We start from the raw sequence: 497500 nt of genomic DNA on the forward strand, positions 1-497500 counted from the left end.
ATAATGAAACTCCCACGAGGGTAAACAAATAGCTCACCCCCCACTAACCAACCATAGACTTAGCTTCTTGGTTTCAGTGGTGAAGATGGTGCATCTTAAACATGCAATAGTTGCAATGCCCAATTTTCAGGTATCGGTATTTTACTTGACTAGTTCTTTTTCTGGCATCTTTTCACATTTACTCCCTACATTTTCTTTTTAAAGGTAAAGATTGCTCAGTGGTATCTGATAAACTGGAAATTTAAAGCTTACATGCAAGTACTCAGTAATCAAATATTATTTTTAACACTACTATCTGTACAGAATGTCTGTACTTTTACAAGCTTAGGTCACCACAGGGAAAACAGCCACCGGAGGCCGTGGCATGACTAAAATGTATTGCAATTGTGTGCAACAAACTTAAACTCTTTTGAGTTTGAAATGGTTGTTTGGATTCAGGAGCCAGGTCTACACCCACTTGCAGTCAGTTGATGTCCTCAAAGTGATTTCAAGAAGGTGATAAAACGGCCATCGAAAGTTAGTAGCACCCTGTTGTCAGTTTGCAACGTAGTAGGACCAAGTTGGCATTTGTGTGCGATAGGTTTGTGATCAGAGTGATCACAAGTGTGATACATCAGCAAAAATGATCAATCTTTTGCCCTCTACATGGACAAGAAACTCATATGAACGGTTTAAATTCAGAGTCCAACCAGAACCTAATTGAGTTAAAACAGGAATTCCTGCACAAATATTGACTTAGCTGTTTCAGGATGGTGATTTACTGCAAAATGACACTCACCTTGCTATTACATAGGAAAATAACCAGATTACAAGCAACTGAGTGTTGGCAATCTGTCAGCGTTTATAAATTAGACTGCAGTTATTTGCAAACTTTTGCCAGTCTGTCTGAAGCGATTGCAATCAGTCTGAGTCAGACCATAATTGTTTGGAGATAATTGGTCTTCCACCAGGAAACCTGTGCGATCGCCTTGGTCACTCAAGTTAAGCATGCAACTAGGGCTGAACGATATATCGCATTTGCGATAATATCGCGACATGATCAAGTGCAATTTTCTAACCGCAAAGGCTGCGATTATACTCTGGACATGTCCAAATTCATGGGCTGCATCCTCCTGAGGCCGCATTTGTAGACCGATTACGTCACAGCGACGCGCCGAAGGCTGTCCAAATTACTACCATATCCCAGAATTCATAGCGCGGCCCAGCCAAACTCCAGTTTCCAACAATGGCGGCCGCTACTAAGTTTTAAAATTACTCATACTAATCTTTCTGGGTCACAAAATAAACTTTTAACATATTTTCAGGCGAGAAAGTAGTTGTGTAAACATCAAATATCTGCTCGGTTTATCAAGATATCCCATATTTGCAAAAGTGCTTCGACGTTTTCAGAGGCGTCTGCTACCCACCAGCTCGACAGCTAGCCGGGAGCTCGAGGGTTACTGATGCGGCCGAGAACGGCACAACTCCCGGCACATCATTTTCAGATCACCGCGGAGTTTCGCTGCTCGGGTTAAACGTAATATATAAGTCACTTAGACAACCTAAAAATGTTATTGTTGGGCTTTTTTCAGTGTTTTGTTTGTTCGTGAGTAAATCGGTTTGGCTGAGATTAAAGTTATTAGATTAGATAAAATAAAACTTTATTAATCCCCCGGGTGGGTTCCTCCTTGGTTTTCACACAGCTGACTAAACGTCAAACAGAAAACTTATTAAACAGAAGTATGAGACAGTCGAGAATTTACACCAGTGTCTGGTTATATTTTAGATAGCAAGAAGCAGACGGCCGAGTTTATTAAACTCCACCGAGACAGCGGTGACGCTAATCAGAACTAGACCGTCCAATTTCACGCCTTTAAATTTTAAAGGCGTGTTTGTGTGTGTGTTTATACAATTGCTATTATGTTTGCACTTTATGTGTAATGTTACTGACTGCAGAGATCAGTAAGATGTGTGTATTTTTTATTTATTAGTTTTATTTATTTAATATTATTTTTTAATTGAATGACTGTCTAGTAGTTCACAGATGTCGAAAAACTGAGTGTGGTAAAGCCACTGATTTTGTTTATGTATATTTCTGCAATCTGCACATTGTACTGACTTTCATTTTAATGTTTACACCAGGGTTCCTTGTCAGCACTTTATGCTCAGATGTTTGTAAGCTAAAAATAAACTATTGTGTATGTTCAAATATACTGTTGTGATTGAAGAAGTTAAATAAAAATGTCAGTCATCAATTCATGCATCACCTCATGTCATCATAACAGAGGTCTGTCTTCCAGGAAAGAACAGTTTAAAATTAATGTAATATAGTATTGGCCATACTATATGATGTATTGCTTGTCTTTGTTTAATAATACAGAAGACAAAGACCTTAAAAAATAATCGCATCGCAATCGCAATATTGGGGCAAAAAATCGCAATTAGATTATTTTCCATAATCGTTCAGCCCTACATGCAACGCTCTCAATCTCTGAGCGACCGGCTGGTTGCCAGTTGCTTGCAATCGGCACAATTTAAGACCATCACTGGGAAACCGGCAATTGTTTTCTAGTTAGGTTCCCACCCTGTCTTTTAAAAATTCTTTTTTATTCTAACATTACATACACCAGTCCTACGCACGCATCTATGACACACTTGATGGACACTGACACATTACAGGTAAAGCTAAGCTAATCCTAGCTCCATGTAAATACATTGCATTTCAGAGATATTTCACTAAATTTACTCCACATATAAAAAGAAATACTTTGAAAGGAATATATGAATGTTCAATTACTATTTGTGTACAATAGCTTCCAATTAGAGCACTGCTAAAATCTTACATGCTGCAATAAAAGAATGCACGAAGAAGAAACTTACCGTCCTGAAGAATCTGTTTTGCAACCGTTTTCTATACCTTATCTTTAAATTCAGTGTCCTCATTCAACACCGTACACTGGCTTATTTCCCGTGTGCAGCTTCAGTTTTTGATTAGGCTGATAAAGTGTGGCGCTTCTAAAGCAAATACAGCAGAAATTCAGAAGAGGAAAAATCTTCAGCTTCTATGGAAATAGTCTCACTGGCTCTAGTAGCTTTTAATTCTTTGGCTAATGTATGTGGAAAATGGCGTGTATAGTGCAACCAGGACAAGTTGAGCTATGTTAATCTGCTGAACTGCTTTCAACTGTGACCACATGGTAGAGTTATGTTTACACTCCTGTAGATCTTTATGACCGATGCTTCACCAAATCAGCCCAAAGGATAAAAGTGAACAGAGCAATTTTGTTTCCTCAGTGGGTCTTTATTTCTCTCTCCCATGGTAGCTATGGCAAAAACGTTCAATTACAGTATGTGATCACAGCTAATAAAGCTCACAATACTGAAAACATGGCAACAATTGCATTTAATGTACATAATAAAATAGAACTGATGGCACTGAGTCCCCAAACCATTTTTCTGCTTTTATAGACTTTTTTCCACTCTGTAATATAAACTGCAATTGAAGCATGCACTTAAATCTCAACACTGAGAATCATAAAATGTCTTAGTAGCTGTGCAAAAATAACTATATAAAATATATTGCTTTTACAATTAACCAAGCCATTGGCGCTGTAAATAAATTAAACTAGACAGCAACAACAAGCAGATACAGAAAGGAATTCAATTCAGTGTTAATGGTGATTTTATATAATGTACAAACATATTTAACAAATGCTTTTTTGTTTTTTGTTTTAGAACCTTTAACACCATTTGAACAACATTGTGCCTAAAACTCGAGATACACAAGTCGGAACTTGTCAATACACTTAACATGGACCTTCACTGAAAAGAAGGAAAAGTACATATTTATATAATATACACAACATGAGGATCTATAACGTCCTTCGTAAAACACAGGAATGCCCGTCCCTTAAACCCTCTGAACGTTTCACCGGGGACTACGTCTTCCTTCACATCCATTTATTTTGTGCACACTTTGCTCTTTTGCAAATTTAAACAGATGAATGAGAGGCTTCGGTGTCTGATTTTCAATGAAATTACAAAGAACTCAGCAAATGTGTTTGCACTTTGTCATTTTTGGGCTACTGAGTGTAAAATGACAATTTGATTCAAATTGAATTAAAAGCAATTGCAGCAAAGTGTGCAGAAAACAAAGGGTTCTCAATCATTTTTAAAGAGACCGTATTTCTTTGCTCTCAGCACCATGGACGTAAATGAATTACTCTGTAATAACATTAAGCTGTAACTGAATATGTTGTTTAAGCACTTGCTAACTGTGTAAAGTGCTCATTGCCACCGTTTTGTTGATCAGGACTGTAGAGTACATGTCTGGATACTTCCTTCAGTGCTTTGTCTCCAGCCTGGCTGAACGACGACGGACATGTCATGTAACAAAAGCTGACAGCCAGAAGCGGCAGATTGGGACGAGTAAAAATTTGGAGCCTTCTGCACGCTGCTTGGTGCCTGAATTCCCGGGAAAACAAACAGCTTGCAAACTGTACTCCTTATAAGACTTAACGTCAGACTGCACTCTGGGGTTGGTTAAAAAATATGAAACAAGTCCCTCTCACTTTAGATTTTTCCTTGTGTCTGTGCGCGTGTGCGTTAAGGATTGTAAGAGAGATAAAAGACGCTTGTCTACACATTCGACTCTATAAATGATCGCTTTGGTTTCATTGAAGCTACGTGAATGGCAGGATTATCTCGAGCTAGGCCAGGCTGCTTAGGCTTACTGTCCATTAACGTGTGTGGCATAGCCAGTGCTGGCTTGGACTCTTTGTAACAGTTGGCAGCTTGGCAGAACTTCTCTGCAAATTCCTTGGCATGCATGCCATTTTGTAAGCTACTCATCGCCATACCACCCTGAGGTGGTGGAGGTTTGTGCTGCTCCTGGTATGAGCTCGCCGTTTTGCCGTCGACAGATTGCAGGCCCATTGTCGACATGTTGTGACACACGAGGCCGTCGGAGGAGTGGTTCAGCCAGCTGCGACCGATAGACTGCAGGCTCGGGTGACTCTGCAAGCCGTGGTGCTGCTGCTGTTGAATCTGCTGCTGCTGCTGTTGCTGAAAACGGGCTGTCTTGTCGGTTATGCCCATGAAGGGCCTGGGTTTGTACTCGGCTGCGGCGCTGCCCTGTTGGCTGTGCTTTGTTTTGTCAGTGATCTTGGTGCGAACGTCAGGACCTAGCTTGCCGCTGTCTGACAGGCTGCTGCTTGATGCCAGGCTGCTGGTGGAACTAGACACACGCATGCTGCTGCTGCCACCGCCTCCCTGAGATCCCGCTGCAGCGCACATCCCTTCCTTTCCAGACTCTGAGTGATTCCCCTGGAATCCAGGACCAGAGCAGGCCAAGCCATCCAAGGACGATGCGGAGTGGGCAGACAGCCTGTCTTGGCCCAGACCTTTAGAGTTGCTGCAGGATGAGTAAGAGGCTTGAGAGGAGTGGAGACTCTCACTTTCACAACTGTGACCTATGGAAGAGGAGGCAGCTGCCAGCAACATGCGGTTCCCATACATGGGCTCGTCAGCTGGGGTGGGCAGAGGGCCGATGTCGATACCTGGGCCCGGCTTCAGCATGCTGGACATGTGTCGGCTGGGTAACGGACTGGAGGGAGCGTACTGAGATTTGGCCCCTGCCGAGCGACCCCCCACGGCTCCTCCCCCGGTCTGCATGGAACTCATGTGCTGATTGGTCTTGACAATTTGGGCTTGCTTAGTTGGCTGCAGGACCAGCCCCTGTTGAGGCAGGGCATCCCGGTGCTCACGAGGGTACCTGTGAGGAGGAAGCCTGCTGGGGCCTGGGGGTGAGCTGGGGCTCAGACTCTGATTCTGGTGTCCCACACTGATGCTGGCAGCCGCTGACTCAGAGGGTAAGACTTTGTTAAAAGAGTAACTGCTCTGGGACCAGCAGGCTTCACCTGTCCTGTCATGCTGCATGGCATCCTCCTCCTCTTCCTCCTCTTCAAGAATATCTCTTTGGCCTTCTACACTCCTAGCAAGGCTGTGCTCTGAGGGGTCGTCCTGCCCTTCGTCTTGCTCCTGGTCAGACTCGTGGCCTCCTGATGCCTGGCTGGATGCAGCTGCAGCCCCACCGAGGCCTCCTTTGGTCTGAGTTCGCTGCATCTGTTTACATTCGTCCTCCACTCGAGCCAGCAGACGGCGGATTTCCCGGTTATTGGGACACAGCTTGGCTGCTTCATGTAAGTCAGCTAAGGCTGCTGTAAACTGCCTGTGAATGGAGAGAGGCATTGTAACCCGAGGCATAAATAAAATAAAAACATCAACAACGCTGGTCTGGAGTTACTGAACCGCTTACCTGCTGCTTCTTTTAGCTCTGGCACGGGCATAGTAGGCCTCATAGGATTTGGGTTTCAGCTCCAGCGCTTTTGTTGCAAACTCCTCAGCCATCCCAAAATCCTACAGCCGAGGCAAAAAAACAAAACGGATAAATGATTTTGAACCAGTTGTTATTCTCTTCTTGCTATAGTGATAATGGAAACCAGTATACACTACTTAGTTCCTGTCACAGAGTAGAACATCTGTGACTTACTTCATTTTATGTCACAGTTTTCTTGCTTTGAGTGCATTTTTTCCCCCTTTTTGTCTGTTTTGTATCACACACACAAACAATGTTTCCAAACACTATATGACGGCTGACTGCGATCCACGCAACATCTCTCTCACACTTTATACTCCCCATGTGAAGTGATAAAATGCCTGGCAGGCACCCCAGGTAGTTAGTTTATTGTAGAAAACACACAACCTTGTGCCGCCTGTTTCCCTCATATCTTCTTGCTTGCGGCATGTAATTGCACAAACAGCTGGCTCACTACAAACGTCTTCCTGCTAGACTTGGGCTTTGGACTGTAAACAAAACTAAATCTGCAGAAACTATTATCTGGGGGGAAAATAACCCAAAACCTTTCATATGTTCACATTTTCATGATGCTTTCTTTGGTGTCATTTTCAAAATGCACATCCCAGCTTAAATATTACTCCATCATTCTGTAAAACATGAGTGAGCGGAGAAGCTGACATTAGAACTGTCTGGGTCTGAGTCACCTACCGAGCACATCTGCACCCTTCTCCCACCCCTACCACCCATGTTACCAGCTAAACACTAACAAGCCTTCTTGTGTCTGCACATACTCAAACCACAGCAGAGTCACAGATTTCCTCCTTTCCTTTCTATACAGTAATATATGCATACAATACTGTGCAAAGGTCTTGAGTGGGGCCTTATTATTATTTTTTTTAATAGTTTAATAGAGAAATGTGCACATTGATTGAAACATGTGCAACTACACAAGGAAACAAGCATTGAAGTCAACATTTGGTGTGACCACCTTTATTCTTCGACACAGCCTGAACTTTCTTAGGTTCAAGTTGTGTTGAAGAATGCAGTTTCCAGGCTTCTTGAAGATCATTCAAAGCTCTTCTTTGCATGTTGGTTGACTTTTGGTCCATTCTCTGTCAAGATGATCCCACGCTGCTTCAGTCTTGTTGAGGTCTGGGCTCTGTGGAGGCCAGTCCATGACTGATTGAGTTCCACTGGGTGTTTCTTTTTCTGTCCAGGCATGCTTTTACTGCACTAGTAAGTTGTTTGGGATCATTGTCATGCTAAAAAAAAATCAGGGTGCTGCCATGGTTTACATGGTGGATGAAAACTTGTTGTGACAAGAAAATACTGACTGAAATCCAGCCCTAAACCACGACCCAGCTTTCACTGTGTTTTACAAATATCCTGACCTCCCACAGATATCTTTACATTGATTTGAGCCCAAAATTGAAATATCGATTAAGGGTTCACGACATTTGCACAGTATATCAATAACAATATTATTACACATTCATAAATAAATATGAATGAAGAAGAAATCAAAGTCTCTTGAGAGACGTACATTGGTTTTCCTGCGACAGCGGGAGAGATTGAGGTACAGGGAGACCCTCAGGTCTTTAAATGCCTTCAGTTCATCACCGAAGCCTTCTCTGGGAAACTTCCTCAGGGCGTACTGGTACCTCTGGGCTGCCTCTTTCATCTTCCCTTTCTGCAGGACACATGAAGGGCAAACACGTGGTGAGGAAGAGGAGAGAACCAAAGGAAAAGCGGAATAATGTAGGGGAGAGAAGCAGGCCAAGGCATCCACCAGATACTCCCACAATAGCTGTTCTCTGGCTCAAGTCCTCCCTTCTCATCAATCACACATACAACAAACAGACAAGCTCAGATAAGACGCGCACACACACACACACTAACAAGTTACACATGACAGGTTTGTCCTTTCTGCTGCAAACTCAATCTGTTAAATGTCAGACATCGATCACGGCACCTTTGTTGAGTGCTATGAAACATGCACATCGATTCATTGTCTACATTTATCTAAGCAAGAAAAAACCATCCTTCTCCACTCCTTTTTATAAAAAAGATTGGAGGAGCCATGTCTGTGTTTTTTTTAAGCATTTCATTAAAACAGGAAAATCATCTTTACTGTCGAGAGGAATCAGTTTCTATTTCAGATACCTTGTAAAGCAGGTTTCCTTCCTCCATCAGCTTCTGAAGGAGGATGATGAGGATGTCAGGCTTTGAAGTAGCCATGGCCCAAGCAGCGTTCCCTGCGGAAGCAGAAGGCAATTCATGGTGCCGTTTTCAGCTTGAACAGACGGACATCGTATTCTCTTTAATTTGGTACAAGGTAAAGTTACCTAAAGATTGTACCTGATCGATCATAAGGAGACGTTCTGTAGCCTTAAGTTTATTGAGGCCAGTTAACAGTTAGGAGGAAGAGAAGAGAGGTCATGCGACAGGAAGGGTTGTTATTTGAAGCGAAAGCAAATTGTGTTACAAAGTGCAGTGTGACAATATACAATTATGGCTCACTTAAGTTGAAATGATGTCACATTTTCATCAGTAAATGCACGCTGACTGCGCCGAGGAAAATTTAAAGGTTCCGCTCTATTTTTTTTCTCCAAGACAGCAGAGTGCGCTGAAGATAAGCTGCAGAAATGTAGCTTTATGAATGTCATTTGGGTGATAAGTCACATTCTTAAATTAGCCAAGCAGCTCATCAGGGAGAAATGGGACCGACATACTCTTTATAGTTAGGGTACACACACGCACGCACGCCCACAGTGAGTGAAAAGCAGGAATGGAAACAGTTTTCCCACGACATTCCACAAATTTTGTCTGATTGTATTTAGTACCATGAGATACAGAAGAGGGCAGAAACAAACCCGACATAGAAACGTAACAAAATACTGTCTTTCTGTGTTTACTGAGATGTGACAGTACTCTGCGGGCACTTTGTAGAAACCACAGGCGTAAAGCTGTCCAAAGAGGGTTGTACAAACTGGTACTGGTTTCCCTCACTCACTAGTCTCAATTTGACATGTTGGTAATAAATATACAAAATACAGCTTTAAGCAGTTTCACCCTTAGTCAAGGCATTTTTTAAGAGTTCTTACCCAGCTTTGCTCCTTTCTTTAATAGAGTCACCACCACTGACGTGTTCCTACAACCTATGGCCCGGTCCAGAGGCCTCATCCCACTGTGGTCCACATGCTCTATCACTGCTCCTCTTTCCACCAAATACTGGACCTATAGGAGGCCACAGATGGTTAAGAAAACATGAACAATGCATCCACAGTCAAGAGTGCAGCTAACTCACAACAGTATGTGTTCATTAACCTTAGTGGAATGTTAATTAAGGCTAAATAAAGATTGGGACGTGTGGTGTTTTTGTGTCTCTAAGGATATTGGAGGGGGTGTGTGTGTTTCAGCAAATTTAAAACAATTTCACTCACAATCTCTGCGTCTCCATAGAAGGCAGCGAGGTCCAGTGGAGTTCGTCCGTTTTTGTCCGTGTGGTCGATGACCGCACCCTTCTCTACCAAAAACTGCACCACATTCTTATGTCCTTTTAAACATGCCCAGCTCAGGGGCGTCAGTCCCTCCTTGTCCATCGACGTTAAAGATGCACCTTTAAGACCAATGGAAAAAACAAACAGTTGTTTCATATGAACACACTGTTGACTACAACTAGCTAACTGGCATATGATGCTTTGGTGCACCGCTCACCTTTAGAAAGCAGAAACTCCACAGTACTCAGGTGACCCTCACAAGCGGCCACCATGAGCAGGGTCCTGCCCTGCTTGTCACTGATGTTAATGTCAGCACCATTCTGTAGCAGCAGCTCTGCAATCTAACACACAGGCGAATAAGGTTCAGCTATACAGAGCTCACGCGCAGCGTTATTTAAGAAAGCAGGAGACTGTGAGGGCAGGACACATAATGCAATCAAATGCCACACGTTTGGAGAAAGATGCCACTGTGTAACTGTAGTTGGAAGCAGTGTTGTTATTTGTAACCACTCAGAAACTCTCACCTGCCAGTGTCCTTGTCTGACCGCGCAGAAGAGAGGAGACACCCCCCGCCTGTTGACCTGCTGCACCACCGCCCCCTGCTCCAACAGAAAGCTGCATACCTCCATCTTGCCACGACCGGCTGCAGCCGTCAAGGCTAAAGTGAGGAAAGGGGACACAGGCACTTCTTCAGACACATTTACTTATTAATATATCGTAAAAGAAACACTTTGAAAGCGAACAAAATGTGTCCAGTACACAGTGTTGTTTGCTGCTAATAAAGAGGCATCAAAAGGAACTCAAACGCTGTATTAATTGATGCTTGTAAAGAAAAGAGATTCTTCAAGTGTTGGATGCTTACAGTTCGTCAGCAGATGGACTGGTCTTAAATGAGTGCTGGTTATCCAAACAAAGAGGGATCCAACGTTAAGAATCGGAGCAGCTTTGCTCTCACAAAGATTTAAGGTGCCGCTAAGCCTTCTTGTCTCTCTGACATCATCCATCTGGATGAACAGTCATCAGAGCCAACCAATCCCAGCCTCCATCTGCTCAAAATATGGATATCCTCTCACACGGCACAGAGCAGAACAATGACTCTAAGGAACTAAACTTAGGCTGTGCTTGTTCTCAAGGGAGCGGCGTTAGCCAGAGTGGGGATGGTAGTGGCCTACAATGAACATATAATCAGCAGCTCAAGAGCTGCACTCTTCATGTTTTTACACGTTATTCTTAGAAGTTCTTCATCCTCAGAGACCTTTCCATATATTGATGAGGGTATTTATTCGAACCTTCAAAGTAAGAGCTTCTACAGAAGATTATCAACATTCCTACTCACAGAATAAGGAGCTCCTTTTCTAACTTTTATTGTTTTAGAGCGACTTGCAAAGATATCCTTCCTTATCTTGTGTTTTGAAAGCTATTCATCTCAGCTCTCCTGCATTTCACCTCTCCTCTTCCTATCCGTGCAGACCACCTACAAGCCACCTTCAAAGCGTCTTTAAATCACTTTGATAGACTAGGTAAACGTATAATAGCCCTATTCTGCAACCAGGCTGGCAGAGCTCAAGACACACCAACAACAGAGAGGTCGTGACCTGACATTTTAAGCAAAGCTTTGCAGATAAAAAAAAAAAAGAAAGAAAAAAGCTGGAACTCTTTTTTTTTTTTAAATTTTTTCTCAAAACAATGCCAAATGCCTTTCTAACCACAGTAAGGAATATTTCAGTTTGTCCATGCTTGTGCCTGTAATAGTTTCAGAACAAGAACTGTTCAGAGTTTCATTAAAAAAACCTGACAGACTGTCAATTTAAGAAAAAAACACGGTTGCAGGAAAATGATGAAAGACAATCCAGACAATGGTTTTGAACAATTATCACTTGGTTTTGCCTGTTCAACAGCTTGTTGAAGGCAGCTGCAACTCAAATAACCACCCCTTAAAACCAAGGTATGCAGAAGAGCATCTTTAAACACACACACCGTGTCAAACCTTGAAGCAGATGGGCTACAGCAGCAGAAAACCACACTATGTGCCAGCTAAGAACAGGAAACAGAGGTTCAAGATTCTCACTAAAATTGGTTCTGCTGCAACGTTCAGACGACAGGGTCACAATTTGGCATAAACAACAAGAATGCATCCATTCTTGTATCAACAGTTTAAGCTGCTGGTGGTGTAATGGTGAGACCCAACCCACCGTACATGAGTAACGACACGGCAAACATGAGTATTACTGCTGACCATCCCTTTATGATCACACTGCTTCCAGCAGGATGACATGCTGTGTCACAAAGCTCAATTATTTTCAAATTCTTGAACATGAAAATGAATTCACTTTACTCAAATGATTACAATTTCTTCATGAAGACCGAGCTTGAAAGTGTAGCTTAATTCCCGGCTGTATTTCTTTAAGTAAACCAAACTTCCTGATTCTTGGATAACTGATATTGTCCTTGTCGCTTTGCCCCTTCAACATCTTCCTCTGGGGTCAAGAATCCTGCTGTTTGATCATAGCTTTGCAATTCAGGGACTAAGACCACAAAATACTAAAGCTTGTGCTAGACAAAAAAGTATTTAAATAAAGTCGACATAGAGACAACATCATGGTGGATGAAAGGATCTTGCAAGATTTTCACCCAAGGAACTGGGGGTTCACTTCCCAAATAAACGGTAGTATCTACTTCATTTGCAATTATAGAAAAAGACCAAAATATGTAACAAAAATTGCTTTTATGCAAAACAACAATGCTGTGGCTCTTTGCCACAAGCCAGTCATGCTTACAACAACTAGAATGACTCTTTGCAGGTAAATTGCCTTTCTTTGCATAACAGGGAGGTTTATTGCATCCTAAGAGGGGACTTTAAAAGATAGAGTTTGCACAGATGTACAATCAAATCTTCTTCTATTTAAACACAAGAGACAGCAGGTCTATTTGCAGTGAGATGTAATACTCCGATGAATTTTAAACACGCTATAACACATATATCACACATCGTTATGAGAGGAGCGTTTCTGAGGCAACGACAAAAGGCTGGTTTTCAAGGGGATATTTCTGAATTTTCTTTTTCGCTTTCCATCTTCTCTGCATCACAGCACAACAATTGGATTAATAAACCTGCAGCTGAATAGCAGCAAAGGGATTTCAAATATTGCTTCATCGCTAATAATTTCTGGTGTTTGTATCTAGTCATTTCTAGACAGTGCAGCCACTCCACCACTAAATATTCAATTTATGTCTGCAGCAAAATTCCAGCTTTTTTTATTCATTCCCCCCCCCCCCCAAGCATGACTGAGTGCAGACAAATCTACATTGTGGTCATAACTGTGTTTACTGTTGTTTACAGATTTAATCCCCTTGAATACAGATGAGCCAGGATCACAGTTTTAATGAGTGCCAGGTGGGTGCAAAAATATGTTAATTCAAGGTCAGGTCAAGGGGTTAAGACTCACTGTGTTTCAGGTCAGCGGAGCCACAGCTCTGACTACTGCCACCTGTGACCCACTATGTTATTACTTTAGAAGGAAGAGGTGAGGTGATAGCAATGATTAAACATCCACTTTGTTAAAAAGAGCTGAAAGTCAAATACTGGAAAGCCACGTGTACTATTGGATTTTACTTTGCTCCAAGCAGATCTAATCTATATTTCAGAGGGAAAGAGCTTTGTCCCAGGCCAGCACTGCAAAATCATCTGAAGCAGTCATTTAACAGAGAACAAGCAGCAGTTAGCCACACTTTGGACAACCTCTCCACTAAGAAGCTGACCTACATTCTTAAAGCAGCCAACTTTGAATGCTAAATCCTGCTGGGTTAGAGTTGAGAGACACACAAAGAGAATTCTTCTTTATACATATTCTACTATGACTGCAGCGACAACTAATACTGTTGTCTAATGCTATCTGGACACTTGACTCTCAGGGCAGATGTTCATAATGATGATGACAAAAATGTGGCCAATGTTTTAACACAACCTGCACTAATGATTGTGAGGAATATTGAAGCTCTAACACCACATGTGTCTCATTCTTACATAATGCATCACAAGTATTACTAGGATCAATGAAAAATAAAGCATAGCTGTGCTTTTTAACCATCTGTATTGAACATCTGGATCTCTGCACTGTGACATAAAATAGAAATCTTATGTAGTACATAAAATTTTTCCCTTTCTCCATCACAGATTATAGACATTCGAAAAACGTCAAACACTTAAAAACTGAAGACAATCTTTTTCGTCTCGTATTTTAAAAATGGCGTCAGGTGGTTGCTGTCAGTGCCTCTGTCAGTGCGCCCCAGGGTGGCTGTGGCTACAATGTAGCTTGCCATCACCAGTGTGTGAATGTGTGGATGACTGGATATGTAAAGCGCTTTGGGGTCCTTAAGGACTAGTAAAGCGCTATATAAATACAGGCCATTTACCATGCTGTGCACGTGATGAAATTGTATGTTTAATGATTTTTTTCCCTGCCATTATTCAGATTGAAGACTCGTGGAACACAAGTAATAACATGATTAAGTACTCACTCTAATGCGATTACTGAGTTCAGCAAAAGTAATGAGTTACCGTTAAAATACTGCATTAAAGACAAAGTAGTAATGCTTTAATGGCTAAAAATTATGATGCATGAACGCTTCCCGGCCAATGCAGCCTTGCAGTCTGCTGTATCATTTCTGTCAGACAACCTTCAAGTAACCCGTCTTAAATCTGACAGCCACCTTCTGCTTTTCCGACTTCATGCCGTTTCCTGCAGCACCACATGGCTTTTTGCTTTGACTCCTCAATCACTTTCAAATGAAAACAAACTGTCCCACAGAGGGAAGGACAAACTTTTAAAAAGTCCAAAATAATCCTTTCAGGAAAAACAAAACAGGAACTACTACTCATTCTAAATCTGAGTGGGACTAGCAGCGTATAAAACCAACTGTGGAGTCGACGCTGTTGTTTTAACATAAAGCACCGAGGGAATACTGTTCCTAAAATTCAGTGGGACAATTTTTCTAAAAAAAAAAGGAAAATACTGTGTGGACTGAATTCCAAGCAGAAAGCTACACGACAAGAGTAAGTAATGCTTTTACCAGAAAGTACAGCACAGGAGGACTTACAACAGCCATTAAAATGCACCCACATTTGGGTTGAGCGACCTCTGCATCAAACAGAGAGCATTACTGTGGAGAGCACAGATACAGGACTTTCCACTGCAGCATTCAATTACAGCAGTGTGGTTCAGAATGCAAAAACAGCTGGTGATAGTACAAAAGAGCCGTGTAATGCAAAAAGATTGATGAGAACATACCTGTCTCTCCCCACAGTGTGTCATGACTATCAATTTGCACAGCGTGCTCATTATTCAACGCCAGCAAGCCTCTCACAACCTGCCAAAAAAGAAACTTAGATTAATGACATGCTGTTTCAGCAGAAAAAAAAATAATCAAATAAACCTTTGAGAGGTTACAGTATACAAAATGCTAATCTTAAAAAACATTAACAAAAACGCGCATTCAAATAGTTGAACTTTAAAAGGGTCTTTTCTGCATGCAGGTTGACTTCACTTGGCCCAGTTATGTTATTCTAATCCAGGCCTTGGGAGCCAATTCCAGCTAACGAGGGAGTCAAACTAAACCTTGAGTCTACGTCTCACCGGGGCAGCTGAAGGTGCTGCACTGTTATCGATTGTGAATCTACATGCAATTCTGAACAGTACTTCTGGCTTTGAGTCATATTCACAGAGAACGCTGTGTGCTCATTTTTATTTTATATATCTATAGTTCCTTCTGATCTTTAAAAAAAAAAATAAATCAGAAATTCTTTGTGAAGGCTGTTGTGAAACCATGCAAGAAAGAAAAGGTCTTGTCTCACTATTAAAACTGGAAAAACCAGGATCCTGTGTGGCTTATAGTATGTTTTTTGTACATCCATGTTTTCTTTCTTTTGTAGCGAGAAACAGTACAAAAAAAAAGGGCATTTATGTCTATGGATCTGGTAAAATACATGCATGTGTGTCAGTCAGACCTGTGTGTGCCCCATGCTCGAGGCTGCAATCAAAGCCTGCTGCAGAGCTTTGCTCTTCAGAGAGCAGTCCTGCTGCTGCCCCTCAGCACTCCATTCTAGCTCCAGCAGGTACTGGATAATCTCAAGGTGTCCTCGTAGGGCAGCATGGACCAGAGCACACTGGCCACTCTTATCTACATGATCAACCTGGCAAAAAGAAGATTCTTGGTTTTAATAAACAGAAACAGCAAAAACCTGTGAGGTAAATATACCGTATGCATGGTTCAGACGCATTTTTCAAATTTAAGTAATTTTTACGCACTTTCAAAGTCCATTATCAAGCTTTTCCAGTACATTACCAAAAAAAGAATGAATGTTTCAATTTGCATTACCTCAATAAGACCATGTAAAAATTGAAACAAATCATCTTAGGTCGACTTAAAAGTCCTTTGTTCTCCTTTTGTTAAAACAGAGAAAAATGCACCACACGAAAACACTGAAAAAGGAAATGGTTGATTTATATGCATATAGTGTACAAACTCAAAACACATATTTCTCTTAAAACAGAAAGATGTGCAAATGTGAACAAATCAACTTAAAGATATTCATCTCCACTTGACAAAAAACAACAACCACACAAAACAAGAAAACTGCACAAATTAATAAGTCTTTAATCATTAATAATAATTAATAATTTTTGTGACACAAAAATAGGAGACAGATGTTTGTTATTTTAACTAGTTAAGCACACATGCCCAGAGAAATGGGGGGAAAAGGGAGGAGACCACGTTTAATCGATTATAACACGAGGTCAGAAATATAAGTGCTGACATGAGTAGTGTCCACAGAAACCTCTGAATCTCAGCTAAAAACTCATGCAAACCATGTCTACAAACACCAAACAAAGCAAAGACACCAGACAGTTAAAAGAGCAGTTACTGCACCATGAATCTGTGGACAGGTAATATCCATATTTTGATTTATGATTTTCTGGAGTTAAATGTGAACCAAAGCATATTTTCAAACGTGTTATATGCTATAAAATACTTTTAAATATTAGGTGAGGGAAATAAAAAATCATTTTTTCTATGTTTGAGTCACAGTAACTTTGACATAGTAACATCTGCAGTAATATTTACAGCTCTGATGACATCTCACCAGTGTTAGCTTTATTTTGACACCAAGACTGTTTACACAGAGTTTGTAATTGCAGAGAAATACATTTATTTTGGTCATTTCCTTTTCAAGCAGGAAGCTCACCCTTCTTGGTATACCCTTTAGATGAATACAGAGTTTTTAATTAAATACATATTCTTTAAATAATGTTCCCTTTTAGAAAAAGTAGGATAATAAAAAAAAAAACAACATTTATTATAGCTCTGTCACGTAGAAAAAAACCTGTCTTTTTTTCTGTGGTCTGTTATATAACATTAGGGGTGTTCGTGGCAATTAACTTTTTAATCGACTAAGCGGGTCAAGTAAGAAACACTTAAATATTAAGTTACATTTGAAAACTGTTTAAAAAAAAACATATCCCCATTCCACATTCCAAAATGTCATGTGACAATCTGATTGGCTTAGGAGTGATGATGTCACAAGGATGTCACAAGGATCCTTTGAAGTTTTTCTATAAATAGGGGTGAGAAACAGCAATTTTCAGTTCGTTTCTTCGCAGCCTTTGTGTTTGCAGCCTTCAAACGTTCACTACAGAAAAATTTGGAAACCTCTCAGAGTCATCGGATACAAACGCCAACATGTATCCAAGATTACGGCAACCGAGACAAAAAGATTTCGCCGCCTCTCCTTCCACGCGTGGCCGGCCAATTTCTCCAAATGGCCTCTTATCCATCCAAAGGGCATTACAGGAGAGTAGGAATGAAAACAACCATCTCCAGAACAAAATTCGACAAATTGAAGAAGAAAAACGTCACCTGGAGAAGAAGTGCTTACAGATGGAAGCACAAAACAAACACCTGGAAGAAACACTACAGCGCCAGCCCGACATCAACATTATTAATGAGGGCTGGGGGATCAAGTTTGCTCAAGCCAGAGAGCAGATTGTATCCCTCATCAAAGAAAACAAGAAAAAGAGCGCTGAAGTTAAAGAAATGTCCGAGCAGCTTCAAGGCAGGAAAGCGACGATTGATAAAATGGAGTGGGATCTGCAATACATGGACCAAATGAATCACCTGCTCCAAAGAAAGCTTGATGAAGCTGAAGAAAAAAATAAAGAAGTCCTCCAACAGAAGGAACAACAGGACACAAAGCAAAAAGACCTGCAGCGCGAGCTCCAAGGCATGCAGGAAAAGTACAGAATGGTGAAGGCAGAGTTGGAACAAACATTGGTCCAAAATAAAGACCTCCTTCAAGAGAAAGAGCAACAGAAAGAAAGACTGCCAGAAGAAAAGTGCATTATCAAGGACTTTGAGAGTAAAAATCAAAAGTTGCAAGGATTCTGTGATGAACTGAAGGTCAAAACAAGTGAGCTGGAGGGAGAAAAGGAAACACTAGAAAAACGATGCTCACACATGCAGAAAAAGATTGATCACATAGCCAAAAACAACTCAGAGCTCATTAAGGGGATATTGTTGGAATTCAACAACTTGAAGCGGGAAAACACAGAAATGCAGGCCCAAAAGCAAAAACAAGACAAAACGCATGAGGACCTGCAGTGTACGCTCCGCGATATCCAGAAAAGAAATGAGCAGCTAGAAGGCCTGCACAAAGAAGATCAAGTGAGAAATGCAGACCTGCAGAAGGCAAAGCTGACACAGGAGGCAACATCCAAAGACCTCAAAGAAAAGCTTGAAGAAACACAAGCAACATTAGAACAGGTGGAACAAACATGCAAGAAACTAGAGAGGCAAAACACAGAAACCATCGAGGAGTTGAGAACCCTCATCCTGGACAAAAAGGCGCTCGTGGAAAAGTCCATGAAAAAGAAGAAAAGATTCTTCAGCTTTTTCCGGTAGAGGGACAATACTGCTTCTTCAACTGATGTAGCCTCGTCTTGCTCCACCTCTGTTCACCCCCCCAACCAGTCCCGGCAGTTGACTGCCCCCTCCTGAGCCTGGTTCTGCCGGAGGTTTCTGCCCGTTTAAAGGCAGTTTTTCCTCCCCACTGTCGCCTAGTGCTTGCTCAGAGGGGATTGTTGGGGTTTTCTCACCTCTACCTTGTTTCGTTATTTACTTGTTAACTTTTTGCTCTTACTTCATTTAACCTTGTTTCGTTATTTACTTGTTAACTTTTTGAACTTACCTCATTTAACCTTGTTTCGTTATTTACTTGTTAACTTTTTGAACTTACCTCATTTAACCTTGTTTCGTTATTTACTTGTTAACTTTTTGCTCTTACCTCATTTAACCTTGTTTCGTTATTTACTTGTTAACTTTTTGAACTTACTTCGTTTTACCTTGTTTCGTTATTTACTTGCTTGTTTAACTTTTTTTTCAACTTATCTAACAAAATAAAACAGTTGAATTTATCCTTTGAGTATTGTTCATCTATTCTTTACAGAGTTTTTCCAAAACACTTTCAAACATTCAGATCTGTCTTTCATTTTCTTCTTGAAACCTCATGAACGGTGAACTAAAAACTCTGGAACATGGTTTGAAACACTGAAATTGTTTCAGCTGAAACTGGCAAAGTCATACGTGCGTGTGTGAGTGTCACAGGTGATATGGTGTCACTAGTCCGGTCATCATGTTTAGGCTCATTCACTCCAGAATTATTTAGGCCAAATCTTTAAAACAGTGTCACTGCACACACATTTCAATCACACAAATGCAGGATTAATTCTTTGCAGTATTTTATCTGATTTATTATGAGAATGTCACGCCTGATCATTGAACCCACAACATCAAAAATGGGGGCAAAAGGGAGGAGACCACGTTTAATCGATTATAACACGAGGTCAGAAATATAAGTGCTGACATGAGTAGTGTCCACAGAAACCTCTGAATCTCAGCTAAAAACTCATGTAAACCATGTCTACAAACACCAAACAAAGCAAAGACACCAGACAGTTAAAAGAGCAGTTACTGCACCATGAATCTGTGGACAGGTAATATCCATATTTTGATTTATGATTTTCTGGAGTTAAATGTGAACCAAAGCATATTTTCAAAGGTGTTATATGCTATAAAATACTTTTAAATATTAGGTGAGGGAAATAAAAAATCTATTTTTCTATGTTTGAGTCACAGTAACTTTTAAAGTGTTTGTGCTAATAACATCATGTACAGTAAGACAGGCATGGAGAACAGCACTGACTGGGAGAGCCTTTGAACAGATGACATTCAGTTCAATTCAACATATAAGACTTTAAGAATGAACAAGCATCTAAGTAAAATCTATTTATTTAGTCTATCATCTGTGATATTATTATGTACAATTATAATGTATTGTTCACCTCTCTTAAATAAACAGGCAGCCTTAATGTATGAAATATTCATTCATTAAAACACTAAAATTTGTCTGTTGTCTCAGTGGCTGATAGTGCCCACAGGCATCAATAGCTTGAAATAGCTTGAAGCTATTTATAATTTTTATGTTTAATGGGTGGGTGCTCACGATAAACAGATTTTGAATGAAAGCCCGGGAACTTCAGTACCACAAAAAGTGGCTATTCTCTGTGCCCATATGGATCAGTCCCTCTTATTACCATTATTCCCTTAAGCCTCAAGTTGGCTAGTTAAGTATCAGACTAACGTTTAAAGCTTTTACTTGAGTGAAGTAACTCACATTACTGCTACTGCTAAGTAATGTTAGCTATGTTTACAGCATATACCATAAATCACCATGCCATAACCAACTACTGTACTATCACACTCAGTGCATTTCTCCAGCACGTTTGATAGCTAGCAAAATAATAATAATAGTTTTAAAATTAGCATGTGTTATGTACACATACTCGAAAATTATTTACTAGGACTCACCTGTCATGTGACTCAGAGTGCAAATTCCATCAAACACTCATTAAAACAGCAACGTCAAGTTAGTGCACTCATCCCCAGGGGGAGGGCGGGGTCACACATTGAAACAGACTGGCACGCAGAGGTGCAAGGCAGACCAGATGGAGAAATTTTGCTTTCACACTTTGTGACTCATTCAGTTATTTGTGGTGAATGAAATATGGTTTCAACCACGTTTAAGCACCACATCTAAAATTCAAGCACTATTCAAACCTTGAAAAGACAATATTTAAATTCAAGCCTTTTTTAATGATTTCAAGCACCCATACAAACCCTGCATATGAAAAAGCCAGAAATCCAGAAAGATGGCCAAATGAAACCAAATGTCTATGATCACAAGAAAACTACATCAGTAGAGTTGTCAAGTAGTCACAATATGAAAAGTCCTCACCTTAGCCTCCTTTTTACAGAGCAGCATGACTTGTCCCAAGTGTCCTGCAGCAGCTGAGAAGCAGAGGGGGCTCATGCCGTTTTCTGAAACAACATCCACGCTGGCGCTGAACTCGAGCAGCAGTGAGACAATTTCCTGGTGACCGAGGTGACACTGGACGCAAAGCACTGGTGCGTTGTTCAGGACTTCTGTGCGGTAATTCACGTTTGCCCCTCCCAGCATCAGGAGACGGCTTACCTGATCATACAAGCAAAAAAATAAATAAAAAATGCAGAAAGCATTCACGTTTGAATATTTATTTCAAGGTCTTTGCAAAGAAGTGAATTTTTTATCACATGTACTTAAAGGTGAAAGAAATCTGAATTAAAAATAAATGTTATTCTCTTAAGAAGAGATGACTGTTTAACTATTTTACTCTTTATTGGCTAAATTATACACTTAAAAATGTGAACTACCACCCATGTTTGAGCAGCAGAATTGTTTCCATTACTCATTTTATGGCTCATACAGAGATCAAACTTCTTATTCTCATCTTCAGATTTTTCAGACGGCAAATGAAACGGCCACATTCTAGCGAATGCAATTATCAAGTGTGGTATTCGCTTTCATTACGAGTAAATCAATAATAAAGGCCTAGTCAAACAAAACCAAAGAGTGAAATGAGTGTTTGACGACAGGAGATGAAAGTGTGTGTTATTTTCTGGATCCTCTGTAGCATAATTAACCCCCCCACCCCTCCCCCAGAGGAGAGAATAAGGTCATTTTGTAAATGTCTGTTTGACTAATACTACACATTTATACAATAACTCACAAACAGACACCAGGTGATGGAACGCCCTCTGAAACAATAACACTAACGGCAAAGAAGTACGGAGGATAATTTTTCTTCGAGCCAGAATGCATCATGCTGGCAGAACAGCCTTTCCAGGAAAGGCCAAATGATTATCGCCCTTCGAAACACGACTGAAAAGCAGTACACAGGAAGTTGGCTCGTGCGCGAAGCTTATTAACATTTACCTGTCAAATTATAATTGGACACATTAACAATATAAAAGGACAGCGGTTATTAATAAAACATTCTCTGCGTGGAGCAACATTCGGGGATTAAAAGTGTAACTAAAATCTAAAGAAAGTTGCAGTTATTTCTGAGATGCATTTGCTTTAAAATGACCTAACCAGTGTATATGATTATATTACTCCAATGTAACAAAAGGGTTATGAAAATGCTGAAAATTGGATACATATACTGTGTGTTTAATATATAGTGTTTAAAGGTTTCCTATATCCCCTCAAGAAGCTTCTACTTTGCATTTCAACAAAAGCAACCTGTTGCATTTAGGCATTTCAGGTTATCAATAATGTGTTTTTTTCATCGTTAGCTAATAAGCCGATTGTTCTGCATTCAACAGACGCGCAGGAGCAAACCTGAAGCAAAGGCTTACCTTGACATTAGGTGTGTAGAGGTTCCTCAGGGAGGCCAGGGCTGCAGAAAGGCCGTCAGTGCTGCAGTTTATCCACAGAGCCTGAAGGACACTGGATGACACGCCTGTCTTCTTGCTCAGACCCTGCACGCACGCCGATGCATAAATGCATGAGTAAATACACAAACACACATATGTAAAAACCAGCGAATCTGAGGGGCATAAGCTGTCAATGTTGCTTTCCACATCCCACGGCTTATCCTCTGGTGAACCATTGTCACAGTGCATAAATCAAGAGAAAGTGAACACCAAGAAATTCCTGCAAGGGATGGATTTCAAATAAAGATGAATGCATAGACCACGTAGGTTCCACATCTATACCTTGAAGATGTGTGCTTTGAGTATGTGGTGTCCCAGCTCCATTGTCTGCTGCCGATTCAGTTTCCCCTCTTGGCGCGATAACATGAAAGCCATGAGAGCGTGACCGGTCCTGGGTTAGAAAACAAGGGAACAGATAGGATACTCAGTCGTCAACAGTAGGAATGATTGTTCCTCTGCTTCAAACGACATGAAAGTACTGATTCATTCTGCTGATGACGAGGAGCCTGGCACTGTCATGGAGAACTATTGTATTCTGGAGCTAGTGTGAATAAGCTAAAAATGTTTGCCAATGACCCTCTGAACAACAGGGGGGAAGAGTGTCACTGAGGCACTAATTAATGCAGAACTTCATTAAAAAGGCATGCATGATTGGGAATCCCTTTGATCTGGATAAAAATCCTCTCTAGTTGTGCCCAGGCACAAACAGAGAGGCAGTGCAGGAGGCTTTTGTCTCTCTGTGCATCTCCTGCGCCAGACTACAAGCCTTTGTTTTTTTAATGATGGAGCTGGAAGGCTGTGAATGACCAGAATACGAAGCTCAGCTCTCGTCCGTTTGGAGGCATCGCCGTGTGAGCAGAGGTGAGCAACAGGGAGGAAAAAAGTGACATCATTCAATTTATGAAGTGTGAATGACTGAAATCTCTCATTTGCGTGTGGCTCCAGCATTTCAATTAGGTAAGCACTGCAAGTACTGCTAAAAGAGATAAGCCTGCCTCGCATTGCAACATGCAATATCTGCAAAATGCATAGGTCAGTACCCCCCCTCCCTCACAAAAAGCACTATTTATTAAAACAGGGCAAATCAGTGTGAGGCTGCAAGACAACAAAAAAAAAAAAAGCAGATGAGGGAGCGAGTAATCCACTAACAACGCTGGTGCGGCTTGTTATTTGAAATTTGACAATTATAATACGGTACCAGCACATGTGAACAATTCAGACCGGGGAGAGGCAGTGGAAGGAGAATCGATGTGTTTGATATGAGGGTGAAGTCTGCAGTCAGGCATCTGAACTCGGATGAATCCTGACAGCTCCAAAAGAGCACAGGATTTATCTGCAGAGGTGCTGCTTTATTACAAACAGCTTCACTGTATCAAAGGTGCATTCTGAGATGACCTTTTGAATGTGCTGTACGTCGCAAACAGGCCTTGTGCTAATGAATTTAGTGCTGTGATGTGTCTGTAAATGCTCACATCATCACATCACTTCACACTCAATTTTTTTTCTGCATGCCGTGTGTATTTTTTCCGAGACAAAGGAAGACTTTGGCATGCAACAAGCTGACACCAACAAACAGGACTTCAGGGAGTCTAATGTTTCTGCAAAATCTCAAATTACATTCAGTGAAGCCTGAATGTCATTGTTGCAAGATTCGAGCATTAATCTAACATGCTTCACTTCCACAGCTGTATTCTCACATTCTCACAAATGTTATGCAATGGAGTCATTATGCAAGAGAAGACGACTCGAAGAAGTGAAACAGCCTGCTTGAAATCTGATCTATGATGTTGCAGGGCTGCGTATGCAAACTGCTGACTAAAGGGGTTTATTTACAAATGGAAGCTTTGGTGCAGTCTGCAGTGTTTATTATGGACCGATTTCTGCGCAGATATGTGAAGAAAAACACTGAATTACTGCCTCTAATACATCCAGAGCCAGCTATTCTCCCCTTCTGCAGACATATCCCACGTTAAATTCTGCTCTCCTGCATTAAAATTGAGGACCGGAAATAAGCAGGACACTGCTTTAAACATTTTAGGTAAGAACTTTGTGACAACCGACAGGATGGACACCAAATTTAGGCATGATTAAAGCTGTCAGAGACCTAAAACAACTAATTCAGAAGCACTCTGAGATGCAAAACTTCATTCACATGAAGACACGTTTATCATATTATTCTGCAGCATTAGTTGTACTTTTCTTACTGTCCTACATGCCTATTTGTGCAATTCAAGAACCTTTTCTAAATGCATTACTGAAACATACGCAAACTCTAAATGCATTACAGAAGCCTGCAAACCAAATTGAGAGCTGCGAAGTTATTGCATTAGCAGAAAACTGACCTGGGGTCACAAAGGAAGTCCGTACTCTCTCCATCAGCTCTCCACACCAGCCACTCTCTGAAGGAAGGGTGACAAAACATGCGCGTCTTGTCCCTCCGTTTGATGAGAAAGCACGAGAGCAGCTCCATGCGTTGCTGAAAGTCCTCCCATTGTAGCTCCCCCTGGACGAACCCCGCGTTGATGGCGTTGAACAGCTGCTCGTCAGTCAGGGGGTGCAGCGAGGCGAGCGATACGTTGAGGATCGGCAGTGAGCGCTCAAAGGCTGAATTGGTCATGAATTTCATGTTACACTGTAACTGGTACAGTTCTGCCAGTGAAACAGGCACGACTTTGTAACTGGCACTTTTGATCACGAGGTGGCCTCTTTCAAACAGATCCAGGGTGAGTTTGAGATACAGGTAGGACCCTTGGCTGCGGGAGATCAGGTGGCTACTTAGCTTGCCGACTGTGATAGGATCGGCCTTGCCGTTCAGGCTAATATTGTTCATGATGTCCTTGCTGCCGTTGATACGATACTGGATATATGCGTTGAGGTCATTGCTGATCTCTTTGTTGTCAGAAAAGTCATCCAGGGAGATTTTGGAGAAGGGCAGGAGGCTGGTGATCTCCTATTGAAGACAAGATAAAGACAGAGCGTGACATAAAAACATACATCTGAGCTTCAATGTACTATTAAAGTGTCAATGCATGAAAAAAAGTAATTTGGTGCAGTGTTTGCATTACAGACACAGCTGTATTACTCAATACCACAGCCAATAAATAAATAATTTAATTAATTAAAAGCAAAAATATTCTTTGCATCCTGAGCTGCCATTAAGAAAAACAAAATCTGCCTGTGTACGTGTATTATCAGAGGAGTTTCTTTGAGCAGTGGGGAAGCAAGCATGCTGAGCTATCAGGCCAAAGCAGACACTTGTTACTGTTCAAAATGTGGCTGTGAGGAAAACAGGAGTGGGGAAACTGAGTATTAAGAGGCAGGGGATGGATGGGATGGTAGCTAGCGGGCAAGCAGAGGTCTGAACTAGGGCTCACATTTCAATCTGTGTCCCAGGGGTTGGAGAAATCAATGCACCTTAATCCTCCAATCCTCTGCCTGTCTGAGGCTAGAGAAACATTGCCTCCGCAAGATAACATTTTTCCTCTCCCTCATCATGAGAAGGCAGCGCAAACAGACAAACACACACAAGCACATGTATGCACACGCTCAATAAAACATACCGAACACAATCCACAAGATTGGGGGGAGGGGGTGCAAACAACACCTCAGAGATTGTCCAGATATTAGTCTAGCAGGCAAGGGCCAATATATCGAACCCTTCCTCCGAGGTGAGATGCTATTTGTCTGTTCAAAGCACAAAACAATAGCGTGACAATTTCATCTCTATGCACAACTCGGATTCTGTCTGCAAATAAGAAACATTTCATGCCTTCATATTTTCTTGTCTTAACAATGCTATCTTGATTATTCTTCCATGATTCATTTTTGCTATGCCCCGAGTTAGTCGAGCAGTAAAGCAGATAAGCTTTATTTATTCACTGAGGGGTTTTTTGCAAGAGACACCTGAGTACAAGCGACAAGTACAAATGTACACGCATAATATTACAAGTATGAAGTGATAATGCTTTAAAGTCGATCATTTAGTGCTTCCAATTTCAAGCTAAATTAGAGCTTATACAAACACTAAGCTGCAGAGTTTCTGAACTTGTAGCCGAAAGCTTAGATAGCAAAGCCATACACACACAGACGCAGGTTTACCGATGGCTTTTGCATATTAATGATGGCCAAATGGTTCAGATAACTTACAAAGCCGAATGTAACCACTGTCTGCACTGAATGGCAATGCTGCTGACTGCTGTGTCCAGAGCTTTAATGTTAGGGGAAACGGTATGAGAATACAGCATGGAGCGTACAGTTTGTGCTTTTGATCTTTTGTAGGAACTTGCTCTAAAAACTTTTGAAGGAAGTAGGAACCATCATCATTAGCTCATATTTCAGTTTCAAGAACCTTTGAGTAATGCAAGTGTATGGTCATTATAGTCTATTGCATGGAGCAGGACTGACAACCATCATGTCCAAACAACATTTTATATACATTTTCTTTATTTACTGTATTTATTTCTCTATTTATTTTATTTTGAATGCTGTGCATGGTCCAGTTATCGTAGAATATCTTCAGTTTATCATTAATTCTGTTATTAAGCATTGTGCTGTCGTTATGTGTCATGGCATGTGGTTGTACGCAGCCCTGTTTGTTCATTGTTTTCATTTTGAATTCTGCTTTTGTAATATTTCTCATCACGTCCCACCGGACATAGAGAATTCAATTTTGGAATTTCTTTGTGATTTTGCAACCATTTCCTGCATCTTACCCAAATATGTGGACTCGTAGCCCCCCCCCCCCCCAAAAAAAATAAACAATAAAAAGAGAGGACATACAGGGTTTTTCTGCAAAAGACTGCCAACTCTCTTAAAAACTATTTAACTGACTTCTGTTACATTTTTGGAAAATTAGACATTTTCAGTCAGTGACTAACAGCCTTTCCATTGCACTTAAAGGGAACTTACTGAACATCATAGGAGCCTGATTTACAAAAACATTGTCAAACCGACTCCGAGGTTTTCACATGCGAAGTCGTCATATAGCTCCCATTAAAACAACAGTGCCATTCGATTCATTACTGCAGACAACTGCTAAGTGGTTACAGTGGGAATGTGAACAAAACAGAAATATAACAAGAAAAATATGATTACAAGAAAGTAAAAGACACATATGGCATGGTTAACAATGTGCTATCCTTTGCCACAGACCAGCATGTGCACAGGATTCACTAACAGAGGTTATAAAAAAAACAGCTACTGTTACATATGCCTTAAACCACACGTTTCCTTTCCAGCACAGTTGTTACTATGAAATCTACCACACGGACAACAAAAACACATCTCCGATAACCGACTGCAACCTTGTTGTTGTTGCTGTTCTTGCTTTGCCAGCCTCCAGGTGGCTAAAAACGTCACCCTAGCAAATTCACACAAACAGTAACTCCCTCTCATTAAACACTGTTTCACTTTGTCAGAAGACATTACAACACATATGTTGCAGTGTTCTGCTTATGGATGGATGGATGGATGGATGGATGGATGGATGGATGTTGCAGTGTAGTCGAAATGTATTACTTTAAGTGCAGCCACCTGGAACATCTTTCCACGTCAAAAAACCAATTCTAATGCATTAATAGAAGAGCATAAGAGGTGAATACAAAATATCAGCGCTACAATATATTGATTCACCACACTGACAGGGCCTTGCCTGAATTCTTAATAGCTAGGCTGAATTCACTATATAGTACAGCCCACACTGATGGACAACACTCGACCCTGGCTTCTGACTGAGCAATAATAACTCAAATTCCAGATGTCAATCAAAAACCACATTATTATCCAAGGCTCAGTGCTTTCTTTTTTCCCCCAGCAAGGAAAATAAGTTTTCATGTAGTTCATCAGTAGTGTCAAAGCCTCAGTTGTCAGCAGCGTGAATTTAATCCAAGTCCATATCATTTCTGGAACTGGTCAACCTAGTGTCAGCTCAAAGTGACTGACTCATCTCTCTCCTGCCCTGCAGGTCATGTGTCTCAATTCTTTCCTGAATGTTGCTGGATATGCCTGACTCTGTAAAGAGTAGAATAACAAGCGGGAGCAGCTCAGGAAACACTTGTCAAAATGTAAAAATGTGCAGGGTCTGGTGACAGTGAGTGAGTGCCTAGAGAGGTGACGGCATGTCCAGCTAGACATTTGTTAAAATGAGAGAATTTTGATTCATTTCTTTTCTAGGGTTGCCACAGTGTTAGATTTTTTGATTTAGGATATGAAATGTTCTGGTCAACAAATCAATAAATGTGTTTTACAGTGTTTTATGGATTGGGACACAGGGCCAGTGTGAACTGTAAGTGCAGGAGGACTGTTGGCTACAACCGGCATACTTTTTTTTCCTGCACTATAAGCCGCACTTAAAATCCTTTAATTTTCTCAAAATTCGACAGCGTTGATGCTTTATCAGGTGTAACTATTAAGTTCAACATCCAAGCATCCATGAAAACAAAATTTATTAAATTTAACGGAGTTAGAAGTTAGCTCGCTAGTTCCACCTAAACATGATATACATGACTAAGAGATTTCTGAAAAAATTTTAATGTACAGCTCTGCCGTCCCTTTCGACATAAATGAAGACAGAAAACTAAACAGCAGTGACATTTATAGGGTTACTGAAGCTTGGCTAGCTGGTATAAAATGATATGCTAGCGACTAGGGTTGCCAACTCCCTGAAAAATAAATAAGGGACACCTCGTGGCCAGGGCCGGGCGACCCAGTTGTCTTCACCCTTCCCAGTGTGGTGAATTTTCTAGCTCTTTTTTTGTGTGTGAAATTATTTTTTTAACCCTTTGACTTGAATTTGATTTAAGTAGATGTTTATTCTTTGTGATATGAACACATGTGAAACAAATGATCATTTAGCCATTTATTTTTAGCTCAAAATGACAACAAACAGGTCTCCTTCTTAAACAGAAGCCTGTCATGCTTAACTTTTGAGAATATAAGTAAATCTTTCTTTAAAAGAACTCTGTCCTGCTTAACTTAAAATAATAGAAAACAATAGAAAGAAAAACATTCTTGTAACAGTGCACATTTAGTGCATTTAGTACAATCGGCTTCAGTTGAAATATTATTTCAGCTTTTCTAATGCTAATCAGCTGCTCCTGTTTGTAAACCCGCTTGTTCCCATGATTACGCATCTTAACTCATCATCATTATTCATCTATGTATTACTTTTATGTATTAGTCATCTATTTGTTGTAATCATCTATCCTTGCAGTTGTTTATTACACAAAATAAGTTATATTATCACACTTCTGGCCACATAGCGCTGATATTCACTGCACATGCCCATATTAACTTTTTCCAGCCAGGTGTTTTCCTTTTCCCATTCTTCCCTTTGTCTGAGGGGAACAAACATTGCTGCTCTAATGCTGGGCTCACACTGTGCGATTTTAGGCCCATTTTGAGCCGATTTTTGAGTGATCGGACCGATTTTGGCCTTCATCGTGCGTCGTGTAGTATACGTGGGGTAACGAGAAGTGATTAACACCTCACGACCAGCTCCCGATCATCAATCGCTCGTGAGGTTCTCACCACAGCCGCTCACACTGCTCGCGCGCAAACACGTAAACGTTGGTGTAAAAGATGGAGCAGCACGGCTGTGCAGCGTGTGATCTGGACACAAGCGATGGAGGCACAACTTGTAGAACTTTGGAAAGCTCATCCGAGCCTTTTCGATGTGGCATCACAAAATTATCACGACCACAACAACCGTGAAAATAGTTGGATTTACACTGCTGCTCAATCACAGCTGCCTGATGAGTGTTTTTCATTAGCAATTTAGCAAAGTTGATGGTGGTGGTGTGTCTGTGTGAGTGAAAGACAGAGAGAGAGAGAGCGCGACAGATTTTCTGTTATAACCTTCATGTTATGGAGGCACAGTGTGAGCACTCAGGTCGCATCAGAGCATCGGGCGGTATAGTGTGAGACCTGCATCGTGACCTACCAACTTCTAACCCCTGCGAGTCAATCGTGCAGTTTGAGCAGGAGCTGAATAACGTGACTGAAAAAATCGCACAGTGTTTGCCCAGCTTTAGGTGTACTGTCGTCCGAGACTTGCACCGCCGTGTCGGCGTTTGTTTCCCTGTTGGCCATGCTTCTTGTTGTGGTCATCTGTTGTCTTCCGGTATTTTCTCCGTAAGCGACCTTTCCTCGACCAATGAGATTAGCGGTAATCTGAATTGTCATACTCGAATTGTCATAAGTGTGCTGTCAGCTCATTGGTCACAAAGCAGGAGAGGGGCTGGGAATTATGTTTTCAAACAAAGCGTTAATTCCATTAAAAGTTATAGACTACTTTTGATTCTCACTGTATTACGGGACAAAGTGCGTCCCTTATTAGCTTAATACGGGACGTGTACTTTTGTTTCGAAATACGGGACGATTCCGTATTTTAAGGGACGGTTGGCAACCCTACTAGCGACACAGCTATGTTAGCATAACATAAACACAGTGAAGCTAGAGGATGAAGGCTAACTTTTTTTCACTCATAAAAGTTAATGTGAGGGTTCCCGAGGGTTAGGGACAAATGCAATCGCATGGCGGGATGCTGTAAACGGACCAAACTTCAATCAGGAGAACAACTGAGGTAATCCATCGACAATACCAGGTTAGTCATTAATATGCTGCAACAACATGGGAATAGAGCAGCTGCAAGAGAATTCAGCATTTATGAATCAATGTGGATTGGAGGAAGCAAGAAAAATGAGTTGACTTATCTGACTGTTTTGTTTCGCTTAATGCGCCTTATAATCCGGTGCGCCTTATGGTCCGAAAAATACAGTATATTAAGTAAGTGAAAACTAGCACTAATAACATTAAAATATATTAAAAGGTAAGACTGTAAAAGCACTTAGTTAAAGATGCTTAGTTAAACCAGCCTGTGCAAATTTCATTCAATTTGTATAAAAAAATATAACAACAGAAGTCTTGAGTGTTCAAACTTTTTGATAAGCTTCAGCTCAGAGCGCTTGGAAAGCAGATAGGAGAGGATAAGAGCAGACACGAAACTGGTAATTAAGTTAAGAATCAAGCCCTTAACAGCTTGCCTGTATCCAGTACTTCACTCAACAGTGTAACAGCCAAACTGCACCTGTGTGAGTTCATTGTGGGAAGCGAGTCTCTGAGTGTGTGAGAGAAGCAGCTGCAGCAACAGAAGAGTGAATGCCATTAGCAGTAGTTACTTTAATCAGCCGTAAAGTGTGCGGATAAGCCGAGTAGTTACCGAGAGGGAAGAAAGAGTGATAAACTTTTTAAAACTAAAACTCATCACCAGTATAATGTGACATCTGTAATTCTGACTCGAGGTGATTATAACAGTGAATATTTTGTCATCTGAGTGAACTCAGAGCCATGCTTTATAAGTTCTTTCTTACCACCAAGTTGATTCGAACAGTGACAACCAGTTTTAGCCAGGAGGGGAACTTGGCAATGATTTTTGTGATGAAGGATGCAATGGTGTCTCCATAGTCTGGTTTGTGGAACTCTGCTTCATTCAGCCCGTCTATTAAGATTATGTAATCTTCCTCTGGAATCCTTCGCTCTGCAAAGACATTTACAAATAAACTAAATATTAAAATACTATGAAATGAGATTAGTGGTCTCATACACGATGAAAATGAAATAGTGCAATATACAACTACAGTGTTTTACCTTTCCGAAGGTTGGCCAACGGTTCCAGGACTCCTCTCCGGAAAGCAGCCATGGGGTCTTGGACACAGGAGCGCAGACTGAGCATGCTCTGGAGGTGGGGCTCTTTCAGCAACAGCTCCCGGTACGCACTCAGTTGATGAGCTCTGCACAGAAGGGCTGCGATGCTGTGCACAAATTCTGGGACCAAGCAAGTGTACGTGTTATCTGCCTGGCAATAATGATAAGCCACCACCTGGAAGACAAAAGGAACGAGAACAAACGCGAGTGAAGCCATTGCTTTTTGAGAATCAGGAAGAATTAAAAATATGATTCACTGACTGATGGGTACATTTGATAACTTTAAAGCGTTTACAAACACCAACATCTCTGGTGACTGAAAAACTACCATGACAAAGTAAGTAAGTGAGGCTTTTGATACCAACAAGCCTCCATAAAACTACATATTATCTCTACAATGTCAAAGACATGATTTTATCCTTTCATTATTTCACACAGAAGGGATGATGAAGAGATTGGGCAACGAAAGCTATAAAAAGAAGTGAGTAGATCCCAGGTGGATATCTAAAGGTAGAATCTTCTGTACCTGAGCAGGTTTCCGCAGCATTCAAAGGAGGTCTGATTTAAAAGGAAAATGTAGGGACAGAGGTGGAGAAGAAGGAAGATGACTGTACTAATTACAGTCCAACCTGGAGGAGCTGACACACTTCCAGGCCCACAAGAGGAGGAGCAGGTGATCGGTTCCTCTGACGGCTCAACCTCAGCTGTTGCTGTTTAGTTCTCCACAGAAAACCGATGACCAGCTTCTAGAAAAATGACTAAAGCCTCAAGATATGAGACTTTTTTTTTTTTAACATTTAGCATCAATAAATGTTTTGGACCCAAACTTCTCCCCACAGCACAGATCTAAATGCATATTTATGGTTCTTTCTTTTTCAAATAATAACATATAACTCACATGCCAATAAAGGCACAATTAAAGCTAGCGCAAATTAGAAAAGAGGGAGGTAAGATTTTAAAAATTATAGCTGAACTCCCTGGATGTATATAACCCATCTTTAGTAAGGAAAACATGTGACATCCAGTCAGAAGATGGACCAACTGAAACAATAACACAACCACTGATTCACATCTTCTCCAGAAACTGTCAAAAATCACGACCACCAGAATTTTTCTCTGATGTTATGCTTTACCCTAAAAGCAGCAAACGTCTGAGAGAAGTCCGAACACTCCTTTCTGTCATTTTTGCGTCACACGTTTTTTGAGCTTCATCACAAATGTGACATAACAAAGAGGGAAACTGATATATTGAATGCCTATTATTGTACAAAGTCAAGTAACCTGCTGTGTGCATGAACACAACTCTTAATAAGCCCCCTACTGCAGTGATGATTTAATTTAGCATACAAGTCACGCAGACTACCGCCTCATCAATGAGCAATACGAATCTCGACACACGAGGATGCAAGGCTCTGCAGTCAAACCTCGGTAGCTCATCTGCTGGCAAAACAATAAATGCATTTTCAGAAATGTTACCTAAAGGCACGTCTCGATAATAAGAATAAAGCAGAAAGGGTAGTAGCCTCAGTGCTCCTGTTATGAGACCACTTTTAAATCAATGATTAAAAAAGCACTGGCAGAATCTGACAGAAGCTGCTCAGCGGTGCATCACACATCACAGGAACAGAGCCCCTGTGAAGGCGCCTATTGGAAACACTTTTCACCATAATTGGCTCAAGAGATACTGCTTGAGTTTCACAGACATTTACATGAAGCTCACTGCATTACCCTAGCTGTCTGGTGCATGAACTGTCCCCTTTGACAGGGTCACTAATTAGGAGGCCTCCCTGACAGGATAAGAGTATTAAATTCTAAAGGTGTTATAAGGACAACAGGTTGTAATCAGTACCATTAAACGCAGCAGAATCAGTAGGAGACGTCACATCCACTGAGAAAGTCCTTCACAAAGCTGCCACCTATTAAATTACCTTACAACCTACCATCACAGCACTATTCAAACTCAACTGACTACAACAGTGGATCACAAATCTTCTCTGAATCCCGGTGGCCCCCAATCATCTTTATTAGACCTGCTACAAGGCAATAGCAGTGCCAAAGTCATCAAATGGTGCTTTTAGCAAGCAGTATTTCCAAAATGTAGTGAACGTGCACCTGCTATGTGACTGAACCCTCAGCAACACAAGAAGAGGTGGTGCGAGTAAAGATGCGGGAGTGAAAAATCGACAGAGCTATTTCAGTGGAAACAGAGCGAACAATTCCAAAACTAAAATAAAAGAGTCGTAGGCAAAAACCGCACACTGCTTAGTCGGCGTGCATCGAGAGAGGAACATTTTAAAGTGAAACATCGAGGACTTGTCTGTCCACTTCACAAGTCTGAAAGAGAAAGATGTGCAGAAATATGCTCAGTGTCTGGTATGCATGTTTGGGGGGGGGGGGGGGGGGGGGGTTTCGGTCACAGACAAGTGGTTAACAATGTTACTGACGGTGTGGGGGAGTAACAGAACACATGTAAAGCTGTTACCGTGCAGTACTTTATATCTTGTGAAAAATGTTGACAAGCTTATACAAGAAAACACTTAATCTTCTGCTCAACAGCGCTGACACGTAAACTTCCCAGAGAGGCAGTATTTAGACTTTATTTTGCGATCCTTGTAACGCCAGAAAAATCAACAGATGGAATATTCATCTGTCAAAAAAGTAAGCACTGTCCTCAGTAGTCAGTGTTGCTCCGCTTCATGGAATTTTGAGGATCCTTATCATGTTCAAACATCCCAGTTCAACACTTGAACAGGCGGCCTTACAATATATTTAAGCACCTATTTGAAGTTGACACAGGAACGGATACCAACCAGTAATTAAGCAGTAGTAGTGCCATACATGTCGGTATAACTGATAGCCGCCTAGATAAATGGTGTTGCTATTTGAAACGTGTGTTGATGTTTGTAAATTCCTAAATGACGTCTAATATTGATGAAGCTGGCTCTGTTTGACGTTGGTGTGTGTTTACATTCTGTGCTCTCAGGTCATGGCTGACAGGGCTCGCTGTGGGTTGTTGCTCCCTGAGGAGGTTCTAATCACTGACTAGTAAACTGCAACCTACCCTTATTGTTATGTATAATTTTATGCATCATTCAACAGAATATATCACAATTATCTGTGGTCACTATTAAAGAGGAGTTTTCAGAAGTCAGACTGAAGCTGTTGTAGAAGTACTTGGTAAAACCTGAGATGCTTTTTGGTCGATTTTCCTTCTTTTTCCTTTTTTTTTTTTTAAAAAGAAAGGAAGAAACAACAAATCCATCCATCAAAAACAAAAAATAATCTACTCACTGTTGAAAATTGTTAAAATTACTTTTTTTGATCCAGTGCACACACCAAACATTTTTTCCCTGAGTAAACACCACCATAACTAGTGCAATCTTTTTTCAGCTTCTTTGATTCCTGCTTCTTTGTTACTGTGAGCTCTCTTAGATGTTGAAAGGCGCACCTTTGCAGCCAGGCGTTTGACAGCCTCCTCCCTGTGCCGCTGCATCTCAGGAGTTCCTGGGCAACTGCTGGTCCTCAGTGTGTTGGCAGCACTGGATGGTGGAGTGGGCTGTGGAGGCTGGCTGAGAGGAAGTTCTGTGCTTTGTCCTGGGCCAGCTGGAAGACATGCACATGGTCACCAATATATAAAGTTATTACATTAATATAAACTAACATCTCTCTATATATGTATATGCTAGCATTAATAACATTAGTTGTGTGTGAGGGCATTCTTTTGTAAGGTAAATGTAATATTAGTCAACTTGATTTTATATTGCCAACGAATATATAATTACTTCCCTCCCACACTTTGCAAGCTAATGTTGAAATGAAATTATAATAACATTAGCTAAACACGAGCAGTTAATGTAGTGCTCACATCCAAAGGCAAATACTAAAACTAATTACTTTTCGGGGAGGCGCTGGGACTGTTGGAGGCGATCTGACGCATGCGTCCTCCATGGCAGCTCAGCGCCACAAGTCGGGAGATGATGGCCGTCTTCCCATAACCCACGCTGCCCACCACCACAGCACCGTGGTTCTCTGTGGACTCGCCGGCCTTCAGGACATCTTCCAGATGCTGAAAGAGCCAATCTCGGCCCACAAACACAGAATCTGTGGTGATGCTGGGAACCTCGAACAGCAAAGGTTTGAGCATGATGTCCACGGGTTTGTAGGGAGCAAAACGCGCTGAAGGAAACGGGAAAAGAAATGAAACAGATTAAAATTGTTTACACTACTTCTATTTTTTTCCCCATGTCTCCGGGAAGTTAACAAATGATTACTTCTTTTAAATGCTGGAAACTTTACTGTAATAAATCGTTTTCCGTTGCAGTTAACCTACAAACATGCTTTGAGCATCTCCCGCATTCTTCTTCCCAGAAGGAGCCACATACATGAAAAACCCTGAACACTGTAGAGGATACATTTTCAATTAAGTGGAATCAGAGTGAAGACCTGAAAGAGGACTCTTATCTGGTCTACTTCAGCACTAATTAGATCTCATAACACTTGTTAACTAACATCACTAAATGACTGCTACCTTTAGTGCTAATGCGCCTTTCAACATTACAACTATCACTGCTGTTAGCTGCTAGTGTTTTCACCTTGCGAGTTTGCCTGTGTTCACAAAAGCCTATTGTAATTGGAGGGGCAGTTGAGAGTGTTTATATTGGCAGGTGTAGGTCTGTTTATGTTTCTAGTGCCCTACAATGAAACCAAAAAGCGAACGAGCTGGTTCTGAGACACTTGAAATGATCACCACCTTCTACTATACCAGCAAAATAAGTACAGTGTTTGAAAAACTCTAACTTGAGCAAAAGGAGTATCGACGGGAACTAGAAAAAGAGTTATCTTTTATTAACCTCTCTTTATTGGATCCCCTTAAATTTCAAATCCATCTTCTTGAATATAAAGCCCCTAATGACCATGACTTGCTTTTTCAGTATCCTAAGCCGGAATGACAAGCAGAGGCTAAAGCTGCTTCGCTCCTGTGGAACCAGCTGGCTGTTTAGGGTTGGGAGCCAAACCCAATCTCTAATTTTAAGATTAGCCTCAAAACCTTTCATAGATTTATAGTTAAAGCTCGCTCAGCTAACGTCTGAATCACCCCTTACTTATTATGCTGCGACAGGCCTTTGCTTTCAGGAGGCCTCACATGGTGCACCGACATCCTCACCTCTTCTCCATTTCATTGTTCATGCATGTCAGTTTGTGTATTCTCTCTCCCACAGTTGAAGCTTTTCTCCTTCTCATCTTTTTTTCCCCCCCTTTCTTTTCACTCTCCTCTCATGGCAATCAAACGAGTGCTGCTCATCCCGAGTCTAGTTCTGTCGGAGGGTTCGCCCAGTCAAAAAGGAAGTCACTAAATGTTGCTCAAATCAGAACTGTAAGGTCCTCAGCGTACTAGATTGAGTTTCCTAAGATGGCACATGTTGGGATTTTTGCAATATATGAATACAACTGCAATGAACTGCACTGAAATGTTGACCTACTGTTGCAAAATTTAGGTAAAGGTGGTGCCATCACACCCAAATCTGAAAAACAAATACCATAAATCATATAGATAGGGCTGGATCAGCTGACCCTGAATCCTCCCTTAGTTATGCTGCAATAGGTGTAGGCTGCTGGGGGATTCCCATGATGCATTGAATATTTCTTCTTCAGTCACCTTTCTCCCTCAAGATGTGTTAATAGACCTCTCTGCACTGAATCATACTTGTTATTAATCTCTGGCTCTCTTCAACAGCATGTATGTTATCCTGTCTTCCTTCTCTCTCTCCAACCGGTTGCTACAGATGGCCGCCCCTCCCTGAGCCTGGTTCTGCCAGAGGTTTGTTCCTGATAAAAGGGAGTTTTTCCTTCCCACTGTTGCCAAAGTGCTTGCTCATAGAGGGTCATATGATTGTTGGGTTTTCATCTGTATGCGTTATTGTAGGGTCTACCTTACAGTATAAAGTGCCTTGATGCGACTGTTGTTGTGATTTGGCGCTGCATAAATAATACTGAATTGAGTTGAACTGAATCTCCCATAAAATTTATAGAAAATAATCCAATTGTTTAAGATTGTTGCGTATGTACGAATTCATGTAGAAAAAACCTGCTCAGAACCACTGACCAAATGCTTATGTATCAGCTTCATGTTTGAGACTGAGTGAAAATGAAAGAGGACATTTTCAAAAGGAAGACTAAATAGTCTGAGTATATATCCAGTGATGACTTATTCAGTAATTCATGTTCCCATGAAATATTTAATCTGCAGGATCTCTCAGAGGATTCAAAACACATAACCAGGATAAAAGTTAGCTGGGAAAAAAGGCATGATTTAAAAGCCAAAAAAAGGCTTTTGAGGATAATGTTAATACCCATAAGTGCTGCATTGTTTACATTGCAGTGTTCAAGTATTTGCACAGTTTTGTTGTTGGCTCTGCACTCAGACGTGGTACTTTGGAAACTTCAGAACTACCGTTGGCTGCCTATTAACTTCAGGGTTTTTCAGAGTCATACCACATAACATTATCCTATGTACTGCGATATTTTACACGTTTATTTTACAAATATCTCCCCTGAGTGCCTACAGCAGTAGTATGAATAGCCCAGTCACCTTTAGCGTCCTGAGGGGGCCTTCCTCCTGTATTATGCCAGGGTAGGCGAATGGATGTCCGGAGGGGGGTATTGCGCTGTTCATCAAGAAAGCTCAGGTCTTCAAGCTTTGTGGAACTGGTGGCTGTAGACAAGAGAGAAGACATACACACACACAAAGAGTGAAGCTGACAGTCTAGTACCTCCCGAGTACATTTGTCATCACAACTATAAAGAGAAAGACAGAAACACACACTAGAGTAAAACCTTGTGGCACTTATGCCATGTCTGAGGGTGGATGAGTGAGGAAAGAACAAAGCCAGTGCGCTCTGACATTTGCAGGGGCAGTGTGAGCAGCTACCAGCATATACTGTGGCAGGAAGAATAGCAGTATTCTAAAGTCAAGAGCAATATGCACCGATTCTCTTTGATTTGAGCTGACAGCTGGACACGATATAGCAATGAGAGGTCCATCCCCACAAGCACGCCTGCTAGGCTGTACGGAGAGGGCAGATTACCTTTACCTTTCATAAAACTACAACGAGTTATAGAAATGCTTCACCGCGGGTTTGGCACTCATCACTGTCAATCTACAGGACGCACAGGTGTAATCTCAGGACTTTTGTGTACTACAAACTACAATATCTGTAAGTCATTTGACGTGAAATGAAATAATAAAATTAATTAAAACCAGATCACAACTTGAGTTGTTATGGAGTTCAAATCTACTGAGATTTCATTAGGATTTAGCTTCATTTTGAAGCAGAGAGAGAACAAGTCTCAAAGCAGGCAATGATTTCCATCCCCAAACACAGGATATCTCCTGAAACTACTAGTCTACAGATTAAAACCACTTGATGAGCCAGTGATTACAACTCAGCTTTTAATTTGAAGTCTAAGACACGGTCTGTTAACATAATAAAAATGTGCATTAGTGCGGCGAGGCCTCTCCTCCAACTGCTGCTCGTTTTTCAACTATGCTATCGCCGTTGCGATCCACGCTCTCCTGGGCTTAGTGAAGAGCAGAATCAAAGCCTCTCTTCTTCTTCTTTATCAATATCAGCTGGGAAAGACTGTCACTAACGCTCACTTCACTCCCTCACTCGGTCGCTAACTTACTCTCCGGAATGTCCCGCTAATTAAAACCGGTCTGCTGGCAACGGGAACTGAGGAAGCTGCCATCAACGCAACTTTGACTGGAACAGGAGAAGGGCCTGATGTTACTTTTACTGCAGTGCATTGTGCATACACAAACATCTACACTGGATAAAGCTTAAGGAATTGCAAACAAAGAGAAAAGAAAACAATAAAAGCAAACGCGCATGACCTGGAAGACCTTTTGCTGTAAAGCAAATGCCACTTTTCATCAGCTACAACTACTTACATCTAAGACCAAAGCAAGGAAGGATGGTGGGAATTCTCAAAGCCCTCTCTATCTCCCCAGTGACGAGATACTTGGGCAGGCATACAGTCAAGTAGGCAGGGTGTAAACTCACAGCTAAATCTCTGGAGAGTGTTCCCAGTGGACGAGGGCACAAAAGCGATTCCTCCACCCCGGTGCTCCCATGCCGGCACTCTGGCAGCCGAGCCGAGTGCTTGGCTGCTTCCTCTCTAGTGTTCAGTCAGTCACAGCACCCACAGCATTAGGCACTTGCTAAATGAACGCGCTGCCTTCCAACAGAGCATCACCCTCTCTACAATTTTAACACGTATGCGTACATCATCTCTGTCCACATGCTGCACGTACACACACACACATAAATAACTCGGTATGCAAGCAGCAGAGGGGGAAATTGAGAATATTAGAGGAAATATAAACGGAAAACCAAGAGATTCACTTCGCAGTGGTTGATTAAAGTTTGTTATCCAACGGCTGCAGTATTAATCAACAATCCAGACTGCACAGAGATGGGGTTAAAAGAGGGGAATGTGGAAAAAAATGAAGGCGAAAAAGCAGCAGACTCATAAATGAGTGCAACAAAGAGTATCATGTGGATTTTGTGGGAGGTATGGACAAGACTCAAAAGAGAATAAAGAGAAAAATCAGCTTTATGCAACAAATCGCCACTAAATCCTCATGCTGACATAGGAGGGCCGCAAGATGTCAGTCTATTTTCCCCCCTTCTTTGTTTTGCATGGAATAAAAGAAATAGCACAGTAGAGCTTTATTCAACAGACACGTAATACCGAATTTGACTTGCTAAAGGAGCTGCATAGCTGCATAGACTCCTTGATTCACGTCCGTGGCAGACAGCGCACCCAGCACCATAACTACATTTCTCTTTTGTTGAGTCGTTATCAACATTTTTTCCCCAAGGCCAAGATTTCCCACACGATTCCTCCTCATCCCTCAAATCCTCCCCTTCATTTCTTCTCCTCTTTTTACTCCCGAGTTCCCTCCTATTCTTCCTCACCTCTACTCATTGATAAAACATACATATGATACCTTGAAGTCTGCACTTGCAGTCACTTTGAAGCTGCACAAATGTGTCAAGACTGTATTCTGATGAAAATGGGATTCTTTTTTCCTCGGGCAGATCTGCCCTTTGAAAACCCCCTGTTCTGTGTTTCCCATGACAGAACAGAGAAGAGGACTGAGCTCCTTTGCTCTAACCACCCCCACCCTCCCTCCCCAACTTGACTCCCTCTCGCCTCCTTACAAGGTGAATCTACTAAAGAGGAGAAGGGAGTCAAATACTCCCTTCACATATCTTCCTGTTTTTATAGCAGCCAGTTACACTTTACCCATTTTGTGATTTTGTATGAATAAATCAGTTCTTGGCTGTTCTCGGCTTATAGCCAATGCAAATACCCATTTTCCTTTTATTTGGTTTGATTTTGCTGGTATAAACACGCCTTAATAGCTTTTCATGACGAACGTTTGAACATTCAGACACAAATGAGAAAATCTGATCCCTCATATCAATAAACGTTGTTTTATTTGCAAAGAGGCTGATATCAGCACGCACTGATGTTTGGTCCATTTGTCTGCCTATTACTCCTAAGACCCGAACTCTTCCACGGCATGCATTTTTAATTTCTCTTTGATATTTGGTCACATTGGGGCCCGATGAATGTAAAAACAAAGAATTACCAGATTTTCTTTTTAACCTTATTTTTGTTTTTTTTTGAAAAATAAGAGCCACATATGAGGATATTAGTTGAAAATTTTGAGAGAACAGTAGCAGTATAATGTCCTCATAAGTGGATATCAGGCCCTTGTAGAGCAGAATTGAGTATTTTGGTCTAAATAACCCAAAATGTGATGTGGTAAATATTAAGGGATAATTATTATTGTAATAATTGCATAGCCTTATGCTAAGATCAACAACATTTACTTTAAAAAAAACAAACCACCACTGTAACTGCTCCATAAGCTATTTCATATATATAAATGCCTCTGTGGTTAGCTAACGCTCTGTTCCTTTTAAGATTGGGCATTTGATAAGCCCTAATCTGTCAATGGAGTGCCGAGCACAATTTTAAAAGGGGCTTTCAAACGGATTGATCTGTAACAGATTTTATTTTTCTCCTGCTGTGACAGCTGGACCAAACAATTCTCTGAAAAAAGGGCACGTTAGAAGATGTCTCTGTGACCTTTTCATGCTCGAGAAAATGAATGGGCTTTCTTTCCTCTTTTTGTTTTCATTTTAAACTCTGCACTAAACAGATCAATATATACATGAAGCCAGAAGCAGAAGTGACTCCCGTGTCTACCTGGAGACATCGCACACACTGTTGGCATGTCTTTAAACATGATCACACAGCCTAAAACAATACAATAGACCACATGGTCTCAGAAACTACCGGGAAAGACAGCAAATGAGAGCAAATGAGATAAATCAGTGTGAGATTATTAAATTTAAGGGCTACGCCACTTTATGAGTTTGTAATTACTGTGTGACCTTTGCAAACATCTTTAAATCATAGGTTGTATTTATGTGGAAAAGGTTAAGATGATTTTAGTCGTTCTAATAAAACACAAAAGCATTCAGATGTTACCTCATCAGTGTTTTAGTAGACAAACAACATATCCTCGAATTTGCCTGCAGTCCACAGTCTTGGCTCCGTTATCATTCGTGAAGAGAGCCCGGCGCACGAGCTTTGCCAGAGGAATGTATGACTTTGGAGTACAAGCGAGCAATGAGTGCGCCATACCTGACTTTGTCTCAAACCACAAAGCTCTGCTGAATAGCTAAACACCACACAAGCATTGTAGCACCATTCCTCCGCCACGGTGACCCTCACTCAAATCTCCCTGTCTGAGAAACCCAACCACAAGCAGCTCAGGCTAAGATTTCAAAACCATGGAATTCCAGTGGCCAACACTAATATAGCCCTTTGACTCTGTAAGCCTTTATAGAGGAAAAAAGAAAAAAGCTCAACTCCAATTACTCAAAATTAGGATTCTTATAAACTGAGTATATCACCTCAGAGAGGAGGTGAAATTCCATCAACAACTCTAGTTTATACAGAAGATCTTACAATAGAGGCGACAGATAGATGTAAATAGTGGATTGCAAATAATAAAACAAAGAAAACACCAGAGCATAGAGTTAATTTACAAGTGCTTATTACTAATCCTGATGCTGAAATTTGACATCAAGTTTAATTTACCACAGCACTGCTTTTTGGTTTGATGGAACTATTTGGGGGAAACAGGGCAGACTGGCTTCACTTTCACAGAAACTGATATAGAGAAGTTCACAAAGCACCTGGAAGCCCAGGAAAAAGCTGTTCCCATTTATTTCAGGCTCTTAGTGCATCTTACACCCAATGCACCTGCCACGTTTGTTAGATTTAATGAACAGCTGTTGTAAACATGATTACACGTAGATTATTTCACGTATTAGATCTTTAAATGCAATATTTCGATGCCAGATGAAAATCAGTAACAATTTTAACAACCTTTTAAATCTGCCTCAGCAGCAAACAGTTTCCTTTAGGAGGTGGACAGTAATATACAATCCCTAATATAAAGCTCCGCTAAAGACAAATCTAAATGAATTCATGTTGTTCTTGTAACATTTGTGCAATTTGTCACAGGACATGTTGGCACCAAAAAGTGGCGCTCCCACCAAAACCTAGGGACACCCACGCTACATGCAACATCAAGGCAGTGCAAACGACAGTTCTCAGCAATATGCAGACATTCCTTCTACATAATTACGGAGACTTCAAGAGGCCCAGCAATGCATCTGTTGATCGGCATCAGACAGATGGCCAAAATACACTCTGACACTAAGAAAGTGTGACCTTTGTCCAACAACGAGCCATTTTACAAACAACTGTCTGGTGAGTCTTGATTTCTGCTGTGACACTTGAATGCTTAAGGTGAGAATTTAGCTTAAACAACATGAAAGCATTGATCCATTCTTGGTGGTGGTTCTCTGCACTTTTTAGCCTGTTAGTACCAACTGAACATGGTTTTAAATGCCACAGGCCACCTGGGTATTGTTGCTAACCATGTCGATCCCTTGTGTCCAAAGTGTACTCATCTTCTGTCTATAAAAACGAGTTTACAGTACTCACTCTACCTCCACAGTCACCAGATCTCAATCCAATAGAGCACCTTTGGGATGTAGTGAAACAGGAGATTCACATCATGGATGAGCAGCAACTATATCATGCCATAATTTCAATCACTCTGAGGAATGTTTCCAGCACCTTGTCTTTTTGGTGGAGATAATCATAAGATAAAATTAAAAACTAATAGCAATACTGTAGCATGAAGCAATTATGCCCTAAATGAACTCATGATTATTTGTTTGCTTCTGCCTTTAATCTCTGTGCTCCTATTTAATATCTATCAATAAAATAAAGAGAAATTTATAGATTAACCAGACAGCTCATTATCTCAGATGCTGTTTCACAAACACAGGACAAACAATAGTCACCAAGGTTCTGGCACAGAATGAATGCACTAATGATGAATACATATTATGTTTCGCCGTGGTAGCTTCTTTTCTCTCATTGCTTCTTTAGACTCGTTACTTTTTGGGGGTTTTTACCGAATACAATTTCCTTGAACAGAAGTGCCGTCTCTGCTATCCTGTGACCCCAAGAAAGATTTTACACTGTGTGACGAAACCCTGGGAGAGAGCATCAAGGACGCGATGAGACAACTTCATTTATGGCCTGAACCAATCTAAGGTGCGTGTTCTGCCGGTCTCAGAGGGCAACACTGCATAACTATGACATCAGCCCATAAACTCTGGGAGGACAGACAGACACAAGCACACCGGTGCTCACACGCAAACCAACACACATAAACAGCCAAACATTTTCTGGTCTGTTAAGCTTTATGAGCCACTGTGCGCCTGGACCGTCCAGGTTTATGTCACACACAATAATGATGAGATGTAAAAATGGTATGGACTCTTGGAACAATAGAATCATCAGGGAACAACACATCCAACTGTGGGCTGCAGAAAATATCAAAGCAGTGGCCACTGTGTAAAATACATGCGCAAGCTATGAGCTATGGTATGCAAGGAAATATCAGTACCGTGAGCCTACCATGTACTACTCCTTACTTCTTCTATAGCTTGTCCTCATCCCATCTTACTCCATTACTGCCTTCACAAGTTAAATTGCTTACCTGCTTCTAATTGTAAGGGCCTAGAGTGGACATTACACAGTTGCATTTCTCTGGTATGTTGAATAGGAACTGGGACTAGATTTTATCAAAGAGAGAAAACAGTCTAGAAGTAGACACACGGGAACTGTTACTATATTTCATCAAGAATAAACCCAAGGGAGGCAGGAGTCAAGTATCTGAACTTCAAAACATTGGCAGCTGCTACATACAGACTAAAGAGGTAAAGCAAAACAACATATTCAAGGAAGATTCTAGAGGAAAAAGTCTCATGAGGTCTTTTAAACTTTGAGTCGTCTCTGTCTAGGCCAGGTGTTTGACCTGAGTCACTCATGTTTTTATGCTTCTTTTCACAGCTCAGCCCAGGTTGCCCCTGCTGTGATTTTCCCTCACTGGCAGAATTGTCTGCTTTCAAAATTCAATGTAACAAACATTTCATCTGTGCTCTAAACTGTTTGTCTTTTCTTCTCTTTCTGTTTGCTCCTTTGAGTTGGACTCTAATGTAGTCTCACTCTTTTGTTTCTACAGCCTTACAGTTAACATACCACTCTGGTCCGTCAACGTTTATTCAAGTGTACATTCATTCTATCAACAAGCATGGGCAGCCCTGCTAATTATGGAGTAAAATCATTAGCATAAGCTTGCATTAACATTTGAGCCATAAAATATACTCCTGATTAGTTCAAGATTCACTTACGTGTCAAAATACAGATGCACCGAGTCTATGTCCATGCGGAACATGTACACGGCGGTGCAGGCAAATAGTCGCAATCAAACTTATAGCTACATGCTAATATGTTGCTAGTGTGAAGTATGTCAGGGAAAGCTGGGTATAATTCTTTGTGCCTCTTTGCAATAGCAGAGCACTTTATTTTCAACTAAGTGTGAGAAGATCTTGCAACTTACTGCAGCTTGAGGGAAAGTTTGATCATGTCTTTTGTAATAAAAAATAATAATATTTTGCATTTGAAAGGTAATTTTTTTGGGGGGGGTCCTGCGCATCTCTAGTCAAACCTGTCCAGGGCATACCCCACTAGGATAAACTGCAGGCAACGCCTCCAACCCTGAATGGGATAAGGAGTAAAGAAGGGAGGTGGGTGAGTGAGTGGATGATAAAAGCTGTACATGACTCATACTGTCAGCTTAGCTACAAACTGCATTTAGGCAAAATTATATATAGGAAAATGCTAAACGTACTGCTGTTTGATTCACCAAAAATAGGCCGAGGTCAAAAGCAATAAGGTATGAGGAGACCTGGGAATAGTATGGGTGAAAAGACATAAGGGAAAAGGGGGTGAAGGGGGAAATATCAACAACTGTGACAGCTGTGTGGATATGGTAAGCTGAACCACAACAGGGAGGCTCCAGGGCAGGAATGCAGAACAGATCAGCCAGACCGGAGCGTGTGCTTAGGTTTGACATGGCGAGGCAGTGGCGAGCCACACCACACAGCAGCTGTCTAATCCCAAACTTCTGCCTTGATACTCCTGTTCTGAAAAGCACAGTCCGTTCTTTGAACTATTGACTTCTTATTTCTTCTAAACCTACTACAGATGCTCTCACTCTTCGGTGTCTGTCACTCGCTTGGATTAAACTGACATGCCACATGTCAGCCTCTGGCACAGGTCGTATCTCACGGTTACGATCTTGACAGGCAACACAATGCAGTCACAGATGAAAAGTATACAGAGCATTTCCTGTATACTTCTTGAACTCCAGATGTCAAGACCTCAAAAACCAAGGAGTCTTACCTGCTACAGAGTTTGGCCTCGGCATCATGAGGGAAGCTGATGTCTGTGGCGGGTACGCAATGGGTCCCTCAGGTGAGTGACTCGGAGGGTGTGGTGGCCCTGGAGCACCCGCAGATATGTTAGGGTGCTGCTGGTCTGTCCTGGATGGGGTGTCTGCAGGTGTTGCTGTGGCACTGCTGGAGTCTTCTTCGGCCACAGGAGAGCAGGTGTCCGCCCGCACGCTCTGTGCCAGGCCATGGCGACCGCTGCCTCTTAGGCTGCCATCTTTACTCCACTCCAGGCTGGAGCCGCTGCGGTCATCATTCTCTGAAGAACTAGTGATGGTGGCTGAGAGCAGATTTAAATTTAAAAAAAAAAAAAAAAAAAAAAAAAAAAAGAGAGAGAGAGAGAGAAGGGATTTTCAGCAAGTGAGGGAGGTGAAATGAGGGGAAGAGGCACAAGATATATCTGAGTAATGGTCTTTATGTGCGATGAACATTTATCCGTCTTAATCTCTAGTGAGACACCGAGCTGTAATGGAACTTTCAGCTTTGAGTGGCTTGGTGGTTTTGCTGATTGCCCTATCAACAGTTCTCAGAAGCTCATTTTATATTTACAGCGATCGTCTTCCTATACTCGTGAAACTCGGAAAGTAATATTGCACAGATTTATAGAACGTAATGTATTGTTATTGTTAAGAATCAGCGTTTGAATGATTTGGAATCATCCAGTGCAAACAGCAACTGCAACAACTAGTCGGAGGGGAAAATGCAAAAGAGCAGGAATAACAATATAAAACCAAACATGGACATTTTTTTTTTTACCCCTTCAGTTTAGACAGGTGTCTCTTCTAGAAGAAGAACTCCTTTAATCTCCCCTCGAGCCAACACAGCGACCTACCACAATCTTAAAAGCAAAGGAAAGGACTAACTCTCCATGATGACAGGCAGCTGGATACAGGAACATCAGCACTGTTAGTGGACTGGAGCCGGCCAGCCAGCTGGCCATGTTTGCATCACACACTACTAATCTGGATTTCATAATGGCGCAGCACGTTGCATCACCACTAATATTAATACAACAAACACATCTTGGACCCTGTGATTCCTGCGCTGGTTTCCTGGGCAAACATGAAGTCCTCTCATGGCAGCAGTCACGATAAACCCTGCTCGGACCACGGCATTAAAAGTCATCGTGATCTGACTGGCTAAACTACAGGACCTTGCTAAGAAGAATATGTAATTATTTATTCAAGCTTAGTGAAAATTTGAATTTTTATTTTATAAACAACTACATGCAGTCAAGTCCAGGCCCCTCGTGAAGGACCTTCTGAGGGAGCTGTTTTGTAAATGTTAAGACATTGCAAAGTCTCACTAATTCCATCAAGGAGCTTTTAATGCAAAACAAAGCCAAATTAATGTGCTTCTGAAATCAGAGTCAAAGTGAAACTTCAAAGAACAGAGAACATTAATCACAGGCATCAGTCTGACTTGTGGACGCACTGTGACTTTGTTCTTTCTTTTCCTTCCTGCACAATTTTATTAAGGAGTGTGGGTGGGATGTTGTAGACCAGTGGTACTTTACACCCCCTTCCCAAAAACACTCCACCCGCCCACTCAAGTACATAGCAGACTAGCATGCCATAGTCACCGATGTAACAATTTAATTTAACATCGCTCTGCTGCAGATTTAAAAGCCCTCTGCTGCAGATACAGCTCAAGAATCTGCTGTTAGCAGTGAAGCAGCCAGTCAGTCACAGCTTCAAAGGATAGCTAAACACAGCTAATTAGACTCGAAAATTACATGCACATGGCATTTCATAGTTTGTAATGGGTGTACAATAAAGGGGTCGTAGAATTAGGGATCAAGAAAGGAAAACAAGCTGACCATAGTTATAGCACATGCTGCATTTCTGCAAAACTGTGTTCTGTCCGTTTCAAAGTTCAGGTGTTTGATAGTTGCTCATAACGTCTTCATTACTGACAGATTTTGATGCACAACTAGTGTTACTTTCTGCATGTCTGTGTGGGTCTGTGGGTTTGAGCAGCTAATGCACCCTCCCAGCAATCTGTCTGTGACCACAGCAAAGAGCTGAGAGAGACGGAGGCACCGATTTCCATTAAGAACTGGGTTTTATGCAGCATGACTTTACTTCATACCAGCTCGTTTCGCTAACTTTCCTGAAACCTGCTTACTGAAGTTAACAACCACACTTGCAGAGATGGCATTCTCTCACAAAACTCATTTTGAGTTAACTAAAGTAACGTAATTGCGTGCAACTGACAGCAACACATTTGGCACCAGTGCACATCTTATCCTGGGTGGTGTCAAAGCTGCAAGCTGGAAGATACTATATCGCAGCTTACATAAATTATTCAGCACGTTAGCAATGATATTGCTTTGGGGGGCAGAATGACTGAATCATGGTAATCATTTATGTCAACTCTGGAGTATTGGAAATCCAAATTGTTGTGTTGGATCTTGCTTTGGCATGCATTACTTTCTCCTGCATAACTATAATTTTCATCAGCAAGTCCGATATTCTTATTAGTTCAAGAATATCAGACAAACATAAGGGCAAGGGAAAAGTTTAAAATCTGGCACCCTGTCCTCTAGTCTAGGAGTGCAGTCAGGGAAAAAAAAAAAAAAGGGGGGGGGGGTTCAACAGTGGATAAATACAGCATCATAGAGTTACAATTTGCTATTCATTCCTCACTCAGAATGGAATCCCAGCATTTTTATAGGCACTGGAGGCTTTGTGAGTAGAAACGGCAGTTGAATTAATGCATCAATAGACTATGCCATCTTCCTGTCAGCTTGAGTAAATCCCCTGGCGTCTTTTAGGGCTATTACTACAGATACAGCACAACGTCACACTGTGGCAACTGTCACCTTAACGCCGTCTCATGCCGATACAGCTCTGTCTAAACCCAATGACGTACATGGGGAAGGATGAATATAATGTGACACAGATGGTATTCGATCCCAAAAGGTTTCACACAACGAGTAGTGACTGACACTGCACAGGTGTGTTTTCTTTGTTCTAACTCATAGTGCAGATGAAGCAAGTCAGATTGCAAATTAAAATTAGAAGAGCTTCACAGGAAGTGATTAGTGATTATAAGCAATGCTGCAAAGGGGACTGGGTGTCCATGCTAAAGTGCAAACTAATAGACTACTAAGGAATCAGCAGAGCTGTTGGTATTATTAATGTTCTCATCAAACCCAGAAACCAGTGCAGGCACTGGTAAGCTACAAGTGATAAATTGGAGGCTGGTGTTACATTTTTGTCATTGCTATGAGCTGTGCTACTAGTGCATCTCGCACCAAGCTGCTCAGTCATGCAGGACACATGGTTGAAAGGGTGAGGTGGGGACTAATTTGCACAGGTCCATGCAAACTAAATGAGGAGGCAATGGTGAGGCCATATTTCTGAGCTATGCACAAAAGAAATTATTTTCACTGAAAATTTCTTTTTTAGATTTATGTAATTTGGATTAAAAGAGATGATGTGAAAAGTAACAGTTTAATCAAAGACCATTCATTTAAATGAAATTTAAGTGCCACCTACTTCCACCTCTGACCTGTGTATAGCTGCTAGATTATGAACAAAGTAAGACATTTTTAAATGCATACAGCGCAACCCTGAACTTCTGTACACATTACCCCGTAAAGAGTATTCAAATATCCTTCAAAGTCGACATTAAATGTTGTTTAATCTGTCAGATCCTTAGTACAAAGTACAAATGGACCGATCAACTGGCCAGGGATCGGAATCAGACGATATTCAACTTCTCGACATGGAGTAGTGACTGGCTGATCAGCTTCCAGTATGTCTGATTACAAGCCAGCTAGTTTCATATATGTGCACAGTGCCACAGACATATAGGCACACACACTCACAGACACACACTAACCTGTTGTTAGAGGCAAACCGCCTCACTGTGTTTCCAACATCAAACTCCACAGACCCTTAAATCACCCTCACCCAGCTGAACATTGAATATTTTAAAGAAGGTAAGGAAGAAGAAGATGTTGTTAAAGTTAAAGCTATCCAGAGCTCATAGCCAGCCCCAAGCCAGCAGCCTTGGTATGAGTAAAGATCAACACAAAAGAAAAATTCCAGAGATGAGTAAAAAAAAAAAAAAAAAAGCGAGAGAGAGAAAGGATCAATGCCCTGTGATCTGGTGAAGTTCCTGACATTTGTTTTGGTATATGAATCTGTTGTACCTGCTTTATTTGTAAAGGTAAAATATGTCAGGCAGTGTGGATGCACAGCAACTCATCATTAGGCAATTCTTTGAACTTGTTTCCAATAGACACATCATGCTCATCTGATCTGATCTTCTTTTGCTTCCTTAAAAAACCAGTCATCTTTAATAACTACAATGGTGTTACATCTTTAGCTGGCATACACATTTTGGAGCAACATTATATTAATTTGCACATTAGTGCAGCCAGGCATCAGAATACCACTTATGCAAACATTGCTTCACAGATCAGCATCAGGTCAAAACTCTACAGGCCACCTTTGAGGACCTGAGCTGTGTCAGTAGGTAGAAACGGCAAACGCCCACAGGCAGCAGTCTTTTAAAAAGAAAGTTCACATTAAACTTTTTTAAAAAGAATTCAGTGAATCATCTCAAACTAAACAATGAAAGAAACAAGTAATTCAATCAACTTGAACAAGATGCCACTGCTCCACGAGAAGGGGAAAAGTTAGCTGTGGTAATGCGACTGCAGGATAAACTGCACGAGGGGTTCTTTTCAAACAAGCAGCTTAGAAATGATTGACTGGATCTACTAATGGCTTGTTACCCATTGTTCACTACAGAGCACAGAAACATGGACATTCAGCATTTTCGCCACTGACGACACAAACAGCTAATCTAAAGTCTAAAAATCCCAAGATGATAGAAAAATCAAAAATGCAAAAATGAGACTTAGATTTTACTTGAATAAAATCTAATTAGTTTAAATAAACTGAATTATATTTCTAGATGACATGTATGGCGTGCATTGTTATTAAAAACTAAACCTTTTTCTTGTACCATAAAAGTTGCAATCTGAGAATAATGTGGGAGCTATTAAACAGGCTTTTCTTCCTCACCTATGATCCCACTGTCCTTGCTCTCTAGCGTGGAACTGGGGCTGGTGATGGTCCCACAGGGGCTGGAGCGGCTGAGTGGGGGACGGCTCGCGGTGCTGTTTAGGGTGGAACATGGGCTGTCAGTGCTGGGAGACGCCGTGCTGCTTGTTAGTGTGGAGCAGGGGCTGATGCCCTGGCTAGTCAGAGAGCACTGCGGAGAAGAGAGATGAAAAAAGGGGGTTAAGGTACACCAAGAATGTACTTTACTAATCAAATATGTCAATGGAGAATGAAGTCAGCTGGCAACAAGTTCACATTTTTTTGTAGCCCGAACAAGAAAAGACAAGAAAAAAAAAAGCAACAAAAAATAATTTTCCAACCTTATTTGGAAGGAGTATTGAGAAAAATCACTGTCTACTTTGACCTGGATCATGTGAAAGCAATGCAAAAAATTCCTTTGCAAATAAACAAGCGCTTTACATGCGAGCATGACACACAAGCCGAAGGCCATAAGCACTATAAATGGAGCAAGGCTTAAAAATTACACACTCATATGTCTAGAGGAACCAAAATAAGTCTGAAGAATATTTCACAAGGGAAGTAGTCTTTAGTTTGTGTGAACACAATAGACACCCTTTTTTTTTTTTTTTAGGTCATCCAGCCTGTCTGACAACCATACAACAGCTAAATCTTTGTCTGAGATAACCGACAACCGTAGAAATCCAAATTAAAGCTGGTTTGTCCAGTTTCCCCATCTTCCTTTAACTGGATCCAAACACAATACAGTGTAGCTTATCATTGCCCCAATGAGATGCAAAGCAACACCTTCCAACAACTGATTATGACTTTGTAGGTTTTAAAGCAAGTTTTGCCCTAGTCTCACAACAAAATTACGAAAACTGAACTTTTCTCACCACAGGCCCATTTATTTAGCATACAAAAGCACTGACTTTACAATTGAAAACACACAAAAGATGGTCCCTAATACAGCTTAGTAGCGCTCCAAAGATTGTTGGGTTCTAAGCCAAATCAGAGAAATAATTACATGCAGACATTTTATCATTCACTGCATGAATAAAACACTCCTACTGTTGTGAGAACTGCTCGAATTAAATAATAAAATTCAATTTGGTTTATTCCCCATGTAGAATAAACTAAACCCTTTTTTGGAGATTTATTTGTTGCCTGGGGGGGTGGGGTGGCTTTCAGGTATAGTTGGTTTCACAAGCATAATATACTGCTAGTAGACTGTTATACTACTCACAGTTATGTTACTGTCATGCTACTGCAAGTAGGTGCAAATAACATGTGTATTTCCCCAACTAGGGTTGTCACAATATTTATACACAACACAATTATTGTGGCCAAAAATATTTACTATAATAGAATTTTCCTGATATCTGTTGACAGCAGAATAATGCTATTGGTCAAATTCACAACTAACTCTTTATTTTTACATCCCAACTACTGAACACAATTCATGAAATGCTTTCTAAGTCTTTGCATTCCTAGAATTGCTACTTCAGTGTCAAAAACAGTCCAAGGCACGAAATGAAAACCTAACGTGGTGGGTTCTGCTCTTCACACAGCCCAGCTTAATTAGTAAAGCCAAACAAACTGAGGCTCAGACCTAACACAACTCTATTTCTGTACCCGGACTCAGACACTCTTGTTACACACTCAAGAGCCCCTGGAATAGCACTCAAGTTACTGGGAGACTAGCATGCCGCGCTGAAAAGCATGCACAGGAATAAAATCACATGCAGCCAATTTTGAATAGGCAGTTACTTTTCTTCAGGACAGATTGAACAGTTCAAACAAAACAGTGTGACAGTTACCGTTGCTTGAGGTCCCAAGAAAACAAGTTCCAGAGGTGCCTCTTAAAACCCCGTCCATAACGAACACGGGAAAAAAAAAAAAAATCAAGCTGCAAAAAAATTTAAAAAAAAAGAGGAAAAGAAAAAAAATCCATTCAAGTGAAACACTGTCACAACTAGCTTCTCCCCTTGTGCTTTCTCTCTGTCCTCTATCTCTCTGTGTGTGCTGCAGCGATGGCAGCAGCTGCTGTTGGTAGTGCGGTGAGGAGCTGGAGGGGAGGGAGAAAATGAAATACCTTCTTTTCATTCTTGTCGTCCATAGGTATGCGTGCCGTACCCGGGATCCCTTCTCCCAGTAAAAAGCCCAGTCTTGTCATCAGTTCCTGAGTGGCAGGGGAGGAGGAGCTTGGCTGTTTCTCCGCTTGCAGATCTACAGATATGAGAGAGAGAGGGAGAGAGAGAGAGAGAGAAAGAGAGAGAGAGAGAGAAATGCTTAACACTAGCAGGCAGATTCCCTCTCTACACTGGATGCCCCACACAAGGCCACGCTGCTGGCCCTGCCCTCCTCAACACTGCTCTGAAATGCTATGCTGCACTCTCCCAGCTGCTGCTGATGTGGTGCAGACCCAGAGAAGGTGAGGAAAGAGAGCAAGAGTGCGAGAAAGAGAGGAAAGAGAGAGTGAGCGTGTTCTAAAAGAAAGTGAATACATGTGAATATCCAGCATTGTAAGAAAGCAGAGACTGGGTGTGAGTGAGTGAGTGAGTGAGTGAGTGAGTGAGTACGCGCCCTACAACATGCCTCGAGCGCCAATTCCAGGGCTTTCGGGTTGTTTACAGCTCTCACTTATAGAGCCTCTGAATATCAATGAGTGGACCTCTGCTTCCTGCAACACAACTTGAACTGTCTGTGGTCTTCATTCTCAAGCCTTAAAATTACTTTAGATTGCAATTTCAAGCTTGGGATGCCATCAACAAGGAAGAGACAACTTGTAATCACCTTTCTGTTTACACAAACAGACCTTTTTTTTTTACATATTAAACCAAAAACCAGGCAGATAAATAATAACAGTATATGCAAAATACTGGGTTTATCGTCTAAAATCCATTGTGGATAGCAACTCAAATGTGGATGTTGCAATCTAGTGATGTCAAAAAGGCAAGCATACACTGATGATGAAGATGTCGGGAGAAAGAGTGAGAATGTCCGAGATACAAAAAGCTTATTATTCATCTCTCTGGCAGCACCTCTTTCTCCTCCTCTACTTCATTTTCTCCTTTACCTCCATTCTTCCGCAGCTATTAATAATGTTGACCGTGAATCTGATTAAACACAAACAAGTCCTGTGGCATAATGTGCTGCCAAGCCCGAGTCAAGTCAAAATCAGACCACCAGACAAACACCATTGGCATGCAAATAGCATACAAATGCCAATACACAGATAATGCATTACCTGTTAAAGTAAATAAATTGTCATAATAGCCAGTCTTGCAATCAAAAGGTCATACAGTTCTCCAACCTGGTGAAATTACTGGGTCATGCAACCCAAAATAAAACTGGAAAAAGGCCTAATCAGTGAAGTGTGGGGCTGGCAATAAACGCCCTAAATTCAATCTCTCTCTATCTCGTTTGAAGTTCAAGCACTGAGCCTTATAAACAGTCACACAATCCTGAAGTCATACCCACTACATACTTAACTAGAGGAACTCTTTACTGCTTAGTCGATCGATAGAAAAATAATCAGCTCCTTCAGTGAGCGTTCATTGTTTTCCTAAAAACTCAATGATGTCATGATCCTGCTTCACCTCAGTGAAACAAAATAAGTTTCCTGAAGAAATGAACCCAAATTCTGCAAATTTGCGACAGTTTTCACTGTTCTTGACATGTTAAACAATTCACTTTTTTCTTTTTAAATCATCAGTAGATTAATCAATAATGTAAGTAATGACTACTTCTAATTCATTAGCTGGATTGGCTTTTTATCATTGAGAAGAGGCTAACCTTTTACTCCAGACATGCAAAGCGTGCCCAATTAAGGAAAATGCACAAACCGCAGCAACAGATCGAATACAGATTTAATAAACGCTAAAGTTTCTTGAATTTCCCTGGAAATGTAATCATAATTAAAATGCAAGCAGCTGGTGTTACTGTAACTACAAGAAGGATTTAGTCAAAGAACACCCCATGCCAGCAATTTATCAAAGGCTTCGGTACGAAACCGAATTAGCCCTTATGGCCTGGCACTTTAGTCGCGTGCCTGCCTCCTTCAGCCAAGAACAAAACGTGTTAAACAAGATATATATGCATCGCAAGTACTGCCAGATGAGTTCATACAGTATCCATAACTTTAGGCTGTGCAGAAGATTTATGTTACCCCCCTTGACACATCTGCCCACCGGGTTGTCTTTTTTAAAGTGTATCTTTTATGCATTTATTTATTTTATTATACATTTATTTATTGGCACTGCCTTCAGGAGAAGTTGCTCTGTCCTTTAGAACTACTTTGAATTTAGAAAAACTTAAACATTCTACAAGCCTTAAAATAAATAAATAAATGAATATAAATAAAAATTCTCTTATCCCACAAGCCTACAAGTTCTATACTGAATAAATTCAAGCTTTTGTCCACATAGTAGCAGACAAAGAATGCTAACCTAATGCGTGCTGTACTCGCATCACCCCATCTCCATTGCAAATGCCATGAAGTGGGAACGCTATGCATTGAAAATCCATTGTTAATAGGGAATGTCACCCAGCTCATTTAAATGCTCGAGGGGAGCCTTTTACAATCGCTCAGGCAAAGACGCAGCTCAGTCCTGAATGCACATCGCAATGATTATATAAGTCAATTCTGAGCCTTCACCCAGCAATATTATCAAGTGTAAAGAAAATAACATACAAGATCATTTCCCACATCCACAATTCAACTTGATAACCCCACTCTGAACGGGTATCATCAATGCTGAGAGCCTGTTGTGGTCGAATAATTTCAAGCATGCATCCACATATTGTATGCGCTTCATCAACTTTTAGTAGATGGTTACTAGGGGTGCAACGATACACAAAATTCACGGTTCGGTTCGATACTTTGGTGTCACGGTTCGATATTTTTTCGATACAAAAAAAAAATGTTCATGCCTTTTTAATTTGTCATTTATTAAAATTATAAATATATATTTTAACACAAAAGTACAGTTTTTAAATTTAACCCTAACCCTTGTGCGTGTTGTTTTTTAGCTCGTCATATTGCAGCCACAGAAATTCTTTTGTCCATGAAACCATAAAGCTGCACTTTCTTTTTGCCTTATAGTCTGATTTGTCATAACTTCTCCGTTTTGTGGTAAGCTTTTCTTTGGCTGTCACTTCTTCACCCTGACCTGTCTTATTTGGCTCAGCAGAACTAAAATATATATCTGTCTGTGAAGGTTCTCAATCATCCAGGTCATCGTAGTGAAATATATATCCTGCCGCACTCACATAAGCTCAGCGATTCTCTGCGCGATCAACCTCTCACATGTTTAAGCTGCGGGAGATTTCACTTGTCATGTTTGCATAGTAAGCTAACAATTAATAAGACGATGTCAGAGGAATTGGTGCACAAATTATCATCACTCACAGATCAGTGCTGTCGCTCTCTATACACAGTTCGCGCGATTGCAAAGTGAAAGCAAAAAAACAAGCGCAAATTCAAACACGACTTCAATATGTCACATATTGACAGTGGCTCACCCAATGACATAATTACCCAGCTACATTTCTGAAAGAATGCAAAAGCATTGACATATATTTTTCCTTCCTACAATAGCCCGACAGGCAGGGCAGAGATAGCCCCGGGACGTCGGGCTAGCGATATTGCGAGCCCTGTATCTGATTGAGGAATCACTCATCTTTGGAAAAGAGAGTTTATTACAGAGAAATGTCTCTTTCCAAAATAAAAGCTATACTATCCGCTTCTTCTGGGCTATATTCTCAGCAGCATATTAAACATATCAGGTCTCCATAAGGAGAATCCTGTGCTAACAGCTATCTAAATGACTCGGCTAAAGTTTGTAGCATGCATGCTTGTTGTTTTTGTCTTTGCACTAGGATGATGTCTGTGTAAATGTGCAGTCATATTCGTTGTGTTCCCACTAGTGCTTTCAGGTTAATCTCCTTGAACGAGCTAACTGCGCTAACACACTAGCTCCCACCCATGTAATTGAGCATTGCATGGCACATCCAACATACTGTTTTACTTTAGTCCATGACTCGCTTACCTTCAGGGTCATACGTCACATGAAAACCAAAATAATTCCAAACGCCAGATCTGAATGAGGGTGGGGAGGTCCACTTCTGTCTCGCTAGCTTGCCCTGCGCTCTTCCTTCTGACCATGCTGTCTGTGTTGAGCGCTCAGTGAATCTGCGTTCGACTACTCCGCCTAGGCTGCACTCTCGAGCCTAGGCGGAGTAGTCAAATGCAGATTCACTGAGCGCTCAACACAGACAGCATGGTCAGAAGGAAAGTTGATAAAATAAATTACAAATTTTGTATTGTTCTTTTTTTTTTTCTCCCCTTTGGTTTTCTTTCTTTCTCTCCCCCTCTTTCTTTCATTCTTTCCCCCTGTCCTATCCCACAGTCATGTCTGTCCCGTTTGCAACTGAAAATAAAATAAATTCATAATTATAATAAAGGTCAATCAAATGGACCAATATGATGATCCACTTAAAATAAATCCTCTTGGCATCTTTCTTGGCCTCAAGACAACAATTCTGATGGCTATAGATCCAAACGGGACACAAAAAAAAAAAAAAAAAAAATTGAAAAAAAAAAAATTGAAAAAAATTGTATTGTTCGATACATATGCGTACCGAACCGAAAGCACTGTATCGAACGGTTCAATATCGATACGAATATCGTTGCACCCCTAATGGTTACAGATATTAATCATTTGGCAATAAAATGGTAATGGGTCTGGGGTCTTTAAAAGGGGGCACCTTGCATATCACACATTTATGGCTACTGTACATTAGCAGGCAGTGACAGGTTGTTGATTTTTTTATTATTAGCCTGTCAGAGTCTTGTCTTTTGCTTTTATAGTGGCTATCAACACAGATCCACAACAGCTAGGAATAAGATGCTACGAGACTAACAGCTTTACAGGTGCAAACCACAGAGGTGGGACCAAGTCATTGTTTTGCAAGTCTCGAGTAAGTCTCAAGTCTTTATCCTCAAGTCTCAAGTCAAGTCTCAAGTAATGTCAGGCAAGTCAGAGTCGAGTCTCAAGTCACTGGTGTAAAAGTCCAAGTAAAGTCACAAGTCTGAAATTTTGAATTTCAAGTCCTTTCGAGTCTTTAAAAAAAAAATGAAAAAATAATGTTGCAGTTATGCTAAATGTAAATATTAGACCATGTAATTTTTAAATCTGTGTTTTTCTCAACACATGACAAAATAGTGAACTTAGAAAATATACACAAATTGTGAAATTGCACCTCTTTAAAATGCAGCTCAATTAAACCTAGCTCCAAGAATAATTTTCACCGACAGTTCTGAGATAAGCTGCATGTTATTCTTGGATGCGGTTGTAGGACCGGCTTTATTAAAATCGCATGAAAAAAATATCATACACATTAAAAAAAACTGCATCACCAACGTAGCCTGGAAAACATTTGCTAGTTAGATGAAGTCAGCTATCTCATTGTAGCATATTTATATGCATATTTATAATTATACGATTCTTGGAGTGAGTGCATACACTCATGAAGTTTAGTAACTTCAGGTCACTGCAACAAGCCCAGGTACAGTTTACCGACGGATGGGTGCAGGACCTTGAAATGCACCGTGTAGAACGAAAGACCATCGTACGTATCATAAGTTTACCAGTCTCACAAATCGTCTTCATAAATACACATTCGTTAACCGTTTATTAATAGGACCTTTGAGCTCAACAATAATTAATTAGTAGTGGAAATAATTTCTGGTAGCATCACAGAAATGTAGCAGTGACAATAATACTGTATGCTGTAATCGTACTGGGCAATTAGTGATACAAAAAACCTGTTTTATCCTGTGAATAAAAGTATATGTTTTTGTCAATGTACCATAATAACAGAAGCGAAACGCAATATTGTGTCAGGACAATTCACTATTTATGCACAATAAACAAAGGAGCATAGCGCGACAATTTCTGTTCAGCGCCAGACTTGCTTGTAACCTATATCACCAATTATGTTATGAAAATGACGTATTAACTACTAAAAAACACTGACCTTCGTGTAAATGCTTGGAGCAGACTAACCTGTGAGCTGGAGTGTTCTGGGACGTTATATTTGGTCTTTGAATGGCTGCAATCCAGTCCATCCGTCACCTCTTTGTTACTTCGGAAACATGGCTCGAACAATTTCTCTTCAACGACGTAATCCGATAACAACCGATCTCTTTACCCGTCGGCTTCCCGTGGCTGTCATGCGACCGGCTATTGCAGTTAATAATACAACAGCTTCTTGACATTTTTGTGTTTCTTTTTATCGCTGTGTGACTGAGTTCAATTGAAAGCCTGCGTGCGCTAGTACCTCTTGCCACGAGTTCCCAGAATCCTTTGCGGTTCTACCCGTGAATGACGTCACATTTTCAATCTCTATATAATATGCATGTTAAATTTTATATTTGGGGTGAAATATCAAGTCTTTTCAAGTAAACCGGTTCAAGTCCAATTCAAGTCCCAGGTCATTGGTGTAAAAGTCCAAGTCAAGTCACAAGTCTTACAACATTTTTTCAAGTCAAGTCTAAAGTCATAAAATTAATGACTCGAGTCTGACTCGAGTCCAAGTCATGTGACTCGAGTCCACACCTCTGGCAAACCATGTGAGGCAACTAGAAACATGCCAGAGAAAACGACTGTGAAACATAGTTGAAATCTTCGCCTTCTGGAGATTAGTGCAACATTGTTTGGCTGCTGAAAAAAAAGAAAAAAAAAGGCAAAACTGTATTTTGTGAGCTCTGGCTTTAATGATGTAAGCTGTGGACTGCGAGAGATCCTCGGGTCAATTCCAGGAGGAGACACAAGTTCCTTTGTTTAAATACAAACCCTTGTGGTAACCCCTTGCGATTACGGTAGGAACCGAAAGTAGCTTCTTTTTGGAATCGATAGGATCTAATTAATTTCTCATAAAATCTGGTTTGATTTTTACTCATAATTGCAGACATACATCTGTCAAACCAGCTTAATCAATCAGTCAGAGACTTAAACTTCAGGAAAAACTCATCAATTTAGTAACATGTAGGATCTCCCTGGGCAGCAACAACCTCCATCAGAAATTTCCAGATGAATAACGATGACCAATTTTGGATCATCGCTACCAACAAAAAATGGTTCAGTCTATCAATATATGCTGTCATTGATCAGCCGCCTTCAGGTCATGCAGCACTCATCTGTCTCATGGGATAAGGTCAAGACCCTGACTTTGTTATTGTAAAATATATATTTTTTTCTAACCTTCTTGTTATTGATTTTCTTGTATGCTTAGGGTCACTGACTTGTTGCATAATCCAATATCTCCTACGCTTCTCCCCCGACATTCTCCTGTATAATTTCCTCATACAATTTTAAATTCGTTGTTGCCTCGATCGCTCCAAAGGTTTCCTGCCCTGAAGTAGCAAAACAGCCCCAAACCAAAATGTTCTCTCCAGCATGCTTAACACTTCAGATGAGGTTTTGGTTGCTGGTGTGTAGAAACAAATCCAAATGAGATGTTTAGCATTGTTTTGGCCAAATCTCTTGACTTTTGCCTCGTTCATGGCACATCGTCCCTTTTTCTCTTGCTCTTTTTCCCGGCAATGTGAATGATTACTCTCGTGTATTTAATACAGACATGAAAAGCACAGCTGTTAGAGTGCGTGTGTGCTTTTTAGTTTAGTGAGATTGTTTGTCCATAACTGTGAGATGAAGAACAGAGTACATGTTATGAGTGACCAACGCTGAAACTCCGGCAATTCCAAAGGGTTTACAAAGTTTTCTCGTAACCACAATATAGTGCAGAAACTAATCCTGTTTGTTGACTCAGTTTTTCCTTCGCAACTTTTTCTTTTCCGTCATTGGATTAAATCGATCACCCGGCTCTTTATTACTTTGCCCTGACAAGACCACTCCATCACAGGTTCTTCAAAGCCACTTAAAACCACACGCCTCTGAGGACCAATCAGCAGCTCCAGAATGGCGCCGGGGTTGTTAAAGACCTGACATGAATACATCATAAGAGACAGAAAGACTGACATAATGATACGACATAGCACATACAAATAAAAACTTCACGGGCCAAATCAATAAAACCCCTTTTAACCCGTGGTCTCTCTGGAAAAATCAATACGCTGTGCCAAAAAATTGTTTACTTGCACAGCCAACTTCACCCACAGCTTGACACAAAACCTTCACTTTGCGAGCGCGTTTTAACATCGTCCATCATGTGCATGCATCTATGAATAAACATAAACATATCACATTTACTGCATTAATAAAGCTGAAGGTTTGCTGATTACACTAGCGTGTCAACAACTTTTAAATGGATTCTAGTTGAATGGCCTCTTTTACTCACTTTTCATTCTAAATACGAAACAGGAAATCCCAGCTCCATTTCATTTTCATAGTTGTCATCACCACCTATTCATCATGCTCAACATTTTGTCAATTAACCATTGACAAAGTGACAGACGAATACATGGATACACGAAAAAATGTCAACGAATGTGACAGGCAGGCAAAAAACAAAAAATCCCAAAACAATTTGATGCAGCTCGTGAAAAGAAAAAACGGCGGATGTGCTGTTTTGCCCTTACTTGCTCAACTATAAGCTACGGGGAAGTACTATCTGTTGCTGGGTGTCTTGCTGCAGGGCATCTCAGCTGTGCCACTGGTTTTTCTTCCTGATTTGTCAAGCCTGCTCATGGATGCAATGAGCCACCTTTCCGTTATAAACTACATTCTCCAATGGCTCTAACGTGACAGCAACTACAGCCTTACAGGACAGCCGTTTCCTTTAGCGTGATATACTCTAGAGCAGGGGTGGGCAATCCCAGGCCCCGAGGGCTGGTGTCCTGCAGGTTTTAGATCTCACCTTGGGTCAACACACCTGAATCACATGATTAGTTCGTTACCAGGCCTCTGGAGAACTTCAGGACATGGTGAGGAACTAATTTAGCCATTTAAATCAGCTGTGTTGGTTCAAGGACACATCTAAAGCCTGCAGGGACACCGACCCTCGAGGCCTGGAGTTGCCCACCCATGCTCTAGAGTCTCAATGAGCTGACACTAAATAAATAAACCTGAAATGTTATTGGAGGCATAATAAGTACTTAAATAACCACTGTTACTACTGATTATTTCCCATTCATTTCACATGAAATAATAATAATAATGATAATGGTTTGGATTTATATAGCGCTTTTCAAGGCACCCAAAGCGCTTTACAATGCCACTATTCATTCAGTCTCGCATTCACACACTGGTGAAGGCAAGCTACGGTTGTAGCCACAGCTGCCCTGGGGCAGACTGACAGAAGAGAGGCTGCCATGTCGCGCCATCGGCCCCTCTGGCCAACACCAGTAAATATCTTTAATGTTCAGGCAGTGGACTGTTGTGACAGCTGTAGGATGCACTTAGATACTAGCTGAAGTTAATTAACATCTCCTGTTCAGTAACAATCCAGAATTCAGCTCATTTGAGTGTTACTGTAGTATCTGTAAAATAATGAGGAGAGGAAGAATGCAAAAACATGAAGTAATGTTATGAGATAATGAGAAACTGGTGGCACGGCACACCTGAGGAACGTGATCCCAGGCAGTAGTGAGAAATCTGACAACCGCTCCATTCTACTCTGACAGCAAGTGTAGAGCAAAATAACTCCTGGTTCACATCCTCTGTGACCCCTGCCAAAGGTTTTCAATTTGAGATACTTAAAATCCGTGAAACACAGACAATTTTTGCATCTCATTGTTAATTATGTCATGAAGCTTATTGAATTCACAAAGGACTTTTTACTGACTAGTTTAGAAGGTTTAGAAGAATTTCGCCCTATGACAGCTGGGATAGGCTCCAGCGCCCCCCGCGACCCTGAAAAGGATAAGCGGAAGCGAATGGATGGATGGATAGTTTAGAAGGTCAAAATGTGGTTTGGCAGATTCTCAAGGAAAACATACTGCTATGACTTAATTATTTAAATGCGTTCAGCAGCAGAGTTCTTCTGATTTCCGTGTCAAGTTGATATAATTAGAAGATAACTGGACTGTTGCTAGTCTTCTTTGCTATTTTCAAATGTTATGTATGGTCTTGTGTCGTGTTAATGCTCTTTTGCTTGGTTTTGTTATTTGGGTACACCAGGTTAACCACACATGTATCCCAAATACATACTGAAGATGTACAAATATATAGACGAGTTATTCTTTTCTCCTCCTCCTTACAGAAATATGCCAACATGGCACAATCAGACATAGCATTATGACCACTGACAGGTGGAATGAATAACACAGATTACCTCTTCGTCGTGGTTAGTGGGTGGGCGATATCAGGGAGCAAGTGAACATTCTGTCGCCAAAGTTAATGTGTAAAAAGCACGAAACATGGGCAAGTGGATGACCATTTGCGCCATTTACCTGGGGAACACCTGGCACCAGGATGCACTATGGGAAGAAGGCGAGCCAAGAGAGGCAGACCACCCTTTCATGGAAATCATATTCCCTGATGGCTGTGGCCTCTTTCAGCAGGATAATGGGCCCCCGCCACAAGGCAAAAATGCTTCAGGAATGGTTTGAGGAGCACAGCAAAGTTTAAGGTGTTAACTTGGCCTTTAAATTCCCCAGATCTCAATCCAATCGAGCATCTGTGGGATTTGCTGGACAAACAAGTCTGATCCATGGAGGCCAAACCTCGCAACTTAAAGTACTTAAAGGATCTTTTGCTAACATCTGAGTCCCAGATACCAAAGAACACCTTTGCAAAGTCCATCCCTCAGTGGTTTAGGCAGTAAAAGGGGGAGCAACACAGTGTTAGGCTGGTGGACATAATGTTATGTCTGATCGGTATAAATCAGTAATTGAAAGGTCAAATAAATGTGTTTTTAAAGATAAGTGCCAGAGTAATACAGGTTATCTATCTATCAGGACACTTTTAATAATCACTAAGCTCTGCCAATTATAACTTAGGTGCAAAGGCAAGAAAAACCTTTGGAAAGAGGTAAACAAAATGATAATTAGCTAATTTGTTTCAGAGTGCTATAATATTCCAATAATGAGATCCTAGAAGAGTGAAACAATTTGCAGACCTCGGCAACACCCTAATAATCCCACATTACAGGAGTAGTCTAACTCTAGGGTGACAAATGTGCTTTAAAAAAAACAACAACAACAACAACTTTAAAATATAACAAATAATTAGAGCAGGAACCAATTATTCACATTCAATTATCATTACACACACACACACACACCTCAAACACGCACATTTTATTTATTCCATCAACTCTACGGTACTTTAAGGGAGAATTTAAAAAGGCTTTGGGGTAATCCAGTGGATGGGACCTCTTCACACTACATTACACTACAGTCCTAATTGGAAGTCTGTATATACAAAGAAAATAAAAAGCTATTAGGAGAGTCCAAGTTCTAACTTTTCTAACAAGGCTATAGAGTGCCTAGATGTAAAATAGTTGGTGAGATGGAATAAAACTGGCTGTAATATAGCAAATATCCAGTAATTTCACACTGGCTCTAATATCACATCCACAAATGATGCCTGTAGTCAGTCAGGAACATTACTCTCAAGACTGTTATTAACTCTTCTCGACTTTATTAACCTAGTTTATTAATTGGTACCACCTAGACGGACCTCATCTAAGTTTATGATTTTATGTACAAAAGGGGAGCCACACTAGGTCTCCAGTCATATGACAGCTGACATTTTTGTCAGTTACACGTCAGGGCAAATAGTTTTATTTATCTAAATGGAAGGCAGATAATAAGTAAAATGGCTAGCCGAAGAAAACCCTCCCTGTTCTAGGTAAAGCATCAGATTTGTCCTTTACTTTTTACGCTACCCTGGAGTTATGGAAAACCAGGGATGTAGCTGGAACCACTTTGTTATTCCGGTAACTGTACAGCAAATGGAGGCAAAAACAAAACAACATCGTTATCTGCTGCCGGAGGAAGTTTATGAGCAGGTGTGAAATAGCAGCCGTGTGGTTCCCTGATAGAAGAATGAAGACTGAAGGAGGAGGAGGAGAAGCAGAGGAATTTGGGGGGGGGGGGGGGGGGGGGGGGGGAGAATCAGTAGAACAGACTGGATCTGCGGAGCTGCCTTAGCTCACTCGCTGCCAAGAAAACAATCCAGCCGGTGCTCATTAGCAGCTGGAGTTTCATTACCACAACAGTGGAGCCCGTTTAATGAACCCTCAATGAGAACATGCATCCTGCTTCCCCATTTGAGTTCAGGAGTACAAGGTGACGTGCCCCCCTGAAGCAAGTTGAGTGGTCTTATTGCACATTCCAGAGTTAGAATCTGCTGCAGGCGCAGATGGAGCGTCCAGCGAGACATTACATGAGATCAAGACTATAGATAACAGCGTATCTGGGGTGGGAGACGGCATAGAGGTAGTAATCATAGTGTGACTGGCATCTCAGCTGGACACCATACGCCAGCTGTTATTAATGTTGCTGCAATGGCAGATACAGATGGCATTTCATTAACTATTAGACCAACAGAGCTGAAGCTTCCTCACATGGCGATTCAGCCCCTTGGGCCAAAGAGATTGTGCTGTAAAGATCCTGCAGAGATGAGCAGACCACCCTAATCAAGCTTTACGATTTAGCGCAGGAAAAATAAAAAATAAAAATACGGTGAAAAGGTGATTTTAATCAAAAAGCTAAAGAGTGAATGAACAATTAACATGATTGGCTACAGAAACGCGCAAAACTATCACTCTGTGCCAGCCAAAACAAAAATCACATCGCATTAATTTCTGCTGCCTCAAAGTTACTATTCTCCTGAAGAGCAAATTATGAACAATGACAGGCTGAATATCATTATGAACTGGGAACAATTGGCCATGATTATACAATTTCACGAGCGTATTCATAATTGATTAAATTTAGCCACTGCATAAGCTGGGATTTATTGGTTTAGTAATAATAGAGTGCAAAGAGCACCACAAAGGGTGACACAGCCTCCAGAAAGTGTTAACAAATGAGTAACACACACAGTGCAGATGAAACGAGACTAAGATTACTACTGTTTTATTTTAAAATGGAGCAAACTTAATATTATAACCAGATGGTTTAGGAGGTGCAAATTCACATAATTCTTAGCCAAATAAGCCTGACCATTGTTTTAACACTGACAAGATAATAAATACATGAACAAACAGGTGTTAAGTGTTCGGACACTGGTCTTACTGGAGTTGTAAAATGAGGGATTTGAAGAGAGACATAATTGTAGGAGAGGACAGGACCTGCGGTTCAGTCTTGACTGACTGAGACAGAGACGGGACTCCGAGAGCACAGCTGAAACAATTCTGTCAACCAGACTGTTGGCTGCCTGTTGCAAACACACTCAAGCATGCAAACACACACATACATAAACAAAGACAAAGGCAACTGCGGACACTCGGGCAAAATAAAAATACCCTCTGCAGTTACACGCAGGCACAGGAAACATAACCCTTTCTCAAAGACAGTGCCATGCGAGATGACTCCTGAGTAGGTCAAAAGCATGTTTCCTTTCTTAGCCTGCAGCCCATCCTGCTCAGCCACAATGCAGAGCATGAAAAATGACAACGCTTTGAGCCCGACCCAAAAGACGAACAAGTGAAGTAACCATGCAACACAGGGACAAAACTCACGCTGCATTAAAAACTGTCAAAAGAAAATTACATTCAACTTTTTTGAAAATCAGCCTCAGCAGCACTAAAGACTTGTCTCTGTCTACAGATGTGGACGTGGTTCTGGACACTCAGGACAGGCGTCCTTCAGTAAAAGCCCCTCTTCAGAGCTCCCACTTTATTTGTGCTGTAAATGACACACAGTCTTCATCCTGCAAAACTCCATTATTCCAGCAGTCTCTCAACAATGTGATGCTGACCTTGTTATTAAAGCAATGAAGTTGTCTCATGCTGCTTCAACAGTTTACTCTGTCTGAAGTAGAGGACAACACAAGCTGAAAGATGCTCTGTTTTAAAAAAAAAAAAAAAAAAAAAAAAAAGCAATAGTGGGTAATGTCCTTGTCACATGTGACCCATGGTGCATATGCATGATTCTGTCCACATGGGAGAAAGTATTCAAAAGACTGTAAGTGAGCCTCACTCTGCTGCATCTGGGCTATCAGAATTAGCCACCATTAGTGCCTGATTATGCACGATTAGGTGATGAGCTGTTATATTCTTATAATTTCTCAGCTATAACATTTTTTAACCTGCCAACTACGGCTGCGAGAAGAACCCGATGGAAAGTTTCTTCTTTCCTATCAGCTGATTGTCTGCAGTATTTACTGAATAATTGTGCGCAGAACAAATAAAGGGAAGAAGTAAGTAGATGTCTGACCTTAAAACGGACTGGTTATTTCTTCAGCTGAAAAACATGTATATATAAAAAAAAAAAAAAAATCACTCTCAGAGAACAGAATAAGACAGAAATGCCTTAAATGCCTGGGAGCTTTTATACCAACAGTTGTATGTGGTGCAATAAAAATAAACTACATACGACTGGGCAGTGTCCTAGAAGCAGTCATTTCTAATTTGTCAGAAACTGACCAGATCTCTATCATCTCTATCACTGGGAACAGACCCAAAAAATAACATAATGCAAAATTTAGTTAAATTATCGGATAGTTGTAACTCATTTCTTGCAGTAAAATGATTCTATACATGTATATCTAGTAGCAAAAAGATAGTTTGGAGGCCTGCACATGTACATCTGCCACATGCATGAGATAACAGCTTCAGTACAGAAAGCCCTATCACAGTTTTTCATCTGTTATTGCATCACAGATGTTTTTTTAATGGTTAAAATGTGTATTTTTGTCATTAATATGCATTTCAATTAAATTAAAATCAAAACCGGGTCCTAAAAACAACAAACTCTTGAAAGTCTTCAACCCATTATTCAGTACTTGTATTGAGTATATTATCTGTGCTGCAGAAAACAACTACATTTTTTTAATGTTAATGGGCTTATTCCCTAAGTGTCAAATGCTTACCAGGGTGTATATAATATACAGACAACTTAAAAAAAAAATAAGGCTTTAAAAAGTTCAGCATATTTCTGATTCGTTTTAAGACAGCAGAGCAATATCAGTTTTACAACTACGCAAATGAATCCCAATAAGCCAATAAACAAAATGTCCAACTTCCTTATCTAATCCTAGCATTATGCTATAGTTTCACTCCACAAGCATCACATCCACTTCTGAGAGAACTCTATTACGAGATATTACAAACACATTAAAGCTCAGCATCTGGAATGAGGGGCAACCTCTGGAGCTGAAAAGCTGTGGAAGAGAAAGAAAGTGTAGTTCCTCTAGCACTGCTTCAAATGAGAGTCAATTCCTATAGACCCCATTTCTTTACACCAGTTTTGTCCTCTGTGGATGACTTTGATAAGTTCAAGAACTGCAAGAACACATCCATCTTTAATACTGTTTATGGTTTGGAAGCATCAAAAGGTTCATCTCGTCTCATCGATGTGCCGAAAGGATGTACTTTGAGTCTCTGGTGCCCGCTTCTGGCATTCATACCTTCCTCAGCTCTTCTTGCCCCTGCCACTAACAGGAACACCCAATCTAATCTGATGCTGCCACCTTCATGCTTAACCACACGGAAGGTATTTGTCTGCTGATGAACAGTGCCCGATGGGGTGTTGATTGTGGATTATGTTCGGCAGGCAGTGCTCAGAGTTCTCCGTAACGATTTCAGTGTCTGTTTTGTCAGACAGGAGAATCTTTCTCCTCGTGCTCTCAGAGTCTTTTAAATGCCATTTGACAAGCTCCAAATAGGCTGTCATGCCTTTGCTCAAAGTGCAGCTGCTCTACAATAAAGGCCTGATTGATGAACTGCGGCTAAGACGGTCATCCTTTCCCCCCTCGATCTCTGCAGAGGACTGCTGAAGCTCTGTGGGTTTTGCCAAATGACCTGAAGAAGACCCTTCACGCTCAGTGTCCAAGACTGGTGGGAGAGCCCGTTCAAGGAAGCATCCAGATGGCGCCAAACTTCGTCCTTTTTAAAACATATTGAGATTCACTGCGCTCCTGGAAACATGCAGATCTCTGGAAGAAGTTTTCTCACAGTGGTCCACAGACATACTTAGACTTTATTAAAGGTTTTTGTTCTTGCATGAACTGAAGTGTGGGGTGTTCATATACACATGTGCACCTTTAAGCTGTGGCCAGGAAATCTACAGCCAAGATCTAAACACACTTATGAATAACTGAAGATAAAAGGAAGGACATGACCATAATTTTGACAATCACAACAAAGGGCCTTAATGCTTTTACGAAAAATCGATTTTACTGTTTAATTTTTTAAGTTACTGAATGGTTATTAAGAAGAAAAAGGCCAACTTCCACATCTACAACATAAAGTGTGCTAAAATAAATGCCATATTATTCTCCCATGAAACTGAAGACGAGTCCATACTAAACACACAAGTCCTTTCTGTGATCTGAAGTAGTTTAACATCACCTCCCCTTGAGCATTTTTTTTTCACTGCATCATTAAGCAATGAAGAGGGAAGAGGGTAAGATTAGATAAGGAGGCGTGGGGAATAGTGGAAAGGTGTTGAGAAAAGAAATAGGGTGTTGATTTTGGAACGGCATTTGCATTTGTGCTCAAAAACATTGGTTTAGGACTTATCCAGTAATATATTTCTGCTCAGTCACACAAGCAAGGACTCTCTTTTGTAATTAGTAAATAAAAGTAACGGTACGGAAACTGACGAGGTCATATTTATTTACTGTCTGCTATCTGCTGGTAGCCTACTCTGAGCTCTATGTTAGTTGAACGTCAGACACACCCTCGTGCCTTAGTATGCGACAGTCAGCTGTGCCGAGTTACTAAATTCTATGTACGTTATGTGAGCCATGCATAACAATAGAGCGCTCTTTGTGCATTGCCTTTTGCTAAAGATTACACATCTTACATCTCCACTTAAGCCAATGGGAGGAATTTGAGCCCAGTCTTCTCTACTGGAAATCTAAACTGAGCACTTAGGGGAACATTACCCCTAAACACAAACACAACGCCCAACAAAAGTGAGAATAGGCAGTAATAACGCTGAAAGCACATCTCACAAACATGTGGAAGCACAAGAATTTTCATGTATAGTTCCTGAGAAATGAAAGCCCCTGTCCCCATTATACCCCGAAATCCGCAAATCCAGCGCTTTGCTCAGACAATATGTCCCCACAAACTGGAAAACTGACTCCTCTGTAATCTAAACACACAGTTTAGAATAAACACGGCACTACCGAGTGTTTGCACGGGGCTCACATGTACTGTGTACTTAAACTGAGTCATCAGTAACTGATGCTACCCTTAAATAACAAAGCCCTGCTCTTAAAAGCCACTGACAACAATGAGGACCCCAGGCAATGACATGCATAATTTTCTCTTACGGCAGTTTTTAAGTGCACTTTTCCCCTCAACCCCAGCAAAAACAGCCATTTAGAAAATTTGCAAAAGTAAAACTCACCATTGTGGGACGACTCCTTGTTATCGGTCGCTTTCCTCCGAGCTGACACGATGGCATCAGAAGGCACGCGAGGGCTCTCTACATATTTGGGCTTCCTAACTGGACCTGCCAGCACGAACAGAAGATACAGGGAGAATGAGAGAGTGAGAGAGCGCGTGCATCCGACAGAGAGAGAGAGAGAGAGAGAGGGAAAGAAATGCAGAAGAGACCGAGGGAAAACAGAGAGAGAGTTCTCACAGGATTAATATGTTCCAGATGGCACTGGAGATGAGAGGTAGTGGTGTCTTAGTTGGACAGGCTTAGCTGCACTCCGTAGCTTACATAAAACTCACTCACACACTCTCAGACAGCTCCCTGCGTTGATAGCAGCTCTGGTCTGTCTGACAACTCAGAATGCTGTCTGCATTGCTGGAGACTCTCGGTAAAAAAGCGGCTAGCTGGCTCTGGGAATGTAAACTACAGCAGGAAACCACAACAATTAGCCTCTAAGTGAACTAAAGATCCTTGCTCAAGCGCACACGTGCATTGTTGGAAATGCAAGAGAAGAAAATTGCCAAACAGACAAAGCATCCCCCCCCATTATTTTATCTGAAAGTGTGTCCTTCTATTGTGGCAACAATAGTTGCATCTTTTGGTTAGATTGACCGCAAAGTGTCCAACTCTGATGATGTATCTGGGACAATGGAACAGCCCTTAGAGGAACGTCATTGTGAGCACAAGGCGATGACTTTGGCTAGCTGCACTGTTCCCTGCACTCACACCATGACAGTACTCTGACCCCATTTCCCATAAAAGGTAAGACAATGTGTGAAATGCAAAGAACTAAATTATTAGAATATTTAATGTAACAATTTTAAATGTTGCACACCACTGGCATACCCATCCTCATAGATGCGCAGCTGCTTGTGCAACATTTATACTTTTGCACAAAAAAAAAAAAAAACGATATCCAGTAAAAGCTGCCGTTTAACCAGCCCTGCTGGGAATAAACATGCAGTTTGGTGGAGCAGCACTGCAGCAAAGGCCTACTGATCTTTCCTAAAAGTGCCAGTTCACTGGTTAAAACACATTTTTAAGTTCTCTACTTGGAACTCACATTTTACCGAGACTTAAGAGCAGATCAAAAATGTAACCACAAAAAAAAAAAAAAAAAAAAAAAAAAAAAAAAAAAAAAATCTGAAAACAGGAGGTGACTGTGTTATTTAGATCTGTAAATCCATAAAACAGCATGCCCCGACTCTTTGCAACTACTTTGGCCTTGACCTCCTGCAAGTAAAACCTCCTCCTCCTCCAGGCTCTTATCAGATAACTGTATGTGTAACCCCAGTCATAACATAGAGAACAGACAGGAGATCAGAGACTGCGATTTCCACATTACCACATTCAGTCACTCCCAACCCCAAACAATTCCTGTGAATCAAATGGAGCAATTTATAAAACCGCTTCTGCTTGATGCACAGTGCCATCTATGGATATGCAACTTGAAATGCATAGTGGAAAAATGGTGGCTTTTGATACCTCGCATGAGCTTCTGTATGTACAATCTGGGTGTTCTCGTCTGTCACTAGAAGAACTCAAAGTAAAAGCCCAAAACCAAATGGAGCGTCCATTCAGAGAAGCTGCGCAGAAGCTGTCCCATGTAGCAAAGAAACTGTTTTAAAGGTGATGATGATTTTTCTTTTAAAAGCACTATAATCTAAGGATTGGCATTCAAACGCAATGGGATGTTACAGATTTGTGCAGACAGATGGGTTAAAGCCTGAAGGGACTGGGTTAGTGAAGCATTTACAAAAGCGATCAAAGTCACCCTGTTATTTGGGAGACACAGCCAAAGAGTATCCTGAAAACCTCCATTCATCTGCAGATGGTCAGGCACAACCTATTACCCGGGAGTCACATGGCTCCAATTAAAACGGGACTACAGGGACGGAGAGCGTTGTATGCGAGACACACACTTAGTTCAGGTAAATAACTTGGATGAAAAGTGAACTGGCTAATATGTTCCACTGACTGTATTTCATATAAAACAACAAGGGGCATAGTTTGAGTAATCTAAACCATATGTTCAAGTTCAGATTCAGTTTACAAAGAGGAGCACAGGATCCACACGAGAAATGACAAACATGTGGCTGCCCATCATGGATAATTTTAGGCCACATCTAAGGGCTGATAATGCAGAGAAATGGTAAAAGGTCTTCCGGCATGACTCACATTTTTGAGCATCAGACAAGGCACAGAAGAATTTCCTCTCGGTTCAAAATCTCATCTCAAGATTTAACAGGTTTCCATTAACGCTCCGCACTGATAAAGAAGCAATTGCCATTTATAACAGGCGTGAGAAGGTCACAGAAATTGAGCCCTTTGATATATGACCTCATGAAGGACAACAAGAGAAAGGCAAAAATGAGTTGCACTCTGACTTGCATCAATTTCAAAGGGTATATGATTAATCACAAATGTAAATGTATTAATTGTAAAAAGAAACTGACAGGAAATCATAACAAGGGAGGATGTGATGATTTTTTCCAGGGAGCGATATCGCCGAGCTATCAACTACGCTATATCTCCACATCACATCTCAGAGCTAGACACAACAAATCCAGAACACCTCATGAACCCTGGACAAAAGGAAGCCATCTCATTCCGATGCCCTCGGAAAACAGCAGGGAAAACCAGCAGACTGGTGCAAAAGGAGGCTGCAACTAAGGGAGAGAAAAAAGAAACTGGAGTGGTGTGGAAAGTAGCATGTGGCCAACAGCACCCAAATATAACTATGTATAAAACAGAAGCAGGATGACAACATTTGACCTTCATTCCTTTCAAATCTTGTTAAAAGTGCTTTTTCTTTGCATCTCGGTTGATTATTATGACATTGACACAAAGGCATTCCTGCTTAAAACCATGATAGTCCTACACATTACAAAAATAAATAAATAAATCTGATCCATTAGGATATGGACTACACAAGACCTCTGAGGGTACCTGGTAATATCTCACACTAATACTTTCTTTGACTCCATGAAGTTACAGGTGATTCAGTCTACAACCAGTGAACAAAGCTCTTAACAACAAGAACCTCCACAACAGGTTCATCTGCACAATAAGACACATACTTCTATTAACTGTTTTTAAAACTGTGTATCCAAGTACAAAGTACGTGGTTATTGAGGTATTTGCATCTTACAAAAGCCTTATTTGATTAGAAGAAGAGAACGAGCTTGCCTGCGTCTCCTTTTGATGAATGTGAGCCCACGCACATGAACAGTCCTTTTTTAAAACTTCTATAAAACTAGCACAGAAACTAAGGAAATTTGTTTCTGGCCAATAAATGTTATACCGTTGGCCTTTTTATTTCGCCTCAATGGTGCCACATTTGTAAAGAAAATGACTTTGTGGGTTGAGCAGCATAGTTGAGTTTGTGCTAATGAAAAACTTGCTAAATCTTCTCTGTCAGTGCCAAACATCTCATTCTGCTGTTGGTGCCATTTATTTGTTTGGATGATTGAAGTCTGAAAAAAATAATCTGAAGAATACATTTAACAATTTATTCATTGAACAAATACGACCACACTGACCACATTTCCCTACTTCAAGCTTATTTGTTGACTGGCAAACATGTTATGTCGGTTTAATTTGCTATATTAGATAAATTGCCAGGCCAGGTTTAGCTCACCCTCAACAGGGGCGTAATTTCCAGGGGGGGTTCAGTTCGAACTGAAGAAGCTTCCTGAAGAAGCTTCTCGGATGAGAGGTGAAACGTTTTCAAGCAACTTAAAGAAGACCAGACGCCTTTCTTTCCAAGCTCCTTAGACTACGATGACCTGGATGACTGAGAACCTTCACAGACATAAATGAATGTTAAACAAGCAGGGAAAAGCAAGTATACAGACTGCAGTCTGTGAGTGCAGAGCACCCACTGGTTGGTATTCACTATCAGACACAGGAATCCATAACCAGCAAGCTATCAGTCAGCAGGCGCATGCACACATTTATACACATACCAGCCTGTCAAATACCTATCACCAACAACTTACAATGTCCAGTCAACACCACTGAAAGGGAGGATTGTTCATAGCTAGGAAGTGATCAAGAAGCTTTCCCAGCATTCTTCAAGATGGACTCTGACTTCTTCACATTTCAACTTCTCAATGAGACAGTGTGTCTTCTTTGTGCAGCCGAGGAGAATGAACTCAGTCCCACAACGTTCGTCTTTATGCTCCAAATGTGACGACGAGCTCAACTCAAAAGCGAAAACGAATATATGCTGGCAAGATGATGCTAGATGGTATTCTGAATTCTGCATGTTTACTCCATGTCTAATGCACCCAGTCTTTTATAATATAGTCTTTTTAATATTCGTACCAAAATCTCAACCAACAAAGCTGTTAGAGTATTAGAAGCATTTTGCTTTAGGAACTGAAATCACAAACTTGTGATTCCTTTTTCTTTTAGCAGTCAGAAATATTAGTCCTCTCTGGTTAATATGATTTTTGTATTGTACTACACAACTGCATGTTTAATCATCACCACTCTCAGATATCCTGTTTCACAAAGTGATTTTAAATATGCATTAACTGGAATTTATGCCTCTGTGCTAAATCTACACCACAAACTAGAGCCTAACTGATATACTGGCCGATATTAGTCGAATTTATGTCGGACTATGTCAAATTTTTAAATTTTATTTTATTTTTTTAAAGAATCGATATTCATCTTAACAGCGTCGTAATCAATTCATCAGTGCGGCATGCAACAACTGGTTGTTGTGCCATTTAGTGCCATCAGTTCTTCCTTTGCATGTCCATCTACTTTTATCTGTTAAGAGTGGATCGACTTGAACAGACACTCTACTGCCAACTAGTGTTCTGGAGCCATATCTGTAGTGGAACAGTGGCATAAAAGGCAATCTATTATAATACACGACGACATCTTGCACACATCTCAGCACTACTGAGCAGCAGAGGAAGCTATGACAGTTTATCCAGCACTGGTTTCTGGGGCAGTAGGTGAGTTGAGATTTCACTGCAGATGAAAGAAAGAGGAGACCGCATGTGATAAGAAGCTAAACCTGTGGTGTAGTCAAGTGCAGTCAGGTGGAGGACTGGATAGCGCTTCTCATAGCGTGCTCATCAGAAGAACATTTCAAAGGATCCCTGTAGCCTCACAAGGTCTTTTACAGCTCAGCTCTCGGAAAGGCATCAATATTCCCCCAGGGCTGTCTGGTAACTGTCAAAACCCCAGAGTTGACTTCAGGAGAGCTCACCTCAAAAGGGCTACAGCTGGCTTTGAAGAGAGTTTCTACCCTCTTGACAGAAGACTGATATATCAAACCTGTACTCGCCTTCATGTTTCCTTTAATATTATTTGTGTTAAGCTGAAAATAATGTGAAAACTGTTTCAAAATAATCCACAGCTGTATAACTGCAAACAACAGCCTTCTGTTAGACAAGGTGGTTTTAGCTAAACCAGAAACAACTTGAACATCTTGTTAATGACTGCTTCCTATCAATGAGGCTTTGCGAAAACGTGCAAATCTATGTAGACATCCTGAAGTGTTTTACAAAATTACCATTACCTAATGTCTGCGGTATTTGAGATCTTTCTGGAAAAGACGTTAAAGATAATCTTCAGAACATTTTTATGTGGCCTGTAGAGCTATTATCGCTTACAGCCAGAGCTAAAGTTATGGGACCAACCAAAACAGGAACAAAAAATACACACTGCACAATGACTCAAACGGTTAGCCACCACTCAGAGACAGCAGCCTGGATGCTGTTGATGCACAGCTACTGCCACAAAATAGAAATAAAGAGGAGATAAGCAACAACGAGGCCAAGGGATCAGACCACTAGCAATGAAGTCATCAGTTTACACAAACACACACCCACCTACACACACACACGCAACATGACGAGGTCTGGCAAGCCAAAAGCTACTGTTCCTCAGTAGAGAAAGAGAAAACAAAGGAGTCTAAGCAGGAATGGTATCAGCAAGGTGACCTTCGCACATGGATGTTAGAAAATAACGAGTCTCCAAGCTTTTCTAGGTAGAGAGATTATGCCAAATACATGTCATACTCTCTGGCGGTGATTTGCAGGCCTGCTCAGCTAATCAATAAATTAATCATCCCTTAAGCCCCCAAAAGGCAACGTTCCATCAGAACAGTTAACCTATTTTGATACACGCGAGAGCCTACCAGAGAACAATCCCCATGGGACCACAGTGCATATTTGGCAATTAAAATGATCCACTGCCCATAAAAGCAATACAATAATGCGAATAGCTGTTTTATGAGCCAGTGCAGGCTGACAAAGAGGTAAAGCATGGATCTACCTACAGGAAGGTCACACAGCTACCGCACGTACAACAAGAGCGTCCATATCAACTCAGCCTCAATCATTCCTCAGCCTCTCAGTGGAAATCATGGGGACCAAAATATTTCAGCCGCTATTTATGATTTTTCAAACACTTCCTGTGACCAACACTGAGATGCTGCAAGCTGCTGCATATGCAACAAGGGTGCAGGGGTTTCCCCCGTAACTCAATCAGCAGCCCATTAGGATTTTTAATCCAAAAATGGGACAATAACCTTCTATAACCAGAGGAGGTCACTGTGGAGATACCCAGGAGAATGTCACGAGGTGGGGCACAAAGAATTTATAACTACTAAAACAAAAACAAACAAAAAACTCCCCCGAAAACCCAAGAACAAAATTGAACCCAATTTTCTATCTCAACCAGCATGTTAAAAAAATAAAACTGAAAAGAAGACAGTCGTGTAGCACAAGAGGGATACAGGCAAGACAGGTACATTCAAAAGAGCGTAATCACCTCACGGGCCTGCGAGTGGCTCTTTAAACACACAGTAAAGTCTAGGTGCTGTACAACACATGTCAGAGCGCTGTGTTTCATGGCTAAGCTCTGGGCTTAGCTGATCAAAGCCGTGCCACTCAACGCCACCAGACTTTGCGGCTCAGGCATCCGTCACACTCCTAATTAACTCAATGTTTCTCTGTTGTCCCCTGTGAAGTTTTCATGAAAAGAACAACCACTTAGCTGGGGCCTTCCAAACTGCAGTAGATTATCCAATGTGTCAGGAAATGAAGGCCAGCCACAAAATGCTTTCTGAATCTGTGAAACCACTTCCCCTGCCCGTGCAGCGCTGATGTGCAGCACGGGAGGGAGACCAAACAGATGTGCGAAAAAATGCACTTAAGGATTTACTGCATGTATAAATGAATGCGGTGTACCTGAACTAGCTGACAGGAGTAGTTTCACACCACTAAAAAAAAAAAAAAAAAAAAAACATTAAAAATTAATCAACTGCTTTTCTCCACTATTGGCAAGTTATTGTTTTGTAGAGAAATGTCTCTCAGAGGAAAGCAGAAGATCTTTGATGGAGCATATTAAGCAACTAAGCCTTGCTATCAGACACACCATGTATGTATCAATAAAATTAGATATACTGGCCCTTTTCAGTCTTCTAATAGGTAACATCACTGGATTAATCAATCAGTTAAATGGCAGCGTTGTGTATTCAGATATAGGTCATACATATGGGAAATATTCCTCGTGACCTCAATCAAACAATCCCACAGTGATAGAAAAAGGAAGAATAAATGGGGACATTTTGCATCAAGTCAACTATGTAAAGGGACCTAATATAACAGGTCGGGCTTTATTATATTTAACATGGCACTTATATGTTGATAGCCATTTAAAGCTCTTTTATGTAGTTATAGGAACATGTCCTTATGCCCTTTTAGTAAATCGATCAGAAAACATGAAACTGCAATTTTTTAAAAGGGGAGATCAAATGTGTTGGCTCACCTGTCTGAAGCAACATTGTTTTCTATTACATCTAATCAATCTCGTCTCTACACACTGAATAATCCATGTTATATGAAATCACTACCGTTGTGCCACATGAATAAAAGCAACTCTCTCTGTTTAGAGAAGCTTCGTGGATTGTTTCTATTACTTTCTGATGAGGAAAAAATGAATATCTAGCTTCAAAACGAAGATTATAGCCATTACAAGCCGATCTATGACATGTGAACTATCAAAGTTTGTATATAATAAGCAGTTTATTCTGTAAGAGATGTTAAGCTGCAGGAAATATTACACACTACAAATGAAGTTCAACACAGTCAGGCTTTCTTTGCCTTTCTTTGTCAAGCTAGCTTGAAAAAACCTAAACCCCAGTTGGAGATAATAGGGATCACAACGGTGGTTAGCTACTTTTTTCAGTCAAGCCAGGCTTTGTGTTCCAGTGCTTTGCACTCTCATATAAAAATAGGTGTTTCTCAGGTCATGTGATTCTTCCTCTGCTCAAAACGATCCCTATGAGTGTCCCTTACTTAAATGAGAGAAGTTATAACTTGGTGATAAAAATATGTAAATAACACAAAAAATACAACAGTAAAAAGCAACAGTTTTACAGATAAGACAAAAGACTAATGCTACAGAAAATTGTTACTTTTGGGAGTATTAAAATAAGCATTTTGATCCAAGTGAACAATTTTATCACTGAGTGCTGCTGTTTTTTTTTCTAAGGTGACAGCTGTAAATTAGTAATCTCACTTTGCAGTACACCCCTCGCCTTCAAGAAACGTCTGTATATTGTATCTTGTAGTGAACTTGCAGGTCAAGCATACATTTCCAAAACACTGTTCCTTTGTTGTGAAGTGACTGATCTCCACATGTGTTTGCTGGATGAAAACATCCTCTGGCTCTGATTAAACAGGACCAGACGCTTGTAAACTTTATGTTTGTGTCAGAATTTACCAATAATTCATGCTTTGCTGTTACAAACATCTGCATACGGATTACTGTAACTCAGATGAACGCGTGCTAGTTTCAAGAGTGATCCGTACTAAATGAATATACACCTTGATGACTCAACAAAAAGGTAAATTCAGCATCATCGTCACAAAGCTGAAACCCTTCCTGCAGCGTGTTTAATAATTCTCGTCCATGGGTTTTCACAGTTATCTGCGAGGACAGTGGAGGAGAATTAACAGACCCTCCCCCAGCCCTCTCCTGCTGGTGGTCCTCCATAAAATCCTATCTTGTCCCTCCACTTTTTCCCCCTTTTTCATGCCTCAGAGCACCCCAAGAGGGAATATGCTTTTAATGAGTGTCCCCTTTCCCCTGTCCCCTGGGCCATTTTCTCCTTCACAAACCCAGCCTCATAGCTCTCTTCATCCCCTTGTGCTCATTCATTTCAAGCACTCATTGCAAATCCTGAGTCATCCGAGGAAAATGAACACATTTAACTTGAGTGGCAGCTAAACAAACAAAACTCTACTTCGCAGGGCATTTGTGTTTTTTAAACAAGAAAGCACATTTGCAATTGTTTTCAGTTTCCACTGAACATCTGCATAATGCACTGCATCGCGGTCTCAGGATTATTTCAGTACTGGGATTTGGGAGAATTGCAGAAAATGTGCATAACAGTGAAAAATGCTACAGCAAACAGGATTTCCTAAGAAATGCAAAGAAATACGATGCGATCTTCAACCCTTAAAACTGCAGTTATTCAATTATTTTTTTCACAGAGACATTCACAACCTACAAACTTCCTATCACCTCATCTTTACACTAAATAGATCAAAGCTGTAACCACTCTAAACAATGGCTTGATAGCCCACAGATGAGTGCCACATGTGAGTGGGGACCACAATGGCCACTTAAAGGATTTCTCTCCCTTTTGCAAAGTCTCCAAAATACAAAGACTCAGGTTAAAACGAGTTCCGCCACAATTAGGTATTCCTGGCTTTGAAGCTCTCCACAACCGCTGACAAAGATGCCCTCAACGCAATGGACAGAAGAAGCTTTGGAGGATTTAGATCAAATGTAAACACACACCTATTATCAGCCAGCAAAGTGTAAACACACAGTGAAGTCGCAGGAGGCCTCCTCTTCGACACAAGGCGATCAAATACAAGGGTGAAGTGGAAAAAACAACTCTCTGTAAACAGACTGCGCCCACAGAGTAACTGCTGGGATCCAGAGTGGTCCAGCTATCATTACTTTCGATACAGTGTGACTTAGTTTTCCAAGAATGACAAAGCTCACAATTTCTATATTTTGAGATAAATATGTTAAAATCTGTACTAGCACTCCTGGATGGCTGTCAGCAGTTATGCAAAGGAACCTGACGTGTGATCTATTTTAAGTGACTGGATGGGTTTTCAAAAAATAGAAAGACTAAAAATAACCAAAATCACTCAACTTGGGAACATTAAAGGTTACAACAGATCTGAAAAAATATTCATAATATGAAAAATGGCAAGCATCATGCAGTTAACTTTTAGGAAAGAGAATTAGACGGTAGAGGGGGAAAAGCAAGCACTGAATTTAATCAAGCAGTACCTGGTGATCGCTTGTTACTGCGCAAGGGCATCATGTAGGACTGCCGAGGCAGCAGAGGTGAGGAGGGGAGCGACATGGACACTCCCTTGGCAAGGCTTAACCTGAAAACTTCATCCTGTGCATTAGGGAGACCACTGCCAGGCCCCTGGGGCTGGGGGTTTCCTTCAGTCGGGAATCTTCTTTGGACACTATGGCTATGAACGTCACCTGTTGAGGAGAACCACAACCTTGTTACTGCGTTTACAAAGCACGACCACTTCTGCATGCCATGAAACAGAAAGAAGGACTTGATCTAGGCAAAGTCTGATATTTTCATAACCCTTTTCAATATTCGTCAAGCCTAATCAGCACAAATCTTAATCTTGAGTGGGATGGACCAGTGAAACTGCCCTTTTTGTCAGTGTAAAGAGGATTTGCTGCACATTTCACCCCTGATAAACCTTCATATAAGAAAAAGCAGAGCACTTTCAATTGTACCTTTCAGTTTTTCTGCATGACAAAGACTATAGTAAATGGAGGAAATCTGTCAGCACGATTAAACTGTAAACATAAATGTGTAAAATTACCGCTGGCTTGTTGCCCAGACTGCCTGTAACTATTAAACAAAGATTTGGTTAATTAACAGAAAGTGCTCGGTTTTTGTTTTTAAACTTTGGTTTAGTACGCACAGCCATGGGGGACGTCTGTATCAATAAGAAAAGTTGAAAAAGAAATACAGTTAAAAAGCTCAAATTTATGCCTTGCCTTAAGTTTTTCAAAGGGAGGCAGGACTGGACTCTTTGCTGGACCGATTCTGGCCCCTGAGCCTTATGTTTGACACTCCCAACATAGACCCACTGACTTTAGGCTTACCATATTTTCTTACTCTGCTAGTGTCTTTTGGATTTTTGTGTAGGAAAAGATCTGAAGCTTTGAGGGCTACTAAACAACCAATGTATTGCAATATGACTCTGATCGCCGACTATTAGCTGTGTTTACCAACTGGTTTGCTTCATCTTGTCTCACTAATTCACATTTTCTGAGCTTGGGTGGCTTTACTCAGAACCACAGGTTTCTGTGGTTGACCACATGTAGATGTAGTCGTTTTTGTTTTAAACTATACACATAATTAAATTAACGGTCATTAAACAAATCTGGCAAAACCTTGCTCTTAGATCTGAAAAAATGCTGAATCCACTGAATATTCAATATGTCTGAACTTTTGATCTTCTTAAATTCGTCTGATTAAACTATACTGCTTCAATATACCCCCGTTTTACTGCTAAAACATTAAACACCCTTATTTAATTTATTTTGGGCCAGTGAAAAGGTGTCTTGCCATTAGAAAGTACATGTCTCCTGGGTTTTAAAGACTCAACTTTGCAAAATTTTACAAGGACAGCTCAATAAATGTATTTTTTATAGTTCTAGTTATAATTTGCTATTTTAAAAAAGTATCTTAGAATGAAAAAAAAAAAAAACCCTTAGTGTACACTTTAGATTAAAAAATAGACCTTGGGGCTGACACAAATGAAATCATGTACCAAAACCTTCCTGACTCTGAATGCCAAAAATGAAAAACCTCAGAGGAAACCTTGGCAACCTTTCCTGCAGCAGAAAGCAGTTTGGTTCCCACAGGATGGCATTTTTGAATGTCAAAAAGACATACAGCTATCAGGTAAAAAAAAAAAAAAAAAAAATCCTTCAGCTTTTGACAAGAAAAGCAAAAGTCCCTTTTTTAAAATCATGACCACACAATTTTGTGTCTGGGCAATCATTGTACTGTTGTGCAACCTTGTTACACAGGCAAGTACCACAGGTTTGAATAGAAAAATGTTCTGGTCTCTCACTGATATTTTTTGAAATTAAAATATTGAACATGAATGAGGTTTCAAAGACTCAAAAACTGTTAGAAATTACATCAAAGGAATGGAAATGCAATGCCAAAAAAAACGCCTAAAACATGGTCATTAAAAAGCTTTCATGACCAAGTCGGCTGTCAGCCTTTCACTAAATTTTACTGTCACTTGTAAACAGACCAATAACATGCTAATGGATATTTCATAACAACAACAAAAAACCCTCCCTTGGAACTCAAGGAAACCTGAAAGACACATGTAGCATGGATGGGCAAACACTGCGAGACTGAAGTGCACGTCCAAGCTTCCACAACCATCGTGCAGTGTTCCTTCCCGATGAGATCTGCATCCAAGCCAGCACCCTGGAATGTGCTTTACCCAGGAAGCTGAGCAGTGTAGCCCACCCTCGAGCCCTCTCTTTGACAACCACCACATCTGCTAATCAATAGGCACAGCCTCCAGCCTACAAGCAACACTTAAGAGTCATGTCAGTTGAGATATCCCAACAACCTGCAGAGGCTTCGGCATCTCAGGGCTAAAATAATTCACATTTTTTCCCTGGAACTGTAAAACTCAACTATCTCACAGGCCTCTGGCAAGGATACAGAATGCACAAAACATATCAAACAGTCCAAGAAAAATATACGTACAGTTACAGCCTTTTAGAAAATGTGCTGGTTAGAATCCTGATAATTCTCTCTCCACTGACAAACAACATCCCCACTAATAGTAAGTTTTGCTGAACTTGGCCCCAGTTTTCTCTTACAGTCAAGAAATTTCTGGGGTCCATTCAGGTCATAGTAAGGACTGAAGGAGAAATAGCTGTGAAAAAAATGACTGCAGAAATTTGGAGACATTAAGGAAAAGAGTGAAAACTGTTGGTTTTCAGTAAAAGGACATCACCGATAAGTCTCTCACAAGGTTGCTGGAACGACAAACAAGGATGTCTGGTAGAGGTGGGGGGAAAAAAGTCAAAACAGACCTGGATGCCTGAAAAACAAGGTCATATAATATATATTTAAACCAGGGATCATGGGCCTGTTAGAATTTCTCACGACCATGGTACAGATGAGAACATTACGTTAGTGGTGCAAACACAGTTGCGTGTCATTGACCACAGAGTAGAGATAATAGACAATTCACTAACTGTCTGTTGTTTGCAGGTATTTTAGGTATTTTGTGGGAAAAAGCTTGTGACTTCAAGAGTTTCATTTCCAGCTCTTTATCTGTACTGTTATCTTTTTCTCTCTGCAAGACTATAACACTGATGAATTCGGAGCTGGGAAAACAACAAGCCTTTATTATTTTTCATGTTTATTCTGAAAACAAGTGTTGCGTCCCTCGTCTTGCTGAGATCCTTTCATTTTGCCACTCAGCTAATTACAGTGTGTTTGTTGCCCACCACCCAAACCAGCTATGTCAGCTGAGTGTCTCTGACCTAAGACTATAAAACGTTTAAAACTGGAAACTGTTGTTTTTAGGCCGACAGTTGTACTAAATCACAACGGGCACAAACAGGGGAATAAAGGCTAAAGAAAATGACTATATTTCAAGCTGTGGTAACAAAAAAATGAAAAACTCTGCTCTCAAAAGGTTTTAGTGCATTACGCATTTCATTGTAGTTCATCTTTGTTTTAAAATATCCAGCCTTGTCAGACACTTTTTACTTAACCCACAGAGCTTCAGTTAACGTGTCGCAGCCTCGTTCATGTGTTTCTAGCAGCTTCATAAACCAAACCTGACAAGACTGAGACTTCAAGGAGGTAAAACTGGCTTTTTTACTCTTACCAGAGACCATGTGCCTGCACAGGTGGGCCTTCATAGGTGCAAAAGCTAAACTGCTCTCTGATGACTAATATTAAAAACACGATCCTCGTTGAAAATATATGACTGTACATGTTATGCTGCCTCTAATCTTAATCCCTTTAAAACGAAATATCACAATTTAAAATTGATCTCAAAGGTATCAAAGCAGTTCACAGAGGCACAAAAGCACAAACTCACTGGCTGTTTAGTTCAGCTTGCAGATTATTAACACCTGCAGCTGCTGTTTGTGCGCTCAGGGTCTCTCCACAATCCCGTTCAGTGGGGTGTGACGTTTGGCTGTGAGCTTCAACTCTCCATGTGGCTGCCAAGCAACACTCCCAGGGCGTGCACCCAGGGGTCTCCGTCCTAGTCTGTGCATTGTCTGCACCCATAAGACTTTACTGATAGTTTTTCAATTGAAGTAGATTTTGAAAAAATAAACTCACACGTAGGCCTAGATATTTCCTTACCTATCAAAACACAGTAATACTGTGCATCATACACAAAAACTGTTTCCCACAATCTCTACCATGACTTTGCTCAGTACCTCAGTAAGAGTTTGATCCCTAAATGGAAAAAAACAAGTCTTGCTTCAGTGAAAACCAATCCTGCATGGAAAGACCAATCTAGGCACAGCGCCGGCTAATAGCAATGTAATCTATTTTGCAGATTTAAAGTTGCCCACTCATCATTGCCACAAATTAATATGTATGAATTTATCAACCTCAAGATAATACCCAACTAGCAATACAGATCATACGTCAGTACACCGAACGAAATAGTAACTGCCGTTGTGGTGAACCACAGTAATGTCAATTAGCTTCGGTTAAGTTTTCAAGTCTTCAGTAAATTAGTGCTGACTCCTGTCTGTAGCCTGAGGTTTGAAGAAATCACAGAAGACTCAATTGCGAGAGGGGAAACTACTATTAGCAACCCATGTCTCTCTTTGGGGATATGAGTTCCGCTGGTCTGCTGGGCTAATCAGAAACAGGGACCCATTTACTCCACGCCTCTGCCTTACCAGAGGGGACAAAAAGCAGTCTTGTTTTTTAAAGGGCTCCTAAACAAAGAAGAATGCCAGAGACAGGAAGCAGAAAGGCCGCAATGACACCTCTGCATGCCTGCAGACATGGAAAAAAACCTGTGAATGATTCAAAGGTCACCCAGTGAAGGCCAGGACCTGTCGTTACCTTGACCTGAGTGGGACCCACTGCACGCACACTGACAGAGACGCTTTAAAGGGTCCTTAGGGGAGTGTGTTTGTGCATATAACTGTGACTGTGGGTTATGCAAACAGAGATGAGACGATGCAAGGAAGCTAAGTTGATTTCTCCCCAGTGGGGAGCATTTAACACAAACCATATGACAAGCCTTGCATTTCTATTGCTAATCCTACATCAATTAATTACCCCAGTGCGCCTGGGGTTAAGGCACCGACCATGTCCACCACATACATGACCACAGAGCTATCGTTTATTGTCTTTCCTCATAAAAATCTTCAACTTCAACTTGACTGTTAAAGCATAAGATGTGTTTTAAAAAAGCCCCTATGTGAGCAATCAGAAGATTTTAATGTGAAACTACTTTTCATAACATTTGCGTTCTCCTGTGCAGCCAATTGCATAACGTCTAGAAAAGCTTAGGGTTGCAGTGCATGTAATAAAACTTTACTTTTTAAATAATAATGAAAGAACTATCATTTCTGATTCTGCGCTGGTTAATGATAACTGCAGCAGGGCAAGGCACACGCCCGCCCCCATTTAGACGGAAGCACTATTCCAACAAAGTCCGCTCCTGGTTACGCAGTAAAAGCTGCCAGCAGGTCGTGGCCGATACAGATTTCAGCCATAATGCATGTTAAAGAGATTATGACAAAGTTGTAATTTTGGTAGTTGGTTCTGAAAACAAGAAGCGCCACATAAAAGCGTGTCATCCCAGTGCTGGTGGATAAGCAGCAGCGTGTCATGGCGACTGCGCTGCCATCTGAGCGATACCAAGTAACGCAGGAGGACACAAGGACAGAAACTCGCCAGTGCTATTTCAGTTACTTTCCAAAACCCTGGTTGGGGCAAGGCCTGCAATTTCAACCCCTGCTGTGGTTCAAGAAATCAGCCCTTTCTAATTATACCATGCTGGCCCAGGATGATGTAAAAATGATTACAGTCTCTTGCACGTTCTTTCGTCCTCATCAAAGTGAAGGTCCAGAGCCCACGAGGACATGCCCAACCCATAAAAACAGTTCAATATTATTTCAAGATACTGATTTAGATAAATATACATTAGCATACAAATCAATTATTTGACCAGGTCAAACTATGACAACCTTTAATGCTTATTCCAACAAATGTTCCAACTGGCTGACTCGTAAGTTTGCAAGAATGCCATAAAGAAGGAAAAACTATCATTTTCATTAAAACTTCATAAAAGGAAACTCTTAAAACGGAATAAATACTGATATGAGTATGGGTTAAAAGTGCAAAAGTATTTTAATTATGCATGTGGATCATTTAGGCCTTCGTGTTTCTTTCTGATGCAAACTGATTACATTATATAGTCATGCACAAAGGCTAGTATGCAAAGTGATTATCCACACCAAAGTCGTATCACTACAACTTCAAATTAATACTCCCCCCCCCCTCATGTGTCCTATCTCATTTCCACTTCTACCTTTCTGTTTACACTGCTGACTCATTTGTAATTACCTGAAGTGAGTCTGTGTAGTGCATTTCTCCTTTTAAATCTGTGCAAACAAATCGGATCCGTCACTCCTTGTGAGCAAATGCATTTGCCATGTGAAAGACACGGGCCTTTTGCATTGTCCTACAAAGGTATACTGCTTATGTAGCTTATTTGCCTCTACTCTGTACTATCCAGTAGTTCACTTCACTGTTAAACAGGGTAACAAAGTGCTAACACCCTTTCTCTAACACCAAATTAAAAGTATGCCCAAACATATCAGGACAGGACAATGACATTTCCACACCAGTCGCTTCAAATTTTCACAGCAACCTTGTCACCATTCACAGACAATGAACTAGATTAAACCCTAATGAAGGGAGGGATGCATACTGACTCATTGGCTTGTGATACCATGTGATGGCTGACACATTTCTCAGTGAACAGTTCTTATACTATATATGCTACACACAAAAAAACAATTTACCAAAGAAACAGTATTGTCTCTATTAATTTATCAACTTGCCTGCCCCAAAAATCTAAAGTTTAAGGTGCAAACTATGATATAAGTCAATGCAGTATGTTGCGATAACAAGCCACGATACGTTTTTCTCCCCCCTCTGCACACACATACTGTACAAAACTACAAACTCAGTCAAGTATCAGCTTCTCGCCAGTTAATCTTAAGCCCTACACACAAAATGAAGAAAGACTATAATTAATGCAGATTCTTTCAGTCAGCACACAAAGCACGATGACCATGGAACAATCCACCAAAGAAGAGAATTCTTTCGCTAGACTGAGTGCCAATGTGGATTTACTGTGTACTTCCGAGACCAAGGTGACAGTCTCACAAAAGCTGTCATGGTTAACACACAGAAACCCGCAGAGAGGAGAGAGACAGACAGACAATAAAGAATACAGAGTGGGGGGAGGGTCCTCAGTACGAGTCATCTATAGTGACGCAGGACAAATTGGATGTAATATGTTAATAAGACGCAAAGCTTTCTGGTTTCCAATACCAAAAAAAAAAAAAAAAATTACTTGTTGCGGCAAAGTAATGCAACCAATCTGGGAAACACTGAGGAGGCATCATTGCTTTCCCCATGAGGCCCTTCTCATTTCAGACCACTTTACTCAGTCAGTGGTAGCCATAGAAACGGTCAAAATACTGTACAAGGCAGCCTGAGAAAAGGCTGTAAAACATAGACTGATAAAGTGATAAATAATAAATCCCACCGACTTGTTAGCTCTCTTGCTATGGCTTTTTTGTTTCGGCTTTTCCAATTTCAGCCCAGGTTCATTCCTGAAATAGTGTCATGTGTGACATCTTGGCAGGATTTTTCCCATTTCAATGACTTCCTGTTTGCTACAATTAAAGTAAGGCACTAACATCCTCCCCACGGCCATGCCGCAAGATTTTAATTTTGCCTGCAACCATCAAATTTCATGAAGTTTTCAAACTCTCTAGAGATATTCTTCTCTTACTTGTTTTCACAGGATTACTTATCTATCCGTGCGGTCCCTGAGGAGAATCTTTAGTTTTAGCTTTTTAGAAACAGGAAAGCTTTGCTTTAAATGCATATGTACTTGGTAATTAGGTGCTTTATGCAATGTTAAGATGCTGCAGGCAAAGTAAGACTGCAAAGGGTTTTGGAGCTAGAAACACTAAGAGTGTGCGATTCGCTCTCTTTCCTCTGAAACACAGCCCTGCAGTAGCCCGAGCTCTGGAATGCCTTCCCCACTGGCCCCTGGGGAAGTGTGACTGAAAGGGAGGAGTATGTGTGGGTCTTGGGGGGAAAGAGGAGGAGGAGGTGAAGGGTAGCACTGGGCAGGCACCATGACATTTCCCATTCCTCTTCACAAATTGCCAATTTAAGTGGGTATGGGAAAAAGATATGAACCAGACAATATCTTTGCCATGTTTTATTTTAAGATTTGTGACAGGGAAGCAACCGGAATGCCAATAAAGGGGCCGAGAAGCAGACCAGAAAGACAACAACCCACATATTAGCAGAAATACTAAAATGAAGTAGATCTTAGAGTCTCAGAGCTTGTCTGATATCCTGAGGTGGAAATCCAAAATACAGACAATGTTTGACATAAACACAACAGCCAATTTTTTATTTTATTTATTTTTTTAAATCATCCAACCACAGAAAAACAGTCTCTGGTCAGTTTACTAATGGAAAATTCAATCACTCTTATTTTGATAGTGCAGTCACTGGGTAACTTTCACCCTTCGTATCCTGTGCTTTCCTACAGACAGGCTGACCAGTCAAGAGTCTTTGGACAAACTTTAACTTTCACCATTTTGGACAGAAAGTTATAATTCTAGCGTTTATTCATTGTTCTGCTCTTCTGATTTGCTCTGAGGATGAAGGGAACACTAACTAGAACCTTCAGCAGGTGCAGGACTTCTTCATGTGCCACCAGGAGAAGTTCCTGAAGTTAGATTGTAGCTGGTAATTAAAGGCTGAGGCGATGCAGGGTCACTGGGGAGGCAGCTGATTATACTGCTCTGTTATTTGTCACAAACAAATTAGCAATAAAAATATTTATTGAGGTGTATCTTATAGAGATCCTTAATCATCTAAGACAGATTTGCCTACGTTAGTGTGCACTTATGTGCGTGCACGTACATGAGCGCATGGTCTGCTCTGCACCAGGGATCTTTGCTCTGAACCAAGGGAGGTGAAAATAATTTACCCAAGTGGCCACATGAGAAACTGGGACTGTTGCGGAGGGTCACACCAAGAAGCTTATAAATAGAGAAACACGGTGCGGCCCTCCACAACAGTCCCAGTCTCTCATGTTGCCCGCACCTGCAGCTGAACTCAGTGCTGATAGTAGGCCTGCCTTGACCAAATATTTTCCTTACCAACTGTTATCTGTTAGTTAATGCAATAAAGAAAAAAGGCGCCTGTTAAGGACACAAAAGTGGTAGTGATTCTAAATATAGTGCAACAACGAGTAGGGAGGCCACACTAAGTGGATAATGGTGCACTACTTGCATGTCTGAAATCATGTTTGAAGTCAGCAAATCACACATGAATGTGACCTTCCTCTGACTGCCTGGTCCAAAACCTGTACCATGTAGGGGTTGGTATGTGAAAGCAGGAATGGCTATCGTGACGAGTGTCAGACAGTTGCCACCTTCTGACACATTCCCTAAGAGTTACATGCCTATTACAGGGATCACGGGTCTTATTTCAAAGTCTTGATTATCTTTCCCCCCCAATTTAGAAGCTTTTGTTCCGTTAAACAGCACATTTCCCTTTATTCCTTTCCCCAATGTGTGTCTACCTGCCTATATATGAAAAGGGGTGGAAATCAGCCTCCGCACGTGCAGGCAATTTCACATTAATTAAGATTTATAGAAGCTGACAATGGGTACACTAGAATTTATGAATACAATGCACAAGTCTGGGTCTCCACAAAGATTTATGCATCTGACAGATTAATGATGGTGTGATTCTGCAAAGTGATTCTGTGTGTGTGTGTGTTTTTTTTTTTTGGGGGGGGGGGGGGGGGGGGGCGCAGAAGTGTTTTTGAGATAAAAAGAACGTACAGAGAATCTTTGAGGACCTCTGGTAGCACATAGAAAATAAAAGGGTATTTAAGTCAAACCTAAATCCTGCGATGTGAAACATATTGTGTTGCCAAGAACAACAACACAACCACTTGCAGTTTTCTAATTAGACAGACAGAATGCAGAAGGACGCTACCAATCTATTTCACAGGTGCTCCAGCTGGTTGCGTTTCCTACAAAGAAAAAAAATAATTACACTCTTTCAGATTAGCATAATGCATCCAAAAGACAAAAGAAAAAGAAAACAAAAGATGTACATGACACAAACGCAAATGTTTTACCATCCATGGAAATCCAAATGAGCCCAGTGTCCATGCTGAGTTGTCGAGGGTTTGACCTCATTTCATAAGAGCTTTAGAATAAATTATGGCACATCCACTGTTGACAGTCTTGGCTGGAGAGTTATTGATATTCATGCTGGTAGAATCATGTTTGAATGTCTCTCTGCAGGCCTCCTCAGTACCCAGACTAGACAAGTGGGACACTGTTCACTGCCAGACTACAGGGTAAATATCCCTCTCGCCTCCTATCCATCCTTGTATGACACTAATCAGCCTTTTGAGTGAACATTAGGGAGTAAGTTGTTTTCTGTGCTTTAAAATTTTTTACTTGAGTGGCACTAACCCAGCAAGGGGTGCATTCTTAATGAATTATTTATATTCAATAGGTGCAGCGAAGGACTTGTAAAGAATATAGCTGTAGCGTCAGGGTCGACCAGTCAATTGTTTGGTCAATAGACTCTCACCTGAAAAAAATTCTCACTGATCAGAAAAGGTCTAAATCGATAGCTGTGTAAGACTGAGCCGATATCTTTGGCAGTAGTAGGAAAAGACCACCTTTAGGAAAAAAAAGAAAGAAAGCATTTTATGAACTCCCCTGCCTTTTTGCAACTTTGGAGTCAACCATACTCAGAAACTCTGTTAAGAGTCTAAGTTTAATGTTTAATTTTACATTACATTGGCTTCAAACTAATTGGCATCATATAAAAGAAGAAGATCGGTGTGTTTGAACTTGAAAAACCAACAAAGCTGACATTATTTCAGCATAAAACAACAATTTAAAAATAATTTATTATGCTGAAAATACAAGCTTTTAATGTCTAATATCAATTTAGGCCAACAAGGCAAGCAGTAGTGTACCTAACAAAATGTAGAATATCAAGGTAATGTAGTCTGTGCTACACACAACTAACTGGTTAATAATTATAGACAATTTCAGTCTACTGAGATTTTCTTTGGTGGACTTTAGTGTTCTTATGTTTCTCTCTGGTCAATGGTCTAGGTCAGGGGTCAGCAACCTTTAAGACCCAAAGAGCCATTTGGACCCGGTTTCCACGCAAAAGAAAACACTGGGAGCCGCAAATACTTTTTGACATCTAAAATTAAGTTAACACTGTATATATTGTTTTTTACCTTTATGCTTTGTGTGAACAACTAAGGTGTGTTGCTTATGAAAGTGCTACAGAGAAAGTTACATTTTATTTATGTAATTAACACATTTTGAACTCTTAAAGAAATATAACAAAAAGACACCCAGCTGAACTAAAATGATCCATGTAGCAAATAAAAACTGTTGTGAGCTACCACCCTTATATCGCCTTTGGGCTTTTGGAGCCTTGACCTGACTTTTAAAAAAAAATAATTGGAAAAAAAGCACTATGCTGCTAAAAAAAATGAAAAATAGATATTTGCAAAATTCTGCCTAAATATGTATTTTACCAGGTTAAGGTGTGTGGCGGGGCGTCGTCTGCAGCGACGCTGCAGGGGAGGCGGATGCACCTGAGCGGCACCCGCAATCACGCCTCGCCGCCTTAACGTCTGTGCCATCTATGCTGTTGTTGGTGGTATATGTCGGGCTGTGAGCTGAAAAGTTACAGCCAGCTGTATGCGTACAGCAACCGTGTATGAAAAGTGGTCAATAAAGAGATGCTGAAAAGCATGTTCATGCAAACATTGTCGGGTCTGCTGTGATAGGTTTACAATGGGACTTCTGCTCCTGAACCTCTGCGCACAGCGTCTGCAAATCGGGGCTGTACGAAGTCACTTTCATGTTTACGCAGGACTGTAAGCTGTCATCTGTGAGGCGTGAGCGGTGTTTGTTTTTAACATAGTTCACGGTTGAGAACAGCTGCTGACATAATGTGGATCCGAAGATCCATAATTGGCCTACCTGGGGTTGAAAGTCTCGATAAATGTACGGTATTTCGGCGGGTACACCGGCTTCCGCGAGTGTGACGCTTATTTAGAGCGATATAAAAATAAAATTATATTTTATTATTTTTTCATTTCAATATCACAATAATCTTCCAATTTAGAAGTACAAGTTAAAAAAAAGAATGAACATAAATAAAATACACTTCAGCTAAATACTTCTAATTTATTTTCCCAAACCATGCCGAGCTGCAGTATAAGGACTAAAGAGCCGCAGGTTGCCGACCCCTGGTCTAGGTACAGAAGGTTTTTTTTGGGGGGGTTTTTACTGATGCAATTAAAAAGGGTTGATTTGCGGTGCTGCTGAGCAACTGACCCATTAATCTTTCCACAGTAATGCCATAAAAAAAATTCTTGCACGGGTTTTACATGGGGGTTAATTGCAATGGCATCTTGTCCAACTCGCAGAAACGGCTGTCACATAGGACAGATGGACAAGCCTAGCACACGCATCTAAGCTATGATCAATCATTTTAATACTGTGAACAGAGCTCGGGGAGCCACACCGCTGCAATGTGGTTGAATTACAATGCTGACTGATGAGGGATGGACATGACTTTACAGATGTACATCTTTTTCCACCCTGATACTTCTGCAAAAACCTACAATTTCTCACTTTTATCTGTTAGAAATATTAAGAAGCTACTCTGAGACAAAAGTGGGGTTTATTTTCAGACACAAGTGCAAAATGTGGTCTGGAGACCTAGGTTGCCATGGAGATGTGGTTTAACAACAGATTTAGCTTGCCATTAGCACAGACCATTAGGCACAGCTTCATCTGGGGCCAGGTGAGGTCATGAGAACACCAGTAACCTCTGGACAACAGCCTGTTCGGTAATGTTAAATGGACAAGGATGCGGCACAAAGGCTGTTCACCAAATCCTTGCAAAGAGCCTAATCCCATAAGCAAACAAGGACCAGCGAAAAGCTTGAAGCTTTGTACTCTTCACTGTCAGTGGGAAATCTGTGCAAATTTAGCTTCAATCAATCTTGCCTCAATTCATTCTCAGAACAGAAGGAACTTTTCAACAAGCACATTTATTTTAAAGATTAATAATATATTTAAAAGTAGATAAACCATTCGGGCACCAAGCAGTGCTTTTTTAGGATGATCTTCAACTGCATATACTTCCAAATTCAATTCTATGCTTTTGTCAGTTTTGAGCAAATTCTGAGCAGACAGAGTTTTCAAATAAAAACCGATCCAAAAATAACACATTTATTAGAAGACTTTTTAAATGTGAAAAGGAAGCACTCAATGCAAACTGCTCCTACTTGAAGCAGTTATCCTCTGTTCCTTTGAGGGTGGGCACAAAGGAACCAAGGTCATTAGTTCAGGCTGCTGCAAACCCTCCTGAGCTAAGGATGGCGAGACATTCATCTGCAGGCACAATTACAAAAAAGGAAAGAAGAAAAAAAATCTGTGTTCAGAAATGCAGAACAGAGCAGCGCAGAGCAAAGTAGGTTTAAAGAGAAAGAAAGGGGGGCGCCGAGCCCAGGACTGAACAGAGTTCTCAACAGACACCCACACAGACTTTTCTGAGAGTCAGACACTGTGACAGCATGGGCTGGTGTCTGCAAAGAGATGGCAGCAGATGAGAAGGAACCCAACCCTCAAAACGCTTGGGAAAAATATCAAAGCGAAGCAACGAACAGCTGGCACTTTGTAGTATCTCCTATGGGTGACATGATCATCTACTGCATAAAAGGAACACTTTAGGTACTTATTTAAATCACAGACAATGGCTGAGGAAGGTATGAAAGCAAAACGGAGGAGAGGAAAAAAAAGAAATCAGACAGAAGGAATGTGTCTGCCCAGGAAGGTCACGCTGTAATTAGAAAAACCTGTGGCCCGCTGACCTCTCCAGCCAATGAACTGTCATGACAGCCACTATCACCTCTTCAAAGACCATGTGAAAACACGCAGGCACGTTAACTGATAAACTGTTTTTTCTAGTCTTTGAAGTAGAAAAAACTGTTTGCCGACTGATGGGTGAAGGGTGAGGAGTGAGCAGAAAGAGAGTGGGATAAGGGGGGGTGGGATATGACTTCCCTTAGTTTGGGAAGTCATATTTTGAAGTAGTCAGTGGAGCAGTCTGGAGGTTGTCACCGTGTTTTTTTTTGATGATGACTGAGTCTGTATCCTCTTTCAGAGAAAAGCTGTGAACGAATGAACGTAAAAGTCACAAAGGCCATACTACCGTGACCTCTTATCACTTTAAACTTGGCGCAAGTAGCATGGGTAGACATCCATGGGACTATGACTGTCTGTGCCTCCGATTTGGATCTTTATATGCTGAAAAAAAACTTTTTTAATACAGGTTTAGGATAACAGTTGTTTAGCTGTTAATATAACCTGAACTTAGTTTGTGTCTTCCAGCTGTTCCTAGAAGTCTTTCTTCTGACCACAGTCACATGTGCACCACAACAGTTTATTACTTATAGTAATTTCCACTAAATGGTGATAGGATTAATGAGGATCTACGAGAAAATGTCATTGTAAAGCAGAAGCAGGGGAGAGCTTTCTTTTTTTGGTTTAAAAAAAAAAAAAATGTTACATTTTGTGCATTTCAGTGTCAGGGCAAGGAAAAAAGAGAAGCAACAGACTTGAGGTTGTCATTGAAGTACAGGTTGTTAATATGTGCTTTTCCTGGAAAATGCTAGCCAGCTTCAACAATCAAAAATAGCTTGACAATCCAAAATCTATATATATGGAATGTGATCAAAAATGATTACAACCATCACTCTTAAAAGTCCTTCATTATGTGACGCGAAATGTCCTGCTCCTAATGTTTGTTGTAGCAAAAAGTAACCTCGAGGTGGGCCAACCAGGCTCACTGCTTTTCCCTGGAGTCCATATTTTGCTTTTCAGAAGGAAAGACAGGGAGTGTCTAATGTGGATACACCTGAGGTTTGTGGGCATCCAAGTCTGCATGTGTGTTTGGGTGTTTGTGCATTTGCACATGAGTGTGTGTCTAAGTGAAAGATGTGGTTTGAGCTACGCCCTGCTAATCGTTGCCTGCTGGCTGTGCAGTGCTTTGATAGCCGTGTAGGTCTGTGCACTGAATGGTCTCCTTTGTAAATCAGGTGCATTCTTTCTCCACCATTTCAGGTCCTACCGCAACTGCCTGGACATGAAAAACTACATAAACATGACCGGGAGCAAAATGGGAAACAAAAACCCATTTCACACCTATCACCAGTTCTCTTTGAAATAAAAAAAAGACATTAGAGACGAATTCAAACACAACTGTAGAGGTGATTTTAAAAGCCTATTTATCACAGATTATTCAGACAAAAGCTGAAGGTTATCACTATAGGCAATCTAGAGCCTCATACCTGGAAGAGTTTTTCTTTTAAGTGGTAAAATCAAGAGGTTATGACAAAAGAGACAATTGTAATGTTCTGAGCTTTACATATGATGGGTAAATCCAAGGATATTAACAATGTATTTTCAGATTGTTTGACACTCATTTATTTTCTGGTTGTTAAGTGGTTGTTCTGTAATGGTCACACAGCGAATGAGCTCTGGAAACTACACTTCCTGTAGCTACATATACTCACAGAGGTTTTCTTTAAGTTTTCTCACAACCACAGGCCAAGCAGGTAGCGTTTCTCCAAATGTCTGCGGATAACATGTATAGAGAAGAGCCTGCCACCCAGCTGTTCAGTGAGAAAAATACAGACAGTGAGGTACTGGAACTTGTGGCAGATTCTGCACCTAGTGGTGTTTGTTAATGTCTGAGTGGAGTGTTAGACATCACGAGACGGTGAAAGAATTTACTGTGATCCTAAACTCGCACATGAAGACTGCACCCGAAGCAGCAAAGAACAAAGGCCTCAGAACCTGGGCCTCACGCATCGACATCACACACACATCCTCTGCAACCAGACAATGAAACAAAATTGTGGGGCGAAAGCAAGTCTGTTTGAGTGTTTTCATTCTGAACCGACGCCATCTCAGAGCAAAGATAACATACAACCAAGCGGGATTTTACATTTCCCTCCCTGTAACAAAAAAAAAAAGAAAAAAAAAAAGCTGCCTTTGTTCGAATGGAGAACCTTATATCAAAAGCTCCTTTATGTTTGGACAAATAACTCAGCCACCTGTGGTTATTGTTTACAGAGGAAAGTCTTCCCCTAACGGTAAGATAATCCTAATGGGGCAGCTGTAACAGAGAGAACTCCCTGGAATCTCTGCAATGCCAGCTGTTCTTCTAACACTGTACCTCAACAGAGAGGTGATACACGAGTATGCAGAGCAGAGCTTGCAATAAAATTCACAATAGATGTGAGATTTTACAACATAACAAACCAAAAAACTCTTCCCCTAAAGTACGATCGATTCGCTTTTCTGGCGCCTGCCTTAAAAGATTTAATCTATTCCAACATCACAGCAGTATTTAAAAATCAGAAAGCCACCTAAACAAAAATTCTGCTTTGTTAACCAATTTGCTGTTGTCTGACCTTTAGCAACAAATCACTGTTTTATGTCAAAACACCCAAGAAGCGCACAGAAAGTGCAGAGACAGCACGTACCATTCTCCGCCACAGCTGAGGCAACAAAGTTCTTAATGCCCTCTCTTTCTCTCTCTCAAACACACACACACACACACACAGAATGACCAGTACTTTGAATGCGGGTCTTTTACATCACTTAGATTCCATAAATTTTTCACTTAATCTTCCTGAAATTCAAAGAGTCTGCTCAGGCCGTGAATCGCTTTGAAATTCATTTGTAATGTGACCAAATAGTCCCTTGATATCCCTTGACAAAAAAAAAAAAAAAAAAAGAACAAAGTTGTCACGTTTTATGGGGGACGTAGTCATTTTCGTATATTGGTTTAACTGGAAAATAGAACCACATCTGGGGTTTGCTTTTCCTTCACATTTAAATGATTAGACCCACAATTCCTCCTAATATTTGCAAACTAGGGCAAGTGGCTGGCCATTATCTGTGGGGACATAAAGCAGGGGTTGACCCCAGGTCTCAGGTCAACAACAGAGTAGCTCCTCCCGGTCCAGCCAGGTGCATGTGTGGCTTCTGTCGCTATACTGACAAACAAAGGGAGAAAAGTCCTGGCAACTGCTGGTAACTGCATATTCGTTGTGTGTACAAGGCTGGTGAATGTGCCGGGAGTCGGAGGAATAAACAGCTGAAACTGTTACCTCAAAGAGTGGACAGCTAGTGAGATTAACACTACATCACCCACAACAGACAGACAACTGTGTGGCAGCTGCTTCAAGCAGCACATGGAGCAGTAAGCCTAAGTAAGTGGGCATTCATTCAGGTATTACGGTAACACACGGTCACACTCAGCAATTAAAGCCGAGCCAAAAATGCAATTTTCCTGGATATATCAGCACGAACTGATGTGAAGAAAGCAACTATTTACTCCTCTCAGTACAGTAAGGCTTCAAAAGGAGAAAGCTACTGGGGCCTCTGTGAAGGGTAAAGAAATGGGCCACTGAGGCCAGTTTGCCAGAAAAAGCATTAAATCTTGGTGGAAAAATGTAGACTCACATGTCTTAACAAAGGTCCTTGGTATGATCTAAAAAACATGGTGACAAACTATGTACTTTACAGGCTGCTAAAGAAAACCAGCTGATTAATTACTTGACTGAACTCCAACTAAGACAAAAAGTTGTCTCCAAGGAACTCACCCAAAGGAAAGTCACCACCGTGCAACAGCATCTTGAGAACATAACTCTCCTTATTCATTTTTGTTAAGTCCGACTGCTGTTATATTAAAAATTAAAGAACAAAGCAGAGCAATTTCATATAAACTCGTGTCATGGCGAGACAGCATCATTATTTCTACCAACCTGATCTTTAAATAGAGGGATGCACCCTCCCAGCAAACACCAGCTACAACAACATTTTAATCTTTATAATGCAATAATTTTCCCAGTGTCCCAAATATCGACCGTAGTGATTCCTATACACAGCATGTCCCTGCTACAATTACCCAGCTCTCAGAAAATGAGAACATCAAAAGGCAACTACCCACAGCAAACTAGTGCCCACTCATGGAATGGCAGACCATAAAAAAGTACTTAAAAGGGATTCACATGGTCAATTTCAAACAGATTCCTTGCAGATTGACTACAGGAGAGGCAAGTGGGAAGGAGGAGGAAACGAAGGAGGAAGGACCTAGGAGGAGCACAAGATGGAGAGACTAAATTAGCAAGCTGTGTGTTTTTGTGGTCTTGGCAATGGGGAGATCCCAAAGGAGAGCTAATGACTGTAGTGGTATCTGGCATGGGGGCCAAGTTTCCTTTACTGTTTTAAAGTCGCCTCCAGTCCATAGCCACCAAGTCATGACCAACATATGCTGAGCTCTCGTGCAATTATACGATTATCAAGGTCGTTCCTCCCACTTATTTCCATTATATGCTGCTGAGCACATTTTACAGACATTTTGTCCTTCTGGATCTTCTGAAGAAAGGAAAGTCTGTAGAGTCCAGCCTCTAAGGACGCTTAGAGGGCCAGAAAAAAAAACCAGACTTATAAGACTAATAAATAATCATTTAAAAAATGCATGTACATAATGCGTAGTGTATCCAATCATCAGGTTTTATGTATTCCTAACTACATTTTAAGTCCCAGGAAGGGCAAGATTATAAAGAGATGATCTGCCAGCAACTTTTTATGACATTACCTACATTTCATTGAGGTCAAGTAACTAAATAAACTGTTAAAGCCCAGAAAATAAAGATATATAACAGATATACAGGCCACATGCAGGCACAACAGTGGGGCAAAGGTAGCAGTTGTAGCTGACCTCTCAACCATAAGAGCCCTAAACAACAGAAAGGAGTGGCAAGACTTTTATTGTCCCAGCATGAGAAAAGGAGGCAGAGCCACTTCAGCTTGATGGATGGGTTCCAACTGGGAAAGTGAGGCTGGGGATAAAGACTTCTATCCCGCCATAAAACTCTGCTGCTCTTGGTCTTCACACACCCAGTAACTTCTGTGTTTAAGTGTGGAATAACAAGAAAACTACGCTATCTGAGTGATTCATACAGGCTAGACAGGTTGCAACACCTTCATTAAGGAAAATGTATACAAGGCTGCAGTGCTCAGATCTCAATCCCTTAATGTACTGGAAAGCAGTCGAGGTGATGTGGTGAAGTATTGTGTGTGCGTGTCTGTGGAAAGAAAGTCACGGTTTCCCCTTTAATTTTAACACCGGCTGTTGAGTGAAACAATCACATCAGACAAAGGATGATAGAGCACGATAGAAGGAGCTATGAGACATCTACCGTGCACACTGTAGACTGTTTGAACCAGACTTCTGAGGCAAGCCCTCAGGTGCTACAGCAGGTCTAGGCTGGTAGGTGAAGTATAAGCATAAATGGTCAACCTGCTATTTCAAGACACGTCTTTGGAGAAAGCCATTGCACGTACAAGTAAACAATGTATTGCTAAGACTGACTCATGATTAGTCATTTTGGAAAGGCCCGATGCAAGCTTCCAAAGTGAAACATCTGTTATGACACAACGGTCACATTGCATCTCCAGTCAAATCAAAGATAGAAAGAAAGAAGGTATCCTGCTCTGATCTCACAGTTAGAGATGTAGCAATGGCTGCGTGATTTCCGTCTATGGCGCGCTGTGTCACCAGTGACCTACAATGTGTGAGATCATATAGCTGTCATTTCTTCCCACACCATCTTTTACCAAAACTGGAAAACTCCCCGCATAGAGGACAAGTACAGGAAGAGCTTTAAAGTTCAAGTGCACATCTTAGGTTTTTCCTCAAGTACCATTCTAGTTATGGCAACAGTGTTTACAGATATCTAGAAATGAAGCACTGGTTTGTTTTGTTTTTTTTATAGGTCAAATGGAAAAAGTTATTTTTTTCCCCCCCACCATCAGTTTTGTATATTTGCCAAGAGCACACTTCAGATTTAGCTTTCTCTTCTGTTCTCTTCAGCTCACTTAACTCACTTCGGTTATCACATTCTCAATCTTTAACTAGAAGGCAATCTGTGAAGGGTACTTCATAAAGCTTAGTCAGGAATGAATTTATAAACTCTGAATGTAGCTTTAGTGTCTTGGTGTTTGGGGTATCTGATTCCTGGATCCTAGCTGTTTTTCTTCCAGATTTTACACATACCTGAATCCTTCTTGCTCCCCTTGCCTCCATCTCTGTTCTTCTTCAGCACTGCCTTGAACATGGCAAGATTCCTGGAATCCTTTCTGCAGAGCCCCTGGGGTTAAAGCAAATAAAAACATTCATTAACCCACAGTCACAACAGGATAACTGAGATGCATCCATTGTCAGTCTAACAAAACAGAGGCCGTTTTCTGTATTCACGTGCAAATAAGAAAACAGATTAAACACACGATGCCTTTTTTGTTGTTTTTAAATCAAGAATTAAGCAAAAAAAACAGGCCAAATGTGTCCTCAAGCTTGGAACACAGCAATGGCAAAACAGTGTACTGTATATCTGCATTTCTATCTGTTTAGCTGGCACTCGCCCGGGAGTGTTCCCACAGCACTCCCACTCCTGCAGGTCATCAGTGGAGGGGAGCATGGAAAGAATGCTCTAATATTTAAACAGAAAAGGACAAGTTCTGCTATCTTGTTATGCAGGAAAACAGTCGGTCGAATGTCCTGAATTCCACATGCAATCGACGCTACGGGGCTGCACTTGGGTGTTTACAACTGATATCCATGGTTCCTCCCAACCCTGTGTTCATTTTGAAACCTTAGAGTTAAACGGTATAACATGAACTCAAGGTCTGGCCTGGATGTTCTTGCTTACTTTGGGATTATTTATAGTCTTTACGTAGCTGGACAACAGTAAAAACATTCATAACACAGCGTTGCCTAGAACAGTTAATTGTGTGGGATTTTTGGTTACCATCCCTCTGAACACATTACAGGCTCCTACAGTACTGTATTAATAGCAGCAGAGCAATCTTTCCAATGAAGAGAAAAGAATGGTTTCAACCAAATAAGGATATGCCATGTGCAAACAAAACATAGTTCTTAACCCAGAGGCCAGGCTTCACAAATCTAGGTCCTCTTACTGCTTATTGAAAGAGGCTTCTGAATCAACCTTTTCCCCCCTATACACCATTTTTTTATTTTGTTTTTTTAATCCTTTACCTTTTTATACCCAAAAACAAACCTTAACAAGAAATGCACCTGATTTGTCATAGTATAAGACATGTGCACACTAGGGCTGTTCGATATAACGATATATATCGGATGACGATATAAAAACATCTATTGTTTCATTTTACGCTATCGTTTGTTTCGTGGTGTCGCAAAATAAACTGTTTACGACAATATTTTTTCATTGTTCTGATGGTCACTGTAGTGGCTATATTAATTTCTTAAAGTTCTCTCTTTCTCTTATATTTTATATACCCACACTACTGACGGACAAGAGCCTGTTTTTATGCGTTGTCTTTAGCAACAGCGAGGGTAACACCTTCGCGTGTCCGCTTGTTTATGTTCCACATAAACCTTTCACAATAAAGCTCAGGATCCTGTTGAGACTTTTCAAAATAAACTGAATCACGTGAAAGAGCAGATTATTTACGGATGAGAAGTTAAAAAAAAAAAAAAAAAAGAGCCGCCAGGTGCTAAAAAAATAAACCTTAGACTCAAACGTTAGAACAGGCTTTTCCCCGCAGCACGCCGTGTAATAAATACTCACAAAGAAAACGGCGGCCGTTACAACTTATGTCTAAAAATGTATAGTTTCATGCATCGGTTAAAACAATCGACTCCGGGTAAAGGACGCGCAGCTGGAAACACTTCACGCATGTGTAGAGGCAGAGATATTGCAGTTCATGACATCACAGTGCAAAATTAGGAGGAGTTGGTAGTTTCTGTGTGGGAGCTCGCTGCTCATCGCCACAGTAACAATAAACATTACGCAGGTGAACCCAAAGGAAATGAGAAACGCCCTCTTAAAACTCTAAAAGCCAACATGACAAATTCCTTCCATCCCCCCCATCACAGCCACTGGACACAAACACACACACAAAGTCAGCACCCAGTGAGAGAATGAGGTTCACCTCTTCAGGCATGGTATACAGTTAATCATTCCTAATTCTGAGCTATGCGTCTATCAGCTGTTTGCATCAGGTGCGGAGTTACAATGTACATATTACTTGAAAGAAAGCCAACCATGTGTCATCACTGTCGTAATGACAGCTTAAATAAAAGCACAATGATGACAGCATTATTAAAAGTCCGTGAGCATTTTAGCTCCGGGAAGGGAAAACGTAGAAAGATTGCTGCATACAGTGTAATGGAGAGTGATTCGAGACACTGGCATAGATACACTCTAGCCAACCCAACACAATTATGACACAAGGTTGCAACAGCCACAGGTGGTCACGGAACAACAGCTGGTAAACTAAAGTACTGTGTTACAAACACTGCTTTGTTTAAACTCCCCAAAGCATCAAAAATGAAAAACCTTAAAATGATATTGGTGCCAATTAGATCTACACTCACTGGCCAGTTCACATGTTCATTGATAAATGCGGGCAGGTAATCGTCCAATCATGAGGCAAGAACTCGATGAATTTGACTTACTGCAATGAAACTGATACAAACTGTAAATACAGTCAAGATGACCATATTTACTGGGAAGTTCCACCATTGGATGAAAGGTGATTTAAGTGACATGATATCAGTGCCAGATGGAGTGGAGTGAGTATTTCAGACACTGCTCATCTACTGGGATTTTTTCCACGAAAACACTGAAAAACAAAGAAGCAGTTCTCTGGGAGAAAAATGCCTTACTGATGTCAGAGGTTAAAGGAGAAGGGGACAAAACGCTTTGAGCTAATAGGAAGGCAACAGTAACTCAACTAACCAGTCTTTACAACTAAGCTATGCAGAAGAGCATAGCTCCGCACAACACTTCAAACCCTGAAGCAGCAGAAGTCCACATCTTAAAGCAAATGTTCAGCTAAGAACACTGAAACTGAGGCTACAATTCACACATATTCACAAGAATTGAACAACATAAGATAGTGAAAACATTGCCTTGTCTGATTAGTCTAAATTTCCACTGCAGCATTCAGATGGTCAGAATTTGGCAGCAAGAAAGCACGGATCCATCCCGCCTTGTATCAACAGCTCAGGCTGCTGCTGGTGTTGGTGTTGGCCCTGGTTAGGAGTAGGGGGGGTAAATGAATATTGTTACTGATCATGCTCATCCCTTTAAGACCACAGTGTGCCCATGTTCTGAAGGCTGCTTCAAACAGGAAAGCACATCATGTCACAAAGCTCTAATTATCTCCAAATGTTTTCTTGAACATGACAATGAGTTCACTGGACTCAAATAGCCTCCACAGACAGCAGAGTTCAATCCAGTAGAGCACCTTTAGGATGTGGTGGAACAGGAGATTCTCATCATGGATGTGCAGCAACTGTGCTCTGCCATGAAAGCTTAAGGCTACTCTGAAGGCCCAACCTAATACTTACGGGGTGTACCTACTAAGGTGACCGGTGAATACACTGTTATAGATCAAAATGTAAAAAAAACAGACAAAGTAGGATGATTTTCATAACAAACTAAGTGTCTTCATTAAGTCTTCTGGATAATCACGAACAACATTTTGTGTTAATGCCGCCTAAGCCTTGCATTGTTTTTATTGGCACTGGTTGTGGGGAATCCTGAAAAAGGTTAATGAAATAAAAGCTTAATCCCCACGACAGCAGAAGTAATTCGATCAGCATAGCAGGGCTATAAATTTGACATTTGTAAGACAGTCCCCTCAGAGAAGAAGCACGAACCGCATGCTACGCAGAGCGATGGGAATCAATATTCTTTAAGCCTTCAAGGTCTGGTTCATCCCAGTGCACAAAGCTGTGTTTGTATATTAGCATGGCCCCTTACTAGGGGCCTCTCAAAATTAAAACAGAGCAGTGCAAGTGCCACCAAGGCTCAAGGGTCTGCAGAAACAACATTTACCCAGTGAAAAAGCAGTAAATTTGCTGCTGCTCTTGTTTATTTGAGGCAAATTGTCATAAAGTTCCAACAGACCATCTAAAGGGATACACACAAAAGACCGCATCATGATTTTCCCACTGCTAGCATTTTAACCAAACATACATGTCAGCACGAAGACCTTCACACGAGAGCTGTCTGTTACTCTGTAAAAGCTCAAGGCAAAAATAAAACTGACTCCAATCTGCGGTATAATGTCAAGGCAGCTTCCCTTTTAGAAAAAAAAGAAATTGGAGCCTGGGTGGGTTAAAAGGAGCCTCGGGTTATCCATATATTTGTTTTCCAGGTCATTCCCAATGTGACACAGTTCAAATCCAGACAGGTTACGAAACAGGAAAGATCCACACCTGCACAATGCCGACGTGACATGTGGTTAATGGGGCCAGCTCGCTATACCATAGTCATCTGAGAAGATGCCTATATAGAGAACAGAAAGGGGATTGTTTGTCCTGATTACATCTGGTGGGGGAACATTTAACAAACACTGATGCTGGTGAGTTAGTCTGCTTTGCACTTTATTAAGTGGCAAACAATAGAGAGTGCACCCTCAAGCTCAGATGAGCTTCCAGCATTGGAGCAAACAGCTATTTTCCACCCCTTGCGTTCATCTCTTTCCTGTTGATATGCCCTGCCAGCTCTCTTCATCAACTGATTCTACATGACTGACTGCTCTCAGTTTTCCACCCTGTTGTCATAGCAACATGGAAATTCTCACTTTGGGCTGACCTTCAAGCTGGTTTATCAAACAAGCTAGCCTAGAAGCAAACTAGTGAGACTTCAAAATTCTCATGTGAAATCCGTAATTATCTCTTTTATTTGCCGTCCATTCGCTGGGTGCAGGAAACAGGCCTAGCCTGGCCTGTGAGTTCAAGGGTCCATAAACAATGGGGCAAGTTAGCTAACAAACCTTTGAAAGAGGAAGTGCTGGAAGTAGGTAGAGAGGAAAGCACAGTCTGAGTGTCAGCCACTGTAAACAAAAGGTTGTTATTCACACTAAAGCAACTGGAAGAGAAATAACAAAAGGACAGATATTTTATGGCACTTCTCTACCGGTTTGACTCAAGTGTTTCCTGCTCAGCCTTTTCCCTGCACCAGCCTATAGGAAGCAGGCCTTCATCTTGTAATTAGGGGGAAATACCTTGAAATATTAATGGATGACTTAAACATTGTGATTAACCCACAAACAAATTACACAGGTGATCATATGGTCTGCTATCCAGGTTTTTCCTGAGCTAAAGGTGGTAATATTTGGAGAAGAAAATGGAGTACTAAGCACTTACTAGCATGCTTTGTTAGCCTGATGGTCTTTACCATTAAGCATACATGAGCACATATAATTTGTGAGCATTAAACATGCTCCAAAAAATAGTAACACCAAATACATGGTCAAGACCATCTAGTTCAGGGATTCGAAATAGCATAAATGGTATCTAGCAGGCAAGTAGGGCCAAAACTGCCATGGATTAAGGATTACTGTCATTATAACAGCTGAATTATTTAAAGAAAAAGTCACCCCTTTCACAGCTTTTAGTAGTAAACTAGTAAAGAGATTTAAAAAATTAAAATATTTTTTTACTGTTCTAAAGTTGAACATTTTCACCAGGACGTCTATAGTAATTGCCTCACTACTGTAAAAGTCACCGCATCACACTGCTATACACAAAAACTGTTCTAAGTTAAACCAAGTTATGTCTCTGTAATGGGCATGTGGTATCAAACAACTTACAAATGTCAAAAAATCAGTATGCATGTATGCATCTTGGAACTCTGAAAGCCAGTATGACAAATGAGTATACAAAAATAATGAGAAACCCAAAGAGGTGACACCATTTGTGCCAAACAAGTTATGAGAGAAAAGAAAGAGCAGAAGCAAAACCAATGAGTGCACTCTGGTCACCATTTGATTCAAAGGTCTGCATAGTCTGAATGAATCATGTGTACAAGTTGCAGCAGCCTTAAGGATACACCAGTGTCAAAGAAATGGACTAGAAATCAAACCTACTACCTCCCTGTAGCTGAAATGGACTTAAATGCTCTCATGTTCCTGTTATTAGAGATAATATTCAAGTTTCTGTAGTCAAGAAATGCCTTTAAGCATCAGAAAAAGCAGTGGTTTATAGTATCATATTTCCAATGCATAAACTTTCCCAGAACACAAAGAAGCCTTTGAAGAACTCGGCAACGTGCATTTCTACAGGAAATGAAGGACTACACATTTCTAATAATAATAATACTAATAGGGCAAAGTAATACCATCACATCAACTACTACATGGCTTGTAAGTAATATCATGTGGCTTGATCATTTCAGCAAATTTAACAAATATCATGGGAAAACGTTTCAAAACAATGAGAAAAAAGGTCAGTACTCCTTTGTTTGTTTACTTTTAGCCAGTAGAAAATCATCATTTCATCAAAGGCCGCGGCAAATCCAAGGTTCGAGCTTGGGGCAAAATAAGCTTGGTTCTTATTGAGGATGACGAGCCAAATGGCTTAGTGCAAAACTTAAAAAGATAACAAATCTGATCTACTTATAAGACTGGCATGAGAAGCTTCAAAATAGAAGAAAATCTTTCCCAACAGGCAAAACAAAAAAACAAAAAAAATTAGCAGAAACAAAACTTTATCTATTACAGCAGCTGAAGTAACCATTCATTAACAGAAAGTTCAGGTGCGTGCCAAGCTTCAAACTCAAGAGCGTGTTTTACCCCCTTTTGTCCTTTTGTCTATCACCTGAGATTACATAATGGCAATAAACAGTGTTTAACTGACTTTAGCATCAGTGAATAAGTAGGACAGTTAGTAAGAATGGAGTAAAAACAGTGCCTTTTGTGTTCGGTTATACCCCTAATCCCTGTGTCAGCAGTGAAAATGAGTGAACCTGTTTGGTTTTATCCATGAACCATTGATCTAGAAGCGTTAAGGCATGTTTAATGGGCTAGTGAGTACTCTGAATATGGAGTTACATTTCGGGGTCTGGAAACTAAACCTGGCGTGGGAATGTCAGAGTAAGGCAAGACCATGCAGTGAATTTGCATAAAACAGCACTAATTTAGATAAAGATCACTAGGTACTATGAATTTACGGATGAGCCGGCATGGTTTCCGCTCTTCGCTCCCAGGTTAGACCACCTCCGATGTAACTCCACACTGAGTAACAATGTTGCGTCAATTTCCGTCCTCATCTCTTGTTCTCAATAATGACTAAACTCTCTTATCACTCTGATACTAAATTGCTGCAGCAGTGAAGTGGAAATAAAAATCTGCAGTAAAAATAAATAAAGCCAAATCGTTGCTACTTGGACTAAGTTTGGTATTCACTTCTGTGAGAGACTGGTATTTGAGTAAGAGTAAAACATTAACAAGCAGTGCGCAAAGTCTACAGGAAGTCCACGCAACACATCTCTATTAAGGTTTTATCAATCAGTGAGTCACAAAAAGAATTATAGCAAGGCGCCAGTGCACCAAACAAAAAAAAGCATTACAAATGACAGATCTTCACCGCCGTGTTTGCACTTTTGTATTTCCATTCATTTTTCATAAAATAGTAATAATGAACAAACAAATATCAATAAACACTTGAGACAGGTTACCATTCTGTAAGTTGGCAATATGGCTCCAAAATGACGAAGTTTTTCAGGTGTGCGTTTTACCAAAAACGGGTAAACGCTGACATCTCACTGATCCAATTAAGATTTGTTTTCCTAAGTCCTTGTTATGACAGGAATACAATTGGTCTGGGTACAAAACATTTGCACACAGCAGCTCTTTGTTGACGACTGGCTCATCGGTTTGTGGGAACCCAAACACTTCCATACTTCCAAACATAACCAATGTATTTATGTAGACCAGGAGAACATAAAAGCAAGTGCAAAACAGCACACGTTCCACAATGGCGACATATGGCCACAGTAAAACTGTTAACAAACCATCGAGTTTGGCTTTCCTGGTTTCTTCGTCTACAGCAACCTTCACGGGTGCTTGCTGCAGACTGGTCCAGCCCACTCTACAATGAAGGAGAGCAACAAGCCGCACACAGATGAGAGTACAACTCACACAACTATGTGCAATTTGCAGACACCAGTCACACATGCAAAGGAGATATTGCACACAGGTCATCGCACATTCCTCCCACAGACTCTAAACTAGTGTCAACTAAATAATCATCAAATTCATTTGAAATACAAATAAAGTGAATACTCCAAATAGTGTGTTGTGCTGTTTTTACACGTTCTTTTGGTTTATATATATGACCCTCTCTCTTTTTATCACCGCATCTCTGGAGTTCTCAAAAATAGCTTGAAAATGTAAATCACTAACAGCTGGCACCAAGAAGCACCTCCAAACAATCACGTGATTTAGACACACACAGCCTAACCACATGCTCAGATATGGGAAAACATACACACTATACTCGCTCTCACACCTGGACTTTCAACTTATACTGCAGGAAACGCCGGGCATTTTTTATGGCTATTAAATTCTGCAAATGTCAACAGCATTACTGAAATACAAGACAAACTCCAAATAAATGGCTGTGATTCTGCAGTGTTTTATTAGATGACCCGAGGGGAAATGTGGCAATTAAATGGTAAGGAAAGTCATTTGATACACAAGCTGCCATTCCCTTTATGAAACTTGAGCTAATGCAATTACACAGCTTTGCCACTTTGCCAAAAGGTGTGTACATAATCTGTCGTCCCAGCACCGAGAATGCGACAGAATATTTCCTGATGGTGATGTTATGTTGCGTCTGACACATGCACATCTTTTAAAGAGTAAACATAAAATAGGCTGGTATAATACTCTTGCAGGTTCTTATGATAACTTCAACAGAGCGCCTACCCCACAGGGTGGCACCAACTCCATAACAGCCTGCAACAATTTGTGCTTTGTTCAGGTTCCAAGAGCTCAAGGGGGGTAACCGTTTCTGCTTTATGTCATTATGTCACAACATGCTCTAAAACCACTTTAATGGCTTTGAGATGCAAAAGTGTCTCGCATGTGTTTTCTGTAAATTCCACACACAATGCGCATCATAATCTTCCTCTTGATATATAACGCAGAGGGGATTCCTTCCTTGAAAGTTTCCACATTCATCAGACACAAACCGTCGTTAAGCTTTTCAAACGTAGATGGAAATCACATGGCTACGGTCACAAAATCCTGCAATTGGCCTTCGCTTTGCAACTGCAAACAAGTCGACTGGAAGCTGTCCAGCAGTTTGAGTGACAGCTTTGGCACGTCTTAACGCACCAAACCAAAACAGACAAGTATGTGTAACAGGTTAGGGATAAAGTAATCTCTAAAATCAGATATCTGTATATGAAGATGCAGATTCTGAAAGCAAGAAACGAGATTATTGCTACAGGAAACATTCTGATTTGCACTGATAGTAAATCTGTGCAATCACATTTCAGAAGGTTTTGGTAGCATGCAAGTAAATCATGTGAGGGAAGAGCTAAACAAAAAATAAGTTGCAATTAATCATGACAACGGATGGAGTTTCATGGAGACTTATATGTAACACAGTAGCACTCTTAAACTTTTTGCTAATGTAGTTACAAAATAGGGCACTCCCATAAGGCTACACACAAGCTAATGTGCAGTAAGACCCTTACTCACACCAGATTTTTACACCAAGGCTTTCAGAACCCATCCGGTAGGCTCACATATGGAGTCCTGAACCCTACAAGCCGCTAAAAATCTGGCTTTCCTGTTGGAACCATGGACTGGGTCCTTTCAATAGGACAAAACCATTATCCTTATTATCAGCACCAGCTCAGTGTGTGCTGTCTGTCAGGTCACTGGCTCCAGTAACCTTCCCTCCTCAGCCATAACAATACGACTCTGATGCCAGCATCTGTTATAAGCCAACTGGCTGAGGACCATGGGAACCAGGCTCTGCAGAGAGTGGGAAGCAGACTCTTGAGGGACTTTCAATAAGATGACTGCCCTGCAATTCAAACACCTCATAACAGACAATTGGGGTAGTTCTAGCCTTGGCACAGAGGCATGCAAATCCTCTCTAATGGTTTCATAATCAGCGTAAAATTGCCTGAAATTATGTCGGAAAGTTAATACAGAGCATATTCCCGTTAACTGACCATCAGCATGATTGTCGGCAGCAAAGCCTGTCCCACCTGTTGAGTCTGAAATGGGGGGGGGGGGAAATCAACACTAGAGAGGCAAAGTGCCCTCGGAGCTAAAATGAAACAAGCAGCTGAGTGGAGGAAATAGCAAATGTTGTGGCAGCTTCTCTCAAGGCTGAACGCCTGAAGGCTTTAAGGTTATGAAGACTTTATCAGAGACAGTGATCAGAGAGCAAGTTGAATCTATGACTTCACATGCGATCAACGATCAAAGCTTCATCCTGACATTTACAAGCAATTTCTGAGGAGGTGAAAACAAAAAACTGGAACTTTGATTTTCAGAGCACCTGGCTTAGTTACAGGAGGATTCCTCTACGGAAATATGCTGAAAGCAGCAGAACTCATATCCAGCCAGTGGTCAAACAACTTCAATGACTCAATTTATGTGGGTGGAAAAGATTACAGTCCTTTAGCCTTAGGCCTACAGCTATATCTGGATTTGGTTTTGCTTTCAAAACCACCGCATCCAATCAGAAAATACAGAGCATTAGCATCAAGCAAGACCACACGGTCATAAGAAAAGTAATGACCTTTCTGGAAATCATCTGTGTCCTAATGAGAGGACAATACAATTATCACTGTTCTTCCTCAGCAAGCTGATAACAGACACGAACCACTATATGAAACTTTCAGACATGCAGTCTAAAAAATAAACACAATCCACTGAACATTGATATGAGTTAATCTTATCACTGGAAATCTCTATGAATAGAACCCTGAATTCAAGTGTTCCTCCTGCCTCCATTTTTTAATGCCCATGAACCTTTTCCTCTAAAAGGGGAAAATAACGTTGACAGTGCATAAGATGATGCGCGCACAGTGTTTACACAACACATTGATGGCCACATCTGGTCCATAGCTACCCTCACCTCACTTCTTATCGGATTACTGGTGATAAAGTAATTTAGGTCACTTCAACACTGTGTAGCATGCGAATCTGCACCAATTAAATCTTAAATTCCAAATATTTATTTTCATTTGACATTTTATCGACTATACAGAAACTCTGCAATGGTCTTTCTTCACCTTCAATGAATAGTCCAACTCTGAAATGGGTTTTCCCCAGTTATTCTGACACACATGTGGGCAGTTGGATGATTTCCCCCAGTGGATGAATTTTATCTGCTGTATCCGATTAATTTTGTAGTCCTTACATCTAGTTTCCCGTTTCTTATATATTTGCATGACTGACTTTAAGGATTATTATACCAGGGATCCACCCATATATCAACTGAACACACCATGTGGTGTGGACCAAGGCCATCCCATCCTTGACTCATACTGTATTTCATTCAAAGCCTTAGAATGACACCAGAAACGTTTAAAATGCTTAGACATGAAAAAACCTGCCTGGAAAGTGATGCTTTTCCGACCTTTCTATAATTCTCTCCACACGAAAACAGAAATAAACAACAACTACTGCTACTTACTGAAAACTGTGCTCAGAATTTTGCAATGGAGTCACTATATTTTTTAGAGATTTTTGCAGATGAGGCCATTTTAAAAATTATTGCCATCGAGTAATCGATTAAAATGCCACCTCTTTAGTCAGTATTTATGAAACAAATCTTTTTAATTACTTTGATTAAATTTACTTTAGTTGCTTTAAAGTTGTTTCCTTTGAGTTTAACATCCAAATGAATGGAAACTTTACCTGCTAAAAAAAAGCGATTTTTTTTAACCCACTTACCGAATAACTTCCCTTAAAGTTGACCTAATTTAGCATCTCAGTAACGTAAAGTAAAAGCAGCAGAGAAACCAACTCGAACAAAGAGACTGAATATGTCTGTGCCACTGAAAATAAAAATCCCAATGACTGCTGTCAGTCCCGTTGGTTTTGAAGACTGCTCAATGGGCATGTCCCGACATTCCTCCCAACAAACTGCCACTAAAACTCTCACGCTTTAACACTACTTCTCCCAACTGGTGAACAAACTAACAACAACGACGACGACCACACAAACAATCTGTGAATACGCTTTAAATCTTACCTGATAAATGTCATGGATATTAAAGTCCTAAAAGTTTCACCAGCACTCTGAGCGTATCTCCACACGAGTTCAGTCCCCACTTGCTCCACCAAGGTAGGCTACGGGACGTCGGACTCCTCCTTCTCTCGCATGAGGTCATCTGTGGGAAGGATCAGCAGCGGAGAACAAACCAGATCTACCCCTCCTTCCTCCTCCTCCGCTTCTTTTCTTCTGCTCTCATTTCTGTGTGCATGCCTCATGGACATGACAGGATGCTAGAGATACAAGCTGCAAGCATTTAGTTTAAGGAGTGTGAAATTCTCTAAAACTTCACATTTTCCTTCTTCCGGATGCTCCCTTTAGAGGTCGCCACAGTGGATCATATGCCTCCATCTCACCCTATCAATGGGGTCCTCTTCTGTCACACCAAACTTTTGCATATCCTCCAGATACACACTTCTCTGAGGTTTTCTTCCTCAGAGAAGCAGCTCTATCTTCAATATCCTTTGTCTACTATATCCACCATCCCTCCTCTGCACACTTCCAAACCATCTTAAGCTCTGCCTCTCCAACTTTGTCTTAAAAGTCTTAAAAGCACCTTCTTAAGTCAGCTGGATGCAGGTTTTTTCCCATCCTTATAAAGAGTACAGTTGCACAATGCCAAAATTAGCACCACTGCCTAACACTGAGGCCCAAGCTCAGTTTAATGATTGGTTGGAGAAATTTGCAGTCAGTCTGAGACTGAAGAAGTCACTTGAATGGGAGATGAATCCAGAGGAAGTGCATCAGCTGTCTGTGTTTTCTTCCAGAAGCCTTCTGGGAATATATGTAGAAAGAAGAGAACTCTAAAATGAAACTTTAAGGTGTTTAAGTGAAATTAAATCGTGTGATGAAGTTGGAAGTAGTGAATGGACCTCGAACTGAGATTAGTTTTCCACACAAAGGTATTTGTGTTCCAAAATCTGCCCAAGCTCTTTCCACATTGCCAGGAATAAATCTGTTGTAGAATATTGAAGAATCCATTATTTATTTAGGTGGACCAAAAGTTGCAGAACCTAAAATGCTGCAATCAAGCCAAAAGTGTCTAGTCAGATGAAACTTGCCTCGCTGTCCACAACATTTTGCTGAATCACTGTTATTGTGTATAGCTATTGTATTCTTACAAGCTACGCTTTAGACGTCTTCAGGGTGGTCTTTTCGTTTTCATATAATTGGAAGAAAAGCAATAATTGGATGCTTTGGTCTATACAGTCTTTAACAGTTTCTGACAATTTTATTACTATACTTGTTTCAGATCCTAAATGGAGTTTTACTCTGCACTGATAACTGATTGCAGCTATGTGCTACTTTGCATTTGTCGATTTTACATGTGGACATTAAACTGTCTGTAAAATATATGCATGGCCTCATTAATCCTTCCAAGAACATAAAGAGTAACATGGCACCAGATGGGCTGGCTGCTGCACCAACACACTGCTTTGCATTAATGCTTTCTGGTCATCCTTTTTCAGCAACAATATTCACTCTGGGCACATGTAGGCAATTTAAAATCTCCAAACTTTCATAGTCAGCTGATAGCTAAATACATTAAATTGCCAGTTGTCTTACTGTTTGCAAACTTAGCAAGTATGCTGTGTAATTTCCTCCTCGACGATGTGCATTAGAAGGAGGGAAGTTGAAACGTGAGTCAGAGCTTTTATGTAAATGAAGTCTAATTGGTTTAGGTCTGTATTAGTGGCTGCTGAAAGCAGGATGTTGCTCATTGGCTTTGTGCATACTGCTGAATCATAGTTTGACCATAAACCTGTTGACTTTAACATTTTAATATTACAGCTTGATCGAAATGCTAGTTTTACATAGAGTAATAAATATAAAAAATTTCACGAACTACAGCACACGTGTCAAATTAGGTTACTGGATTATTGCAATTAGATCCAGAGTAAGGTTTTCCATACGGTTTGACTCAGTCTGGTGTGGCAAGTGAAGTTCGTAGTGCACCTTAGTCTGTGGTGACCTCATGAGGTAACATTGTTTTATGCAGCTTGTTCTGAGGGAAAAACATTAATCTCAGCGCAATCTTGCAAAAGTTTTTGGTTCTTTTTTAACACCAATTCGTTAACAGCAAGAATATAAAGCGATATGATGATAATTGTTCTACATTGTGCTGAGGTGACAAGAGTCTGCTGTGAAAAAGGAATGATCAGAAATCTTAGTTTTGGTGGAAAATGGGGTCTTACATAAAAAAATCTTTACATTGTGATATTTTCTGCATTTTGCAAAAAAGAAAAATACTTTTTGTGTATTATTATCCTGCAGTTATGATGATATACTTTGGGAAGGAACATGGACAGTGACACACATTTCTTCCAGTAAAAAAAAGGAAGATAAAACACCTATTTTCCGAGTTTGTTTTTTGTTGTTGTTGTTGTTGTTGTTGATGATGATGCTCTCGGGTGAAACTGGTGTGTGAAAGTCTTCAGCGGTTATGAGTTCACAATTCCCTTGGAAACTGCTGTAATGTGCAGATTCCAATAAGACCTGAAAAATAGACTCAGACTTCATCTGATGCACTGAGCACTTCTTCTCCACTCATCTCGTTGCACTCCCCGTGTTTAAACACCACTGCAGCATGTCATTCAAATGTTGCCTTTCCCCCCCCGCTAGATTGCGTTAAGTCCCGTCACCCTCCAACCAGTCACGGCAGATGGCTGCCCCTCCTTGGGCCTGGTTCTGCTGGAGGTTTCTTCCTGTTAAAAAGGATTTTTTTTCCTTTCCACTGTCGCAAAGTGGGTTCACTTGATTGCTGTTTACTCCAGAATATTGTAAGGATTTTGCCTTAGAGGACAAAGCACCAGGTGACTTTTGTGATTTTGCACTATAGAAATAAATCTGCATGGAACTGAAAATATCCAGCAACAAATACATCAATTAAGTCACTTTGGTATTCTGACATGAATCCACACAAATGTCTGTCATTCTTGTGTGTGCTCAGCATGCAGTACTCTGGCTGAGAGAGGTTTCTTTACAGTTTTTATTTTATCCAATCTGTTTCAAACTCCTGTTTGACCATCTGTCTCTTGCAGCTCATCCTGAGGAGCAGAAAGTGGAAAGCAGATTAGTTTGTTTTTCTCTCTCTCCCCATCTACCTTGTGAAATGTGGCACCTGCAGTTTGAGTTTACTAGCCTGCATTCAAGAGGCATCCCTGAAAATGATTAAAACCCAACAGTCACAGCACCTGTCTGGTTCATATTGCACAGAGGTGACCTGTAGCACAGCCTTGACACTAAAAACAATAACACTTCTGCAATCCCTTTTGACTTTCACTTTCCAGACACGTGGAGTCTTGGTGGTTTCTGCAATTTATCCAACATATTAAAAGAAAGAAAAAAAATCACCACTACGCAGTAGTATTGCCAAATGCATATGGAGATACTGAACCCTGGAAAAGGTTCCAAAAAAAATGGTCAAGATATAGATCATGGACAGGCTCCGAATGGAATTGGGGGCAAAATGTTCTAAAGCAAAGATCAGCTCTGTGAATCCTACAAGACCAAACTAGCTTTTATGGAAGAGTTTTCTTTTTCCCCTTTCATCCGTCTCACTGTTTAACTACGACTCACTGCACACACATACTGGGATAATTAAAATAGTTTGGCTACATAGAGGGTGGACTTGCTGGAACATTACGATATCACGGTTCAGTCACTATATGAAAGAGGCCAGATGGATAGAAGCAAGCATATATTATAAGTAAATAAGTAAAAAGTAAGTAAATAATTATAAATAAGCATATATATATTGCATAGATGCATGCAGCTTAGAGATTGACTTGTGAAATCCATGACCAGATAGTCTGGTTTATTAAAGTTATAAATGGCCATTTGCTGCCCCCTTGTGGCCATTTTAGAGTGAATGAACAGAAAACTGTTCCAAGAAATAAACAGAGACATAACACAGTGATGGCTTGCAGTCCGCTTTTTTGTTTTTTAATAAATCTAATACAATTGCCATGCAATACAAAGTGAAGATTCCCCTTAAAAGCACCCTTATAAAACTCAGTAACTTAACCCCTCCCTTCAAACATACTCATACCCACCAAATGCTTTTGTTTTCCAATCAGATGACAAATACAAATATAGAATTCTATTATTATGCCAGAAAAGATGCATGAAGTGCTGGTTTATAGTATTCACATACAAGCTTGGCCCCAAAGAGCTTTTTTTTTTTCCTTCTTCCTTCTAAGTAAACGAAGCTTGAAAGCTTTCACTCCATCAACACTTTACAGGCAACCTGTCAGTCTCAGTCTCCTCATGTGTCTAACACTTCACATTGGTGTTTAACGGCTGACTTAACATGGTTCCCTCTAGGGCATGCCCGAAAAAGTTCAATACTTCCTCGGCTGCTGGATGAAAACGATCCGAGGGGAGTGCGACTTCTCCACCGCGGGGCGCACCTTACTGTGCCTCACGCTCACAGGTGTTTCTGGGAAGTCGTGGCTCAGCTGCAAAACATCAGGAAGGAGGTTTATTATCCACAATACTTTGAAGCACTGCAACTAACCCAGTTGGCTCGGAAAGGAATTAACTCGCTTTTTTAAGAGTTAATGCTTTGTTTACCTTGTCGAGGGTTCCTGTTAGAAGTATGCCAACTTGTTGCATCCTGTTGGGGGTGGCAAGGGACCTGCTGCACAGGTTTTTAAAACAGAGTTATACTCAGCTTTTAAAGCAAAGTTAGTGACCTATATGATCGAAATGCTGCTGGGCATTCTTACACACTAATGTTTGAAGCTAAATTTGTTTTCAGCTCAAGCACATTTACTGCAGAGTGTGAGCATACCTGATTTTATCAGACTTCCTGGTGTCCTTTTCTGGAGTTGCATGGGTGGCATTTTCTTCCATGCCTTTCTTGGCCACCCTTTTACCCCCGGCCTTTACTAGTGATGCAAAAGAGGAAAGAAACAAAAAACAATCTGTGTCAAAGCAGTGTTTTACAGTGCATTTCATGCAACTGAGACAGAAGAGTGGAAAGTAAAAACCACAAAGGTTTTCAACTCTTTTCTCTCACTTTTTGCACTTGCAGTTCAAGCTTATGAACACTAGCATTCATTCAAAAAGTAGTCACTTCGTTGTCCGCTTCATCGTGCAGAGGTGACCTATAATCCTAAAAACTATCAAACACTCTGTACTTTCTTAAAACCTGGACACATGATAGTTTCTGCAGTCTGTCCCTCATAATATGAAATAAAATTAATGTGCCATGGCGTCCAAAAAAACCACAAAAAACCCCCCCAAAACATATATAGTAATGGCACAAAAGTTCGTACAAACGAAAGTATCACATTGTCAGATCGTCTTCGTAAACAGATGAGTGACGCCGCTTCAAGCTGCAGCTGTTAATGCAAAGTTAACTACTGTTCCGCAGCTTTGCACGAATAGCACTGCACGGTGCACCTAACAGGCCTCCCTTCAAACAAAAGCATGCCGATGACGCTTCTTGCACTTTAGTACTCCAATGCCACAGCAGCCAGTCAGCTCCAGCTATCGCACTTTTTCATACTGCGTGTCAAATTAACGGCAAAAGTTACGTTACTGCAGCGGGGTCGACTCGCTCTGAACGACTCTGTAACTGGGTCAAGGAAAGAAAAAACAACAACAACAACTCTCAAGCTTTAATAAAGTTTTAAAAGATAAATAAAAAAAAGAGCAGGCAGCTATCAGAGAGACACGGCTTACCTGCCGGAGGGTGGCCAGCTTTCAGCCGAGCAGCCTCCTTCGCTCCAGATTTGGGGAGTTGTTGCACCATTTCTTAAAAACTTTCCGCAGTGAAAGCACCAAACTGTCCTCGACGCCCACTCCGCTGTTTTTATTCTCTACAACAGAGATGACGTCCCGCGAGGCTACAGGAAGTTTGCAGCCAGCGAAACGCCTCTTTGTTTTCACCTTCTTTTTTCTTTTTCTCTACCCGCTGATAGTTTACCGAGAAAATGAAACTGTACACTAACCGTTTGCAGCACGATTTAACTGCAGCTGATTTATGTTACTGTTACTTGATCTTATTTTGAAAATCTTTTCACAAAACTTCAAGATTGGCAACAAAAAGAGTTTTAACCACACTTAAACTATTTCTAGGTATGACAGCCCACAGACACAAACCCCCAGAGGAAATTTTCGATTGCACGAATATTTTCAGTGAAGAAGAAAATAACACTGTGTCATTTTAAGGCAGATATTTTTTCATCGCATTAGACTCTTTTATCCAGCATGAGGATCCAAAGTAAGCAGCGATAGTGCCACCATGTTTAAAGCTGAAGCACAGAAAGGACTGTCAGATCTTTGCATGTGTATCTAACTGAGGTCAGTTGTGGAGGGGAGATGAGACTTGAAAGTTTATTGTTGACACACTAATGTTTCTTTATGTTTAATGGAGAAGGTAAGACTGACTAGAGGTAAGGTGTGTTATCCCAACAAGCAGAAAAGTGACAGAAACACACTGGAAAGTATACCTGATTGGATATTAAATACACATGTTAGAGCAAATAGTTACCTGCACAGTGTTTTGAGCTGAGCCGTTGTCCATTGTAATGTCTGCTGTGATACACGTCACAGGTTACAGGTAATACAGATCAGTCTATAACCTGAATGATCTGTGCCTTTAATGTCAGGTTCTTCGAATCTGTGACTTTGCTAAGTTCTGTGACTGTACAGCAGTTTCCTTGAATATACAGGTTTGAAGCTTCACAGCTTGCATATGCATGAACTATGGGGGCATTAATGCTGAAAAATGCGTGTGTTGTTGCCTTCCCGGGTATGCACAAGCTGCAGGCTAACTGTCAGCTGGCTTGTGTTAATTTAACTGAAATGTTGGTAATGTGCAGCACAGTGCCAAGCTGCTTGAAACGCGTGGGCCTTAAGGTGGACCAGCTTTTTGTTCTGAGAAAAAAAAAAAAAGTTCGAGACTTCATTATTTTTCAGTTTTAGTATATTTTCTTGCTTATATTTTGTGCATAGAAAAGGGTGCCCTAACACATTCTTACCAATTACAAGGAGACTGTTTTTTGCAGTTCTGCTGCATGTTTTATTTTTTACCATCTAAATATAACAAAGGTTGCTGCTGTGTTGGTTAATGTAAGTTATATTTATAGCTGTTGTTTTGTTTCTTAACTCCTACCTTTATTCTGTGTGCCAAAAGGCTCCAGAAGAAGGAAAAGCTGCTGATGTGCTTAGTTTCCTTTTCCTGTTTGTGCAGTTGGCAAGCTGCAGTTTATTGTATTTTAACTTGAATCTTCTTTAGTTTTAGTTTAATTTGAACGGTGGCTGCGCTTTTGGTCGGGTCTGGCTTTTTCTTCCTTTCTTGACAGTATTTTTTTCTCGTTTGTGCTCAAAGTGGTTTTTTGGTGCATAAAATAAAGTCTAAATACTAAGAAATGAAAAAAAAAAAAAAAAAAAAAAACCCTCACAGGCACAACTGGAAAAACATTTCTTCCTCACCCCAGCTGAACCCCATCGCAGTTATAGTATTACTGTACCTTTTAGTTATCAGAACCTTCACCGTAGATGAAACAAGGAAAACAAGATCATATCGAGAAGTACAAAACCAACAAAATCAGTTCCAATAGTTAAGTATACAACATACTAAGAATAAAATGCATGTACTTTGTAGTGCAAAATTGCAGTATCAATGCATTCATTCTTAAAAAATAATTGTCATATAGCATCACATTTCTTAGCACACTTTCTTGCATAAAGCAAACTTTCTTTAAATAATGTATAAGTGTATTAAAAAAGACTGGAGGTCAATTTTCCTTTTGTTTAGGAAGTCATTTAGCTAAACTCATATTTAATTTGCCTGGCAGCTAGCATGTAGGCGCTATCTTGAGGGAGGTCTCTCATTACTGCACTTAATAGTTTTGTGGATATTTCTGCAGTGTATGAAACTTAAATATTGTTTTAGACTAATGTAAAGATCTGCCTCGTTTGTTGGCTGATGATGTGACTTGTCACTTATGGGTTCAACATGTAGTCCTAAACCTATTTAGCCTCCTAAGCAGTGTATGCTATATAGCTAGTTCTCTAAACTTAAGCTGGTTCTTCAAGTGTTCCTCCCAGTCAGAAGATCCAAAATGAGTTTAAAAAGGAATAAAGTATCCCGAGAGACCCGAGATTAAGTTTCCGAGTGGAATTCAAAAGAGAGTTTAGGGAAAATAGTGCTTTAGCATTACTCCATCAATCGATATGAAAGTGTGATGAGGTTGTTGGTTTTTTTTTTGCAGCACATCAGACTCTGGATCTGCATTTATTGTTATAAAAAGCTGACTTCTTAATTAGATATAGATCAATATAGATCAAGACTGAGTGAAAAGTGTTCATATGAACTGTATTCAGATCTTTAAATAATGCTTCACAATGATATTTGGACCTGTTTATAGGCTGAGATCGGGTGGGGAGTTTAAGCAGATCAGATTAGTTCTCCATCTCTAGGGGCTGTGCCATGAAATTCCTGTCAATAATGCTCATATAACATTAGCAGCTTTTAAAAAAAAAGTCCTTAAAGTTATGGGAGACAGTCCTGGCTCGTAGCTGTGCTCTTACATGCATTTAAAAGCAGATTGCACATTGACTTCACCTGTATTTATTCTTCCTCCTGATAAATTCAGTAAGCTCTAACATTCTGAATTTTGTTTCAGAAGAAACTGCAGTGAGGGGAAAATTGGGTGTATGAAGTCATATGTGACCCAGATTATTAGGTACTTTAATTTGCGTGCACTTACTTTGAGGGGTAATGAATTAAATGAAATCAGGGGCTGGGATAATCTCACTGCTTTGTAAATTAAGTCCATTTCGCAATATTTTGGCAAAGCAGTTTAGCAGACTAAGGCTCCTGGGACTACGCCGGGAAAACTGGATGCAAGTGTCTTTTGTAGGCCGAAGCCAATTAATGGTCGGTATAAACGTATGTATTCCCTTAATGCCAGCTTTACTATAAGCAGCACAGTCCATAGAGTTGCAACTACTTAAGCAAGAAAAAGGCCCGTCTCATGTGGAAGTGTAGCTGGTTTCTGAAAGTGGAGGCTGGTGGAGAAGAGGAATATGAGTAAAAATCAAAATTCTTTGATGATCTGAAAAAGAGAGATAACCCCACTCCAACCCATCAAATACCTTCTGGGCATGAAACAACATTAATTATGAGATCTAAAGAATTTTAAATTGCTTTTGTATGCAAATAAAAAAAAAGATGAATATAGATGAACTTGAACATCTCAGTTTGTCTACAAGTATATAAAGCTGTTCAGTCTGGTGATTATAACACACTGTGTTGGTGTTCTTTTAAAAAACTTTAAGTTTACCAAACTTTCAGCAGTGTGTTTATTCAAATCATTTTAGGCCTAAAGAGCAACTGTATTTCATCTTTTAAGTAGTACTGGCCCCGATCCACAGGAAATTGAACCCTGTCAGTATTCCAGCTCCATATTTTTTTAATTATTATTGACCCATTATTGAGTCACAATTCAAAAACAATTTTTGCTGATCTCATATTGATGCTCGGTGCCTTGGAAAATTTTATTTACATCAAGTTAACAAGAGACGATTAGTTTATCCCAATCCATTTTTTTCAAATAGTGTACGTATATTGGATGGGAAGGAGTACATGTCTCTAATATTGTCAGGTTTTTACTTATATTTTACATTGATACATGGCCCACAGTAGCATATTTTAATTTCCTGACACAGTGAATAACTGCTGCTATCCTTCTGTCACAAATCATCCCTGACCCTCGTCACCATTTTGCAGAGTTTGTAGCGTGACAGAAAATCATCCTGGAATCTTTCATCTTAAATACATTTGCACCACACGTCGCTCATATTCAGCATCGATATTTGAAAAACATTTTAAAACAAGGTTTTTTTCTCCGTCCCAAGAGCACGGTTTGTCAGTCGAGGTGTAAGCGCAGAGTCCGCTACCGATCAGTGTTGGTTGCTGTGCTCCAGGGTGCCACACGGCTTTTATAAAACACAGGTGGTTTAAGGCTCACTACTCATGTCTGTGCAAATACATAAAATATGCTTCCCAGGCAGGATAGAGGATATTACAACCAGAGCAGAAAGGGTTTGATCTATTCATTCACTCTCTTTGCACACGTGGACAAAATGTCAGTAAACTGGAGATGCAAAGAAACTCTCACACAGTTTAAAAAACAAAACTTGACCTTTTATTACGTTGTCGTTGTTGTGTTATGATGCCATCTTTGTCCACATATTTCTTTGTATATTTATATATCTTTAGAGACCTAACATGGCACAAGTTTCTTTTAGTTTTTTTGTTTTTTCCAACCAGTGCTGTTGAGTGTAAACCAGGTAACATGTTTTTTTTTCTGTATTTACAATAAAACGAAAAATGTACAAGACTCCATGGCATTACACAGGTTCAACATTAAGTACAGATATAATTTGATCCCTCTGTACAAGCTAACATCATTAGTTAACTATTTTTCATTTGATTATTTTTTTATTTTATGTTTTTTTTTGGATTCATTTTTTAAACAGATATGAGTTCATGATCCATTTTGGCTTCGGCACATACATATTCCTCCAGTCTCGACTCTTACCGCGGACCTTCGTTTACATGACTCACACCTTTCACCATGCTATCACAGCTAAGAGTTTCGAAAAGAAAAATTAACCTAATATCTAGACAGAGTAGGACGCATGTCTCCTCACTGTAGTGTCCCAATATCTGCTCTCAACAGACTCACAGCATGATTCCATCTTTCTCATCTAAATAAAAAATAATTAGAAAAAAAAAGACATTCCTTGATTTCCTTCTTTGGCTCACATCCCATCTTTCCATCTGTTATCACTCAGTTGAACTCTCCTCCATACACACACATCCACAAAACAAACATGTATGAAGCCAAGTTCATGAAAAAAAGTAAGTTTGTCATTTCCTGTGTGTTCCTCGCCTCTGCTGCAGGGTAAAGACGCACCCCAGTTACAAACCGAAGTGATGGTGAAACGGTAGCACCTCCAGACCTATACCCAGGAGTCTGGAGAGCCGGGGTACTGCTCTGCCCTGAACGAAGGCGTCCGTGTGGTAGCGTAATAGTCCACGTAGTTACAGGTGGATTTCAGTCCATGAGGCTGAGAGCTGAAGGTGGGAGGGTAAGTGATGACCTCCTCCAAATACGAGTCGTCGTAGCCGTGTGGGTGCTGCAGGTACATTCTGTATGTATCGTAGTTTCTCCTGCTCGGCTCATCTGAATAATACAGAGGCTGCAAGGAACGAGAGGCAAGTATCAAGAGTCAGTTCTGAAAACTTGAGTTTTACAACAGTCGTTACGTTAAAGATTCAAACTTAAACTCAAAAGAAAATAAAGGTAGCAAATTAAGCCTTTGCTGTCCCCTTTCCCCTGCCAGCATGTAAAGTAAATTAAATTAGCTCCACTTTAGCCAATTACATCCCAACGCTTTGTGAAATGTAATGCATAATTATTATTAAAATGTCCAATCATTTCACATGCAACATTTACAGGAGGTCATTTCTCTGCACACACGTTTTCAAAAATCCTTTAACCTTTACTTAATTAGGCAGTTTTCACTGATGTTTGCAGCCTTGGCCGTGCAGCACTTATTTCAAAGTATTATTCAGATTTCATTCTAAGTTTTAATGATAGTTCTCGTGTAGCTTAATTTCAGTGAACAAACTTTATTTATCTTCATATTGTACTGCTGCTTATACTTTCAGGAACACTTACACCTCACTATAAATATAACCACACTACACGGTAACATTTTGGGAAAATCTTAATTGCAAATCTCCACCTAGATGATTAGAAATCCACCTACAAGCACCTCTAAACATTAGCTTCTCAGCTTTAAAGAGTAAACTGACAATTTAAACAAAAAGTTGAGCACAGTGGATCAGAAGACGCTGCCCGGAGACAAAACTGCAAACTGGTGTTACACTGATTCATGTCCTCAGTAGAGGATCGCAACAATGTCAGCGCAAGACATATGTAGGTACGTGTACTTATCCTTTTCCTTGACTTACTGTAATGTCTATGTAAACTATGTTGTTAGAGTTTTTACTTTTATTTGAGGCAAAAAAATATGTATATTTGAGTGTTGAAAATAAAGTAAAGGCTCTGTCCCCATTTGTTTATACACTCACTGACCTTTGGTACTAAGGGATCTAAAGGGTACAAAGAAAATATGCCCCAACACCATTACACCACCAGCAGCTGTCCAATTTTTGTGAGCGTGTGCAAATTACAGCCTCTGTTTCCTGTTCTTAGCTGCGTCGCCTTCCTTCCCCATTCGGATTCATCTTGACCTCACCTACAAGCCCACAAGCCTAAATGCACTGAGTTGTTGCCATGTGATTGGCTGATTAGCCGTTTGTGTTAACAAGGAGTTTTATAGGTGCACCTAATCAAGCGGACAGCGACTGTCAAAACAACAGCTCAGGGGCAGACTTTCTTCTAGAAACCTCAGCAAGAGAGAAAATAAGATTTAATAAAAAAACTTAACTATGCCTTTAAGCACATAACTCTTGTTCGTCCTGTCAAAACACAAAAAATATCTCAAATCAATCTTCTGTATGGTGGTAACAAAATGAAACGGCATAAACAAACATCTCAGCAGATTCAGGACAAACGCTCGTTAGTGTGGCTGGAGATTTTTCAGACAATAGGCTAATCAATTATCTTCTCGCCTGCACGTCTCTGGCCACTAATGCAACAAAAACAGCTTCAAGGTAAATGTTAGAAATCCAACAAAATGGATGGGATTTATAAATGTCTGAAATGAATAATGACCGTCTTTAGCCAGAAATGTGAAGCAATGAAGGACATAAGAGAACTCTGTCTTTGTGCAGCATCTCCTCCCTCCTGCCTCCTCTCCGTGCCTGTTATCTGAATGGGCACACATGGATGTGTCCAACAGAGACAAGTGCCTGAGACGTACCCAGACCATCCCAATCCCAGCAGTCACATTCAATCTCACTCAAACAATAGCTGATGTGCTGGGTCATTCGCAGCATTGTCATTCATCCGGGGTGGAATACGTGTCAGTCTCTTTGTATTAGTCAAGCGGGTTAGAAGGGTTGGTCGTGCTTATACAGTGCAGCGGAGGGATCTCAGACATGTGCCTTGTGCCAGCTTATATCACCAAACACTACGATAAATATGAATTCTTAAGGCTAGTATCATATTTTTTTATTTTTTAGTTTGATTAATTAATCATTTGTTGTGTACATTGCAATATTATGTACTGTAAACTACGCTATCACACTGAAAAAAACCCCAAACACTACAAAAATAACAGTAGAAATAGTCTGCACAAATAAACAAAGCTAACAGGCAAACAGAGAAATAAACAATCTCTGCATATACACAGCAAAACAACCTCTACCTCTGTACAGCCACATCAGAGCAGGCATACGAGACAAGATGAGAAGGGGAGGCTGTGGAGTGTAACCAGACATTTGTGCAGAATTACTGCATTCACCTGTGTTCTTCGGGGCTCCTCTGTTGTGGGTGATGAGTAGTAATACGGAGACGGCTTTCCAGACCCTGGAAAAAATAAATAAATAAAGTGAGTGTTGCCTTAGATGGATTAGTGGAACTTGATGCCAAAACACTTCATATCAGTGAAAAAAGTCAGCACATCCCTGAAGGGCAAATGTCTGTATTTTGATAGTAGAGGATCAAGAAGTGGCGCGCTACGCTGGAGAGAAATAACACCAAATAATAGACTTGGCCACTGCTGTTCTGTTGTTTATACAGCCCATGGGATGGGTATTTCCACTGGCACTTTATCCAACGGGTGGAATCCAGAAACTCAATTTCCACTTCCCTATGTAATAGATGAATTTTTGAGGCTGCAGGCTCATTTTGTTTACTCTGGCCTCCCCCGTTCTCACCAACCAGAGTAGGCTGGTGAGAGCTCTTGTCTGACTGTAGTATGTCTGGGTACCCACTCACTGGCCCTGTCTGCAAGCTGTGACCTGGTGATGCTAACAATGGCACCACTGTGGAGTGTCCACTCCTGGCTGGTTGGTCCACTTTAGTGCTGTGCAGACCAACTGCAGCACAAAAACAGCCCTGAAGCGGTCGGAATTCAACTGACTGTGATGGGGCTGGCAGGGGTTGGTGGAAATGATAAGAGAGGACCGTCTTGGCAACGAGAGGAGACTGGCCACAGAATCCGCTTGGAGCGTTACGAAAGATAAAACAGATAACGCCCCGAATAGCAGCAAGTGTGTAACAGCACGCAGTCTGGTGCAGATGGTGAGTGTGAGCCAAATTAAATTTTTAAGGAGTGTAACCCCGAGTGGCTTTCAGGTGTGTACCTGTATACTGTTTTTTATGAATACTGTTGTCTCCTTGGTAATTAGAAAATTGCATAGTTGACTGTGCTCTCTGATAATCTCTGATGGTGTCTCTATGCTCTCTGATGCCCAGCAGTGCAGGAGACGACGTGGCGCTGGCAGCTGCAAGGAAAAAAAGAAAACACGTTTCGTAACATTAAATTCCAGAGGTTTTCCGGTCTCACAGACAGTGTCTATTTCAACTGGGCACGGAATGGAGTGAACTGAATGTACCAGGGTGGTTGACTGGAGACATCTGAACGTTGCTGGTGGGGAGGGTGGGCTGGGACTTGAACCGGTCTCGCTCAAGTGTGGACACTGGTGTGAGGAAATGGTTTTGATTCCATCCATCCTGTTGGGGTAGTGGGGAGAGGAAAACATTGATCCTCTGGATAAATATGCTGGATGTATCAAAAAGAACTATCTGATTTCAAAAGGATAGATATTTTTTAAAGCACATACGATACTCAAACTCATCCCATACTTTTGCAAGCATGTCAGGCTATTGTTACACTACCTGTCAGCAACCATGTGAAAGCCACAGATCCCTCTCTTCTTTCTACCTGTACATGTTTCAGTCATGACCAGTGAACTGCTTCAGAATTAAAACACTTTAAAAATCAGATAATTCTTTTTGATATGCCGTGTATTTTTCACAGACATTAAACCGGACACCAGAAAGGACCAAACTCAATGTCATTACCTTTTTATAGATGGCACGTAGATCTCTGTACTGCCACAGTGTGTTCAGCACCTGAGCAGCTGCTTTAACCACCTTCATAGAGTACCTGGAGAAACAGTCAAAAGCCCAAATGTTTTAGGGTATTCCTGAATGCCTTTAGCCTTCCTTTAAAAACACACTGTAAATATTACAGGACATGATGTTTGAGGAAAGAGTTTGTCCTCAGTGTGTTTTACCCTGGAACATTACTGAATATATAGCAGGCTAGAAATAGCTGCTGTGCCATCATTCCACAGGGACATAAAACCTCAATGCATACAATGCCACCTTCCCTGTGGCTAAAACTTCTCCTTCTCCAAGCATCAAAGTGTTACTTAGGTGTGTGTGTGTTTGTATAAAACTCCAGCTGGTCAGTGCCCAAAACAGCCTTTTATCCCCATCCACGACTCTGGTGGGGGTTTTTCACCGTGTGCACAAGTTACAGTCGGGTGTGTATCACTGAGAAAAAAAACAACAAACTCTCAGACAAATACGAGCTTCTGTAGCGCACCTGTCTCCTCTGCCCTTGGTTATGTTGACCAGCTTCTCGATGCCGCCCGTGTCAGCGAGAGCCTTTGCATTCTCCATGTTTTTGCTGGTGACCTCGTGCAGGGTGCAACAGATGGCTGCCACGGTCTCGTCTGACAGCAGGGTGGTGTTCCCCCCAGGGAGACGGTTGACCAGGTCCCTCATCGCGTACTTCCCTAAGAGCGAGGAGGGGAGGTGAGACGTGCAGGAAATACACTGTGACACACTTACTGTACAGCATGTTTGTAGGCAGATGCTTATGCACGGAGAAGGGAGGGGAGTACCACTCATACAAGTTTGGTTTTTCCCCCCCTCTATGTTACATAATGTAAAGGTCTTCCACTGTGACCTAAACTACACCGTGGAGCTTCTATAATCGGGCTGATATTCATTTTGCTTAGCCTGCAGTGTTGTACAAAGTTATCCTAAATGACATTGCATCAACGCAAGGACACTGGCGTGTGTGCATCCTACTGTAAAACAGCAGCAGCCTGGTGGTAAGAAAACCAAAAGAAAAAGAAAAAAACCCCTGCAGCATAAACTCACAACCACAAAACTGAAGGCACCTTAAATCAGAACCAACCCCCACCCCACCCTTCCTGCTACAGGCATCACCCCTGCTTTGTTGGAACTGTAACTCCTCATTAACTCCACAGAGAGCACATAAAAGCTTGGTTTTTTTCCATTAAATGAGAATGTTTCATGAAAAAACAAAAGGCTAGAGGGAGATTAAAAAAAATAATAACCAATAGTTAAAATTGTCACAAAAGGCCCTTGTTCTGTAGTTGCCATTAATTAAAAAAAACAAACTGAACTAACAAAAAACCCCCACTGTTTAACAATTTGTTAAACAATTTGTCGGTTTGCACACTGTATAAATCACAGAGCCAGCTTAGATGGAAAATGTTTAAAATATTAATAAGTAGTGTCGTGTAGAGTCACGTTATTCAGCTAATTTCCTAAAGATCATCTATATAATATCTATGTACCTCCTTAAATAACAGAAAATAATGTGCTTGTAACATCCACACTTTAGGTGGGTGTTTTATTCTGAGTAAGGGCATGTATCCAAGCTAAATGCTTTAACAACATAGCCTCTGCCTAATTGGTACAACATGAGCAGAGGCTGGACTGTTAAATATGCTGAATCCGACAGGAAAAACAATAAGGCGGCTTTATATTTGTGTTTAATATTATTCATCCAGACAGAGTCATTATGGTGTATAGTGTAAAATGTGTGACAGTGTGACTCCTGACCTATGAGCTCCTTGTTCCTGACATCCAATGCCATGTTTCTCAGAGCAGTGGCAACTGAACACACCACCCTGTCGTTATCCATCCGAAGCAGCTCCACCAGGATGGGCAGTCCTTTCTCCTTTCGCACTGCTGCACGGATGTATGCTGCAAACTGTGCACACAGAAAGCAGTGAAACTTGAGAAGGGTCCACACCCTACTCAGGAAAATGTCTGGTTTTAAGATGTGTGTTTTAGCACGTGTGAGTTCCAGAATTAAACTGGTGACAGCTTTGATCGATGCAGACGTGCTGAGCTGTTAAGTGATCAGTGAGTGTATATAAAGTGAATATAGGTACTTTACCTTCCAGTTGCCAGCTGACAGGTTCTGAAGAGACCCGGCGGCTCCCTCCAGAGTTGCAGGATTGGAACTCTCAGCCAACAGAGTCAAGTAAGGCTTAACCACCGAAGGATGCCAAAGCATTTCTGCACCCTTGGGAGACTTGGAGAAGCCAGGGATGGGCCCCACACCGTCCCACTGAATCAGAATATAAGTGTTTATCAGGCTGTGGTATATAATGACATTATTGCAACTTTTCTGTGTGGTCTTCACTCATTTTCCAGTATACCATACATGATAATAGAAATATTTTGCTATTTTAAAGATACAGTCCCACACTCACTGTGTCTTCCTGAAGGCTTTTTTTCTTCTTCTTTTTCTTTCTGGCCCAACAGCTGGAATCCACCTCTTTACTGGGAGATTCTCTGGCCAGTAAGCCATCCACTTCCTGCCCCTCTATCAGTCTGGGTGCTGTTATCTCCAGCTCCAGACGATATGACAGGTTCCTTAGGGTGCAAATACAATTCTCCACAATCTGGCAGGTACAAGAAGAAAGGCAGTGGAACAGGTAGTTATAGTAGATGCTCTTTTAATCACCATGACAAAGGCTACAACTCTGTGCAGCATGCTACAGTATCTGCAGCCAGTGTGTGGGACATGCACCTTCTATTTGCAGTAATACAATGATATCAATTAGATTTGGAACGCAAGGCAGACAAAATTCGTCAACCAGAGCACACAAACTTATTTTCACGCTGTTTGAGTTTTGTAATGGGTTTGCCTTACACAATGACAATGAGCATGAATGACTGACACGGTTAAGGGTCGAGTTCCCAGAGTGGTGATCTTCACATTAGACATGGTCCACTTGACTTTTTATGGCTTTACAATTCACAGATGAATGAGCTTTTGCAATACCCAGTTGTATAAAAAAGGTTAAGGATATATAATGGCCATTCCAGCTCTATATCTTTAATTCTTGAACTCTCATCATAACCCTTATTCATCTATACTGGGCCTTGGTGCGGCCCCTCAATTCCACCTCTGTCTGAAACAAGTCATTCTGCCTCCTCTTGCTTTCATGCCTCCCTCGCTTATAGCCAACTTTTCTCTGACTGTCTTTCCCTCACATACAGTACAGACAGCCAGGACTCGGTCTCCCATTAAGTACATCTGCTCTTTATGACATCAAAGAGATCCAAGACTTGAAAAATAGTGTGAAACAGAACATTTAAAGCATTCTGAAGCCTAAGCTTATGTGGTTCTAACTATGGCCATTAGTAATATGAGCAACCACTGTTGCAGCCCGGTCAATCAGAATGCGAAAATATGAGTTGTGCTTTGGATGACAAAGCACATGAAACAGTTGCTTCTGGCAGCTGAGGGTCATTTAGGCACAAGGAAACAAATGATTCAATCAGGATGAGTAGGATTCTTCCCTCTTATCATGTGGCAGCATGTTCCCCTCTTGGCTAAATGTATTTGTGTGTGTGTGTGTGCATCAGTGGATGGGTGTCTTTGTGCGTACCTTGCTGTCGAAGTCAGAGGTGTTTACACAGGCTTTGATGACATAGAGCAGTGAGTCAATCAGGCCCTCACAAGTGCGCATCTGTTTCCTGGCCTCCTCACCAGCTGAACTCAGGTTCCTTTGAAAAACACACACACACACACACACACACGACATTTGATTTGGGGCTTTGCTCAACAAACAGATGAGCATATGCAAACACACAAAATGACAGCTGTGCACATGTGTGTGTGTGTCTCCCACTCGAATGTGTGATGTGGGCTTTGCAATCCCCATACACCATCCATAATGTATGAGAGGTGTGCATGTGTGTGGTCTGACTAAAGAAATTACAGTACGGTACTTTGCTGAGTAAGTATAGACCCAACGACCACACCTATGCATGTTTGAGTGCAGTGTTACACAAACAATCACCTCAACTAGCTGGCACCAATTAGAAGCTGTGCTCTACACACTGCACTGTTCTCAAAGGAAGAAGCCCCAGGAGAGAGGTTGTGAGTTTTCCAATAGTTTTGACTGTGATATTCAAAGAAATGGTGACGGCTTTAAAACGTCAACAAGACAGAAAAATGTACCCATTTCACTAAATCGTGTTTAATCATTGATTGATTGATTGATTGATTGATTGGTAATTTATTTCAACATGTGAACAATATACAAGTACATTTAGAAAAGAAATGAGAGAAAAAAAATATACTATACAAATTACATACAAAAAAACATTCTGATTAATTTACATGTTGAAAGGGAGTGGGAAGAAGTATACACTTATTTAATCCCACCCCTGTCCCATAAATTATCAGTGAATATTTAGTCAGCTTCCTTACTGATATAATTTGTAATAAAAATAGTGAACAGATTTCTGATATACTATATACTATAATATCACATCATGAATTTTTTGTTTGTTTGTTTTTAAATAGAGACATTCACTTAATTTAAATATTTTCCTTTTCTTTATAGATCGAGAAGATCATATTTTTATAACTCTTTTTGAACAGTTTTATGTTTGGACATTGCTTTAATTCCATATTCAGTTTGTTCCATAGTTTCACTCCTTGAACAGAAACACAAAAGCCTTTTCTTGTAGTACGTACCTTCATTGTTTTGAAGTTACAAAAACCCCTTAAATTATAACTTCCTTCTTTCAAAAAAAAACATACTCTGAATATTACCTGGCAGTTCTTTATTTTTTGCTTTGAATAGAATTTGTGCTGTTTGGAATTTCACTATATCGTCAATTTTCAATATTTCAGACTGCAAATATAGTGAGTTTGTATGTTCCCTATAACCTGCATTGTGGATGATTCGAATTGCTTTCTTTTGAAGAGTAAAAAGTGAATGTAATGTGGTTTTATAGTTATTGCCCCAGACCTCTGCACAATAGCTTAAGTATGGTGAAACCAGTGAACCCATATTTATGAAAAAATGCACATCATCCTGATAATGTTCGCTAAATAAAAAGTGATTTACGAGCATATCTACAAATTTTTTATTTTTAGATTTGAGGCGGGTCACTTTATTATCATATTTTCTTCAAACGCACGCTATGAGCTCATCAGTCATTACATGCAATAGCATCAGATGTCCACAGTGGGGAGCTAGTGCCAAGTGTGATCATCAGGTGGTTTACCTCAGGCAGCCTGTGGTGTTCCTCAGCACCAGAGAGGAGTGAAACTTCAGCTTGTGCTCGTCATCGAAGGTGGAGCTGCTCCATCCAGAGTGAGGGATGATCACAGTGTTAGTCAGAGTTGTTAAGGCTTCCCGGATGATTGTCATCTTGACGGCGTCACACGACGACAGGTTCCACAGCACCCCTGAGGACATAGCCACATGCAAACACAAGCATTGAGAAGCAGGCGTGCAAACCTTCTGTTAAGTCAGCTGAGCTGTCATGTGCACTTAGGTTAACCTAGAGGGGGGCTTTTAGTTCAGTGTGTGCGGACGTGTCCGACAACATGCAAACCGAGAACCTGAGTAAAGATATGACTATACCACGGCTCGAACATCAAGGCATCAGATATTCAAGTCAACTTTCATCTCTGCAGACTATCCTTGCGGCAAAGATTATTTGTTTGAAATGAAAAATATAGTAAGAAGGATGGGGTGGGGATCCATATGGCATCAGCTCAGTCATTTCAATTGAAATATAAATAATGTAGAAGTCTTTAGAAATTATGCCATCATTTCACTCAATTCAAACATACTTTTGGTAACCACTGATAATCACGCACAGTCGTGGCAGCTTCTGATACTGCATCTGTCATGGATTAGCCGGCATGTAACATGTTCTTCTAATTAGGTGACTCTTGCTGCTAGGCTTACACTAAGACACAGCCCGACTGCTGTAGGGCATTGGTAGCCCTGCAGGAGACAAATGTTACACCAGCTGAATTCTACAGTAAACACTCAGGGCTGAATACATGTGTAATGTTCAAAATGCAGCCAAAACAATGCTTCAAGTACAGTGTGCATGTGTGTTAGTGGTTCATGTGTGAGTGCTTAATGCTTCATGTTAATGAATCCATTTGCTGTTGTTGCTCTACCACTTGCTCACCTCAGTCTGTGCATTCAGAACACATCACATGATCAACAGACCAATGAAGCTATTACATGGAACTCCGTAATATACATGGACACACTACTGGGAGAGGTAAAACAAATAATGACAGGTCTTCCTGGCTACTTTTCTCTCAACCTCACTGTTTATCTTCTTTCAGTAAGCTGCCTCTCCGTCCTGCTCTGATTGAAGCAATGGAGACGATAATACTCTGTAATATGGCCCAAGAGCCCAATTGAGGCAGACTGCTTGCAAGAAGCTTTACAGACAGATATATGCCTGCCAAGACGGCAAGGTCTCTGCCACTGCCAGTCATTTAATCAACAATTTCTCTTACCATTATCATTATTAACACTAAATCAAAGTGCTTTCAAACCCATTAAAGTCCTTTAGTGAACTTTCATTACTTTCCTTTTATTATGCTAAAATAACAGGGAGGCACTGAAAATCATGTGATACGCAACTTATAAAGTTAACATGCAGCACGTGCTTCTTACTGGAGCCTGGCAGCAGTGTGTGTCTGTGTGTGTGTAAGAGTCATTTTGTGCATTTTGTGCTTTGTGTCAGGCGGACTAGTAGACTCTGCTCAACTTGACTCAGTGGGACTCAGTTTAATTCTGCACTAACTGACCTTTGCTCCTTCCACCAGCACATTCAGTTCTGTGTTTACCTTTCTCACGGGACACGCACAGACTGCCTTGTAATAGGACCAATAATGCAGTGATAAGACACTCATGTCCACTGACCAACCTCCCTGCTTCTTCTTCTGACTCCACAATTCACTCTTTCTGCCTCTGGCAAGTTCCTAAACAGCCACTGAATGTCAATTTGTAGGAAGAATGTTCTCAGCTGGATTTTAGACTGATCCTGTGGAGGCAGCATGTCGGGAGAAATCAACTGGAGAATTCACTGAGGTGTGACTGACAACCCTGTCAGTGGTGCAACACCAGCAGCAATACCCATAAGTTACACCTGACAGTCAGACGGAACAGATGTATGCTTGTAGGCACCGACGTCAACCTTGTTCCCTACTCAGTGGCTTGTTCTCCAGTGCCTTGGCCTGCCTTTGAAACGCTGACCCAAGGTAAACATTGTTGTGAATTGTGAGAGCGCAGGAGGACACAGGGAGATGCATGGAGAAAAAAAACACCAAAATAATAAATAAATAATCTGAAGGTGGTTAGAACAGCTAAGGAAGTTAAATGGACATATCTTTTGCCCTGAAGTAGCTCAGCTGTAACGCATTCTGGGTTTTTAACACAAACAGAGTAAACGTCTAAAGATCACAGATAAAGAACTAAATGGCCACAAGGGATTGCACTGGCACAGTGACTCAGAACTGCAATGATTATTGGGTGTATATGGCTGACAGTTGCCTGCAGAGTTCAGAGTAAGTCTGGCACCACTTCCCCTCATCAGCAGCCACTTGCCAAATTTTACATGTAGTTAATCTAAGTCACCCACTTGTGCAAATTTGGTGTTTTTACCAACTTCAGTTCTGCCATTTTTATCACAGAAATACACAAAGAACAGACTCATCCTGACTACTGAGACACCTGTATCCTGCAGAAAATGTGTGTCGCAACAGTCAGCATTGTCATATTTATTGGACACATGACACTGAAAGGCTAAACGAGACACAAGGAGAGAGACAGAGAGACTCCTAAATAAAATCTGAAAATATTACAAGCAGTGATCTTGGAAATTAAAGAGCTTTCTGACATTTTAGCAGTACTTAATCCAATGCACTTGATTACATTCTGTCATAATGCAGTCCTGCAAGCCTATGTCATGCTGCATTTGCTAAATATGTGTGGATGACGACTTTGGAAAATTTAGTCAGCTGAACTCATGTTATAATTATTAAAATGACTTCAATACCCACCAGGATGTCTGTGACTCAGTCCAAAAACTCTCTGGTGTGATTTAAATGCTTCTGTATATTTTGTTAGCTGCCCAACAAAGCTGACTTTCATTAATCACTCATTTTTCACTCCAAGTGAGGCTAAACACTTTCGACAGGCGGAATGAAAGTGATCTTGATTGATTCCCCAAATGTGTCACTTCTCCCCGGAGACTAGGGCTGAACGATTATGGAAAATAATCTAATTGCGATTTTTTGCCCCAATATTGCGATTGCGATGCGATATGCGATTATTTTTTAAGGTCTTTGTCTTCTGTATTATTAAACAAAGACAAGCAATACATCATATAGTATGGCCAATACTATATTACATTAATTTTAAACTGTTCTTTCCTGGAAGACAGACCTCTGTTATGATGACATGAGGTGATGCATGAATTGATGACTGACATTTTTATTTAACTTCTTCAATCACAACAGTATATTTGAACATACACAATAGTTTATTTTTAGCTTACAAACATCTGAGCATAAAGTGCTGACAAGGAACCCTGGTGTAAACATTAAAATGAAAGTCAGTACAATGTGCAGATTGCAGAAATATACATAAAAAAAAATCAGTGGCTTTACCACACTCAGTTTTTCGACATCTGTGAACTACTAGACAGTCATTCAATTAAAAAATAATATTAAATAAATAAAACTAATAAATAAAAAATACACACATCTTACTGATCTCTGCAGTCAGTAACATTACACATAAAGTGCAAACATAATAGCAATTGTATAAACACACACACAAACACGCCTTTAAAATTTAAAGGCGTGAAATTGGACGGTCTAGTTCTGATTAGCGTCACCGCTGTCTCGGTGGAGTTTAATAAACTCGGCCGTCTGCTTCTTGCTATCTAAAATATAACCAGACACTGGCGTAAATTCTCGACTGTCTCATACTTCTGTTTAATAAGTTTTCTGTTTGACGTTTAGTCAGCTGTGTGAAAACCAAGGAGGAACCCACCCGGGGGATTAATAAAGTTTTATTTTATCTAATCTAATAACTTTAATCTCAGCCAAACCGATTTACTCACGAACAAACAAAACACTGAAAAAAGCCCAACAATAACATTTTTAGGTTGTCTAAGTGACTTATATATTACGTTTAACCCGAGCAGCGAAACTCCGCGGTGATCTGAAAATGATGTGCCGGGAGTTGTGCCGTTCTCGGCCGCATCAGTAACCCTCGAGCTCCCGGCTAGCTGTCGAGCTGGTGGGTAGCAGACGCCTCTGAAAACGTCGAAGCACTTTTGCAAATATGGGATATCTTGATAAACCGAGCAGATATTTGATGTTTACACAACTACTTTCTCGCCTGAAAATATGTTAAAAGTTTATTTTGTGACCCAGAAAGATTAGTATGAGTAATTTTAAAACTTAGTAGCGGCCGCCATTGCTGGAAACTGGAGTTTGGCTGGGCCGCGCTATGAATTCTGGGATATGGTAGTAATTTGGACAGCCTTCGGCACGTCGCTGTGACGTAATCGGTCTACAAATGCGGCCTCAGGAGGATGCAGCCCATGAATTTGGACATGTCCAGAGTATAATCGCAGCCTTTGCGGTTAGAAAATTGCACTTGATCATGTCGCGATATTATCGCAAATGCGATATATCGTTCAGCCCTACCGGAGACCATTTCTGTGTCTTCAACTACAGGTCGACACGTCATCGACTTTGCCTGGCGAAGCAATAACTGGGTTGTCTTTCAGTTCAGTTAGTATAAAGCTGCTGATCATCCAAAAAAAAACCGGCTCAGTTTATTAACCTTTTAATTTTTGGAGTTAAAAAAAAAAGCTTCAGTACTGTCTGATCTCTAATGCTGCATCGACTAAATCAGCTCGGCTTGTACTTTTGAGGTTAGTGAACATTTTTCATTTTTGCGCCCCGCACGCAGTGAAAGTCATGGATATATTTTCAGATGAAATTACCTTTATCATTTATCACTTGAAAAAAGGTTATTAATCTTCTCATTCTTTGTTCTCCAAGAACACAAACATAGCAAATCACACCAAGACTTGGCAACTAAAACTAGCTTTGTGGGTTAATGCCATTCAGCTTCTCTGTATGTACATTAGAAGTAGGTAATCTTTTACAAACATTTATTTTTTAAATTAAAAAAAAAAAGCTCTTGTTTAAACAGTCATTTAATATTTCAAAGTCCAGAATATGCAAAAACAGTGTTTGGCATGTTGATTGCAATCAGTGTGGAGCAAAGTTTTGGAAGTAAAACCAAGATAAAACGTCAGAACAGGGCAATAACAGAGCGTGTGTGTGTGTGTGTGTGTGTGTGTGTATTTGTTGTCCAGGTATTACTCATGTTTTAAGGGCCTAAATCTGTCATATAATGGGGACGTTTATTCCTTTTGGGGAAGAAGTCCTTATACAATAAATCATTACATTTCAACACAGTGACATGTTTAGATAAGTTTAGATTCAGGTTATGCTTAGTAGCAGATATTGTTTAAGGTTAAGGTTAAAGAAAGTCAGTAAAAGTGAAGCAAGTTAATGTAAAGTCCACTGGAGTCATGATGCACGACTGTGTGTATGTGCATGAATGGCAGTTTCAGGTGTTTCATCTACTGGTGCTAATAACAGAGCAGTGTGTTTGTCCTTTGGATCTGAAGAAGTGATTAAGAACAGAGCAATAACCACAACAGCTGTTGGAAGAGGAGGCAGGTAAAGGGATGAGATCAGGTTGTGAGTCTCCCCCAGCATGACCCATGACCTGAAGCAAGAGTGGCCTGTTCTTATAGCTAGCTCTAATGAAGCACAGATGACAATAGAAGCTCAAATAATCGAACTCCACTGGCAACGACACTAAAGAAGGTGTTCTAATTCAAATTCTAAATATCCCACAAAAGCTGCCTCATAAGGAGCTGTGGGTGAGTGAATAATGTCTGTCTTCTCCACTTTAAGCTATGGTGTGGGCTGTCTTTGTCATCCACCTGAAAGCTCTTTATGTGGGCGTTTCTCATCAGCTATAATTGTGCTGCTTTCCATTTCACTCTGAAGTCGAATGTTGGAGCTGGGAGTGACGCTGCAGTAGTAAAGTTGGAAAACTGAGGAAAAACAGCATTTGTTTTGCTCCTCAGCAAGGTGGAGCCATTCGTGCATTACTAGCAACACAGCACAGTGGTTGGGTTTTTTGCACTTTAAAAACACACAGCTGCAGCACATTTGCGTATGGCTCATTTAGTGAGTCACAAATACACAATAGTAATATTTCAGATTGTAAGTTTTACAATTTTACTGAAGATTACCTGCACTGTTGCCATCTTGGATAGTTAAATCAGAATTGATGGGGCTTCTCTGACTTTCTGAGTTGGAAGTCTGATTTGTTCCAATTGAATATTCAGACTTCAGATGGAACGCACCATTAACCAGGGTGATGCAACCCTGCTGACCTTTTCAAATTACTCTTGTTCCTAGGGTCTGCACTACCAATTACCCACATCAGGCTTTCTGTGGAAGAAAGGAAAGGAAAAGAACCTAAACAGAGATCGCACTAAAGGAGACGAATTGGAAATGCCTGCGCATCATCTGAAATGCAAGTGTGAAGAAAGACAATTTAGAGACTGTAGATTCCAATGTGAGAATGATTATTTTCTCCTTTTTAAGCAGAGTCAACAAACGCCCTACTAGAAAAGGAAGCTGAAGATTATCTTCTCGCAGACAATACAAAAGGCTCATATTGTTCACCCTCGGGGGACTGCTGGATTGTAACCTGAGCGCATGTTAGACCGGGGGTTTGGAGTCCAGCACAAACAGCTGACTCTGCCACCTGGGAGCCAAATGTCTTGGCTTGCTTATTTTTGTAGTGCTCCACCCTGATCCTAAACAACACGGATTTATACCCTATTTGCAGACCTCAAACAACACACAAATGCAGCTGAGTCGCACACAGGCCAACGCAGAGAGGGAGAGAGAGAGGATTATCAAGCTCACTGGCAGGAACGCTTGTTTTCTGACAGAGAAGGAGCTAAAACGGCAGCCTAAGTAATAAAAGAAAAAGCATGAATCCCACAGAAATGTGGTTTTATTTTGTTGCATATGTCATAAGCAGCAGTGACAGCAGTAGCAGCAACTTAAGGAAAAGCCTCTACACCTGAGTTATTACTACAATCATAATTTCAGAACAGACTATGGTAAGCCGTCTGCTTAATAGCTTATTCAAAGCATCTTTAAGCGCAGTAATCCACAGTTAACCATGACACGCAGCACTAAACAACCTCGAGCTTCTTCAGAGACCATGTCAGGATTCATAAGTTACAGCCCCACTGCAACTGTACTGTAATGATCTCTCCTGTAATGCCCAGCAAGTCATTTATCAAATTCTGTAAAGTTGCTGTGTCTGATGCTGGATAATACCAGTGCTGAAATGACTTGTCAGTGAATCAGTTAGCCTGCGAGCTAAAAATAAAAAGCAAGTAATCGAAATTATTCACCGATCAGAAATGGCCCAGATGTGAAGATCTGACTAACTTCGAGGAATCTATTTGTGCGTGTGAATGAAGTGTAATTTGGATTCTTTTCAAGTTTAACAGAGAAGTGTGTGGATGAATGCCCTGACAGATTTTTTAAAGCATATAATTCCCCTTAGAGTTTCTGCATTCTCCACACTAACCTGTCACAAGCTCCCTCACTTCTGCATCCACAGTCTTTCTAAGGAGACGGAGCAGTGCTGGGATACCCCCGGCGTTCCTAACAGCGATCTTGTTGTCATCCATAGTTTTGCCATACACGAGGTTCCTCAGAGCGCCACAGGAGTTCCTCTGGACTTCAAGGACTTTGTGGTCTAGCAGGTCCACCAGGTGTTTGATTCCTCCCAGTCGACACACCTGGAGTCAGGATTTTCAGATGTGAAATGATTCTGACCACTAACAACATTTTTTAAAACTTTCCCTGTAAAACACGGGGACAAAAATCATGCATTTATTCATGTGACAAGAGAATCTACGCACAGGGAATTTATTCATACCAAACAAATTATTTTGAAAAGAAATGCTAATATATGACCATGGAAAAAGCCTTAACCACAGGAGATGGTAGACTAAAAGAAAACTGGATTTACATTTCCTTCTGGAGAACAGAACAATGTGTACTCTGAAAAAAAGCTCCCTGCTTTTCGCTTTGTAATATGAATCAAGTTCTTCTGTCATACGGCATCCAAGAAAAACAGTATCTAAAAAATACCGTCTTCATAACTTATCTTAGTCTTTATATGTCAAAATCACCATTATGCTAATGTCTGAAAGGACAAATCCAGAGCAGATGCCTCTTTGGATTTATTTATTTTTCTAACTGTTGCTGTAAGCTGTGGATGTTTTTTCTTTAAATATACTTGCTTCTGATGTGCATGAGCAGTGTGATTGTGACTATGTGCACATTCTTGTGACTCTTTGGTAGCTCTAAACTTTTTCAGCTCGACGAGTTGAACTGACCAAATAATACATCTCCTAGTTACAAATAATTTCTTTTGTCTGTGTCAAAGTGACCACCTGACTGTCTGACCGCCTCACACTTCCAGACCTAAATTCCATTTTCACAGCTCCAGTCATCAGTTCTGCTTGTTAAGCGGACACTAGCTCAGAAAAGTAATTGTGAACCTCTTGGAACACGCATTAAAAAAATACCTCTCTATAATCCACAAGCTCGTATGAGATAACCCACGCTGATAGGTTTTACCTTCTAGTAAAGTAGTAAAGTGTGACATATAAGATAGATCACAGCTGAAGGAGATGATTGTACAAAAACTACAGCAGTTGTATTTCGCAGTTTTTCAGACATAGAGACAACATTCAATATTCATGGAATAACTAGGTGTAGTCATTGCACCAGTAATAAAATGGCTGATTTGTGTATATCCTTTCGTCTGTGTGAGTTCTCTTCAGGTATTGCAGGTTCCTCCCACAGTCCAAAGACATGCAGTTAGTGGGGTTTCATTAACTGGTGATTCCAAATTGATCTTAAGTGTTATTATAAGCACGGATAGCTGCGTGTTTGCACGTGTTAGCTCAGCAACAGATTGGCAACCTGTCCAGGGTGTTCCCTGCCGCTCCCCTTAGGACAACTGGGATAGTTTCCAACCAATCTCAGTTGTCATAGAGCAGATGGATGGATGGATGATTTATACAGGCTAACTCAGAGCTCAAAGTTACTGCTATAGTCATACCACAAAATTGTAGTTAAAAAGCCAGTTTTCACTTTGACTGTCGCTGGCTTTGCTCTTCTCATCTGCCAGATATTAAGAGTTTTTGGTAAAGTATATGCACATCTCCAAAATCTGGCCCAATAAACTAACAAAAAAATTTGAATAACATAAGAAGTTGAAATAACTCACTGTAATAAGAGTGTAAGGGATTAGTGGTAGAACACCTACCTCATTCTTGACTCGATTATCACCAAAGCACAGGTGTTGCAGGTAGGCAGCTGCATTGGCCTGCACTGATGGGAAGTGGTGCTGCAGCATGTGAATCACCTCTGTTAGCTCTGGGTCACGCCACGCGAACTCTCTAAAAGTACACGTGGGGTGAAAAGGTATCAGCATGACGGCAGCGACTGGAAGAAGGTTGCCTCCTTAAAAACCACAGGCACCTTTTTCCTGAAAATGAATTCTTCAGCACCTGAGGACAGGCTGATAGAGCCAAGAAGTTACATTTGCAGGTCCAGTTAGGTCACACTTAGATTACTGGGTTTGTGCATGTAGCACATTAAAGAAAGAATAAAGGAATGCATTGTATCTAAACTTCTTTTTTAAGATACTAATAATGGATTTTTCAAACTTAAAATTAGACAAAATGATTTGTGATTGTAGACCTCTGCCAACCAGTCAATTTGTAGTTTATATCCATATTGGATCCAAGTTGCCTGAATTAGTGTTGCACAATAACAAAATACCAATAAGTACTTTAATCGACCGGCACTTCTGGTTCTGACTACTGAGGACAACAACATTTAACTGCACTCATGCTAATTATTATCCCTAATTCAGACTCTTCATTTAGAAATATACACCAACACTGACAGAGCCACTACTTCCCATATGAGGAAGATTGTGCATGAGTACATTATAATCTTGTGCATGCTCATCCGTTAATGTGAATGCACACAGGTCAAATTTTTGCCTCGCTGAAAGTGATACATGAACGTTAATAGATTCAACCTAGTGAAATTGCCTGTTAAGACATCTAGGGAAAAGTGGTTAATGGAAAAGAGGCAAAGAGTGAAAGGGGCTTAAATTGTAAGAGAAATACCTTTGACACACTGACTGAATTATGCACACCACAATCCCAGGCTGCTAGAACTAAATTTGTGGCCTTTGAGCTAAACTAACAAGTCTTTCCTAGACAGGAGCAATGTTAAAATTAATTTTCTAGAGGAATTTTGACTCTGACGCCATTCCAGAATGGGCCGGTGTCACATAAAATAAGCATGGTGCACTCACTTTAAATACTTAGACAACAGCATAAACAAGTGTAAACAAATTTCCCAATGAGCAGGGTCACTGCAAATGTCAATCCACTCTCTACGCTTACACGACAAGAGCAGACACAGCACTTCAGCACATGTGAGAATCTTTTGTTAAGTGGCCAGGCATAGTTGAGCCAGCTTAACGGCCAGAGCTGTGTGTGCGTGTCTACCCAGGAGGTTCACTGTTTGAATAGTAAGAGGACACCGGTGTTGACCCAGCAGAACAGGACTGCCTTGTAAGCAAAAGTAGTCCCCCTGGATTACTGGTTTATGTTACACTACACTGGTTACTAACCACAGAATAAGTTTAGGGAAACAGAAGCATAGAAATAGAGTGAAATGTGTGCCGAGCTTACCTCGGATCCTTCTGAATGCTGTCTATGGAAGGAGAGCGGGCGGCACCATCATCCACGACAACAGCCTGGCGGGTGTAATTGGGATCGGAAGGCCGGTACTGTGCTGAGCGATAGGGATCAGCATAGGTGGCTGATGTGTTAAGAGTATAATTGTTTCTTTGGTAGGTCATGGCACTTCGCTGGCTAGACGACCTTTGCAGACTGCCCACACCTAAGGGATAAATCCAAATCATTCAGATTAAACACAAGACCAAAAACACAAAAACATCTTAGCAGCGTCTAGACGTCGTCAGCTAAACTTCCAGCTTTCCCCGCCATAGGCATACATCTTTAAACAAAGCTGGAAATACAGACATGCTGCTATTCTGACAAGCTCAGCAAATTCTCAAATCTGGAACAGATTAATGATGAGGATAAAACACAGCTCCCATGGTAGCACAAAGCAGAACTCTTTTCCTTCAAAGACCTCTTTACTTCTTGTTGCTTTTACAAGCTTGTGTTAGCCAGAAGGATCCTGCTGGTTTTCAAAGAGGACAGGAGGACTCAACTTGCTTGGTGATCCACAAATCCTTTCTTCACCGCCTTCTTGCTCCTCTGAGACATCCTATGCTCGGGCTAAGTTTGCCAAACAAAGCAGACAGAATTTGGTAAACCAAGGCGCGCTCCAAAAGAAGGAGAAAAGAAGTCAGCCTGAGAGCACCTCCCTTCAGTCATCTTTCCTCTTTTCATTTGCACCGAATGGTATTATGACCTAGTTTTTTAACACAATGGGTCACAAACAGAACGGCATAAACAAGCTGCTTGGATTCAGCCCTCCTTCTCACCGGAGCCACGTGATATGAGGCAGCGTGACTGCTGCGCCGATCAGATCTCTATCCTCCATCCAACAGAACTTGGCACGAGCGTGCTCAAACTCCCTCCTACCAGCAGCCAAGACGTCAACTGGTGGGGTTACTCCAAAAACACAATTTCGCGCATCACTGCACTTCTATGTTGGGCAGCAGCTCTACCGCGCAACGTGGTTATCTCCCAAAATGTACCCTTACACAGCCAAAGACATTGGAAGAGAAATTATAAACAACATACTGCAGCTTTGCAATTTTACAAGAACTATTTGGATTCCATTTCTCACCTTCTCAGAAAAAGATCGATACTTCCATTGCTCCTGCTTGCACAAAAAAGTACACTGCCTGCTTCCAGAAAAAGCCCCCAAAAATGCATGGAAAGCCAATAGGGGGAAATGGCCCATTGAAATTTCATTTCACAACATAACAAAGAAAACTGTGGGATCAAATTGGATTTTTCTAATGAGATAGCTCTCACAAAGCCCCCATATTGAACACCCCCTCCAGCTCTATCCCACTCGCCTTTTCTTAGTATAGCTGGAATAAACACATTACAGTGGCTTGTCTGTGGGGCTTCTTCATACCACCAATAGCATTTATTAGTGAACTTATCGGTCTAAGCAGATCTCCGGTGTGCCGAGGAGAAGCCTGAATGGAGTGCGCGTGCACGTCATGGGAATTAAACATGCGTATCCGAGGCAGGAGAGATGATGAGAGGAAAATACCAACATCAGGACAGCTGGAAGAGCACAGGCTGTGGATGTGGCTAACCAAGCTGTCCCCTTCATCCTTCTTCTCATTCTCAATGTGACACATGGGTAATGGACTCCTTTGTGGCAGGATGACATATCAGAACCTGCCCATTAACTCATGTCTCACCCATTTCTGTCTGGCAGTGGAGGGAGGATGGAAATGGAGGCAGCGGAAGAGAGAACGAAAAGTAGAACTCAAGAGAGAAAAGCAAGAAAGAAAGACATAACATACTGTGCGCTAAAGGGCAGACAGAAAAATGTCCGACCCCCACATGGACAGCGATAGTCCTCCATGGGGGATATGGGAAAGAGTCAAAGACACCTGGATTAAATGGCAAAGACTTTGACACACTTAAAGTCAAAGAAACTACATAACAGGAAGAAGGCACTTCTGATGTGAGGATGTATAGAGTAAAAATTCTGTGCTCATCCTGACCTGGCTCTACCGCACGAAGATGCAGCACAAGCAAAGAAGATGGTAAATGGAGTTTCTAGTAGATTTGATCTGTCGCACACAAACACACTCAAATCAAAAACTGTGTTGTTTGTAAGGTACTGCAGGGGTTCCCAGCTTCTATCTGTGCAACAATGTCACTGAGTGGCAGGGGACGCGTAGCATCAAGAAAAACATTACCTCGGTATACGATGTCCTCTGCCTCCTCTCTCAAGCTTTCTCTTTTTAACCCATCTCTGCTGGCTAGATTCATCTGCAACCAGCTGCATACATACAGTTGTGCCACCTCAACTTACTGACAGGAAAAGCATTTTCTGACTTTTAAAAAATGTTCCCCATGGCTCCACAGCAAGTATTTCATAGCAGTTGTGAGCGTAGGTGATGCTTTGCACTTTTGTTGACACTAAACTCAGGTTCTTCCAACAATCTGGCAGCAAAATTCTTACTTGTGAGAGGGAAACGCATAATTTTAGTATCATAGGGAGACTGTTACTAACTATTATTAGTAACAATGTCCAAAAGTTAATAATAATGTGGGGCCAACCTGATGTGCTCCTGTAGAGCGTGCTCTGGTGGGTGTGGCTGGGACTGCGATACAACGGGCCCTTGTACGTCCGATCCTCATAGATTGGTGCGATGTGGCGGTCTGGGGAGATGGTTGACCTTAAGTCCGGGGCCAGCTGGCTGTGCTGACTGGCGTAAGAGCTCCGTATTCCTGCAAATGAATATAAATGGGAAGAATTTAGTGTCTGTGTCTTTTCAAAATATTATAGACCAAGACAGCGACTTTCAGGCCATGTTTTCATGATTCTTACAGGATAACTGTATCAGCGTGTTAAAAACATCAGTGGAAAACATGGTGGCTGCAAAAAGAAACAGCAAGAGTGCTTGGATCCCCCCAAACTACGGTATTTAGGTCACTTAAGTCACCTGATACTTGGTAGACTTAGATAATCAATCTCAGAAAACAACATCTCTTCTTTTGTTGTCAAACTTAATGTCATTGTTGTGTGCGGTTCACTGATTTACAAAAGGGACACTGCATCGCTTTACAGCAATAATGCAGTTTTGACAAAAACAAAAGCAGACATGATGTTCACAGGATCCTATCTTATGTATCAGGTTAAATCAATTTTCAAACTTGATCAAAATGAATAGAAAGCACTGCACATGCTGAAGAAATAATTCAATTCACAGAAATATGACTGTCAGTAAAGTATGAAAAATGAAACAAAAACACAAAACAAAACATGAGTTGGGGAAAACCCCACATCTGCTTCTTTTTGTGAACAGGAACTAGGCACAAGCAAATGCTAAATATTGGTTGAAATGACTAAAATGAGTCACTGAAGTGAACTGAGCAGATACCGAAGTGACACTGCAAACCAATCAGTCCATTAACAACAGAGTGTTTCACATAACAAACAAACGCTATAATCAGCAAAAAGCTCTCCTGACGGGGGTGAGAAAAGGAAACCATTGTCTAATTAAAAATCCCTTTCACAAAGGTCACTTTAACAGGATATGCAGGCATAGTCGAGCATCAATTTCTGTCTGACTCAGACTCGGGTCAGATGTAAAACAACAAGAGCAGAATGAGGAAACATCACACTGCTCTGGGTCTTTCCATATAAAGGGAAGCACGGCTATTATGTCTCACTCTACCAACCTCGGAATGCCTAAACTTCCAACAAAAACAAACGTGAGCGAGGTTGTGCAGTCATGGCCAACAATCTGACAAACTGACATTGTGTCACATGGTAGGCAGGTGAAATCGCACACTTGCACACTCTGTCACTTGTAAGGTTTTACCTATCAGGACATAATCAGTCCTTGACCAGGTCTTAAAAAACAATAGCAAGTTAGACAAGTTAGCCAGTGCCATGATTAATATAAATGATGCCAAAATGCAGAAGCAATGTGTGAAAAACTAAAAGCATCCCATTAGTCAGCAGCTATGGATGAATTTTGGCCCACTCTTCTTTCCAGCTCTCTTACGGTCCAGCCACAGTGTCTCACTCAGGCTGAGGTATCTGTTGGACAAATGGCCTCACATTTGTTTCTAGAACACGTTGAAACTTTGAGTTGACCATGAACTCCTCAAAGACTGCAAAGCACACAGATCCTGCAGCTGCAAAACAAACCCAAACCATCAGCATCCACCCCCGTGCTTCACTGTTGGTGCAAGATGTTTGTGGTAATGTTTTGTTTGGGTTTTTTTGCTAAATGTGGTGCCATGCATTATGGCCAACCATCTTGTCTTGTGGTTTGTTTAGCTGCAACTTTGAAAAGCTAAGCTGTGCTGCCGTGTTCTTTTTAAAGAGAAAAGCAACCCATACTTGTTTTATGCAGAGGTTTTTCTTTTTTAAATTGTACTTTACTAATTGTGCACAGTTTCAGGTAGTTAAAAGTCTGAGATGTACTTCTTGGGTTATTTTGCAGTTTCTCTAAGCATTACAAAATGTGACCTTGGGTTGAATTTTCTGGGACGCCCACTCCTGGAAAGATTGGCCGCCGTCTTGAATGTTTTCCACTCGTGATTAACCTTTTTCAATGTAGACTTCAAATTGTTTGGAAGTGACCTTAAAACCCTGCTGAGAGTTATGGGCAGCATCAATTGCCCCTTTAAGATCACTGCTAATGTATTCCCTACTTGGCTATGTGTTAACACACACCTGAGAGCTCCAGCCAACAAAGTGACAAAACCTGAAATTTTACAGAGGTACTCACACTTCTGATGCTCAATCGAGAACATATGATTAGCAGCACTGCTACTGCCTCTACTGGCTACTATGTACCTACCTATGGAAGTAATAAGAGACATAAGAACACTTGATTTGTTAAATCGATGTGTAATATGCCATGTTTTGTAGTTCATTGGAGGTTATATTAAGCTGGTTTTAGGAATTTCATTTTTATTATGTCCCAGTGTGTAAAAAGAACACGACACGTGTTGTCATCTTTCTTTTTGCCATGACTGGATGAGAGTATATAAAAGAAAAATCATTTTAAAAAAAGGTCTTTGTAATACCTTAATATGTAACCACAAACAAGTTAAAACTTGACATGTTGACATTTTCTCAAGGAACATAAGAATATGATTAAAGCGTTCCTAGTTATGTTTTAAAGAGACGATGAGACGTCAACAAAAGTTGCTGTGGTTATAATGTTATGACAAAACTTTGGAAGAGTAACTTTTGGCTCCAATACAATGTGCATGGCAGCATATACACCTGCACCATCTGTTCTCACTCTATACCAACTCAAACTTGAAAAAGCAAATTCATTTCCCTGCTCCCCAAAACACAGAATGGTTAACTGAAACAATCGATAGGAGAGGGTAGTTCATTTGAGTAGAATTTGTACTGAAGAAGGAAAAGAAAATGGATGAAAAATCTGATTAAAAAGGGGGCCCTGTTAATTTAAACAGGAGGGGGTAATGGGCTGCAAAATTTCTATCAAAATAACCAAGGGCTAATGTCTGAAAATGGACCACAATTATAGCATGTCTCAGCCAATCATCCCCTAATCAAGTTAAACTCAGAGCTGAGCTATTCTGCTGTGACATAACAAGAAGCAGAATAATAGTCGTGCTTTTACCGTCGCATTTTGAAGATCGCAAAAAAAGGTTACGAGTCCAAACTTTATTTTTATTTTACAGACCAATTAAAAATAAACTGGTACGATGAACTGTAGAGGACAGCGTGGACATAAAGGCGTTTGCTCCTCTTTAATCTCCATTCTCATCAAACAAACCTAAACAAACACCATTTAAGTAATGTTTGTTTTAAACCTCACATCACTGAAGCTCACTAAGCTGTGAACCCCAGTGGGCCAGTATACAGTTGGCAACTTACTGCTTATTGCACATTTCACAAGCCCCCAAACGTCACTTGGGTCCTCTCCAACTGCATGAGCTCAGGCACAGACTGCTGCTAAACACGAGCTCTGCCATGCAGAACCAGCTAAACGAGGGAGTATTGTCACAATTTGAGACTGAGGACATTAATAAATAAACATATTTGCCTCATTTGTGAGCAGAGAGACTCTGGAGGCAAGACGAGTACAAATTTCAGATGTAGATGGTAGACTAGACTGAGGCTGACCTCTGAAACACAGAGCCTTTACATGCACTGAGGCAAGCATAGGATGAGGCATTGGGCAGCTGGTTAGGGGACCCTGGTAACCTCAATCTGAATAAACATGCAGAGAATCAACTAACTAGCTTAATGGTGTAGTTTTATTGAAATAATGGTTGCAGTCCAAGTTACTAGCTGATATTAGCAGAAGTTGTAAAACAAAACAAAAAAAAAACAGATTTAAAAAAAGGATTTTCCTTACCGGTATTTTCAGTCATACATGTGCAGTTAGAGTGGTCTATGCTTAAAATGTCCAAAGTTTTAAATAACAAGATATATGAAAATAATCCTTGTGAACCGAAAGCTTAGGCTTCAGCCTGCTCTAAAGGCTCAGCTTAAGAGAATTTCTCCAACTCTTGAATATCTTTGAGATCACAGACATGGGATGTAATTGATAGGGTTATCTCAGCCACACAGTTTTATACCCGTGAGCACAGCAGGTGGTTTGCCTTCTGTTTATAAGGGTCAACCAATAAGAAGAAAGTTGGCTTGAAGGAAAGGACAAAAAAAAAAAACTTGTTTCAGACAATGGATTAACTGGGGTGGGAGGGTGGGCGGCACTAAAGCCCAGTATTAGATAGATACAGATTTGTGTTTAAACCATGTATTAGGGCTGTTTGATATAACGATATATCGGATGACGATATAAAAATGTCTATCGTTTCATTTTACGCTATCGTTTGTTTCGTGGTGTCGTAAAATAAACTGTTTACGGCAATATTTTTTCATCGTTTTGATGGTCACTGTAGTGGTTATATTAATTTCTTAAAGTTCTCTCTTTCTCTTATATTTTATATAACCACACTACAGACGGACAAGAGCCTGTTTTTATGTGTTGTGGTTAGCAACAACAACGTTAACAGAATCGCGTGTCCGCTTGTTTATGTTCCACATAAACCTTTCACAATAAAGCTCAAGATCCTGTTGACTTTTCAAAATAAACTGAATCACGTGAAAGAGCAGATTATTTACGGATGAGAAGCAAAAAAGAGCCGCAGGGTGCTAATAAATAGACCTTAGACTCAAACGTTAGAACAGGCTTTTCCCCGCAGCACGCCGTGTAATAAATACTCACAAAGAAAACGGCGGCCTTTACAACTTATGTCTAAAAATGTATAGTTTCATGCATCGGTTAAAACACTCGACTCCAGCTACATGACGCGCAGCTGGAAACACTTCACGCAAGTCGAGCTGCCCGAGATTCACTGAATTTACAGAAAATGTTACATTTTTGTGATTTATATCGTTATCGGACGATAGAATTCTTATATCGGGATATGAGATTTTGGTCATATCGCACAGCCCTACCGCGTATCATACAGAACCCAGAAACTAAAATACAGAGCTGGAATTGAGCAGAATAACTCCGCTTTAAGGTCAACGTATCACCAGGCTCAGTGGGCAGGTCTTTTCCCCTAATGAATCAAATAAACACACAAATACAGATTAAATTCTATCAAAGTCTAAATTGCAAGTAAATGAGCATTTCCTGCCAAAATATCAGTCTGACCTTGACCTGAAAGCTGGAGAAAAAATGGTGTCCTAGCTTCTAAGTGCTCTCTGACAGCAAGAGCATTTTATGGAAGAGATCACAACAAGTGCAATCCATTTTGGGTAAAACAGTGTTGACAAAGCACCCAGTTTTTTGTCAAGGTTATGACAGATTTTAAAACATTTACTCTAAATTAAATTTAGAGACTGGCTTTTTAGCCATTGCATAGTAATAAATTAAATGATGGCGAGTGCTGCAAACGTCCTTGAATTATGGAAAGGTTTAAACAAGGCTGTGGACTTCATTTATATATTGAAGATTTGATTGTTTTTGACTGATTTTCCCTCACTAATGAAAGTTTTTTTTTTTTGAAAACTTCAAAGTGTTGTCAAGTAAAGAGGGTTGAAATAAGGCAAAACTAAAATATATCATAACCTACAAAAGCTTGTCTGTTTTGTTTATGTGTGTTTCCTATAAAAAAAAAAGTTAACCCCCTAAAACCTAAAGAAACACCCAAGCTCTGACTCTCCACTCCATAGCCATATAAACAAAGACATAAACTAAGGTTGGAAGGAAGTAGTAAAACAGAGTAAAGAAGAAAAATTCTGCCACTGTGTGCACTCAATAGTGCAGGCAGCCTTTCACGCCATAGCTGTGCGCACAATAACCACTAGCAGCACCTTGGCAGGAAATCAGTTCAGCTTCTCTTGTTCAAAGGTTTGAAGAGGGTGAGGAGAGGGTGAGGAGATGGAGAGAGAAGAGGTGGTGGGAAGACATAAGGAAAGGCGGGAAAAGAAAGTAGCCGAGAGTATAGGAGGGGATGGGAACGAGAGGATGAATGAAAAGAGGGTTAATGAGGTTGTCTAGGACCACCAGAGACCTCTCATTCCATGTAAAGCCTAGCCACATAAACAGAGCTTTTGGCACAGCTGTGACCGAGTGAGTGGGAGAGAATCTCCCAGGCACAGGAACCTTCATGCATATCTCTGCCTCTCAGCAGCCTGACTCCTGAAAGTAGCAACGTTCAAACAACCTTAGCAGAGACTAATCTGTCCCCCGATAGAAGGGCTGCAGTCACTTCTAAAGGCATCTGCAAATTGTCAGGGAGAAATAACATACTGCTGTCTATTGAGGATGAATGGCCCACATTCCTGCTGCGTTATAGTCATTTAATTCTCCCCCTCAGTCCTCTCACCGTGGCTTTAACAGATTACACTTGGCAGAGGCTGGATAAAGGGTGGTGGCTGCTTGGCGCGTGCTTTCCCTGGAGAAACAAACACTTAAATGGATGCAGCTGAATGTATCCTTCAAGAAAAATACATTTCAAGAACCCTCTCTAAACAAACGGAACTCCTCAAAGAAAACTGGGATGATTATCAGAAAATCATTACGCATGAAAGTTCCTAAAGGGGTAAAAATTCGATTGCACCACAGCTAAAACTACCCCGGTAGCCTGGATGGCGAAATGAAAATGCAGACATTGAGATGTGCTATTTTCCCCCCTTTCTCTTCCTTCCTCTCTGAAAGGGACATGGAGCGTAATGAGCACATTATTAGGGACAATTTATCTTCATTTTCCATTTTTCAGCAGCAGAGGGAAGCTCTGACATCATGCCAGTGACAGCGCAGGGAGGGGAGCCAGGTGGATGAGTAGTCGGAAGAGTAGAGGGAGGCGAAAGGGCACAAATGAAGCACAAAAAGGTGGACAGAAGTGTGATGAAAAGGCAGCAGAGAGAACCAAAAAGTGTGTGATGAACCAAGAAAAAGGTGAGGAGGAGGGGGAGGAAAAACACTTTCTGATAGATATTGACAGAAAACCACCAAGAGCTACAACATCAAGTTCAGGCTGCTGGATGGTGTTTGCCAAATGCTTGCAATTGAGTCTGATTGTGTGATCGTCCCATTTCCTTCTACTATGGCTCATCGGACACTTGTGAAAAATTACTGCAAAGTGCAGATGATGCGTTTGTGACAAAAAGGAAGACTGTAAGGGGGAGGACAAAGAAGGTGACAAAGAAATGAAGGAAAGCAGAAGGAACAGAAAGCTCGGTTCGTTGGCCAGATTTATACTCCCTTGACGACACACACACACACACACACACACGCACGCGCGCGCAGACAGCTGTGGACACTGAGGAGTGAAGTTGTTCTACTATTACTGTTACACTACTCAGGAGGCTGACAACCCTTTGGCTCTGCTGGAGACATCATCAGTCAAAGTAGCAACATCTGTGTTTGTGTGTGCAGTGAGTCTGGGTAATAAAAAACAATCTCACTTTAAGAACACTTCCATAGTAACAATGATAAGCTCTGAACTACTACTAAGTCAGGCTAGTGTAATAAATAAATACAAATGCATGTGGAAAGGCCTGTGATGTTTAATAAAAGGCTGGAAAAACAACAAATTCACCCAAAATTAAAACATTTAAAGACAGTTCCATCCCACTGAGGAAAGAAGCAGCATGCAGTCACGAGAAACAGCTAGCAGCAAGGCCAAGACTGACCTTTCATTACACTTCCACAGTTGACACCCAGCTGCCATCATTAACTTCTGCCTTTTTGGTTATTATCCCATGTGATTCAGCTCGAACAGATGCAAAGGCAATTTCGCTCAATTAAAAATTATTTTGCCAGTTAATTTTTATCATAAATATCTGGTTGATGCGCTACAAGCAAAATGAAGAAAAATACGTTTTATTACGCAGCTGAACCTTTTCATCTTAAAGGACTGCGTGTTCCTTCAGAAATTTAAAGCAATACTAATCTTTCAGAGTTTGCAGAATTTACCTGAAGCGCGAGTATTTCCCTTAAAATTTTACAAGGATAGCTAATACATTACATCAAAATTTAAAGTAAAGATATTTAGCAGCATGTTCCCAGTGATCTTGCTACAATGCACGTGTGTTTATTAGACGTTAAAAATGGCAACTGGTCGTACATGAGCGTTAGACATAAATAAAATAAATAAGATCAAGTCGTGCACACACACACAGCACCTTTATGTAAACAGAACAGATGATGAGCTGAAGTAACACAACCACCAAAACAAAACAAAACTAAATTCACCTTGTACGTCACCATCAACGAGGGCATCTGAGAAAATCCCAAAGCAGCATCAAGTCAAGAGGAAATAAGTGTCAGTTAACCTCAAAGTAACACTACACTGATTTTCTGAGTAACGTGTTATTTTATCACGTGGAGGCAAAACCAAAAGCGGAGCAGTGTTTCATCAGTTTGAAATTCCCACTGAATAATCATGGTTATCTGTAGTTGTCATTATTTGTCTAGACTATGATCTAATGTCCTGGAGATTCTACAGAAAACGGGAGCAGAAAATGAAAGGCTGCAGGCTGATCTCCGTCCATCAATTCTTGTTGCCGTGTGGAAAACACCGGGACAAGATACGTGTGTTTAGCAAGCAAACACTAGTTAGCTCTTGTTTTTGCCTCATTTGCTCAGGATTCTCTTAAGAATGACAAACTAGTTTGCACAGGCACGCTTTCCAATTAATTATCTTCCTGATCTCTGGCATACTTCTCTCACACACACAAAGCCACCCCCTTTCCTGCCTCAGTGATTGCCCACAATATAGCCTAGATAATGCACTCATCAGAACAATGGATTTGAAGGAATGCCATCACGTTTTGTGGAATCATTTTCTTCATTTTCTGTTATTTCCACTACGGGGGCACCTTGTGTTTATGATTAAATGCTCTGTCAGTTATTTAACCACAAAACAAAACGTTTTTTCCCCTGTATGAATGCCACACATGCGTAATATCAAGCAGTAGCCTTGATTCTCACATAAAGCAAAACTAAAGGCAGCTGAAAATCATGGTTTCTGTGGCGTTCGGTAGTTAACCCTCTCGCCTCAGTCACACTAGTTACAAATCTGAAATTTCGTCAAAGCAACCATTTCAAAAGCAATCGGATCAAAGTTGCTGCATGCAGTCGTAATAACCGTGCCAACCACTGTTTTCTTTTGTGTGACTGTAGCATAAGTGAATTGCGCTTGTGCAAGGTTACACCTCTTTTAGGTGTGGTAACTGAAGCAACTGATTTATTTGAAACCAGAAAAGGCAAGTGAAGCTGCCTGGAAATAATTTAAACTTAGTTCTTCCTCTGACACAATAGTTTAAAGGCAGACTATCAAATAATAATAATATGGTTTCTATCAGAATGTAATCAGTAAAGCAGATGTGTGATCTGCACAAGCTGTTTAATACTAAAGTATTTTTGCTTGAGAGCACTCAATTAGCAAAAAAGCTAATGAATACCGATTCCTAGACTTGGTTTCTTAGTCTACATTTGCCAATATTTGTCTTCGAGCAGGAACTATGTTTTGGTGACACTCCAGGGCAAGCACTGACCTCGCATTCACTCTTTGCTTTCAGCTTGAGTAAATGAAACAAAAGAGTCAGAAACATGCCTGAGAAATAATTATACAAGAGTGCATCCCTGTCTGCACAAAGCAAACATAACTGTATCGTTTAACATGCCAAGAAAGGAGGAACAAAACACAAAACACTTGTAACTTATTTTAGCAGACTTGATATTAAAGCGTCAGTAATTTTATGCTGAGACTTTCAAAAGAAGATATATAAAATACTGATGCACCGTACAGAGCAAGTATGTGTGTGCGTATGTGTGTGTGCAGCGGAGCACCTGCGAGGCTGTCAGGTCGCGTCATTCTCTCGTAAATGTCGTAACTTTGGGGTCCGTAGGGGTCGGTGTTGTGGAGCAGGGAGCGGGGCAGAGTGGAGCTGTAGTGCTGGGGCACGGCAGTCATACTAGCCCTGACTGGAGACGAAGTGTGAGTAGGCTGTTTAGTCAGCGGAGGGTTGACGTTGTCGACCATCGTCAGAGGTGAGCCCATGCGGCCCGAGGGTGACCCTGCTGAGGCCTGGTAGGGTGAGGTGGTGCGGCTAGATCGAGAGTTTGTGGAGCCCATGCGACGCAGTGCAGCGGGGGAGTTTTTCTGAGTGTTGTAGGGTGAGCCACTGCTACCGCCGCCCGTAGTACTGGTTCGCTGGGCAGAGGGCAATGTTGTAGAATAGATGGCGGACAGGGGTTTGGGTTCTGTAACAATGGGGGAGCCGTAGGCACTGCCAACTGAGGTACGCAGGGAACCACGGGAGGGGGACATACTGCTCGCGTAGGCTGGCGAGTGAGAGCGAGAAGGCACTGAGCTGACCCTTCGCATAGCTCGGCCAGGCACTGCTGTTGTGACCTGCAAGCAAGAGAAAAAAAATAAAAAGGCTCTGTGGTTTAGTTTACATTCAGGAGGAGCTATAAAATTATGTACTGTAATAATAATGACATGCTGCATAAAACAACATTGCATAAAACAATTCATTACAGGGCATGACTTTACTCTGAGACATATTTATTTTCCTTGTGCTCCCCTCCTCTGTTGTGTGACGGCGCCATTTGGTTTCTCAGCATTCTCTATACACGAAGCTGTAAGAAGCGTGATTAGGTTGTGGTGCTCGATCCCTCTGTGCATTAAAGCCATAAATCACTAACAAACTCAACAGCAATTCTGGAGCAATTAAACTTCACGACCCTTTGAACAAGACGCATGATGAGATAAATCTTGACTTAAACAACCGTCAGTACCTGGGCTGAAGCCTGTCCCTCAGCCCTGGCATTCCTCATCAGTGTGCCAGTGCCAGCACCGGGGAAGGAATGCTGCACCCTTAGTTCAGCCTTGCCCAGGTTCTGGCTGCTGAGGTAGCTGCTGCTGGCATCCTGGTAACCACTGTCCGAGTACGAGTTCATCTGAGCTGAGTTACACGAATTCCCTCCAGATCCTGAGAGATAATGAGAGAAAAACGACAGACGAGAATGAAATGCTGGGGGAGAGTATGGAGAGCGGTTAGAGGCACAGGGACACATCATAAAGGGTTTCATAACAGATGTGACCTTTACTTAGGATAGCCTTACTAATGACAAATGGCACAGCAGGGGGGGTGGGTAACAGTTTTGTCAAGCTATTACTCAGTGTGCCATGGTAAATATCCAGCCTTTTATACCTTATGCTTATACTGATAACAGTTTATCCTGAAGAATATAACGGTGAAAGACAAAAAATAAAAATAAAGAGTGTAATCATAAGGTATAAAATTAAAGAAAATTGTTTTCAAAACTGGCATCAGTGTAGTGGAACAACGCTGAGGCAAGAGAAAGCGAGCAGAAGAGAGGGCTGCAGAATGTAGAGAGAAGGCAACAACAGACCCTCACTTTCATGAAGGGAGGACTGCTCCGGGGAGTACAGAGACACCTGCTCTGACTCCGTCCTGATGTGGTACCTCGGGGACTGGGAGCTGTCAGTCACCCGAGACTTTGTGTCCCCCAAGGCACAGGCATCTGAGAAGACACGGCAGAGCAGAAAGTCAGGCAGAGAGGTGGAGCTTCAGGTCTGAAATAATCTCACAGTTTTCGGTCTTTGGGACTGAGAGTTTACAATAGTCGTTAAAGCAGTCGATATTTTATGGAACTGAAAGCAAACAATAAGACGGTCATTTCAGCAACATTAGTTTCACACTTGTATACAGTTGGAGTCATTAAATTTTACTACCATACTAATTTGGGAAGTCAAAATTGGGCGGCATGTCACTTCAATTGTGTATACAGCCATGCTCTAAATCGTTTCACAGCTCTAACATTTCCCTGCATCCCCTCTCGCGTCACGCACAGCAACAACGAGCGAGGCAAACAGAAGCCGAAATTAGCTGTCTAATGTCTCTGTGCACAATGTTTCTCCACAGTCACAATCTAGTTAAGCGTGACCAGAGTCAATGGATTCCTCTGCAATCACTAGAACAATTGGCAGTGAATGAAGGGAAGGAAGAAGACAAACATTGGTGGTCTGAATTTGTCAGATCCTGCTCGGTTCGCTAGCGTGTGAATGAAAGCTGAATCCTGTGACTGAGCCGCCTTGTTGTCAAAACTGACCTGTTGAATAAATGTGTTGACATGTAGGCTTTGTGCATTTGACAACCTGGCATCTTGCACTCCCACTTTTGGAGGACTAAAGGTGCTTGGCTATTTACTGAAGGGATTGAGTCAAAGCAGATCAAAGCAGATCTGGGGTCAGACTGTCAGAAAGCACAGTGGGGGTGGCCTGTTGTGAGAGAGGCATCCCCCATGTGGCTTCAGAGAGTCCAGTCTACAACAAACTCTGTGTCAACTGTGTCAGTGCAATTTAATACGTGGATACTCGCTCACATTTTTGTGTATGTATTTTTAAGTTTGCAACAAAGATGAAAAGGCATTTATTAGCCAAAGACATCAAACAACTCAACAATCTGAATTCTGACAGTGACTCTTAGTCTGGTACACACACAGCATGTTGTTTAGGACATTTTGTACCAAGCGCTCACTCTGTCTGATAAATAATATGCCAAAAAGGCAAAATAGATGAGAAACTGGAATAGACACAGAGCGCAAGTGCAGAGCGAAACAGAAGCCTTTTTGATCTGTGTAGAAGATTACACACATAGTGAATCCATTTCGGATAGTTATTTTTTCCCCACAACTACTGACTAAAGAGGAGAGCAGCGGCCACTTCTTACATTTAGGCCCCAGCAGTGAATTTCAAAACTTATTTTAGAGCTCAACATTTATCTCTACCGCTTGCCCTTGCTTTGCTAATCCCACTAGTAGATGTCTAAGCACTCTGCCCCCAATTTTTACATTTTCTTGTCTATTAACAATGCATTAGATAAGAATGTAGAATGTCTGTAAAGTGGGCAGCACCAAGCAGAACCCAAACAATCAACTCGTGTGTTTCCTATTTTCCCCAAACAATTTATTTCCCTGGATTTAAAGAGCATCTTTCTGGTTTGTGTCTCCAGCTAATTAATGTGCTGGAAAATGATGCAGAAACTGGATTTTCAGAGGAAAAGAAAGAGTGACACTGGGACGTCACATATGAGAAAAGTAGATTTTGACACCGAGGCTGAAAATCGATATGAGCACATACAGGATTAGAGCCCAGGTATTAAAGTGAAAAAAAAAAAAAAAGTCGTATTACCAATCTACCAAGGATGCAAAAGGCAAGAAAGGGCCAAACAGTGGGGAAAAAATAAAAATCAATGTTACAAATATTGAAACAGTATTTATTTCAGCACCCAATAATGATTTCGTTTTAGCTGGTTCCTTAGCTTTTGTTTTATTATTGAGACTACTGAGACTATTGAGGCTGTGTGTCCTTGTGTGTACCACTGGTCAATGCTGAGATAATGGAAAATGCTTGGTGTCCTCTGTGGGTGTCTTTTCTTGTATACTGCGGGGGCGATCGTGGCTCAAGAGTTGGGAGTTCGCCTTGTAATCGGGCAAGACACTTCACCCGTTGCCTACTGGTGGTGGTCAGAGGGCCCGGTGGCGCCAGTGTCCGGCAGCCTCGCCTCTGTCAGTGCGCCCCAGGGTGGCTGTGGCTACAATGTAGCTTACCATCACCAGTGTGTGAATGTGTGTGTGTGAATGAATGGATGACTGAATGTGTAAAGTGCTTTGGGGTTCTTAGGGACTCTTAAAGCACCATTTACCATTTACTGCGGGTCCGTACTTGTGAGGACTAAGGTGTTTTAAATGAAAACATAAGTGTTGCATGGACAACGTTGTAGTGGTCAACACTGGCTTGTTTGTAGCTGGTGACACAAATCCCCTTTGGGGTTGTGTTACAAAGGGTAACCGTGGCCACATACCTTCCGTAGCGGCTCCTTGTGGCAAGGGAGCAGCGAAAAGTAGCCAAGTGGGAATGTAGAATAATAATCTTCTAGGATTTGGCTCAGAGTGCCTCTTTTCCCCTTGAAAGCCTACTAGGAATAACCCTTGAAGCTCTTCTCTGAACTGAGTGGTTTCTGTCATATTGCAGGGTTAGTTATAGAACAAAATCCCAGATTTTCCATCAGAAGAGAGCGAGGTTGGTCTCTACCTATGAGCTGCCCATTGAAAGGAAAAAAAAAAAAAAGAAGAAGAAACTACTCAAATGGTCATCAAATTCTTTATTGATTTATAATGAGGTGTCAAAACTCGTCATTAAGGGGAGAGGAGAGGTCATCGAATATCATATTTCAGTCAAAACCTGTTTTACCACTCCAATAAATACTTTATTTATGATATGGGCTACATTTTGCTGCACACAACAGTGTTTCATTTGTGTGCCAGAAACCCTCACGCCCACTTTCTATTTGGGTCAATGGGACAGTTATATGGTACTCCTGTGATTCTGTTTTCTAGGACCAGCAAAGCTCAAGTCTGTTGGCTTACAATGTTACATCACAGGTGACGAATTATGCATGTAGAGCCAACACCGAGGGAGCAGCAGCAGGTAAAATATAAAAATGTTCTCCTTTTAAATATTTTTATCTGAACGTTTTACCTCTTTCTGTAAATATAGCTAATTTATCCACCAGAAATAAACACACAAGCACATGTCTCGTGTGAACAAGCTTATTACAGCACTGGAATGATGTATGTACAAATGAATAAATAAATAATTAGAAGAGGTATCACTCCACCCAGCAACATACTGCTATCAATCAGCAATATGTAAAATCTGGGAATTTTTCTCCCTTCTGACATCAAATAAGAAATGACTCTTGAAACCCTAATTGATAGAAATCTATTATAGTTATAGAAAACATCCATCCATGTACAGCCTTATATTTCTGTGTCTTCAAGGCATTGAGGAGGGGTGGAGTGTATTCAAGTGGACAGCTGGCCAGGTGCCTCTGTGATGATCTGACAATAACTGCTGGTTTCAAGCACTATTATTTCACTTTGCAGGGTGGTTGCATTTGCTGTTACATATCAGGCAGTGTCAAAGCTGTAGTGTCTGCCCATTTATTCTGTGATTTTATGCTGTAATAGCTTGTAAAACACACAGCACTGTATACTGATTTTTCCAAAACACATTAAAAATGTCACGGTTTGATATTGCACTTAAAGTTGTTTATTCCCAATTTTTTGATCATGTTTTTGTTGACCAGCTAGAGCTATCCCACGAGTCTTGGACAATACAGCGTACAGCCAGGACTGATCTCTACAGCGATCAGCAATAACTTTATGTCTTTTGAAGAACTTGGGACTATGTTAGGCATACCTTCAAAGCATTTTTTAAAAGTATCTTCAACTGTGAAATTTTATACTGGCTGGGCCGTCTAATGACATGAATCTTCCCTCTCAATCTACCTTAGAAGATTTCTTTATGACACAAATTATACACAAAGAATCATTTCACAAAGTAATGCATGGTGAACAGATCTGACCAATGATTTACCCGAGAAAGAAGAGTTATAAGGAAGTTATTCTGGTGAATCGTGAATCTGGTGGTCGGCATGAAGCTGGACACTCTGGTGACAGTGGCAGAGAAAAGGACATTAAAGAAACTGATGGACATTATGGACAATGCTAGGCATCCTCTGCACACGGCCATTAACAACCAGAAGAGTCTGTTCAGTGACAGGTTGCTTCTCCCAAAGACAAGAACTAACAGACTTAAAAACTCCTTTGTCCCACACGCCATCAGACTGTTTAACTCCTCTCTGGAGGGGAGAGGGAGGGGAAACAGGAAGACAAAGGAGGGGGGAACAACTAAGCTGTAGTGCCTCTTCACCTCACTGTGCAATACCTTTTGTGCAATACTTTTGTAAATAGTCAACAGTGCAATAGACCTCAATACTTGAAATGTGCAATTCACTTGTATTTTTATTCCTATTTATTCTATTTATCCCCTTCGTATATTTTATTTATATTGTCTCTGTATTTATATATATGTGTGTGTGTGTGTGTGTGTGTGTGTGTGTGTGTGTGTGTGTGTGTGTGTGTGTGTGTGTGTATGTGTGTGTATGTATGTATGTATATATATAATATTCTGTAACTCTGTAACTTCTGTCGGTGCTGTGCTTTTTTGGAAATCGAATTTCCCAGAGGAACCCACCCGAGGGATTAATAAAGTTCTATCTAATCTAATCTAATCTGAATCAGAAGTTTATTCGACAATAAATGTAATTGTCTGAATGGATCTCAGCTTCATTATATGTGGGAATGCATCCTGATACTCTTGTTCTTGGTAGAGAGTCTTGTATACATGTAATCAGATCACTGGTGAAGAGGTGCCTCTTCCTAATCCTGAATTATGCTTACTGAATATTTACCCAGATGGGTTTGTGATCTCTAAAATGCCAGGTCTTTACTCAGTTTCTGCTTTATGGAAACCGAACAGTTCACAGCTCCCTCACAGAAGAAAAACAACCTGTGCAATTTTACAATGACTTACAGGAACGACTTATCATTTTGCTTTGGGAAAGATAAGCTGCCTGACAAAAAAGTATGTTTTTCACAAAAAAAGCATTACAAGTTTTGAGGTATTAGGAACACTTTCTGAAGCTTACTGAAGAATAATATTTTAGCAGATGATCCCAAGTTTCCAATTTTCCACCTAAACAACAATAACAATCCAATCACTGTATGCTTATCACCTAGCTATACTCTACATATAAAACTGCCTCTGCCTTTTATTTTCAAAACAATTTGGTCATTAAATGAAGTATTAAAAAGTCAAACATGATACTGACATGTTGAACTGCCAGCATGAAGACAAATGCATGTTTGATAAAGAGAAGGGATCGAAACACAAACAGACAGACGAAGCACAGAAAAAGGAGAAAGCTCCATTTCTGGGGTGCTTGCTCTCTTCTTGCAGATGTACGAGGTGCGACTGCACTGACTTTTCCTGAGGCTAAGACAGTTGTTTCTACAGTAACACTTCCCCTCCGATCTCTCAGTCGGTGGAGACGTACGATGGCTCACGAGGCCGATGAGCCTCAGAGAAAACTGTGGCCCATTACACTCTGTGCCACACATTTTGAGTTTAAGTCATTTAGATTGGACAAAGTACATCACCGCATCTGACTATCATTTATCATCCACAACACAATGAGAAATCAATACAAAGAAAAACAATGGCAGCGATTAGTACCCGACTCAGTTGTAACCCTAATGAAATGCATTCAGCATGGAAATTGGGACTCGGGCAGAAAAAGAGAAACCCGTGTGATATTTATATTCCCTCTGCATATGTACAAGGCTATCCCCCAAAGGCTCTTTTGATGGGATCGAAAACAAAAGATTAATGACCACTGCAGAAAGTCAGTCTTCCACTATGCAATTAATAAGCCATGAAAGACATTAGTAAATTTAATCCATTATCTGTTGTCGCCTAAACATCCTTGAAAGATGCGGGCTAAACAAACAGACCAACGGGGTCTGGAGAGAAAGTCTTCTGCTACCTGCCAATGATGGCGTTTCATCTGAGTGGGCAGAAATTGCTTAAGTAATTATTAAAACAAGAACATGCCTGGGGCTGTCAATTGCGCGGTTGAAAACACTTGTATTAGCACAGATTATTGTGGAAATGTAAAACATGTCTGTACTGCACACCATGCACACACACAAACACACAAAATGTACATTTTATCAAGTCTAGATACATGCACAGCCCTTGCTTTGCAAATGGAGAATTGAAAAGCACTTAGCTTAGCCGATATAACTCACTAACACTGCATAAACTGCATGTTGTTCTCTCAGGTTCTAACAGGTCCAACAAGAAAATAATCAGTTTTAAATAGAAAATATTTTTACTAAATACTTTTAGTTTGAAACCTTCAGAGAGCTTATCTGAATAATCCATGTATTGTAGTATGAACGTTAACCACAGCAGTCAGTGCCCTTGAGAAAGTAGGTGAGCCTCGTGGCCCGTAATGTTTTAGCACTGCGGCATGTGTAATTATTAACTAATTATTGACTAATTTCAGGTCTGGGTACAGACTCAAATGGGGGAGTGTTTGCTTCAATTCTTGATTACTCCTGCAAATACGCCGATATAAAAGACACCAAATATAAATGTAAACGGACACAGCGTAAAATGAGAAATTATTTTATGAGCAGCAATAGCATTTCAGTAATTACCTGCAGTTCTCCAAGGTAGGGACTTCTCAGATGAGCTGTGGGGGAGAAAACAAGAAAAAACAAAAACAACAGATGAAAAGGTGAATATATGCACTACGAACCAGAGACACCACAGTGGAAGATATGAGTGACATCATCTGGATGAGACACCTTGGAGCCTCATCTACTTGTGCCTTTTACAACAAGATTAGAGATGGTAATCAGTGCTTTTGAGATAAAACAGCTAGAGGTTCAAAGGATGCTGCCAAAGTGGAGCTGTTTGCATCTCAGATGAAATCTAAATGAGTCAGCTAGCATTTTGTTTGCACACTGCCATAAAAAAGAAAAAAAAAAAATATATATATATACATACATATACACACACATGCAGGACTGGCAGCTGTTTTTCCACATTCATTTCATTCATTTAGTAAATATGCTAAGTCAACGGCCGAAGGATGGAATATAACCTGAAGGGAGCTGAAGCAGCACAGACACATGAGAAACTCTCTCTGAGTAAATCAAAAAGTAATCACATTGTATATTCACACCCTCTGTCTTTAAGCTCAATGTCCTGACATGCTGACATAATCCTGACATGAATACCAGTATTTATTCCAGTGGAGCCTGTATCCCACAGAGGTAGTCACCCTCCAGAGAGTAATGCAGGGGAACAATGATCCAGCCAGAGAGAAATCACAGTTTGGGTCCATTATTTGGGAATAACACAGACCGTACCAAGCAACAAAATCAGAAAGAATCCAGTGACAGTGTGCAGTAATATAAATGGTCTTATACCAATCAACTGCACTGAGCGTTTTTGGCATGAAAGGCATGACACAAGCTTCTAGTACAGTTAGCTTTAGTAGTAAACCCATTTGTCCTAGATGCGTCTGATGTTTGTAGGCTTTACTGTATATAGGAGGCCTTCATTTTCCTAAATTTCAATTTGTTTTCTTTTCCAGGTAGATGACTGAAAGCCTTTTTTCAAAAAATTATTATAATATATTTTGTTTATCCCAAGACTTAAAACAAAGGCTACTCAGTTTTAACTACTTAACTCTATTTAAAGAAAGAGGCCAGTTACAGTTCAGTGCAAATCCTCGATCATGATAGTCCTAAATCCTAACCTAGAGTTCTTATTACAATGCTGAAACTACAACATGATCTGAAACAAACTGAAAGCTAAATTATAGCAGGTAATTTTTTGTTTTAGAAAGCTTCAAATAACCAAAGTGTGGTTACAAAGCTAACTAAAATGTAAGAGACAATTCAAATAACATTGTAGCGAATGGAATGGACTGAAATGAATACAGCTAAGAAGAAAGAGCAGTGTGGAACAGATGAGCAAGTTATCAGGTACTAAATAGGACTCTAAACTTATTATTTTAAGTATGTGTGAACATCAAATCACTGATCAAAGGTAAAAACCACTCACTCTCCTGTTCTAGAGTTAGTTATTACAAGAAACAGAGGCCAAGCAGGAGACCTCGGAGCAGTGCATCAACCCCGTTCTTTTTCAGATCTTCCATTTGCCAATCATTAATATCAAGCAAAGTGTTGCCGCTATTTCTTCCCAGTTAAGGTGACACTAAATGAGCTTTAAGAAGCACTTTCTTAGAATTTTAATGAGCATGCAGGCAATTAAAAAGAGGAAGTTGGGCGAGCTGAGCTTCACTGAAGCATGGGAGATAAAGCAGAAGAATGGCTACCGTAACGATTATGCGCCACCCGTGCTGCATGCTGACCGGCAGGCAGAGCGAAGGCGCTGCTAAGTGAGAGTAAAAGTGCCAATGGTGATACACAACAGGCCTAACTGTGACATGACACTTTATTTCCCATCAGTCCTTTTGGCTAATGAAAGGCTGGCTGGGTGTGGAGGTTGCATCATCTAGTTAAGTTTGCCAGAGGTGAAGTTTGATGGCCACCCCCTGTCTGCTTGTACAAATGAAGGCGGAGGCCAGCTCTGGAGGTGTCGCGAAATGTAATGACTCCAATCCGAACCCCTCAAGTGTGTTGTCACCTCTGCTGTTGTCCTGCTGTGCTATTGAACCAATCAGTGTGACCTCAATGCTCGAGGCTAATCTCCATTCACTCGCAAATCCCGAGCCACAACCATATCATTCGTCTTCTTACTTGAAAGAAAAAAAAAAAGAAAGGTGTGAAAAGCAATGTTGTATGTTTTCTTTATAGGGTCCTAGGTGGTTTCAGTCTCTCAGTCTGATGTGTTTATATTTACATGTACATATACAGGCTTTAAAACATCATGCATTAGTCTTATGTTAGCATAAGACTATCTACAGCAGTAGATTTCAGGTGAAGATGAGTTGTCGGGCATCCATGATGGTGGGGGGGGAAAGGCACCCAGTCAAAAGAAAATGCAAGAGACTGAAAACAAATCAGAAAAAAAGCCCTGCACACTTAACTCGCAGAAAATTTAATTTAATGCTTTTTCAAACAGACATCACAAAGCTCAACCAAAACACTGATTGTGATCTGCATGATGAGAGCAGGGCTGGATGATTAGAGGCAAATATTTAGGTGGGACTTTGCCAACAGACACTGGGAATAAATTAAGTTTAAATAATAAAACGCATCCTAAACTGCAGACTTGGCTGTTTGCTAATAACATAGTTTCAAACTTCATTCAAACTCAATTAACTTGTTCAGAGGGTCAGACTACGCTGGCTAAATTTTAAGAATGTGCCCATACCAGGCATTTCTGCTTCTATCCATGTACCTTGTCTCACATTCAAATACTCTTGCAACTCTTTCCTACTGGAATAAATGGAAGATGCAAATCCTGATGTTTGGTAACAGAAAAGAAGGAAAAGCGGGAGGAAGGCTGGATCAGTCCTGCAGACAGATACATATTTTGCTGACTTTAGTTACCATATTTATGTGAATTTGTATCTTTTGTATTTTGTTAACATTTAGGGTTGCATTTTCTCTCTGTGCCTACACTTGTTCCCTCTGGATGCTCCACTTTCTGCCCACAGACTAAGCCAGCATTCCTTTTACCTTAATACAAAGGAAGTTGGACACTGGAACTGGTAGTGATGTCATACCCAACTTGACCATAATTCAGTAGCAGTCAGAAAAAAAGGCTTTGTTTTCTCTCCATATCATGGTAAACAAATTTTGCCATCAGTAGCAATACTTGGGTATGAACACAATGTACAGGTTAACTAGTGACACATGCACAATAGTTTTACAGTCTTAAAACCATTTTTGTTGCAGCTGCCATCTCGAATTGCAAAATCGAGGTTGGTGTGGCTACTCAGACTTCACCGAGCGGAAAGCCTGACACCACTTCAAATGGAAGGCAGCAGAAAAACAAACTTTTGAGTTCGACTAGTAATTCTGAATTGTACATGGGTGTGAATGTGAATCTTTTGTTTGTGTTAGGCCTGTGATTGACTGGTAAACCACCCAAAGATGTACTTCTTGCTCAAATTTGGCTGGGATAGCCTCTAGCGCCAGATGCCCCTGCTTTATTTAAGCATTTTCTTTTTTTAATTGATGGATGTTCTGTTGTGCTTGGCTCAGGTATGGCAACAAAATGTTGAGACAAACATGTAGATAGCACTAACAAAATGCAGCTGATGGATCCAAGCAATCCAGGTGGTGCTTGCATTTTTTTAAGAGCACAGGCATGTCAACATAAAGAGATCTCTGACAGTTTGGTTCAGAGAGCATATCAACCCAAAGACACTGCATACTGAACAGTTTGCAACAAATGCATGTTCCATTACATGCACAACACAGAATATGCCGCTAAAAGATAAAATGAGTGAATGGAAGGCCAGTAAAATGTCATAATTTGTGGGCAAGAGAAGTGCAAACAGCAGCATTAGCAATGTGAAAAAAAGAAAGATTTCTAAAGCGGTAAAGAGGTATCCGAGTTGTATCTGAGGCAAGATAAGTAGGTGACTAATAGCTATGAAGACAGAAACAGCATACTACTATCGTAGCAAATACACGGAAAGCCTTAAGTCCCAAGCTGACAGTCCTAACAACCGAGGTATAGGGCAAGCCTCATTAAAATCAAACCACAGCAACAACCTGTGTCTGCCAATTCAGTCGAGTTTTTTCTTGTGATGCTTTTTAAGTGACACTTAGCCTACAACGAGACGACTGCATGTCCAACATTGCCTGGGATTTTGGTATTTGGCTCATTTAATCCACCAACTACTCTGAAAAACACTTTGTTTTGCAAGCCAAATGTCACTTATGGACCAGTGGATCAAGACAATGAGCTGAAAGCTACACAAAACAGATTTGGGTGATATTTTCATTGTGTCTAGCACACACAAGATTTGATATTTTAGGGAATAATTAGGTTGAGTAAACAAAGACTGCTCTGTCCTTAAGCTTTATTCCCAAAATTAATTTTGATATATGAATCATTTTATAAATATTCCCTTGTGTGGACGAATAAAGAACAACCATAGTGTGGTTGGACTCATTAAAACTGTGCTCCAAACAACATTTTTCTGAAAGAGGAAATTAAAGTAATTACTGGGGCTGTGTATAATTCAGAGAGCTGTTGTCCACACCTCTTTGGCAGCACTTAAAGCCGCTGTATATCTGCACCCCTCTAAAAAAGGGACAAAGGGGAAATGGACACTTACTGAGCAGTGCTGGTAGGTGAGTGCTTTTTAGAGTTATGCAGGCTAGAGTGCAAGAATGCACTATCTAAGGGCATAGGGCTTATTATCAGAAAGCCAGAAAAGTTCAGAGAGCCATTAAAGCTACTTTTGAAACAAAGTGTCATGTATCCAGATATATCCCAATTGTGTTACGGCCCATTTGAGAGTGAATGTAGCAACATGCCATCAGAATTTATATTCACTGACCACTTGTGAAGAAAATAGCTCGCCCCCCCACTCATAAAAAGCACTATACAGAAGGATGTAGTATGTAAGAGATTTAAGCTATTAGATAAACATAGATAAGGGTAGGGTGGAACCTTACACTAGAGCTACAACTCCTGTCATCCTTACATGCCCATCTAGAGGGCATAGTATGGTGCAAGATGTTTAAGGAGAGGCAGCAGCAGCTCTGGTGTTTCATGCATGTAAATGTATCAGAAGCTTGAAGAACCACCTGTAGCAGCAATAATTAGAAGTAGTTGTTTCTTTTTGGTTATATGATGAAGATTAAAAAAAGTAAAAATACATGTGTTTACAGGAGTACAGTGCAACAAAAAGATGACTGTACCTTAGCTCTGACCACATGATCCAAACAACATAATGAGTAAATAGCACTTTTCTGTCATTTCTGATCACTCAGGCCACTTTGACACTATTCGTGCAGGACTTTTAGCATTTCTCCTCGGCACACACACTCATTAGTTTGAATTTGGGGTTCAATGCGTTGCCTAAATACACACTTGTAGGAGCCGGGAATCTAACCACCGATCTTTCAAGTGCAAAGACAGTTTACATAATTTGTGATCTCATCATTATTTTTATAGCGGCACTCAGGAATCAAACCTTACAAAGAGACATAATACTTAGGACTAAACCAGACAGAGTACAGCTTGGTTAACTGCAAGTAAAATACTCGTAGTATAGCAGTATGCCGTTTCAGTAAACCAGACATTCAAAGAAAATGAAAGACACAAATAACTCCCATCATAACTCACAAATTCTCTTACTCTCATTTCAGCTTAAGATACTAAAAGTGCAACTATAACAGGATTCATATTTACGATGCATGAACTTTTACCATTGTCACGGAAACCTCGGTACAAATCAGTTTTGAAGTGCTTCATTTTTAGTTTTAATTTAAAAAAAAAAACAACAACAAAAAAAAACTCGCCATCAAAAACAGAACATTAAAAAACAAACAGTAATACAACTTTAATTATCAAGCGTTTACACCAATTATTGTTTCTCTCAAACAGGAATAATTTAGTCATAGTCCTGTGTTTGTGACAGTAACATTTACAGTTACGTTACGTGACAAAGCCCTAAAAACAATAATAAACATACTGTGCAAGTATTTTGGTTTGTGCATTTGCAACTGTTACTGCTCATTGCCTCTATTGTTTCTGTCGCTGCAGAAGGTTTGTTGTTTACATATGACAGAAGAGGACCATGGATGCATTTTACAGCAGAAGACAATAAGACTGCTGTTAAAACTTTGTTGCAGCTGCCTTGTGAGGCTGTTGAGATATTTCAACGTTATATCGAGCCTTACAAATGAACCTGACATGTGTGAGCCACAGCAGACAGGACAGAATGTGCGGTCACTGAGGTGTGATGATCAGGCAACCTAGTGTCTTTGCTGATGAAGTGGGAACGCGCTCACAGAGCCAAGTCACTCACAGCAATGCGTCGCTGAGAAAACAACACCTCACGATCATGCGTGCTCACACATATAAATGCATACATACATACGCATGCACATGCAAGGAGTGATTCTGTTCATCTCAGATTAAAGCACAAGACGGAGAAATATTTTAGATTCATAGTCCAATCACTGAGCATCATTGAGCATACTGGGATGCTCCATCACAATGCTATAATGCCATAAGGTTATACCACAGAGTATGGCCACTGCTGTGAAGGATAGAAAAGCCATGTGTTGGACTGTGGCTTCCTCCGTGTGTGTGTGTGTCTCTCTCTTCTCATTACCTGCTGCTACCAGCGCCTGGTGACTCAGCTCCGAGTCTGCATCTTTCCAGCTGATTGGCCACAATCTGCCTCTCCACTTCCAGCTCCCTGGTTAGCCGCTCAAACTGAAGCTCCTGCACATAAACACAATAAAGACAGTCGGGGGACCAAGGGTCAGAAATACATTCTCGCTCAAAAGAAATATGGACTTCGATTGGCAAATATGAAAAATATGAAGTCAATATGGGAGGGGAAAGTTAACAGTTGGCAGCCTGCTCCATGTCATTGTGGTTCATCACTGTGCATAGGTTAATGATGAGATTACAGAGATCTCCTTAGAGAGACGCAATCACGAATATTTCATTTTCCAAGCATTGAAGAGAACACACAATAGCTAGAAAACAAGCTGCTTCTTTCTTACTATAATGATAACAGCACGTGTATGTAAATAGTCCCATCTATTCCTTAACAGCTGAATTAAACCTTCCACCAACATCTTCACACATACAGCGATTATTAATATCTTTAGGTTTTTAAAAGCTATTTATTATAAATTCAAATTCTTTTGGTTTTTGTAAATATATTCATTTCATCATGTCCACCCAAATGCAATGTTGCATTCTCTGTAACTGTAAACAGCCAAGGTTTTGTCATCTGACTGCATAGATTGGTTTAACAAGATATTAAAAATAACCAGATAAATTAGCCGACCATGTCTATGCCATATGTGAGCAAAGTGAAGAGCACCACAGGCATTAATTAATAAACATAAAGGCCTCATTTTAAGGTAATAAAACAGTAATCTTTATTAATGAAGTGATTATGCACTTACAAAAAACATTACTGTGATTATTGTTTTCTATGTCTTTCAACAGATCCCTATTATTTTTACACACTGTAGGCAGTAAGTCCCAAACAGTTAATGCAACTATTTTATCAAACTCCTTACATGTCGACTGTTTTACTTGAAATCCTCTGTGATGATGTCAAGAGCCAAAATTAGAAATATTGTCCCCTGTCCAAAAACGTATGGAACAAACTGTATGTACTTGGAGCCTACACAGCAATGCAATTTTCCAAGCCCACACAGACAGACAAGCACCACTTCAATAGGTGATATTTGGCCTAGGTGACACTGTTCCTATGGGAGTTGAGGAGAAATCAGCATTTGACTAATTATCTAGCCTGAACAAGGCCATTGCTTGCACAGATCTCTAGCTCCAAGCACTGCATCATGACAGTCATAAGACACACACAAGGTCTTTGGTACAGACTAAATAACTGCACACATACACCCATTTGCATATTTTGGGTTGGTTTTTTTTTTGGTTTTGTACTCACCACACTGCTAGGATAGCAGCAGAGCCTACACTTGCTTTTTTCTTCCAAGAGACCTCAGTTAACATAACTCAGTATATGAATAGGACAATCGTTCCCTCGCTATCCTTAAAAGCTTGTTGCAGTTTCTGCATACATGCGTACGCTAGAACCTCTTTGGGTCCGAATGACATCGACGAGGATCTTTGTGGACAATCCGTGTGTCTGCCAATTCTTTGTAACCACACAATGGACCAACAACTACGCCTTTCAGGTGAAACCGAAGCAGACTTCACTGAAATACAACAGGAATAACACTTGGCTTTGGGGTCCGCAATGTCCGTGTCCTTAGAGTGTAATCCTTTCCTTAGCCATTCCAGTAATGCGCACAACCACGGTCAGTTTTATTCGCAGCCAGCTAAATCTACACACGAACACATTACCTGCCTATCACCTCCTTTTGTGACCTGACTGAGGAAATTTAGTCAGTTTAAAGCACCAAGACCAGCCTACTTTTCACACCTACTCTGCGTGTTCCCTGGGGGTGAACTGAAACTTCCCTCTACATTGTAGACATGTTCTGCCCACCCCTCCCCCAAACTATTACTTTGTACTCTCCACTGCTCACCTCTTTCCTGAAATCTACCTCAGTGTGAAGCTTGACTTCAGTGAGAGAGAGTAAGCGGGTAGGAAAGCTGTTATGTTCTACTTCCTTGTGGATTTTCTTCTTCTTTTTTTCCAACGTGGCTGGGAACCCTTATTTGTAAAGCACTTCAAACACAACACAGTTGATCCAAAGTGCTTTCAAGGCTCACAAAAGAAGAAAAAAAGGAAAAATGGAAAAGAAAATAATGGAGGTAAAAATGCAGACAGTAAAAGTATTAGCAGCAGTGATAGAGGCACATGGTTACACACAACACTAAGTTAAAAAAAAAGAAAAGAAATCCAGCTACAAAACCGGAGCTACTTATCTGAAGTCAAAGGCTGAGGGGTAAACAAAAAGTAAATGCATGATTTAGATTTTTAAAATATATACTGGCAGTTCTATAAACTAAACAATCATGTTTTGTCACTCATCTCTGATTAAATTTCACTTTGTCTGGTATTCATATTTTAAATTTGATTGGCTCTTGACTGTCATTGCTGAGACTCAAGTTGCAGATTAGATTGTGTCTTTTTATATTATACTAATCATTTATTTGCCTAGCACAGGTGGACTTTTGTAGGAAGACTCTCCAGGAACAAAACAAAAACAATCACGTCATCGTCTCCTCATTACTGGTACAAGCATATGCCTACAAGCTTGCAGAGCGCACATACAGCAAAGCAGGACGGAAACAGGGTGGCCACAGCAACACTTTACTTAGAGGAAGAAATGAGCCATCAATCCTTTCTGTGACACATAACCCCTACTGAGAGATTTAGTCGCATGAAAATTGCCAATTTCAACCCTTCATCCCAACCAGTCACTCCCGTTTCCATTCTCAGTTTTCTTGTGACAGATGGAGCTAAGTGTAAGCAGTCAAAATACAAATATTGAAATGAATTTCTGAACTAGACATACGCAGATTGTCAATGGGTTTGATACATTCTGACACAACATTCATTTTAAGAAGTTAGCTGTTACAAAATAGCTACTGATAAAAAAAATAAAATGCACACAGAGCGCGAAGGTTACCAACAATACAGGCCGTTCTCTCATTCAAGCCCCAGGACTGAACACCATTCAGACCAACACGGCAAAACCAAAACTGGGGGTGGGTCCACTGCATGGGTCAACTCTCGTCAGTCACCCTCATCTCGACCATGGTTGAAAGAGGTTGGTACAGTACCCAGCACCGCAATCGAGAGGGAAAAAATTAATTAAACTAGCGTTTAAATGTCAAGTGGTTCACTGCAGATTGAACACGTGCTGCATCTGCAGTCTGGAGGTGGTATAAGTGATCACCAATGTGGCAGAGGGCTAGTTTATATAAGAAGAATTTTCAGAGGAAACAAGTAGTAAGAGTTAAGAGAAGGATACTGAATGCTAGTGACAACTGTGTGAGTCACAAGCAGAGAGAGAAAAAGGTGCAGTGATTCAAACAGAGCCCCATTCCTTCTGATACAAATCTTGAATTACTCTGGTGTGAGTATGGCACCTGTGCACAGGAAAGAGAACATAAGGTGACAGTGACATTTATAGGGGAGATAATTCATATGGACACACAAATATATTCATCAGCCACCTCGCTAAAACCCCACTGGACCACCTTTTGCTTTTAGAGCTGCCTTAATTCTTCACAGCATAGATTCAACAAGCTTTTGGAAACATTTCTCAAGAGATTTCAAGGAAATCCACATTGGCCTGATAGCTTCACACAGTTGCTGCTGATTTTTCGGTTGCACATCCATGATGCGAATCTCCTGTTTCACCACATCCCAAAAGTGCTCTGCTGGATTGAGATCTGGTGCCTGTGGAGGTCATTTGGGTATAGTGCCCATTATGGTACTGGAAGCAGCAATCAGTAGATGGGAACATTGTGGTCACAAAAAGATGGACAAAGCCAGAATATTCAGGTAGGCTGTGGCATTTAAACAATGCTCAGCTAGTACTAAAGGGCCCAAAATCTCCCACACATTTATGCACTCACCAGTAGTCTATACTCCAAATTCTGACACTATCATCTGAATATTGCAGTATAAATCGAGACTCATCAGGCAAGAAAACATTTTTCCAATTTGCTGTCCCAATTTTGGGCAACTTATAGCCTCAGTTTCCTCTTCTTAGCTGAAAGGAGCACCACCTGGTTTGATCATTTGCTGCAGTGGTGCATGCCCTTCAAGGTTTGATGTATTGTACGTTTATAGATCCTCATCAGCATATCTTGGTTGTAAAGAGTGTTAGAGTTAATTTGCCTTTCCCTTAGTTTGAAGCAGTTTGGTCATTTTCCTCAGCTGTGGCATCAAAAGCCATTTTCACCCAAAGAAATGATGCTGAGAAATCCCATTAGATCAGCAGTTTTGGACCAACCCAGCTAGCACCAATAACCACGCTATGTTTAAGGTCAATTAAATCACCTTTACTCTGCATTCTAATTAAACTTTATCAGGTCATTTTTTACCACATATACATGCCTAAATGAACCGTATTGTTACCATGTGATGATGTGGCAAATTAGATATTAAATACTGCTATTAAGCAGGTAAAAAAGGTCTACCTCATAAAGAGCATGGTGAGTCTGTATAAAACATCGAGGTGACAGGACCGTTCATATATTTAAAGCGCACACTCCCACTAGCAGTGATAGTCTGGGAGCATTGGGCCAAGGCCTGGCTTGATACAGTCAAATATAAATGAGACTAATACATAGACATATGTGCAATTTCATCCATGTATAAACCTAAACTACAAAACAATAATCTTGCATGGGTATAGCTTGAGTTATGAATGTTTTATGCTTCCTTTGGCAGATGCTTATGGATAAGACTCAAACATATGGTGAGAAACACGCACCAAACTGTTTTGTTTACTGCCTGAACGAAGAGTGATTTGAGAGATTTCCTGCTCCTGCAAATGTCACTCTTCTTGGCCCAGCAGTTCTATGCCTTCTTTCTCCTAAGCTCATAATCCAATTGTTTTATTTGGCAACGTGCGTCCTTCTCGAGTCCAGCAACTTCATCTCAGGCTGCAAAGTTTTTTATTATACATTGGCACGTGTAAGCAAAACAGACACAGTTGTGTCTTTTTAAATACTTCACAGAAACTGGCTGCTCTTTAATCCCACTGATGAATTGGTCTATGATCTTGATCAGGCACAGCACAGAGAGACATCTGCTGCAGCCATAAGGCTGTCACTATTGATATTCAGAGTTTCTCCCAGCCTAAAGGGATGTCAAATGCTGTCATTTTTCTGTAAAGCAAATTTACCTTGCCTTTAGGTATAAATAAAGTTACCTTACCTTACCTATAGTAGGTGGACACACTGCCTGCAAGCCCACCCCAACCCTGTTGTTTTCTTACTATGGAGAAGCATGGAGACAGTCCAAAGTTTCCAGCTTGGAGCTCTGTCTTCCAGGTATTTTCTCCTGTTTGACAACTTAATTTATGGTACTGAGTGAATCTCCGTAGAGCTTACGCCTATGCCGTGGGCGATGTCGTTGTTTGCATTCATGCTTTTGCGCTGTGATCTCTGCATTGCTCTGCTGTTATGAGTGAAACCGAGCTGATCGTGTTGAATTTGGATCTAATAAATCTTGAACAAAGCGTTACGTTTTTTCAGGGACGCGGCAAGAACTCAGAGCTGAGTCCATACACGACTGCCAGAGCTATGAAAATAAGAAAATCTGAATATGCCTGAGGCAGCACTGCTATTGCATTAGCAATGTGAGCAAGCTAGATACAATTGCAACCCATTACTTTTTGTTATTCTCTTTGTGCTAATCAATATACTGTGCTTACATGACATATTATTATAAATACACTTATCAGTGCTGTTAAGATCTGCTACACAGTGAATCAATGCAATGTTTCTAGGACACTGCACATCAGATTACCATGCATGTTACAGTGTAGGTTACAGTGCTTTTCTTGCACACTGTTATGACTGTAGATAGATACGACAATCCAATGATCCAATAATCAATTCAAGACGGATATATAAATAGTCAGGCATTAAAACAACAAGGCATCATTCTTGTCATGCTGAGAGAATGGCCTCTCAGTTGGCACCAAGGATTGCTGCCATAAATGCCTCTTTATTATCACATCCTCAGGCTCTCCTTAGCAAAAAAGTGTTTTAGAGCTTTCATTTTCTTGCACACATTTCAATAGACTTTCCCCTATCCTGCACGAGTCATTAAGGCTATTATGAACATGACTTCAGTGCGTCTATAATTACCTTGTTATAACAAAGGGCTGTGTGCCAAAATGGGACCCATGGTCTGATGAAAAAAAAGGGACAAGGATCAGTCTCATAAGTGGGGCTCATATGAGCCAGAGAGAGCGAGGAAGAGAAAGAAAAACGAGAAAAGTCACTGCTCTGTGGAATTAATATATTTTCTTTTCACCCCAGTACAATAAGGCCAAGCACAGCAGTAATGACCATTAGAAACTTGTTAAGCTTAAACAAAGATTTTGGGCCCAGCCTAAGCTTCTATTGGTATCAAGTGGAAGGAGATGATAGGGACAACAGATGACCAATTTTCATGTGCCAACAGGGCCCTACTAGTAGGGCTGGGCCATATTATACCGTTCACGGTAATACCGGTATAATGTTAGGCAACGATAGGAAAATGAAATATCGCGATAGAATGGGAGTAAAACGCGCATGCGCAGTGCCTTTGTTTTCATACGCACATGGCCGATTGTTGAGTGAAACAGATGAACCAGAATTGGTTTGTAAAAATGGTGCAACTTCCGTGATGTGGAACTGGTTTGGTGTTTGTCCATCAGATACACAACAAAGCACATTTTTTTGCAGAACATGCAAGCAGCCGTTGTTATTGTCATATTTGTCGGACTAAGATGCTCTTAAATCTGGGAGTAATCTGGGTCCTAAACTCTGTATACTTCAGGTCAAACAACACTGCAGCATCACTTAGAGTTAAAAACTGTCTAAATTCTTTCATCTTTAATAAAACGATCAGCATTGCTGCTTTACCAGGTGTAACTATAAAGTTTAACTTCCAGGCATCCATGAAAACAAAAGTTATTACATTTAACGGAGTTAGAAGTTAGCAGGAAGCTAGCGGAAGTTAGCTCGCTAGTTTCGCTAGTTACCTAAGCATGATATAGTATGTTCTGACTGAGAGATTTCTGAAAAAAATCAAACGTACAGCTCTGCTATCACTTCCAACATAAATGAAGACAGGAAACTAAACAGCAGCGACGTTTGCAGGGTTACTGAAGTTGGGCTAGCTGGTATATAATGATGTGCTACGTGATCGCTAGCGACACAGCTATGTTAGCATAACATAAACAGTGAAGCTGGAGGACGAACACTAACACTTTTCCACTTATAAAAGTTAACGTGAAGGTTCCTGATGGTTAGAGACAAATGCAATCGCATGGCAGGATGCTGTAAACGGACCAAACTTCAGTCAGGAGAACAACTGAGATAATCCATCCACAATACGAGGTTAGTCATTAATATACTGCAGCAACATGGGAATAGAGCAGCTGCCAGAGAATTCAACATTAATGAATCAATGGTACAGAAGTGGAGGAAGCAAGAAGAATGAGTTTAATAAAGTTTGATTTATCTGACTGCTTTGTTTCGCTTAATGTGCCTTATAATCCCGTGCACCTTATGGTCCGAAAAATACGTACTGCACACTGCAGTTTAATGTTGCAAAGCACCTCTTTTTAACTTCAGTGGATATTATACATGGTTATGCTCAGGATATGTCAGCCCATTTCTACTGGAAATGCCTTTTGGTTAAACTTTCAGCAAGGAATTTGCATTTGCACTGTTACATTTTTATAAAGCTTTAATGTACATAAAAACCAGCTTCTTGTTTAAGTGAAAATAAATGGAAGGTTGTCTTTTTGCGCTAGTAATGTTGTGGAGTTGTATTTTGTCTCGCATCAATTATATCGTCGGTTATATCGTTACCGCAAATTTTCAAATATATATCGTGATAAATATTTTTGGCCATATCGCCCTGCTCTACCTACTAGTAGGGCTGCTCGATTATGGCAAAAATGATAATCACGATTATTTTCACTGAAATTGAGATCACGATTATTTGACGATATTTATTTAACCCTTTAAGACCTACTATAGAACCAAGTCCACCAGAGCTTTTTTTTTAACATGCTGTAGTGCCATTTGTGGGAGCATTTCAAGTTGCTAAACATCAATACAACTGTTATAGCCCATATTTTAATAATATGTATGCATTAAGTGCATAGTAATTACATAAATTGCAAAAAAGTGCAATAAACTACAAAAAAAATTGAAAATCGCTTTTGTTTTGTTTACATATATTTCTACTTGGAGAAATTTAAGAGGCTTATCCCTCAAAACTTTAAATACAATAAAGTTGCAAAAAATAGTTTACAACAACAGGAAATTTATTTTGAGTGTCTTCATAGTTTTATTTTGGAGATACAGCAATTTTTATATACTGCAGGAAAAACAAAAAACAATCCTATGATGCAAATTTGCAAAGAAAACAGCATGTGCATCATTTCACTGTGGGAAGTGTTACGAACAGCTGATAGGAAGGCGAAGCCTGTTTCTGGAATATTATGTTTTTGTTCCTGCAAGCGCTTTTTATGCAATTTTTGCAAAGCTATATGTGGAACGAAACCGTGACCGAGGACAAGCTGATGGCATCAGATGTAAGTACAACTCCTCCGGTTTCATATGCAAAACAAATTATTGCGCTAGCTTACACGGTTCAGGTTCTACAGGGATTTAAAAATAGTTACGCAAAACGGAGCGTGCTGCTCTGACCGGCTTTAAAGGGTTAACAATGACTTTAAAAAAATAATATAAAATAGTGTGCAACACCACTGAAGTTTTTTTTTTAAACTCTCTTTTCAACCAACGGCAGTCACTCTCCAAATAACTTCTGCTTAGCTTTCCGAGCTTCCCTCGGGTCCTCTTAATCAGCGGTCTCCAACCTTTTTTGCGCCACGGACCGGTTTATGCCCGACAATATTTTCACGGACCGGCCTTTAAGGTGTCGCGGATAAATGAGGGAGGGGCTAATAATCGGCTCAGTCATTTTTAATGATCGTTGAAAGCCCAGATCGTAATCGTGATTAAAATTCGATTAATTGAGCAGCCCTACCTACTAGTGCTTTTATTTGTCATTACAATGAGCTTGTTTGGCCTGATCTGCCTGTAGTCACAGTGCTGAATCAGATCCTGTCCCCTTGTGTCCTTAAAAAGGCCCTAAAGAAATAAATGACACGTGGCAGAAGATCATGCTACAAACGTACACTCTCCCACGTCCTATCTAGGGGTCCTGCTGACAGTACAGACCCATCAGAAATGCCTGAAGTGGCTTAACCCCAATGCTGCATCAGCATACAAACAGTGTATAAATAAAAGAAGCTTGCGCGCACACAGACACACACATCTCAAATGTCATGTAGCTTCATTAAAAAAAAACAAAACACTGACTTACACATGCCTTTAAAAAAAAAGAATGACTTCTTCGCAAACAGCATACTTCTACAACACAAAGAAAACAAACTACAGCATGAACCACTCCAACTATAGTGTAAACCTAAAACACATGTGCACACTACACATTTTTTCTTTTTTTAAAAAACAGAAAGAATAGTAAACCCTTTCAGCAAACATATCAAACATTGAAATGCTACTTTTCATGAACTTACAACAGTAAATACACCATATGTGAAAGTTTGTGCATCCTACTGAGTCAGACCTGAGTGGGCTCCTTTTAGTCTTGAATTTATAAAACATTTTCATTTACAGATCACTGCTTGATATTTTCAAGCATCCCACTTAAAACCCTAACCACAGTTTTTTAAGGGTGCTAAATGTTAGGAGGCTACTCTCATTACTTTAAGCAGTGGAGTTTGCAGTATCATTTGGGTTCATTGTCCTACAGTAGAAGCCACCCTGGCTCCACTGCGGACCTAAAGCATTATATTTTATAATACTTGTCCATAGCACTGCCATAACAACTCTGGCCTTGTGCTGCTTAGCAGCCATTAATTAACTTTAATTTACAATCTTATTCAGGAGTCAATGGTTGTAAATGTTGTTACAACAACATTTAAATAGTCAGAATTCATTAGCTTTGGAAACATCATCATCTAAAAATCCTTAATGACCATTCACGAGCTGCCTTACATGTCCTAAGGTCAATTAAAAACAGATGAGTTCATTAACTTCTGACACCGTTTGCATAAAATTTTAAACATGCCACAATGTACTCTATTAATCTGTATATTATTATTACTTTTTACATTCATGAATTAGTAACAGTGTACTGTATTTATTTATGTCTTCACTTCAACAAAAACCCAGCAAGAATATTCTGCATCCAGCATCACCTTGGTGAGTATTTCTGCTTACAACTTTCAATTTGGGAAACCGGAATACATCATTCCATCCATTTTAATGCATATCTAATGCTTTGAAAGTTCAGGTGTATCACTGTAAAGATTGATTGTAGAGGAATGTTTTACATCAAGTCGTAATGGGTGAAAGAGCCCGACCAATATGTATCCGTCAGCCAATATTTGCCTATAAAACATTTCAATTTATTGTATATGCTGTCGAATATATGCAGATATGACTAATACTTTCATCACTGTTTGTAGCATATGTAGCAGAGCACGTACAACAGCCGAGCAGGAGGTGGTGCAGAGTCAAGTGATTTCTTCAGGGCAACTTGCTAATTAGTAAGAGATGTGGCTAATATCTGATCTGACTGTCAGTCAGTGAAAGTGTAGGATGCACAATCAATTGCAGCATTTATATCCATTTTAGGTAACTGATATAGACTGTCCACTTAAAGAATGTAACAAAAATATGATTGTTCATTAAGGGGCAATGGGCCCTGACAGCTCAGCACCCACACTGCAGTGTTGCAGACACAACTACGCAGTGGGAGAATGACAGCAGAGGTTATAGGATTTCTGCAGCAGCAGGGACAGAAAAGCAGGCCTGAGGTGTGAGCGAAGAGAACAAGCCTCAGAGCAGGCTGTGCGAACAGACCTGGAGGAACCACGCAGGGAATTTACTTACAAAACCTGCCACAAAGTCACCTTGCTAAATACTAAGGTTTTAGGAAACTGGCTGCAGCAGCATGCCACCATAGCAGAATTGTAATAGCTATGTTGCAGAGAAAGACATTTATAAATACAGTAAAGTGGCTTGCTGAGGTAAGAGAATATAAGCTATAGGTGAATCACGGGGAAAACTACTTTATCACCCACAGCTGTTCCAGAGCTTTTTATAATGCAAAAGCTCATTATATGACAAAAGTCCACAGTTATACTAACAAATAATAATGGAACAGCAAGCTCACAATAGAACATCATTTCTGCTAAGACTTTTATTACAACATTACCAGCTTTTAAAGCGAAAACTTGCTGAGCTACTAAAATCATGTTTGACATTCTTCTATAGAGAATAAATTGACGTAACTGTCTGTAGACAGATATGGAATTCAAGGTCATAGCAGGATTATCCTGCAGTAGAGGATTGGCTCCATGAACATTTGGATTTCTGGTACAGATCTCGGTCATTCCTGCCATCTAATCTAATTCTATGCTGTACCAGTACATTTTTACTACTTATGGCTCTGTTCACTGAAACCAAGGTTATTGTGGACATTATACTGATGTCAGATTGCTTGAGTTATTTCATTCATAATTCTCTTTTAATTCCGTGAGGTTAAATCTCTTTAACCTGGTACGTTCATCACATGTTAAATCACATCTTGGGCACACAAAACGTCTCCTAACATTACAATATTTTCTCAGCTACAGTTTTTTTATCCAAACTTTTGGCTTTGTATGCGAGTGGACAGGCACACAGTTCTGGCTATGAGTACAGCAGCACCACTCGCCTGCTGTTCAAACCTACTGTGCGCAGAAGACAACCAATCAGCAGAAAGTTGGTCAAATCCTTTTCTAATCAGTGGATGATCTAGAGACTGCACCACTAATTATTGAGCTTTGAATTATGCAAAGCTAGTCTAGTACAGTTCAAACATTAGAGCTGGAAATTAGCATAATAGGTTCTCTTTAAATATGCATGCAATCTAGTAATCAACATGCAACAATAAATTGAATGCTTCAGTTAGTAAATTATTTGGTGGCAATTAAACTATATTCCCTGTGCTAATGATTTGACGTTCTGAATATAGAGCCACCTTTTGCAGAACATTAAACATTTGCCTGAACTTACCTCACATCAGCCCATCACAGCTAGTTTGAAAGTGAACCTTGTACAAGTGTCTAAAAGATAATGTATACTGAAAGATTCAGTTAAGGTAAGAATGATTTTTAAATCATTTAGAAGATTTTAAGAAATCCTGAACAACGCATGCATAGATGCATCCACACACCCAACTGCTTGGGGTCTGGGTCGACGGGCAGCAGTCTAAACAGAGATGCCCAGGCCTCCCTCTCCCCAGCTGCCACCTCCAGCTACTCCAGGGGGTACACCGAGTTGATCCCAAGTCACCCTAGAGATATCATCTCTGCAGTGGATCTCCCCACAGGAGGACATTCCTGAAACACCTCTTTCTAGGTGGTGTCTGAGGGGCATCCAAGTAATCTCAAGTGTCTCTACTTTACTCTGAGCCCCTCCTGATGGAATGAGCTCCCTATCACTAAGGAACCGTCTGCAGACCCCAATGAAGGAGTCTCATTTTCAACGCTTGTATCAACAATCTCATTCTTTAGGTCACTACCCAAATCTTGTGTGAAAATAAGAATGTAGATTGAATTATGAACTGACAGCTTCATGTTAAGGCTCAGCTCCTTTTTCACTGCAACAGATCAATATAGTTTCTGCATGGTTGCTGATGCCGCACCAATCCATCTGTCAATCTCCCACTCCAGACCCCCCCTTACTTTTGAGCAAGATCCGCAAGATACTTAAACTTCTCTTAATCTCAGGGCAGACACACTACTCTTTTCTTGATGAGAACCACAGCCTCAGACTTCAAGGTGGCAATTCTCATTCCTGCCTTTTCTCCCTCCGCTGCAAACTGCTCCACTCTGAGCTGGAGGTCATCACCTGATGAAGTGAAAAGAACCACATCATCCGCAAAAAGCAGAAAGATGATCCCAAGGCCACCAAACCAGAGTTGAGTATTAGTATATTAAATCGTGACAGGTTTCTCTTCCATTGCTTTTAAACAATGGAAGTATCAAGCGTACTGATTGGTTAACCTTTCTTATTCTTATCTGACACTGACATCTAAATGTCAGATAAATGACACATAATCACTGACTAGTAATCTGCTACATTAAAACATTTGTTGTCTATTAAAAGATCATACTAAAAGATGAGAGAATGCGGGAAAAACAAAATACTGGCAAGAAAATAAAGTTACGACTTGGCTCGACAAAAACATCATTTAGGTTTGTCACATGAGCTGGATGCTATTAAAAGAGCTGTCATTTGTATTGGCAAGTGCTGCAGCTGGTTCAAGAGAATGACAACAGAAGAATGACTGTCAATAACAATGACTGTTTGAGGGGGATGTATAATCGTGTCAGTGTTGATGAACAGATTCCACAGTGACTAACTTTAATTCATTAAATTTCATTTCCAGACAATATCTTTCAGAAAATGTTTTGTTGTTGTGGTGAATATTCTTCCCCGTGTTCCCCAAATTTCACTACCTTGGCTTACTAAGTCATCAACACTTTCCCATTATTAAATACAAAAACAGTAATGTGTGACCAGAGATAGCAATCCGATTACTTTTTTCAAGTAACTGCATACAGAGCTGAAGTTCAGAGGCTGTCAGATTGGTGTGCAGACAACAACCTGGACCTCAATACCACCAAAACAAAAGAACTGGTAGTTGACTTCAGAAGGATGAAGTCCGAGCTGCAGCCTGTCAGCATCAACGGGGAGTGCGTGGAAAGGGTCTCCAGTTTCAAGTTTCTGGGTGTGCACATAGACACAGACCTCCAATGGAGCTCTAACACCTCTGCAGTCTTAAAGAAGGCCCAACAGCGTCTCCACTTTCTGAGAATCCTCAGAAAAATGGACCTGAAGAAGGAGCTGCTGACCGTCTTCTACCGCTGCTCCATTGAAAGTGTGCTGACATATTGCATCGGTGTGTGGTTCTCCAGCTGCACCACAGCACACAGAAAGGCACTCCAGAGGGTCATCAACATGGCCCAAAAAATCATTGGACATCCTCTTCCCTCCCTGAAGGACCTGTACAGCACTCGCTGTCTCAAGAGGGCACGCAGCATCCTACGGGACTGCACACACCCAGGACACCGGGTGTTTAAGCTGCTGCCGTCTGGCAGGAGGTTCAGGCTGCTGAGGTCCCGAACAAATAGACTCAAGGACAGCTTTTACAACAGGGCAATAGCCCTGATCAATGTAAATAGCTGACCTGACTGGATACCTCCCTGGACTTTTTAGGGGGAGGTAACAATGTTTAAAACGATAACAATAATATTTATATTTATAACAAGGTGCAATAATAATTAATGTGCAATAATAACAGTGTGCAATACACATACACTTATTCTTCTTTTTTATACTAAGTTAATATACTGTGTTGTGTTGTTTGTTACGTTGTGATGTGTCATATCGTGTCGTGTTGTGTTATATGTAGTGCCGACGTAGGACAGTTTTTCCAATTTCATTGTACTACTGTACTATGTATGACTGTGCAATGACAATAAAGAGTTATCTTATCTTATCTAAAGTAAGGGGTTACTATTGCAAAAAACGGTAATTAGATTACAGTTACTTTCCCGTAGGAACGCTGCGTTACTGCGTTACTAAAACCGTGATTTTGTTTTTGCAAGAACGTCTCATGACAGTGACATAAGCGAGTGCGACATTTGTGACAACAGCTGTGTGCAGATCAATAATGGATCATATATCGAGTACGGGAGAGAGTATGAGCGTGCAGCGTTTAAAGCGTGGAAGTACTGACCTTACTTTAAGTTTGATTCCATAAAAAGTGACAAAAACATTAGTGTCCGTTGTGCGTGGGAAGAAAACTTCATTTTACAGCGAAAAAAAAAACCCTAAACAAGCACCGAGTGCACTATGATGTAATGGGAAATTCACAGAGAAACTCGCAGATTCTTCCACTGACCGCTGCAGCACACCTGCACCAGGGTAAACCTCCGCCTACCCTGCTCCTGCTTTACAGGTGAAAATAGAGCAACGGGACCGCTAGTCTTTGATGTTATTTATTTTCTGCTGTGTTTTACTTGCATCTATTTGAAAGAGTGAGTGTAAACACACACAAAAAATATTTTATATGCTGGAATGTGCAGAAAATAGGTTGAATAAATTAGTTTAACATTTAAAGTCAGAGAATGTTGCATATAATTAAATTTTTGCTTGATGCATAAAGTTAAAAGATTAAAACTAATAAAACAAGTTTTAAAAAGAGACTTTTCCATTTGATTACATTTTGTATGATTGATTATGCAGAAAAAGTAGAATTGGCCTGACAGATCTATCGCTTTATCAGGTTGTAAATTGTGCTTTTAAGTAACTAAGTAATAATTACTTTTGAAAATAAGTAATCAGTAAAGTAACGGGATTACTTTTTTGGGGAAGTAATCAGTAATTAGTTACTGATTACTTTTTTCAAGTAACTTGACCAACACTGTGTGTGACTGGCACTAATAGTTGGAGGAAATTAAAAGGGGGAAAAAAAAGAAAAAGAAAAAAAAAAAAAGACTCAAGTGGTACATCTTTTATTCCCAACAAAATCACGTCCTTTGAACCGCCACCCCAACAGCATTTACAGCATGAAACACAATTACGCTAAAGAGCACAATTTATACAAATTCACTATTTCAAGAGGAGCAGTTTGAAGCTTTAAATACTTTGTTATAAAAAAACGCTGCAGCACAAAATACAATTCCTCCTTTTTAAAGTGCCAACTGAAACACTGTTTGACCTGACTGATCATTATGGAGCAAATGTTCATTGCACTGTGCAGTGGATGCAGAATAATGGCACAATCGGCCTTTAGGTTGGTTTGCTATGAGCCTCGCTTCACTCTATAATTGTGTTTGCCAAAGGGCAACTCTGCTGGGGAAATGAAGGCTTGATTGTACAACCAAAACAGGAAGAGAATAAAGCGTTTTTCCGGTAGCTTTCTCCAGGTAGTAGACACGGAGCACATTTAACAGGCAGAGTAACTGTGGAAACGAGATCTTCACTAATTAGCTGAGCGCAATAATTATCTTAAATAATAAACCCGTGTTAACTACCTGACTAACAACTACAAAACCTAACCCAATCGAGTATTTTAATGACAAATGGACCTCAGTCTTTATGGTATTGTTTTTATTAAACCTGGTTATAAAAGCATGTGTCACCCACTTATTGTTTGGGGCTATGTCTGTCAAGGAAACATTTCTAAAGCCTGTGCCGCTAATCTAATGCCGTCATCCCTCATCCCTCGTCATCGCTTTCTTTCTTCACCAAGTCTTTTCATCCAAGTTTTGCGCCAGAGCTGCTTTTGTTTCTGAGCAGCTACAAGCTGTTGAACCTCAACAAAAGCTCTTATGTGATGATGTTGATAATAATACCAAGACATACTGCCAGTAAATAAGTAACTCAAAGATAATCTGTATCTTCTCAAGTGGAAAAGGGGCCAAAAATACTGCAGCAGTGAAATCACAGACGTGTGAACATACAATTCCACAGAGAGATCAATAGTGTTGTGTCATTGCTCTAAGGTATAATAAGGTGAGTAAGCAATTTAAGGACCGTCAGTCTAGAGGTTGCTGCAGTGAACAAAGACTGCAGTGGCTTGTGCGATTACCACAGTCATTTAGTGCAACTCAACTAAGCGGCGTTTGGGATAAAGACACGAACCTCACTTTGGATTCACCCAGCCATCTTCCTGAACTTCATCCATGGATGCATGGCAATTCCAAGGACTATTATACTCCTACCCTCTTATGTGAGAAGTGAAACTCCTGCTCCAAATGACCTGGTTCCCTGTGTGTGCTGTTGACAGTGGCAATGATTATAGTGGTAATGATGATGATGATGACAGTGATGGTGATGAGTATTAACAGGCTAGTTGGGGAGGGGGGAGAGTTCCCGTGGCTGGGTAGAAAACAGCATTGCTGCGCCAGGCTAGACAGACCACTCCTTTGACATCGTGTCACATTGGGAGCAGATTATCTTCTCTTCCCCTTTTCCTTCTTTTCTGTTTTCGTCTACGTTGACAGCCTCCTGTCAGAGAGCTTTAGTGAACCATTCACAGGTGACAGCCTCTCTGACTCTGCCTCTCTCCATCATGCTCACACTCCCGCTTCTGCCCCCCCACTCGGCATCTCTGCGTTTTGTCTTTCCTCTGTATATCTGCGCACTCTCCTTCACCTGCATCTCTCCCCTCTGAATCTCTCTCACTTCTCTCTCATACTTGTCCTGCTCCCCCATGGGGTAATTGCTCGGAGCCCGGCTTCCATTTTTATGACTATAATCGAGGCCAGAATGCTTATGCCTCTAGATTTCTCCTTGCCTGTGTCACAGCAGCAGCACCAGGCAGAGGAAGGCAGATAAGACCCCGAGAAGTGGAGAAAATCACTAGTCGATAGTAATTAGAATCCTTATTTCGCCTATGGAAGTGGAACAGACACTATCGCCTACGGAGGGAACTCAACCTTTCTGTGGGCTTAGGGCATGGAAATGCATAATGGCCAAAAAACCCACTGCCTCTGAGCTTTTCTCTGACCCCAACTATTAACTCCTTAAGCTGGGTCACTTGGACAAAGATGACTTGGGCTTCATTAAAACAAGACAGAAGCTTTCATGGGTATCTCAAGTGAGTAATATTTCAGCCAGCTCATCAAGCCTTTAACAGGGTAAAGTTGTAGCACTGAAAGCAAGGTCAGTTCCTGAGCTCTGAAGAATGCCAGCGTGCGTGTGTCTATGCCTGATTTGGATGAAATCAGGGTCACAGACTGTAACTTCAGTTTACCACAAAAAAGCAGAAGGCAGACAGATTTTTCATGTGTAATTGACTCCAACAAAGTGGGAAAATTCCACTGTGGTGATGGTGGTGGTGTTTTTTTGTTTTGTTTTTGTACGGTGGTGTGTTGGAACACAACTTTTTGCTAGTTGTGCCATGCATATAGGCATGTCCAGGCACAGCTAATAACAGCATTACTCTAACAACAAAGCTTTATAATGGAGGAGGAACGGGAGTGCAGCAAAACGTTTCATTTCCAAAAATCAACACACCACAATCTTAATATTACTCATTTGCTCGAGGGACACGTCTCTGCAATGCTTGAGGCAGACTAATTCTGAAACCACTGATACTGGTCTATCAGTCTAGCCATGATAGAGCAGCTGTGGTTGTGGTTACCACATTTGAGTGTTACTACAGCATGTAGCGCCACATATTTTATTTGGCAGATTTTTATGCTGATGCCCTTCCTGATACAACCTCCAAAGAACTACAGTTTCCTCCTGGGATCAAACTAGGGATCTTTTCACTTGTTAGGTAAATGTGTAAACCACTGCATTATGGATCCACTGAGTAGCAGCAGCATTTTTTGGACAGAATCCCTCATTAAAATAGCTCAACAGTCGGCACTGCTTTAGCCCAACAGGTTGAGCAGGCGAACTATTAGGCAAAGGTTTGAATCCACCCCAGAGGCATTTGCGTCGTCTCCCCCCTGCTCTTTGTCTACTTCTTTGAGCTTTCCTGTCATAATAAAGGATAAAAAAAAACAGTCCCCCTCCTGAAAAAATGCCTCAACAGCAACGCAGAGCAAGCGAGAGGAAAGAGGGGAAAGGCCAGGAAGTAAAGTGGGAATGTTGAGCAGGAAAGGATCGGCTCCTGCAGTCTCTTTAGTGTGGAACCTCTTGTATACATTTAGTGCACTTGCAAATGTGTATTGTGTAACATATTACTGCATGAACTATACTCACAATATACAACAGTAAATCATATTTGTAATAGAGTAACATCAGCAAACAATCAGTCTTTTCCAAAATAAAGGATAAAGAAGTAAATCAGCTCCAACCTGAAGCTCCTACTGCTTTAAAAACATTTTGAAGTACTGCCTGAACTGCTCATGAGCACGAATTTTAATGGAAATACTCAAGTACTGCAGATATAATAGAAGAATTATTATATTATTCCACAAAAAAGTTTGAAGAAAAAAAAATTCCGTGCTTTATAACTTCTAAAAATACAAATAATAAAACACAGTTTGGCATTTCAAGGTTTAAGTTAATAACAGGTCAACTATGCACAGACTTTACGTGTACAGCGTGCACGCTGTCAGGAAAGCGCAAACGTTATCGTCACCCATCATCCTTCCCCCTCTGTCTGTTTCTGCAACCTACTTAATACTAACATACCTAAAAATAGGTATACCGAGGGCCCACTAGAGAAGTGTTTGTATAAGAAGTACTTGGTGCTGATGAGATCGAAGCTGATGCAACGAAAGGACCCTCCTTTTCTGCAGCTATTTCTCTCAAGGGAGAAGCAGTAGAAAGCAGAGATTAGGTCAAACTGATCAATGAGATGGCCCTTTAAAGACCTGACCTCTACCTCATTAATGCCTGCGCAGTGGATGTCATGGCTTCCCACTCAGACAGCCAAAGAGCTCCTATATAGCTGTTTCAAGTCTCAATTTGGCTTGTTTTTAAAGGCTGCTGACAATGGTGTCTGATGCAGCCACCATTATTCACCAACAATCACTTTAACGTTATAAAAGGTTTTCATTTACATTTTACAGTATGTGTATTTACATGAAATGCACTTACTTACTAAATTACCCAACTACCTTACCAATGAGCTCCCAGAGAATAGATCGCAGCCATCATCTCTAAAATAATCATTTTAATAACCACCAAATGTGACACTATTTAATTTAAATTTAAAGGACACTGTTGTAAGAAGCCCATCTCTTGGCTTTAGGATGTTTTCAGTATTTCACAGCTTGCGTAACTCTCCCTATAATCTGTAATGCCATTGTCTCACATATCAAAATAACAACAATCATAAATTCAATTTGCATTGTAGTCTACCAACATAATGGAATTATTTGAGTAGACACATACACATTCCTGTTAGGTTATCCACTCATACAACACTTTATTTGGGTACAATGGAAACTAAAATTACTACACTACTACAACATCCTTTGACACACAACCTACTAGGGCTGTTCGATATAACGATATATATCGGATGACGATATAAAAACGTCTATCGTTTCATTTTACGCTATCGTTTGTTTCGTGGTGTCGCAAAAATAATCTGTTTACGGCAATATTTTTTCATCGTTTTGATGGTCACTGTAGTGGCTATATTAATTTCTTAAAGTTCTCTATTTCTCTTATATTTAAAATAACCACATTACAGACAGACAAGCGCCTGTTTTTATGTGTTGTGGTTAGCAACAACGACGGTAACAGCATCGCGTGTCTGCTTGTTTATGTTCCACATAAACCTTTCACAATAAAGCTCAAGATCCTGTTGAGACTTTTCAAAATAAACTGAATCACGTGAAAGAGCAGATTGTTTACGGATGAGACGTAAAAAAGAGCCGCCAGGTGCTAAAAAATAAACCTTAGCATCAAACGTTAGAACCGGCTTTTCCCCGCAGAACTCTGTAATAAATACTCTCAAAGAAAACAGCAACATGACGCCCAGCTGGAAACACTTCCCGCAAGTCGAGATTCACAGAATTTACAGAAAAGGTTACATTTTTGTGATTTATATCGTTATCGGACGATAGAATTTTTATATCGGGATATGAGGTTTTGGTCATATCGCACAGCCCTACAACCTACTTTATGTAAAACTAATGCAAATTGTGTTCTGATGCTACAAAAATTACAACTGGAAAGAAAACAGAATATTAAATGTCAAACACATGCTCTTCACGAATACACACGAGTTAAAAATACAGTTGGAGAAGAACAAAAACCATAATTTTCTATTTTTTTTTTTTTCCTTTCACCAATAGAAATTGAAATGAAAAAGGGACTGGGGCTTTCGTGGCCCTTTTATAGCAGTTTCTAGTCACTCTGACCAATCGAAACGCTTTAGATTGCGACCCACATTCAACCATTCATATAGCACTTTATTCTATGCACTTTAAGCACTTAATCTACCTCACATCCATGGCTATTTTAGAAGGAGTTAACCTAACAAGCATGTCTGATCTGTGGGAAGACGCCGGCGGTAGCTGGAAGAAACCCATGGAGGCACAGGGAGAACATCCAAACTCCACACAGAAAGTTACCCAGACAACCAGGAAGTTAGAGCCTTCACGGTGTCATGTGACAGGAATAACGTCTGCACTAAATGATTCATTAAACTCAAATGTACAAAACAAACAACATGTTTAAAGTAGAAACAAATATTATTTCCTCTTATGTTGCTTGTTCAGAGCAGGTACTTGTGCGTCTAAACTGCATTCAATTAATTTAGGTCAAATGTTTTGATAATCATACTGAATATCGTGAGCCACGTTCAGCTATATAATGAGTAAGGTGATGCTCACCTACAGATGAATCTCTGAACAAGCACGCAGCTGTGCATCCAACCCCAAATTCTTTGGAATTTACTGAGAAGATGAGCGAGTATTCTTCCGAAGGAGATGCAACTTGCCTGGATATGCCTGAATAATGCGGAACAAATATATATAGATACATACGGGAAAGACCTGTAGTTTTAGTCTCTTTTAATTTGGTCAAATTTGTTATTATTACAAGAGTGAAGAGGTGTTGGCACATTCGATTATTAAGACTGGGAGGCCTACATAGTTAACCGTGTTCTGAACTCCTCAAATCTTGCCCCATGTAAATTACCCATCTATAATTAAAAAGAAATACTCAAAATCCTAAAAACTTACCGCAAAATAAAGATTTAAAACAATAAAAACTCAACAGAAACAAGCTTATCCATTCAGTAAACAAACCTAAATTAACATGAAGTGAACGTAAAAATAAAAGAACTGAAATCAAATCAAATAATGAAAAACACCAAATTATAATTAGTCTGGTCTGAATGAGTGCCAATGCTGCCCCATTGCTTTAATTAGACCTAAGACAGATTTAAAGATTTAAAAAATAAATAAATAAAAATAATAATCATCCCTTTGGTTAAATTAAATTCTAATTCAAAGATAGGTCTGAAGATTGAGAATTTATGAAGTTAATACTGAATAACAATACAGTTCATTTGCTATGAGTTGACTCAAGCTTGAGAAACAGCACGCGTGCTTCTCAGAGGCAAATAAGAACGAGCTGCAAGAAATACTTTGACATTTAAACACTGGATCTGTAATAAACCATTATGGATGTGTCATCCAGATGGTGCTTGCTATTAAACAAGCACAGAGCACAAACAGGACTCCAGGAGCTACAGTGCAACACAACCAAGTCCTAAAATTACAGGCTAAAGAAAGCAAAGGGGGAAAAAGAGAGGGAGAGAGAGGCTGATGTTTGCAAGTAGTTAAAAGGAAAGAGAGAGTGCGACATGTCCAAGTGAATAAACACCAACATGTTGGTGAGCCTTTCCTTCTTTGGGCATCTGGGCAAAGGCTGTGCAGCTGTAACTACAGCAATGACAAAATGAAATTTCCAAGGAGAACGAAGAGGAGGGAAGACGAGGAGTGAACGAGACTAGTCAAAGAGAGGAAACTCTGCTAAATAAAGAAGCAGAACAAAGACAAAAAATAAAAGATGCAGCCTTAACACAATAAACACTTACCAAACACTCCTGTCAAGCACTTTCATTCCTTAGCTTCAGCCCTAACCACAAACATGGCTACAAAACATGCATGTTTACATCCACAGCGCGATCCCTCGAAGGTTTCTCTCAACAATCACAGGAAAACCTCACATATAAGTAGAGGACGGAAAAAAACCCGAAACCCTAACTACCCTCGTCTCTGACCTTCTACGCATTTTCCTTCGCACTCATCCCTTTATTCATTTCTCCAACTCTGTCCTGCATAAACTCCGAGGAGAACTATAATTTTAAAGTATCGACTCTTCGGCAGGAATCCCCGTCGAGCCATGCCTCCAGCCAGTCATTCTAAAAGCAACAGCTCAGGCAGGCTACTCGCCCTTCCTGCTCGCCTGCATGGATATCTGCTCCAACCGGATGAGCCACCAAGGATTATTCTAAGGAAGGAAGTGACAATGACAGGTGCTCCCTCCTTCCTTCCTTCCTTCTTTCCTTCCTTCCTTCCTTCCTCACACATGTAAACAATACCCACTTTCCTGCAGCAAGTCTTAATAGCACTTGTGCAGTCCTTTTTTTAAAAAGTTTTTTAATAATAAAATGAAGGAAAACCATTAATCATTCTCAAACTTTAGCTCAACATGAGCGTAGTTCAGGAAATGTACGCAAGATTTCACACAAGGGAATTCAAATTATTACCGTATTTCCCGGACTACAAAGCGCACCTAAATATTAGCCGCACAAGCTAAAATCAGGGGAAAATCCTGTTTTGTACATACATTAGCCGCACCTGACCAAAAGCCGCAGGTGTTTCAATGTTGACTTATCATATGTAAGAGAATATGCACAAAGGGAATTGTCAGGAAAGAGATGGCTGTTTGGAGACATCACTTTTATTAATATTTTGAAAAACAAGTTATGGGTACATATTTGCACATGTAGTACATAACAATAACCTACAGCACACCAGAACAATAGATTCGGCCTACCTTTTAGGCTCAGGTGCAGTGACACAGCTTTAACAAGAAGAAAAGTCAGTCATTCACCACCATCTTTCTCTTCTTCCTACGCACTAAAACCACCAAAGTCCTCTTCTCCAGTGTCGGATACAAACAGGCTCAGGATGGCTTCGTCATCCACTCTTCTTCTCTCCTTCGTTGTCACTTTCAAAACCAAAGAAATCCTCATTGTCAGTGTCAGAGTCGAACACCCTCAGAAGGGCCGTGGCGGTGTCCTCCTCTCCATCATGCAGCAGTCCAGCCCTTCAAAATCCGTTGGTGATCGTGGATGTTTTCACACTTTTCCACGCTGTCAGAATCCACCGGTGGAGTTGGGCATAACTTGCTTTTTGGGCATAACTTGCAAGTTTATCGCCGCTCATCATCCACGACTCCCGCTGAACGCGTAGCGCTACTTTGAAGTTTGTTTTTCGCGCTACTTCGTACGGCACTACGTTGCCTGGCGGACGGACATGTGACTAACATACCACTCTTGAACCCCGATCCTTCCGCCAGGCAACGTAGTGCCGTACAACAGCGGAACACACAAAACAAATCGTCTTACGATATGACAAAAATCATGGAAAATCCATAGAAAAGCCGCACCTGACTAAAAGCCGCAGGGTTCAAAGCTTGTGCAAAAAGTAGCGGCTTATAGCCCGACATTTACGGTAATAATGATCAAAATCTCTGTAGCACATTATGCCCTGTGCTGGATTCCCAAGAAGTATGAAGGACTGGAGTGAAGCCAGAAAGAAAAAGGAGTGTGTGTAAAAAACCAAAGGGGGCGTGGATGAATCACAAAGGGAAATGGAGTGAGTCAGAGGGCACGTCTCTACTCGAGCTCTCAATCCCTGCTAGAGATGATCTTTCTAGTTGTCCTCTGATACAAGCCAGGCCATAACTGCAGGCGATAAACCATGAATCGCTTTCTTTGTCAAGCTTCCTCCACTTCACTTTTTTTCACAATAGAATAAAGCAAATAAAAGTCTATGATGAGGATTCGGCTGTAAATGAAAATCTTTTCATCATCTCACACGTTGAGATGTGACCACTTTCAACGTTAAGTTATACAATTACAGTGTTAACATGTTGTGTGACACAAATAAGTGGGGGAAAAAAAGCCATGCATACAGTAAACAGTAGCATTTCTGAAATGTCCCAATACAAAATAATGGTTCATAAACGCTGTAACTGTGCTGTAATATCAGAGATTTAACATGAAGCAAAGGGGCTTTTAGCACAGTGTGAGTGGAAGAAACCCACTACCTGCTCTTTGACGGAGGCCAGGATGTTGTTGGCGGTGTTGTCAGCCTCCATGTTGCGGCCAGTTGAACTGTCGCGGATGGTCAGCAGAAGCCCCTCCTCCGTCACTGGGCTCTGCTCAGGAGCTGGCATTCCTCCTGCTGGGACACACGCACACACATATACACACACACACACACACAATGCTCTGGTCACCACAGGCGCTCGGCTAAAAGTCTTGCACACATACCGGACTGGGTGCGTGCGCGTGCGAACACACGCAGGCAAAGCGATGCTGAGAAGTGGAGGCGCACCACACCAGCAATGCACAAACATACACCCACACATGCCATATGGCCCAAACAAGAAAAGGACTGTCAATGTTTTATGTCTGTGACAGTGCAAATGAATGCCATATGGTCTTGAGACAACACACGACTTAAATAATGATTTATGTATGAAATTTAGTCATATAAAAATCCAACACAAACAAAAGGAAAGCCAGCGATTTTGGTGAGGCCAAAAAATGGAATGCAAATTTCAATCTTAGCAATGCAAAAGTTGCCCTAACATGTGTGTCCACAGGTGACTTTTCTCTGTATTACTGGATGTATTGAAGATGTTGCAAGAGATGCGAGAGGGCAGGCCTTTGGAAAAAGGTGATAAGGTGTTTCTGAACTGAAATGAGAAAGTGGAACAAATAGTTATGATCTCATTATTTCTGTTGACGGAGACAGCGTCAAGGGAGCTTTGCTTGAGGTGGATCCAGATTCACCAGAGAAGACAGTTAAAGGCTGTGATGGCTGTGTCACACCAAAAGCAAGGGGGTCTAATAAACACAGAAGATGCACGACTGAGATACTGCACTGCTGGTGTAATCTACAAGCATGTAGTTTTGCAGGTCCCGAAACATGTGGACGAAATGTGATCCAGAGGTATTCTGGGAGAGCGTCACCAAGGCAGTGTGAGACATTCAATGTTTCTGAGATGTGAAGAATCACATGCCAGCTCTGGTATTACAGATTAATGCTTCACTAACACCAAGTATGTTAAGTATGTAATATATGTAATGTCCTGCATACCACGTTACATACATCCTCTGATCAGTCACCAAGGTACTTTGCTTGTTCACTTGCAGTTTACAACACAGTGCTCCACTACCTCCCACCACATCCCTCAACTGCAGCCTTTGAACCAGGACATTCCATGTTATTCCCAGAAAAGCCAGAAATGGGAAACTAGAAAATTTGAGCTCCTCCTCCCTGACTGCTGCACACATACACTCACACACAGAGGAAAACACTGACAGGACTGACTGAGGGCATATTTTGAAAACTCACAGAAGTTGCCAACCTATTCAGGATGGAAAGAAAACTCTTCTGCTTTTCTTTTAATTAACAGGCTGCAATTAACTATGCAGGACAGATATAACGGTACATGACATGTTTATCACGGTATATTCTATAAAAACAGGATTTAACATTCAATCTTCCATTAAAAAAAAAAACTAAATAAATAAAAAAATGACTTGCCAACAAAAACACTAAAGAGTGAAAATATGACCAAAATCTGTGTATATAATCTCAGTATTTCTCAGCAGGCTAAACTTGTCCAGACTAGAGCAGACTTTAGGAAAGAGAACCAAAGAAAACAACATCCAGGAAGTACAGCAAACCTTGCTGAAGGCACCATAAGAAAGAAGGAAAATTTGTGATGGGTGTAGAAGCCTACCACTGAAATCCCCCATTATATTTGGTCTACAATGATTTCACTGTGCTTATCGTTGACTTTTCAGCAGCTGTGAAATACAAGTGAAGACAGCGAAGCTGCCAACCTACCACAGTCCTTAAAAGCACATGGCTGACTGGTTCTTCAACATTTCTTTGTATTGCCCTCCAAACGAGGGAGGGAGGAAAAACCTCACTGTAAGCCTGGTGGGTTGAAACTTGGGTATTTCAGGCCCTTAAACAGTTCAAAGAACAAGTACAAAGCTGAAAAGTAGGTAAGAAGCCAAGAAGGCAGACCCAATCTGTGCAGATTTCAAGGCTGTCATTAGTTTAATGCGCAAGGACCACACTGCGTAGTTCCTCCAGAATAAAGATGACCTCATTGTGGTCAAGATAAAGAAGCAAGCCAGTGTCTAATTATTACTGTTATAATTGTTTCCTTTGACTAAGCAGAATACAAACAGCCTGCATGACAGCAAGACTAAAGAAAACTGAAAATGAATTTCATCAACTGTCAGACTTCTCTACCTATTCAACATGGAATAATAAGCCTCTCTTTTACTAGACATCCTTTTCTAGTCAAAGCTAAATCTCCCTGTAAGCATTATAATCCTCAGTGTCTCCTAGTCTGCCAAGAAAAGTCTTAGTCTGACCCCACCCTGACACACTGGATCACATGATCTGATCTACTGACCTCAGACTTGGCCACTCCTCTCAGCTTCTTACACAACACCTCTTCTGGTGACCGTTTCCCAAACTAAATGTGGTTCATACTGAAAGGACATAAAGGGAAAATGAGTGTGCCACAGGGTTTGAAAACTTATTTCTTCTAATGTGTCAAAACCTAAATGAAGGGTTTTTTTAAAGGGGATAGCAATAAAGAAAGCTGAGGCAGAGCTTCAAGTTCATATACAGCCTTTTCCCCCCCTCCATTCCCCCCCCAATCAGTTTCATCTACAGTCATGAATTAATCAGTCCTTGGATCACTCGAAAACCACCCGTGTCTAGTAACACCTTCCCCAACAAGCGCTGCGGGAGAAAAACTATTATCTGTCACTAGCAATCGACGTGCAGAAGAAAAAGGGTGACTCTGAGAAGTCAGAGTGAAGAAGGAAACCTTTGTTAGAGTTTTGCATGTTTACCCGTCTCATATTTCTGCTAGGAAGCATTTTGGGTTATAACTGCCTACTTAAGGTTATGACAGACATTTTTCTGAAGATGTGTTTTTTCTTCTACTCACAATATTTGGAATAACTGAGGTGAAAGCCAAGGCTCGTTTGTAGATAAATACACAGTTTTACGGCATTCATGTATCTGCGAGTCTCTCAATAAACAACAAGCAAACTTTGCTCTAATCAAACATAACCACCAAGCAGAAATGTTTTGTGGTTTTGTTTTTGTATTTCTAACCGAATTAAAGAAATAAATCAATCTTCAGGCCCAGTAGTCAGACCCTTTTGTTGTGACACTATAAACTGTGGTGAGTTGAATTGTTTTCTTGCTAGTAATACTTGTTGACGAGACTTCATTTGGAGATCAATGTCTGATTTTCGCCATAACATAGCAAGAACTAGCCAGCCAATCAGAGCACGTTGGGTGTTTTGGGAAGTAGTCCTTAAAAAGCCAGGAACAAAGACCCACCCAAGATCGAAAAGAGATGCTGAAGAAATGTTTCCTTTGAGAAAAATAATGTGTTATTTGAACATAAATGTCTGTGTCTGTCTGTAGATTGGCACTTTAGGTAAAAAGTAAGCAAGATGATATGTCGCTATATTAAGCATCTTGAGTTGCACACAGACTATGCAGTGAATAAGGCAGTCCGTGTGGATCAGGGACTGTCGACTCTGGCTTTTCCACATTCAGAGACTGCATTACGGGATAGGGATAAACTGGGAAAAAGGCTCCGAGCCACGTTTGTATTTGATGACAAGATATTATCTCTGCCTGCAAGATATGAAGCAGTGGAAGTTGAGCGAACAGTGTGCAGATTCTACTTTATTGTAACTGTCCCTGCTGGGTAGCTAGTTGGCCAGCTGTCAAGCTGTAAAGTCTGATGTCTCGTCAACAAAAACACTGCAAATAAATTAGCAGGATTTTCAGTTTATTGTCCTACTTGTACTAAAACTGTCTGCTGCTATACAATCTGATGAAAAACAAGTTAAAAAAATTAAATGAAATAAGCAGATGTATATCACAGCTCCGGTAATAACCTGTCACGATCCCTGGTTCAAACCTGGCAGGAAGCACACTGCGTATAGGAAGCATATTGAATCTGGGTGAAATCTGTCCCAGAACAAATATGCGTTTCCATCCAGCGGTGAAGGAGGGAGTAGCTGAAAAAAAAGCCAGCACTGCTGTCAAAGTCACAGTGGTGAGGAGTTTATCTTGATGTCATTATACATGCACTCACTGGCCACTTTGTTAAGTACACCTTGCTAGAACTGGGTGGAACCAGTGTTTGCCTTTAGAACGGCTTTAATTCTTTATGGCAGTTGCCAGGAAGCATTGCTCAGAGAATGTGTTTCATATTGACATGATAGCATTACACAGTTGCTGCAGATTTGGCAGCTGAACATCCATGCTGTGAATTTCCCATTCAACCACATCCAAAAGGTGCTCTATTGGTGGCTGTAGAGGCCATTTGAGTACAGTGAACTCATTTTCAACTTCATTAAACCAAATTGAGGTGATACTCGGTGATATTTAGTTGGTAATAAGTGGGCCGAGCTATGCCAAAAAAAATAAAAAAATATCTCCCACACCATTAGACCAAAACAGTAGTACCCTCAAATCAGTCAATCTACCACTACCAACAATGATGACGTAAACTTTAAGTCATTTTCTTCCCCATTTTGATGCTTGGTTTGACATCTTTAACTAGCTCCTGCCATGTAATTGGCTACTTAGATTTCTACATTAACTAGCAACTGAACAGATGCACCCAAAAAAGTGGCAAATGAGCACGCACTGCTGTATTCAAATTAGTTTTCCCTGCAAAAGTATAATAAAAGCAACTGTTTTCCTTTAGACTATTTTTTTCTGAAATCCTCTTATTGTTTCTTATTTAAAGTTCCTTTTCAGCCCCTTTTACTTGCAAAGTTGATAAATTGCCATCACCTGAACACACGCGGTGTTCCTGTAATTGGTCCTGTACGTCAAACCCATTAGAACCATTATCTGTTGACTTTCAGGGAAGCAAATTTCTCTCCAGGGGGCTGAGTGACACCACATCACCGACATTCAGCACAGAAATGGAGACGAGCTGAGAAATGATAGTACATTAGCCTGAATTTCAATTGCAGGGAATCTCAAAGAAGCAGCAGTTGATTGCCTTGACTTGCTGAGCTAAAAGCAGCTGGGAAAAATCAATGGCACAAACACAGGCGAGAGCTACTTAAAGACCAGTTTTCAGGCTGAATTTTTCACTAAATGTATACTTAATATTTGTTGGAAATTACAGTTTGATAGTTAATGCACAACTTTAAATGTATTATGACACATGAAGACAAAAAGTCACATGAAGAACTTTGCCTTTTGAGCAGCACCCTATAAAAGACTTTTTACAGAACGTAGTAGTGAGTCTGAGTGGTTGTGATGCAGTGACTTGGACTGTCTCACAAGTTTTATCTTGCATTTCACTTTTCTCCGTCATGGCGAATTATTGTGTTTGTGGAGGTTGCACAAACTCCAGCCTGTCAGGACATAAAATCTGTGGTTTTTCCTAACAGGAAAACAAATGGAGCTAGATTTATGCTTGGATGCCATTCATGCTGCTGGTCAGATTCCCCCCACCCCCAGATCTGTAATGGAAACATGGGTGCAATAAGTCTGACGCAGATCCCAAAATCACAATACAAATGCCTCAAAATAATTAATTAATTTGTTCATGATCCAATTAGCCTCACTGAATTTGTGAATCTTTTTTGAAGTAATCAGGCCTGTTGCAAATCATCCCCCAATATTCCTGTTATTAGACAGAAAGCTTGTTTTCTAAAATACAATGAAGAGTCAGATGTGTAATTTTCAAACCAACGTGGTGTATGTCTGATTGCTGGTTGTCTCAGTGCAGCATAATCACACATGCATTATACAGTTTACCAAGGTTAAACAAACAAAAACCATGTTATGAGCATATCCAAGTTGCATTGATTACCGTATGTTGAGAGGACAATCTGACGAGTGAAATCATTTGATGTATTTCAAGTTATATTTTTAAGTAAGAAAAATAAATAAATAACCGTTTGCTGTCAGGGCCATGCGACGCATGAATGCTTCCAGCTTATCTAGACTGACTTTTATTGTGAGGAGAAATTCAGTCCCATCACTAATCATTAATAATCTCAGCAGGTACAACAACATCCCCAAAGACCCACAATACTAAATTGCTTCTTTTTTAACAGTGTATTGACTTTCCTGATGCACAAAACACCATCAAATTATGTCCAGCAGACGCTACAAAGACAGAGAGAGGTTCAAAAACACTTTTGAGGAAAGTTAAAAAAAATTAAAAAAAAAAAAAAAAAAAAAAAACTCTCATTCACAACAGCAGCATTTCATTTTTAGGTATGGCCCTGAAACTGAAGCCATTTCTAGACCTCTTAACTGAGCAAACTATTAGACTCAACAGATGGTTACGAAACACTGGCGGACATCCTCACAAAGTATTTGCTATGAGCAGATGTGGGAATTTAGAAATACAAATGTGTAAATGGTCTGAATCAAACTGTATGAACCTTGACTGACCCCAACGTCAGACAGAATATGCATCTAAGCATCAATACATGGATTTGCTAGTAATGTGCTCACAAGAAAATAGCATTTTGAAGAAAATAATGAAAACTTCTTGTGAGCCCCACATAGTGGATGTGCCAGGATCAAAACAAGAAAAAAAGTTATTATTAGACAACCAGATGTTTGACTTTCTGCTGCTTTCAACAGCTGAAAAATACTTTGCTCATATTGACACACCCAACAGGAATGTCTCCTTTCCAAAGCAGAATCAGTCACTCTTGCGCACACACAATCACTCTGTCAATAATTACCTTGAATAAGCTCAAAAGAAAGATGTAGTTTCCTTTGAGTGAGACACATACCTGTCCTTCTGTTGATACAGGATTAAAAACGTTAGACGTACAAGGCTGTGGTGAATAGAGACGAAAGCCTGAGAGCATCTCCTTCACTTTTCAACAAAGAGTGTGGGAAGGAAATCACTCAGAAGCTGCACCCATGCCCACTTCACACGTTGGACCTCACCCCGAGAAATGTTGCAATAACCTGAGGTCTAGGTATATGAGCATGTGTGGCCACAGGGCAGGGCTTGTGAATGAATAAAGGTAGGGAACACAGTCATTGCAGCACAGTGGGGGGCGGGAAAGAAACGTGGGTAAGTCCTGAGCTGCACTTTACCATCCAAGACACGTTTACTTAAAAAGCGCATTGAAGAGATGACTGCATCACCAAATAATCTGTGTTTGCTCCGTGCAGCGATAAAAACGCAAGAGTAACTTTCTGCAAACAAAAATCCTACAGATCATTCACCCCCAAAATCATTTCCTCTCAATACCTTAACTAACAGAGAGCTGAGAGGCGCAACTGAAGTCTCATCAGCTGTTTCCAACATGTCACCACCAGTAATATGTTGTGACATGCGGGGACATAAATTATGATGATTGCATGCTAATCCCTTAAATAGAATCGGGGTCTGTGCGAGACAGACATGCTTCATTCTGTCACACGTCGTTAGACAAATACATTTAACACCCTAAAGCCTTTCTGCGTACAATTACAACAGAAACACAACAACTTCAGCAGAAATGCTTTCCAAGAGGGAATTATAACAATGTTGTGTAGATCATCTAAACAGTCAATATATATAAAAAAAAAACTTAAAAAAAAACTAATTCCTTTTGTAACGTATGCTATACCGGACAAATGTATCTTGGGATTTAAACATGGCATCGGATGTTCATTATTTAACCTAATTTCTCAGCCGAGTTAAAATGTGTTTAATCAATGTGACTTTTATCAACCCTATGCACTCGATTTGCCGTGTCAAGCATTTTTCCCACGGCTGACTGGAATAACTATCAATTCAAATTATCCTGTTTAGATTTTATGTCATGAAATACCAGGACCATCCGAAAGGGCGTGAACTGAAAAGGAAAAATCAGCATTACTGTTATTGGCAGTGTTCTGGCTCCCACAATGAAATGTGTCAAGCAAATAACTAAGCTCACTCAGCATTTAATGGTTGTTTTCCGCTGTAAGAGTTTGTAGGCCATTTCAGAACAGCTTGTTGCCTGCATGCCTTTTTAAGATAATATGAACCATCCCGCTGTTAGACCTCGTTTAGGGTCACTTACTAAAACTACTTACTAAGGGGTCATCTTTCCAAGATGCCCTGAAAGAACTGCTCAATGGAACTTGTGGCCAATTGGTTAAACATTGAATGAACAAGAAGAAAACAAATAAACTTGTAACTGGAATGAATTGTAAATTCAACCCTCCCATTCTCCTCTGCGTGTCCTTACCAGGCTTGCGGGGAGCTGGAGTCTATCCCAACTATCATGAGGCAAGAGAATCTTTGCTTTTTCCACTGCTGTCGGAAAAAGGATATTTGTGTTTACTGTACCTTGCACTTGCTGCTCTGAGCTCCCACGGTGGAAAGGTGATCATTATGCTGATATTAACTTTACCAGGCATGTCTGAGAGCAAGAGTGCATGTCAGCGATCTCAGTTAAGTAAAAAGGAAGCTACTTCAACTATTTCCAAGTAATTTAAAGTAAATGTACAAGAAAGCTTTCTGAGAACACCACTGAGAACAACCAAACGAAAGAGATACTAGCAACTGGTGATGCAATCTAAAAGTAAACAAATGTCTCAACCGAGCATTCTTAGCTCCGCTTGCTAGCTGCACTCCATGTGGCAGGAAGAACAAATTGAAAAATGCAGCTGGCAAAAAATCCAGACCCAAGAATATATATTTCAGTTTTACTGTGTAACACTATTGTGCACCTCCTGAAAGTTACAAGGTCAATTTACTTTATTTACTGTGAAACTAAGTGTTAAGCAGTCATGTTATACTTTTATTTAAAATTTCCAGAGGAAAAAGTACCCCAAGCACAAGAGTACTTAGGCCACTTTTGTGCCTACACTTGACTTATGATGTCTCATTACACATAATGGCGTGTCGCTATTATTGCAGTATAATGCTGCTGCTGCTGCTGCTACTGCTGGCACTTTGATTCACACTTCGAATAAGGAAGTGTTTCATCAATGACAGTAGCTCATTTGAAAAGAGGGATGGAAAATGCCTTTCATTTAATGACACTTATAAATATTGCCATCTGCAAGCATTGATAACACCACTTTCAGTATTTTTTTCCTATATTTTTAGAACTATAATAATTAGAGATTTTGTTGAAATAACATGGTAAAGTTTTGAGACCATCATCATCCACTCATAATAAGTCCAAGTTTCATGAATCCTAATGGTGGAATTATCTGCTTTCACCCTTGTGTCTCAGGCTGAGATCAAAGCAGCAACCTTTCACTTGCTACTACACTATGGACCCACAGTTTAAAGATAACTTATTTCCAAAAACATTATCAAGAACTCTGATGTGCCAAAAAAAACAAAAAAAACAAAAACATAAGCCGTAATAACTGCAAGTCCTGTGATTGCACACAAAAGTATTAACAGACATCACCAATTACCAATATCTGCTAGAGTTTAAGAATTATAGTGAGTGAATGAACAATGGACATCCAACATGATTCTTCGGGCAATTTAGAAATGTCGTCCTTTAAAAGATAACTGTACTGACCTTAATTAAGAATGATTAAAGGAGCTAGGAAATGTATCTGTGACAGTGACCAGAGCCATTTTCTAGTTATCATAATAGCTCTTCTGCTTTGGGATGTAAAAGATAATCCTTTTATATTGACACAAACTACTTCCCTTTTCGTTTTAATAGACAATCTCTAGGCTCCAAAGATATTCTGGTCTTCTGGCTTTAAACATTGCTTAAAATAATTGTTCAGTGAACACAGTAAGCTTCAATAATTATAAAATACTCACACCGAAAGACTGAATTTAGTGAGACTGACTTCTGAACTCTGGTAAAAACAACAACAGCAAAAACTCCAACTGTTGTTTGCTGGGAAGTATGAACTTAAAGAGGGATGTGCATAGATACATTAAAGATGTGCAGTGTATTTTCTGATAACTGATTTGCATCAGCACTGCCTACTCAATGCCTTGCGCTTCAGAGTTGACAGGCAGGGGTCATGAAACAATGTGCTGCTGTCCATTCAAATTTCAGTCTTGCCACTATTAATTGCACAAATATACATACAAAACATAAAGAAATGAAGCAACTGCTTTCAAAATGAAACAGTTCAGTTAATGTTATTGAAAAAGTAAAAAGAATGTTTAAGCACAAAGACCCACTATTACATGGTACTTCCTTTTTTTCCTATTGTGATCAATTAAAAATGTACACCATAACAAGATAGCCAGTGAAAGGTATCCGAAAGTTATATAAACTCCAAGATTAGCCCAGCACGTACCTTTAGTCTGCACTTTTTTCAAACAGAGATCAAGAGACAGAATAGAGATAGCATACAATAAGTATTACAAGTATACATTTTGCCATATTTCTATGCAAGCTAGAAACAGTCAAGTAGCAACAATTCGTTTAAGCAGTTAAGGGGTTCTACAATAACCTGCATGCCAATCTGGTATTTACCACAAGCTGTGAATTACAGCTTGAAAATTGTCTCTTGACAGATTGATTTGTTCTGCACATGAGTACTTTTTTTAAACTAAAATGTTTACGTTCTGAGGTGACAGGTTACTGTACAGAAATCAGATCAGGCAGAGAGAAAAAAAAAGTCAGCACCAACTTAGGTTGAATATTTCAGTGACTACTGCCAATAACTGCTGGAGGGAAGGTGGGTGAAAATAGTGCCCAACAACCTGTTTTATTGTGTCACGAAGAAGCTATTCTGACAGGATTTTTGATCTCCATTCACATTTAATTGAAGGAAAAGAATAATACCTTTCAAATTAAATGCACTCTGATAGCAAAACAAGGTTCGAATAAATAAATAACTGAAATAATTGAAGCTAGCAAATCATCAGCCTAGTCCATCACAGATCTGCATCGGTTTACATGTTGCACAGAAACTGACAAGATAATGCAGGAAAAGATACTTTGGATGTTTTGTAAAAGTTGTCATCACATGATTTCCCTGGTAGAGCGGCTCCAGCTTGATTGTCTACAATGCTTTCTCCACTGCCTGCAGCACATGCAGCACACGCCACATCACAGCTGAGCAGATGGTGCTGCAGAGTCAAGTGGTGTCTTCACAGTGATTTGCTAACATGTTTGTGAAACACATTGCTGGAAGGCTACTCATCAATGACCCCATCATTTTTCATGCGTAGACTACAGTGAGAAACCCCAACAAACAAAATGTAGGCGAGAGAGTATATATTTGTGAGACAATACTGAGAGTGGGTCTGAAGTTTTGTAATATCTAAAGTGATCACAGGGTATCGATGAAAAGTAAATATAGATATATTTTAATGCAATTTTCCTTAGTGCAATAAAAGGAAACTAAACTTTAATGTTACAGTCTTCTTACACTGTTCTAATGCCTTTTTCTACTGTAAGGACATTCAAAATTTAACTATCATTTCAGATACTGCTCTGATTAGCAGTCATCTTTAAATTTAGGGGGATTTTTGGAGTCTTTTACTCACTACCACAGACAGTATGGAAGATGGACATTGTGTCGTGGGCTGGAAAGTGACAGGAATTTATAGTTCTTTTTCTAATTTCGCTTAGTGTTTAACTATAGGAATCGCCTTGGCTTGACCAACTACGGAAGCTCCAGTGACACCACGTCTGTCCATGACTGACCTTGTCACGCTGTGCTCAGGGCTCCGCCTTCTTATTCTAACATGCTGAACTGGCTTTCGCTGCTACTAGCTTGGATTTGACGGCAGCTAGTGATAGTTATGAATGTTATGAATGTTAACCATGGCTATGGCTCTTATCTCCACCAAAGGGCCAGAATCAAAGGCTAAAGAGGTTGTATCCTGCCGATTCCCCGCATCATGTAGTGCCACCATCTCGGGCAGGGACCCTCATCTGATATTTATCATTTGTATGGGAAAGGAGGTTGAGAGTAACAGTGAAGAACAGTCAGGACCACTGCCTGCGAGCTGCTACTGCAACGAGTGATATCCAGGAAGAGTCTTTGCTCATGCCCCCCATCATTTGAGGGCCTCCTTGATCAAAACATGAGCGAGTCCGGTGTCGATGGCATGGAGTTGATGCTCCAACCTCCTCAAACTAGAGGACATGGAGGACTTCACCTTCTACGCCCAGGAGTCAATAATCTCATCCTTCGTCCTCCAGGGGAGCAGGCCAAGGTTGTGGGCGTGTAATGGGCTGCACTCAGGTAAGAGAGCCTTATGGTTAAACCTGTCAGGCTTGAGTGATGCTGAAGTCATGGAAGCAGCCTATGACCCAACCAAAGGTCTCTTTGGCTTTTAAGCATTTTTATAAGTTGGATGTTGCACAGTCATCTCTGGGTCAGGCAGTGCTGGAATCTAATGCATCAGGGTCCAACCTTAGATCTTGAGCAGTGCTGGAGCTTAGCTGGATTGGGCTGCATCTCCCCGCAGTGAAAACACCAAGCGAAGTTACCAAAAAACAAACAAACAAAAAAAGGGGGTTACTTAACATAACCTCTGGCTCCTTGAAAACAGAGTGATTTGTTTCACCAACACTTCCCTCCTTGCTTGGGCACAAAGAAATCTGCTTACAATGAGTAACAAAGGGCTGGTCGGCCATGTTTTAATAAGGAGGCGGATCTCTGAGCATGGCTCGACAAGGTCTGTTATGGACAGACGTGGTGTCATTGGAGCTTCCGTAGTTGATCACAACAACGCGATTCCCATAGTGAAACATCTCACTCTGTTTTTCCAAGAACCAAGGATTACGTTGGGCAACCCAATGTTGCGTTAAATCATCACTGTAGGTACATAAACATCATGTTAACACCAATTAATCAACGTAGTTTCCTCCTTCACATTTCCTGATACCATTTTTAATAATAATGGATTGGATTTATACAGCGCTTTTCTAGGCACCCAAAGCGCTTTACAATACCACTATTCATTCACTCTCACATTCATACACTGGTGGAGGCAAGCTACAGTTGTAGCCACAGCTGCCCTGGGGCAGACTGACAGAAGCGAGGCTGCCATATTGCGCCATCGGCCCCTCTGGCCAACACCAGTAAGCAAGTAGGGTAAAGTGTCTTGCCCAGGGACACAACGACCAGGACAGAGAGCCCAGGGATCGAACCGGCAACCTTCCGGTTACAGATGCGATTCCCAACCCCCTGAGCCACAGTCGCCCCAATTTTTCATTTTTCAAATTGTTTAAAAAAAAAAAAAAAAAAAAGATTGACACAAAGAGCGAAACCCTTAATAGCAGCTAGTGTTTTGGCAATAAAACTGCAACGCAGCCATACCACACACAAGCATAAATCCTGGCAACAGCACTGGGTACTTGCATAGGCCTGTATATAGAGTCATCCCAGAAGTATGAATTAAGCTTAAACTCAATGCAAAGGTCTCATAAACCTGCACTGTTTTTAACATCACCAGGGGGCGGTACCTGTGGTTGCAAAAAGACTTCTGGTCCTGTGCAAGTCTATATGAAAACTTTCGTGCTCAGTTTAGAGCCTCAGTCACTCATTTTGAGTCATACTGAATAAAAAAAAAAAAATCATTTCATTTCGTGAAGTATGTTCATACTAGGTTTCGAAAGGGAGGATTATCCATTATAATTATATCTCAATCACACAGCCAGGGCACCAATATGCAAAGCACTACAGCTCAAGACAGAATTACCTTGCTTAAATAAATGTCAGTTCATCCAACCACCACCAGATAACATTTTAAATCAATGATTGAGTTCTGATGCATGTCCATATTTTAATGTCTAACCATGGGACATTTTAAAAATTCACTGCCTTAAATGGGCAATTTTGGAACTTAAAGAGATCTAAACAACAAGCCATGTCTCATCCCAGTGGTAACATAAGATGCTCCCCTTCTTGTGGCATGCAGTTTTCTTCCCATCATTTTGGGGCTTTTGTCGGAAACAACAGGAAATCTCAAATTATCTCTGAACACCTGGGAATGACTTCTATCCAAAACTTAAAGGGCTTGGCATTGTTCAGGGTTACTGGTGCAAGCAACGGAAAGTGCACTTCAGGTGCCAAAAAAAACTGTTCTTGCTGAGACGAGAATGAAACCTTTAACGGGTTGACTGCATTTGTAAGCTGGTAGCATAGATGTGACAGTTTCTCTAGTACAGCATGAGCAATTTGCAGATATTAACCAGAAACTTTTGTGTTTGTTTTCTTTGAAGCTAAGAAATTCTAGAGCATCTCTCTTCTCCTTGGCACACATAATCTGAGTAAGCTGTGTGCTAGGAAAAGAAGAAATCTTTAGAGCCGTGTGTAGTTCATTTAAGTTAAATCAGAGGGTGCACCCTTGGCTTAAGACGTCAGGTATGCCCACTTTGATGTTGTCACTATATCAGGTTGCTCTGACAGAAAAAAAGAAAGAAAAGATACAATATGGGCTTTGATATCATATAGCCAACATCTGCCTTTCAACTCCGTGACCAAACACAAAATTGGGAACTATAAAATGCCATTTTAAATGTCATGTGCTGCCTTGAACTGTATTTATTTGTTTATTTCGAGTGTCAACAACTCCCCTTTTCAGAGGTAATTTGACTTTGTTGCAGTCTTCTAAATGCCTTGACATTTAGGAAGTGAATCTTTTTATGGAAACAGGTGAGGCAGACAAATCCTGCAGATAGTTTACTTTTCAGTTGTACCCTGTGAGCATGCATAACCCTTGTGGTCACTAAAGTGACATTGGGGAGCGACCTTCACCTTTTGACTAAATACAGTCACCAGGAGCACTCACATACCACTTTGGGATGACATCTGATGCCACAAACAAGCAATTTTAGCTTAAAGAGGAGTAACCAAGAGGTACATAGCCAAAATTTATGTTTGTAACTTAAATACTGTCATGTCTTTAAAATATGATTTTAAAAGTTTGAGAAATTATGTAAACAATTAAGTTACAAACTGAAAATGTCACACCATTACAGTTTCCACTTATAGGTAGGGTCTGCTGGTTCAATTTCAATACTCGTCCAGTACTGTAAACCTTTAAATAAGAGGTTAGACTACATAGCATGTTGAATTATTAAAAGCCGTACGGCAACTGGCTCAAAAGCCAGCGTCTTTCTGGCATTTGAAATTTTTTTTACGACTACACAAAGGTTTTTTTTTTTTTTTTTTTTTGGGGGGGGGGGGGGGGGGGTGCCTGCTTGTTATGTTAAGCACCCCACTGAGATGGACTTTCATATTACTCCTCCTTTCATGATTTGCGAAGTGATAGCTTTTGCCTGGGGTGATAATGTGAGTAGCACTCTGAAATATTCAACAAGGTATTATGTGCCTGGTTGAGGTAATTCTGCAGCCAGATAGGCTTAAAGAGATTGGATTGTTCAAGCAATGAGCTTGGAGAAAGATTCCAGTAGTAAGGCCGCATGTGGAGCAAGCGACAGTGAGGGGAAAAGCTCTGCCTCTCCGCTTAACTGTCCACATACACACTAATGTGGGGCCGCCTTTCCAGACTCAGCATGTCGGGCCAATGGAGGGCTGTTTTACTGGACCGAAGTCTATTGTGAACCTAATCTCTAGAAGCGCTGACAAGCTTTGTGTTCTGTATTATCTTTAGCTGTCCGGGATCCAACCAAAGCATGAAATCTGGCGCTCTTTCCATCTACATATCCAGTTAGATCAACAATCAGCTAGCAGCCGCGCATGTCAAGGCTTATCCACGCATGCCAAAACAAAACTGAATGAACCACATACATAAATTATAGCTCTCTAATTATGAGTAAAATATGAGTAAAAACTGACAGGACACCTTGAAATACTTTTCCATATCAACACTGTTATCTTCACATATTTTTGGAGAATAGGAATGCATATTTTTTCATATTGAGTGATAAAAAAAAGGAACAGCTACAACACTCCACACTGGAAAATCCCTTTTTTCCTACATGTGGTTTGTTCTCAAAGAAGAAAGTAGGGAGTAGAGATCTACTGCCTCTGGAGAAAACCACGTAGATGTGGGATAGAAAGTTGCTGGGTTAATTTGATGGGAAAAAAAATAAATTATGTGTCAAAGGATGCATAAAAGCCATTCTTTGGTTGATTGCCACTGCCACAATGAACTATTATTATCATCCCACACTGGCACAGTAGCTGAGGAAACTTCACAAGCAAAGAGGAAAAAAAAAAAATCAAAATCTGAACATCAATCACACTTTTGAAGACTCTACATCTAGTGAAAGTGTTTTAAACGTAACGTAAACACTAACAGTCAATCATAACTTTGACTTTGTAAACTAAAAATCATCAAATGTTATGAATACACCAATATTATACTAAATGTTAGTAAGGGAGTAAATACGACAAAAAATGCACACCGCTATTCAGTAAAAACTTTTCCTAAAGAGTGCTTGACTGAATTATACATAACGGATGCTGACCTTCTCTTGACTGGCTATGTGAAGACGTTCATACTTCAGCACTTTATTTGAATACAGGCATGCAGACATAAGGAAAAATAACCATTTTGGTTCCACATGGGCTACAAGGCAGCGAATGGAAACATTTTCCCCGTCTTAAAATGGAGTGTGATTGTGTGTGTGTGGGGCTGCTTTTTGATCGTAGTAGAAAAAAAGCAAATCTGACATGAAACATAGGGGTTAAGGATTACGCCTTGATGTTGGGCCAGAAATAAGGGGTGAAAAAAATACAAGGAGTAGAGGCTCGCCAAAGGGCACTAAACTATTCAGCTGTTGTCAGGATCCATTAAAAAAAGTCACCATGAAGACTGGCTCAAACAATGACACCAACACACAAACGATCCTTTGCGAGCCTGGCTGTGCTTCGTCTACTTCAGAGTCTGGTTTTTCCTAATGAAAAACAACCACGGAACAGATAGTTATGAAAATGCATTATAAATCCGCACTGCAAATAGTGATAAACAGTGGGAAGCATAACAAATGAAAATGACGCCTAACTCGCTGTAGGTTGGATCGGCTAAAACCTCTCTCTCTGTGCCTGAAGCAGTGTCACTGCTTAGAGCAAAGAAAAAAAAAACCTGCAACAAATAAACAAACAGAAGGAGACTGACTCTACAAACCAAAATCGTACTGTTGTTTCAAATCTACAGTAAACCTCCTTCAATGGTTGTCAGCTGTGTGGCAGTGTGTGACTAGTGCAGTAATGTGAACCACGAGGGGAGTAACCTAGAGAGCCCTCCTTTATGTGTGTGTGTTTGTCTTTGAGAGTGAAAGTGTGTGTTATTAGTTGCCATATGCATTTCCACTGTTGAAATAAACTTGCACTATTGTCACATTGGTGATGCATGCAGATAACCTTTCTAAGCAGTGTGGCAAAAAACAAGAGACTTGAAGCATGGCTCCTAGCATCTTTGTATGAGACTTGACCTTTAGTGGATATCCATCATAACAAAATGAATGACTGCTTCTGCAGTCTTTTATCTTTCCCTGCGTTGGTTTTACCAAGACTTAAACAGACACAAGGGAACTACAATAACAACAACAAAAAAAAACAAAACAAAAAAACTACTCCCCTTGGAATGATTTTCAACAAACTTGGATTTTAGGGGCATTTAGTTCAAGTTATTAAGTATGCCAAGGACTGCGCGAAGGCCGTTATGTTGCTTGAGATAATCTTTACTCTTGGGAATTTCAACACAAATGTGAATGAAATGCACATGGTTGTAGGTTCCCTTTCCCCCTTAACTGCTTATCCAATTCAGGGTCATAGGGAGGCTGGAGCCTATCCCAGCTGTCATAGTGCTAAAGGCAAGATAGACGCAACATGGTGACTTTTAAAGAAGAGCCAGTAAGAACCCAATGACAATGGACAAGTAATCAGCAAAGATATGTGATATTTTATCAATACAAGAACACCAAATATCAGTATTTTACTAAATAAATTATAGTACTCTGGGAATACCATGAACAAGAGCACTCATCTCACGCACCACTAATGTTAATGTTAGCCGAGGAAACTTAGCTCAACTGTAAATCCAACACTGGACACACTCTGCTTTGGTGATTTATCATATTTAATTGTTGTATCAGAAACAGACTGCATTTATGTGAGAACTAGGCTCCATTCAATCACAGATGGCAACATTTATGGCAGATAAAGTGACAGTATTGTTTATGCTTTACAGTTTCATTTTGCACCATAATAACTTAAGTGAGATAACTTTATCTTACTGGATAAAACAGATGCAGATGCTGACAAAGCTTAATTTTAAGGACATAATTTGCAGTTGGAAAAAATGACCTTGTATCATGAGTGAAGTATTGTGATAATATCATATCATGGGGAGCCAGGTGAGTCCCACCTCTACTAATTCAGCACACTATTGCAGGGAGTTTCCTTGCAGGATCCAACGCATTGTTTAAAAAAAAAAAAAGTAACATAAAGACTTGTTTATCAAAAAAGTTGGGTTACTACGTAAAATGTCTTTGTATCAACCTTTGATATGTTGTTGCTGGGCTATTTTCATTCAAAGAAAGTGAAGATTTAGGTAATAATAAATATTTGCATTCTATTTTTTCTATACTTTTACACAGCCAACCTAATTTTTTGCTAGGGTGGTTCCTACTTCTGCACTAATAAAAATAACATTAAAGTTGCCCAGCAAAACGAACAGTCAGCAAAGACAAAGACAATTAAAAAGAAAAAGGTCATTGCCCTGGAAGAAGCTAAATGCTGTGAAATAAGTAACGTATTCACACAAGAGGCCAATATCATACTCACTTGTCAACACACATACACACCACAACAGACACAACATACGGGTATTTGTTGTTACAATATTTAATGGTCCACTCACAGTGAATGAGCAGTTGGTGACCTTGCTGCAGAATTGCATTGTGAAGTTGTTGCTTTGGTTTGCTTGTGGTGAAGTTTCTGGAGCAGTAGCGCAGGTGTCCACCATCAAATTACATTCATTCATGGCTTCGGCACAAATCGAATTCTGCTATTAAAATCTAAGATGGTTCGTGGTGCAGCGGATATCAAAGTGAGGGAAAAGTCGATTACTGTGGGAAGGAATCTAACAGTTTAGATGAACAAAGGCATTATCTAAGGTAACTGTCAATTTTAGTGCATTTAGCTTGACTTGTGAGTGACTGGCTATTAGTAAAGATAATCATGTCAACATTTAGCTAACCCTACATTTTGCTTCTGAATTGATGTCCCCAGGCAAAACATTCAGGTTGCCTGCCATGTGAGAAAACTGCTCTGGTAAGTTTTAAGTCTACATAGCCATAACCAGTGATGGTGCTAGTGAATTGCAACTACTCCCGCAAGTCATCTGTGGGGGTACTTGTCCATCCATTTTAACCACTTGTGCAATTCAGAGTTGGGGGAAGAGCTGGAGCTGATGCCAGCTGTCATAGGCTGAGAAGTGGGGTAGACCACGTACAGGTCACCAGTCCATCACAGGGCTAACACAGAGAGACAATTTAGAAACTGCCATTAACCTAATGTCCATGTTTTGGACTGTGCACGCAGGTACTTTCAAAAGCAAGCTATGACAATTAAGAACAATTAAAAATAGAATATATATATATATATATATATATAAAAGTAAATGTGTTTTTCTTTTTTTCCCTTTACTATTCATCTGCTTCACAGACTCTCTAAAATCCTCATCATTTCTTAGTGCAGCCACTCATTGCTGTTTCACATTAGAATCACTCATTTCTCTTTTCACTAATGTGCGGCACATCCCAGCTTGAGTATTTCGACCTTGGCAAAGTTGGCACAAAAGCTTCATTTTAAAGATTCTGGGAATCCAGAGTTTTCCCGCCTTCAACTCTAAAACCCTTTGTCTGCTTACATTTACACCTACACGGTTTCACCCCCACCTCTGTGGGTCTGCACTCACTGGTTTCCCTCTCCTTTTTTCATTTTGTGTACAAAGACAGACAGAAAGACAAACAAGCATGTGCATGCTTGTGTCTGTTATGCTTGTATAGTATTGGCTACAGATTTCCTTTTTAATAACAAAGTAATCACTTCATGATGTGATTTCTTTGGAAATAGAAACATAGAGCTTATATATTTGATTCTGCCAATTTTTTATTTTGTTATCTTAATTCTAAATTATATCCCGAGTCATTTGTTTGACTGACGTGATTTTATGAGACTGTTGTGAATATGGTGGTTTTCCCTTATGAATAAATGCTACTGATAAAGAAGACAAATATAAGCCGTTAAAAACTAATACAAAGAGTTGTTTTTGACAAGAACACTTTAAAGTGTTTTTGTAACACCTAAAGATACACTTTGCAGTAGAGGCACATTTGTAACAGTACCTGAGTATTCCTTCTACCACTGCCCATATGATACCCTAAAGAGCAAGCACTCAGTTTGTAACCAGTAAAAAGCCTTCAAAGACAGCAGTTTGGTGAGGATCGCATGAACAAGGTGGCCTGGGAATGAATCAAATCCCCGGTCTGAATTACTGTTTCAGACTACCCCTGCCACAAAGATAGGTTGATCTTGCACGGTGCAAAACGATGACAACGTAGAGTCACGGTTACCGTTAAAAAAGAAACTACCCTCGTTAAAATGCAAAATAGAAGTCATTAAATATGGCGTAGCTTGAACGTAGCTAGTTCAACCTGAGGGTAAAAGGTACGCCAATCTAATAGGAGCAGAGTTTGGATCTCCGCCCCTGGGCGACCTCGCATTCCAAAGATTCCCACACTCTAAGCTCACCTGCCTTTTCCTGCACTACTTAGCAACACGTTTTCAAGGGCATTGCCACACTAAAGTGAGTTTTTCTACAAGAGGAAAACTAACCCCGGAGCAGTTTCCGTGCATTTACATTAGCCGGCCAAGTTTTCACCCCAACGGTTAGGCATGGCATCAAAAACAGCGCGTGAAGGTCCCTCAAAGGTGTGCGTTGTTTGCGATGATTTGGTCACAAGAAACAGATTAGGGTAGTATTAGATTCTTCCCCGCTGAGAGGAAGCCAAAAGAAGCTTGTCTTATGCCGCATGCACAGACTGAAAAAAAAAGCAACCACTCTCTTTTCACTTTCCGACTTCAAGAAAGCAGCCCATACCCTCCTGCCTGCTCTGCGCACAGATGCTTTCATTTCTCCCTGCGTTTTCGCTCCAATTATTTAGCAGTTTGCAAAGAAAAGAAAAGAGAAACATTTCCATACCTTGGGAGGATTGTAGTTGTGCTGGCTGAGCTGCGGCTTGGATCTACATTGGAACGTGTAACTTCATCTGTAAAGTCCTGCCTTTTAGTCCCATGCATGTGGAAGAATGAAACTCGCGTCCACAATCGAGTGAAGAAGACGACCCCTCGGCTGCTCCTCGCCTCCAACAGCAGTCCCAGGCAATGCGAGCGTGCATGACGTCAGCGGGAATGTGGGAAACCGATGTGCACTCCTGATTGGTTGCAAAGCGAATACGGGGGCGTTCCCGAAGAGGTACGCGTTGTTAAATTAACCAATGACTGAGAAGATGATAGTTACCTTGGTTACCTGTTTTGTCAACCCATACACTATAGAAGGGAGAGAACAAGGTAAGCTAGGTGGCTCGTCGGGTATATATACTTAGTTTACAACGCAAATAATCGCTAATTGTTGTGTGTAACTTTATTGTAGGTGTAGTTTGAGCTTGGTCTTGTAGGAAACCTTTGGTTCACTTGTTTTTTTTATGTGTTTTTTTTGTGAGGTTGAGCATAAGTTCTACCTAAGTACTGTCGCTAAACTATAGCAGTAGCAGCTATGACAATGATAAAGTTAAGCGTTTTCTAGTTTAATTAAGTAATATAACAATTGGTAAAAGTCGGTAAAGTAAATTAACAGAGCTTGGCTTGGAAAATATTTAGGTTAGTTGTATGGCCATAGTTTTAACAGCAAAAAAAAAAAAAAAAAAAAAGACAACCTAATGATTTTTAAAAAAATATTTCTTTTGTACATTTACCCCACGTGCCACCTTTTCGTCACTGGTGTTATCTTACTCATTATGCAAATTTGGGGGGCTTCTATTAATTATTATTTAGAATAATGCAATGATAATGCAAAAATCATAAGATAATATTTTATTATTTCAAAGCGTTTGTTCAAAGCGTCAATGTATGATATTTGCAAAGCCATTTATTAGCAATAAAATCAAATGAAAGCATATAAAGAACACTTAAAACGAGTGACAATGCCATTCTTTATATCTTAACCTGTACCTGTACCAAATTTCAGTGGATGTAAAATTATTATCTCAGGGGTCTAATGTTACCCATAAGGAAGGTAACAGCAGTGACAGTTTTCATGGAAAATGCTTTTTACAAAATAGATGCTGCAAGCATCAAACCACATGGTAAATGGTAAATGGCCTGTATTTATATAGCGCTTTACTATGCGCACACATGATGTCAGTCATCTTATACTCACCAAATTATGTCATTTAATCTATTTATATTCTGTTGTTTTGTTTTTGTTTTTCTTTAACAATTTCCTAACTGTGTCGTATTAGTGACTTCAACTAAAAGCTTCTTATGAAATTACAAGATAAAACAGAAAAAAATCTGATAAATGAAAAGAGACACTGGTCTCATCATGACCATTTCTTTATAGTGCTTCAGGAAATCTGTGATAGTAAGTCAAGTGATGTCATTATTGGGATGTTTTGTTTCAAAATAATAAACGTTTCTCATAACACCAGTGACACAGTTTTAAGGGACCATGACTGTCTTTATATATCTTACAATATTTATTTCACATTTTGCTTCATTTTGTCACAGTCATCATATTTTTAACATATCTGATTGATTTGATGCAAAAACTTATATGCAAAACATATAACAAAAAAAACACAGCCTTTACCCACCATACTCCACTGTGGGGACAAACGCTGTGGTGGTGCCTGTTCTTCTATATAATTTAATTAAAAAAACAGATATTGTGAATTTAATGGATGAGGAAGGAAAAAATATTCAAATTTAACATGGAAATAAATTGTAAATAAAGTGGTTTTTAAGTGTAGTAAAAGCCAGGGACAGAAAAATTGACATTTCTAGAATGACCTATGTCTTGAATCCTAACCTTGGCTTGCCATTTGGTGTTGAAATGGAAAAAATAATAATTTTGCTGTCCTTAAAATTGGTATTTAAGTCTATATGTAATGGAGACATGGGCAAAAAATAGAAAAGGATTCAGAACAGCGCATCTGTTTTCCCTCCTATCATAAAAAAATTAATTCCTGCATAGTTCATCCCATCTCTTCACACACCATGCATTTGAAAGGAGATGAATCCTGTGCGAAAATCTTTCCAAGCTTAATCCAAAACAAAGGCAAAAAAGAAAAAAAAAACATTCCAGCAGTATATCACACACACACTGGCTGCAGTACACTAAAACTTGTTGATGTTAACTAGCATTTTAAACAATGTCACACCAAACTTTTTTTTTTGTAGGCAACAAAGCTGTGCATGTGTTTGCAGCGCAATAATTAATGTATTTATTTTGAAGGTACTCTGGTGCATGAAGATAAAGCTCCACAGTGATGAGTGGAAAGGATCTACAAACATTCATAACGAGCATTAAAACGGAAGATGTTGGTAAGTGAGTGAAAAATGGCTGGAATATTCTGGCTTCTGACATAGTGGTCTACTGAACTGTTGAACCGGTTTGACCTGAAGCCCTCATGTCGAATTCTCCAGGTGCCTTTCAAGTCTGTTGTTTTTGTCACAGGCACAGCTTGTGTTTATCCACCTGCTTCCTTGAGTCAAGCCGAAGCACTGAAAAAAAACGTCTGACACAGTTTATCTCTGCTATCCCCCTCCTCCTGTGCAATCATTTCTTTATTACACATACAATCCATTAGAGCTTAACTGGTGCTGCTCCTCTGTCTAACCTTTTTTTTGCTGAAGTCAGCATAAAGTTTTTACTTCAGACATTAAAAGTGATGAGATTTTCAAGAATTCCAGTGATCCTAATTCATCCATATCATCTGTTTTCATCCATGCAGAAAAACTGACAGTGCGAATGAAAAATGGTCTTGGCAGCTCAAAATACAAGCCGGCAGAATATAAAAGACTACTAGCGATTGTTGATGCCAAACGCCAGGAGACTGATCTAATTGGACAAAAGGTAACCTTTTCTTAGCACTATAATCCTTGTGCTAATAAAAAAAGCTGTGTTTTCCTAAAATAAAGTCCTGTTGCATTTAATAACACGTTGATTCAGCAGCAAATAAAGGAGTATGTGGAATAAAACCACTCATTATACATCAAAGGAAGTGTTAACTAAATAGCATGTCCTCAGTAGTAGTAAAAAGTGCAATATCTGTGTGCGTGCATGTGTGTGTGTTTACCTTTTCCCACTCTTTCATATATGCCACACGCTGTAAAAGGATTTCATTTAGCATAAAATAGACATTGCATAACTCTTGTAGTTTGTCCAACAACATGAAAGAGAGCAGTAATATCACTGCCATACAGAATGGCATTTCTGTGAATATTCATTTGGCTTCCTGTGGTTTTTCCCACCACACTGTTTGAAGTTCATAGTCACATGATTATGAGCTGATCAAAAAGTTAATGCTAGGGGCACTGGAGATTAGGCTGTTAGACCTGTGTTGTTTTAATTAGTAAATTGTGTCAGAAGCCTTCTAGCATCATCGTGATAGCCCATGGCTTCTTCAACCCTGTGCTCTGGATAACTTAGATAAGAGAGGCTATGTTCATATTGGCCCTCCTGAAAAAGCAGGCTTTTTGAACATCTCATATTGGTGATGTGATAGGGGTAAATAAATTACCATGAGTAGCCTCAAGCATGGGATCATTTTTGCTTTCTATAAATGGACTGGCAGCATTAGTAGACAGTAAACACTTGGCAGCTCTATACTACACTCTGGTGCACTGTGTTACCCAATATACAGATATGTGTGTATGTAAACACTAAAAAAAGGAGTGGGAAACATATTTTTTTCAGTACTGTTTTGATTACAGGTAGACATCCAACAAATGGGCATAATATTGCTACATTTTCCCTACTGATTCACCTATATTAATGTTTACGTGTTTTTGCTGAAACACATTATATTATAAGAAAATGCATAACTGACAGATTCCATGTCTCCAATATTGCGGGAGAATCCCCTTTGTGTGATTGCAAAGTTATTGATCCTTTACTCATGTATGACATTTCATTGATGATTTGTATTTCAAAATGTATTAAAAGGAGCAATAAAGAATGAAAAATGCATAAGGAAAGGGTATATCAGAGGGACTGCTCAGGATGGAGCTGATTTGGAGACAAAGTAAAAGGGGCAAGGTTGAGATGGTTTGGCCATGGGTAGAAGAGTGATAGTGCATGTATTAGGAAAAAGCGAAGGTTAATGGATGTAGTGAGAAAGGACACGCAGATAATTGGTGTGATGCAGAGGATAGGGTGGCAACACCTGAAGGGAGAAGTTGAAAAAAGAATGAGACATGGCTTACCTGTGGTTTAAGTTTAAATCCTTCAAACTGAAAAAGATGACTTTTTACTCATTGTGTATGAAAGGAAATTAAATGTCCTCATACAACTATTTTTACATTGTTCATGTGGATGTCTACGAGCTGAATATACAAACCCTATTATAGAGAATTTAAGACACTGTGTAAAATATAAATAAAAACAGAATGGAATGATTTATAAATCACATAAAACAGAATAATAACAGAAGATAGAAAATATGACATTTTAGTATTTCATGAAAAATATTAGGTTACTTGGCAACAGGTCAGTAACAGGTCAGAGGATAAAAAGAGATCTTAGAGAGTCAAAGTTTCTCAGAAGTAAAGATGGGTTGAAGTTCACCAATCTGGGAAAAAAAATTTGTGTCTACTAATTGTGGAAGAATTCCATAAAATGTAAACAGCTTGTCATCTACAGTACATAGTATTACCGAAAGATTCAGAGAACAAATCTCTGTACACAAGTGACTAGGTTGAAGATTAATACTGGATGCCTGTGACGTGCATCGCTGCATTAAAAACAGCCATGATTCTACCATGGAAGTCTCTGCATGGGCAAAGGAATAGAAATCACTGCCTGTGAATGCAGTTCAGCATGTCATCCACAAAGACACGTTAAAACTCTGTGATGCAAAGAACAAGCCATGTGTAACATGATTCAGACAGGGCAGTGTCTTCTCTGGCCTAAAGCTTATTTGAAATGGACTGAATTAAGTGTTAAACTGCTCTGTGGTCAGACAAATCTAAATATGAAATGCTTTTCAAAAACATCCTTCATCCTCTGGACTAAAGAGAGGGATCATCCAGCTTGTTATCAGCTCTCAGTTCCTGATGATATGGGGCACATCAATCCAACATCTATTACAAGAGCATTACTTCGTAGCAGAAGAGTCAGGGTGCTGAACAGGCCTGTCTGCAGTCCAGAACTTTCACCAATTAAAATCATTTGGCACATCATTAAATGAAAAATATGACAAAGCAGATATAGAACTGTTGAGCAGCAAGAATCCTACGTCAGACAAGAATGGAACAACATTCCTCTCCCAGAAGTCCAGCAGCTGGTCTCCTCAGATGTTTACATACTGTTGTTACACAAAGAGGAGATCGCTAAACATGGCTCTGGCCCAACTTTTTTAGAAATGTGTTGCTGCTTTCAAATTGAAAATGGCCTCATTTTTTTTCTTGAAGTAGTGCAACTTTTCATTGCACATGAAGAACTACTACATGTTTGTTTCACAGAAAGTAGAGAAAGAATGAACCAGAGTTAGAAGAAAATCCTCTTTTATGTTATTAGTAACATAAAATCTTTTTTCTTTTATGACAAGTCAAGGAGCCTATTGTGGAAAGATCTATGGAAACGTGAGAAATGTATGAAGGGTGAGCCATGGATTTACACAGAATATTCTAGGTCAAGTACAGAGTTGATTTTCCGACGGTATTATGGTCTTCTGACTTGCAAATAACCATTTTCAATTTTTTTTATCCAGGTATTTCGTATGGGTCTTGCAAGGTGGCATGTAATCCAGGCAGACCTTTGAATATTTTATACATTTTTTTACATTTTCCGTCTGGAAGCCAGGAAGTGTTATGTCAGCAATTTTTAAAATGCCATACATTTTGTTTAACAGAGGCATAAAAATAAGATTGGTATGGGTTAAGAATTAAATGGAAGGAAATGTTGTTAAATGCATGAAAATGTATAATGTGGTGTGAGAAAAACTTTAAATATGAGAATTAAAGACCTCAATTTTCCTTTGGTTAGGTTTAAGCAAACAATAATGTTCACTAAAATGTTTTAAGTGCCTTTACCTAAAAACTGATTGGGAAGCTAACCAATTTAATGGCTATTATAATGCTAATAAGAGTAGATATTAATGGATTAGTTTTATTTGGCAGAGTGAGACTACAAATGAGGTGATGTAATTTTTGCTCCAGGCACAGTTTTTGCAGTCCAAATGAGTTATTAGACAGCCAGTGCAAATTAAAATGACCTATAATACACTGCCTGGAAGAGGCATGGAATATCAGCAGTTTGGCCTTTTTATTTCAGTGCTGCACTAAAATCCAACTGAGCACTGTAGATTGACTTACTATAAAATGAGCATTAGCAAAACATATCCAAAAACAGCAATCCCCTCTGAACACATAGACACAGCATTTGAATGTATACCCAAATCATTTTATTCACTGCTCATCTGGAAATTACTTGCAACCATGTTTTGGTTTTGTGAGATTATATTTTGTGAAAAAAAAACACTGATAAGACAATGCGTTGCTATGCTAAAGGTGCTCTAACGGAGTGCTTTAAAGAGGGTTTATGGGGGGGAACCCACAAGTGATGACAGATTAAGACTGCTACCTCCCCCGTTTCTCCTATTAACATGCCTAATGTGTATCATTTGTGTTTCATCAAATTTTTTCCAGTTTATTTTGTTTTTTTGCATTAATAGTGACACTGTTCCAGCTGAATTATGAGTCACTCAAAGATTTAATAATGCTAATAAAAACTGAAGCATGCCTTTAAATGGATTAAATGCTTTCAACCATAAGAATACTGCGTATTTCACATTCTTTGCAACATTATGATGTATGTATAAACTATGTGCACAATATGCTTTGTGCTTCATTCAAAATGGTCTAGACATTTGATGCGTTAAAGCACTGCACATAGAGATCTCTCCGGATGAAGTTAATTGTAGGCGGAAATAAATGTTCCTAGTTAAAGTGCATTTAAAAGCAAGCACTCCAGCCAAATGCATGTTGGGCTTCCAGGAAAACTGTTTATTCCTGCTTTGCATTTAACTGCCTTGTGAACCATCTTATAGGTTCACAAGACTCGCTGTGCAGCCAAGGCAACCAAGGAGAGCTCCATATTACGGCAGCACAGACAGGTGTGGAGCACAGAGTGCCTCAGGCTGCAAAAGGCTGAGTAAGAGCCCCCTATTACTCCCTGTCATTATCTGCTGCAGTTTTCTGAATCTGCTATTACACCATGCAAACATTCCACTTAAGCCCCATTATGCCTAGCCAGGAACATGCATGAAAAAATAAATAAATGAATAAACTGGACACACAAAAAAGATGAAACAAAAAATGTGTCCGAGAAAAAAATGAAGAGAGGATATTTAAGCTGATTTTCTGACTCCATGACATTAAATTAACAGAGAGAAGTGGGTGGTTATAGCCATGCAGAGACAGAGGGGTATACTAAATGGAGGAAAAGTGTTCCTCTGTGGGTTGAGGCAGAAGTGTGGGACTGGGGGCCCCAGCAGTGTCATGTCTTGTGAAGTGAGAAGGGCAGCACTAGCTCTGGGGTGCAGCTTGTTTGGCTGCATAATGACTATGTCTGAGCCACCCAAGGTTAATGATGTACACAAGCGTTATCCTCAGTAATGAGCCTAGTCATAAGGATGTGCCACTGCTTGCATCTCTCTCCACACATATCTAGTTAAAGTACCTTGGGATTCAAACAAGCAAACAGGAAAGTATATCTCTATGGTTACTTGTTCCTTTTTGCAACCATCTCAACCATGTTAGCAAGAAACAAATAATTATTGTAGCTCTCTCTGTGGGTCATTTCAGTATGAAGCTGCTCACAGCAACAAGACATCCTACCCCTAACTTTTGTCAAACTTTTGGAGAAAGTCCACCAGCGAAGTCTGTAATACTCTGTGTGTGTGTGTGAGATAGATGAAAAAAAGTTTTCACCTTCTTATGGCCATCTCTAAATGTGGAATTGTTGTAAGCCAAATGCAAAGAACATGCTTTTTTATTTTACTCATTTAAGGGTAAAATATATACTTTTTACACCGTTATGTATAATTAGCAGCTACCTTTCAGGTCATGGCCGCTTGTACAAATTCAGATCAATAAGTTGTCATATAGTTTTATAGATTAAGCTACAGAGCACTCCATAACGTTAGGAAGCTGACATTAACTCCATGTTTATTAGGTACTGCATTACAGTGATGCTTGCATCAATAGATAAATAAATAAAGTCTCTTATTCTGAAACAGGCCATTTTGCATAATTATATCATTTATGCTTAGGTTTAAAATGAGTTCATTATTTGTCATTTAAATTAATGGATATGTTTGCATTTAATAGAATGCATTTGTTCTCTCCAACAGAGAGAAAGCTGAAAATGACATCCATTATTTTATAAAGCAGATCAGGCCAAACAATATAACGGACAGTGCCATCTTCTCTCTTCAAGAATATGGTAAACAACTACATTTTTTATGTGCATTTGTGTCACCATCACCTTGCTGTTTAAGCAGTGCACTGCTAATGTGTATACCTGTGTGTTTTCGGGTTTTAGAACTGTTTCTTGAGAGGGAAATTGAGGCATTCAGGATAAACTCTGTGCAGCCTATTTATCAGCTCAGGGATGACCTGGTCTTCAGACTGGGTGAAGTACAACATCAGCAGCTCTCTGCACATCCATCAAACTGGGAACAAGTGATACAACAGGTATTGTGAGATATGGAATAAGGGCTTAGTGATTTTGATAAAGACCAGCCATATATATATACATGTATAAAAGAGTGTTTTGCAACATATGTCCTTGATTGGGGGAAAAAAGAAAAAAAGTGGCAGTATTTTTTCCTGTCTATACACTTCAAGTCTTCAAAAGCAAATCTAATCAGCGGAAACTCTCTGCAGGTACCAGACCAAAATAGCCCATCCAGCTCCTCCACAGAAGTTTACAATCTCTTACTTTCACACAGTGATCTTACCTTGTGCCAAGCAGTATATGCTGTCCATGAAGCTGTTGTTTGTTAGATATCTGTGGACCCTAAAGACATAAATTCTGTCTGTGACTCTGAGAGGCTTTTGCTGGGTCTAGAGATGAATCGTGAGATTAAGGAGTTAGCCGGGTCTCAGAAACACCTTACTGGGAATGAAGTGTATTCCCCCCCCCCCCCCCCCCCCCCCCATGGCCTCCTATTCTCTTATTGGCCCATAGCCCTTACCCACCTGATTGCTGATAAACACACATTTTGTCTTCCTTTCCCAATCTCTTATTCCACAACTTTTCCTTTCTCTGCCTCACAATAAAAAAAGAGAAGCTGAATGCTGTATAATTGTGCTTTCATCCTGGAGTGAAAGTGAGGAGTTTAAAAACAACACTAAAATTGGCACAGAATTGGGTGGTACAAAAAGAAATAGAAAAGCACACAGTAGGCGACACTATGCTTGTGTACAACTTTTAAAAATGTTAATACTGCTTTTAGCATTTCTAGATGTGGTTTGAATAATAATAAAATAGGAATAATAATTTGAAAATGAATATTAATAGGTTAAAGCTTAAACTATTTTCTCTTAACTTAAAAGAGATAATGTTTTTAACAAACTCAATTACAATTGTAATTGACTTTCAGTAAATAAACGTTATAATCGTCCACATATGCATTCATGCATCTATAAAACCATTTTACTACTGCTGTTTATGTGGGTGACGGGTGTAGTTATATTGTAAGACACATTCATTTTCATTCATTCCTTATCTTCATCCCTTACAAAAGCATAAGAGCCATCAGACAGTTAATCGGTTTTATTCATTGTATCTGTGTTTTTGTGCTGTTCTGGAACACTAAGATCTCTTCCTTTTTTGAATGTTTCTACTAATACTGCTACCTTGATATCAATAATGTACTGTATATTTTTACATTTTTGGGAGGGCTTTGCATTTTCAACATGCAATAGCCCATCTCAATTCATGGCACATTTGAGCATTCCTGTCCTCAAGTCATTTCCTGCATACCAAAAATGATGGTGTTGGCTGATAAATGTTTAAAAAATATTTACAGTTATCTGGGTTTTGGTTTTTTGTTTTTTTTAAAACTTATGCAGTGTTATGAAAAACTTAGTTTACCCTGACTGCTTCCACAGGAATTAAGAGGGTAAGTAGCAGCCAGGTGTCATCGATAAAAGTGAGCACCTTTATAAATGCAGAAGTTTTGGCAGTTTGGTAGTCTGAAGCAGGTCTTGCTAACATGCTAACAGGTCTCTGTTAGCATATTAAATATTAAAGTTCATGACAGTACAATTAGACTGAACAAGTATGTCCTGTTTGGAAGGCTGCCAGTGGAAAGCCTCTTCTTCTCTTCCAAAAAGAACTTGGCAGCAAACTTAGGTTTACACAGTTGCATCTGAACAAAACACAAGACTTGTAGAAGAGTGTACTTTAGACAGATGAGACCACAGCGGAGATATTTGGCAATAATGCACAGAGCCACATTTAGTGAAAACCAAACACAGCATTTCAGCGCATGGTTTGCAACTATGGGACCCTGGCACCTTGCAGTCACCGGGTTGAAGATAAAATCCTTTGCATACCAAAGTATACTAGAGTCAAATGTAAGGCATCTAAAGCTTGGCTGAAATTTGGTCATGGAACAAAACAATAATCCCAGGCACAGCAGCAAATGTCCAACAGAATGGCTGAGAAAGAAAAGAGTCAAGGCGCTGCAGTGGCCCACGCAGTCAAATTGCAGTCCAGTTCTCAACCCCACTGAAATGCTGTGGCATGACAAATGACTGCAAACCTCAAGGAACTGAATCAACATTGTAAAAAAGAGTGAGCCAGAATTCCTTCACAATGACACGAGAGACCGACGCAGTCATACAGAAAAGGATTACTTTAATTTACTTCAGATTGTTGCTGCTAAAGGTGGTTCTACGAGCTATTGAATCCTGGTGTTTAGTTCGTTTTTTATAGGAGACATGTATAAACTCTCTTTTCACAAAACATTTGTCAGTATTCAGAGCATGGGTAGCTCTTTGAATTTGATGTCTATTTCCTTCTCCTTTTCAAATGCCTTATTGTTTGGTTGTTCACTAGGTAGGTGTTCATTGGGTGATATTGTCTACCAATATAACAAGTCATAACAGTATATTAATACAATCAGGATCAGGATCAGCTACATCATATTTGTATTTTTTGCTTCCAAATAACACTTCACAGCTTAATATTTCTTAAACATTACCTTAGATCTAACTACTCCTTTTAATTAGGCTCTTACAGTTTTAATAGGCCTAATTAGTGATTTTCTATTATTGCAGCAGTCTATCAGAAGTTCATAAATTTAGATGACCGAAAGAAAATATATATAAATATCTTGAGAGAGAGTTGTTTGTGGCAGAGGACTTCCAAGGTAGCCAGAGCAAGATTTGTAGTTCTGTTTTACCATTTTGTTTTTTCTTGACAACAAAAGGTCAAACTGGCATGTTTGTTTTCTAACACTGTATTTAATACATTTTTTATGTTTTCATTCTTGTACCAACAGATAAACTTTGTCAAAGCACAACAAGATGACATTATTGCAAACTTTGATGAAGAGTATCTGGACCTGGAGAGAGAGATTGTAGGCCTTGGCCTGGAGGTTTGTTATTTTATGCAGAGAAATTTCCATTGTCGATAATAGCATATTCTTCACCTTAATAAGTGAGTGCTACAGTGTGTCGTGAGAGGAAATTAACATTTCATTATGCAGGGAATGCCAAAGTTTGCTCCATCTGAATATTTTGTTTATTTATTTTGAACTAAGTTAGACGTTTATTGGGTCATCGTTCTATTCTTCAGTAACCTCTTTACAGTTCTGCTTATATAACTGACTACTGAGATATGCATCCAACATGTTGATATTTAGAACACAAAGCTGAATATTTTCACCAGTATGCTTAACAGTTAGCAAGATGTTTGTTTTAGGAAATGCTTCTCCCTGTTTTCTCCAAACACCCGTCCACAGCATTAATTTTTGAACCCCTGCTTGAGGGGTTGTGTTTGCTTGTATTAATTTCAAATGTCAGTCAAAATATATGATTATCCCAAACTTTTATGTAAAACTGTATATATCAAGCACATAAAAAGTCTATAGGCAACCTCAAGGATTGCCATATTGTCCTTCACAGAAATATCTCACTAGTGCTTCAGATAATTTGGTGAACATTCCAGAAGAGGTTTTGAATTCAGACTGCCCTTATCCAGAGCTGAAGGACTCACTGATCGAAGCCTTTCACTCCCTATCAGAGAGATACCAGAGCAGGCTGCAGAGCCTCCAAGAACAACTGCAAAGGACAGACAGGTATGTCTGAAGATGTCTGAAGATTTAAGCTTTGCTTTTTTCCCCTTATTTGCATAATTCAATGTTTTTACGCATTGCTGGATGAAATATATCGCTGGTTTTTACCGCTAACGTGAAATAGGTGGCTGAAATAGGCTTTTAACTGTATAATCAGTGTGTTGTTTATACAGTTAAGATGTCCACAACCAACAATGAAAAGAATAAAAATAAACCTTTGAACCTCTCAAGGCGCACCCTTGTAGTTTGATCAGGTGCTTGTCGGTTTACAGAACTTCTCTGAATGGCTGACACCCTTACCAAACGCCGGGTAACTTTACAGTTCTTAATCATACTTGCCCCTTAAAAACCCTCAATAAAATCTGAAATTCAAGTTGGTCTCAGCTGCTCTCCACTCTGGATTCTTTAATAATTGAGATTTCAGCGGTGACTCTGTCTGATCTCAGTTGCCACGCACTCGCCTTCTCCATACTTTGCTCAGACATAAGCGCTCTTTCAGACTCATCGAGTCTACCTGCAGGTTTCCTGGAATCAAAATGAAAGTAGAGAACAAAAATCACTCAAGAAATCTCATCCTCGTCACCAAGATTGTTGTGGAAAAATACACTGAGCATCGACCCAAACTGACTCAGATTTATCGAAAGAAACTTCAAACCTCTGCAAAAGGATCAACACAGCACCAACGGGGTTCGTACCAGCACTGACAAACAGGCAAAATAATAACAGCTCCTCTATAGCCATACAGATACAGTGAAAATGAAAGTGTTTTTGAATTTTATTTTCTGTAAATCATTTGATTTATTTAATAAATTAAATATTATATTTTAGAGGCCGTTCTAATCTGATATTCCATTCTAGGCAAATTGACAGCAAATAAAACTAAGTACACTTTTAAAACTTTTTTTTAAATTCATTTTTATTTGAATTCAATTCAATTTTATTTATATAGCGCCTAATCACAACAACAGTTGCCTCAAGGCGCTTTCTATTGTAAGGTAGACCCTACAATAGTACAGAACCCAACAATCATATGACCCCCTGTGAGCAAGCACTTTGGCGACAGTGGGAAGGAAAAACTCCCTTTTAACAGGAAGAAACCTCCAGCAGAACCAGGCTCAGGGAGGGGCGGCCATCTGCTGCGACCGGTTGGGGTGAGAGAAGGAAGACGGAATAAAGGACAGAAAAATGCTATAATGTAATGTGGTGAAATTATTATCAACCAGGTGGTTCATGAGACAATTATTTTAAAGTAGTCTGGTTTTAACATTAACAATGAAGAATTATAATAAAAATGTAATGCATCTAGGCTACGTCCACATGTACCCAGGTATTTTTGAAAACGCAGCTTTTTAGATGCAGGTGTCAGGTAAACTTTAACGTGTTCGTGAGAAAACCCTAGAGAAGAAATTAGGTCTCTTCAATGGGGCATTTCTTTTGAAACTTTTGACAATCACGTTTTCAATATTGTCTTGGCCATTAAACATTAACTCCAGGACAGTGTTTGGATTTTTCCACTTTTGCCGGAGTTCATTGTACACTTTCACACTGACTTCTTCAGTGTTCTCTAAGGACATTTTAAGCTTTTGGGACAAAATTTTAGCCCAAATCCTGTGGGTAAACCTGTTCATGATGGCTTTATCTGCCCCTGGAGGCAATTTCCTTGCCTCATTTGCGTTGCTTATAGCGTGCAGAACCAAATCTTTAGTGAAGCTTTCAACAACTTTTACGTACTCTTCTCGGTTTTTATATATAGTGAGTACTCTTTTTGGTAAGGCCAACAGGTGTTTTGTAAATGTTGGGACAGTAATATCGTCAAGCTGTTCCCTCAGACATAAAATCAAATACTTCTCCTTGCAGTTATGTGCTTTGCAAAGATTGGTGAAAATGTCCTTGTTGATATTGGTCAGCCTTTTTGGAGATAGATCCAAATCCCTCTCGTCAATCTGAGGCCAGATTTTTTCAAGCAGGCGATCGCTGATAGAGTCGGAGTTGTGGCACCGTGTGAAGTCCTTGTATTTAGACAAGGCTTTGCCTGCGGCCTCTGAAACTACCAACTGAATAACTTTATAAACACAAATCTTTTCTTCAGACAGATAATCAGATGCCAGAGTGACATCATAAGAACCAAAATCTGAATCAGACTTATGGACTGACCTATGTAGTGTTTTCTTCACAGGCTTTTCCAGGGGGGAAGCTTCTATGTTGTCCAAGTCTTTTGAGTAGTTTTTCTTCAAAAAGCTCTTCTTCGGTTCCACTGTGGCTGCGGTGAGGGTTTGAGGAAGAAACATCTGGGACGACACAGACGCTTCTTCCTCAGATGAATCACTAAAACCAATAAAAACATTTAGATATATGTTAGGTGGCGTTGGTGCACGATGCAGTGATATTTCACTGTCAGCTGTGGATGTTTTATCAAGACTGCTCTCCTCTGCAGTCAAATGCAGCTTGAGGTTTTTTGAGTCTGAAGAGTCCTCCAGTCCTGGAGTTTCTGTTTCTTCATTATCACCGTGGTCATCTACAGAAATTTCTTTCAGGATGCTGTCCTTTGCTCCTGTTTCTTCTGTTTTCTCAGGGGACTCTGTGTCCACTGAGTGAAGACAGGCCTCATCAGTCTGCGTGGACACTGGATCTCCCTTCTCCACGGTTGTGTCCATTGCGTCCTCTAACATGGAACAAAGTTTCAACATGTCTTTCAGCAAAGTGGAAGGCAGCTCAGTGTTGCAGTACTCTGGGTTGAACTGCAGAGATTGCCACTGTGGTACAATTGTACCAAAAAAGTGGTCACTTAAGGACTTCCATGTTTCCACTGAGGTGTTACTGTGTGGAGTTGTCATGTTTAAGTTTGTATTACTATTTCTCTGACTCTGAAATGTAGAAGAGGAAATAAATTGTTGGCTGGTTGGAGTTGGACTAGGCATGTGTGCTCTTTGTAAACCAAATGCTTGGGAGTCTGGACGGCTCCTTTATATAGGTTTAAGCCCCGCCCACGTTCGGCTGCAGCCACTGTGACGTCATCCACTTTTCTTTGACGTTGAACCTTCAAAGGTTTGGGGGCGGGGTTTAAGCTAATCTCTGACACAGCTGCATGACATTTAAATGGCATAAACTATTAATTTAAATTACCCATTGTAAATGTTGTTCTTAAAGCAGACTGGTTAATAATAATTTCACCACATGATATTTTCAAATTATTTTGTATTTGCTTAAATAAATGCATAATTCAAAGACTGTAATTTTTCATTGTATATCAAATTACAATTGGACATTTTAGGTGTTCCCTAAATTTTAATGTAGGCATCAGGACATAGATATTTTTTATTTTGCTTCTTTTTATTCAGATTCAAGCTGAGTACGATTAAAAGTTGTTGGGGTTTGTTTTTACTTAGACTGAAGTTTGTATTCCTATCTACTGATATTAATTCATTGTTATCTTAATATAGCTTAAGGTGGGGTGCATGCATACCCATATGGAAACGATATATACATAAATCTTATAAAGTCTGTATCTGTCTTGTGTGAAACTTGTATGAAAAGCATACAAGAGTGAAAACAGATATAAGATCCCTTGAAAAATTATATACATGAAACTTGTATATTTTGGATACTTACTAAAACAATATATGAAAGTAATGAGAAAGTGGCCACCTTCATGAGTGAATCGCATAAGCCTTATATGATTCACTATATGAAGTAGGCCACATCTTATGCAAGTCTTTTATAAGTTTTTTCTATTTCTTTTCCATATGGGTATACTTGAGCTTGTATGTATACTTTTTACCCTGTGTGAATAAATTCAAACTTCTGCACCCAATTCTTCCTTTTTAAAGTCATTAAAATGTATACTGTAAAGTTAGAGAAATCATTAAAAGCCCCAAACTACAATATAATATTCATAATCATTATAAGAGCCTCTAAACTTCTCACCACATCTGTATGAAACTCCTGGCACTATTTTTGGTGATCCCAGCATCTGTTGACAAATTTGGGGCGGACATCATAGTAATTTAACCTTAGTTATGGTTCATACTAGGTTTTGCAATATTATTTTATAATTTTACACATTTGACTTTCTTATATATTTCATTATTTTACTATCACTTACCACACTTTATATTTTATCAAAACATTTCTTTCTTATAGCATTTTGTGAGCTGATTTTGGTCCAACTGTAATTATTACAAAAGGACATCTTAATGATCTTCAGCCTTTCATTTAGATAATTACATGCGGGAGCAGAGCTCTGCTGTAACTGGACAGATCAAGATGAAAGATTAAGAACTCAACAGGATATTAAAATCATATAGATGCATAGTCACTTCACTCTGCAGAAACAACCTTTTAAATACGTATTTCTCACCAGGAGAGTGATTATATCAATATCTCCAAGCTACTTCAGAGCTCGATTTTTATTTACATACAGCTGCTTTTATATTATTGTTACACAGTACTGCTTTTTATCTGCATGTACTATATGAAAATGCAATGCAGTCAAATGAAGGTAGAGAAAGACAATTTTGTAGTGTTGCTTATCTGTTGCAGTGCTTTCCTTTCTGATCATGTACTGTTTGTGTTGAAATTGTTTCAGGTTCTGTGGCTGGTGTGAGCACGATCATGAACACTTTACGTTCACAGTGTCTAGGTATACTCATGACATACCCAACCACAGAGCCCTCTGCATGGATATGCTGTTGAGATTCTTTCCTGGGAAAAGTAGACAAGAGCTGGTAAGTACTTTAGGGGAAAAATCTGAATTAATTGTTAAATTTATTTATAAATGGACAAACAGAAAAGCCAGCTATTGTTCTAATCAGGAAATAGGTAAAAATCTCTAAATGTACAAAATTTGATGGTTGATATTTTCATATGTAAAGACATTTTGCATTAATTTTCTACAAGTTATGAGAGTAAATTGAGTATATTTTTGGTTTTTACACTATTCTATGACATTTTATTAACTAGAATAGTAGTGGCATAACATTAATAGCAGCAGAAGTCAAAAATAAAATAAAATAAATAAATAGTTGTAGTATAATGTAATTAATCTGGTGAAGCAATGATCACCTTTGAAAAGAAGTCTTGTTCCTCCTCATACAGTTAGAGTCACTCCTTGAAGCCAACCTGTGCAACCACAGTCTGGTGTGCTGACCACAGAACAACTGAGCATCACGTGCCTTGCTCAAGCCTAAAATGTATCTTTGGGTAAATTGGTCCCCAGGTTTGAATGATTGGTCACTTTCCACCAAGCATCATTTTATTATTATTTCTTTTTTCTTTACTACACACAAAACACACACATACATGCTCTCTTACATGCATTTACCATAAATTAAGGCATTAACTTTCCCACACACCCATCTAAAAATGTACTTTACTCCCCTGTGAGAAGCAGCCCCACAGTGTGAGTCCCAAGCTCCCTGATCAATGTAGCTTAGTACCCTGAACCCAGCAGTGAGACACATAGATAAGCCTGGACAATGATCTGCTCAGCACGCTGCAGGATATGCCATGTCACCCACTGTGGACAATTTGCTCACGCCACCACCTAGCATCACCATGACAACCGCCAGACCCTCTCTCCGTCCTCACCATCACCCAGAGACCTGTCCTCATATCAGTTCCAGCTGGGTGCTGCATTTAGAGCTGTGATCGTTCAGCCTTAGGGGAGTCTTGCAAGGAGGAGAGATGCCTTTCTCCATGCCCCTCACCCAGAAACATTCCCAGAGTTGGACTAATTCAGCTATTAGTCATAATTAGACTGGCTTGCATGCATAGGATAATCAGTGAGAACTATAGATTGATTTGCTGAAACCTCTCTGATTACACTCACAAATGCAATTCTGCTATCAGCATGCGGAAAAAAGAAATCTTGATTTTATTCAGAGTTTTTGGCTTTTTCTCTATCTGATATCTAAATGAAATCAACCGAACAAGTATGTCTTTGATTATATCCAGCAAACTAGTAAAATGGTCCCCCTAGCTGAACTCAGCTCTGCCTGTGTGCATTTCCAGTGAAAACATGAATTGTGACTGGCATGTGTGTGATTTGTGATATTTTGCGTGTATTTGTACACGAAATCCCATTAGCACTCCAGACAAATTGGTGACTTGGAAATTCTATAGTTAGCGTTTTAATCACAATTTAATTATATTTCTATGGAGTCAGCATCTTAGCCCTAATGTTTCTTATGTTGTTTTTCACTTTAGAGCATTGAAGCCTGTTCTTGTTTGAGCTATGGTATTCTGCTCACCTGCCGTTAAATTTGATCTCTGTGCAGTCATTTTAGGATGATAGCGTCATTTTCTGTTGCTTTTGTCAGTCATATTTTAGCTGAATAGAAGGTGTGAGACAAATGCTTTGTGGTATGTAACAATTGAAGAGCCTTGGTGATAAAAGCAGCCTAAATGTTTGCAATTTCTTGCAGTTCTTCTTTTTCTTCCTCTGATCCTGTAGAAAAATATCCGAAGGAAAATAGGGGAAGTGTAGAAGGTTTATTACTTTTCTCTTTTAACCTCGAGATATTTTAAATATATCATATCTTGCAGTAGTTTATCCATAGCCTTCAGTTGATATCCAAGTGGCTATCCCTATCTCAGAAAAGTGTCACTTTAATCTGTATATGGTAATTTCTTGTATTTTTGGGTGACCTAAAGTAAAACCAGCATGTCACTTTCACAATCAGGTGGTTGTACTCCAGCCAGCTATAAGTGGACATCTCCCTCTGCTGGATGGGGCAATTAAATGTCTATTATCTTTGTACCAGCAGAGAATCAGCAGGATTTCATAATATTAATATAATAGTAATAATAATATTCCATGCTAATAGTAAAAATTATTCATACCTCTTTGTACTTCTGAGTTTATATGGCCATTATTTATTTCACATTCTCCTCCAGGAAACCTTACTCTGCAGAGGAAATGTAAATGCAGCAGCTGAACTAGGTGGTGTTACACTCTAAGTGTATACTGCAGGCACAGTGCTGTGGATACATCCACACAAACTGTGAGTGCAATGGCTGAAGTGCACCCAAGCCTGTGCACAAGCATGCAAACATATATGCACATATCTCAAAGGCTCATGCTTAGTCTTTACTTCAAACCACAGTAAAGGCAGGGGCAAAAAGAGAAAGGGAAGAACAAAGCAGGTGGGGGGCTTTTCCTCAAGTTCTAAAGTTGTGTATTAATAAACAGGATTTGCTTGACTGCCTCTGGCGCTTCTGTTCCGTTGGCAGGTCTGTCAGCTCACTCATTTTCAATAAAACCATTCAGCCGTCTAATGCCTTCCCACCGTCAGTTAGCCACTATTAGCCCATAGATGAATATCATTCCCTCGGTTCCAATGAAGCAGCCAAGTGGTGCAGCCTCTGTGAGCGCTGACACAATGATGAATAGCTACAGGCAGCCCTCACACAGAAAGGAACTGTTTTCCTGTAGGACATTTCAAAGCCAGGAGAGAGAGAGACCATTTTATACACCAGCAGAGTTAGATCTGACACAGACTTGTCCCTATGGTCCTGCTGCCATTATTGTAGAATGTAGTAACAAAGGGAAGTTTTTGGTTTGCCATTAGCATATTGTTAATTTGGTGCAACACGATGCATAATATATCAGAGTTGCCGTTTGGGCTGTGGTGCTTTAGTTTTGAAGCACTATGATCACAGTGTCATCTTCCAGGTTTTTTTTCTGACTCTGTTTATAATTGTGCCTGATACATCTGTACAGTTAAACATACAAACAGTACACAGTCCATTCTCATTCTTCTTCCAGCTGGAGCATGAATATGTGTGGGACTTGCAGCGCTTCACCCAGGCGCAGCTAAGAGCAGTGCCCCAGCAGTGGCAGCGAGACCATGAAGAACTCCTGGCCCGAGCCCAGGTCACACTGCAGGAGGCAAAACATGCCCACCAGGAGGAGCTGGAGCTACACAGAGACCGCCAGAACCAGCAGGACGTTTACTTGCATCTCAGAGAAAAAGTTAGTGCCTCTTTTATACCTTTGAGTCTTCAGTTGTTGCATTTTTGAGATACACTGAAATCTACTTATGGTGCCAGAATATACGTTTTCCTCATATATATTCAGTATATGCTATATAGTTAACATAACATCTTTTTTCCTATATTCCTTTCAAGCTATCTCATGTGCAGCTGTGATAGTGTTAAGTTTGAGGGAGCAGATTGCCTGCTTGTGTACAGTATATCTGCTGATGAGGCTGTATATTACGCCAGGCTGCCTGACAGCATCTCTTGCTTTAGCTGCCACTTGGGATGGGCTGTGAATGCAAACAAGCTAATAAGAATGGTCTTATTAGCTTGTTTGCAAGCTAATAAGACTTGCAAACAAGTCTTATTAGCTTGATGTTGCTGTCTCCGAGGGGTGCTAGTTCACATTCGCACAACAAACAAGTTACTCATGTGAACAAATCCATGTGGTGTTGATATAGCACCAAGTTGCTTATGTCCTGTGGCTGTTTGGATAAGACACTGATGTATGAGGTAGGGCTGGTGGGAGCCGACAACACCGAACCTCATTTTGTCAAAAAAACACCACAGAGGTTGTTTTTCTGCTGTTGGTTTGCAGATGCAAAGTTCTAGGATTGTTTTCTGTACAGATCTGTGAATTCTTCCCTCTTGGCATGAATTAATTCTTTCTGTTTTCAGTGTTTTTAACTCTATATTACCACAATTTTGGTATCTTGTTTCGAAAGTTGTTACGAGACTGATCCTGATCCTAACAACCACAATATATAGTTAATAACTAGAGCCCAGCCAATATATATTGGCGAGGGTGGTGTATTGCCCGATAATTGGTATTTGCCTTTATATCGGTATTGGCATTTAAAACTGATAAATGAAAATTAAAAAAGTAAAAGAAGAGATGGAAGAAACTCTCTGTTCTATGAATGTGGATGTTGCATAATTTGTCCACCAGAGGGCACTCTGCAACTTTCAAGATTATTTTTAAACAACATTTTCATATCATCCTAGTTAGGACTCATAAATCGCTACAGTTACCAAATATTATGGGGGAAAAACAATATAAGAAAATATCGGCCAAAATATCAGGTTTGTAAATCACCAAAGATTGTATCGGTCTTAAAAAAAAGTCTATATTCTTGTAGCGCTGTGAATAACGATCTCCACTCCTTTCCTTCTGCTACCTGCCAGTAGATTATTTTTCACATTTGTGTCACACTGAAGAGTTGAAATGTTTTCTATACAAAAGTTTGAAAGATAGTACATTCTCAAAAACAAACAAAACCTCCCAATTTTTTTTATTTTACTTTCTAAATAGTAGTGCAACTTTATATATGACCATATACTTGATATGTCTTAAAGTGCATTATCCTAAACTTAAAGCAAAAGTTGGGGAATTGAAGACTGACTGTCAATAGGTTATTATTTTTTTCTTATGGAGTGTAATTTAAGTAGTGGATGTGCACATATTTGAGTTTGCGTGGAGGCTCAGATGGTGTCTTGTTTTCATTCAGTCTTTCTTTCCACCGCCTTTATCATCACTGCGCAGTGACACTGCAGCGAGGCAAGATGGATTCTCCTTCCGATGCGTCTGCCTCTTTAATGCTTTGGTTTCTGCAGCTGCTCCCTCTGATCCAAACAACTCCCCTGACTCTACTGTGAGTCATCCCTGTTGTATTTAGTGTACTGTGTAGGAAAATATGGTAGCAGAAACTTGCATATTGGAGCTGGCAGTATAATATAAATAAATGAATTAATCAAAATGTATATTTTATGGAGGGCTAACGGTCAACATGATCTATAATTCAAGAGCAGTCCATCCTGGTTTTTTTTTTTTGTGTTTTTTTTTAACAATACAATTGTTTTTTTCCATATAGGGGTAATCTGATGGAAAAGGATGAAAAGCACAGTTTCAAAAAAGACAACAGACCCTTTGGAAACAGCTTACTGTGAAAAAGAATTATAAAAGAAAGATTATAGTGATGGTACTTTTTGGTTAAGGCGGTAGAGTAAGTGCCTACTTGTTACGTTTTCTTCCTTGGGTTTCCACATCTCGTCTTCTCAGTGGGTTCAGATGAGAGCATACACAGGACAGTTTTTGGTTAGTGCCGGTCTGATTCTGACCTCATTATAGTGAGTGAGGTTGTGTGCTGCCATCCCACTCAGACACTCTTCAGGGAATGGTGCAGTGGGAAGAAATCAAGGGTAATTGATTTTAGAGTTTGCTTGAACTCTTCTGTTCTAGAAGGGGCAAGGATGCCACAGAAGACAATCTAAACTCATATATATGCACTCAGATGAGATTACTGATCATATAGCAGTTTCAGAAAGCGCTCCAGACGTGAAATTGTAGAAGCTGTGGTTGTTTTAAAATAAAAAGATATTTAAGATAACTAGTCAACATTACATGCATGAGACCCAGCTCACAATCGTTCCATTTTATCACTGAAAGACAGACTCTTCTTTTCAAATCACCATCCGTTTGTTCTGGCTCTTGTAATTAGCTCGTATTGTTCTCTGTGTTACTGTTAATTCCGGCCTTTTATTGTGTCCTTGCTTTCATTTTACCTCCCACTTATATCTCGCTCCCAGGCATATTTGATGAGTGATTGTGTTTTTTTTCCACATGAGTAAATAAAGCCTGGAGGGATGACAGATTGTTGCAACATGCTCAGGTGGGAAAGGGATGAGCAGGCCAAAGGACAAGCGGCACTACAAACAAAAAAGAAAGATTTCACAAAACCGGAGGTTTTCTTTTATAGCCAGCACTCTTTTTTTTTTCTCTCCGCCCTCCCACCTTATCTCCAGAGTACTTTACCAAACAAACATCACTGTTATAGATTAACTTATGGCCACATTATTTATGTGGTCTTCCTACAGTAATCAGGATATTCTCTAGGCTCTGTGTGAGGAGATCGCCTGTCATCGAGTCAGTCATTTAGTGGCTGCCGAGTCTCTCTGGTGGCCAGATGAAAACAACTGTGGAGTTGAGACAGTGTGTGGGCTCCACAGTGGCTCAGCTGACAACTCTCTGAGGAGTTAATTACGCATATGTCTATAATTTTTCCTTTGCACAGTGATGTACCTGTTATGGAACTCAGGAAAATGTTCATTGTCTTGGGTGTAAAAATACAACAATAATTGCATAGTTTCATTTTTGTCATCTTGTAATGGACTTCAGCTCTTGTCCCTTAAAAGATTCTGTAAATTTCATGTATCATTAACGTCACTCAGCAGAGTGTTCCCGCATAATAAGGAGTAATGCTATTCTCGCTTCTGTTTGTTGCAGTAATTTACAGCGCTGATGATTTTATGGTTTTTGATTTTTTTAAAGCCTAATCTGCTTCCATCAGCTGTTATATATATTAAATAACTTGCAATAGAAAGTTATGATGGCTGCTGCAATGCCGGCTGACAAAAGACATTTAACTGTACAGTGATATTAACAAAAGCTTTGAGCCAGCTGCAGTGCTCCGATAAAAAGACTATCATTCTTTTGTTATTCTGACATCTCTGCAGTCTTTTTTGTGCTACCATGAAAAAGGATGGTTTCCCATTTCCATTTGAATTCACAGAAAATGAGATTCCAGTGACAAATTACTGTAGACTGTACATAATGACCATTTTATTCTCTTTGTGCTACCTAAAATGCCTCTTCATTCCTGCCTAAACAAGAAGTCTTACAAAACACATTCAGACACTGGGAATCTTGGAGTTTTTAAAGAAACATTTCATTGTTGTGTGACCTGAGTGTATCAAAATATATGTACTCCCTACACACCTGCCTATATGATTTTCTATACATTTTGCAGGTATCTTATTTTGACTGATTGAACTTAATGGATAGTTTAATTATGTGTACTTGTTTTGCTGAGAAAATATGCCCACTAAAGTTATATTGGGTAACTTGTCAGAATATGCCAAAATTTCATTTTTTAAATGATTTATTTATTTGTTTTTTTGCATGGGTTTAAGCGTTTGATTATGTGAACACCAGAAGTTATTCAAATTATTACTGTGACCGTTCACAACCACAGGATTGTACTAAACAAAGCAATAATGGAAACTGTTTAAATAGCAAGTGCGCACATAGCTATGAGGCAAGAATGAAGATGAGGAAGAGGAAAGTACATGCCAGGATAGTAGAGACCCTGGTACTAATTTAAAAAAAAAGAAAAGTTAACTTTAAAAAAGTGTCCAGAAGCAAAAATAAATAAATATTTTCTTACTTCTCCAGGTTCAGTAATACTGAGAACTCAAAACATCTGCAGGAAATAATTTTAATTGTATTTGCGAGAGTTTTCTAAAGAATAACCATATTGTATTTCCATCTTTAGCACTGCTAAATAGAAGTGGATTAGAGGCTGGAGTGTTTAAATTCTTCTCTCAATCTCACAGCTGCTGCTTTCTCTCAGGCAGACATCATGTATGATTAACTTGATGATATTGCTGGTGATAATGTGTGCCTGGTCAGTATTCAACACTTCAATACCCGGCATGCCACAGAGAGGCTGCTGCATAACAAACCTGTCACTCATTCCCCAGCAAATGTTTGTGGCTATGTGTGTGTTTGAAAAGTTAAGACAGTCTCTTTCCAAATATCTAGCTGGGTGACTGAGGATTGCTATTGATTTTCTTTTTTTTCTCAGCTAAAACTTGAAAAATCTCTACATTTTTAACTTGAGGAGCTTCTGTGTAAATATAATTAATCTAAATTGCAGAATGAGGATGCCATTCTCCTCACTAGGATACGTTTTGTTTTAGTGTAGGCCTCAAACGCAAGGGTTTTCTTTATGATTCATTGTTTAGAGGGGCCTGAGGGGGATCTAGAAAAGTGTGAAAAGCAATTTTGGCACCTCCTCTGGAGTTCGTGCCACAATTTGGCAGCTGGTTGTCTCCGTCTGAGTAATTCTTTCCAAACAGTTGCTAATAGACAAGAATCTGCCTTTTTCTTTTCTCCTTCATCCCTTATGTGTGTCTGCATGTGTATTTGTAGTTGCAGCAGTGGCGAGCCCAGCAGGAGGAGGTAGCAAAGCTTGAGGCAGCAATAGCAGCCAGACAACAAGAGGAAGAAGAGGCGAGGTTAAAGAGGGAGCGAGAGAAGGACGCCGCCATCAGGTTGCAGCAGAAAGAAACAGTAAACACTTCTCCACCCTTATAACAAATGTCGTTATAGGTTTGTTAAATCCTGGGACATTTGCTTATTAATGTCTATACTTTTGCATGTTTCACCTTAGCTTATATTATATATTTTATTAAAGCAAGCATTTTTCTAGATGATAAATGCTACCTTTTGGTTGGTTAGTGTTTTGTGCGAGTAATTCCTTAAAGCCAAAAGCTCAAAGCTTTAGATATTTTTGTTCTACTGTTGAACTGTATCATAACAATAAGAGCAGAGATCCTTAATATGGTCATCTCAGGCACACAACTCTGCTGTTTGTGAAGGGCAGCCAATCAGGAGAAGTTTGCTACTATGGCCAGCTTTCAGGAAGGAGGAGCTAAAAGTAGCTTTTTTAAGACAGTACACAGGATGAACTGAGCATCAGACACAAGACCATATGTGTGTTAAAGAGGAACTTCTTTGAACTGTGACTCATGCAACACTGCCCCAGCAAAGGCCAAGAATAAAAATGTGGAAGTGAAAGGCCAACTTTAATTGTTCTTTTGGGATAAAATGAGTATGAATTCTTATGCTTCACTATGGTGCGTTCCATCCACTAACATGCAAACATCCAATCAAAAACAAGGGACAACTATGTAGAAGACAATGGGGATTAGTTTAGGTTTAGATGAGTGTTTACAGTATTGATTTCATGCTTTCATGCTTTCATGCTTTTTGATGCTTTCAGTACAGTATTGAAAGCATCAAATCATTTTGTATGTGCGCTCGTTCTAAAACCTTTTCATGTGTATGAACAGATGAGTGTATGAATGACTTCTCAAGGAATGAAATATCACTGAATGCCTACAAAACAACCGCTGAAAGTAATTGTCTCTTTCTTTTAGAAGTACTAGAAATGCCATAGAGTTTCTTTGGGTAAATAAAAATGCATTATATTTAAGGACTTTAGGAATGAATAAAATAAAAGAATAATTCCGCCATGGCAGGGTTTTTGGTTTTTTTTTTAAATTCACTGCGTTCAAATTTCTTGCCATTTATGGCTCCAGAATCTGAATGATTTAATTGTGGGCATGCATGGATATCAAATTGAAAGCACATTGTGGATATAATTACATGGGTATTTTGATTATTCACTTTAGTTATTGAACCCACAGGTACGACAGACCAGAATATGTGTGTGTGTGTGTGTGTATGTCTGACTGTTTAATTAAATTTCTCCTCAGGGGTCTGCTAGGCGAGTATAGGCAACCTGAGACATTCTGATTAATGAGAACATTTAGGCCTCATTGGATTCCATATAATTTAGCACAATAGTCTGGCAGACGTTGAAATATCATCTCATTCTCTCTATTTACACTTATCTGATTCCTGCTCTGTCTCAATCAATAGGACATGATGATCCTAAGAGTTTCCGTGGGAGTCAACTTAGTGGAAGTGTAGCCACTGTTCTTGTTCAGTTTTAGTCTTTGTTGATTTTTTTCCCCCAGGTCAGACAGTTTTATTTAAAGCAGCAGAAGAGGAGAGAAGTGCTGGAGCAGAGGGATCAAGAGAGGCTTGCTAATCTAAGAAGCGTCATGGAAGAACAGGCAAAGCGAGATAAGGAGAGGTGAGTGTTGCACCATGGGACCTTGAGTTTTCAGCGCTGCCAAGTGCATCAAGGTTGTTAAAGGCAGCTCAGAACCCTTAGATTTTCTGAATTACTCAAAACAGCCATGACATGTTTTTAGTCAGCCACTTTATGCGTGCAATTTGGGCGATCACTCACAGGAATTCACAGTGTTGTCCAAAATTTACAAGTGACCTATGTCTATTTGAAAAATACATTCGAGTAAAAAGTGGAATCTAGCATGCTGCATTTTATTATTATGTGAAGCACTTTGAACAAATACAGTTACTAAATTATTTTTACATAATTTCCATTGTAAGCAGTGAGTGACAGAGTTCACTCAAGAGTATTAACAGGAAATTATTACCATTTCACCTTCATTTGTATCATGTATCATTAGTCAGTCTTTTCATTGACTAATTAAATAATACACTTTGGAACTTTCATGGACACAAAACTTAAGAATACAGTGTCTATATTTTTTCTTCTTTACATAGTCTTATCCTATGTAAAGAAGAAATTATATGTATATAATATTTATACATACACTCTGTGGTCACTTTGTATTAGGTACACTTTTTTCTGTACCTGGGTTGAACCGCTTTTTTTACCTTCAGAACTTTGTTAATTCTTTATGGCATAGATTTAACAAAGTGCTGGACGCATTCTTAGAGATTTTGGTCCATATCAATAAGTTAGCGTCACACAGTTGCTGCAGACTAGTTGGCTGCACATCTATAATGTGAATCCTTTGTTCCACCACATCCTAAGTGTCTTCTATTGGATTGATATCTGTTGATTATGTCGGCCAATTGAGTACAGTGAACTCCATTTTGGTGAGCCAGTCCAAATTATAGCCTCAGGTTCATGTTCTTAGTAAAAGGAGAGGCACTCAGTGTGCTCTTCTGTTGCTGTAGTTCATCTGCTTCCTCTTTCAATGTGTGTTTGCATTCAGAGATGCTCTTCTGCATACCTTTATGCCAGGGAGTGGTTATTTGGGTTGATGATGCATTACTATGAGCTCAAAAGCAGCTTTGCCATTCTCCTCTCACCTCTGGCATTAACAAGGCATTTTCGCCCAGAGAACTGGCACTTACTGCGTATTTTCTCATTTTCAGACCATTCTCTGTAAATTCTATAGTTGTGTGGACAAATCCAAGCCCATCAGCAGTTTCTCAAATACTCAGACATCCCATCTGGCACCAAGAGCAATGCCATGTTCAAAGTCACTTAAATCAGTGGCCTTTCCCATTCTGATGATTCCTTTAAACCTCAGCAGGTCATCTTCACCGTGTCTGCATACCTAAATGTAGACATGTAGCTGTAACTCATGTGAGTAGCTGATTAGATGTTTGTGTTAATCAGCTGTTGAACAGGTATATATAATGTATTAGTGTATATCAATCATAAAATATTTACTGAATACACAGGAATATGTACTGCTAAATGAAAAACATAGTATTAATCAGAAATCACGGCTGATTGTAGTTTCTTAAATGAAAAGAATGCTCTGATAATAATAATGGATTGGATTTATATAGCGCTTTTCAAGGCACCCAAAGCGCTTTACAATGCCACTATTCATTCACTCTCACACACTGGTGGAGATAAGCTACGGTTGTAGCCACAGCTGCCCTGGGGCAGACTGACAGAAGCGAGGCTGCCATATCGCGCCATCGGCCCCTCTGGCCAACACCAGCAGGGTAAAGTGTCTTGCCCAAGGACACAACGACCAGGACAGAGAGCCCGGGGATCGAACCGGAGACCTTCCGGTTACAGATACGCTTCCCAACCCCCTGAGCCACAATGTAGCATTACAAGTACTTTCTCTGAATATTTGCAACTTTCTAACACCTCCATGCTCGACCCTTGCTGAGTCACTGGAGATGTCGCACCTCATCAGTGATGCGGGGTCAGTCAGACGTGAGCACACTGGAAACTTTCAACAGGAAAAATAATGTCTCAGACTAATGTTAACTTGCTGCTGAAAAATAAAACGTGCCTTTAAAAACATTCTCTTGCGTGGTGTGGTTTCCATTTAATTTCTCTGCAGACACACACTCACATTGAATCCGTATAATGTTGTTGACTTTGGCTGTGAGAATGAATTCAGATGCGAAAGGGATTCGTTGAGGAGCTGAGACAGAGATAAAAGCAGGTGATGGGAGAGGAGCTGCACTCTGGCAGCACCGTAGAGCCCTCCACAGCCTGGAAGTCTGCTGTGTCAGGAGCAATATGTAATGTTGATTGTGGCAGTGGCAGAGGAAGAAAGGGATTGTTTAGGTCTGATGTCCACACCTTTTCTGCTTCCTCTAGGGTGCAGTTTCGGGCAGATATGCTACAACAGCGACGGCTGGATAGAGAGGCGCGGGAGCTTGAGCGGCAGAGAGAAGAAGAAGAGAGACAGAATCGTCTGGAAGCTCTTAGAAACCAGGTGGAGCATTATCTGGTCTTTCAACCACTTGGATTAGTTCTGTCAGTGAAAATAACTCACAGGGGAAAAAAACTTGACTCATCCTTATCTGAGTAAAGGCATCACTGCCACCTTATGGCAGTAAGTAAAAAGACAATTGTATATTATTAGTAAATCCAGTGTATATTTTTCTTATTTCTCTAAGGTTGGGGTGGTGGCAGAGGCAGACCCAGAGAGGATGATGGCAGACACAGAGGCTTGGAAGTGTCGACACTTGAATGTAAACGAGTTTGAGCTCCAAAAGCCTCTCTACAGTATAAACACGTACACAGACACACAGGTGAGACATGATAGGATCTGCCCTCCTAACCACTTTCTTTGCAAAGTCTTTAAGGCTGCATGATCATTTGCCCCTGTCCTCTTATCTCTGCTCTGTATGTATTGAGCCTACATGACGTCTCACTCCCTCACTCACGTTTCCTTCGTTACATTAAGTCACTTAAGTTTCAGTTCCTTTTGGGTGACACTGACCAGTGACCCATGCACTGGTGGAAAATTATGTAAGCTGGGTGGCTGGCCAAAAAGTGTTTGTCCTCAACAGTCTTAATTTCAAGGCCACCAAAGTCAGTCAGTGAACTGTAGAGTCTGTGTGTGGTTTTGTTTTAACAGGTTAGGATTTGGGTATTGTGTAATATAGGTATTGACTAATGATTGTCAGACTGTGATGCTTTTCTCTTCTGTCACCAAATGATGATGAATTAATGATCAAACCTTATGTCAAGTATTAAATGTGTAGTGAACCATTAAAAACAGCAAAGGTTGCATAAAGCAGCTGTGTTTATAAAAAAAAAAAATCTATCTTCCAGATTGTGTCTGATCCAAGAGTGCGGGTTGAGCAGGCTCTGCGGGAGGTCGGTCTACACCAGAGTCAGTATGCCAGAGAGGTTCTGTCTGTCATCGAGCCCCTCAAACCACCTCGGCGAGACACAAGGTCCATACTTAAATTCTGACCCAACTTTTGTTTAAGTCATCTTATGAAGTCCCACTCTTGTCCCAATATTAAACAACATATGGCTTATAATGAATTTGCTTCATGTGTAAGAATCTTTCATGGTATTTAATTAAGAGTGCTTACAACAGCTGCAGTTCTTACAAAGTAGTTTTTTTTAACTACAGTATCGTCCTCCAAATGACAATTACAATTACTAACTTGTAGATTTTATATATGAGAAATACATACAGTATCTGGCAGATGTGTTGAGCAAAGAAAAAGACAAATCAATCTTTAGTCACGGACTGCATTTTAGGGTGGGTTGTATTTGCATAAAAAAATCTTGTGTTGCAGAAGCTACTAACATCCTCAAATATTTGATAGCGCATTTACTAAAATATACTGCTGGAAGTTCTAATCTAAAAAAAATTGCTGAATAATTTTCTTCTAAAAAAGCATGTAAGAAGGTGTTTTTCACCACTGTCACTGGTATCTCTTTTTGTAGCAACAGATAGTTATTTCTCACTCTAAAATGACTTGAGGCTCCTCAAAGATCAGTTTTAGAACCACTTATTGCTTGAAAAGCCAAAAAACAACCCCCCCCCCCCCAAAAAAAAAGACAATTCAAAGACTCCAAATCTGCAAAAATGTCCAGACGTGATATTTTTATTTCAATTCATTGAAGTGTGTTTCTTGGTCTTAAACACAAGCCCTTAAAATTCAAAGTAATCTCCTTTCTTGCTGGACTGTAATTCCAGCTTTGGCAGAGATAAACATGGAGATCAAGATACAGAACATATCATTTTGAACATTTGTGTTATTTTACAAGGATATATTTCTAGATAAATATAGTAGATATAATACATACTTACACATATACTCTATAAGCATACATGCAACACGCTTAATATTTTATTGTCAAATAAATCATAAAAAAAAATCTTAATGTCTAACTTTTAAATATTTCAGTATTAACATTTTAAGTGCAATATACATATCCACATGAGTCAAAACTATGTACATGCTACAGGGCGACTGGATTGTTAGATAATATATCCCAGGCGTTTCTTGATAAAATGGGCCACCAGAATTTGAGGTCTCTGCTGATATTCCACCAGAACATCATGAGATGATGTGATTTGGTCCCCCTCAAAGCGATTCAGCAATGCAACACATACCACAGCTCCTGGAGAGTGAAATGAGAGTTTTTAGAATAGTGCAGTATGTCAAAATCACAAGTAGAAGATGTACTTTGCAGCATTCAGAAGGTTTTGCCTTCATACAGTGTTTGCATTGTTAGAAAAATAATACCTTTGAGACCACAGACACGGCACATAGCAGCGAAAACAGTGGACTCCATTTCAATATTCCTCACTCCGGCCTCATAAGCTTTCCTCAGATACTCCAGTTTCTCTTCTTGGGAGAAGGAGCACAGAGCTCCATCCAGTCGGCCCTGACCTACAGAAACGGAAAACAGGATTTGTCAGGGGATGACAACTAGGAATTACAAATAAATGGAATTCTGTTCATACTGTACCTTCATAGAAGTCATGGGTGCACATGGTGTTTCCGATCACTGTTGGAAAAGTTTGAAGCTCAGAAGAGCACTGCAGAAGCTCGTTGGCCACTCCCTCATCCAGCTCAGTGTTCCTGGTGATAACTTTACCCAGAACGACCTGTTCAAACTGGGGGCGGAAAGAGTAGTCCACTGCTTTTTCCGTGATCACCACGGTCCCTGGAGCCAGACCTGTAGATAACACAGGGCATAATTTTCTTACATACTTTAACAAGAGTATTGTATTAATGACTTGAACAACTTGTTTAACTGCATGTAAAACTTTCTCATATTAAAATCAAAAAGACTTACCGACTCCACCAGACGTTCCCAGGCGAAACAAAACCACATCACGGCACTGGGCATGGTGCAGGAGCTTGATGAGCTCATGCAACATGATGGAGATTGATGGGACTCCCATTCCATGCTGTATTATATACACATTGCGTAGAAATTACATTTTCTAATCCGTAAAATACTTTTTCCTAACAACATTTAAAGAACAGTTCCACCCACAGCAAATAATGAAATACCTACACTTATAGAGAGAACTGGTCCCACTTTGTACATGCAGTAGCGATCAGTTCCCTCACAGATATCTTTGATGTCTCCTGGGTTTCCTGGCAGTTTCAGCTCCTGATGGATGAACTGGGCGAAAGCCTTCATTCGGTTTGCACTGCCACCAACACACACAAACTGTGGGAAACAGAGAAAAACAGAGGATTGTTGAATTGTTTTAGAGCTTTTAGAAAATAGTTTTATTTAAGCTGGACTTATTTTACAAACCTTAATATCTCCAAACATTTCAGGAAGGTTGTGAGTCTTAGTGCTCAGGCTGAAGTGGTAGAGAATGTCCTCTTCCATGGTGTCCAAATTGGGATTTTTTACTTGGACCTGTTCACTGAGTAGATTTTAATGCATTTTAGTTCATGAAGAGTGGTGAATCGACAATAAGTATATGTGCATGGATTAAATATATATTAAAACAGTGACATAAGTTTAAAGAAAAGCATCAAGAAATACTGTTTAAAAGACTTAGTTTAGGTTGCCAATACTTACTTTATATACTCATTCTCCTCATTCCCCATGTGGTTCAGAAGTATCGGTGTCATTACTGCAGCGTACACTTTCAAATGAAGTTTTAAAATGTCTCAAAACCTCCAAGTGTTTTCAGTTACTGCTTTCCAAATAAGAGTCATATCAGACTGTGCAGCAGATATAGTGGTGACCCCTGACCTTGCCACTCATTGGTTCCAGAAAGAGGGGAGTAGCTCAACCCTGCTGCTCCCACAAAAACATCCTCCAAGCCCCAAACAAACAGAGTACGATCAACCATAAAATTACCACAAAATAATAAAAATTACTGTCTGGTTCTAAAGTGTAAGTAAAGTTTTAAAAAGTCATACGAGCACCAGTCAAAATAAGCAATTGTTCATAAAGACAGTATTAATTTAAAGGCTGTTAACTCTTACAAAAGCATGAGTGTGTGGGTGTGTAATGTGTCACCAATAGCCAATCTGAGGCTGGTGAATAACTGGCGTGTACTGACATAATTTAGCAAAAGAACACCGAGATAACCTCTGACACTAGCACTGTCATATGAAAACAGAAACGCACAGAGCCAACATAATGTACCACGAACAGGAATCATGTTTAGTGTGGAAAATTTAGCCTGTGACATATACATATATATAAATGTTTCATTTTGGATTGGTTTCATTTTATTTGAATTATCAAACTTTTCCCAAAAGCTGACATTTACAGCCTTGTAGACACAGAAAAAAAACTTAACACAGGAGTTAACTGATGCCTTCAAGTGCACCACTAAAAATCACAACAAATAAAACGTCCAAGCTGTAATTCAGTGAGGCACTTTAATGCTCGAGTAAAAGATTTAACAATACAAATTTTTCTAAAACAAAGTAAAATGCTTGATGTGTCTCAGCATGAATCTTGTACGCCCTTTTCCCATCCAGGCACCCGGCAGTCTTCCGATCTATTGAAATTGAAATATATAAGAGTACAAGTCATTGTCACATAATTCACTATTATCTCTGTTATAGTGTAAAAAAGCCTTCTAAAGTCGTAATGACTGGGACCTTGAATTTTGTCACCTTCATCTTACATTCTGGTTATTAATAATAATACCCTCATAAAATCCATACACTGCTTAGCAGTTGGCCTTAATTTCCTTTCATAATGCAAAATGAGCATTCTGAAAGCAGAATAGGAAATTGGAATGTGTTATGCTTATTATAGGGTTAAGACTGTAACTCCATTGCTGCACTACTTACTTGACACGTCACTATACTGGTTTGCTGTCTTCTGCATAACCAAAGCTGAGCAGCTTTGACATGTCAACAGGGGCTGGTTTCTTGTCAATTACTCTGAAAGAAGATTAAAAATATAGTCCAAATATGATGGAAACAGAAATGTGAAAATTTGATCTTTTTAATGTCTTTTCCCCCTGTCTCTCTTTACCAACAAAGCTCGTTATTTCACTACACATTGCCTACAGTGCTCACAGTTTAAACATTAAAAATGGACCGTACCCCTCCAACACTGAATAAACTCTGGCTACTTATGTCAGGGTCCCTGTGCCTACCCGGTCGGCTCAGTACGGCTACATATGTTTTGTATTCCTTTTTTTATTTTTTTCCTGCTCTCTCCTTTCCCCTCTTTCCCTCCTCCCTCTGCCTGGGCGGAGCTTACCTGCGGGCTCCTGCCCTTGGCCCACGCACCTGTGGCTCATCACGAGTGATCCAGCTCTTTTATAAGACGGCAGCCCTGTGTTTCTCGTCGCTGGACCGTTGCCGACCCTCGTCAGTGTAACCCCAGCTCAATGACTTCAGAAGTGTTTCATAGCGATTTACCTAACTACCCATTCGTGTCTCTGTGTACAGATTCCCTGGACCTACCCCTGTGTTACCCGAGTGAGTGGAGTGTGAGGAGGAGTGGACGGAGAGTGTGCATGTCTTTCCCGTTCGTGTGTGGACCCCCGGAGCCCGGCTTTCCCCTCACTTTTGTAAATAATCACCTGGTGCATCATAATAAAGACTCTTGTGCTTTCAAGACCTAGAGCCTGCGCGTGAGTCCGTTCAGTCCCGTTGTGACAACTTATTACAAAAATTGGCTTCCCAACTAGTATTTGTCAAACAACACAAATATAGCAAAGATCCAACTGTGCAAAAATGATCCAGCAAAAGACTGGCTGCGTCTCACATTCAACATTTATCTCTTATCTCATTCAGACAAAGCAACAAAGAGAAGCACAAGTATTTTTCTCCAATTGGTTAGTCAGTCTTCTTCTGTCTGGAAACTTCCAGATTGCAACTGACTAATCTTCCTCCAACACTGTAGCTGATCAGCAGTTAAAAGTTGTTGTGGTAGGTTGATCTGTTCTGGAAACAAGCTTAATATATTACCACACTGGGGTGTTTGCAAATTTCACATAACTTTTTTATGGTAGACCTTTTGTGGAGTGCTTTCAACAGATATGATTGCGATCTCTGGTGCATTGCATGCTAGGTTATTTTGGGTTATTGACAAGTCACTGACATTTTCCCAGAGGTACAGAGAGCACACAGAACTAATCAGCTGTTAGCCAAAGCAAATAGATGAACATCTGGATTCATCTAGAAACCATCTCTCTGGGTGCTCTTTTGTTTGACCTAAGTTTTCAACCTGCCCAAGAGCATTTGTGCTTTGTCATCATAACACAGAGACGTATGGGACAGAATGTAATTACAACAATGTCTTGAATGTACATATATTTTTTAATTAGCCATTTATCTTTGCATCCTATACTGTATTATCTTAATGCTAATTATTACAAAAATAGAATGCCAAATATAAATAATATTAGTAAATAATACTCTAGACATGTTCGAATATATGTAAATAGATGGTCAAATCACTGTATGTAAATTAAGGTTTGTTTGATTTTAAATAACATTTAATAAAAGTCAATGTAATTAACTAATTTGTGATATACTATTTCTGTTGTTTCTTTAGTAAAAACAATGGGGAAAAATTCATAGTAAAAATAAAAAAAACCAAAACCATCCCACGCCTTTATCTGAAGTTCATACTAGACGGAACAACACTGTTTTCCTGTAACAAAATGATGTTTGTACTTGGATTAAACAGTGGTGGAGTGCCTCACCTCTGCAGGGTTGGGCAAGAATAACAGCAAAGGTTTTTTGGGTTTCATGGAAGTCTGCGTCACTTTAAAGTTTCATTACTGCATCCTTCTGGATTTAACATTGGACTGTTGTTCGTAGTTTACACTGCTGTTCCACTCTTGTGCTTTTAAAACCCAAATATTGATTTTCACCCCTCTGCTTAGTTCCCTCACTCATGCTGATCTTTAACTCTGGCCTGCATCGGCAACCATAATATACTAATAGTATATCAGTATGTTCTTTCTCCTTCATATTTCCTGCATAAAGTTGAGACATGCGCTACTGTAGTTTTTTGTTTTTTTGTTTTAATTACAATGGACAGTTGGATGGTGTCCTCATAATAAAAAGCACATACATGTTGCCTCTTTATTGATCTTATTTCGTCTGCTTCCTCATTTCAGGGAACTCTTGTGTGTGCCAGTACGCACATGAATGTTTATACCTTAACTGACTAACCATGAGTAAGTAAGCAGTAGGTCATACACCAGATCTTAGAGACTCCTGGTTGTTCTGGTTTTAATGGCTGACAATATTGTTGACAGTGAGTCATTTAGGATGAATAATTTAATTTTGATCACTTTATCCACCCATTTCAGCAGGACCACACATAGTTAGTTGGGCACCATGGTGGCTCAGTGGTTAGCACTGTTGCCTTGTTGGGTTCAAACCAGGCCCCCACCCGCATCTTCCCTGAGTGTATGTTTTATGAGGGAGATCTAAGAGCTCCAGTTTCACCCCATATTGAAAAATACGGTGGGTTGATGCTGCCTGTGTAGGCCCATGAGAATCTCCCAAAAGACATGATTGATTACTTTCTGCTAAATAAAAAAAGTATACACAGTTAAATGATCTGATGCTCTCCAACTGAGTTCAGTTTCATTACTGGCAAGCACAAATTGAAATAAACAAGTTTGAATGCAATCAGAAATAGTTGCACATACAGGACAGTGCAGGAAAGCTTTATGACCTTTTATTCTATGTGGTTGTCTACTTAAAATAAAGACCAAAATGGACTGCAATTCATTATTATACATGTCCAATGTCATTTACAACAAAGGTGGATTAGTATTAGTGTATTAGTATGATCCCATTATACTTTATGTCAAAGAATCTAATAGAGTTGTAAAACTGCCCTATGAGACCTCCCTTACACTAAGCATAAAACAGAACTTCAGCACCATCTTGTGACCACACTCACTTACATCCTCCTGAATTTGCTGGCCTCATGATATTGACTGGATGTCTGCAACTTCTCTGTCTCACTTTGGTGGACAGAAATGTTGTCCTGTAAAAAAAGTAAAAACAAAATCAGAATACGTGGACGTTATTTGTTGTTGACTAATTATTCCTAATTTGGTTGTTTTTGACAACTTAGCAATCAGCTTAAGTCATAGGAAGAAAGTACCTGAAGCACAAAATAACTGTCTGATACTGAGTATGTAACACTAAGCGAACAGTCCTTAAACTAACAACACAAGAGGTGGGATAATTGTTTATGGATCATATGCCAATATTAGTTTTCTAAATGACGTTGGCATTACTGTACCTCCTCTTTCTCATTGTTGCTGCTGTTGTCTCTTTCCCAGGCTGACATGTTGTCGCTCCCAAAAGGAGGTTCTTGTGGTTCAAAAGCTCCGGGGATTTTCTTCTCTTCACTGTTAATTAGCCAGTTGGAAAAAACAAAACAATATAGGTATATAAAAGTATCAAATCCTTAATGACAGCTTAAATACAAGATCAAGCAAAAACAAAACAAAACACAAAAACAACCCCCCCCCCCTAAAAAAATAAAAAATAAAATAAAATATGGCTGTGGTTAGCGAAACAGGATAGTAGCATAAAAAAAGGTTTTGTTACATAAACAGTACTAGCAGTGGGAGAATCTTTACGGTATTACTGGCAAGTATTTATGTACGTATTAGAATAAAAACAAAGTGTACATACTACTATGAGTGTGTGGTGAAAACAATAACACAAATTTGAAACCTTGGCTCGCTTAAGTCTCCTGATTCAAAGCCAAACCAATGTGGAGGTTTGTATGAACTGGGTTTAGAAATAACTGATTCCTCGTGGCACAGAAGTCCTGTTGAACAAGGATAAAAAAAAAAAACACGGGGAAAAAACTAATGTTTGTAGCAGTTATCATACGGCAAGAGGAAAACATGGAAATGTAAGAAAACAGGACGGCTTTACCCTTATGCCCTCCTTGTTTTGCAAGTTTTACATAATCAGAGTCACTCTCTAGGACTCCAACTCTTCGCCCTCGGATCCTCTCCTCAGGAAGAGTGTTGGTAGTTGGGGACAGTCCAGGGATCTGTGAGATGTGGCCATTGCTTGTATGGTATCCTGTTTTGACTCCTGCAGTTTTAGTATACAAGCACACATATGTATATATATTCATTGCTTTATAAATTGCATTATCCCATGTGCCTATGTTACTTCACACAGCATCTCTTCACCAGTGTTATCCTCATAACCTGCACAACCTGCACACCCTGAACTAAGTATTCATAATTAGTTTTACTTGCCATATTTTGTTGGTTCCAGATCGTTACTCGTGAGGACGAAGGAATTTCTGGTGGAAACGGAAACAAAAAAGCCTGTCAACCTTTCCAGTTATACCTTGAGCGAGCCGCAAGCTGTTGTCATTAGCACCATCAAAGCAATAGTTAAATTAACCTTGGCGTTAGCTAGCTAATGCTATCTGTGGTAGCCTTGATTTTTATCCACGCCTGTAATTAAACACACATGAAAAGTAACATGACTAATTTGACTAAAGTTAAAGTTTCAAGATAGCGATTAAACTTCTGATTTAAAAGTAAAACGTCTTCGACTTACTCTGAATTCATTGTGAAAGCGGAGTAAGAAGCCGCTGTGAGTGGAGGCAGACTGTTTGGAAGTTGTGATCGCGTTTCCATGGAAATGGGCTTGAGCCCTCTGGAATACAGTTGCTGTCCAGAGAAAAGTGCTGCGCGCAGAGTGAATACTCTCATAGGGTGCATGGAAAATAAACAACAGTTAGTTAGTTAGTTAGTTAGTTAGTTACACTCATCATGGGCATGAGTGTCAATGGTAATTTGGGGCTTTTAATGATTTCTTTGAACTGTGAGTTTTGCAAGGTGAAATGATTCTGCAGCGTGCATCTTCGACGACTGCAAAAACTTGGAATTGGGGTTTGAATTTATTTAGCCCCCCCCCCCGCCTTTCTATGTGAATGACATTTAGAGAGAGATTTGATGAGTTGAAAAGCTTTGTGTAAGGTGTATTTGAATAATGTTTTTAAAAATAATCCATTGACAACTTTTCAGTAATTTTCTATAAATAAATACTATCCAAGCATAAACTATCCTTTAGCCAAAGTTCTTCTTTTCAACCAGAACAAATAGGCTGTCTGCACTTTCTTCTTAAAATGTAATAAAGAATTAAAAGTAGATGCAAATCTGTAGGCGATGGGACATTATCTTTACTTTCTGTACATGAATACCTCTTAGGATAATTTTTTTAAAAGTATTATTTCTTTTCTCTTCAGCAGCCATGCATGCTTTGAAGTATACCAATAATTTATGAGGCCTCAGGTATGTTCAGAGCTTCTCTCAAGTGCTAAGGGCATGCGCACAGCAATCCAAATAGCAGAAGGAGCTTGCGTTAACATGTTAAGCTACCCAGAGAGAATATGTCAGTGACAGGAAATGCAGTCTATTCCTTCAGTAGAAAATCGCAATGTCGCTTGAGATCATTTGGTAGTAAGAAAACGAATAATGCACAACAGCAAACAAGGCAAAAAACACTTTATGGGTGAACCCAGAGACATTTCACTAGATATGTAGTGCATCTGCGTTTTTAAAAACACTTCACATAAAAAAAAAACATAAAATACATTGACACAACACATGTTATTTTTCAGAAAATTGTTTTAATGTGTTTATTATGAGAAAAACAATGTTGTTTGTATTCAAAAATTGCATGTTTCTTAATTATACCAAGTTATGACTAAAAAGCACTTTATGACAGGATAATGATAACATTATAGGCTTAAATATAAGGCAAAAAAAATTGACACACAATTAGATTGGCATTTGACCCTTATGACAAAAACGCTATTATAAAAGTGCTCAGATAGATAGATAGATAGATAGATAGATAGATAGATAGATAGATAGATAGATAGATAGATAGATAGATAGATAGATAGATAGATAGATAGATAGATAGATAGATAGATAGATAGATAGATAGATAGATAGGGAAACTACTGTATTACAGCAGCATGATAAAGATAATAAAATAATAAAAACAGTACAATCTACAATAAAAAGAAAACTGCCCAATGTAAAAGTACTGCTGGCCCACAGTGAAGGTGCTTTAATGGGATGTAATACAAACAATTTTTACATAAACAGCAATACTAAAAATAATGAAAATAAAAAGTAAGACCGAAATTGTGCAAAGGAGTAGTGCAAATGATATTAATGTTTGACACAGACATCTGTGTGGAATTCTATGTCCTGGTGTTCATCTGGAGAGAGTTGCTGTACTGTTTTATTGAGAATGATGGGAATGATTTCCTGCAGCGTTCTTTATGGCTGCAGGGTTAAATAAGAGGGAAAGGAGCTCTGCTGCTTCTGTAGTGTAGCACGGAGGAAATGAGATGGATTGTTTGTGATGGAGAGCAGTTTGTTCAGTGACCTCCTGTCCCTCACTGGCTCAAATGCCTCCAGATTCTTGCCAATGATGGTTCCAGCCTTGTGGATTAGTTTGTTCATCCTGCTGGCATCTCTGGCACTGATGCTGGCTGCCCAGCAGACAACAGCAAAATAGATGGCACTCGCTCCCACAGACTGGTAGGAGATCTCCAACATCTTTCTGCACACATTAAAGCATCTGAGCTTCCTCGGAAAGTAGAGTCTTCTCATCCCCTCCTTGTACACGGCATCACTGCTGGTCTTCCAGTCCAGAGCAACAGCACCTGGCTTAGTCTCTTTTTGTCTTGTTGACATTCAGAAGGAGGTGATTTCTGTCAGTCTACGCCACAAAGCTCCTCAGACTAAAATTAAACAGATGAGTTTTATTTTGAAATGGCCGACAGGAAACGTGTCTTTATCGTCTCACCTAGCGTTACTGCGTTCCAAGGTAACTTCCTCCTCCTCCAATCCTGGCTTTTTGCCTTCGAAAACGCCGCCGCCGGGGTGCCAGTTGTGAAGCCCAGACAGCGTAGCAAAAATGCGTCTTCGGTTTTACTCTCTCCTAAAAATGAGTACGGAGTGAGTTTGTCACTTTAACAATTATTATATTTGGCTTCTTTTTTTTCTCTGCCGAGTGAAAGACGGGCGTGAATGTTGGCGTCATGTAGCCTCTGCTTTTCAGACTTTGGAAAACAAATCGGGTATTGTCGGTGAATTCTCGGGAGATGGCAGAATAGTTCGACCCGCGCCGGTTACCTAGCCCTCACAGCACTTTGAGGAAAAAAAATACCCCGCGAGGTAAGTTTTTATTATTATTATTATTATTTATCGTGACGTCTCTAAAATGTCATTTAATCCAGGCTATGCTGGAATATGCGCGCGGACGTTTCGGTAGACGTGGAAAAGTTTGCCGGAGACGGCTTCGTGACGCGCTCCCGTAAGAAACCCGTCTCCCTCTCTCAGCTGCTTTGTAAAATCGTGGCCTGTTTGGTTCTGCAGCCGAGCATATTTTTATCTAACGTGTCTTTCTTGTGACTTTGCAAAAACAAAATAGCCGCTTCTGATAAGCTCCCCGCGCAGCTCGGTGTACCATCAGCTAAGAGACCTTGTCAGATGTGTCTCTTGTTAATGAAAGGATGAGCGCCAGGCTAAAATGACCACAATCTGGTTTTCAACTGCGACTGTGCTGGGTTCTGATTTCTCCTAAGCAGTCGAATCAAGCTCACGACATTGCAAGTAGCTGTGACTCGAAGAGTTTTTGTCATGCAGTCTTTAGGAGGGTCGTTCCAGCTCGATCGTGCCCCATCATCGCCCGCTGAGCACTTTTAACATCACAAACGCAGTCCTGCGGGGCGGGCGGCGCCACCAACACTCATGAACACACAGTATGACTACGAGTGGTTCGGAATTTAATTTTGGGCAAGTTGGAAATATAAAAAAAGCTACTTAAACGTCACTGATAGAGCATCAATTGGATGTGGAATAGATTTAAACCAAACAGAAGATGATATGTGAGAACTACTTGGAGGGACAATCTAATGGAAACCTGGTAGACCCGCTGATGAGAGGGTGCCAACTTCATTAGAAAGGTGTTAATGCTGGCTGAAAACATTCAGAGATAATGGTGCTGATTGCAAGAAGTGTGAATGGGGAACGTCTCACACTTAAGTGCTCTTTCTCAGAATCAACTCATTGTTATAGATCCCACAAAATGACAATCCCACACACTGAGTTTAAATGCCAGGGAAGCCTTTCGAATGTGCACTTTCTGCTTTAGTCGCATCTTTTTAAGTTGGCTGCACTTGATGTGTCTGCGCATGACAATCTGATTGTCACACACACACGAAGCCCGAAGTCTGGCATGGGAGACTATTTGGGCGAGATCCATACTAATCCATCCATCAATTTTCTTAACGGCTTATGCAACTTAGGGTCAGGGGGGTGACATGTTCATTTTTAAAAGGGTGGTTTAAATTGAAAGCCGTCTCCATTCAAAGCTTTTTTGTCACAGTTTCAGGAAAAATCTCCATCTAGCCTGAGCCCTTTAATTGCTGCTACTAGCTGAAGCACACAGACGACTTGTTCACAAATATAATTTTTCTTTTTTTTTTTCCATATTAGCTGCGTAGAGATGTTCAAATCAGTGAAGGCTTGAAGTGGATAGCGCTTTAGGGTTTTGTGTCTTGGTTAGTGGCAGCGTTAAGTGGCACTTAGTGGCTGTGTGGTTGTGTGATCTGGAGAATGTAACCCCATAGCTGGCCAGTCACTGAGCTGTGGCCTCTTGGCCAGCGCCGGTCATTCTCGAGACCTGGCCTCATGGAGTCTGGCTGATAGCGGTCAGATAAAGCGACGTCAGGCTGTCTGGGTGACTGTGTGTAGTTCAACTCTGGGGGTGGGGGTGTCTTGGGGAGCCTGTTCTGTTCATCTGAGGAAATAACTACCAGTCTGATTGTGGCTGTTGTTCCTACCATTTTGGGCCTTTCCTCCCTCTCACCAACTCTTGGTCTGGTTTCAAACAGACTAACGGTAGTAGCTGAATCGTCAGCCAGTTATGTTTATATTTATAGAGCATCTTTGGTGGCCAGCGTGTACATTTTTCAAAAGGTTTCTAAAAGTCCCACATAACTATGTTACTTTTCAGTGGCTTCATTTTTGGTATGCTCACCCCCCAAAACATACCATGCTAACGTGGCAACTGAATAATCTGAAAATGTGTCCTCCGATATTATTTGTTAACTGCTCGCACGCATGCCGAGTAAAGTAATAATCAAGTTGAGGACGCGTTATCAAATGAGAGATGCTGAAAGGCAATGCATAGTTTTTCAGAGAGGTAGACTACAGGCTGCAGTGAAATCAGAATTACTGCAAAAACTGCTGAAAAACAATTAGTAATCGAAGTATCACACCGAATACAGACAACCAGAAATTTGGCTTGTGATAGTGAGCTGAGGTTATAACAGTTTTTGTTTTTTAAATTTCCACATAGCAGCTCCCAGGTTCTTTATATATGAATATCTTGGCCCCTACACCAGTGTTTTCCTGTATCTGTTCCTCTTCTGACGACCATAAATCGCCTCATTTGCCCTGCAAGTCCGGGCTATTTCAGAAAATATGAAGCGAGGGGTTTGCTTTGAGGGGGGGGGGCAGGCTTCCGATAGCAATCATTTAGTGTGCCCAATAATTTGGCTGTCAGAAGCAGCTGGCAGTTTGGGTTGGAACAATATGCGAGTGGAGTGAGAGAAAAGCTCTGAAACCCTGCGAGAGTCTGTGTGTGTCGGGGGAGGCGGGGGAGTGGCGTGCGTATATGCATATGTGTGTGGAATCAGGTTACACAGTCTGTCATTAACAAGGGAACTGCAGTTATGAGACCAAGATAGACTGCTTCATGTCTGAGGCTCATCGCGTTTCCTTGTAGGTGGCTCTCAAGTTGGAGAAGAAAAGGAGGGAGGAGGGGCGAGGGAGGAAAGTGTGTGTGGATATGTGTGTAAACAGGTGGTAGGTGCAGGCTCAAGGATAGAAAGGGGAAAGAATCTGGCTTGAAGTGCGGTGTCAGACTAGCTACCTTCAGCTTTCTCGCGTCACGATTTGTCTGCATGTGTGACCCGGGCTTGTTTGTCTGTGTGCTGACTTACTCGAAAGTTTGACTAGCAACAGACCTGGCATCAAACGAGGCGGGCGACTGCAGAGAAACGCGGCATGTGGGTTGAATTTGCTTGCGCTCTACGCTTGTGTCCAGCTTTTTAGAAAGGGGCCCTCTGTCTGCAGTGTTATTTTTAGTCAAAAAATCCTTCAGCCTTTTAATAATCATCAGCCTTATGTAGCCCAAACATATCGCGATGAGAAGAGCTGTCTGGGACTTTGAGGCTCTGCAGGACATGGGAAGTTAGAGAGGGGGGAAGAAGAGAATGAGATAAAAGACTCCCTGTGTTTCTGCCAGATTTTTAGTCTTCCTCTGTTTGCTGTTTGGGAGCTCGCTCATCTCCTCATCTGGTGGCTCTGCGCAGACTTATCGATTCCTCCTGTTCTGTGTTCAAATGTGGATGAAGACCAGTGGAGACAGAGAGAAGAGAGACGAGACGCTGCTGTCTCCTCAGATGCGCACACACACACAAATCTGCAGTGCTCACGGCTCCACTCCTCTCTCTCCACAATAACCCCAGACTGCACTGGAGACAGTCTGCAATACACATTTTATGAGCCCTTCACTCGCTTCAGTGCTCTTGTCTTATCGCTCAGCTGTTAGGGGAGAAAGTTATGGCTTTGTTTCAGTCTCTGCTTCTCTCTGATCTCATTCCCGGGCACGGGCTCTTATTTGGTGTGGGCACTTTGTCTGTGAATTGAAAATAATCTACGTTTCATCTCACGTGTCATGGGGTTGTAAACTGAAATGGTGCTGTTATGATGGTAGTGCTCTGCTGTCGTAGTCGATGGGGTTTGCTCGAATTCCCGTCCCCCATGCTTGAGGCAATTGGGCCATTTATAACATTTAGACATTCACTGCTTTTGACATCGAAGTAAGGATCGGCAACATGGCTGATATCAGTGTCACGGTGTAGCAGTATATTTTGCTTCGCACATGTGCCAAATCCATGGCTGCTAATTCTAATGACTATTTTAATTAGCAAATACTTAATCAGGTAACCACGAATGCCCCAGAAATTTCCGTGAACCTAAACAGGAGTAAAAAAACCTGACTAAACAGTGTTACCACATGATCATAAATAACAACTGCAGAGTCATAAATGATAGTACAGAATATCTACTTTCAGAAAATAGTTACATCACATTAATGACTTTATTGTAAAGGATTATTCAAAACGGTTTCCTTGTGCTCAGATTGCCTGAGAAGTCTTTGCTCGTGGAAGGCAGGAAACTCAAAGCCATTAAGGCTCGACTGGCAGGAGGATGTCATGGCCCCGATCAGTCTCTCTGCCGATCACAGATTCATTGTTTTGTTGCAAGCTGTTTACTTAGTGGTTATCACAGTGGTGTGATGAATGTTTTTTCCACGTATGGTTGGTCACTCACTGTGGATTATCTTGTTATCCGTCTGAGTCTTGTCACTCAGCTTTTAGAGCCTTCTCATAGCTTTTGGTAACTGCACTCAATGCTCTTTAGTCTAGTCGCCTGACTTGTTTTACAAGAAACAAAACTGGTGCAATGGGTCCACCTTGATACAAATCAAGGTGTCCTTTTAAGTGAAATATTGCCCCAGGGCGGTAACCTTTATAAGATGGTCATTTGGAGGGAGAATGTTTGTGCATTCCTTTGCTGGCAAACGTGGCTCTGGGCCATAAAGTCTGTTTGAACTGGCTGTTTCAGATGTTTTGATGCTGTGTGAAAATGAATGTCTAATTGCTATGGTGACTATTACGTAGAAGACTCGTTAACAGTGCCATCGCAACGCTGTAAAGCATTTAAGTTTGTCCCACCCCAGACGTCCCATACCACAAAGTCACGATACAGCCATAACATTAGTTTGTGAAGAGATTTATTTAGGGTTTCTTTTTGTCTTTGAAGAAGTTGCACTACATTCTGCGTGTGACAAAAAAGGCAAAGGTTTGGTGATTTTTCCCAATCTTTTCCAGAGTTCATGTGTGAGAATGTAATTTGATACTCATTGTTTACATTGCACTGTACTCTCCTGGTCTTTCTATCATATGTGTTTGACATCTATCTAACATTGCCTCAGGTGTTATGTCTTTTTTTTTTTCTTTTCAAATGAATCAAACTTCAGTGAAGTATTATTAGAAATGAAAATGGCTGTTTTTCTTTGTTGTGAAACAAGAAAACATACTTTTCATTCTTTCTTTATTTTTTCCTGTCACACAGCAAATGTTTGTATTGTTGGAAGCGATCTGCTTTATTGATGAAGCATTTATTTACCCGTTTCTCAGCCCACTCCCTCTTTAAAAAGCTACATTGCAATGAGATGGGTATTTGTTTCGTTTAAGTTTCTAATCTTTTATTCCAACTTGAGAATCATTGGAAAAACATAGACCTCCAGCATATACCGCACAAAAGATGGATGTAGCTATGGTGATGTCATGAGGAGTGGCGAGTGTGCAACTCTGCGCTCACTGACTTGTCAATCGTAAGTCATTATCCAGTGAGCGAACTGTGGCTAATCCTCTAAACGGAAAATTATGGCCAAGATTTGCAAAACAGTCTTACTTTTTTTTTATTCACTATGACCTGAAATTAGTGACTGAGTCAGAGGTCAGACAGAGGTCAAGTCAGAAAACAATTTTGTCATAGACTTCTATAGGGCTGGAATTCTTTCTGCAATCGCAGCTATTGCCATCTGCTGGCGTACAGATGAAATGCAGGTTTAAGGCACTTCGGATCTGGAAGCTACGTCCTTATTTTATACTTTCTGTGGTCTACAGTTACAGTTGATTTGATTAAATTAAATTAATGTGAGGATTCACCTTTAGAAAATGATTAAAGTTATTACCTCTCAGGTAAGTGTTGCGATTTGTGCCACAGCTGTGACCCACTGGAGTTGTAGTTTACATCTTCTTTATGTGTTACCATCTTATTTAAAGAACAAAGGGGACAAAGTGGGTCTGTCCCCCGCAGTGTTTAGAACAAATGCCAAGGCTTACAAGTCTATTTCTAAAAAATTGAAACAATACTATATCTTATTAATTCCTCAGTTTTTGCTCCCAAAATGTTTTTGAGACTTTTTGCTTCACAAGGAAAATTGTGTTTGCTTCATAGTAAGATAAGTGGTAAGATGTTGGGTAATGTTTTCAGAGCTTTTGAGGATTGTTTGCTAATTTACCAGCTAATTACATTACAGTAATGTAAAGTTGAAATGTGATTCCCTAAAAAAAAAAATCACTAAACGTAGATAAAAGTGATGTTTTTGGTTTAAATATATGTATTTTTTTAATGTGACTAAGTATATTTTTTTCTCCTGCTAATTCTACCTCTGTTCATTCTTTCTCCTACCCACTGAACACATTTTAAGTAAAAAACAAAACAAAACAACAAAAAACCCCATATTGCTTTAGGCCCTGAGAGGTGGAGGGCGAGATGAGACACAACAGGAAGAAAAGAATAGTTTTTTGATTAAATTTGGTTGAGGTCCAGAATAAAGTGTGGGTGTGAGTGTGTGCATACACCTTAGGTAGCACCATACCCACAGAACAAAAACTCGCTATGCTGTTGCCTACCACAATTAATGTGTGAGTGAAACACTGGGCAAACAGAGGGGGGGGGGGTATTTGCATTTGATTACATTCCTCACATTGTAAAAGAGGCCGGCTGCTGAGATACTGCAAGGCCCTAAGAGATGGAGTTTGGCTGGAGCTAATGGGGCACTGCAGATTCCAGGGGACCTCAGAAGTCCTTTCATCTCCCATTTTGATGAGACCCTCGGAGAAAGAGGAGTGTTTCGAAAGGTTAATTCAATTCAACTCGACTCGATTCAATTCAGTTTTATTTGAACTGAATCAAATTCATGTAGAGGTTCAAAGAGCTTCACAGGCATAAAAACATTAAGAGCTTTGCTTTCCAGTGGCTTTCACACACACATTAGCAGTACAGAGTATTATGATATACGCTGGTCATTAGGGCTGAACGATTATGGAAAATAATCTAATTGCGATTTTTTGCCCCAATATTGCGATTGCGATGCGATATGCGATTATTTTTTAAGGTCTTTGTCTTCTGTATTATTAAACAAAGACAAGCAATACATCATATAGTATGGCCAATACTATATTACATTAATTTTAAACTGTTCTTTCCTGGAAGACAGACCTCTGTTATGATGACATGAGGTGATGCATGAATTGATGACTGACATTTTTATTTAACTTCTTCAATCACAACAGTATATTTGAACATACACAATAGTTTATTTTTAGCTTACAAACATCTGAGCATAAAGTGCTGACAAGGAACCCTGGTGTAAACATTAAAATGAAAGTCAGTACAATGTGCAGATTGCAGAAATATACATAAAAAAAATCAGTGGCTTTACCACACTCAGTTTTTCGACATCTGTGAACTACTAGACAGTCATTCAATTAAAAAATAATATTAAATAAATAAAACTAATAAATAAAAAATACACACATCTTACTGATCTCTGCAGTCAGTAACATTACACATAAAGTGCAAACATAATAGCAATTGTATAAACACACACACAAACACGCCTTTAAAATTTAAAGGCGTGAAATTGGACGGTCTAGTTCTGATTAGCGTCACCGCTGTCTCGGTGGAGTTTAATAAACTCGGCCGTCTGCTTCTTGCTATCTAAAATATAACCAGACACTGGTGTAAATTCTCGACTGTCTCATACTTCTGTTTAATAAGTTTTCTGTTTGACGTTTAGTCAGCTGTGTGAAAACCAAGGAGGAACCCACCCGGGGGATTAATAAAGTTTTATTTTATCTAATCTAATAACTTTAATCTCAGCCAAACCGATTTACTCACGAACAAACAAAACACTGAAAAAAGCCCAACAATAACATTTTTAGGTTGTCTAAGTGACTTATATATTACGTTTAACCCGAGCAGCGAAACTCCGCGGTGATCTGAAAATGATGTGCCGGGAGTTGTGCCGTTCTCGGCCGCATCAGTAACCCTCGAGCTCCCGGCTAGCTGTCGAGCTGGTGGGTAGCAGACGCCTCTGAAAACGTCGAAGCACTTTTGCAAATATGGGATATCTTGATAAACCGAGCAGATATTTGATGTTTACACAACTACTTTCTCGCCTGAAAATATGTTAAAAGTTTATTTTGTGACCCAGAAAGATTAGTATGAGTAATTTTAAAACTTAGTAGCGGCCGCCATTGCTGGAAACTGGAGTTTGGCTGGGCCGCGCTATGAATTCTGGGATATGGTAGTAATTTGGACAGCCTTCGGCACGTCGCTGTGACGTAATCGGTCTACAAATGCGGCCTCAGGAGGATGCAGCCCATGAATTTGGACATGTCCAGAGTATAATCGCAGCCTTTGCGGTTAGAAAATTGCACTTGATCATGTCGCGATATTATCGCAAATGCGATATATCGTTCAGCCCTACTGGTCATACAAGGGCGCTGTGGAATGTGAAATTGTGGGCATTTGAAGTTTGGCAATGGCAAAAATGTGTTTTTTTTATGCAGGTTAGTTCTAAAATAACCGGGCCAGGTTGAGGGCGGTTTTCTCGTAGTCTGTATCATGACAGACATTATGTCAATTTAAGTAATCAGTTTTCACAGCAATATATATTACATAAAATATATAGCTAGCAAGTGGAAAGGTGAGACAACGGGGAAAGGAAGCTGAGTTGGGATTCTCAGTGACCAGGTGATTGTATGACTCGGAGGGAGCAGCCTTAGCTAAAGCCAAAGCTTGCACGTCGGGGACATGCCTCAGCTTTCCCCCAGCTCTAGTTTCTTTCTAGACCCTGGAAGAGAAATCAAACCAAGTACTGATGTTTGAGCATTTAGTGTGCACTCTACTTTTTAAAGTAAATTGATATTTTTGCCTTCTATTCAGTTTGTAAACATTGAATAAAGGAAGTCTGTTTTACACTCATAACCTTCTAAGATTTGAAGTTAAGCTTGTGCATTTATATTACCTTACCTTTAGTCATTCTGAGGGCTTTATTTTTCTAACCCAAGAGTGGTTTAAAACTGAGGTGAGCATGTTGATTTTCCAAGCTGTAGTGCGAATACGAATGTGGGCTGCTGCAAAGAGGACGATTTTTTTTTTCGCCCTCAGGTCTGTATTACACCCACATCCACCTAGGAGCGAACCATCTGTGTGTCCCTGATGGCATGCTGGCACTTTGGCTGTCTGGGTGTGGGTCAGCAAAGAGGGACAGGGACACGAACAGCAGGATCTGCATTGCCCTAGTCTCTGCCTGTTTCTTCTCTCGCCACCCTGCAGTTTGCTGCAGTTTCCTCGGTGCCCAGGCTATTTGTGCCATGGTAACTGTGCCAGCCTGCCAGCTCAGACACAGATTCCACCTCTCGTCTCCCTCTTTGCCAGCATGATGACTCAGCAGCTCCTGCAGGGCTTCAGCCTCCTCCCTCCTCAACCTCGGTGATACACCATGCTCATCAGACAAAGTAGTGTTTTGTCATCCTCCTCTTTAGCTGACCTGAATACAAAACAGACCCAAATAATAAAACGTCCAACTAGATTAATATGTGTCTTGTATCACTTTTAAAATGTCAGCTATAAATTATTGTGGCAATAACATGTTGGCTTTAATCATACTTAATGTCTCGTAAGCAGAAAATTCCTCAAATGGTTAAAATCACAGCTGCCTACAGTGGGAGAAATAATTATTTAATCCTCTGCTGATTTGCATTACAAATCACATTGATTTACATGTCATTGAGTGAAATAAGTATTTGATCCCCCAACCAAAACATTAATTAGTACTTGGTGGAGAAACCTTTGTGGGCAAGCACAGGAGTATGATGTTTCTAGTAGTCGGCCACCAGGTTTGCACAGGTTTTAAAACGGATTTTACAGAAACTCACAAAATACTTTAGGTTTCTTGGTTACCACTTGGTAACTCAAAGTTTCAGCTCCTTCCACAGACTTTCTAGAGGATTGAAGTCTGGAGACTGGCTAGGCCATTCCCTGACCTTAACAAGGGTATTCTTTAACCAGTCCTTTATTGACTTGGTTGTATGTTATGGGGTCATTGGAAGACCCATCCATGGCCCATCTTCAGTGTTCTGGCTGACGGAATGAGGTTCTCGTCCCAACGTTTATTGTAGCTTTTTGTGTCTATTGGCCCCGTGACGTTTTGAACTTGTCTTGTAACCTTAGCAGTAAAACAGCCCCAAAACATAATGTTTCCACATGTTGTATCTGTGAAGGTTCTCAGTCATCCAGGTCATCGTAGTCTAAGGAGCTTGGAAAGAAAAGTGTCTGGATTTCTTGAAGTTGCTTGAAGACATTTCACGTCTCATCCGAGAAGTCCAGACGCTACGCTTTTGTTTCCACTTGTTCTTTGGGTCATACTCGGCATTTCTCTTCCTCCAAACATGGCGGGTAGAAAGCTTGATTTTTGGTTTCATTTGACCACAGCACTTTCTCCCAAGCATCTCCGAATCATTTAGACCTTTCTTGGCAAACTTAAGATGGTGATGCTGAAAGACTTTTGTCCCTGTTACAACTTAGTGTGTCCTAATATTAATTTTTGGGTTTTCCACCACCTTACTCTTGATTATCCTCACCCCATGAGTCAAGATCTTGCATGGAGCTAAAGATCCAGGCTGATTGGTAGTCATTTTATATTATTTATTATATTTCATTCATAATTGCACCAAGGGTTGTCACCTTCTCACCAAAGTTTTTGCATTTGTTCTGGTAGCCCATTCTAGCCCTTGGACAGCTCTTTGGGCTTGTCCACAGTGGTGGAGAGGTTGGAATGAAAGAAATTGATGCTGTTGATAGATGTGCTTTATACACATCAGGATATGAGATCAGGAGTGTCTGTAGTTGATGGATTGTAATTTGTGTGCCACACGTGTGAATCCAGAATCTGTGGCTGCCAGAATTTTGGGTTCTAAATTCTGGCTCGATTGTAGGGGATCAAATACTTACTGCATTTAATAACATGCAAATCAATTTTATAATTTTTTTTTTTTGTAATGGGTTTTTTCTTGATTTTTTTGGCTGACATTCAGTCTCTCTCCATTAAAAGGAAACTACTAAAAAAATTAGAGACTGTTAATTTCTTTGTAAGTGCGCAAAATTACAAATTCAGCAGGTGATCAAATAATTATATTCCCCACTATGCATGCCTTTTGGTCCAGTTGCACCAGTAACAGCATGTGAGTAGCATGTTTAATTATCTCTATCTAATCACTTTAAGCTCCGCTCAACTTAGAGTAATGCTTATCAAGATGGCCCTCTGGAGTGAGATCACTGGAAAGAGTCTGGGAAGGAATTGTGGCATCATAAAATGGCAGCGGCGACATGCAGGATCACTTTAAAATTTTTCTAGTAGCGCTCGGCAGCAGTCTACCCTAACATACTTCTCGCTGAGCCATGTCTATTTCAGGTGTTTATCTTAGATTGTACACACAAGGGCTTGTTTGTGTTAAGCTAAATGTAATCTTTTATGTCTGCTCATACAAGGTCGGTACCTACGCAGAGAATCTGAAGCCCTCGTAAAGAACGTCTTTGGTGGAAAAAGTATTTCTATTCTTTACTTTACTGAAAGAAGGAACGTCTCCTCCATTTAGAATGACGGTATTACCACCTGAATGTGCCTCAGAAAATGAAATGCAAAGTTACTGTATAACGAAAGTGCAAGCAGCTCAACCTTTTCTTTATAGCATACTTGAGTCAAATTTTACCACTGGAACAGAGGAGCTCAGAGCATAATAAATGGCATCCAATGCAAACTGACATTTCACTTTCAAGGAAGGCAAAGAGAAGGAATGCACATATAACATTATTTTCCTCAAAGTATTTTAATGCATATCAAAATCAGGGCAGCTTTCTCAAGCTCGTAGCATTTCCCTCTGCCTTATAGTATTGTAAGGCTTATTACAATATTGGCTCCAACCACAATAAGCAACTGGGGAAAATATATCTTAAGTTATAATAAGCATGTGGCGTTCATACCAGTTTCCTATTACATCACAACTTCAGAGGACATAGGAAGAGGGAATTAGAGGAAAGATGGGGGTTGAGACAGAGTGGGGGAATGAGAGCACACCCTTGGCAGGATGTCAGCTCTGTGAGCACACACTACACGACGCTGCCAGAGAATTCAATACGCAGGGGTAGAGGGACGCAACACACGCATTCACAGTACGACAAAATTGTCTGCTCAGATCAGTTTTGCAGATGCTAGCGCTGCTTCTTTTCCTTCCCTAAGAAAGCCTTCTGAGGTTTCCAATATCATGTCTGGCTCTGTGTTTATGAAGCCCAAGCTGTTAGCTGGGTTTATGATATGCTACCAACTAGCCATGGCCTATTCATAGGTGGGAAACAGTTTACTGTGCTTATGAAACATAAATATTGCTATTAATGCATAAAGTATACTTTGAATTCCTGCATATGCATACTGTACTGTTTGAAACTTGCAGGGACTTCACATTTTAGTCTGAGTTTTTTTTAAAACTCAGACTAAAATATTTGCCGTCTATCCAAGAAGCACACACATACCCAGTGAGTGCCTCGTTCCTTATAGCTTGTTAAAGACAAAGTGTTTGAGTAGGCGAGATGAACTGAGACAGACATAATTTCATTGCCCCGTGGAGGCTGTTTTGGCAGTAAATATAAACAAAAATGCAGCAAATCATTTGCCTGCACTAATTGATGCCATTAAGCAGAGCCTTGTGACATGCTCTACTTAGTTAATTGAGGTTAGTTATTGATCTGTTCAGTGTTTGAGTCAGCATGTTGTGCTTGATGTTGTCTTTTTTGTTTCTTACCAGTCGTATGAGTCAAAATATCAAGATAACGAGGAACACGCATCTGTTTTATTTGGCCTGGGCCTTTAATTTTTTTTTCCTTCTACACCTCTGCTTATCTCTTTGTCCCGTTTCCTCCGGCTTTCTGACTCCATCACAGCTCTGCCTGTCCCCCCGCTTCACCTACCCCACCCTTCCAACAGCATGGCGCCCTTCTTCTCACTGTCCCTCTGGGCGCTGACACTAGACACCTCCTCGTCTCGCTCCCCCCACAGCCACCTCCCTCCTTTTAGCCTAACTGAGTGTTGCGGCCCACCGTGACCCACATCTCTCTCGCACGCTCGCCCCGTTCTCTGCCCTTCTCTGACCCACTGTCCCCGAGTTGCCCCTGGGCCGTTCCTCCCTTGCCTCCTCATGCCCGCCTGCCCCGTGCTCTTCATATCTCCGTTGCTGTTCCCCTCTCCTCTCCGGTCCAAAGGGAGCAGACAGAGCTCCTGATTATCTCTGTGTGGCAGCCTCTGTTTTGTGCTCTGATTAAAGGAGCAGCATGTGGTCTGTGTGTGAGCGGCCTGTGCAGACGCCGCCGTTGGCCTAATGCTAACATTACGTGCTTAATCATTTATGTCTGGGAGACGGGCACAAAAGCTTGGAGGGGTTGGGGTACTTATCAGCGGCGCAGATGCACTGAGGCGCAAACGTACATGGTGCCAAGAAAACGTTCCCAGTGTTTGGTATAGCATAAACGGGGCACGCTCTAAGCTACGTGTATGCTCAACACTTGCATATCAGCTTTATAAAATGGTTATTTTGGCGTTTGCAGTGTGAGATAAACAGGTGAACTGTGACAAAAAAAATCTGTCCAAAATGGAAAAAGCCCTACTACTGCACAGCGTATGTGACGGTTCCTACAAATGCATTAAATATTGAACGATTAGACTGTCACCAGGTCTCTAAACGATAGTATTCGGGCACCCACACTGTCCTCCTCTCTTTCTCCTCCTCCTCCTCTTCATGTCTGTCTGCTCCTCTCCCCTCACTCCCAAGCAGCCTGTCCCTCCAACACGCACACACACACACAAACTCACACACTCACGCACCGAGGCAGCCAATAGGAGAGCACCAGTCTCCCCATTGCTTGCCACTCAATGCCTTGTTGCCAGGACAACAGGAAGGCATGAGACCCACTTTACTTGAGCATTTTAAACTTGGTGTTGACTTTTTCCCCCTGAAAACAAGAAAAGGTCTCCCTCTGTAAAATCACTCACTCTAATATTCCTACCTCGATGGGGAAATCCTGCCATTTTCAGTCCGTCTTATGAAGTAGTCCTCTGAAAGGAATTTTCACAAAGATATCACCAGTGTGCTGATACAGAAAGATAAAAATCACAATTTCATAGTTGGAGTGCCACGTACATTTTGTTTTTGTTTTCATTTTTTCCCTCCCCCTCTCCAGGTCTACAATGACGAGTGTGGACATGTTTCTGTTAGTTGTGATCCCACTGGTCCTCCCCTGTTCAAGCTTAGAAGGTAAGTCTCTAATAATAAACCAAAAGGCTGCTTTTTACGTCAGGTCTGAACAGGAGCGGTATCGAAAGGGACAGAAAGTTCCTGTCGACAAAACCAGACAGGATCCAATTCGGTGTAGTGTCCGTGCTAGATATCCAGAGAATAAACAATATGTACAGTGCTTGAAAAGTTGTGTTATGGACATCTGAAACACCCCCTCCTCCTGTGAGCTAATTAAAATACGCAGTGTTACTTCTGTTTCTTTCACTGTCCCCCCTCAAGTTTGTTGCATGCATAGAACAAAATTCATGCTGCCCCCCTGTTTCACCACCCCTCCTCAGTCTGTCTGCCTTTCATCTGCTGTCTGTCAGTGTTATTTTAAACTACTGCAGTGGCAGCGGATTACAGTAGAATTTTTTCTTTATTCTGGCAAGCAAAACTTTCTCCCTACATCTTCAGTATGTATTATCGCTACATGCAAACAAGTAGCGAGCATTGATCATTTATTGTGATTGAACATGAAGGGTCATATTTCTGCCCTCATCTACTGTGGGACCTGTGTCTTCTCAGACATAAATCCTGATCTTCTAATTGTTTCCTCTTGCAGGTGAGGGCGGTGTGAGAAATGAATGTTTATGTGACGGATCATCCTGCAGCGGTGGGGACCGATGCTTTGGCCAGGAGTGCTTCAGCTCTCTCGCGGTGATAAACGGGACATCGGTCGTTCGTAAAGGCTGCATTTTGGGGGACGAAGACCGATCCTGGAGCTGCAGATCCACACCAACTCCTCAGCTGGTGGTGAAGTGCTGCTATGGGCATTTGTGTAATATGAACATCTCCCTTAACTTCCCACTAAAAGGTGAGGCATTTGCAAAGAGAATTGTGAAGTTGTCCTGCTTTAAACTCTGCAGAACTTTGAAATCGAATTTCAGGACAACTTTTTCAACGGATTTGGAAGTTGTCTGTGGTAGCTGACTCCTTAGCCCCTTTTTTCAATTACTACCTACTCAACTCGGCTTGACTGGTTTTCCATTACAATCCAGTACTACCTAATGCGTGTTGTTGTCATCATAGCAACATGTCCGATAGACCTGCTGCTCCGTCTTGGCTGGCTTGTCTTGACCTGGCTTTTCGTCAGACTCGGGGATCATGGCATCGTTTTTTGTAGCCATTTCCCTCGTTGCCAGGTTTCAAAAATGGTGGTTTTAATTTTCGTAAACAGCGCTTTCGTGACTCATCAAGTGACGCTACCGACCAGCCAATTCAGTCTCACAACGTCACATTTTAGTACCACCTCGGATTGCTTGGAACCCTGACTGATCAGGTACTAAAAAAGCACCTGGTACCAGGTACTATGACCCAATGGAAAACCTTAAAAACCATGGTGAACCGTGCCGAGTTGATTCAAGTAGGTACTAATGAAAAGAGGGCTCTTGCTAACAGCTGTACTGGTGGAATTCACAGATGGAAACCCAGACGAGAAGTGTTTGGACTGTAACACCACTTTTTTTTCCCCTGAACTGGCAACAGTTGACAATGGATGCATTGTGTTTTGGAATTTGGGTCCATTCATCCCATTCTCATGATCCAGCAAAACAACATTTTGGGCATAACTCAAGAATTCGTACACTAATCATGAAAACACACTTCATAAATACCTAATAGGATAAAATAATCAACAAGCAATCGTGCAGGACACAAGATCTTGTGTGCTGTTTCTAGGTTGTAGCTTTTTTTTTTTTTTTTTTTCGCAGCAATGTGTATATCTGCAGCACTGCCTGCTGTCATGACTACAACTTTGTTTTCTAACATAATCAGCTTTCTGTGCTATGCGTGCAAACACATACAAAGAATTTTACCTAGAATATGATAGTCTCAGAACAGAAAAAGAAAAAGCTCAGCAAGGTCGAGTCAGATCTCTTGTATTCATCTTTCTCAATACTGTAACTCAGAAAAATGTGCTCAAGTTGTGTATTTCTTTATACATCAAATGCCACTCTTTATCCTAGACCCTCGACTTGACTGACAATAAACACCCTTTGGTGCATAAAATGTAAACATGCATTTAAACTGAAATTTATTAAGTTATACAAGTGCAAAGTTGTAACTCTTGGTTGTTGTTCAAGCTCTGTGCTTCAGCACATTCAATTTCAAGTAAGCTAATGGACTCTGTTAAAGTCTGTTTAATTTCCAGTAGCTTTATGCTATTATTATTAGAGCCGTGTGTGAGATGCAAACCTGTGTGTGAAATTATTCTACAGTATAGCTGCTTAGTTGTTGTGTGCTTTTACAGTTGATAATGACAATGTATTTAAAATCGCAAGCTAGAAAATCAATTGATCTGTCCCATGAACCATGTGCGTGCTTGTCAACAACTAAAATCAAAGATTTAAACAATCTTTTCTGGTCTGTTTGAGTAGGCTTCCTGAATAAGTGTTGTTTCAACAAAATAGTAAAATTTGTTTTATATCAGGAGATGCTAGATTCAAACAGGCAAAACATTTTCTGCTCTCTTTGGTGAATGTCCAGCAAATGGATCTTTTCAACGTGCATGATTCTGATGTGAGTGAATGCCTTTTAATTTAATGGGTTGCTAATGGTATTGGTCTAATGGGTTTCCCCACATATCTATTTCCTCTTATCAGATGTACAACTGTCTGCTGGCAGACCAGTCCTCAGAGACCAAGAGTGTGTATGCGAGGGCGGTGTGTGCGAGCATGGCCATCGCTGCACAGGCCAGCACTGTTTCTCCGCTCTGAAGATGATTGATGGGGCAGCCGTCCAACAGAAGGGCTGCCTGAGGGACGACGAGGAGGGCAAAGCCACCTGTGCCATGCCACCCTCATCGGCCCATGTTGTCAAGTGCTGCCAGGGCCATCTGTGTAACATGAACGTCACTGTGCAAGCCCCAGGGAAAGGTGACTTTGTACACATTGTACAGATTTCTGTTTGCTGCTGTTCCTTCACGGGCCTTATGTAACTTAGGATTGTGCAAAAGTTTCATGGATGATTGGGGTTTTTTTAACCAAAAGATAATCTTAATTCATTGCATTTTTTAAAAAGTTTTCTTTCTGAATCTTTTGCAGGTACAGTAGTCCAGAGTAAGTCCCTGAGCAAAGAGGAGCATGAGTGCGTGTGCGAGGGTGGTTCATGTGGAACACAGAATCGCTGCTTGGGCTACCAGTGTTTCTCATCTCTGACAGTCAGCGGCGGCATCATAATGTCCCAAAAAGGCTGCTTTAAGGTCTTAGAACAGAGCACGATGACCTGCAAGACCCCGCCTTCCACAGACCAGATAGTTGACTGCTGCCAGGGACACCTGTGTAATATGAACATAACTGTGGAGCTCCCTGTCAAAGGTACAGCACAATGCTACCCAGAATGCATCACATATCAGATTGTCCAAGATTTGCAAGAACTCTGCTCTCAGTGTTGAACTCTGAACTCTTTTTTTCTTTTTTATCAAATCACTAACCACATTCAAAGTACTACCTAGATGTCTCATATTCAGAGAAGGAGTAGCCGTATGGTTGGTTTATGCTACGGTTTACACTAAGCAACACACATTCATATTCTCCATCATCCTCTACTGAGATGGCTTCAGCTTCAGCTGTGAAATTACCTGCCATGGCTGTCCTGGACTGTTTCTGTTGGCTTGAGTTACACGTCCATGTGGTCACACTCCTGGCATGTCATGAAACAGGAAAAAAAGGGGAGACGGTGGGCAACTGGAGGGAGGTTTTGAATATTATTTAGTCATGGTCCACTTCTCTTCTTTTCTCTCAGTGGCTGTCAGGGCTGGCTGACAAGAGCCCAGAGGGTGAAGCCACCTGGGATTGAAAGAGTCAGGCATCGATACACAGAGCTTTTGTCCTTTTTTATTTCTTTCACCTGTACCTTAGCCTCGACAGTCATGCATTTGATACTACGGCCTACATGACGCATTTAGATCTAATATGCCTTAATCTTATCATCTTGGTTGTGCATTGAAGGGATAGATCAGTTGTGAAAATGATTACATTGTATCCAGCACTTTCCACAAATGGTTAAAATACATATTTACAGTTTATTAATGTCAGTTCATTCTGTATTGTACTAGTAGTACATAGTATTACGCTAATGCTGTTTTGTTATTGAATTTTAGTTTTTCTCAAAAATATCCTAATTTAAGCCCAAAAATTTGAAAAAAGTCTAAATAAATGGGAGTTGGTTTCAAAGCTGCCCCACACGGAACATCTTGAGTTTAAAACAAATAAGTGAGGTGATACATCCCCATCTGTAAAAGCCCACATCTGACCACATTTCGGTGATACCATCCAGCAATACATGTACCATATACCGCTACTACCATACCATACGCATGACATGCATACTTTCCTATATTGCAATCTTCTGTCTTTTGAATTCTCACAAATACAGATAATCATGAAATAAATTTTTTTTTTTATGTAACATTGTGCAGCTGAATGCATTTCGCCATGTGTGTTTGATTCAAATATAGTGAGCCCCTAGAAAGTGTTGCTAGTTATGTGTATTTGGAAGAAGGAGTTCATTATGCAAGTTGAGAAAAGGGGATCATTGTCAGTGCTGGAAGCAGAGCCGAGCAGTCTTTTTCCTTGGAATGTTTGGAAAGTGTGAATGGTGGTCAGTTCCTCAGGATGGCCTCTGCTGACTTGATGAGCTCTACTATGTGTGCATATGAGTGAACACTCTTGTCTGTGGATATTCTTTATGCACCTTCACACCCACCCCGACTTGTTTCTTCAGGAAGCCTGCAGAGTGCTGCAATCCTCTGTTTTGTGTATGGTTGAATCCTCAACCTGTGTGGTCCAAGACCGCTCCCTCATTGTGTCTGATCCTGACGCTCAATGAACACTCTCCAGTGTCGTTTACTGCAAGCGACCAATACCAACTCTAGATTTAAAAAAAGAAAAAAGAAGCTAGATTTAATTTGATTATGTTCTAAAACCATCTAACGGGATGACCTGATAGTGACACTGTAAATTTTTTCTGTCCCCTTAACAGCTGATGAGCAATCCAGCTACAGTGTGACCACACTAGCTGTTGTCATCGTGGCACCCATCATTGTCCTCATCATCCTCTCTGCTGTCGCTATCCTGGTGTTCAGACGGATCCACCACAACCAAATGGAGAGGCTAACCTCCCGAGATGCTGAATATGGAACTATTGATGGCCTTATAGCTTCTAATGTGGGGGAGAGCACTCTAGCGGTGAGTAGTCGATGGCACAAAGGTGGCTACCTTCATAACGCACCTGAAAAACCAATTTTATTAGCAGCTCAAGGAATAGTATAATGCACTAGTTTGTTTGATATAAAGCCTAATCAAATTCCAGTCTTTTATTTGCACCCATTACTTTCCCTTTGTATGATGCCAGGTATGATGCACAGTTTCTACTGCAGACTTGCACTGTAACAGAGATCCAATAACAGAGATGTGTGATTCCTATCCTCTAATTATGTGTTGTATTACCTTGAGGGGTTCCTGTGATGATTTTTAAACACTGTTGGATTAGTGGGGACTTTTACCTTCCCTTTGTACGCATTTCCACTATTTACAGGATAAAAGAGTTGCATCAGCTTCATAAACAGAATTCAATCTTGTGATTAAGCCGTGATGCGATGGCACTGCAATTATAGTCTCCTTCTCCTGCCATGAGTTAAACCTGTAAAACTCCCATGTTTGCCATTTGATAAAAAAGTACTCATGTTTTTAGTAATTTGAATGAAATTATAGCTTGATAGTGTCTAAACATAGCCTTATGTAGTTTCCGCTTTAAGTATGCAAGAGTGGTGTTAAGTTCCTTATCATAGAGCAGGAGTAATCCTCTGTGCGGATGTCTAGTGGACATGCAAAAAGTGAGGACAACTACTCATCTGTCGTGTCCGCAGCTGTCAGCATGCATGTCTGCAAATGTGTGTCATCCCAGCCTTGGTTTACTGGCTGTTTGGGTCGATTTGAGCTAGATCAGTCTCCGAATATGGTTAAATTGAACTGTGCAGACTGTTGCTCTGGACTTTCTTTCTTACTTTTAAGAACCGTTTGTTCTCGAGGAAAGAAAAGTTAAAGCAGTTGTACACTAGATGCATATGTATGAATTTTGTGGCTGAATGTGTGGGTGGTGCCATTGCTCCTCCCAGTTTTTTTCCCCCAGTCGGTTAGAGGGAATGTCTTTTGCTATTTCTTTTCTCTCCACTCATGCATGGATTGTGAGTTTTCTGCGGTTTTGAAGCCCGCTAAACTAATCCAGAATTTAGGTGGAGTCCTGTGGTTAGCATTTAGTCTGAAAGACAACCCAGCACATTCATTGGCTCACACACTGTGTAATCATGTTCAGCATAAACTGAGTCCAATTGGTGTCTTAACAAAATACTTGGTTGTTACCGTGCGTTTTACCATTCAGTAATCTTTCAAGAGTTGTTCTCTTTTGATAAACACGTCTAAACTTGTGGTCTAAACTTTTGAAATTCCAGATTATCTGATTTATTTTTGCAGCACCACGAGAAAGATTATTATGAACAATGGCATGCTTGTGGAAAGTGTTTGTCCCTCGGTAGCTGCTGCCTAGACTTGCTCTCTGGTTCTAATGATATTGCAACGTACTGATCACATTCTGCTGCTTAACAGCCCGGCCCAAAGATGCACTCCTAAAAACAATCCTCCTGCACCAAAGAGAGGGGTTTAAACTCTCTACAGAGCAACTCATCATTCATTTTACGGCCTCTGCCTTGCATTCCTGTGTTGTGATTCCAAATTGTCTCTCAGGCAGCTCTTGCATTATGCATTTGTTTATCTGAGGCATCACTTCCCTCTATTTTCAATCCTCATTCTCCCCTCCTAGTTAGTCATTTGTTTTGCTCAGCTGCTGCTGACTATGTTGCTGTGCACTGCCCTCCTGTGTTAGCGCTGGGATGCTGCACGTCTTGCAGATGAGATAAAAATAAAAGGCTTTTAGCAGCATTGCGCCTGTTTTGGAGTCTGGCCCTTGGATTAGATAAAATCTTCAGCACCCACAGCAGTCACCAGGGAGGGGGTGGTACTTCTGTTATTTACTCAGCAGGGGGCACTCTGCAACACTAGCACAGAAACACACACACACCCACCCACACACATTATCTTGGTACACACAGCTTGGCCCCCTCCATCCCATGTGGGTGCCACATCAAAGACAGCCTGCTTGTTATTAATCTCCATCGGAGTCCCAGATGCTCCATATTTCACCATTTTTAGGCTTGAGCCACAGGATTCTTTTGGGACTGAGCTTTTCATTCATATAGATCACATGCAAATTTATCCACAGACGCACAAATAAATTCATAAGCTCTTTTTCTCAATTTAATTTTTTTTTCTCTTTCCCAGGATTTGCTAGATCATTCCTGCACTTCAGGAAGTGGCTCAGGACTCCCTTTCCTTGTTCAGAGAACTGTTGCACGGCAAATCACACTAAATGAGTGTGTGGGTAGGTGTCCTGTCAAAAGCTGTATTCCTATTTGCAATAGCACAGTTGGGGAAACAAAAAATCTGCCGCCTCTTTTCATTTTAAGGTGACACGGTAACTGAGCAGACTAAACGTCCTCCAAAGAAATGTTGAGATGTAAAGGGTACTTCATCACTCAGATTAAGCATAGGGGCAACTTTACAGCTTTGGCAGCACAGATTGTGACGCGACAGACCTGCAGCCATGTATATTGCGTGCTTATATACCGACCAGCAACAACATTAAAAGCACTGATTTGTGAGGTAAATAACATTGCTGCTCTCGTCAGAAATTTGCTGGGAAAACACAGTTCCTGGCATTCATTTGGATGTTACTTTGACACTTACCACCCACTTAAATATTGTTCTTGAGCACCCCCAACTGGGAATCAACACTCACCAAAAGCAGCATCCTCCTCCTGCAGCATAATCTGCCTCACCACAGTTTAAACTGCAGAAACCGACAGAGTCCAAAGTGCTACCCTGCTTTTAAACTTTCTAGAACCCAGTATAATCGAGCATCTATAAGAGCAGTCTTGTCAAGAAGGCCCACCCTGCAACCAACAGGAACCAGAGGTTATAGTGCTAATGTCCCAGTGCCCAACAACACAAGACACCCTGAAAGCCTCTGGTCTTAATTTTGTTGTCGATGGGTGTATACCAGATTACAGTACTCTAGAATCTCATGTTTGATATATATTAAGGTAGAGCTGATCATTAATATAGCTAGTACAGTAATTTACAACATTTCATGTAGTATTTTACAGTCTGATAAGTCTACAAATAGAAGTTCTTGGTTCATATTTAACTTTTCATGTCTTGAAAAAGGTGTGAGACTAAAAAGTCCTATGTGAGCATTCAAAACGTGAAATTCAGGAACTTCCAAATCTTCAGATAAATCATCAAGAGAATAAAAATATGAATTTGAAATTGGTTGCAAAACAGACGAGCAGTGTGAGCTTATCGTGAAAGTGGGCCAGAGTGAATGTGCAACAGTTCAGCAGTGAAGTCCCCAGAGCCACAATTGCAATTCAGTCTTGAGATTGTTTTATGATAAGTGTCAGTGACAATGCTGGCAAGAGTCAGCATATTTTCAGGAAAACAAATTGCCACAATGTGTTGTGGCAATTTGTTTTTATGAAAAGGTACTCATGTTGAAAGTCACTTGTGTTGAAATGACTTCCCTAACCCTGCGTCACTCTAAACCATTTTTTTATTACAGTTATGACTATATTAATTGGTTTTTGGCCACTGGGGGGCAGTATAATAAGCTGTCAAATATAGTAAGCCTACAAAGTTATGGCTACTAATAAAATATAAATATAAATAATTTAAGGACATTAGCATTCAAAGTACACTTTCTTTTTTTGCCCTGATACATATTATTTCAAATAATCACTTTCCCTTTAGGTTATCTTGTTTACGATCTTTTAACAGGTAATTGTTTGTAGCTGTTTAATATTACACTTTTTAATATTACACTATCCATTCAGTATCTTGATAAGTTAAAAAAGCTGCAGAGATGTTTATGCTATAACAAATATAATGAATCTTCATTGTTGCCACAAAAATGATTAGTGCAGGTTTGAATGTTACACACAATGGAGTCCATCAAGTGTGCTCGTAGTAAATTTAGTGGAATATGAACAAAGTAAGTGTGTGTGTGTGTGTGTGTGTGTGTGTGTGTGTGTGTACCGATTCATAATTTTTCTTTTTACTTGTCAGGCAAGGGCCGTTATGGTGAAGTGTGGAGGGGCCAGTGGCAGGGAGAGAATGTTGCTGTTAAAATTTTCTCCTCTCGAGATGAAAAGTCTTGGTTCAGAGAGACTGAAATCTACAACACTGTGCTGCTGAGACATGAAAACATCTTGGGTATGCAACCTTTAATAAATGATCAGGTTTAGTGAGCTCTGATATGCACTGAAGGACACAACAACCATTAAAGTTGATATCATATCAAGCTGTCACTCTTAGGTGCAATGCATGAAAACTATATAGGTAGTGTGTTGTATAAGGATGTATAAGGATCAATGCATGCTAATTTCTCCTTGGTTGCATGTTTACATTTCTGTTGATGAGCAATATTTAATTTCATATCTCTCCACGTAGGCTTCATCGGTTCAGACATGACCTCAAGGAACTCCAGCACCCAGCTGTGGCTCATCACTCACTTTCACGAGATGGGCTCCTTGTACGATTACCTTCAGCTCAACACCCTCGACGCAACCAGCTGCCTCCGGATGGCGCTCTCCATTGCGAGCGGTCTGGCGCATTTACATGTCGAGATCTTTGGCACTCATGGCAAGCCAGCTATTGCCCACCGAGACCTGAAGAGCAAAAACATATTGGTGAAAAAGAATGGACAGTGCAGCATTGCTGATCTCGGTGAGAATAGTGTGCACGTGTGTTTGTGTTAACACAGCAGGGGTCCACAACGGTGCAATGACACGCATGGCAGGCAGATGTCGCAACAATTCATAAACATGATTCTTTATGGAAAAACTTTGAAGGATACAATTAGCAATGTCTTTGCTTCAAGTTTTGGCTTCTTCTCTTCCTATATGGCAGAGCAGGTCAGCCACTAATCAGAAGGTCGGTGGTTCGATCCCAGGCTGCCTCGCCTCTGTCAGTGTGCCCAAGGGCGGCTGTGGCTACAATGTAGCTTGCCATCACCAGTGTGTGAATGTGTGTGTAAATGGGTGAATGACTGAATGTAGTGTAAAGCGCTTTGGGGTCCTTAGGGACTGAGTAAAGCGCTATACAAATGCAGGCCATATATCAGTGCTGATGTGGCAGTATTCCTTGAAGGGCGACAGTCAGGAGATTACTGCAGCGGCTACATGCGCCTTAACGGCAAAAATTTAAAAAACAAAAGTGACTGTTAAAGATATTACTGGTGAATCGTGAAGGCGGGGCCCCTAAGCTGACTACAAAATGTAGACCATCATTTGCAAAGCTGTGTGTAGGGTCTATAATATTCACAGAATAATGGAGCGTCTCGGTTTTAGTATTTTATTCAGTGCAATCATTAATACGGCTTCGATAAAAGCAGATCTGAGCTGATGCACGTGAAGATTAGCTGAGGAGGTTAATTGAAGGTTACAATTTATTCATTGCGTTAGAGACGTATTCGCTTCATGGTCGCTCAATTTGCATCTGTCTGTTTAGCCGCATTAGTTATTTCGAAAAAATATCCTCTTCCAGGTGTATTGCTTTGCCCTTAACCGAAAACACATTTTGAGGACCTTGGTTCACTTTATCTAATGGATCAATGTTCCGTTTGCAGATGCTTGAATAACATCTAATTCGGGGACAAGCCATAACCTGGCGACAGGCTTGACATGTTTACAGGCTCGATTTAATAAATTCTGCTCCGAATGACGCATTTTGCTGTCCTTACAAACATGGTAGCTGCTGTTTGTCTCCTAAGTGAGTTGTTGTTGGGTTGGAGTACATCCTGTTTGGGCGAACAGGGCCACGCATGGTGAACAAATAGCCTTCCAATCGACTGATTTAAAAGATGAGTGTCGGAAAACTTGGTCTCCTCTTCACTCCAGTATCTGTATTAGTTATTGTTGCCTCACTTGGATGATGACTTAATTAAAAATATTTACTAATTACCTCCTTCAGAGACTTAAAGTATTTTCTCTTTTAATCTCATTGATTACATGTGTATAAGAGGCGATTTTAAAGTGTTCTTTTGTTTCCATTTAAGGTCTGGCTGTCATGCATTTTCAAGACACAAACGAGTTAGACGTGGGGAACAACCCTAAAGTTGGAACAAAGCGCTACATGGCCCCTGAAGTGCTCGATGACTCCATCCAGATGGATTGCTTTGAGTCCTACAAGAGAGTGGACATTTGGGCCCTGGGCCTCGTCCTGTGGGAGATCGCCAGGAGGACAGTCAGTAATGGTCAGTACATGTTTTACACAACACTGTCCTGTTGGATTCAGCTCTGACCTGTTGTGATTACGTCACTAAGGCACAAGGCCATCTGTTAGTCTTGGATGGGTGTAGTAGAAACTATAAGAACAGAAAATTGGGCATGGCATATTTGTGCTGTTTGCAAAGATACTGCATTGAGGTGGCTGTAGTCAGGTCTTTCTTCAGAAACAAAACAAGTCATGGCTTCAGCTTGGACTGAGTAAAAGCTTTTTATATATTGATTTAAAGATGTAGCCTTGATACACTTTCTGTGAACTAAAACCCACTTCTTATCTTCACTGTTAAAGGGGCTTTAAGCAGGATTTAAGATATTGAGTGGACATCTCAGTCAGCAATCATTGTAATATATATTTTTATACTTTACACTCTTAAACTGTGCGATCTCCGAAGTAAACTGTTCTTCTTTGTCTTCTTCTTGTAGGAATTGTAGAAGATTACAAGCCCCCTTTTCATGACGTGGTCCCAAATGATCCGAGCTTTGAAGATATGAGGAAGGTTGTGTGTGTGGATCAGCAGAGACCCAACATCCCAAACAGATGGTTTTCAGACCCAGTAAGTAATGTTACTTTTGTCAGAAATACACAAATGAAGTAAAATCCAGAGTTTTTAGTGTTTACATCAGGCACATTGATCGATTTCCATTTTTCCTCTTTTTTAGACTTTAACCTCCATGGCTAAACTCATGAAGGAATGCTGGTACCAGAATCCGTCAGCCAGATTAACGGCGCTGCGCATCAAAAAGACTCTCACAAAGATCGACAACTCTCTGGATAAAATAAAAACAGACATTTGAGCCTTCCCCGAGAAGACGAAGCAGGCATGTACTGAGGGCCACTGAAGATGTCCGGAGGATGGACCACCTTAGAGAAAAATCTCAAAAGATAAATGACTCAATAATTTCAGTGCCCTTATAGTGGCACAGACTTATATTTATTTTAAAACATTTGAGGGACATATTTTGGCATCCAAAGATGGCTTACCAGGCATTTCCGAGACTGCCGATGGTCTTAGAAATGGGAAAATATCTATTTCAACTTTTATCATAGGAGCTTGACTATTAGAAATGTTCTTCAAGGAAGAAACTTACCAGGGCATTTGAGTAGGGTTGCTTGTTTTTAGAAGAGCAGATTTTGTTTGAAAACCTTTTTTAGCTTGGAAAATGTCTGAACGCGGTCATTTCTTTATCTCTTTAATTGTACTGTGTTGTTCTTTTGCATTACGGTCGATCCATTTGGAAAAGATGTCAACTCGCCGGTTGAACTTGCCTAGTCAGTCAGCAAACTTTGTAACACAGTAAACATGTCGAGGTGTGTCTCACTTTGTGTCCAGTACCACTGTTTACAATGCTGTCAGAACAAGTTTCTTGGGATTTTGTTCAGTTCTGTAACATTTAGTTGTACAGTCAAGTCAGTGGCACCATCCTTTTCCCGATATCGTCCAACTACAAGGTACTCTGTTGCAAACCTTTTGTATATCATCATTAACTTTACATTGAATTATTATTTTTTATCTTGTTTTGCTTCTTCAGCTTTACAGAGACATATGCTAAAAGAACAAATACAATATCTGCTAGATGATGCTGAACTGTATTCCTCCAGAGGCCTGTAAGTAAGCCTGTAAAGCCTGTATATTGTCTTAACGCGTGCATTGTCGTCTTAATGCGTGCATTGTCAAAGTAACTGAAGTCAAACTTCAGCGTTTTTTAATTTCTTTAACATTTTATATCAATTAGTTATTTCTATTAATTAAAATGGGGAAAAAAAGAAGTAAATTACATCTGACTGGTGTCTTGATACTGTGTCGAAGTGTGTAGAAATATCTCAAAAGTCTGTAAAAGAAATTCACAACCTTGAGATCAATTCAAATGGTGATGCCTTCTCTTTTTCTCTGCCACCACCTTCATCAGGCTCCTGTTCAGTAAATCTTTCTTCTTTTGATGTGACCTTTCTTCAGAGTCATCACAGGATATCTTGAAGGTTTAATAGATTTTTGGAAGTCTGGCGGCTATGCTTACATGTATTTGATGCCTCGAATGATGAAGCAGTACCTCTGTTTATTTCCCCCATAACCTATCAAAATTTTGGCAAAGTTTTCTTAATTTCGAGATGTAATCCACAAGACTACAGAGAGGTTTTCTAGCCTCGCCTGTAAAGTGTTCACTGAAACCTCTTATCATACCTTTGCTTTATTCCTGATTGGTAAATGTTAATATGCTAAAATGCTAAGATGGAAAATTAGTTGTATGAAATCGAGTGGTTAGCCTCAGCATGCTTCTGCTGGCTCTACTCTAAAATGCCCATTTTCATTTCACTTTGTTCAAGCTGGGCTTTGATGTCAAGATGCTATTATGACAGCTGTTAATCTGTTAAGTCTTAACTATCCAGCTGTTTTGTCCTTGCACTTTCTGAGTACAGTGTCTGACTGTTCTGAACTTTTCCAGCTTCTACGAATCTAACAGAAAATTCAGCTCACAGTGCATAATAAGGACCATTTCCATCTCAAGTGGAATATCAGAGCTTTTTATCTTTCCAGCTAAAACAGCAGCTTCTTTTCTGACTGCTGGAGATGTGCTCTAACAATGCGAACAGTTTTTTATTTATTTGGTGAAGGTAAGAAGCCCAAACTTTGGGGAGAGCAGAATTTGGCAGTGTCAAACTGGTTACAAACTAATTCATATGAAGAGCTATAGGCCAGATGATTGAATGACAACAGTGGGTGATTAACCATGCTAAGATGTCCTGTGTGTGTTGAAAACAGCTGTCAGACTTTTAAGGTATAAAAGTCTTCATATTCAGTGTCATTTGATCCGTCCGGAGACCGCAGAGCAGAGGTTTGACTCCAGCAGTTTTAATGTCCCATCCTGTTTCTTTGAGGTTTAGGGCTAGACTTGGTTGCACTGTATTCATTATCTGAGAGGGTGTAATGGTGACGAAGTATGTGTTACTTTTTTCCAGTAAGTAAATATCAAAATATTTGAAAGAATTTAAATGTTAAAAATGAACAATATAGAGTCAATTTATACCAGATTATATAAAGACACTCATGGATAAACAAAAAAGACCCAACTTCATGAAAATCCTACATCAACCCTACAGTCTTGGATGTTTTTTTTTTCTTTTCTTAGCACCCTCAATAAACATTGTGCATTTGCCTGTCAGTGTATCTGTACAAGTTCTCATTTTTCTTATGTTGGTTTTGTGACTTAATGTTCTCCTAGTAGTGCCTTGATGAAGACTGTGTCAGTCACCACATTAGTAGTGATTCATTTTCTTAACTGCCAAGGACCACAGCTGGTGCAGTTGGAGCAGCGACTGTTTGTGCTGCGAGAACCCCCAAAAAGTCAAGGTTCCTGGATTCAGAGTTTACTAGTGGCTGCCTCACCACTTCTTGTTTGTAGACAATGTGCATACCGCCCATGAATAAATAGATTTTTAAAAAAATCCCGATTTTTGATTGTGTTATGATCGTGTAGTCTGTGGGATCAAACCTTCACTGTCCCTGGAGACATTGGCACCTTTTGTTGCTATGCAGCCTCAGCAGCAGAAACATGGCTGGCTGTAAATAACTTCTTTCATGCAGGTGAGTCCAGCTTTGAATGTACAGCAACGTCATTCACTGTTGATCAACTAAGTGTTTACTTTCTGCCTCACTAGGAGGGAGGTCAGAAGTGGCGTCTGTGCAGCCTAGTTTTTTTTTTTTATTCTGTTTTTGCTTCTCTCATCCAGGGAGAGCAGTTGGAATGGCCACAAGATAGGCTGACGGTTGGATTACCAAACTCTCAAAACAGGCAACTGTCAGATCCTCGAGGGCACCACACTTGCAATTAGCTGATTTTTTTTTTTTTTTTTTTTAAGGAGTTTGGAAGTACAATATTAATATTGGTGGGACCAGCGTAATTGTCATAGGCTGTATATAAAAGATGGGAGTTATCCACAGGACTGCAAACTCACATTTGAGAGCTTGAAAGAGCCTGAACAATGGTGGGCTAACGCTGCCTTGGCATCCACCTGGCAAAGCAGCTGTACACCAAAGTTTTAAAGGGTAAGTTATCAAAAACATAATAGTAATAATAAAATCACCCTTGTACTGTTGATACATGTAGATCAGATACCATTAATAGCTTTTTAAACAAGTTGTAAACGTACTTTAAGCTGTAAAGCTGCAGTGACTTACTTTCTACAGCAAGCTTGAGGTGCCCACGGGAGGAACTGCACTTAAGTGTGTACTATAAGTGTATACTGCAAAGGTGCACAGTAGATATTTCTATTATGAATGTTCCAAAAAAGTGCCACAAACCTGTTTAAGATATTGATTCTGATTCGCTGCGATGGTGTGGTGAAGCTGTGTTGGTATCCACCTGTCAGTCATAGCAATCATGACCCCTAATCCCTAATGCATCATTTTAAGGCTTAATGTCATTTTAACATGTTAACAGGCAGCTGCAAAGGAGAATAATCCTTGAGCAGTTTTTTTTTTTTAAATAAAGGGAAACATTGGCTTCCTTAGAGACCAAAACTGTTTTTGTAGCAGGCTGTAAACATGTTTTTAAAGTTGGGCTTTGTAACATGGGAAGTGACTGGCTTTTTGGGGTCAGCCTCCATTGGAGAAACTGAGGTTTTGGCATGTTGCATTGGCTCTATTTTTTAAGCCTGGAAGGCTGCCACTGTGCATAAAGGGGCTCAGAGTACACATTCAAAGACACATTCATATGACATATTCGTTCCTTCTGCATTAACTGACATTAATTGCACTCAGGGAAGCACAGAGTGCTCATGTTCTCATGTGTTCATTAGGGAGCTCAGCAGTCTTGTTGTGGATTATTTATTAATAATGTATGGGTTGCAGATTGGCCAGATTGTGGCGTTGTAGTTAGTAATTTCCACAGATTACACTGTAAATAGTTTAAAATCTCTGCACATTTAATAAATAAGTGAGACCTCAGTGAGCAGAGGTAATTTCCATATCCCTTTGGCAGACAGGAGGTGGTGTTTCATTGGACCGACAGCAGTTAAATGGATGTGCGACGCACTTTCTCTCTGGCTCCCATTCACATGTCTTTATCAGAGGTCTGCAGCGCTAATCCTCTTAAAGTCCAGTCAACAGAGGCGGAGCAAACTGCGTTTCTCGATCGTTTACAGACGGAGACGTTTGTGGCGGGGGTGCATGGCCGACGGACTTTACCGCAATGTTTATTTGCTCTGTTTTCTGTAGAGTAGCTGTGTAAGCGGTGCGTCAGAGAGGGAGCAGATGCGGCTCTTACCATGACTCGTCCCGGGAAGCAGTGCTTTCAAGCGGCGTTGATTTTCCTGACTGTCGCCCAGCTGACTGCAGGTACACAGTCTCAGGGTGCAACATGATAATAAGCTGTGCCATTTGTTTTTTTTAAGGTTTTTAATGAGTTCTTAGACCGCCTACACTAACCCAATTAGTATAGTTGGCTTTTCAAAATCACACAAAACTTTATAGCAATAAAAAAAAAAGAAGAAGAATTTGTCTTTAAAGATATGATCAAAAGTGGAGCATTTCTTTTTCTTATTTTGCTGCTGTTAAAAAGGTCTGAAAGTAAAGTTACCGCCCACAAACAGCATGTGTGCGGTGGGGAAGTATGGGTGTTAAAAGACTGTAATTTCAAGCTGTCAGTAAGTAGGTTTGGCTAAAATATGTGGTCAGCTTTAGTACACATGCTGTGATATATCATTTCAAAGACCTTAAAGCATTTGCCTTGTAGCCTGTTTGTATCTAGGATTAAAACGTTTTGCTTAATATGAAATAGAAATATTAATTATTTGTTTTCTGTGATTGAATTCATACTACACCCCTGAAAGGATAGTTCATCATTCAAAAATAACCTGGAGCTACTCTCATAACTTGATAACTGAGGTAATAATTCAAGTGTCTCTAAAGTGATTTGCAACTTTTTCTTGTCATATGTTTTGCTTTTGAACTACTTGTTGCCCAAAACTACATATTTGCTGAAAACTGGGCTGCAGAAAATCCTAAATTGAAGGCATTACAATTTTCTTTTATTCTACAGACCAAACAGTTCATTATGGAAATAGATGTCAGGTTAACTGATGAAAACAATCCATAGTTTCCACCCACATTCATGCTGCATCTTGAAGTGCTGTAACATTGCATTTGATATTGATGAAATACATTAAGAATTGGAGAATCTGCAGCCACTTAACTCCAGAGCTGGAAAACAGAACAGATGCTACTTCATAAACACAGCCTGGCTTGTTTGGCTGCTGGTGGGCTCAGGTACACAGAAAGACAACTCCAACTTAGAAAAACTGTGTTAGACTGCAGTGCATGTTTTACTACATTTCCAGTGGGGCAAATAGATGGTGGGTTGAACTGGATGAAAACTATTGTTTGGCAAACTTTGTATGTCAGATCTTTGTCTAACGCATTTTGTTGAAAATAATTAAAAAGCACAAGTTTTTTCATCTGACATTCTCTGACTTAAGGTAAAAGGTTACAGGTGACTTAAGGTAAGTTGTACTAGTTGCACTCTCTTAGTCACTCTGGGTCACCTTTAGCTATGTAATAGCTTAATTTCTAATGCAATGATTAAGTGAAACTTTTAAAAACAACCAGTTATTGCTTAATTGCGCTAAATGCCTCTTATTGCTTAATGCCTCCAAATTATTCTACAAGCCTCAGTGCTATTCTTCTAGACACTGGAATTCAATCCGAATAATTGAGCTACTTAAAAGGTTAACAAGGCTCATTAAATGCAGATTTAAGTAAAGCCAGAAAAATAACAAAGTAAAAATGTCTCTCTTTCTACATTCTTTGCAGTGAACGTATTCCTTATTTGAGTAATAAATGGGTGATTTTCTAGTGTGGCAGATATTCCCTGTTTCCTGTAATTGTAAACACTTTCTCTGTTATATTAGTGCAGATATTAGTTCAAAGGGACTCATCGAGTTTGGTCCACAGTTATAACAAGACTTCACAACACTGCAAATAACAGTATTATACTCCCCAACACAGAGAGAGAATTAATTTGTAACTGACTCTGGTGATGCCTGAGGAAATGAGTAATTATTCTTTCAGGATTGAGGGGTGCTGCAGGGCTATCCAAACCTGTTAGTTTATGGAGAATGATTTATAAATGTGAACAGCATGTGCAAAGTTTGCGCAATATTTCATTTAAAAGAGTACTCATTACTGTCACTGCTCAGATTCAGCTTCCCCTTCTAGGGTTTGTCACAAAACAAGCTCTAAAAGCTGCAAACAGTCATTTCAAAACGGATTCAAAGCAAAGATCCACTTCCAAACTGAATGGATGTGGAATCAACTTTGATTCATTGTTGGTTTTCTTTTCACAGCTTTTTAAATGTGCACGCAGAGGCTATGGGGTAATATGAAGTTCCTGAAACAGAGAGAATTAAATATAGATTTGAAATGTAGTTATATATCATCATAAGATGGGGATTTAGAAAGAGGGCAAATGGTTAGACAAGTTTCCTGTTAAACTATTGTTAGATTACGTGAGGTTTCACAGTCCCATTTATTGTAAGAAGTTTAGATTTTTGTTTCTGCTAATTTGATAAATTAAGCCAATAAAAATGTTTTTACTTAGAAGTTTTTGCGCCTTTTATAAACTCTCAACAAGATTTTGAACATGTATATTTTGGAAAAATAGTTTTGCCATTTAAGATGCACGATCCCCAAATCAAGTCTTCGGTCTCCATCAGTGTTATACAAGTGATTAAATACACACACCAGTGCTCAGACGTTCATCAGCTTTAAGAAAGGAAACTCTCGCCGCACCTCAGTGTATTTTAACTTAATTGTCCTTGAACAGGTTGTTACCAAGCAACCCCAGCTATGCTATAAAAAGGCAAAAAGTAATCTCATAGTCTTCACCTGAACTTTTTTTGTGCTGATTTTGTCAGCAGGTCTCTCATCAAGACGAGCTTTACAAAAACCTTTAAAAGAGAAGATTGGTCATATTTCTAACTGTCAATCAGTCCCATTTAAAGACCAAAAGGATGAAGAGTTATTGCTGCTCAGTTGTCCACTGGAGATTATGTTCTGTCAGTATAATGAAGATCAAATTTATGTCTTCGTTCCTTCACAGTTTATCCGTTTAGAGTGTTTTGTTGTGAGTTTGGGGCTGGCTGGAGAGATGTCTGCCTGCTCTTAAATTCAGTAAATCAGGTGACACGTGGTCTCTAAGTGCTTTATTTTTCTTTGCTGCTAAAAAAAAAGGAGAAATGTCTCTTTTGGGGTAAAAAAAAAATGTCCATGAGCACTTTCATGCGGGAGATATTTCCTTTCTTCCGAACTACACCTGCAATCCCTGTCACTCTGCAGAAGGATTCATGTACTCGTGATGAGAGCATTATGGGATGTAAACATTAATGATGTCTTCTCTCAGCAGAGCTATAATTAGCTAGCTGCGCGCTTGTTTTAGTGGTTGTAGACTATGGGAAGAAAATAGTTGTTACATGACACTGGTCAAAGCAAGATTTGTGGTTGTATTTCTTTTTCTTGTTCTGGAAAAAGAGACATCAGTTCTCTGTTTGTTTTTGGCACCTTAGTCACCACAAGGTGAGTGGCATTTTGTTCCATTATAGTCAGAGAGAAGCCAGACATTACAGCCAGCATGTCCAAAACTGGGCAGCTTGCATCAAAACCACCTAAATGAACAGCACAGCAGGCTGGAGGAAAAATATACTCTAATTGAATTTTTCAAAAACTTCTCCTTTGAGACCGTACACCGCTGTTTACTGTGGGCTGAAATTTTTTTCACTTTAATGGTTAGGCTACAAGATGTTGAAAATAAAGATTATGTTTATAAAGATATTATTTTGTTATGTAATGATATTTGTTTAAATCCCCTTTTCATACTTTGGCTCTTCCAGATTTTAGGTACCATATAACCTCTGTGTGACATGCATATTGTAAGTCAGATTTACTTATAAGGCATTCATAGTTCATGGGAACTGAGCCAAGTGAGCAATGTGGTTCCAGATTTAGTACAAAATGCAGAGTCAATAAAAAATTGATCAGCTTTCCAGGAGATTCGCGAGGGAGCAGAAAAAAACAAGAGTCTGGAATAAACAGGGATTGATTTCTGATATCACTACGTATCAATGAATTTATGATTTATACGATTTTTAAAAAAAGCACACAACAAAAAAAACATAAAAATACAGCTGATTAATCTCATTTCTTAACATTTTGCTTCCAGTGAGCCAGACTTTATTGTATTTTTAGAAAACTGGTCTCCAGGTTTGGACATTGGATGCTTTTTCACTTGTTTTCCATCCAGTCCTGTATCCAAACATTTTCAGAATTTGTTTTTGTTTGTTTTTTACATTGATCTATGTTTAAGTATAAAAAGGCGACTAAGTGAAGGAACTAGTGTTTATCCAGGCCATTATAACAGGCAACTTTGAATCTTTAGGCCTTTTGTTTCTAAGAGCATGTCAAAAAGAAATTATTCCCGTTTATTTAGTTGAACGTACAAAAACAGCATAAAGTATTTTTTGCACCAACAAGGTGAATTCCAAAGAGTTATCAGCAGAAGACTTGGCACAGCATGGTATTCAGAGGGCCCTTAGAAATTCTGTAAAAACTGGATAAGTGGAGGACAAATGAAGAAATGTCAGGGATAAAAATATCTACAGTAGATGGACAGTATCTGAAATTCATATCCTAAAGAAATAGGAAAAAAAATCCAGCTAAGACCTGACGCAGAACCTGCGAGATGCATCTGGTCCTTCAGTTGATCCGTCTGCTGTCCACTGCAGAGTCATCAGAAAAGGTCTCAGTGGCTGTAAAGAAGCCATTCTGACAACAGGTCTTATGGCGTGGTGGATCCAAATTAAGGCAGTGAAGAATGACTTAAGATTATTACAGAGTACAGTAAGTAAAATAATTACTGCATACATACAGCAGTCATGACTGGAAACTGATTTAAGGTATTGTCACTTAGCTGTTGATAATTATATTTCAGGATCAGCCATCAGTGTCTATAAAAAAATGTATGAATGGGTGATACTTGTTACAAAATATTACAATTTACAAGATAAGGCTGTGGAGACCTTTAGCTTGAAAACTGAAGGCGCCATAAAAAACATTGCACACAATTAAATAATTAGCAATTTTTAAAGCTATTTGTTTTTCTTCCTTGTGAGCAGGCAGTGCACTCTTGCTTATCAGACACTGCTTATGGAACAAAGCATGACAACAGCTCCAAGTAGAACACAAGATTATGTGGGTGTTAAACTAAGAGGCATTAATCTGGTTCCTCCACCTCCATCGATTAAGAGCATAGATGTCATTGTGTAACAGGAGCATCCTGCTACTAAAGAGTTAAAAACCACTGTTCACGGGAGTCAGTATATTGTCCTCCCCCCAGCCCCCCTCAGTCACTCACAGATAAATGAAGTACAGTGAATGCTGTCAGCTGTAAAGTGTCTGAAGACAAAAATCACCAAATCTCAATGTCTTTCAGGTTTGAAGTGTGTGTGCCAGCTGTGTGCCAACAACACCTGTGAGACAGCAGCAGACGGCGCTTGCTGGAACTCTGTGATGCTGATCGATGGGAAGGAGGAGGCAGTGAAGTCCTGCCTGTCCCCCTCTGAGATGAAAGGCCAGGTCTTCTGCTACAGCTCCAGAAATGTCTCCAAAAGGAACTGTTGCTTCACTGACTTCTGCAACAACGAGACCCTGCACCTATACCCAGGTACAGCCCACACGATGCTAATAACCTGAGGCCGCTGTGTCTATTTGCCTCTACTAATTTTTGGTTGTGTTTTGAAGCAGAAATAATACAGAGTTATATATAAACAGTGCACAGTGTGGTAATGCAGCAGTATGTGGCGAGACCACCTGGCCAGCTGGGGCCTCTCTGTGTGCAGTTTGCATGTGCGCTTGTGCGGGTTTACTCCAGATACTCTGGCTTCCTCCCAGTCTCCAAAGATATGTATGTTAGTTAGCCTGTCGTTCTAAATTAGCAGTGGGTATGACTGTAAATGCTTGTCTGTATGTTTGGGTTAGACCTGCAATGGGCTACTTGTCCAGAGTGTACTCTGCCCTACATAAGCTGTGATAGCAGATACAAAAATGAATAGATTTATATATAAACAGTTTGCGGATATTGTAAAAATGAAATACAGGAAAAATGCATTCAGCCCCTCAGACAGTCTTTTAATGTTCCACTGCTTCAGTAGCATACACTCAGCGGCAACACCAACTCAATCTGTGTGGGATTTCCCACTCATTCTGGTCCCGGCTAGACGAGGTGGATGCTGATCCTCCTAGATCCTGTGACATAACAAATCTGGCAGAGGCTATGGGACGTCAGTTAGTGATCCTCCCCCTCCCTCGCCTGATTTATAAATAAATACTTTGTCAGGCATGTAGTCCCAAAAGCCTCTCATGGGTCTGCCGGCTGGAAGTTGGGCTTAATGCAGAGAAGGATTACTCACACCTTTGTATATGCAGCTGGCTAAAAAAATTACTGAAATGGTTTATTTATTAAAAATACTGCAGATTATCAGTTGATTTCCTAATGGATTCATTTACTGATTGTTTCCAATTTGCAAGCAGAAAGGTATAGATGGTCAGTGAGAAACAAAACAAATATATGATCATATTCATATGTTTGGTGCTGAAGTGTCTGATGCTGCAGATTTTTAATGAGAGTGGTTGGGGCAGTGCCCCGAGGCCATGATGGTGCTGACTGTGAATGAGGACAGCGCAATCAATCTGTTCCACTGCTTTGCTACATATCAGCTCATCCGTTTAGCTGTGGATTTTTTTTTTATACATAAAGAATTCATGACCTCGCTTTGACATCCATGCATTTCTATACTCAGACATTTAAGTGCTAGGCAGTGTTTAGTGGTTTGTGTAGCTGTACAATTTGATTTACTTTAGAGTTTTTCAACACACGGGAAGGGATACTTTAAGTGTTCCTTTGTACCTAATTTCCAAACTCCTCTTAGCTGTAGTAAACAGTTTAAAAGCAGATATAAGCTTTGAGATGACCCCAATCACCTAAGAGGGAAGAAAAGAGTGTGTACGGTAGAAGGTCTTATAAGCCAGAGGAGAGAGTAAGGTCTTGTTTTGCACCATATCTGCTGAGCACCAGTTGGACACATGGCAGGATCTGTATTTAGGTAAAAGGCTAAAGATGTCTTAAGAAACTGTGGTTTAGTTCACAATGTGTTGCTTTGCACATTGGGCCATCTGCAGATGTTGCACATTTTAGGATCACTTGGTGAGGACATTTCATCCTTTGGGGACTTGGGTTTTTTTCAAACCTTTATTTTTTTTATTACAGTACCCACATGTGCACATATATGTTGAAAGAGTTAGTTGTAGCTCCTGCAATCTTGAAGCTGGCCAAATAATCGTTACAGAATTCTCCCTCTTTATTTCCCCAGACCAAACAAAATTAGCACTAGGTCATGGTAGTAATGCAGCACTGACAGCACATTATTTTGCCAGCATGTCTCTAAATCTCATATTATCACAGCGCCCACCCGCTCACCTGTTTTTGTTTGTGTCCAGGTTTTCCTCTGGCCACCCACAGACAGAATGAAGGTCAGGGACAGAAACGTCAAGTTATTTTGTTTTGCCAAGCCCAGATCTTTATTTGCGAGGTCTGACGGTGCACCTGTTGCTGATTAGTTCACTGCACGTATTTTTTGAGGAGTGAAAGCTTGCTGGCACCAAAAGATTCAATATCTTTATTCCTTTTTGATTAATGACACTTACAGGCAGTGATGAAAATTTTCAGACACGCTGGAAAAACAAGAAAACATTGCATCTGCCAAACGTTCAATTTCCACCTCTCTAAAGTTTAGGGCTGCAGAATAAGTGGTGTTTTAATTTTGCTGAGCTTTTCTAAAAGTCTGAAAAAGCTGACTCATCTATGCTAGCTGGAGTTTTATGTAACACCTGATGTGTTGAGTTGTGCTAATTGCCCCCTATGCTGTTGCTTGCCATGTTTTCTAGTAACCACCAGGGTGTGCAGCAGACACAGCAGGGACCTTAGACCCATTAAACACAGTTTCAAATCTTACCCCATTCTACATTCTACTGATTATTGAACCAAAAAAAGTACTAGGAATGTTAGAAAAGGACTACACGCTAATAATATTGGCTATGTTGTTGTTCAGAGAGGCCTTCAGAAGAACCCGGCTGGAGCAGGCTGCAGCTCATCGTGGTGATCCTGGTGCCCTCCTGCTTGCTGTGTGTAGGGATCCTGCTAGGCGTCTTTGTTGTGCAGGGCCACCGTTGTGCCTACAGGCGATCCCACAAGCAGGACCCGGAGGAGCCTCTGGATGATCAGTTGCTAATGTCACCTGACAGAAGTCTCAAAGATCTGATATATGACATGAGCACTTCTGGTTCAGGATCAGGTGAGAGAACTGCTTGAACTTGTCACATGGTTACTGACACGATGGCCCGGATTGTGACCATTGTGGTACAAGTATAATCCAGTAATTGCACACATTTTGTTGATCCCTCCAGCTATGATCTGCTGAGACAAAACCACTGCTCTTCTCTTCCCGTCTGCATCTTGCAGGGCTGCCACTGCTGGTCCAGCGAACCATAGCTCGAACCATCGTCCTGCAGGAGACCATCGGAAAAGGTCGATACGGCGAGGTGTGGCGCGGCAAGTGGAGGGGCGAGGACGTGGCAGTTAAGATCTTCTCTTCCAGGGACGAGCGCTCGTGGTTCCGTGAAGCTGAGATCTATCAGACTGTCATGCTCAGGCACGAAAACATCCTGGGCTTTATTGCTGCTGATAACAAAGGTCTTACAACTAGGCACTAAATACAAATGTATTCACAAATTAAGCTATGAAATAAATTCGCCAACATATAACGTTGTCATTCGCTGCCTTTTTGCAGATAACGGCTCATGGACTCAGCTCTGGTTGGTGTCAGAGTACCATGAGCACGGCTCCCTGTATGATTACCTGAACAGGCACACGGTCTCAGTGGAAGGCATGATTATTCTTGCTCTGTCCATAGCCAGTGGGCTGGCACATCTCCACATGGAAATCATTGGCACACAGGGTATGAATGTACTTAGTAAATAAAGAACTTGAATTCTAGGACAGTGAAGTCACATCAGAGAAGCTCAAAGGGTGCTCTATTTCCTTTAATATATATATATCCTTTAATCTTATTAAAAGGAGCAAATGTATTTTGGCCATGTGCTTCCTATATCTCAATGCGATATCTTTATATATTAAAACCTGAAGAAAAAATTTCCATTGACTGACCATTAATTTGCTAATCAACTCAGTGCTACAGTGTAACCACAAGGCAAACCCTGCTGTGATATGATAAGGTGACATTTTATGACATTAAGGCTGGAAAATGATCCTCAATTTTATCCATCTCTAAAAGACCCAAAATATTTGCTGTAATATAAAGAACATTTTTGGGGCTTCCAGAATAACCTTAATTGTTACTTTCTTGCTTCTAGGGAAGCCAGCCATTGCTCACAGAGACCTAAAATCTAAAAATGTCTTAGTGAAGAAGAACGGGACGGCGGTGATTGCAGATTTGGGTTTGGCCGTGAAACTCGACTCCAGCACAAACACCATAGACATACCATCCAACCACAGAGTGGGAACTAAGAGGTTGGATTTATGTCACAATACAAAAAACACACACAAAACAGAAATGTGAAATTAAACTGAAGTGCCTTTAAACCGAAATCACTTCCATGTTCTTTAAATATTATTGGTGATTTTGAGTTGTTCTCTCATGTCGGTGTGTTTTAAAGTAATACTATTAATTGGCCCTTAAACATTAAGAGGAAGCCAGCATCTTTGGTTTTGGTTTCAGCAAGAAAAGCAGAACCCACAGTAACAAATAAGGCCCTCCAGGTGTCATGCTGGAATAACTGGCCTTGTTTATTTAGAGAGTAATATTAGCCGTGTATGTACACATTGCACAAGGGGTTTCTGGCACAGCTTCACCTATTTCCAAGATGCATGGAGGAAAGGACAAAGTTTAAAGAGGTCAAAAGTGCAGGAACACATGTGTAGAACAGCTTTCCCCCCCGATTGATGCATAAATAATACTCTTTATAGAGGAGACATCATCATGTAGTGTCTGTGCACACAGTTCACACAGCCCGTTTGAGAAAAATGCTGAGTAAAAGTCATGAAATCTCAATTTATTTGGTGTGAGAGAACAAACAGCAGTGATGCAACTGTAAACAGTACAAAAACAAATGTATTTATTTAGCAGCAGTCCATTCTCAAGCATTTAGGCTTTGGCGACTCCTAGTGGTTGTGGACTTGTTTTTGGTCAGTCTATAAGGCTTGAGTAAGTGCTGTGTTTTCTTTTAAAGATGATATATTATTTGTCCTTTTAAAAAGTGATAACCATTCCTACAAGAGCAGCACTTGAATCTTTGCTGTCTTCAGCAATGAAGACGGATGCATGTCCTGCAGCTTATATGTTCTGCTGGTTTTGACGAGGGTGATGTGACCTGTGGTTTCACATTTTTAGAATTTGGGTGAGAAAGTTTTGAACCCAACCCACACAAACAAATTCGTTAAAGTATATACTGCAAGAGGTACTGGGCTTTTTATTTCATTAGACAGTAATCATTCTGTCCTCTGCAGGTACATGGCTCCAGAAATCCTGGATGAGACAATCAATATAAACACATTTGAGTCGTTTAAGCGGGCGGATATCTATTCATTAGGCCTGGTGTTCTGGGAACTGGCCAGAAGATGCTCCGATAGGGGTATTTCAAACTACGCACACACACATACACTCTACCACAAGTTTCATGCAAATTTCCAAAACAATACTTTTATTTTGGGAGCGACTGTGAGAGACTTGCTTTGCATAATACACAGTTGAAAAAAATCTTATACTGACTCTCAGTGCAGGCTGTCTGAAATGAGCGGCCATATTAACGTCATTAACTAAGGCCTGAACTTGTGGCTCGCAAGTATTACTTGCACATACGCTGCCATATTATAGCATTACACTGAGTATCACCACAGTATGTAATCATAGAAAAAAGGAAAAGCATGCACTGCTTCAAGAAGAGTGCATACATGAAACTGTAAAAAAAACCCAGACAATAAACAAAATGCTTTTTTGTTTTTTGCATTTTCACAGGACTTCATGAGGATTTTCAGCTGCCTTATTATGACATGGTGCCTTCAGATCCATCCATTGAGGACATGAGGAAAGTGGTTTGCGATCAGAAGCTCAGACCCAGCATTCCCAATCAGTGGCAGAGCTGTGAGGTGAGACAGAAATCTGATGTGTCGTTATGTGAGATAGCTGTCAAAGAGCCGGTGTCACGGTGACATAAAGCACGATTAGTCACAGTTTAGCACCAAACCGAGCATCAGTGAACCAACAGCCTCTAACCACATAGGAAAATTTACAGTGTCACATATGAAATAGCTGTATCAAAGCATGAGCATGTTTAAAACTAAACAAATTACATGCTAAAAACAAACTTTTGTGTGTGCTCCTGACAGTATTAAACTTTGTCAACTTCATTTATATATAGTTTGGGAAAAAGCCTTTATTTCTTACTTTTTTAGCATATTTTTTACACTTACATGTTTTAGATCATCAAAAAAAATTAATATTAGACAACAATAACCCAAGTAATAGCAATAGCTTTCTCGATTTGTGGATAACAGCTCGCACCTTGATTTTCTGGAGTCTTAATGCCTTAGAAATGGTTTTATAACTGTTTCCAGAGTGATCGATGTCACAGTCACGAGCAAATGATGTCAGGAGATCTGAAATATGCTTTAGTGTGAACCGAGAAATGCAGTAAGATAATCTAGGGGATCTTAAAGCATGTATATGACTGTGTCTAGATTTTATCTAGATAAAACTGAGCAGACCTTACTGAGTCTTGTAAGCTGCAAACCAAGCTGCACAACTGAGGTGACATGCTTATTTAAGCTGAGGTGGCTGTCAAAGATTAGTCTGTTGTCCCAACTTTATACATAAGGAGCTCATGTAACAGCTATTGAGGTTATAGGTAATAGCTATCACCCTCCATGCTTGATGCACTCTGGCCACAAACTACTACCTCAGTCTTATCCATAGGTCAATAAATTTACCATAATTTTTCCTGTGTACAACGCATCATGACATCACAAGTTTTGCCAGTTTGAGGGAGATTTCTTTATTCTACCAGGAAGGGAGGGAGTATATTATGTCATTTGTCTGTTTGCTAGCAGTCTAATGTCAACAGTTTTCAATGTATCATTTTAAAATTTTGTGTGATATTAGATACCAATAACAACTCGAGCTGATTTCATTTTGGGGAAAATCGGGTCAAGGTCAAGGCACCAAATTTCAAACTCAGTAAGAGCTTTTTATTACCCACAATTTTTATGGCTCGTCTTCAAACTTTCAAACAATATGCTAGGCCTTGGAGGACACGAGTACCATGATTGGCTAAGCATTTGACCTCGATAGGCTGATGTCAGCATGATGTAATAAAAAAACATCAAAGTTGTAGTATAGCCCTTGCCTTTCAGGGGGAGTTGCACTTTAGTGGACACTGTTCACTATCGTCACAGATATCATCAGACAACTCGGTGATTCAAATATATACATATTACAGCCATATGAAAGTGGAAATTCTCTTAAAGCTTTTTAAAATGTACAGAAAACTTGATATTTAAGAAGTCAGGACGGCACTGGAGGGATGACACACATAGCAGTGGTTATCTTCAAGGCCTCGGGTAATGGGCTAAAAGTGATTGACAGAACAGGGTGAGGTCTGAGACTTCTTTGTCTCAGATCTCATTTCTTGTTAAACCACTTCCCGACAGAAGAGAATTGGGCGTTATTCTGACACACCACTGTATTCAATTTTAGCTACCAAAAACTATTACTACCACTGCAAAGGCTGCAAAGATATTTCTACAGAGTCAATCAAAGAGGTTGGATTGCATGTTTAGTTACCGGTGAAACTGTTCAGATCAGATATTTGATATTTGTTATTCCAGTACACACTGGAGCCTGACCTGTGATTTTCCGGGTTTTGTAACTTATAACGTCATCTCATCTCGTTGCTACACCAGGCTCTGCGTGTGATGGGCAAGCTGATGAGGGAGTGCTGGTACGCCAACTCTGCTGCGCGACTGACTGCTCTGCGGGTCAAGAAAACCCTGTCTCAGCTATCCGTTATCAAGGACATCAAAGAATAGTTAGATTTGTTGCTCTGCAGATCGGCACTGGTGCTGGCGCTGGTGTAAAATAACTGACCTCTCTTACTGCCCGAGACGGCCCCCACACCGTCGGAGAGCTTCATCGTGTCGTCGTTGGTGCCAAAGTATTGTAGGAGTCATTTTTTAAAGCTTTGCACTTAGACACCTTGTGAAGCAACATTTTAACCAAACAGCTAAACTCTTGGTAGGAAGAGCCATTATAAATAAGTCGTGTTTGATGTATAAATAGATTATTTTGCTACCTCAGTATCATAAGTGCCCAAAGCTTGAAGTTGCACATTGATATTTGTGCCATATCTTGTAGCCAATACAGTATTGCTGGGTAGTTAATGTGCTAAATGACAATCTTGTAGGATACTGGATTTAAACGAAACAAAACAGCTGGTTTGACTGTTTTTTAATGACAGACACACATACAGATTTTCCCTGTTAATCAGAAGTGCTTCTGCTTGACCGGCACTCATGTACACAAAGCACTAAGCTTACAAGTAAAAGATCATCTTTAGCTCAATGCATCCAAGGTTTGCTAATGAAAAATTAACTCACAGGAATTGGATAATTAAGGGTGTTATAAGCAGAAGAAATGTAATGGAGTGATGAACTTTTCATCCACTGGTGCCAATGGTCACTACATGAAAAGAGTATTTCAGCATATAGAGTGCAACTTGAACTAATGAAAGTTTATCCCGACAAAGAAATATTTCTGACATTGTTTGATTAACCATAAAAATCACTACAAATACATATTTTTAATATAAAGATAAGAAAATCTATGAATGTCTATTCTATTCTTTTTCTAAAAAAAGCTTTCTGCTACTGAACAAAAACGAGCAATTATCCGATAAATGTAAAATAAAACATCTAAACAAAAGCCTATATATAATTCAAATCCATTGTTTTTATATAAACCTGACTTATTTTTGCATTAGGTGAAAAAGAAATTGGCAAAAAAAGCTGCCGAAGGTGCAAACGTAGCGCAACATGCTGCTGATTACTTTTACATACCACATAAGGGGAGCACAGTTTGAATATGGGTTCACATTAGCATCACTAGCACCACTGACTAACATGGCCTACAGAGCCTCGACATAAACAGGCTTAGAGGAAGTGCAGAAATCTGAATCTGCACACGATTTGTGCACACATGTGTAGGTGTGCTTGCATGTGTGTTTGAAATCATGCAAAGTGACTCCTTATTTAAAGCTGTGGATTGAAATAATCTGAACAATCGGTGTAGTGATTGTGAAACTGTGAAACATAACAAATATACACTGAGGCTTTTCATTCACATCCTGTCCATATGTTCATGTTTTTAGTTTCAGAGACAAGTGACATACTTCAATATCTGTGCTTGGTATCAGTGTTCGCCTATTTTGCAGTATGAAAGCACTTATTGTCAGAATGACTGAATAATATGTAGTATCAGCAGTGTTGCCTCTGAAAATAAGCTATGTACAGTAGCCTGTTGCTCTCTTGGCAAAATGTGCAAGTCTTCAGTTTTTATTTCTGTAAAACTATAAGGTACTTTTTTCTATAATTACTGAAAATTAGAATGTTATTATTATTTATATGTTCTGTATTGTGTCTTATCTGCTTCTCTATGAAGACACAAAAAGGGACAGAAAGCAGATAGCAAAGCATATCACCGTGTGCAATTTCTGGTTTCTGATCTCACATATAATATAGAATTTTAAACAAAGTAAGACCTACTTTTGATTTTAAGCCCGCCATCATTTAAATATACATGTTTGATGTATCGAAAACTGTTTTGTGTTACTTCCTCATACTGCATTGTGTCGTCTCTTTTTGCACTATTTATTATCCATATAAAATGTGATGTCAGTGGGTAAATAAACTTTTTCACTGACTGAGCATCATTCATGACTTTGACAGAAAGATGGGATGTTTTGCTCTCCCTACATTTCAAGGGTAATTTTGTAAGAAATGACTGTGCAGAACTGCGCAAGTTACAGGGGCAGAATTTCCCGGAGCCGTTTATCTGAAGCTGATCTTTTTTTCTTTATCATCTTCCCATTCGCACTTTCAACTGGCGTGACTCATCTGCGTTTCTGTTCTGCTGCTCTTTCTGCATACGCTGTTAATGTCCGTTAGACAGAGGAAATAAAGCGCTGACACTGAAGCCATCAGCGCTACATGGATGAGTCAACCCCCTTTTTCTGTGTTGCATTAACAGATTTTTACAGTGAAGGCTGTCATGTAAGAGGAGGTCACGTTGTGTCACTTCGGGGCATCAAAACACGCACATAAGAATTTAAAAGTTAGGTTTTAAAAGTATTTTTAGCTGCTTTTAATTTTTCATCAGCACCATCAGCGGAACAGACACGTTTATTCAACCTTTTGCTATAAAGTCACACCACCAGGCTACAAGCTCAAAACAAACCCAGCCTTGCTAAATTAACACAAAGACAGCTGTAATGTAAGCATTACAGAAAGCAAGGGACAAACGAGCGATCACCACAATCACACTCATTCATCATTCATCAATCATTTCCTGTGGAACAGGTTCTAGATACATCATACACATAACGCACAGTGTGACTGCAAATTTTCAACAAATGCGTGTCAACAATGTGTCAGTCATCTCTAAAATCATGAACTACTAACCCACCAGAGCTTTATCTTTCCGGCCTTGCGCTCAGCAAAGTCATTGACTACATTACTCAGAAACAAGAACGGGTCATCTCTTTCCCCTTATGGTTGAAGGTGATCGAGATAAAATAGAGAAGTCAAAAGGCACGTTATGGACGAGAGCCAGAGTTTAATAATTACTAATGGTTAAATACAGTAGTGGTGTAAAAACACAGAGTGAGAAGAGATGCTTGAACAACAACAACAAAAAAATGTTCAGTGCATCATGGAAAGACTTCAGCGGCCTGTTGCAACATGACGAAGGAATGGTCACTTCAATCTGAAATACAGGCTTTGTAAAAATGGAAAAGTTAAGAACACATTCAAAAGTAGAGAAGATGTCTGAATCCAAACTGCGAGATGGTTTAATAGAAGTGGTGTTTGATAGCTTAAGACGCTGCCTCTCATTCTACTTTTAAATACCCTAGGAACCAAAAGTACTGTCTTTAAGATATGATGGGGCCTGAGGAGAAGGATTTTAAATTCGATTCTGGATTTAAAGGGTAACCAGTGAAGTGAAATGAATATGGGACAATATCTTTCTAGTCCTAGTTAATACTCTCTTGGCTGTTCTGGATCACCTGAAGGCTTTTCAGTCATGAATAAATGCATGAGCTAGCTTTTCAGCATCACTTTGAGACAGGATGTTTCTAATTTTAGTGATATTGCGCAAATGAATAAAGACAGTCCTACATATTTGTTTAATGTGCTCACTGAAGGACATATCCTGATTAAAAAGGACTCGAAGATTTCTCAGAGTGTTGCTGGAGGCTAAGGGAATGCCATCCAGAGTAAGCATCTGGTTAGACACCGTGTTTCAAAGATTTTTTAGGACCAGGTACAATAATGTAGTGAATTTTGTGTCTTTGTATATGCTTTCACTGCATTTGGATGAATGTTTGGGATAAACGTCGTGCTTAAAAATTAACCATTGCCAATCACATGCTTTAAAATTGGTACTGCATGTTATGAAGGACATGACCTGGCTATAAACTCTGGGTTGTTGAAAGTACAATATAAAGACGGGTAGTGCAAGATTTTGATACTCTACATAAATCAGTTTCCAACCCAGTTATGCAAGTAATGGATTGAATGGAGCACACGGGACTTCAGTGTCCAGACGGTCTCGTGGTTATTTAGCAAACTGTTCCTGAGGGTCAGTGGGGCAGAGTGGATTGCTGTAAGGCAGCCTGCTTCTTACATGGGCTTTATACAATGGAGTGTAAAGCAACTCTGTATATGTTTTAAAGGCAATGGTGTTGGCGAGAGAAAGAGGAAGTTTGTGCACCATAGCTTAGTTTTCTTTAACCACTGTCTGCACGCCTGCCAGCCTGCCTGTGTGTGTGTGTTTTTTTTCTTTTGATCCAACCATGTCTGATGCCTTCGGCCCAATGACCCGTGCTGTCTGTTTAGGAAGCATGAAACTGGCCTTGAGCTAAATCAGCCTTTTGTCTGGCCCTATAAGACAAGTCTCCCTGCTTGGCAGAGCACAGAACACAGGCTTAGCCCCATTGACAAAACTGAGAGTGAGTGAGGCTGGAAGCAGGTGCTGCTGGAGAGGTGAGGTGGCCAGTTTCTCATGCATTGCTGATTTCTGACAGACCATAAATCAAATTGCAAAGACTGCTAAAAGAAAAGGGGACTGTTTGAAGGGGAATTCAAAAAGAAACAGCTTAAACACTCTCCTTGCTTTTTCTTTTCAAACCAACACAGAAGCACTTCTTGAGAAAAGACAGAAAAAAGTTAAAGGCGGTGAACAGGAAACAAGGTACGTGAAGCTGAGAAGTGCAGATGCGGTTTACCACAGCTATCACATGATGTGGATTTCCGCTTGATGCATTTGCTTTTGGCTGCACGGCAGGGCAGGACCACACAATCGCTGAAGAGCTGCTGCAGCAGGACACAATGCTGCTTTGAGGACTATTCTACCATGCACTCCATCATGAATATCAATGGACTTCAGCGCCAGGGCAGCCAGGAGAGTTACATTCTGGATAATACCCCAAAGAAGAAAAGTTCTCTGTGGTACCGAGCTTCACTGAGGGGGAACAGTGATCGGCACCGTCACAGCACTGGCTCACAGCCCAGAGTTTGCAAGGTGAGACAATATGTCAAGTGCAATACACGTATGTGTGTTTATAATTTCACATCAGTAAATACTCAGACTTCTGCTGTCTAAATCAAATAACCGAAACACTGATTTGCAACGTGGGATTACAGCTGAGATTTAAGCCGTAATGTGATATAGTTTCACCAATTTACGAGAAATAAACAAAGCAGCTCTCTGCAGCTCAACAAATAATTTTTAAATCTCTATTGTTATTTTTAAAAAACAACACTTTTATACTTTCTAGGAAGGATTAAAAGTTTAAAAAGTGCCCTTTGTTGTTTTTAAAGAGGAACTCTGCATCTCTCTGTTTGCAGTCCAAGCCGGCTTACTCCAACTCACTGGTTGATTACACAGACCCACAACGGTAAATATATCAGGATTGATGTGCAACTTTTCATCTTTTTTCCTTTTATACGTGTAAAAGAAAAACTGTCTACTGGACTTTTTGTGCATGAACAGTTTATTACATTTCTTAAAAATTGATATTAATTAATAGTCGTTTGCTTTTTCTGCTTTTGCACAGAACCACGATTATTTTGGAAAAGCAAGACAATGAGACATTTGGTTTTGAAATTCAGGTAAGCAAACACTGAAGCATGCTTAAGTTGTGTAGGGGGGAAAAAAAGGGTTGCTTTTGGCTCGCTTTTTTGTGACACGTTTGTCTCTCTTTGCAGACTTACGGGCTGCAGCTGAAAAACAGCCCTGCAGTGGAGATGTGCACGTTTGTTTGCAAGGTGAACGAGGACAGTGTTGCTGAGAGTGCTGGCCTGACCGCAGGTGAGCCGCCCACATCCTTTCTACCGTATAGGCCCCGTTTGGGCTGCGTGACGATTGACAGATATATTGCTTACGCTTATATGTGAATACCTACATGCCTTCACACCTACGCCTGCAATCTCACGCACTGATGTGCACATGCAGTTTACAGCTATGTTGTGTAATCATAACCAATTCGTTCCTTATATTTCTGCATCCTTATCTTTTACAGGCGATATAATTGTCACGGTCAATGGCGTCAGCATTGAAGGCTCATCTCACCAGTGCGTGCTTGATCAGATAAGAAAATCCACCAACTGTCTAAAGTGAGTGACAACATTTATAACTTCCTAAATACTGCTAGAAAAAAAAAAGCACAACAGATGATAACTAAAAAGTCACTATAACAATAGTTTATAATAGGATTATAACAGAGTGTAATTATGTGTTATATATTCTTCCAGACTAGAGACTGTTTGTGGGAATATAGTGAAGCAGATAGAGTTGGAGAAGAAGATGGACGCCCTCAAGGTGAGTCTCTTAAATCCTGTCTGTGTTTGATGGTGACACCATTTAGCTGTGTGATGTAGGCAAAGAAAAAAAAAGAGCAGTCACCAAGCCATGCAGTAGTGAAGCCTCAAACGCCCCCAGCAATACTTTCTAACCTGCAGCTGCACAGCTGAATTACTCAGGCTATACTCTGCATGGACATTGTGTGCAAATATCTTTGTAGGCAAATGTTCTCAGTGAATTAGTTAAGAGTTTTACTGGAAGCACAAGTGTAATGTTTTTGTTGCCTTTTTTGCCCATACAGCAATCACTACGTGAGAAATTGGTGGAGCTGCAGGGCCTTAATTTACAGGAAAAGCGTCTAATGCGAGGTGAGAAGTATGCTCAGCTGTCAGACCACAGCACTTCCTTTCTCACAGCCATTAACATTTCTCTGAAGCATGTGCCATCGATGATGTGAATTGATGTGTAAACTCCAGATAATTCAAATGGCCTTCCCCTGACAGATAAACATACAGCGGAAGTTGCTGATGAGCTTCCTGATACAAATTTCTTATCAGCTAACTGGGATTTTGTTGTGCTTTCAGGTAATTTAAACGACAGCAGTCTCGACCTCCTGATAGACTCCACAGCTATTTTGAGCTCCCCCATCAGGCGCTTGGGCCGGCGTTTTTCCAGTGACAGCAGCTACAGGAGTGTGATGACAGATGATAGTGACCAAGCCAGTGTGTTTGGGGACGTGATCTCACCCTGTCCCAGCAGTGCAGCCAGCACCACAGATGATAACTGCTTCTTCTCCAAAGACTTTCCTTCGCAAGACAGCTCTTCAGCTCACACATCGAGCTCCAGCAATCACCACCAACCTCTTGGCCGCTCCAGCAGCTCCAGTTTGGCCGGCAGCACCAGCTCTCTGTCTCCGTCCTGGGAGGAAACAAGGATCTCGTCCTTGTTTGGAACCCTGCCCAGAAGAGGCAGGAGAACCAGTGTCCGCAAACACATTCTCAAGTTAATTCCTGGACTTCAACGATCAGTTGAAGAGGAGGAGATGGGAACAAACACTCAGTGATTCGCTTTCCAAATGCTCCTTGTGTCTATTCAGTATTAAGTGTTGGTAAACAGGGTCTGTCAAGTTCCTAACACATTACAAATAGAAACAGACAATGCAATCAAGTGTTTCGCCACACTTAAAAGCCTGGGTTAACCCTTCATGGGAATGCAAACAAGTTGGACACTTTTATACTGTATGCATTTACCCCTATAGTTCCTGCCTGGCTCGCTTGCTTGGCTTTAACTTGTGGCACAAAAGCATTACAAAATCAAATGCAGGCTGAATGAATGTAAACTGAACAGACTGTAAAGTGTGACAGATGAAATTATATATCCTACTTACTTGAATTCATTTTTTGTCATATTCACAGATTGTGATGAGCATTAATCGATTTAAGTCGCAGCAACTGTATCAATGTAGCCAACTTCAAAATTTAAAACAAACATGTAACCTAAAGCACATGAGAAGACATAAATCACTTATGACATATTCAGGTGCTCAAAACCAAAGCCAAGCCTCTACGCCCTATAGATAGCTGCTCAGCTCAAAAACAGGATGTGGGTATGAGAGTACTACTTAAGTGCTTTCATTTCCAAATTGTTTTTTCCGACTGTGTATAAGTTTCTTTCAGTATTCAGAAACACTGAAAGTAACAATTTCTTGTAAATTGTTGAAATTGCTGTAAAAATGTATCATTTATTTTCTGTGGCAAGAGTGTCATTAATGTCGATGATCCACAGTCTTTTTTTTTTTTGTAAATAAAATCATGATGTACAGAAAATTCTTAACGAACAATAAACTTTTAAAGATGTTTCCAGTCACCGGTGCTTCCTTTTACTTTTCATGTAGCATTGCAGTCTCAATGTTGGTGAAGATGCAACTTTGGAGTGAGCCACACTCACTGAAAATTACTGGTGCAAGATGCAGGTAGTGAAAAAAATTACTGTGTCATTAAAAGATGAATTAATTGAAGAAATGAACACGGCTTTAAAACTAGTTGAGAAGAATTCATCTATATCCTGTAAAACAACTACTTCTGTTGTTTCAAGTTGCTGCTACAGAAAGAGGGCTTGTACTACAACTGATGGATAAATTGGAAAGGGTTGTTACCTTCACAAAGAAAGCAAGTTACCCCCGATACAATGTATCGCATTTTTACAGCAGCTTCAAGGCCAGATGAAGCCCGTTTCCTAGATAATCCATAACAATTAAGTTGTGTTGAAGTGATGAAGTTGTATATGGTGAGAGAGATTTGGTGAATGAGATTACAAATCTGTTTGAAAAACAAAATAAACTTACGAGAGAGACAGCAAACCTTAAGAATGACGAAATAAACAAAATAGTTCATTGGGCAACTCAGCAACAACAAACATCTTGAAGAAAATGGAAAACAACACAATAAGAAAACCTCCTTCCCAACTTCTAACCATGTCAGAAACACACTTATGGAGCCAGACACATCATTGTCATAGTCTGCAATCAAAAGACAGACAGATGAAACTTAGATCAACTTGTACCAGAACAATGCAAAGAAAAAAATGTGGAGAAGGAAAGGAGCAGCTCAAAATCTGAAGTAAACCACACCATCTGTCAAACATGGTGGAGTAACAGGAAGTGTGTATACAGGGCTATCCGGTCGTTAAGTCTGACGTCACTAGCCGTGTCTGGGCCTAAACTCTGCTGCAGGTCCATATATCAAACGATCACTATGGCATTACTGAGAGTTGAAAAACTGTCTAAAGTCTTTCATCTTTAATAAAATGATCAGCGTTCTCCTCTACCAGGTGTAACAATTGAGTTTAACATCCAACAAGCTAATTTTTTTTCCACTCGATAAAAGTTAACGTGAGTGTTCTCGGTGGTCAGGAACAAATGTAATCGCATGGCAGGATGCTGTAAAAGGACCAAACTTCAGCCAGGAGAACAACTGAGATAATCCATCCACAATACGAGGTTAGTCATTCATATACTGCTGCATGGGCTGGGCTGTAGTTACATCCTAAGGTTTTAAAAACTGAGCTTAAATAAATGATTAGCGGTAATAAAAGCCGAGGGAGGTCAACAGTGATCACTGACTGTTTTAGCTTTTTGAGATTAATCAGAATCAGAATCAGAATCAGAAACTTTATTGTCATTGTCATGAGAACAACGAAATTAAGAATGGTCCCCGATCATTGCATCATCCCTAGCAATATCAAAATATAAATAAAACAATAAAATTCAATAAATAAAATAGATAGAATACTTAAAATACTAATAAGATATAACAGTAAAACATTCACATACATTCCCACACACATGCTTCAGACCGTGCATAGATTAACACAAGAGTGGCGTGATGGACATTTTTTTGTAGTATTCAGATGTGTTATTGCAGTTGGATAACAGCTGTGTTTGAGTCTATTAGTCCTTGCTCTGATTGCCCTGTACCGTCTGCCTGAGGGCAACAGTTCGAACAGGGAGTGGCCAGGATGTGAGGTGTCTTTTATGATGTTTTGGGCCTTTTTAAAACAGTGGGCGTTGTGTAGAACTTCCAGTGTGGGGAGAGGGCAGCCAGTGATCTTTTGGGCGGTGTTAATGATCCCTTGGAGTGCTTTCCTCTGAGCCCCTGTGCAGCTAGTGTACCAGATGCATATGCAGTAAGTTAGAACACTCTCAATGGTGGCTCTGTAGAAGGACACCAGCAGTCTCTGTGTGATGTTATTGCTCCTGAGAATTCTCAGGAAGTACAGTCTCTGTTGGGCCTTTTTCAGCAGCTCGGAGGTGTTCACACTCCAGGAAAGGTTCTCCTCTATATTGACTCCCAGGAAGCGGAAGCTTGCCACCCTTTCTACACAGTCCCCATTTATGAATAGTGGTTGGATCTCTGCCTTTTTCCTTCTGAAGTCTATTATGAGTTCTTTGGTTTTTGAAGTGTTGAGGAGGAGGTTATTGGCCTTACACCATGACGTCAGCTGCTCCACCTCGTCTCTGTACGTAGACTCGTCTCCCTTGGAAATGAGCCCCACCACTGTGGTGTCATCTGCAAATTTCACAAAGATGTTGCTGTGGTGGCGAGGAGTGCAGTCGTGTGTGTAGAGAGAGTAGAGCAGTGGACTGAGCACACAGCCCTGGGGTGAGCCAGTGCTGAGACTCAGGGCTGAGGATGTGTGATGGCCAACTCTGACTCTCTGTCTACGGCCCGAGAGGAAGCTATTGATCCACATGCAGGTGCTGTATGGAAGCCCCAGGTCTTGTAGCTTGGCCACCAGTTTGTGTGGAAGGATGGTGTTAAAAGCTGAGCAGTAATCCACGAAGAGCATCCGCACATAGCTACCATGCTCTTCCAGGTGAGTTAATGCAGCATGGAGTGCTGTGGCTACAGCGTCTTCCGTGGATCGGTTTGCTCTGTAGGCAAACTGGTGTGGATCCAGGCTGCGGGGCAGGGCTGCTGTGATGTGTCTGCGGACCAGCTTCTCAAAGCATTTCATTACCACTGGGGTGAGTGCCACCGGTCTGTAGTCATTCAGGCCGGTGATGTGGGGCTTCTTAGGCAAGGGGACTTAGGCAAGAAGAAAATACAAAACATTAAACATGTTAACAACACAAAGCCGTATTAAACGCAGACTACTTTAGGCCCGGAAGTAGGATTCGTCACGTCATCACTTAACGACCGGATACCCTACTCAGTCAAATGCTGCAAAAACTGATGGGATGGATAAAGATGGATATTAATAGATAATGACCAAAAGCATACTGCAAAATCAACCCAAGAGTATCAAGGCAAACAAAAAGGGTCTTTACAATGAGCAAGAAATTAGTGATCGAGTATAAAACTAAATGCTAAAGAGTCAACACAATACTTTTGTTACACCCGCTGAATTAAAATTAAAAGGCTGCACTTCAGTCATATCTTAAATGTTTGACTTAAAATCCACTGTAGTGGTGTAAAGAGGCAAAATGACAAAAACTGTGCTATTGCTCAAATACTTCTGACCTGAAGACGCAAGATCACTTTCAGCTTTAAATCATGTACAGACATAATCACTCTTTATACTATTAACAGTCTGGCCTAAAAAGAGCTACCTGCTATTGGTCAAAGTTTCCTATCATAGAAAAGCCACAGAGCAGATAAGGTGCAAATGTCTAGTTCCTTTTTGTAGTCCACTTGAATTGCAGTATGTTATAGCATATTAATGGAATTTCCACTTCTATGTGGAATGAATCAGTGGTGATTTTACTGTATGTTTCGTTAGCAATTTAGTTGTTCTAGAACCTTGAAGTCTTTATGTTCTTAAGCTGTTTCAGGGTGTACAAACTTTGTTGGTTCGGACTGTAAGTAGTGCATTGAAAACAGAATAACCAGAATGTTAATCTTGACTCAAAACATTGCAGAATGAAGGTGGTCACCAAGTACAGATTTAAATATGAGTACAATCGTAGGTCCCAGAGCCACAATGAACCTTTGTTTGGACTACAGCAAAGCCTCTGTTCTTTGGTGATTCAACACAAACAGAGATTTACATGGTACTAGCGGTACAGAGCCCACCACAGAGCCCGAGCTTGCATCGCTCATTGAAAAGCACGATGGATACTTTCTCAGTTGACTGACAAAGCAAAACAGGAGCAACACATTCGGACCAGCGGAGAAGGTAATGTGACAATACTTGTTTAAGTTGGGATTTAAGAGAAAGTGCATCAGAACTGATTTGCCATTTTCAACACTACTCAAGAACCAAAAGACAGATGGAGATGAGTGCAATCCCTCCAAATACCCCAAAACGCAGTGCAGAAGAAGAAGATGCACTGGCACCTCAGGTACTGGAGATTCTCAGTGGGATCAGCATTGAAGCCTTTAAGACTCTGAAGGAACCTGAAGATAGAGATGTGTGGACCCTGGAAGAGGGAGATGACTCTGTGTTTTACAGTGATGAGGAGCAAGCTCAGGTGAACATCGTTACTGCATCAACCGGCATCAAGTGCCGACATCTTGCAAACACTGTGGCAGATGAACCTAGCCATCAGAGAGAGGTAAAGGCAGGGGAAGAACATGAAGCCAATATTGCCAAAGAAAATTTAGACATGGGAATGGAAATGATCCATCAGATCACTTGGACCCAAGAAGAACCCCAAAAGTTTCATACCGCCAAAGCTAAACTAATGTTTGCATTAGACTCTGGGGAACAAGGTGCTGATTCTGAACAGACTCCAGGAGAGTTTATGAGAATGTGTAAGGAGTTTTTGCAGCCACACTGGACAACTGTAGAAATGCAAGCTCACCCTGAACAAAATGTATCAGCGGAAGAAGGTAAGAGGAATTTCATATAACTTCGCATTGAAATAAAAGTGGTCTTTGTTTATAGACCGTAAAAGAAAAGATTTTGTCTTTCGTTTTCTCTTTAGCAAATCGGCAAATCAAAGAGGAAGAAGTGGAACTAGAAACTCACACACCAGCCCTAAGCTTTGATGTACCTAATGAGGAGAGTTATGCAAGGCTGCACAGGGAGGCAAACTACCCAGACCAGCTGTTTGGTGCTGAAGGCCAGAAATCAGGTGCTGGTCGGCTTCAAGTGGATCAGAAAGCTGAGCAGGGTCCGAACTTTAATGTCCATGCTGGTCTTTATCAAAACCCCCACCCGGGTTACTCCAGCCTGCCTTTGGTAAAGAAATCTGGCTGCAGTGAGAGCCAGCATTCATTTAACCATCTCACATCTACCAAGTACAGCACCGTATCCTATCGCAGGATCCGCAGAGGCAACACCCGTCAGAAGATAGATGAGTTTGAGTACATGACAATTAATCACTAAGAATCTGGTTTCAATGTCCATCTAATGAAACCGTAACAAAAAAACAAAACAAAAGGAACATGTGTGCTTTACAGTTTACACAGAAATATCCAATGTAACACCCCATTATGTGCAAACCTTACATGCATACATAACAGTCACGGTTAAGGTACTCGGCTCAATAGAGCGAAAACATCTCATATTTGTAAAGAAAACCGTTGATTTATGTTGTTACTATTGGCTATTGAGATTTTTGGTATGAGAAATCCGGCGTTAAAAGTTTTAAATTCCTCAGAAGTAACCTCAGTAAATAACTATTAAAAAGAAATTCAAATGGCAGATGGAGGGAAATAACAAAATATATACTGTTGCACATTCATCAACTTGTTATTATTTTCACCTACTTTCACCAAAAATGCATTTTCATTCATGTCTTTTTCTTGAAATGTTTGTGATCATGTAATAAACTCATGAAATCAGAGCACAGGTTTATTGAGTGTTTTGAAGCAACACTTCCCTCTAGTGACAAAAACAAAATCATCAAGTTTTCACAGCAAAACCGACACATAAAAACCCCACAAAAGCAGCTTTTCCCCCCAAATGACCGCTCAAAGCACACATCTCATCTCGAGATATTTTAAAAAAAAAAAAGTGTTTTACACAAACAGCTTCATGCAATTTAACTCATTATTTAGTCCCAGCAATGATGAATCTATAAGGCACTGTTTAACATTTGATCTTTGTAAATGTTTTACTAAAGAACTGAAGTGTTAAACAAAGATGTCCATCTGAATCTCACTTTTCCCCCAGGTGATAGTGTAGAGGATATTATTTTTTTTAAATTACTAAGTCCCAGTCCTTTGGCACACAATCCCACATCAGTCACTTAAAAAAAAGAAAAAAAAAGAGAAAAGAAATCATGCTTATTAATGCCCCCAAAACGCTTCTTTTGTACCCTGGAAAGTCCTGATTTGAGGCTGGACCACGGACCGTGCTGTAGCATGAGGCCACTGAAGTTTTTTTGTAGTGCATTTTTATCACATAAAACTCATTTCAGTCTCATCCACTACACAAGGTAGTTCGTGAACTGCCACTTCTGGAAGCTACTGCTGGGTTCACAAGGGTTGAGACGAAGGTCGTCACTCCTAGGTCCTGCTTCCAGGCACATATGGTTGGAAACAAACTCTGCTATGAGGTGCTCCGCCTTAAAGACAAAAAAAAAGGGTGGGAGGGACATGAATGCAACGCTTGCATCTAAACACTCCTTACGTGGATTTAAAGGAGGCCAGCTCTGTGGTTTGGACTAAAGACAAAACAAAGATATTGTACAAAGCAAATGGCACACCCTTAGTCAACCTACCAGAGCAGAGTTGGAGGATTTGTGGAACCAGCGCAGCTCAGGCTTGGTGCCGTCACATGACCGTAAAGCAAACCTATTGCTGCTGCCTTGGGCAGCAACACACAGGTTCTGCTGCCGAATGTGTTTAATCCAGGTGTAATTAAAGTGCTGACCCTGAAAATGAGAGAAAAGGAGACAGAGTGACCAGCAGGTAAATATGCTGCATGTCAAACAATGTAAGATTTTGAAAGACGCCTCAGTGGTGCTGACTTGAATCCAAAGAGGCCACATTTAGAAAAACTTGGTCTCGTCTTGGACTCCACACTTGTTTATAGTGGCTTGGGTCCTTTCTCAGACTTTGACTGCATTTGTCTTGGTTATTTCTGGGTATTTTTGTTATTCCCGCACCATAATTACCACAGTCATGACCACCAAACATGCAAATCATCCACATTTTTTGCCTGTGTAAAGACCAAGAAAAACACATACAAAAAGCCCTACTACAGATCATTTGGTGATATTTACATTTAAATAATCTGTTAAACACCTACCTGCTTGCTGAGATCACACGTCTCAAAGCACAAAGAGCCGTTATGCAAAGCCAGGCATTTTCTCAAGCCACGATTGAAGACCTAAAAAAAAAGAAAAAAAGAAAGCATTTTAAGAGAAGTGAAACCCCAGTAAACACAGGATTTGTTTACTGATTTACAAGAACACAAGAAAATAGTCCGTTTATATTCCAATCAGACAGAATGCTGACACTGGGTTAAATGAACAGATAGAGTACATACCAGGCCTTCAGCTTTCACTAAAGGAGCAACCATGTCCGGATAAACATTATCCAGGTACCACTTGAAGCTTTTGCATTTCAGCTTCTTCCTTAGCTCAATCTGCTCTGTGAGGTTGCCAATATCAATGCGCTTTTGATCCAGCAGGTGGTGGTATCCATGGCCATAGAAAAGATCCTTGTACTCATCTAGCCACACTTCAGCCACCCTTGCCAGGTTACGCTCCACTGTCTTCTGCCGGTCTTTGGGAAATTTATACGGATTCTGCCCGCGGAAAATGTGTCCCACACGAGAGCAGGGGATAATCTCGATTTCTCCGCCGCACATCCAGATCTGTTCAAACGGCAACAGGTACAGCACATCATCAGCCATGTGACAAACACTAACTTGAAGGCTGTTTCCAAACAGCTGTGACCAATATTCCCAGTAAATTAGCTGAGTGACAAACCTTAAATGAAATCTCCATATTCTCCCCACCCCACACATCCAGACCGGGATCATAGGTACCAAGTTCGAAGAAGTATTGTTTGTCAATTGAGAAAAGGCCCCCAGCCATAACTGGGCATCTACAGGACAGAAAACAAACAAAAGAGATTACTAAAAATAGCCACTAGAGCTATAAAAAAAACAAAAAAAAAAAAAAACAACAAAAAAACAAAACATAAATTTTACCTGATAGGATCAGAGATGGTCAAATTAAATTTCTTGATATCCTCTGGTGGTACTGCACTCCAACCAAACACCAAAGGCCATTTGAAAATACCCCTTTGGAAGTTGTCAACCATCATATAACTGAGGATGAAAAGCCACAACACAATCCATTTTTTGGCCGTTATTATACCAAAACACATAACTAATTAATTAAATATGGTATTATCCACTTACCTCATGTCCTTATCACTGATAACTTCAATAACTGGACAGGGTACTTTCTTTCGATCCAGATAGACTCTCTCTAAGAGCGGCTCCAGCCACCCCACATTGCATTCAATATGAGAGTCAAGAAAGGTAAGAACCTCACCTGCATCAAAGGAAAGCATAAGAGTCCTGCTGCAGTTAAACGTTTTAAGAACCCTACAACGCACACAACCCTCACGAGTCACTTTTGTCAATGCATGTAAAGAACATTTGCAGTAACATCAATAATAATAATAGTATTACTGCATATATTGCATAATGTTTTTACAGTTCTAATCTGAAAGGTGTAAAAACAGGGACATACATCTGACCACCTGCATTTGCCATGCACGCTGGTGTCAGAAGAGTAACGCTGCATTATGGATTATATGTTGCTGGTCCTGAGACCTGATCCACCACCCTTGGCCTTGAGGACTGCAAGCGCTTCCATTTATAAGTATTGTTTGGTTTCTTGAGTCATAGTTAGAGACCCAACAAGAACATTTGGTCAACAGAGCAGCAGGCTGTGCAGAGGTGCAAAAGGCGGCAGCCATGAAGGGTTCAGGTAAGATTTTTGTGCTTTGTGAAGTCGAACATTTTTTACAGCACCTCAAACATTAAATCAAAACATAGTTCAAATTAAATAATAGAATACTTCACAACAAAGCTGTCACATGAATGTAGTTCCATTAAATATATTAGCCTGCTGGCATTATTTATGACCCTTGTTCCTACATTAGTTTACCTGAGCACACAATTTGACATATTAATGCATATTCTATTGCTGTCTTTATCTTTCTTTTTTGGGAGCCGTATCCTCTAACCCGTATCTATACCATGTTTATAGACTCATAAAGTATAAGAGACACCCTTATATGAGATTAGTCTTGACCATACATACCTTTGGCAACAGCAGCTCCAGCTAGCCTAGCTCTGATCAAGCCCTGGCGCTCCTTGAGACGAACGATTCGCACTTTGGGAAACTGGGCCATGTAATCATCCAGCTGCTTTTTAAGATAGTCTGCCAGAGTAAAAGCTCTTGGTAAAGCTACTTCATGCATGCAAGTTACACTGACAGCAGAGAACAATTAAAAATGACAATGTGAAAGACAATAAAATTATGATCATTTATATTGTTGCTAAGCCTGCATAGATTATACAGAAATTAAAATAAATAAATAAAAAATCAATCATCCAATCAATCACTTAAGTAATAGTAGGTACATGTAAAATAAATCAATGGTTTAATTGTAAAACCAATATGCAGCTGTCACATATTTTAACACTTCTGGCTGATCAATAATGATCTAATGGTTTTCCTAACAATCTATATAGTACATTGCATTTGAGCATACAATGAAAAAGATATTTGAATAGCCAACATTTAATAACAAATTTTTAATCAACCCAACTGAGATACCCCATGAAGACAAGGCCAAGCTATGATGAATTCCAGACACTGTTACCTTTTGTGCTGAAGTCATCCACCAGAATAATCTCTTTAAGGAGGTGGGGTGGAGATCTGTTGAGCACACTGTGCACGGAGCGGAGGAGCGTTGACCACACTTCATCCACGAAGCAGAAGATCACGCTGGTGGAAGGTAAGTCATCGTGGACCAGACTCTGTTCACACCTGGAAAACACAGCAAAAATTAACATTCAAGCTTTGCAAGTGGTGGCAGCTTCAGAGATGACGTGCAGAAGACTCACATCTGCGGCCTGGTGTCTGGAATGGCACGGTCCACTGGAATCTTGTCACTGAGGTAGACGTTAAAATGGCCTTCGTCCCATCTCTTCTTCACCTCTGCATCCTCTTTCCAGCCAACGACAGCTGGCTGACCAAACTGGCCTACTGCGTTAGCATCTCTAGGACTGGAAGTCAAATCCAGAGAAAGCACTTTGTGGACACCTGATTTTCTAACAGCAGAGTTATTCTTGGAGTCGGATCCTCCTTGGAGAACGACTAAAGGCTTCACAGGTTCCTTTTTTTCATTCACAGGACTTTTAACAGTCTCGCTGAGCTGCTCCCTTTCTTTTGTATCTTCGTTCTCTAGTCTTTTTACATCCTTGTTGGGAGGTTGTTTGGGTGTTGTTTTATCTGGGTGTGCCTCCTCGGCCTCAAGCTGCTTTTTAACTGCTTTATTTGCCTTATCCGTCTTGTCCTGATGACTTTGTGCAACTTCAACAGGCTCCTCCTTTAAGGCAAGTTTATTTTTCTGGGTTACATTTGCCACTGCTACATTTAGATCAAAATGTACAGGTTTCTTCTTCCTATGAACTTCCTGATTTGGAGTAAAATTGTGCAGGGAAGCTCCATTATCACGTTTGGGAACATTGTCTCCTTGACTTTTAATAAAGTTCCTCTTTTGATCCCGTTCTTTGCCTCCATGTCTGTAAACCTGGTCAAGTTTGATACCTGAAGTGAGTGGTCCTTTCCCCGCCTGTGTCCAGTCCATCCTCTGCACCGGGTGTTTAAACCCCCTTCTAGTGTGCTGCGTGGCCTTCAGCTGCTGTTTGAAAAGCTCCTTTTCTCGTATCACACGCTCTTTTAGCAGCTCGGTATTCACTTCGTTTAGTGACATGCGGAGAGCAGCCATGTCAAACAGCAGCCAAATGACAGAAGCTACGAACACAAACGCCAGCACCCTCCCGCTGTCCCTTAAATATCTTCTAATCCTCATTATTGACATAGTTTTAATTTAAACAAACAAACAAACCCTTTGTAAATGTAAAAACACGTCAAAGAACCATACTGAAAGTGCCGCCTCTGTGGCACACTTTTCTAGTCTTTGGAGAAGTTATCTGCCTGCGTGGCATGCTAGAAATATTTCACGGAGCAGCAGCGGTAGTCAGTGTTGTCACTCATCAATACAGCAGGGTCCGACTCCCGTGGCGCAGCACGTAGGTACAATGTTAAAGCACTAATTTGCCTTAACGTACAGTACCGGTTCGGTCATGTCCACATCCGCGAGCCATTACGTCTACCTCGAAATACTCCACAAACCTTTCGACGTCAAAGAGAAAAGTTTTCAGTTTCGCCGCAGGGTCTATCCACGCCACAACTTTAACTTCAGTTTTGTATGAGGACGTTGCAGCCGACTTCCACATAGTCAGTAAAGTGATTGGACGGAGTTTCTGCCCGGAAAGCAAGTCAGCGGGAAAGAACGCGGACGGTACAGGAAACTGGACGTTTCGCCTTCAAAATAAAGGAATCTAAAGAAATTATTTCACAATCCGTAATGAACGAGGGAATATTAGGGTCACATTTTAAAAAAAATGAATAAAAGACATGAAATAAAAAAGGCGAAATTTCGAGATTAAACAGAGCTAACAAATATTTAAACTAAGGATATTTCCTCTATTTTTTATTTTATTTTATTTTAGTTAATTTTCCAAGGTCACAAAATCATTTCAGTTAGTTTTAATTTTACAAAATCTAATGTTTATTTATTTATTTTTTTTTATCACAATTAAAACTAAATGTGATATTTATTTATTTATTTATTTATTTATTTATTTTTATCACAATTAGCTTTAGTTTTAAGTGTATTTTAGTTAACTGTGATGACCTATTTTTCTTAGAAGTGTGACCTTATTTATTTTATATTTTATATTAATTGGAATAGATTATAAATTTATGTTGGATATTAGATTTTGCAATATTATTTACAACTTTGGATAGTTTGGATATTATATATTTAGTTACCTTATTATTATTTATCTCACCTTATAATTTTGTGTAACATTTAAAATATTTATAACGGCACCTCGTGAGAGGTAATTTTGGTTCCTGTCTGACAGTATTTATGGTGTGACTGTTTTAAGAATTAAACTTAAGTTACACTCTAAAAATAATTAGCTCTGAGTATCATGTGGGTTAATAAGTTAAAAATATAAAACTTGGGCTAAAGTCCAGCAGGCTTACACAAACCAAATCTATTTCTCCATTCGTCTAAAGTTGTAGACAACTCCATCATTTTCCTCCTCCGTGAACTAATACAAACTCAGCTGATTAAAGTGCAAGAGATTACTGAATGACATTACTGCAATAGAGAAAAATATAATATGATTCCAGTAATAGGTCTGGTAATAGCACTGGTAATGTTAACTAATAAAACATGTAGTAAAAGCTAATAGCTAAATTATATATGGGAAACCATACATTTGTAATTTCAAGAAGACGGACACTCCCTCGTGTACCTAAATTTTAGCTACATCTACAAATGAATGTTTATTCACATTCAAATCATTATGAATGTAAATGAATTTTCATCCAGTTTTCACGTGCTTTTGTTTTTTTTTTTTTAAATTTCTGATAGAATTTTCTGTGAAGTTCCTGGGTTTGAATCCACACTGGGGCCTCTCTGAGTGGAAGTTATACACATTTCTGTGTCAGTTCTCTCCAGATTATCTCAGTTTCTCCCACAGTCCATAGACATATATTTAAGGTTAACTGGTGATTCCGAAGTGAAAGTGTGTGTGAATGGTTTTCTTTCTATGTGTTAGCCCTGTGACAGATTTGCAGCTTATCCATGGCTGACTGGCTTCTCACCCTATGACAGCTGTGACCCTGAGTTGGATAATCAGAAGAAAATGGATGGATCGATGGAAAAAAAGGTATTGAAAATGAATAAAATAAGATGAATATATAGATCATGAGTTTGTAATGTAACGTAAGAGTATAGTAAACTCCAGGGGAATTTATATGCAGTATCTGGTAAACCCTGATCTTTGCATGCATCACTGAATTTTATTTCAATATTCCTGATCCTTATTGGATAAAGAAATTACTAGCTCAACCAAAACTAATTATGGAAGCTTGTTTCTACCACAGGACAGCATGGTGATGCAGTGGTCAGAACTGTTGCCTCATAGTGAGAAAGTCTTGGATTGAAATCCATGATCTGGTTTGGATTTTGGAAACAACCATCTATAATTAGAAGATATATATTTTAATAAATAAAACTGGCCATGACAAATTATTACATCTAATTCTTTAAGAACTTTTACTTTGGAAGTTATATCCGGAAGCGCTCTGTTAACTCAGTTCCGTGTTTCCCCGTTCACTTTACACCAGGAACAATATTGCCAAGTAGTATGGAAGCTACGCAGGACGCGTAGTTTCACGGTGATGTGACTATGGCTGCGCCTTTTTCAATTGTTCGGTCACCTTTGTTAAAACTAGTCTGACGTTATTCGTCTTGTTCTCATTTTTAGAGGGGATTACACTGCACACACCTGAATTGTGTGGGTGTTTTCTCCAGAAATAGTTGCCTATTCTTATTGTAATCGAGTTTTCATACAGTCACTTCGATCCATTAATCTAGGGCTTTTAGATATGGACACATCACTAGGATTAAGGAGTCACCAGCTTGTTATATTTAGCTTAAAAGTTATAAACATGATTGGCCCACTGAAGCAGTCAGATTTAGATTGTCGTTAAACTGTGAGGACTTGGGTACTTTTCTAGTCAAGCTTTTATTATCATTATTATTATCATCATCATCATCATCATCATCATCATTATTATTAATATTGTTGTTGTTGTTATTTTGGCCTGCTTTAAATCAACACAGTTGTCAAACAAAAGAGAAAACACCCCCATTCTCCATACCAGATTTGCCACATTCCCCCAGGAAATTGACTTAAAAGGAATCCAAAAGGGCCTGGACTGGTTTGACAGTTCCTGGGTCCAAGCAAGATGGTGCAGTGTGGCCGAGAAGTGAGAAACAAACAAATGAATTGAATACAAATCTTAAAGCTAGCATTGTTAATCAGGCTCTCTAGAATTTCACAAGTGACTTGGCAGCAACACAAATGCATACAACACAGCTGAGTTGTGAGCACTACATTGTGTGTGGAGGTCACGGGTCTCGCCATGGTAAGGGGGTCTTTGTCAGGAGAATATTGTATATTACAACACAATATCAGTGACTGTAACTATTGTAAAATGGCAACAGTTTGTCAAAGAAATTTGCTCACAGTCATACAGGCATCCCAGTCTCAATAAACACATGCACAAAAACCTCCATTTCTTTACATTTCTATTTGCTTTTATGAGTTCACTTTGTTTTTCCTTTCAAAAGTCCAGTATGTATTTTTTCAGTTTACTAATATGTTTTTTTTGGGTACATTTAATTTTATGTTTTAGTTTCATTAACTATAATAACCTTGGCTGGGTACACACACACACAAACACACACGTGTACAATTGCATTTGTAAAACCTGTGTTACTGCAGCCATTAGGCAGTGATTAGTGGAGGCAAGGACAGGTTTTCCTCTTCATCAGCAGGCCTCTCATGGGAGTACCATTGGCTCCATCCAGCCTATTAACAGTCTCCAACATGAGGAGGGAGGGGAGTGTTACCTCCCATGGTGGCTGCCCTTAGCTGCACTACACACACTTTCATTAGCGTGTTAGCTAAATGATTGGCCTCAGGATAGCCCCCGAGCCTTGCAATGCATGTGCAAGCTTATATGCTCCATCCACTGGCCAAATTATTCATGTATTCACAGATTTCTGCATCTCACTCATGCTGGCATCATTTGGCCAATTTGAGTGCATTTTGTGTAAATTAAATATGCACGGGGGTTAGGAAACAGTACCAAGTTAAAGGTGACAGCACAGTGATTGTCAAGCTTTAAATGCAATACAACAGAACGGACACAAACAGGTAATAGTAGTGGACTTGGAATGAGCTTATGGAGAGGAAATCTACCAGTTCATCAATTTAAATACAGGTAAAATTGCTGATTAAGTCTAAATCTGGCAGCGAGTTTCAATGTTGTATGCCATTTGAGCCTATAGTTAATGAATAAATTGAGTAAATTTTTAGCAGTTTGATCAATAATAAACGTTGTATCCTTAATTCTTACTAGTTGTAATGATTTATATTCATTTCCTATGTGTAAATGTTGCCATTAACCAAACTTTGATCCACCCACGTAAAAGAAGATCCTTACGAGATTAGTCTAAGGGGAAAACTATTCTTTTTAGGTTCTTTTCCAACTCAAAACCCATTAAAAATAATCCCAGAAATAATCAGTTACTGCCTATAATCACGGGACATTATTTATTCACTCTGCAGTTACAAATACACCGGTGACAAAGATCATTTCAGCCTTGCTGACTTTAATTGTGTGTTCTGACCTCGACACTATGGAGTGAGTTATTGAGATAAGGGTTAAAAAACCTAAGAGGTAGCCAACATTCCCATCTTCATTAGAAATTGTGTAGTAATTTACATGCAAGTGGGTTTTGAATGAGCCAAATCACAGGGTCTGCACAAGCATGAAGGTCCACTAGCCTTAGGTTTTGAGAGTGGTAAGTCACCTTGACGAGAAAGTTCAGCACTTAATGTAAGAAGCATAAAAGCAATAACAGGCTTTCTGCCATGACCGAACGTCTGAAACTTGCACTGTCATCAAGTTTCCCATCAAAAGGAGTCCACAAAATTAAAGCAAGTGGAAATCATCAGCTGACACTAGCACGTGTAAAATGAGCTAAATGCACTTGTATGATATCTTCGGAACATGTTAATTTGACTCTGGAATTAAAATTACAACAGTTGGTCTGTGTAATTTACATAGAGGTCATGTTGTGCTAATATGGCACTCGTTGAAATAGACAGCCAGCAACAATATGGTTAAGTCTGACCCACTGACATTTTCAGCTCCAAATTATGCACATTGTGTGAATTAAATTAATTAGAGAATTCATTAAGAAATATGGCTTGCGGAAACGAGGATAATATTTAGTTATGTGATGTAATTTTCTTTCATTGTTAAAGCTAATTTGTTTCATAACAGTTCCTGCGGTAGTTTTCCCCCTTTACTAACTATGATGTATGTAATTTGTTAGCCATTTAATTAATTATGATTAGAATTAGTGGATGTGTGGCTTGTTTTGACAGATGGCTCCCATCAGAGAGACCTTTGCACAATTAACTTATAATCAATTATATCCCATTTCTTGCTGTTTGTTACATCTTGAAGTTTGTGTAGAAAACACTCACAGCATATGCATCATGTGAATGCTTTCCCGTGAATACACTAAATGAGGAATTATCTACAATTTGCCCAATAACACAAAGCAGGTAAACAAGTGGGATTTATTTCACGCTTTGTGTGCCCTGTCTGCCAGTGTATACTTCTCAGTGACGGTCTCATCTGTATTTAATTGTCAGCTGTTTGATGAATTAATGAGATTCCCACATTAAAAAATGTGTCTCCCGCTAAATGAGGGCACTATAAAATATTGATTGATTGCTTTAATAGGTGTTTTTATTTTTTCTTATTAAAAAATGTGCCGTATTATTTAACTCGTATGCCTTATACAGTGTGTGGTTTGACTAGAAACGTGTTATTTTACACACTATTATTTCAGGGGTTTAAATGCACCTCTGTAGCTTAACCTGTAAACTGAAAACCTGGCAGACAGTGCCTGTATCTCTTTGCTGTACTTGTTTAAGTCCACAAGATGGCGCTTTAGTTCTGCTCATGCTCACGGACTCTCTGTGGGAGGACAATCTGCTTCAGGAAGATCTTAAGGAAGGATCTGCATCAAAGACTGTTGTTTTATTTGCGTTCCCAAATATATTTACAGAGGTAAAGCAAAACCAGGCAATTCTACCTTGCAAAGTGCTGTCATGCAACATCAAAATATTGATATCTTTTAAAAAGTGCTGAGATTTTCTGTCAAATCATGATAAATAATATCCATCTCAGCAGTGGCATGACACAGGTGCATTGTTTCAGAACACAGCATTCAGCCCAGTTAAAAGTTTTTCTCTGCATTTAAAATAAACCCTTGGATCAAACACCTCATTCAGTCTCCTCTTTTCTGCGTTTAAGGCTTTGCAGAGACAGTTACGACAGAGGGAAGGAAAAGAGTGCACCATCTGCAGCACAGTCGTAGCAAATATTTTCAAAAAAGCTCTGTTTTTTTTTTTAAACAAATTACTGGGAATATTATTTTCTCTTGGGGTGTTGAGAGAACCCTTTGGGAACTAATAGCTCGATTGCATGAAAGTCTTGCATTAAAAAAATAACAATTTAGCTGAATATCAGTTTATAATCAAATTTTTTGCATGTTAGGTGGTCGTATTTCGTTCCAATCTTGATGTGTAAGACCAGAATTGAATAATGCCCCTGTTTAAGAAGTCCACATCCTTTATCGTTTTTTTTCCAGGTGACATAAAGGCGATACTGATTTGGCTCCCACTGGGTATGGCTTAATGTCTGACATAAAAAATAACTACATAATTTGTCTCAATCCAGAAGGCTGACTTGGCATGGACAGCAGCAGTCCTAAATGTCACCCTATAATGAGTTCTGGCCAAAGGTACACAGTTAGGACAGTGCCCGCTGGCACCTGGGATGCCCACTGGCTAGCTTTTTACCCCAAAGCCATTTGGACAACCCCAGTTTTCTTTGTGAACACTGGCGTACACGATTTGCATCCAAACAAAAAGTTTCAGTCTCAAAGTTGAATTTTCACTGATAATGGAATAACATAGAGTAAAGATTTAACAAAGACTGTTTCGTTTTATTGCAAAAAAAACCCCAAGAAGCATAATCAATGTAAAAGAACTGACAAGAGAATAGAAAATGTGCAGAAGAAGTATGCCTCCTTCACCCCCATCGAGTTAAATTTAAGCACAGAACAAATGTTATAGAGTATACTGTTTCATCTCAACTCATGCAAAAGTAAATATTGCTAATATTTTAAGATCATGCGCAGTTGTCATACAAGAATTGCATGGACTGAAATTACTGCGATGATCATCCAGCACTTTGAATGATTCACCGAGTTGTTATCGCTTCAAATGGTTAAGGAAGAAGACTTTTAGTTTTGAGGAACTTGACTTCTTTTGTTTGACTGGTGCGGGACCTATTGGCAACACGCTGGGTTTATTATCTTACAAAGGCACAGGAGATGAGGGAACATTGTATCTAAATTAACTTTTTCTATTTCCTGGTGAATGAAATCAATTCCATCCTTTTATGTTACTTTTCATCTGCCTTTTGTCTTGTTGCGGAATCTTTTCTCTTTCTCTCTCATTCATCTGTTTTGCCCTTTCCTTGATCTGATAGCATTAAACATATAATTAAGTCATAAAGGAGGGGACTGATGAGTGTAGCAGATGGTAATTGCGTCCCACATTTGAATGAAATGATATGCATTGCTACAATTTACAGCCTTTGCCTCATATTTTATTCAGCAACCTTTTATCTCTTTTCCTGCAGAATTATTCTGCAATAAATTTAGACATCTTATCAATAGCTGGAATGATAGTGGCAGAAACATGGAAAAAATGAGCCCCGCCGTTTTATGCTGTTTAAAATAATTTTCCATAATAAAGGAGCTATCAGAGCTGCTCTATCACTGTAGAGAGGCGGATATCCCTATTCCTGGTAAGGCTGCCTTTGGTTTGTGGACAAGCTGTCACTCTCCCGTTAGTCTGAAGAAATGTGAAGTGACGGAGGGAAGCACTAAGTTCAGCCGAGGTTTTGGTAATCTCTCACAGGCACGTTATAGTCGGCATTTAATAACTCAGAAAGCAGAATTGGCTCAGCTATAAAAAGAAGTTATTGTACTTGTTTACCACACGGTTGTTGTCGCATGATTTTGTTTATTAAATGCATCTTTACTGATGCTGACCACATCCCTGAATGCGGCACAAAATGATGATGATGATGTCCAACAACTAAATAATTTGAAGACTTACCGTAACTTAAAAGTCACTCACTCAAAACTGCAGCTGCTATTTTATTTGTTTTTATGTATTTCTTTATCACATATCCACACTGTTTACCTGTTTCGGAATATTTCAGTGCAATTCAACCAAAAACCCAAAGGGCCAAACATCTTCATTTAAACACTTCAAACACCTGAACATTATAACCTCCCAGAACACATTGCAGTCTTGTTGCATTAGACTGCGTTAATTTTTAGAAATGTATAGCACATGATGAGTGACTGTACAGTGTGTGAAGATGACAGGTTAGTCTAGTTCTTTGCAGCTTTTTGCATCTTTCTGCAGCATTCAGCAGAAGTCCTTAAAGCCTAAACAGTAAGTTTAGTCTGAAAACATTTTGTCCATCAAACCGAACGTTAGACGCAGCCTACATACATCGCTTTGTTATCCAACTTTCAGATGGATTCCGCCTTCATGCGATCATTTGTACCTACTGTAATTCCTAATGAAAACTTTGCTCCTGTAACAGCAGTGAGCAGAACACTTGAGTGGAGTATTGCCAGAAGGAGCTTTTTGTTCCACTAACATGTTTTCCTTTCACCAGTCCCTGGTGAAGTGCTGGACTCCACTGATATTTGAGAACTGGTAACTGGGGCGTTATAGGTTTAATTCTCATGTTCCCTCCGACCTGCCAAGTACAGGCACTGGGTGCCAGCTGGAAGGCTTTCGAACGTAGAAGAGCGAGGGTGGGGGGTATTAGCAGGGGCAGAAGAGAAGAGGGCAAGTATACAGTACATACACAAGTGCCTCTAGACCTTGAAGGTGCTACAGAAGTGCTTTTCGCATCTAGACACCCCAGGCACTTAGTGTTTAGTCGTGATGCAGGTCCATTACCTTTAAGTACAAGTACTTATGTTTGGTCGTCTGTTTTTAAAGCCCTTCTAGCTTGAAAGGAATCTACCCGGGGTGACCCAACTCTATTTATTGATGCCTCCTGAGTTTCCACTTGCTGGTAATAGACTGGAAAACACAGATAATATGTTTGATCGATCAACGTGAACAAATTTCATTTGTTGGGATCAATAACAGTTTACAGTTGACAGAGCCCAAAGAACTACATTTATTTGTGCTTTGTGATTGAAGCCGTCTTTGTAAACCGGCAATGTGAGGCACTCCAGACCAGGCCCATGTGGCAAGCATGGACTCTTCTGTTCTATTATTGCCAGCAATCTGTATTTAAAACTAATATCAGTGTGTGCTGCATGGCTTGGGGCAAAAGGCACCAAACCAATCTGATATACAGCATGAGTTTCTCTTCGGTTCCTTGTGATGTGAATTAGAATGTGAAAAATAACAATTCCCGTACATTTTTCACTGGTATCCATTTTTTCATTTGAGGGTGTAATGATTAGATTTTTTTTTTTCCAGCAGCATGATTTGTATTATGTTTTCACTGTGTTCAAAACATAATAGAAAAGTGATGTGGAACCAAAGGGAAAAAGAGGAAATTAACTGACGTGCAGAAGAAAGACGTTTCCATGGCTCAACCTTTTGCGGTTTTCTTCATTTTTCTGCTTTTCATGATCATGCTCTGTGGAACACCCCGAAGACATGAGAGCCCTTGCTCTGTGTCACACGGTTCCAGGCCAGGCCGCTACCTTCTGCACACACAGACAGAACAGCAAGAGATGGGAAGTCCACATGGATAAACATTTAATGTAGTAGGTGTTGCTTCAGGCAAGTGCAATTCGGGGGGAGTTTACCGTGTATACACCGGTCTTATGGCAATAACCTTCTTATGTAGGTGTTTTTGCAAAGGTTTTTACTTCAGAGTAGTAAACGGGTTCATGCTGGGCTCAGCATGAAAGGCTACATATAGGGATGAAGATATTCATCATTTGCAAAACCTATAAAAAGTGGCATATGTGGAATTTATATCAACAAAAATCCATGAAAAACGAAAAACTCACCAGAGATTAGTACATTAAAAACCTGAAATATAATATGCTTCTCCATCAGTGTGCAAACATGGATACTGTGGTGTATTTTGAATGAAACCCACATTTTACTAATAGTCACAAGTACTCAAAAATGACATCACAATGATTAACATCAGTTGCTTTTTAAAGGTTTTCAGCAGTTGCCAGTTTATATTTATGCATCTGACTGCTGTACTGGGTTTGACTAGCTCCCAAGTGCACCATCACAGCCACTGCATTGTTGCTCATTTTATCTGTCTTGTGCGCAAAGGCAGAACACTCTGTGCTTTCTTTTTGTTTGTTTTTTGGCTTAAAACATCCACCTGCTATGTCTGAAAATTACACGGTGAGGGAAAGCAATAAGCATAATGTCATTATAAACCACTGTAGAGGTAAGGTAACTGAAACAGTGTTATAATTTTTTAAAATCCTTAACTGTGAGTGACACCTGCACATTGCAAACAGTTAGTTAATCGAAGGATTTTTTTCAATCACCATTAAGAGTGTTAGAAAAAACTGCCATAACCTATTACGCCGTACACGTGACGTAAACTCGTCTCACCTTTAACGCTTTCTTTCACTGTATGACCTTAATCCAATTTGTGACCCCTAGCACTGCCGACTAGAACTGTAATGACCACTGTTGCTAGTAAAGATGCTGCTTTTTTGCAGCCTGCTCTTACTGCAGGCTTTGCACGAGTAGAGGCATGTACTTGGAGGACAATGCATTAAGACTGCTGGTCCCTATGCCTTAGATTTGGCACAGGTTAGGGAGAGGCATGAGATGCATATTGTTTGTGTTCATTTGAATAAGGACAAATGTCAGATTTCCATGGCTCCAGGCAGCCTGCATGTTAGATGATCAACTCTTTTGGGCCCCTGGATGTGGGGTCATCAGTACCGCTTCCAGGTCACTGTCACTGCATGCCGGTTTGGGGCCATAATTGACCTTTTGACAGAGCACAGGGAGACAGCCTTTCTCTAAGGGCAGGAATAATCACTTTAGATTTACTTGTGGCTGTGCTCATGCTAGCTAATTAAGATGTTTGTTCTGTTAAAAATTTAATTTGGGATCTAAGACATTGTTTTTATAGTTATTTGTTTGACATTTTATCAGTAGTTTCAAAATAATCTAAACTCTATCAGATAAAATGTTGACAACATGGTTCATTGAACTTTTTTTAAATTATTTTTTTACATATGAAAGTCTTTTTTGCAACTTACATTTGTCTGCTATAATAAAACTTTTGATCACTTCTATGCAAGGGACTGCTGTACATTCATAATGTGAGTCAGGCAGCAGTTTTCTTGTGTTGTTATGTGTAAACTTACAAATCAGTACTTCTTATAGCATGCTGTAAAAGTGTCATCCCCATTCCCCGTTGTTCTTGTGTGTGTGGCTGTAGAAAAAGGTTGAACACAGCCTGTATCCCAAAAACCCTTGAGCTCCCTCAGGCTTCTTTCCGGTCCAGGATCTCCAAAGAAGCGTGCATTTACCCTTGACTGTGCTTGTTATTCCTCACAACACAGCACCCACGGCCATGTCTCTGTTTTCATATCCCTTAACATTAGCTTTGATTTACACTATTGCAGTCTGTATTCTACTTATTTCCAACACCTTTGCATGATTTTTAGAGTTTTATTCTTACTTCTCCTGCGATTTCTTCTTCTCATTCATCTAAATGACAATATATGTCACGTAATAGGCTACTCTCCTCGGTTCCTGAGCTATCACCTAATGCCCTAAAACACGCTTCTCTTCACTCATACGATCCTTGGAAATGCTGCTGTGTTTCTTTCAGACGCTGTATTAAATCTAGTTGCGAGTTTGAGTGTGCAGAAAAATGTTCTTTGCTGGGATCTTTTGAGTATTTACAAAAAAGCAGCAAGAATGCCAAGGGCCAGGCCTTTGAGACCAGGGTATTACATTATTAATTAAAATACAAGTCGCCTTGTTGCCCATGGGTATACAATGTAACACACTTGACTGAATCAGGTGGTGGCAGCCCAGGCCTCTTTTATTTTGCGCTTGAAGGGACGAGAGGAATTTGAGCTCGGCTGTATTACTCTACACACAAAAACATGTTTTGAGAAACGGTTGTGAGCTGTCACTGTGAGCTACAGCAGATTTAAAATGCAGTTTTAAATTCCCATGTAGTAGCTACGTGTGATCCATCAACTAACTTTTTCACTTATTTTGGAGTTTAAATAGCTATTATACAAGTTTTGGTTTGAGTTATTTTATCCTTCTTCATTTGTTCCATGAGAAAAATGATCCATAAGTTAGATATGATTCAAATGAATGATTACTTCTTTCTAACTGGGGACTGTAACCCAGATTTTGCCGGTATTAATGTATGCTAATGTTGTGAAGTGATTTTTTGCAAATAACTAATGCTGCCAGGTGCATTACCCACCGTGACAGGCCGAGGACCAGTCTGAATTGAACGCTGCACCTTGGCCTGTGACAGCTGGGATGGGGTCTGGGGATCCACTCCCTCCCCTGAACCCTAAGTTAAAAAAGCAGTTAAAACATTTTTTGGAATGGATGCTACCAAGTTCAAAGGTACAGTTAGATAACTGAAGTCAGTCATTTCAAATATCTGTTATTCTTTTGTCTGTGGTTTTACATTTAATTTTTATATTGGGTTGGAACACTGGAAGACTGGAGAGATTGGAAAGCAGTCATACAACGAAATTAGTTACTTTTACAGCATTTCCACATAGTGAATGACTGAGCACATCTTTTTTCATACCTAGTTGGCTCAGGTGGTGGTTGTGGTCATGAAGTTGGCACATTTAGGCATCTTTAAGTCACTAACTTACTAAACAGGAGTGCTGGCAGTGTTTGCACAATTTTGAGTTATTGCTAACTCATTATGTATCATTTGATACTGTGATAAACCAACTTAAACATAGAGTTATGACTATAAAGCACTGAAAATATATGGTACAATTTTCCACAGCCTTTCAAATTGATTTTGTGGGTCATCCATTCATCTTTTTTCTCTTTAGTTCAGGGTTATCCCAGCTGTGACTGGGCAAGAGCCAGGGTACACCCCTAACAGGTTATCTATTCACACCTACAGTCATTTTAGAATGAACCAAACCCCATCAGTGTCTTTGGGTGGGAGGAAGCGACCCAAAGACAAACTCCACACAGAAAGGCCCCATACTGATGAACAGAGGACCTTCTTTTAGTAACAGTACTAACAACCACACAACCGTTCCACGTTTGTTCATCTTATTAAGCACCTTCTTTTCTTTTTATGCGTTTAAATTTAAACTTGCCACTTTTTCCACAGGCAGTCAATAGCTCTAGGTGAATTTTTAAAAGTCTAGTCATTCTAATGAAGCGCCGTCTCCTCTGAGGTCACCACAGGGCAGGCATGCTAAAAGTTAGACCAGTGTGACGCTTTGGTAATTGGAAGACATCCTCTGGTTCCCAATGTTAAAGACAAATCACAATCCCTCTGCCAGCCGGTAGGTTTAATTCCTAACAATAATAACAGAACTTTATGTTATAATATGCTATACTTAAAATGCAATTTCCTCTGCTGTCACCCTACATAACCCTTTGTTTTTTATGAATATTTGTACCCAGACTATGGGGTAACTTTTTTTCTACCTTATTGCACATAGTTTTCTATAAAGTGGGGACAAACTGAGGAATCGCCTTTCAACCTCATTAAGACTCTGTGCTACAGAAGTGTGAATATGTAATGTTTTAATAAGCTCCTTGACAGAATCCAGGTGGTCCGAGTTCTTTAATGCTGGGTGAGGTAATGGCACGCAACACTGGAAAAAAGCTAACCATAATGAGTGTTGATGTATGTGAGAGTGAGTGATGGAGAGAGCAAGCAAGTGTGCATAAGCGTGGTCATTTCATTGAAATTTTTCAATTTTGGCCCTTTTTCAGATTTTAATTTTAAATCTCCTCGTCTACCCCCTTGATTCCTTGTGACCTCCAGTCTAGGTCTGTTAGATGTAGTCCAGGTCACAGCAGAGAAATGAGCAATGGAAATATCAAAGCCAGCCCAAGGCCTTTACATTTGGTTTTGTGCTCCAGGTAATCACAGCTTGCAGATCAGTAGAGGGAACAGCTGAGGCCTTGTCTTCTCCTTAGCCTGTCTTTTATTCTTGTGTTCACCTTCATGAGTGTGAATTCACCGAGACTATTTGCACCATCGTGTGCAAATTGCAAGGATATTATGTTTTAATACGCTATGGAAACTAATACTTGAAATGGCTAATAAGATGTGCTTAACGGAGAGGCTGAGCTCTTTGAAATGATAGTATAGCCTATCCATTAGACATGAACCTGGATCCATCTGGATACAAAGTGTTTGTGAGTAAAGCAGCCCAATTGTGTGAGATCGTGGCTGGCTGTTGGTGTGTGAGGTTCTGAAGTGTATCAAGAGGCACAGCTGAGTGAGTCGAATAGTCTGTGGTCTATTGATAACTCGTGCCTGTTTTAAAATCCTGGCACAACAATGCAACTAGGGCCTTGTGTGCTCCACTGAGCAACAATACCTCCTCTCACTGGCAGCTTCAATGTAACGATGACAAACAACAATAAAGGCTCTGCTTTTTTTCCACAGGCCTCTCATTCATGGCACCTTTTGATAAGAATATTTGAAAGTTTATCCAGAGATATACTCCAGGTATTATTCGAGTGCTAATTATTTTTAGATTTTAGCTTTCTTATTCATATTTTTGAAAAAGTCAATCAATATAGAGCTGTTAAAGGAAGATATATACGAAGACTAACTTTGCAGAGACCTATCCGTCTTTATTATTTCTATGTTTTCTTCCTTGCCACTACACAAACACAAACACAGAAACACGCACGCACACACAAAGCTGGTCTTCATTTTTCTTTTCTTGTTCCTCTCCCTGTCTGTCTCGGTGCGCGTATAGAGTTGGTTGGCTGGGCTGGTAGCTGGGAGGTATGGTAGAGTGTAAGCAGTGTTGATGTGGATGGCCCCTGGTCAGAGGCCAGGGCCAGGCTGTTAAAACGCAGCCTCTTTTGTGCGTCAAAGCCAGCATTGCCAGTCCCGTTCCACCCCTGTCGCTAAGGGTGGGGAGGCATTTACCCAGCACATGCATTCATTCTATTGGCATTGCTTGATGCAGGGCTAAATGGCATTGTTACAACGTGCCTCTGAGAAGTGTTGACAGGTCCATATGCTAATTTTAATGAATACAAGGAGATGTGGTTTTATTCACCTCAACTCAGCGGCAGAATCCTATCCCCACCAAGACTAGCAAATATAATTGCAGCAAACTCAAATGAGCTCATTAGGAAATGTATTGAATTTACACATTATTTCCAGTAGTTAAGCTGAGTTATTTCCCCTAAGGACTCAATTACATACTCATTTGTGACTCAGGTAAATGGCTTTCTGTGTGTGACTTTTTCAACTGCAAAATTGTAGTCACTGAATAATTTGTAAGAAAGCTGTTGTACAAGCTTATCTATTGACATTCATTTGTGTGATTTTGAGGAGGGGGGGGGGGGGGGGGGGGGACTGAAGGCAAGATAGCTTCTCCCTTTTGTTCCGTTATTCACTTCATTTGATTAACTCATAACATTTCATTTACTCGTGAATTATTTGAAAGCGTGCTCATTTGTCTTCAGCGGGCTACCTTGTAATGTTTTGTTCACAACGGCCTTGTTGTCTTTCTGAAACGCTTAATTTCACTACAGAGTGCGTAGCTGAACTTTTAGCCAAAAGTGCAAATGCAAAAGTCCATTTTTTTTCCACGGTGAACGAGGGAGAAAATGCTCAATCTAAAAAAAATGAAAAGACCTGGTGAGTCAGGGTTCAGTATCAGGGATTATGCCATCCTACTGCACTCTGAAATGAACGTGTACATTCATGGAGTGAGTCACTTCTCGCACCATGTCCTCCCTGAGCCACAATGAAGAGATTGTTGGGGGGAATGGACATGGTGTGGAAACTATGTGACAAAGAGGAGTGCCCAAAATTGAAATGGTTTGTCAAATTGCTGTTTGTTCTGTGTGAAAATGGCCCGATTCGCTGGAAAACAACAAAGAATTTTGGATGGGTAAGCATAAGGGTTTCCACAGAGCTTTGTATTGGCTTGTGCTGGATGAACTAAAATGACTCTGGCTTTTGGCAAAATTCCCAGGAGTGCATTGAAGACAGTTTCAGTAGCTGAAGTGGACTTCAGTGATCGAAATGTGTGGTCTGTGGCATCCATGATATAATGTTCCATAATTTAGCTGTGATCTCTTTATGATTTAGAGAGTTGTGTAATGCAGGGGAACATAGTAAGAGTCTTCTTTACTTTATTGAACAGTACACAGTGAAGGAGAGCAGAGTGTCTCGTCATGAAGGTTGTCCTTTATATTCAGACTCAGTGTATTCAAAGGGCATTGCTAAGTCCTTACCAGCTATGCAGGGTATGCAAAATTTAGTTTTGTGTCATTCTGAGCACTTTGGTGTTGTGATTTCATTGTATCATGGTGTATGCTGTGAATGCTGGCTGTTCTTGCCCCTGGAGTGGCCATAAGGATACTGGGACTGGGCCCAGTGCAGCTCTAGCCCTGCAAGCCTCGATCCAAACACATCCTCTGCACTCAGCTGTAAATACCACCAACAGCTGGTGGCACACAAGTTAGTCGTGCTTAAAAAAATTCCTGGCTTACATGTAAATGGGCTTCCTTGTCAACCAGGCCTCCATATAAGTAATAGTATTAAACAACCTAGTTTTGGGAATGAAGTAAACAAATGATATAGGCATGTTTGGGCAAAGAGGTACGGTTGGGAAAAGATGGATTTTACTTAAGTAAAAATCTACACAGAGATAAGAAAGGCAGTTTTATTGAGCGCGGTAGATAAATATATAGAAATAATCCTCATTCATTCCAGTTAAAAATAACAGAAGGTCAAAGTTTTTGGAAACACAAACCTGTTTGATCCCACCTAGCTCGCTCCCACTCCTCACAGTCACATAGCTTTGTTTAGTGAGATAGGATTTATCAAAGTCACCTTTGAGCTCAGTAGCCCATCTAGTGCTCATGGTATCACACATAATGACATTCAGTGTGGCCCAGATCACATTTGTGATAGCATATTTGATACAGCTGTACGCTAGCAAAGAATAACACAGCCTAAAAGAATAAACCCCCTTTTTTCAGTTTAAACACAATCCATTTTCCAGTGTAAATCACTTGTCACTCTATTGCAAATGTAACTGCTCTGATCTGAAAGAGAGAGGTGGAGAGAGAGAAAGAGAGAGAGTAAAGATTATCTTTTGGGCCATTTCACTGGCACCGTTGCGTGACAGAGACTGACAGCTCTTTCAGATGACTGACAGGTGTCCTTTGAAATGGCGGTGAAGCAGCTTCTGTTCAGACTGTTGAAATGCATATTTGGAGCTCTTATCATAAAGGCATGGATGGCCCAGATAGGTGCCGTTAACATTGCAAATGGCTCCAGAATTATTCATTGTCAGTGCTGCGGGAAAGAATGGAGGGGGGGGGGGGGGTGAAGTTTGATTATTCTGCTCACACAATGGCAGGGTGCTTAATGATTCCTCTCCACCTTGGCAGTGGCATGTGCCGACTTCAGGCGCTAGCGGCGGGTGACACAGGTCTGGCCAAGTGTTAGAGCAAGATCATACGTCCGGGCCCCATTTTAATTTCTAATACATTAATCTTTTCCTCACAGATCCTCCATGAATATTCCAGGGCTCCTTGTTTGTCAGGAAGGCTGTCTCGCTTTCATCTATTCAGGTGGTTTCATTCACTGTGAAAGCCAGCTAAATGGACCCGATCAGTCAATGACAACTGGGATACAATAGAGTCCGGTAACACGTCCCTTTTCTCCTTTCAGCCTTCTGATAGACAACCCTGACACCTGCTCCCCGGGGAGACCCTCCGCCAAGTCAGTGCACTGTTCCTTGAGAGACTTCCTTTACTTTATCAGCCTATAAAGGATTGTCACAGGTGACTATATCTGCTGAGGTATGGAGTTGCTCCCTCTGACCTGCCCCGGTGCTGCGCGGTCGAGGCACCATGCGGTCGAGGCACCATGCGCTGCATCACGAGCGGATTAAGGTGGCTTAAATGCTGTCATACAAGCAGATTTGGTGCTTCACACTTTCTAAAAAATGTTAAGCCTTTGTTCTCTTCCATTAATTAGCATTGTCTTAAGTTCATTAGACCACAGCTCATGCTGTTACTAATGAGGCAACGTAGACCACCTACATCAGCCTAGCTTTGTAGAGCTTGACCTGACAAAGGCTCCTGTGCTTTCTTGTTCATGGCGTAATGACTTACAGCATGAGGAGGGATGCAGGAGCACAGATAGAGTCACATTCATTAATAACTACATTTCTCAATCAACTCTATCATTAGCCATCAAAAATAATACTGCACTGATATTTTTAAGAGGATCTTCTTTAGCGTTTTAGGCTAACTGATCATGTGCTGATTTATGATAAGGCCAGTTTTTCTTCCTTGAGTTTCTCTATGGAGTATTCTTTTTAAGGTGACTTCAGGAGCAGAGAAAAGGCTCGTTGGGTTCTTTTCCAAAAGATGTTTTAGGGTAGGACACTTGAAATGAGCCTATCAGTCAGAGCTCTCTTCCCACAGATAAATGAGACTCACAGGGCTCCGAATTGTAGAGCAGCGCCAAACATAACTCAACGCAGAGAACAGTGGGAACCTACTTGTCCATTGGCATATATGGATATTACAAGTGTCAAGGCTAGTGATGTAGATTTGGTGCCATTCATAATTATGATATCTGATTTAGGTTCAAAACGGACGCTCTAGAGAGAAAGCGGGGAGAGCACCAATATTTTAATGGGGAAGAGACAGCCTTCTCCCTCAAGGAACATCTTCACTGACACTGGCTGCTGGAAAATTGGGATTTATATTTCCTGTTTTCTATTAATATGGAGATGAATACAGGTGTTCCTGTGTCGTAAAATTAGTTTAGCTCTTGCAAATTGCAATTACAGGTGTTGAGAAGGGGAAAGTGGAGTCTATGCATTTTTTGCAGGTAACAGAAGAGTTGAGAAAATTAGGAAAAATATCAAGATTTAAAAATAAGCATAATAATGCGTATAATGCTCCTGGAAGAAAAAGTGTAGCAAATAAGATGAGAAACATGTTTTTTTCCAGGGCAAAGACCTGGGATGAGCTTCAAAACCCAATCAAGTCCTCCAAAATTCCCTGGGGTAGTATTGGGAAAAAAAAGACTCTGGTGAACTTAGCAGTAAGGTGGGGCAATACCTCATAAGCTCATAGCTGGTGTGCTCACTAGATAAAGGTTACATGAAAGTTTAAGGCATATATAGTTTTACATGAGCCACCTATAGTCTTATCTTGTTTATTCAAATCTGTAATTTGCTCTTTATCTGGTGTACAATAATGCCACCCATGATTTATTATTATATAATTATTCTGATTTTACAGTGCAATCTTATTACATGGATTTCTACATACTTAAATAAAGGGACAGTGGAGCAAGTAGGCAGCACCTAAGAAATTGAACATAACAGCCATCCCTCAAGATTCTCACCATTTAAAGCAATGCATTACCAGGGACTACAACATCTAGTCCTTTTACTGAATTTAAAGGAGAAATAAATTATATTGTAAGTGCATCTGTAAAAATAGAATACCTACAAATCAGCTAAACAGACAACATAATTTAACACCGTTCTGCAGTGTGTCCTAATCTATAACATATGTTTTTCTGGTAGCTGAAGGATGATTAAAGCAAATGCAGATTGTTCTGCTCATTTTAGCACAATGACTGGGAATATGGAGAAATGGAATCAATTCGTATCAGTGTTTTTCCGAAAGCATCTAAAAAGCTCTTGGATCCCTCCTTTGCTTGAGTTTTAAAACAGGAATATCAACAAAGAGTAAGGTTAACAGGGATTGCTGTATCAGTATAAAATAGTTGATAGAAAGTTGCCTAAAATTGGCTTCGTTCCCCTGCAGTTAATCCAACAGTAGCTCTCCTGTAATGTAATCAGCATCAACGTGTTTTCAGTTTTGCTATATTAGAAAACAAATGCACTACCGATTTATAAGAAGACATGAAAGCAGAGGCATTTACCTGGCATTGGGCTAACTTTCTCTCTACAGCCAATAGAGAGGCTCTGGTACTGAGGCGAGACATTAATTCACTGTGTCAACCTGTCCCCCTGGAATATTTATGATGCTAAATACATTTAATTAGGCACTAGGAGCTCTGATGGGAGAAAGAATGCACTGTCAGTAAAAAAAAAAAAAAGAAAAGAAAAAAGAAAAAGGGAAAGATTTTGTTACCTCTAATGCTGATAGGCTGGTAATGCTGCTTACTCATTCTCAGTGACAGAAGGACCAAATATACTGTAGAGGGAATTTGAATCAGTCAAAATCATTCGTGGCATGTTCATTACAAAGTCATCATAGCACCTGAAGAGGATAGTACAGACACTTATTGAGCGAAGGAATATTTTCCAGGGCGGTGTTTGGCATGCATAAGCAGGTGTTATTACTTCACGTGCACTGAGACGACACCGAAGCTGCTAAACTGATCATCATTAGAGTTTGTTGCTCCAAAGGTTTATTATAAGACATTAGACTTACAAGATGTAGTTACTGACTGAGACAATCGCTGCTGCTAGTTTGCCTCCTGATAGGCTGAGTTTACATAATGAAATCAAAATCAAAATGTAACTAGACGCTGCACTGCTGCACTCAAAATATTACCAAAAAAAAAAGACAGGTTTTGATGCAGCGGCTGACAGCCAGGAGTAAAGTGAGACATCATGTCTGTCTGTGATAAAAACACGGCTACAGTAAATAATAGTCACTTTCCATCTTGACATCTGTCATCTGAGTGGAAATGGATGGGGAAATGACCAGCTCTCTATCGGCCGGGCTCTGGCTGCGTCGCTGGCTGAATGATGCAAATAGAAGATAATATCAGTGGTATACTGAATGGCATTACTCCAAATCTAATGTCATTAAAAAGGGTGGGTATTAGCTTTGCTGTCTGGAGGTGGTGGTGTGGGCTGCTGCAGCTTGACTGACACACAGATTAAGTGCAGTGACAGGGAGCACAATAAAGTCATCAGAGAATGTGACATGTCAGTTAGGGGGGGATGAAGGGATGAATTGTCACTCTCTGTCAGAGCCCATCCTCTCTCTTATCCATGATGTCCCATACACCACCGTGGGAAAACAGGACAGCACGGCCACATCAGACAAATATTTATTCAGGTAGAGGATAAGCATAGCCGCTCGAGCTCTCCTGTTCACTACACGTTTATAAATTTGCTGGCAGAAAAAGACTCGATGACGATGGTGATGATGATGTTGAGCCACTGTGTGACTTTGCTTTTCAGAGCCATCACTCTTAATTTGTCAGTGTAATATTTGATTCATGGCGCTAAAATGCACAGCGCTGAGAAGAATGCTTTTTGCTGAACGCTGCAGTGTGAAGTTTACAGTATTTCAACTCAAATTTGATTTTTAAATTGTGATTACAGAGGAAATTAAATGGACTCTCTAAAAGATTACACTTCTTTTGTAAAAATGAAATACACATAAGTATTTTACTAATAGAATAATAAAGCAAACAAGCAGTAGTTTTATATCTTGTATTATCATCCCAAACCACACTGCTTCCTTTCTTTGTAAGAGAAGAATAAATTCATTATCCACCTTTGTGTCAAGCCACCTAAGCACATCGATATGGGTCTGGAGATGAGGTATCCTTGGGATTTCAGACTATACAGTCTGGCCAAAAGATGGCAATGTTGCAGTGCTGAATTCCAAATGAGCTTTCTACTGGTTGGCCCCCCATCACAGACTGGCCACTGCCTTCCTCTGCAGCACTCTCCTTTCCAAACGAGCCCAGAAATGTGTAATCCTCACAGGGTATAACTGCACTGAAGTGCAGGATTAACGTTTGAGTCAACCCCTAAAGTTCTACCAGAAAAGTTGATTACATAGAGGCTGATGGAAAGACAAAGTTAGGGGTGATAGGTTGATGGAATAGAGCCACACAAGGTTTTGCATGTATTTTTCTCCTCTAGCATAAACTATGTGCTGCTTAATATCAAATAAGTGTTTTTTTAATGTGTTAATGCAGTCACATTTTATCACAAATTTACCATTACTCCATTACTCTTTAGTTTTTCTTAAATGGAGCACTTTCTACAGTGTTGATTTTGAGCCACCGTTTTGTCCTTTACATGCAAGTTTTTAAGTTCATTTACATTTTAACCTCTTCAATCATGTCTGCACATGAAATAAAGTTTAGCTAGATTAAGTGCCATTTTCTATTTGAAGACCCTTTTTTTCCTGAGTAGTTACATACAGCACAAAGGAATTACAGTGCATTTGGTGCAGCCAAATAGGCACCCAGCAGGGCAGCAATTGTACAGCTATTATAGCACTAAAATACTTGCAATGTGCCTCTGTAAATGGATTATGAAGTTATACTGAAAGGGTTAACAGAACTGGTCTGGTGAAAATAAACTCTTAGTTTCCCACTTTCAGCAAAATTGCGTCCTTCTTTAATGTTTGCAGGAGAAGATTTAGAAAAAAATCACTTATTTGAGTAGACAAAACATTTCCATTAATTATAGAATAGATGCAGAAAAAAAAACCTTTAAAAAATGCTTTAACTTTGCACCTGGTCCCATATTTTTGAGTGACACTTGTTTGCTCTGTTGTTTGGAAGGAAGCAGAGATAGAAGTCTCTCTCATGGCCACTTTGCTGGTCTTTATTATTGGCTTATTGCCTTTAAGCTGTCACCACTCAGAGCATTTCTTCTCTCAGGGGATTGTCTTCTGGGACTCGAGAGAACTCGGCTGGCTCTGGCTACTCAGATCTGTTGCACACTGCTACTATCTCACGTTGCATGCAATTTACTGTCACTGTGCACAAATTTCATCATCAAGCACTCTCTTTGACATTGACATTATCTAATTCAGAAGTGAAAAAAATTACAAAAAAAAAAGATTAATCAAATCTTTCTTTTGGTCTGCATCCTACTACATGTTTTTAGCTTTATTATGTCTGTAATATAACATGGCAGATAGTCCCTGGTTTAGCACTGCTTTATCCTTAGGCAAATAAATTGCACTGTACAATGGGTTGTGGATGTTTCACTGCATAAGGTCAATACATACAAAGAACACAGGAGCTGAATGCCACTGGAGCCTCAGCCAGGTAGCCTCATTGCCTCTGGCAATTGTTGTTTATTGGCTGTTGTATTAGTGAAAGTGTGCCCGGTAGACATTCAACTAACATCTAAGAGACATGAGAAAAAAAAAGGAAATATTTGTAATTTGGGGAAAAAAATAAAAATGCTTCCTCACGGTTTTCTTTATTTTTACTGAAACACTCCGATAGTAATCTCTTGATTTATGTGGAATAAAACAGGTTTCAGGATTTTAATTTGGAAATGTGACAAACAGTGAGGCACAAAGGGAAATAGTTGATTTGAAGTGTATAGAAATCCTAAGATTTAGCAAGAGGGTGTGATTTTCTGCTTCTGAGCCTAATCCCACCATTCCTCCACCTCTCCTCTCTTATGCCAGTCACATTTTCTAATTAGCTTTCCCTGTGGAGGAAGAAGATGGATTATATTTTAATATCTGGGGCCTAAAATTAGTTTATATTTTAGCAAGTTAGCACTTCTCAGAAGTTGATTTACTCTTGAAGCTGTAAAACCCGTGAGCTTGCAATTAATCATTCTCTTTAGTCTCATTCTCAAGGAAAAAGGAACTCCAGTGTCACAGTCTGGATCACAATAGGTAAACAGCTAATTTACACTATTTAGAAATCACCTCTCTAGTATTGTACAACTCATGACACTCACTCCCTCGATTGTTCTATCCCGGTCCTGTTATTAATTACAGCACACTTTAACAAAGCGACGTTGTCTATGACTAATCATCGACACGGAATGATTAAAGATGTTCTTCACTTTTTTGAATTATTCGCTCTCGCTCTGTCTGTATTCATTCATGAGCTTGTTACAGTTTTTTTCCCCCCTTGGTCAAGATTTTGGTTTGGCATTATCCGATTACCAGGGTCCCGAGAGGCTTCCACAGGCCAATCCATCAAGACTAAGGGGTAGAAGGAGAGCTGCTGCAGACGTACAGCGCTGAAAAATTACTGGTTATTAAAAGGTATGCACAGCATATAGAAAATTTCAAGACTTTCCATGTGCTATGACATTACATGATGCTCTACGTGACTATACAAAGGTGGCACTTTTTTCACAAAAATGTTAAAAGTCATCGGTTCATGCAGATGTTCTCAGGTTATTAAAAAGTTATTTTTCCAACATGAAATATAAGTCTGTTAACGCTATAAGTTTTAATCTAACCATAAAATATCACCAGTAGGAACGGATAGAGCCATTAAAGCTGTCATTGTGAAAGCAAAACAAACAAACAAACAAACAAACAAACAAACAATACAGCTTGAGCGCTTGACTGACAAGCAGGTGCATAGATTCTGTTCTTCTCTGCAGCCCTCCCTTACAGCCACACAGAGCGAGGAGAGTAACTCCTAAGCCTGGATCTGGCATGGCTTTGGGCTGTTGTTTGGTGACTGGAGGTAGAGCGGTGTCGGGAGGATCATCAGTGCCTCTCTCCCAGGGAGATGAGCAGCATAGGCCAATTTCATATGCGGGGCTCGGCCCCTGGGTCTGAGTGGAGGTGGGCTGGGTCCACCCAGTATCCTGGCTTCATTAATCATCCCGCCAAGGCTTACTGGCAAACCCCCTCTCCGCCCTCTCCTAGACAACCCCTTGGATTACACAGAGCCAGCGAAATGTCAGCCCAAATCTGAGTCTTGATGCAGATAATCATTTCAATAATATTTCTCCATTTGTGCCCCCGATGCCAGGGGAATAAAGCTTTTCCACTGTCAGGTAGAATAAGACTACAGTTGGTGGGAATACTTGACTCTGAGCCAGATGGCTTAGCCATGCTTGCAGCATATGTTCAACAAGCAGGCCTGTGCCAAGTACGCATTAGGTTTTTATTAATTTGAAGCACCCAAGAAGGCATACGTATATATTTACCTGATCCCACCACTATTCACTACCTCTGAACACCACTACTCCCTATAGAAAATTTAACTACACACAAATTTAGTTAATACTAATATTTATAGTTTCCATAGCACTAATGAAACATTTGCTATATGAACCCAAAAATATGCATTATGTAGTTAACGTTTGATTGATTGATTGATTGATTGGTAATTTATTTCAACATGTGAACAATATACAAGTACATTTAGAAAAGAAATGAGAGAAAAAAAAATATATATACTATACAAATTACATACAAAAAAACATTCTGATTAATTTACATGTTGAAAGGGAGTGGGAAGAAGTATACACTTATTTAATCCCACCCCTGTCCCATAAATTATCAGTGAATATTTAGTCAGCTTCCTTACTGATATAATTTGTAATAAAAATAGTGAACAGATTTCTGATATACTATATACTATAATATCACATCATGAATTTTTTGTTTGTTTGTTTTTAAATAGAGACATTCACTTAATTTAAATATTTTCCTTTTCTTTATAGATCGAGAAGATCATATTTTTATAACTCTTTTTGAACAGTTTTATGTTTGGACATTGCTTTAATTCCATATTCAGTTTGTTCCATAGTTTCACTCCTTGAACAGAAACACAAAAGCCTTTTCTTGTAGTACGTACCTTCATTGTTTTGAAGTTACAAAAAGCCCTTAAATTATAACTTCCTTCTTTCAAAAAAAACATACTCTGAATATTACCTGGCAGTTCTTTATTTTTTGCTTTGAATAGAATTTGTGCTGTTTGGAATTTCACTATATCGTCAATTTTCAATATTTCAGACTGCAAAAATAGTGAGTTTGTATGTTCCCTATAACCTGCATTGTGGATGATTCGAATTGCTTTCTTTTGAAGAGTAAAAAGTGAATGTAATGTGGTTTTATAGTTATTGCCCCAGACCTCTGCACAATAGCTTAAGTATGGTGAAACCAGTGAACAGTAGAGAATATGAAGTGATGTTCTGTCGAATACCTGTTTTGCCTTGTTTAGTACTGCAATGCTTCGTGATACTTTGGAATGAATATATCTTACGTGAGCTCTCCAGTTAAGTTTTTCATCTATTATTACCCCCAGAAATTTATTTTCACTGACTCTTTCAATATCAACACCATTTATTTGAATCTTTGCATTTGTATTTAAACTACTATTTCCAAATAACATAAGTTTAGATTTATTCAAATTTAATGATAATTTGTTTTTATCAAGCCAGAACTTCACTTTACTTATTTCATTAGTCATATCCTCCAATAAATTCTGCAGATCATCACCAGAGCAAAAAATGTTTGTATCGTCAGCAAAGAGAACCATTTTTAATACTTTGGACACTTTACAGATGTCGTTAATGTACAAGTTGAAGAATTTTGGACCCAAAACTGACCCTTGGGGTACACCACAAGCAATGTCCATACATAAGGAGCAACCACCATTTATTTTCACAAACTGCTTTCTGTCACTTAAATAACTCCGGACCCAATCTAAAACTACCCCTCTGACACCATAACGTTCCAGTTTTCTTATTAATATATCATGATCTATAGTGTCAAATGCCTTTGTCAAGTCTATGAATAACCCAGCCACATATTGCTTTTTGTCTATGGAATTTGTGATGTATTCTATTGAATCTAATAGTGCCGATGATGTTGATCTGCTTGATCTGAATCCGTACTGACTCTCAGTGAGTAGTTTATGTTTATCTATAAATTTTTCCAGTCTGTTTTTAAACAGTTTTTCAAGAACTTTTGAGAATTGAGGTAGTAAAGAGACAGGCCTGTAGTTTGTGAAATGGTGTTTGTTTCCAGATTTGTATAGAGGTATAACTTTTGCTATTTTCATTCTGTCTGGAAATCGACCAGTTTGAAATGATAAATTACAGATGTATGTAAATGGTTTTATAATAGCCTCAATGACTCTTTTAACCACTATCATATCAATATCATTACAATCCAAAGATTTGTGATTTTTACATTTTTTGACAATTTCAAGAACTTCATTTTCATCAACGGCTGTGAGAAACATAGAATATGGATTTCTGTCAATCAGTGTATCGGGTTTTTCCTGTGCTTTCCCAGGATGAGTGATTGTTCTTGCTAAATTTGGTCCAGCAACGTTGAATAAATTGCACAATTTAAAAACGCCCTCTATGCTTGTCATCCTTCCGAAAATGAGGATGTTATCGCTAATCAAAGGTAATTATCATCTACGTTAACGGCTCTAATATCTGCCATAGCGTCGTTGGTTGCTGCAAAGCAAACTACCATTTAGATGCAGGAATATGGTTGGGTCCAAGACAAAAGAAACAGTTCTGCATGGGAGGGCAAATTTATTCATTACCACTAAGTTGAACTTCCTTTTAACAGCCCTGTGCTCTGCAATCCTGGGAGTTCTTTTCCCAGTGACTTATAGTAGTGCAGGGGGAGGGTGGGAGGGTGGCGCGCTGAAAATGTCAATAGAAATAGTAAGTGTGAGAGGGAAGGCTTGCCTAATTAGTGCCCATTTAGATTTTATGACGGCTCTGAGATCTGCTCTTCCTGACAGAGAGCACTATAGTTGCATATTGTCCTAGCCTGAGGGAACCATAGGAAAATCCAGATTTATTGTACCTATCATACCAGCATATTTCATTTGCCATTATGAGATGCCATCTTGCAATGATGCCAGATTATTTATTACAGATTAAATTGTGGGACCTAGGTGGTTGAGGAACATTTCAAAGTACCATTCCTCTTATTAAGTTCTTCATTATCTGCCCCACTGTGATCTAAAAGCTCCCTCCTTCCTACCTGCGTTAACAAATACATTACTGATTGGACAATGCCTAACTGTTTTTCTGCTCTCTGCATTAGTGCCAGTGCGCACAACACAACTCATCTGTTTTGTCTACTTAGGGAGGACTGAGGGAAGATTTCATTAAGCCTAATTTCACACACAGAAGTTCTTTTTCTTTTGTTCTGGCTTTTTACTTTTTTATATAACCTGCAGCTACAAGGAGATAACATTCAGTTGTATCTTTCTGCAGTATCCTACCAATACAGCAGAGTATCTTTAGTTTTATTTACTCTTAGATATACATTTATGTCCTCTGTGACAATATAAACTGACACTATTTAGCGTATTAGGTAGTGTTTATTTCCAGCGTGCCTTACACCCCAGGATATTGGCATTTATCCTATTTACACATCAATATTACATCTCCGCGTAGGCCTTGAGAGTTGCGTTTAAGTCATTGTGCAACGTGGTATTAAAATGTACTCCATACTGTGAGGGGAGCTCATCAGGGAATAGCTAGGCCCTGGACTCCCATTACCCAGCATAAAAGTGTCAGCCACTTTAATTACATTCATGCCTTCCCCAGTCCATTTTATTTCAGCCGCAATCAGATCTCATGGCTCCGTCTCAACCAGTTGGACAGTCTTAGTTGTGAGGTGAGGATCTAACAGGATGTTTAGATTTTTTTTCCCCCCATTTGTCCAGCTGAAGTCATGATATATGAGTCAGAGCAGTGTTTAGACGTTAGATGTTACAGGTGTTCCCAGCTGGTCATGGATCTTCAGTCACAGGCTTGAATGCTTTGTCTGCTGCTCGATCCCTCAATGTGAATTTGAGTATCTGTCCCTGGAATTGTTGATTAAGTTGGCATACCCAGCCACTAAATATCAGTGCACCCCACTGAGAGTGGACGAATTGGTTGTATACAGGACACCGTCACAGTTAAGGGTGAGAGCTACGGGGTGGGAGGAGGCGATGGGAGGGTCAAGTTTCACCGGTCAGACAGTTAGTGAGCGCGGAAGAGGCAGTGTCACTTACTGTTTCACGGGGAAGCTTCCTGACCTTCTAGGAGTGAAAGCAAGATCCTCTCTTGTTTATACTCAGCCATGGATCAGTGCATGGAATATGTCTACATCCTCTCAGCCAATTTCACACAGAGGAAGCGCAGTGTGGGCGGCCGACACAAGCCGTTTCCCCCGGACGATGAGGCCCATCCCTCACGCATGTCCTCTGTCTGTGTATGGAGGTGTATAGAGACAGATAAAGATAGAGGCATTCTACTGCTCCACTGGGCCACAGAACTATCCCCTCCCCAGGGACACTTATGTTAGGACCAGCCTCTGGATTAAGGTCCATATCTAAGATACAGGGTACTCTCTCAGCCCAACAGTAATTAAGAGATTCATTGGATTCTTCTCAGATTGATTGTTTGTGTAGAACACACTTTAACGCCATTTTTTTCCTACAAGCACAGGGTGCGTCACAGAAGTGCATCTTTTAATGAACAGTGACTTTGTGAAATATACATAGACTCAGTTGAAAAGCCCTGTTTTGAAATGAAGAGTCAATAAGTCCTTCTAAAGGTAATTTATAGGCCGAATAAGTGGACATAAAGCACTCAGGTGAATTATCAGAGAAGCCATTAATTACCGCTAATGATTCAAATGGGACAAGCACATTTGCTATAAAAACTATTTATGATGCACATTAAGGTCAAGCTTTTCTTACAACTAAGATTCACACACGTATCACTCATTGAAAGAGAAGCACAAAACCATCCTCCAAACTCTTAATGAGAAAATAAGGGATTTTTACCATTGTGGCTCAATCCAATTTTGCATTAACAATCAAAAGGTAATCACACCTCAGTCTGTGATCCCATTTCAGAACCACACACTGCTCCTGAGTGAAGCCTCTTCACTTCATGCCCAATTGATCTAATTAGATGAAGGAATTCTCGCTCTCCATCTCTCTGATATAGTAGTTCCTTTTATATCCAGTTGTTCACTTAATTAATTCCTAATTTTTTATCACACTGTTTTATCACACCTAGGAAGACGACCCAATATTCTGCCTTTCCAGAGCTGCTTTCAATGGTTTGTCTTGTTTTTCCTGTACAGCCCAAGGTACAGGAAATCATCCCCAACTGCTGTCCAGTGCTCCTCTATGATGCTTCTCTTGTAATCAGCGACCCCTGTTACTCAATTATGGGGTGTGAATTTGGGCTCTTTGGTGACCTTCTCCCAGTGATCCTACTACTGACCCTTCAATAAGAGTACTGCCTTCACACCGCTGCTTTGTGTGTTGCATTACTTCTTTTTTTTTCATTTGTGGGATCTTTATGAAGAGGGAAATGAAAGGAAGCGGGTCACTCATGTTGTGTTCTCACATCTACCCACTTCAGAGGCTCTGAGCAGGGGCTTGGTGTTTACTTTGATTCTATGTAGGGTACACCTTAAGTTCAAGGGTTGGAGGGCAGGAAGCATCACTCTCTTGTAGGTAATCATATCCAGCTTTGTGCTCCTTGTACCCCGACACTGAGGGTGGCAGCTTAAAGGCTGTCTCAAGCCTCGTTCCACAACAGACCACACGTGTGATATCCACAGCAGCCACAGCAAACCTCTTTCTCTTGTCTGTGTGCACATGAGGGCTCACTGCTGTGTTGATATGCATTTCCTCTCTGTAGCAGACCAGTCTTTTATGTACCGTACTCATTTCTAGCACTCTGCGGTTTTAAGATGACATATTAGCCAGCTCCGGGGTGGTTAAAGGTGATGCAAAGATTACAGCTATTTACTGAATTATCTGTCTGTGAGACTACCCTCATATCTCTGCATATATTACCTTGAGCTTGAGTTTAAAGAGCGATTGCTCAGAACAAGGAAGTTAAAGAGGCAATTACATAATGAAATGGGCCATCAATTCTGTTCGTGGCCTTTTTCTCTTTGAACAGAGATGGCCCAGATATCCCTGGTTTAGCTGACCCAGTAGAAGTACAACTGTTTGTATTAAACTCTCCTTTATCAAGGGACCAAGAAGCTGCATGGGTCTGTCTGGCTTTCTATCTCCATTCTGTAATTCAGTTATTAATTACCCTTCCTCTCAGAGGAGCAGCGACCATTGTATTTACTGTGTTTCCATGGTGACCCTAGCTCATTTATAAGGTTTGTGTCAGTATTAAAACAAGACCTGTATTCAAATGGTCTCCACCTAAATATAGCCGTGTCTCATAATGTGCCGGTTATTATAGGAAAATTAACACTGCTCCATTTCAGGCTGGATTATATTACTTACTGGTAATATTCAGCAGTACTACAGCTTGCAGTGAAAATGTAGTATAGAAGATAAACTATCATTACATTTAGAAGTACATGCATAGTACATACACACTCCTGGAAAATAATTACATAGTACTTACCAAGTAATAAGTGTACATCATTTGGAATTACAAAGCAAGATTTATGTAGGCAAGGATAATAATGAATGTAATTTAGTTCTATTTTGTTCTCTAATAACTGATACAAAATGTGTTGTTTATTAACACATGTTACTTAAATGTAATTTAACTGAAAAATTATGTTGTTTGTATATATATATATATATATATATATATATATATATAGTAAATAGGTTTGTCTATATATTTAGTACAAAAAACTTTAAATGGATATAACCTAGTGATTTTCTATTGCATACTAATAGATAAATAAATACAGGACAAAGATTAATGTAGACAGGTCTGATCTGTATATTATACATATAATGTAAGCCAGGCGAATGCAGTTCTACTCAATATGCAAGAAGGAGATAAACATTTTTGCCTTCTCTTATCAATGTTGTTTTCCACATATATATATACACACACACACACACACACACACACACACACATATATATATATATATACATATATATATATATATATATATATATATATATATATATATATATACATATATACATATACATATATATACATACATACATATATACATATACATATATATACATACATACATATATACATATACATATATACATATACATATATACATACATATATATATATACATATATACATACATATATACATACATATATACATATATACATACATGTTCATGCATTTTTAATTTGTCATTTATTAAAATTATAAATATATATTTTAACTCAAAAGTACAGTTTTTAAATTTAACCCTAACCCTTGTGCGTGTTTTTTATTTTGACAGCGAATGCGCACCTGCGGACCACTTATGTGCAGCCCTGGTTATTTAGCTCGTCATATTGCAGCCACAGAAATTCTTTTGTCCATGAAACCATAAAGCTGCACTTTCTTTTTGCCTTATAGTCTGATTTGTCATAACTTCTCCGTTTTGTGGTAAGCTTTTCTTTGGCTGTCACTTCTTCACCCTGACCTGTCTTATTTGGCTCAGCAGAACTAAAATATATATCTGTCTGTGAAGGTTCTCAGTCATCCAGGTCATCGTAGTCAAATATAAATCCTGCTGCTTTTACACACGCACTCACATAAGCTCAGCGATTCTCTGCGCGATCAACCTCTCACATGTTTAAGCTTGCTGCGGGAGATTTCACTTGTCATGTTTGCATAGTAAGCTAACGATTAATAAGACGATGTCAGAGGAATTGGTGCACAAATTATCATCACTCACAGATCAGTGCTGTCGCTCTCTATACACAGTTCGCACGATTGCAAAGTGAAAGCAAAAAAACGAGCGCAAATTCAAACGCGACTTCAATATGTCACATATTGACAGTGGCTCACCGATGCCAATGACATAATTACCCAGCTACATTTCTGAAAGAATGCAAAAGCATTGACATATATTTTTCCTACAATAGCCCGACGGGCAGGGCAGAGATAGATTTTGGTAGCCGGACTGAAAAAATCGCTAGCTCCGGGACGTCGGGCTAGCGATATTGCAAGCCCTGTATCTGATTGAGGAATCACTCATCTTTGGAAAAGAGAGTTTATTACAGAGAAATGTCTCTTTCCAAAATAAAAGCTATACTATCTGCTTCTTCTGGGCTATATTCTCAGCAGCATAAGGAGAATCATGTGCTAACAGCTGTCTAAATGACTCGGCTAAAGTTAGTAGCATGCTTGCTTTTTTTTGTCTGCTTCCACTTGTCTTTGCACTAGGATGATGTCGGTGTAAATGTGCAGTCATATTCGTTGTGTTCCCACTAGTGCTTTCAGGTTAATCTCGTTGAAATGACCTTAACGCCACAACACGGCAAATCTCCGTTAACGAGCTACCGCCGATCGCTCCGTGCATGGGGCTAGACGGCCAACACGTTAACGAGCTAACTGCGCTAGCACACTAGTTCCCACCAATGTAATTGAGCATTGCATGGCACATCCAACATACTGTTTTACTTTAGTCCATGACTCGCTTACCTTCAGGGTCATACGTCACATGAAAACCAAAATAATTCCAAACGCCAGAACTGAATGAGGGTGGGGGAGGTGCCCTGCGCTCTTCCTTCTGACTATGCTGTCTGTGTTGAGCGCTCAGTGGATCTGCGCTGGACAGTGCAGCCTAGGCGGAGTAGTCGAACACAGATTCACTGAGCGCTCAACACAGACAGCATCGTCAGAAGGAAAATTGATAAAATAAATTACAAATGTTGTATTGTTCGATACATATGCGTACCGAACCGAAAGCACTGTATCGAACGGTTCAATATCGATACGAATATCGTTGCACCCCTAATATATATATATATATATATATATATATATATATATATATATATATATATATATATATATATATATATATATATGTGTGTGTGTTAAATGTAGAATGTGCACAAGAACCTACAACTTTCTGTTTGCGATGGCCTAAGTTTAACACAGTATGTGTCCTCTCAGCAGCCCCAGTTTCACTTTTGCTCTGCACAGTATTATGGCTTTTAGTTTGGTGTGGAAAGTCAAAGTCTAAGATCGTCAACGGCTCTTATTCAGGCCCAAGCAGGACCCACACCTTCTGTCACAGCCTCCAGCCCTGGGCCCATCGGCAACCTGCTGCCAGGCCTATGTGCGCTGCCAGTTGTAGTTTTTAATTGGCCATCTGGGGAAAGCTGGATCTAGTGGCTGGATATTAATCAGTAAATTAACCCAGCCATAATACAGCTTCCTCCCAGTGGAAGCCCGGCAGCTGTGGGCAGAGAAAGAGAGAGCGTAAGTGCGAAAGAGAGATGAACCATAGGCTGGAGAGGCTGAAAAGGGAGGCTCCCGAATGGGCTGGCCCGTGATTGAACATTTCCTCTGTGTCCCTTGCCACGCTCCCCTGTCTGCAACGCTGCTGACCCCCAATTTGTCTGACAATCACATGGAGGATAATCTCCAGCATGTCAGTGCAGATGTCACAGGTACTTGCTCTCACTGTGGACAAAGCTGCAAATTCACAGTTAAAGCTTTCTTTTTTGCCCAAAACTGACAGCTGTATTGAAAGCTGGAGTAAGATTGGAGGGAGAGTGCTCTATAAAAGTTCAGGAGGAGGTTACTCCAGCAAGGTCTTTCTGGTAGGGTGTGTATGCATGTGTGTTCATGTATGTGCATGTATCATTAGTGTATTTGACTGACTGGAATTGTTGGCGGTCCCCAGAGTTAACCAATTAAAAGGCTAATGAATATACAACAGCTAATTATTATAAGTAAGCCAAATTATCATAATAGCCCGTGCTTACAGTTTTAGCATTTAGTTTGGACATACTGGGAACAGTAACTGACACACTCACAGGCTTACAAAGCTTGTTATGTGTTTTTAAAGCTCATCAACATGTATATCAATCAACATGTATATCACCATGGAATCTGAAAGAGGCAATGCAAATCTCCCTTCATGGTAGCACTACTGTATATAATGTGATACAGCCACATGTCATGCAAATGAAATTCAGAATTTTTTTTCTAATCTATTGAAATGAGAACAAGGAAGGAAATTTATCAAATCCTTTGAAATGCCAGTTACTCCAACATTTTCAAATCCTGCTTACTCATTCGCAACATTGCCCACAATGGCCCAATGCAACCAGAGATATTAAAGAGGTGCAGCAGTTTCCCCTCGAGAAACACTGTGGTAAACAGTTCAGAAATTTCACAACACTAAAGTCTAGATTCAGCCATGAAAAAAGAAATTATTTATGCTACTGCTGACAGCTAGTTTAGGAGATTTTTCTAATGTAAGCTGGCAATTATTATCCCAGTGGGGGGAAAAAAACAGTAAACGAGCTTTTGGTTAAACTAGCTCTTTGTTACAAGGAAAATTTCTGCAATTTCTCCACAGAAACCTGCTTTATAAGAACCTCCAAGTCGTACCATTTTGAACTCACGTGGTCCTACAGCCTGTGCATTAAAAAAAGAGCATCGCGGTGGATGTCACAATACATCACAGGAAAGCAATGTCAGCTACTAACCCACTCCACCTCTTATATATTCATGCATAGCAAACACAAAGACTCAAACCGGTGTGCCGTATGCCATCTGACCCTGCACAGGGCTTTTATGGTGTGATGTCATCACGCCCCATTGTCATAAATGAACCTCCTCACTTCTGTGCCGGTCTGTCAATAAATTTTCAAGAGGCCTCTGTCATACGTTTCTAGTCTACTGTGCTCTAGATGGACATGAAATAATTGCCATGCAAAGAGTTGCACGTTTCCCTTTCTAATTTTAAGGGTCAACAGCATTTTAATACCATTTTAAACACAGACACAGTGTTTTTTATGATGCATGTACAAGCGGCTTTTGATAGCTTAACCAGCCAAGCATGGTTAAAGAGAGAAACCATTGCAGCTGCTTCCAGGACCCACTTAATTTAGTCCCCTGACCCCAGTTCACCTGAGTCTGCATGGAAATCATAATGCAATTCAAGTGTGACGAAAAATGATATACTGTGTATTTACCCCAAATATTTATGCAGGACCTACTAACAGTCATGCTTACTCCTAATAAAGAGAAAGTGATGCCTTGTAACACTGGCAGTGCTAGGTTGCTGCTACATTGCCCGAGGCCATTGTTTCCTCCATTATCATTTTCATTGGATTCTATACAGGGCAGTGTTTCCACTGTTTACAATTCCTGCCTCATATACTGTAGGCCTTAGGTGTTTTACTGACCCGTTTTGGATATAAAGTGATTTCTTTCAGAATTTTTGACTTTATTGTCAATAAAAAGTCTCTGCCTCACAGACATTAAGGCATACTGTATCCTGACACTCTATATGGTATATCTGCTGTCTACCTATGATAGATGTTACACAGCTAAAATTGGAGTTTACTCAAACCGACAGCTGCTGCAGGCATCCAACAATGTGTCTGCTGCTTAGCATCCCCATCACTATCTGCTGACCTGATGATACTGCGTGCTGCTCGAGGGATGAATACCCCAACCCTGAAAACACAACAGGATAAAAAAGGAAATCCTCTGTGGAGTAACACCCTTGAATTGGAGGATTATTCTGCAGTTTAGTACCTTAAGAAGTGTGTCAATAGTAATTCAAAAGGATCAGGTGAGCCCTGTAACAGCCAAGCAAAGATCCCTGAGGCAAAATCATGTTCTATATTTCCTGGGGGAAGATCTGTACTGTACTCTGGGTAGCAATCTTCCAGAGGCCTATTAGACCACTGTAGCTGTATAAAGAGTCAAGCAGAGAGGGTGTCTCATCAGTGCTGATAACAGGGTATCTGGTCAAGTCATTAGCTCTTCTCTTATTGAATTCCTCCAGCCAAATAGACCAAATGAAGCTAAATAAAGCTATAGATGGTGAGGAGCCTTCAACCCATTAATACGCTGCCACCTCTCTCTCTCTCCCCTCCTCCTCCTCCTCTTCTCCCAGAGCAACAGACATGCACTGACTCTCGCTCCTTTTCTCATTCTCTTATTCTCACTTATTCTTTCTTCCCCCCTCCCCTTCTTCCTCTATTGTCTGCATTCCACTTTTTTATTCCTTCTTCTGTTTTCCATCATTCTCAGCGTATCTCTCCTCTCCTTCTTTCTCCTCCTTCCTTCCCTCCTCTCTCCTCCCTCACTTTTTCCTTGTCTGGGGGCCCTAATGGCGAGCATGTACAGCAGCTCTGACACCGTCACATCTGCTGGCAGAGAGGGTCTCTCCCTCACCACACAGCCTGCTAATGAGATCTTCCCTCATTTAATTAATACCATAAGAATTTTAATTCTGACTGAATCAATTTAATGTGATGTGATTTTGTCAGCTCTATTCCCCAAGTAAGGAAAAAAACAGAGCGGGCCCTGATGCTTATTACATACATCATTTCACGGGCCCTGCATTCCCTGCTGACTTAAACAAATTCTAATTAAGACTAATTAAAGCATCATTTATGAAAACGCTTGTGATAGTTATGCAAACATTCTGGGTGGGTATGCTCTGCATGATAATTACCCCCCGGTTTAAATTAAGACCTGTTCCCTGGCAATTATGCTAGCCACACACCAGCACCTCACAGAAAAACGTTCTTTATTCAATTCCTGCAATTAAATATGAGACCTGGCTCCTGAACTCTCCGCTCAGAATGCATTTTATAAGAAGAAAAGGGTAATTATGTATTGTTGTTTTTCCTTCTCTGTCAGGTGGAGTTAATGGAGCCAATCCAGTGTTCTGTATCAAAGTTACATTTTGGCTAAAGCGATGATAATAAAGCTGCAAGTGGTGACTGATAATCTGAGCTGACGCCCACTGCCTTTGTATAAAATTATTATTCCGTGTTTTCTAGGCGAGTTTAGGACAATGTGAGCAAATGCAAAACTTCCACTTGGCAATGACTTTCTATGAATTGCTTCAAACACCCCCCACCTTTAAAAATTGTCTAAAACATTTCAAATATTTGAAGTGGGTCTAGTGTTGTGCTAAAACATGTTGAAAGTATCATTTTGGTTCATTTCAACTTGTAAATGAGACAAAAAATGACTCACTATGCACTCTGTACACAAGTTTTAACACTATGACTGATTGTTCCTGGTTAAAATACACAAAAAACCCTCAAAAGCTAAGTAAAATTTTAAGTTGTTCCGTGGACCACTACAGGGACGAATGAAAATCATTTCACGCCAATGACTGACCATATTTGTTTAAATTTAAGAAAACAGAATAGAAAGTAACTCATAACAATGAATAAACATGAAGATGGAGGCAAAGACAGAAAAGCAAGTCAAAAGATGCACCATGAGAATTTAGTCAGATTATGCCATTGCTCTTCACAGGCAAAAAGTGCTTATCAACAGAAAAGACTGAGGCCAGCTGGAGCACATGGTCAGTTCTAAGAAAAAAAGTGCACTTAGCAGTATGAATGTTGAACTAGTCCTTTAAGGTCCAAGTGAGGTATAAAGGCATTTATCAAATACAAATATTGCTGTGACTTTATAATCAGGGGTCTCAAGACTACATGCAAGACAAAGAAATAGTAGAGGCCGAAGTATATTGTGAGAAGAGTGTTTTCCTTCTTTAAACGAATGTGCTGATCCATGCTTATGTCAGCTGGCTGTTAATAGCCGCTGCCTCTTTATCAGGCTTTTAGCAGGAGTTTACAGAATGACGCCATTACACGTATCAGCTCTGTTGATACAGCAGCACACTCCCAGCAATACATTGTTTCCCAGTGCTGAGGACTGGGCTATTCTTACTTTTTCTGGCACCATTTAAAAGACTTTGTAAATAGGTTATTAAATAGGCATTAATGACCCTAACTGTAGCAGCCCTTTGCCAAAGGCTAGAATTACCCCATTCCATGTTTGTAAGTAACTGAGTACATTCATATAACAAGTACAGATTAAATTGTAATCTACTCCACCTGCACCAATTCACAAACTACTGTAAAAATACTTTATATTTAAATTGTTATTTCCATTGTTTTGCTTAAATGAAGTTAGCTAATGCAGAACTTTTTCCTTGTGATGAAGTATTTTTATAGTGTGGGTTTACTTGTTTCACTTAAGCAAATTACCTGAATAGCTTTCCCATCACTGTCCATGCTTTTCATGGCTTTCTATCACTGCTAAACCAGCCGCTCATTAATTACCTCTTTCATGACCTAAAGCAACAAAATACAAGATACACTGTGTAGCTTTATAAGTTTAATAATAAACTGATGTGTGTATGTGTGTGTGGGGTTCATGGAAATTCATCATACTTTTAATAAAGTTATGGCTTCCTTGTGCTCAGATGGCTTGACACGGCGGTGTTGTTTATATGTTTGCACAACACTTATCACTTCTGTCATGTTTGTTTACTTTTCTCAGTGTGTTCGATTTTGGCAACGCCGCAGCATTATTGCGTTTTATTTCATGAGAGGCAGCTGGTTCAATAAGATGAGGGGGGGGGAAAAAAAAGAGGCTCAATTCCCAAATCAGTTGCCGGTGAGGCTGAGAGAACTCGAGCGGCAGGGAGCAGACCCTGGTTCCACCCACGTCCTGTTTTACGTGCGCTGCCTCACCCTGTACATGCAGATGGCACAGCGCTCCCAGATTTCATTTGAGGTAATCTAATCCCTCCACTGCTCCCTCTAGAAAGGAGGAGTATTAGCGGCCATATGTCAACCAGATTTGTCAGATTATTCATTACAATTAATTGCTGTTCCACTTAAGGCCTTTAAGGCTGTGAATTGCTCCGAAATCTATTGCAAACACAAAAATTATGAGTAAAAGACTTTGGCCCTGTCATTCAAATTTCAGGCTGACCTTTAGCGGAGCCAGGCTTTTCTGAGGGAGTGCAGGAGAGCGAGCCATTCTAATTGGTGTTTCTTCAGCTTTTTTTTGTATTTTCCATCTACAGGTAGAGTGGCTGTCTCTGTTGACAAGGAATACAGGGAAGACTGTTGTGCCAGTCAGGAATGATTAAACCTACAGCCCACTGAAGTCCGCATTTTTTTTTTTTTAAAAACTGCTCCACTAAACATACTTAAAATATTGGTTATATTCATACCTATAATTTGTTTTTCCTATTTTTTTCAAATGCAGTAACGTCATAGTTACTTTCTACACACTGTCAACTGAATTTCAATGTAGACCTTTTTCGAAGGTTTGCTGCAAGGCAGCCTAATAGCCACCTGAATTAATGTGCTGTCCAAGGATATCAGCCATAATACTTTGGTGATTAATGTTTCACTGGTGCTCTGCTTCCATAGTTAAGGCTCAAACCCCAGAGATAAACTATTCAGTACATGCTCAGATCACATTCAACCAAATATTCACATTCAACTCTAAATCAGATATCTTGTACTTGTATGGTGTACTCCCTTTTTTCTTTTTTTTTAAAGAAAAACCAAGCCTGACTAAAAAATATTGATTTTAATTCCTATTAGCCCAAATCAGACTAAGTAGTCCTTGAAGAAAAAGTCAGAGCAAATTACAACATTACGAATTACTTTAATTATGATTGAAATCCATGGGGCTGATTTATTGCTGATGATGTATTTTGGTTAATTAGGAGTTAAGGCACTAGGAGTGACTTTAAGCCTGTCTGATTGGCCCAGTTAATTGTACTTTATGAGATAGGGCTTACCAAGAAGGGCTTAGAGAGTCAGTGTCAGGGCTGAAGTAGGAGGAGAAAATCTCTCCCAGGTCATATTACCCAGGCAAGAGTTAATGAGAAGGTGGAGGTAAGAGAATTCATCACCATATCAATCTGCACCTCCTCTCCTTTCACCTCCACTCCAACTGTTTTTTATCTTTTCCACATTAATCATGATTAGTATGACATAACATTGTCATATTCCTAGCAGCACAGAATCAGATTTGTGGTTTTATAGCGTAAACTAAAAATCAAGGAGGTGCAGCGAGATCACTTTTTTGCGTGTGTGTGTGTGTGTGATTTCTAGAAGTAGATTTACTCTAATCGTGTACCGTATTATTCAGGAATATCTTTAGCTCATCACCTACTGGTTTGGTCGTATACATCAGCCTTGTTTCAGAGGATGCCTCAAAGTACTTGAGACCAGCTCAAAGAGATCCCACACCCACTTGCTGGGCGAGGGAGGCGTTGGAATATTTCAGATTCTCCTCTACACTCGTGGTGCCGGTGGATCGATGCTCTAAACGCCAGTTGCCTGGCCTCGTCTCATCACTGTACCCCCGCCGACTGACACATCCTCATTACATTACAATACGGTTGCCACTAAAGGTCATTCTCCCAGAACATAATCACACACAATCAAAACCACAAACTTCATATATCAAGGAGACAGTAAATAGCCTCAGGGTTTATTTTCTACTGCCACAGAGAAGCTTTCGGTCTATTCATAAGTTGAAGTTGGCTTGAATTAAGATCTGATACGAAAATGACTTCTTTGACACCTCCGTGTTTAGAGATCATATACTAAATTGAAATAGTCTTAACACAATAAATCTGCGCTTGTTAGCTCTTTGTAGCATCAGCTAAAATTGCTGTTTATCAGATTATAGTGACTGAAGCAGACGGCTGCTAATGTTTTCCTTCCTCCTCCATGAGGAGAGGGTTGTCATGAAAAGAAGTGTCAAAGTAGAAAAAAAAAGGAGCGGAAACATACCCCTCTCCTCCATATTACCATAATGAGGAAAACACACTTAGTGGGCCATGACCTGATGTCATCTGATTATACCCATGATTAATGATATCCTTTTACCAAAACATGCCACTACTGTAACTGTCTGGGATTAAAAGCAGCAGATGGTAATGTATTCATGCTTTCAGCAATGTGTTCTTATATCCAGTGTTAACTGGATATAAATTTTGTGTGTGTGCATGTTTGTGTGTGTGTTTTGAATAGATTTATCTAGGGGGAATTTATTTTTGTCTTTGGTCATTTAGATTTATTTATTAGCTTCATGTTGTGCTACTGCATCACTGTGCTTATTCTTAACTTTCGGTAAGAAGAGCAAGCACCATCTGTTGCAGAGTTATTAGAGACTAATTTGGTTTCCATGTAATTTCTAACTATGGATACATGTGCTCACTGAGATTAGCTTGTTTTATCATTCCAACAGAGAAAAAATATTTGAAATACCATCTAAAAGTGATCAGCAGTGCACAGAAAATAACAAACTGTGCTGTACACTTTGCGTGTCAGCACCAAAGGTGCTTCTGTTGGTGTGAAGATGACTTTAATAATGGCGCAATAGTATCCCACGAGAGAGCAAAAGCTGAATTACAGCATCTTGTTTTGCACTCAGACTCTAGTCTCCAGATCCCAATGTCCAGTCGATGACTCAGTTGAAAATATTTTCCTCTGGTTTTTCCTCTATCCAGACGCCATGTCAACAAAGCCCCCAGTGTTGCTGCCATGTAGGAGCTACAATGTCAGTCTGTCTGCTTAATTGCGAGTGGGATGAATGTTAATTTACACAGTCAAGAAGCTTCTTTGTAGCACTTTTATAGCCCAGAGGTGTAGATTTACATCTAAGGGATACAATGAGTTTTAGCTTGTGCTAAAAGGGGGGTGATAGAGCCCACATTCCTCGACCTCCCACGGCATATTGTTCCATTGTATATGAACACCTCGCTGCCACAGAACAGTCCTGGTCAGGGTAGGTGTGGAAGAAGAGCGAGGGGAGGGGGTCATCCTGACCTACAGCTGAACTTGAGCGAAAGGCAACATTTTATATTTGCTCAGTCTGCATGGTCGACATCAGAGTGCACAGCATACCTGCCAGCGGAAATGATCTGTATATCTAATGTACACTTTAGCTTTGTGAGATATGCTTTTAACCACTTTAACGAACAAGCCGAATTTCCACTTGAACAACAGCATTGTGCAACTCAAAGGGAGATATGCTGTACTACTACAAAATGTAGTAGTACGTAATTATAAGAGAGGTGGTCCTGACCCCAGGGGTTTGCTGCTAGACTTCACCAGAAAGGTTCCTGTGCACTACATGAATATGCTCAAGAAATCCACCCTGTATTTGTGTATTGGGCTGTCAAAAAATTAAATGAAAAGTCATTCTAATAGGCGACCCTTGGCCTAGATCATATTTCCTGTCAATTATGAAAGTATGAAGTCATGCATAGTTATGAGGCATGGGTGGGCCTATTAAAATTCATAAATGATTTGTGTTTATACCAGGCTACTCTAAACCACTTAATTCCACGTGGCCATGTAGAACTAATGCTGGTCCCCACTGTATACCTTAAAGATAGGCAGGTGCATTGAGTTTCTCACAAATTTTAATAACTCAATTTTCACTATTTAAGAGAGAAGTAAGACCTAAGGGGGAAAAGAGAGAAATTAACAAGTCAAACAATCTTTACTCTTGCTTTAGTACAGATAACATGTAATTTAGCAACAGGATTTTCATAATAAATTGTTTGCTTAAAGCCAGAAGATGCACCAGAAAAAAAAAACCTCTTCTTCCAACTGCCACAGTAATGGGCTAATTGTTTTCTGGTAATTATACCTTCTTCACCAGTAAACGTTTTGCAGACCTCTTGGGTTCCCGATGTAACTGAGGTGTGTGTGTGTAATTACATTTCTTAAGGTCAACCTTTCTCCAGGATGAATTAGTGAAATTGCATAGTTGACCACTTCAGGGCATGGATCCAAACGCAATTATCTTTATTAATAGATCTTCACTTCATTGGCAAGAGATGACTCGGAATCCAACTTACTGACACAAAACATGCCGTGCATCTTAAAGTTGCCTCACAACATCGCTAATCTTACATTTCTTCATTTGGAAAGCATGACACAGTCAAAGCCGCCTTCCTCTTGTTAATCGAAATTAAGGAGAAGTGTTTTGGTATTGAATCCTGAATGCCAGTGTAAATACTGGCTTGAAATGCGCAAACACTTGATTTGTTTTTTCTCACCGTGTGGGGCCTGGTACGAGATATTGATCAGAGAATATCCTGGTCAATCAGACTAAATGATTGCCTATAAGCCCTCAGCGCCTCCTGCTTGCTGGAAGGCATGAGGGGGATCCGCAGGAAACCGAATTACAGAAGCCCAGATATGAGCTGCCTGGCCACTGATAGTTCCCAGCAGCCTCGTGGAACTGAGCAATGCAAATGTACAATAAACAGGGCCTAAGCTGGTGGAGGTCTTTCAATCACACAGGGGCAATAGTTCAACCCCCGCCATGCATAATCCCAGCCTTGAAACCCCTGGGAGTCCAGCTTCCAACCTGCTCAATGGCACAAAGATATTAGATAGCCATATGTAGATTCACTAGGTAAACAGACTCTCATGATAACACAATACGCTCTCTTTTCTACCAGGAATATATTTGAAGCTAAATTCTGCTTTTTTTTCCTGAGAGAAGGCTCAAATTGAAGGCTTAGCTTTGCGCCATCAGAATTCGATGCAGCTGTTTGCTTTGTTTAACATCCTTGATATATCTCTTGCTGAGAAGAAATTGGTATCTGTTCTTTGTGAATTAAGTTGCCGGGGTGTTTGCATTGCAGACAGGGCTAGACTGGAGTGTGGCTGGTAGAGGGCCTGTTGGAGGGGGGGTGAAGTGTGTTAAGGCAAATGACAAAAAAAATCTCATGGAAACTGAGAAAACTGGATATTAGTTGGAGAGGAAAAGAAACAGAAAATAGAAAGTGTTCTTTTTTTGATGCTGATCTAAGGATTCAAAGTTATTTGATTACAGCTTAAGTGGTTTTATTCTAATGAGCTGATGATTTAATTGACTAGCTCCAGCTCTGGGTGGATTGTTACCTCTGTATGATTAGTTCTGTGCAGTAGATTTATTGTTCTTTACTCTTGATGTTCAGCCTTTCCCGGGACATGTTTACTCACTCAGTCTTTCACTAACACGGCCACACGCACACAAGCTACGCACTAAAAATAATTCTAACACAACCAAGCAAGTACATCTGTGTGAAAACACAGACGCACACACAAGGACGCAGTCGCTTTGTCACACATGCATCCGCTAGAATAGAAGTGCATAAACGCATATACACACACAAACAGCAGGGAGAGTGCTTGTCTGTGTGGGGGGAGGGTCAGTAGGAACGGAAGATAGCAGTCTGGGATGGGGTGGAGGGTGATGGGTAAGGTTGGGACTGCTCGTGTTCTCCAGGTCTGTGTAACACCCCCACACCCTCAACCACCTCCTCCTCCTCTTTCCCTCCCCTGCCTTTCTCGCCAGCGGCTCACTAGTCCCAGCAGGAGCCACTCCAGGCTTGGGAGAGGGTCCTTCCGGCCAGCAGGGGATCCAGAGAGGGGGAGTTAGCGAGGGAACAGAGAAGAGAGATGTGAGATGGGCCATTTTAGGCTTGCATCACATGATCGGGAGGTGGCTGATGAGGAGCTGACACCTATCATCTGTTCTGCCCGTCCATTATGTCAAATAGAGTGAAGTGACAGAAGGACAATGTGTTCAAAAGAAAACCCCTCGATCAACCTTTTTGTTTGCAACAAATGTAGCAGAAATAGCCACAGGAGTCCCAGATAGGATACGGCTACGATGTTCTGAAATTTCTCCTCTAATGTCATCGTCAGTTTTCTCACTTGTAATCGCTTTAAGACTTGTTTTGTTCAGTTTCATGCCTATACCGTTGATCTGCCCGTGTATCTGTTGCTAATGATGCCTCTGAGGTGCATTTTATTTTGTCACAGATACAGTGCTGTAATTAAGTGGCTCTCAGTCCTGCTCCTCAGTACCCAGAGTGCTGCTTGTTTTCAGTCCTACTAGAATCTTAATTTCATTCAGCTGGTGTTCTAGGTCTAAATCAGGCCCTGATTACATGACAAAAGTGGAAACCAGCAGGGCCTCTGCATCCGAAAGGACTAGAAATGAGAATAAGTGAAACTCGCTGCACAGTAGAAAGCAAAATGCAAATGAGATCATTTAAAAAGTAACCAAGTTTGTCAATTTTCTAAACTTGTCCGTAGGTAAGCTGAAGGTATAAGAGCAAAGCTCGAGGCTGTTTCTTTTGGTGCTGAACACATGAGTCCGCTTGGAAATGTAAGCACTTGTGAGTAAGAGATGATAATGATGGTATAATAGGAATCTATTAGTCCTTCAGTTTTTGCATGCCTAATAATTAGATTAATTGAATGACACTCATTTAGAGAAAATGAGGGACCCAGTGGTGTTAATTCAACCTGTGTTTCCAGATGCTCAATTCTAAACAGCTAAGTGAACTACCTAATCATAGGCCACCATCTGGGAATTCCCCTTCAAGGCAGCAATAGGGGATGGCGCCATAATACGTTTTAAAGGCATCAACTGATGGTTGCCTCCAACTAAACATATTGACGCCTCTCCAGCTAACAAATGGGGGGTAAAAGTGAGTGCCTTGATTATTAACTCCCTGTTCATTTAGGGCACCTAATGCTAATTTATGTCTTTTATATGAAGGTAAATAAGGTCATTATGGCTGTGTTAATGATTAGCATATCTCACAGGTGTAATTCTCTGGGAGTACTGCTCTGAGACTCTTTTCCTTCTGTAAAAATCACTCAGTGCCATGCCAACATAGGGAGACTGACTAATTTATCCCCAAATTTGCACCATGTACAAAAAATCATGCAAATGAACTGGGTTCTCAATTGGAAGACACAGCATTTGGGTGACATTAATCAAAGAAAAATATGCAGACAAAGGTGACAGTAATCCCAATACTCATGCATAAGTGGCACAGCTGTGATTTGACTCACTGTATATCTATACGGTTCCTTGCATGGACCGGAGCACAAATGGAAATACATTACGAAACCACCTCCTCTCATTATTTTTTTTTATTTTAGCTCACAGAGATCAAGTGGCAACGGACTTCAAAAAAAAAATTTTTTTCTTCACACTTAGGTGCTCATGCCTTGCCGTTACAATAATTCAGTTACGAGTATCTGTTGGGTTTTCCATTATCACTTAAAGTTGGCAAGAAGCAAAAGATTTCAGGTTGTCAAGAGTGGGGATATCTTGTCATCTGTAAATGAGCATGTAGTTGTGTGGCTGGTATGACACATGAGGTGCTTCAAAAAAAATAAAAAAGTTACCAAAATTAAAATAATTTGACGGTTAAATAAGTATGTCAAGATAAATTGTGTGGGTTTATGCGTGTTTTTCAATCTCGTTAATGATGATTGATATAGACATGTGATAATTGTAATTATCTCCCACTGCCTCCCGCTCTTTACACATGTGCATCTTCATTAGCTCGGTGAGCCTATAGATAGAATGCAGCATATACAATTCCTTGGAGTGTGAAATTTTCCAACATTCACCCATTCATCTGCCTGGTGTACAACTGTTGTGAGAGCAGTGCACTGCCACAGCCTGCGCTCACCTAAGCTCTCGACTGAGTTGTAGTGCGACGCAGCCTAATCCCCCAACAGAGCCGACAAGCCAGCCTGCAAACAGAGCTCGCTGCTGGCTCTCTCTGCGTGGAGGGAGCAAACCAACATCATAACAAAGGGTGTTTATGGAAAAATAGATGCTGGCGCAGCCGACCAGAAAGGGCTTAGCAGTGATCAGACCCCGCTCCCACCTTTATCCTTCACCGTTCACATTGAAATGCAAATATCAAGGCAGGGTTTCCACCCGTGTGCCACTCACAAATTGAAAAGCAGTTTTTATCTATGCAAATGCAAGCATGGTAATTGAAGTTAATCAATCAATGCTAGCTTTCACTAAAACCTTGAACATGATTGAATAAAGTAATTATCATTCAGGAGAAAATGATGAAGTTGTAGACAGCATGAACCTTATTAAAGGAGGATTTTGAGTCACAATGGCTTAATTTAGCAGCCCCCTCTGTGTCTTCCTCCTCTTCTCCCCTCTGCCTCTCTTTCTCACTCCATCCCTCTTATCTTTGCTCTCTGGCTCAATCTTGTGTGAGGCAGAATAACTCACTGTTAAGAATATTTTAAGGCAGTGTGAAATATGCGAGTCCGACCACTTGTGGAACGAAAAATAAGGTAAGTCCTGATGGAAGCATTTATTGCCGATTTAAACTGTCTTTAAACTCTTTTTCCCCTCCCCAGAGAATAACAGTCAAATTATGTCCTGCCTTTAAATTCTTTTGCTTTAACCCTTGTGTGGTGTTCGTATTTTTGTTACACAGCCAGTGTTCATGGGTCTGGTGGACCCGCTAGAGTTTTGGCTTTCCAAATTAACACTATCAAACAATTTTATGTTAAATTACTCAACAGATGTTTACTTCATCCCAATTACAAGACATATGAACAGCAAACATGGTTAATTTTTTCCCTTTACCTTTGTTAGATCACATTTATGAATTAATGTGCTTCTCGTTTTTCTTTTATATAAAATGTTATAAATAAATCAGTTATAATCAAGTGGAGTGAGTGGAAAGACACAACACATTTACACGTGAAAAAATAATTAATTGTTTAATTTTTCTTTTGAAAAAAACTGAACACGGGTCTCACAGACCCGAACACCATACAAGGGTTAAAGTAAAATCAGAGGGAGATACATGGGAATTTTCTTTCTGACCATTTTGATGAAAAACAAGAAACCTAACATATTTAACTCAGTTCCCATTAAAGAACTTTATTTTTAGTCCACACGTCTTGCAATGACACAGATGTGATTTAAATGTTATAAATGTCTATATTTTATGAACTCAATTTAAATCTGGCTTTAGTAATATATCAGAAGCACAAACTAGTGCAAACACTCTGTCGGATGTTACCAAACTGTATCTACCTCTGCAGGTATGTCCTAAAATTAACTCCCATAATGAACAATTTGAAACTTTCCTAATTAGCTGCCAGAAGAGAGGTGATAAATACACGTGGACTTTGAAGTAGCGTCTCTTCGGGGCTTATCCTCACTGACCGAACGCAAACCTTTCTTTGATTCACACTTGATGTATCTGTTCTTTGAGGCTGAAATGACACTTGTACATAACAGTTGAGGTTAGGGATGAAAAAAAGAGAGATATCAGTGTCAACCATTTTCAAATGAAGCCTCCCCCCATCCCATCCCCCTAAGCTTCCACCTGTCATCCAAGACGGTGGTAATTGAGACTTCCAGTGTGCTCCGGCTGGCTACCTTACTGTAGCTCTCCTGGCTGCTTTCCTTGTGGCAGGGCTAGTTAAAGGCCTCTTTGGTTTGTCACAGAGTTTAATATGCACCCTACATAATTATGCAGGATTCACAGTGCTATCAAACTGCAATTCAAATTAGTTCAGGATTAAAGGCACAGAACAGTACTGGTTCCTTAATTGCATTGTACTGTGCTGATCACATTCAAATACCCATTACTCATTCCCTCTGCGGAGCAATAAGTCAGAGGGATTAATACTGAGGCAGGTGACAGGGCCAAGCCATTAAAAGGCAGTTATGCAGAAAGCATGGCTGGTTTTATTCACGTTAATGAAATCAGTGAAATGAAACTGTAATAGATTTATCAAAGCTCAGATGGATTTGCAGTAAATCAGTTTGATTCAGGCAATCAAACTGGACAATGGAGATAGTTTTCAGCTACAGCAGTGGATATCAGGCAGCAGCATGTGAGAAGTGCTGATATTCTTCTTGTGAGGATTTGGTGAACACCCGGTGCCTAGGCCCTATTCCCAGAGCTGGGCCTGCTCATTTTTGTCAGCTAAATGGTGCCAGTGACTGATAAAACATACTGCCTTCCAGTTAAACACCATATTCTTCTACCCCCTTCTCTCATCCCACACTCTGTCTCTCTCTCCCTCTTGCTCTCCTCTTGAATTTATGGACCGTGTGTTGCTGATTCTGGCTTGTTATACAGTGCACAAGCCCATGAATTAGAACCTAAATTCACTTACATCAAACGGATTAGTGCTGAAATCCATCCGTCTGAGCTTGTCTCATGGCACAGAGCTTCAAGTCGCTGTCCAACACAGGATGCTAGCTTGGACAAAACTGCAGAAAAAACAAACAAACACAGTTTAAATTAAATATAGCTTAATGAGACTGTGTTTGATTATCTGTTTATTCACAAGCATATGCTTATTGCTGCACACAGAAAGCTTCTGGTTACAGCTGTATTATAATTGATTTTAAAGTGTTTAATGTTGATCAAGGGCTTAAAAATGCTAAAAAAAAAAAGGGAATTAAATGAAGTGTTAGCACATTATCCAATACAAATCTAAACTCTGTTCAATCTGAAATTCAAGGTGCAAGGTTCAGGTGCAAACTGAAAAGAAATCAATGAGTGACATTTTGCATTTTAGCGCACATACAGCCTGTAGAAAGTCACAGTAGGACACCAGCTATGCCACTTTTCCCAAGTCCTGCATTGCACTATTTCCAGTGTAAAAATGGTTAAATGACCTGAGCTCAAATGACATTATTTTTAAATGTGTTCTTAATGAGTCGTCCACTGTACAGTATAAATTCCAATTACATCCAATTAACCCCAATCAGAAGCACCTCATCTCTAGCCTCTTTTTTTATTTAATGGTTCGCTGCAGCTTCAACCATTGATTAGGCTGAATGAGCAGCACTACTAAATGACCACCTTGAAGGAGATGGGAGCTGTTAGCCTTAATAGAGACTGCGTTGCCATTACACCTCTGCATGCACAGTCCCCCCTCTTTTAACAGGCTAGATCAACTTTTATACCGGGGTCTGACGGGCTTCTATCCAGGTTGATTTTGACTTTAGCCCATTTGCTTCGAGGGAAAATGTTAAGTAGAAACCTTCCATCCATGAACGCTGGCCCATTATTTTCTAATTACAATGCATTTAGGTCCTTCAATAGGCATGCATGATTATACAAAACGACATTTGAATGTGTAAACAATGGAGATTTTCTTGAAGCAGCTATGAAACCAAATAGGATAGTTTGAGAAGTCTTGTGTCTATTTGCATTTAGCTTAAAAGTACATCCATCAAATGTCAAGTAAAAAAGTAAACATGATGCATGTGCAAAAAATAAATAAATAAATAAAAACTGTAAAATACGAAAATTTTATATTCCTTTTAAGACCATTTGAGACTGAAAATGATTAGAGCGGCTTACTTTATTTCACTCTCGCTTCTGTCAGGATGAAGACAGGACTCTCCCTAACTGCAAGAGAAACAATACAGACTAGAAATAAAAGCATAAAAAGCATAAATCTATTCAACATGTAGTATCCTCCAGTGTTAAAACTGGCAGCAGACGCTCGGATAAGCCCTCCCACATACTCAGTCTTGAGTATTTCACTGTTTGTGTTCTTTTGAGGAGTTTGTGTTGAATAATACCCACATGGCAAGACATAACAATCTGTAGATTAAGCCCAACAAAAATATGCGTAGAACTCCCTGGCTTTCAAGTGCATTCAAAATACAATTCCCTCATAATCTGAGCTTTGTAAAAACAAAAAAACAGTGTTGGTTTCTTAGTCAACATTAGAAGTGGATTAACAAGAGAACTAGAGATGCATGGTGTTTGAAAGAGCCTTGATACACAATTGCGTGAGATAAACACGAAGCCTTCACTGCGACAGTGTGCATAAGAAAATAATTGGCTTATTTATAGATGGTGTGAAATTAAACACACTTAAAAGCCTGGGACAGTATGGTTTAATCAACTGCCTTCAATTCAATTTATGCTCACAATTCACAATGCAACTGAGGAGGGGAGCATTAAATGCATTCCCTTATTACTCTATAAATGCAAGTGTCCAAGCAGACAAAACCCAAGTAATAAATTAATAGTAATAAAAACACCAGCTGTGTGGACAGATGTAGAAATTAAAAGCCAGCAACGAATACAACAGGCAGTCTAGCTTAATAAAATACATGGCAGTAACATTTCTTTGAACCAATCACATGTACCTACTGTGCAATATTTAAACATATTTAATGTTGATATGTATCTCGTTCAGCACTGGCTGAAATGTTAGTCGGTGCTTCAAGCATTTGAAGTCCTTTTGGGGAAATTTGATATTCAACATTAACAAAAACAACCAAAAAACAACTCCTGCTAGAGACCTTTTAACTTGAACTTGGCAATGTTGATATCAAACAAGTCAATTAGTAGATGGATATGACAATAATAGAGCAATAATCCAAACAGGAAAAGGGATAATGTTAATGTCTCACTTAAGACACCTTCAATGAAGGTTTAACCAGATAAAACAGTGAAAAAAAGACCTGATACTGATTAAACCGTCATTCCACCCTGTAACATGTCCAGCTCGTCACATCTACCAGCAACATAAGAGTTCAAAAGTCTTCTAAAAATCAATCTCTGATCAGTAATTACCAACAATACCAAAGTTTTTTTTTTAGTTCATTTTTTAATTTGGAAGGGAGAAAATGAATAGCCTGGACTTTGGCTCCCATGGGCTGTACCTGCCCCTCAACAATTACCTTACCTATGTAGGTCACAGTAGCCCTGGCAAACCTGCAGCCCAGTTTACTGTAGGTTGAGCTCATCCAAGATATAGGGAGTGCAGAATTATTAGGCAAGTTGTATTTTTGAGGAATAATTTTATTATTGAACAACAACCATGTTCTCAATGAACCCAAAAAACTCATTAATATCAAAGCTGAATGTTTTTGGAAGTAGTTTTTAGTTTGTTTTTAGTTTTAGCTATTTTAGGGGGATATCTGTGTGTGCAGGTGACTATTACTGTGCATAATTATTAGGCAACTTAACAAAAAACAAATATATACCCATTTCAATCATACATTTCTGACATTCAAAAACAAAACAAAAACAAATCAGCGACCAATATAGCCACCTTTCTTTGCAAGGACACTCAAAAGCCTGCCATCCATGGATTCTGTCAGTGTTTTGATCTGTTCACCATCAACACTGCGTGCAGCAGCAACCACAGCCTCCCAGACACTGTTCAGAGAGGTGTACTGTTTTCCCTCCTTGTAAATCTCACATTTGATGATGGACCACAGGTTCTCAATGGGGTTCAGATCAGGTGAACAAGGTGGCCATGTCATTAGTTTTTCTTCTTTTATACCCTTTCTTGGCAGCCACGCTGTGGAGTACTTGGACGCGTGTGATGGAGCATTGTCCTGCATGAAAATCATGTTTTTCTTGAAGGATGCAGACTTCTTCCTGTACCACTGCTTGAAAAAGGTGTCTTCCAGAAACTGGCAGTAGGACTGGGAGTTGAGCTTGACTCCATCCTCAACCTAAAAAGGCCCCACAAGCTCATCTTTGATGATACCAGCCCAAACCAGTACTCCACCTCCACCTTGCTGGCGTCTGAGTCGGACTGGAGCTCTCTGCCCTTTACCAATCCAGCCACGGGCCCATCCATCTGGCCCATCAAGACTCACTCTCATTTCATCAGTCCATAAAACCTTAGAAAAACCAGTCTTGAGATGTTTCTTGGCCCAGTCTTGACGTTTCAGCTTGTGTGTCTTGTTCAGTGGTGGTCGTCTTTCAGCCTTTCTTACCTTGGCCATGTCTCTGAGTATTGCACACCTTGTGCTTTTGGGCACTCCAGTGATGTTGCAGCTCTGAAATATGGCCAAACTGGTGGCAAGTGGCATCTTGGCAGCTGCACGCTTGACTTTTCTCAGTTCATGGGCAGTTATTTTGCGCCTTGGTTTTTCCACACGCTTCCTGCAACCCTGTTGACTATTTTGAATGAAACGCTTGATTGTTCGATGATCACGCTTCAGAAGCTTTGCAATTTTGAGACTGCTGCATCCCTCTGCAAGATATCTCACTATTTTTGACTTTTCTGAGCCTGTCAAGTCCTTCTTTTGACCCGTTTTGCCAAAGGAAAGGACGTTGCCTAATAATTATGCACACCTGATATAGGGTGTTGATGTCATTAGACCACACCCCTTCTCATTACAGAGATGCACATCACCTAATATGCTTAATTGGTAGTAGGCTTTCGAGCCTATACAGCTTGGAGTAAGACAACATGCATGAAGAGGATGATGTGGACAAAATACTCATTTGCCTAATAATTCTGCACTCCCTGTATTCAGACAAAGCTTGAAAGTTCAGTACATGGCCTTTTCATTTGTTGCTCAAAATCACAACACTATCCAGATTTACAACGCAGTTTTCCAGACCAACAACCACCCTATTCAGTCTTTGAAAGGTAGCAGGTGCACTTCAGCATAAGGGTAGAAGCCTGAAGGCGTTATAAATGAGGCAACTAAATGCGAGTCATAGACAAGGAGAAAGTATCAAATTAGTCAGGCGCACGTTTCTAGACTTTTAATGTTCAAACAACCCATCCATTTTACCAGAAGACTGTGATATTGATATTAATTCCCCCAGGTACAGTACTATTTTCTAAAAAATGTATCCCCCTCCTGAAGGCACCCTTGAACAACACATCTCCCCCTATGAATTGCTCCTTTATTAACTTGGTGACAATGAAATTAGGAGTCAGGTTTAGCGTTTTACTTATGGCTTTGAGCATGTGTGCCTATACAAATCTGAAGGAGTCAGTGGTGTAAGCATGCAAGGCCAGGGAGAAGAGTCTTTTTTGCATTCGTGGTTGTTCGCATGCTTCAAGTATGCATGCCACAGCAAACTCAACAGAGCATCTTGTTTTAAACTAATAATAACCAAATTCATGTTTTTATACTCAAATTTCGGGCACACTGGCCTTCGCTGAGAAGTCAGATTATGTTTTTATGCTTTTTTTTTGTTAAAAAGTAAATTTGAAAAAACATGGATAACAACAATAATTATGTTTTAGTGATAAAATGTTTTTAATTTCAAAAAATCTTGCACCGATGGAGTTATCATAACAAAAAGATTAAAAAAAAAGATTTTGGTCATTACTAATATTGTTACAGCTGTGGTATAAACCTTAAATTGGGTGGCGATCTAATAAGTTTGTTAAACACTGCAATTTCCTTAAAAATTCAGTTCTATGTAATATATTAGTACATTTATTTCAACTACATCGAGTGCAATACCTAAAAATATGTATGCATTGAAATAACAGTTTGCTTATAGGGTCTCACCCAACTACCAATCACACTTACAACATGTGATAGTCTTAATCTCCCAAATTAAACAATTTAAAAAAGTAACATTTACTACAATGATTTCTTTTAGTGTTATCAACAGGACTAAAATAGGAAAATAACAAAAATGAATGAATAAATTAATATGAAATTCTATCAGCTGTTTGCCTTTCACCACCTGGTAACCCTCTTCCTTTTCTATCATACTCACTTCCAATTACACAGCATCAGAATGATGCTTGCTAGCTGTGACGGACATGCAGTAAGTATACAAGGTTCATTATATAAAATCAGAAGTTCAAAACCAAAACTCTACTAATTAGTTAGGTTTCACAAGAATGTGTCATCAAAATGTCAGAAGCTCCACATTTTAAACACATCCCACTAGAGCTTTAGACATCTCCTACAAGTAAAATCCACTTATTACAATGACAGTCTGTTGCTGATGAGGCACTGTACAGAGAAAGTATATATCACAGGTCTCCTTCTTGTAATAATTCACTTTGTAATAGGGGTGAGAACGCTACAGCATTTTATTAAAGTGTGAGCACTTGGACAGTGAGTACAGTATATTTTTAAATGTGGACACACACACTCAGGTTTTAGAATGGCTTGGGATTCCCGTGACCTCCTGCTTCAGTCGCAAGGGCCTTATCTCTGGAGGGTCAATTACCATTCGCTTTTGCTTGATCTTGTTTGTTTAACTTGACACGGTGAAGAAAGGCCTGACATTGACCAGAATTCACTGCATTAATGTGTTCCATGTTCTGCATTCATCACTGTCACTAACCTAGAGGAGAGTGCCGGCATCACATGAGGACAGAAAAGAGGCTGTATCTGTGTGTGTGGTAAAGACAGATGACACACACACATACACACACGATAAAAAAGAAAGAAAGATGTGTGCAGAAATAAGAAGACAAAAATGATTAATTTCTTCACTCCACTGACAACGATAATAAAATGTCTATTTTTTACGCTGCTGGAAGATTGTTTTTAAAGAAAACAACAATCTAAAAAAAATGTTTTTGTGTTGTGCAACTCCATCGTCTGTGTGATGTGGGTGAAAATCTACAAGATGCTGTTCAGGGCTTAGTTCAGACAGTGACTCATACCGGATTCTCTTCTGTGCATGCACTCTTATTATTCCCTCTTGGTCACTTTAGATGTAATTTGTTACCAACTCACCAGGTGACAGTGACATTTGCCTTTTCATTTTACCTGAATGCACAAATTTGTCTTTATCAAATAATCACAATTATTATTTGTATTTATCCATTGAAGACATTTCACAACTGTATCTAAATGTAAATCTTCTAATAGTAGTCAAGATTGACATTTTTTCAAAATATTTTCTTTTACATAAGTTGTTCTTTTTCTATTTTTATGAATAGCTAATAATAGCATGAGAGCATGAAAGAGCATGTATGCTCCAGGGTTAAATAAATAACATAAATGCAACAGATGTACCGTTATAAATTAAACTAGTCAGACAAACTAGATGCTGGTTAGCGTCTGGTTTGGATCTATACGTTGTTTTTGTTGGGATAACATGCAAACTCCACACAGGGGGGGTTCAAACCAGAACTCTGGAGCTCAGTATCTATGTGTAGGCTTGGTGTATGTGTAAATACATGTATATTTAAATAAATACATTTAAAACATGTTTTATATTTTAGACTCTTCAAAATAGCCACCCTTTGCCTTCATTACTGCTTTGCACACTCTTGGCATTCTCTCACTGAGCTTCATGAGGTAGTCACCTGAAATGGTTTTCCAACAGTCTTGAAGGAGTTCCCAGAGATGCTGAGCACTTGCTTGTCCATTTGCAATCCCAGACCATCTTGACAGTGGAGGCCAGGCCATCTGGCGCAGCACTCCATCACTCTGCTTCTTGGTCAAATAGCCCTTACACAGCCTGGAGGCATTTTTGGGGTCATTGTCCTGTTGAAAAATAAATGCTGGTCTAACTAAACGCAAACTGGATGGGATGGCATATTGTTGCAGGATGCTGTGGTAACCATGTTGGTTTAGTGTGCCTTCAATTTTGAATAAATCCCCAACAGTGTCACCATCAAAGCACTCGCACACCATCACACTTCCTCCTCCATGTTTCACATTGGGAACCATGCATGTAGAGACCACCCTTTATCTTTCCTGAGTCAAACAAATATACAGCAACCAAAGATGTCAAATTTGGACTGATCAGACAAAAGCACAGATTTCCACTGGTCTAATGTTCGTTCTTTGTGTTTTGTGGTCTAGGCAAATCTCTTCAGGTTGGGGATTCGACTCCCAACCAAGGCGTCTGTGTCTAGTAAGAGTCCCTAGGCTAGACCTCCCATGCTAACCAAGCCTACCTCGGATAAGAATGAGAGAGAGATAACTGAAACCATACTGGCTTGGACGTCGCCCGGATTAACAAGCGTCAGGTGTTGAGCAACCAGGACACACTGAGAAGAACTGGGCTACTGGAAAAAGAAGGCATACGTGGGCAAGAGATGTAAAACAGAGCGCTATTGGAATGCTACTATGCAAGTAAACCCAGTGGAAGAGGTTACATGAAGAGGATGTAGCACCTATAGACTCTTCGATAGTCTTATCGACTCTTTGTTCCACACATGGATCCTGTAATGCCTAGAACTATACAGCATGAACAGGGCCCTAACCCTTCATCGGGAACTCAATAGGGATGTGGCGAACAACACTTGAGGACAACTTCAAGCCAATTGCACAAGCCACCATCAAGGTTCCACCAAGAAGATGCTCCATCCACAATGGTGTTCTGCATAGGCCTGAACCCCCTCAGTGAGATCACTGACAAGACTGGCTACAGATAGTGTCTATGGCGCAACTAGTGACTACGGAGAAAGCGTCAGCCTACATGGGTGACATCAAGCTGTATACCAGGAGTGAACAAGACATTGATTCACTGATCTCGAAGAGAGATACCAGCAAGATGGACAGCTTTCTGTATCCTTTCTTCATCACACCCAGCGCCGACAGAGGAATGTCATTCGGACCGGAGAACTATGGTCAGATGGTAACGAAGAGAGGGAAGGTAGTCAGAACCACCCTTTTCAGAGGCTGTGGTAGGATACAATCCCCTCAGCTCAGTTGTGATAGCAGCTCCTTCTTCAAAATGTTGGAGCACTGAGGTTTTTTGTTGTCAGTCTAGGTGTTAGGTATCGGAGATTCCATAGCTCCCACATCCTCTTCATGTAATCCCTTCCCACATTGAGGAAAAAAAAAAAGCACATTGAAACTTCATGTATGTAGTTATGTACATCGTCAAACTGCCAGTGTTAAATATATTAAATCTTCGACCATATAAAAGGTCTCAAGACAGCCTTAAAACACTCAATTTTTAATTTACATTGTAATTGATAAATTTTGCTAAAACCAGTTAAGCTTTGTAGAATGGTTTAATTTGATGCAGTTTAAGTGAAGTTAAGGGACTAAAAGTGTTACACATTTAAAACTTCAAAAATATGAGACTATCCAAGAAAGTTTAAAACTGCTTCTAAGCATGTTAAATACATAGTGATGATCAAAAATGATGAAAAGAAAATTAGGAATGTGTACTTTTACTATCTGCCGTTACAAAAACGTGTTTAATTTAGAAATTGTGTTGGTAGAAACTCCCACACAAGACCCTACAATAAACTCGCAGCTCAATTAGTGCAGTGGAGTTCACGTAAAAAGGCCTGCCACTAGCTGGATCTCTATTCACAGGTTATCTGTGTGTTTCCTTTCAAACTCACAACCCAAATATAGTCTTATTTGTCATACCTCAGGGGCTTGGGAGAAGCACTTATTAAGTAATGCTGCACCTAATTTTTCTGTGACACACAGTATAAAATACATAGTTTCTGTTAGTGTCACAACTGATTTTTAGTTGGTTTTAGAGTACAGGGTCTAAACCTACACCAGCCTGGAAGGAGGGAAGCATCAGTACCTCTCTAACATTTTATGCTCATAGGTTTTGGCCAGCGTTTGTACATCACCGTAGGAAACTTTTAATCAGTTTATCAATATGTGATTGAAGTGCAGACTTTCAGCTTCATTTTAAAGGGTTGTGTAAAAGTATTACATTTAATGTTTAGAAGTCACAGCCATTTTTGTACATAATCATTATTTTCAGAGGCTGAAAAGTAATAAGTGAAAATATATGGAATCAAGCTGCATTTCCTGGACATTCTCAGGGTAACAAAACATGTCATTGAGAGAAAAACAACATGGATGTGCTGTTCCAGTCAACATCTGGAGTATTGTTCCTGATCCCGCATATGAGACAGAGAGTCTGAGTGTCATGGTTACTGAGCTAAAAGAGGATCATCAGCACAGAACATCTATTAAAGTAGAGAAATCTAAAACCTCTTCTCATAAAGGAACACATGAGAAACGCCCACTGGTAATAATCAGATAGGAGCCTGTTCACATACACATGCACCCACACACACTCACACTTTCCCGTAATATTTCATGAACATCCATGGTTAATCAAACCTTTGATTTCTTTAAAAAAAAATAGAATCTTTTCATGTACTTCTCTGAGCAGTAAAGAGGAACAACTGTAAGTAGTCTTCAGAGGCCGTGGTAGGACACAAAGTCATATGGAATGAATGGCAGAGTGAAATGTGAAGATGAATACCTCTGGGTTTACATGTTATGATCATTCATGTCACGTGAGAACTCAAATCAATGGTTTGACTGCAAAGTTAGCTAAAAATATGACCTTATATTACAATAAATTGTATCTGTATAATGGCAGTCATATTCTTTTCCCATTTTTAAGCACTTGTTGTTTCTATAATAAGCACCAAGTACAATCTAAGTTTGTTTGCTTTCTCTTTTACTTTCTTTCAGATGCCTCCATCACTTACTCGCACCCACACACTCACCACATTCCAGGCCTAGCTGTTCCACATTTCTTTTCCAACCATCCATCATATTCCACTTATCCAGTTCAGAGTTATGGTTGAGCTATACCAGCAGTCACTGGGTAAGAGGCAGAATACACCCTGGGCAAGTCACCAATCTATCACAGAGAGACAACCACTCACATTCACACCTGCAGAAAATTTAGACTCACCAATTAACTTAACATAATGAGGACCTCCTTGCTGTGAGGCAACAGTGCTACAAACTGCACCCCTTCCTTTAACCCTTTAAAACCTGAAACCTTTGCTACATAAGCTATATTTTTGCAATTTTAGTTATTAAAAATGTGTGATGTCATTTATATCATTTTTTGAGGGTAAAAAAAAAGTCACGCTGAGGATGTAGACGTCGCAAAAACTCACAAAAACACATGTATCAAAACGATATGCTTGGCTTTAAAGGGTTAAGATATTTAATTAATTCAATGCTTAAATATATTGTTCTTACTATCGTGTTAACATGTGAATCATTCTGAACCAACGGGCTTGTGCATTCTACATAGAATCGGCCCCCATTTCTCTATAAAAGAAAACAGGTTTACCTCCAAGTAAAGCAAAGAAAGTGGTAATGATACTGCAGAAGCCTGCACCTCTGAAGCAAGTGGAGTGTCCAAAACTTGGACAGTCACATCACTTGTATATACTAATCATGTGATACTTGATGAGCTACTTTACTAATTTCTCATGGTCTATAATAATCCACAAAGACCAACATTTATCTGATGTCTGGATTAGGGCTAAAACTACCAGTTATTTTCATTACTGATTAACTTGTTGAATATTCCTTTGAATAACTGTTTTTCCTTTCTTATAAAGGTGCTGTGAGGAATGCAGGGATCACATTCAGATCTATATTTGAGCTTCCAGGCAGATGACGTATTACGAACAGAATGACAGGAAGGGTGAGGCTTAACTGTATGAAAAGTACTGCTAGGCTGACTGCCAATAATAGACTATTGCAAACTCCTGATAGGTATAGATCAAAACAATGCCTATTTTTAGGGCTCATGCAGGCACAGTGAATGGCTTTTGTGTACTGGGTATTATTGCAATCACAGTGTAGAAACGGTGCTGAGCAAATCTCAGTAATTAACCTATGGTAATGACAAAAGCCAATTTATGGCTCTTAAAGATCAAATGTATCTGGGTTAATGTGAGGTCAAATGCATGTGCGGGAATATCAGAGCTGGAATTGATGTAGCTGATTGGGGAGAGGTGTACAGGGATTACTGACAGTGTGAATGGTGCTGTCAAAAACATCTATTCTAAATAGACAATGGAGCGCAAGCTGTTGTCGAGCTTAATTCAAAACAATAACAGTACACAGTGTTAATACCACTGTACACTCACTCACTGGCTGGCTGTTTTAAAGTATGGTGATCTAAACAGAGAACTCATAGCTGGAGGGGTTTCATTATAAGGTTTTGGCCTGCGCTTTAATGTTACATCAAACCTGTAACCTTGGTTAAATAGCCTGAACTAGACTGAAAAGTAGTAGCTACATTAAGTATAATAAGTTCAGAATGAATTAGAAGACCCTCTCCTTGCAGTGCTCCACTAACATTAACAGTATACAGTTGAAAATGTGGCGAATGGACACTTGCTCTTTTCTCACAGTGCATCCTTCTGCCATCTCCTCCCCAGGTAAATCACACACACACACACACACACACACACACACTTGGGCATCCACATGATGTAAAAGAATTCCCGCCCTTGTTCCACTGCACCATGGGCGTTTTGTAGGCAACAGACTGATGTTTACATGGCCCCAATCACAGCAGACTGAATGCACTTTGGCTATGACAGCTTTCTACCATTAAGCAATTTGTGCCATAGCAACTCTTTGACGGGATCAGACCACACAGGCCAGCCTGTGCTGCCCACACACATTAATGAATCTTTGGTGCCATGATCCTGTCTCCAGTTATAGCTCTCCTTACTAAAGACCACTTTTAGCAGGTACTAAACACTGCATGTGCTTGATACGATCATTTATCCATCACATTTTTGGATCTTGTCAAAGTCTTTTAGGTCTTCCTTCTCTTTCAGCATCAAGGAATGACAATTCGTAAGTATTGTAATTGAACTCAACTCCATACTGGTGCCACTGTGACAGCATAACTAATGCTATCTAGTTCACCTTACAGTAGTTTTAGTGTGGCTTGTCAGTGTATGTGAAGTTACTTTCCTGGTATCCATCAGCCCACCTGACCACTTTGTAGATCCTGCGTCTGTAGGTGGAAGCCAGATGTTGTGCCATCTGGACGCAGTGACAGACAAAACAGACATTAGTTATTCAGCCAGACTCCAAACAGAGCCTACTGACAGATCATGGCTCCTGGGGAGTTATGCTGCATTTAAATAGCACCTTTTGATATTAGATCAATACACCGGATTAACAGTCAAGTCATTCATGGGCAGATGCTGTGGGGAGACAGCATGCTTTGACTGTGATACATTATGTGCCAGAACTAAACAAAGAAGTTATTTCAATTCCAATGGTTTTGTTACTTTTTTCACAAAAGGTCAAGCGCTGTCAAAAATATCAGCATATTGACCTTTTTAAACATTCCAGAAACATTGGGATCATAGATTATGCTTTCTTCCCCTCTTTCTCGGTAACAAAGGGTTAAAACTCATTCACACCAAAGTCACAGGGGGCTGCAACTCTCTGTGCTTGTCATTTGCAGGTCATTGTACAGTTCATTTGAAGTCTAACATGGCATGGACTGTCCTGGTGATATGTGTGTATTGTCAGGAGGACAGAGAAGCTGTGCAGGATGACAGCAAGCTCTGTTACTGCTTGAGTAGATCCGTCCATTCAGTCTACCACCTACACATGTTTCATAATCCATGTTTGCAATCTAAAACAGGCTTGCTTCTAGAGTCAATATTTTCATATTTTTGAGCTTATTTCTCTTTTTTTTGCAGGACACCCACACACCTGTAAATTTTCAGCTTCCAAGTTTTCAAAGTTTTGTTTTTTTTTTTAAGCAGTTGTAGGAGCTTACCTAGAACGATCTACTGTGCAGGGCGTGCTTCTAGTTTTAAATACCTACACTGAATTCAACCTACTGTTTATCCACAGCATAATATAGAACTGTGCCACAGACTTGCATTAATTTCCAAAAACAATTACACACCTCACTGTCTGACACTGTGAGGCATGTCCCTATACTCAACAAATATATAGGTAACTTCAGTACCTAGCTGTTGCAATTAAATACATTTGAGATCATTTTTTTAAAAGATTTACGTCTTCATTAGGAACTCTGGAAGGATATGGAGGTTAGACGGTAGCAAGAGACAAGTTATCACACTGTTTTTATCAGATTTGTTGAAAAAAATAAAACATGTTGTCCCTAATAAAGCAAAAGAAGAACGCAAACATCAAATTTATATTTAGGGAACCCTGAACTAGGATAATGTACATTTTATCCTAGTTTATGATGGCTGAAATACAGCTGTGTTACAAACAAACAAAGGCAGCAAGCAAAGGTGTTTGACTTTTTTGAGACTGCAGAAAGCATCAGACTACTGGTCTATTCAAATCTGCAGTAGACAGTTTGTATTGTGTTTTCTTCCCAACATGCACAGTGGAAATCAGTCAGGTCAGTGGGCTCAGGCACATTAATTTACGTTCAGTGACTAAATACGTGAACAGGTACACCCAAAGTGTTCCTCCCAAATGTTAAAAACACAATTAAAGGTCATAGATAAGTAAAAGCGTAATTTCACATTGTCATCTTATAATTAGCAATTTTGACTTGGTGTGTTGTATACTAGTTTTATCTATCTGGACATTAACTGTGATTGTGAACACGTTCATTGAGTGCATTTTAAACTGGTCTCCAGTTGAGTAAATAGGGAATGATCGATAGGATAGATCAAAATTGTTGCCTTGCACAGAGAGTAGATCAAGCAATCATATATATAGATATGATTATTCTCTTCTTTGCCTCATTTGTTAAAATACATACTGGAAAAAGCGCTACATGGTCACCAGTTCACTGTCACTAATGTCAACATTGTTGCTCCTGCAGTTTGAGTGTCCTTGGAGTTTAGCTTTATGACCGGAGGAAAAACCACTCCAGGGTGGTGAGACATCACCTCTCCTATCTCAGAGAAAGACAGTGCAGACGGCTATGTTGGCAAACATAAACATGTGGACACCTACTGTCTGAAGACACACGCATCCTGCAGATATATGCTGTGTGTGTCAGTGCGCGCGCGCACACACACACACACACCCTTGAAGTGAGTTGTCTATCCTCTCTATTTCACCGCTAAAGCAGGAAAATAAACGAGCTCCTGCTGCTGCCTCTCAACAATCCAGTTTTTCTTGTATAGTGGTGACATATAAGGGATTAAATATTAATACGCTATTGTGTATCGATTGACAAAATACCTGCCACTATAATGGGCCGGTTGATATTTCTGAATAAAACAATGACAAACTCGTTATCAAAGGGCATTTTTAAAACATTTATGACAAGTGAGTAGCTTTGGAGCAGGAGGCCTCACACGGACAATAAAAAGCATGCCGATGAAGACAACGTCCATTTAGACTTGCTCAAAATAAAAGTTAAAGATAATAAACAATGTCTCCTGAGCTCAGAAGCCATACCACCATGGATTTAAAACTCCAAAATAATGGATAATAATGATGGGTGATGAGGATGGGCTAACACTTCTAATTATTTACATGTCATTACAGTTTGTAGTGTAGACATCTAGCTGAGTTTTGATGTAAATAATCACAGCGTGCAAAAGGAGGAGTCCCTTTGGATTTGATGGCTAAAGAAGAAGATGGGAAATATTCAGTGAAAAAAAAAGAAAAGTTTTTCATTCTTTAATTCCAGAGGCAGAGTGAGCTACACTGATGCCTCCTTTGTTCGGCTGACTCATGGTTGGGGAATGGAACTGTTGTGTGGTGTGGAAAGATTTCACCACAAAAACAGAAAGGCAGGCCACTTCAAGCTGCAGGAAAGAAACAAAGAGGGTCTTTAAACATGCCAGTCCAGGCAGTGGAGAATCCAGTGAGTTGAGTCAAACTGAGAACAGCGAAGTAGAGATCTAGTGTTTGACACAAGGAGACTCTGGTGTGACTGTGAGAAGCCATGGAGACCCTTCCTGCTTTAGGGAAGGACTAGGGGAGACACTGGCTGTCCACTACGCAGGCCAGTGGGCCTTTCGAGGTGTCACCTCCACACAATGTGACAAACCCCTCTGGTCTGAGTCCTGTTCACACTCCCCCATCCCCTTCCTTATGTGTTCTTAGACAAATGAGTGAAGACCCCAGCTCGGGCACTACCACAGGCAAGGACGGAGACTGCATGGGCTCCACCAGTCAAGGCTTCTCGCTCCATCACTTCACACTTATATCCCCCACACTCTGCTATGTCCCCTTCCTTTATCTTACTTTTCAGGCTTCGGGCTTTCACTGCTCATTTTGTGACTACGAGACTTTTACCGAGGTCTCGCCCAGACATACGCCACATGTCACCCTGCCGTCTGTGGCCATGCTGCCTGGAGCCAGATGTGGTCTCAGGCTTGAACTGGAGACCTACTATGGCATGTCCCCAACAAACCCTTCTGTGTCTTATTCTTTATTTTTTATGGTGCTTACAGAAGACATATTCATACAGAACCTCGAGTACCAAGACAACAATGTAAGAAGCCAGCTTAAGCATAATTCCACATTAAATATAATAGACTCAATCAATCCATAATAAAAGCAGTGATACATTATTAAATAATGGCATCATGTTGCTAGATTTTTAACTACTTGCATTTGAGTATTCAGTGAGCAGTTTAGTCTAATGGTTTTCCAGTTAAGGGCCTTTCTAAAATCAGATGAACTTACGAGGTGATTACTGAGATAGGAAGGAAGAAACAAGCTAGCAGTGAGGCTGTAAGGAGTTAGAGATTGATGAATAGTTCTTTTTAAATAAAAGGTCTTTTTCATGCCATGTTTCCTCCACCTTCTTGCTGAAGAAATAATCCACTTTATTTCTAGCCTTAATAATGTATCTTATGGACCAAACACACTGATATTATGCTGCATATGTAGTTATGCTGCAGTAGGCCTAAGATGCCGAGTGGGCTTCCCTGTGCTGACTGTTTCTTCTTCACTCACCTTTTTCACTCCCTGTGTGTTTATAGACCTTTGCTGTATTAATAATTAGTAATCATTATCCCATAGTGGACAAAAGCATAGTGGGTCCTGTTCTTTTGTCCTGTCTTTCTCTGCTCTCTTCTCCCTCACCCCCAACTGTGAGGGAGAAGAGATGGCTGGCGGATATCCACCTCTCCCTGAGTCTGGTTCTGCCAGAGGTTTCTTCCTGTTAAAAGGGAGTTTTTTCTTCCCACTTTTGCCAAGTAGGTGTTTTTTTTTTCTTGTCATAGAGGGTCGTGTCATTTATGGGGTTTCTTTACCTAACGACATAAAATATCTTGAGGTAACTGTTGCTGTAAATTGGTGCTATATAAATAAAATGTAATCAAATTGGAAAATAAAGCTATGAAGCACCTAATTAGTTAGATAATTTATCCACCATTTAATGCTCGATACCTTCCGGGTTACTTTACTCTGATTACTCAGCTGCACGCACAGTGAGGCTTTAAGCTAACAGTTACAGCGGCAGCAGAAAATGTCTCAAACTCTGTGTTCCCACAAAAAAATGAGTTTGAGACATTTTGTCTTTTTAATTGGTGGAACTAACCCTACTTGGCCTATCATCGTTTGATTTTTGGAAAATACGACACACCGTTTTTGCCACGTTGAGAAAAAATGTAAATAAAACGACATAGGTTTAGAGGGACATTTCTCTAGTGCTAAGTACTTAGACATCTCGCGTGAGACAACCACTTAAAAAAAATGTTTCACAGACTAAAACGCATAGAAACAACTATTCAACAGTTAAGACTCTGCTGTACTTTAACATCTTAATCTAAAAGTAAGATTTGATGAGACAAATCGAGTAAAATGCAGCTTTTTCTATGACACCCAGAACAGAACAATAAATTGGTAGAGCTGAAAATTGTTCTATCATACTTGAGTAAATATACTAAGTTACTTCCTAATAGCTTCTCTAAAATATGCCAATATACGCATCTTTATCTCATTAGTATACCAAACCATACAACCTCCTCTATACAGCTCTTCTCTTCACAGCAGATAAGCTGAATTTATCTGAGTTTTTTCTTTAGCATATAGAAGGCAGAGCTAATATTGAGGAATGCAAAAAAAGAAAAAACCGTCATGGACTAATCTTGTGCTGAGTATAGCCATGATAATGATGATGGATTAGAAATACAGCAGTGTATTGGGATTACAGTGCTATTAACTGGCCAGGGAAGGAGGATGAGGAGGCTGACCAGTATCAAACTAATCAATCAAATAATCGGGACAAGCCCTTGTCTACTAGAAACAATTAGACCACTTCTCCAAAATCAATAACCCTGCATTCTGTTTAGATACCCACTGATCACTCATTCAATAAAACCTTCGTGGGTTTTGATAAGCCTGCCAGTCGGCAAGGGCCATTTGAGGCTCCGAGTGGGAACAAAATACATCAAACAGGCTCCAGGAAGGCCTCATAAAAATTGCAAATCGAAAACAATATAATTTAATGTGGCAAAGGTTATTTTTCCACTTGTTCATTATCAAATGTCTCATGTGAAAGCACTGCTATGAAGGGGAAAAATCTATTTGGTCTTGAGTGTTTGGGGAAAACAGGAGGGACATGTATTATATCTAAAGGAAAACAAAATAACGATGGAATCAAAAGGGTTCATAAAGTTGCTCTGAGAAATAGCCTTAGTATTGGAGGTGTCTCCAGCTTCCAGCACAGCTCCCATACATAATTAAAACAGGAATTTGTATCTGTCTGTACTCTGTGGCCTCCTGATGAATTAATATCTGGTGGAAGTCCTACACAGCCATCAGATTAGCTCATTTATTTCTGTCAGCTGCTTGCTCTATCAGCTATTTGTAAATCAGAGAGGGTGGTTGGGTGGATGCTGGGGGTGGGGGTGGGGATCGTTGGACGTGTATTTATTATCATAAATGGGTGTTATGAATTAGGTCTGATTCAAACGTCCCGGCTATAGTGCCGCAAGTGTAAGTGCGCAGTGATGACTTTCTTTTCTTTTCTTTTTTTTTTTTACCTGGGAGAAATGTTATGTTGGTTGTTGCATTAATTATACCTTACATCACAGCTGTCCCTTACATGTATTGGGCTGCAGTTCAGTAAAACTTTGATATTTGTTGAAGATATTAAAAAAGAAAACAAAAACAAAAATAGGCATCAGGTGAAGAATGGTAAGTTTTTATGGAAAACAAAATCACCTTCCATTTCCTGGCTGTGGTTGCCGAGTTAGTTGAGGATGTAATTCAGACACTGATATCCTCTCCAGAGATGACTTGCTATGCGATGGTGTGTTTGGGCATCCGCTCCCCAGGTCAGATAGAAGATGATGCGACGGCGTCTTGGAGTTTTATGCTGTCAAGTCTGGAGGTGCATGAGTGTTGTGTGCATGAGAGGGCGAGCGGCTAGGGAGGGGAACAAACAAGGAGACTGCATTAACCTTTGGTCTGCTGGAGAGGGGAGGGCACAAGCGGGCCGGGCTGGTTGAAGGGACACCCCATAATCAGGCTCCTGTCAGTGCTGTTTCCAGGAGATTAATTCAGCTGGTTTCAATTCCAGTCGCTGCTCCCGTAGCCTCAACGCAGGGTACACATTTTGCCCTGTTTAAAACACATGCACATGGCACTGACTCAATTTAACACAGGAATAGCTGAGGGGGGAAGGCTGTGTCACAGGAGTAGCCTTCATTCCTTACCAACACAAATAACATGCATCAACAAGAAAGCAGGAATCTCAGTCCGACCCAAAAGAGAAAGGAATCCAATCAAAAATTGAGATGCAATCTCAGCAAGAATAGATGATGTTTGAAGAGAAAGGTAAGTCTTCTCTTGCAGTTAACACAGTGATTACATGAAGCTGTGACACTCCCGAGCTGAAGTTCCCATTTGGACTAAACACCTGCTCTGAGCTAGACATACAGGCAGAGCAGCCAGACAGAGCCTGGCTGTTGTGGCCAGAGGCTGAGGAGTTTCTACTGCAGCTAACTAATGAACTGATGAGACGGCAGTGCTGAGGAGCAGGTGATACAGGAGGATAGTGACAGAGACGTAGGGGTCCACCGTTAGTTACCTGTAATAGCCGGGATGACGATGTGCACCCCGGCACTGGGCTGACAGATGTCGGGGTTCTTCTGATCATCCATTTTCCACAGCGCGTCCGTAAAAGGTCCCGTGGCATTGATAACACATTTGGCTCTGACATCAAATTCCTGCCCTATGAAAGAAAACAGCATCAATCACCAGGGGCTATTCATCTGTGGCTGGTGACAAGCCGGATTATTAATTTATCAGCGAACGCCCCCCTCTCTCCGTAATAGAGTGGCTCGAGTGTGTCCATGGGAGACTTCCCAGGATTGTAATTAATAGGAAACAGACATACCTAATTTCCCTCTTGCCTCTTTGTGTCACAGAGTAGCTCAGTGGCAGTGACTGAGGGTCTTTTGAAATTGTGGAAGGGAAATGTTTGTTAATGTGATGCTTGATGTTGACGAGCTACAGTATATAATGGGATGCATATCAAAAGATACCATGAGGATAGCAAATGATCTGTTTTGGCAACAAGCTGAATGACAAACTACCTTTAAAAATTTGATGCGTGATGCTGCCACTGCTAAGAGAAGCGAAGAAAAGACCAGGAATGACTGCGTTCACAAGCCAGAAATTCATATCTCTGTGAGCGAGAAAAAAAAGAAGAAAAAATAAAAGACAAAGAAAAAAGAACTGATGACAAAACTGTTTTTATTATCCTTTCAGTCTGAGCCCTCCCTATGTGAGGCCCTCCTCTCACATTATTAAAGTGAGACATCTCCTCCAAGAGCACACTTCCATCTTTTAAAACATCAGGGGGTGGTCATGTGTTGAGATCCTCAAATCTTGGTTATTCACGAAATGTTTCAGAATACCATCTTTTACCCTTAACTGCTTTATTCTTCCAAAGCCAGCCCTATGCATGACATTTAAAAGGTAAGTAAGGCCATTTGGAGTACGCTAATTCTGTCTTATGTTCCTCCCTACAAGATCTGAAGCAGTCCTCTACACCATAAAACGCTTATAAAATATTAAAAGCCCCTGCATTAGATGTGCAATGACTATGTGCAAACTAGCACTGAGTAAGAGGCGCTGGGAGGAACCCTGTTGTGAGGGCTAGAGAGAGTGGGAATAGAGTGAGGCAGGAAGGAAGGAAGCGGCTTTTGTTGGATTTACCTGTGATCACATCCCTGCAGTGCGCTCCGCAGACCCTCTCCTTCCCCGTCTGAGGGTCTGCCCTCTCCAGTAGGTGCACCACTTCAGTGTAATTGGCTATGGCAGCCCCATACCTGGCAGCAGTGAGGGCGATGGCGAGGTTCATTCAAGCATCGTTGTGTTGTCCTGCAGCGGGGGGACAGGACCAGAGCAGGGGGATGTGAGTCACCCCAAGCCTGTGACTGGTGGTATGGAAGTGTGTCGGAACCGATATGTCACATCTGTCCCTGTCACTTTGCATCAGTGCGATTGCTGCTCTGGCCACACAAGGAGCACACTTAAAGCCACAGTGGCCCTTTGGCCTGAGTGTGGGGCCCCGGCAGCCCCTCCCCTCTCCTCTCCTACGCTGGGAAGGGTAACCGCTCCTCGGGAAAAGGAAGGGAATGCAAGGAATAGATGCACTGATGCCTTGAATATACAAAGAGTGCTGAGGAGCAAAAAAAAAATGGTTGTTTGAGAGTGTGCCTCTTGTGTAGTACATAATAGTTATTCCTGTCTTTTGAACATTTCATTAAGATTACTTTAATAGTTTTGTGTGCACAACTTCAGCAGGCTTCATTTTAAAAGAGAGCAGTGATCAGTGAAAACGGTCACGTCTCCTCCTAATAATCACATTTTTCAATATGTCAATATGACGGTAAACAAATCTTGACAGCGGCTGATCTTCCTTTCTAGAAGAAGATCCGTTGGCAGAATCCTTTTAATGAAGAGAGAAATCAAGTATCAAGATTTATGGATTAATCCCTCTTCAGCTCTAAAATACCAGAGATCTATATTCAGAGTCACAAGGTCACAAGTTTTGTAATTTAAATGAAAGGGTCTAAAAGGTGACAAATGAACAAAGCCCAGTTTCATTAGGAAGTGATTCTTATGTACATCTTTGAAGATTTATTGCTGGACAATCCCTTGGTTCAAAAGTAAAGAGAGAATAGAGATGATTAATCACTTTTAATGTTGGTGTCTCGGGTGACTTTCTTTCTATTTGTTATTGCCAAGGAAGTTCAAGTCCTCATTGTTGGCCAGGGAAAATGTTGCTACTTTGCAGGAATGAGCAGGGTCCTTTGTGCCCTGATTTATTTTACGTTTGAGCGACTTGAGGCTAGCTAGCTGGTGGGCTCTGCTTAATGCTACAGCATGCTGGAAGCCATTCCCTCACTACAGAAAATAAATAAATAAAATGAAGGGAAAAAGTAAAAAAAAGAAAAAAGAAAAAAAAGACCCAACAACAACAGATTTAAAGGCCACATTTTAGAATGAATTACATACAAGAGTATGCACCCTGCCATGATGTATTAGGAAGACCATAGAATCCACTTCTTCATCTCTGTAGGGTGAATGTGACCATTATAGTATGTGGTTAGCAAACTTATGCCACTGGTGGTGTATGAGCACACGCATGCACACGCATGCACACGCACAAGCGGCTAAGACTTGAGAGAGGTTTGGCACCGGTAGGCAGCGTCTGATCCTCGATGATTGCTGAGCCTTGTAGTGACCTTTGAACCCGTGATTCACAGCTCTCTGTTGTGGGGCCTGTCACAGATTGGCACTGGGTAAAGAAACAGGAGAATTAATACTACACTAAATGTCAGGAATTCAAGGATTAGTAAGATCACGGAACCAGGATTTATGAATGAGCGGCATAGCATGGGTATGATAACCCGGCACAGTGAAGATGATAACAATAATGATGATGATAATTATTATCATCAGCAATTAAAAGCCCAAATGGCCGAACGACAGAGGAGAGCTAAATGAGCATCAAAGCTCCCTGGAGGACAGGAGCCCACCCCCGCCCTCTTTCTTGTTCCCTCCCTCCCATCGTGCCCCTACTTCCGCTCGGCTCACACCACCAGTCGTTCCAGCCTCCTGGAGGTACAAAACTCAGTGGAGTGAGAGGAACTCTGCGGCTGGACAAAATGCTGCAAAATGACAGGGACAATAATGACAATGAATTTCATGTCTTCCAGTCATAGAGCCAGAGATGCTTGGCTGGGCTGACTTGTCCAATTAAATTGTTACAGGTACAGCAGGAGATAGAGTTATTATCCCAGATTCTTTTGTCAATTACTCCTTTAGCAGAAAGAAGAAGGGCAGAGTTGAGCAGACAACAAGAGAAAAATATTTCCGTAATATGGGAGAAAAAAAGTTTCAACACACACCAGAAATGTGAAAATTATTAGGCACGGTAATATAATATTTTAAATACTCGTGCTGCTGTTGACTAGTCGGATTTTTATGAAAAAAAGCAAAGGTGAAGCACCGCTTTTAAATATTTGAAAAACTCTTGCTGCTGAATGGTTAGAGTTTACGATCCCTTGTCCATGTGATTTATGTGTATGAAGTAAAAAAAAAATCATTTCGTACTAAATTATATTTTTGCCAATACAACATTTTCTTAGGGTAAGGAATGTCTATTTGTTGAAACTATCTGGCAATGATGGCTTGAAAAATCCCGGGGAGATGAACCCAAGCAGTCAAAACCCAATCCCCATTGAAGAAGGTCAGGACAGAAAATGTCACTGCCATAATGTACCCAGTTGTTTATGGGAAAAGACGTGGAAAAGACAGCTCGAGGAAAAATTAAATACATGTAAATGGTGTAATGTTTGTGATCAAAGAAAAAGAGTCTCTATGATAAACACTATGGCTAAATTAAATCGTATTAACATAACAATTATTATAAACAGTTATTAAGTAAATACTCTGATGCGTTTCAGATTCTCTGCTTTCTAGAGGTAAAAGAAGAAAAACACACTGGTATAAAACTGAACAAATATAAATAGCTCATGTAAAATACCCCCCTCTCCTACTTACTTCTGCTAAATGAATAAGGTTGACAGATCACTGCTCAGATAGTGGCCATATTCCCTCAGAAGTATGTTGCCTTTTTGCAGTACATGGGAATCCACATATCCTCAAATGCTAAATGAAGTCTGACAGATAGCCTAGAGAAACAAAGTTGGGAGTTTGAAGCTACAAGGGAGACCTTGAGTGAATGGGACATGCTATGTACACCCTGGCTAACAATCAACATATGCTTTGTTTTTCTGATGCCAACACCAGGCACATATAGCCCGGAGATAGATGGATCCTGGGACTGGTAGGAACGCGATGGCTACTGGCTATTTTCTGCTTTTTTTTTGGTTTGTTTTTTTTAAAATGTTGTTTCTAATTTGTTTACGCTCACATAGACAGCAATTACACAGCTGTGTAAAACACAATATATTTAACTATATTACACACAAACGAATAAAAACATCCGCTGTATGCTGCACTACTTAAAATGAATGTTACTGCACAACATACAATTTAGCACCATGTATATATGTGTAAAATAATTTTATTTTTTTTTACTGCTAATACAGAAAATCAGTTGTTATCAAAGTTGAATTCTTAAATGTGTTTTCTACAAACTTGTTTTTCTCATAAGACAAGAAAAAAATAACTTTTTAAAGCACATAAAACAGGACAGACTTAGGGTTCTACAATTTGCAGTCAGATTGCTGCTATCAGCATCTCCAGCTGTGATAAGTGCTATAATTTTTAACATTACAAGTGAAAGTGATGCATACACTTTAACAGTGCATAGTAATGTGCACAGCACACTATATACTGCTCAAAGAAAGATTTCATGATTAGAGGCTTTGAGCAATAAACAGTGGCTCCCACAGCTTGTCTGTCTTGAGTCTGGTGGATTAAGAGAATCAGCACCTTGCAGCATTAGTGGAAAAAATAAAGCATTTCCATGGCTGATATGTGCCGAGGATGACTTGTTACTACATAGTCACATTCTTTTATCCCCTCTGTCTGCATTTTCCTCTAGGACAGCACTAAAAAAGACTTCATTTTATCATAGTCTTGAACTCTTTGACTGATGTTAGTTGGGCTAGGTATGGCTTTGTGCAAACGAGGGAGGTGTTCGGCGATGGTGACAGGCAGCATGATGAGTTAAGAAGGTGCCACGGCCCGGCAATGAAAGAGAAATCAGAAAATCTCCTATCCCCCTCTCAGTAATGAACCACACCTGTACACTGCTTTAAATACCAGAGAGAAGCTTTAAATGTCAGGTGCAATTAAAGCTTATGATTCAAGGCTGCACCAATCAAATCAAGGCCTCTGAGTTCAACCAAGTCTGAGAGAGAGCAAAGGCGAGATGGAGCAGAGATGCCATGGTCTACTCTTCCTTTACCTTACACTTCAATGAGCCTTCAAACCCAAAGGTGACTATAAAGTTTTCTTCCAATCGGCCGAACTTCTACATCTTTTCGACTCCACGGCTTTATTGAGGGAAAGGTTTACCGTCTTTGTTTTGATCAGTCTTGATCATATTTGCTTAAAAATTAATTAATTGAATAGTTTCATCAAATTTTAATCATAACCTTAATTTAATGTAATTTATTTGGAAGAAGTAGATGAAACAACACATGGGCAAGTATTTCATCTGATGACATCAGTGATTTATGGCAGTTCACTGTTATCAGAAAAGTTATTCCTTTAACAAAATAATATCACCTTTTTTGGTGCACAGTCTTTTTGGAAAAACTGGATAAGATCATATGTTTTAAGGGTAAATATACAAGCTGAAGGTTCAAGCTACCGGCTCCCAAATACCGTTGCTTTAATTTGCCCTGTGTAGCACAGGCTGCATTTTACTGTTGAGCTGCTGACTAGGCAGCTGTGTTTCCTCCAATCACACTAATTGGTCTCTTCTGCTGCTCACCTCCAGCATCCTCATATGTTCATACAGATAACAAAATAAGGCTCCTAAAGAAAACACAGGCTTAGAATAATGAGATATCGCAAAGACTGAAACGTAACAGAAAATTGTGACATTTTACTTTGAACCTGGGTGACTCGTCTTAAACAACTTATAGCAAAAGAGGGTACATAAGCCTTGTTTCACCTATTACTGAGAGATAATTTCCCGAATTAATTTACAGTGTGATAGCAACAGAGGTCTGCTAAATTGTAAGAATCCTTTAAAACAACTTCAGAAAATTCCAGGCAGGCAGTCATTCAAGGCAAACATGTCACTGCTTCCCGTGAATGAAAAATGAACATAGGGGGGTAAATAAAGCAATATGACCAGAGGGACCAGGAATTCTGCGGATAAGTGTCAGCTGCGGAGAAAAAATGAAGCATTTACCTGTTTGTAATCCAATTTCATGATGGCTTTCTGTAGATATCGGACTCCTCCGTGAATGAGCTTGGTGCTCCGGCTGCTAGTGCCTGATGAGAAATCGTCTCCCTGCACAGGGGCAGTTTTGAGATCTGACAATGGGAGCCAAGGAAACACATCAACATTTGGATACTTACTGTCCCAAATCTTTAGAATGGATCAAAATGCTATTCGCATATGCACAACTTTCCACTGTAATATTCATGACGAGAACAATATTGTGGGGCCATACATATTCCATTGGTTAAAAACAACAATCATTTCTACCACTATGACAGCATGAAGCACAAAGAGCAACCGCATATTCTGAGACCACATTTAAAAAGAACAAAACTTTAAAAAAAAAAAAGAAACCTAGAGAACATATGCATGTTTTTAAACACCGAAGGAAGTCATATGACTTTCATAGCATTTTTAACAGTGAAATCGCTCTTTGCTTTGCCCATTAGAAGCTTCTTTGCTGTCCCAGATGGTCGATAAATCCCAGTTTTGAAAAGAAGAAAGGAAGAATAACTGAGGATTAGAAGAAAGGGTTTGAAACCCCCCTCTTCACTGCCAATAGACAACCAGGGCAAATAAAGGGGCAAAACATATTTAAGAAGCCTCTCACCAGCAGCATAGATAATTGATTTGGTATGTAATGGTAACCACATGAGGATGCACGCCCTTACTGGAAGAGAACAAAAGAGTTTTCATTTCTTTTTTTGGTGACTGGACTAAAGCCCGTAGACATGTGAAGGGGAGAAATCCTTCCAGTTCAAACGTACTGCTGCTCTACACTTTCTAGCAGACATGTGAAGCATCTTACAGAGGAAGCCCCAGAGAGGCAGCTTGGAAAGCAGCTCCACCACAATGGCAAGGAGGTTATGCAACATCAGGATGGAGAATACCCATTTGCAGTTGCAAACAGAGGCTGAACAAGACTCTGCCATGAAAAATCCTTTCGGAAAGCTCCTCACAGAAAATATTGTGCTGGTACTGTAAGAAAAAACTGGGATTTATTTGTTTTTATTACTTTTGCCTGTAAAACCCCGATACAGATCCCTGTACACGAGGGAAAATTGGATTTTTTTTTCTTTTTTTTACTAAAGAAGTTGGACCAGAAAATATTGGGAACCAGGATAAGGTGGGATTTTCCTGTTTTTTTTCTCAGTGTCAATAAATCCCAGATTTAAAAACAAACACACCTGTGCTGTTTACACCTCAATACTGTCTCTTAAAATTTACTTACAGGGGCAGGATGGTGTGCATGGGTTTAATTTAAAATTATCCCCAGTGTCCAAATGTATATGTCACCCAAATGAACTGTTTGACCTGTTGATGTGTTTTTAATACGGCTATGAGCCTTTCCAGGCTTTGCATAAACATATAGCACACCTATTTCAAGGCAGACTTGTGATAGAGATTATTATTATTATTAGGGGTAATCCTGTTTTTATGCATTTTTTAGGCTGGTTTATTGTAACACTAGAATTGCAGTCAGATCAATGATTGTAAAGATATTTAAAGGATTTTTAAAGCTTTTTCTTACAATAAGAAAAAATGTAAAAGTATATAGCAGCACTTTTTACGGCATACAGAAACTTATGCAAATACATTCAGAATTTTAAAAAAGGGTAAATCAATCTGACTATGAGGTTGTAATGAGCAGTTAGGACCCCTTAAACAATCACTTGTTGGATTTTATCTCATCCCTCTGATTCCCCTGAGTCCTCTCGATGGGGTTCTTCTTCTATCTGTTCAGTCCCCCTTTTACCTGTTCAGCCACCTTCACATGCAACACTCAGGCCTATAGCATCCATGCAAAAGAAATCCAGCCATCCATTTCATTGTCATATGACTCCAGGGGACAGTACACATTAATAAATGTGTTTCATTATTATGCATATGTCTTTATATTCCTTGTGATGGATTTAGGAAAAAGAAGCCATGTATTTTCTGTGACAAAGCTGTCAGACACCATCAAACAATAAAAAACAATACATCACATGCTTATTTATATTCCACTCCCAATAACATTTCAAAATAGTGTCTTTCGAGATTAATCACAGAATCTGCATGTGGCGAGCAGACGGACAACGCTGAGACAAGCAAACTTGACTAATTGCAAGACTGATGATGATGATGATGATAGAGCTGGATTATCTAAAATAAGCAAAGCAGAAGAAGACAAATGGCATTCGCTCTCAAGTTCACTGCAACTGTGAGACACGTCCACATTATGGAGGCACCATCAACCATTTGTTAGAAATAATATGCAGCAGGTAATAGTGAACAGAATGGAAACTAACTTTTGCTTAGTCACTTGTTGTTAATGAACACGTTTAAGGTCTGTGCAACACCGAGTGAAATTAAGTTACAAGTACCGTCTTTAAATCCACGTTGAAATTTTATTCAACAAACGCAATCTGAAGCATCCTTTTTATACTAATAAGACTTTGTTAACAACACTACTCATTGCTTTGCAACACTGAATCTCACATGGTTTTTTTTCTCTATTCTGTCAGTGCAGTAGGGCCATAAAATGAAAACAAGCCGCCTCCTTGCACTGACAGCGGTTCCCATTACTGCTACCTCCTCCTGTAATGCCCAGATACAGCTCAGTTGGTGAGCAACAGAAAAAAAAGAAGAAAAATCAGCAACGAGCTTTGCGGTGTACAGTGGCCTAAGCAATCCATTGCTTAAACAAACTGCATACTGCAGGCGTTGTGTGGTAGGTAAATTGCACATGGAATTTATGGATTGGAACTTTTCTTAGGTTGCACAAACTCCAAAGTCTTAATAAAAGAAATGTGCAATAGTAGAAAGTAATTAAGTACATTTACACAATTACTGTATTTAAAAAGAAATGTGAGGGACTTGTAATCTGCCTGCTTTAACAGGAGAAATGATATTTTTATTCCACTATGCAGACTTTACAGTCATAGTTTCTTATTACCTGTACATAAAACACTCCATAAACTTGTAAAATATAATACATAGTTAGTGTTAGCTCTTCAATATACTGGAAATCTCTCCTGGGGTCTGTCTCACCTTTTTCCCTATGACAGTTAGTATAGGCTCCAGAGCCCCTGAACTGGACAGGTAGATGGGTGGATAGTTAGTTCCCAAATATTTGACATAAAAAAAAAACAGCATCTGAATGTCTTTGCAGGTTTTCCATCATCCAGGTTATAATAATTTATGTGCTCAAAAAGAAACCAACTGGACTTATTTATGAAATCAGAGTCTTCCTCTGTTCTCAAATGAGTCCCAGGTATTTAACCCACAGTGGGGTTGTCTTCTTGGTGAAAAATAGATGTCTCAATTATCTGTATATAGAAACTTAGCTTGCTACTTTTTTGTTACTCATAAGTGCTTGTTCAATACATAACTGTGTTCACTTTGAAAAACAAACAAAATATAATTTAAAAGAAAAACTATAGCTGATAGTTAATAATGACACACTAAAGTGGTCACAAACTTACACAGTGCAGCGGTGAGTGGTTTGATGATACGATGCCACATTTTCAGTGTTTCCCACATGTTGTGCATGTATCTGAGATGTTGTGCTGAGACTCAGGCAATTTAAAGAGGTAGAGTGCGCGGTTATGAGATTTAAATGCTAAATGCTTCGTGCACACTGAACTAAAAAATCTTCAAGCTCAACACCGCATTTCTTTTGTTCCTCAGGAATACATCCACCAAATGTGATGAACAGTCATGGAGAAATGCAGAGAGACTCATATACAGAGATACATTCGCTTAGTAGTAAGACTAAAAATATACATTGTACTTGTTAACTGATAATGGTACTTTTACTTTTTCTTCCACAGCGATCTGAATACTTCTTTATCACTCGATACATGACTAATGCAGCCTTTCCTGTTTGTGGAGAAACAGGTCTGCCTCCTCACAACACAGTTTGGACGGTTCATGGCAAACTGAACCCATGAGAGGAAAAATCCTCTCCTCCAGCTACTTAGAGGGGAAAGCCTTCCAGCTTATGCAAAGCTTTATCCAATTCCCTCATTATCCATTCTAGGACACTTTGGTGGGGCCGAAATGGAATCGCAGCAAATTCCAGTACACAAAGAAATCTGCCGCACTGTCTGGCCTATCGGAGGAGCGTGCCTGTGAAAACTGTAAAATCTAATCAAACCTCAAACGGATCGGATGGAATAAAAAATTGTTTGAAGCAGAGCGCATATGCTTATTAGTGATCTGCAAAAATAAATGATCTGGGTTTGTTACTTTTAAGGCAAGAGTAATCAACGCTTTATATCAATGATCTTTTAAAAGTCCAATAGCCAGTGGCACTGACATGGTATATAGGAGTCTTTAAGGTCCACATTCATAACTATTAGAAAGAAATTCACTTTACAATATTTAGCGTCCTCTCAACCTTTCATAATTCAGATATATTAATAATCAAAGAAACTGACAAAGAAACTAATGGTTTGTCTGATTTTCACTGGGGCACAATCCAGCCAGCAATTGATTGTGAAACCAGGGACACCTGCAGCTTCGGAATACATTTTCACTTTCAGGAGGATTGAAAAAAAAGAAAAAAAACCCAGCACCACGAGGAAATATTGCCCCACCACATGAATATGCAGGGAATTGATACCAGCAGTGTCATTACTAATGTTGCTGCCAATTACAGAGCATGTCATGACACTGTGATTCATGAATATTCATCGTTGACTGATATAGACAGCAGCAGTATGCAGAGGCTTCTATTCCCATTTTACTGTCTCATTGTGAATGGTGAACAGGTACCTCCATCATGCCATGGAGGAGCCTTCCAGCTGCAAGACAAGCTGTTCCATAAGGCATTGCTAGTTAACAGTGTGTTATATAAAGGTGTATAAAAGTGATGAAGTGCACCCTGGCTCTAAAGAGCAGGCATTAAAGCATATTAAGTAGACATTTAAGCTTGTAAAGTGGGAATCTAGAAATGGAAAGAAGACACTGAGCAAAGGGATGCCTTCAGGGTCTGGCTGTTCAATTCTCAGAAAGTTTGATACCTGCCAGTGCTTTGAGATGAAATGAGGTTTGTAGAAGCGACCGGGAGATTTTGCAAACTATCTAGGCTGCAGTTTAAGGAGAACGGCGCAACTTCTTTTCTAATTTAAATCCAATTTCACAAAAAAAGACAATGCAATTTAAAGATGGAGCGACGATTAGTTCTTTAAGAAGTGGAAGCCTCTTTCTCAGTTCCCACTTATTCTTAATTTGAGTAGCTTATGTGCTCAATACAATAATGAGAAAGTGGTGTTTCATGGAGTTTTCACAATTTTCTGCAACTTCACATGCTGCATAGTGTTAGAGGGAAACGGTGTTGTTATTCTGTAGGTTATTTCATAAACAAACATATGTCATATCTAATATGATTGCTAAGAAGCAAAAGAAATTCATCTTGTTAAATGGTAAATGTGGGACGACTTATGCCAAAGCAATAACCATCTACAACAAAAGTGTCATTTGCATGTTACAAACAGCTCAGGAAGTGTTGATTCTTAAGTAAAAAGAGCACAAAAAAGGTAAAAAAAAATGTTCAGTCCAATTAAGTTATTCCATGACCAAGAAAGTATTGAACAAAACTGCTGATATTGATGATAATTGTACCTATTGTCCCTATATTTTATTTTGCTGCTTAAATTAGAACACATAATCGTATTTGAGAGCTGACCTTGTTTTGCATGAAAAATCTTCTTCTGTTAAATCTTTTATTATAGCTGACCTGTAAATGTTGTGCAGTAAAACAGTACAGTGTTCTCCACTGCAGCTGGCAGTAAGAAATAAGTATGCATGTAAGTCAGAATTTTACTACAGTACTTTAGTAAATGCACTTTGTTTCCTTCCGCTTCACATAAATGCTTCACTTGTTAAACACTTGTAGAAGAGTAGCCTGTACTTTTCATTGTGCTAAAATGCCATGTACTTCTTTTGCAGGTATCTGAACACATATTTCACTACTGAAAATGACCACTTTTTTTAATCCTCTTTATTAACCAATCACAGCAGCAAAGCTGTAATGTATTATACTGAAATGCAAATGTTGTTAATAAAGCTCTTAAAATGTGTCAAATGGAGCTGCACAGTATCTGAGAAGACTGCACCACATGGTCAGTTTGGTCCATACCTGAAATCCATCTACTATATGTGAACATTACATCTCCAGAGAAGGGGAAAAGGAATAGACTATATCAAATCGCCCAAAAAAAAATAGTGAAGAATACTTGCTGGAGGTAAAGACGTTAATTTGAACCGAGTTGTCAAAAGGAATTAAAACAAAAAAATTGACTCAGAAGTTTCTTTGCGCTGGGCCTGTTGCTAATAACAACCACACTCATGATGGACACCAGCGAATCAAGTGGGGCTCACTGTTCGCATCCCTCCTCGCACTCAGGGTCGAATCCCCGGGGAGCTGGCAGACCCTGGTCTCACTGTAACTGAGACTCATATGGTATCCTTTGACCTTGAGATGACGAGAGTGTCTCTTCTACTAATAAAACGCATTTCCCACAGAGTTGTCGATTGCACCCGGGGAGAAATTAATAATGGGGGCTCCCACGGTGATAAAAGAGAGAGAGAGTGAGTCAAAGCTACACATTCTGGCATTTCTACAAACAAACCTAAACATATAATCTTCCGTATGATTACAACTAACCCGTTAGATTCACATCAGACTGCCAATTAACTGTGCACATAAATAGGAAGTTAATTACTCTTCGGTAAAACGGCCAATTAAACGCTAACCGAGCTTAATTTTAAATGGGAAATTGTTACCAGTCAATAAAAACCAAGCGGCGTCCTGTCATCAGCGTTTTAAGTCAAAATAGTTTTTGTGTTTTTTGTGGAGGTTGGTCACATATTCCACTTTATGTAAATATATTTACATGGCTGTAGGATAACTGTTGTTTAATGAGCCGAAATCATGATGACACAAGACTGGGTCAGTACAATGTGAAAAGCGCCATAATCTATGCAAGTCGAACAATATTTTACTTCCGGATATCCACAGTTCAGTGTGGGGAAACTGTAATTTACAAATCCCGTCTTATAGTCCACCTGAAAACGACTGGGCGTGACCACACAGTCTTAATGGGGTTAGGTTAATTAAAAGGTTAATTGTAAGAAACAGCAGCTTTGTGATGTATGGCTGGCGAACAATAGTGTCCTCTAGAGGTGAGTGTAACCATGATATACAGTTTTCTTTCCCCCACCCCTCTTCTTGCGCACTCTTATTGTGTGTGCTGTGAGTACGGGGCAGTACATAAAACAGCTTCAAGACTGATGGTTGTTCTGTGGTTCATGTAATAAAGCAGCAGTCCAACAGCAATAACATATGATGCTGCATGCGGCGAGATCCTGCTGTAGCGTGTGGAGCCACATCTCTGCGAATGCACTTTCTGCTCGCTCTCTTGGGCCTGGTTCCCAAGCCTGCGTACATCTAGAAAGATTTAGGCCAACTCGACTGGCTACAAGGTGTTGGTGTAAGATTAGGCGAAGATCAGTTATTCCATCGCTGCAGAACAATAAGGCCAGCAGATTATTTTGGCGACCGCGTCAACTTGAGCGTTTTCTGCGTCACTCTTATTCTGCGCGCTGCTATCACGTTTCCCTGTTTTGGGTCCCCCATGACAACTGGCTACAGGCCCGCTAATTATCCCCCCTTCCTCCTACAGAAGCGCTCTCTCTCTCGCGCGCACACACACGCGCGCTACCAGCGCTATGAATAGGCAGCCCACCTCGCAGACCCCACCCCATCTGAGGTCTAAATTTGGAACACAATTGAAATAGCCTACAGAAATCCTGTCAGAAGATAACAAAGAATAATATTGACCCCTGCTTCATTAGGGCTATTTCATACAACTACAGTGAGTCTAGCATTGTGACGTTGTGACATAACTGTGCCTTATATGTGTCCCGGTGTACACTCATCTTAATTTCACATTCAAATACCGACAACCAGGCCATGCATAAACTCAGTGCTAGTAAGGAGACGTGTTTCCACTTAGGGGTGTGTGTACGTTTGTTTTAATGCCACAAAAATACACCGCACACTTGGCTACATATTGGCCTGCTGCAACCTTGGAGTGTACCTTCATTTCTTTTGGAGTAGTGCATGGTAGTAAATGAACTTTCCCCGATTGTAAATACTATTCCCGCATGCCAGAACAGTGAGGAAAACAACAGTGACAGCACCAGTCCATCGGAAACGTGCATCATTTACTTTAGAGATTTGTGGCAAATACATCGAAATCATATCACATAGACTCGTGTCAGCTTAAAACAAGCATGACGTAAGGCCTGTGCAAACACCAAGGTGTCTGAACTGAGTTTAGGTGGGTTTATCCTCCACTACATCTCTGCTAATGTCCATGTGGGAAGCAACACAGAACACATACCACAAGACAAACATACTCACCAGAAAAATTGGGGCTTGAGAAAGCTCCCGAGGAGATTGGTCCGCGTCGATGTCGACGCCGATGACGTTGCGCACTGAAACACGTGGGCCAGGGTATCTAGAGCTCACATAAACAAAGCCACATTGGCCAGACTGGATAGTCGAAGCTCGTGTCGCTGTTGGTGCGCGGACTCACTTCCCTGCTTGGCATTGCTTGTACCTACGCTCGTGATTTGGAGCTTTTACTAAAATTGATGAATACCACCTACATGCTTATCGCATGGACAGAAAGTCACGATCCTGATGTGAAAGAGGTAAGATTCATTCATTCTTTTCTTGCAACATAATCTCCGAATTCGCTCGTCCTGTCCGGCTTCTCCGAGGCATTGAAATCTTTTTTTTAATCTAAGTCTTTTTTCTATCCTTAAATTGAAATTACACGCAATTAAGTTTGACTGAGACTATTCAGATGTGACTGTCATTTAATGCCACATTTCAGCTTTCTGCTTTTTAGACAAGTTTTTACTAGTGTCAAGTGCGCAAAGTTGGTCTGTTCACGTCGAACCAGCATCTTATTAACAAAAGAAAAGAAATACTTGTGGTTTGGTTTCTATAGCATGTTGTTCATATTCATTAGAACACTGAATAAAATGTTGTAACATGCTCTGCACGTTTGGAAACGGGGTATGGTTTGCGCACAAATAGACTTATGCTTAACCAATGTGTGATCTCTCCTTTTAGAGAGATTGTTTTATTGTATAATCTAGTAACTCCAAACCTTTGTGTTTTATTAGGGGAAGAACCAGAACAGAGTCGCATTCTTCTATCCCGACACCCACACAACAGCTCCTGACATTACCCATTTCAAGTGTCACCGGAAAACTGTCAGAAGACTTGAGGTAGGATGTGAAACATTTATGTGTTAAAGTTTTATTTTTACCTGAAATCCCACACTTGTTTAAATTAGTGTAGTTTTCGCTGTGGACATTTCATATAATTTTAAATTGATATATAAAACTTTCCCTCTCAGTTTAAACATTTATGTGAAAAATTCTAATTTGTTTGCACCCGTCTGGTTTTCAGCCATGCCCTGCGTTCAGGCTCAGTATGGATCATCACCTCAAGGAGCCAGTCCAGCTTCCCAGAGCTACAGCTACCACACCGCAGGAGAATACAGCTGCGACTTCTTAACACCCGAATTTGTTAAGTTTAGCATGGACTTGACCAACACTGAGATCACAGCTACTACTTCTCTACCAAGTTTCAGTACATTCATGGACAACTATAACACCAGTTACGACGTTAAACCGCCCTGTCTCTATCAGATGCCCCACTCCGGAGAGCAGTCCTCTATCAAAGTGGAGGACATTCAGATGCACAGTTACCATCAGCAGAGCCACCTGCCACCCCAGTCTGAGGAAATGATGGCTCACTCTGGGCCTATGTATTTCAAACCCTCCTCGCCTCACGCCCCAAGTACGCCAAACTTCCAGGTTCAGCCTAATCACATGTGGGAGGACCCTGGCTCCCTCCACAGTTTCCACCAGAACTATGTTGCGGCCACGTCTCATATGATAGACCAGCGCAAGAATCCGGTGTCAAGGCTTTCGCTCTTCTCGTTCAAACAGTCCCCGCCCGGTACTCCTGTTTCCAGCTGTCAGATGCGGTTCGACGGGCCGCTGCACGTGTCCATGAACCACGACAACCCGGGCGCACACCGCGGCCCGGACGGCCAGAGTTTTGCGGTGCCCAGCGCTATACGGAAACAGTCTGGCCTGGCCTTTCCTCACTCGCTGCAGCTCAGCCACGGGCACCAGCTGATGGACAGCCAAGTGCCATCGCCCCCGTCCCGAGGATCTCCGTCAAACGAAGGTCTGTGTGCGGTATGTGGGGACAACGCAGCCTGCCAACATTATGGAGTGAGAACCTGCGAGGGTTGCAAAGGATTTTTCAAGGTGGGCTGAAATGACAGCGACAATGAATGCGTGTTACTGTTTTTTACGTCAGCGAGACATTCTGTCATTATTATTCACAGCGCAGTGTGTTAAATGCTGCTCAGTTACTTAAAAACCAAATAAATCAAAGGCAACACAATAACACTAAACCCGACTTTAATACAAGTGTGAGTGCGCACACAAAAAAGAACCACATGGCAGTCATACTTGTCCACACAGACGTGACATCGAATGAAAAGAAATAATAACCAACACCACTAATGCGTATTTGCTGAGCTTCTCTTATTATTATTGGGTCATACAGCACAATTCAAAACATTAAATATGAATTATATTATATTGTTTTCATCCTTGCATTTCCCCTTCAAGTTGTGCGTCAGAATTGTGTAACCTTGGAAATGGGCCCGAAAGTTGACTGTGTGTTTTTTTTCTCTCTCTCTCTTTTCAGCGCACCGTACAGAAAAATGCAAAATACGTGTGTTTAGCAAATAAAAACTGTCCTGTTGACAAACGCCGAAGAAACCGTTGCCAGTTCTGCCGTTTCCAGAAGTGCCTTGTCGTCGGAATGGTGAGAGAAGGTACGTTTGGGCTATGCATTCAATTATTTCTGTCCCGGTGGTTAATATTTTTCATCTGACACACTGGGAAACGTGCGTAATGCAGTACTGGGTTGTGAATTTATCCACTAATAGGTATTTACGCACACCAGCTGGAGTTTGTATATTGATGATTTATCTAAATCACATATCTTTATATATTTTGCAGTTGTCCGAACGGATAATCTAAAAGGTCGAAGAGGACGCCTACCATCCAAACCCAAAAGTCCCCAAGAGCCTTCCCCTCCCTCGCCGCCGGTCAGCCTCATAAGCGCACTTGTTAGGGCCCATGTGGACTCCAATCCCTCCATGTCCGCTTTGGACTACTCCAGAGTAAGTGACTCTAATAATCCCAGAAATAAAAAGTCACACACTCGCAGAACATTTGAAAAAAAAAAGAGTTAAATATTATTCAGAGAAAGCAGATAAAACGAGACTGGCGACCCCTTTAATTTAGTCCTGCATTAGGACTAAATTTATTACCCTGAAAGTTTTCTGTAATACATCGCTGAATTCCAAACTTTGCCAGCCTTTTAATGTGACACATTTTAAGTGAGCTGCACTGAGATGCAGAACTTAATAAAAAGGAGACATGAATTCAACGGTTAAAAAAAATCTTTCTCTCCTTCTTGGAAATGGGCATTTGCAATTTCACGGATTATATATTTTAAAGGACCTCATTAAGGCGCTGTTTAAATTAAATTCCAGTTCCAGGCTAACCCTGACTACCAAATGACTGGAGACAACACTCAGCATATCCAGCAGTTCTATGATCTCCTGACGGGCTCCATGGAGATCATCCGAGGCTGGGCGGAGAAGATCCCTGGCTTTTCTGATCTACCGAAGCAAGATCAAGATCTCCTCTTTGAATCCGCCTTCCTTGAACTTTTTGTCCTACGGCTGGCATACAGGTGAGACTGAGTAATTACTAAATAAAACAATTTAGGCTTTAGATAATCATCAGTCCCTCCTTCAAGCTTCATTGCTTTTGGCTTTATTAGCCGCCCAATAATTAGAAGGCTCTTGAATCCACATTTATTACCAAGCATAATTAATGACATTTTGTTAATAACTGCAGGTCCAACCCAGTGGAAGGAAAGCTTATTTTTTGTAATGGAGTGGTTTTACACAGACTACAGTGCGTCCGTGGATTTGGAGAGTGGGTAGACGCCATCGTGGAGTTTTCTTCCAACTTGCAGAGTATGAATATAGACATCTCAGCTTTTTCCTGCATCGCAGCACTGGCCATGGTAACAGGTGAGTAAAGGCGACGGTGCATTTATGAACACTGGATGGTTCACAACGCTTATGAAAAATGAGAGGGTTGACGTATCATAGATTATTTATCCGTGCCTGTTTTTTCTTTGTTAATTGTATTTTTCAGAGCGACACGGACTTAAGGAACCCAAGCGAGTCGAGGATCTCCAAAACAAGATCGTCAACTGCCTCAAAGATCAAGTGACATTCAATGGCGGCGGCTTGAATCGTCCCAACTACTTGTCAAAACTCTTAGGAAAGCTCCCAGAACTGCGCACACTCTGTACCCAAGGTCTGCAGCGTATCTTTTACCTAAAGCTAGAGGACCTAGTCCCTCCGCCAGCAATAATTGACAAACTTTTCCTCGACACCCTACCTTTCTGAGTCTGACTCAATGGCGAACCTCAAAGAACTTCCAAAAGACTATTTGTGTCAGACTTGACCGATTTTTAAAGTTGTTATTTCTGAATATTTGCAAGCTCCATATGCTAACAGAACAACCACATTATGAATATGAATTCGTGAAAAAGTAACACGAGGGAAAAAAAGACAAAGTCTAATGGCTGTGCGGGCCTTGATTTTTTTCCCCTTTTCTCTCTTTTGTTTGTGCCAAACAACTGAATTATCACTGGTTAATGCTCTCCGGTGGACAAACTGTCATCAAATTTAACTTGGTCTTGCAATCATTTACTGTTTGTTTAACCTCGGCTCTACTGATTCAGCATACTCAGATGTAATATATTCCATTTATATAGAAATATATAAACCCACGCACACACACTGTATATTATGATAGATTATGTGATGCCTCCAATGCATCGGTTTATAACATGTGTAAAAAGTTTGTTATAATGAAAATATTTAATTTTCTTTTCTCTTTTGACTCGTGCCTATGTGTTTCTGACAGGATCCCAAAAGCATCCAGAAAAGACAACGCATGATTTAGTTTCTTTTTTTTCCCTCCCACCCCTTTTCCTTTTTCTTTTATAGGCACTTGCTGAGGTGATGTCTATATATAATATATACCGGACACTATGTAGTCTGCTAGATTTGATACTGATTCGTAGTTATGGCACTCCTTTTATGTATGACGCATATGTGGAAAAATATTTCATCTGTATAGAAAATGAGGGACCCATGGTGTTTGTAAAACTGTCAGACATTCCTTGTTTGTATGTGCTGTAAGTATTGTTGCTGTTGAATATAAACGTTTCTATATATTTATTATTTCTATTGCCAAGAGCTACACTAAGCATGGTGCAATTTAAACGATTTCAAACCATCCAAGTTTCATGCTGAGCACGTTGTCTATGTTTTATGTCTTATAAGCGTCTAGCTAGTTATAATTTAACACGTTTTGGAACTGAAAAATCCCATCTTATATGAAGAGGTCCATGAGTGTGTGATATAGGCCTACATCTTTGGCATCATGGTGTACTTACAACTTCTGTGACGCATTTGGTGCCGAATTCAAAAAACTTTAGAGAGAAAGAAATATTTAATGTTTACAAATAAAACTTTTAAATCGATCCTTTGCTAAACACTTTCTCTGAAATTTATTCTTCAAATTCAGACTTTTCCAATCCCCAAGAGAGAGCGAGGCACACGAGAAATGATGCATTTTCTCATAACTTCTTCACTGAATTCTCAGTTTTGTGGAAGCTGTTGCGATCAGCGCTCAGGCTCGATTGCGCAAAAAAAACCAAACGTTTTTTATAAGGACACCACAATAATAATAATTTCTGTTATCATCCTGTTTAAAAAAAACGTGACAGGATGCGAGGAGATATTTAGTTCAAGCTAAGGGAGTAAGTCGTTGCATTAAAAGATGAAATATTCGTAAAGGCGGGCCCATTTTAATTGGATTTGGATTTTTAAATTTGACAAAAATATGAATCTTTACAGAGGCGCATATTAACGACTTCACAATTTTAAGCTTTCATTTTCCGACTCTATTGAGCTCATATTTCATTTATCCAAATTCAATTTAACCCACTTACATTTTAGGAGTTCTAAAGTGTCGCCATGCGTGCAGGTGTGTATTTCCAATTATTTCTAATATTTTAACAAATAAAGGTGACAATTTTATTAGTCTATCCTTTGCCGATAAAACATTTCCTCCCTTTTCTAATGTCGCTGTCTAACTAAAGAAGCGATGCAACAGATTAAACGCAGGAATTTAAATTGAACATAAAACACAATTTCTCGAACGACTGCTTAAATGAGAACATCGGAATTCATCTTATAATTCATCTGTTCTTTGCTGATGTAGCGCGGATGATTATAAAACTTTAACTTTGTGGATCTCGACTTTCCTCGTTACCAAAAAAGGTGATTAAAAATGTAATGACGCGCTTTATATTATCCCAGTCTGTGTACAAGCTGATTTTCTTTTCCTTTTGCGCTTCCGCTCCACTGACCTTTTATAATTTAAAATCAGACTTTTAACCTATCCTACCGACAAGTCAGATCAGAGCTAGAACTAAACAGTTTTACAGTCGGCAGTTTTCTGGCATAAAAAAAATCCGTCTACATGCAACTTGCCATTACAAATAAGAAGAAAAAGGCGTTCGAAAAGCTTTCTGAGAGGTGAAACCCGGTTTGAGCACAGGTAGCGCAGGCTCGCATTTCGCGTTCCAGCGTAGTTGTCTGTGAAATTTAAGTGAAGAGACATATGATGATGCACAAACAGGAAACCTTTACTGCGTCGTTGTGCGGCATTTTTTTTTTGCAAACCGAGGCCGATGTTTGGTGAAAATAAAACGATACCCAGTTGGTTTTTAATAGTTTAGTAATACGCCAGTTTTTTACCGACAACCTCCCACAAACCCCCCGGGAATGAAGTTCCGCGCCTCTTATTTCTTCTACATCCTCCCCCTTCCGCTGTATCAGCCATTAAAGTACACAGGTAAAAACGTCCCTATGTAGGCTGTATCCTTTAATCCAGTGCGCTGATTAATCTCACGCAACTGCGGTGAAGATTTTTGTGAGATGTCGCTGCACATCACATCTGCATATTGTGAACTGCACAAGTAGAAATACAAGTCATTTAGAAATGTATACAAAACGGCTGTGATTAGCTTGAACAAAGTGAGGCAGGGCCGCTGTCACTAAGCCTTTCCTTCAGTCTATCAGGAGGGAGAAGTGACGCGAGGCTTTGAGGCATGTCTGGGACTTATCCACAACGATTCCACATTTATCACATGATCAAGATGAAGGGAACAGCTTATTTTGAGAGATATTAGCAGCAGGCAATAAATTGTCTAAATAATTACATCGTCACTGTAAAGTGCTAATTCCAAGGCAAATTGGGATTGTGCTCAGAACCAGTTTGCTGACATTTAGCAGATCTGTTGAAAGGGTGCATTACAATGTCACAAGTTTCCTCTATTGACTCTAAGTACAGTTAGGTTTTATACATGTCTATCTCAATACAATAAAACATGACACATGTAGCCAACACTTCTGTCACTGTTTGTGCATGATTATATATATGCTGCAAGACTTTGAGTCTCAATTTATTAAGTGCCTAATTTCTTCCCCACTCTTGGACACCAGCGAAAGGTTAGGCGTGATTGTGTGAGCACAAGTTGGTCTACAAGAAAGAAAAGAAAATCTTTTTTCACTTTTACAGTCTTGTGTTGAGCCCCTGAACACAGAACAACAACGAAAGCCAGCAGGTGGAGGTGGCCGTCTCCCAAGAACAAAGCCCGCATATCTGCCTCTAAGTGCTCATACACAAGGTGAGAAAGACATCGAATTAAAAATCTCTCAGTCTTAGAAGAGACACGAACTCCGCACACTGTGGCAGTCTTGCATTTGGTTGCACGCTCACCTGTACACTGTGGTGAAGCTGACAGGTTCATGTGTGTTGTATGTGGTGGATTTAAAGTGTTGTCAGTCAGTTGTAGGTATTTAATCTGAAAATCATTTTCCACTGTCAACTGACCATCGTTATTTTATTATAATACGCAACACTGTCAACTGCTTTTATTCATATTATTTTAATCGGGAAGCCAAAATGTGTTAATTAACAGCTAGATCATTGCATCACTTGATACCTGAAGTGGGAGAAAACCACACCGTGCATCTTTGCAGTATATGAGAACTTAGTAGACATCTAAAGAGCAGGCATTGCTTTTGCTGAAACTGCATTTAGATGGAGAAGAACTACACTGTTTTTAAAGTGCAGAACCAACAAGTAGCAATCAGCGGCAGTCAGAAGGAGATAAGGAAGAATAATTATAAGGATGCATGAATACATCTGATACAAACTTCTGTGCAAAACAGTACAAAAGTGGCAGCCTACACGTTGCCCACTGTCTGCTCTCTTCGGATACAGCAAGTGAGCTTTGGTCACAGTATTTATTTTCTCTGGCCTAGCTAAAACAAAGCCACGTGCAAAATGACTTTTTAAAACTCTTTTTGTCTTTTATAGTTGCCAATGAAAGTCATTTTGAGGTACAAAGGGAGATGAAAGCTTGTGAAGTGGATCTATATGTCTGCACACCACATGGCAGTCTTTATTACCTGGATCTGGCCATTTAAACAACATTCACTGCCTTTTCGACAGCCTTTTTCGGCATCTTTTCGTTCATTCACTGCATCCACTCTTCCCTCAACCTTGGCATCAATTTCTTTCGTGTTACCTTTCCCTCTGTTTAGGCAGCGAAGCACTTTGCTGTGGGAGCCTGCAGTAAAACATGTTGATTACACAACTTATGAATCTCATGAGTCCTGCCGACTATTGCTCTAAACAAAATGAATGAATAATGAGTTGAAAGATGGCCCTTTGGATAAGACTGTCTATAGTTATATTACTGTGACTATTTGATTTACCATATTGAAATGCTGATGATTGTCCAATAAATAATGCAAAAAGCTGATTTCCGAGCGGCGAGGCAGGAAAAGAAATCCACCTTGCATATAGATGGAGGTGAGCCATGTCTGTCCCTCTCAGCCTGTGGCCCAGAGCAGCTTTATCATTCATAGGACTAAACAGACAATCAATTCAGCAGCCGTGTATGAAGGATGAAGGGATGCGACAAGCTGTGAATGATGAGAAGCCAAAAATCAAAGGCCTCACTCCTTCTTAGCTCTAATAGCCATTACCAGCCCAGGCAGCACCAGTAAAATGAGGTTAATCATTCGCACAGATCCTTTCAAAGAAGATTGACTGAACTTGATGTCTAGTCAGATCACTCATAAATATTTACTTCACATTAAACAGCTGTGTGTGCTCTGTTATCGCACATTGATTTCTGACGGATGCCATAAAATTATTGTTTCAAGTGTGGTCAGTAAAATCCATTAATGTAATGCTTGTACCAAGACTCAATTATGCTAACCACAAGAAATTAATAATGCAATGAAATTGACAGAACATCATGTGGGAGAGGGGTTTCTTCAGGTTTCTGCCTAAAAAAATGTATAAATGGGGGGAAAAGAGAAATGGTGTTTTTGTTTGTTTATTTGCTTCTTTTCATCACAAAAAGCTAATCGAGGCTAAATTAGTGCATTCAGTGCTGATAGATGCCCAAATGAAATAGCCCAAGAATTTAGGGATGAGATTACGTTTATGGGCACCGCATGTATCAGGATCGAACACATGGGCTCGGTCCTTTGACCTTATTGACAAAGTGAAATCGGAAATTTCCTTTATAGAAAGAGTTAATGTTTCCTCAGGCAGACATGTTTCCGATTCAATTAGTTTTAATGAAGCCGGTGCTCAGTGGTCACTGAAGTAGAAAAAACAGGCTTAAATGCCTGATGGTAATAGAGGACATATTAAGGAGGAAGGGATCGGACACACAGTGCATGCTTCTAAGTGGCGAAAAATGCCTCTATCAGGCTGGTAGGAGCCAGTGGCTCGGTAAGCAGTGAATTGTATGAGCCTCAAATGATGCATTTGGTCTCTGGGGCGAGGCTGGAGGAGACTGAGGAGTAAACTGTAAAAACGGAGGAAAGAAGAAGCTGCTTCGGATGATGCACATGGGTTATCACGAGTGGACAACAATGTTCACCAAAAAAAAATCTACTTTAAATAATTTCATCCCAAGAGCCAGCTATTTGATTAATGTGTTTAACTATTTAATGCAATCGTTGCATTTTTAATTAATGAGTAAAAACATACCTTGTAATACCTCCAGTTTATACACTGTTAACTATGTGACTGAATGCAGGGATGCAAACTGGACTATCCCTCCATCTGATGTCAGACTGTAAAATGTCAACATGATCAGATGCACTGGCTCTGTTCCCACAAGGATATGCCCTTATCCTGTGTTATGGTTTGTGCTGTTGCTCCACGGTAAAGTGGAAGCACACCCATGCACATGTAATCTGTTCATGCCTTTGGGTCAAATCATGTGTGTGGTCTGCCATCTTCTCAGTATTACAGTTTCTCTGTCTGTAGCATTTTTTGCATGCATTTAGTCTTGCGAAATGAAAGCAATCTGGGGTATTTTTTTTTAAAAGGTAAATACATAGTAAACCAAACACTTGAAGTTGCTTACCATGTAACACACTATGTCATGTCCTAGATTACAGGACTGCATCAACTGCATCATATCTTTTGGCACAATGCTTTTTTTTTTCTTCTTTACGATGACTAACAGGAGGTAAACAAGCTTGAAATGAATGCACACTTTGATACATGTTAAGGGCATCTGAGGCCTCTGCTTTATTTCTCGAATGCACAGACTATATGCATGTAATCACTACATAAACTGATGCACTAATGGTTTTACAAATCTCCCTCAGAACATATTAATCACACATGTAGTGTGAGAAAGTGCAAGTAGATTGAGTGGGGTACTCTTGAAGGGTCAAGAGGGGAATATGATGTGTGTTGGACAGAAAGGAAGGCGAGAGGGGGCTGTGGTGTGTGTGTGAGTGTGTGTGTATTTGTGTGTCACAACAGACAGAAGAGATCCAGCCCAGGCCCCCACACAGCTTTGTCATATCACTAGGAGATTAGGAACACACATGTCAAGCTAGGCACAGCCTGCTGCAATAATGCACCTGCCAGCTCTCAAGATCCACTCAACCCTTGTTCAACCCCTTGTACCTACATGCAAACACAAAGGCACACACACATAAATGTACCATTTTTTAATAGAAAAAAATACCCCACCCCACCCTTCAAATATACTGACTAAAAGACGTAATTTGAGATAAAAGTGGAACACGTAACTAGAATGATATTATTGATGTATGTTAAAGGAAAATGTATTTCAACACATACAGCAAGAAACACAGGAGCTATCAAAGATATGAAAAGGTTGAGAGCTGGAAAAAAGTGGATATTTTACATGAAAAGTCTTACAGCAGAAGGTCATTGTCTTTCTTCGTGACAGAGTTCTTCAAGAAAAGCAGAGAGGGGAAGCTCAAAGAGATTCATCTCCACCAGGATCCAAGGTCATCCAACCTAGTCATCCTAGAAGCACTTGAAAAATATGGAGTGAAGACTTGAGATATTCTTCCCGCACCCCAAAAAAAGGAGTGTAGAGGGAAGACTCTGACTGAAGAGAATCACTGACCTTCAAACAAGCGCTCTATCCATATAGAGTAGGGGAAGACATGCACAATCCATCAAAAATGCACATGAACTTTCCCTCTTCAAATAGTTCCCGCTTGAATAGCAGTCAATGGATCAACTATGAATATTGCATGTCCTGAATTGCAGGGAATCAGATTGAATTCAGAGTGAGACAAAATCTGTGATATCGCACTTTCAGATTAAATCTCAAAAAAATTGTTTTGAGGGTGAACACTTTAGGCTGTAATTAATAACAACGGCAATGATGAGTTTAAACCCTGGGTTTGTTGTTTATGACATAAACCGGCTGTAAACAAACACATTAAAATGTAAAGAGGAGAATATATATAATCCAAATAAAAAGTAAAAAAAAATAGAAAAAATAGAAAAAAAGTCCACCCTATAGTCATGAAATTGCCTTTTGCCACAGTCTCTCTTCAGGAATGGAAAGATCAGTGTTAATTTCAGCCCGTTTTTGATTGGATGAACCTGACTCCCTCTTGCACGACATGGATACCACAGGTCAGTGGCTGGTGCAGTGTTGCATGAAACAAACAAATAGAAAAAGGCACCTTGTGGCACTTGACTCTCGCCAGAATGCAACTGACGGCAAGCTTGCCAGCGTCCTATAATAACGACCAGTGCCTCATAACCAAAGAATGAAAGAGAGCGAGAGCGAGGGCGGGAGGGGGGAGGTGGGTTGAGAGAGAGGGAGAAAAGAGCAAGGAAAGAGGCAGAAAGATGATTTAAAAAAAAAAAAAAAAAAAACGAACAAGGTTGTAGAAGAATGTAACATGTTTGTGCTTGTAAAAGCCAGGAAACTGACTACAAATATATAATACTGAATGCAACAGTATGCAGAAAGGATAAAAATACTGAGGATATAAATACTGAGCGACCACAGAGGAAAATATAAAATAAGTCTGACAGTTCCAATACATGGTTAGCAACAACGACAGAGAAGCATTACTAAGGAAAAAGAATCTCAAAGCTCGAATGTGTTTTATGTTTATTTCATGTATTAATAGTGCATAAGCACAGAGTGAGCATGGGCTTGCCTTTAGGAGCAACATGGTGGTTGTAACGCTGCAGAATAAAATATCAAATTAACATCACTGCTTTTATTGAGCTACTAATCAGAAGAAATACAAACACACTGCAAATACATCAAAACTTTCATCAGTTTTACACATCAAATCTGTTTACGGGTTTTCAGAAATATACAACTAACTGTTGTATGAAGTCTTTTGTGGGGTAGCTATATAAATTCTAATAAACTGCCTTAAGGGATGTTTCTTGTATCAGTGTCATTTAGGTGTAAATACTTTATGTTTGAAAATAGAAAATGGAATCTTTATGATATCTGAGAGAAAATAATTTGACAAACTCGTATCTCTTGAGGCTCCAGATGACATTAGCCACTAAAATGTTTGACCAAATGGTTGACAGCTCACTTGTTACTCATTAGGGGTAAACTCCTACCAGCATGAGGCTTTTAACGCTGAGGTCCAAGTCATGATAGGTGGTAACCCTGACCCTAATTCTGCCCTAACCCTTTGTTTTAGATAAAAGCAAAATCGACTTCTTTGGTAGAAAAAATAGTTTTTTGGTGTTTTAAGGTTTTAAGGTTGTTTGACGAGACTTAAAAGAAAAAAAATTAAAAAATAAAAGATATTTTCTGATTCCCTGAAAAAGACATTTAGTCATTTGTCCGATGACAATTTAATAATAATAAAAAAGTTGAGGGATTTGCTACAAATATACTGGAAAATTGTATAATGCTTAAAAACAAACTTTGTGGAAGATCTCACAATTGTTCAGTGACAGGATTAGGTATTAAAAGTGTATCCCATAGAAGTATGGAGAACTTTATCATTCTGTGAAAGATCATAGACATCATGTAGCCACCATGATTCACCCACTGGTGAAAATGCTCTCAAATGCATCACTACCACAGACAAAGCCAAGAGGCTCAAACTGGAGTAGGCCTAACACGAATCTTTGTATCAGTCACAAAAGCCTCAATAAACTTTAAAGGTGTTAGTTAATCACTCGTACAGATGTTAAAACATGAAGAAAAGCAGCTACAGATACCGAAGTCATTTTGTTTTGTATCAAGCTGGATTGCAAACATGCGTTTTTGTGCTGCAATTTGTATCGATTGACTGGCTTTTGGAGCCGACCTCAAGTGGCAACTTGAGACCTGCAATTTTTGGCACTTCTACATTGGCTTCATTTCATTCTTACTTGCTTGAGCGTAGCAAAGAAAAGACTGCATAGGTAAAGTTCAGCGATTTAAGAATAACGTTTCTCAACTTAAACGCCACGTTGTGCTGGTTTCATCACCATCTATGGTACGCAAAAGCGGTGATTCCGAGAATAGCAAAATTGCTTTATGCGAGGACCGAGCTGAAAAATCAGTTGAATGGCTGCAAACTTCTGGCAGCACTGACTTTAAAACAGACAGTTCAGGAAATCATTGCATGAGATGAGGAACAAGTCAGAAAATCATCGTGAACACAAGTTTTCACTTTATTTGTAAACTCTATACAAAGGAGAAAAAAAAAACATATATAAAGAAGAGCCAAGAATCCTGTCAGCTTCTCTGGGAGCAAACTCATTTAGGAAAGACTGAAGTAAAATTAGAAACTGTGGCCTGATCTATCAAAATTTGAAACTGCTTTTAGAAATCAGAGACACTGTCCTCCGGGCTAAAGAGGAGAGGGAATATCCGGCTTGCAATCAGTTCAAATGTCACCATCTGTGATGGTACAGGAGTGCACCGGAGCACATAGTGGATAATGTGCACAGCTGTGAAGGTACCTTTAATACTGAAAGATACACCAGCATTTGCCACCATGACAAGGTTTTTTTTTCAGGGAAGTGAGACGAGGCCAAAGAGCATTCTGCATGTATTACAACAGCATAACTGTAGGGTTAGGGTATCCTCAGCTCCAAAACACATATAGAGTATTGTTAAAAAAATGTAAAGTAACTCAATGGGTAACATAAAGTAGAACTGTTTGTGAAGCGTGCTGCAGGCTTTAAAATGTGCATCCATTTACAAACCCCCCCCCCAAAACACTAAACCACAATGTTTACATTATGTTATTAATAACGTCTTTAACACCTTATGCAAAATTTAGGGAAAAAAGGGGTAAGTTGGTACGGAGGAGGGAGGAAGAAAAGGTAGAAGAGAGAGAAAAGGAGAATGGAGAACAGAACAGCCAGGCGGATCATCCTGTGATAAGATGAGGAAAATAAGTCTGATTATCGCAGAGACTGGGAGCATTAGACAGACAGTTGGGAGTCATCTCAAAACTCAGGAGAGAAGAGGCAAGACAAGAGGTCACAATTATGCCCCGCTTGCTGCACTCCCCTCCTCCTCATGAAGTCCTCTAATATATTCGGTTAGTTCCTGTATGGCACGGAGGGGAAATTCTAATTAAAGGGTGGGGGGAATTTTGACACATGTGAGGCAGAGATCAATATTTAGCACCATAATCAGCCATTCTTGATGGCTCGACGGTGTCACAGTGAGCCGACTACGACTCTCCATTAGAGTGCTTGGTAAGGAGCAGACAGGCAGGCGAGCGAGTAGCCAAACAGGCAGGCTGCACAGGAGCACCAGATTCCCAGCCATCATGAATCAAAGCAAGCGATGCCTCCTGTGCTCCATTTTGCTTTGCTTTTTATCTTCATTCATCCTCTTAAAGGAGAAAAGTGAACTCTGTCAGACTGCTTTGTGAAAGTGATGCAGGGGGAGCGGAAAAAGAATAGAAAGACAAATGCCATAGAGGAGATATGGCGGATCAGAAGGGAGTGCAGCTGTAAGGATTTTGGACTTTAATATGATTGTAAGGTACACAGATGGTCCTGCCTGTGGAGTGATTTCTCTTTTGGTTTGACCGTAGTTCATTTTAATTTCAAACAACGGTGGATTAAAAACTTAGATTCTCACAGTTAAGTAATACCAAAGTAATACCACAGAAGATCAACCATCAATTAAAAGTTGTATCCTGAATATGTTATGTAGAAGTAGAAGTACAGTATTTTGTTTTTGAACCTAACCATTGTAAAGTATTTCACTCTGAATTAATTGAGTAAAATTTGCAAACAGTCCAATAATGTACAAATACTTCCAGATTTGTTTTTCTGATAATGATGTTAAAAAAATACTTGCAAATGAACAAAACAGATACACACTCACACACACACACACACACACACACACACACACACACACACACACACAGCATTGCCGTATGTGAACAAGACTGCTCGGCTGACACGGATAGTGACCGCTGACTTAGTATTAAGAACATGGTGTTGTTTCTAGAGGGCAAGAAGTGTGAGGGCGGGGGGGCAAAGGAGGAGCTGTGTGTGTATGCATGTGTATGTAGGTGGGTCGTGAGGGGTGGGGTTGGAGGGGTGGGCGTGAGGGGGGCAACCCAGCCCAGGTTGTCCCCTGTCTCCATGTGTCAAGCCATCTCCTTGTTCTTGCATGTCACTGACACACACGTGGGTACTTACCAACCCAAGTTGCTCCAATTAATGGCTGTCCCACTGCGCTGTCCGATGTGCAGTGTGCTAGCCCGGGTGACAAGATATGGTCTGGGATCTGTCTCTCCAGTGACATAAGGAAGGAATTTTAAGAGGGAGAAGTGATGCAAACACACACCGGCTCACGCTGCGCCCAGATAGGTAGATAACAAAGACTCTTGTAAATGAGTGGCAGTGCGGAAGGCATCGAGGATTCTCTAATTACTTGCTGCAATCTATCTAAGTCACTGGCCTTCTAATTTGATTTATCAGAATGCATGAAATCCCCTGGAATAATGCCCTTATTAGAAGGACAGAACTGACGGGGGGACAAGAGGTCTGCTGAGAGGAGGAGGGGCGAGGAGATTTAAGCATCAATTACAGTCAAAAGGAGAATTAATAGTTATTAATCCACAAACATAGCTATCGTCCTCATTGCTAACTCTCTGCCACTTGCAGACAATCCCTTTCGCGCTCGAACCACCCCACGCGCACGGTCACGCATACTGTACCCCGACTGCACACACAGGATTTTTTTTTTCTGTTGACACACACCAGCATGCATATAAACATTCACATGCACATCAGATAAAAAGATTCAAGCATACCCATGCATAAAAGAAGCAGCTAATACAAAAACCAGTACTGCAGAGCACAGTGCTGCATGTTTAAAAAAAAAAGAAAAGAAAACGAAATTCATGTGTATAAGCAGTAACAACAGCAGCACGAGGCAGATGCCATAAATATCCTTAATACTCTGGACGGTTGAATCATTTTGCTCACCGGTAGTTCAAAGGTCTTTAACTCTTTAACTAAATTCTTGACTGACAAATTCAATTGCTGTCAGTATTCTGGGGCCCTCAATGTAATATGTGCATTTTGATTCAATTTGCCCTGCAAATACATACATATACATATTGTTTATCTTGTTACATGCACAAAAAAAATCAATACTTATATCTGTGCTTTGTCATTCCTAAGTGCATCATGAAATAGCGAAATATTCCTCTAATTGAATCCCGCAAAACCACATAGATTGTTAATTTTGTGCTATTAAGCTTTTGCAACATTTACAATGTCTTCTTTTTGCCTGTTGATGACTCTTGTTTGTCTCCTTGTATGGGAAAATAACATTTTATATATTTTAAAATTTAATTTCAAAAGGTCAATTTCTAAACAAATAACAATAAATCAAAGATGAAGGACACTTGTACCGCTTCCAAGTAGTGAAATTCAGAATACAAAGGAAGAGTTTTCCTAAGCTTATATTACTCGGAATAGAAAAAATGCCAGTATATTGTCGCATGTAGGTATTTTGCTCTTATGCGCAGCAGAAAATAATTGTTATTTAAACGATCCTAATGAATTCACACGTTACTACTTTTGCTGCGAGAGGGAATATCGATGTTCAGCAGCAACAACAAAAGGAAATCATGTCATGTTAAATAATTAAAGAACTGCAGGGCAGAAATGGAGCGTTAGGTGACACTCTGAGCTGAGTTTTATGTTAAATCCTGTGGTTTTTGTTAAAGCGTTGCTGAGTGGCTGAAAGGAGAATGCCAGTGTGCTGTTGCCTTGCTGTCAGTCACACAGAGGCAGTATTTAGACAGGGAGCTGAGAGGTCTGCTCCGCCGCCAGCTCCTGCCTTTTAAACAGCCCTTTCCTTAGAGAGACAGTTTAGCACTGAGTGCCAGTCAACCTCGCCTGCCCAGCCATGCACCCCCCCTGTATATACACACACACACACACACACACACACACACACACACACACACACACACACACACACACACAGACTTTGATAGCCTTTTTGCTAAAGAACAATTTGGCAGAAGGGGAGAAATGATCATTTATGGTCAGACCCAAAGGTACATTGTGATGGGTCTATCCCGCTGTTTCAACAAAGTGGAGTGAAAGACATTTGGACAGCAAATTCATCAGCATTACTTGAATGGAGGAACAAGCTCATATAGCATTACATGGCTGACAGAGAAGATGAATATAGGCAACCCAGCGCATCGGGGGAGCCTCACAGACCTTCAGTCATGGCCTGTGGTAAAGACTGAAGGATGGGAGAGAGGTTGTGAAGATAACACATCACGCCCTCACCACATCCCATATTATGGTGCTGTCCTGTAGAGTGTCTGGGACAATACTGTGTTAGCTGCTAGAGTGCCGTTGACATCATTGACAAACCTCTATGGTGTCAGGCAGTCACTCACACTTCTACCGGGTGTCTGTCATCATGCTCAAACAGTCAGGCACTGACACCTTTTCACGTGAATGAAAATTCTCCAGTGACTGATAAAAAATAGTGGATGGCCTTTAAGGAGGGGAAAAAACAGCAAGAATAGCACCTCTCTTCAAAAGGAGAGACTTATAATTTGCAATAATGGCACACCAATAGCTCTCAGAGAGAAAATTACAGGAAAAAGCCGATCTGAAATATCCTTTTAACTGGCAGAAACACATCCATTGTAGACAGAAGTCTTGTTTACTTGGTAAAATGGCATCAATTAGGAGCGGATGGCAAAATTAGCATATTCTCTTAATGGACTGGCCTTTCTTGCACGGCGCTCTCACACTGATTGTATGGAAGGGACATGTTAAGGGAGACTGAGAAAAGGTCAGGTGTCTGTACCGTTCAGGTGATCATATTTTTTACCAAACAGTTGTGCATTCTCCATGGCTATTGTCATGTTATACTGCAGCTGAGAGCAACATTCCTGCATGTGAAGATATTCTATTTTAGATCATCTTGGAAAACAAGCCACTCATTCTGACACTTCCTGCATGTTGCACGGGCAAAATTTATTCTTGTGCATATGAAAAAACAAAAAAAATCCCAAAACAATATTTTTATGCTTTGTATCTTTTTTATTTTAAATTGCACAAACCTTTTTATATGTTTAACAGACATATACATAGAAATATGGCCTGAAATTTGATAACTGAACAGACTAACACTGAGCTAATCAATGAACACCAGTTTACCACATTGCAAGCTAATTAAATCTAAATTATATTTCATCACCAATGCTGCAGTACGTCTCTCTCGTAGGGGGATCGGCTCCTCGCAACCAGACCAAGCCACAGACTGCAAATTCTCTTCCCTCATCCTCCTCCCCTCCTCCCTTGTGCCCCTGCTCCCACCACCCCAAATTGACTGGTCTTGCACAGTTGCAGCTGAACAAGAAAGGAATTGCTAGTGTCAAGACACAGTTTACAAATATGACATCTCCTCTGGCATGGCTGGAAATATGAAATATTGATTTATGTGCAGTAAAAGGTCTTATAAAAATGATCACATACACATGAGGGATTAATGCGCAGAAGATCAATAGAAATTTCATTCTTGACACTAGACTGTCACCTATGGTGAAATGCTAAAATAAAGAAATCAATATTATCTATGAAATGTCAAATTTATTATAATTATGTGGATGAAAGCTGGCCAAGTGGCTCCCAGGGGGCTGAGAGGGATAGGTTACCACTCTCAAGCATCCCTCATGTCCCTCCTTCTCGTGCTGCCAATTTTGAGAGCAATATTGGTGTAAAGGGTTTTCACCCGTTATGTATGGCCTTGTTGAAACAAATTCCTCCTGGAATATTTAACTCTGGAAAGACTGACAATGGACAGAGCTGCAGTTCATAGCCCAAAGGTTGTGTAGTTAACAGCTGTTAGCTTTGGCACAAATTGTATGACTCTGCCCTCTCGATTGAAACCTATTTGGCAGCTGCCTTTGACACCGACAAGTCACAGGCCACTAAAGTACGACATGTCAGCATGCATCCTCTTCAAAAATGGCATATTCAGTCACGTTACATATTGATCCTGAAACTACAATGTATAATTAATAACACTAATTTGCTTTGCCTTGTAAAAGTATTAAGAATATGTTAAAACGCAAAAGAAATGACAGATGTAGAAAAGGATGTAATATTTTCAGGGCACTTTGTACAAGTTTAAGTTGCTGGACTAGCTTTTTAAGTTCATAATTACATTAACAGTCTTGTGCTGCTCATGTGTTACTCTGCTTCCTCTCATTCTCCCTCAGTGTTTTATTTGCTATTGCATTTAAACTAAAAGCTATTTGTGTTCATTCACTTGTTTTCCATGTCTAATTAATATCCTTTGAATGTATGGCGATCAATTTATTTAATCAATGGTGGGTAGAGCCTCTGGCCTTCTAAAGGTCACTTTGATATGGAAAGGGAAATCATCAGAGCCAGATCACAAAGGGGCGAACAGGTAATTTGAATGTGGCAGGCAAACTTTGCATATCTGATCACATGTTCCTGAAAAACTATAAGAAATTATTTTTCCTTCTGTCCTCCTTTTCAGCCAATACTCTTTTTTTTCCCCCCACCAGAGGCCCACTGTAGACTCTAGAGTGTGGCAGCTGTGTAATCCCTTTAACAACCAGCGGGGCTATTAAATGAACCGGTGGTGCAGCTGCAAATAGCCAATAAAGCCAGCACAATATCATCCCTATTAAACAGTAATCTCGGCAGGCTTAAGAAGTTCTCTGAAAAATGGGAGGAAAACCATAACAAAATGTAATCAAGCAAAACACGAGGATTTTCCTCAACAAAATAAGCCAAACAATTTTCACAGTGGCTTACATGAAAGTGTTGAGCAAGAGCATTCAAGCCTCAGAGAAGTTCTCAGCCGATTCAGGTGACCACAGTTTGCTACCTTATCTCAAATAAAGAAGCACCCGACAACAAAAAAAAAAAAAAAGAGCCTGTCAATTGAACCAATTTATCGCCACAGATATTAACAGAGAAAGGGAAACGGGGGAAAATAACAAATTGTGCGGTTACATTTTAAAAGTGACCAAATCGAATTCATAAGATCACAATTTGAGAGATAGAACCCAGTTTATTTTTTTCTCCCTTTCACCGGCTTATGTGCTCTGTCAGATGAAAGCGAGCCAGAGAGCTGCTGTTGATGGAGCCTTTGAGGCTGGGAGAGGAGGCAACGCAGCCTCTTGAAGGTGTGCCGGGGACAGCGATAACCAGGGAGGCCGCGGGAGCTCCCTCCGCTGCTTAGGGAAGGTGTTCCAACTTATCAGAGTCTGCACGCGGGGAATGATTACCCCCTCTGCCGGACCGATTACTGCTGGCTCTCAGGGTCAAAGCAGGCCAGGATAAAAGAGAGAACTGAAGCTTCCTATCCTGCCTCCAATCATCCATTAGCACTCAAGAGCGAGGGGCTTGTCTTCCCCTCCACCCCCATCACGCCTCTCTCCAATATAGGCTTGTCAGTCTGGTGCATAAGAAGTAGCAGGACGTAATCACAGGTGGGACTCTCACTCACACACCGATGTCATGGAGGGCCTGGAAAGCTTGCAGAAGTAATTTATGGATTTGAGAATAAGCACTTCTTTGACATATTATTTATTCATTTGAGTTTGTTTAAGAACAACCCTCATCATCTGCAGGGTTAGGCAAAGTGTTTACACTATTGATGTACTTTATATATGCTGATTCACTCACATGAATAACAATGCGAAAAAGGCCAGATACCATAAAACAACAGACACGTCAAACAACAATAAGTGACTGCAGCACACACCATTCAAGAGTTCTCTCCTTTTGTTTGCATTATTCTACTGATAAAGAAGGAGAAGGCATGAAAACATGATGCTTGGTAGGCATCAATGCTAAGAGCAAATAGGTTTGCTGCCTGTGCAACATCAGCTTCATGTATATCTATATATTTTACATCATTTTCATGTGTATCCAATGAAAACAAGTGAGATGTTGTATTTTCAGTGAATAAATCGCACCAGCCTATAAGAGGTCTACAAGCTCCCCAGTGACTGAGACGCTACACTTGGAGTATTTACATTTAATGCTTCACTTTGTATGCATTCCCCAGCTGGCATCGTGTTATGGACGGACAACGGGCTGGTATAGCACAGCTGACCAGACTCACCTCGGATTACAACAGCACAGCCCTTTAGATTAAGGTCAGCGCTCCGGCCACTTTCCACTCTCGAAGCCAATTGTTAGTGGAATCTCTGATGAACAGAGTGTAAAAATTCTTCTTCCTGTGACTCTTTGCAAGGGTCAGTACAGGGGTCTTTACAATGCTGCAGTGAAATGCTTTGCTCAGAAACCCCAAACATGTTATTCCAGTGACAAATCTGTTCTTATTATGTAGAGTTGGTATCAGGGGAGAAGGTCTGGCTGAGTGAATTTGGGACAGATGAGCAGCGGGATGCTGTGCTCCCTCTCCCGCAGGCAAGCCGAAGCGAGACTGCACCCCTGAGGAAGGAGGAGTGGATGCTGCCATTTACAGCCTGTTGTGACACAGCCACGGAGAGCTTGCTACTTCTAAATTTCAAAACATAAATGACAAGTCCACAATTTCATATAAAAATGGACGGCACAGAAGGCACGATCGATTGAAAGTGCTGTAATTTATTATTCCAGTTCATTGTTTACTTGAACTTTAAACATTACAGCTTTCACTAAACCAGCACACAATAACCAGGCATTAACAGCTGCTTGCGGCTAAGCGGCATATTATTATACACGCAAGCTACCAAAGCTATCTCTATTGCTATAGTTTATAAAGAAACAGGCAAAGGGTTTTCTGACAGAAAAAAGTTCAGAGGCTCACTTGCATCTTGCTTTTTACCTATAAGTCTGGCTAACATACAAGTAACTAGTGGCTAGCAAGTTATGGACAATGATTAACCTTCCAGTTATCTGCCATGTTTGGCATTTAATTCATTTTCTGTCAAATCTCTGTCCATCACAGAATAAAAGGTAGATCTAGCTACCATAATATCAATGTGTGGCAAAGAAACAAACACACTGTCATTGGCTACTGATTTGTGATTGACAAGCCGTTAACCAATGAGCATGTGTTTCACACTACAAATAATCCTCCATTTTGAAACGTAGCGCGAGAAAGCTTTTTAAAATAGGCTTTGTGTTTGTTCAATATAACCAAAACTGAGTGAATGAGCGTGTTAACTAAGCAGAAAAGACTTTACAGAGTTCAAGGCAGAAAGCTGTTTTTCCATAGGAAGAAAGTCTTTTTGCAACCATAGCTATTGCCATCTGCTGGCCTTCAGACAGAATGCGGGCTTAAGCTATTTAATCAGAAGGATGTTCTTGGGGTTAAGCTTATGCAGAGAATGAATGGAAATGACTTCAGTGATTCTCTGACTTTTCCTCCAGGGAAGCATGAAGTTGACATTTGTGGATTTTGGTAAAATGTCCAGACACCTATTAAACAGTCTGCCATAGCATATATTTGGTATTCATCTCTTACTTAAAATGAGTTGTGGTGAATGACTAACTTTACAGGACTTTTCTCACATAGAGGAAATTTTTAGCAACACTAGAGAAGTCAATAAACATCAAGGTTAAACGCTATAGGCTACCTGTAAGTTTTGTAAAGTCAGTGTTTATCTTTCTAACTATCTTAGCATGATGCCATTAAGAGCATTTGTGCTTTTGTAGATAGTGTAAGGAAAAATGAATTATATCAGCATCCAAGCAAATATGGCAACATTATCTAAATGGGTTCAGTATGACAACAAAAACTAAACCACAGACAGACAGATGTTGATGTTGTATAAGCATAGCAGTATAGTATAAACTCTAATATAAACCACATTATACCCATTAAAAATTATAGACATGTAAATTACATGTCATTTGTTGCACAGTTGCAGAGCCCCCAGAACTAATCATTGCCTATCGGTGATGTGCACAGTTTGTTGATTTGTTAAGTAGCTCAATGATATGAGAAATGGTCCGCCGGAGTGAGAGGGCATGAGTTTGAACTGCACTTGAGCTGGACGTTCATACATGCCTCTTGAATGAAAATACTTTATTTCATTTCACTGTAATAGATAACAAACTTGTGTGGAAAGTCTCATAAGGCAAAGTTGCCATGCATTACATATGATCAAGATGAAGATATTACAACTCCAATATAAAGTCTTGCCCTTCTTAGCAGCCAGCCCTTTGAAAAGCACAACAGCCATGCAACTTAGATGTCAATGAAATATGCATAATTAAATAGAATCCAAATTCTGGAGTGATACTGAAAGACTGTGAAAGAAAATTTTTTCTATGCTGACAAAACTGGACCAAACATTAGCAGAGTAAAGCCTTTCAAAAGATGCCTAGACACATGAATGTCAGAAATACTAGTCAGCATCACAACAGTGAATAATTTTTCATGTTTAATTAAATATTGGCATTTGCTCTGTTGAAGTATCAATGGGGGTCAGAAATGAAAGCAAAACACCAGAATAAAACTGAAAGGGATCACCTTCGCCAGTCAGAATTATTTGGAAGAGAGTGCAAGTCGAATAAGGTAACAAATTTTTGAGGGCAAAGCAAACAAAGGGGGAGATTGACTACATGAAAAGACCAGTGGCGATGCTGTTTTCAATGATCCAAAGCATCTTGTCTTGTCCTTTTCACATGCTTCCAATGAATTATGTATCTGCAGTGATTTATGGTGCGCCAACTCTTCCTTTCCTTTCCCTCAATGTAGAGCCTTACATGGATTTTTCACAGGGAGCCAACTGGGAAAACCAAAATTGCTCAATTTAGGAAAGTAATTAAAACTGTCCGCAATCAATATTTATCCTTAGAAGGACCCTAGTGGGGGGTTTAGTGTTTTACCATCCCCCCACCAAGCCCATATCTAACCCTTCGCCCCCTTGCTGCTCTTATTGACAGCTGTCGACTGCTTCAAATAAACCACACCAATCAAACGATTCTGATACACGGCCAGCGCAACACATGTCGAGCAAGTTCAGTAACCTGAGATGCAAATGATCTATTTACAGAGGGATAACTTACTCTTAATTGTGTATTACGTCCAATAATGAATTTTTAAATAGTCAGGCCACCATTTTTATCCCAAATTAAAGCGTTTAGATATTATGAAACTTTCAAAACTCATGAATAATCAAAAGCTGAGCTCTCTCCCATTTTCCTACTCTTCACTGAGATAATTAGTTTGACATTATCGTCTCACCTGTGCACAAGTGGAAAAAAGTGGAGCTACACAGATTTCTATAATGATATTTAGACACTTCTTTAAAATCAAAAGTTGTTCATGTAATCCAAATAGAAAAATGGCATTTTTAGAAAGGGAATAATATATAAATATAGGTGAAAGCTGTACATGTTATAAGCAGTTTTGGATATTTATTTCCATTCTCCTGTAAAAGAGAAACTGTTAACTGCTCATAAATGCTAAATTTGTTGGGGTTAAAACACACTTAATGACTTAAAAGTCCATTCTGTCTATATAAAAAAAAAGACCCACAATAGTCTAACAATAATGACGCACCCCAACTTAACCACCATGACGGGGGTACTTCCATCAATAGAGAGTAACCTTGAGTCACCATTGTTAATCAAACTTTAATTCAATAGAGTATTTACGTGGTATCAATTTAGTAAGGTGAAACAGTCATGTAAAACAGAATAGTGGTGGCATGACGGTTTGGTTAGACTGTCTTCAGAGACCTCTTGCTGCAGGCAGAAATCATGTCTCTGTCATTTTATATCATCATTTTTAATTATCCTCACAAGTGCTCATTCTGCTTCAGGCAGCAGTGGGAAAGCCAGAATCCGAAGGAAAAATTCCTTTAATCTATTTGGGACGTGAAGTGTGAGGTGAGATCTCTGTCTGTCACACCCCTCCCGTTTTATCCCCCCACCCCTACTCCACTACCACGCCACTTTGTCCATAGCAGACACACCCACACACACATTATGGTCTTGTGCTTAGATGCACACATATGGGCAGTAAATCAATAAAGCATAGGGATACTTTACTCATGCGCTATAAACAAGTCATTTTTGTTCATTTGCCTCTTTTCTTTTTGAATGTTGACTCTTGTGTTATAGTACCTCCTCCTCAGGAGTCAGCCAGTAGGTCAGTCTACCAAAGGTCATGCACCTCCTTGCCAATCTCCCGCTGTAACTGAACATCACAGACATTTAGTGATCATTATGACACTCCAAGTTCCATCTGCTCTCAATAGCTTGGCAGGGGTCTTATGGGCCACTGCCCCCTGCTGATTTAGACTACCTCGATCTACCTACAGAGCTTATGGACTGCACAGTCACTGTTTGCGGGGCTTTATAATTGGGTCTCACCGGGTTAGAATATTGGCTTGAGGTCTGGTTTGGCAGGGAAGGGCTATCGCTGGAGTTGAAATTACTGGGGTTGATTTAAAGATATACAATTTTTTTCATGGTGGCTTGGTGGTGCAGTAGTTAGCACTGCAGCCACACAGCATGCAAGCTCCAAACATACCCAGAGGCTTTCTATGTGAAGTGTCCTGTTTTCCCTGATCCCGTGGTTCCCCTTTCTACAGGGGCTTTGTTTTCCTCCTGCAGTCTAAAGACACGTGTGTTAGGTTAACTGGTGATTCCAAATTGGCCCTTGGTGTGAGTGTGAGCGTGAATGTCAGCCCTGTCGGTGTCTGCGTCAGGCCCGTTATGGACTGGCGACCTGTCGAGGGTGTACCACACCTCTCACCCTGTTTCTGCAGGGATACAGTCCAGTCTCCCAATGACCCCCTGCATTTAAAGGGTAACTGTTTTTCATTAAACAATTAGGATTAAGGAGATTTGGAAGAATGATATGCTATTCAAACTAATAAATTCAATATTTGTTCAGTTCATGGCAGCTATGTATACCATTATTTTTCTGTGAAGTGATCACTATCTGGTCTTTGCTGTCACAAACTGGCAGAAAATAAAATTAAAACACTTTTGACGAAGGAGACAGATTCTGTCATCACACTTGGAAGCATTTATTGAAGGATTCTTCACAATGTCTTTCCACTTTTATCAAGTTGCTGACATTTTGAATTATTAGCACCTAGCAGACAGTACTACAATGCTACATAAGTATTCAGTACTTGTGAGTACTCTACGGACAGACATAAAAAAAAAAAACCCAAAGCACTCAACAGCTTCTTTGAGGTTTTTCCCAGTTCAGTAGGTGTCTCTGGGACCACATTTTGCCATAATGACACCCACACAGAGACTCAGAGCTGATGGAAATAGTACCCGCTACACTAATGCAGCTGGTAATTATAGTAGCTTTTGCATGGCACAAAGAAAAACCTGAGACACTGACAGTAACAGAAAAGTTTGACTCAACTTTAACAACGCATTAAGTATATATCACATTTTGCTCCGGTTTGACAGCAACTCTTTTAGAGTAGGTGTGCTATTTTTCTGGCTGTTGACGCCATTATTTACTATACAATGAGTGACGCACAATCAGACCTTCAGTGATTGGAAATCTGTAGCACATAAGTATACAATATGGTTAAATCTAATCGGGGCAAATTGCATGCATTTTTTTGTGTGTGGGGATCATTAAGTTATTAGCATCACTAGAGGGGGGAGAAAAACACTTGAAAAAATCTCTCTGCTAATTGCAATCAATTTCTTCTTTTCAGAGAAACTTCTGATGCCTTCCGGTATTCTGCTCCTCATGGATTTTATGTGGGGCCTGCCCTAGTAATAGCAGCAGTGTTGTACACTTCTGAGGAGGGATCTGTTGAAACATTTCTGAGCAAATGCAAATAAACATTGTAGTTTGCTGCAATATCTACTTGGGTACTATCTGCATGCAGTCTTAGCCATAAAGTGGAGGCTGAAATGACCCATAAAAAGACATAATTAATGGAAACTGAAGTAGCATATGAAAGGCAACCTCTGAAAAGTGAAGCAGACAGAATGAGGAACTGATAATGAGTTTCTGCTTTGGTGAAAAATCTTCTTGCTCCAGGGAGGAAAAGAAAGGTACTTCCCCTTCCATAAAAAGAAAGGATAAAAGAAATAAGTTAGAGAAAATCACTGGCCAGCTTTTACGTTTCACTCTGTCAGCTGAGTGTCAGGGATTTGCTGTCATAAAGATAGTGAAAGCTCAAGAGCTGGTGCTTACCAAGAATTAATCAGTTTAGGTTTCGGACCTGAACATAAAATGTCAGACATTGCCTCTCAACACTTGTAGGTGATTTCTTTGAGCCCAACAACACAATAATCCCACTCTTCACTTCTACTGAAGGTCAAAGTTGGTCAGTGAGCCAAGAAATACCATATCAGAGCTTCCTTCCTCCTCAATTGCTGCAAGTATAAATTATGGAATTAGTGTATTGATTGCTGACTATGGCTTCAAGCAATCACTTTTACAGCCATGACAAGATTATTTTATCCTACTTTTCCTGTATTATTATATGCTGTGTTTGAGTTATTCCACCAGCATGGGAAGTGACAGCCTGAATTTATTCAATAAAGCGGGGCAGTTAGGGAAGCCAGTGAGGCAAAAAGCAGAAGACATGGCATGAAGGAGAGAGACAGCGTTCCTGCCTGCAAGCCTGCCATCCTAAATAAAGAAAGATATCTGCCCAAATACACCACTGATCAATACATTCATACAAACACAAGCACATCATTTGTTAAGTCTTTGGTGATAACCTCACAGTGTTGCACATGGGGAACTGCAGGAGTGGGGAAAAAAGACATCATAAATTACAGATAATAGAGTTTGCAAGGATTTTTAGACTGATTTGTAAATGCCCTGTGGTGTTTCAGTTTGTGTACTTGTTTGCAAAATAGGTCAGGATTAAAAAAGATAAAAATGTGTCGCACAAATCAGTTATATAAGTAGATGGTTGTTTTTTTTTTAATCAAACTGAAGATAACAGCATCAGTAAGACTTTAGTGTGTTGCTGAAAGAGGATAGATGTTTGAATTATCGCCCCATCTGCATATACAGACGTTTGTACAAGTGTACGCCCGTTGACAGGTGAAAATGAAAAATTGATGTAAAGGTCAAATGTCAAAGGTTTATTTAAAAAAAGGATAAGGATAATTTAAATAATCTTTTCAATGGGTTAAAAAAGCACTTTACCTCCAGCTAACCTATACCAGTGGTGAGTCCCATCCGGTACGAATTAAACACTCATTTTGGCCTACACTCAACTTATCTGTAACAACCCCTCACCAAATACATTGCAAAGCTACGGACTGTGAAAACCCTCAGAGCCGAATCACTGATTATTTAAACTGTGATGCACGTTTACAGTGCACACATAAAAATTGATCAAACAAGCGCAGAATAAATGTGTAACTGTGATATATAATTTTTTAAAAATGGCCGCCCATAAAATGCAGAATTTAACTAACTGAAGATTCATGTAGTAGCTCGTTTTCCTGCAGTAGCTTGTCGGGTGAAAAAGCAATATTACCTGTGTGCTGTGATTGATGTACCTTTCCATTTATAATCCAATTTCTATTGTTTTTAGCTGTTCCCTCAAAACTCTAAGAGGTAAGGTGCATAAAACCTTCATCGAAATGGGCATAATGTTCCCCATGAACAAATAAAATTAAAGATGCTGAACTTAATTTCAGACCTAAATAATACAATTTCTAAAATTTATTACAATGTACATACAATGTAATTGTAATAGATGAGATTGATTTGGGAAAATAATTTGCAAAAGTATTGTCTTAACAATCATAAAAGAAAGGAGACACAATATTCCCAGTGACCCGTGTTCAGCTACAAAAAAGCACTTCTGTACATTAAACTATCTAAGCCAGTTTTTCAAGTAAGTTGTTGATGCCCTAAGACAAACATCAAGAAAACAACTTTAAAGAACGAGACAATGCCTCAGTCTGCACATGACAGACAAGTATCTGGGGCCTGCATTGCATCAAAATGACAGGACCCAACACAAGTAATCTGACACATCTTGATCACAGCACAGTTCTGATCTTTCTGTCACACTGGGGATTAAAACAGAAACTCGGGGCTAACAAGGGTCAGATATGAAATTTCAAGGAAGTGACACATGACAGGACAAACAATTAAGTGTCAGTACGCTGACCTTGGGGCAACAGTTTTACACCGTGACCCCGCGTGCATTAGTCATTCCATCAGCAGCATGAAGGAGGAAAAAGGGAGCCTCGCTGCTTTTGTTAATCCAATGCCACGAGCCCAGTGTTGTTCATTGTTTAGTCATTATGATTAAAGGATGTACAGCACTATGGATACTGGAGAGCTTGTGATTTGTCTTTGTCTGGTCAGACTCCTACAGCATGCTGAACAAGTGTAGCTCAATATAGCTGTAGTCTTGATACAGCAAGCTCAATATAGTATTATTAACAGAAATGGAGATGTGAACCTCTTTATTGTACAAACAGATGTTTTATTCATATTAAGCTATTTTAAAAATCACCTCAATGAAAGCAACTCCTTTCAAGGGGTAGGAGCCTCTAATGATCTTATGATTTTTCTATTGTGGAAGCTGTACAACTGCACCTCAGAAATCAAGGATGCAATTACTCATGCAGAAAGCACAATGTGAAGGAGAAAAAGCAATGTTCTGCTGAGTATTGCTTTTAGAGGAGGCAACCAAACAAGCAGTGGCTGCACTGTAATCAGTCAAACCCCACTGCTAATTCTTCAGGTGGTGAAGACTGCAGCGTTTTTGTTTTGTTTTTTTCTTTAACTCTGAAGTAGCACTGTCCCTTTTTACACACTACACACCAGGACAGCTTCTCATCAATATCTTTGCACCACACTTCGGTATAGAAATACAGTGCAATTTTTTGTTTTCCAAACTTTTAGTTCCACCTGTTGAACAAATGTTACTAATAATAAACATTGTGAACTATTTATATGATCATTAATAACCTTATACTGACCAGTTCCACTGCTGCTTTTCATAGAAACAAATACGAGCTAATTAATCATTAATTCCTAAATGTGTTTTTTAATCATCATAGACACTGGCCAGCATGGTCTCATTTCTCTGTGACAGCTGGCGATGCTTTCCTGTGATTCACAGTAATCCACTTTTCATTATGAAGGAAAAACTGGTATTTTTCTTATACAGTGGGGAATGAATAAATATTGTAGGTGGCAGGGACATATGGTCCAAACAGAACGGAAATGGCAAGCCAAATTTCCAAGAAAAAACTCAGCACTTTCAAAGGTGTCTGTTTGGTTGTATTAGCTCAAGGATATTAAAAGAAAAATTCAAAACTACAAGAATATTTAATTAAAGCTCTATTACTGTGCCATAAAGTCAATATGTAATAAAGATTTTTGTTTCCAAGACAGGAAACAGTTGCGTTGAAATTCAAATATCTAAATTTTTAATTTACACCAAGCAAAACTGATGCCTGCAGCAAACTTAAAAAAAAAACTGGGACACGGGCAGGAAAAGTTGTGTAATGCTAAGAAAAACCTAGTTTATCAGACAAAAGCATCTGATTAAGGCTTTTAAAAGTAATAATGGATGGTGTTCATCAGTCTGTTAAAGATTATCAATAATTTAAGAATCATTTTTTAAAACACAAAACTGTAAGAAATTCATGGATTTCTTTACCTGTCATATGTAACATCCTTAAAAACAAAGAAGCTGAAAATAAAGTCTTTATAAGCAAGAAAAAAGGACTAAACACTGAAGATCTTCAGGCTCTAAGCAACATAAAGAACAGACATGAGGCTGTAAACTGTTGCACAGGCTTATAAATACTTTCTATAACTTATGTTAGTAGACACCGTTTGCTGCTAAATCTACAGGGCTGGCAAAATACTTTGAAAGTGGTGTTTCAAGCTAGCAATGACTTCACCTTCAAATAGATCAATTCATAGCAAAACTACACATGGGAGAAATTCCGTATGACTAATTAAAGCTTCTTAGACAAAGTCGTTCTTTAGTGAAAAAAAAAAACAGGAATTAAATTGATAATGTATATTTGATATGAAATTGCAATAAACAAGTCAGAGGTAGTAAAAATGCCATTGAATTAATTAACTGGAAACAGTGACCACCTGTTCACAGATCAAATAGTCAAATATTCATGAGAAAGTGTTGAAGTTTCAGTTCTCTGAAGGTTGCTCTCTGCAATCGTCTAATGGGCATCATCCAAAAACGTATTTGAGCATTCTAAAGAAACAGCAAAAAAAAAAAAGAAAAAAAAGAAGAAAAAAAACAATTGAAACACTACAAAAATAATTGATTCTTGTTATAGGATCCTAGCTGATCAACAGTCAATAACCGCAAAGTCATCCTGTTGTAACAGATGCATTGTCTTGCTTAAACCTGGAAGGCATTCCCCTAAAAAAGAAGCCATCTGGATGGGAGCCTATGTTGCTTTTAAAACCTGTATGTACCCTTCAACACTGATGGTGCTTTTCCAGATGTGCAAACTACCAATTCCATGCGCACTAATGGCCATCCAATAACATCAGAGATGTAGGTTTTTGAATCGGGTGCTGATAAGCTTGATGCTCCCGTCTACTCTTTAGTCCAGAAAAATGCAATGTCGATGTTTTTCCAAAAAGAATTTCAAGTTTCAAGTTGTCTTACCACAGTGAATTTTTCCAATGTATCCAAGTTAAATTAACTTTTGGTCTCTGGTTCATGTTTACATGTGGCTTCTTCTTAACCTGCATTTGTGGATTGAATGATGAACTGTGTTCACAGATGGTGATTCCTGGAAGTGTTCCTGAGCCCACGCAGTGATTTCCATTACGGAATTGTGACTGTTTTCAATGCAGCGCTGCCTCAAGGCCCAAAAATCACAAGCATCCGGTATAGATTTTTGGCCTGTCCTTTGCGCATAGAGATTTCTCCAGCTCCTCAGAATCTTTTAATTAGATAGATAATCGAAGTCTTCACATACACCGAGGAACTCTCAGATTGTTTCACAATTTGTAGATGCACTTTTTTTTGCGGATCAGCAAACCTCTTCTCATCCTTCCTTATGTCAAACTCTGCCTCTTTAAGTTATTTATTTCTGCCAAATCATGTTACCGACCTGTTGCCAATTAACCTAATGACCTGAAAATGTTCCTCCAACCGTTTCTTCTTCTGTTGCCCCATCCCAACTTTATGTTGTCATTAAATTACTTCTTTTTAAACTGGTAAATTTTCTCAGTTCAAACATTAAAAAAAAAAAAATCTGTGTTCTATTGTAAATAAAATATGGGCTTATGAGATTTGTAAAACTCCTGCTGTGACCTGCTGCAGCGACCCCTTGTGACAATGGACCACCAGAAAGTATGTTTCTTTGTAGAAGCAGGGTGAGAAATGCCCAAACTCTTTAAAATGGAGATAAAACTGTGTTTTGGTTTGATATATTCATATTTGAAACGGTTTCAAGAAATCATGATTACTGTATTCAGTCTGTTATGAACTCATACTTCAAAGGCCAGTAACTGTAATGGTATGAAAGTCCATTAGTATAAATGTTATGGAAATTTGCCCCTAAACACTGAACAGTATTTACATGGTTTGAAGCATCGTAGGCTTCTGGAAGGCCTTGCTTATTTCTGCAAGAAAACACTAAACCATATTCTGTTATAAAAATAAACACAGGGACCGGAGGCCTGAAACTAATGGGCACCTTACATTATATTTTGTTTTTAAAAAAGGGAAAAGCATTTAGCATTTTTTCCAATGAGCTCATGCAACACAGTAGATGGAACAATATGCCATTGTCCTAATTAAAAATAACAAAATAACAGTTTTCAAGAGCAATTACATTTTTCAGTTTGAAGATTATAAAAATGTTTTTTAGTGTTTTTAAATGAATATATGATGTAAGTTATTTGAGTATCATTGTTTTCCATTTATATTGATTTTTAAAAAGCTGTCACAACTTTTCTGGTTTAATACAAAGTGCTCTGACATAATCATATTTAAACCAGTGAAACGGTGAAAATGTTATAAAAGAAAAACCCAAATAAAACTATATGAATATGATCTTGTGATATACAGCTTTAAAAAAATCTAAAAGAATTCCCCCAAAACTAGCTAACACAAGACACTACTGTAGTCTCAGTGTGTATTATCATCTTTTAGCAGGCAAGTGGAAAAGAATACATACTGTACACATTAGAGAATCCAACAAACATACATTAACTTTTCATGTAATAAGGTAACACGCCAATGATTAAGTGTAAGCACTTTGCCTCATACTGTAGTCTATCTGCTATGATAATGCATACTATTATGTAAATTAATATGGCATGACCTAAATCTGCTCTGTGTAAATTAATGTATTTTACCTTTAAGATAAGTTGTTGCATAGCTACCAAACCATTTGTGTAGTATGTTAATAAGATAGGCATAACTGAGATTTAGTAGCTAAAAAGTGGCATATATTACAATGAAAAGATATCTGTACAAAAATTAATACTTTTCTATCAGTAATAATAGTATTTGGAAGATGCAAAACAAACGCCATTACTCACACATGATCGCTGCAATGTAAAAGTCTGGTGTAGCCGGCTTCTTCTGCTTGTTCATTAAAGAGTTTTGAACCTGTCAGGCCTAAAAATTGAAAGAAGTTTATTTTCTTCAGATGTCAGTCTTACACAGTTTTGAAATGTATGCTGCATAGGCACAGTGTATTATAATAACTCGGCTAATTTTTAATTCTAGCAGAGAAGAGCATTTGGTTTCCCTCCTAATGTTGGGTGGGGGTGGCAAAACGTTCTAAGACCAAACAAAGAAAGACAATATCAAATCCTGACAAATGTAAAGCTAAAGCAAAACCATACAAAGACACAATACCAGGCTTTGCAAATGAAAACAAACTGAACAAACAAACAAACACACACAAGTTTAAAAAGCACATAAGTGGGGTTATGACCTCTACAACACAAAGCAGGAAGGTTGACTGGATGGAAACAGGGGGCTGGGGACACCTTTTTTAAACTACTTCTCCTGCAAACAGAATTATCTTGATTAAAGTTTAATTAAGGATCACATTTGGCTGTGCCTTTCATAGCGATCTACATGAGCAGATTTCCTAGGGCTTAACTCTATCGCTGGGAAAATCCTCCTTTATTACTTTCAACCTGTTGTAAAAGCTGTTGGCACGGAGGGACGGCTGCCTCATTCACTGGCCTTGTTTGCTGCTGGAAAAATCCTGAGTCTCAGGAGATCTCCCCACATAGGTTCAATTTAATATCTGTCCTATCACTACAAGGCTGGGGCTCATTATTAATGATACTATTCATTAATTTCTTGTTGGGCTGATGTTATTTATTAAAATATTAAAGAAAGCTCCTGAGACACTCACGTAATGAGGGATGTGTCCTCCTTCCACAACTCCCCCATCCCCCTCGCTCCAACCCCCCTCTGCTGGATGGATGGTGGGTGGAATTACCCCACTCGGACGCTGCTAGCCTGCGCACCCTCATTAGTCGTTCTCCAGGGCTGAGTGACACCATAAATCCATTCTGCACGTCGACCAACGGCAGCCATATACAAACGCACGCTGCTCGCCTCGTCCCGTTAATGAGCCATTCCCATGCACAGGGAATTGACTACTGTCCATCCACCATAACTGGACAGTATTTTTTGGAAGAGCTAAATTGCAGCCATGATATAGATTTAGGGCACTGGATAACAGTTTCAGTTCTCATTAATAAACTATCATGTTATAAACTTGAAATTGAAATTTAACTCAAAAGTACTACTGTCCCTTTTTAAAATTATGCAGCAGTAAACCAAGTGATGCTGACGGACTAATACAATGCTTGCAAGACATGAGGGAAAATCTTTTTTTGTAGCCCCCCCCCCCCAAATTAGCACAATACAATTTTAAAACATTCAGAATAAACAACAACCACATTTGATGAAGAAAGAGGTTCAAGAAGCAGCTCCACTGTGCTTTGGTGGTTTAAATTTGCACGTGTTGCCTGTTTTAAACCTCTACTATTAATGGTCACACACAGAAATCTAAGAATCCATTAATCATCATAATTAATCTGATCCAATTATATTGCAAAGAATATAACAAATTGCAGGGAAAAATAATGATCTATCACTGCCATGTCATAGGGATATGGGACTAAAGCAGTAATTAGACAGCAGGATTTTAAACACACTGAGCGAGCAGTTGATAGCTTTATCGTTTCAATCTGATGTTGTAATTAGAGACAAAGTTGAACATTTTATTTATGTTTTGGTGTTTTAAATAATAATAATCTGGCTCAATGGTTGGCCAGCTTTTTAGAAGTAACATGTGCAGGTAATTAAACTGCAAGCATAAAAAATACTACTGGATTTATTTGCTGGGTGAGCTTGTGAGCAGGTGCTGTAAAGAGTGTGCCTTTGACATCATTATCAATATATCTGAGAGTATCTGTATGATCAATTAATAAACTTTAAAGCTGGATCATTGTAAAAAATAAAATAAAAAAAAGACTTCATACATCCGGCACAGGAATTTTATTTAAACATAAATTCGCTAAGGGATGGTTGAGAGCTCATTAGGATGAAATATGTTACTGTAATGCAACAAGAAGCCTAATGACAACTTTCTTCTTAGTGTTGTGACAAAGTACAAAGACATCATGTGCTCTACACAACTGCTCAAGAGTGTCTCCACAACTGTGGAAAAGTTAAACAGCTGTTTATTAGTGGATAAAACATCATCTACATGCAGTGCACCGTGTACCTAAACCACATTACCACTTAATCACACGTAAACCTTTATAAAAGGGAACAATAAAATTAGATATGAAAATAAAAAGGCAAAGGAAACCATAAAATAAAGAGAACAAATGTTTTCCAAAAAAAAGGAGCAAGAGAAAGAAGAAGAAGGAGAGAAAAAAAAAAACCTTCTCTTGTTGGCTTCTCATGAGTACAGAATTAATCACCTGCCTTCCTTCCTGGTCTCAGTGCAAGGACCCGAGGATGGAGGTAATAAGACAAGCCCTTCAGGGACATGCCGCCAAGTATAAATATCAGCTGCTGTGCATATGTAAATCACTCGCAGATTTATTTTTTTATTTTTTTTATTTCTTCTCAAAGGCTCAAGTGTGCTAATATCAAATAGCAAGCTTTTAGGGAGTGTTTAATGGCTGTTGGTGGGAGGTAGGGAGCGGCGGACTCTGGAGCGTGTGCCAGTTCATGAGTAATTAAGGAGTGTTTTGCAGAGCATAAATAATGCTGTTTGTATTGGCTCTATGAAGAAACGGAGCGCTGAGAAAACAGAGGGGGCTCGGGCGGGGGCGAGAGGGTGAGGTAGGTGGCGGTGGGGATGTTGGACAGACAGGAACAGCAGGGGTTAAAACCCCTGAACACGTAACTCTGTTCGCCACTCGGCACCTCTTAACTCAACATACAAGCATGGAGAGGCTCATTTGTTAGTTACGTACCACTCAGCATTACTTAGAGACAATTGTTGTTCGCGACGATCATGTGATGAGGATGTAGTATGTTTTTTTTTTCCAAGAACCTCCCTGTTCTTTGATCTAACTGGGAGAAAAACACAGCAGTAAGAAAGTACCATCATAAAGAAGAAGATAAGTGGCTGTTTTTCCAACTTGTTAGCCTGTAAAGAGTCAAATAAAGTGGCTTTACCTATGGCAGGAGTTTGTTGGAGAGAACTAAACAGCTCTTTTGTCATAGCTTGTATTTATGTTTTTATTAGTTGCTCTGATTACTACAATGTACAGCAACTGCAACTGCACCATTGAAAGGAAAGATGTTTGAAAAAACTTCAATATTTCTATTAATTTTGCATTTAATTCTCATTTCTGTAGGATATTAATTGCTATTTATTTAAAACGAAATGTCACCATTTTTAACATGACACCTTTTCTAAAGAAAAAAAAGAAAAAAAGAAAGACCACAAAAAAAGGAAAGAAAATGTCTAAACATTGCGTACTCTTAGTCATGTCAGACCAGGTAATTTTCACTGAGGGAGAAAATAGAGATATTTCCTCACACATTAGTCGAGGAGTTGACAGGCCATAGAATGTACTGCACTTGAGCACACTAATGGTCAGTGAGTAACCCCTTCCCTCCCCTGCACCACCTCCACTGCAGACACCAAAGGAGTAGAAGCCATTTATAGATCCTTCTTACTTCTGTCTTCCTAGCAACGTGTTCACCTGCACTTAAAAATGCTCAGGGATGTGAAAAAGACATCACTTCAAAAGCTGGAAGTTTCTCACAGAAAAGGGGGTAAACCCCTGAAATACAGCTTTAAATTGCAACAAGTTTTTATGAATAATTAAACAAGACCTGGGCTTTTTATCATTTTCACGAACTATGTCGACTGTTAGCGCTAATACAATCCGCCGAGCAAGTACAGTAGATTTGCCATGAGAGGAAAAACAAAGCTCTAGAGAAAATAAGTGATTCTAAACGGTGTTCTACTTTATGAAACTGTGATCCAATATTGCTTCGTACAAAGAGGGAATACATCTCCTGCCCTCCTCCTCCTCCCAGTTTTAGATGCCACAAAGGACTGTGCTCTGGAAGAGAAAGAGATTCACAATATAGCTTACAAGTTCCTCTGGGCACAATTATAACATATCTCTCTAGTTGCAAGTGGCTATGGTAAAAGGGACGGGGGGACAACCTCTTGAGTGAAGCAATTTAGCTGTCATGACTGCATGGCAGGACCCAGATCTGTTTGGGAAGCTGGCTGATCCCCAGAGTAAGAAGATAATCGTGTCCAGCACAAAGAACCAATAAATCAATCTGGTTTCACAAGAATGTTTCACAAGTCTCTGTTTAGCTGTATTAACAACAACCATCAGTATGTGTCTTTTAAAGCAACGGCAAAGCATGTGACATCCAAAAGTAGCAATTCACATTAAATGAAGTGGCAGCAGCGCCATCTAATCTAACTACTTTGTCAAAATTTGACTGACAATGTGAAATTTATCGTGATTCCACAGAACTGTTGCTGCTGCTGGTTGAAAACGATCAAAGGCAGAGAAGGCAGGACTTTACTTCGACTAACACCATCACAGTTGCGCACACAAAAGACTTGTGCTGTATTCATTACACTTCTAATAAGCAGAGGTATCAGAGTCGACACGTGCTGGGATTGTTTATGACTCACCGGGAGGTACTGTAAAGCTAACAGGGACTGGCAGCACCTGTGCCCCCACGTTCCAGCTGCCAGCGCTGAGCTGCGGGGCCCATGAAAGGCGCATTAGCTGGGGCTGTGACTGGAGCTCGACTAGCTTGGTCATGCTGGGGAAATGTCAGCTGCAAAACCAGCCAGGTCCACTGAGCCCTGAGCCTGGCTCTGGCGCCCAGCATGACTCTGACATGATCATGGACTGTGGTTGTGACACATGTAAGCAATGACTCCACACAGCTATCTGATCAGCATTACGCCGCTGTCAGAAGGCTCTGACTACAAGAGCGTGATGAGAGCTGTGATAGGGCTCCCTTTCTCAAATGGGTCAGGGATAGAGGTGGCCAGTCCGCCTCCCTGAAAGCACTCAGCTTAGTACTATACACTATCTTCACAGCAACAACAGCAAAGGATGCCTTAAAAAAAGACTCCAAATCTAGGAAAGAACACATTTTCATATTGTCATTAATTAAATCTGTATATTTATTTGTCACTTTATGTATTTATTTTTAATGAACACACAAGTAGGGTTTAAAATACATCAGGTGCAAAACAAGCATTGTTTGTCATAAGCCTGCGTGTGCATCAGCAATCAATCATTGCCATCACAACTGCCACAGTCTGCTGTCAGGGCCTATTACTACTGAATTCATTTCCCTCAATTAATTCAAAATCTAACCCCTTGGCAGCCACCAATGTATGTTTTTTATATCCATCCACCCACCTATTTGTCACAATGGAGTCAGTGACAGTACAGTAATGTATTCATTATAAAATGAGGAACAATAGTCCACACATATCATTAATTAACTCTGAATTAGGAAAAAAAAATACAGCTACGGTACTTCTGCGGATACCGTAGTGACCACGCCAATAAACATTTAAGCAGCATCCAGAATCAATTTGTTTTCCCTTTCTCATAAGGGGAATGACATCCTTAATCAAAATCGCACATCTGGATTTGAGGGAAGAGTTGCAGCCGCATTAAGGCTAACTCTGTTTGCTGACCCTGCCCATCTTTGATTTGGCTATTTTTACAATAAGCCTATAAAGCCAGCGCTCACACATGCGATCCCATCAGCCAAATATGAAAAGACAAAGAAATGTCATCCGAGTGCCGTACTGTCTGATCATCTGCCTTATCTAGCCTCCCACACACATACACGAACATAAACAACAAAATAAAAAGAACACATAATTAATCAACAGCACAAAGCATAACTATCCTTATCACTGAGGCTACTGTATCCTATTAAACAACAGTTTTGTCTTGAGAAGGACAAGGAGACTTTCATGCCTAAAATGTAGTGTTTAAATGAATTAAGTGTGAACATGATTTAACTTCGGGATATCATTTGAAAGTATAATTGCCCATAGGGATTAAAATGAACTCGGTGGGCTGGAGCGTCACCCCACTGAGCTCCCCATGTTGGGAAATGTCCAGTTTTAAAGATTAATTTGCATCTTTGAGGAGAAAGTCTTAATCTCAATCTTAAGGCACGTTAAAAGGAAAAAAAAACGGGAAAGAAAAAAGAACTTGCTCGCAATCAGATGCCACTTGACTAAACCATGCACCATGGAGAATCCACCATTACATGTTTCCTGTGCACGATTCCAATCGCTTTAGTGGCTGTGCAGGGAGCATTTCACTGTGCATATTAATTACACAGGGGCTTTGTCATGTGAGGGTCACAGCAGCCATGCTTGCTAAGCTGGGTCATTTGAACCGGGGCTGCAGCTTTGTGAGCCTGCTGTGCACATCACGGCCTTAGTCAGAAGGCAAGGGGCTGCAGAGACAGGTTGGTGGTGTGATTACAAGTTCAGTAATAAATACCAATTTCTCACTGGCTCCTGCAGAATTCATGCGTCTAATCGGCTCACAATAGGATTAAAAATATGCCTATTAGAGTGTGTTTATTACAGATTAGAAAGTTAGAAAAGCCTATCATTTTTAAATTTTCTGAAATAAATTAAACACATAGTAATTTCCTACCAGCGAGGGAACAAGAGTCAGTGAAAACACAGTTTAGAAAACCTGCACCATAGGTTTGGTTTTACACCTGTACCCTCTTCCTTAGCAAATAGATCACTTTCTTGTGTAAACTAATCAGTTTAATTTGTTTCCCCGTATAGTGCCTTTGCCACAAGTGCTGCCTGACATAAGCTCATGTGACATTTGTGGGGAGGGACGTGCAGGAGTCGTTGCTGGTTAGGCATACAGCAATGACTCAGCTTAGCTGATGGGTGGGACATTTTTCACATCTCTCAAAGGTAAAACCCCCTCACACCAAAGAGCTCTAAATAGCTCTTAACAACTCTCGGACCATAAAAAATGAGATTCTCCTCCTTTTTACTTCAAGGGGCATGCTTTTTTTTTTAAAGCAGAACCTTATGTTTTGCACATTGTTTTGATACATGCGTGTCTCATGCAGGGACCGCAGACAATATTTTTTTAATCTACAAACATAGTTCACATTATTTGTAGCACATTAACACAATTATTCTTTAAGCGCATGAGAATGACATATTTGACAAATATTAACACAAACAGTAATAACGATTCTGTTGTGAATCCCTCTCTCTCTGCCTCTCTCGTGGCTAAATTCAATTTTGCAGTCCCTGGGTATTGAAATTTTACCATAAATAACAATAAGTGTGGGCTCACAATATACCGCAAAAAAATTCTATTTTCTGTGATATTTGCATCAGAAGACACACCTGCAGCAACTCTGTGTCCTTGAAATAATTACACTTGTTCTGTTATGGAGGTCATAATTCATTCTCATTGTCCTAAGGTATCCTGTGTGGAAAAAAATGCACAATGCGCTCATGCAAATGTCCAAAAAACATATATTGTGCAATAGGAAGCATGAATTAGGCCCTACTCAGTATGTGAAGTGATATCCAAATCCTGCGATGTGTCCTTTTGAGGCACACCTAACAAGTTTTCCCATTTCTGATTAGCTCAGCAGAAACTGTGATAGTTTACCTTGATAAATTAGAGGAGGCAAGATTTAATGAATGGAACATGGGGGTCACCTTTGTTTCTTGGGGTGATACAATAAGAAAAAAAACAAACAGATTTTTCTTACTGCCACATGCCTCTCCTTAATAATCAGATTTCTCATCCTCCTCGTAATAGAGGGTGCACAGAATCTCATTACCTTCTCTAGCTGAGGGGAGAGAGGCAACACTTCTTCTTTGACTTCCTCTGTAAACTGGGGAGGGGAAGGGGAGGACAAAGGTGGCGACAGAGAAAGCACGGGACACATAAAGTTCTGCTTATTTGCACATACATCGACATCCCCTTACAGATATGTAAATGACAAAACCCAAATGCTAAAGTCTGCACCATTAGTTTTCCACTTCATAATCTCCACATGGGGCCGTTAGAGGGATAATGTACCATACAATACATGGTTTACTTTTAATTAATAGGGAAAATGCATTTTGGAATGTATATTAAATCTAGATTAATGTTAAAAAAAAACCCCACCCAGCTCTTTGCAAACATACAGCTCCTCTCCTTTGTTCGAAAAGAGAAAACATTCAGTAGTGCAGTGGATGAGAAAGATGTATTTTTTGCAAAATAAAGGTATAGAATGGTAGTTTTGCAAAGAAAAGTCATGCACTAACTATGAAGTTTTATACACTGGTTACATCGCTCCTGAAAAAATTCACAGATTAAATAACTGAAATAGTGATACTGTCAGAAGTTTGGATAAATGAAGTTATTTAACACTAAAAAAAACTACTTAGAAGGTAAAGCTCTCCTTACAGTCACTGGGCTAATATGTTAAAAGGTAATTGGTAATGATTACAGTGTTCAAAATCCTAATAGTTTAGTATGTCAGCATGTTATGGCATTTCATGACTGTTGAGACACTTCATGTAAAACCCAAAATGAACCTGGCTGCACTAAATAGTCTGGATACCACTTTATCTTCCTGGGTACCATGCATGTCTTTAAAATAATTCAGAGCAATCTATCCAACAGCTATTGAGACTGTTGGGTCACCTTATTGTAAACTTAAAATATAAAAATATACAAGGAATTACAACCAGCTAAACACAGTACTCCAACAGTATCCCCATGCCACAGTACACCCTATTGCAATTTGTTGCCTATATCATGTTTTAAATGAAAGCAATCTAAAAACAGCAATGTCCACAGAGCACTTCCACACTAAACTCCTGCAGAAAAATGTCCAGCAGTGTTACAGGTTTGGTACATCAGCCATTTTTGAGGTTTCGGGAAAAATCTTTTTGATCTCCCTTGATCATTCTTTCATCAGTCTTCCATCTGACAGACCACAGAGCAAGAGCCAAAAGGACAGCTCCACAACCACTCAAAGTGGCAAAGTACAGCATGACCCTCCGCACACTCTGTACTCTCCAAATGCCAGACTTTATTGCCAGGTTGAGTCCTGGTTACACCAATCAGCACTTCATAAGTCTCTTCTTCCTTTGTCATAAATCCATCTCTGCAACATCACAAACGTCCTTGATCAATACGCTGCTTGATTTTTTTTTTCTTTTAAAATACAAGCATGCCAGCCAGTCTTTACAACCGAATGGATCTTTGTTTATTTACCTGTCAAAAACTGTGATTCATGTTCAGCTACACAAGATGGGAGGTGAAGGGTCATCAAGGCAAATGGAGCACAGCGCCATCTGTTGGAAGAAGAAAAAAAAGACTTGGAAATTGAAATATTTTTGGATCACTTCATGACATAAAATGATGTGTGCCTGATAATAAATTCCAAATGTAATGTTAATGTTCTTTTCTGTTTTTTTACCCACTCCAGTGTTCCGTATATGGAGAGAAGTGGGGCCTGCTCAAGAAGAGCCTAAGTAGGATTATCAGACATAAAAGTAGCAGAAGCCTTTACACAACTTGGCTTGGCACAGCAACCCCAAAAAGCATGCAAACAGGGGCATCACATCAAGTAGAGGAGAAAAATTGAAAAAGTAAACTGTACTTTGTAATAAAGAGCATGCAATGTGTAATATTCTGGTCTTGCATCTGCCTACAGTAGTTGTCGGCCAAACATTTTCTGCCACCCAAAGCACTACTGAGGAGGTGACAAAGCATTTAGCAGCTTATCTACAGTAAGTGACACATTTAGCTTCAGTTTGCATTAAGCATCACAATTAATGCATGTTAATTCTTAATTATGCTAATTTCATTTGAAACGGGCTGTGAGGTTCTAACAGGGTGGCTGGGCGAGAGAGGATCCTTTTGGCAGCATGGGGTTGTTGTTTTCTCTGGTAGTGCTCCTAGCACATTCACATGTCCTCTGGTGTTAGGGACCCTTAATGAGGATGGAAGTTCAAAACATGACAAGCTCTCAGCTCATAAAAATAATTGGGCTGTTTTTTATCTGTCAAAAAAAATCAGAAAACAATTGAATATATTTGCATGCACCCCTAAGAGAATGTAAAAAAAACCAAAACAACACTTTTAAACAGTTTTAAACACTGTTAATCTTGAAGCTTTCAAAACACTTAACGGATTAAACATAAACAAACAGCTTTGAGCATGATGTATGAAAAACTACAAGATGCCTCCATTTTGGAAATGTGATGAAATTCGGCACATAAACTAAACATAAATTTTGGTTGGCTGATAGAATATCCTATTAAGAGAAAAAGGTAATTAACTGAGCAGATGATGTTCTCAAGATGCTGAGAGGCTATGATTTCATGTTAATCAAAGAGTAGCTAAATTTTCTCTTTCTGCACAGCTTAATAAAATTTGGAACAATGATAAATTGAATCTCACTGTGATCTTTCTTTGGCCATTTTAGTGCTGAAATTAGCATTTTTTGTATTTCAGTCCTGTCTGTGATCATAGCTTCACGCTGAACCTCATAATTTTGCCAAGGCACACAACAAAGCAATCTGTCTGGTGGGTAATGTACTGTACACATGTGCTGTAATGAGATGCAATTAAATAAAACTAAATTGTGTAGATAACGTATGTATTTAATTTTCCGAGCTTCTTTTTGCTATAAGCAGCTGTGTAAACGTTCTAAAGATCTGCTGTGTGTGTTTTAGAAAAAAGAATGCATCTGTTATAACGCGTTTCTGAAAAGTGTGTCATCTTATTAGTGCAATTCCCCAACCAGAAACCTGCAAAATGTGCACTTTTGATTTTACTGTTCCATAAAATGTCTTTAATTCTCTTTATTCTCCTGTGTTTCAGGTATTCAAGGAAAATGAACAAGACATGGTTCGCACTGTTAAAGACTGTGGCAGTCGGAATATTTCACCTGACATGAGCTGTGCAAGTCGCATGGCACAACCAACCACAACTGGGCCATTAAATATATGTAAATGAAGAGAAACACAAGAGAGCCGGGTATAATAGCACGCACAGGGGAGAAATGGATCCTGGGTAGTGATTAATTTATTTGATGATGCCTCTAGTGAGGAATTTTAGGTCACAAATGAAGTGACAGGATGACAAATTACCATTTTAAGGAATTTACTGGGAATCATTAATGAACAATTGTCAGGTAGTTTACAGCAGCACGGTGGAAGGAGTAAATGTAGATCTCTTTCCTTATCTAAGATATAAATTATTGCATTATTTTTAAGCACATCTTTTCCAGCATGTATTGCTTTATGAAATGCAGCAAGGAGTTGTAATTTAACGGCAGATATATTTAGTACGGGAAATAGCTCATTTAAATTGTTGCTTGTTGGGAGGAGGCAAAAAAAGTTTAAAGGAGCTAAAGAAAAGCAGTCATCTGCTTGTTATCTGGATAAACCCTGCTGTGATAGACCATCACAGTTTCTGTTCCGCAATGGCACTCGGAAACATGAAACTTTTGTCCTTTTACAATGTGCACCATGCATCAAACTTGTTTCAAAGTCCCCATGAGTGAACAAAGTAAGTCCAGATTTCCAGTTTGTCAACTTGATCCTAACAGCTTGAAAAATAATTCTGACTGCTCTTCTGCATCAAAAGCTATAATGGTTTATAATGTTGAGCACATTTCTAATTAAGAGAGGGGTTATCCAAAGTGATGTAAAGCCTGCAATATGTCTTATAGGAGGATATATATATTTAGATATATTGCTTCTGGCATATTTTAGGCAATTTGGCTGTATTTACTGACAAGACAAATCAATTCATTAATTAAAATTAAGCTCGTGTGTAAAAGACAGTATCATAGTTTATTTAAGTGTTAAAGGAGACAGATGCTCTTTAAGGAGTCGCTGTCAAGCTTGTCTGTCCTGTTCAGTTGCTGCCTCTAAATGGCTTTTAAAAGCCAGTGGTAAAAGAGAGCTGAGATGACAGGAGGAATCTTCACTGCATGTATTAATTCGACAGATTCCTTGATTCCCCTCCTGGGCCCCTCTGCCTCACCAGCTCGATGGCGCATTACAGTAGGTGTGACAAATATCTGTGGTCTGGAAGTGCTGGCTTTGCGTTGGTTTACAGATGACATGTAAGTAGGATGTCTAAAAACACTCATAATTGCACTTTGCAAATGGAAGCAGTGTCCCAATTTAGGCCATGCCGATGTGTCCCTGAGAGAAGATTTCTCTGTGTCTGATATTGTTATATTTGTTATATGTGAGGCATCATATCAGAGGAGCAAATTTCACTTTTGTTGAAGAAATTTATATGGAGTGTTGCCTTGAAATAGCAACTATATAATGACATAAAGACCTCTTGAGAATTGCTGGCTTTATTGTTGGTATGTCAACATATACACTGAAATCTAAACACATGAAAATTGACTGTATTTCTTTTTTTTTTCTTGCAAAAGAACACATATATATCTTTAATGTTTCCTCTAGCTTGTGTACTTATTTATCCAAATGACTTAACAAATAGAAGACATTGTAGAATTAGGCTATTTATTCTTATGCTGCAGCAGTGAATTGGCATTTATGTAATACTTTGCTAGTCTTCTTGACCCGTAGAAGCACTTTACAATGCAAGCAACATTCACCCACGCATCCTTATAGCATATTGTTCTACAGAAACAACAATTTATTTATTACACACACTCAAACATGACAGACACAGAGACATTTTGAGTTTTAGTGTCTTGTTAAAAGTCACTTGTACATGTAAGCTGTAGGAGACACTTTCAGATCGGTGGACAACTTACTCTAATCTATCCCCAGAGCCATAGCTGTCCAGACAGTGTTACATTGTCACTTGTGTATCACAGTTTTAAAAGAAATCCACATATAGGTATGGTATCTGAAAAGAAACCTTGTTGACACAATACAAAATGAGCTAGCCCTCAAATGCGATCTTAGGGGCTCGGTAAAGGGCTCAAAAATAACTGGACAAATCACATAACTGAAAATAAAATGTTAATTTCAGGGTTTCCTCCTTTTTAATGCGCTGCCAGCTTTCAGTTGCTGTTCATTTGTGGACCTTTCTGTCCACAGTTTTGTCTTCAACAAGTGAAATAGTGAAATGCATGCTCAAATGGGTTAAGATCAGGTGACTGACTTGGCCATTCAAGAAGTTTAATAAACTCTTGGGTTGCTTTGGCTGTATATTTTAGGTCATTGTCCATCTGTATTATGAAATGGCGCCCAATCAATTTGACTGCATTAGCTGGATTTGAACAGAAAGTATGTCTACCTTCAGAATTCATTTGACTGCTTCTGTCCTGTGTCACATCATCAATAAACACTAGTGTCCCAGTGCCACTGTCAGCCATGCACGCTCAAGCCATCACACTGCCTCCACCGTGTTTTAGAGATAATGTGGTATGCTTTGGATAATGAGCTTCTTCCACGCCTTCTCCATGCTTTTTTCTTACCATCACTCTGGTAGAGTTTGATCTTGGTCTCATCCGTCCAAAGAATGATTTTCCAGAACTCTGCTGGCTTTAAATTTTTTATTTTTTTTGTTAACCAAAGTTCAATCTAGCCTTTCTATTCTTTAGGCTCGTGAGTGGCTTTAACTTTCCAGTGAACCCTCTGTATTTACTTTCATGGAGTCTTCTCTTTATGGAAGACTTGGATATCGATACGGCTACCTCCTGGAGAGTGTTGTTCACTTGGTTGGTTGTTATGAAGGGGTTTCTCTTCACCATGGAAATGATTCTGCGATCATCCACCACTGTTGTCTTCCGTGGACGTCCGGGTCTTTTTGCGTTGCTGAGTTTTGCGTGCTTTCTTTCTTTCACAGCATGTGCCAAACTGTAGATTTTGCCACTCATAATACTGTAGCAATTTCTTGGATGGATTTTTTCTGTTTTTGCAGCTTAGGGATGACTTGTTTTACCTGCATGGAGAGCTTCTTTGACCGCATGTTTTCTGTTCACAGCTAAATCTTTCAAATGCAAGCACCAAACCTCAAATCACCTCCAGGCCTTTTATCTGCTTAATGAAATAACAAAGGAATTGCCCACACCTGCCGATGAAATAACTTTTGAGTCAATTTTCCAATTTCTTGTGGTCCCTTTAAAAAGAGAGTAGCACATGTTAAAGAGCTGAAACTCCTAAACCCTTCATCCTATTTGATTGTGGAAACGCTCAAATGAAAGCTAAGCGTCTACACATCATGTCCATGTCCATTATATAACTATAACTGGAATATGTTTCAGTAAACAGGTAAAAAACAAAACGTATGTCAGTGTCCAAATATATATGGATCTAACTGTATATGAGCTGAAATTTCTGAAGAGGTGACCCTTTCTGGAGCGGTAAAAACAACCCAAACCCCCAAAATCTAATGTAGCACCAAAACCTTTTCCCAATCACAAAGTACAGACGAGGTTTACTGATATGTTATGCAACAGCCTGGATCTGTCCTAGTCATTGACGAAGTGAAGCAAATCAAAATTGTAACACATTTTACTGAAAAACATTAGGGCAAAGTCAGGACCTGCTTAGTGTGCAATGCAACATAAAAATGACTCAAACCATGCACGCACGCACGCACGCACGCACGCACACACACACATCAACACAATGGTTATAAAAGAGGAGAATCCAACAGCAACTGCAAATTTTGTCTGTTATGAGATAAGAATGTATTTAGATTTGTGACCAAGATAAAAATCTTAGCACATTTTCTCAGTAATCAACACAGAAATCCTGCGAGTTTAAAAAACTTTTTCTTGTCACTGTTTCCCAGATGCACTAGTTTGATTTATGTTTCAAGTATAAAGCAGCAGAGCACCATATCCATTTCTCTGCAGAATGAATTAAATCAAACATCCCAAGGAGTGACTTGGTGTTTCCACGACAGATCTGGGTTATTTTCCTCACATTTTCTCTAGATTAATTACATGAGTGATTACTTTGCTCAAAAAAGCAACACTCTTACTGAACATAAGTCTGGCGGTAACACAACAGCCCATCTAAGCTCACTGGTGCAGACACGGCCTATTTTATCCACTATACAAGTATTTCATTCGAGGGAAACATGGAAATTGGAGGCTGAAATTGAAAAGTCTTCTTTGAGGAGCTGGCTCTACAGAAGACTGAGTCATTTCTCTTGTTCTCTTTCAACAGCCAAAAAATAAAAACTAATGCATCAGTTATTTAATGGAGTGGTTCGTTTGATTAAACAGAAGAAAATAACGTGTATTCCACTTCACACTATTTCATTTCAACGATTGTAGGTTGCAATTTATCATAGATTGCGATAACATAAAGAGATACTGCAGAGAAAGATGGCAGATCCGGTACATACAGGATCCACTGCTTAACTGTACTAGTACTCTGAATTTATTTTTTCCATTTATTTTTTCATTTACATTTTTAACCAATAACAAACATGCACAGCCTACCTCTGTCTAACCCCTGACCAAGTGTCTTCGGTGTCACAACTGACTGCATGAGTGACCAGGGTAATGTTCACACTCTGCATTGGATACACATTGCATGTACCATGAAAGTGACTATGAGCTTCTTTCCAGATTGTGCCCAATTTCATGGTGCTATACACTCACAGCATCAGTTCATCACACTGATTTGCCATATATCTACTGTTTTCCTGTATGTCTACAGCATGCCAGCAATAAAATTAAGCATTTTGCAGCTTAACTTATATAGTAAGTCCTATAGGGATGACTTATTTTACAACTTCTATGATTTCCTCAACACAGAACAAAAAAATTTGATGTTAGGTTTTAATGTTCAGAGCAGTTGGGCATTATTAAGTTGACTTTTAATTACAGTGTTGTGTGGCTATTCATTAGTTTTTTCCATTCCACAAATACACAGACTGTAGCCTATGTGTTTTGGGGAGTGTAATATACTTACTGATGATGTGTTTTTATATATTTCTTTCTATTTGTTATTTGACATGCAAGACAGCAGATGGAAATTATCCAGCAGCTAAATCTGGTACAATGCATCTTTTCTCTTAGGAAAGTACTGTTTTTTTTTTTCTAGTTTGTTTGTACATGGTCCCTGACAAATAAAGTGGCAATGAAAATAAAATGAATAACTGTCAGGTTAAAATAAACAATCAAATGAAAAGGCAGCAAGAGATCCAGGAAAGAACAGATAAAACTACCAAAAACATCCACAGAGAAAAACCAAAAAGTAAGAACGAGTACCAGGAAGAAACGAAAGGAAGACAAAGGACCGACACTAAAGGATGGCACTTGAAAAGAAAGAAATGGGCAACACAGAAAATCAGAAATGGTGACTAAAAAAAGCAGAAGCAAAACCAGCAGAGATATGATTTCAGGTGATTATCAGAATAAAACAGGAAGTTACTAATACAGAGACACAGCCTGCTTTCTAAAACCATGTGTTCATCCTCCCTTACACACTCTATCTGCAAGTTCATGTGGAAGGTCGGCCATATTAAGTGCCGTTTCAAACCCACCACACTTAAGTGGGAGTGGGTTATAAAGCCCTCCAACACTGTGTGCATTTTCTGCCAGCTTATAAATGCTGCTCCTTGAAGATGCAGTGTGTACTAGAACAGGGCGATATGACCAAAAATATTTATCTTTTTTTTTTTTTTTTTTTTTTCTTAAATGACATCAGAAACAGCAGTATGCGACATTACGTGATGGCAGAGCTTCAGTTCATCCTTTGTCTTTTTTTTTTTTTTTTTTTTTTTATAAATAGGACAGGGGGAATGAATGAGAGAAAGAGGGGGAGAGGAAGAAAGAAAACCAAAGGGGAGAAGAGACGGTGAGAGGGGGGGGGGGAAGAGAGAGAAAAAAAAAAAAAAGAACTCCTGGGTCACCTGTATGGAGAAAAAAAAAAACAAACAAAAAAAAACAAACAGAGGAGACAGCAAACAACAAAGAGCAACATAATAATAGAGAAAACAAAGCACCATCACAATAAACTAGCTAGTCATAGATATCAATATTTACTAAATAATAAACGATATTGTGCAGCACGCAAGATAGACAGCGCACAGTGTGCTTTGAGGCAGCAGCCAAGAAAGCTTTAGTCCGCGTCTGTGAATACCCATGTGTGCATACCTGTGTGGATCAGCATGCTTGCATTCCAAAGGTTTCTCCATGTAATGATCTGCTAGGGAGTGTGGGGGGGCCACAGCCCCGTCCTCCAGGGTGTGAAGCGGGTATGGAGGAGATCAAAACTCCAGACATCCAGAGGCCCCCAGAACACAAGAGACCATGGAAGACCAACAGAGGGGCAGCCGCGCCACTGTTCCAGTAAGAGCTGAGGAGAGTCCCAGATGAGGGCTCGCCCAGCAGCCACGGAGCAGAAGTCAGGGGGAGTTGCAGTGACGTGCCCGTGAGCTCCGCCGGCCCCCAGCTGTGCCTGAGTGACCGAGCCCCAGGCCGAGAGGCCGGGGGCACCCCACCTCCAAAGGGGCCCGAGCGAGCCCCAGGCCCCAGGCCCCGACAAGCGGCCGCCAAGGAGTGAGCCGGTGTGTACCCGGACGCCCACCCCCAGACACAAAGAACCACCAACACACCGACACCTGAGGGAGTCCGCCACCGGCAGGGGAAGTGGTGGTGGGTGGAGATAGGCCTCCAAACCTTGGAGGGCCTGAGGTGTCCCCAGAGAGGTGGCGTCTGATACCCAACCTGACATATAGACACAGACATACAGGCACCCACAGACACAAACATCCATTCCCACCCTCATGCTCTCATATGCACTTACTCCACACTCAACCAACGTGGAGACAGACATAAAGAGACGCTGTACACACAATCACACTCCCCAAGCGTACTCTACAAACCGGGTCTAGGTACCCTTGCCCCTGGAGGGGGGAATTGCACCCAGACCCAGGTGGTGTTACCCTTTTCCCTGCGGTGGGGAGAGGCAGACCACCCCGACTCCGCAGCAGCAGGGAGGCCCCACACCCCAGACCGCAGTCGGACGGCCAACTCCTCCTACTAGCCCTCCCGCTCCAGCAGGCCGCAGAGAATGAGAGTGGGAGAAGACTCCAAACCTCCCTCCACCCGCTCATTGTAGTGTTGATGCATATGTGTTCTAAGGTGTAATTAAAACCCAGGAGGGCATGGAGCTACCTGCCAAGGAGCAGCAGGTAAGCGCATAGTCCCTCCTGCTAGCCCTCAATGACTAAGTGTATTTAAAATTGAGAGGTGGGCAACGACGTCAGGGGTGAGGAATACACCCTGATGGTAATTTGGACTCCGTGATTGTGCCCACCCCCAAGATCCTATATGTATGTGTAATGAGAGTGTGAATAATGTGAATGTCTAAGTTGTGGGATAAAATTGAGGCAGAGGCAGCCAGAAGGGGACGGGGGGGGGGGGGGGGGTAGCCTCCTCTGCACCCTGGTGACATACCCCCACTCCAAGGCCCTGCATGTGTGGGTGGTTGTGGAGGAGCGGGAAGAGGGAGGCAGCTGGAGATGGGGAGGGAAGGAAGGGAGGGGCAGGTAACCCCTCCCTGGGGCCAGCTCCCCCGCTGACCCCAGTAGGCACTCCCACCCTCCGCGACCCGCCAGGGAAGGGGGGCCCAGGCCCATCAGACCGGGGCCCAGTGCAGTAGCGCCCTCCGGCTCCACAGAGCCCTGGACAGTCCACCCAACCCCACCACAGAGAAAACTGCACCCACCCCACCATCCACACATCTTCCAGACTACATAAGACGGTAAACGCCCAGGCTGAGATCTTCCTCCACCTCTCCTGTATCTCCCCCTCCTGCAGAGAGTTCCTGAAGAGAAGAAAGCTCCTGCAAGATGTGACCATCCCCCCCACCAGTTGAAGAGCCCCCCAGGCGGCTCGACGCACCGGCGGCACCCTGCTCCAGGGCCGGGCCCCCATGCACCCACCCGCCCACAACCCCGGCAGCACACCAACCAGGACCCAAGCCCCCGAGGCCCGGCCCGGGCCCCAGCCCAGAGACGGAGCGCCCCCAGAACCTCACGCCCATCCCGGACCCACCCAGGGGCAGCCAGGTTGCCAGGTCAGTAACCCACGTCCGTCAGCACAGACCCTCCCCTAGCCCCGCTGCACGCAGCCGCGAGGAAACAGTCACCTGAGAGCCAACAGAGCCCCCAACCGGACGTGACCGCTACCCCGGGTTGAGCCCCCCAAGGAAGATGCCTCCCGGGAACCCCCCGACGCCCTAAGCCTGTCCCTACCCCCTCACCAATCACAACAGTGAAGGCGGGACCAAACTATGACCCCCCACCCCCACTAGGTGATGGAGCTGATAAAAGGGGCCCAGAGCAATTGATCTAATGTGGTGGCAGAGGCTGTGTCAAGACTAATGTAATCTAATAGATAATTTCTATATTGGTTAGAATTAAGATTATTTTTATTTTTCCAGTTCATGAGGACTGTTTTCTTGGCTATGCATAGGGCAGTGAAGATCATATGGGCTATATTCTTTTCTGAAGTGACATTATCTAAGCTGCCCAGTAGACACACTAAGGGGGAAGTTGGAATGTTACATTTCAGACACTTTGATAAGTCTTCACATATCTCGCGCCAAAACTTTTGCACTGGTGGACAGAACCAAAGAGCGTGGATGTAATTGTCTGGTGTATTGCCTTGACAGTGTGAGCAGTTGTTGGAAGATGTAAAGCCCATCTTGAACATCCGATGACCTGTATAGTGCACTCTATGAAGTATTTTGTATTGTATTAATTGCAGACTGGGATTTTTAATTAATTTAAAAGTTTTTAAGCAAATCTGAGACCAGAAGTTTTGGTCTAGGTTGACTGATAAATCTGCTTCCCACTTTGCAGTAGGAAGGGATATTGATTCATCTAATTTAGAAAGTGTTCTGTATATTTTAGATAATAATTTGGGGGATTTAAGAGTAAGAAAATGTGCCGCACTTAGTGGTGTTTGTAATTCAACTTGACTGAGGTTAAATTTCTTTTTTACTATGGATTTAATTTGTTGATATTCTAAAAACCTTGTCTTGTTGATCCCATATTGTTCAACTAGTCTGTCAAATGGAATAAATTCTGTTCCCTCTAATATATGTTCTAAGTATTTAATTCCTTTACAACTCCATTCTGGGAAATTAATCATATTATTGTTTTGTAATATGTCAGGGTTATTCCAGATAGGTGTACGTTTGCATGGGATTAATGAAGACTCCGTTATTTTTAGAAACTCCCACCATGCTGTTAGAGAAAAGCTGATGTTGATACTTTTAAAGCATTCATGTCTTTTGATGTTTGAGCTAATAAATGGTAGGTCTGAAATCTCTAGATCCTTGCATAGTGCCTGTTCAACATCTAGCCAGGGCTCAACTAAGAAGGTATGTTTTAACCATTCTGAGATGAACTGAAGCCTGTTGGCTAAGAAGTATTGGTGAAAATTAGGCAGATCTAATCCTCCTCTATCCTTGGTTCTTTGTAGCGTTTTTAAGCTAATACGCGGGGGTTTATCTTTCCAAAGGAATTTGGAAATATATGAATCCAGAGATCTGAACCAATCTTGTGATGGTTTGTTAGGGATCATCAAAAATAAGTAATTTATTTTTGGCAAGATCATCATTTTTATAGTGGCGACCCTTCCCATGAGTGATATGGGTAAAGATTTCCATCTAGTCAGATCGCCTTCTACTTTCTTTAGAAGTGGGATGTGGTTTAGTTTAGTTAAGTCTGAAAGCTTAGGAGAGATATTAATACCTAAATATTTAATATTTCCGGATTGCAGTGGGGCAGAGGAAGAATTATGGAAGGAGCAGTTAATGGGGAGAACTGTAGATTTTGGCCAATTAATTGAATAATCTGAAACTCTTGAAAACCAGTTTATTAAAGTAATTACCTCAGAGAGGTTGGTTTGTGTGTTTTGCAGAAAAAGCAACACATCATCCGCATAGAGACTGATTTTATGTTCTATGTTCTTACATTTTATGCCCTTAATTGTTGTAGCCTGTCTAAATGCTGCTGCTAGAGGTTCGATAAAAATTGCAAAAAGTGAAGGGGAGAGTGGGCATCCCTGTCTGGTGCCCCTCAGGAGACAGAAGCTGGAGGATGTCTGGTCATTTGTTCTGATACGAGCCGTTGGGGAATTGTATAATATTCTTATCCAGTTTATGAAAGAGTTTCCAAAACCAAATTTGTGTAAAGTTGCGAATAAAAATTTCCAATTAACTCTGTCAAATGCTTTTTCTGCATCTAGAGATAATATTATGGTTTCGATGTTTTTAATCGTATGAGTAGTCTATTAAATTAAGTAATCTACGAGTGTTTGTTGAGGAGTGCCGACCTTTTATGAAACCAGTTTGGTCAGGATGAATTAAGAGGGGGGTCATTTTCTCTAATCTCTTTGAGAGAGCTTTGCAGATTATTTTAAGGTCTACATTTAAAAGAGAAATTGGACGATAGCTTGAGGGAAATAAAGGGTCTTTGCCTGGTTTTAGCAGGAGACTAATGTTGGCAGAATTCATATTTGGCGGTAGTCTGCCCTTTTCCTCGATTTCCTGCAACATGCTGTGGAATACTGGTGCCAAAATTGTCCAGAATTCTTTGTAGAATTCTGCAGGGAAGCCGTCTGGACCTGGAGCCTTATTATTGGGCATACTTATCAGGGCTTATCAGTTCACTTGGCGTCAGTGGCGAATCCAGTTCCATTGCTTGACTGTCTAGTAATTTTGGAAGAGTTACGTTGTCAAGAAACAGATCAATTTCATTTTTAGATGGGTTTATATTTATCACAATATACAGCAGCTGTTTTTTAAGTCATATAAAAATGTAACAGTGCAAATGCAAATTCCTTGCTGACAGTTTAACCAAAAGGCATTTCCAGTGGAAATTGGCCGACATATCCTCAGCATAACCTCGTATAATATCCACAAAACTTAAAAAGAGGTTATACACACACAATACGTTAATATTATGTTGAAGCACAGTATGTATCACTCCTCGAGGCTCCTGCCTACGATAGCCGTAATGCTCCGACAATCCATCAAGCAGTGCAGGTTCGTAGCTTAGCAAAGTTGTACTAAAACATTTGACAGATTTTCGAGCGCCGTGTACCACATAAAATCATTTCGAGGTCAGTAAACACAACCAGAATTCATACATAAGGCCCACTGGATTATAAGGGGCACTGTCGATTTTCAGAAAAATCAAAGGATTGATTTTAAGTGTGCCGTATTTTCCAAAAAACACGGTAATAACGACGACCCGCTAGCATGCTCTACCAAAAACAGTGCTTTGTTGTGTATCTGACGGACAAAAGCTAAACCAGTTCCACACCACTGAAGTTGCAGCATTTTTACAAACCAGTTCTGGTTCATCTGTTTCATTCAACGATCCGCTTTTGCCCTTCTCATTCTCCATCGCCGCCATGCTTTTTTCCGCCATGTGCGTATGAAAACAAAGGTACTGCGCATGCATGTTTTACCCATATTCTATCGCGATATTTCATTTTCTTATCATTGCCCAACATTATACCGGTATATCCGTGAACGGTATGATATGGCCCAGCCCTACTGTGTACCAAAGTGGAACCCGAGATAAAGGATTGCTTCAGAGAAGAATAAAATAAATTGCTAATGTTAAAATGTGAAACAAAAGAAAATACTGTCATATTGACATGGTTCAAAAGAGACAGACGGACAAAGAAAAATACTTTGTTTTCAAAGTATGATAACATGACTTGCATCATTACAATGAAACTTTGAAAAAAATTAAATGAAATGAAATTATAAATGACCTGTAATATCCTCAGAAAACATTCTAGGTGTTCTATAAGAGTTAATTTATTTCAATATAGTCTTATTTATCTAAATTTTAATTAAAAGCACATTGTGCCTGCTTTGGGAAAGGGATTTATAAAGTTCATAATTTTCTTAATAATATATAATTTTTTTTATTAGAAATGAGGACAGGAGAAAAGAATAAAGATATTTGGGGGTTTTGTAATCTTTTTCCTTATCTATGTAAACACATGAATGCAATTGAAACGGAATAGACATATTTTTAGCAAGTGATGGACAGGATAGACCAGACACATCAATCTGACAGCAGTATAAATCACCACAGATGCTGATTGAAAGCTTCAAGCTCTATCAGAGAAAGGGCTTCCAAAATTCCTTCTGTACCCTTCAAATGAAACTGTTGACAACCACTGTTGTGTAGGGTCAGGTTTGGATCTGGGCCATAGCTTAGCAGAGAGTGACAGACAGGGATGTAAAGAAAACATGGGAAAAGAGAAAACACTCAAAAAAAAAAAAAGGAAAAAAGAAAGGACAACAGTACGTAAATTGTACAGAAAATGGGTCAAATGCAACAACTCTAAAGTTAAATAGGTAAAGATTAAAAGTAAAAATATATGTGTTTTAAAGCAATCCTGGGATGCCAGTGCAAACCTGAGAACCGTGTAAGTGAGATCATTCCCTCGCTGATGCCATTTTTCCTCCCTTTCTTCCTCTCACCCTCTTGGCCTTTGTGGTGAGAATAATAAGCTGGATGCAACTCGTGTGTGGTTGTGGTTTGATTAACCTCTGTTCCAAGCTGTTGCTCCACACAGTATCATTACCTATTGACCTGCAGGTGCTCAGGGCTAGGGCCAGTGCAAAGGTCTGGAGGTGTGGGACTAGCGGTGGTAACAGGCCCCGGCCTAATTGTCTGTTCTTTGTAAGCTGAAGTTATTGGCAGCTGCCACTGTCTCTACCACTCCATTCTAGATATGGCAAAACGAACCAGAGCTTGCTAATTGCAATGGCCTTTTCATCATCTCAAATCAAGCAGTTTCACACAAGCCAGGAGAGGCAGCATCCTCTCAGACCTTTAGTGAGGTACTGTAAGTATAGCACTGAGCTCAGAGCTGGACAGGCACATTACCACCACCACCACTCTCAGGATGTTATGCACTCTCCCTGAGTAGCTGTGGGTATTTAGCACACAGCCCCACTGACCTCCTCTCTCTCTTTCCTTACCTGAATCCTATAACCCAATTTTTACCAGTCATTTACGAGGGTGGTTGGCAGGAGAAAGGATAGCAGGCTGGATGTGGGTGTAAGTGGGGGTGCGATGGCAGGGTGGTTGGAAAGTTCAGTGGTGCTGGATTGTGAAAGAGGGCAACTGGTCCTCCTGACAAGAGATCAATACTGTCCTCCGAGTGGTTGGAGTCAAGCTGCTGGGTCTGACAGGGGGCCGTGTGGCGTAATTGGATCAGGGGGCGCAGCAAGTCGCCTGCCCACCCCCCTTCAGTACTGTCACAGCTGTCACATGTCATCCCCCTGCACTGCTGTCACCCCAGGAGGCTAGTGGTTCTCTCCCTCTCCCCCTCCCCTTCGCACCCATGCAAATGTCCACTTAGCAGATGAATGCAGCCAATATTAGGCGCATTTTTCATGCTTTTATGCAAAAGTAAAATCTATGTCATTTGAGAATTTCATGGAAATAAAGTCACCATTTATTCAGAGCTGAAAGAGTGAAACCGCCTGTAAAAAGTGAAAATGGTTTGGTTCAGCTTATTAAAAACGGAAAGAAAATAAGGCTTTGGAAAAACAAACAATGAGGGAGTTGAGGATTAGAAGAAATAAGAAAGAAAAGGGAAAGACGAAACTTTATAGACAACATAATGAAAAATCTCTCTCTGCTATATTACCTCATATAACTCACCAGTAACACTTAATCCAAAACTATTGATTGACTGATGTGTAAGCTCTCAGAAAGTCTGTAAAATGAACCATGCATTGCGAGGTGTAGCTTGTTTTCCAATAAATATTGTAGCACTATTGCCAATGATCTATGGCCTTTCCAATCAAAAGAAGATGTGCAGTATCTTAATTAAGTTAATTTTAAATAAGTTACCTGATCACTTTAATCTGTCATTTTTCAGAAAAGCACCTGGGAGATGACAATCGATTTCAATGGGCAAGACCTGTGTGCTGTAAGAAGACAATAAAAGAGATCACGATTGTGTTCAGTCTAGATCACTGCTGAAATCAGTGTCTCTTTCAATTCCTAAAGGGAAACTGAGAATCTTTGGTTCACCGTGACTAAAACGCTTCCAAAATCTCTGTTTTATAGCGCCAGTAATTGTTCCCATTTCATCAAAAACAGCCTGAGCGCATTTGGAATAATCACAAATCATCTGACAGACGCGGATATTTCTGAGTGCAGACATCACAGAGCTGGGTGGATTAAAGACTAGTTAAACATTAAACAGGAATCCATATGTAAATTTACAGCACCAATTAGGAGACACTGTCTGTGATGTTATCCTCCAAGAGACTCTCTGCCCTCAATTTTCACACACTTAATCAAATTAAAAGCTTAGGAGCGGCGTGATTATCGGATTATCATTGATACATGTACAATTCCTTTTAGTTTGGGTAAATGAAGAGTGGATTCTGGTACAATCTATACAATGGTTGTTTGCTTTGGAAGAAAAAAAAACCCTAAGAATTGCTTACTTTTGTAACAGAGCAAATATCAATTTGTATTATATTTCCTAGATACAAAACGTTTACACAGTGGTTTGATTCTCTTCACAGGGAATTTGAATGTACAAAACAGTTATGTCTCTTCTTTGATCTTGAAGCTTGAACAGACACAAGCAAACTCTTAAAAAACACAGATGAAGCTGAATCACGGTTTCACTGATCTATGACACAAAGGCCTCCTTGTGGGACCGCACGTTCACCTTGGCAGGCTCAACGCTTCAGCGGCCACACGGATGTGGTTAACAAATGGGGAGAAAGCTGACCAACTTCAGGGCGGTTGCAGGCCTGTGCTAAGTGATCTGTATTCCCAGTGAATCTGCTGTTCCTTAACCCTGTGAAATTAAGACAACTTCCTGAAACTAGCCCTGCCGACCTCCAACGTAATGCAAAATTCAAAAAGCAGCATGCATCAATGTCCTTGAGTAAAAGGGGGGGAAAAAACAAGACCAGAATACAGCAGGGATTTTTATTCAACTAAGTATTTTTGGAAAATCTTTAAGACCATCTACATTATACATAATATACAGCGCACCCCCCCTCTCCAACCCACCACCCATCTCACCATGCCACAATATGCCATGTGAGATGGTTGTTTAATTTTTTTCCCTTCTGTCTCTCATTTTTGGAGGCTTTTCCCCACAGCAGGAATTCCATGAGGCTATACCCAAATTTTGTCAAGGTGTTTTGTAGACATAATTCACCAGATACCACCTGCTGTAAGACAGTTAACAGTATAAAGAACAAGGCTCTTAGAGTATCGAAGGAAAGTAAAGATTGGCAGGTGAAAGTGAGGCTTACAGGCTGACCTACACACAAGACCTCTTCATCTGTGACTCATAATCACTACTCTGGGGGAGTCACATGGTCTGCTAAAAGGCAGCCAAAGCCATTATGGGGGTGCTTAAAACTCCACTTAAAGATCACTTTATAGCCTATTACTTTAACTGTGGTTAGGTATTTACATGACACCTCCAGCAGCTTTTTGGTTTGGTAATATCTGTGCTTGTGGGTAGAGCATCTTATGTGACTGTCTGCTGTGACAAAAGTAGTCAACATTCAATCCCTATATAAAGGCCTTAATCTCTGTTTGTCTACTGAGGATCCCAATGGGAGTGTATTAAAGAAAAAGACAAAAAATATACATTAATGGATGCACAGAACAAAAATCACACCTTACGACATTATCACGAAGCCTGAGATGCCCAATTTCTTCGTTTCTTGCGGGAAATATGTATGGTGGCTTCACATGCTGCTGCAGTTACACTGTGTATTACATGACCGAGGTCTGGTCCCCCAGCAGGATAAGCTCGGATCAGTGGAGACAGCCCCTACCCTGGGGTCAGCGGCGACCGCAGGACCGTGCCGCTTTGACGTGACGTTGAGCTGGGGCAATGGTGTGTAAATAAAGGGAGAGAATTGTGAATCTTGTCATGGCTGCAGTGAGCGCAGCAGAACAAGCAACGATGGTTGCCCCCAAACCTGACTGCGAGGTTTGCGGCTCTGTGTGGAGGTGGCCGGGTGGATGAGTGGCTGGGGAGGAGACTGACTGCCATCACTACATCTCACAGCCTTCCCCTGCCCTGACAGCTCAGTGACAATTCAAACAGCTGCTCACTGCTGACATATGACTCAATCATGTACACAAATGAATGGCCATATGAAAACAATTCAGGCTATCGGAGGGGCCATGGCAGGTATTCTGCTGTTAACAATTCAAGCTTTTCCTGAGCTACTTAATCATATCTGAGAAAGTATGACTCTGTATGCAGTAGTTGACTCTGGTCATTTACAACTTCCAAAACCCCCTTTCATTTTCCCCTGCCTCTTTAAATACATGGTATATAATCACGCTAAATAAAAGGCCATTATCAGACATTTTCTGACAATTAGGCTACAGATGGTTCAAAGTAATTATTGTACTTCAATATTTCTATATCCTGCTCTGTGTGAACTCCATGCATTGTGCAAATGTCTCCTCAACAAAGGATTACAATCAATTAAACATTTATGAAAATGGCATCGCATCCTGTACACCGAGCTATTTCCCCTGACATTTTGCACCTATTATACTTTCAGTCATTTGATGATGGTCCTGACTTATACTTGGACATTTTGATAAACACTGCTGACAGTGACTAGACTGAGACAAGGTAACTGAGTGTAAGTCTCTTTGAGACATCGGCTGGAAGCTCACGTAAACCGATTTGAAAGTTATTAAGACTGTTGAGAAATGTCTTTAACAAACAAATCAGAGCAAAACACAGTGATTACAACCATTACCTATATTGAAGGCACTGTACATGACTGAACCTTTTAAAAGGCCAAAAAAGCTGCTAAGGATTCTTTTTTTTCCCTTTTCTCTTTTAAATCGAAGTGTGTAAATAACATGAATGGAAGTAAAGAGAAATATCTGAGAGAAATTATTTAAATTCATTTTGCCGACTTCATTTACACCAAACTCTTGATGTAGGTGCTTTTAACCTACAGCAGAAAAGATACAAACACAGTAAACAAGAGATGTGACTATGTGTAGGGAGTGTGTATGGGTTGAACTTGCAGACACCTTTATGACTAAAAAGATTCATATCCTTTATTTAGCATTCATATCTGTGTTTATGCATAATACCATTTCACATTATATGACTCGGTTTAATCAACAGGATTTACATGAAGCAGACTCCTTTACTGACAGAGCTCGTCTAATATGAGTGAGGCCATGGGGAGATGTTGTCAGTGTTTGCCATTGGGTTTGCTCATGGCTGAGACGGTGATGAATATCTCACTTCTGTATAGGCGGCTGATTTTAATTCATAGCGAAAAAAACTCCCCCAAAAAACTCACTTGTCACTCAAAGATTTGAAATGTCTAGAGATATTTTTTAAATGGCTGACTCAACGTGCTATTTTTGTAAAACTTCAGAATTTTGAATTACATGCAAATTATAATTAGCTTATAACCTTATAATTTCTGACTTCTTAATATGCTCTTCCAATATACAGTATTCATTCTACATAGTCTGTATGTCATGATATTTTATTGCAAGAATAAAGCTTGACGTTGTGCTTGCTTTCATGCATTTGTACAAAAAGCTCTACAGTTCATGCTGCTATTCTGAGGAAGAGTTTGAATAAACAGCATGGTTCATTCCATTATAATTCTCTATTCACCTGGCATATCATGGAAATTTCAACAGTCATAGCAGATTAACCTTGTGTGTGCTTCCTATGGGCCCCCTCTTTGATACATTTACATGCATCCTGCTCATAACCCCCGTTTAGCAAATTATTGCTTTTCCATCTTTTTCTCACTGACTTGACCTTCCTCTTGCAAAATAATCACAACTCTTATGCTGGAATATTTAGTCATAGTGATTATATAAATAATGAATGCATTAAGGTTGGAGTATTATCTTTGTATCTAAATGCAAGTGGCACTGAGGCACTAAATAAGACTTACTTTAATACATTCACTAAATGTTGCTGCTGTAGTAGCAAAACATAGTTTAAATCACAGGAAGGCTCAAAATTTAAAATCAAAATAATTTTTCAAAATAAATGGAAGATCATATGTCAATGAGACAGTAGCTCATCCACCTCACGATCAATCACAACTCCCAGGTCATTGTAATGTGTAAGTACAGAAAGTAATATACGATTTCCTGTTGTTGGTTGGCTGTATAATAAAAACTAAAGACAATAAAAGTCAAAGAGAATGAAAAATATGACCTTAATCACAATTTAAGTGAAAAGCCATCAGCTGGTCAAGTTGAATAAGCAACTTACATCAATTTAACTGACCAATAAGAGTAGTTACTCATATGAATTGTAGACAGATAGATGGATGACAGATGACTGATTGTGGCATCATCGGTCTTTTGGCCAAAACTGTCAAACACACTACTGTGTAACTACATCAGTGTAATATTGTAAATTAAGTTGATGCTGTGGTGGACACGTAACTCTTTTGATATTCATCCCGAGTTGATTCAGATTTGCATTTTCAAAGTGAAGAAAATGTTATTTTCACATAATTTTACCAGTTTTTGTACTTATATATAAAACACACAGTTTACCGAGGATAGATACAGCGATGATTTGTGTCATTAATTCTATAAGCCTCAAACATTACAGATGCCATTTGTTTCACTGTTCTTTTTAATAATCGTTAGTTAGATTGACTTCTTTTAGAAGGAAGCTCATAAAACAATATCCAATTTGGAATTGGAAGCCTCAGATCACAGCAATATATTTCTATTTTATCTGAAGCAAATGTTTACCAAAATACAGTGTCAAAATAGCAAGTTTGAATCACACACACAAAAAAATAAGCTGTCCAAAAAAGTGGCATCACCACATTTCTTAGCTGCAACTTCCTCAAGACGTCACTGGTTGCATGGCAACTTTTGCACCTAATTTAAATAGGTTTGAAACAAATTTTTTAAAAAAAAGACAAGCAGCCTAGATTTAGTTACATTTGGACAGAATGAGGTTATTAAATTCCCTTGTTCTGCCTTTTAGTCCAGAAAGCAGATAAGTGTTTATTTCAAAATGTTTCAGCAATATTATACATCTTTGAAATTACAAAACAGGCCATGCTGCATTTATGATTGGTCCACATGTGGTTCACTTACAAAGGTAGCATGTTTAAAATGCAACTAGTCAGTGACATCAGTTCAGCCATTTCTGCGGGCGCTACTAAAAAAAACCCACAATGTTGTCTTTGGTGCATCCCTGGCAATCACAAGTAGTACCTCTTCCCATGACATGTTTTGTCCTCTGAGCAAAGTTGCTGACATTGTTGAGGGATGAGTGGATACACAAAAGAGCACTGCTTGAGATATGCTTCGCACTACACTGTATTCACACTACTCTAAACAAATTAGTAATGGTATCCCCAGGTGTATTGCAGAATATACAACTGTGTGATTAGAATATCCATATGCACTGTGGGACCCAAGGTATGTAGAGGGAGATATGAACCTTCCATACAAATATGAAAATCAACAGTGTCCCCCTATTCCATATATAATCAGTGAGCCCACTGCAGGAAGAGATATCAGGCTAGCTTTCCATTTGGTGATAGTGACATGCGGCGGCATTAAGAAATCACCCTGAATGTGCCGGAGTAGATAACTGAACATGTTGGGTGTCTACTGGAGATATATTTACACAAAACAGGGAGCAGACAGGGTAGATCTAATTGACTAGGTAGCAGTTTGCCAAGGTTGGTGTGGCAGGTCTCAGAGTCGAGTGGATGAGGGGCTTACAGAGAGGCCGTCAGAGAGCAAAAGATTAGTGCTGACGTCTCTGCCACATCAATTATAACCTGCTGCTTGGCTGGGGAGAAATCCCCACGACTGCCTCTTCAAGGCCACCAAGCACAAACTGGGTGTGTCAGAGGTCGTCCAGGGGAGGAAGCAAAGGGCCTCGGCCGTCCCAGTGGGAGTCACTCCTGTGAGCTGGTAGTTCAGAGTCCCCTGTGGAGGGAGGTGCCACAGAGAGTTTCACAGCAAACACCAGACCTGCCACTCAGTGAAGCCACAAGGTCCGACACAGTTGGGGTAGTGGAAAGAATGGAAACTACTGTATAGCTTAGGCTATTTTTCCTACTGTCTATGTTTTTGCATAAATGTATAATAATAATCTCATACCATATACATTAAACGGCTTCTTCATTACAAGTCATTATGCCTAATTTAGCAGTTATCAAAACACCAAACCCACATGCAGAGCAGGGATGAGAATCTGTATCTAGATAATGAAATTTAACTCGTTCAGTAAGAGTAATACTATTAAGTCTTCCATGCAGATTATTCTATGAAAACTGAAAGAAATGTTTTAAAGATTTTGTTTATTTAAACACACTTATTGAGAATAAGCTCTCTATCAGTGTTAAAAGTAAAATTCTGGGGGAATTGTTATTGTACTTCGTTGTTAAATCCAAATGACTTCTACTGTAATTCCAAACACTGCTCAGCAGACAAGAACACAATGCCTGGGTGCACTGGCCACCAGGCCAGAACGGCATGATGCCATCACACAGTGTTAGGTCTCCTAATCTGCTTGTCTGTTGTTGTTGGACCAGTCAGAACCCTCACCCCAGTTCATCCAGATCTACATCCTTGTCAGCAGGGGGCTGACATCAGGCATTAGCCCGTGGGGCCTCTGATAGTACCAACACCTTCGCTTTTGGCTTGAACCCCTACCACGAACTCCACCACCAGGCAAAGAAGAACTATGACTACAATGTCCAAAGCACTCAGACTGCTAAATTATTTTTCTTGATATGAGTGTTGCTTCAGCAGCTATGTTATACTTCCACTGTTCACAATTTTACATCTTCAGGCTTTTGTGCTATTATTGGTTATATCAACATTACATCTACTTTATTCTCTATTGTCAACTTCCAGTCCCATCGTATATACAAATGATGTCATTCAACCTGTCATGCATTGTGTGGCGAGGACAGAGGCAGAACAGCATGATGAAGATCTAAGAAGATCAATCCTTTAGTTGACTAAACAAGTAGAAAATGGTACTTCAGAGACTCAGAGAATGGCATCATAATCCCATTAACTTTAATTAGATTTATGTGATGCTCACCTTTCTTCTGTGACAACAAATTAATGATAAGCCAAAGAGAATTAAAACAGTGGTAAGTGAAACCCTTTTCTTCCCCCTAAGGCTCTCTACTGGGTCCCAGCCTCACCTAAAAGCTCATGAGAATTTAGATCAAGCCCCTCCTGTGTAGAGCTGAGTGAGACCGGCCATAAATTGCTAATAGACTAAATGAAACGAGGTAGGAGGCTCCTGCTCAGCAGCAATTACCCCTTAGATGTAGTCATTCATATCCCTGCATGTCTGGTTTCATCAGGGCAGCACCGGCACTTTGTCAGGCTGTCTTTGTTGCACAGCATCGGGTTGGTTAGAGGACCGACCATAGAACCGATATGCAGGGGAGCATTTGAAACAACAAAGTGCCGTTTGACTGGCTGGCCGTTCACAAGAATGGCACCTCTTCCTGCCTTTCATGTAGCATGGGTTTGTATAATCAATTATTAATCAAAGTTGCGTTTTGAAACTGAAACTCAAAGACACGTCTGCCACACTTAAGTAACTCCCTGTGTTTTTTATTTGCTTGGTTGCCTTTTCACTGCTTTATTTACGATGCTCTCGCGGTGTTTTAGATGAGTTACTATGAAGGCAAAGTGTGTCTTAATGGGGTAGTGAGTTTATTTTGGGGGGCGCGATTTATAACAGCCAAAGGATTATTATGCCATATGATGACCGTGAGCTACAGTGAGTTAAATGTCTATTCAATCATATGTTTTATACTGTGCAGAAAATATGTTATGTTTGAGTGGCTATTTGTCCACATATATAGTATTTACCTCACCAAAATGAGACTCATTAGGTCAGTTAGCTCCTTTTTAGTATATGAAAGCATGACAGGTCTGTGTATTAAGAAAATACATAAAATGACAATTTTGGTGCTATACATACATATACAATATATACACATACATTTTATCTATAAATAATATATATAAATCTTTTTAATTAAACTGAGTTTAAATTTCTACTTTTACACTGAAGACAAAACAGAGTTAAACCAGATAAGGACTACAAGAAAAAGTAAAGCCGAGAAACAACAACAAGCTTGCCGGCTGAATCAATAACAGAGTATTGATGAAGATCTGCCACATCAGAGTGTGTGCTTTAAGATTTTGGTCTTTTTGGCCTTACAAAGATTTTAACAGAATTATTAGATCTTTGTAAAGAGGCACAACAAATATATCTTGTTCAGGATGGAAAATTGTGACTCATGATTCATTAATTTAGTTTTTCTTCAGCAACAGAGGATAAATCAAGCTCCTATAAACCTCTACAGTTGTTTTAGCGTTCATTTTTCAATGGAAGATAACTGAACAAACACCTATGAATAAATATTGTGCCACTTGCAACTCAATTCAACCACTTGATAAAAAATTCATCCATTGTTTGGGAAACTCGAAACTCTTCTGTCCACCTTTTCTTGTTAGACAAATTGAAGTGTGCACTGAGGGAGGGAGACCAGCAGTAAACACAGAGAATCTATTTAGCCATCCCATTCCAGGGCTGAGAGGAGTGCTGGGTCCTTCAAAGGCAGAGGCAACAATGTGAGTGACATCAGGTCATCCTGCCTCCTCACAGTCACCTGGCTGATAGAATTGTTCTGGGGGGAGATAGGAGGGACGTATGAAGCACAGCTTTTTTGTCATTGCCATATCTTATGATTGATGGCTCCATGGCCGCAGTGAATCTGCCCTTTTTAAATAATTTATGTGGCCCACCGCTATGGACAAGTAGCTTATAACCGGGTTGTTATTTTTCCATTGACTGGAGAGATCAATACTTTAAAGACATGACATAGCCACTAATGAACTACTTAAATGGATCTCTGGAGTGCAAAACAATTTACTCAAAGCAAAGAGTGAAAACACTTTTATTGCTCTCAACTGTAAAGTTCTACTTTAATGGGTAAAGTGTAAACAAGAAGAAAAGTGATGTCCAGCATTGGAGTCAATTCTACTTGAAGTGAAATTGCAATCCAAATAAAAAAAAGCTCTATTTTTGAATTCTTAAATGCTGGAAATCACTTTGGTAATGTGCATTTGCATTAAATCTAGCCTGGTGGAGTGTCCTGAAAGGGACACTTCTAAACCCCAAATAAGCAGAGCAATTCCCTAAAACAGCCCAGTAGAGTTGCACGTTGTAAATCAAAAGGCCGCTGTTCATTCTCCCTCTAACAAAGTGACAAATTAGGCAAACAATAGTGTTTGAATTCTTATTAAAGTTGATTAATTCATATCATTAGCTGATCGCACAACAGCTCATAAAATATACTAAATTAATTTCTTTACTGTGATTAATACATGAAACACTTGAATTAACATCAATAAATCAATTTGTGAATCAATTACATTATCATGTTTAAATACAGAGCTAATAGTGTACATTAACTAGAAGTGTAGAAGTGATCATATATCATTTGGCATTGTAAAGAGGAAGAGCAGAGGAGCATCCTTAAATGATCAACGATTAAAGAGATCCAACTCTTAACCTTAATAGGTCCCCATACAACTGCACGATGATGTTACTGCGAGTTATCTACAAGGAGAATCTGATGTAAGCCAAGCTTCCTTTAATCTTAAATTAATTCAGTACAAGATTAGCGCTGCTGATGCATATAAGTGATGTAAACTCGGACAGCAAACCCTCTGCAAATGCACTATTTTAACAATACTGATACTAAAACTGAGGCTGGGGTCATCTCAAACAATTATTCTATTTGATACATAGTTTTCCTGCTTCAAGCTAAGCCTTTTCCCCCCCGTTTATGTTAAGGATACTATAAGTGAAGTGAAGACAAGATGCTTCATCCAATTTAGCACCTGGAAACTGCCTTGTATAAGTGACTGCTTGCTTCACTACGAACAAGCCAGCTATGAAAGGCACGTCAAGACTTCTTTCTGGTTGCACCGTGGAGAGCTACACACTGTAGCTGCCTTAAAGGGCTGCTGCACAGAGGTGTGAGAGGTCCTCTCAACCAGATGTTGTGTGGATCAGTCAACAGAGCTAACGTGACACACTTTGTAGAGAATTACACTTCTACCACAGCGAGCTTAGGGCCTATATGGTCTCGCTAATAAACCTGGACCTTGTAATGGCTGTCTGATCACTCAAACGTAGGAGCAGTAGCAACAGGAGGACAAGGAAATGTCATCCAACATGGATAGAAAATGTACCTCCACCTTTGTTTAAGGTTCATGCGGGCTGAGTTTGATTGGTTTCTGTGTTTGTGCCAGTGCTGACTTGTTAGATGTTATACGCACCAGACTTAAGAGTTTTTTTTAACCACTTGGCCTGCTGGGGAACCTGGCTGTCCAATATAGGCAGGGTTTATGAATGAAGCTCTACTAGACCTTAAGGAGCTGCACTTAACATAACCTGAGCAGATGAACAGTAAAATAAAACTACTTATAATGGCCAAACCTAATGAATTGCAAGAACATTTGGTGGTATTATTATTATATATTATATAAGTGAATCAATAAGGCCAACTGAATTTTTTATTGCCATTACTATTGACAGATTTAATAAATATTAGAAATATGTTATTTTAACCCCCAAATATGTTGACTTCTGGACAAACTATTGGTTGGCGTTGGCATATATATATATATATATATATATGGATCAATGCATTGTTGATTTTGCTCTTTTCATAAGGTTTATTGACAATCCGAAAGTATTGATCGCCACACTTATCTTTATCTCCATGGTTAGTCTGTGGTCTGTACATACCTTTTGTGTGTAATATCCCATACATGTCATCTGTAAACAATAGACACACTGTGACATAATATCAATGAAGCAACAGCATAATATTTGCATATCACAAAGGTTCCACATGACAATTATTTAATAAATTAAGCCACCGATGTGTCTAAATGTCCCTTTCTTTTTACAGTTCTAATAATTATAATCCCTTTAAAAACTCCAGAGTTAATCCAAATGCCACTTAAGAAGACTTTGTTTGCTACACATGTAACAGCCACCGGCCTCTTGTGTCGTCTTCCATAGCTACTGATGTATTCTATGATAAAAAATAAAAGCCGTACTTATAAAATGCATGAGTGAATCAAAATGCTTACAAACTTGAAACAATCCATTATTATAGAAAGGATTGAATTAACTCCACTCTTGCACTAAGAATTGTTTGATGCCTTGAAAGATAATTTGCCATGTAATTCTTTTCACCTACACAGATGCACCAGCATACGAGGCGTACAGTTTTTGGGTTTTTTTTCTCCCTTACCATGATAACAACCATTAATTCATCAAGAGTAAATAAAATATTTTGTTGGGAAGGGACATTAATTATCACATTCATCTGCTTGCTGTTCCAAACTGAGCTATAATGAAATGTGCTGTAATAGAGATTGCTCTTGGGGAGGCAAGCCGTTTATGAATCGCTAGAGGTGCAGCAGCTGCCTTCCCCCTTGAGAGATAGAAATTTATGCCGTATACCCTGCTGATTGTTGAGAAGGTAAAGAACCAATAGCAGCATGTTCAGAGGTTTAATTTAAAGTGTGTTTCTCACTAGGCTGCTCACAACACTTAATTAAACTCTGCTGTTTTGGCAATGACAAATGCTGTGGTGCAGGAGGAAGCTGGGCTGCTGTGACTGAGAGGCTTTTGTAATTTCTTTCATGTGCAGCGATGGCCAGATCCAGGTCAGAAACTGTAGAATTAAAGAACTAAACAAGATTCAGACATGGGGAATAGGAGGGCAAGGGGGTGGGCGGTTACAGTCATTTCTTTCGCAGGAACACATCTATTTTTCTCTCTTTTTACGTCCTCTTTTTCATTTTTGGAAAGTTTTGTCATAGATTTATGAGGGCTTAGCTCCCGTGCCTGGTTTCCCGCACGTATTGCCTTTCACACTGTCGTTTCCTAAGGCATGTGTCTACTTGATGGAGACTTCAACATTTTACTGAAAGGTATGATGAATAAAATGAATAGCATGTTCCTGCACAGAATATTGTTCCTATTATTTTGTAATGGTCTGATCTTTCTATTAAGTCTCTTACCTTGACTCTTGATTTGCAGAATCATATTTTTTACCACAGGAAACATTAAGTTTAAAATATTCAAGCAAGTGCGAAATTTAACTTCAGAGGTCTAACACACAACATCAAACTCAGAGCAGTCAACAAACTGACAGGGAGTGACTAATAGCTTTTTTTCAGGGTATAAATCCAATTCATGCCAAACAAAAATCTTATTTTGTTTCTGTAATGGTATGAACCGTATTACTGTGCATTTCATGAGATTCATTTAAAAAGGTGGAGCCAGTCTAGCACACAGCCTCTGCAAAGCCCTGCTTGCTGCCGTGTTATGAAGTCGCAGAACTCTGGCTATACTACCAGGAAATAACCACAAAGATGCCTGCGAGGCATAAACAGGAGCTGGAGCATTTCATTCAATAATGTAATCCATACTTTTAGGTAAAAGACTTAAATTCTTATGTACTTTTTTATTACTTGAGTGAATGGCACCACACATTTTGTTTCCTGTCACATGTCAATCTTTTTACGCAGACCTTTACCACAACTGTATAAATAAGTAGTGTTTTTACTGGTACAAAGCAAATAACAAGTCACATGATACAATTTCAAGGTGTTTCCCATGAGCACAAGCTCCTCAAGATTTAGTACCTTTAAATGCTAATACATCCTATTTTAGTACATTAATCTTTTTCTTTTTTGTAGCCTAATGTTAGATACTATTATTAAACTCTATATATAGAGTCTGTAGCTTATGTTTTTGCCATTTTCTCAAGGCAAATTCTCTCTCCAGTGCAATACATTAATAGATATGGACAGATAATTATAACTGTCTTCAGGAGCATGTAAGAATGTATCTACCCATTCATTTTGAAATTTAGTACAAAAACACCATTAGAGGTGAAAATGTTGTGACTGTGAACGTGAGTATTAAATATAAAAACAGAAGCACGCATATGTAAACAAAACAAAACAAAAAAACAAGAAACATTGTGTTTATTTAGCTGCTCATATAGGGGATGCAAACAGCTCTATATGTATTTTGGTGTTCTGTAAATGCCAGGGAGACACAGCAGCATCCGTTGGAGTTAACGGTGCAGCACTTTTGTGTTCAGTAGCACAAATCATTAATCATGAGGCCGGCCATATTCTTGTAGTGCCTGTGCTTTCATTACTGGGCCTAATTAAACAGTTCTGTGAACTGGAATCTCAGATTCCTCTGTTACAGATTATCATTAATTATGGTGAAAGTGCTCAGAGATGTTGGACTCAATTATATTCTGCTCAACCCTGGCAGTGGGGTGATTCATTGTTCTGAGCACTCCACAGCCGTACTGTCTCTGCTTATCACCAACCTCCACTTTTGTAAATTGGGCTCTGCCAGCCAACAAACTAAGAATTATGTGCTGCTTTTTTCATTACAGACATGTTGGAGGAGCACAGACCAATTAAGGGTGGGATATTTTGTGTGGAGTGATGAGGCAGGCATTGGTGCAAGGAGATGGGGGTTGGATGGGGGTACTAAGGGAATGAGCTCACCACCATGCTTAAGTTGGGGCTTTATTGCAATGTGTGGTGGATCTCTCCACCAGGTCTATTGACTGATTATGCTAAGCATATTTTCTCAATATCTCAATGCTCTCAGTATTGTAATTGTAAAATTAGAATGTGGACAGATATGATACTGATATTTCGCTGCCAGTACTGTATACAAACACAGATTTTCAGTGTTGTGGAGAAGGGTTTAAGTGGAGATTTCTATTATAGTGGCAGCTTGGAGTGTGTCTAGCTGGGAGGAAAGTGATAACTTTTCATAATATTTGTGTATGACATGCAACTTTTTATGCAGCTGAACAATGTCAATATTACTTCTTTGGTCTTATGCAGGGTATGTGGGGGTCTATGATGGAAACAGTGTATGAATTAGATTATTGGTCACCTTTTTTGAGGGTCAGAGAATTGAGAGGAAAATCTGAATCAAAGGGAAGTCGACGTTCCAGTGGTAAGCTTAGGCCTTAGCGGTTTGTACAATTTCATATGCCACAGTAGGTAGTGATTTTAATATATATGAAAATCAGGGGGAACTGTGTGCAGGTGTTGCTTATAATATCACCAGTGGGAGATTTTACAAAGCAGGGCTGTTTTTGTTTCCTCCCACTACAGGGCTGTCTCAGAATGACTCAAAAAAAAAAAAAAAAATCAGTCTCACTTCCATTTACTTCAAAAATTAACACCTTGTGGTAAAAAGGGAGAGATGTGAGAGGAAGACAAAGCCCAATCTGAAATGTCAAAATTTAATTTCACAGTATCTTTGTTTTCCTCATAGTTCCTTAAACTATGGCTGATCTAATCCCATAATTCCCTCGGCAAAGGGGCAAGAAATGGGATTTTTCCTTCAAGTGACATAGCACCAGCTCATTGAAAATGTAATGCACTACTTCCAAGTCACAGGTCACCCGGCAATCTGAATTTTAAAAGGACTGTGAATAATATTCTGTTTTATTTTGAAAATGAACTTTGTGGCCTCCATCCTGAATCCAATATATGTCTTAATCTTCTGGGCTCTTGAAGCTCACATCTATGGAAGAAGGCCTTTGACTCCTGAACCTAATAAGGAAATCACTTGTTTTCTCATCCATCTTCCCAGTTTTATAGGGCCCGACGCAAAACAGTCTTTTATTTTAAAAGTATCAGATGAACTGTAAAATATGTGTTATATAATATCGAGGCATTTCTTCACTTTTATACGTACGGAAAAAAAATTACTCAAGAGAGCCAATACAACACTAATCTGTCAGTAAATATAATGATAATATTATTGTCATCATCATTGTTACCATTTTTTTATTATATTTTACAAATTCAGATAGGGTATCTTTTCCACAGTGCATCCTAAAGATGAAAAGATTATCATTTGGGCATTTATTGTTATTCTGAACTGAACGTGGCTGACAGTGGCAGTGAATTTCAGCGTTAATTACGCACTAACCTTTTCAGAATGGATATTTAGACATGCTGTGTCCTGCGACTCTGAATGTTTCAGAAATGAAAACATCCAACGCCCGATCAGTATCTACTCACATTAGCATAGTGTTTTAAAGCCCAGTGCCCTAAAACATGCCACGGAAATCCTCTCCTATTTATCTTAAAATAGCCACTTAACTTTGACTGACACTAATTCTTACTACATGAAACTGTAGAAACCCCTCCATTTCCCCCTTCTGTCTCTGTCAGAAAATTACAAAAGACAGAGTTTGTGATGTCCCCAGTGTGCAAATCCTTTTATTCTGTCAGATTACAGCATTTGATATGACGTAGTGCGGCATTCTGGCCTCACATGCCTGCCAGAAAGAAGGGACCTGTCAGCAGCAGAGGAGAGCAGTGCAGATCATCACTCTGACTGATCCACAGGCCCAGAGACTGTCATCTCCTCCGACTGTACAAGTCAACACAAATAAAAGTGAGGAAGCAAAAGCCATAATGACTGGGAGAGATCCAGGCTCATTGTGGCCATTACTTTTATTCAAACCTTACAGATGACATGATGTGAAAAATGAGCCTGTGTCTAGTCGGGTGCCCATTAGTGAGTGAGCACATTATCTCCCCTTTTTCACATTGAATCTCCTCCCTGCATGCAGTGGCAGATGCTCCCGAGGAGTCACTCACTTTTATGGGCTTTTGACTGCAGTACTCTTTTAAATACAGGGGCCTCCACTAGGCAGAGATGATGTATGGCTGTCAGTGCTCTTTACCTCACTGACAGATGCCTTCAGTGGATCCCTGCTTAAACCTTCTGTCTAAAACTAACGGGGACAGCTAACCTCTTCCTTCACAGAGCAGACAAGCATGCATCAAATTGATTATTGCTGGAGAGGGGGTGATTTCTAAAAAATCTCTATTACCAGACAATTACAGTGCAATTTACTTAAGTACAGTCTGAAGGCAATCATGAAATACAATTCCCCAAAACCCAAACGAGTACTATACTCAGAACCTAAAAATTATAAATATTAAATCTATTATATGGAGTATAGGAGAAGATAAATTTGATTACCACAAAATGAAGATGGACTAGTGGCCCACACAAAAAAGAAAAAGAAAAAAAGAGGAAGAAGACCCATTGAAGAAATGTTAAACCTCTCGATGCAGTAACACCGCTAATTGTTATCAAAAATCCCCAAGATGATGAAGGAAAATCGGTTACTTTGTCAGATTACTATGTTTAAGACGCATGGAGGAGACTGACAGGAAGAAGAAAAAGTGCTTCTCTTTCTTTTCCATCTATCTAGGTGGCAAATTTATGTGGTACACACTCAGGAAAAAAAAAAAAAAAAAAAACTTGCTTGGAGATATTTCAACCTATTTTTTGGCACATTTTCAAAGGAATGAAGCAACGCAAATTTACAAAGCCTCAACTTTGATATGAATTCTACAAATTCTTTCAGTGAACAGACATAACGGCAATTCTTTGCAGACTCTTGGCAGAACCCTCCATCTGATCTTTTAAGGGCTGATGAAATGAATATGTAAAAAGTGGAACTGTAGGAAAATAAGAAAATGTGTGAAGTGAGAAATAAACATAATGTCAGCTGAGAAACATGTGAATAAATCCCCTTTTTCATTCCCAGTGGCCAGTCATGCATCAGTGTACAGTGTGCTGCAGTGAGCAAATATTCAGCAGCATGGAAACCCCCAGAGAAGGTGGAGCTTATTTTTAAAATAACAAACTTTATTCTACAATAAGAAATACATCTAGATTCGGTGCTACAGAGCAAAGCTCAGAGGTTGTGTTCGGTGACAGGGAGCCTTGGCTTCTCTCAGGCATGAGTATGAACCACAGCCGCCTGGTTCAATCTAATCTCTGACAAGAAACAACAAGCCTTTGGGACACCCCTGGGGTCCACCTCAACACCACACAACATCATAAGCAGCTCAACTCAGAGGGTTAGATCTACTGTAGCTGTCAGGGGAGAAATATGTTTCCATTTTACTACTTCAGTGGCAAGGAAGACCATACAAATGCTCCTCTATTGCCTTCACTATTGCTCACTCGTTTGAATCTCTCTTTTCTCTCTTTCACCTCTGTCGGTTTTCTCCCAGCACACATACTCAAGGGGTTCCTTGGTGACTGCGTCCCATTACTAGCAAATGACAGCTGCACAACAGAGCTGAATGTCCCCAGTGACTCTGTTCACCACATTCCCAAATCCAGAAGTGTGCAAGATAAACAGGATTTGGTAGTTTCAACCCAATTCACTTCTGTCTGTTAAATTAGTCATTTGAAAAAAGTTGTTCCAGGGATCAACAGTTATGCAAAAATTGTTATAAGATATTAATATTTTCTGAAAGAAATTACAGCATTTTATCATTCCCTTGTCCAACACACACAAACTTATCAGCTGAGCAATGTTAATTTATCAAAAGGTGTCAATACTTGTCAGTGAAGTACTAAAACCAAAGATATACAGAGAGCAGTTATGCAAACTTAGTTTCATAATTTTTAATCAATTCCAATTAGTATATTTGCAAATACTGACAATATGAATGGTATGTCAATATTATATACTGCAGTATCTAGGCCATTTTTTAAATTATATGTTTATAATTATTACTGATTCCAATAAGCCTATTTCAGTAACAGTAAAGTCAATTGCAACAGGCTGTCATTAATTTCAGCAGCAAGGTGACTAGGTGACCATTTTATCTGGTCACAGACAGTAAATTTCAGTACCACAGGGTAATGTTAATACCATCAGGGCAATGCCTGTTATGCACAGAAGGCTTCACAGTATAATAGTTTATAGACGCAAGTTACTGTTGACTGTTCACATTGTTCACACTGTTCAGACAGTCTGTTCCACTGTCAGTGTTTATCCAAACATACTAAGTTCCAGTGATTCCACAAGGATCTCAGGCATGATTGTGTTAATCACCTGACACACCTGATTTACCGATTCATTTTCCCCATTCATCTTGGGCAAATGTAGCGACAGCTTGCAATCTGTTTGTTTTGAGTTGTCAAAAAGGAACCAAAGGCATGTATCAACACGGAATAAATGCTACTGCAAGATGTCACCGGCTGCACATGAGATGATGAATTGCAATCATATGTTAATCAGTCGAAGTTGCAGTGATGAGTTGTTTACATGGCGTTCCGTCACGAACCTTGGGCTGCTTTATAGATATGGGTTCTCAAACTGACAGGAGCAGGTTGCCATTTGTGGTACTAATGAACAGCCTTAACTTTTTTTTTTTTTGGTTCTTTTTATCTTGTTTGTTTTCCAGCACCATAGGAACAACTAAAAATGCATTTATGGATTAAAAAGTGTCTTCAGTGAAAAATTAGCTGAGTTTGCTCATGCGATTATAATTACTTTCTTTAAATTTGGCCGCTTGTTATTGTTGTTACAAAATGTATGCACGACGAGCGCTGCTAAGACTGCCTGACAATACTGCAAAACCAGTAGCGTTTTCATCCTTCATCACTCACTGTATTGCTCTCTGACATGCATGCAAAACCATGTAATGTATGTGTGGGTGTGTGCGTGTCTGTTGTAGAAAGCTGGCCACAGAGCAAACAGCAGTAGGTCCAGCAACAAGGTCAATACTAGCGTAAGTACCTTTTTATTTCCCTAGCCTCCCACAGTGTTAGATCCCACAGTTTGTCCAGCAAACGTACTAATGACTGGGATAGCCTTTCTGCTTTGCTTTTGGTTTCCATTGGTAGGAGAATGGGCAGGAGCTAGCTGATACTTTAGTAATTAGAGGACACTAATATGACAACACATACACAATCTGTAGACTAATATTGAGATAAAAGGGAATTAGGTACAAGAATCAATATCTCAGATATTAAAACGACCTTAGTATATATATTAACAATATTTTAGCACATAATTTAAAAAGAATATCTAAAATATAATTATTCTCTTCTATTATTAGTATTCAATAACAATATCTCAGAAGTGACCTAACTGTACCTGAAATTTTCTTTAAAAATAAATGTGGAGCTACTTGGTACGGTTGATAAAGCAACATTATTATCAGGCATATTTTCATGCAATAATTAACAGCACACTACTTGACAACATTGATGGCTCTGCAATCTTGCATCCTGTCCTACTGGCTCAATACAACCTCTGTCAGTCATCTAAAGTGTACAGTAATGCTGGGGGGTTATATTTGATGCACTGGCATATTATTTCTTCAAATGCTGCTATAGTAAAAGTAAAACAAACAAAAAAAACACCTTCATGTTTCAAGAGGTGTAAATGTATTAAATTACTTCACGCCAAGAACACCATGCGTTCAGGAGCAGCCTGTATTAGATGCACACCTTTTTTCATCATATTGCAAAACAACTGATATCAGACTTCAAATTAATAACCCACAATAACACAACAAGGGACACTAGGGTCATTTCTGGTCATGCTGCATCTGTGCCGATATTATCAGCCAATATTCATTTACTGATCTATTGGTATCAGCATTTAACTGCCAATAAATGAAAGTAAAGAAGAAACAAGGAGAAGGTCTCTCAACAATGCCATCAGTGTTGTTGCATATTTCGTCCACCAGAGGGCACTTCACTATTGGCATCACATGTTTTTGAATACCACAAACACAATAATCAGCTAATCTGAATAGAAGCAGGTAGAATAAATAAACAGCTACACTTAAAAAATGTAAGAGAAATCTGTTTATAAAAATCAGTTAAGAAAAAAAAATAGTCCTATATTTCATACTATCTGATTTCAAAAATCACCAAATATCGGTATCAGTATCGGTCGTAAAAATTCTGTATCAACTGGGCTCTAGAGGACGTGGCACTATATGGCATTACATTTAACCAAAAAAAGCATAACAGGCAGAAGGCTAAGCTTTGTGTCAAACATTAATTTTTTGATAAAAGACTCAGGGTAGAATATTTATGAGTTTTCTTGGGTGATTTTATTTTAAGCTATTTATGTTTCATTTCTTTTATGATGACATTCAAGTGTTTAGTGAGCCATTGTAAACCTTTATAAAGCCACTTTTTTGCAGGAATAGTAACAATAATAATAATAACAGTATTGTGACACACTGAAACTGCCAGAACCTTTAAAAATTACTGTGATGTCAATTTCTGCCCAGCACTAATGCACAGCACACTGCAAGTGAAGTATAGCGGTGAAAGTCCATGAAGTTTTTAACTGTTAGCTGATGCTGCCTTGAGGACTTGATCAATCCTGCTTAATGAAAATAGCCATGACTCTCTAAGGGATTTATTAAATAAGTGAAAATGCAAACAAGGTAATATTTTTAGAGAACTGGAAGTGACAATATAACGAAAGTAATTATAACAGTATATGAAAAATGCAGCGAGAGGCTGCTGTGTGTAAATAAATTAGAATCAAGAGTAAATAGAAACATCACAAGCACAGACACACTTATAAACTATGCTACAACTAAATTGCTTCCACACTCCATGGGCTCAATATGCGATTTAAAAGAACCTAGCGGTGGCAATATTCCTCTGATATGGTGTTTAGTTTTAATAGGAACCCTCAGCTCAAATATGAGCTGACAAACACAGCAAGACAAACACAGTCTCTCTCCGGCAATGAAATATACACTATCAAATAGACCTGTACCTTTTTGAATCCGCCGTGTGGGTGAAACTAAAGCGCAGAACAAACAGCATTCTGATATGGCTTTGAGGGTGATAACAGCGTCTGACAGGGTGGAGAGAGCAGCCTTTGGGCTCGGTGCGAAAACACAACCTGTGATTGACATGATTCCCTGGCCTTAGAGAAGTTTACCTTTTAATAAGGGCTCAGAGAGGCCCTCTCAACAGCGTAGGCTCTCACCGACAGCAAGGGACGTTTGGGGAGGTGTATGTGCATATGTATTTATGTGTGTTAGGCTTATTTGTGTGCATGTGTATCGACCCACATGTGTATCTGTGCCCACTTGTAGCAGATTTCAATCAAGGATTTCAGCCATGCCCAAATATCCCTTCTCTTTTGGGCTGAGTTGTTTGAAGAAAATGAGTGGATTCAGGATCAAGAGCCTTTCTGGAGGAATTTAAGTCTGTTTGAGGATTATGACTTCTTCATCCTGTACAAAGCCTGCAGAGACAGCTATATGCTAGCCCTTGGTGGCCGGGCTTAGCAATGCATTCCAGACTGCGATATAGAAGAGATAAAACCCAGGAAAGACATCACGGCGTTGGGCACAGATCTGCAAAATAAACAGGGAAATCTGAACCTTTCCAATTTTCATGTTGAATAATTCTTTCATGGTCTTAGAATATGCATGCTTAAAAATGTTACAGATGTGCTGTAATAGGAGGATATGTGGGAGGGTGAAGAAAGTTTTTCCTAGTAACCTCAAATAATACTGATGAAAACACTGCTCTTTAGCTGATAAACATAATTGCAAGCCCGCTTACTGCCTTTGTGAAATCCTGCAAACATTTCTCTGTACTTCTGACTCATGATTTCCTCTTCATGCCGGGGCTTGTTTCTTTGAACTCATCAAACTGCTGCAAAAGCCACACCTCTTTTCCTCTGACTTATAATTACAATTATCACGCCAACACATCCCCTGCCAGCTCTGCTCAGCATCTTCAGGTTTCAGCCAGGCTTCCTGCAGCATTGACAACGTGCCGGATCTATTTCTGAGAGATGCCACAACTAACCTAGCCTCCAGTGAAAGCCACAGTGACTGTGAGGGCCACCTCGCATAAACTTCAGCTGATGAGAAAATAATGTCTGCACCGCGGCCAGCTACTTCTGGATCATCTCTGGAGCGAGCGCTGCTCAAATCTGTCATTATTTACCCTGTTTACAGCATAACCTGAAAGCAAAACAAGAAATCAATAGAAAATGGGGACAAATTACTGTAAGCATCAATATTTAAGACAGCTGAGATAAAGGGCTCTGAGCTGGTAATAGATTCTTTCCATTTACCATAAGCTTATTGAGAAGAGGGTTTGTCAATTGCTGATAAGCCCATTAGTTAGTTGTTGATAAAACAATTTAGTATCATTAAAGCTCTAAATATAACAAATAGAGCTTGTTAAAAGATAAGATTAATATCTAGCAATCATGTTGCCTCTCTTTTCTGGTGCATTTCTTTATTTTGACATAAACTTCAATGTAATTGTGTAGCTCATAATGAGAATTTACAGCAACATTATGCAGCAAAATCCAGTGAGTACGGTTGTTATGCATGAAATGATCCAACTTCTGATACCAAGTTGCCTCAGACTCTGACATTACAGAACAGAACGTTGATCTTGCCTGTCTACCAAGAATAATGAATATTACCACTAACTATTAGAATGTTAATACCATTATAAAGTATATTATTAATACATCGCACACCCAAATGTCCCAAGTACTTAAACAGATTAAGAACTGTAAGCTTAATTTTCCTTATAAATCCTACTAACTTGAATTATTTGAGTTCCTGGGACATTTTCTTCCTATTTAAGATGTAACTGATTGACTAAGCAAAAGATACGTTTTGTTGTTATGTGGACTGTGTAAGGAAAGTTTTTGCATTAGTAAAATATTATGTATGTTTTTCAAACCACGTTGTTGTACGTTTCTTCCATTATGTTTTCTTTTTATTTACTCAGGCTGTGTTTTAGTACCTTAGTGTTGGATTAGAGAAGCAGTGGCACCATAGGTGGAGTGACACCCCTTTGCTGGTATCAACACAGAGAAAATTATTTCTGATCAGAGAAATTCCATGCATGACAAAAACAATATCAGGACATTGATTTTACTCGCGCTACAGTCCTTTTGTGTGTTTGTGTACCTTTAATCCCATGGGGTATGACAAAAATGATCATAAGTAAAAATTAAAATGCAGCATGTAATCCAAGTACAGTTTACAGTGATTTTGAGAGTAAACATGCTTTATTCAGCAATAAAAGACACATAATAGAACACACACATAGACAGCTAAAACCTCCTAACAGTATGTGAATCTCAAGAGTGCTTTGCTTTGTTGTGAAGGTTACCTGACTTTGCTTTACCCCAGAGCAAAGAGACTCAACTCGCTTCACTCTTACATCTTTTGTTCATGATCAAGTTTACTAAACCCCGTACAAAATGCAGCCAAACGCACAAAGCAAAGCGATCATCCCGGGCAAAGGAAGCTATGAACGAGCAGGAAAGAGGAAGTAGCATCTCCAACAGACAGTCGCAGCAGGGCACGGACTAACTATAGCCACATCAATGACTAACTCTCACAGCAAGGACACCTCCCTTCACTTTGAAAAGAAAATAAATTAAACAACAAAGGGGGACACTGACATTCACAGCCTTTCAGTTTTATTGCACCAAATAACTACTCGTCATACTTCCAGCACAGGATCATTGTTAAGTTCAGTCCATAAAAACAACACGAAGAAGAAGAAAAAAACATTTTGAGAACAAGAAGTTTTCTTCCCAGCTGGAATGATGATTGCTTTATGAATTTGTAGTTGATGTAGAAAAAGGTTCCCTCATCTCCTGGCCTAATATGGTCATTCCAACACAGGAGGACACCCATCTTTGTACTTCTTCATGCATTACACACACAATCAATAATGGAAAAATATACACTGTGAAAGGCCTTAGTTGCACTGCCTACAAGCGGCATTGATTAATGATTTTGTGCCAGTTATGACAGCAAGGTACATGCAGTGAAGAGAGTGGAAGGCCTTTTTAATAGTGCAAGGAGAGAATTAAATCAAACCCAGGAGGGCCTCCACTGGAAAGGAGAGATGCTGCATCTCTCTGCTCTAAATCACAGCTCTACTTAAGCCCAGCCTTCTCTTTCCCCATTTTTCTACATTATCAAAGGAAACCTGTCACTGCTGTCTATGGTAAAGTTTACAAATCATGATTTATCAGAGAGAGGATCTCTAAACACCTGTGTGAGAAAATAAGCATCCCCTGCATTATTATTTATAGGCCAAAAAGTTTGTTTAGTCTTCCTTTGACTCGAGAAAGCGTTTCAAAACTTTGAAATCCAAGTTTTGAAAAATGCATTTAAAAAGCATTTGATTCCATTTGCGTACCTGCATATGTCATGTCCAAACAACGTCTCAAGTCGTTAAGTCGTCAGTGCAAAAACAAGCAAAATGCAGCTTGATATTATCCCAGAGTTGGCTAAGTTAAATTTAAAATTCCGCAAAAACAAATTAATAAATAAATAAAATACACTAGGAAGAGAAACATGTTTAGCAGATTTATAACCTCTATTTTCTTTTCAAAAGGCTGGAGATTCTCAAATAGCCATGAGTCTTTATTTCTAACAACATAAGGGAATCCTAAGGATCCTCCTAGGTCTGCTGCTAGAGATGCAAACATCACACTTAAAACCTGCAATCCATACATTTAGCTCAGACATCTCTAGAAAAACAACATTTTAAATACACAGTACATTCTGAAATAGTCCATTACTTATTTTTAAACCTTTATGTCTTGAGAGCCCTAAACCACAACCCAGTTTTGAGACACTTTGTGCAGTGCAAACCGACAAAGCCGCAGAAGCTGGGGAGAGAAAATCCTTCTTACTGGCCACCAAGGCCAGTCGCTACCAGAATACTCCAGAAAAAAGCAGCAGCCCGAAAGCCATATAAAGAGAAGAGACGAACCCAGGGTGATGAGCACTCACTCTGTCTTCTCTTTGTTCCTAATACAGAACTTTCTCCAGGCATGAGCTTTCTGAGTAAGATATATACGACAGAATAACCACAGTGCTTTGTTTGTATAGAAAATACATTAGGATAAGACTGCTGCAAAAGTTTGAAAATGCCATTGGGGATTAGTGTGTAAATACACATTGTTGATGGGAAACTGATGTCATTAGAAAAAAAGATATATATATATTATTTTAACAAAGACTGTAATTAAATAGAAAACACACATTCTACACATGTGCACTTAAAAGGAAGCAGATGTAACACAAACACTGAATATGAACATTTTTTTCCTTTTCTATTATTTTGTTCCATTAATATTTCAGTTTAATAATTAATAATATTTTTTTCATATCAATGCCTAAGAGTGTGATGTGAGCTGATTTGTGTTGTTGGGTTAATGGCCTGTGCATTTCAAATGTTTCACAGTAACATTTGAAGACAACTGGTAAAAGTGTCCACTGACTACAAATGAACAGAGCTTTAAATCCACCACACTTCCTAATGTAAAACAATTTCTTTTAAATTTAAATGGGGGTTTTTATAACCATAACTAAAGCAAATATCAGTTAAATAATAATTTCATAATTTCCCAAACTTTAAACACTGACCAGGCCTGAAGGTTAAAGAAATCACAAACTCTTTTACTATTTAAAAAATGTTAAAATATTTATACGAGAAAAAACAAAAAAACGAGGGCTTTGGGAAGGGGAAAAAAGCAAACAAGAAAACCGTTGCTCTAAGGGAAGTCCAGGCTGTAAATGTGCACAATATTCCACATTATATACATGTCATTTCAGAGTGCGCTCCAAGTGACGCAGTGTCAAATCTGTGTGACAGATTTAGGTGAACGCTGGTGAAGGGAGCTCTGCGTGGGGAGAGCGGCTTAGGGCTGACTCAAGCAGCCAGTACAAGATCTCCAGCAGGCAGAAAGGAGCCCTTCTCAGTGCGGAGCAGATGCCTGTCCAGCCCACCAACACCGAGTGCCAAGCAATAACCTGACACCATTGCCATCTTCTGACTATATTCACACATGACTCTTGGTATATACTGCGTATGGCGAAACACTGACAAGAAAAGAAAATGCAAAGGAAAATTTAAAGCTGCTTCAAAAGGCTAAAGTCGAGTGTTCTATAGATAAAACCAATATTAGGAGTTTTTTTATTTTAGTAAGACTGAATTGGTTCAAAAAGTTCATGCTTTTCATGATATATACAGAGATGTGAACTAAGACACAGAGCCAGTATGTTGATTTATAATGTAATGTCTCCCTCTTTAGGTGGATATTGTGTGAGTCTTTCAAGAGTCCAAAACAAGAGGATTTGATTTTGACTGAGGACTACTTTTGTCATTTTTTTTTATAAATAAAAATAAATCTGTGTTTGTGTATTTTTTTTTCTTCACATAATGTTTTGTGTTTATGTGCAGTGAAACTTGAATTTAAAAAAGTACCTGTGGACATTTTAATTGAACTATGATGAGATTTAACAGTTTATTTTGAGGTAGAAAGCAGTTGTTTACGCTGAAGTTTAGATGTAATAGTGCTCTGAGAGTAGGATGCTGGGAAGTTCATTCTGAAATCTGGGCGCTTCCTGACATCTAGTGGACAAAACCGAGACTTCGCCCATGCTAGTACAAGGCAGCTGCACTATAAATGCAATTTTAAAGAGTACATTTTTCATTAACAGTGCATATCTAGCCAACATATTCTGGCAGCTTGCAGATACCATTTAGGAGTTGTGGGGTTTTGTTTTCTTTTGTTTTAAAAGCTTAAATGTTTAAATTCCATTCAGGCATATTCATCACAATAGTAGTAGAGCCTACAGTATTCTTAGTACTTATTATTTTTTTAATACATTATGAATCTTCTTCTGAATCTATCACATTCACCTTTATCATACATTATAGGTACAAAGATAATAATAATCTAGGAAGACAAATGAACCCAGGGTAAATACACATATGTAGAAATATGAGATACAGGAGATTGTTTTCCAGCAATAAAAATCTTTTTGCATTTGAAAAACATGGTGGTGAGAGCCTGTTCTCCTGTATCCACATGGGCCAGAACAGCTCGCAGTTATTGACTAACAGTAAATTGTGATTAAACTAAGAAACTTTGAAGGAAAATGTCAGAAATCTGCATAATAACAAATCGTTCTATCAAAGAATGGTCAGAGCTAATGTTTTGGAATCGCCAACTTATAATTCAAACTAGGGCTGGGCCATATCATACCGTTCACGGTAATACCAGTATAATGTTAGGCAATGATAAGAAAATGAAATATCGCGATAGAATATGGGTAAACACGCATGCGCAGTGCCTTTGTTTTCATACGCACATGGCGGAAAAAGCATGGCGGCGACGGAGAATGAGGAGGGCGAAAGCGGATCGTTGAATGAAACGGATGACCAAAGTTTAACCAAAAGGTATTTCCAGTGGAAATTGGCCGACATATCCAAATTCCACTGGAAATACCTTTTGGTTAAACTGTCAGCAAGGAATTTGCATTTGCACTGTTAATTTTTTTATATACCTGTTTAAGTGAAAATACATTGATGGGGTTCTTTTGCACTAATAAAGTTGTGGAGTTGTAAAGTATTTTGTCTTGCGTCAATTATATCGTTATCGCAAACGTTCAAGTATATATCGTGATAAATATTTTTGGCCATATTTCCCTGCCCTAATTCAAACCCTAATGCACTACAAATGTCAAAGCGCCTCACAGAAATGTAAGAAAGCCAATCAGCAATTTTTTGAAGTTGGTCAAGGATCACTGTAGTGCTTTACTCAATGTAAACAAAAAATAGGCTCAGAGACCCAATCTGTAACCATCAAGCTACCATGGATAACAAAGGAAAGATTTGTACAACAATTACTTGCAGTTGCTCTGACAGTGAGTACTAAAGTCCCATTCACAGGCCTAGAGAATGATCAGTAACAAGAATGACGGCACTCACTAGCCATTGCTTGCAAAGAGGTATATGGTGCTGTACCGAAAATCTCATTGTATACACAAGCTGATAAAACTGCAGTTGGTTTGGTCACTAGCCTGTTGCTGCGGTCACCAGTAGCTTGTATAAATGACACTGACTTCCTGCAAACTGACACAAAACTTACCAAGCAGTACTGAAAACACAAAAGAAAAGGAGAATGTCCACCTTCAAAGTAAAGGTGAAACTTTTACTTTGAAAGCAAACATTCTCTGCTTCTGGTCAGTGTCAATTTCAAGAGTCACTACAGCTCATAAAGAAAATAGAATTTTTCTTACCAGAGGTTATCATGGGTACGGCCTTAATTGGTGGTTAATAGGCTCAGACTCCCCTGCCAAGAATGGATGGACGGATGCTGCAGGAATAAGTATAAACAGAAATGTATGATCTTAAAAGCCTGTCCATCTTTACCTACAATTAAAGTTTGTTAAAGACTCAGTTAATCAGTAAAGTTGTAGTTTTACAAACAACCTACCTTAAATGTTTCTTTACATTGTTCAAAATATATCATTCATCAAGCGTTCTATATTAAATTATTATGGGACAGGTTAAGGGTAATTTAACACCAATTTCACTTCATGCTGGCCAAATAATAATAATAATAATAACAATAATAATAACAAAATACTACTATTACTACTAATAATAATAAAAATAAAACCAGATGGTATATTTGAAACTATTAAACAGCCTGCTGCTTACATAAACCGCTGTCTAAACTGTTCTACATTTAGTATAACATCGCAGCTATTGGATACAAGATTATTTTATAACTAAAATTACTGTAGGGCTTCATTTTGGTTTGGGCTGTATTTCAGCCACAACACATGTAATTAACTCAACTAATAAAGCAGTCATTACCTCAATAATCAGTATCAATAATTAAAAATTGACAAAAAAAAAAAAAGCCTTCACTCATACCATTAGGTCTAATAACTCTAAATTAAATGCAGCTGCAGAAGCTATATAAAATGTGTCATCTTGCAAATATTGAATGTTTTGTGAGTTTCATTTTGTACTTTTCTCCCCAAAGTCACCTTGACATTAGTCCTTCTCACTGAGACAGAGCAGCAACATTGGATAGATGGAAAGCAAAGAGGACAGAAATAGAAACTAACACAAAGAACTCATTTTGTTTCGTAAGTAAATGTAAATTAGTCTCACATTCTGCTTGTAAAAAAATGACTAAAAATGCCTAAAGGCCTACTTAAGATAAGCTAGCAGACTGTTAAATTAAGTTCAACTTAAAGCAGTCCAATTAGCCATTGGAGTTTGACCAGAATATTAAAGAAATTCAAATTAAAGTGTGGACAGGTAATGTTAATGAGCTAGAATGCGAATTATTTCTATTTTAATGTGGTTATTAAAGAAGACAGGTCCACACATAATCATCCATTCATGTTAATGCTTCTTTTGAACACCATCATTTAATGTTTTACTGTAATGACCTGGTCATTTTGGAATATTCTAGCAGCTTATGCACATGCAGAGACACACAAAAACACATGTGGGTACATCCTGGACAGGTTACCAGTCTATCACAGGGCTAACAGTAAATCATTTACTTTTTGTATGACTTTGTTTGGGTACTGACAGCACTGGTTAAAGCAAACAAAATATCCTAGCTTGGTTTGTTACCCTGTGAGTTGAAAGAAGCTTTTATTTAGACTTACTCGAAACCACAATCGTTTTGTTAACTACATCAATGTGGATTTGACCACAGACTATCGGTTTCCAAATTCTGGTCTCTAATGTAAAAGTTTGTATACCTCACCAACACGCCTAAACCTTCCATCAACTCTAAGGCAGTTTAAAGATGTGGTACTTCTTTCATTTAAAACATACAGGCAACAAAAGGAAAGCCTTTGCTGCAGCAGTCCAAATGAAAAATTAATTTAAAAAAAAAAACTCCAACAAACTAGAACCCAAACAACACAAAGTGTGACAGCAAAAACAGAGGGGGGCATGGCAGACACTTTGCTAAAGACTAAGGGGAAGACAGGAACATAAATACACAGAGGAGTCATTAATCAACAAGAAACATGAGCAGAAGACCGATGAAAGTAGTTAACACATGAGAACAATCTGGGAATTCAGCAGAAAACAGAGACAGGAAGTAACAATTACAGGACATGAAAGAAAAAAGAATCTTCAAAGTAAAAGCGAAAGTAACCAAAATACAAATGGCAAGGAAACAAGAAAACACAGTAAAAAGGGAACACGAGAGGGCAAAGACACTAAAGCTAAAACAAGACAAAGAGGAGGTGTAAGACGATAAAATCAAAGCAGGTCTGGAAGATCTAAACTTAAAAGACTAAAACTCGTAATATTTAAGAATAATAAAGAAATCCAAACAGGAATAACCAAGAAATAAAAACTGTCCAAATACAAAGAACCTCATAATATCATGACAAATATGACAACATATATATGTATATAAACACAATTTTTACACCAGAACCTGAAAAAAAAAAGTCCCACGATACCAATTAAGGTAATGGAAAATTACTTTATATATATATATATATATATATATATATATATATGTGTATGTGTATGTGTATGTGTGTGTGTGTGTGTGTGTGTGTGTGTGTGTGTGTGTGTATATATATATAAAAAAAACACCCAGCACGCCCCTGCGGGCGGTTTATCCTTCAAGCTCGGGTCCTCTACCAGAGGCCTGGGAGCTTGAGGGTCCTGCGCAGTATCTTAGCTGTTCCCAGGACTGCGCTCTTCTGGACAGAGATCTCCGATGTTGTTCCCGGGATCTGCTGGAGCCACTCGCCTAGCTTGGGAGTCACCGCACCTAGTGCTCCGATTACCACGGGGACCACCGTTACCTTCACCCTCCACATCCTCTCGAGCTCTTCTCTGAGCCCTTGGTATTTCTCCAGCTTCTCGTGTTCCTTCTTCCTGATATTGCTGTCATTCGGAACCGCTACATCGATCACTACGGCCGTCTTCTTCTGTTTGTCTACCACCACTATGTCCGGTTGGTTAGCCACCACCATTTTGTCCGTCTGTATCTGGAAGTCCCACAGGATCTTAGCTCGGTCATTCTCCACCACCCTTGGGGGCATCTCCCATTTTGACCTCGGGACTTCCAGGTTATACTCGGCACAGATGTTCCTGTACACTATGCCGGCCACTTGGTTATGGCGTTCCATGTATGCCTTGCCTGCTAGCATCTTGCACCCTGCTGTTATGTGCTGGATTGTCTCTGGGGCATCTTTACACAGCCTGCACCTGGGGTCTTGCCTGGTGTGATAGACCCCAGCCTCTATGGATCTTGTGCTCAGAGCTTGTTCTTGTGCTGCCATGATTAGTGCTTCTGTGCTGTCTTTCAGTCCAGCTTTGTCCAGCCACTGGTAGGATTTCTGGATATCAGCCACCTCCCCTATCTGCCGGTGGTACATACCGTGCAGGGGCCTGTCCTTCCATGATGGTTCCTCGTCTCCCTCCTCTTTCTTGGGTTTCTGCTGCCTGAGGTATTCACTGAGCACTCGGTCAGTTGGGGCCATCTTCCCAATGTATTCTTGGATGTTCGTTGTCTCATCCTGGACTGTGGTGCTGACACTCACCAGTCCCCGGCCCCCTTCCTTCCGCTTAGCGTACAGCCTCAGGGTGCTGGATTTGGGGTGAAACCCTCCATGCATGGTAAGGAGCTTTCTTGTCTTTATGTCAGTGGCTTCTATCTCCTCCTTTGGCCAGCCTATTACCCCAGCAGGGTACCTGATCACGGGCAGGGCGTACGTGTTGATGGCCCGGATCTTGTTCTTACCATTCAGCTGACTCCTCAGGACTTGCCTGACCCTCTGCAGGTACTTGGTGGTTGCAGCTTTTCTAGCGGCCTCTTCATGGTTCCCATTCGCCTGTGGGATCCCCAAGTACTTGTAACTGTCCTCTATGTCTGCAATGTTGCCTTCTGGTAGTTCAATCCCCTCAGTTCTGACTACCTTCCCTCTCTTTGTTACCATCCGACTACACTTCTCCAGTCCGAACGACA

The 497500-nt window shown here is 40.0% G+C and overlaps 12 protein-coding genes across 19 annotated transcripts; 6 read left to right on the top strand and 6 right to left on the bottom strand.

Annotated features, from left to right (window-relative positions):
- Positions 1 to 3698: 3698 nt before the first annotated feature.
- LOC146616277 (protein TANC1-like) lies at positions 3699 to 114634 on the bottom strand. The gene is made up of 26 exons (XM_085374778.1): positions 114538 to 114634; positions 102529 to 102622; positions 82284 to 82490; positions 71907 to 72011; positions 54504 to 54637; positions 52412 to 52601; positions 47323 to 47649; positions 38996 to 39118; positions 36301 to 36582; positions 35855 to 36009; positions 32350 to 32581; positions 32073 to 32239; positions 25047 to 25654; positions 22987 to 23095; positions 22627 to 22749; positions 21185 to 21421; positions 15842 to 16027; positions 15126 to 15204; positions 10362 to 10495; positions 10055 to 10178; positions 9781 to 9956; positions 9442 to 9574; positions 8501 to 8592; positions 7881 to 8027; positions 6296 to 6396; positions 3699 to 6208 (listed from the first exon to the last, which is right to left on the bottom strand). Exons 2-26 carry the CDS (start codon positions 102587 to 102589, stop codon positions 4618 to 4620), a joined length of 5823 nt encoding a protein of 1940 aa, XP_085230904.1. The 5' UTR covers positions 102590 to 102622; positions 114538 to 114634; the 3' UTR covers positions 3699 to 4617.
- A 3850-nt stretch (positions 114635 to 118484) lies between these two features.
- On the bottom strand, positions 118485 to 120391 carry dap1b (death associated protein like 1b). 2 transcript variants are annotated; one of them, XM_085374535.1, is made up of 4 exons: positions 120250 to 120391; positions 119354 to 119450; positions 119134 to 119197; positions 118485 to 119018 (listed from the first exon to the last, which is right to left on the bottom strand). In XM_085374535.1, the coding sequence occupies exons 1-4, from the start codon at positions 120317 to 120319 to the stop codon at positions 118902 to 118904; spliced, it is 348 nt and encodes a 115-aa protein (XP_085230661.1). In that variant the 5' UTR covers positions 120320 to 120391; the 3' UTR covers positions 118485 to 118901. The 2 variants fall into 2 exon arrangements, with proteins under 2 accessions (XP_085230661.1, XP_085230660.1); XM_085374534.1 differs by having other exon boundaries at positions 119134 to 119200; positions 120250 to 120390.
- Positions 120392 to 124917: 4526 nt separating this feature from the next.
- Positions 124918 to 219040, bottom strand: pkp4 (plakophilin 4). 2 transcript variants are annotated; one of them, XM_085374920.1, is made up of 22 exons: positions 218874 to 219040; positions 197757 to 197890; positions 172819 to 172931; positions 166196 to 166230; positions 159461 to 159586; positions 158837 to 159030; positions 157883 to 158447; positions 148131 to 148301; positions 145536 to 145746; positions 144089 to 144221; positions 142334 to 142547; positions 134865 to 135048; positions 133232 to 133349; positions 132047 to 132238; positions 131728 to 131901; positions 131388 to 131538; positions 130114 to 130306; positions 129585 to 129669; positions 129116 to 129233; positions 128864 to 129004; positions 128020 to 128084; positions 124918 to 125784 (listed from the first exon to the last, which is right to left on the bottom strand). In XM_085374920.1, the coding sequence occupies exons 2-22, from the start codon at positions 197883 to 197885 to the stop codon at positions 125545 to 125547; spliced, it is 3552 nt and encodes a 1183-aa protein (XP_085231046.1). In that variant the 5' UTR covers positions 197886 to 197890; positions 218874 to 219040; the 3' UTR covers positions 124918 to 125544. The 2 variants fall into 2 exon arrangements, with proteins under 2 accessions (XP_085231046.1, XP_085231045.1); XM_085374919.1 differs by having other exon boundaries at positions 197757 to 197893.
- A 2165-nt stretch (positions 219041 to 221205) lies between these two features.
- Positions 221206 to 249445, top strand: LOC146616280 (coiled-coil domain-containing protein 148-like). 2 transcript variants are annotated; one of them, XM_085374830.1, is made up of 14 exons: positions 221206 to 221275; positions 221686 to 221807; positions 226003 to 226106; positions 227308 to 227399; positions 227499 to 227650; positions 230470 to 230565; positions 231095 to 231267; positions 235850 to 235988; positions 239030 to 239236; positions 244232 to 244372; positions 245845 to 245963; positions 248280 to 248397; positions 248582 to 248716; positions 249243 to 249445. In XM_085374830.1, exons 1-14 carry the CDS (start codon positions 221221 to 221223, stop codon positions 249384 to 249386), a joined length of 1797 nt encoding a protein of 598 aa, XP_085230956.1. In that variant the 5' UTR covers positions 221206 to 221220; the 3' UTR covers positions 249387 to 249445. The 2 variants fall into 2 exon arrangements, with proteins under 2 accessions (XP_085230956.1, XP_085230957.1); XM_085374831.1 differs by lacking the exon at positions 221206 to 221275 and adding an exon at positions 221362 to 221467.
- Positions 249446 to 250022: 577 nt separating this feature from the next.
- On the bottom strand, positions 250023 to 252132 carry upp2 (uridine phosphorylase 2). Its single transcript, XM_085374176.1, has 7 exons — positions 251982 to 252132; positions 251709 to 251823; positions 251460 to 251618; positions 251235 to 251349; positions 250905 to 251114; positions 250679 to 250825; positions 250023 to 250553 (listed from the first exon to the last, which is right to left on the bottom strand). Exons 1-7 carry the CDS (start codon positions 252032 to 252034, stop codon positions 250411 to 250413), a joined length of 942 nt encoding a protein of 313 aa, XP_085230302.1. The 5' UTR covers positions 252035 to 252132; the 3' UTR covers positions 250023 to 250410.
- Positions 252133 to 252855: 723 nt separating this feature from the next.
- On the bottom strand, positions 252856 to 258024 carry LOC146616282 (uncharacterized protein C7orf57 homolog). Its single transcript, XM_085374910.1, has 8 exons — positions 257945 to 258024; positions 257635 to 257681; positions 257300 to 257464; positions 257093 to 257189; positions 256653 to 256761; positions 256309 to 256391; positions 253217 to 253309; positions 252856 to 252918 (listed from the first exon to the last, which is right to left on the bottom strand). Exons 1-7 carry the CDS (start codon positions 258022 to 258024, stop codon positions 253228 to 253230), a joined length of 663 nt encoding a protein of 220 aa, XP_085231036.1. The 3' UTR covers positions 252856 to 252918; positions 253217 to 253227.
- A 2253-nt stretch (positions 258025 to 260277) lies between these two features.
- On the top strand, positions 260278 to 287770 carry LOC146616283 (activin receptor type-1-like). Of its 2 annotated transcripts, none has more exons than XM_085375126.1 (13): positions 260278 to 260367; positions 260471 to 260586; positions 274636 to 274709; positions 275296 to 275547; positions 277334 to 277606; positions 277775 to 278047; positions 279714 to 279919; positions 282068 to 282167; positions 283910 to 284056; positions 284294 to 284569; positions 285900 to 286097; positions 286552 to 286682; positions 286789 to 287770. In XM_085375126.1, the coding sequence occupies exons 3-13, from the start codon at positions 274643 to 274645 to the stop codon at positions 286921 to 286923; spliced, it is 2058 nt and encodes a 685-aa protein (XP_085231252.1). In that variant the 5' UTR covers positions 260278 to 260367; positions 260471 to 260586; positions 274636 to 274642; the 3' UTR covers positions 286924 to 287770. The 2 variants fall into 2 exon arrangements, with proteins under 2 accessions (XP_085231252.1, XP_085231253.1); XM_085375127.1 differs by having other exon boundaries at positions 260278 to 260360.
- A 3606-nt stretch (positions 287771 to 291376) lies between these two features.
- On the top strand, positions 291377 to 304354 carry acvr1c (activin A receptor type 1C). Its single transcript, XM_085374916.1, has 9 exons — positions 291377 to 291461; positions 296608 to 296838; positions 299282 to 299524; positions 299692 to 299922; positions 300020 to 300187; positions 300603 to 300759; positions 301756 to 301880; positions 302264 to 302394; positions 304207 to 304354. Exons 1-9 carry the CDS (start codon positions 291392 to 291394, stop codon positions 304330 to 304332), a joined length of 1482 nt encoding a protein of 493 aa, XP_085231042.1. The 5' UTR covers positions 291377 to 291391; the 3' UTR covers positions 304333 to 304354.
- Positions 304355 to 308836: 4482 nt separating this feature from the next.
- cytip (cytohesin 1 interacting protein) lies at positions 308837 to 311469 on the top strand. 2 transcript variants are annotated; one of them, XM_085374795.1, is made up of 8 exons: positions 308837 to 309100; positions 309400 to 309476; positions 309636 to 309690; positions 309787 to 309889; positions 310101 to 310194; positions 310333 to 310399; positions 310683 to 310749; positions 310966 to 311469. In XM_085374795.1, the coding sequence occupies exons 1-8, from the start codon at positions 308837 to 308839 to the stop codon at positions 311442 to 311444; spliced, it is 1206 nt and encodes a 401-aa protein (XP_085230921.1). In that variant the 3' UTR covers positions 311445 to 311469. The 2 variants fall into 2 exon arrangements, with proteins under 2 accessions (XP_085230921.1, XP_085230922.1); XM_085374796.1 differs by having other exon boundaries at positions 308894 to 309100; positions 309427 to 309476.
- A 4682-nt stretch (positions 311470 to 316151) lies between these two features.
- Positions 316152 to 317212, top strand: ermn (ermin). Its single transcript, XM_085375076.1, has 2 exons — positions 316152 to 316713; positions 316809 to 317212. The coding sequence occupies exons 1-2, from the start codon at positions 316152 to 316154 to the stop codon at positions 317210 to 317212; spliced, it is 966 nt and encodes a 321-aa protein (XP_085231202.1).
- Positions 317213 to 317850: 638 nt separating this feature from the next.
- On the bottom strand, positions 317851 to 322950 carry galnt5 (polypeptide N-acetylgalactosaminyltransferase 5). 2 transcript variants are annotated; one of them, XM_085374195.1, is made up of 10 exons: positions 321926 to 322950; positions 321682 to 321848; positions 321117 to 321236; positions 320204 to 320339; positions 319991 to 320110; positions 319767 to 319884; positions 319322 to 319651; positions 319082 to 319162; positions 318552 to 318704; positions 317851 to 318395 (listed from the first exon to the last, which is right to left on the bottom strand). In XM_085374195.1, the coding sequence occupies exons 1-10, from the start codon at positions 322903 to 322905 to the stop codon at positions 318258 to 318260; spliced, it is 2343 nt and encodes a 780-aa protein (XP_085230321.1). In that variant the 5' UTR covers positions 322906 to 322950; the 3' UTR covers positions 317851 to 318257. The 2 variants fall into 2 exon arrangements, with proteins under 2 accessions (XP_085230321.1, XP_085230322.1); XM_085374196.1 differs by lacking the exons at positions 317851 to 318395; positions 318552 to 318704 and adding an exon at positions 318932 to 318991.
- Positions 322951 to 407641: 84691 nt separating this feature from the next.
- nr4a2a (nuclear receptor subfamily 4, group A, member 2a) lies at positions 407642 to 410748 on the top strand. 2 transcript variants are annotated; one of them, XM_085373857.1, is made up of 6 exons: positions 407642 to 408511; positions 408960 to 409089; positions 409277 to 409460; positions 409842 to 410018; positions 410186 to 410364; positions 410492 to 410748. In XM_085373857.1, the coding sequence occupies exons 1-6, from the start codon at positions 407642 to 407644 to the stop codon at positions 410746 to 410748; spliced, it is 1797 nt and encodes a 598-aa protein (XP_085229983.1). The 2 variants fall into 2 exon arrangements, with proteins under 2 accessions (XP_085229983.1, XP_085229982.1); XM_085373856.1 differs by having other exon boundaries at positions 409277 to 409440; positions 409816 to 410018.
- Positions 410749 to 497500: the final 86752 nt, after the last annotated feature.

The sequence above is a fragment of the Diplotaxodon limnothrissa genome, linkage group LG16 (assembly GCF_057381915.1).
Source record: "Diplotaxodon limnothrissa isolate DT_005_m linkage group LG16, D_limnothrissa_male_GT1.1, whole genome shotgun sequence".
In the NCBI taxonomy this organism is placed as follows: domain Eukaryota; kingdom Metazoa; phylum Chordata; class Actinopteri; order Cichliformes; family Cichlidae; genus Diplotaxodon; species Diplotaxodon limnothrissa.

Bases quoted from the DNA above. Each gene is read 5' to 3' on its own strand.
- cytip (XM_085374795.1), top strand. From the start codon at position 308,837: ATGCATTTGCTTTTGGCTGCACGGCAGGGCAGGACCACACAATCGCTG. The intron at 310,195-310,332 runs GTGAGTGACAAC...ATATTCTTCCAG, and splicing joins AAATCCACCAACTGTCTAAA to ACTAGAGACTGTTTGTGGGA. The intron at 310,750-310,965 runs GTGAGAAGTATG...TTGTGCTTTCAG, and splicing joins GGAAAAGCGTCTAATGCGAG to GTAATTTAAACGACAGCAGT.
- LOC146616283 (XM_085375126.1), top strand. From the start codon at position 274,643: ATGACGAGTGTGGACATGTTTCTGTTAGTTGTGATCCCACTGGTCCTC. The intron at 275,548-277,333 runs GTGAGGCATTTG...TCCTCTTATCAG, and splicing joins CCTTAACTTCCCACTAAAAG to ATGTACAACTGTCTGCTGGC. The intron at 286,683-286,788 runs GTAAGTAATGTT...CCTCTTTTTTAG, and splicing joins ACAGATGGTTTTCAGACCCA to ACTTTAACCTCCATGGCTAA.
- galnt5 (XM_085374195.1), bottom strand. From the start codon at position 322,905: ATGTCAATAATGAGGATTAGAAGATATTTAAGGGACAGCGGGAGGGTG. The intron at 321,849-321,925 runs GTGAGTCTTCTG...TGTGTTTTCCAG, and splicing joins CCAGACACCAGGCCGCAGAT to GTGTGAACAGAGTCTGGTCC. The intron at 320,340-321,116 runs GTATGTATGGTC...CCTTTGATGCAG, and splicing joins TGGAGCTGCTGTTGCCAAAG to GTGAGGTTCTTACCTTTCTT.
- LOC146616280 (XM_085374831.1), top strand. From the start codon at position 221,362: ATGTCGAATTCTCCAGGTGCCTTTCAAGTCTGTTGTTTTTGTCACAGG. The intron at 227,400-227,498 runs GTAAACAACTAC...TTCGGGTTTTAG, and splicing joins CTTCTCTCTTCAAGAATATG to AACTGTTTCTTGAGAGGGAA. The intron at 244,373-245,844 runs GTAAACACTTCT...TTTTTCCCCCAG, and splicing joins GGTTGCAGCAGAAAGAAACA to GTCAGACAGTTTTATTTAAA.
- LOC146616282 (XM_085374910.1), bottom strand. From the start codon at position 258,024: ATGGAAACGCGATCACAACTTCCAAACAGTCTGCCTCCACTCACAGCG. The intron at 257,190-257,299 runs GTAAAGCCGTCC...CTTGTTCAACAG, and splicing joins AAAACAAGGAGGGCATAAGG to GACTTCTGTGCCACGAGGAA. The intron at 256,392-256,652 runs GTACAGTAATGC...CTTTTTTTACAG, and splicing joins GCAACAATGAGAAAGAGGAG to GACAACATTTCTGTCCACCA.
- pkp4 (XM_085374920.1), bottom strand. From the start codon at position 197,885: ATGCCAGCTCCTGAGCAGAGCCCAGTGACGGAGGAGGGGCTTCTGCTG. The intron at 145,747-148,130 runs GTTGGCCCCACA...TTTATCCCTTAG, and splicing joins GCTCTACAGGAGCACATCAG to GTGTGGGCAGTCTGCAAAGG. The intron at 133,350-134,864 runs GTAAACCACCTG...TGTTTTTCAAAG, and splicing joins AACACCACAGGCTGCCTGAG to GAACCTGAGTTCAGCTGGTG.
- LOC146616277 (XM_085374778.1), bottom strand. From the start codon at position 102,589: ATGTTCAAGGCAGTGCTGAAGAAGAACAGAGATGGAGGCAAGGGGAGC. The intron at 36,583-38,995 runs GTGACTGGGCTA...CGTTTCCTTCAG, and splicing joins GCCCCCTCAGGACGCTAAAG to CGCGTTTTGCTCCCTACAAA. The intron at 6,397-7,880 runs GTACGTCTCTCA...CCTCGGCTGTAG, and splicing joins GCTGTCGCAGGAAAACCAAT to GATTTTGGGATGGCTGAGGA.
- ermn (XM_085375076.1), top strand. From the start codon at position 316,152: ATGGAGATGAGTGCAATCCCTCCAAATACCCCAAAACGCAGTGCAGAA. The intron at 316,714-316,808 runs GTAAGAGGAATT...TTTTCTCTTTAG, and splicing joins AAATGTATCAGCGGAAGAAG to CAAATCGGCAAATCAAAGAG.
- upp2 (XM_085374176.1), bottom strand. From the start codon at position 252,034: ATGACACCGATACTTCTGAACCACATGGGGAATGAGGAGAATGAGTAT. The intron at 251,824-251,981 runs GTAAGTATTGGC...AAATCTACTCAG, and splicing joins GAGGAGAATGAGTATATAAA to TGAACAGGTCCAAGTAAAAA. The intron at 250,554-250,678 runs GTATTATTTTTC...TTCACTCTCCAG, and splicing joins CCGTGTCTGTGGTCTCAAAG to GAGCTGTGGTATGTGTTGCA.
- acvr1c (XM_085374916.1), top strand. From the start codon at position 291,392: ATGACTCGTCCCGGGAAGCAGTGCTTTCAAGCGGCGTTGATTTTCCTG. The intron at 299,923-300,019 runs GTCTTACAACTA...GCCTTTTTGCAG, and splicing joins TATTGCTGCTGATAACAAAG to ATAACGGCTCATGGACTCAG. The intron at 302,395-304,206 runs GTGAGACAGAAA...TTGCTACACCAG, and splicing joins ATCAGTGGCAGAGCTGTGAG to GCTCTGCGTGTGATGGGCAA.
- dap1b (XM_085374534.1), bottom strand. From the start codon at position 120,319: ATGGTGCAACAACTCCCCAAATCTGGAGCGAAGGAGGCTGCTCGGCTG. The intron at 119,201-119,353 runs GTATGCTCACAC...AAACCTGTGCAG, and splicing joins AGGAAGTCTGATAAAATCAG to CAGGTCCCTTGCCACCCCCA. The intron at 119,019-119,133 runs GTAAACAAAGCA...GATGTTTTGCAG, and splicing joins TAACAGGAACCCTCGACAAG to CTGAGCCACGACTTCCCAGA.
- nr4a2a (XM_085373856.1), top strand. From the start codon at position 407,642: ATGCCCTGCGTTCAGGCTCAGTATGGATCATCACCTCAAGGAGCCAGT. The intron at 410,019-410,185 runs GTGAGACTGAGT...TAATAACTGCAG, and splicing joins GTCCTACGGCTGGCATACAG to GTCCAACCCAGTGGAAGGAA. The intron at 410,365-410,491 runs GTGAGTAAAGGC...TGTATTTTTCAG, and splicing joins AGCACTGGCCATGGTAACAG to AGCGACACGGACTTAAGGAA.